At 39.7% G+C, this 487,587-nt stretch overlaps 1 protein-coding gene and 2 long non-coding RNA genes across 3 annotated transcripts; 2 read left to right on the forward strand and 1 right to left on the reverse strand.

Moving 5' to 3' along the window:
- The first annotated feature begins 70,815 nt into the window (after positions 1 to 70,815).
- LOC148147295 (uncharacterized) lies at positions 70,816 to 76,128 on the forward strand. The gene is made up of 2 exons (XM_087996135.1): positions 70,816 to 70,872; positions 75,352 to 76,128. The coding sequence occupies exons 1-2, from the start codon at positions 70,816 to 70,818 to the stop codon at positions 76,126 to 76,128; spliced, it is 834 nt and encodes a 277-aa protein (XP_087852261.1).
- A 13,010-nt stretch (positions 76,129 to 89,138) lies between these two features.
- LOC148147296 (uncharacterized) lies at positions 89,139 to 427,158 on the forward strand. Its single transcript, XR_015759863.1, has 3 exons — positions 89,139 to 89,181; positions 380,610 to 380,733; positions 426,801 to 427,158. It is a non-coding gene; the product is annotated as an uncharacterized LOC148147296 (long non-coding RNA).
- LOC148147297 (uncharacterized) lies at positions 405,396 to 476,281 on the reverse strand. Its single transcript, XR_015759862.1, has 3 exons — positions 476,048 to 476,281; positions 411,981 to 412,325; positions 405,396 to 406,230 (listed from the first exon to the last, which is right to left on the reverse strand). It is a non-coding gene; the product is annotated as an uncharacterized LOC148147297 (long non-coding RNA).
- Between the last annotated feature and the right edge of the window lie 11,306 nt (positions 476,282 to 487,587).

Consider the following 487,587-nt stretch of genomic DNA (forward strand, 5'->3'; position numbering starts at 1 on the left):
GCCTGAGGGTGGAATCGAACCTGGATCCCTGGTACTGTGAGGTAGCAGTGCTACCCACTGTGCCACCCTAGTCATCCTTGTCTGTTTTGTCAAAGAGTTATAGGAGCCAGTGAAATATTGTTTATTTAATAAAAGGAAGTTTCAAAATACTGTATCATGTTAAGGCTGGGAATTTGAACCTTCGACCTGATATTTTTATTCTGATCTGTGCTCATTCATATAACATTGTTGGTCTGAGCAAAAATTCCAGCCTTCATTTTCTCACTGGGGCCAACATTCGTGATGTGTTCAATGAAATATGCTGAAGCTGTGAACTCCCAGTCACTCACATTCTGAGTCTGTTTCCTACGCTGTGGGTATGAGTTGTGATGATCTGTATCTGCATTTCTCATTCCAGCTGTCCTGGACTTGGGCATCTATTGATGGAAGTAGAGCCAACTGGCTTTGGCGATCAACTGATTGTAAAAATATCAACAAGAGGAATGTAATGTTTTAAAATGAATGTCAAGAACATAGCTTTAATTGTGCAGAATCCTTGTAGATCAGTTAAGAAAATTTACTTTTATAAATCCCCATTAACACACTTTTATATGTATCAAGAACTAAATTCTGATGTTGTCATCCTTAATTGAGACGAGAGAGTACGAGTTTTTTTCAGAATTACACACACTGTGTAGTTTTATAAAATATAGTTATCAGCATTTGAAATAAGTTTTTTAAAGGTCAAATTGATAACTCCTTTTGATATGCAAGTCAAAAATAAATGATATGAGCATGTATCAATAACTTTTAAGTACAACCCCGAATTGCTGGGAAATGGGATTCTGTCAACTGAAAAATAGGTAAAAGGGAATCCTGCAGTGCTCATAAATAACAAAAAGAGCATCCTGCAGTATACATGCACATTTGTCTATGTCCACCACCTTATGAAGTAGGTGGAGCACACAGCAATCACTGAGTAAACACCAAACCTTTGTTGAATAACATAAATGATTTTTATAATTGCAAGGTTTGCAAGAGGTGAAATGTATGAAGAATGAAGAAAACCATGTTCACCACTCAAAATGATGTTAAAATAACCAGTAAAGATGAAAATACAGTGGAGATATTTTAATTTTTAATTAATGCTGTCTCTTTTTTCACTTTCCAACTAAGAACCATGTTCCTTGTTTATTTAGTTCTGGCCGTACTACAGAGACCTAGAGAACAATTGCATGGGATTACTTCCCCAACTTCAGACATCATTTCCACTTAATATGAGTGTACTGCCCCAATGGTCACAACCCAATTCATTCTTAGCTCCTGCAATGTCAGTGAGGGAGTATTGTGGAAACTTAATGGAGTAGGACAGAAAAATAAATTTACAACTGATAGATCAACTACTTTTATACATTATTCATCATGGCAGCTGGTGTACCACCAATGCACAGATTATGCTATTTGCAGCATTTTGGTTATGAATCTTCTTCAAATATTCATTTTCACAAAGTTAGGGATGTAAATCAGTGACTAATTGAGTAATTAATAGAAAACAATCAACCAGGGAACATAAGACCAGGAGGATGGCCATTCAGTCCCTCAAGCCTATTCATTAAATCTGGATCATGAATAATTTAACACCAATTCCCCATGCTATCCCTTATGTTCTTAGGATCTAAAATTGTATCGATCGCTACCTTAAACATATTCAATGACTGAGGTTGCAAATCAACTATGAATTAGAGAATTCCAAGCATTCGTTATCCTCTGCATGAAAAACATCCCTCCTCATCTCAATCCTAAATGGCTTGCCCCTTTACTCTGAGATGATGTCCCATGGTCCATAGGCCTAGTCAGAAGAAATGTCCTGTCTACATCTGACCTGTTGAACTTTTAAGAACATAAGTTTCAATGAGATATTAGGTCCATGTTCTTCAACTTTTCCTCAAAGGCCGGGACTGAACGTAACTAATGTGTGATTAATAAATATAAGAATAATGGATTAAAATAATTAAATGATTCACTTTTCTTTATGTTTTGATTGCTTTAAAGACTCATTCGACATATGCTTTTGTGAATGCTTTATTAATTCTGTAATCACTGAAAATAAAGAAGAATTCCTAACTATTTCTAGAGTGATGGCTTTTTGGATTATCTTGAGTCTCATACATTGTTTTATTTGAGTCCAAGTCTGACACTGTACTTCCCTTCATAGAATAGGGACTTCTTGCATTGTGCCTTGGTTTTACAGAAAGTAAATCAGATAACGAACAGATTAAAAAAAAATTTGTATGTTTGCAGACTTAATATTAAATGTTAGTTCTTCTCAAAATATAAACATATTTGAAAACATAGAATATTTTTACAATGTAATATGAATGATAACATTAAAAATTCCATAATACAGCTATGATCTGAAAGAAAATCATCAGGGAAAAGCAGGCATGTAAAAATCAAACTGATGATTTGTCCACATCAAAATGCTCCTTGTTACGGATACAACCCAGAGGACAGTCTGAAGATTGGAAACAGTGGAAGAAATGGATTGTCACTGTGCTGCCAGGTATGGAAAAGAAAGAAGAAGAAAGATGTCAGTTCTTTGATCTAGTAGTTGTAATATTACGTATCCTCTCTGATTGATGTTTTGATTCCTAATTTTCACAAAGATATTTATTCCATTCGTGTTATTTTGGGAAATTGTTTATTGAAAGATACACTAACACACTGAATAAACTGCTATTGATTTGCCAAATGTAATAAGACATTAAGGCTTGTGTGATTTAGGATCACACATTCATGCAGGATAAGGGTAGAGGGGACACCAATTAATCTTAACCTATGGCATTGCTTTTGGTCAGCAGCAATATAAATAAATTTGATGATAAAATGTTTAAACTTGTTTATTCTGTGTGAGTTACCATGCTGACAACTAATTGACAACAGCAATATTTAAAAAGAATGTTATGTGATTTTGTGAAAGTCAAAAAATACATTAAAAACATATTTTAAATAATGAATTATATAATGTTGAGTTGGGAGATTCGAAGCATCCCATTTGACATTTGTCTGCCATGATTTTAATGTGGTTGCAATTTCTAATTATTTTTAAATATATTGCTTTATATTATAATGTTATGTACATTATTATGCATTATTTGGCATTCATTTTCCAAATATATAGTCTACAAGCATTATTTTGGATTGTTTAACATTTTAATATTCCATTATGCAATGAGGTATTGAACATCAATAATTATGTTGATTAGAGATTAGGTCGAGTTCAATGGAATGATGTACTACATGCTGTAGCTGAGTTTACTATGGAAAATTAAACTGTATTTAAGAAGACATTAACATTTATGTTTACGAAGTTCTGATTTGAAAATGCAATTGATTCCCCCAGAGTAAATCTTTCTTTAGAGAATCCAGTCACGCCTATCACATAAGATACAATTTAAATTCCACTAATTATTTAAGCAGAGTGCACTCTAGTAATTTTTTATGTTCTCTATCAGTTTTCCACTTGTGCTCAGTCCAATAAGAGGAACCACAGCTGCTTTTACAAAGCCAAACATGATGGTTGGAGAAACCATTTCACAACTCCATACAAAGGGCTGGCAACATCCTGTCTCCCCAAAGTCTTTCCACCATCTACAAAGCGTAAGTCATGAGTGGGTAGGAATATTCTACACTTGACTGAATGAGTGCTACTCTAATAATATTCAAAACTTGATACCTTTCAGGAAAACACAGCTAGCTTAGTAGATATCACATCCACCACTTTCAACATTCACTCCCTTCACCAGCAATGCACAGTGACAGCCATGTGTACTATCTATGAGATGCTCTGCAACAACTCACCAAGGATCCATCAACGTCACCTTTCATACCTGTACCCATGACTACTTAGAATGACAGGGGAAGCAGATGCAAAAGAACACATGATCTCAAGATCCCCTCCAAACCATACACACATTCCTAACTTGGGAATTATATTGCCATTCTTCACAGTCTCTGGGTTCAAATCCTGAAATTCCCTTCCAAACAGCTCCTCGAATGTATTACTTCAAATGGACAAAAGTGATTCTAGAAGGCACCACCTTGGTCAAGAGCAATTAGAGCCGGAGATGTGTTGCTGGAAAAGCGCAGCAGGTCAGGCAGCATCCAGGGAACAGGAGAATCGACGTTTCGGGCATAAGCCCTTCTTCATTCCTGAAGAAGGGCTTATGCCCGAAACGTCGATTCTCCTGTTCCCTGGATGCTGCCTGACCTGCTGCGCTTTTCCAGCAACACATCTCCAGCTCTGATCTCCAGCATCTGCAGACCTCACTTTCTCCTCAAGAGCAATTAGAACCAGGCAATAAATTATGGTCTAGCCAGTAAGGACAACATTCTGTGAATGACTTTTTTTAAAAAATCAAGAATATTTCTTAGTTTTTTCAATCAAAGCAAAGAATTGTTTTAGAAAATTTAGTTCAAACATGTATTTATCCAAGGTAATACTTGAGGACCTGGTTATGGTGGTCCTTGGATGCTGCCTGAACTGCTGTGCTCTTCCAGCACCACTAATCCAGGACCTGGTTATGGTAGTCATCTGTGCCAAACATCAAATCATATTTTAAAGCTATAGGTGAGCTGAAATATATTTTCCAATATGCACTAGCAGTCATTACCCACATAACTTCCATTCTAGCATCATTTTTGTTTCACAGTAATGCAAAAGAGTCAGCTCCAGAGCATGGTAATTTATCACCTCTCAAGCAAGTTGCTCTACGCCACCTGGTTTTGACACCACTTCATGTATAATTCCAGTGCCCTGTCAAACCTTATCTTCTATTAGAAGGAGTTTACAAACTTACGCAAGAGCTATTCAAAAACATTTCAGAGTGTGGAAACCTCTGCCTATCCATTTAGTGTGTTTAATATCAGCATTCGGGTGCAACCTCTTAGTCCCAAGAATTCAACTTGGAATTACGCAGTAAAAACAAAAAGTGCAAGATGAGAATTGATCCTGTAGCTACACATGTCAAAGTGGGAATACAGTGTATGCACAGCCTGTAGCTCGCCTGTATCAGAATGGTATTACAGTATAAATACAGCCTCTAGCTGCTAGTCCCAGATGGATAGTTAAAGTTTAATTACAGTTTATAGCTACCAGTCTCAGACTGGTAAATGTGACCTGTAGCTACTAGTCTTAAGCTGTAAATGTGGCCTCTAGCTACCAGCCTTGGCATAATAGTTCTAGCATAGATCTAGTGAGGTAGACCAAGGGAAAGTATACATATTTTTTTTTACATTTACCTTGTTGATGGCAGATTGTTTCAGGGAAAACCAATTTTGTCTTAAACCATTTATGGGCATTTGGAAACATTTTGGACATGGACGCTACGTGTCAGTTTTTGTTTGGCCTTTACCATTATAGTGGGCGTTCGTAATAACATAGGAACCAGGAGCGGCGTAGCCTGACCCTTCAAACCTGCTCCACCATTCAATAAGATCATGGCTGATCTTTTTGTGGTGGCAGCTTCTCTTACCTGCCCTCTCACCATAACGCTTAATTCTTTTACTGTTCAAAAAATTATATATCTTAGCTTTAAAAATATTCAGTGAGAAAGCCTCAACTACTTCACAGGGCAGGGAATTTCACAGATTCACAATCCTTTGAGTGAAGAAGTTCCTCCTAAATCTGCTCCCCTGAATTTTGGGGTTTGCCCTCTTGTCCTAGTTTCACCCGCCAGTGCAAACATCTGCCCTGCTTCTAACTTATCTATTCCCTTCATAATTTTATATGTTTCTATATGCTCCCCCCTCATTCTTCTGAATTGTATTGAATATAATTCCAATCTACTCAGTTTCTGCTCATAAGCCAACTCTCTCAACTCCACAATTAACCTCGTGAACCTTCTCTGCAACCCCTCTCATGGCCAGTTCTGTCCTCGGATGCTGCCTGAATTGCTGTGCTCTTCCAGCACCACTGATCCAGAATCTGGTTTCCAGCATCTGCAGTCATTGTTTTTACCTCATCCTTTTTAAAGCAAGGGGACCAAAACTGCATGCAGTACTCTCGGTGTGGCCTCACCAGCACCCTGTACAGCTGTAACATAACCTCCCTGCTTTTAAACTCAATGACCCTAACAATGAAGGGCAATATTCCATTTGCCTTCTCAGTTACCAGTTGCACCTGCAGACCAACCTTCTGCAGTCATGCACAAGGACACCGGGGTCCCTCTGCACAATATTTTACCATTCAAATAATAATCCTTCTTAATGTTAATCCTACCAAAATGGGTGAATTCACATTCATCAACATTGTACACCATCTACCAGACCTTTGCCCACTGACTTCAACTCACCCACCATCTATATCCCTAATACATTGCCTGTAACGCCATGCATCTTTATCTGGTGCAGCAGCCTTTTGTGCAACACCTTGTTGAATGCCTTTTGAAAACCTAGATAGACCACATCCTGGGTCCTGGTTTTCACCACACTCTTAATGTCTTCTTTGAATTCAAGTAAATCAGTTAAACATGACCAGTCTTTCATGAACCCATGTTGCATATGCCCAATGGGACAATTTCTATCCAGATGCCTTGCTATTTCTTCCTAGATGATAGATTCAAGGATTTTCCCCACTACAGAAGTTAAGCTAACTAGTCTATAATTCCTCATCTTCTGTCTATCTCCTTATTTAAACAGTGGCATCACATTTACTGTTTTCCAATCTGCTAGAACTACCCCAGACTCCAGTGAATTTTGGAAAATTACCACAAGCGCATTTGCTATTTCTCCCGCCATCTCTTTAAGCACCCTGGGATACATTCCATCAGGGCTACCTTTAGCTCCATTAACTTGCCGAACACTACCTCTTTCGCGGTTATGATTGTTTCTAGGCACTCATCTACCATAGACTCTTTGTCAATTACCAGCATGGTATTCGTGTTCTCCACTGTGAAGACCAACACAAAATGCCTGTTCAATGCCTCGGCTATTTCCTCATTTCCCAATATTAAATCCCCCTTCTCACCCTCTGAAGGGCCAATATTTTTCTCAGGCACTCTTTTTCGTTTTATATATTTGTAGAAACCTTTGCTATCTGTCTTTATGTTCTGAGCTAGTGTACTCTCAAAACAATCTTACTTTTCTTTACAGCTTTTTTTTTGTGGCTTTCTGTTGACCTTTGAATTTTTCCCAGCCTTCAAGTTTCTACTGATCCTTGCTACTTTGTATGCCTTATCTTTCAATTTGATCATCTCCCTTATTTCCTTCAACACCCAGGGCTGATTGCCTCTTTTCCTACAGTCCTTTTTTTTCACTGATATATAATTTTGCTGAGCACTTTAAAAAATTGCTTTGACAGTCCTCCACTGTTAGAATCATAGAGTCATAGAGATGTACAGCATGGAAACAGACCCTTTGGTCCAACCTGTCCTTGCCAACTAGATATCCCAACCCAATCTAGTCCCACCTGTCAGCACCCTGCCCATGTCGAAGCAGAATGGTGTGTTGTTTCCCTGGTGCCAGGATCAAGGATCTCTCAGAGAGGGTGCAGAATGTTCTCACAGGGGAGAGGGGCCAGAAAGAGGTCATTGTCCACATTGGAACCAACGATATAGGAAGGGAAAAGGTTGAGATTCTGAAGGGAGATTACAGACAGGCAGAAATTTAAAATGGATGTCCTCAAGGGTAGTAATATCTGGATTACTCCCAGTGCTAAGAACGAGTGAGGGCGGGAATAGGAGGATAGAGCAGATGAATGCATGGCTGAGGAGCTGGTGTGTGGGAGAAGGATTCACAGTTTTGGATCATAGGAATCTCTTTTGGGGTAGAAGTGACCTGTACAAGAAGGACGGATTGCACCTAAATTGGAAGGAGACTAATATACTGGCAGGGAAATTTGCTAGAGCTGCTTGGGAGGATTTAAACCTAGTAAAGTGGGGGGGTTGGCGGGGGGGTGGAGGTGCCCAGGGAGATGGTGATGAAAGAGATCAATCTGAGACTGGTACAGTTGAGAACAGAAGTGAGTCAAACAATCAGGGCAGACAGGTAGGACTAATAAATTAACTGCATTTATTTCAATGCAAGTGGCCTAACAGGGAAGGCAGATGAACTCAGGGCATAGTTAGGAACATGGGACTGGGATATCATAGCAATTACAGAAACATGGCTCAGGGATGGGCAGGACTGGCAGCTTAATGTTCCAGGATACAAATGCAACAGGAAGGATAGAAAGGGAAGCAAGAGAGGAGGGGGAGTTTATAGAGTCATAGAGTCATAGAGATGTACAGCATGGGAACAGACCCTTCAGTCCAACCTGTCCATGCCAACCAGATATCCCAACCCAATCTCGTCCCACCTGCCAGCACTCAGCCCATATCCCTCCAAACCCTTTCTATTCATATACCCATCCAAATGCCTCTTAAATGTTGCAATTGTACCAGCCTCCCCCACATCCTCTGGCAGCTCATTCCATACACGTACCACCCTCTGTGTGAAAAAATTGGCCCTTAGGTCTCTTTTATATCTTTCCCCTTAAACCTATGCCCTCTAGTTCTGGACTCCCTGAACCCAGGGAAAAGACTTTGTCTATTTATCCTATCCATGCCCCTCATAGTTTTGTAAACCTTTAGAAGGTCACCCCTCAGCCTCCGACACTCCAGGGAAAACAGCCCCACCCTGTTCAGCCTTTCCCTATAGCTCAAATCCTCCAACCCTGGCAACATCCTTTTAAATCTTTTATGAACCCTTTCAAGTTTCACAATATCTTTCCAATAGGAAGAAGACCAGAATAGCACGCAACATTCCAACAGTGGCCTAACCAATGTCCTGTACAGCCGCAACGTGACATCCTAACTCCAGTACTCAATACTCTGACCAATAAAGGAAAGCATACCAAACACCTTCTTCACTATCCTATCGACCTGCGACTCCACTTTCAAGGAGCTATGAACCTGAACTCCAAGGTTTCTTTGTTCAGCAACACTCCCTAGGACCTTACCATTAAAATTATAAGTCCTGCTAAGATTTGCTTTCCCAAAATGCAGCACCTTGCATTTATCTGAATTAAACTCCATCTGCCACTTCTCAGCCTATTGGCCCATCTGGTCCAGATCCTGTTGTAATCTGAGGTAACCCTCTTCACTGTCCACCACACCTCCAATTTTGGTGTCATCTGCAAACTTACTAACTGTACCTCTTATGCTCACATCCAAATCATTTATGTAAATGACAAAAAGTAGAGGACCCAGCACCGATCCTTGTGGCACTCCACTGGTCACAGGCCTCCAGTCTGAAAAACAACCCTCCACCACCACCCTCTGGCTTCTACCTTTGAGCCAGTTCTGTATCCAAATGGCTAGTTCTCCCTGTATTCCATGACAACTAACCTTGCTCATCAGTCTCCCATGGGGAACCTTGTCGAACGCCTTACTGAAGTCCATATAGATCACGTCTACTGCTCTGCCCTCATCAATCTTCTTTGTTACTTCTTCAAAAAATTCAATCAAGTTTGGGAGACATGATTTCCCATGCACAAAGCTATGTTGACTATCCCTAATTAGTCCTTGCCTTTCCAAATATACAGCGCATGTACAGCGCATCATCCGCTGTCATTTCCGCTACCTCCAAACGGACCCCACCACCAAGGATATATTTCCCTCCCCTCCCCTATCAGCATTCCGTAAAGACCACTCCCTCCGTGACTCCCTCGTCAGATCCACACCCCCCACCAACCCAACCTCCACTCCCGGCACCTTCCCCTGCAACCGCAGGAGGTGCAAGACTTGCGCCCACACCTCCCCCCTCACCTCCCTCCAAGGCCCCAAAGGAAACTTCCATATCCACCACAGATTCACCTGCACCTCCACACATATCATCTATTGCATCCTCTGCACCCGATGTGGCCTCCTCTATATTGGGGAGACAGGCCGGCTACTTGCGGAGCGTTTCAGAGAATACCTCTGGGACACCCGGACCAACCAACCCAACCACCCTGTAGCTCAACATTTCAATTCCCGCTCCCACTCCACCAAGGATATGCAGGTCTTTGATCTCCTCCATCGTCAGACCACAACAAAACGACGGTTGGAGGAAGAACGCCTCATCTTCCGGCTAGGAACCCTCCAACCACAAGGGATGAACTCGGATTTCACCAGTTTCCTCATTTCCCCTCCCTCCACCCTGTCTCAGTCAAATCCATCAAATTCAGCACCGCCTTCCTAACCTGCAATCTTCTTCCTGACCTCTCCGCCCCCACCCCAGTCTGACCTATCACCCTCACCTTGACCTCTTTCCACCTATCACATTTCCGACGCCCCTCCCCCAAGTCCCTCCTCCCTACCTTTTATCTTAGCCTGCTGGACAAACTTTCCTCATTCCTGAAGAAGGGCTTATGCCCGAAACGTCGATTCTCCTGTTCCCTGGATGCTGCCTGACCTGCTGCGCTTTTCCAGCAACACATTTCCAGCTCTTTCCAAATATATGTATATCCTGTCCCTCAGGATTCCCTTCAACAACTTGCCCACCCTGAGGTCAGGTTCACCGGTCTATAGTTCCCTGGCTTGTCCTTACCACCCTTCTTAAACAGTGGCACCATATTAGCCAACCTCCAGTCTTCCGGCACCTCACCTGTGACTATTGATGATACAAATAATTCAGCAATAAGCCCAGCAATCACTTCTCTAGCTTCCCACAGAGTTCTTGGGTACATCTGATCAGGTCCTGGGGATTTATCCACCTTTAACTGTTTCAAGACATCCAGCACTTACTTCTCTGTAATCTGGACACTTTGCAAGATGTCACCATCTATTTCCCTACAGTCCATATCCTTTTCCACAGTAAATACTGATGCAAAATATTCATTTAGTATCTCCCCCATTTTCTGTGGCTCCACACAAAAGCCGTCTTGCTGATCTTTGAGGGGCCCTATTCTCTCCCTAGTTACCCTTTTGTCCATAATATATTTGTAAAAACCCTTTGGATTCTCCTTTATTCTATTTGCCAAAGCTATCTCATGTCCCCTTTTTGCCCTCCTGATTTCCCTCTTAAGTATACTCCTACTTCCTTTATGTTCTTCTAAGGATTCACTCAATCTATCCTGTCTATACCTGACATATGCTTCCTTCTTTTTCTTAACCAAACCCTCAATTTCTTTAGTCATTCAGCAAGCCCTATACCTACCAGCCTTCCCTTTCACCCTGACAGGAATATACTTTCCCTGGATTCTTGTTATCTCATTTCTGAAGGCTTCCCATTTTCCAGCCATCCCTTTACCTGCGAACATCTGCCTCCAATCAGCTTTCGAAAGTTCTTGCCTAATACCGTCAAAATTGGTCTTTCTCCAATTTAGAACTTCAACTTTTTGATCTGGTCTATCCTTTTCCATCACTATTTTAAAACGAATAGAATTATGGTCGCTGGCCCCAAAGTGCTCCCCCACTGACACCTCAGTCACCTGCTCTGCCTTATTTCCCAAGAATAGCTCAAGTTTTGCATCTTCTCTAGTTGGTACATCCACATACTGAATCAGAAAATTGTCTTGTACGCAGTTAAGAAATTCCTCTCCATCTAAACCCTTAACACTATGGCAATCCCACTCGATGTTTGGAAAGTTGAAATCCCCTACCATAACTACCCTATTATTCTTACAGATAGCTGAGATCTCCTTACAAGTTTGTTTCTCAATTTATCTCTAACTATTAGGGGGTCTATAATACAATCCCAATAAGGTGATCATCCCTTTCTTATTTCTCAGTTCCTTCCAAATAACTTCCCTGGATGTATTTCCGGGAATATCCTCCCTCAGCACAGCTGTAATGCTATCCCTTACCAAAAATGTCACTCCCCTTCCTCCCTTGCCTCCCTTTCTATCCTTCCTGTTGCATTTGTATCCTGGAACATTAAGCTGCCAGTCCTGCCCATCCCTGAGCCATGCATTTTTAATGCTATGATATCCCTCACAGCATGAGGGTCCCACGTTCAATTCCACCCTCAGGTGACTGTCTGTGTGGAGTCTGTACATTCTCCCCGTGTCTGCGTGGGTTTCCTCCAACAGTCCAAAGATATGCTGGTTAGGTGAATTGACCATGCTAAATTGCCCATAGTGTTAGGTGCATTAGTCAGGGGGAAATGGGTCTGAGTGGGTTACTCTTCAAAGGGTCGATGTGGATTGGTTGGGCCGAAAGGGCTGTTTCCACACTGTAGGGAATCTATGCTTTATCTAACTGTGCAAGTACACTGTGGTGTCAGTTTCTTTCTCTCTCTTTCCTGCACTGGCCTCAACTTTTTCTTCCTTTGTCTGTTCTTCTCCCTTTGAAAACTGCAGTTGTTTTGACTTTTTTTTCCCGAAGTTCCCAAACAATGCAACAGCATATAAAACACTAATTGCTCCTCCTGGAATTCGAGTAAATCACCTCCAACACCTAAAATACCTCAAAAAAGGAGCAGCTGTTACTGCCAGAAATTTTTCCTGTCCTCCATCTTGGATTACCCAGAATCCAATATCTTCTTCAACTATTCCACCATAAAGTCTTTGCTTCCACTCTACTTTAGCCAACTCCTCCCTCATTCTATTGTCTCCTTTGTTAAGCACAGGACCCTGGTATTAGATTTTATCTTCTCACTTTCCACCTGCATTATACATTCAATAATGCTGTGATTGCTCCTTCCAAGAAGATCCCTAACTATCATCATTATTCCTGTCTCATTACACAGGACCAGATCTAGGACAGCTTGCTCCTTTGTCAGTTCCATTACATACTGTTCAAGAAAACTATCACAAGTACATTCAATGAACTCCTCCCAAGGCCGTTCAATAACTATGCAATTCTTGCTGTAATGTCTGAACCTTAGGAGTTAATTTAGCTTATGAGAAAGGAACACCCCACAACAAAATTTCCAGGCCAGAGGTAAAGGCAAGTTTGTAATTACTCAGCAATAAGCCACCCTTAATTTACTGAGCAAATAAAAAAGATGTTTTTAATGAAGGATGATTTTACATTATAAGCATTTAAAAAAATGATGTTGCATGTATGGCATGATATAAATTTCATCACACCACACAGCTTTTTCACAACCACACGTTTTTGAGGAGAATATCTCATTATGGAGTGACCATATATACAGCCTTAAGTTCAAAGATTGAAGGTGGTTAGTTAGGGATTCAAACCAGACTTGCTAACCCTTCCCAAACTTCATTAGAATTGAGTAATTTATTCAAAAGCACTAAGAAACATCAAAATTAATAATTTTTGCTTCTAAAGGTTGAGCTTTGTCAGTTATGCGGTCCATAGTCTTTTCTTTTTCAGAAATGATCCATTACATCACATTTCTCCCAAAGTTTAATTAGCTTTTTGAATACTTTCTGAAGCATTTTCATGCTGTTCAAGTCACTGAAATGCATATATAAGCAAGGGAGCTTCAAGAAGGTCATTACAGTAGCTTTTATGCAATGAATCTAACAAGATACCAGTGAAAATTAAACTTGTATTTTAGGAAATATAAATAAGCAGCTTGAGGGTACAAGGTATCTTAAGGACAAGGAGAATAATACGTGAGATTAGTCTGAACTGTCAAGTACCAAGCAGACAGAATCTGCTGGTCTGTTGTTCCTCTCTCCAAACGTTTATCAGAGCAGTTGAGGGAATCTGCACATTAGGCTATGCAATAAGTTAAGAACCTACAGTCACAGAATCATACAATACAGACCCTTTGGTCCAACCAGGCCATGCTGAACATTCTCCAAAACTAAACTATTCCCACCTGCCTGCTCCTGGCTAATATCCCTCCAAAACCTTTCCTATCATGGTGTTGGAGGCAGTATCTTAGCATTGATGGAGGATTGGCCAAATAATAGAAGACAGAGAGTTAAGATAAGAGAAGCATTTTTCAGCATGTAAGCTCTAACTAGTGGAGTGTCACAGGATTCAATGCTAGAGCTTTTTATATTTATTCATATTTATTTACAATGTATATCAATGACTTAGATTAGGAAAGTGAAAGCAGTAGTGCCAAATTTGCAGATAACACAAAAATAGCTTGGAAGGCAAATGGTGAAGAACAGTTTTGCAGAGGGATATAGACTGGTTAAGTGAATGGGAAAACACTTAGCAGATGGAATAGAAAGTGAGAAAATATGTGGTCATGCACTTTGTCAGGAAGAATAGAGTGGCAGAATATTATTTAAATGGAGAAAGACTGCAGGAAATTTCAGAGAGATTTGGGAGTCCTTATCTATGAATCATAAAAGGCTAGCATCCCAAGTTCAGCAATAGTGAAGGTAAATGGAGTGTTGTTATTTTTTTCAAAGGGAATACAGTATAAAAATAGGGAGGTTTCATTAAAACGTTACAAGGTACTAGTTAGACCAGAGTTGCAATATTGTGAACTGTTTTGGGCCCTTTATCTAAGGAAAGATATACTGGTATTGAAGATTTACTGGGCTAATACCATGTGTGATGGATTGTCTTATGAGAAGAGCTTGAGTAGGTTTGACTTGTGACCATTGGAATTTAAGAATGAAAGATGACCTTACTGAAACTTACAAATTGTAAGGGACTCAGAGAGGTGGAGGCAGTGAGGGTTTGTGGATTTGAGGCCAATCAAACAGGCTGCTTTGTGTTGGATGGTGTCCAGTTTCCTTAGTGTTGGTAGAGCTGCATGCAACCAGGCAACTGGGGAGTATTCCATCACATGACTGACTTATGCCTTGTAGATGGTGAGTCAAGTGGTGAGTTACTTGCTGCAGGATTCCTAGCTTCTGGCCTGCTCTTGCAGTCATTGTATTTATATGGTTAATCCAGTTCACTTTCTGGTTAATCATAATTCTGAGGATGCTGATAGTGGAGGATTCAGTGCTCGTAATGCCATCGAATAGCAAGAGCTGATGGTTATAAACTCTACTGTTGGAGCTGGTTGTTGTCTGATGATGAGGCCTAGCACCCTATCTTTGTAAGGTAGTCACTGCATGGAACTTTCACACACAATAACTCACATTCAAAGGGATATGATTAATTAAATAGTGAATGATACACACCCTGCCGAAGTACATCTTGTTGTGACTTTGAAGCCAGATTGTCTTAATCTGCTCATGGGAAATTACGGGGAGAAAATGAGGACTGCGGATGCCAGAGATCAGAGTCGAATTGTGTGGTGCTGGCAAAGCACAGCAGGTCCGAGGAGTAGGAGAATCGATGCATCCGCTACCATTCTTTCCAGACTGCCTTTATCATTCGGAATTGCATTATCCAGGGAAAAACATTTCCCATTTCTCCTGGATAATCTTCAGGACAATCTCCAGAGAGGCATCACTGAACATGTTGGCAGGCCTGCTGCCTGACTTCTGAGAGGTGCATGGGCATGATGAGTAGAAATTGAATAATGCTGCTGGGTTGGAGTGAGTAAAAGCCATCTGGGTGCCTTTAAAAATGGTGCCTAGAATTTGGAGCCTGAAGGTGACAGAACCTCTTGCCTGTTAACATTTAGCAGTTTACTTTCTTATTAGTACCCAATAAGCTGAGATGAAGGTAAATGTGAAAGAAAACCCAACGTATTCCCAAGTGCAAGGTCTTGTGTTTTTCGGCCTACCTCCACACTTAAGACTGACTTTTGTTGCTGGGTTAGGTGTGCAGTGATGGGAGAGATCCTGGCCTTATGAACCTGACCTATAAAACTCCCTGCCCGCATATCCCATTTTCCATCCTGGGGAGTGGTGAGCCGGACTGGGTGTCAGGTCTGAAGATCTAGGAAGAGCCTAAGAACCTGACAGTTGCGGAGGTGGACTGAGCCTACCTTGACACTTTAGCAATGTGGCCAATGTTTAAAAATAAAGATGCAAAGTCATTGAGCATATTTAAGAAAGAGATAGCTAGGTTTTTGATTGGTAAGGGGATCAATGGTTATGAGGAGAAGGCAGGAGAATGGGATTGAAAGACATATCAGACATGATCAAATGGCAGAGAAGATTCAATGGGCCAAATGACCTAATTCTGACTCTATATCTTATGGTCTCTATATAACATAAAATTACCATTCTGATCACAACCCCTCACACTCTTTACGCATTGCCCAAGCCACCCTATGCCATTACATTGATCACTCTGGCCCCTCAAGCCCGCTATGTCCCCGTACCCACCCCACATGACCCTTTATGACCCTGGCTATCCAATTAAAATCCATGAAGAACAGATCTACTTTTCCCTGGTCGAATCTCCACATTCTGGGTTCCACACACCAGGGACTTCAAAATCTAATTTTCGTGGAAGGAACTGGATTACTGGACCAGTGATATTGCCACTACACTGCTGCCTTCTGTTTTTGTTACAGCAAGTGCAAACTAATGAAGGCAAAGATTTAGAAATGATATTAGGATGCTTTTTGCACATGCATGCTCACACCGGCACTCCATCTGATAAGACAGTGGCAGCAATTGTGGAGTGCGTGGTGAAGGACCTGTTGATCTATATACCTTTGTTCAAGCCTAGTGCTAGACTGGCTCAAATCCAAAGATATTTTCTCTGTAAAATTTTAACTTGTACCCTAAACTCATTTCACATAGAACTGGCATATGTCATACCCAGACTTGAGTAAGTGATGTCCACATATTATGATGCACATGCCCCAATTCTCTTGCTTCTTTAGTGATTATATCCCTGCTCTTTAGCATTTACCTAATCCAGTACAATTCACTACCTTCCCTGTTCAAAGTCTTGCAAATTCCATCTTTGGTCATTCCTATAGCTTCCCTTTCCACTCAAGAACAGTGGACTAGATCATCTGGTCTTTTCGATGAACACACACACCACTATGGCTGCCAAAATATTCTCAGGAGTAGTATGGGTGTGTGCTTGCATTTGCAAAGAGCATCCTAACATAATTTCTAAAGCTTTGACTTTATTAATTTGCACTTGCTGTAACAATAGCAGAAGGCAGCAGTGTACTGCCATGGCACTGGTTGCATAGAATCCCTACACTGCACCCTCTGAAGAGCTTCCCACCTATTCCTGTAATCCTGCACTTCCCAAGGCTAACCCACCTAGCCTGTGCATCCCTGGACTATGGGAGAAAATCAGAGCACCTGGAAGAAACCCATGCAGGCACAGGGCGAATGCGCAACCTCCACACAGTAAGTCGTCCAAGGGTGGAATTGAACCTGGGGTCCCTGAGACTGTGAGGCTGCAGTGATAACCGCTGTGCCACCCAGTACAAGAATAATTTAGGTAAGACCTGGGTAGGAAGATTGAGCTTTGAGGAATTGAAGAAAGATTCTGAAAAAGTCCAATCACAGAAATGTTTCAAACAGTCCTACCATGTGTTTGACACTTTTGCCAGACCAAAGTAATTCACAATTTCCTACCCATTGTTAGTGGCAGAATATTTGAAAGTGGTACATGAATCAGATTAGTATTGCTTTGTTTTCAGAACAAAGGTGTGCGGAAATGTGCGGCAGAGTCAACTTTCATGATTTTGCTTCTAAGGAAATATGATAAATAAAAACAAATAAATTAACTAGTTCAGATACGTTGTGATACACTTCTGGAGGAGGTGGAACTTGAAACTGGCTCAGAGTTGGGAACAGTACCTTTTTTGGACAAGAGAGAAATTCTTTGGAAATGGGAATAGTCGCACAAGAGAGAAAATGCTTTATGAGGTATTAGCTGCAACCTCTAATTGCCATTGTACGAAATGCTTTAAATGAAGAATTTGTTACCAATTCTACAATTGCATTTCAAGCACATCAACACAGAAAATATATGTATATAATATATGTTATATAAAAATATATATGTATTCTTGATCGATGCAGAGTATCTCAAAGAAAGTTGAAGGTTGCCCTTGTAAATTCTGGTAGCCTGCCTGCAGACAGCAAAAACTATTTCCATATTCATGATAAACAGATTTAAAGCAAATATTGCTTAAATACAAAACAAAGGTACTATAAATAGTAATTGGAAAACAGTCTGTTTTGACTACCCAATTGCAATAATTAAATTAATAGACCAATTTTGTAGCACAGTTAATGAATAAAGGGTTAAGTATGGGTGCTCATGTGGTGCATTAATTGCCTTTAAATTATCTTATCACCACAGGTGTGCAGGTTGCCTACTGCAGTACCACCTTGTACTTAACCTTTTGTTCGCTGAATATGTCACAAATTAATTCACTCATGCAAAAGAAAATCTACACTTGACCTCTACTAGCGTGCGATCCTCCAATTGTTAACTGCTTTTTCAAAAAGCATAGTGATTGTATGAACATTGTTAAACAATTCCATTGAAAATGACTGAGACTTACATCTGCAGCAAATTTTTTTTACCCCTGAACGTGGCCAGAAGCAAGTGACCAAGATGACTATGCACTTAAAGGTAAGATCCTGGGAAATGTTGCTGAACAAAGAGACCTTGGAGTGCAGGTTCATAGTTCCTTGAAAGTGAAGTTGCAGGTAGATAGGATAGTGAAGAAGGCGTTTGGTATGCTGTCCTATATTGGTCAGAGTATTGAGTACAGGAGTTGGGAGGTCATGTTGCGGCTGTACAGCACATTGGTTAGGCCACTGTTGGAACGTTGCGCGCAATTCTGGTCTTCTTCCTATCGGAAAGATGTGAAACTTGAAAAGGTTCAGAAAAGATTTACAAGGATGTTGCCAGGGTTGGAGGATTTGAGCTATAGGGAGAGGTTGACCAGGCTACTGCTGGTTTCCCTGGAGCGCGGAGGCTGAGGGGTGACCTTATAGAGGTTTATAAAATTATGAGGGGCATGGATAGGATAAATAGACAAAGCCTTTTCCCTGGTGTGGGGGAGTCCAGAACTAGGGGGCATATGTTTACGATGGGAGGGGAAAGATATAAAAGAGATCAAAGGGGCAATCTTTTCATACAGAGGTATGTGTATGGAATGAGCTGCCAGAGGAAATGGTGGAGGCTACATTTAAAAGGCATCTGGATGGGTATATGAATAGGAAAGGTTTGGAGGGATATGGGCTGGGTGCTGGCAGGTGGGACTAGATTGAGTTGAGATATCTGGTTGGCATGGACAAGTTGGACCGAAGGGTCTGTTTCTGTGCTGTACATCTCTATGACTCTATAACTCTACGACTCCAGGAATCGAAATGGCAGGATGTCTTGAGAAAAGAGGAGAGTTTGAGGTGGAGTAACAGAAAACTTATCTGACATTATGAAAGTTGATTTGGGTAACCAAAATTGTGGAATGAGAAACAGTTTCAGTACGGGGAGATGTAAGTTTTAAAATGAGGAAGTTAGGAGTAAGAAACTAATCAACCTAATATTGACCTAGGCTATTGAAGTAATTAACACAAAAGAATTCATGATGTGGTTGCACTTTCCAAACCCATGACCACTACAAGCTAGAAGGACAAAGGCAGCAGATGAACGGGAACACCACCATCTGCAAGTTCCCCTCCACACCACACATCATCCCAATATGGAAACATATCACTGTTCCTTTACTATCACCGGGTCAAAATCCTGGAACTCCCTTCCTAACGGCATTATGGGTCTACCTACAGTTCATGGACCGCAGTTATTCAAGAAGGCAGCTCACCACCACCTTTTCAAGGGCAGCTCATGACATGCAATAAATACTGGCACAGACAATGATGCCTACATCCCATGAATGGATAATTTAAAATAAAACATATTTCTGTGAAGAAGGGATTAAGAGATATGACAAGAGCAGAAACTGAGGTTGGGTTAACTGGAAAGGGCTTGCTGGCATTTTGCTGTTCCTAGCATTTCAGCTTCTGGAATATTGCCAGATTGTAATTGAAAAATCTAAATTCTGATCAAAAATAAGAACTATTGCTCATTGCTTGAAACTATTACATTATTTTTTAAGGAATTTGAAAATCATGTCTAGCTATTAATTGATTACCAATTGTGCAAACTATCATTTAAATAAACATATTTCTTTCTTTCTAATGATGAAAAAACAAGCAGGGCCACACTCTAAACTTTAAACAGTGAGGATAACCTTGTCATATACTGCATTGGTTCTCTAGTATGCCATGTAACAGGATGGTTTGCACCTATAGCTGTACATTGCTGCCTCATAGCTTCATGCAATAGTAAATTTAAAAACTTAAATATTGAAACAATCAATGTTATAGAATCTCTACACTGTGGAAGCAGACCATTCAGCTCATCAAGTCCACATGCCCTCTGAAGAGTATTCAACCCAGACTCATTCCCCATAACCCTGCATTTCCTGGACACTATGGGCAATTTAGAATAGCCTATCCACCTAACCTGTGCATCCTTCGACTGTGGGAGCAAACTGGAGAACCTGGGGGAACCCACACAGATACAGGGAGAATGTGCGAACTCCACACAGTTACCTGAGGCTGGAATTGAACCCAGGTCCTTGGCACTGTGAGCCACTGTGCTGCACATATTTAAATCTATGGGCAGAATTTTCTCAGCCCCTGACTGAAGTGGTGATTCAGTTGGGAATATTGGGTGAGAGTTCACAGCATGTGTACCTTGTTTTTTATTCTTTAATTTTACCCTCCTCATCCAGGACTCAAAGGCCCACAGTACTTCTGCCTTGCCTTGCTGTTTAATGCAGCCACAAAGCCAAGTAGCTTGTCATGCTTGGTAGCAGTGATCCATTCAAAGTGAGTATGTGTTGCTGTATGGCACTGTGCTATATCTATCGTTTTCCTGCCTCACATACCAACAGTGTACATGGCAAACATACTCAACCATATTGCCATGTCTTAAAGTGCAAGAGGGGTGGTAATCTTCAGTCAGGTCATAGGACATAGCCTTCAGTCAGGGTGCCCTGGCACAGTAAGTCAAGGACAGCCTTCCATATCAGTCCAACAACTTGGATATGATAAATCTGCACTTGGAGTGGTTAGACTTGGAGGTCTACATCAGTATATCCAGAGTGGGCCATGGTCAATCCTCCAGGTCCAGTGCAATGAGTCTGGGAGGTTTGGCAAGTCAGTCAGGGAGCTGCATATAGATCAGTCAGGGGTTTAGCCAGTCTTCAGCCAGGGCTGTCTGTCAAAGTCATTCACAGGCAGGGGGAACATCTGGTTCCATTAGATATGAGCTGGGTGCCATGATCAGTCATTGCCTATAGGTTTGTCCTTGCTTGAAATTTACACTTTTAAAAAATTTATTCACATCACTGGCTGGCCAGCATTTACTGCCTGTTCCTAGTTGCTCTTGAGAAGGTGGTAATGAACTGCCTTCTTGAACCGTTGCAGTCCTCCTGGTGGTCCACCACTATGGTTTGTAACCACAGAAGCATATGCAGCTTTTGTTTGTTTCTTTTTCTTTGTGTTTGTTATTGCTGAATAAAAATGATAACTTTCAATCACGTGAAGACTTTCCAGTATGTAATACTCCTACATGGAACAATGGAAAGCTGTTAATGTACACTGGGCTTTGAGAAATATAGCACTCACTTAGACAGGATTCTGAAATGGGAGGACATTAAGAACCTAAAACGTGCATAGCTTCGTTCGTAAGCAGCAATATATTCATAAAGTACACAATTGCAATGAAATATCAGCCATGCCCTCAGAATTATCTCTCTTTGGTTACCCCCTTAACTTCAAGGGCATCTCCTGGCTGGAAGTACTTGACTGGGTGAACATCTGTACTTTAGAAATCTCGCCAGAAATCCTAGGAAATCTAGACTGTGACAAGCACTTCCATGTCCGGGAAGAGGGAAGATGGGAGATAGGATGAGCAGGACACTATAGAGTTGTGGTGCATAGCTAATAATGATATGAAGTTCAGAAAATAGCATGAGAAATTTTGCTGGGCTCACAAGAGAAACATCTACTATAAAACTTGACAAATTGACACTTCGGTGATTTGTGATAAAATTCAGCCCTATGTATGAGAAAACTGAACCTAAAAGGAAAAATTAAAACCAGGCTTTACTGGGAGAGGTTGAAGAAATTGTACAATTTTACAACAACCACTGCTCCAGCAGCATAAATTCCAGACCACTTAACCCAGATGGTGTAGGTAGAAGTGGAGGCAAAAACGTAATTTGAAATGGACCATTGAAAAACAAAATTTCATCATTCTTACAATGAAAAAGGAAATGAAAACTGTTACTAATTAGAAGTTGAGTTTTGTATAAGATGGTTACATTATCATTTCAGTGACATTTGGAATATTTCAAATACTTTAATATTGACTCACAGAATATGTGCATAATTGGCTCGGCCAGTAATTTACTCCTATCCCTAATATACCAAAGGATCACATGTAAGCCTGATCAGGCAATGATGGCAGATTTCCTTCCCTAAAAGACATTAATGCAACAAATGAGTATTTACAGCAGTTGGAAATGGTTGCATGGTGATTGGTAGGCTAGTTTGTAATTCCATATTTGTTTGATTGAATTCAAGTTTCACCATCTATCAGTGGGATTTGAATGCATGCTGCCTGAATATTAACCTGAGGCCTTTGGATTATTAGTCCAGTGACATTACCACTAAACCATTATAGTCAGGTGACCAGCAGCAGAAATGGCCACAGGACTATTTGAGAGCTACAATTAAGCACGTGGGAACTTTGGCCAAGCTAGTTTAAATTCTGATCTGCAGTCAGGACCTGCTGTGACCTGCAATTTCCTGTGTTGACCATGTGAGGGGGGTGTCATAGTGATCTGCTAGAGATACACGTGCAACTGCTACTTTATATGGAGCTCAGTATGTGACTGCTTGGTATAGACATTTGGGAAATATTTATGAACTCCATTGGCTGGGATTGAACACTGTGATCAGGTTTGATGAATTCATTGGTTGAATACCAGAGACATTTCTCGAAGAATGAGAAATCTTTGGGATAGAAGTTAACAGCACAAAGGATTTCTGGAGTCAATACTGGAGACCAAACGAACTGTGAAGTTACCTTCAGAGAGACAAAGGACCACAAGGCAAGATCTACCCCAAGAGTAAAAGTTGGCCACTTCACTCGAATTGGGATGGTGTTTGTTTCAAGCTAAACGTACAGTTAAAGTTACACTTAAATGTGAATTAAGTTAAAGTGAAGTTGAATGATGTGAGTTAAAGTTGAAATTAAGTTAGATGATGGAAGAAGTAAATGTTGTAATGAATGTATGTTTATATTGATACCATTTAGAGTTAAATAAAGAAGGGTTGGTTTTGTCAAATTTCATATCGAATCCATATCTTTAGTCTGTTCACAAGAGAAGAATACCTGGGAGAAGGTTGAAGGACTCTTTTGTGTATCACCATCATCTGCTACATGTTGAAGTTTGAAGGGAGATATTGGCTAGCAGGTTCAAAGCTGCCATGATCTTTAATGCTACAGGCATAGTGCTTCATCCACCTGGTCATAGATCTGCCTACAGGAGGTGGCTCCCTTTGGGTTCATAAGAATACATGGAAATTAGAAGATGCTAAAAGGCCATTTGGCCCAATGAGCCCATTATCAGTGTTTACCCTCTGCTTTTGAAATTAGAACTAATTACATTTACTCAAATGTTCCCATAGCCATTCAATCCCTTTTTCTTCGTCCACTTATTTTCTCTAATCTAATCTTGAAAGTTGTCTTAGTTTCTCCCACAACCACTAACTCTGAAAGTGAGTTCCAAAATTCTCAACATTGTCTGTAAAGAGTTAATCTCCTAGCCTCTGTTTTAAATCTCTAGCAATTAATCTTTTACCTGTGGCTCACCACTCCCTCCGTGACTCCCTTGTCAGGTCCACACCCCCCACCAACCCAACCTCCACCTTCCCCTGCAACCGCAAGAAATGCAAAACTTGCGCCCACACCTCCCCCCTTACCTCCCTCCAAGGCCCCAAGGGATCCTTCCATATCCACCACAAATTCACCTGCATCTTCACACACATCATTTACTGCATTCGCTGCACCCAATGTGGCCTCCTCTATATTGGGGAGACAGGCCGCCTACTTGTGGAACGTTTCAGAGAATACCTCTGGGACACCCGAACCAACCAACCCAACCACCCCGTGGCTCAACACTTCAACTCCCCCTCCCACTCTACCAAGGACATGCAGGTCCTTGGACTCCTCCATCACCAAACCATAGCAACACGACGGCTGGAGGAAGAGCGCCTCATCTTCCACCTAGGAACCCTCCAACCACAAGGGTTGAACTCAGATTTCTCCAGTTTCCTCATTTCCCCTCCCCCCACCTTGTCTCAGTCCCAACCTTCAAACTCAGCACCACCTTCCCAACCTGCAATCTTCTTCCTGACCTCTCCGCCCCCATCCCTACTCCAGCCTATCACCCTCACTTTAACCTCCTTCCTCCTATTGCATTTCCAACGCCCCTCCCCCAAGTCCCTCCTCCCTACCTTTTATCTTTGCCTGCTTGGCACACTTTCCTCATTCCTGAAGAAGGGCTCATGCCCGAAATGTCGATTCTCCTGTTCCTTGGATGTTGCCTGACCTGCTGTGCTTTTCCAGCAACACATTTTCAGCTCTTGATTCGTAACCCCCTTAAACTACCTAAAATGGTCTGCTTTGATATACCCTGTCATATAATGTTCTATAATATCTATAATACCTTATAATTTGCATTGCTGTTCTGAAACATAAACAGTTTTAGACCTCCTTCATGTTTGTATTTCCTCATAAGAGGCACTAACCCAATGAAGTAATAGAGCATACTCTCTGAAGCCTCAGTGTCCTCTGTATAATGTAAAGCCCCAAACTGCAGACTGTATTCTATCTCAAATTTTACAACAGAATTATATCGGGGTATTTTTATCTCTTTGCTTTTACGTTACATTCCTCTTGAAATAAAATGTACATTTTGATTTGCTCTATTTCATAGCCTTAACCATCTTAGTGGCTTCCTTTAATGCTCAGTGAACCTGCACCCTTCATTCTATCTTACATTACTATTCAAAGTTTGTGGTACCTTTAGTTAACCAAAAGGTAACACCACATACTTACTGACCACAAATTTCATCGATCTCTTTTTTATTGTATTTCCCCATCTTATCAATGTTCCTTTTGAAAGTTCCTTTGGCCTTTTGATAAAATAAATGAGTTTTATTAGTTCAGTTATGGTAGGCTTTCAGATGTCTATATACATTCTGAATTTCCATGTACACAACATCCATTGCATTTCCCCATCTATCATGACAATTATCTGCTTAAACAATTCTCTGGGGTTTGTGAATCATAATTCTGCCTCTCAGTATAGGTGCTGCAATGGCTTCCCTCCAGTCATCCAAAGCACATTTAACAACCTATCTATCAGCAGCCTTTTAGAATAGAGAAATTGTGAACAGAATCCTTTAGTCCTGAAATAAATGGTTTGTAAGCATGTTATCATGCTCCATTAGGAGCTACAGATTTTTGTTGATAAGAAAAAAGTACTCCTCATTTGAGCGTAAGAGCTTTTCGCTTCAGCCACATTAATCTGCATGTTGCAGAATTAGCATCTTGACTAATTTGTTGCCACTTAGTAAATGTCAATGACTAAGGTTAGAAGTGTGCACTCTATTTCTTCTGGTCCTATTCCGCCATTGGTAACAACATTTTTAAAATTTACCCAGGTTGGTGATATGGCCAACGATATTGGTTTCAGGCTGCATCAGGTTCATAATTCAGAACAAGTCTATCAGGTTCCTTTAGTTAACAAGAAGTAACTCGTTTATTTTCCAAACAAAATAACCTTACTCAAATGAAGCTACAAAAATTATAGACAACTGACTTATCTACAATTCTAAGAAACTAACATCACACACATAAGGAGTAGCAAAAAAAAACCCTGAGCAGTATTAAATTTAAAGTACTTTGGTCAAATAAAGGTTAAACTCAATAAAAATGAAAAATTGTGGATTATTCTCAATATGGTGTTCTGATTTTGAAATTACTCTGCTCCATGCAAGTTACTGGCATTAGGGTGTCTTCCTAGATCAGTTGTAGCTGGCTACATTCTCTTTTCTCTAGATGGCTGAGTGGATTCCAAAGAAAATCCTCTTCAGGATCATTTGGTGTATTTTCAACTCTCACACCTTGCGAAAAGGATTTACAAAAAAAGGAGAAAGGGAGAAATGGGCTGTTACTTCCCAGACAAGTCACTGTCACTGAGTCCAAAAAATATAATTGTCCCATTTTACTTACAAATTGGTCTCTGTGGCCTCTCTGTGAAAGTTTGCCCGATTATCCAACCCTATCTCAACTTCCTTCTTTTCACAGGTATTTAATGTTACTGCTGTAACAGTGCCACTTCTTTGGCAAAGTGTCTTTTTTTGAATAAGTTCAAAATATATTTTACGGATCCAGCTAATATTTTAAAATTAGTATTTGGATCACATCTCTTCACAACACTAATTCCATTTTCTGTGTGAGACTAGGTTGCTAAAACTAGATCTCAATGGGCCTTATCCTACACTTCCATTTCCTTAGCATCTTGAAGTATTTTTTGTCTTTATTGTTAAATAATTACATTTTACTCATAGAAGGTCTAAAGAAAACCTTAACTTTTAAGGACGTATGCCATCACTAAATATTCAGAAACATATTTTCTGTCATAGGTTCAGAGATAAATTTGGAATATCTTTCCATAAAAATTCTTGTATGCGCTACGAGATGATGATCCTCTGTTGGGCCATGGACTATTGATTATTGATGACATCTGTGATTTTGGGTGTATGCATAGATAACTCACGTTCAGTCATTGAGATGAATGGTTTTTAACTGAATAGGTATTGGACCGTGAGATCAGTGGTCAGGTTTTCGAATGTTAAAATAAATTTGATGAGACCTTCAATTACTGTGATACGCTATATGTTGATAGTTTAACCAATTAAAATGAAATACTAAATAATTTAGACAGTATTTTAAATACCTTTGTTATTTGAAGTGATGTGGAAATCTAATTTATTATGAATTCATGAGGTGATAAATTGTCAACCAATTGACATAACTGTTTCTCAGGCCACTCCCATTTTTTCTCATTCTATCCTTGTGTGACCCTTTTGACTTCTGCCTCCTCCTTTTCTCTTCCAGGAATGACACTCTTTGATACCGGAAAACCTCCCTAGTTCTGATCCAGAGTCTACAAACAGGACTGAGTACACCACAATGTTGTCATCATTTTTGCCTCTGTTTTTCCAATCCTCTTGAGTCTATAATTGCGGAATAGAGTGAAGCCTCAATGCAATGGCCTTTGGTGTTCCTTGATCTACACTTTGAGGCAATATTTAATTACTTTGTAGCTGCAAGTAAATGTTATGTTAATTGACTGGTATATCATTCCCTCATATCTTGTTCTATGTTTTATGTAGATAGGTTTTGCTGATCAGAATCAAAACATGTAACTGTGCATGATACTTACTGGTCCACTTTGTAATTCCTTTACAGTCCCATATCACCAAAATTCTAAATTCCATTTCAAATACTGATTCAATGTGGATTTAAAGCAGTCTACCAGTTAATACATTCATGATATGCCATATTATTGCACATGTATAAAAACAAATGATGAGAAAGCTAACATCATCTCTCTTGTAATTTAGTCACATGAGCCCAATGATCCATGTTAGCAATTCCATCTTTATTGTTACACTTAAATATTAACCTGCTGTTTAAAGAACATATATTGCCATAATGCATCATCTAAATAGTATCTTTTTAAGTTACAATGTGTATATAGTGTAATTGCAATCACCATCTAATGTTTAATTTTTGTCATAAATCTGTGACTGGCAATTGCTGCTTGGAAATGCTAATTAGTATTTAATTAAATAAATGCCTCTCTGGGTGGCCCAGTAGATCAATGCATCAGTGTGGTACTGGGAGATCTGGGTTTGAGTTCCAGCTTTGGCAATTATTTCTATTTGGGTTTTCTCCAAATGGCAAAGAGATGATTTGTTGAGATAGAATGAAAAGGACCTGCGATTCCACCTCACTACCACTGATAGCTGACCACACAGAGACATAGGTGGGGTTTATAGAGATAACCACAAGGGACCTTGAAAGAAAATAAAATATACTCAGAGATATTTTAAATAAATATTCAGATCTGTTATAGGCAGTCTATTGACTGCACTTAAGAAAGAAGCTTTATTTAATATATAAACAAAAATGTCGTCATATAGGAAGATCAAATTCTTTGCAATCCAACAGAGCTGGACAAGAACGAACTTTCTTTCTCTCAGTACACAGAGTCTAATTGCATATTTTTGTGTAATTTATCAGAAAAGCATATTTAGTGACTTATATAAACCATATCGGATTGGGAGACACTTTTGACAGATTTGTAGACCCATGTATGATTAATAACAAACCAACAGGAACGGTACAGAGAATGACAGCCAATATTTCTGTACCTCGTTTACTTCAGCCATTATATCAGTACTACTGTCAAAATGCCAAGGGAGGCAAGAAAGTAGTTTTCTTTTTAAATTATCAGCAATTTTATTGCAATAATTGCCTACAATATGACTGGTTATAATAGTTCAATTTAAAAAAAATTAAAACTCATGTGACTAGGTTTTGAATCTTATTTATGAACATCATTCTTAATGTGAGGGGTGAAAGGTTTTTCACCAGCAAAGCTGATCAGAACTGAAGCAAAACTGTTGGAACAGGATGATGAAATAAAGGCTGAATGCATCCAGCTAAGACAACAGGATAGGAACTTTGCTGGCATAATGTTGGCAAAGAATACATTTTTATAAAGTCTACTTACATTTGACTATTCAGCAACAATTTAATATAATCATAGTGAAGAGTGAATTAATCCTGTCGCAGCCTAGTTAGTCAACCTCCTTATGAACCCTGCATCAATTTATAGTTGTTACAACAGTTTAATTAAAAAACACTAATGTCAGAAGCTTACTATGTAAATGTTTTAATTGTGAAAATTTGTCATATTTATTAACTTGATTGCATCTTTTCAAAATTTTAACAAATTGCAATAAATATTTCATCAGAGCTAGCTATAACTTTAACATTTACAACATATTAAGTATTATAGAATGCGTAACAAGGAATAAAATCATAGCTGGATTGTATGCTCTACTATACATTAACCATGTTATTTGATTTATAGAAAATCAAAATTAATCAATAATGTTTTTCTTCAATATTTTTCACCCATGAAAGAACTACAAAGTTCCAAACCTGGTCTGATAAACATTTCTGTTGTAACCAAACATTTTATAGCTAAATGGTTGTGTAATTCAAGTATATAAAATGAAAATGCTATGGTTGTACACATTAGCAATTGGCAAATACTTGAATACTCTCCCCACCCCCACCCTCCTCTCACTTATCTCTCCACCCTTCAGGCTCTCTGCCTGTATTCCTAATGAAGGGCTTTTGCCAGAAACGTCGATTTTACTGCTCCTCGGATGCTGCCTGAACTGCTGGGCTTTCCCAGTACCACTCTAATCTAGACTCTGGTTTTCAGCATCTGCAGTCATTGTTTTACTTAAATACTTGAATAATACCTAATTATATCATTCTCAATTGTCTATACAATCAAAAATATTTTGTTTACAAGTTTGATAAGTTATTTTACCAATTCACCTTATATTTTGGAGTGCAGAGAATGAAAACTACTTAAACAATAAGTATTTCAGTTGTACAACTGCTCCCATCCACACCGTTAATTCTAAATTCACAAGCAATTCTAAAAATATTAAAGATCTTTGTGGAAATAATGGAAGTGAGAGACTTACAGTGCATTTAAATAGTCTGTAAGTAAAGTTTGTTTCAAACTAATCTTTAAGAATCCTTATCAGTGAAAAGATTTTGAATTCACTCGTGGACATGCACGTTGCTGGCTGGCCAGCATTTATTACCCATCTCTACACTTAAGAAGATGGTGATGAGCTGCTTTTTGAACCATTGCAGTCACAAGCTGTTGGTTAACCCACAATACCATTCGGGAGAGAATTCAAGGATTTTGACCCAGCGACCGTGAAAGAATAGCAATATCAATTCAGAATGGTGAGTGGCTTGGAGGGGAGATCTTTTCCTTCTAGATGTGCTTGTGGGTTTGGAAGGTGCTGTCTAAGGATATTTGGAGAGTTTCTACAATCAGTCTTGCAGATAGTACACATTGCTGTTACTGAGCATTGGTGGCAGAGGGAGTGGATATTTGCAGATTTAAAAAAATTCATTCAGAGAATGTGTGCATCACTGGCCAGCCGGCATTTATTACCAACTACTAATTGCCGTAATGAAAGTTAAGTGTCAACCACATTGCTGTCTTTCTGGAGTCATGTGTAGTTTAGACCAGGTAAGGACATTAATGAACCAAATGGGCTTTTCCTGACAATTGACAATGCTTTCATGGTTATCATCAGGCTCCTAATTCCAGGTATCTATTGAATTCAAATTCTATCATGTATCATGGCAGATTTCAAATCCGGGTCCCCAGAATATTACTGTTGTCTCTGGATTATCAGTCTAGTGATAATAGCACTAGGCTATCACCTCCCACATGTGATGCCAATCAAGTAGGCTGCATTGCCCTGGATAGAGTCAGCCTTCTTGAGTGTTGTTGGAGTTGTACCAACCCAAGCAACTGGGGAGTATTCTATCACTCTCCTTGTAGATGGTGGATCGGCTTTGGGGAATCAGGAGGTGAGTTCCTCGCTGTGGTATTCCTAGCCAATGATCTGTTCTTGCAATCACTATGTTTATGTAGTTAGTCCAGTTGAGTTTCCTGTCAATGATAGTCCTCAGGATATTGATCATGTTGTATTCAGTGAAGGTAACACCATTGGATGTATATTTTAGAATACCTAGTGGTACAAATGTCTCATTCTTCTGCATACTGTGTTGTTTAGGGATAACAATTTAACTAGGGAATTTCAATTTTCTTCTCTATTATGAGTTTGAGCAATCTGATTCAGGGCTCGATTTTACAGCCCTTCATTGAGGTTTTTAAAAGTTAAGACACATGTAGAATGCAGAATAGCCATCCTATCACCTTCTCACTTTCCTGATCTGTCTCCTATCTTGAGGATGGTAAAGGTTTCATGTCTTGGACTATTGAGGCCTTCAAATGGTTAAGTGCCACATTCTATGACTAATGAGTACAATTGTTATAATTATAATTAGGAATTATGCTGATTAACCAGGAGAACAAATGAATGTAAAAGCAAAATACAGTAAATGCTGGACACCTGAAATAAAAACAGAAGATGCTGAAAGTACCCAACTATCAAATGAGAGAAACGGTTAAGATTTCAGGTTGGTAAAGCAAGGTGAGGTCTGCCGAAAGGTCAGTGATAGGAAGTGTAACGTTGGACGCAATCTTCTGGGCCTGTCCAGAGGTTTCAGAAGGGCAAGCAGGGAATTTAATTGAGAAGGGGTTTTCCAATGTTCAGTTTTCCAACTGCAGGTTAAATTGTTGCTTTAAGTTCTCAGAATTTTTCAGGTAGGTGAACTTCCTGAATCTTGATACTCAATTACCTTTTTTGTTTTCACTAGCATATCTTTTCTACGGATTACCATGTGAGACACTGGGATTACATTCAGATGCACAATCTTGTTAGGCAAAAATGGGAAACTACTTTGTTCACAAATTTGACTATTTATCTGTATTGTATAAGGTATGTAATTCATGGGGTAGACATCTTCCTTTCAGCTCTGGTGATTATAAACCTTTTCAGTAACTTTATTAACATTTTGAGTCCAGTATGACTCTTCTTCAGAACTGATACTGGACTCGAAATGTTAACTCTGGTTCTGTCTCCAGGGATGCTGTCAGATCTGTTGGCATTCTCTGTGGTTATAGTAGATTTTCAGAATCCATAATATTTTACTTTTACTCTTCAGTTACATGGCCTCTTCATAACCACACCTCTGTGCAGATGGAAGGGATAAATCTTGTTCTGGCTAACTGTGCTACCCAAGTGAGCCAGCCTCACTGACTAATGCCAGCAAACCTGACAAGGGAGGCTTATCTCAACACGCAGTGCAACTCTAAAGAAAACTGAATAGAAAAGATTCAGTTAAAGGTGAGTTAGATAGAAATGATCAGTCAGGAATGTAGTTTACCATACTTTTGGGGGACATTGAAAGGATCTTACAGAATGGAGTATAGAAATAGGATGTAGAGAGGAGAATCACAGAACAGGGATAAGGGGAATATGGAAGACTGGGAGCAACCTTTTAGGGTGAGGAATACAATGTGCTATTTAAATCTACTGGGAAGTGAGAGATATGCATTTTGCCTCCAGCGGGGTATCTTCAACTGATACAGTAATACTTATGTTCTACTTCATTACATTGAGCTAGATGAGTTTATGTGCACTTAAAGAATCCAGTAAAACATTTATCACTACAAATACAAATATTAGATTCATAGATATGAGGGCTAGTACTAAAATGTTTGGGTGCAAAGTGCAGTATGCTTTAATTAGCATATTATGCTTCAAGTGACCTAGGTTAAGATGAGACACATACTCTCAGAAGACATGTCTCTGATACAGTGATGATATCAAGAGCATGTCTCCTAAAAGTACACTGAGTGGCACAGATTTTCCAGAGGCCCTATAATCATTTCTGAAGTATAGGTGAGAGTTTCACATGGAGACCCTATAGAATTGTGGGCAGCACGGTGGCACAGTGGCAGCATTGCTACCTCACAGCGCCAGAGACCCGGGTTCAGTTCCGGCCTCAGGCAACTGTCTGTGTGGAGTTTGCACATTCTCCCCGTGTCTGCGTGGGTTTCCTCCTGGTGCTCTGATTTCCTCCCACAGTCCAAAAATGTGCAGATTAGGTGAATTGGCCATGCTAAATTGCCTGTAGTGTTAGGTGAAGGGGTAAATGTAGGGGAATGGGTCTGTGTGTGTTGCTCTTCGGAGGGTCGGTGTGGACTTGTTGGGCCGAAGGGCCTGTTTCCACACTGTAAGTAATCTAATCTAACAATCCTGATCATAGCAATCTCTAATGGAATTTCTCATGAAATTGAGGATTCTGTTGGGCAATTCCACATTGCCTGGAACCCTCCAAAAGTATCCACTTAGATTAGAGAAATCGGGGCATTTTAGTAAGGTTCATTAAATAGTTCCTTTGGAAAAGTTTGACTATTAAATACCAAGTCTAGCTCCTGAGTAAAACAAATTAAACTGACCCACTAAATTATCTCACACACCCTTAGTTGCAAATCCTCAGACACTCAACAGTAGCAGATGGAGTTTAATTTAGCTAAATGGGAGGTGCTGCATTTTGGAAAGGCAAATCAAGGCAGGACTCATACACTTAATGCTAAGGTCCTGGGGAGTGTTGCTGAACAAAGAGACCTTGGAGTGCAGGTTCATTGTTCCTTGAAGGTGGAATCTCAGGTAGACAGAATAGTGAAGAAGGCGTTTGGTGTGCTTTCCTTTATTGGTGAGAGCACTGAGTATAGGAGTTGGGAGGTCATGTTGTGGCTGTACAGGACATTGGTTAGGTCACTTTGGAATATTGTGTGCAATTCAGGTCTCCTTCCTATAGGAACAATGATGTGAAAGGGTTGAGAAAAGATTTATAAGGATGTTGCCAGGGTTGAAGGGTTTGAGCTATAGGTAGAGGCTGAATAGGCTGGGTATGTTTTCTCTGGATCATCGGAGGCTGAGGGATGACCTTGTGGAGGAGCATGGATAAGGTAAATAGGCAAGGTCTTTTCCCTGAGGTGAGGGAGTAGAGAACTAGAGGGCATAGGTTGAAGGTGAGAGGGGAAAGGTTTAAAAGGGACCTAAGGGGCAACTTTTTCACGCAAAGGGTGATGCGTATGTAGTGGAGGCTAGTGAAATTACAACATGTAAAACGCATCTGGATGGGTACATTGAATAGGAAGGGTTTAACGGGATAAGGGCCAAGTGTTTACAAATGGGACAAGATTAATTTAGGATATTTGGTCAGCATGGACAGGTTGGACCGAAGGGTCTTTTTCCAAGCTGCACATCTCAATGACTCTATCACCCTGAGACAGTCCACCTCGCCACCAGGTTCAACCCTCCCTTCTCCACATTGGCCCATTCTAACTGGATCAGACTGCCCAGCTCCTCTGTTGGACCCGATCATCAGAACACCTCGCCAGGAACTTGGCACATCGACCCCAGCCATCAAACAAATATCTCCTAACCACCTTGACCTATCCTAACCATTTTGTCAGTTACACAGCCCTCTTGCACTGGCACCCTACCCATCTGGCATCTTATCCTCAATCCACTCCGAAAACCCTACCTCCTATCCACTTGGCACCCTACCTACCAAGTACTCTAAATTCACATTTATTTCAAGTATTTGTTGTTTCACAGCAGCTGTCAAACTGACTGTCTGTGATGATGGACCTAAATTTCTGATTATGAGATGGAAGGAATAGCGTGCCTTCCCCCCCAAAATCCCGCCCCCCCCCCCCCCCCCAAACTGTTCTAATCTATGACAATCTTGTCAGAATGGAAGTATGGATCTGCAATTCTGAAGCACCTGATTAAAATCTCCTGACAGAAGTAAGGAGTTTTTTGAAGCATGGAAAACAGATTGACAATCTGCGTGAGATTGCCACTCTGCAGAAAATCCAGTCGATTTACATATCAAATACAAGCATAATGTATCAGGGACGGAGCAGGTGAATGGATAAAGAGCAGGTGAATGAATAAAGAATAAAGGTGATTGCAAATGAGTAGCCCTAAGATACAGCCTGGCATAATCTGTGAGCTGGATATCTCTGCACACTAAGTGTTCTTGCTGCAGCCTCTCAATACTAGTTACTGATGTACCCTGCAATGCAAATCTGTGCTTTCTAAGGATCCTGTGGATTGGTGAGGTGCTGTAGTGTTCATGAGGAGTTGGCAAATGATTCATGTGGCTGGAGCTCATGGATTGTGCTCTGAGATGTTATTTGATTCTGAGCAACATGGAGGTTCTCACAGCCAGCAGTGAGCTGAAGCTACCAGATACTCGTTCTGACTTCCATGTTGAATATTCTCAAAGTCTAACTTATTTGGCACATTTGCTAAGATAGGAAGCTGAATATTAATGTGGCAAGGTGTGGCATCAATAAAGCATTTCATATGAAATAATCTGCCTAAATTGGCAATGCTAATGCCAGGTAAGAAACTGAACTCATGGCTCAGCAATAGCTTATGAGATGGAGCAAGATGCTCCCAAAGGTGAGATATGTCTCACTCGACTTCTTGATTGAATCTGCCACAAATCCCGCCATCTCCCCATCATTCAGACCCCTATAAGAGTCTACCTTTCTTTTGTCCCACACATTAAAAAAACTAACAGCCTCAGCACACTAAACATTGCTGCATATGATGACAACCCCGTCAGGTTGTCTACAAGGAAAACAAAAATAATTAGAAGCTTTAACAGATTAAAAGAGAACACAGCACTAGTGTTACCAATAATAAGTTGTTATTTGTGCAAAGTGTCAGGTTCTATATGAGGTTAACAGCCATGCAGCCAAACTGACATCAATATTATTTCTTTGTCAACTGTTTGATCTGGGTGCTACTCCAGCAGCCACAGCTCTGCTTAGGAAACCTGCTGACGACTATGCTTCCTTGCCTCAGATGACTTTGATGAACATCATCTGACCCTATGGGGCCAAGTGAACTCTACCCTCTTTGGGGTCTCCTTCACAGGTACAGATGCAACCATTTGGCCTGTTCTAATGGAGATGTTTGGTTCCTGGCAGGGGAGAGGTGTGTAGCAGGATAACCCTGGAATGCCTGCCTATTGCTCCTCTTCCCTGTCAGTGTGAAATGGCACCTCTCTCTTTCCCCTTTTGGTGATGGGATGTATGGAAGGATTTTCCAGTCCCTCAGCCCTCTCTTGTCTAGCCAGTGAAAGAAGGCACTTATCTCTCTTTTATCTCTCTCCTCCCTTGGCTCACAAGCCTCATTCCTGATGAAGGGCTTATGCCCACAACATTGATTCTCCTGCTCCTCGGATGCTGCCTAATCTGTTGTGCTTTTCCAACACCTCACTCTCAACAGTGATAGAAGGCATGCATGACTAGAGTATGGGTCTCCACTCATAGTTGGTAACTACTGATTTATTCTGCAGGAACGGGTTGTCCACTATAGCTGTCATCTGGTCCATAGATACAATCATGTCTCAGCCACAGCATCAAGCAGACTTGGGCTTGTACCTCTTGTTCCAGTCTGTGCCTGATCTCTGACACTGCCAGAAATACCCATGCTTGTTTCTGCATCTCCATCAGCTCATTAATGGCCTTTTCCAGAGGCTCATCATTTGCCCTGAGCTCAGCCATGGTCTGTATTTGAACAGTCCTCCAAGTGTCAGAGGCCTCAACTGATTCTTTCTCCTCCAGCTAGTGGCCTGTATTAATGTCCTGCTCATCAGAATTTGACCCTGAACCTACTCTACATATATTGCCAATTGAAGTGAAAAGCTCTGCACCACAGGAGGGTGGGGGAAGGCCTTGATAATCCTGCCTCTGACACTGGTGACTGTTCCTTCTTGGAGATGTGCTGCAAAGTCCAGGTAGAGTGGGGTCTGGGGTCTGCAGCTCTTCATTTTTATCTCTTGGATTAGTAGTCCAGTCTGGAGGCTGCATAGAAAAACATAAGGATCACTACAATTGTAGTGAGTCACTACAATTCCCCAAGGTTTCATTAAAGCATTGCTGTTTGATGTGTAGCTACAAGTAGCTATTTGGAAGCTTTCTCACTTGATGTTTGTAGATACCCAATGTCTCCTCAGGCCAGGAACATTCTCTGGCTGAGGAGTCTGATGTCATTTCATCACCCTCCCACCCAAACCAGCCCCATCCACAGCTGGGCATGTTCTGCTCATCGTGCACAATCTTCTGCAGAACGGGAGGAGTGTTGAGAGACATGAACATGGTTAAGTGAGCAGGTTGCCCATGCTGTTAGATACAGATAGAGATGTCAATTCCCAGAGCTGTGATTGTCTGTGTGCATAACTGCTACGAAGAATGTAGTAAGGGGGATATTAGGAATTCTAAATGAAAGGTAGTTCTGTGCCATCAAAAAGCTGCAGCCAATGAAAAACAATAAAGGATTATGCAATGTGTGTACCTAATAATCCTGTGAGGTGTTCACCAGAAGTCACGTTTTGTGCTTGTGTCTTTATCCCATGTAAGCTGCTGGTGAAAAGCTTTGGTATATGCATGTCCCCGTATCTGTGCTGAGAGGTGAGTCAACTAAAGGTGTGTGAGCGCCTGAGTGTTGTAGCTCATTTTATGTTTTAAGTGTCATCCCTGATGAGTGTGTGAAGGCCTTGATAATCCTGCCTCTGACACTGGTGACTGTTCCTTCTTGGAGATGTGCTGCAAAATCCAGGTAGTGCAAGTGTTGTCACATTGGTTGCTGTGGTGAAGTTACAAGTATTCCTTTCTCATGTGGCATCTGATGGCACCTCCCCTTCAGTTGCAAATTACAACGCTAACTCCCACTCATAGGGGCATGATAGATTGGGCGTAAATAGTACATCATATTTCGCTTGGCAGGATACTGCAGATTATTCATCTCCTTGAGGAACTGGAGTCAGATACTCTTGAGCTACAATGGGCACTGATGTCTGCAGCAACCTCTGACCAGGGTGCCTTCATTACTCAGGGATTGCAACCTTGCCATGCTAATGAACTTCCTTTCTGTCACAGACAGCTTCAGGGGAATCTCTCAGGTGGCAATGTTAAAGCATGTCACTGCTTTTGCCTGCTCTCTGAAATCTGACCAACCTCCTCCCGCCTCCCTTGGCAGAGCATAGATGAACAGTTCAGTATGTAAGTTAGTTCGCTGAGCTTGAAGGTTTGTTTTCAGATGTTTTGTCACCATACTCGGTAACATCATCAGTGGACATCTCCAGTGAAGTGTTGGTGCTTTGTCCCACCTCTCTATTTATAGGTCTTGGTTTCTTAAGTTGGGTGGAATAATTTCTGATTTTTTTTTCAAGGGAAGTTAAATAGGGTCTAAGTCGATGCGTTTATTGATGGAGTTCTGGTTAGAATGCTGTGCCTCTAAGAATTCTCGTGCCTGGCTTTGTTTCACCTGTGTGTGTTGTCCCAGTCAAAGTGATGTCCTTCTTTGTATGTATAGAAACTAGTGATAGTGGGTCATGTCCATTGGTGGCCAGTTGGTGTTCACGTATCCTGGTGGCAAGTCTCCTGCTAGTTTGTCCAATGTAGAGTTTTTTACAGTTCTCACATGGTACCTTGTAAATGACGTCAGTTTTGCTGGTGGTATCTATTGAATCCTTTTGGTTCATTAGTCGCTGTTTAAGGTGTCTTGATAGGTTTGTGGGCGACCATGAGCTACAAATCTTCTCAAAAAACATGAACAGTTTTGTTAAATCCCAGTGGCACACGTTCAAGTTTTATTCTGCTGTTGGCCAAGGGCCAACTTAGACCTAGAACCAAGATCTGCTTCATTCTTAAATCTCAGTAACTAAATACACACACATAGAGATTACATTCCAACGTCCAGAAAAATATTTGTGATTGCTCACCCATACTGCTTTTTATTAACACTTTAGTTAGTCAGGCATTGCACATTGTTGTGTTGTTAGTAAAGAAAATGTGGTGTAAATTCAGTATTTGTCCAGCCATCTTCTCTAATTCTAAGCAGTACCTCAACTAAATTATTCCATTTTTAAAACAAGGAAGAACACAAGCATAAAATATAGAGACAAATGTGTCTATCTCTGCAATATATTACATACTCCATGAAGTATGAAGTGGCAAAGATCTCAACTTCATGCAAACCTCTTGTGACTCAATAAACTGCAGATTTTAGAAAGGAAATGAAGAAAAACATCACAACCCCAGTAAAGGATGAAGGAGGGTTGGAATTGTCAACGTCAGCTGGAGGATAATGATCAGTTAAGTACAGCTGTCAACTCCTTTGGAAATTTATACCCCAAAACATCCAAAGCTTTAAAATTCTCCATTTCTGACATATTTCTATTGTACTTGCCTGGGTGGAGGTAAGGTCAAAAAATTCGGATTACTCATTAGAAAATATAAATGTGGGTAACACCAAACTCCAGTCTAATTTGAGGATAGTTTCAAAGAGGTTTTGGGAGTTGGTTAATTCTAACACTGTCCTGATTAATCAAGGCAGGTGATGTCATTGTGCCACGGTACTTTGCTGTTGATTAACACCCTTTCTGGTATTCCAGTCCTTGAGAATTCAGAGTTGTACCTCACCAAGAGACTCCTACTTCTGCTGTGGAGCTTCCAGTTGCTGGGATTTTCCATTTTGATTTAGAGCAGTCCAATTCCAGGCCAGTTTGTACAGACTCCTTAAGGGAATGGGTGGGAGTTTGAGTATGATTTGGAGGTGGTCGTGGGCGTTGAAAGCTAATGAAATGCAGTATGTGGCCTGCCTTCCCACACCCAACCTGAGGAGACAATGGAAGTGTTGGGCAACCTGCTGGTCAATGGCCAATTGATGGCCACCTAATTGCCTCATCTCAAATGGCACCCCCCTCACCACCTGCTTGCTATTTCACTTGTGGCAGTGAGATAGCCTGGAAATTTCTACTGGTTGAGCTGATGTCAGGCAAGAAAGTGAGGGGTGATTCCCGTCGATACTCAGGACTTAGCTGAAGTCTGGCTTCCATTACCTCAACTTCTTTGGGAGCTGTCTGTAATCCCAGCAGTGGCCACTGGTTGAGCCTAGCGCTGCTGAGGTACCTCCTGCTGTCAGATAATTGGATTAGTGGGCAGCTGTCTAAAACAGGTCTTCCTCCCCATTTGGAGGTGCAAGCTTAACTCTGTGCTAATTAATGACCAGCCGAGAATCAAACATTACAGGGCTTGAAAATGGGTGGGGCGACACTTCAGTTAGACAGGGGTGAGAAGTTCAGTACCCTGTAAAATCAAAAGTACTTATCCCAATTTATTTGCTTCACTGGCATGCTAAAATTGCAGTGTAAATATGCCATTAGAGACATCTAGTGGTAATAGTCATGTCAGCAACTCTGACATTTTTAATTTGTTTTACACCTCTCATTCCTCAACCCCAGTTAAAGCTAATTGCTTAAGCATTTGAACAGAATTGCACCAGCTATAACAGGAATGCAATAATTAGGTGAGAGCAGAATGAAAAGTTTAATCTTGTTCCTCCATTTAAACTCTAATTAAAGATGCCTGATTGAACATTGAAAACATTCTGCAATGGGTACATCAGTTTTTTAATAACATAATAAGCTCCAAACTTAACATAGCATTGAGTATGTTAAAGAGAATATATATCACAAGATATTCTTCTTCATTCTTTGCCCAAAGGCAAGTCCTTGGAAATTACTCACTGCACCCATGAAAGGTATCGTTTTTATTTGCTATGGATAAGGTGTGGAGGCAAGCCCTCGACTTGCCTCAGTCAAAATGCAAGTAGAACCCAACGTTGTTGGCTTGAATTTGCTCCAGATGAGCTTACCTCCACCAGAATATTCTTACAACCTATTTATGCACAGGATGATTGTTACTTCACGTAATTTAAGATGCACGACCACTTGGTTTGTATCTGTTCATTTTACATTTCAGAATTCACATCTTTAGAATACATATTGCTATACTCCCCTATGATTCTGAATCAAAACAAAGCCTCGATATTTCAAGTACATTCATCCTGTTGCTGTGCCAAAACCAACTCCACCCTAACTGTCACATGAGTCCAGAGAGCTGGAAGGCATGCAGTTCATTTGCATAATGTGACAGGCAGTGCAACCTTTTGTATCATTTTGTGCCCAGCTCACTAATACACCACAGCAGAGTGTTTGCTTGCAGCCTCGCCAATCGACACTTTCTGATTACTCCTTTGAAATACCAAAAGTGGCCAATCCAGGAGGTAATATTATTTTTTAAAATTGTCCTTTTTTGGGGTCATGTATGCATACCAGGTCTGGGCACCACCCCTCAAGCTCACACATACTGTCAGGAGATTTGCATACCTCATCTTTCTTGGTGTACTAGCTGCCACTGAAACATTAAGTTCTGAGCCATAGTAAATCACAGAGCGCTCACTTTTGCCAATCTCCGCCTTAATGCATCATTTGTCTTGTATGGGATGGATCAAAAATCTTTTCCTTCCAAGGTAATGGAGAAGAAGGGAGAGCTGATGTTGGTGGATCTCTCCTACTTGCTTGAAAATTTCACCAATCCACAGTGAATTAATTACAGGAGAATGCTACAATAACTCATTGAATACAGACTGATAATTGCTTTATACACTTAGGCTGGACTCAAACATACAAAATTTAGAGAACTGAATTATTTGTCAAATGTTTAAAATTAATCAATTAACTTCTCACATGGTTTGTAGATGAAGGTAGATCATGGCTTGTAGGTTTTTATGTTAGATCAATAAGGTTGACTTTTTGGCTTGTTTTAATGATGTTTCCATTTTAGGATTTTTGGCCACAAATGGTGTATAATGTCCAATTCTGGGCAGCACACTTTAGGGTGAATGTGCAAGCTTTCGTGAATGTGAGGAAAAGATTTATGAGAATGATTCCAGGTAGAGGGACTTCAGATGCATGGACGATTGTAGAAATTGGAGCCGTTTTCCATGGAGAAGATGAGGTTTAAAGATTTGATTGAGGTGTTCAAAGTCATGACATGTCTAGTTAGAGCAGATATCCTACTGGTGGAAGGAGCAAGATTCAAAGTTCACTGATTTAAAGTGGTTGGCAGAAGAACTGGGACAGTGACAGGAGGAATAATTTATTTATGCAGCGCGTGGTTACAAGCTGGCATGAGATGCTGGAGGGCAGACTTTCCACTAATATTTTTCTCATCTAAGCCAATTGTAGCCGCTCGGTGGCTCAGTGGTTAGCACTGCTGCCTCACAGCACTAGGGTCCCAGGTTCAATTGCAGCCTCGGGCAACTGTCTGTGTGAAGTTTGCACATTTTCCCCATGTCTGCAGGGGTTTCCTCCAGGTTCTCCAGTTTCCTCCCACAGTCCAAAGATGTGCAAGTCAGGTGAATTGGCTATGCTAAATTGCCCATAGTGTTAGGTGTATTAATCAGAAAGAAATGGGTCTGGGTGGGTTTCTCTTCAGAGAATCGATGTAGAGTTGTTGGGCTGAAGGGCCTGTTTCCACACTGTAGGAAATCTAATCCAATCTAATCAAAACTCCATGGCCTGTGTGCATCAGAGACTTTCAAAAGCTAAAGTCAATGCTACAACTGGTGTTGGCACAACAATTGTTGTGTGTGTTTAGCTTACAGGGAACACTGTTGGCGGGAGGTGGGGGGGGTGCAATCATGGTTTTTTGAAAGGGACTAGTGCAAGCAACGGAAAAGCACTACTGGGAAAATGGAGTGGGATCAGCTGAGTTGCTCTGGCAGCCAGCTAGTAGAGAAATGATGGGCTGAATGGCTTTCTTCTGTGCTGTAACCATTCTGCGATTCTATGATCTTGTTGTCAGCCTGGCAATGGAGAATAATGATAGTTTGCTTGAAGCTCAGCTCTCTAACAGTTTTCATCTCTCTGATTGCAGCAAACATACAGGGGAATAATTTGATCAAAACTGGAACAAGTGTCCATAAATCCCCTTTCCTCTCCCACATGAACATTTTTGCACTCCAAAATGACAGAATATTAATGGTATAAATGTTACCAGTTGAAACACAAAATATCATTCCCTTGAAAGAAATTTGAATACTTTTTTTGTGTATGAAATAATTTAAAAGGTGTTGCTTATTATCTTGGTTGATCTGCAAGAGCTCTTGCAGTACCTGAGTTTAGTCTCTGCTTTTGACCCTTTGTAACGTCTAAGGAGAAAGTAGGGTCAGACTTCACTGACAGCTCAATTTACTAAGCAGCCTTATGAATAACATTTGACAGAAGGGGTCAGATGCTATGCAAATTGTTTCTCCCTCCCCAATTTAAATTCTTTCCACTTGAACCTCTCCCTCCTATATTAACGGAAAAAAAAGTTTCCTCCCGAGAACCATAGCCCTTCTCCCCTTCTGGTGCTAGTCCAGCAAGGGAAAATGGGAAGTCAAATTGACAGGCAGGATTGCCTGCTTTCAAACCAAACAGATGGTGAAATTTAGATGACAGGCAATGTTTGACTTTGAAGTAATTGGAGATAATTTATGCTGTGAGCTTGAGCTTGACCACTGTCATGAGGCGAAGGTTAATATGTAAACGATTTTAAATTATCGCATTTCATCCTTCATTCCTTAATCCTAGCTTTGGGCTATTTGTGTTGCTTTTGTTCAGGGTTTGTTGTGTTTGTTGGCTTTTATAAGAGGAAGAAACAAAACCGTAAAGCCTCACCAAGTGCTCTCTGACTTTTATTGATGTGCTCAAGAAGAAGCAAAAAAAATCACCCAGTCTATCGTTTTATTTTTACTTTGCTTTAATCTTATTTGATGATGTCTCAACAGGCCAGGACATGCTTTCATAGATAGCAATTTCACTGCACCATATGTGTCTCTCACAAGATAGCATGGCAAAATGAGTCTTGGCAGGAAGGGAACTAAACACATCGACCAGAACAGCAAAAAAATTATTTACTTAACCCCCTAAAGTCTAGAGTATGATTCCTATATCGTACCAACATTTAACTCAAGGTTACTGTAATTAGTGCTTTTGGACTATACTAGCATGTATAATTTAAAAAGAAAAAAATTTGCATCCTTTTCATTATGCTTTTACTATGCGGTATGACTACATGGAATTTAGATTTTGAACAGGATTTGAGTGTTCTATTATTAATTTGGAACAAGTCCTACGTCGAGTGGTACTGTGTGAGCATTGGGAATTCACCATTCAAAGCATTACTGCTTTTATACGACAAAAAAATCCTAATGCTTGCTCTTTGCACTTAGGATTGTACAAAAGGAAGATCATTGCTGGAATACAATGTTTAGATTCATGACTCATTTTCTTTAAGTAAGAATCAGAAAACACACATTCACTGAATAAGCAAAAACATAAATGGAAATGGTCTCTGCCACTGAAGGCTGATAGTGTAGAAGGCGTGGTTTAGAAAATGAATTCTTTAACCCATTACCTATAAAACCCTGAACAGAGGTGAAATATACCATAGTGTTAATATGAAATGCTTATGGAAAATTTAAAACATAAATATTGCTAATATCAAAATATATTATCAATTTAAATTTGTGTTAGTATAACGATAATGAATGGTACCTTTGTGTTGGGGTTAAAAGAGTAACAAAGAAAACATTTAATCAAATATCCAGAAAATACCATCCAAAATTAAATAACAAGTTGATCTGAATTGCCAACTCTCTATTACAGCTCAATCTTTTTCTCTTTCGGGAAATGTTTAAAATAATTCTCCAAATTATATATGTAACAACATAATAATTGGGACCTTATATTTTGTTCCTGTACCATTAGGTATGAACTATCTATTATGTCTGTTTATTCTAAAAAAACTATATTTTAAAAGTTAATGAGATTGTGTCATCCTAAAATAACCAAAGTTATTGGAGTTGAATATTCATGTTTTGATGTATTGGCAGACATATTAAATAAGTAAAAAATTGTCAATGCAACATGTGAATTGTTTCAAAATCATTTTCTGTGAGATTTATTTTGCCTTTCAACAAAATTTCTACCACAAAGCTTTTTAAAATGTATTTACTAATTGTTCACAACTGTTTATCATGCATCATTTCTGAACAATAGAAGGTATTTGAATTCATTTATTTTTTTATTTACTTTATTTCATTCTGTGCTATCATGTCAGCTAACAAAAGGCGAAAAGAAACACATATGCATCTGACTGATTACCTCACCATACAGAAGTATGTGCTGCATATATATGTCCAGTTTCATTGTATCCATGGGGAAGAACACATTTTTAAATGCCTTGCTGTCTAACCAATACTGTATAATTTCAAAAGGATTATCAAATTCTTGTTACATTGGTCTTAGATAATTTCTAACAATGCTACCATTCATCTTAGACATATTATCAAATGAAATCAACTTTATTCATTTAGGAGCTGCAGTATCAAAAATGCAACATAAAATAGGACATGTATTAAAACAGATAGGAAGGTACAGCAATAATTAGCAAATGTAATTTGGAAGAGTGCTGAAGTGAAGTCTTTTGTATTTTATTGACTAGGAATTTGACGGTTGTCAAGAATAGATGGAAGGCCTCTTTGCTAAATTTGAAAGAAAACATTTATATTATGGTGTATAGTGTCAGATTAAATGGCATCCTAAAATGTTATAGAAACTAATTAAGATTTACTTAAAATATTGCCATGACTTATACATAATTGCAGGATGCTAACTGACTCTAATGGAAGTTGTACAGAAAGATTCAAGCAATATTCATTTCACTGGAATAACACAAAAAAGTAAATAGCTATAATTATGAAAATAGCAGTTTTTTTTTAAAAAAAGGTTTCAAAATCTATTAAACACATTACTTTAGCCTTGTTTTGAGAGTGTCAATCAGTCTGAATGATTGAATACATTTTTGAACATCTGAAATAAAATCCACGCTTTCTAAACACTTTCGGAAAATACAGATTCTACATGTCAGAAAGTTTGTGAAATATTTTGTATGAGTCCAAGTTAGCCTTGTAAAAAGGTCTTGTTAACAGTCTAATAGATCCCAATAAGCTACTGTATTCAATTTGTAAATGTAGGCTGTTTCTTTTCTGTTGAAAGCCATTTGACATATTGTGTAGAATTGCCCATGTTCTTACACCATGCTATATTTTTAAGCGTTAAATAATGCTTTCAGAGATGAGTATTTATCTGATTGTAACATGAACCCAGGAGCAATGCACAGTGGTTAGCACTTAACTATTCATATATTGCCACACTGAATGTCCAGTGTCTTGAAGTCCACCCCGATCAAGTTTATCGTCCATTTTATCAGGGCTAATGGTCAGTGGACAGGTCTGAGGTTTTCCCTTGTGGCTTGACATTAGCAACTGGTCTTGTTTAAGTACTGGGGAGCCGCCGATGCTGAATACAGAAGCCAATACCTGTTTCTCAATAAGTAGTAATTTAGCTCATGATTAAATGCAGCCTTGCTGACATACTCAAGTAGCAAAATGTTCCAGGGGGACCTGCCCTCACCTCTGAGACCAACAGACAGGAGGTGGATCAATGTCCCAACAACAAGGGAAACAATTGCATCTTTCTGTCTGTCTATTCTTAAATGATGAAGACAAACTGCTCATTTGAGAAAGGAGATTGTCACTTGGTTGGCAAACATCATGTTACGCTGGGTACTTTGATTATTCTTCAGATTAAGTGCCAATTAATTATTTAATTGTATTGAATAGTAAAGACCAATTGAAATGGCCAATTTATGTTGTAATAATATTTCAGCTTGCCTTATATGCAGAATGAAATAGCAAATTAGATGCAAGTTTCATAAATTATAAAGTTGATGCTTCATAACTAGAAGCTGGCATAATTTCTAATGATTTCCGTGTTTTAACTTGAATTAATCTAAAGCAAGTGGAAAAGTTCTTTAAGTTTTAAATACTGGTGAAATGCAAGGAGATCAAATTCAGAAACAAATACCAATCTTGAAATTCATCAAGTTTTATTTAAATTAATAATTGAGGGCAATTTCACTGCCAAATGTGTTCATTGTGCTTGAAGTCAATTAATACTTCTGGGGCCTTTTACGTTGTGTTGATTGTCACTGTGTAAAAAAAGGTAAAAGCATTACTTCTATTGTTATACATTTAAAACCTACATTTCTTTATATCTTGAAGTATTTCTCTTCAAAATGTCAAATTGGGACTTGCATGACATTTAATGGCTCACATTACGAAACGTGCTTAATTGCCTGCTTCATGACAGCAAAGATTTCCCTCAAACAATGTAGGTTGCGTTGTGTCAGAGGTGTAACAATGTGGTCTGGGAGCTGCAGTGCAACTTCAGGGTCTGAAGCAAGACACAAAGAGATAGCCATGATCTGGGAAATAAATAAAACATGCAAACGCAGCCCTGACCCCCAGCTGTGATTGAATTTGCAGTGGTCATTTCCCAAATGTCCGCTGACAAAGCCACCCATCAGCTTTCGTCACACTGCTGCTTAATTCATGGATCTTCCCACTGATACTGATCTCTCGGCCTGCCAATCAAGCCCACTTTAATTAGTAAAAACTGTATGAATTCAATCATCAGCACAAAAGTGTCTGAACAAGCAAATTCTTTGAAACTGCTTAATATATTCTGCCTGAAGGTTGGCTTAGACCAAGCAAAGCATAACCTATTAATAACAGTTTTTGAAGCTGTAATAAAAATGTATGATTCCTGTGTATTCCAGTTAAAATTAGGACAGCCTCAATATTGAGAAGCTCATCCAATGAATCTCTGTTCATATCCTACATTTGTAATAAAATGTAACTTACTTTTTTGTTGCTTCATGATTAAAGATTTGTATCAAGATTCATAATTTGTTAATAAAATATTTGATTGATGAATCTCTGCAAATTGTCAGTTCCTGTTGTTGCCTTAAGTTCTAGTTAAAATGCATGTCTGAGGGGAGAGAATGTTATGTAGCATGGACAGGATATGAACATGCTAAATACTGGGGTTTGATTTTCATAATCCATGAATCAGTTCACCTTCCATTATAAATTCTAATAAGTCATTCTTTTAATCATTTTAATCAATAGGTTATTTTGCTTTTAATTAGACCTTAATTAAACTTTTCAAATACTGCTTTCACATCAAAGTTCTGTGTACACACTATCAAGAAATCAGAGGCTGGCAGGCTGTTCTCTGTTACCCGTTAGGTACCAGCTGCAAAGGTACAAGCATTGTAACATCCTTGTGCCATGAAGCGAGTGAGACCTTTCTGATTTTAAAGGTCACCTTTCTGATCATATATTTTTATTTTATATATCAACCTTGGTTTTTATTTTTCATAAGTGTTTTGCCACCAAGTAAGTTAAGAGCGAGGTAACCATACCTATGAAACATGCGCTTCGGGAGAAAACACACAGAAAGTAGGACTTGTTTGGAATGAAAGCTAAAGATTAAAACATCGTTAATGACTTGGAATAAAATTTTGTGATTAAGACGTTAAAACTGAAATGACTTTTATTGATTTTTCTTTCCCTGCTGCAAACTGTTCAGTTCACCAATTGTTTATTTTTAAAACTGCGAGAACGATAAGCAGTTTCATTCAAACCTTTCTAATTGTCACTGGTTCAATCTGTGTTCCCTTGCAGAGCAAGCTTGTAAACAATACAAAATCCACCCTAAAATGAGTCCAGTTTGGAACTCAATAATTCCTAATATGGTAACAGATCTAACAGATGTCATTAAAATTAGGTCAATCATAATTTTAAAAAAAAATTGTGTCTGCCTAAACTTTGAAAAATAATTTCTCATCAAGATCTACTTTTTTTCCCATGGCATTCAATTAATTTACCAAGTTAGAAGTAATGGCAGTAAAATGCAATACTTCCTCACGTCCTGTTTTACATCTGCTAAGATACCTTTGAATGAATGTCATCTTATTTTACCTTGGCTGGAGTTGATCGATGCTTCATTAGGCTGAATTGTCTTTTGCCCATGCAACCTTGAAACTGTGGCTTAATTACCTCTGTGTGAGGCAGGAACCTTCCGTTAACAGGGCAGTTACATCTCTCAACAGTCTAGGCAAGTGCATCATCTGTGATCTAAAAGGGAAGAAAGGGAGGAGGCAGGGGTAGTTATAAAAAGGAGACCCGTGGGTTAGGGGCCAAGGTTCAAGTCCAAACTGCCAGGCTATTGAGTGGCTTTTATAAAGCAATTCTGCACTTAGCTTTATCGCCTTACTCCCTGCTTTCCATGTCTACTTTCTTATTTTTAAACTGGGGGAGCTGTGAGCCTGGAAGGAGTGAAATGTATATAAAAAAGTTGAAATTAGAAAGAAGTATTATGGACTCAAAGGGCTTGTAATTAGATTTTTTTTAAAAATAAATAAAAACTCAGCAAGCACAAAATATTGTTGGTTCTTTGATTTTGATTTTGAAAAATGAGATACTGAATCCGTATGACATTTTTGTTCTTCTGGGAGTAATGTCATTGCAACTTTTGACATTTTTTACCCCATTTAAATGGTTTTGACAAGCAAGAGCATTTCTGGCCCTGCCTTCTGAAGGAGACTTAAACCAAAAGGCTTCTCCCTCCCCCAGTCTCCACATACACACAATACAGCTGTGTGCAGCACCGTGTAACTTAAAAAGCCAAGTGCCCCTACTGAATTATATGACCGTAATAAATAATAACACATAACCAATACAGATTACATTCTAGTTTGTTAATCTGTGCCCTCACTATTGCTAGGCTTCATCATCAAGTGAACATGACGTCATCATATTAAGCTAAAATAACAATTGAGCATAAGAGACAGAGGCTGGTATATTACAACTCATCCAAGTGGATCACCAAGTCAGATTGGGAACAATCCCTGCTCAAATTGTCTTCTCAACACTCTGAGTCTTAGCAGCCTGCTGCAATTTTCCACCAGTCTCCACGTCTATTGAATGCTGTAATAATTTTTGCTCAGTCAAGGAATGAGACTGTGAAAGGGTGTTTATATTGTTGGTCATACTATAGTCTCCTGCCAAAAGGGGGAACTGGAAGGACTTCGAATAATCCTGACCAATGACTGAGGTTAGTAATGTCTTTCTTTTTAATTCTCATTTTCTAGGAGTAATTTATGTGTAATGATGGAGGTCAGGTGAAGAACATACATATCGTCATAAAATATTCTACTTTGTGATTTAGCTACTATTTTTCACATCACACTGCACACAATGCTTTTTTAAAAAAAATGTATAGTGCAGCTTTTGATGTGGGGACCTTAAAATGGCGGAATATGGTGTGCAGGTGCCACTCTTGCAAGTGTATCAAGTTTCTGGTTTGCTCTCATAGTGACACAGTTTGTTAGAGGGCAGATGTAAATGTTTAAAATCAGATCAAACATCTGCAGCCAGTAGATTTTCACCTCTCTCTTCTCTCTCTCTCAGACACACAAACACATACATACACTACAGCTACTTCCCAACCACATCCCCCCCAACCCTATCAAACACACACCTCTCATGTGAGCAATGCAATATAGCAACTCATCTTTCTAAAGGATCCCCTAACCCTTGCTTCAAAATGATGATCAGCCCTCTGCTAAGAGTTTGGCCCCTTCCTGTGCTCAGATGCAGTTTTACCTCACTATCATTTACAATATAAAAGATAAAAATTCACTGAACCTAAACTGAGCTTGCAGATTCATCATCACATTCTAGCCTGCACCAGTTTGAGGGGCTTTGATTTATGCAGATCCTACGGTCACGAACACGGTATCATTAATAATATTGTTGCCCTGCTATCTCCATCACCAATCTCTGCCTTGCAAATGAAGGCAGGGTGATATCCTTCCCAGCAGCAACACAAAACACACAGATATGCTACACACATAAACATACATACGAAAGGCCTTCCTTTGGCTTCACATTAACACCAAATAATAACGTGGATTTTATTTCTTCCTATATTTTAACAGGGTCCACAGGGAAGATATGCTAGGGAGAAATTCTGGGCTGATGGGAAATGATTTCCCTTACATTCATTTTCCACAATCTCTATATAATTAATGTAAGCCATGCTCATATACGTTAGTGCTCTTCAAGCTTGTCACTCATTAATCATATGACCTTTCTAGCCTTGGTTAATGACCTTGGAGGAATATATCAGCCAGTGATGGCTGAAGCTGTAGAATTAAATTGTTTCTGTAAGTGCTGATGGTCATTCATGACAATTTATACTTCACCACTGGCCTGAGGGGCATGGTGTACAGAAATCATTTAAAACATCTTTTTCGTATTTATTCTTCTCTCTGTATTTTTTCTATTTTTCAATGATTCTAATTGATTGCTTCCTGTTTTAATATGATTGTGATTGTAAACATAGGATTCAGAAATAGTTTCAAAGTTGCCTCCTTACCTGTTAGTTTTTCACATGGAGGCATTGCATAATTTGTTGCATTGTATATTTCCAAAACCAGAAGTAAAACTCTTTTCATTTTTGTTGCATTTAATTTATAATACAACCAGAATTAACTGTGAAAATGATGATATAATCGTCAGATGTGCCTTTTTTTTCCCCAGTGGTCCTGCTCATAAGCATTCAGATTCATAGTTGAACTATCTTAATATTATGAATGTTTCTGGAGGGCCCTGAGGTACTCATCAGATTCCATATGAGACCACAATAAACCAAGCCATCTTATCTATTTTATATGTCAGAAGAAGCCTGGTGATCACTGACAAATTGATAATTTTTGTCGATATTTACATGCAATTATGTTGAATATTATATCAAAGTAATACTCAACTACATAATTTGGTTATTTATGAGTTTGGTTTATTGAACTTCTCTACTAGCTCATTGGACAAATGACCCACATGTTCTGCGACTAGACAAATTATAAGGTCAGAACAATCTCATCTAAAATAACCATTTGCCCAGTGCTTCTGTCTTAGGGATGAGGAAACTGAGCCCAAACTCTCATTGTTCCATGTGTGCAGGAACATATGTGACTGTTGGCTGAGCACAATCTTTGACTCAATTACCAAACCCTATCAGTCGAATAACGTGGCAATATTTACTATTCAGTATGAGAAATGAAGGAAGGATAGCTTGACTAGATTTTAGACTGCTCCTGAACCTGGAACAAAGCAAAATGTGCAAGAGTGGTTGAGTGAAAATTGTTGTCTCCACATTTTTAAGGGAAAACATTTATCTCCATAATCAATTGATGAAAGATCAGCCAGAAAATAGAATAAACTGCATGCATAATGCTAATTAAAAGAAATCTTAATATGGTGTAATTTGTTTGAAAATTCAGCATTCATGATGAATGGATATATAGAGTTGCACATACAGAAGTAAAGCAAAGTTTAGGATTCTTTATTTAAGCTGGGGTACAGCTGCAAGACTGAAATTATAATTCTTAAAATCCATGTAAAAATGCAACTCATTACTAACAGGAGAAAATGAATGATATCCTACTTTTACTTTGAAGGTGTAAGTTTTATCAATGAACTAGATATTTAGCCTTTCGGCATCCTAATGTATTTGCATTAGAAAGCTCCCTGGCCACTTTACAGATGGACTACTTCACAACAAAAGTGTGCAGAAACTAGAAATTTGTCATGATCTCACCTGATGATACCACAGGTCAAATCCCAGACTGAAATCTAGTTTAACAGATCATCAGTTTGCTTTATTTCATTTTTGTAAACCTGAAATATAATTACATGAGGTTACACAGTTTCTTTAACAGCAGAATATGAGGATTATTACACAGAAAAAAAGAAGAAACTAAGCCAACTAAATGTAAACCATTGTTTGAAAGACCTTAAAAATATTGCAAAACGAAGTTTACTTCCATTTCCAGACATTACCCATTACAGAGAATCAAGTCTGGAGAAACTGCTCCTTTATTTCAGTTCTTAAATGTTGGCCTAACTGATTCCTTCTAGTTCTTTTCTTTGAAATCTTTGTACATAAATACCATAGTCTGAGAGCTTAGATTTTCTCAGCTTCTAATAACGTGTAGATTTTTAACCAAATAATCCAGGCCTGGAAAATTCTCAAACTAAACCTTTCTCCTGAGGTAACTTATCCTTTTCACTGTTCTGAAAACAACCCTACATTCTCACAGAGAAAGAGAGCAACAAATTTGTGTCTCCTCTAAACTGTCCTAAAAACTTTCAATCTCTGGGTTTTTGAAACTAAAATCAATTCCTGATTATTCCAAAACAGAAACAAGCTACTTACTTTCAATGTTTATCCAATCTGTTGAAAAAAACCAGTAAAAACAATTTTCCATTAACACTTTTGGGATCCTGCTCTCTGACACATGCTGGATTAGGTTACAGTTCTAGAAGAACTCAAATAAAAACAGACATTGCTGGAAACACTCAGCAGGTCTAGCAAGATCTGTGGAAAGAAAGCAGAATTAATGTTTTTGGGCCAGTGCTCCCTGTTCCTGATTTTCAGTTTTCACAGTCTTTGGTTCTTTCCTCTGGAGGTACTGTCTAATGTGGTTATATTTTAAAATTCTTAAGAAAAGTAATAAGTCTCATAGATCACTATTTTAAAATATAACCTTTAAAATGACATTTATATTTATAAATATATATAAAACACACACCTTTCATCAAAATGTCATGCTTAAATTTTACAATGCTCTGGTCAGACTCACACTCAAACATTAAGTCGAGAATCTGCTCGAGGCAGAAAAAGTGCACAAGGTATCCTTAGTCCACATGTTGAGAGACTGGACCTTGGACTTTTCAGTATACATGCAAATATCTCAGAGGTTACTTTAGAACTTGACAGTAAACAGTAACTAAGCAGTTTGGATAAGACTAGGGCTTGCAGGTTGTCACTAATAAATGATAGAGTTAGAATTGAAAAGAGAAGGCTCTTCTTTACAAAATGAGTGAGTAATGTACAGAATATACTTGGTGAAGTGACGACTGCAGATCTGGAGTTTAGAGTTGAGAGTGTGGTGCTGGAAAGGTAGAGCAGGTCAGGCAGGGTATGAGGAGCAGGAGAATCGATGATTCAGGCAAAAGCCCTTCATCAGCCCTTCCTGTTGATTCTCCTGCTCCTCAGATGCTGCCTGACCTGCTGTGCTTTTCCAGAACCACACTCTCAACACAGAATATAATTTCAGAGTCGAGGAAGAGGAAATCCTGGAAGCCTTATTAAGATGATTGGCAACTACAGTAAGGGGAACTTTCTAGGTTGATGAAATAAGATGACCTGAATTGTCATTTTCATGCATAAGTATCTTATGAAAGTTTGAAGAAAGGCAGAGGTATTAGAAAAAGGAATTGAAAACATGTCTCAAATAAACTAGATGAGAAGAAGGTTTTGAAGGATGGGAGCGAGACAGAGACAGCAAAGGGAGGTAGAGACAGCAAGAGGAGATACTGATGAAAGAGGCTGCAAGGGGAGGCTATCAAGAAGCGAATTCCAGACTTCAGGTTAGGTAGTACAGATGGAGTGAGGTTGAATGGCTGGTGAAGTGGGAAGCCAACAGTGAACCAGAATGAGAGAGTAACAGCAGGTGTGTGCAGGGTTAGAGAAATATCGATAACTGTCAAGGCAAATAGAGCAAGGTCACACAGTGATATTAATATTAGTTCAAGGATTTTGGGAACAGGGAGATCGTGCTGATTGACAACATACTAATAATAGTCGTGTGGGCTTCGTAGAGACTTAAACATGAGAGGGCATTGGAGAAGTTGAAATTTGTTGATGATACAATAATGTCCAGTTTTAAGAATGATATGCAGTGACTGAAAATTGTAGTGACAATGGAAATGATGCATTTATAAGTAGATTGAATTTATGCCAATTCACACTTCAGTTTCGCCAAAAGGGGCTGAATTTCAACTCATCCACTCAGAAAATGGTAACAATGATGAATTACTCTATTGCTACCTTCACTGGAACAATGGCGATATTCACTGGGGCCGTACCCTGGACAATTCAGAGTAGCCAGGCAGAATTTCATTGGTCCATATGAAGCTTTTCAAAGGATGAAGGGGGAAACTGATTAGATGGGAAGCAAAAATTTAGTCTCTTTTGGTTAAGGTTTTGATATTAAGTTCGCAGAACTTTTCATCAGGGTTGGCTTTCTCAACATTTGTGTCATTAACATGTTATGAACACTCAATAACACCGCCGCCCATTCGGATTATGTCCACAAATCCAATCTTGTAAGCCAAAAGCAGGAATCACTGATGTTCACAGACCTGCTGTGTACCTGGTGGCATAACTTCTTTCTCTAAACTCCAAAGAATAAAAAGTCCTTCACTAGTCCTTCATAAACAATTTATTTCTTTGCATAAACATTTACAGCATTAGGGATGATTTACATCAATCTTAACACGAGCAGTCACAGTTATATAAATCTGGCTTGTTGTTGTCAAATGCTCAGACTGTTAGGGGTGGAGCTTGACCAGGCAAATAAGTGAGGTTTACCTCAAAATAGGGCTCTGCTGAAAAAGACATAATCTGTGACTGAAAACAACAAATGTTGGAGATCACAGCGAGGCAGACAGCAAACTAATGTTTCACGTCTGGATGGTTGGGTCCTCGTCCCACTCAGCACTTTAGTGTGTACATTCTCCTCGTCCTGGTGGAAGTCAGAGGCTTATAGTGTTTGAGCTGCTGAGTGTTAACTTCTTTTGTGTTTTGAGCTGGGAGATTTGTAAGAAGCAGCACTACGGTGTTGCTTGTTTTTATATTGATTGATTGCGCATGATGGTGATGATTTGCACCCAACCTCCTGTACAGCAGTTCTTTGCAACAAACTTCCGATTCTCACTCACGCTTACAAAAGCTTGAAACTTTGAGTGACAATTGCCGCATTCCCTGACAGAGCACAGCAGGTAACTTATCTGCTTGCTGCACTGGGAACAGGTTCTCTTGAGCTGTCCACAGACAGTGGACTCAATTGCCACCATTGCCCAGACTGTCATTTTCATTCAGGATAGCTTTCAGTTCACATCTGTAGGTCCTTCTTTCCTCAGCAGCCTTCGGGAGAATATCTAGGGAGTCCTTGCTAAAGTGTGTGGCTGCATTTTGCATGGTCTCTGACATCTCCAGGGTTGGGTAGGAATGATGAGCAGAGCTTGAAAGGTGCTCCTGTCCTGCAGAAAGTGAATGGTTATCAAATTACCTTTTGAATATGATGCCAGATATTTGAGCCCAGAAAATCCTGGCAGGCTTCAGAACCACCCATCCATTACAATTTGATGCTTTTATCATGTGTGAATATATAACAAACTTAGAAGAACTTATAGGAAAACTCAGCATAGTCACAACAGAAGACCCTCATGTGTTTATGGCCCCCTCCATATTTAGTTTCAAAAAATGAATATTCTATTCATTTCAACTTGAGATCAGAATCCCATGGTGCCATTAGAATCATAACCTGAGCAGACCAGAGTGCTATGAATACTACAACCTGCCTCTATTTGCATCTCAATAGTACAGAGATGAAATCTATGAAAATATTCCTAAATTTGAACAATGGCATGTCAGAGTTAGGGATGTAACCATTTAACCATTGGAGAGGGACATATGGGTATAAAGTAACAAAGTGGAAGATATGTACTACATCCATAAGGGTAAAATGGGGGCAGAAGTTCTCTTGTATTGCAGTGGTAGTGTACTTATCTCTGTACCAGAAGGCCCTGATTGAACTCTCACTTGCTTCCAAAATGTATAATAACATCTCTGAACAGGTTAATTGAAAAATATGGACATATTCTTTGGTGAAAGGTGGTGAAAGAAGCCCAACCTAATGTTCTGAGGACTTGAGTTTGAGGCACACCCACTGCAGATGGTGAAATTTAAATCTAGTTAAAAGTGGGCTCTCATGCTGTAGTGGCAGTGACTCAACCTCTGGGCTAGAGGACTCAGAATTAAATCCTACCTGCTCCTGGGGTGTGTAATAAAAAAAGATTGATTTGAAAGTACTTTGACAGGGAAAATGAAATGAAACAGGAGAAGACAGTGCAGCAGAGTTGACTAAAGAGAAGAGGACATAGAGATCAATATGTTGAAATCTGCCAAAATACCTCCGCTGGCTCCACAAATATTTGATGGTCCCCTGCCAGCCTAGACCCAAGAGCCTTAGCTTTGTTTCCTGCCCTCCCTCATTCTGACCCCTACTTACACAGTCTATCAGAGCTTACTGACAACTGATGCCAGAGTCTCAGACAAGCTGATGTTCCTGCAGCTCAAAACTGGCCAAGTGATATTGTAGCAGTCACATAGCTGGTATTCCACCAATGAGTCAAAAATAAATTAATAGGTTGGAGTTTCCCATCAGCAGTGAGAAAGCAGCACTGGTTTTTCGTTATTTTTGTATTTTCCCCTAAACTTTCAAAGTAAATCTGATTGGCAGATTAAGAGAGCACAACACTCTCTCGAGGCAATCTGTTTGAACAAAGCAAAGAACTGTGTATCTCCGTAACTAATCAGACTGAATAATCACTGTAGAGCAGCTCAGTGTCTATTCGAATAGTGCAGTCGATATCAACTCAGCAACAAAAAGTGAAGAGAATGAATAAGGAAGGAATTATGGCGCGAGATAGAAGAGTCAGAAATATAAAAAGAAATTTAAAAATTTTACATTTGAAAGCCAATTTCAATAATAATTAAAATTTGAAAGAATGAAACTCCACATTTGTTAAAGTTAATGTTCAATGGCAGTGAGGATAATTGATAAAATTTAGCACACTCATAAAAATGTACTCTCCATTGACATTGACATTTTTCCACTGCAGTTAGAATATATATCAGGTAAGCTCAGCAATTGTCCAATATTTCATGCAGTTTGGTGTGTCTTTGGTGGAAGACCCATGGTCATGTCAACTTCCAGAGCAGTATCTCAGGCAGTGGTTCCTTGATGCGTATATTTAACTGCACATACATGGTCACGAGAACTGGTCATCTGATTTACATGTTAATAACTGTATTAGCCTCAATTACCTTTACCACAAATTCCAACAAACATCTTCTAAATTTTTTTCTGTACACCAATGTAACATCCTGTCCATATATGTAGTTTGCCGTCAATCAAACCAAAGGTGAGTCAATCACAAAAATGTGTAAAATGCTCTGGATTTACCACAGATACTCTCTGAACTAAGGATAGATATAAGCACATGATGAGCACAGTAAAATATAAGAAATATTCTTCCAGCTTCAGTAAAATGACAATCTTAGATATAATGTATTTGCTATTCTGTTTTAACAAGTTTCTTTTTACTTAAGTAATAAATTTTATGTCTATATGTGATCGATAATATATCTTTCCTAGCATAATTATTTCAGATATAGAGCAATACATTTGCTGGACAATTAGTTTGGTGATAATGCATTAATTGTTTGAAAAAAAAAGTCTTATAATTCATTACAAAATAATGGGATCCAACATTTTTGGGCTGAATATGTGATATTTTGTTTTAATCTATTATGCTTTGGGTGAACACAAACAAAGAAGATGTGTGGCTGTAAATGATCAATGTTGAGATTATAAGAACAATCAAATTACAGTAACTTTATGTTGTGCTTATAAAGGATACACTCCCACAATTTATATATGGTTTTTATGTGATAGTAGCTACGTGGTAATGTAAGATTCATTGCTCATCAAGTTGTATAAAAATTGCACATTGTTCTTTGAATTTCTTCTTTTTTAAGACAATTATGATTTACATGATCAAAATTGAATAATATATTTCTCAGTACAAGCATGTAATCATTCCCTATTTATATGTTGCCAAACAAAAGACAGAATTTTTTCATCACCAAGGCAGGCATTTAAAGTTTTATTCTGGTGTAGCAGAGGGAATGAGAACACTAGGACAAATAGTTAATGCTCAAAACGTACATCCTATTGAATCAGATCATGACTCTGTTTCACTATGGCTTGAAGAACAAGCAAATTTCCAAGACTAGCAGAAACAATGTTTGCACATATGTAGAGCAGTTGAAAGTCATCTTTCTATTCCCATGGATTGTGCTGTTGCAGAATGTCAGATTAAATTGTGGACATCATTTGTTTTGTTCTATCATGTTATAGAATTTATTTTGGGCTGGGACTGTGTACATAGCTCAGTTGGTAGCAAGCTTTGATCTGAATCACAATGCTCTTAGTTGAAAACTTATTCCAGGACCAGGATATAAAATTAGGGTTTACACTCCAATGTGGTATTGAGTAAGTGCTACTCTATTGTAGATTATGTCTTTCAATAGACTCTTAAACCAAGTTCATTCTAGCCACCCAGAAGGCTGTAAAAGCTGTTGTGCACTACTTCAAAGACCAAGGGAGTTATCCCTGGTTTTCTGAAGTGTTTCTCCCAAAATAAACTTCAGATTTGTCCTGTTCATATTGTTAAGTATGGAAATTTGCTGTACATAAATTGATTGCTATATTTTCTACATTACAACAAAGACTTAAGTTCAAAAGTATTTCATTGACTCTAACATCCTTTGAGACATGCAGTGGTTGTGAGAATCGGTTTATAAATGTGAATCTCCCTTTTTTCTCTACATGGTCGCCAGTGACTTTCTGTGATAACACTTGTTTCTGTATTTCCAATCGAGAGTGTGGTGTTGCAAAAGCCTGAAACATCAATTCTCCTGCTCCTCGGATGCTGCCTGACTGGCTGTGCTTTTCCAGCACCACACTCTTGACTATAATCTCCAGCATCTGCAGTCCTTACTTTCATCCATGTCAACTAAATCTACTTTTTAGCAAGTTAGAATCGCTCTTGTGAAGTTACACACTTAAGATTGAACCCTTCTAGTTTAACTGTGCAGGACAAGAGAAAAAATAAATTGGCATTATAAATTTGTTGGCTGATTGGTTAGTTAAGAAATCTCTGTGTCATAGTGGACTTGTGTGTAATATGACATTAGAGTATCAAACAGGGCAAGAAGATAAATTTAAATCCCATTCTGATCCTCTTCCCTGTAAAGGTATGGATTGCATTGTCCACCAACATATCCTGTGAGCAATAGTTCTTTACAGTTCAGATCATATTTTACTTTTGATTGTCATTTTAATAAATCTAGTATTTCACACTGAACCCCATCAATGTGGATTGTACTGAATAAATCTATATGTTTCTATTAAGGCAAAAAAGATACACTTACCATTCATTTGTTTCACTTTTCCCTACTTCCATTACATATATATAAATTAAAATTTATCCCAATATTATGCAAATTATTGCATCTGAGGCAAATTTCTTTAACCTAATTCAATTTGTATTTCTTCATTTAAACAGTAGGAACAATACCAAATAACTATTGCAAGTATTGTGTTTTCCTTTTTTTTTGTTTAATTTACCAGTGTATCTCCTATAGCTTGTTCAGCAATAATCATAGAAAATGGTATTGTTATAGGACAAAACATCAGGAAGGTAGAATGACTTGTGGCACAGTACCACTACTGATAGCAAAATGTCACAGAAAGTTGAGGAATTCCACTTAAAGTTCACAGGGACAGGTGACACCATTTATTTGAGGAAATAGTTTTACCAGTGCTTCACTTCTCTGGACACAGGTAGACCTTTGGTGATTGTTCAGCAAAATAACAGTGAAGTGCTGGGAGTGCTTACTACATTTAGGGTATGGAGGCAGAAACAGAATCTGCCTCAGCTATTGGTGTTAATCAGATCAACACTGAGCCAAGTGAGCTAACCGTGCCTCCTATCTTTACCAATATCTCAAAAGTATTACTAAACCATGCATAAAGGAAATAGAAAATCTCAAAAATTATTATAGTATATGCTTGCCTTTTAATGTTTTGTTATTTTAAATTACTTCTCAGTTGATTCCTCTGACTTTTCCCCTGACTCCTCCACCAACCTTTACCCTCCTGCCCTACCTTCTTTTCCTTGTGCTCACCTAGACATTTTCCGGCTAGCCCTGCCTATTTGAATGACCTCTGTGTTGCTCTTTACAACCCTAGTCATATTCACAATTCACTCTTTCCTACTACTGCCAACCTCTTGGTCCTTTTCCAGTTCAACTGAGCTCCAAAATTGTAAACAGCATCTCATCCTCAGCAACATAAACACTGAAAATTCCCCGGTCCCAAACCACCACATCACAAACCCACAACCCACAAATTATTTACTTTCCAAAAAGACTAATCAAGAAACATTTGCTTTGCTGTTTTTGAGTGGAACTGTTCAAATGCTCTTTCCAAATCCTTTCACTGTGGATATATAGTCCTTCCACACTACTCTCTTTCTTCAGTTGCCTGTCTCCTTTTCAGATGGACGAGCCCCTGATTTCTGTCAGCTATTTTTCTGTTGACTGAGTACAGCCTTCGCTGGAGACTCCCAACATGTACCAGTGTCACTTTGAGGCCAACACTCCCAAAATGTAACCTGAGTGTGCCTTCGATCTGAGAGAAATTGCTTATATTTATGGCACAAATGCCCTCCCCTTTCCTTTTCCATTGGTGTGTCTGAAAAGGCCTGGGGACTGATAGCACTAACATTTAGGTGGTAGAAATTCATTTTCAGTGGTGCTGTTAAAACAGGGAGGAATCTTGAGTGTTGACTTGGAGACTCGGTGATACGTATACAGGGCAACTGATATGGGCACTGCCTGTCTTGCCATCCAACATGAATTTCAGCACTTAGGAAGTTAAATTTTGACCCTTTGACAATAAATATATTTTTGTTGGAAGCATCGAAACATGATAAAGCATGGTCTTTTGAGCTTTCCCTAACAATCTTAGTTTGGGAAAAATGATGTAGCTAACTCTATATATGATGTTATTTATTTATATAACCATGGACTGTTACAGGCATATATATATTTACTTGTGTAACCATGGTATGTGAGGAGAACAAAGTTACACTTTTATTGACGCGCAGTTAGTTAAAAAAAAATTATTTGTATGACTTTTTTTAGCTATATACCATAAGTGATGTCCTGGGAGATCCACTGCTGATAAATGATTTTAGGTATAACATTATGAATCTATTACATGTGCATCATACTTCAGACACCATGTTTCAATGTGTAAAAAGGATTTAGTATTATCAAGCAAAAGAAAGATTCTATTTCTACTAACTTATCAAACCTTGATAATCACCCTAGAAGATAGAGGCCAGAGATTTAATAACAGGAGCAAGTCTGAAAAAAAATCCCTCAAAGATTAGCTTAAAGTTCACTGCAGATTGTACCTACTTAAGGCAACTTTGATAGGCCAATAAAAACACCAAAAACAGCTAAGCATTATAACTATTTTCAACCATTTTGTTGAAAGATAGTGAAGCTAAGTTCTAAAAGTCTTACTCAAGATTGTTACTGCCTCACTGTAGAGTGTATCCAACCCTGGATATAAGGTCTGCATTGGCACAATTAGCACAGTGTCATTGATCATTACCATTAGACTTTTGTAAGGGCAGGGTGCGAGGAGAGAAACCTGTGGTGTAACTTGTGTTATTGTTTCTCATTTATGATCATTGTCAGGTGTTTGTTCACCACAACTTTAAAAAGTGAGGGAATGAAATGTTGACATGATTCATTGCTGAGACTCTTGTTTCCCTGGGAATGTTATTTCAGCCTATTAATACGGTCACCCTGTTCTTATCCTTTAATATATGGCAAATGAATTATCCTCAGATGCTTCCCTCTGTGTGATGGAAGGAAAGGATGTTTTCTGCAAAGAAGCTACAGGTTGTGAATATTAATTTAGAAAAGCTAAAGGATACTGAAGCCTTGAAAAAAAAAGGATTTGTTTTGCTGCATTTGATTTAGCCTTTTGACCATTAAGTTCTTGATTTATTGCCTCATACAAATATTAGCCATTGTTCCCTTTTCTCAACTGGCATCATTCTCTTTTGACACAGGCTGTGGTTTTACTTATTATTCATCGATATTTATTGGTTAACTCAGTGTACTGTTTCATAAGGCAATCTCCGTTCTTATAAACAAGCTGCTTTTGAAGCACGGTAATCATTTTTAAATAGGTATATATGGCAATTGACACATGACAGAGTCTCACAAACAGCAACAAAATGAATCATCAGGTAAGGAGGGTGAGCCAGCTCCCCTCTTTTCAACCAACTCAGTTGGCTGCAACAAAAGATTTATGTTTTTTAGTGCAAGGCTATGCCTCTCACCAATTAAAATGTAGTTAACTGATTTTCACTGTAGCAGTAAGGAGCCAATTACAAGGTTTTCCTAAGTGAAAGAAAGAGCAATTTTATTATCTGCTAACCCTGAGAAAAATAATAAAGACACAATGTCAAGCACGCACACACATACACACACATGCAAGTGCAAAGTTGAAAGAAAACACAGCATGTAAGCAAGATTAAAGCAATACACAGTTTTAGGTTCTTAGGGTATCCTTGAGACACAAGATTTGATCTTGAGACCTTGATTGATTAGTTGGTGTCGTGAACCATTAGCCAATATCCCCTCTAAACTTTTACTGCCCTAACGTTTCATTTGAACCACTCGGCACTTTTCCTTTCTTGAGATGTTTTATAATCAACCTGTGTTTTACATGCTATTATGCACGTCTGGAGCAGGTGGGACTTGAACCCAGGACTCCTGGTTCAGAGACAGGGAATATGTTCTGTGCCACAACAGCCCCTACCTTTCCTTTTTTAGAAGCAGAGTGAACACATTCTCCAGCTCATTTTTTTCTGCAATTGAAAATCTTCTTCATCTGCTCCTCTCAAGCAATTCCTTGAAATATGATATGGTTTTACATATTCTGTTTCTGAATTTGTTGTCCTCCAGCCTGATAATTGCAGGTGATGTTGTTCATGTCCCATATTTGAAACTTGTCCAAGTCAAAACTGGAGATGAGGGCCTTTTCACACCTGGTTGTGTTGACTAGTTTCAGTGTCATTTAAGAAAATTTCAATTTCTGTTCAAACAGTTTTGTAATTTCCATGGTGGTTTGATATCACTTGACTAACTTGTGTGGTCAGGTGATTGCAGTAGCCATTTTAAGTCAGCATTTTGTCCCTTTTTTAAACCATTTCAGCCCATTAAAATCCTAGGTAAGGCATCAAACATGGAATTCAGAAATCAATTCTCACTATTTTATACAATCATGACATCTCCAAGTATCATAGACTTGTAGAGTTGTACAGCACGGAAGCAGACCCTTAGCTCCAATTGTTCAATACTGACCAGTTGTCCTAAGTTAATCTAACACCATTTTCCAGCATTTCGCCCAAATCTCTCTGTACCCTTTCTATTCATGTGCCCATCCAGATGTCTCTTAATAGCCCCACCCTATTTAGCCTCTCCTCCAACCCTAGCAACATCCCATATATCTTTTCTGAACTCTTTCAAGTTTCGCAATGTCCTTCCTATAACAGAGACCAGAACGCAGTATTCCAAAAGTGGCCTCACCAATGTCCTGTACAGCTGCAACATGACATCCCAACTAGTTTTGTAGGATATTTTACATTTATTCAAGCAAAAAATTGATTTTTAAATCCTATCTGATGTATGATATTTCTGACAATGTATATACCCAAATTTTGAAGTATGTAGTTGAATCCACAACTTTCTTATTGTAGGGCAGAATGCTATCACTGAGCTAAGCTAACACTTCAGATATAGCCATCTGGAGTGGGAGAAGGGCTAACCTTACACTTACGGTAAAAGAATGAATACCACAGTTATGTGCATGTTAGACTGTGTAGAATAATAACAGAACTAATCTAGCTATCCATGTGATAGATTTTCACCTTACAATCTGAGCAAAACTGTTCTGGCAAATTGGATATAAGCCAATGTTCTTTCTATTGAAATCTCTGAAATGTAAATAAACCAGGTTCTATAATAGGTATTTGATCCAAAACAACTTGTTTTAGATCTCTTCAAACAGCCTGTTGAGGGATGTTATTACACAGCTCTGGAGCAGGTGGGACTTGAACCCAGGATTTCTGTGGTTCTACCTCAGCGTCACAAAAACCCTAAAAGAGTCTGTTATAGGCTGAAATTGTAAGTTGAAAATCTACTTCCTGGTCTCCAAACACCTTTTGTAAAACTTGTTCTGTGTTAATTCATGTTAGCTTGGATCAGTGTAGGACCATTGAAATAGCCACTTTATTCTTAAAGATGACTCTGTGAACAGAAAAGTTTTATGGTTTTCTCTGACATATATTTAGATTTAACAGTAACCTTCAGCATGTCAGCTTCCCATAGACTTCCTCTCAGAGGCACGAATCATCTAGTTCAATTTGCCACTAAGAACTGTTATAGATGCTTCCCCCAATGACAGTTTAATGGTTACGTGACTAGATTAGAAATCCATAAAAGCATGAGTTTAAATCTCACCATACCAGTTTAAGAATTTAATTCAGAGAAGCTGGTATCAGTCAAAAACTTGGTGATTAAAAACTGTTAGATTATCATAAAACCCAACTGGTTCATTAAAATGAAAATCTGTTGTCCCTACCTGCTGTAGCCTATTTGGTGACTCAAGGGTCATATCAATGTAGTTGACTCTGAACTATTCCCTTGAATGCCTTTAGTAAGTCATTCAGTTGTCGATGTCATTGTTTTTTATTCCTGTGTTTTTAAAAACTAGTGACTGAAATGTGAAAGAACCGATTTAAAAACAAGTATTTGTAAGAATGACTGCAGTTTTGAATGCAAGTGACCTGGTACCCATGGCAGGCATTGTAAACAACTCTTCAAACAAGCAGTATGTGCAATTAAAATTATAGATATTCTGGATCTGGAATCTCAACTAATGTAACTCTTATTCACAACAAGAAGTTGATTGAGCTGTGGACTAGTGACAGTTGACCATGATAGAGTTTTTGTTTGCCAAAAACTGTGATTGGTTCTGTACTAGCTGATCAGTTTGGAGCTTGAAAAAAAAGATACAGAGAGAGAGAGAGAGAAAGAGAATTGTGCAGATCTTCTCACAGCCCAGAAGCTGCCTGTTCTCTGCAGTCGAAAACTCAGTTTAAACCTGAAGTGAACAGATTACTTTTCCAGCAGTTGTTGCCCAAAGATGTGATTTTTGAATTAATCAAAGACATTTTCCAGCTGAATTGGCTACTCTGTAGTTCTTACAAATTCGTAAAAGTGCAAGAGTAAGATATCCAAATAACAAGGGTCTGGCTAGCCAAAGGCAGATTACCTCATCATCACAACCAGAAAGCAAGGGTCACTTAACTGAATTCCCAGTTTTTATACCTCTACTAATAATCTATCTTCCCTATTTGTTTGTGTGTGTGTGTAAGGGGGTATTTATAGAGAATTAAAGTTTTAGTTGTAGTAGATTTATATTTGTTTACCTGTAGCTAAAATGTAATTACTTGTAATGAATCATAATTCTTGTTCAGTACAGGAACCTGGTCCATATTTTCTTTCAACCATGGTCTAAAAGTTGAACAAATTGGGGGACTATGTGTAATTAGAAAAAAAAAATTGTATGACTCTCTGAATGGTGTGACTTGATTTATGGCATGGGACCTCAATGAAGCATAACACAGCTGAACTAGTAAAAGTATTAAGAGATACAGGAGCAAGTCAATTGTAATGTAGGCTCATGATACAATTTGTCTTCAAGAAGGACTAATGAACGAAACATTTGGAGGTGTCCATGAAGGTTACAAACTGGTCCCATTATATAGAATTGGATTAAAACAGGGCTTCCCAATTTCTGGATTATAAATTTCAGTAAGGTCACCAGCAGAGGTTTTAGGGTCACAGCAATATCTACCATGGATGCAGGATGAAGCCTTGTTGGTTCCTTCATCACCTGCCACAGACCCAGTCCAGCAGATATGTCTTATAGGAATCAATCACCTTGGTCAGTAATGGCACTGCAAAGCCATTATTTATGGTGGACATTCACCTGAATCACATTCTGGCTCTTCCCCTCCATTGGTGCTCGACATGGAGGAGTACTGATTCTTCAACCAAGGAAGAGAAGTACCTTTCCATGTTTCACTCAATGCCATATGACCTCATGGGGCCTAGAGTCAATGTCGAAGACTTCCTGTGCAACTCCAACTGTACCCCTGTGAAACTCTAACTGTATACCATTCTCTATCACCTCTGTTAGGTCTGGCCTGCCAATGGGATGATGTTGTCTGGAGCACTGTTGTTATGGTATTATCCATGAGTATGTCAGACGTGATTAGTTTGTGAGACAACTCTCCAAATATTGGCACTAGGAGGTCTGTGCAGTGTTGACCGGACTGTGTTTGGCATTGTTATTTCCGGTGGCCAGATCAGTGACCAGTAGTCCACATAGTTTCGTTCTTTTTGAGAGTTTTTAGCAGTTTTCATATTTATGAGTGGCTGGCTAAGCTATTTCAGGGGCTAGGAGAAACTGAGGACTACAGATGCTGGAGATCAGAGTCAAAAAGTGTAATGCTGGAAAAGCAGTCAGTCGGCATTCAACGAGCAGGAAAGTCAATGTTTCAAGCATAAGCTCTTCATCAGGAATGAATTAACAAAGTTAATCAGTAACAAAGGCAGATTCATATCCAATTCCACTATTGGAGGTTTGTATTGAGAGGATTAGACAAGCACATTTTGCGATAAAATTTAACTTACTAAAAGAATATTGACAAGTTCCACTGATTGATACAGCGAAAGAAATATCAGTTTTGTAAATCCAGATGGAATTTATCTCTGTAAAGTCATGCTGTTTGGACAGAAAACTCTACCAGTTTTTCAACATTTAACCAATAAGGTATCTGAAGGATTATGCAACTATACTTTATATTCAAATATCTTTCATCTAAACCTGGGAGGAATATATTCAATGACAGAATTTTTTTTTGATTGGTTACAAAGAGTCAATTTAGACATAAATTTGGCACAATGACCTTATTAGGGCCATAGTATGAGTCAAGGCCAAGGAGTATGTGTAGAAACAAAAATGAGAGCTTTTGTATTTTTCCTTGCCTAAGACAAAATGAAAGGTTTTGTGACACATTAGCATGAGTGAGTTTTATTGAAGACTTGTTCTGAATGTGAGCACTGTGGTGGCTCCTTTGACAAGTTTTTTGAAAGAAGGCAAGAAACTGGATTTCTCCCTCCTGTTCAGCAGTGACAGATGGCTACCTGGCAGGTCTGCCAAAATACCAAACATCTGGGAGTACATATGTCTATCCCCATTTGTTAACCGCTCCATCAAAGTTCCCTCTGACTGAGCTTATCCACCATCTCATCCATTGGTGAGCTGGTACATTTGCTATCACTCCCCCATGCCTACAGTTTACTTGTGTCTGGTAATTCAGCACATGCCAATCCAATCTGTATCCATGCCTTTGTGATTCACACTCACAGCTGTTGAGCATTGTACTTACCCATTAATTGCACAATCCCTTACCCTTACCCCATTGCTATTTCAGCACCCAGTTGAATGGCTCCCTGTAACATTGTGCTGTGTTCATGCTCATTCATCCTCCATGCTACATGGATTTTAAGAACCCCATAGTTATTGGACAATTGCAGGAGCTGAGACTCCTCAAATGTTATCCATGTGGTCCCATAGCTGCCTGATCTACAGTGACAGTTATGTAGACAGGCCAACAAGGGGCGAAGCCACATTAGATTTGGTACTGGGTAATGAGTCCAGCCAGGTGTTAGACTTGGAAGTAGGTGAGCACTTTGGTGATAGCGATCACAATTCTGTTATATCTATTTTAGTGATAGAAAGGGATAGGTGTATACCACTGGGAAAGAGTTACAGCTGGGGAAAGGCAATTACGATGTGATTAGGCAAGATTTAGGAAGCATAGGATGGGGAAGAAAACTGCAGGGGATGGGCAGAAATGTAGAACTTATTCAATGAAAAGCCCCTGAGTGTCCTAGATAAGTATGTACCTGTCAGGCAGGGAGGAAGCTATAGAGCGCGGGAGCCGTAGTTTATGAAGGAAGTGGAATCTCTGGTCAAGAGGAAGAAGAAGGCTTATGTTAGGATGAGATGTGAAGGCTCAGTTAGGGTGCTTCAGGGTTACAAGGTAGCCAGGAAAGACCTAAAGAGAGAGCTCAGAAGAGCCAGGAGGAGACATGAGAAGTTGTTGGCGAATAGGATCAGGGTAAACCCTAAGGCTTCCTATAGGTATTTAAGGAATAAAAGAATGATGAAAGTAAGATGATGGCCAATCAAGGATAGTAGTGGGAAGTTGTGTGCGGAGTCAGAGGAGACAGGGGAAGCACTAAATGAATATTTTTCAACAGTATTCACTCTAGAAAACGACAATGTTGTCGAGAAGAATATTGAGATACAGGCTACTAGTCTAGGTGGGATTGAGGTTCACAAGGAAGAGGTATTAGAAATCCTGGAGAGTGTGAAAATAGATAAGTCCCCCGGGCCGGATGGGATTTATCCTAGGATCCTCTGGGAAGCCAGAAAGGAGATTGCCGAGCCTTTGGCATTGATCTTTAAATTGTCATTGTCTACAGGAATAGTGCCAGAAGACTGGAGGATAGCAAATGTGGTTCCCCTGTTCAAGAAGGGGAGTAGAGACAACCCTGGTAATTATAGACCAGTGAGCCTTCCTTCAGTTGTTGGTAAAGTGTTGGAAAAGGTTATAAGAGATAGGATTTATAATCATCTAGAAAAGAATAATTTGATTAGGGACAGTCAGCACGGTTTTGTGAAGGGTAGGTCGTGCCTCACAAACCTTATTGAGTTCTTTGAGAAGGTGACCAAACAGGTAGATGAGAGTAAACCAGTTGATGTGGTGTATCTGTTTAGGAATGTTTAGGAATGGAATTGTGGGAGATATAGCAGTTTGGATCAGTAATTGGCTTGCTGACAGAAGGCAGAGGGTGGTGGTTGATGGGAAATGTTCATCCTGGAGTCCAGTTACTAGTGGTGTACCGCAAGGGTCGGTGTTGGGTCCACTGCTGTTCATCATTTTTATAAACAACCTGGATGAGGGCGTAGAAGGGTGGGTTAGTAAATTTGCCGACGACACTAAGGTCGGTGGAGTTGTGGATAGTGACGAAGGATGTTGTAGGTTACAGAGAGACATAGGTAAGCTGCAGAGCTGGGCTGAGAGGTGGCAAATGGAGTTTAATGCGGACAAGTGTGAGTGATTCACTTTGGTCGGAGTAACCGGAATGCAAAGTACTGGGCTAATGGTAAGATTCTTGGTAGTGTCGATGAGCAGAGAGGTCTCGGTGTCCAGGTGCACAGATCCTTGAAAGTTGTCACCCAGGTTGACAGGGTTGTTAAGAAGGCATACAGTGTTTTAGCTTTTATTAATAGAGGGATCGAGTTCCGGAACCACGAGGTTATGCTACAACTGTACAAAATTCTGGTGCAGCCGCACTTGGAGTATTATGTACAGTTCTGGTCACCACATTATAAGAAGGATGTGGAAACTTTGGAAAAGGTGCAGAGGAGATTTACTAGGATGGTATGGAGGGAAGGTTTTACAAGGAAAGGCTGAGGGACTTGAGGCTGTTTTCGTTAGAGAGAAGAAGGTTGAGAGGTGACTTAATAGAGACATAAAAGATAATCAGAGGGTTAGATAGAGTCGATAGGGAGAGCCTTTTTCCAAGTATGGTAACAGCAAGCACGCGGGGGCATAGCTTTAAATTGAGGGGTGATAGATATAGGACAGATATCAGAGGTAGTTTCTTTACTCAGAGAGTAGTAAGGTATGGAATGTTTTGCCTGCAATGGTAGTAGATTTGCCAACTTTAAGTACATTTAAGTCGTCATTGGACAAGCATATAAACGTACATAGAATAATGTAGGTTAGATGGGCTTCAGATTGGTATGACAGGTCGGCGCAAGATCGAGGGCCGAAGGGCCTGTACTGCGCTGTAATGTTCTATGTTCTATGTTCTATATTCTATATTCTATGACATGCTCCTGTCTCTGATCACAGATCAAATTTGAATGATCTAATCTGAGGGATGCGAATGCCTCCTGGAGCAAAGTGTCCAGATCACTAGCCCTCTCCCTGATGTGGCACAGTGTCTGCAGCTCAGGCTCCAGCTTCTCAACCTGGACCTGATGTTCCTCAAGCTGCAAGCATTTACTGCAGTGTGTTCACCTGGGTCACCTTGAAGTCTAGCAGCTCTCATATGCAGCAGCAATACACCACCCAACCTACCATCACAGTTATACTTTATTTAATTCATTAATGTATTACTCTGAAATTCCTGCTCTTTATAATTTATTATACCTACTTTTAAATTATTATTAAATTATATTTAACAAGCTATTTTTAAGAAAAGAAGAAAAAAAGTGCTGGAGGCCTAAACACAAATTGAAGGCTTCACTTTTATAAGAAAGATTAAAAATACTCTCAAGTCCTGCTCACCAATCAGATACTTTCTCTACTCATATCACATCATGAGTGAGCCAGCAAGTATGGGAGAGAAGAAGCAGCTCCTCCATTCAACATCCAGGGTGAGTTTTCTCGAATCAATTGCACTCATGGTTGAAATTTCCTGGGTATTTTCATGGCCACTGTGGGTGAATTCACCAGATCCAATTGCCTCCCCTTTTATTTTGACCACTGGTAAACACTGCTGCTGCATTAAACTGGTGGATGGAGTGCTGGAAGAGTGGCTGCTTTGATCTTGATGATGCCGAGCTTCTTGAGTTTTCAATTGGGCATCTGGTAGTACAGAACCTGAGTATAGATGAGAAAAAAAGGCATACTGTTGAAGCTATTCATCTTACAATTATCAGGACCAAATTATAAGAATACCAAATCTCAAAAGGAACAGCAATTTATTCTCCAGAGGAGAGTGCTGATTGATTGGCAAATGGATAGGTGATTGTTTGATTGCAATGGCATGGAGAATGCACCAGGAAACAATTAAGTGCCAAGTGTCAGTTTCTGTTGTTGGGAAACACTGATGTAGACAGTGTGCATAAGGTAAGAACTTAAAGTAATTGCTAAATGTTTTCAATTCTATACCGTGAATATACTGGAATTTGCAAGTTTTAAAGGAAAATGTCCAATTTTATTTTGGACCCTGGTACATTAGACCCTTGTGCATCAGGCCATACCTTCAAAAGAATAAATTTGAAAACATATGTTTTGTCAATCTAAGGTTTACTCTCAATTCTTTCTTTGTAATGCTCCAATGCTTTGCGATGTTTTATTACATGAAAGGCATTACAAAATTGTTGTTGAATCACTTGCTTTAATTAAAAAAATCAAAGACACACAAGAGGACAGACAGTATTAGTTGATAGCGTGGAAGTCAATTGCTGTTTCAGGTGTAAAGTTTCTTTAAATGTAATTTATTCAAATGGATAAAGGAAAGGCCAAAGACGAACATACACCAATATAAAGATGCTGACGTCGGTGCTCCAGTTTTAAAGGGCTGCAGAACAGAGCGTCCCTCCAAATTAACCTTTGAGCTTTCCACTCTGCGAATGATTTCAAACTTCTGGATTGAACAATGCAGTGGGCCAGATAATTGTTTGTAGTCAGGGATGGAATCAGGTTAAATAAACCTTTTCTAAACCCCTTGAAGGCCTGCAGGCTTTGAATTTATGGAAGATCCCTTTACAGCTGCTGTGTTTGGTTAAAAAAAAGCTATGATCTAAGCCCTGAACTTTTCTCTTTTATTTCTAACTGACTTAAAATTGCAGCACAGGCTTATTTGGAAATCCAATGCTTGGTCTGGTGAAGGCTTGACCTTTTTATTTGAGCCTGCCTTAAAGAACAAACTTCATACAAAAGTGTTCTGCACTTTTCTGGGCCTAACAGTCCACTGGAATGTAACCTATTTGCACGTGGGTGCAGCAGACACAGCTGCGTTACTCAGCTCCACTCATGGCATCTTCCAAAATGAGCAGCTACTTGAAAATAATGAGAACCAAAAGGTTAGACTGGTGAATATAGAATTCAACTGCTTGGCTGTGCAGGCAGGCAGAGGGCTCAGCCCACACGTAATCAGAAAATCTGCACTGGCATTTTGCTGGTGTTCCTTTTGCTGCCAGTGACGATGTTGGCTCTAAGGAACAATTGCTTCTTTGCCCCTCTGGTGACAATTGTGCCACTTTATATACATCACAGCACTACACTCACATCAGGGCAAAACTAAATTATAGAGGCTGGTTAAACCTTGTTTCACACTCCATCAGCCAAACCTAAGACATTGTGATTACATTAAGCATTGAATTTTCCATAGGAATTGCAATTAGAATGAATTACTGCCAGGAAACTGTAAATAATTTGCAACATAGTCTAGAATTGAAGAAAACTCCATACTGAAAACCTATTGCACCATTTCTGTGCTAAATCAAGTAAAGCAGAAGTTACTAAAATGTTACAAAAAATGGCACTGTTGATAGGGAGGGGTGACATGGGTGGAAGGAGGTACGTAAAGCATAAACATCAGTGTTGAGTTATTGGATTGAATGGCCTTTTTGTGTTGTAAAATTCTGTGTAAAACCAAAATAGCAATAAAGAAACAAATTTGACAGATCAGTTAATGACTACTCAGTTTTGCCAACTATTAAGGTGAAATATTTAGTCTGGAAATATTCAATATTATTAAAGTAGAAGTGGAAAAAATGAATTGACAGGCACAGGAGCTATAAAAGATCTTCAAAAACCGGTGTTTCTGTTATTTGGCAATAGGTGCCTGTGAAGAATAATAATTTTGAAGGTATTCTCTGATAGTTATCTGTGATTCATCTAACCATGTTTGGTCACAGAAATAATATGTTCCGTAAACTGAAACTTGACTTACCGAAAGAGGTGGAAAAATAAACAAATCAATATTTGCCAACACTATGTGACCATAAAATAAATGTGGTATGAATAACTTTCTAAATTATTGGATTTAACTGAAGTATGTGAAAATGTGTCAAGTATGCAATCTTCAGTTACTATTAGTTATAATGATATATAAATACCTAATGTGGAAATGGGAATAAACTCAATATTATGAAGGAATTACCTTGTCTGGCTGTATATATGTACACATCATTATGGACAGATGTTGGTGTCCTCAGTTGTTATCTTACATGGATTGTAATAGTACTGGATTTGGAGCCCTAATGTTATAAATTCATGGGAGTGGACATAATGGTGCTAAATGTCCCATTGCATTGAATAAAGATAATGAAAATATCATCCCTCCTGCATACCTATTCGAGATACCACTGCCACAGTATGACAAAAATTAGATAAATGGAATCCACATTAATTGACTAGAAAGTGTAGTCCTCTGTGGCTGTTTGAAAATTTGTCTTATATTAAATAGTTTACAGCCCGTTTTCTCTGAAGACTATGAAAAATCAAGATTTTAGTTGCGTCACAAGTCTTGAACTATGATTATTTTTGGAATCGCCTTCTCTCTCATTGAAAATGATTGGAAGTTTTGTATTGAGATCCTAAAATCCAATGCATCATTTGAACTGAGGCTGGGTGGCAATTCTGCTCACCTACAGAGCCCCAGCTGTATACTACTAGATCAGCTGCCTTAAATAGAAAAATATGCAGAATTTGTACACATATCTTGTAAAACCTCCGATACGCTCAGAATGAAGAGAGAAAAGCATTTTGGAGGTGGAATTTAGGTCAGAATCAGGAGCGTGAAAACCATTGTTACAAATGATAATATTTATGGACAGCAGTCTTAGCCTCTAATATCCAGAAACCAATTTTACTGAAATTTACTAAGAAACTTATAAAGTTGCATTCACATCTTAAATATTTTTGAGAGCAACAGGGTATGGCAAGGCAAATGTATCTGTGGCCAGCAACGTAAAATGGTTATTGGTTGAAATGGTATTTCTGCATTGCAGCTGATCAATACTTTTATGTGTATCTTTTATCTTCTGTTGATATGATGAAATCACATGATGTTCCTTATATTCATTTTAATTATGCCCATCGAATATCTCATTTTAAAGGTCCAATGGAAGACAAGAAGTAGAATAGAGAACAGGCACTCAGAACATCAAATCCCTCCAATTTATATTGCTCTGATATTTTAAGAACTTCCAGAAAAGAGCTGCAACTGGGCTTATATCTGTACAGTGCAAGGACAACATAGAAATGGAATAGCATAGGGTTGTTGAAATGGGGATGCCCTTGATCTCTCTTTCTCTTATCTCCTATGGTGAAAGAGCAGCTACAAATAGGGAGCCCAAAGTATTTGACAGTTTCCCTTCCATCTGGGAATCCCTTGGATGACTGGGTCTTTGGAAACCAAGGAAGCCTAATATTGAGATGTACACTGTTGTTTCGGCAGTTCCTGTCTAACCTTTGCCTCTTGGGCTGCTTTCTGCTTGGTATTTCCAATAGCGCCCTGATGTCTCCAAGACCCAATGGCCAGGTTGAAATCACTAGCATCTCAAGCATCAGGACTCCCATCCTTATTTCTCATCAAGGCTCTACAAATATAGAAGACTTTGTTTTGGGGCTATGTTTAAGGTTAGGCATTTTCAAATCTGGTCAGATGGAGTTCTTTATCTGCCAAACAAGGAGATGAGCCATGAGCAACAGCATATTTGAGAAAAATTTTAAAAATGCCGAAACAATGAAATTATTTCCTTTTTACCTTTTGAGTTTCTTTTTCTTTTTAGCTCTTGAAGTTACCATCCAGTTGTAGTCTCCATTCCATTTGTCTCCTGAAGACTGAAATTAACCAAAGGTGTCATTCACTTTTCATGAGTCTGCATGTTGCATCTACCCACAGAGAACATGTCACAAAGCTGCTCCTTTTTTCTAAAAGGTGTTCCTTTTCTCAAGGATACGACGTCCTTGGGTTTTTTCAGAGGGGTCATAAACAGACCAAATTGGCTGCTTTGGTACAAAGATAAAAGGGTATTGAGAGGCATTTTTGTTTATACATAAACAGATGAGACTTTAGGCCAAAGCTTTTAAGATTTTATAAGTAAGCTGTATCATGAAAGGAGAGTGGCCAGTCCTGGAAACTGAAGTTGAGTTACCGGGAGTTGGTCACTCCTAAGGCTCAGGACAAGGATAAATGGGTTACAGTTAGGGGGAGGAAAGGGGACAGTCAGACAGTGCAGAGATCCCCTGTGGACATTCCCGTCAGCAATAAGTATACTGTTTTGGATACTGCTGGGGGGGATGACCTACCAGAGGAAAGCCATAGCAGTCAGTTCTCTGGCACTGAGCCTGACACTGTGGCAAAGAAGGGAAGGGGGCAGAATAGAAAAGTACTCGTGGTAGGGGACTCGATAGTTAGGGGAATCGACGGGAGATTTTGTGGTCAGGATCGGGATTCCCGGAAGGTATGTTGCCTTCCTGGTGCCAGGGTCCGGGACCTCTCCGATTGGGTGTATAAAGTTCTAAAAGGGGAGGGCGAACAACCAGAAATCTTGTTACATAGTGGCACTAATGGTATAGCCAGGAAAAGGATCGAAGATATAAAAAGTGATTTCAGGGAGTTAGGATGGAAGCTGCAAAGCAGGATGAACAGAGTAGTGTTCTCTAGTTTACTACGGGTGCCACAAGATAGCAAGACGAGGAACAGGGAGCGAGTGCAGCTTAATACGTGGCTGCGCAGCTGGTGTAGGAGGGAGGGCTTCAGATATGTAGATAATTGGGTTGCCCTCTGGGGAAGGTGGGACCTGTACAAGAAGGACGGGTTGCATCTGAACTGGAAGGGGACCAATATCCTGGGTGGAAGGTTTGCTCGAGTAGTTCGAGAGGGTTTAAACTAGTATGGCAAGGGGTGGGAACCTGAGCTGTATACCAGAGGTGAGAGTTGATGCAGATGAGGCAATAGCAAGAGGTAGACCAGCTAGTGGGAAGGATTTTCCTGGCAAGGAACCAAGGTATCAGTTAAAGTGTGTTTGCTTTAACGCAAGGAGTATCAGGAATAAATGTGACAAACTTAGAGCATGGATCAGTACCTGGTGCTATGATGTTGTGGCCATAACAGAGACATGGGTTTCTCAGGGGCAGGAATGGTTGCTGGATGTTCCAGGGTTTAGAGCATTTAAAAAGAATAGGGAGGGGGGGAAAAAGAGGAGGGGGTGTAGCACTACTAATCAGAGAGGGTATCACAGCTACAGAAGCTTCCATTGTCGAGGAAGATCTGCCTACCGAGTCAGTATGGGTGGAAATTAGGAACAGCAAGGAGCAGTCACCTCTTTAGGGGTTTACTACAGGCCCCCCAATAGCAGCAGGGAGATGGAAGAAAGCATAGGTCGGCAGATTTTGGAAAAGTGTGGACGTAGTAGGGTTGTTGTAATGGGTGACTTTAACTTTCCCAATATTGATTGGAACCTCCTTCGAGCAGAAGATTTGAATGGAGCTGTTTTTGTAAGGTGTCTTCAGGAAGGTTTCCTAACTCAGTACGTTGACAGGCCAACGAGGGGAGAGGCCATTCTAGACTTAGTGCTCGGAAACGAGCCAGGGCAGGTATCAGATCTTGTGGTGGGAGAGCATTTTGGTGATAGTGACCACAACTGCCTCACATTCGACATAGCTATGGAGAAGGAGAGGATTAGGCAAAATGGGAGGATATTTAATTGGGGAAGAGGAAACTATGATGTAATTAGACATGAGTTAGGAAGCATGGATTGGGAGCAATTGTTCCATGGTAAAGGCACTATAGACATGTGGAGACTGTTTAAGGAACAGTTGTTGCAAGTGATGAATAAATATGTCCCTCTGAGACAGGCAAGAAGTGGTAAGATAAAGGAACCTTGGATGACGAGAGCGATGGAGCTTCTTGTCAAAAGGAAAAAGGTAGCCTACATAAGATGGAGGAAGCTAGGGTCAAGCTCAGCTCTACAGGATTACAGGCAGGTGAGGAAGGAGCTTAAAAATGGTCTGAGGAGAGCCAGGAGGGGGCACAAGAAAGACTTGGCAGAACGGATTAGGGAGAACACAAAATCTTTTTACACTTATCTGAGGAATAAGAGAATGGTCAAAGAAAGAGTAGGGCCGATCAGGGATAGCATAGGGAATTTGTGTGTGGAGTCTGAGGAGGTAGGGGAAGCCCTAAATGAGTTTTTTGCTTCTGTCTTTATGAAAGAAACGAACTTTGTAGTGAATGAAACCTTTGAAGAGCAGGTGTGCATGCTGAAATGGATAGAGATAGAGGAAGCTGATGTGCTGAAATTTTTGTCAAACATTAAGATTGACAAGTCGCCAGGCCCGGACCAGATTTGTCCTCGGCTGCTTTGAGAAGTGAGAAATGCAATTGCTTCACCACTTGCGAAGATCTTTTCATCCTCGCTTTCTACTGGAGTCGTACCTGAGGACTGGAGAGAGGCAAATGTAATTCCTCTCTTCAAAAAAGGAAATAGGGAAATCCCCGGCAATTACAGACCAGTAAGTCTCACGTCTGTTGTCTGCAAGGTGTTAGAAAGGATTCTGAGGGATAGGATTTATGACCATCTGGAAGAGCATGGCTTGATTAAATGCAGTCAACACGGCTTTGTGAGGGGCAGGTCATGCCTCACAAACCTTATCGAGTTCTTTGAGGATGTGACTAGAAAAGTTGATGAGGATCGAGCTGCGGATGTGGTGTATATGGACTTCAGCAAGGCATTTGATAAGGTTCCCCATGGTAGGCTTATTCCGAAGTTAGGAGGAATGGGATTCAGGGGAACATAGCTGTCTGGATACAGAATTGGCTGGCCAACAGAAGACAGCAAGTGGTAGTAGAAGGAAAATATTCTGCCTGGAAGTCTGTGGTGAGTGGTGTTCCACAGGGCTCTGTCCTTGGGCCTCTATTGTTTGTAATTTTTATTAATGACTTGGATGAGGGGATCGAAGGATGGGTCAGCAAGTTTGCAGATGACACAAAGGTTGGAGGTGTCATTGACAGTATAGAGGGCTGTTGTAGGCTGCAGCGGGACATTGACAGGATGCAGAGATGGGCTGAGAGGTGGCAGATGGAGTTCAACCTGGATAAATGTGAGGTGATGCATTTTGGAAGGTCAAATTTGAAAGCTGAGTACAGGATTAAGGATAGGATTCTTGGCAGTGTGGAGGAACAGAGGGATCTTGGGGTGCAGGTACATAGATCCCTTAAAATGGCCACCCAAGTGGACAGGGTTGTTAAGAAAGCATATGGTGTTTTGGCTTTCATTAACAGGGAGATTGAGTTTAAGAGTCGTGACATCTTGTTGCACTCTATAAAACTTTGGTTAGACCGCACTTGGAATACTGCATCCAGTTCTGGTCGCCCTATTATAACAAAGATGTGGATGCTTTGGAGAGGGTTCAGAGGAGGTTTACCAGGATGCTGCCTGGACTGGAGGGCTTATCTTATGAGGAGAGGTTGACTGAGCTCGGACTTTTTTCATTGGAGAAAAGGAGGAGAAGAGGGGACCTAATTGAGGTATACAAGATAATGAAAGGCATAGATAGAGACTATTTCCCAGGGCAGAAGTGACTAACACGAGGGGTCATAGTTTTAAGCTGGTTGGAGGAAAGTATAGAGGGGATGTCAGAGGCGGGTTCTTTACACAGAGAGTTGTGAGAGCATGGAATGCGTTGCCAGCAGCAGTTGTGGAGGCAGGGTCATTGGGGACATTTAAGAGACTCCTGGAAATTCATATGGTCACAGAAATTTGAGGGTGCATACATGAGGATCAGTGGTCGGCACAACATCGTGGGCTGAAGGGCCTGTTCTGTGCTGTGCTGTTCTATGTTCTATGTTCTATCTATGTTCTAAGTTAGAGTCAGTGCAGCAGTGGGCTGTGTGAAAACAGGCTGCTAGACTCTCTTTCCTTCTGCCCTTCTAACTTTGACATGTAAGCCTTTGTTTCATTTTTACTGTGTTAAGGGGTTTGCTCATTGGGACTGTTGTATATATTCGGGACAACATAATGAAGTCTAGTTTGGGATAGTCTGAGTTCTGTGAGTATTCTGTTCTTTGTGTTGCATTGTGTAATTTTGTGAATAAATGTTTGTCTGTTTTAAAACCTCAGGAGTCAACCTAGCTAACTTAGTCCAGGTAATTTTCACTGTACATTTACCGAAACAAATTGCAAAGTTATAGTCTGGGCTGCCTGCTTAGGAATGTTTTGAGTGGTCTGGCCTAGTCCATAACAAACAGCACAACCTTGTTCTGACGCTGATTACTATCCAATCTTCATTCAACATCTGTACACATGCTATTCTACCATCAATCACTAAATAATGAGTAGGAGTCATCCTGCTTTCCCTTCCCTAACTCAGAGATTATCCTGTTGTGGCTTATATCACATGTTTTTCATAGGATTGAAAGAGGGGCAATCTACAAAGTGTTCAACAAATGTTTTGGTTTGTTTGACAAACAGTTGGAAAATATTATTTCATGCACCATTACATCAGATACTCGGTCAGTGTGATATTTGCATATTGTAGTGGAGACAATGTTTGGCTTTTTCGTTTTCCATCCTACACTGTGAATTCAGAGCACAAGCCTTTATTTTCAATCGCGGTAGGCTATGTGTGTTTGGTGAGGCCTAGGGCAATTCACATAGCAAGGCCTGGAAAGCTTAAATAGCTTGGTCACCACTTAAGTATTCAAACATGGACTTCTGAACCAACCATTTCACTGGTAGGAATCTAGCACCTGAGACCCACGCAATGGCTCCCAGCAGCCCTGTGGCCCTATTGTTGAGAAATGATTGGATTCTGGGGAGGGACAAAAGCCTAAAAGCAGCAGCCCATTTGCAATCTGAATAATCTGTTTCTGCGCATGTCGGCTTACAGGGGAGAGCAGTCAGTCACTGCCTTTCCCCCTTCCACACTAGCAACCTCTGCCTACTCTTTCATTATTATACAGCCAAAGGTTTCTGCAGGTGTTTATTTTATTAAGGTAGAATTGATGGGTTTATACCAGCCAGGCCATTACAAGTATCCTTGAGGAGGCTTCGGAAACACATGCCGGTTTGGTGAAGACCATGCCAGTGGAACTTGCGTTGGCAGTGAGCTACTGTTTGCTGAGGATCAGATTACAATCTAAAAGAAGAGGAGCTGAAGTTCTTCAGGAGGAAAACTGAATTTTTGAAGACTTTGTGACTGAGATAGATGGTATATCTTCTGAATGCATTGCCAAAACAATTCAAAAGAATAGTCCTAGTTGTATCTGCTATTTAAATAAAAATAGCTTCAGTTTCCTCTCATGGTCCAAAGATGTGTAGCTTAGGTGAACTGGCCATGCTAAGCTACCCCATAGTGTCCAGGGAAGTGCAGGCTAGGCAAATTAGCCATGGGAAATGTGGGGTTACAGGGATAGGGTGGGGGCTTGGTCTGGGTGGAATTCTGTTCGGAGCGTTGGTGTAAACTCAATGCACTAAATGGCCTCTTTCTGCATCGTACGGAATCTATGGTTCCATAATTCAATGAATAGTTTATGGTCAACCACAGTTTGCTCAGGAGTTCACGTTTAACTTATGTTAATTCTGGGTTTCTGACTACAAGGCGTTAACGGAGAGACTATAATTGTTTACTCTTCCAGAGTGTGTTTTGAAGAAGGGTCACTGAAAAGTTAAGTCTGTTTTCTCTCCACAGGTCCTGCCAGATCTGCTGAACTTCTCCAGCAATTTCTGTTTTAGTTTCAGATTTCCAACTTCCAGTTCTTTCTGTTATTTTATTGTTTGTGTAGCTTTATTGTAGAATGAAAATTCTTTTGAACAAACCATGGAATTTTGTAGTTTTCACTTTCAGTAATTAACAGTGATTTTGAATTCTTCTCAAAACAAAAGCGATACAATGTAAACAACTGGTGAAATTTGTAAACAAATGAAAGTTAACAAGGAGAATTGTGAAATAGTACATTTTGGTAGGAAGAACAAAGAAAGGGTTTATAAAATAAAGGCTACAATTGTCAAGTAGTTGCAGATGCAAAGGGACCTGGAGCTATATAAGTCGAAAATATTGTAGTTGGATGAGAATATAATTAATACGCATATGGAATGCGTATCAATAAAGGCAAAGAGTGATCCTCAGGAAATAGCAGTTCACCTCTACAAAGTTCAGGTTTGCCCTCAACTGGCACGAGACTTTAGGAAGGATGTGCAGACATTAGAGAAAGCACTGAAGGGATTTGTTAGAATGGGTCTAAGGTTGAGAGACTTTGGTCAAGTGAATAGACTGGAGAAATAGGGGCTGTTCTTCAAGAGAGAAGGTTGAGATGAAATTTGATAGAAGAATTCAAAATTATGAGTGGCCCATACAGAATTCATGTGGAGAAACTGTTCCTATTGGCGAAACAATTAAGAACCAGAAGACACTGATTTAAGCTTATTGACAAAAAGAAATACAGTGACATGCTAAAAAATCATTTTACATTTCGGAGCGGGAGTGCATTCCCTGAGAGCTTCATACAGGGAGCTTCAGCTTTCAAAACAAAAATGAATAACCATGTCAATAGAAAAAAAAATGCAGTTTGAGGAATGGCTCCAACTGAATTGCTCTTGTAGAGAGCCTAACTTGAAATTATGGGCAGAATAGCTACCATCTATGTTTTCTTTTATTCATTCCTGGGTTGTGTGCATTGCTAATTGAGCCAGCATATATTGCTCATTTCTATTTGTCACTTAGAAGATGCTGGTGAGTTGCCTTCTTGAATTGTTGCAGTCTATCTAGGGTAGATAAACTCACAATATAGTCAGGGAGGGAGTTCCAGGATTTTAAGCCAGTGACACCAAAGGAATGTTGATATATTTCCAGGTCAAGCTGGTGACTGGTTTAACAAGGAGCTTGTAGGTGGTGGTGTGCCTATGTATCTGCTACCGTTGACCCTCTTGATGATAGTGGTCATGGGTTTGGAAGATGCTGTCTAAGAAGCCGAACCATTTTGTGATTTTATGACAGTTGAACCAACTGTTTGTTCCTCAGCAGCTTTGAACACCTGGGCCCTAACATGAATCTCCTGCTGGGATCTATACCTCCTTTCAGCCGTGTGGTATTTTTCCAAATGACATCTCCTGGAATGTTTTGGTATTTGCCACCTCTACAAGTATGTAGTACTAGATGAGGATTGTTTGAGGTCATTCCCTGCCACTAATCCCCTTTCGTCTTTGTTTCATGGTGGGCCCATCCAACACAAATGATGAATGGTAGAGGATGCATCACATTAGAATACCTATAGAGGATACACCTTCCTTGACTCATAAGAAGGTTTATTGCATGATACCACTAAGTACAACACTTGGCCAGGCATAATTACTTGGACCTCAGGAATATGATACATATACAATGACTCCCTCTAAAGTTGATCTCTTTGGGCAGAATCTTCCCAGCCCCTGAACAATATCCACTAAGGTGAAAAAAGTTAGTGAAATTGGGTGAGATTTCCAACAAGGAGCTTCTTGATTTCATGAAGAAAATGTTACATTTTTCAACCAAGTGTTGAACAGAGAGATGAGATTCGGCCAGTGAGTGACCAGGTGCCCATTTATATGCGTTAGCGTGCATTAACATGTCAGTATTGTTTAATCTCACCTTACTAATATGCAGTTTCCCACTCTGCTACTTGTCAGATAGAAACTAGACCCTGACAGTTTCTGACATGGGAGTCAGAGCAGTTACCTGATGTCTTCAGCTCACTACTGAGTGTTCGTTGGACTATTTGATGCAGCACTGACCAGGATGGCAACCTTAGGCTAGACTGGCAGGATGTAATGTCATAGCCTCCTCAACCAGTCCTGGGAAGATGCTTCCTCTTCTTTGCAGCCGCCTATCCTCCAGGCCTGGTTTTCAAAGTGGGGTGCCAATTTCCTCTTGTCCATCATGCCCAGGGCAAATTACATGCACCATATAGGGGAGCTGTACACTGCCAGTGCTCGACTGGGTACACAATGGCCTTTTTAATATGGTGTCATGAACCCAGTGATGTCCCGGCAATGATGAACACTCATGCCGATAGAAAGTGAGACCATAAGATGAGCCCGAGGGATGTGGGACATACTTGGGATGACAGGCATTGCAGAGAGAAATCCTCCATGAAACTCGATGAAAATTGTACTTAGCTAATTTTTGGTAAAATGCAGCTTTTTGTCTTCATGCAGAGACTTGGTGTGACATCAATAGAATGGGTGTAGCCAATGTAACATGAACATTAACCCCTTCAGAGCCTTTAACTTGTATAACAAGCAGAATAAAATAAATGTTTAATTTTTCCACTCGTGGGAAATATCTCCCCAGCTGGAGTTGCTGTAACAGCCTGGAAAAGGGTTGACAGAAGTTATCACAGATTGGTTGGTGGGACATAATAGTTAGAGAAGCACCTTGAGTTAGAAGTGATGAAGCTTTAAACGATTATTTATTGATGACTCTGATCAGTCTCTGTTAACAATCAATCCACAAATATAGCCTTGTGAAAAATATTCATTCACTGCTATGTTATCAGTTTGCTGTGAATTATTCAGTGAATGAAATGATACTTGATTTGCTAGAGTTTAAAATAATGTGCTATTTGTTGCTTTACTATATTAGAAATCATTGGAAGCTTTGCTTTAGAGGTTTAAATACAAACTGCCAATATTTAAATAAAACAGAAAATGTTAACTGACACAGATTAGATGTGATTGACTAAAAAAGTAAAACAACATGAAAGAAAAAAATGTATTCACATAGTGAGTAGTTATGATCTATAATGCACAGCTTGAAAGGATAGAGGAGGCAAATTAATTTCTTTATATTCATTTGTGGGTATCGCTGACTGGCCAGCATTTATGGCCTGTCCTTTGTAGTCCTTGAGAAGGTGGTCAGGTGAGCTGCCTTCTTGAACTGCTGCAGTCCATTTGCCGTAGGTAGACTCACTATGCCATTAGGGAAGGAATTTCAGCATTTTGACCCAGCAACAGTGAAGGAATGGCGATGTATATCCAAGTCAGTGATAAGTGACTTGGAGGAAAACTTAAAGGTGGAGGTGTTCCCATTATTTGTTGCCCTTGTCCTTCTAGATGTAAGTGGTCATGGCTTTGGAAGATGCTGTCTGAAGATCTTTGGTGAAAGTCTGGAGTGCATCTTATAGATAGTACACATTGCTGCTACTGAGTGTCGTCGATACTGGGAGTGGATGCTTATAGATGCAATACCAATCATGCTGGCTGCTTTGTTCTGGATAGGGTCAAGCTTTTTGAGTGTTGTTGAAACTTCACCCATCTAGGGAAGTGGGGAGTATTCCATCACATTCCTGATTTGTGCCTTGTGGATGACGGACAGGCCTTGGGAGTCAGGAGTTCGGTTACTCACCGCAGTATTCCTACCCTCTGACCTACTCTTGTAGTCACTGTGTTTATCTGGCAAGTCCCATTGAGATACCTCGACACGGTCCTGTCCCCATTAGTCCAAGAACTCCCCACCTACGTTCGTGACACCACCCACGCCCTCCACCTCCTCCAGGATTTCCGCTTCCCCGGTCCCCAACGCCTCATCTTCACCATGGACATCCAATCCCTGTACACCTCCATCCCCCATCACGAAGGACTCAAAGCACTCCGCTTCTTCCTTTCCCGCCGTACCACCCAGTACCCTTCCACCGACACCCTCCTTCGACTGACCGAACTGGTCCTCACCCTGAACAACTTTTCTTTCCAATCCTCCCACTTTCTCCAAACAAAAGGAGTAGCCATGGGCACCCGCATGGGCCCCAGCTATGCCTGCCTCTTCGTAGGGTATGTGGAACAATCCATCTTCCGCAACTACACTGGCCCCACCCCCCATCTTTTTCTTCGCTACATTGATGACTGTATCGGCGCTACCTCGTGCTCCCACGAGGAGGTTGAACAGTTCATCCACTACACCAACACCTTCCACCCCGACCTCAAATTCACCTGGACAGTCTCGGACTCCTCCCTCCCCTTCCTAGACCTTTCTGTTTCTATCTCAGGCGACCGAATCAACACGGACATCTACTACAAACCTACCGACTCCCACAGCTACCTGGACTACACCTCCTCCCATCCTGCCCCCTGTAAAAACGCCATCCCATTCTCCCAATTCCTTCGTCTCCGCCGCATCTGCTCCCAGGAGGACCAGTTCAAAATACGTACAACACAGATGGCCTCCTTCTTCAAGGACCGCAATTTTCCCCCCCGACGTGGTCGACGGTGCCCTCCACCGCATCTCCTCCACTTCCCGCTCCTCCGCCCTTGAGCCCCGCCCCTCCAACCGCCACCAGGACAGAACCCCACTGGTCCTCACCTACCACCCCACCAACCTCCATGTACAGCGCATCATCCGCCGTCACTTCCGCCACCTCCAAACAGACCCCAGCACCAAGGATATATTTCCCTCCCCTCCCCTATCAGCTTTCCGTAGAGACCACTCCCTCCGCGACTCCCTTGTCAGATCCACACCCCCCACCGACCCAACCACCACTCCCGGCACCTTCCCTTGCAACCGCAGGAGGTGCAACACTTGCGCCCACACCTCCCCCCTCACTTCTCTCCAAGGCCCCAAGGGAAACTTCCATATCCGCCACAGATTCACCTGCACCTCCACCCACATCATCTACTGCATCCGCTGCAGCCGGTGTGGCCTCCTCTATATTGGGGAGACAGGCCGCCTACTTGCGGAGCGATTCAGGGAGCACCTCTGGGCCACCCGGACGAACCAACCCAACCAACCTGTGGCACAGCATTTCAACTCCCCCTCCCACTCCACCGAGGATATGCAGGTCATTGGACTCATCCACCGCCAAACCACAACAACCCGACGGTCGGAGGAGGAGCGTCTTATCTTCCGACTGGGAACCCTCCAACCGCAGGGGATGAACTTGGACTTCACCAGTTTCTTCATCCCCCCTCCCCCCACCTTGTCTCAGCCGGATCCTTCCAGCCCGGCACCGCCTTCCTGACCTGCAGTCTTCTTCTTGACCTCTCCGCCTCCACCCTACTCCGACCTATCACCCTCACCTTGACCTCTTTCCACCTATCACATTTCCAACTCCCCTCCTCCAAGTCCCTCCTCCCTACCTTTTATCTTCTCCTGCTGAACACTCTCTGCTCATTCCTGAAGAAGGGCCTGTGCCCGAAACGTCGAATCTCCTGTTCCCTGGATGCTGCCTGACCTGCTGTGCTGTTCCAGCAATAAAGTTTCAACTTTGATCTCCAGCATCTGCAGACCTCACTTTCTCCTCCATTGAGTTTCTGGTCAATGGTAGCCCACAAGGTGTTGATAGTGGGGGATTTGAGTGATGGTGACTCCATTGAATGTCAAGGGGTGGTGTTTAGATAGTCTCTTATTGGTCATACCCTGCCACTTGTGTGGCATGAATGTTACTTGCTACTTGTCAGCTTTCAAAGGGAACTTGTACACTATCGATATTGGAAGAGAAGTTTGGGTGAGTGAGGCTAGCTGCATTGCTTTTGCAGAGAGTCAGGGTGGACTCAACAGACCAAATGGTCTTTATTTTGTATTGTAACTATTCTATGGAATTTTTCCACAAGGATTTCATTGATATTTTCAGTGCTTGTTTAGGCTCACAATATTAATTCTTGAATAAAGTTCAATCGCATTTAATTAATATCAGTTTTATCATATTGCTAATTTTTTGCAATCTTTCATTGCACAGTCACTGAGTTTCCGCTGGGATATTGAAGAGTAGAACAACAATTTAAATAAGTGGTATAAAATAAAATGAACAGCTTTGTCGAAAGTTATCTGGCAAATGTGTTCAATCTTGATAATGTGGTTTAACATTGAGTAGGTATTATGGATGGTTTAAGAAACTGAATTTTGTGTGCTTAGATATTAGTACATGTTAAAACTTTGCGAAGATTAAATACTTTAGTCATCAGTTTGAATTCAATAGATTTGTATTCATCTCTTTTTAGCAGTTCAATGGTAATTTGTAGAGACACTGGGATCTATAACATCTCCATAAACGTTGTATAGATTTACTATTTGGTGTTGGAAATCCTGTTAGGTTGGACTCTTATCTATCACTACTACAAGATAATAGGCTGTGTCAGGTAAATAATAGCCAATAAGTACCACACAGAATGAGTACATCCCTCCATTAATTACATTTTTGATTTAATTTAATACCAAGAATATGTCAATGTGAGTTTTGGTCACTAGTTAAATATCTACTACAGAAATGTTCATAAAAATTTCTGTGAAAAATTCTTGAATAAAAATATTGTACCATAAAAACTGAACAAAGCAATTCTCCCCAAGTTGCAGAAGATTAACTACAGGGATACTCACGATTCTTCTGTTTTAAAATTTCATTTGGTGACTAACCAGTGTCAGGTGAATCAGCTTTAATCATGTATATTTATTTAATGGTTGCTATTTTAATCAAACAATTAGTATCATATTTAACAGCAGTAAATCATAATTTTGCTGCAATACAGTGGTTCAAAGGCAATACACAGTCCTAAATATGTAGATAATCATATTAAAATATAAAAAGAATAATTTCAGAAGGGCAACAAAAAATGTGCACTTTTATAATTAGTATTATTTGTCTCTATGGTGATTTCAATCCCTAAATCATATAATAGGGAGTGTACATAATTTGGTACTAAAAACTCATTACACTGCTTGCATTTTGTAATTGTTAAAATAAAATGCTGTGGGAGAATAATTTCTTAATCATACAATTATGCAATGATATGACACAAAATAAGATCATTCAGTCCATCTGTGCCAGTTTTTCAAAGGGCACACTAATTAGTTACACTCCCCTGTGTTTTTTCTCGTACCCCGCTATGCTTTTTTTTTCAAATACTTTGTAAGTCCAATTTTGAAGTCTATTATTGAATCTATTTCCCTCTTCCCAGTAGGCAGCACACTCCATTCTTTCACCACTTGTATAAAAAAATGCCCTGCATGCCGCCCTTGCTTCTTCTCACATTCAAACACATCATGTCTATATCCGACTAGTTTTTGAACTTTCAGCCATTGGAAACAGCTTCTCTTTATTTACTGCATCTCAACTTTTCATGATTATTATACACAATGATCAAATCTCTTCTTAGCTTTCTCCATTCTGAGAAGAACGCATTGTGCGTTTCAGTTTACTCCTGTAAATATAATCTTTTATCGCTGGAGTCACTCTACTTGATACATTCTGTGCCTCAAGTAAAGTTTCTCTGGCCAAAGTCATAGTCCCTCTTTTGCATTCTTGGACAGCATGCAGGAAAATGGTAGTCATATGATTGCCAATTTCTTTCTCACTTTCTTTTTCTATTCTTCCACGTTTGTGTATGTTTTAGCAATACAATGATAAGTTAGTGTATTTCTGAACTTTCCTTGTCCCTATTGGACGACCCAACCTCCCTCCTCCTCTCAACAGTCTAAAAATCTCAAATTATTTCATTCCCTGACTCATATTTCTCAGGACACCAAAGTCCGTAGCACATCCCTTTCTTTTACAATTTTCAGGCATTAAAAATCTAATCACCTCATTACGATTTTATTTCAATTAGTCTATCTGTCGTATGCAAAAATCCTCAGAATTGGTCTTATAATTCTCAATAAAAAAGTTAAAATGCTATTTTCATTAACAGAAGCACATTACCATGAATCTGATTAGGTTTGCATGACAAAAACTGCTGAATTCAAACAGTCGAAAGACTCTTTCAAAATAAATGCAAATAACTAAAGTAAGTTTTTTTTTTGTTATCTTTATTAGCTCTATTTATGGTTACACCCTGAACATCTCCTTTGACCAATGAAAGATTATGAAACAATAGAGCTTCTTTCTTCACGGCATGCTTCCCATGCAAGAAGTGAATACTTTTCCTGTCAGATATTTTAAGATATACTACCATAAAAATGACTGCAAAGGACCAACTTTTTGCTAGGTAATAATTTCATTTTTACAAAATATGTTTGCTTAGTTGTGGAATTATAAATAATCTGTTCAAAATAGGGTGCTTTATCTTATTGCAGCCATGATAAGTTAGTGTTTACCTTTTCTATATTTACGCTGATTTATTTGATTTACATTGCAAGAAATCTTTAGCCACAATTTAAAGGGTAGGCTTTGGTTGCCAAGATTTAAAGTTGCATTTTCATGTATAAATCTAATGAAGTGATCAGCAACATTTAATTCAACTGTGATCCAAACATATGCAAGTTATTAGACCTATTTAATGACAAAAAAAAATTGTTTCTAGTTAACAATCATAACCATAAAATTGCAGACAGGAGCTGAGTAAGCCTGTGAACAGATATCAGATATTAGCAGCATGATACATGTTGGTATCCTATAATTTGATTTTTTTTGTTGTTGTTGCCTATATAGGCCTGTGTGTTGTTTTTATCAAAACTGACAGTAAAATATTTTACTTCCATTTCAGGATTGATATTAGTGTTTTTTTAACTGAAGTAAACAGAAGGGGAAGTGACATCTTATGCAATACAATGAATCATATGTCAAATAGAAAAACAATTTATTTTTTAATTATCAGTTTTGAATAGATGAAAAATTAATTATGCAGTTGTGTGTCTTTCTTTACCATAAATTATTTTAAAATAAAAAAATGGCATCTCTGTTTTCATTTTGCATGTAGGATTTCTGAAAAGTCTTGGGTTGATTAATATTATCCATTGTCCTGTAACCATGGCAATAGGGTCAGCACATATAATACTTAATTTAATCTTCCCACTGCTTGTGTGCATCACCAGTGTCCAAATAATAGAAAGCCTCGCATTTCCCGACTGTTATTATCTGTATCACCAGACCTTCACATGACCAAGAGGAATAAACCCATTTTATTTAATATATGCAGTCAAATTCCTAACTCCCCCCACCCCCAACCCCAATCATAGATACACACAGTATAATTCAGTACTCTTAAGGATTTTGATAGGTTTCTATCAGCTCTGTGGGTTCATAAGCATGTCGTTCAGTCAAATGAACCTTTGCGGATTCTCATTGCTGATACAATTGGCTGCAGAGTCTGATGGTGTTGCTAGCCAGGTGGGTCAAGTGCACTGCTTTATCTTCATTTGGCCCAGACCTTATGTTATCTCATCTTAAAAGCTGTGGTGGCTGAAATTAGGAAGGGGGTGGGGAGGGGAAGAACAGGCAACTGGGCTAAGAGACAGACAGACTAAAAGAGGGCAGGGAGGAATGTTTTCTGCATGCAACTGCTGACTGTTAATCATACTCGAGTGTTACGTTGACTTGTAGTATGTCAGCAAGCAGTATGGAACAAGATAAGAGCTGAATTTCATGCCCATGATTTCAGTGTGTATGATCCTTTCTTGGTGGAGCTAAAAAAAAGGAGAAATGTTCAATTTACCAGCTATCATTTCCGATATCGAATCTAGGGTTTTCTTAAAAGAAAAACATGCTTCTGTTTCACCAAGTGTAGGATATATTTTTATGAACAAATCAAATGTCTTTTTTTAAAAAAAAAAGCCTCAAGCACACTTTATGGTGTAGGGAGCTCATATAAATTTGAAGTATTTAGCACGCCATTCCAATTATTAGCACTTCCTCAATGAGTATCAAGAAAATATTCAACTAGCAAAATAAAATTGTTTGTTTGCATTGTCTTTATTCATTATACATGGTCACCTAACAATTTTAATCTCAGATGCCTTCTTTAATGCTTCCACAATATAAATTGCAGCTATAAACCATGATTATTACTGAAGTTTTCTTTCTAAAATGTAGAACTTAGTCCAGAAAAACAATTCTCCCGATATCAAGATCATGTTTTTACTTTTGGACAGTATTAAATAACCAGTAAAAAGGAATTAAAATAAATGACAATGCAAAGCTGATAAAATGGCATACGTTAAAGCAACCTTATATAAGCAAATCTTTCTGTGCTATACGTAGTCCATACGTGCATGTGGCAGGCATATGACAGAGAAAGCATGTTAAAAAAATAACATTTAAGAGCACGCAAAGCTGTGATAGAATGCCGCATTTCCATTGTTTTCTACTCCTATTATTACATATCTGTTATCCAAGTACCATATGCCATGAGATTTCTGCATCTTTGCAATTTTTTTTTTGATTGCCAATTTTCACTATGCAGTTGAACAGCTACAAGATTTCCCATGTTGTCTTTGGTCTGAGTGGAAATGCAACCATCAATGGACAGTGAGTGTCAGTTTGTATAATAAACACATTGAGTACACAAAGCATTCTGCATTTTACATATCAATTCCTGTTTTCTTTGCGTGTGTAAATGTGAGACGAACAGTTTCTGGGCATTATCTGTTAAAATTAAAATAAGCTTTTAAGGCTTACACCCTCATTACACATATTATAATGCCAAATCCAGCAGATTAACAAAGGATGGATAAGGAAATGCACAGTAATCATTGAGTTTTTTTTTGTAAGAGGTCAGATGGCTTCTGATGCACACAGAATATATGATAAATAAGTTTTGATAGTCTTAATTGAGCTTTTTGAAATAAATATGTATTATACACCTTTCAAGAATTGTGATGATCTTAGATTTGGTAAATGGAGTAATCCTATATTCTTGTGAAACAAATTATATTTATTATCAAACCTAATGGTGTTTTTGTGACAAAATTATACAAAACATATAATTTTGCAATTTGTGGATTTTCTTCTGTTTTATTTTAACCATGAACATCAAATGAGCTTTGTGATATAATGTACTTCATTGCCCTGAACTCCAATTCAATTTTTAGAAGCCACATGAAACCTTTAAACATTTTTTTATATTTAATATTTTAAAATATTTTTTGCATTATTGAACAGTGAGTTGAAAAGGAAGCTGGTGTCATAATTTAATTCTATCTGATCATTTGTTTTTTAACCTACAAGTATTTATCATGCGTTCGATTGCACCATCACACTTAGAAGCTGCCTTGCTTTCAATTAACCAAGTACTAAAATTTGGGTTTTCTCTGTCAACAATGAATTCTCCATAAGTCATTCATTTACATGCTCTAGCAATCTGGGGCTTTAAATCTTGTATTTATTACAAGCAGACTGATGATACGCTGCCCCTGTCCTTCATCTTATAGACAGACTCGGTACCCCAGCAAGCCTTTTGTTAGTATTGATGTAAACATTACCACAAATCACCACTTAGGGACCAGAAACAATTGACTAACTGTTTTCAGATCCAATACACATAACTTGATCAGACACAAAGTTTAAGTACAGTTAGCCTTAGCAACATCAACTAAAGCTGAAAATAGTGGCTGTTAATGGGCCACACAGTAAGAGCCTGAAGCCAGGATCATTCCAGGGAGAGACTATGTGGCAGTGCAGTCAGAAAACCATGGCAAGTGTTTCGATTCTTCCCTGCTTGGACCTCTTTTAAAAGTGACAATGTTTCCTTGGAGAGCTTTTCAAACAAAAGCTGATTTGTTTATAGTGATGAAGTAGCTGTGAAACATTTGTTGTTTTTGTGCTACTGACCCCCTTGGTGTAAAACACATTTCTTTGTTGTTCTTCAAATTTTGTGAGGTCCCTGATGCAAGACAACTCCCAATTAATGGCTGCCAAAGGCTCATTTGGTGATTATTGTGAGCCTATAATGGAGAATTGTAAAAGTCTATTGAGAATTTTGCATACTGTACATACCATGAACGTAGAATGGTGACCAGCCTTTTGCAAAATGGCAATTATGGATCATTAAGCATACTGCCTCCAGAAAGCAGCTGAAGCCTTATATTTGAGACAATGTTTTTTTTCACAACAGTACATTAGCTTGCAAGCATTGTATAGGTGAGCTCAACCTTCTCCAATCTGTTCTTTTATTTTTTTATTATTTCTCCGTTAGCTCACAAATTCTTCTGGAACTATCTGTGCCATGGAGAAGGTTGCATTGAAAAGTAGTTACTTTGGATACTGTAGGAATGATTGGCAAGTGCAGACTGACCTATAGCAACCTAGCCCTTTATGAGAACTATTGCTCTTTCTATATACTACAGCAGACTGGTCAGTGTTGCATCCTGTGACTGAATTATACTATGACTGATTTATTCTATGAAGGCACTCAGAGGGGGAAAAAGCAGAGTGATGAAGAATTGAATCAAGGATATGTAATATAGGTTAGCTAAGTAAGGGTTTGTGACAGAAGAAAAATGGCAACAGTGAACTGATTAAGTTACTTTTATAAGTGTGAGCTATTTTAATCACATTTTTCTGGCTGTGAGCAGATAGACTTTTAAAGGGATGAAATTGCTGGACCACCTTTCACCTTGAATTAAATCTGATTCACATGTATATAGCCAACTAAATATTGCATACATGTGTACTTATACCAATTAAAAAAAACAATTTTAGTTAAGAACAACCACTGCATGTTGTAAATAAGATCTTTCATTTCACATTCATGTAACTGAATTGGCAGAACATGAAGCAAGACTAAGTGCAGATGTAAAATAACAATGAAAAAGTTTGATGAACCAAGATTTTTATTGAGTTATACTCTAGAATTGTTTTATTTCCGATACATAAATATTGGTTTATTTGAAAAGGGTAAATGAGTCCTCAAAAAGCCTAATTTGTAAAAGTTAAATCAATATGTGTACAAAACACTTATTGTTAAAGCAAATAGAAAAATAGTATAAATCACACTCTCAGCACCAGGGCATGTGTATTTTACAATACAGTGTAATGGTTATTGCAGAATAAAATAGCATTGAGATCAATATTACACCATATTTCTCTCTCTTTTAATCACCTAATTTGTGAAATGGCATTGAAATTTCAAATCTCATTTATACATTTGTAGAAATGGGATATAAATCATTTTGAATTACTGGAACACTCTAATTCATTGAACTGCATTAGTAATTAGCAATTGAAAAATATTAGAGATCTTTTTATGCTGTAGTCACAAATAAGAAAGAAATGAGGGGAAAAAGTGCAAAAATAATACTTGCTGACTATATCTTACTTTGAGAACTAAATGTATGCAATTAATAAAGTTGTTCAATACTTTTAAATGTTGCACTATAATTAAAAATATTGGTAGTTTCAGTGAACCTGACGTAACTAAAGTTGCCCATATTATTTTGTGTCTCAACTGACTGTGCAACTTCTTCCCAAAATCTTTAAATTTGTTACTCATAAATCGAATATTTAGCAATGAGTAAGAAAAATAAAATTGCTGTAGACATTTGCACATCCATGTTGTTTTCTCTTTCATTATGCTGCTGTCAAATTCAGCATAAAAATATTTATATAACATACTTCCTTTGTTGCTGAAGGAAACAGTATCACCTCGTGAAAAATGAAAAACTAGGCAAGTGATATCCTACACTTTACTTTCCTCTATCCAGTTTCTCTTGGGTTCACTGTGAGACACTGAGTGCTAATATAAAAAAAATCACAAAGAATTATTCATGGCATTTCTTTGGTTTATACAATTCTCCTGTCTTACTTTTAGATAGAAAATGGGGTCATCTTTATTGCTGTGTGAATTTGATCACATCATTGTAACAGAAAATAATTTACTTTTTAACCCTTTGATATACTTAGCAGCATTCTCAAAGTGGCGAGCAAAACAAACAAAAACACCTAACACAATCTGATTCAATCTTCAATGTGTTTAGACAGAATGTTTTTGGTTGAAATATACAATGGCGATGCAGACTCTTTATTTTTGTAGGTAAAAAGATAATTTTTGGACATTTTGATCTCTGCAAAGAGAAGCCAGTTTTCTCAAGGGCTGAATAAACATAAATGTCAATACCAACTGACCTTCCATTACCAATATTTGACAGATTGTATCAAATTTGTGTTATCCAAGAATTTAATCATACTTTATTAATAGCACAATTCACACTTCTCACTTAAATCAGTAATTTTTCTTATGTTCATTTCTAACATTGATTTCTAATAAATGTATTAATGAGTTCCTCAAAGTTATACAAATAAATGCCAAAAATAAGTTAGAATAAGATAAATTGTTAAAAAGAGGCCAATAAGAACATTAATTCTCACTTTAAAGATAGTTGGTAAATCCTTACATACTGTACTTAAGAGCAGAAAATGTAATAACATTCAGAAATCTTTTCATAACCTTGAAATAATCTTTAGGGACTAAAACCTGCTGAAAAACTGATTTTCTTGAAATGAAAAAGAAGATGCATCTAGATTTGGTGCATAGAGAGACAGTTTTGAATTTAGATGTATTACCAGTTTTATTCCACTTTATAAATATTAAACTAGAGCATGAGCTGTTTAGTTTAGTCTGTGCTATTGCAATTTAAACTCAACTAACAAAAGATATGGCCTTTGAGAATTTTTGCATTAGTATTGGAAAATATAGTTTTAAAAAATAAAGAAAACAATGTTGCAATATTTGGTCATTTGTCTAACAGCGTGCCTTTTTGTGAACTTATGAAAAATTTGATAACATAACAACTGTTCTATGAAATTATGAGCTTGTTATTGTCAAACTCATCAACAAAATTTTAAACATTTCATTTGAAATGAGAACTACCTTTAAAATATTTAATTCTTCTGACTCATTTTATATCCCACAATGCTGGAAGTATTTCAGAACCACTTCAAAATTCATTTAATAGAATATTATTTTCTTCATTTAATGCCATGCATGACCCAAAATATTCATCATGGTACAGACAGAATAACGGAACCTGAAGGAACCAAAGTTACATAGATGAAGTTACTTCAAAACTATTGAAGTGAATTTAGTTTCCAGGTTACAATGCCTACTGTAAAGATTTTCTGAATCACTTAAGAAGTTGCGCCTTTTAGCTCTCTCTTTTCGATTATGCATACATAGGTGATAATCGATGATTAAACCTGCTAAATAATTTTCATCCATTTCACCAATGTCTGCCACATTATAGCTAAGAGGATCTCTTTCTTTCTCTTCTGGTCACATTATTGTGCATGTGATGTACGTCCTGGGGTAAAACAATCTTTTTTCTAGGTTGTCAAAGAAGAGATATTCATTGGAGCACTGCCGTAGCTGAGAACATCAAGTAAACAACAAATAGTTCTACTTGGAAACAGACCTGCATGACTCCCGTTCTGAAAACTAACCTCAACAGTATTAGAATTGGATATAACACATTCAATGGTAATAAAAAATATCTGGAAAAACTTGTTGGGAATAGAGTGAAAGGATCATCTCCTTTAGTGTCAATGAGCCATGTGTTACTATGGTTGTGGAGTTACACATACCTACATTTTTGCTCCTTTTCTTGACAATACTTTGCCAGTGATAATGATAGAGCAAATGATGACATTTATTATTGTTATCTTGTTGTTTCCAAGGCAGTTTGACTGCAGTATGTGCATGACTGTAAAAGCTATCTGGCTGCAAGTCCTGTAAATTGAATTTCCATAAGGATTGTAACCTGCATGACAGAAGTAAATTTTTTTCTTCTCTCTCTTGCAACTAAATAGAGTAAATATTTTAATGCTGCTGAGAAAATAAAATCTCTCCAATTCAGTTAGGTGACTAACATAATTGGCACAAATTTTGCTTTGTTCTAAGTTGCACTAACCTCTTCTGATTGCCTACATCAGCATTTTATTGTCTTTCTATAAGGTATTGGGGGAAAAAAAACACATTTCTGAAACATAACTCAGGGCCTCCAAAATGTCATAAGCAGTTTTTGACATTTTCAACAGTGGAGATAAAAAGGATCACTTGATAAATACCACATTGCAATTTTCATCTACCAGTTTCCCCTCTCTCTCAGTTGGATAAATTTGCTCAGTATCAGAAAATAGGCAGAACTTTGCAGTGGGGATAACAAATGTTAGAAGAGAATAATGTAGATTTTTATTCCTGATATTTCTTAACTACAACCTAACCTGATACAATCAAATAAACAATAAAATAAAGACAGCAGATCAAAGCCTGTATATAGTTAGGTGAAGCATCTGTGTTTGTGCATTGCAGTGCAGCTGCAGTATTACCAACCAAACAATCCATCCTTAGTTATAGCTAGATCAAAGACCAGCTCCTCAGACAATTACAGTAAAATTGAGGGACCCTGACTAAGAAACATGTGGGCTTACTTTCTGAAGACAAGTCCTTGTTTGCAGGACTTTGGTATAAGAAGAATAAACCTCTAAAAGCTGCACTATAATTGTTAGTAATCGCTTGGCACAATTTGTCTAGTTACATTTCCTTTTTAATTCTACATAATCTCACCATTTAGTTCTTTGCCTTTGAGCTTAACCTTTGTTGCTTTAAGTCCTGATGCTCCAAAATAATTCCCTGTTGATGAATGATGTCTTTTCATATCCAAGTGAAGGGAGAAAATGTCCCCTTTGAGCTATTGAAATGATAGTTATCTTCCTTGTGTTTGTTTGATTTCAGTCATGTCATACAATCATTTTAGAAGAGAAATATAAGAACTGAATTTGGTCACTACCTCCAATCTTTAAGTTGGCTTGGAAGATTTTGTTTCCTTATTTTTATATATTTTTGTGTAATAATGTCACTGTACAACAATAGAATACAATATGGTGTAGGATTCTACCAAATATTTGAGCATCCTTAAGATATTAAATGAAGCAAATGAGAGCAGTTGTGAACTGTTACCTTTTTAACAAATCACCATGCAGTGACCTCACTTTGTAGCTTCATGTTATTGGTGAAATGAATAAATTGAAGATTGAATTATGACTTTTTAATGATAAAGTGCACACTTCTTTTGTCTTCTGTGAAAGGCTTTTCATTGTAAAGGAATTTGGAATCTAATGGTATTGTTATTGTACCGTGCAGTAACTGCTTATTATAACATCGTTTGATATTTTATGTTTGCCGTTGACCACACACAAAGCACAGAAAACACGAACAATTCCATATGTGTTATGGTTTAAAATAACTGTAGTAATGATCCTTTCTCAGCAATCCAAATCACATGAATTCAAATGGACAACCAGACAAAGAAAGTTTGCATTTCTAAGAAGATTAATAATTAATAAGCACTGCTAAAAGACACCTATGCTTTGTATCTTTGGTCTTGTCTTAGACCTGAAAATGTGTTGCTGGAAAAGCGCAGCAGGTCAGGCAGCATCCAAGGAACAGGAGAATCGACGTTTCGGGCATAAGCCCATCTTCAGGAAGAAGAAGGGCTCATTCCTGAAGAAGGGCTTATGCCCAAAACGTCGATTCTCCTGTTCCTAGGATGCTGCCTGACCTGCTGCACTTTTCCAGCAACACATTTTCAGATCTGATCTCCAGCATCTGCAGCCCTCACTTTCTCCTCTTGTATTAGACCGCCAGGTCAACATTTGAACAAAAAGTGCTGCTTAAACAACTTTTACTTTGTACTTCTTTATACAGTTAGCCTTACTAGTAAAACCATTGCTGATATATTTTGAGATATGGAGTCATAGGAAGGAGGCCATAGGACGGTCATGCCTGTACTGTTTCTGTGAATGAGGTTTCTAATTAGTTCCATTCAACTAGATTTTGTCCATAACCCAACATTTATTTTCATCTCAAGTACTTATTGGAAAGTTAATTTTGGACCTGTTCCATGACTCTTCTAGGTGACAATTCTAAATTCCACATCAGGTAATAGAATTGTTTCAATTCTTTCTGCAAATCTTTTCATTAATAATTACAATCCTGTAATTTTAATGTTGAATCTTGTGTTTGTAATAATTGTATGACATACCTGTCATTGTCTATAAGTGGTAAATAGATTGTAGGAATAAATGGATCATTCTCAGGATGACATACAGTTACAAGAGGAACACTGCAAGAGTCAGTGCTAGGTCCACAACTGTTCACAATCCATATAAATTATTTGGATAAGGGGACCTATTATAATGTTTCCAAATTTACTGATAACACCAAACTGAATGGAAATGCAAGTCATAAAGAATGTGCAATGTGGCTTCAAAAGAGCTTGAACAGGCTATGTGAATGGGCTAAAATGAAATGTAACATTAACTGTGAATTTCTTCACTTCAGTAGAAAAAAACCCAGAAAGTCAAAGTATTTCTTAAATGGTGAGATTGGGAAGAGTCAGTGTCGAAAAGGATTGGGATGACCTTTCCCATGAATAACTAAAAGCTACCATGAGGTGCAGCAAGCAGTTAGAAGGGTAAGTCGTATAATGGTTTTCATTTCAAGAAGATATGAGTAGAAAACGAAAGTTGGCTTGCTGCAGTTGTATTGAACCTTGGTGCACCTTCATCTGGAGTATGTGCACCATTTTAGACTGCATATCCAAGGAAGGATAAACATGCTGTGCAACGGAATTTCACCAGATGAATCTCTGGGGTGGCAGAATTGTCTTATGAAGAAATATTAAGAAACCTAGGTCTGTATTCTCTTGAGTTCCAAGAATCAGTTATGACCTCATTAAACCATGCAGGATTACAGGGCATGTCAAGGTGGATAGGATAGAATAGGATGTATCCTTTGGTTGGGTGCATCTACAACCAGTGACCTAACCTCTGGAGAGGGTTAGACCATTTAAGACAGAAATGAGGAGGACTTTCTTCACTCAGAGACTGGTAAATCTTTGGAGATATTTATCGCAGAGGACCATGCAATCCTTTAGCAGTTTCAAGGCAGAAATTGCTGGCTTTCTGGAAAACTATTGACATTCACAGTTATGGGGCTGAAGTTTACCAAACATTGGAAACTGCCAACTTCGGGAATATAGTAGAGGCTTCCTCTCTGTGAGACCTAACAAGATTCTTCTCTTGTGGTATAGTGCATGCATTCACTGGCAGTGCATGTATTCACCACTGCTGGGGTCTTCCAGAATTAGAACCACCGGTACCATATTTTAAATATTCAAATCCCAGCTGTGCATCAAGCCAGGAATTGCCATTCACTGTTTGAAGAATTGGAAACAATGGTCCCAGAGTTGGCTGCCTGAGGCCATCTGGCACTCCAATTTACTGACAGGGTCCTGGTGAATGGGATGATGGACAGGTGAGCCAGCCTCTTCTTTCAAACTGCCAGAGGAGACCATGTTACCACATCCTACCAGCCTAGTCTAATGATGCTACCCAGCCCACTGTTGTGTTTGTGGTTCTGAGGAATACTCCTCAGCGCAGGAAGAAGGTTAATGACCATCACTGCTCAGCAAGGATAAATACCACCATCTTCATTCTGCTACCTCACACTCACTCCATTTCTACTTCTGCACCCGTCTGTCACAAAGACTCATGCTCTACCACTCCTACTATTGCATGCGGTATTTTCCCTAAATCATTTTCACCCAATCCTCAATACAAGTAACTCTGCATTGCCTTCTCACTCACCTCACTGCTAGCACTAACAGCCGTGCCATGCTCACTCAATCCATTCCTTTGTCTCATTGTAGGTGAAAGCAGGTCAGAATAGGGCAGAGAGAACCAGTTACATCATGGAATGCCTGATATTTGTCTCCATATGATTCTCATAAACCAACATATAGCCCAACATATCCTGCCAACAAAGAAAAAAATGTTGTCAAATGCTGTGCTGCTCTCCCATTACCACCACTGTGATTGTATTATAGAGTCATAGAGCTGTACAGCATGGAAACAGTCTGTTCAGTCCAATTTGTCCATACCAACCAAATAGTCTTAACTAGTCTAGTCACATTTGCCAACATTTGGCCCATACCCCTCTAAACCCTTCCTATTCACATATCTTAAATGCTGTAATTGTACAAACCGCCACCACTTCCTCTGGTAGCCCATTCCAATCACGCCCCACCCTCTGTGTGAAAAAGTTGCTCCTCAGGTCCTTTTTAAATTTTTCCCCTCTCACCCTGAACCTCTAGTTCTGGACTCCCCCACCCCAGGGAAAAGACCTTGCTATTCACCCTATCCATGCCTCTCATGATTTTATAAACCTATAAAAGGTCATGTCTCAGCCGCCGATGCTCCAGAGAAAATAGCCCCAGCCTATTCCGCCTCTCCCTAAAGTTCAAACCCTCTAAACCTTGCAACATCCTTGTAAATCTTTTCTGAACCCTTTCAATTTTCACAACATCCTTCCCATAGCAGGGAGACTAGAAATGCATGCAATATTCCAAAAGTGGCCCAACCAATATCCTGCACAGTTGCAAAAATGATCTCCCAACTCCTATACTTAATGCACTGATCAATAAAGGCAAGCATACAAAATGCCTTCTTCACTTTCTGTCTACCTGGGACTCCACCTGCAAGGGACTATGAACCTGCACCCCAAGGTATCTTTGTTCTGCAACACTCCCCTGGACCTTACCATTAAGTGAAAATGTCCTGCCCTGATTTGCCTTTCCAAAATGCAGCACCTCACATTTGTCTAAATTAAACTCCATCTGTCATTCCTCGGCCCATTGGCTGATCTGATCAAGATCCCGTTGTACTCTGAGATAACCTACTTCACTGTCCACTACACCTCCAATTTTGGTGTCATCTGCAAACTTACTAACCATACCTCCTGTGTTCACATCCAAATCATTTATATCAATGATGAAAAGTAGTGGACATGGCAATGATCTCTGTGGCACATCACTGGTCACAGGCCTCCAGTCTGAAAAGCAATCCTCCATCACTACCATCTGTGTACTTTCATCAAGCTAGTTCTCCCTGTTTTCCATGTGACCTAACCTTGCTAACCAGCCTACCACGAGGTAACTTGTTTAACACCTTCCTGAAGCCATATCGATCACATCCACTACTCTGCCCTCATCAATCCTCTTTGTTACTTCTTCAAAAAGCTCAATTAAGTTAGTGAGACATGATTTTCCATGCACAAAGCCATGTTGATGACTCTTAATCAGTCCTTGCTTTAGCATGGCCAAATTTCACCCCTTGTTTTGCAGCTCATTCTCTGTCGTGTCTCCTCCACACACCAGTGGCAATTGTACGGTGTCCATCATGAAGAGACCAGTCCCGCAGTACAAAACTGCTCTCTCTATCTCTGAAGAAGAAGCCACAGATCATTAGGTAGAGGATGCACTGGCAAGACTGCCTCCACAGTTAGATACTAACACCTTGGTGATACTTTAGCTCGATTTGTCAGGTATATGTTCTGCCATTGAGATGTTTCTACAACTGGCCAAGGAAGAATTGCCCAGGTCACCGATACTCAGAGGACCAAGTCCCTAAACAGCCCAGTAAGACAAGACCTCTTGATGTCAACTATTAATGACTTCATTCAAATGGACAAACAGGGAGAGGAGCAGCGGGCAGGGATGTCAGAGAGACTTAGCAAACTAAATCAAAAGCTGCAGGAATCTATTAGTGCGATCTGTCCCATGTTGTTTGTAAAATGCATGTGTTTGGCTCACTCCATGGAACATTTGATTGCTAGCATGGAGTGCTACGTCTAATACATTCATGACTGGATATATGCACAAATCTGCACACAGACATTCTAGCCATTGATGCTCAGTACCAATGGCAAAGTGACAGGGGGCTAAGGAACCTTGACCTCACTCCAGGTGATGCTTCCTCATGAGAAGACAGGGAGGTGCTGTATGCACACAATCATAAGAGGGATCCCAAAAGGTCTGCCAGATGTCTCCTTGCGGGGCACTCAGGTGCCTGGTTCCTCCATTTCCATCTTGCTTGCAATCCCTAATCCTGTCAGAATTCAAGCTGAGGAATGAGAACCTGCAAGTAGTCAGAGCACTCTCAACATGTTGGGACTCTCAAGACATAGTCCACCACTTCCCCACCTCCAGACCACCTGCCTAAATCTCCAATGCGATTGATTCCTTTATAGCACAGACTCTCTCCAACCCAGCTTTAAACCCCAAGACTATCTAGGTGATTTTCTTTTCAATATTCATTGACAGGATGCAGCATTACTGGCTGGGCCAGCATTTATTGCCCACCCCTAATTGCCCAGAGGGCAATTCAGTGTCAAGCACATTGCTGTGGAATCACACACATAGGCTGGACCAGGTAGGGATGGCATATTTCTTTCCCTTTCCTTCAGAAAGAATAATTGTAGGAGGGAAAGGAAAATGAAATCTTCTCAGATCACGTGGATGGCATGAGTGAAACTTGACAGTAAATACATCATGATATTTTAAAATAGAAGTTCACTTATTGTCATCGGCTCTGTGAGCAACAGTTATTGTAAATTCAGCTATGAAAATGAAGGTAGAGAGGGTAGCTGTCCTCAGTGTCACATGATGGTCTAACTCTTTCTCAGAAGTAGCATTCCATCCCACACTATGAAACTTGGTAGGGATTGTGTTTGAGCTATTGTGAAGGCTTCCATCAGTTTTTAACCTTAGCTTTAATTAAATAACAGGAAAGGTATAGAAAGGTCAAACCAGGAAGCTCCGCTTAAGGTTGGGATTATACCGAGAATTCTGACCTTTACAGTGTCCAAATATTTATTTCAATGACTTAAGGCAATTCTGCTCCTTCAAACAAGGTTCACAAAGTAGACTAGTCTGTATTGCTTTAGCTGATGCTGCTGCAAAATTGGGTACTGAAGGTGCCTATCCTGTTGAAGAACCGAGTCCTCATCCTCTCACTCAGTACATTGCGGTGGGTCTCAAGGATCCCCACCATTCATCATACAGCCTCAGTGCATGCTCCAGATTTCCACAGCAAAGCATCCAAAGATTAAGCAGCTTCCACTGTCTGTGCAGTACTGCAATGACCCCTCCCCCAGACATGACCTGCATGGGAACTTAATATGGAGGAGAGATTTTGTGGCGCAAGGAACTTGGCTGCAACATGACAATGTAAAGTGTTGATGCACTCCACTGTGTAGTCCTGACATGGAGAACAGTTTTCAAAGTGAGTTGGCGATATGTCCTGTGATTTGGTGAGGCCAAATAACAATCTCCCAGGATGATTGATGCAGGCAGGCACTTGCCATGGATCATGCTGGAGGTCCATAGAAGCAAACAGTGAGCTGGTGTCACCAAGTATTTATTCAGACTTTGATGTCAGGACCTGTTGCCATCCACATCTCTTCGCTGTTTGGGAATACAGCAAATTATTTATGAACACATGAGAATAGGTAATAATGAGTGTTAATGCATATAAATGGGCCTCCTTTCTCTAGCGAAATTCTCATCTCACCATTTGAACTTAGGTGAAAACTCAGACCTATTTCTTGGTATCAAGAATCTTATTTTATTGATCTTGCCACATTTTCCCAACCAAATCATCATTTCTCTCATCGTGAAATGAAAATTCTGCCTACTGGTGTGAGAAAATGGCAGTGAGAAATTGAGCAGCCGTGATCCAGGATGGCAGGGCAGGCTGAATGGCCTCCTTCTGTTCCTATGTTCCTTTGTAAGATGTCAACAGTAACAGCTTCAATTTTGATTCAAATGATAGTATGAAATCATAACAAAATCAACTCTAACGATTCTGAAAACGCTCCTCAAATCTTTTGATGATCTTTGCTCCGAAGTTTTACAGGAAGAAACAAATAATTTCACATTTGGAATAAAAAATCAAGTTCCCATCAAACTGCCTTCCTATGTATAATTCTTAAAGACAAATAGCCAAGAGAAGATTCTCTTTAGCCTGGTTGTAACAAAGTCATACCCCTGTAAATTGTATAGTTGGAGGAAACACCGCTGACCTACAGGCATGTGTATTGCCTCAGGATGATATTCCAGGATCAGTCAGAGGCTCTGCCCTTTAAGAGATTATTTACAAGGTAAGCAGTCTGTGCACAGAACTTTGAGTAAAGCTGAAGCAAGCCCATAGTCAGGAGCAGTGCACAACTTCTGGTAATCAACATAACCGGTGTTTTCACTTTCTACACGTACTGGGTCCTGCTACACTTCAAACAGCAACAGAAATAGTCTAAATCTGAATAAATGTCCACGTTGGTTAAAAGATCTGTTTGATGGTTTTTCCGGTGTTCTTGAAGCAATTGAATGTTATCCACATTTCAGTCAGTATTTATACAGCTGGTGCTGTTGTTGTCATTGGGACAGCAGACTTCAGAATGCAAGGTTGCTACACAAAATAGCACAGTCAGTTTAATCCCGTCTAGCCAGTTTTTGAATGTATCCTCTTCCCTACACTCTATGCAAATGTAACATTTTTTCAGATCTGTCATTTGACTCAGCCTTTCAAGCTTTGGAGGGTCTGATTCTCCCCAGGTCTCCTTATGTCCTGGGGTGAAACTAGAAAGGAAGGTGTTAGCTAAGAGACAGTGGGAAAACTCTTGGGACTGTATTGAACTGTGGCCAACTGAGAGACAAGAGCTCTCTTTACTCGAGTTGGTTCAATTTACACGTCTATTTCCAGGAGCAAGTGTGTATCTGTCGAATAGCCTGCAATGAAGGATATTGGTCCATTTGAAATGGCCTAACATCCAGAATTATAGGTTCAACTCTGGACTTATGGAGTGCAGTTTGAGTGCATTGTTTACTTTTTGGAATCAATTAGCAAGTTGTATAGTTTGGAGACAGCATGTATCTTGCTTGTGAATCATGCTACATTTTATTTGTTGCTTCAGGGTTAACTTTGTCGTCCCCTCATCACACAGCTCAGCCTTGTGATTTCCTTAGGCATTTTTGAGGAGAGACCGTCACAATGAGACATGGTAGCAAAGGTGCTTCTGTCACAAAAAATAAGAAGTAATTGAAAAAGGTAAAGATCTGTACATTTTGGTACAGTTTCCAATTACCATTATTGGAGCTCAGGAGAAGCTTTACCTCTATAATATATGTAGCGAATAATGAATATAACTGCAACAACTCTTTATAGTTCACTCATATTTTAGGAGTGACAAAATGACATGCTTCAATGTAATTGGCATATACTTATGGAATATAAATATATAGAATAAGACTGCTAGGAAATGGGAATAGAAATTGTACTTTCATAGGATACAAAGAAAAACTGTGATTGTGACATAAAATGAAAATTGCTGGCAAGTATTAAAGACTAATATGGGATGGATAGACTGATATTCTAAGCGTTACTCTCCAGTTCTGCTGATGCCACTTGTCTGAAAAAATGGAATATACTTGCACAAAGATGGAGGTGAGCTGAGAGAATTAGGCTGTTAGCCTTTTTTTAATCCAAATGCATCAGCTCACATTAACTAACATGGAATCCAATCCACCACCTTTTAAAACAGCCCCCCACCATCTATTTGCAGTTCCTTTTGGTCTTTGAAAAAATGTATTTCTACTTTAGGCAATGTTTTTCAATTTTGAAGTCCACTCTTTTTGGGCTTTTACCCAAATCATTGAAACACACAATAGTTCCAGAATAAAAACCCTGAAGGATACATTGCCCATTTCTGTCCACTTTGAAAAATGCCTTGCACTCCTCCTACTCATTATTTTCTCCCTCGTAATCAATTTTCATCCACTTTGCTATCCTCGCCCTACTTCCAAATCCCTTAATCCTTTATAGTAACCTCTGATTGAATGCTGGGTTAGAGGTTTTCCCAAAGTTCAATGAAAGTACATCGAACTATATATAATCAGTGTACCACAACTAATACCAAAATAGAATAAAATAGAGGTGGACAATATGAGTTACAAATAATTAAAATGCTTAACGAAACTCAGCAATATTTAAAATGATATTTTTGATATAGTGGATATATAGTAGATTAGTATATTAGTAGATTATTAATATTTAAAGAGTATAAAACTGTCTTTACCGTGTTGAAATAATTGCTCAAGTAGTTAGCCTATAATAATTTTTAGTAGTTATGCTTCTGAATAAAAATGGACAACATGTTGTCCACTCTCCAGTCCTCCAGCACACATTCAGTCTGAACAGAATTCTGAACTATAATTTCCCAAGCTTCAGGAATTTCGTTGTTCATTTCCTTCATTATTGTGCAATGTACGCTATAAGGTCCTGATGCCTTGACTTTCCTCAGCTTTACTAATTTATCTGAACTTTCCTTTGATCTATTACAATTTTACTTAGTTTGTCTTCATCACCTCAAGATTCACTTTCCCTCTGGATCTCTTCTCTACAGTAATAGACTACTGTAAATTACTTCATAAATAGCATTTTTGTTGTCACCTAAAAATTAACAATCTTTTAACTTGTGGATTCCCACCTTACTTTTAACAATTCTCTTGTTACTCATTTAATCTACATATACACACTTATATGTGTCAGTAAATTGAGAAGGTTAATGACTCTAAAGTTATTTTGTTAATTACAGTGTTTGGAACCATGGTGCACATTCTGTAGAACTTAAGAAAAAACACAAGGAATGCAAGTAAAATTTAAACAAAATCACAGTTAATGAAAAAAAAACATAGTGCACGGAATGGATAAAGTGAGAAGATTAACTCTTGGAAGTGTTATTCAATATTGATAGAATTGTCAATCTTTTTTGAACAAATGTGACAAAAACATGATAAAAAGAAGGCAGAGCCGTTATCAAACTTCTGTACAAATAATGGATCAACACATGTTAGCTTTGGAATGACTTGATGTGATAGCAATAGACAAACGCTTGACAGTATGATACTCCCCAATCTGCTGTTTCAACTAAGGAATAAGGCTATTTGACACTTATCAAACAAACTCATTAAACATTCATCTTCTAATATTGTTGACCACAATTTCTCGGCTGAATTCTCATCTAAACTTCCACTTACAGACACAAGATGCATATGAGAAAATATATACAGTACTGATGGAAGGGTATCCGTATGTACTGCTTAATTTTATTCTGCAAAAGTTAGCATTTTTGTCTAACGGCGTTTCACAAAATTTAGAATTTGAAATGAACTGAAGGATGTATGATCAAATGAAGGTCAACTTTTTATATGATCTTCAGAACAGCTTAAAATGTATTATTGTTTCTTTTTTATTCACCTGCGATATGGGTGTCGCTGGCTAGGCCAACATTTATTGCCCATCCCTAATTGCCCAGAAGGCTGTTTATAGTTAAACACACTGCTGGGGGTCTAGAGGCACATGTAGACCATACCAGGTGAGGAAAGCAGATTTCCTTGCCTAGTGGACATTAGTAAACCAGATGAGTTTTCCCACAATCAACAATAGTTTCATGGTCACCATTAGACCCCTAATTCTACATTTTTTATTGACTTCAAATTTCCAAAAATTCTGCCATGATGGAGATTTGAACAATGGGTCCCCAAAACATTAGCTGAGTTTCTGGACTAATTGTCTTGCGATAACACCACTAGGCCATTGCATCCCCTAATCAATTGATTTAATTTCATTTTAAATTTACCGGATCTGAATCTGATTCTTTGAGTTCTCAGATATAGAAGTAAGACTTGTTTCTCTGAGAGAAAATTTAAAAAAGACTGAATGTAGTTGTGTGGATATTACCAGAGCTCTTGGATATTACAAATTATAGTGTGTATCTTACAAACAATCAACTTTACATGTAATTCTAAATGATGAAAACAGCCAGTACCTCACAAAAGAGGGCTATAAATATTGTTTCTTTTTCACTTAGTTTCTGAGACTTTTTCTTTCAATGAGTGGGACAGTAGTTTTTGAGAGTGCAGAAGTTACAAATGGAGGGTTATACCAGCATCATTCTGATATTATTTTGCATCTTCAAATGTTACCTTCACATTTCTATTTGTATCTCTGTTGTCCCCAGTCCTTAAGACTAGTCATTTGCACCCTTGCCATCTTCGTCAATTCACGGTGCAGGGATTCCAACATGTTCCTAATCTCCAATAATACAACCCCCATGAATGTTCTTAATATGACAGCATTAAGCCACGGTGCCTGATCAGTGGAAGGTGTTAAAATAGAAGTAGTCACTTACCTCACTGTTTGTGCTGTGCTCCCTCTGACCCATATTGTTGATTCCAATGATGACATCATTTGGAACCTAACTAAGATGGAAAGGCAGGCTGCAGCTGTCACATATAGTGCAGAAGATGCTGGTGAAAGCTAAAGCCAGGTGATTCCAGAATACAGACCCCCCTCCACCCTTGTAAATGTTGTGATCTTTTCAGTCTCATTGTTGGATCCAAGTAGCAGGGGTGTGCCATGCTTTACTTTCCTTCCCAGATTACACTTCTCTTTGGACAGCCCAACTATGTCTGATCTTTCTTTTAATTTTTTTTTAAACAAAAAATTGTAATGATCTTCAACTTAAAAACGTACCATTGTTCCTACTTGCCCCAGTCCCCAGCCACAAGCAACTTATCTTGGACCTGATCAATCTTCATCCATTTTCTGTGTTCCAAATGCCCAAGGTCTGACTCTTGCTCACCAATCAGTACGTTGTTCCACATCAATCCTTCATCCGCAGAACCCTGCCCACCACATACACAGACACCCTCCCCCAACCGCCACAACACACCCCACTTCTCTGCCCAAGTTAGGGCAGCTGTTGGTGTTCCGAAATTGAATTTGAATTGAGGCCAGTAAATTAAAGAGACTCCGATCTGATGAAATTGCCCCATTCCCCACACCCTGTCGTAGCTTTGCTGGAAAAACAACATTCTTTCATTTTGGGGCAGGTTATTCAGAAGGTCAAACCCGCCTCTTGTGCAAGAATATTGAGTCTGGCACTCAAATTTGAGTCTCATGCACATTAATGTAATATTTCTCTTCAGAGTTTTTTTTTGTGATTGGGATAAATGCTTAGGACAGTGTGTCAATTTTGCCTCGCCAAAAATCCTGGCTTGAATCAAGTACAGCAATCGCAGCCTGAGTGAATCGTACAGATTTCACTTGCACCTTTTACACTCGCTACTTTGATGTATTTTCTTCCCCCTCATCTTTCTGATTGTTTTCTATAAACTAGAAGAAATGCCATTACTTTATGTCATTTTCTTCTGATGTTTTACTGGTTTTCTTCATATGAAGGCACTCTCATGTGAAGAAATAAGAAATCTGATTAAAATGCCGCGAGACACTGCTCCCTCTGCCTTAGTGAGAACATTCAGATAGATAAAGAGGAAAAATACATCAAAGGACTTGAGACGAAAAGGTACAAATTAATTCTGAACGGTTTAGACGGGCGCTGCTCATCCCTAATCAGATCATTCCAACTTCGAGGGTGACCAGGGCCTTAAATATTTCTGGACTGAGTAGAATAGCGGTTGAGTTTGGGAGAATAAGATTTGAAAGGAGAGTTATTGTTTGGTTCAGCTCATGATAATAATGGTGAGCTCCGACAATTGATTATTGTACGGCGTTTACAGACAATGCGGTATGTAACAGCTTCACGAGAACGACCATCTTTGAAAAGTGGTGGCCAAGTCGAATAAATATTTATTTGAGCGAAAAGAAAATAACAGAAACACGTTTTGTGGCATCTGCAAGAAAATGAAACAGCTTCGTAATTTGTTTGTCTATTCTCTTGGCTAGTTTTAACAAGCCGGCAGCATTATGCAATCTTTTATGCTTTAGAGTTGCTGATCAATTTATCACGTAATTGCAGCATTTTCTGCTTTCCGAAATGTTAGCATTTCCACTCTACTTTTTCTCGTGTTTTCATTTTTTAAAAGAAATCCTTCTTTGCCAAGTGATGAAAGAGATTATTAAGGTCCACCCAAAAGAATAGTGTTATCACTTTATTTTTGCAGTACTGTAAATTAACTGTAAATAATACTTCAGAGTTTTAATCACATAGCCAGCATCAAAGAAAGTTGAAAAGTTCCTAGTGGGACAAGAGTTCACAATGGTCTCAGACAGTCTCATAGGTGGATGTATAAAGATATTACTGGGCAGTACTGAACCCGGAGTTTTCAAACTGTCTTGTGAATGAGTTGTCCCTCTAAAGCTTAGTTCTAAATAGGAGTAGATGCAGAACCACACCAGAAAGGAAAACCATATTTGCTGTGAGGACAGAATAAACCGATAGGTGCTACAGCATAACATTTGATCATGATATGGTACAAGGTCCACCAGTGAATCTAAATTGAGTACCAAAATTAACATGGCATGACAGTTTGGTTAGGTACCAACTTCTGTCACTGTGCAGATAGATAAGTAGAGGGACAGGTAGCATAGAATAGGTGGGGAGGCTACAGACGTTTTTGCACAGGCTAGGAGAGTCGACAAAGAAGTGGCAGGTGGAATCCAACGTGGGAATATGTGAGGTCATGCACTTTGGTAGGAAGAATAGAGGCATGGACTATTTTCTAAATGGGGAGAAAATTCACAACTCTGAAGTGCGAAGAGGTTTTGGAGTTTGAGTCCAGGATTCTCTCGAGGTAAATTTGCAAGTTGTGTCAGTAGTTAAGAAGGCAAATGCAATGATGGCATTTGTTTTGAGAAGACTTGAATATAAAAGCAGGGATGAATTTCTGAGACTCTGTAAAGCTCTGGTCAGACTACATTTGGAGTATTGTGTGCAGTTTTGGCCCCCCTAGCTCAAGAAGGTACTAGCCTTGGAGCGTGTTTGGAGGAGGTCCCAGAAATGAAAATGAGAAAAGTTTGAGGACTTTGGATCTGTACTCAGTGGTGTTTAGAAGGATGAGGGGGATCTAATTGAAACATACAGAATACTGAATGGCTTGGACAGAGTGGATGTTGGGAAGATGTTTCCATTAGTAGGAGAGACGAGGACCCAAGGGCACAACCTGAGAGTAAAGGGAAGACCTTTTAGACCAGAGATAAGGAGAAACTTCTTCAGCCAGAGAGCGGAGAATCTATGGAATTCATTGCCACAGAAAGCTTGGGAGGCCAGGCCATTGAGTATATTTAAGACTGAGATGTATAGGATCTTGAGTATCAAAGGATCAAGGTTTAGGGGGACAAAGCGGGTGAATGGGTTGAAAAACCTATCAACCATGATTGAATGGCAGAGCAGACTCGATGGGCTGAATGACCTAATTTCTGATCCTATGTCTTTATGACTTTATGGTCTTATGTGTTTGACCTTGGGCCCGGTCCATTTCTTCTCATCATTTTTTGCAATGGAACCATAAATATGATCCTTGCATGTATCTGACTACAATGGCCTCAGGAATAGTGCACAAAGGAAATCATCGTCCCTTACCTCTGGAGCAATTAATGATGAGATTCTGTGATAATCATATCATTGCACATTCATCTGAAGAATGGACCCATTTGTAATTATTTATAAAGTGACAAATGAAGAAAAAAAGATTTAAAATAGATGAAAAACCAAACCATGACAAACCTGTTGCTTGTCATGGTGCTTCTAAGTTCAACACTGAAACACGGGGTTGAATTTTCTGGACTATGTCAGGGGATATTTGGGTATGATATGTTAACCATAATTCAATACAAAGCTCCTGCTGGAATTAGAATGAAGTTGAAAGTTTTAATTAACTTCATAAGCAATAATCATGTAAGTCATTTAAGATCTATCTTCGTTTACTTGAATCAAGGAAGTAGTCAGATGAGAAGAAAAGCTAGTTAAACAGCATAAACATGTCAGATACAAATATAGCAATCAGACGGAGTCTCTGTGAAAATGCAACATAGTTGAACCAGTATTAACCCTGAGACCAGATTTGGAAATAGATTGTGAGGATCACTCTGTGCCACACCAAGGAAGAAAAACCAATGGAGTTTAGTCGAGGATGGGAATGAAGCACAAGCTGCAGAGAGGAAATAAGAAGGCTCTTGGGAAAATAAGGGGTAGTGAGACCAGAGGTAACAAGTATTTTGCTACTTTTGGAATCTGCAAAAAACAAGGTGTTTGTTTGAGACAGACTTTATGACTTCACTGGCATTTTGCCAGTGTGCATGGAGACTGCCAGCTCTGTCATAGAATTCCTATAGTGCTGATAGAGGCCACTTGGCCTATTGAGTCTGCATCTATCCTCCAAAGAGTATCCCAGCCTTTCCCCCTCATTCCATCACTATAACCCTATATTTCTCCATGGCTAATCCACCTAGCCTGCAGAACCATGGACACTGTAGGCAATTTAGATTAGATTACTTTATATTACTTTACAGTGTGGAAACAGGCCCTTCGGCCCAACAAGTCCACACCGACCCACCGAAGCGCAAACCACCCATACCCCTACATTTACCCCTTACCTAACACTACGGACAATTTAGCATGGCCAATTCACCTGACCGCACATCTTTGGACTGTGGGAGGAAACCGGAGCACCCGGAGGAAACCCACGCAGACATGGGAAGAATGTGCAAACTCCACACAGTCAGTCGCCTGAGGCGGAAATTGAACCCGAGTCTCTGGTGCTGTGAGGCAGCAGTGCTAACCACTGTGCCACCGTGCCGCCTACTTAACCTGACCAATCTACCTAGCCTGCACATCTTTGGACTGTGGGAGCAAACCAGAGCACTTGGAGGCAACCCATGCTGACACAAGAAGAACATGCAAACTCCAACATGGACAGTCACCCAAGGTTGGGATTAAACCTGGTCCTTGGTGATGTGAAGCAGCAGTTCTGCCCACTGAGCCACTGTGCTGCACAATGCTGTTTTTTTATGTGGTGGCTGTGGAGATGATGGTGGGGCTGGAAGTCCATGCCACAATGAGCAGGCTTCAAACAAAGGAAGTCACAGTATGGGCTGAAATCCACTCAACAAAGGGGATCCTCCCCATCCATATCAACATCTACAGGCTGGGATCCTTTTCATTTGATGTCTGTTGTGAATTTTCCACGTCAATGTACCATCCCTGACTTGATTCATCAGTGCTCAACCTTCCCAATGCCAATGTTTCAAATCTGCCTGGCCATCTTATTAGGCCAGCAGAATTGGAGCTTGCCCACCAGCTTTAACAGAACAACATGTGTGGAGCTGCTCAATTTGGAAGGCACTTCAGAAAGATTTTGAGTTAGTCTTACTGCCAGTAAATGTGCACTTGGGAGGGGAGCTTCCATTTAGTCCCAGTGTCCTGAAGCTCAAGGGAAAGCCCATCACATGGTCGAAGAATCACCTTTCCCTGATAACCCCTTACCCCTCCCTCCAACCCCTCTGGAATCAACAGGCATCAGAAGGTTCTAAGAGTCAAGGGGCAGAAAGCTACAGGGGGATGGGCATCTCACCCTAAGCTCTGCCCCATTCTTGCCGTCAGACTCGAAACAAGTCTGTCCCACAGTCATTACATACTGCAGCCTGTCTTCGTTAGTGCAGGGTGGGGTTTTGGCTCCTCAGTAACACGAAAAGCTGCCCTCAGGAGCTGCAGGCCAATCTCTTTGCTCAGAGCTTGGATGGAGGCACTGCACCTGGTCCCCAGCATGAAGATGTTACTAGATCCGGGACCCAGGTAAATGGAACTGGATAGTGAGGGAAAGGCAATGGAGTTAGGAGAGGGGAAGAAGTAGTGTGGCCCCAGTGCAGTACCATTTTTTGTGCGGATGGACATATCCGACACACAAATGACATCCTTCAGAGTTCTATTCTGTGCTTATATTATAAAATTGGTTCAATCAGTACTGCCTATCCACACACCAGCAAAGTAATATTGGGGTCAGTTGAACTTCTAACAAGCTTAGTTGACCCATAATTATTTATTTACATATGATGGGTGGGCTATTGGTGGGGCAGGAGGGGAGAATCTTATGGCACAGTGGTAATGTCCCTATCTCTGAGCCAGTAAGCCCAGGTTCAAGAACAACCTACTCCAGAGGTATGCAATAATATCTCTGAACAGGCTGATTTGAAAGGGCTGCTAATTTTGGCTTCTGCCCATGTTAGAAGGGTAGCCGTGGAGTTAGTAGGAACATGATGGCTGGGCACCTATGTCCAGCCTTGATGAAAACAGACCGTACGGGGCCATATAACATCTAGTCCATATTTTCAGTGTTTAACATATGACCGCAGGTTTTAATGCAGATGTCAACTTCAGCAGTACTCCAATGATGTTTTACCTCTGATTTTTTTTACAGATGTGAGTACAGTTCAGGGCTAGGCTTCTGAAAGCACTGGACAAAGAGGCATTGTGGCAGAGGCAGGTTTATCCTCTGTAGTATTAAACAGGGATGCTGAATGTAGCTGCTTTGATGGGATGAATGTCCTTCTCCTGCTTTTTGACTTCCATATGTCTTCATTTAAATTCCAATTTGCAAGCATGCGAATGTGACTTGCTGTCAGCTGCTTCGAGATAAATATGCTGATTGGTCAGAACTATTTGTGTGTGAACGAGTAAGCATCCTGAGTACGTTATTCTTCTGACAATGATTACAGTGAAAAATCATACCACAGTAGAAAAATACAATTTCCACTGAGTGAAAAGCAGAAAGTTCTTGCAGACAGTAAATTAATTTCTCATCAGTACAGCAAAGATTATGTTTAGCTTATCTGTTCCATTGCTATTTTCATCTCACGCTGAATAACTCTGCATGACGTGGGAGCTTATTCTGTTCACCATACAAGTGTTAATTATAAGTAAATTACCAAGCAACAGTTCAATCAACTGCATTAATTCAACATAAAATGAATTATTGTGGCAGAAAATTTTAAAATGTGACTGAATTTTCAATATACACCTTTATTTCTAAATAAGCATCAAACTGCATTATGCATGGAAATCAGTTGTACCGGTGGGTTAAGAGGTTAGCAGTTCCTAGGCCCACTTCTAACATTTTAAACCGCACCACTGATGGCAGTAATCAGGTTCTACATCATATCTTTACCTGTGGTTCTTACTGCTTCATTTATTATATATTTTACTGACTGGTGCTGGAGAGAATCTTTGATATTCCTGCAGAGACATTTTGCATGCTCTATGAATTAGTCCTATTTTATCCATGCATCATTGTTATTATGTCACACTAAAGTCACATGATGTAGCCTATTTTCACTCATGATATGCAGATAATTCTTGCCTTCTAAATCAGTAAAAAATGTTTAAAGATATGCTGTAGACTTTTTCCAGTACATTGTATGGAATAACAAATGTCAGCTGTTTCTTCACAGGAGAAATATCATTGCAGTAATTTGTTAAACACATCATTTGCAAGGTTTATGACATCATAAGAATTGTTAGATTGAATTGTCACCTTGTAGCTCCCAGCCAGCCATCTATTATCCTGTATTTAAACATTCCAGATATATATATTTCAAAATCCAATTTATTGATATTGACTAGTATTTACAACCCCTTTAGAAAGAGGCAGCAGATGTAAGAGTAAACATTCAAAGTGGCTTCATTCATTTAAAGGGATGGTAAAGTCAATAACTATCACAGAATATTTCAGGAGCTTGGGTTGCATTCAGGAAGAGTTCTCTGAAAGGGTATAAATACTTTCACTTGAACTAAACCATGGACAAACCACACAAAGAAACAAAGCAGGCTTACCACTTCAAATACACCAACCATATTTAATTTGTGTGGAACAAAATGTGACACAGTCTGCAGAATTAACATAGAAATATGTTAAAGTCCTTTAACTTTGAACATGCTTTGGCTTATTTTTGAATTGACAAACATGTTTCTGAGAAGAAAGACAGCAAGTATGCGCTACCCAAAAACAGGACCTACTACAAAACTATGGGGCTTGAAACAAATTTTAAAATAGGTGTGTTATTTGAAAAAAATAATAAAATTCCCTGAAAAATTCTAATCTGCTAATGGTTTGAGCTGCTAATCTGTAAATGTATGGAGCCGTTGATGCTGTTCCATAAAAAGGTGACCTTGGGGATTAAAATGGCTTCAGGACACCAGTTCTAGCTGCAAGTCTTATTGCATAGAAATGAAAAGAATGATAACACCAGAGAGACGGTCAGGTCTATTGTGGATATAATGGAAGGCTGAAGGGTGAGCTCATAGGCAGATGTGGTGAAAACAATATATACGAGTTAGGCCTGCAATAAGCAACAAAACTGCGTATTGCTCACTGAAATTATTATCTAGCTGCTGCAGTGCTCAACATTTTTTTTAAATTAGTAAGGTTAAATAACTCATATCATAAAAAAGTGACTTGCGGTTTCGAGTGCACAAGTGGTGAGGGCTGTTGTGAAATCAGACCAGGCCTTTGTGATAACATAGACTGTATCAAAGCACAGTCTCACACTGTAAACAGGTGTTGAGGCCTGTGGCACAGGGTAAGTGCGCAGCACTTTCAGAAAATAGATCAGGCATAAGACACTGCACTAGCTCACCCCTACCCTCAACCTATACCGGACACGTGCTTACATACAGGTCAGCTGATGATTTACACCATCGTTGTCTCTATTTTCAAGGGTGTAGGTAAATTAAATAGGTTTTTGCCAAGCTTATGCATGTTCCCAATGGATGTAAGTGCACAGCACAGTGCTTTTCTGAATTTTGACGTTAATTCGTATTAATTCAACAGACATGCCATGCAAGGCCTGAGAACAGAAAGAATGCAAAATTGTGCATCATTGTCAAGACAAAAGCAAAGAAATGGAGTGCTGCAATCAGCATGTGTCACACCCAGAACCGTCAGAAATCCAACAATGTTTGAGACAACATCCTTTGAGATTCTATCCCAAAATCCATGGAAATCTTGACTGTCAACTGAAACCCAAACAGTTTTACTGATAATTTGATAATCAGGTTGCTTTTCATTGCATCTTTCCAAAATAAATATTTGCTTAGGAAATTTGTGAAAAGGAGAACTTGTTTTTGTGCGTGATTTCAAACTTCAGGTAATTTCAAAGTTCACAGAGTAGCGAGTCTGAAGCATGAACCAGATGTAGTCAATTAAACAAAATGGATGAGGATTTGTTTATTATGCGGAGAGAGTGTCCCTACCTTTGAGCTGCGAGTCCCAAGTTCAAGTCCTACTTACCTCCAGAAGTGTGCAATAACATCTCAGAACAGGTTGCTTGAGAAATGTCTAATGGACAGGCAACTCAATGAGCAACACACTCATCTTGTGTCAACTGAATGCATTGAACTGTCCACCTTGACTTTTAATTGTTCTGATCAGATGAAGTGTCAAGGAAGATTTGAGGATGTTGGGATTTGCAGCTGCAATGAAACTATCAACCTGTTGGTACCTCAGGTTGAATTACAGAACATTTGCAACACAGATACATGCCAATTAACCTGGCTATCTAGTATAACTATTCTTCGATTCAATTTACTTTATCTCTTCCCTGACTCCACATCCTTATTTCTTTTTCTCCTTTATATGTAGCTGAACAGCTTGTGGATGCAAACAAGATAGCCAGAATCCTTCAGAATCCAGAAAGGAAAGTTCTGCCTTTTCTCTGCAGTATAAAAAAAATCTAAAGTCTGAAGAAAGCCAGTTTATGTTCCCTCACCAGTTGCTGTTAGCTGTGTTTTTAACTAAGAATTCACAGACTTGAAGAATTGTGAGACAGTGGTTCTGTGCCTCGTGTAAGCGCGTGTAAGTACCAGGAGAAGAGAGATTGAAGATGGGAATTCTAGCAAGTCAAATGAATCATCTCCATGAACTATGTGGACAGGAACCATCAACCTGCCTTTCCAACTTTCTTTCCCCTCACAGCAGCAATTTATGTTTTTCATCTGTCTGCGTGTTTTATAAGGGAGTAGGGTTTTAACTAATAGAATTAAATGTCAGTGATCCACAGTTGTTTATTGTAGGTAGAATTTATTTATTTGAAATGAATAATAATTCCTGTTAATTTCAGAAACCTGGGTCTAAAAGGACAAGTAACTTGGGGAATTCTGTGGGCTTTGATAAAATCTTTAACTTTTGTGGCAACACCAGGAATTGTAGGGCTTGATTTCCAATGCACTATCCCAGTTGCATGTCAGACATTATCTAGATTGTTTTTATATTATCAGGAAAAAAACAACAGTCTCCTGAAACCAACCCCGGAGTACTCTACTGCACATCATCCAGCTCAAAAAATACTCATCAACTATTACTTCCGGGTTTCCTATCCCTCAGTCAACTTTGTACAGAATCACAGAATCTCTACAGTGAGGAAAGAGGCCATTTAGCCCATTGAGTCTTCACTGACCCCATGAAGAGCATTCCACCCAGACCCAGCTCCCTATATTATCCCGTAACCCCGCATTTTCCTATGACTAATCTAGCTAGCCTGCATTTCTTTGGACTGTGGGAGGAAACTGGATCACCTCACATAAACCCATGCAGACACAGGGAGAATGTGCAAGCTCCACACAGTATTCACATTGCATTCATGTTTTTCCTCTCCCTTTTGTTCCATGACCTATGATTTTCTTTACAGTGTAGTACTGTACCAAACACTCTTTGGACTAGGGCAATTTGGGGGATTTGAAAATCCAAATTCAAATATAAATCGATGCCCAAGGTTCTTGAATGCTCAGCATATAGTTAGCATCAACTGCAAAATTATCGAATGGTAATAATTAATTTTCCCTTTCCAGTAAAGTTTTACTTTTATTGACTTCATTTTGAGACATGGAATGCATACCATCTATAAGATCCTCTGCGGCAATTAACCAAGTGTTCTTTTCCAGTACCTTCCAAGCCTGTGACATCCACCTTCCAAAAGTACAAATGCAGCAGATGTGTGGGAACGCCACAACCTGCATATTCCTCTCCAAGTTGCACTCCATCCTGATTTTGGAGCTCCCTCTTTAACATTATTGTGGATATATCAGGAATAAACAAGGGTCTGGAAACCAACCCTGGGGCAGTCTACTGCACATCATCCAGCCCCAAACATATTCATTGACTTTTACTTTTGATTTCCTATCAACTTAGTACAGAATCATAAAATCCCTACAGTGAGGAAAGAGGTTCTTCAGCCCATTGAGTCTCCACTGATTCTATGAAGAGCATTCCACCCAGATCCAGCCCCCTATTCTATCCCATAACCCTATATATTCCTATGGCTAATCCAGCTAGCCTGCATATCTTTGGATTGTGGGAGGAAACTGGAGCACCTGACAGAAACTCACGCAGATGCGGAGAGAAGAGAACTCACCATCACCAGCACTTATGAAAGTGCAATAAATGCCAGCTTTGCCAGAAAATCCACAGCCCAAGAACAGGTTTACAACAAGAAATAAAAAGATAGAACTGCACCTGCTGGACATCTGAAGTGAAATCATAAAGTGCTGGAGAAACGTAGCAGGGCTGGCAGCTTCTGTAGAGAAAAACCAGAGATAAAGTTTCAAGTCTAGTCTGACGACTCAAAACTCTATTTTTCTCTCTACAAATTCTGTCAGACCAGCTGAGTATCTCCAGCACTTCCAGTGTTTTTCTTCACAAAAAGGACAATAAACCTTGTGGTCATTAAGGTTTCCACAGAGTATCCATGATATTTTTAATTATTTAGATCAACAATACAACAGCAAAGACTTAAAATGTCAATGCAAAAGGGGGTTAAAGCGGTTCAAGTTTGATATGAAGGATTTTTTTTTGTGACAGACGTGTCAGACCAATACTGAACTATAGAGGTGCAAGGAAGACAATGCTCTATTTACAGCTTGATTCCCATTTCATTCCTATCTCTTATAATCTTTCTGGAGTAAAATAAGAAAACTAGGTGTTCTAATACTCCTGATAAATCTAACTATGACTGTATGTACTACTAGAAAACATAGGTGAAGTCAATCTATCCATGATTAATTTGCTGTACATTATCTTCCTCTATTGTGAGGGAGAGTCTCAGTTTTTTATATTCACTGCTGGAAACTTTGAGCAGATACCGTTAAAATAGATTTATATGATTGTTGATTAGTTTGTTAAGTCCATACCACAAACCTACAGATGGGAGATCTGCTGTTGTCAGTATCATTTTGCAGGTGGTTACGAGGGCTTGCATGTCAGCCATCCAGTGTAAGTAACCATCTGATTTCCCTCATTTCTTTGTCAAGTATTCTTCAGTGTGTGCTCCATGCTTCCTTACAATGCAATAATAGAAGCCAGAAATTAATGTCAAATTGCTTGAACAACACTGTTTTATATCATTCTGTTGCACCCAATTAGCTAGAAATTGTATAACTTTGGAGAAAAGTTCTTCAAGATTGTCAATTAGCTCCGCTAAATAATTAATTCTCTCTCCATACACTGCTAAATGACTCAGATTAAAAATGTGCTATCTGGAATAGCCATTGGATTGACTAATGAGGACAATGACTGCTACTGCCACTTTTGACTAAACACCGTAACAAGATGTAAGACTGAAAGAAGACTTTAATGGGGAATTGTATTCTGTATTATATACTCCACAGTACAGAGTGATCAACATGCCTGGAGGATCTCCTGCAGGTGACATTCTATTTACATGAGATAAAGCCTGTAGTAGGAGAATTGGTATTCCAATGGGGGTGGACCTTTGACCTGCCCTAAGCAACCCCTATTAGACCAGTGGTCACTGCTGACATGTATCCAGAATAAGTGACTTGAAGTGCGTGCTGGTTGTAAATTACCACAACATCACTCGTTAATAACTGTGTCACATGAAACAGAAAAAAGTATCAACATATTACCCGCACAGTTAATGACCTGACACAGTGGAAGTAATTTAAAGTGAGCTTTGATTTAGTGAAACTCTACTGAAAATAAAAATATTATTGTCTTACCTTACTGAATTGAATGGCATTGCAGTCATTGTGAAGATATTTTTTACTCATAAGGAGAACCTAATTACTGGTTGTATCTCCCTAATCTTGTAACTCTCTGGTCCAGAACCACTGTGGCCCAGCACCGACACTACAAACCTTTTGCTTTGATGTAAAATCACTATTTAGTTCACAAGATCATCAGGCACACTTGCCCAGCCTGCAGTCAGATTTATTTAAGTTAAATGTTTGTTTTTACTGTCTAAAGGTTTGTAGAACCTTTGGTAAAACGATTTAGTTTGTTGTTAGTTGTTGGGTGTGGGAGACATAAAAAAATTAAACACTTCAACCTCAGCCAGGAACAAATGCCTCTGATGCCAGTTTAAATACTCCTGTGCTGCCCATGAAATGTCCTTCTGTGGTCTGGTAACTTTACTAGCCAGCAAAGGCTCAGTCCTGAGGCTGCTGGATATCAGGTGTAAAACCAATCATTTTGCCATTAAGTTCTTGTAGATCAAAATACAGCTTGTAAGTCATTGAAAACTGATCCAATGAGACACTGTTTACTTTATGTCCATACGTTAATTGATTCTATCGTTACAGGAGTTTGAGTTGCAAAACTTTCAGGATCCCTGTCAAGATCCATTATTTTCTGTTTTAACTTCTGAAAGCCACCATTTTTACTTTTGTTTTATCAGCAAACCCATATTTTCATGCAAGGAATATAGTGGGCCATATTTTCTAATGAGTGGCAATCACACGTCAATTGTGACTCCACATCAACTTTTTTTTCCTAAAGGAAGGACCATTATTTTTCCGAAAGGAGATTCTGATCAAGACTATTTCAAAAATGCAGAGCTCTATTTCCATTTTGACAATTCTGTCGTCATGCACCTTCTGTATTCTGACATGTAAAGGTCCTCGCCTCTGCTATCAAAGTGTATGTACATAAGGTAAGTGTGATTTTAAGATGTGGGGAGGGTACAATCCCAGTTCAGTATGGTGGAGGGTGCCAGGTAAGTAGGATTCCAGATGGGTATGGCGCCAGGTAGGTAGACCACAATAGTCAGAGATGTGTTGCCCAGAGCTAGCCAAGTGGGTAGGACACCAAGTAAATATGGTGTCAGGTCCAAGATAGTAAGCGGACCAGGTAAGTGATGTAGAGTTTAGAATAAGTTGGGCTGGCTGGGAAATACCAGATCCATCAGAGTTGCTCAGTAGGTGGGGTGAAGGGAAGGGAGTGCAGTCAAGTCTGGCAGCAGGTTAATGTGATTATCTTTTTTTAGATTAGATTACATTAGATTACATTAGATTACATTACAGTGTGGAAACAGGCCCTTCGGCCCAACAAGTCCACACCGACCCGCCGAAGCGTAACCCACCCATACCCCTACATTTACTCCTTACCTAACACTACGGGCAATTTAGCATGGCCAATTCACCTGACCTGCACATCTTTGGACTGTGGGAGGAAACCGGAGCACCTGGAGGAAACCCACGCAGACACGGGGAGAACGTGCAAACTCCACACAGTCAGTCGCCTGAGGCAGGAATTGAACCCGGGTCTCAGGCGCTGTGAGGCAGCAGTGCTAACCACTGTGCCACCGTGCCACCCACCATCTGTAGAAAAAGGACAGGGCACATTGACAGGGGAAGGGATGTTGAGTGCTGAGGCTGGGAGAGTATCCATCTGTGGGAAAAAGAGGTAGTCAGGTGCCAAGTGGCAGAGGGGGAGCGAATCCTGGAGGGTGATGGGATGCCATTCTCACTGGGTCCGGACCAGGGCAGATGGGGTAGGGTGCTGGGGACTGAAGGGGTATTGGGTCCAGAAAGAGGGAAAGGGTGCCAAGAGGGAAAGAGTGCCAAGTCCTGGCAGTGAAGGAGGGTTGATTCTGGAGCAGAGGAAGGAGAATGTTGGGTCCAGTGAGGGGGATATTCAGTCAGGATTTGGAGGGTCATTGAGTGAAAGTGTAGTTGGGAGTGTATGAGCTAAGTATGGGGTCTATTGAATATTTGTTTAGATCAGAGTGGTGCTGGAAAAGCACAGCATGTCAGGCAGCATCCGAGGAGCAGGAAAATTGATGTTTTAGGCAAAAGCCTTTCATCTGATGAATATTTACTGAGGAATTGGACAATGTTTTTACTATACAATAGTTGCCTGAGTAAATACTTATTTAATTTTGTTGGAGCTCTCTGAATTCTCCCACATAAATGGAAACTTTTAGATGGCTCCAAGTGCAGAAGAACTGTCCACTTGGATTTTCAATTTCCCAAGTAATTCTTTCTCAGTGTGATATGATAAGGATTTCATAAGGTCCACTTACGCATTGTCTCTCCCGACCTGCAGAACATCTGTCCGGAAGAGGGAAAATCCTGTCCTGAGTGCTTTATGTTAACCATATGTTCTGAGAAGCCATTTTTTACAGTGTCTGTGTTAGATGGCTTTTGCATCACTGCATCAATGTTTAAGCTGTATCTTTTTCAAAAGGTGTTTGCAAATTTGCAACTTTCTCAAGGAATGCTATATTACAGAGGGTACTGCTAGAGAATTGTTAGCCAACATTCATAAATTGACATCAAACCACAGTATATATTTTTATTACTTGACTAATCATCAAGCTAATGGTTTGTAAATTTGTTCCAAGCATTTTTCTCTTTCCCCTTTCTTTCAAAGTCTGAGAGTTAAGTTTTCATATCCTAATGCTAACTCATTCATTTTAAAGGTTTACTGATGGTCTTGCGATTAGTAAACCTCAGCCCTTGACTTCGTTTTTGGGTAAAATGCATCAGAGGTTGGTCACAAACAAATGAATTAGGAACAGAGCTAGGTCACTCAGTCCCTCAAGCCTGCTCCCCCATTCAATAACCTAATTGTTTCACAGTCCTACACCCAATAAACTTTCAGCACCTTGCTTCTCAAGAATATATCTACACCTGCCTTAAAATTACTCAAACATTCTGTGGCTATTGTCTTTGATGATCAAAGTTTCATAGATTTGCATCCTTCAGTGGAAAAATAAACCTCTTTATCTCTCTTAAACAGATGAAGCCTTACTTTTAAACAGTGATCCCTAGTTCTCGATTCTCCAACAAGAGGAACCATCCTTTCCACATTCACCCAGTCAAGACCCACCAGGACCTTATATGTTTCTATCAAGTCAGTTTTAAGCTCCAGTGGATAATAGTCTAGCCTATTCAACCATTCCTCATAAGCAACCTGCCCATTCCAGAAATGAGTCTAGGAATCTTTTCTGAACTGCTTCCAATGCATTTACATCTTCCTTAAATAAGCAGACTAATACAATGCGCAGTACTCTAGATGTCATCTCACTAATACCTTGTAATACTGAATCATCACTGTCCTCCTTTTCTATTCAGTTCGCCTCACAATGAACAATAACATTCTGTTAGCTTTCCTAATTGTTCTGTACCTGCATCCTAACCTTTCATAACATTTTGCTCTTAATGCACTCAGATACCTAGACAATTCTGCAGTTCCATGTTTGATAATCTCACACCATTTAAATAACACAGTTCTTTTTTATTCTTTCTACTGTTTTGGACAGTATCATATTTTCTCACATTATGCTTCATTTGCCAGATCTTTGTCCACTCTCCAAACCAGTTAATTGGCAGCATTGCACTTGAGTATCACTGAATAAAAGCACATTTAGTCAAAGCTTTTTATCTTGCACTCATCAGGACAATTCATAATAGAGATGAAAACTAATATTTATACTCAATGAGAGGAGAGAGCTGACTGTTTGCCAAATGAACTCTGATTTGTAGATGCATTGCTGTACAGAATGTAGCAGTTAATGATGACCGTTACTTCCTGCACTATGAACTGTTATTTTCAGCAATAACCTTTGATGTGGCACCTTATCAAAGGCTTTCCGGAAATCCAAGTGCAAAGCATTCTCCTTTATCCAAATTAGATTAGATTCCCTACAGTGTGGAAACAGTCCCTTCAGCCCAACAAGTCCACACCAACCCTCCAAAGAGTAACCCACCCAGAACCATTTCCCTCTGACTAATGCCCCTAATGCTATGGGCAGTTTAACATGGCTAATTCACCTGGCCTGCACATCTTTGTGACTGTGGGAGGAAACCGGAGCACCCGGAGGAAACCCACACAGACATGGGCAGAATGTGCAAACTCCACACAGACAGTTGCCCGAGGCTGGAATCGAACCTGAGTCCCCGATGCTGTGAGGCAGCAGTACTAACCGCTGAACCACCATGCCGCCCATAGCCACTGTGCCACCACATGTTACTATCTCAAAGAAATCAAATGGATTGTACTTATTAAACTTGAGTTTTCCTTTCACAAAGCAATGCTGACTCATTAATTATCTTGAACTTTTCAAAGTGCTCCACTGTTTTTAATAATAGCTTCCAACATCTTCACTATGACGGAAGTTAAGTTAATTGACCTGTTGTTTCCTGCTTTCTGATTTGCTTCCTTTTTGAATAAAGGATTTCCATTCACTATGTTTCATTCCTGAATCTAGGAACTTTGGAAAATTAAAAATAATTCAACTATCTCCTCAGTCTCTTATTTATGACCCTTGGATGAAGTGCATACAGACATGGGAACCTTGTCAGTCTGCAGCTCTAACAATTTGTTCAGTACTGCTTTCTTAGTGATTTGATTTTCTTGAGTTCCTTCCCCACTTCGATTTCCTATTTTATCTCTGGGATGTTACTTATATCTCCTACAATGAAAACAATGAAGAAAATCTGTGAAATATATCTGTCATCTCCCTATTTTCCATTACTAATTTCCCAGATGCTCTTTCTATAGGACTAACTCTCACTTTATGAACTCTTTTCCTTTTAAATACCTATAGAAATTTTTACTACCTTTTTTATATTTCTGTCTAGCTTTCTCTCATGCTCTCTTTTTTCTCACGTTAAACTTTGCTTTTGTTTTATATTCTGTCCATTCTTCTGACGTGCCACCCATTAGGTTTGATACTTCATTAAACTTTTTTAGTGAACTATGGATGGTATGTCCTCACCTTAGAATTTGTTTTATTGCAATCGGTCTATTTCTGTCATGACATTTCTTTTGATCTATCCCTCCGCCAAATTTGCCAGTTCACGTTAGCAAGCTTTGATTTCATTCACTCAGAATTACCCTTATTACAGTTTAATGTACTATTCTTGGACCAATTGTTCTGTCCTCAAAGTGAATGTAAAAATCAATATTATGATTGCTGCTATCTAGGGACACCCTCGGTATGAGGTCATTAATTAATGCTATCTCATTGCACAATATCAGGTCTAGTATAACCTGCTCTTCCAGAATGTGCAGTTTTAAGAAACTATCCTGAAAACACTCCATGAACTCTTTATGCAAACTAACTTTGCCATCTGATTTTTCCAGTCTTTATGTAAATTTAATCCAAATCCTCCATAAGTATTGCCATACCTTTCTGACAAGCTCCCATGATTTCTTCCTTTAACTACATAGTGGGATTGAGTATACAATTATGAGGCCTGTACACTTTTCCCATTCATTGCTGCTTGCACTTATAATTTCTCATTTCTACCCCAGATGCTTCCACAAACCTGGTTTCCTGAATTTGCTTCATCCCTCTCTATTATGCTAATACTGTCATTAATTAACACAGCCGCCCCTCCTCCTTTTATCTTACTTCCTGAGCTTCCTAAATGGACTGCATTTTTCAATATTCAGGTCTCAACCTTTGGTAACCTGGAGTCCTGTCACAGTAATGGCTGTCAGATCATACATATTTATTTGGATTTGCATTATCAGTTCATAGTTTGGCATCACACCCAAATGGATCTGCTACACAGTGAGTGTTGCCAGCATGTTGAAAATAAATACATCAATAAGATCTGTTTCAACTTACATCCTATGTTCAAATAAATGCAGGAATGGTCACTGAATTGCACCAAGGAACTGGAAACTTAGTTGACTATTCAATCCTTAATCTGGGTTGCTCTATTGCCACTCAAGCTGAATTTAGTGAACTAATAGACCTCTCTAAACTGCATGACTCTGATATGCATTATAGAATATACTTAAAAAAGAGAATGAATATCTTCCATCTCTAAATTTTATGCAGAAGAGGAGTACTCTCATAATTCAACCCACATTGCATTTAATGCCTTATAGCATTCATTGTAAGAAAGTTTATTTTTTAACAAAACTTGATTCTAATAATGACATGACACACAATTTCAAAACACAAAAAGGCACATTTTAGTGTCAAACGTACAAAAAAATGCCCACAGTGCACGCACATATTTCTGGAGTAACTTGCACCTGATGCCATAATATTGAGGGCCTTGTTACTCGTGCAGTGAGCAATCATTGATAGTTGTATGTAAAGCTGATTTGATGCCAGTTGCTATTTAGAATTCAATTCTCCAACTAAGGCCTCTCACAATCATACATGGCTGAACACGCATTCAGCAGTAAGAAGCACTGCCTACCTAAAAAGATCATCAAATCCTTAAAGGTTAGTTGCAGATTCATTTGATTGGCTTTTGTATCATTGGAGAAGTGGTTGATAATTTCTGGAACCATTTAAATTTATTGAAATTTGTAGGGAGTGATATGGCAGGTACCAAAGGACTCTGTTGTGAGTGCAAGGCTCCTGCACAAATTTGTTGCTTCCAAACTTGAAAGCAGTAAGTCAGTCCCCATGAAATTACACATGACTGAACACATGAACAGAGGGCATGCAGAGCAAGGCAAGCTTCTTGCAGATGGAGGAGATGGAGATCAACGAAAAGGATTCTTCACAGAAGGTCATATCCACCTCGTGTGTTCAGGGAGAAATTATGCTACCTGAGCCTCAGGGAAAAGCAATGAGATATTTTCACTTCAATACGGAAATCCTCATATAAAGCTAACAGATGTTGCAGCCATATCGGAGCAGGGCAAAGATTCCATTCACAGTTTGTGGGTGCCCATGTTTGAATTTTTATGTGTTTAGAACTTTTCGAGCCAGAGCAGGAGAATTTGTAATGTTATACAATTTGTCATCCTCCATTCTGCTCCCTGTGGCTCTATACCCAAAGAGATCTGATAAAATACCATTGTCTACAGTCATAGAGCTGCTGGCAGAGTGTGTATGCAACTTAATGAGATTTGCAGGCCTCCCAATGGCACTGGTGTCATGGACAGCTTATACTTCAAGGACAATGCATATTAACCCAATCATAACTGAGTGTGATACCATTCCCTCAAAGACCAGCTGGTGTCTGAGCATACACAAAGAATCAGGCAGGTCAATGCTTGGCATCCTAGGAACAATCATGATACTTTTCCACAATACCAGTTCTTTGTGAGCCACCGTGGCAAACAGAATAGCGGCTACTGGAAAACAAGTGCTATCTCTTGATACTATGGTTCATGACTTCGATACAGAACCCATGTACAAACAAGCAGCACAATGAAATCAAGTAACCATATGGAATGTGATCGAGCAGAGCATTAACATGTTAAAGATATGCTTTAACCATCTGGACTTTGCTGGAAGAGCCCTGCAGGACTTGTCAGAGAAGCTGGCAGATTCATGGTGCTCTGATGATACGAAACAACCTCATCACTATAAGGGGCAGGCCTTTGGCAAATTACATAGTGTGACGATGCTTCTCCTTTACCAAAGTTATGTTGTCCTTGGATTTTTTTTTTCAGAGGGGTCGTAATGCAAAGACTCTGGGAGATCTCGTTTGGATGGGTTTTAGGGCCAATTTGATTATAGCTAACAGATACTGCCTCAGGTAAAAGACTTTCAATAAAATAAAACACGTGCAATAAAAAGGGAGTGGCCAGTTCTCCCAGCTCAGTTTTTCTCTGGTTTGGGTTTTAGCAGTCTGGCTGTTCAGAACAGGCAATCAGTCAGTGTTAAGGCTGCTGGTCAAAGAAACAGCTACATGGAAGAAGGTGTTCCATGCTGAATCTCTCTGCTGTCTCTCTCCCTCTCTCTGACTTCTCTTCCATGAGACCCTGTGTTTGATTTTACCTTTTGTGCCAAGGGGTGTGTATATGGGGATTGTTGCAGGAATCTGGAACAGAATCATTAAGTTGAGATAATCTGTTGGGTTTTTCATAGGTTAAGTTATTCTATATTCTATTCTCTTTTGTTTGTGTTTCATTCAGTAATCTTGCAAATAAATTCTGTTTTGTTTAAAATTAAGTTGTTGGGCCAGCTGCATCACCCTTGGAATATCCACTATACACCTGCTTCAAACAATGAGCAAAGTTAGGATCAGGGCTGCTTTCCTGAAATGTTTTGAGGGGGGCTGGTCTGGTCCATAACAATGCTGACCAGCTGAGGGTGAAGTGGAGGAAGAGAAAGGGAGGAGGCAACAGACACAGATTCTTTCTGGCCATTCTGTTCATCAGTCTGTGATATCAATGAGTACAATTCCAAAACCCCTTGCACCAATGATATCTTCTCTGTTGTTGACCATCATAGTAATATCTTGTCCGCAATAAAATCCAGCTACATAAAAAAAAACAAGCCAACTTCATAGATCAAACCATCCAAGATCAAATGATAGCTGAAAATGTGTTGCTGGAAAAGCACAGCAGGTCAGGCAGCATCCAAGGAACAGGAGAATCGACGTTTCGGGCATAAGCCCTTCTTCAGGAATCAAATGATCAAGATTCAATGATAGCCCTGTGTATTCTTTCAATGGCTGTCTTCCAAGTCTCTTTGCCTGTGCTAGTACTTCCACTGTGTTATACCAATGTCTGTGTAATGGCTCGTGGAAGGCTGTTGACCTTCATTGGCAGTGACCACACATGACATTTTAGAATGAACTTGGGCATCTCTGGATATAGGAGAATTGGCTTCAGATGAAAACACATTGGCATGGGCAGCAGAAGTCTGATAGACAACAGCAAGGGCACCAGTGGAGTGTTGCTGGTGGAAATAAACAATAGACAATAGGTGCAGGAGTAGGCCATTCTGCCCTTCGAGCCAGCATCACCATTCATTATGAACATGGCTGATCATCCTCAATCAGTATCCTGTTCCTGCCTTATCCCCAAAACCCTTGATTCCACTATCCTTAAGAGCTCTATCCAACTCTTTCTTGAAAGTATCCAGAGACTTGGCCTCCACAGCCTTCTGGGGCAGAGCATTCCATACACTCACCACTCTCTGGGTGAAGACATTTCTCCTCAACTCTGTTCTAAGTGGCCTACCCCTTATTTTTAAACTGTGTCCTCTGGTTTGGGACTCACCCATCAGCGGAAACATGCTTCCTGCCTCCAGAATGTCCAATCCTTTAAAAGGACACATGCTGGCACCCACAGAAAGGACAACAGTTTGTACTCACTACTACAGACTGTTATTCCCACAGGCAACACCTCAGAAATTCTCACAATGAGTTGGAGGACTGATTACCGATAGCTGTAACATTGTACTGTTCTTTGTATGCTGATATCTCCAGCTATGATGGCAACAGAATGAAAGTGACAGTCAGCTGAATAAACACTCCAGCACTCAGATGTTGAAGGACTTACATATGCACATATTTGCATACAAATATATCAAACTGGAGCAGAAGTAACCTTATGGCCTCTTGAGCCTCTCCTCCATTCAATAAAATCTGTTTATATTCAGAATTCCACCCTCCCATCTACATCCTTGATTCCCGAGCCTCACTTTTAAAAATATACATTGATCCTGCTTTCAGTTCCTGCTGAAAAAGGGTGTTCCATGTTACATAACCCTCTAGAACCCTCTAGGATGCTAGAAATCAGAAACAAAAACTCAAATTACTAGAAAAGCTTAGCAGGTCTGGCCGCAGTGGAGTGAAATCAGAATTAACATTTCAGGTCCAGTGAAATGATGCCAGCTAGGAAAAGGTTGTTTTTTTTATGCAGAAGATAGGGGAGGAGGAGGGGGTGAGCAGTAAGTGACAGGTGGAAATAGAGCCCAAAGAGAGAGAAAAACAGTTGGATAGACAAAGGAATGGGTAACAGTCAGTGGAGGAGAAAAACTGCTAATGGGGGCTATTAATGTCTAACAATGGGGAGTGTGTACTGTAATCGCAGACCATGTGATAACAAGGCCTTGTGTGGGGATGATGGAAAGCTGGGGAAACCCTAAAATTGTTGAACTCAATATTGAGCCCAGAAGGCTTAGAGTTCCCATGCAGAAAATAACAGGCTGTTCTTCCAGCTTGTGCTGAGCTCTGCTGGACCCTTGCAACACACTTCACATCAGTTTTAGAATTTCCAGTTTATGAGCTCCACCTGCGTCTCTTTACCATGGACTTGCAATCCTTTTACACACCCATCCACTGGGACAGTCTCAGGTCTGTCCACTTCTTTCTGGAACAAAGGCCTGAACAGTCCCGATTCACTATCTTCCTCCTGCATCTCGCCAAGTTCCTCCTCACCTCCCAGGCAGAAAATGAGGTTCTATTCTTCCAGTTTGTGCTGAGCTGCATTGCAGCACTGCAGCAAATCTGAGACAGAGATGTTGGTCAGGGAATAAGATGGTGTGTTGAGCCGGCAGGCAATGGGAAGCTCAGGGTAATTTTTGTAGACAGAAAGAAGTGTTCTGCACAACAGTCACCCAGTCTACACTTTGTTTCCCCAATGCAGAGGAGACCACATTGTGAGCAGTGAGTGCAGTAGACTAGATTGTGTGATGTGCAGGCAAAGTGCTGCTTCACTTGGAAGATGTGATTGGGCTCTTGGATACTGAGAAGGGAGGAAATAAATGGGCAGGTGTTACAAATTCTGCAGTTACTGGGGAAGATGTCATTGACCTGTGGGGGGTTGTTGGGAGTGAAGGTGGATTAGTGTGTCCCAGAGGGAACAATCCTTGCAGAAGGCAAAGGAGGGGAAAAGATGGGGGGGGGGGGGCGTTGGAATATGTGTCTGATGGTGGCATCCGTCTAGCGGTGGTGGAAATCGTGGCTAATGATCCTCTGGATGTGGATGCTGGAGGGATGGTAGATGAGGACGCTATCACTGTTGTGGGAGGGAAGAGATAGGGTGAGGGTTGAAGGGCAGAGATGGGTCAGACGTGGCTGAGGGCCCTGTCTTCAAAGATCCCCTTGTTGAAGTTGGGATCAGCAGAACAGATGTGACTGAGACAGAGGAGTTGGGTGATGGAATAGAGTCTTTACAGGAAGCGCTTTGTGAGGATGTATGGTCAAGGGAACTGTGGGAGTCGGGGTGTTTGAAGTGAATGTTAGTGGTCAACCTATCCCCAGAAATAGAAACAGAGATAGCAAGGAAGGGAAGGGAGGAGTCAGAGATGGACCAGGTGAAGGTGGACATTGAAAGCCAAATAGATAAACCTTTCCAATTTTGGATAAGAGAGAGAAACAGCACTGATGAAATGATCAATATACTGGAGAAAGAGTTGTTGATGGGGGCCAGAAGAGGACTGGAACAAGGAATGTTTCACATCCCCCACAAAAAAACAGGCATAACTGGGGCACATGACCACCTCTGCGACATGAAGAAAGAGAGAGGAATTAAAAGAGACGTTGTTCAGGATGAGGAGAAACTTGGCCAGGCACAGGAAGGGGGTAGTGAATGGGGGCAGTTCAGGCCTTTGTTCCAGGAAGAAGCAGAGAGCCCTGAGACTGTCCTCGTGGCGGATGGACAGGAAAAGGGATTAAACGTCCATGGTAAAGAGGAGGCAAATGGAGCTTGCAAGCTGGTGTGATGCATGCTGCAGGGCTCCAATGGAGCTCAACACAAGCCCCTCATTTTCCACTTGGGAATTCTACAGCCTCTGGGCTCAATATCAAGTTCAACAATTTTAGGGCTTGAGCACCTTCCCCATGCTCGCCTCCAGACCCCACACCAAACCTTGTTATCACATTGTCTGCTATTATACACTAGGAGAAAGTGAGGACTGCAGATGCTGGAGATCAGAGCTGAAAATGTGTTGCTGGAAAAGCGCAGCAGGTCAGTCAGCATCCAAGGAGCAGGAGAATCGACGTTTCGGACATGAGCCCTTCTTCAGGAATGAGGAAGGTGTGCCAAGCAGGCTAAGATAAAAGGTAGGGAGGAGGGACTTGGGGGAGGGGCATGGAAATGCGATAGGTGGAAGGAGGTAAAGGTGAGTGTGATAGGCCGGAGTGGGGTTGGGGCGGAGACGTCAGGAAGAAGATTGCAGGTTAGGAAGGTGGTGCTGAGTTTGAGGGTTGGGACTAAGAAAATAGACAATAGACAATAGGTGCAGGAATAGGTCATTCTGCCCTTCGAGCCTGCTCCACCATTCAATATGATCATGGCCTATCATCCTTAATTAATATCCTGTTCTTGCCTTATCTCCATAACCCTTGATTCCACTATCCTTGAGAGCTCTATCCAACTCTTTCTTAAATGAATCCAGAGACTGGGCCTCCACTGCCCTCTGGGGCAGAGCATTCCACACAGCCACCACTCTCTGGGTGAAGAGGTTTCTCCTCATCTAAATGGTCTACCCCGTATTTTTAAGCTGTGTCCTCTGGTTTGGCACTCACCCATCAGCGGAAAGGTGGGATAAGGGGAAATGAGGAAACTGGAGAAATCTGAGTTCATCCCTTGTGGTTGAAGGGTTCCTAGGCGGATGATGAGGCGCTCTTCCTCCAGCCGTCGTGTTGCTATGGTCTGGCGATGGAGGAGTCCAAGGACCTGCATGTCCTTGGTGGAGTGGGAGGGGGAGTTGAAGTGTTGAGCCACGGGGTGGTTGGGTTGGTTGGTCCAGGTGTCCCAGAGATGTTCTCTGAAACGTTCTGCAAGTAGGCGGCCTGACTCCCCAATGTAGAGGAGGCCATGTTGGGTGCAGCAGATGCAGTAAATGATGTGTGTGGAGGTGCAGGTGAATTTGTGGCAGATATGGAAGGATCCCTTGGGGTCTTGGAGGGAAGTAAGGGGGGAAGTGTGGGCGCAAGTTTTGCATTTCTTGCGGTTGCAGGGGAAGGTGCCGGGAGTGGAGGTGGGGTTGGTGGGAGGGTGTGGACCTGATGAGGGAGTCACGGAGGGAGTGGTCTTTTTGGAACACTGATGGGGAGGGGAGAGAAATATATCCCTGGTGGTGGGGTCTGTTTGGATGTGGCGGAAATGACAACAGATCATACGATGTATATGGAGGTTGATGGGGTGGTAGGTGAGGACCAGTGGGGTTCTGTCCTGGTGGCGATTGGAGGGGCGGGGCACAAGGGCGGAGGAGTGGGAAGTGTAGGAGATGTGGTGGAGAGCATCGTCAATCACGTCTGGGGGGGGGGGGATTGCGTTTTTTTTAGATTAGATTAGATTACTTACAGTGTGGAAACAGGCCCTTCGGCCCAACAAGTCCACACCGACCCGCCGAAGCGCAACCCACCCATACCCCTACATTTACCCCTTGCCTAACACTACGGACAATTTAGCATGGCCAATTCACCTAACCTGCACATCTTTGGACTGTGGGAGGAAACCGGAGCACCTGGAGGAAACCCACGCAGACACGGGGAGAATGTGCAAACTCCACCCAGTCAGTCGCCTGAGGCGGGAATTGAACCCGGGTCTCTGGCGCTGTGAGGCAGCAGTGCTAACCACTGTGCCACCGTGCCGCCCACCTTTGAAGAAGGAGGCCATCTGGGTTGTACGGTGTTGGAAATGGTCCTCCTGGGAGCAAATGCGGCGGAGACGAAGGAATTGGGAATATGGGATGGCATTTTTACAGGGGGCAGGATGTGAGGAGGTGTAGTCTAGGTAGCTGTGGGCGTCGGTCGGTTTATAGTAAATGTCCGTGTTGATTCGGTCGCCCAAGATAGAAATGGAGAGGTCTAGGAAGGGGAGGGAGGAGTCTGAGACGGCCCATGTAAATTTGAGGTCAGGGTGGAAGGTGTTGGTAAAGTGAATGAACTGTTCAACCTCCTTGTGGAAGCACGAGTCAGCGCCAATACAGTCATCGATGTAGCGGAGGAAAAGGTGGGGGGTGGTGCCAGTGTAGCTGCAGAAGATGGACTGTTCCACATATCCTACGAAGAGGCAGGCATAGGTGGGGCCCATGCGGGTGCCCATGGCTACTCCTTTGGTTTGGAGGAAGTGGGAGTTTCCTATGAAGAGGCAGGCATAGCTGGGGCCCATGCGGGTGTTTCCTATGAAGAGGCAGGCATAGCTGGGGCCCATGCGGGCCCACCCCTGTCCCAATCTCCGTTCCCGCCCCCACGCCTAACCCCGGCCCCACTCCCAGCTCCAGCTCCAGACCAGGTCCTCGCTCCCAGCCCCGCCGTGTTTTCACCATCCCTCCAGAACTACCCCTCTCTGAGGATGAAAGATCAGTCCACGGCAGAGGCCTCACCTTCATTCCCCTACGCTCTCGGATTAACGAGTTCAACACGCGGCGAGACATCGAACAATTCTTCCGCAGCCTTCGCCTCCGCGCCTACTTCTTCAACCAGGATTCTCGCCCACCCTCTGACAACCCCTTCTCCCGCCTCCAACATACACCATCCACCTGGACACCCCGTGCTGGCCTCTTACCTGCCCTCGATCTCTTCATAGCCAACTGCCACCACGAAATTAACCGCCTCAAACTCTCCACCCCACTCACCCACTCCAACCTCTCACCCTCGGAACGTGCAGCCCTCCACTCCCTCCGTTCCAACCCCAACCTCACTATCAAACCAGCAGACAAGGGAGGCGCGGTAGTAGTTTGGCGCACCGACCCTTACACCGCTGAGGCTAAACGCCAGCTCGCGGACACCTCCTCCTACTGCCCCCTTGACCATGACCCCACCTCCCATCACCAAACCATCATCTCCCTGACCATCTACAGCCTCATCACCTCAGGGGATCTCCCATCCACCGTCTCCAATCTCATAGTCCCACAACCCCGCACCGCCCGTTTCTACCTCCTGCCCAAGATACACAAACCTGACTGCCCCGGCCAACCCATTGTCTCAGCCTGCTCCTGCCCCACCGAACTCATCTCTGCATACCTCGACACGGTCCTGTCCCCCTTAATCCAAGAACTCCCCACTTACGTTCGGGACACCACCCACACCCTCCACCTCCTCCATGATTTTCGCTTCCCCGGTCCCCAACGCCTTATCTTCACCATGGACATCCAGTCCCTGTACACCTCCATCCCCCATCACGAAGGACTCAAAGCCCTCCGCTTCTTCCTTTTCCGCCGTACCAACCAGTACCCTTCCACTGACACCCTCCTTCGACTGACTGAACTGGTCCTCACTCTGAACAACTTCTTTTTCCAATCCTCCCACTTCCTCCAAACCAAAGGAGTAGCCATGGGCACCCGCATGGGCCCCAGCTATGCCTGCTTCTTCGTAGGATATGTGGAACAGTCCATCTTCCACAGCTACACTGGCACCACCCCCACCTTTTCCTCCGCTACATCGATGACTGTATTGACGCTGCCTCGTGCTCCCACGAAGAGATTGAACAGTTCATCCACTTTACCAACACCTTCCCCCCGACCTCAAATTTACCTGGACCGTCTCAGACTCCTCCCTCCCCTTCCTAGACCTCTCCATTTCTATCTCGGGCGACCGAATCAACACGGACATTAACTATAAACCAACCGACTCCCACAGCTACCTAGAGTACACCTCCTCCCACCCTGCCCCCTGTAAAAATGCCATCCCCTATTCCCAATTCCTTCGTCTCCGCCGCATTTGCTCCCAGGAGGACCAGTTCCAACACCGTACAACCCAGATGGCCTCCTTCTTCAAGGACCGCAATTTCCCCCCCCCAGACGTGATCGACGATGCTCTCCACCGCATCTCCTCCACTTCCCGCTCCTCCGCCCTTGTGCCCCGCCCCTCCAATCGCCACCAGGACAGAACGCCACTGGTCCTCACCTACCACCCCACCAACCTCCATATACATTGTATCATCCGTCGTCATTTCCGCCACCTCCAAACGGACCCCACCACCAGGGATATATTTCCCTCTCCTCCCCTATCAGCGTCCGAAAAGACGACTCCCTCCGTGACTCCCTCGTCAGGTCCACACCCCCCACCAACCCAACCTCCACTCCCGGCACCTTCCCCTGCAACCGCAAGAAATGCAAAACTTGTGCCCACACCTCCCCCTCACCTCCATCCAAGGCCCCAAGGGATCCTTCCATATCTGCCACAAATTCACCTGCACCTCCACACACATCATTTACTGCATCTGCTGCACGCGATGTGGCCTCCTCTATATTGGGGAGACAGGCCACCTACTCGCGGAACATTTCAGAGAACACCTCTGGGACTCCTGGACCAACCAACCCAACCACCCCGTGGCTCAACACTTCAACTCCCCCTCACACTCCACCAAGGACATGCAGGTCCTTGGACTCCTCCATCGCCAGACCATAGCAACACGACGGCTGGAGGAAGAGCGCCTCATCTTCCACCTAGGAACCCTCCAACCACAAGGGATGAATCAGATTTCTCCAGTTTCCTCATTTCCCCTCCCCCCACCTTGTCTCAGTCCCAACCCTCGAACTCAGCACCACCTTCCTAACCTGCAATCTTCTTCCTGACCTCTCTGCCCCACCCCCATTCCAGCCTATCACCCTCACCTTTACTTCCTTCCACCTATCGCATTTCCAACGCCCCTCCCCCAAGTCCCTCCTCCCTAACTTTTATCTTAGCCTGCTTGGCACACCTTCCTCATTCCTGAAGAAGGGCTCATGCCCGAAACGTCAATTCTCCTGCTCCTTGGATGCTGCCTGACCTGTTGCGCTTTTCCAGCAACACATTTTCAGCTGCTATTATACACTACCATTGTTCGACACTAATAATCCTCATTCATTCTCCTAGGTTGACTATTATCCACTCCTTTGGCTGTCCTGCCAATTTTCTCTCTCTTTGTGCTGTATTTTCACCTATCATTTACTCTTTCCCTCCTTCCCCCACCCTATTCTTTGCATATGAAAAAACAACTGTTTCTAGCTACCATCATGTTTAAAGAACGGTCGCTGGACCTGAAATGTTAATTCTGATTTCTCTCCACAGCTGTAGCCAGACCTGCTGAGGTTATCCAGCAATTTCTGTTTTTGTTTCTGATTTCCAGCATCCAGAATTCTTTCAGGTTTTTTTTCTCACATAAAATAACCCTCCCATTTCAGGTATTAATCTGGTAAACATTCACTGAATTGCCTCCAACACATTTACATCATCCCTTCAAAAACTAAACCCAAACTGCACACACTGATCTCATCTATGCCCTCGAGAACTAAATCATAACATCCTCATTTTCATGTTCAATTCCTCTCATAATAAAGGATAGAATCCCATTAGCTTTCTTGATTACATGATGTACCAGTATATTAACTTGCTGTGATTCATGCACTAAAACATCAAAATCCCTTTGCATCATGGATTTCTGCAGCCTTCTTGATTTAAGCAAGGCTTTTTTTTATTCTTCCTGTTGAAGTGAACAACTTCACATTTTTCTATGTTATACCCTGGCTGTTGGATTTTGTAATTCATTCAACCCATCTACATTATTCTGTAAACTCTGTACATCTTCTTCACAAAAATCTATGTTTTCTTTTCTATGACACCTGTGATTTTACCCACCGTGCATTCAATCCCCTCATCCACATCATTGATTTAACCTGCAAAAGCTGAGGCACAGTAATGACCATGTAGGACTCCACTCATCACTTCACGCCAATCAGACTGATTTGTGCATTCTCTGTTTTCTGCCAGCCAATCTTCTATCCACATGAACATGATACCCTTGAGACCTTTTATTTTCCTCAATAACTTTTGATGTGGTACCTTATCAAATGCCTTTTGGAAACTCAAGTCAGTGTATGTACTAACTCCCCTTTATCTATAGCACATGTCACTCCTTCACAGGGGTCAATGAATTGACTAGATATGATTTCTCCTTCATGAAACTATGCTGATTCTTCCTTATTAACTTGAGTTTTTCAAAGTGCATAGCTGTAACCCCTTTAATGATTGATTCTAATGCCTTATCCGTGACAGACGTTGAGCTAACCCGGTCTGCATTTTTTCTGTTTTCTTTCTCCCCCACTTTTGAATCGAAGGTTTATATTTGTTAGTTTCCAGTCTGATTGAACTTGTCCTGAACCTAGGAAAGTTTGGAAAATTAACATCAACACACTTATTAAATCATAAGTAAGGCTTCTGCTTGTATTAGCTGTTTTCTGTGGCTTGCCACATGAAAATATTTAGGGATAAAGAGTGGAGCTGGGAAAAGCACAGCAGGTCAAGCAGCATCAGAGGAGGAGAGGAGTCAACATTTCAGGTCAGAAACTGGAGAGTCCTGCTGAAAGGTTCCAACCTGAAATATCATCTCCCATCCTCCTCTGATGCTGCTGATCTGCTGTGTTTTTTCCAGATCCACCCTTTATCCACCCTGATCTCCAGCATCTACAGTTATCCCCACATGAAAATATATACCTGAGTCCTCTGCTAGTTGACCCTGATGAGCTGGCATCTGAATTATCTTGTACCATGACTTTTTTGCAAGTTACTTATGCCGAATGTCTGACCATGTGTAGATCCAGCATCGAAGGCATCCTCTGAAGTATGCACAGGTTGCATTTTGGGAAAGCAAATCAGGGCAGGACCTACAGAGTTAATCATAGACCACTGAATTGTTGATGACAAAGAGACCTAGGGGTTCAGGTGCATAGTTTCTTGAAAGTAGAGTCGCAGATAGACAGGATGGTGAAGAAGGCACCTGCCATGCTTGCCTTCAGCGGTCAGAACGTTGAGTAAAGGAATTGGGCCATCACGTTGCGGCTGTATTGGACATCGGTGAGGCCAATTTTAGAATACAATCAGTTCTGTCAAGAATGAGATAGTTCTGTTCTCATACAATCTTGCACTATAAGAAAAACATGCAACAACCACGCCATTTAAACCAATGGGACCAGAATTGCGTTGTAGCCAATACAAGGAAGGAAAGTTCGCATTTTACAAATAACAGTCTAAATTCTTCAATTGGGTTAAAGCCAATTTGCGTTGAAGAAACACGTGTTATAGAGGAACTGACTACTACATACAATTCTGGTCATCTTTCTATAGGAAGGATATTCTTCAACTTGAGTGAGTGCAGAAAAGATTTACGAGGATGTTGCCAGAAATTGAGGGTTTGCTTTATAGGGAAAGGCTGAGTAGACTGGGAGCTTTCTTCCAGGACTATTGGAGGCTAAGGGGTGACTTTATAAAGGTTTATAAAATCATGGGGGGCTTTGATAAGGTGTTTAGTCAAGGTCTTTTTCCTAGGATGGGGGAATCCAAAACTAGAGAGAATAGGTTTAAGGTGAGAGAGGAAAGATTTAAAAATGAGAGATAACTTTTCCATGCAGAGAGTGCTGCATGTATGGAATGAGCTGCCAGAGGAATTGATGGAGGCTGGTACAATTACAACATATAAAAAGCATCCAGATGGGTACAGAATTAGAAAGGGTTTAGAGGGATATGGGCCAAGTTGTGCCAACTAGGACTAGTTCTGTTTAGGATATCTGGTTGGCATGGATAAGTTGAACCAAAGGGTCTGTTTCCATGCTGTATGACTATAATTCTGTGATTCTAAGTATCAGTGTCCAAGCTGATGAGTGGAATGTGGGAATAAACATTGGTGTTGACAATATCTTCAGTTGCATATCAGATGATATTTTGTGGTGAGAGGCAAGTGGGAAATTGGAAAGATGATACCATGATTTTCCATAATTTCAGATTCAGTTGTTGCCAGGGCTTCGGTCATAGCTGCTCCAATGATGGTGAGCACTGTGTCCTCCAGGTTTATAGAGCTGGCAGCATGTCAAGCATGTAGCACTAAGTGAGTGAGGATGAGGTGAAACAACGAGTGCATGGGTTTTTGATAAAGAATGCCATTTGCTGTGTAATGGGCATGTGGTAAACTGAGCAGTGCTAATGAGGCTTGGGATTCTATTGGTGCGGTTTGGTATTTGCAGATGAGCTAATTGATCTTGATAATTTGTGTAAGGTTATTGATCTTCTTGCAACACTGCATCCAGCTCCCTATAGCAGCATTGAGTACCCTACCACAACAGTTGCCTGCCTCCTGTTGCTTTCATAGACTTCTCTGGAGTAGCTTCTAATCCATGTGGATAGAGGCCATCTCTTTTCCACTCCCTGCACCAAGTACTCCAGTGCTGCATAGTTTTACCATATAAATACCTGTTCAAGGCATCTTTCCCATCTGCCTTGAGCTTTGTTCCAGTTAGAATACAACATCCCTACACCTTTAAGAGGTCTATGCTGTTTTTTAAGCATTTCAGCTTAGCTGTAAGTGCTTGCTTTGAAGAAGCTTTGGGCACTTGCTGAGACTCAGCGCTGTTTAACACTTGGCTGCATGCAGTTATATAAATCCACTAATGGCATGTATTCCCTACACTGGAAGCAGCTGAAGTGGGATAGTTCCACATTCTTTGGATGGAAGTAAATTCTCCTCCGTTTCGGCTTAAGCAGTGTTCTGTAAATTGAATCCAACATCTCCACAAACAATGGCTAATCGATCCAATTTTAAGTTTAGTGAGCAGATGGACGCAATAACTGGCATTTCCACCACAGACCTTCCCCCCAACCCCCCACGCCACCCTCACCCGATTGCTCAGCATAACGTCCACTCAATTTTACCTAGTTCTTATTGACACATTGGCTGTATATACAATTTGAATTCAGTTGGAAGCATTAGCAAGCTGCAGGTTGGGAGTGGTGTTCGAAGAATGCAAAAGGAAGGATCCTCGACTATCTGTAAGCTGATAGGAGAGGATATAGTAGACGCTGTGGTGGGAAGAGAGGGCCAGAGTGTCTTTGTAGGCATTGGAGGAGCACATCTCCTGCTTGTTCTTCAATCAAGACAATTAATCACTTTACTGGGTCAGTAGAATGGCTTTGCAATAAGGTACACAATTGCATCTGCTGTTAGAGCTGCAGGTGTGCACTGACATTGCTGTGGGAGCCCGATCTGCACCTTTAAAGGAGCACTCTGCTTCTTTCTGACATGTGTTTCATGTTAAAAACAACAGGCAAAAATGACACCTTGGTGGAAAGCAGCAAAAGCAGCAATCACTGGCTTGCTTCTAGTTACCCAACAACTGGCTTTCTACCGATGGGTTGCAATTATGATAGGGCTGATATCTCTGAGATGAATTTTCTTTCAAGAATGTGCATGTTAGCAACTTATGGAAACAAGGAAAGAAACACATTGAAATTAAGGACAATCTGCTTTCTTCAAAAAAAAACATACAGACCGTGATTGAAGAAGATTATTCTTGTCAACTCACACCAGGATTTGTTGGCGTTTCCTCTGGGAGTATGTTTGATTTTTGTATTACATATTAAAGCTGCCAGCCACATGACATCTCAGGTGAAACACTGGTTTAATTTAATGCTTAACTTTGACATTAAAGAATGTCTGATTTTTTATTAGCTGTGAGGATATTCAGCTTCTGTGTGTAGCAAAGCAGATAAAATACACGTAGGGAAGCAACTTTGGAAAGGTCAAAATGTTTTTCCCATCTCAATGCCATTTTAGCACTTTTCTTAATTTAAGGCCCCCCAATGCATTGATGCTTTTCACTTGAAACTTGAAATACTTTTACAAGGCACCTCTGAAACACAGTGGCATTTACTGCATATTGAGGAACTGTGATCATGTGCTACCCAAACATATTGAGATGGATTTTAACTTTCAGTGGCCCACTGGTTTATCCCTGTCAGGAGTGAAACCGTTTCCATTCCTGGTTATCACTTAAACAGAAAGTAAGGCTGTCCTCACCAAATTTGCTGGATTTGGGATAAGACAGTATCAGCTGACCTTGAGGCTGCCAGGATGACAGTAATTAAGCCTTGGAGTTATGGCGGGGAAGCACAGAGGGGTTTGTTTTTGTGCCTGTTTGTTTGGGTGGAGCAGTGGCTTAGTGGTTAGCATTGCTGCCTTGGTTCAATTCCAGCCTCACTCAACTGTTTGTGTGGAGTTTGCACATTCTTCTTGTGTCTGTGTGGGTTTCCTACAGGTCTGCCAGTTTCCTCCCACAGTCCAAAGCTGCACAGGTTAGGTCGATTGTCCATTGGTAAATTGCCCATACAGTTCAGGGAGATGCAGGCTAGGTGGGTTAGCAATGGGAAATCAAGGTTACAGGGATAGAGTGGGTTTGGGTGGGACACTCAATGGATGGAATGGCCTGCTTCCACACAGTAGGAATTCTATTCTATGATTCTTGCAGGAGTTAGAAGAACCTGAAGTGGCAGTGACCAGCTTAGCTTTGCAAGGCCAAAAAGAGATCTCCCACTCCTCCAGGCTCCACAAATATAAATTTGAAAATAAATCTTTTGTGACCCACTTCTAAATAGTTATACAAATAAATGGAGCTCCCCCCAGTTGACTCTGAAAATGGTAATCACTATGTCATAGCAAAATGATTCATGACTAATAAACTTCACCCAATTAAAGAAATGGGCTGAGCTTGACTCTGGAAATGTGAAGACCTTCAGGTAAAAAAACTGCCAGCTGAAATCCCATTTTACACTAACATTGTAAAATCAATCATTACTGACCAAAATCACCAGGCTTGTTGCCATGATACAAACAACACAGTATTTTTATTTGGTTTGTTTTCACAGTGTAATTAAGTTGGATTGTTTATTTCACTCAAAACTGTAGGACAGAGTATCCAAATCTTTTTGGCTTTGTGAACTGTTGGTGCTTACCACTGAACTTTGCAAGCCACAGATGCAGTATACATCAATGTTCCCATTATATGCATATATCTGAGGCTGATAATTCTAACAGATCTTAGTGTTCTGTTTGAGGTATTTCCATCAATGGAGGAATTATTGAAGAACAGTTCTTTTCCAAGCCTCAGTCCCATGGCATTCATCCAGGATAAGCCATCCAGTGAAAAGTACAGGATAAAATAGAATTGAATAGGCCACAAGCGTCCCGTGAGCCCTGACAATTTAATTTTAACTTCATAGACCAATTTGCCACGTTCCTAGTTTGACTGAGGCCCACAGGTTATAACTGAAAGGACCAACACTCCAGGAGTCCAGAAGTCTAGGGGACATAAAGATCAATTTCTGGAACATTCCTCAATTATCCTGGGAAAATAAAAATCATATAGGCATTCAAAAATTTAAGATTTATTTTGTTTATTTTCTTTCCTTGTTTATTCGTTAGAAAAAGATTGGAGATGTTGACAGAAGGCTGCTTGACTGTGTTGGGGCAGGAAGTCATGTGATTAAAATCTCCAGGAATATGTCCAAATAAAGTTGGCAACTCTAGCTGTGTCAGAAACTTGAAGACTAATATGCTTCTACAAGATGTTTGATGCTCCATTATTAAAAGCTCTTCCAATATGTGGACATTTTCTGGACATTGAAAGAACACATACCCAGTGCTTCAACTTCTCTCTGTCCAACCTCAAACTCAGTCCAACAAGTATTTATTGATTAGAATGAACTTTGCCTGCAGTTATGATGGAAACATGCCAATCTTGCTGCATTTTTGCCACCACCAACAGGCACCACTTCCTCTTCCTTCCCCCAACTCCATCAATGAAGGCACTGCAACATCAGCACTGGAAGGGGAATATCATCACAGCAAGATGAGTTCGCAGCGACAATTTAAATTTTAAAAGATTATTTTTAATCAACATTTACAGACGTGTAATGACACATATCTGGTGCAGATGGGACTTGAAAATTAGATACTAGATATTGGTCTGTTCTGTTTACTATAAGCAGGTGTCACAGCTTGATTTCTGTGGAGAGAGGCAGCAAATAAAATTGGTGCTTCCTCCTCTTTTACACAAGCAGTGGGGTGATATCACAAAGGTGGTCAAGCTCCATGAAGACATTAACCTCTCAGACTGTTCAGTGTGCCATACTCGATCGGTCACTCACTAGCAATCTCTGGCGCTCAAGACTCAGGTCTAATATCTAGACACTGCTTACTGTGTGGATTCTGAAGACCATAGACCCATAGACAGATTCCTTTTCTTCTGTATATCTCCAGCTTTCCGGCTATGCAATACTGCAACTGATTTCCTCTCCTCTCATTTGCAAGGCAAGCTGTCACACAATAAAAGGGAAGTTGAACAAGGCAGCTAGCAGCTTTTAAGCCATATGGAACTGATTGTTCACCACATTATGGGGCTAGCAGTGATAGAGCACATGGAAAACTCCATCTCTGGGAGCAGTGAGAATGACATTTTGTTCATGGTTTACACCTCATTTCATGTTTGGAGCTCACCCTTATTCTGCCATGGGGTGCGCTGCAGACGGTGTGACTGTGAATCTTTTATTTTGCTTCCCACTCTATTCCCTCACCCAACCTTTCCCTTTCTGATTTCCTGCTTTCAGAGTTCCAGGATCTGTCCCCTATCCAGACACGGCACATCCTGAAAGAAGGAAAAGAATAGCAGCACAACATGGGTGAAAGACTCAATGCTTTGCTCAGGCCATCAAAGGCCAACTACCACATCAGATACATCACTGCGTGTATTTTAGAGCAAATGTAGAGTTGTGTTTATCTCATGGTGAGAATCCAGGTTCACTGGCTGTGTTGTAGTCATATCAAGGAAGAGGATAATTTGTACACCAGCTCATTGGAGCACCAGTTCACCGATGGGTTCTGCAGTAGAGAACACAGGTGAGGTCCTCGAGGTGGCAGTATGTATATTCCTTGGTGAGTGACATGTGAATATGTTGAATTGTCCCACCTGGTCTAATTTCATGAATAAAACATCAGTGAAGCTGGTGGTACTAAGTAGTTTATTAAGAGCTCCATCACCACAGAGAATGCCTGTGTGAGCACCAGGCACATACTTTAAGAGGTGGACTACAGTCCTCCTCCATTTCTTATCAGTCTCCACTGGTATTATTGATGCGAGGTTTGGGCCCAGCAACTTTTAATGGTGTTGTGGAGAAAATCATCAGCACTGGAGTCAGAGTTGGGATTCAACAACAGAGTTTATTGTACAAGGAAATACTGGAGCTCCGGGGGACATCAATAATGCAATGGTCAGTTGCGAGTCTTCTCTCAATCCGCAGCACATTTCAAGACACTTTTAAACATTTTGTAATACAGTAGATCAGTGATGAGGTTATTGACTTTGTAACATGGTTTGCTTATTGTCAACATTGCAGAATTGTTGATAGTTTTGATGCAGTCATTGTCAGTTTCAGCACAGTCTTTGTTAATTTCAGCGCAATCGTTGTTAGTTTAAAAGTCTGGTGGAAGTCCATTGCTGTAGTAATGGGTGCTAATCGCTCTTCCTGAAAGGGATGATTACTGCCGCCCTGGCTATTATCACACGGTATTGAGTCCATATTAAACTGTTAGCATTTCTATCAAAGGTGTTGGCTGGACCCAGACACTTCAGCAGGCAGTACATGCTACTCATGTGTATTCTATCCCCCACCTACCTTAAACTGATCAATTAGGTTGTGAGTGCATTGTTCTGGCATTCTGGTGGCCCCAGGCAGTGTCTGTGTTTGTTCAGCTGTTTTTCTCCATATTGTGGTCAAGCAGCCATCTTGTGTGTCCATGTGCCTAGTGTCACCCTGCCCCATGCCATCTCCCACTTCAATGGGAGATTGATGTGTTCATGAATAGGCACCTATCATCAATAAACAAGCCATCAACTTTATTTATTTCTATCACAGGAAAAGAATAAATGGCACAAACTGTTATAAGGTGTGAAGAAGACTGCCAAAAATTGACAAAACCTTCTTGGAGATAATAAAGAAAGAAGACACTTGTTCTTGTCTGAACTGGGTTGAATGCAGCAGGAGATGCATGCTACAAGGAGGAGAGGAAGAGAAAAGGAAACTCCCTCTTGTGTGAGAAAGAGAGAGGAGAAAAAATATTTTTTGAAGGGCAGGGTATTGATAATGGAGAGAAGTAAGACATCTGGAGTCAGAAGATAAGGATTCTTCATCGAAGAAGGAGAGGAAGAGACACTCCAAAAGGGAGCAGAAAATAAAAGATTTCTGATCTTTGAGTCACCCAATAAAATAGAAAGACTACTTTGAGGAGGTGAGAGGGCCAGGTAGGACAGACATTTTGAATTGGGAAATAGACAATTAGAGATGGATGCCATTTGGAAATAAAGGTGCCAAAAGAAAGAGTTGATATTAAGCAGGGGATAGGTGAGAAGAGAGCAGAGACATAAATTGCCTTGCAAGAGAGAAAAGTAACCTTGCAGTTGAAATATCTGACTGTACTAAGCCAAGGGGAAGTTATTTTAGTGGTCTGTAAATGCTGCATTCTCTGTACACAAGCAATACCATAGGTGATACATTGGTATTTCTAAGTTTAAAAGTGTCCAAAGCAAGGAGGTGGGCACATGGAAAAGTGTTCGTTTCCTGCATTTAACTTTCCTCTTTGATTCAAAACTCTGATATAGACTGAAAATCTGGAGAAATGCTACTGCAGGTATCAATGAATTACAAGAGTGAGATCCACAGATTTGAATATTTCAATACAAGGTTTTTTAAGCCAAGTAATATTTTCCCTACCATTCAATTTTTTGGATGCCCTTTGAACAGTTGTTCAAAGGCATAAAAAAGGTGTTAATTGATTATGAACTTTAAATGATTTTTTGATTGGATACTGATTATACTCAGCTCACTATAATTCATGTTTTTTGATGTGGTTGGCTGAGACTGGATCATACTTTAAAAGCTGATCCTGACAGCATTTAAAGGCTTTATTTAATTTTTGTAATCAATCACAGTTTGCAGACTTGAGGCTAAGCGCCATTTAGGGTCCCTGGGGAGAATCTACATCGAGGACATGACATTTTTTGGCGCCTCTTCTTACCTGAATGATACTGTTGTCTCAGTGCCAAAAATCATGGCACAAGTAATGAATGAGTTAAAGTGTGAGAATAACAAATCAGATTTTTATTACTGCTTTATATATTGTACCATTGCTCCAGTGGGTGCAATATAAAATGCGCCTATACAGCTGTGCAGCTCATTATAAGATCGTTTTACATCACTCAGACAGAGTGCTAGCAGTAACATTGGTAGGCACAGGTCTCTGAGTCATGCAGCAATGTGTCTAATCACCTAGCCTTAACACTGCCTTAAGAAGCTTCTTATGTATTGAATCAGTGGTTTGTAAATAGGAGATATTAGAGTAGTCTGGAGTAAATCCAGAATAGAAACTCACCATTCCATTTGTTTACCTGATCCAAACAGCTTACAATTTAATTTTCAGTTGTGTCTGTATGCACAGTTGTGAAGTAAATACTAGCTTTGAAATGTATACTCATCATTAACCTTTGCCATTATATATCACTTATAACAGATTATCAATCTGAGGCAATAGTCAAACAAGGCTGGAGATTAATTTTAAGGGAATGTTTAGGATGGCTTAGGGTAATTGCTGTTGTTTTCTGTTTGCTATATGGCTGGTCATTAGCTGCGCGTAATTGGTAAACCTGTTGCAATGGTTTATTTACTTTTGAATAAAGAAGATCTTTCTGGTCGCCAGTTTGAATTTACTTTTCACCATGATCTGTCTGTATTTTTTAGTAGTTTAGAAGGATGAGTGCGGATCTAATTGAACGGTCTGGACAGAGTAGATGTTGAGAAGATGATTCCATTGGTAGGGAGGCTAGGACTCGATGGCATAGCCTGAGAGTAAAGGGAAGACCTTTTAGAATGGAGATAAAGAGAAACTTCTTCAACCAGAGAGTTGTGAATCTATGGAATTCATTGCCACAGAAGGCTATGGAGGCCATGTCACTGAATATTTTTAAGACTGAGATAGATAGGTTCTTGAGTATCAAGGGATCAGGGAGAAAGCAGGAGAATGGGGTTGAGAAACTTATCAGCCATGATTGAATGATGGAACTAACCCGGTGGGATGAATAGCCTAATTTCTGTTCCTATGCCTTATGGTCTTACGGGTCTTACTTTGTATTTTTGTTTTTCTATTGATTATATGGTATTTTAATGCTGGAACTTTTGGTACTTTATATATTGCTTTCCACTTTTATATTGGTATTTCTGAATTCTTCTCATCATCCAGTTTACATTCTGGCAAATGGCTTATGTAAAGTTACATTGAATTGACACCACAGTTCAAAAAGTTCAACTCCTATTTCAGTATTTGAGCACAAAAATCTAAGTTGACACTCCGGTGCAGTGCTAAGGACATGATTTTGCAGAAATAGATGAGAGTTGTCCTTAATGTTGTAGCTAATTTTCGTTCCTCAATCCACATTATAGAAATATATTATCTGTCACTTTCATATTAGTGTTGTGTGGGAATTGGCTGCTGTGTTTCTAACATTACAACAGTGAATAGACTTCAGAAAGTATTTCATTAGCTAAAGCAGTTTGGGTCATTAGTGCTTGTGAAATACGCAATATAAATGGAAATACTTTTATTTTCAAAGTAACAGTACATTCAGCCTATTAAGCCTGTGCCAGTACATACACTCCAAATAAACCTCTTCATATACTGTCTTCACTTAAACCCATCAACATATCATCTTATTGCTTTCCCCTTCAGAATACTTGGCTCATTTGTCCTTAAGTACATCTATGCTGTTCACCATCTTCAACACTCTGAGTAGGTTCTCCTCAGTGGATTTAATTGTGACTATTTTACATTTATGACTTTTTTTAACAGAGAAGTGAAAACATCATCTCTATATCTAACTCATCAAACACCTTCAAAACTGTAAATTCTTCCACCTGGTTATCCCTGAACATTAGAGTCCAACATCTGACTCAAATGAATCTGGAAATGCTCATTCTTTTTGTCAGGTCACAGTCTTGGCAACATTGCTATATATTTTTCAAGCTTAGAGGTTTATTCTTAGGTTGGAGGCCTTTTAAACAATTGTTTGTCCATTGGTACAAAGATTAGCCTCAAAGCATTTGCAACGTGCAAGATTATGTGGTGCTCTGAGCATAAGCAAAATGTTCATGAGGCAAGATTGTACATTTAAGTGAAAATAAAATTCAACACAGGAATCCAGGAGGGGCAGTATTCCCTCTGCTTATTACAACTGTGGTTTGTAGTATTGAGCATGGAATAGGGTATTGAATTGGTTCCAAGATAATTCCATTTGTATGTTCTATTTGACACTAAAAAAAAAATTAGCTAGGGTGGGGAAATTTTATCTTTGACAATGATGATATATAGTGAGAGTGGATCAACGACCAATTACACACCCTGCCTGATTTCTCTCTCCTGTAACATTATCAGAAAGGGGAATTTGTGCGTACAGAGTTTATACTGAACAGCCACTTCATTTGCAGAAGCTTTGTTGCCACTGCCAAAGTTGGAAATTAATCCCATTGTTTTGGATGACATGGACTGACAGCTTACCAACTAAGCGTCAGTCAAAAATTATGGTGATTTTACTGGTACTGGATACAAAGATTGGTGGAGTTGTGGATTTTTGTGGAGGATTGTCAGAGGATACAGCAGGGTAAACATCAGTTGGAGACATAAGCAGAAAAATAGCAGATGAAGCTAAATCGTTACAAATGTGAGGTGATGCATTTTGGAAGGTCAAGTACAAGTGGAAATGATATAGTGAATGGCAGAACCCTTTGGAGTATTCATATGCAGAGGAATCTTGGTGTCCAGGTCCACAGATCACTGAAGGTGACAGTGCAGAAAGACAAGGTCATAAAAAAAGGCCTATGACATGCTTGCCTTTATTGGAAGGGGCATAAGGATAGGTGAGCTATGCTACAGCTTTATACAATTTTAATTTGGCCACACTTGGAATATTGCATACAGTTCTGGTCACCACACTACCAGAAGGATGTACATGCTTTGGCGAGGGCACAGAACAGGTTCACCAGGATGTTGTGTGGATGGGGGATTTTAGCAATGAAGAAAGGTTAGATAGACTGGGTTTGTTTTCACTGGAATGCAGGAGATTGAGGAGTGACATAATAGAAATTTATAAGATTGTGAATAGAGTGAAAAGAATGAGGCTTTTTCCCAGGGTGAAGAGGTCAGTTATGAGGGGACACAGGTTCAAAGTGCAGGGGGGATGTTTAAAACATGTGCGAGGCAAGATTTTCATACAAAGGGAATTGAGTGTCTGGAACACACTGCCAGAGGAGGTGGTGGAGGTGGGCACATTAGAAGCATTCAAGAAGCACCTGGACAAATACATGAAAAGGAAGGGAGTAGAAGGATATGGATCCTGTAAATAAAAACAGTTTTAGTATGGAAGGGCAAAACAGATTGGCATGGGCTTGGAGGGCCAATGGGCCTGTTCCTAAGCTATATAGTTCTTTAAAACCAAAATTTTGCTTCAGAAGTGCATCCTCATGAGCCATCAATGAAAATAATTTTGAGATCTTAACTAAAAAATTTTTGTTGGATGGTAATGGGCAGAATTGAATGCTCCCCCTGTTTTGTGGTAGGGGGCAATTAATCAGGTGGGTATTTAATGAGTGAAAACATTGCCATCTGCTCACCTCCACCTGAAGTAAGTCTGATCTCTGCAGCAAGAAGTCCTGTGGATGGTTTCCCAGTTTTATAGAGACCTTTAAATGAGCAATTGATGTCCAATGAATTGCTGAACTCCTGTTCATCGACGACATCTCCACCTTCAACACCAATATCCCCTCCAGACTGATCTAAATACTCTGAGAGCTTGGTCTCAGCTCTACCTTCTGCCTTAGCTTCCAGAGCGACAGAGCACAATCAGTGAAGATAGAAAACTGCACCTCCTTCACAATAACACTCAACACTAGAACCCCCCCCCCCCCCCCCCAAGGATGTGTTCTCAGCTCCCTATTGTACTCCCTGTACACCCACGACTGTATTGCCAAATTCTGAATGAACACCATCTAAAGTTTGCTGACCATATCACCATGGTAGGCTGGATATCTAACAATGAGTCAGAATACAGAAAAGAGATAGAGGGCTTGGTGATGTGGTACAATGAGAACGTCCTCTCTCTCATTGTCAGCAAAGCTAAAGAACTGATCATTATCTTCAGAAAGAAGGAGAACATGCCTCCATCTACGTCAATGGAGGTGAGGTTGAGAGAGTGGAGAGCGTCAAGTTCCTCAGAGTGGCAATAACCAAGATGGTCAAGAAGGCTTAATAATGCCTTTTCTTCCTCAGGCAGCTCAGGAATTTTGACATGTTCATAAAGACCCTCACCATCTTCTACAGATGCACCATAGAAAGCATACTGCCCAGGTACATAACGGCCTGGTACGGCAACTGTTCTGTCCAGGACCGTTAAAAACTACAGAAGGTTGTCTGCACAGATCAGACCATCATGGAAGCCAACTGTCCATCCATGGACTTCATTAATACAGCTCGTTGCTGCAGAAAGGCTGACAACATCATCAAAGACCCATCAGACCCCGGTATTGCTCTCTTACAATCTCCTCTGTCAGGCAGAAGATAGAGAAACTTGAACACAGGTTCAGGAACAGCTTCTTCCCAGCCATTGTAAAATAGATGAATGGACTCCCTAACCTCAAATAATGCTGATCTTGCTAATGTTGTTCTTGCCTAGCGCATCTCCTGTGCATCGTAACCTGGATGCCTCTGTCTAAGTTTTTTTTCACCCTATGATCTGAATGTCCTTGCTTACTATGATCTGTCCACTCATAAACAAAGCTTTTCACTGTACTTAGGTACACGTGACAATAAATAATTCAAATTAAATCAGTTAGGGGACTCATTCCATCTTCATTGGACATTCTCAATATGGGGGAGCTCAACTGCCAGAAGAAGTGGTGGAGGCTGGTACAATTACAACATTTAAGAGGCATTTGGATAGGTAAGTGAATAGAAAGGATTGAGAGGGATGTGGGCCAAATGCTGCCAAATGGGACTAGATTAATTTAGGATATCTGATCAGCATGGACGAGTTGAACTGAATGGTCTGAGTCCATACTGTACAACTCTATGACTCTATGAATGCATGATTGTGCTTCTCAGATATATAAACCCATATGGACCATCAAACACAGTCAAAGACTTTCTAAAAGACTGTCAAACTAGTCAGGTTGATTCTTACTGGCCAGGATATTGCCTTGAGAAATGAACCTGTTTATGATGTTTATTTAATTTGCTGACTTGAAACAGGCACAGTGCATGTACATAGTTTTCCTGTCTGCAAAGAGCAGGGCCTTGTGGGTTAACATATGTAATATCCAGTTGTACATATACACACCATACTATGAGTTCAATTGACAATCCTAATTGATTATTAGCATAATTTGTTGCACATTCAGAATTATCTAACAAATTATCTGTCCAATTGCAGAATCACAGATAATGTTGGATACTGTGTTGTAATCTTTGCAAGCACAAGCTAGTTGGGGATGGTTAGTACCTTTTCTGTTGTGATACAACCCATCAATCTTTGTGATGTATAGCCTACACACCTGGCATCACATAGGCACAGAAATACATTTGCTCTAAGTGGTGCTTTTCGGATAATCATAAGAATGCAAACATATTGCTCATATTTAACGTCAAATATTTCCTTCGTCCCACCCTGTCCTCAGTTGCATCAGCAAAATGGAAGAGTCTAAAAATGCACAATGTTTTCAGCCTCTGTTTAGAGTTTTATTTGTACACTAATTTGACATTTTTGGGCCAGCAACATGCATGCTTGAGTTGTCTTATTTACATGGATTTACATCTTCAGACACCTCAGCTAAATAATTCTTCTATGAAATCAATCTAGGTTGACATTTTTGTGCTGAGGTTTTCCAAAAGGTCTGAATCACTATTTGAAGGCAAGCATACAACGAAGAAAGTTCCCTTAGTTCCTGACTGTTATGCCATTTCTCTGGCTAACAAATGCTAAAAGTCATCTTCTACCATCCTGAAGAAAGGATTTCTTATAAGTAAGTTCAATAAATGATCAGGAGTTTAGAAAAAAGGGGTGGTGATGAACAGAGAGACTTTGGGGTTCAAGTACATAGTTCGTTGAAAGTTGTGTCACAGGTAGACAGGGTGGTAAAGAAGGCATTTGTCATGCTTGCCTTCATTGCTCGGACCATTGAGTATCGGAGCTGGGCCATCATGTTGTGGTTGTACAGGACATTGGTGAGATCACTTTTGGATTACTGAGTTCACTTCTGGTCAGCCTGCTGTAGGAAGGATATTTTTAAATTGAAGAGTGTGGAGAAAAGATTTACAAAGATGTTGGGTTATAAGGAGAGGCCGGATAGGCTGGGACTTCTTTCACTGGAATTTAGGAGGTTGAGGGGTGGCCTTGTACAGGATTATAAAAATCAGGAGGTGGCATAAATAAGGTGAATAGGACAGGCCTTTCCTTGAGGGCAAGTGAGTTCAAAACTAGAGGGCATACTTTTAAGGTGAAAAGAGAAAGATTTAAAAGGGACATGAGGGGCAATTTCTTCGCATTGAGATTGGTTCATATGTGGAGATGGTAGATGCAGGTACAGTTTCAACATTTAAAAGAAATTTGGACAGGTACAGGAATAAGAAAAGTTTAAAGGGTATGGGCCAAATGCAGACAAATGGGACTTGTTCAGTTTGTGAAACTGGGTCAGCATGGATGAGTTGAAATGAAGGGTCTGTTTTTGTGCTGTATGACTCAACGACTCAAAATGCATAACTCAAATAAAGCACAAAGTGGGCTAACTCAAATAAAACATATTCTCAGCAATTAAGTGTTTCACCTGAGGTCAACCCTTGATTTAAGTCTCAAATTAAATGCTATAATTGTTCTAATACCATCAATAATACATTTCCTAAACAAATAACAAACCTGAGATCTTGCCTACCTCACATGATGGAGCTGAGGAATGTCTCTAAAGTTGGCTAAGAAGGGGCATCCATCCTACACTCCTGATAACATGAGCAATGTGTCTGTTTCATTTTAGTATCCATTTCAACAGGATTGATTTAAAATATATTTATTTCCATTGATTCCTAAAAATCTGAGGTTTTCAAAGCTGTCTCCTGCAGTCCATATGAAGATCATCAGTTGAATTGTTCCATCCATTGGTACTTCCTGTTTGCATGCGTCTTTCACAGTAGATGGGTTAACTTATACAACACCTGCGCTGCCCATTTCTAAGTCCATACTAATGTTGAAGCAACTGGGGCAGGAGTAGAAAAGTAAGAATTCTGTGTTGTTCCTCTTTTCATATCTACTCTCTTCTTCTTAGTGAAAAGCAAAGAAGGAAAGTAGGCTTAACTTTCAGAAAAAATAGTTCATAAATGCAGTCAATAAATACGGTTCCCACATGTTTTGTCTGTCCTATAGTGTATATAGCTTTTTATGCCAAACCGATAGTCAAATATACTTTCTAGTTTCAAACCATTATGGACCAAGTGACATGAATGTTGTTTATGCATGGACAAATTCAATTTGCAACCAACAGAAGGCCAAGGATGTTTCCTTCCACTTCAGTCACACAGATTTATTATGTCGAACTAAATTCTGGGCATGCACCCAACTGTTTTCTTCTGGTAGATCTTTATGAAACAAACAGTAGTTGGTGCGTAGATGAGACATCCTAGTTCAATATGTTGTGAAAAGGAAAATATTTGCACCTGTAAAATTCTTAAGAATAGACCTCCAACCAATAGTCTTTGTTATCCTGAAGTTGTATGATGCTACTGCTGCAGACAAGTCCAGTTCCTATGTATTTGTGGAAGTCTGTGTGTCAGAGCTTGAGATTTCTATTCCAGAAATTGTTTTTCTCCATCTATTCCTTTCTCGAGTGTCTCCACATGAAATAATCAACATTTAAAAGAAAAAGCAAATAATTGTCTCCAAACTCCTGCCAACAGCACAATGAAATGAGCCATTTCATTTTGCATAAGGGAGGATATTATTCCTTTGACTATGCACTGCGGTAAGCATCTACCTTTTGTTTTCACTGATCTTTTGAAACAAGCTGAGATCAGGAACTGAGTTTGTGGAGAACTGTAGGCCTGGGCCAGTCTACATCCAAAACATTGCCTCAATAAATTTGTTTGCAGAATACCATGAAAAAACAAAATTACCACTTTTAAAAGTAGCTTCTCCTGTTACTACCATAAGAATAAAGGAAATAGGAACAAGAGTAGGTTATTTCACCCTCTAATTTACTCAGACATTCAATGAGATCATGGCTGATCTGATGGTGGTCTCAGCTCCATTTGCTAAGCCTGTGTCTGACCAACTTTGTTCAGAAATCTATCTAGCTGAACCTCAGATATGTTCAATGATAGCATCTACATTGCTTTTGGGATAGAGAATTTCAAAAGTTAAAGACGCTCTAAGGGAGACGACATTTCTCCTCATCTTTGACTTAACTGGCCAGTAACTTATTTTAAAGCCATGCCCTTAGTTCTGTAGTTGCCTCATAAAAAAAATTATCTGGTCTGATTATTACCATGACAACAATGTGATAAAAATGCAGAATGACCTGAGAAATTCCAATTCCTGCACCCAAACCTAAAATTTCTATATTTTACATGTTCAGGAATGGCCTTTGTTTGCAAAATCAAATTTTGTAATCCTTGGTTCTGGAACCTTGAATATGATGATTAGACCAGGTAAGAGCAGCTTTGTTTTCAGTGCATTTCCTTTTGATAGCCAGGGGACCCCTCTGGAGAACTGAGGTACCCCTGTGGTACAGCTCCAGAATACCTTGGGAAAAATGGTCGGAAAGACTTTGATGATGGGGATGTCAAGTATCTGCTGGGGTGATGCTTAATGATCCATTGGGGAGATACAGGCTCTTTTGGACTGTTTACACAGAGCAGATGGTACAAATATTTCTTGCATCAGTCGAAATTGTCAAGAGCTTCCAAGACTTGTTAAAGAGTGTTGACCTGTCAAGAGAATCTACAAATGTCAAGACCTGTGAAAAAATGTTGATAAGTTTCAACAAGTAGAATTAAGGAGAATCCAAAGGGTTTTTACAAATATATTAAGGAAAAAGGGGTAACTAGGGAGAGAATAGGGCCCCTCAAAGATCAGCAAGGTGGCTTTTGTGTGGAGCCACAGAAAATGGGGGAGATACTAAATGAATATTTTGCATCAGTATTTACTGTGGAAAAGGATATGGAAGATATAGACGGTAGGGAAATAGATGGTGACATCTTGCAAAATGTCCAGAATACAGAGGAGGAAGTGCTGGATGTCTTAAAATGAGTAAAGGTTGATAAATCCTCAGGACCTGATCAGGTGTACGTGAGAACTCTGTGGGAAGCTGGAGAAGTGATTGCTGGGCCTCTTGCTGAGATATTTGCATCATCGATAGTCACAGGTGAGGTGCCGGAAGACTGGAGGTTGGCAAACATGGTGCCACTGTTTAAGAAGGGCGGTAAAGACAAGTGAGGGAACTATAGACTGGTGAGCCTGACCGCGGTGATGGGCAAGTTGTTGGAGGGAATCCTAAGGGGCAGGATGTACATGTATTTGGAAAGGCAAGGATTGATTCGGGATGGTCAACATGGCTTTGTGTGTGGGAAATCATGTCTCACAAATTTGATTGAGTTTTTTGAAGAAGTAACAAAGAAGATTGATGAGGGCAGAGCAGTAGATGTGATCTATATGGACTTCAGTAAGGCGTTTGACAAGGTTCCCCATGGGAGACTGATTAGCAAGGTTACATCGCACGGAATACAGGGAGAACTAGCCATTTGGATACAGAACTGGCTCAAAGGTAGAAGACAGAGGGTGGTGGTGGAGGGTTGTTTTTCAGACTGGAGGCCTGTGCCCAGTGGAGTTTCACAAGGATCGGTGCTGGGTCCTCTACTTTTTGCCATTTACATAAATGATTTGGATGTGAGTATAAGAGGTACAGTTAGTAAGTTTGCAGATGACACCAAAATTGGAGGTGTAGTTTACAGCGAAGAGGGTTACCTCAGATTACAACAGGATCTGGACCAGATGGGCCAATGGGCTGAGAAGTGGCAGATGGAGTTTAATTCAGATAAATGCGAGGTGCTGCATTTTGGTAAAGCAAATCTTAACAGGACTTATACACTCATTGGTGAGGTCCTAGGGAATGTTGCTGAACAAAGAGTGCAGGTTCATAGCTCCTTGAAAGTGGAGTCGCAGGTAGATAGAATTGTGAAGAAGGCGTTTGGTATGCTTTACTTTATTGGTCAGAGTATTAAGTACAGGAGTTGGGAGGTCATGTTGCGGCTGTACAGGACATTGGTTAGGCCACTGTTGGAATATTGCATGCAATTCTGGTCTCCTTTCTATCGGAAAGATGTTGTGAAACGTGAAAGGGTTCAGAAAAGATTTACAAGGATGTTGCCAGGATTGGAGGATCTGAGCTACAGGGAGAGGCTGAACAGGATGGGGCTGTTTTCCCTGGAGCGTTGAAGGCTGAGGGGTGACCTTATAGAGATTTACAAAATTATGAGGGGTGACCTTATAGAGATTTACAAAATTATGAGGGGCATGGATAGGATAAATAGATAAAGTCTTTTCCCTGGGATTGGGGAGTCCAGAACTACAGGGCATAGGTTTAGGGTGAGATAGGAAAAATATAAAAGAGACCTAAGGGGCAACTTTTTCACACAGAGGGTGGTATGTGTATAGAATGAGCTGCCAGAGGAAGTGGTGGAGGCTGGTACAATTGCAACATTTAAGAGGCATTTGGATGGGTATATGAATAGGAAGGGTTTGGAGGGATATGGGCGGGTGCTGACAGGTAGGACTAGATTGGGTTGGGATATCTGGTCGGCATGGATGGGTTGGACCGAAGGATCTGTTTCCATGCTGTACATTTCTATGACTCTATGACTCTAAGTGTTGATCCATCCAGAAAGAATCTATGAATATCAAAATGTATATTTATGAATGAGAGTGCTTTTCTCACTTGAGTGTAGCTTACAATATTGAAATTTAAGGAATGACTACTTGCCGGTCCTCAGTGAGTTTGTGTGATAAGTGAATGAGAAAAAGGGTGGTGGGTGAAAATAGGCACTAAGTTGGCATAGAGGTATGAGGAGCCATGGGGATAGAAGCCAGTAAGTTGTTTGGGTTAGAATCGGGAGCATATTGAAGTGATGGAGAGTGAGATGATATGAGGGGTGAAGCATTGAGAAATGATGCTTATTCTCTGCTTTTGAAAGGGGCATTATCCCTTTCTATCTATTCCCAGCACACCTTTCATGGAGGTCAGACAATCTTTCACATTGTGAAAAGGCATGTTTGCATGAAAAATATTGCATAGCCTCTTCAGGACTAGCAATATTATCAAGACTCTATTCAACAAAAATGTAGAATTGAAAAAGAGCAATGTCAGGGTTTCACTTCACTTAAATCTATTATAGGATTTGTGTTGCATGATTGATTCCCCAGCTCTCATTTTCACAATGGGGTGCCTATTGATGGGCAACTCAAACTGCTTATTGAATGGAAAGGTTTGTTGATATAAGACATTGAACTCTGAAATAAAATGTTTGCTTAGATGTCATTGAACACTTAAATATGATGCTTGTTTTCATAAAAGATCAGTTGAAGCCATTTCAATGTATTGAACATTTTTTGCATCAATGAGAGTTTTTTTTAATAATGACCATCATCAATAGACCAATATCTTTTGTTTTCTATCAGATACCTCTTGAGTTATGTCTCTGCTGGATAATAGCTGTGTTAGCATGAAAAGGAAGGGGAAAGGGGTAGTGGGTGTGAGAGTATGAGATACTACTGAGTTGACACAGGCACTATAAAGAAACATGGGAACAACTGAGGGCATTTGGGTTTGAAGATCCATGGAAGATGGGTAGATTAGCAGTGTGGTCTTAGGGCCATGAGGATGAGAAGATGAGCAGAGGGTCACATAAGGATACAAGGGCCGACTGAGGGATGGTAGATGGCCAGAGACTTTATGAGGGGCATGGAGGAGAATATGTCGTAAGGCATGGGTACGAGGTTATCAATGATGAACCATGGTGGATGACCTATGGTGGACAGTGAGAGCAGGAGGGAATTTTTATATTTTCATTTTTAAACTTTGAACAGTATGCTGGAGCTTGGGGCAATCTTATTGCAGGAACTAACCCACCCAATTCAGCTCCTACATTCCCGCTGGTCCAAAAATGGGAAATGAGAGCAGCCATTTTTAAAGATTGGATTCAAGAAGTTGGGATTTCTCCCAACTTTTTACACCTGAACCAGACACAAGAATTAGGGTCATTCACATAGCAACTAGCCTGTCAAGTTTCCTTGTAGTCTTGCATGTTTTCATATGGTCACCTCTCATTCTTCTAAACTTTAGAGTATAGTCCTCATCTGCTCAACCTTTGTCTGCAAAGCAATTTATTAATTGAAGGAATTGACATAGCAAACTTTCTGTGAGCTGCCTCATATGCAAGTATATGTCTCCTTACAATAAAGACACCAAAACAATACACAGTACCCACATGTAATCCTGCCAATGCCCTGTGTTTTGTAGTGAGATTTCCTTCGTTTTATCTATTTTAAATGAAGGACAGGATTCATTTGTCTTCCTGTATCTGCAAGCTACCTTTTTATGATTCATGTATGCAATGTCAGGATCCCTTTGAAATGTGGGAGTTAGCAGTGTCCCTATTCTGCTTTTCCATTCTTCCCACCAAAATGGAATGCGTTTGGAAATCCAAATACTTTTTTATATACTGTTTTTTCTTTATCCACCCTATGTGTTACATCCTCAAAGAAGTCAAATTAAGTTATCAACGCCAATGTCCTTTTCATAAAACTAAGGCTTTCCTGATTGTGTTATGATTTTCTAAAGGTCTAGTTCCGATTTTCTTAATAATGCATTCCAGCATTTTCCTCTGACGGATCCAAACCGTCAAAAAAGGTTTTCTGCCTTTTTTGAATAGAGTTGTTACACACAGTTTTCAACTCCATCTTGACCGCTTTCTTTTCTCCTTCCTTTTAGAATTTTGTATGAAAGCTGCTATGGGACTTAGTTTCATGGTATTTTAAAATTCAGATAACACCTAGCCTTTAGTCATGCATTCATTTTGCACTCACACTTCCAACCCTTTGTAAGAATGTCCTAGTAGTCAAAAACATATTTTCTCATTTTAAATCATGAATATTATAGATTGTAAACTTATGACTCTAAATCAATATTGTATACTTTTTGGTAATTTATTTTAAATGATGAACCCCGATTCAATTTGAGTTATAACATTCAAATTCATCCATCAATCATTAAAATTAAGGCAAAAGCTAAGCACTGTTATCAATCAATATACACATTTTTTGTTGTTCAAGATACATGAAATTTCACTGTATGTGCAAGTATATGTTCACTCCTTTATGTGGTTTTAAATGGTAAAAATCCAGCTAGTCCAAAGCACATTTCTCCAGTTATCAATATAGGCCATTGCAACAATTTGTAGCTTAATTTCAGTGATGTGGTTTCACTGAAGATTCAAAGAAAGATGCAAATTAACTGCACTGAACAATGAATGTATTTCAAGCTCCATGGTCTTGATGTATCCTGTTTACTGAAGTTAGCACACTTGACCAGTTTGAGCCTGTCTTGCTGGATGTATGTCTTTGTTAGGCTGAGTGTGTGCGCATGTGTGTGTGCGTATGTGTGTGTGTGTGTGTTTTAATTGTAAACGTGATCATCTGCAATTGGAGAAAAGAGCCATTATTAAGAATCACATGCCTGCTGCCTTTTTCACAATTGCAAACAACTGTTCTAAATATTATTAAACATTTCAGTGCAGCCAAGATCAAATTTAAGAATAAGAACTAGCATCTGCAATTGTTTTTGATTACTTTAATTACACTGACCAGAGTAAAATGCATGTACAATTTCTTCTCCAGCTAAGGCACCATAACATTTCATTACTACTTCTTTCTAACAGTAATATAGATCTTTTTCAAACAAGTTTTTTGGTACAGGTTTACATCCGACTTTCCAGCCCGCTTTACTCTGTTCATTTTGCCCTTTCATAGTCAAAGGTCTCTGAGGCACAGTAACTCTAGGCCAAGTCATTACGGTTCCTGCAGTTTTGTGCCTAACTGGCCAATTTTCACTCACCATAGATTTATAATTGTTCATCATCAAAATGACTAAGAAACCTTGATTAACAGTATGCAACAGAATTGGTAATAGTCCTAAGTTGGTCCTGCATAATATAGAAACTAGACAGCAAAAAAAAATCAATAAGTTCTAATATGATCAGGAACAATCACTTACAAGAGAACATCAATCAGACAAAATAATAGCGTCTCGATGTGACAGGTTTCAGTATAGGCCCAGAATTTCATAACTGATGTCTGTCAGTCAGCTGCTGCTGCTAGGATTTTATCAATTTTGTTTTGCGTCCGATTAGCTGAACCTGTAATTAGATGCCTCTGGAGCAGTAATAACTGGGGTTACTATATGTGCTGATAGTCGGCAAGTGATCAGCTTTTCCATTAGGTGAACAGCAACCATGCGGATTCTGCTTTATCGTTTAAGCCAATGCTGGCTCGTGTTGAATACTAATGAAGGCAGTGCAGACACATGAAGGTGTACACTGTATGACTGTCTATTCTAGTGTGCAAAACTAATGCAGTATGACACTGCATCAAAGTTTATGTAGTCTGAGCTTTTTTTTGTTGCAATGCGGTACCTCGTACCATTTCAGTGGCAGAATAAAAGCATACAAAAACCCATTTAAATGCATTGAGTTATTGGTCTATGTTTCTGAATGGTGGTAAAACATCGAGGAATGCGCTTACCTTGTGTGAATGGAGAGCTCATCATATTTTTAAAGCCGGAAGAGAAACATACAAAGTGCTCATTTGAAAAATAAATTATGATGCTAATTGTTTTTTGCAAGTTTTTAACTTTCCAATATAAAATTTCAACAGAGAAGCAGGGTCCAGTGCATTTTTCATATGTGTCCTTGACTAATTCAGATGTATGGCAATCTGCCCCGCAGCTTTGTCATACTTGACTGCAATGTCATGACTGCGACAGGTAATCTACTAAGACAAACCATTCACCAGCAGCCCATCCTTTTTTTTCCAGTGGTGACATGATGAAAATTGAATTAAGACTTAAAACTCAAATACATTGCTTTGTCACACTGATATATTCAGGGTACTTGATTCCAAACTCAACGAAAGCATCTCTTTGGCTCATGTAATGCCATCGCTCCTATTATTTACTAGTGTGATGTTTTAAATGGTGCCCAGTTGAATTGTTACATTTCCTCCCAAGATTGTTGGTGAGATGCTTTAATTAATTAGCACTAATGGAGCTGCCTCCCCACCCAGTAAAGCACAATGTGTAATTAATACAGCTGCAAGAAAGCAAAAAGCCAGGCAAATAGTTCAAGGTCAGCATGTGTGCCAATGACCCTGGGGTCAGTGGGGAGTGGGAAGCTGGAATCTATATGGGTCCCTGTGGGCCTGCATTACACCCGCAGGATTAGGCTCGCCATATTTCCCATGATTAAATCACTTCACTTGTGTATTAAAAAAAATTACCTTTAACAAATAAAATGTTGGAAACTGTCCTGCAGTGTCATTACTTTTATTTATTGTGTTTTACTTTGCTTTTTAATTTTAATGAAAAAAAATCACCACAGCCCTCAAATTCAAGTTTGTATTGTGCAAGATTATTAGCTCACCCGTGGACAGCTAAGGTTATGTTACAGCTTCATACTCCAAGGTCATAGATGGCAAGGCATACATATGCAGAGTGATAAGCATTATTTGATTAATGTGGGGGACAGATTGCAAGCACAGCTTTAAATGCATGATGGTGTGGATTCTGTCCTGAGAAGTCTAATGTCCTGGCTAATGCATATCCTGGGGAAGGCCTGCTGTCACACTCTTTTCATGCTTGGTATCAGCCAAAACATACCAGTTAATTTCCAGCTAAATTGGCTCTGGAATCGGATCGAAAATGCCAAAAGATATTTATTTCATATTCTTGGTAGTTATCATCAAAATAGTTATAATGTATCCTACTTCTAGATATAGAAACAGTATTGTAAGGGTTTGAATTGACCTTATAGGTTCCTACTAAATCCTGCAGTAACAATCTTACTGCATTTACATTTGTTTTATAGGAAAAAAATGTGGCCAGTAGGATATCATCGAAACTTTTTTTGATAGGCATAAAAAGATTGAAAAACTGTATGGGTCAAGGTTAAACTACTCCAAACCGAACTATGCTCTCGATTTCTACAGAAGCCTATACTTAAGTTTCATAAATTGTTCATATTATTCATAATATCTTAAGTGAGCAAGAACGTAATTGTGACCTGGGCATCTCTAGCAAGCATTGATGTCTCAGAAGCAGGAAGATTGATAGCTTCTGTAGAAACTAGGAAATGCAACACAATGCTTCCTATAGAAACACATTGCAACAGCTTGCACTGGACTTAGTTGGTCTGGCTGACACAGACTTTGCCCATCTAGAGCCGGGTGTCATTATTATCCAGAAATGACTTGCCTGACCTCTAAAAGCATCTATACATTTTACATGGGTTTCGTTCAGTTTATATGCATGTCCCTTCATCCCTAGGTAGCCCAAGAGCTCAAAGAGTTCAGTACATAACTGCCAACTAGAAGATTCTGAGTTCAAATCCCACTGCTACCTGTCACTCAAACCAGTTTGAATATGGTTTTGTCAGTTCTCAAACAGACTGTTAAATGGTGTGCCATATCATGGTCAGGTGTCCCATCTCAAGGGGGAAGGGGAATTAAAATTGTCCAGCTCACCCTGCTCGAATTATATTTCTGATCTGAATGCCATACTGGTAGTGATTATTGAGAAATCCATAGTGGATTACATTCCGGCTCCCTGAGGTTATGTGGGAATGAAACATGTGTCATCCAGAGGACCAGAGTGCATTTTGAACTAAATACCCTTTACTTGTTTCCTCTTTTCTTATGAGAAGAAATATTGAAAGAACTTCTGCATGTGAAATGCACCAAAATAGTCCAATGTTTATAATAAGTTCCTTCAAATGTAGAAGGTGGTGAGACTTTGGAACTCACTACAACAGGGTGTAGTTGAGGCAAATAACACAGTTACCATTAAAGAGAAGCTAACTTTATGCATATGAGAGTGAAAGAAATAGCGAATTATGATTCTAGCGTTAAATGAGGCTGGGGAGTTGTGGTGTGGGGAGCTGGCGGTGTGCAGCATTTGGAGTGAAGTGTGAATGCCATCATAGTCTACCTGAGCCAAGTCTGTTTTCTGTATATTTGTATATACTTCTATGCAATACAGTGTAAAGTGTTATAAAGGTACATCAGATCCACTAACATATGTAGAGAAAAAAGTTGGGTAAATGAGCCTATAATTTAACAGCATCCAAAAGATAAACTCATTTTTGTTCTTTAGGTACTGATACATCTTACTTTCCTTTGAGATATTCAATATCTATAGATAGTATCATGTTGATCTTTCCCAAGAACTTGAGGCAATTTGTAATCAGTGGAGGAAAGCACATTAATAAGTTGACTATTAGTAATATTCTAGCTATTCTGATTGTAATAAAAATAGACGATGAGTATTCAACATCCAACATCTCATTCTGATGTTTGGAAATATTTCTGGATAAAAATTATTTTTTAAAAAGGACAAATATTGACCTAAAATGGCTGTAAATACATGACTAGGCTGAGCTACGTTCATGAAAATATCAGTAAACAAGGATATCCTGAGCCAAAATGCACATAATTTCTAAACGAGTTGTAAAAATCAGGACTGAATTTTACCAGAATTTGGCTACATGTCAATTTTGGGGAATTTCCTGGAGGGGTCCTCTCATGAGACCTAATAAGATTTCTCATGCTACCTTTCCAAACACACTTCATTACCTAAGCACCATTCCTTTATAGTGCAGATGCACTGTATTCTCCTACTTGCTGAGTGTGAAAATATTTGCCACTGTCAGGACCTCTCAAATCCTTGGCACCAGCGCCATTTTAAAGCTCAGCCTATTACTCGCAATATAAAGCAATGTCAGTCCCTTCACCAGGCATGTACTGGGAGGGCAACAAAACAAATGCTGTTCAGATTGCTGAGGTGGCATGACTGACACTTCATTGCACTTACAAATGCTATGGAGGACTTCAACAAAGTAGGCCATGAAATGTCTCCATATGGACCGTTTGACATAGAAACCTTAAATCAATGAAGGCAGTACAAACCATGGCATGCAGAGGTACTGGGAGAATATAGGTGTTGTATCATTTCTGATACATTATGATTCCACTCCACAATACTCATGAAAAGCACACTGCACAATAATGCATGTTTGTGAATACTTGCTGTCAGGATGAGAATAAATCAGTTCCATGTCATTGTGCAGTCTGTGATCTTTCATTAGTTTTGTCCATTGTGACTCAAGGTGCCACTTTTAAGGTTACCTGTAATTGCTTTTGCTTCCCAGGGATCACTACCTTCAATCTGCAATGACCAGTGACATGGTTAAGATTACTTCTGGCCAGGAATTGCACCCCACCCAGTTGGACACTGCATGAGCTTCACATTCACAATGTTTTGATTACAGATGTCTTCTATCTGTATTGTTCAAATGTCTGATTAATGCAGTTGCGGCTTGAAGGGCCTCATGTTACTAACTAGTAGGTCCCATGGGCTTAGACAGAAGAAAAAACACACACCTGCCCATTTCACATATGGGTTATTGCCAGGTTTTCATTTCCAAGGCACATGTCCAATTCACATGATTATGGAAGGCAACATGGGTCACTGTGAGTACTAAGCTCAGCGCAGGACCCCTCTATGTTCCTTTCTTCCTGGCACTCCCTACCAGTCGATCAGTACGGAACATCCATATCTTCCCACATAGAAATTGGAATTATGACGTTATCTCTCAACTTTCGCCCCGAGCTCCAAGCCTACAGTTTAGTCTTGCCAGATATCATGTGATTCCTCTGTCGAGTCCAGAGCAGTTGTGACCAGCCTTAACCCTCCATGTCACAGTGTCCCATGCAAAGTAGTGTATCTCCAATTCATTCTTGTTCTCCCCCCTTCAATGTGTTACCATTTCCCTTTTACAATTCTTGTCCCATCTATAGCCCAGCATGCTGCCTGAAATCCATGGATTTATCCTGGCTAACTTCTATACCACAGCAGGCAGGTCAATTCAGTGGATTGCAAACAGCATATTGGGCTACAGAGGGGACAATAACCCCCTTGGCTTTCACTGAGCTGACCTTCAGGATTTACTGTGGCCCACCCTATTGTCTGCCTTGGACAGCCCTGTCTGATATATGAATAGTCCCCTTACCAATCTGTGTGTAGTTCCTGACTGACTCAGCTCAATTCCCTGAATTAGTTGCAGTAGACCTGCAGGACTGACTGTTGTACACCCCCTGGACTGTAGTGATACAGACCCTCTAACTCTAATTGCCCTAAGAGGCTGACTGATCATCACCAAACCTGGACTGAGAGCAGATAATCCCCTTGCTTTACTGTGCTGAGACCACCAAATTGATAGCAGCCCACTTTTACTTGACTGACAATTATTCCTCTTAGACTTTGAGGTATGGCCTTTTGGTTGATGCATGTGCTGTGTGCCTACTGCATATGTTGCTGGCACATGGTACTAGCATGAGCAACAGGTCCATCTCCTTGACTGATGACTGTTCAGAAACATGACAAGTTGTGTGCCTTTGTGCCTGCAGTAAAAGAATTATAATTGATGTTCTCCAAACCAAGGGTACTGGAGCTAAATATATCATTATTTTTAGAGTCATAGAGTCGTAGCGATGTACAGCATGGAAACAGATCCTTCGGTCCAACCCATCCATGTCAACCAGATATCCCAAACCAATCTAGTCCCACCTGCCAGCACCCAGCACATATCCCTCCAAACCCTTCCTATTCATATACCCATCCAAATGCCTCTTAAATGTTGCAATTGTACCAGCCTCCACCACTTCCTCTGGCAGCTCATTCTATACACGTACCACCCTCTGTGTGAAAAAGTTGCCCCTTAGGTCTCTTTTATATCTTTCCCCTCTCACCTAAACCTATGCCCTGTAGTTCTGGACTCCCCAACCCCAGGGAAAACACTTTGCCTATTTACCCTATCCATGCCCCTCATAATTTTGTAAATCTCTATAAGGTCACCTCTCAGCCTCCAATTCTCCAGGGAAAACAGCCCTAGCCTGTACAGCCTCTCTCTATAGTTCAAATCTTCCAACCCTGGCAACATCCTTGTAAATCTCTTCTGAACCCTTTTGTGTTTCACAACATCTTTCTGATAGGCAGGAGACCAGAATTGCACTCAATATTCCAACAGTGGCCTAAACAATGTCCTGTACAGCCGCAACATGACCTCCCAATTCCTGTACTTAATACTCTGACCAATAAAGGAAAGCATACCAAACACCTTCTTCACTATCCTATCTACCTGCAACTCCACTTTCAAGGAGTTATGAACCTACACTCCAAGGTCTCTTCGTTCAGCAACACTCAATGGATTGTGTGACGTTGAACAATGCACAGAAAGATGAAGGACCAGTTTAGCTTGCAACTTCAAACAGATCCCCAGACACATAGTAGCTCATACAACATTTGCATGAACATCAATAAAGAATGAACAATAAATACAACATTGTTTCTCCCACAATAAAGAAAATGTCTCTAACTGCCCTGTAACCATCAATATGTGCCAATGATTAGGCATGCCAGTACATTTGGTTTTCTTAATAAGCTAGTCTCAACAAACAACAATAACACAGCCATGAATAAGTAAAACCAATGCAATGTGAAATATTTACCTTTGAAATTTAATATTAAAATAACTTGAGCCACATCTGTAGTCTCAAACTCTATGCTAATAGTAACAGAGATAAACAGAAGGTTATAGCCATATGAAGAGAGCTATGAAGAGAGGTTGAGTAGGTTAGGTTTCACTAACCATGCCTCCTATTTTCACATCCAAATCATTTATATAAATGATGAAAAGCAGTGAAACCAGCACTGATCCTCAAGGCACATCACTAGTCACAGGCCTCCAGTCCGAAAAACAACCCTTGACCACCACCCTCTGTCTCCTACCTTCAAGCGAACTTTGCATCCAAATGTGGGCAGCACGGTGGCACAGTGGTTAGCACTGCTGCCTCACAGCGCCAGAGACCCGGGTTCAATTCCCGCCTCAGGCGACTGACTATGTGGAATTTGCATGTTCTCCCCGTGTCTGCGTGGGTTTCCTCCGGGTGCTCCGGTTTCCTCCCACAAGTCACAAAGATGTGCAAGTCAGGTGAATTGGCCATGCTAAATTGCCCGTAGTGTTAGGTAAGGGGTAAATGAAGGGGTATGGGTGGGTTGCGCTTCGGTGGGGCGGTGTGGACTTGTTGGGCCGAAGGGCCTGTTTCCACACTGTAAGTAATCTAAAGTAATCTAATCTAATCAAATAGCTGGCTCACCCAGATCCCATGTGATCTAACCTTACTAACCAATCTACCATGTGGAACCTCATCTGCTGCTCTGTATCAATATTTGTTTGTCATTTCTTCAAAATCCTATTTAAGTTAGTGAGACATGATTTCCCATGCACTAAGCCATGTTGACTATTCTTAAACAGTCCTTGCCTTTCCAAATGCCTGCAAATCTTATCCCTCAGAATCCCCTCCTACAACTTTCCTACCACTGAGGTAAAGCTTGCTCGGGAAAGTAATAGCACTCTATTAGTCAACCTCCAGTCTTCCTGCACCTCACCCATGGCTATCAATGACACAAATATCTCAGCAAATGGTCCCACAATCTCTTTCCCAGCTTGCCACAAAGTTCTGGGAAGCACCTGATCAGGTCCTGGGGTTCTATCTACCATTACGTCTTTTTAGACAACTAGAACTTTTCCTTCTGTAATATGAACACATTTTACATTTCAAAACATTCCTATTCCGCAGCTTCCATGTCCTTCTCCACAGTGAATACTGATGCAAAGTATTCATTTAGTGTCTTACCCATCTCCTGTGGTTCCACACATTGATCTTTAAGGGAACCTTTTCTCTCCCTGGTTACTCCTTTGTCCTTAATTATTTATAGAATCTCTTTGGATTCTCCTTAACCTTATTTGCCAAAGTTATCTCATGTCCCACTTTTGCCTTCCTGATTACCCTCTTAAGTATACTCCTACTGCTCTGAGACTCTTTTGGGGATTCACTCAATCCCAAATGTCCATACCTGAAATATGACTCTTTTTCTTGACTAGAGCATCAATTTCTATGGTCATCCTGTTTCAAGATTTAATATCACTTTAATAAAGTTGAGTCTCATTCAAACTTTTGACTTACTGTATGCTCTAACCTGATATAGAAAAGACCTTTCAGAGTTTGCTAACCTTAATCCAGGTTACAAGGACTTGAAAGTTGGATTAAAAAAAAGTGCAGCAATCCCAGAATCCTTTATCATAGAAAGTTACAGCAAAGAACCCTTCGGTCCTTTGAGCCAACGGTAGTATTTGTCTCCAAACGATCCGCTTAAAAATCTCACTCTCCTTGTTCCCTGAGCCATTTAATAGTTCTCCTGTTTAAGTACTATTTAAAATAGCTTATAGGTTTATTTCAACAGTGACTATAGATTGATGTTTAGGCCTGGATTTTCACTTCTGAGATAGATAGTCAGACTCAGGAAATTATCCACCCCTCCAAACTCAACTTGGCACTAACTGCTCTTGAAACCAGGATCTTAGCTTGTGGTGGGGTGCTGTGTTAATGTGGTGGAGAGTGGTTTTTGGCTGGAATCAGCCTGCTGCTTCAGGAAAAGTTTAAAGGTGACCACAGGGCTATTGTGTGCTGAGGTAGCCTGTTAAAAGTCCCACCTGGGCTCTGGAAATGTATCCCAATTGTTTTGTCTTACATTAAAGCATTCTATTCCTCACTCCACACACTCCCTCACAACCCACTGAGTCAAAATGTCCCTCACCCATGGCAACTCATGCCTCCATGCCAATCATGTTGCACCACACAACCCTATGGCCTGTCATGACTCTTTGACGACCTGGACCTTAAACTTCGTATAAATATGGTTCTATGTTGCTCCATTGCTAGCCCTCTGGAGCTAAATATAGATGTCTCTATCAATAGTTGGGCTTGGTTAGATCGTCACAGGAACCACTTTCCATTTTTTAAGGATTTCAAACAAAGGAAACATGTGACATTCTTGAGGTAATAACAAGTCTGTATGTCTGAAAACCATTACTGTGTGAAATAAGTACAGCGAATATTACACATAAATAGATGGAAAGGAATATTATTTTGCAGCGAAATGGTATTTGACAATGAATCAACAAAAACCGTTGTTTTGTCTGGAGAAATAACGTGCAATTATCTAGCTTTACAATACTGTAAACTGATGCGATATTTGTGGAATTTAATAAAAGATTAACAGCAACAATTACATATCCGCATACTTGGGAATTCTGCTTTATACATTCTATTATCAGGAAGACCTGAAACCCACTATCTGCTGATTAACTTAGAAAGCTGTTTTGTTTCGGACTTGGCACATGCATTACACATATTAGAGATCTCATTTGGTGAGTGCTGAAAAACCAAAGCTTTAGGGAAAATACACCATTTAAGAAGAATAATACATGAAGCATAGACTTCTGAGCGACAGAGGGCACTTGAATGAGGGTTAATCTTGTAAGTGGACCTCTGACCATGGTTTTGTCATAGGATGACAAAACGGGTGCTTGGTCCTTCTTCACAATGATGTATTTGTTCCACCTGAATATTTCCTCAATATATTTACAAATAATCATTGCTGCTACTTAATCACCTTCAAAAATGTTCAGTCAAATATGCAGATATTACAAACAGTAAAGTTATGAGCTGCAGATTAAGCAATTCCTTCATTAGTGATATTCTTGCAAAGAGCTGAATAAATTCTAGTCTTGTCTTTTAAACAACGTACTTCAAAAATTCCACTCCAGGTCTCATAGGATCATAAATAAACTGAAAAACTATTTTTTATTTAATTGCTTCCTCATGTACGATACAAAGAGGATTTAGTTTGTATAAGCCCTTATTCTCCCTGGTGGAATAGTGCTGTAAGATCACTTACTTTCTCACATTTATTTTTGATGTTCAGTAGAAAGAATCGTGCATTTTATATCTCTGAACAATTCAGACAAAGTAACAATACACACTGCCTACAGGGGCTTTAAAAAAAAGCATTCCTCGCCTTTACTAGGTTGAATTCCTCAAACCATGCAGAATAAGCCACATTTATTTGCTTTTATTAGTGTCTGGTCTGGCTCACTGTCCATAGGAGTAAGTTGAATTTGCAAGTCAGATGGAAAGGTCACATTTTGCTGCATCTACTTATACATCTGGGACGCTTGAAAATGGGGAAGTGAATGTTTGCATCAAATGCAACTAGCAGAAGCATTATTAGAATGCTCAGTTTGAAATTTGTGAAGCTGTCTCTTTGGAATATAAGTCTGGGGTTGCATGGCAGAATTTAAGCAACCCTGACATCTTTTGTTTGCGTGATGGATTTTACAGTATGTATGTAGATTTTATGGCAAAATTAATGGTCTTACTGAGTTAGCTGATTTGTACTCAGATGAAATGAGACAGTTGAAGTAAAGTATTTGCTAGCAACATTGATTAGAGGTAAAGGTCTTGAAAATAAACTTTTGCGGAGGCAACTCTTGCTGGCCCACTGAGTAGCTGAGCCTTACAAAACAAGATGATCACGGTTTCAATATTCAGCTTGCACTAAGTCGAACTGATTATGATCAGGATATAGTGATGCTACAAATAGCTTCAGTGCCCCTGAATTACTCAGAATAAAGATAAGTGTTCCTGCTTCCATTTGACGTGAATGTGTGTAATCATTACATGAAGATAGTTTTAGACCCGTGGTTGCATACCTGGCTGACAATTGGTGTCAAAGATTTTGCTTGGGTCCAGAAGATGAACAATGCTATGAAAATATTCCTTGTCAAGAAGTTGATTGCTCTAAAGTCCAATTCTGTAATGCCCACAGCTTGAGCGCGATAGGCGTTGTTTAATTCCAAAAGATATCTGCAAAGTCCATGCATGTTCTGGCAGGGATCATGTCAAACACCACCTTGGATAAGATGTGAGCATGAGTGGGAAGTGTGTAATACTAATATTCAGAGTAAAATACAAATTAGCATGTAACAGTGATTTGATACCAGCATTGCCTTTTTTGGAGTTCAATGTGCGAGCTCACACTCTCTCAACATTGTAGAGTTCAACCTGTGTTCAGCAACAAAAAGATCCCAAACCAATACTTTTGAAATGACTCATCAACTGCTTTCAAGTTAGTTTCTGGCTAATTTCGACTGACTGTTGCAGATGATTTAAAGTTGTGAGCCATGCAGGGAACAGGATTGCAAATGCAAAGGACTTTGTCCTGATTTCTAGTCTTTTTCATAGAATGCTAGCTCCCAAACACTGGTGCAGCACATTTAATTCCCTTCAGGTTCTAAGAACACAGGAAAAATAAAAAGTGGTGAAATAGAGTTGGATAAATGCAGGAAGAGGGAGGAAAGGGAAGTGGAAATTATTTACTACAGAACACTATATATGTTGCAAGTGGCAGTGTTTCCATGTGTCAGCTGCCATTGTTATTCTCAGTGGTAAAGGATAAATGTTTAGAAGGTACTGTCAGTGGTGAATTGCCACAATTTGTCTGTGATTTAAAAAGACATAGGCATCAGATACACCACCATTTGCAAGTTCCTCTCCAAGCCACTCACCATACCACCCTGCCTTCAGTGTCACCAAGTCAAACTCCTGGATATCCCTCTTTAACATTGTTGTATATAACTTGCACAAAATAGACTGCAGTGATTCAAGAAGGCAGCTTATTACTACCTTCTGAAAATCCTTAATGCATGGGCAGCAAACCAGCAAAGATCATATTCCATGAATGAATTAAAAAGAACAGTAGTAGCACTTTCAGCTATTTCTTGAGGTCACAAGTGAATCTTGTTGGCTGAAGAATAGCACCTGTGATACTGTGAACCTCAGGTGGAGGGTGAGTTGGATCACCAATCCAATTGTTTGAAGTAATTTGCACCAGTCTCATTTTTTGCAATGATATGCTGGGCTTTACCCTTCTGTTGGCACTTGTACTGACCTCTACACCTAACCTGCCAGAATGCCAGTCATGTTTCCTCAAATGCAAATTTTCCTCCACACTTTCTTTTAAAATGCACACAATGTGAATATCAAAGTTGGTGGTGATACAAGTGAGAACAAGTGAGAATATTTCTGCTTCATCACCATTTTCCTGCTCTTCCATCTCTTTCTAATTCATCTCTTTATTTTTAATTACTGTCTTAACCAGTCATGTTCACAACCCATGAGCAAAAAACAAAACATTGCCTGGACTAATCACAGTTCTCGTGTGTGTTTGAAATGATATCGTATGTTGTCAGGTTATGGTGATGTCAGAGGTCAGAGACAAGATTGAAAAGCAAAAAAACACATGCTTATATCATATGCAACTCATAAATCAGAAGACAGAGTGAGATTAGAGGGAATTAGCTTATGAGGAGAATAAGATAGTGTTATCTTCAACATTTTCACCCCCACCACTGACCTTGTCTTCAATCATGATCACTCCCATAATATTAACCCACTAAATACTCCATGGAGTAAGGGCATACAAATTTTCCTACCTCCCACTAGTTAGAAATTGTGCACTGGGCTATTTGGCATTTTTTCCTGCAAGAAAAAAATGTGTGTGGGGGGGCGGGGAGCAGAGGGGGGTGGTGTTGGGAGGGGATGGAGAGAAGTTCTGAATATTTTTAAGGTAAAGATTTATCAATTCTTGTTAAATAAGGGAGTCAAAGCTTATTTATTGTAAGTTGGATTGTGGATTTAAGCCTCAAACATATAGAAGCGGTGATTTGATTGGCTGGCAATACAGGCTCAAGGACTGATTGGCTTACTTCTGCTCTTAATGTTTCCATCTGTTTGTATTCATATCCAACTCTTTCTCAAGAGATGTCACATTTGAGCGGAATATTTGAACTGCTGAAGAAAGATAAGAGAAGAAAGAAACTTATAATAAATTCCTGTGAGAAAAAAATAGTAATTAGAGTGTGTTGAGGTGGAGTGATGAGATGGGAGTAAGGGGAAGATGATGGTTTTAAAATCAGTCCCAGCTGATATTTTTATTTAGATTTGTCATAATTCCACAGAATTTTATAGCCAGCATAGACAAAGACTATTGCTCATTTTGTGTGTACTATATTTCTGAAAGAATTATCCAATTAGTCCCAATCCCTTGACCTTTTCTTGTAACTTTTATTTTCTGTCTTCAAATATTTAGCTATTTCCCCTTTAAAAGTTGCCATGGATTCTCTTTCCACTGTTGTTTCAAATGGGGCAATCTAATTCTAATGATCTTTGTATAAAAACCATTTTCTTCAAATTTCTCCTGTCAGCTTTTTTTCATGATGGGGAATTTATGTTCTTCAGTTACAAAGTCACTAACCAGTGATGATAGTTTTGTTTTCTGATTTTTCTTATCAGAAGCCTTCATGATTTTCAAAACTGCTATCAAATCTCTTCCTTCCACCTTTGCCCTCAGTAAATGAGTGCCAGTGCCTTATTATTACTAAATTCTCTCAGCTGCACTGTTGACTCTTTGTTAATCTGTTTCTGTAACTTCTCACATGACACTCAAACCTCTCTGAATGTAAGTAACCCAGTACCGCGCACAAAATTCTAACTGGAGCTTGGTCAGTCATTTGGGTATATCGAACATAAGTTATTTTCATTTATATTCTAGTCCCCCATTTATAAAACCTCAGATTCCATTGGCCTTTTTCAAATAGTTTTCTCAAATTGTCATCTCATTTGCACGGATCTGTGCAACTAAACTCCTAAATCTCTCTACTCCTCTGTCTTTTCAAAACATTACCAGTCATACAACCTTTTAAAGAGTTGATGTTCTCAAACTTTGTACAAAAAATTTAAAAATTTAAAACCATAAGCATCCATTATATTTTCTTTGAAGTTCTTTCTTACACATTTTGTTTTTACAAGACCACTTCACAAACCAAAATGACCATCTGATGCTTTCTCCCGTCAGATGACATTTGAGAGTCAGTGTCACTGCTAAAATGGTAAATTGCACTTCTCCACCCAAACACTGTCCTGAGGGATATGGAAGCACATATGTGATCATTATCAGAGGTCAAACAAATAAATAAATATCTTATGGACTGTGCATTTTAAATAATATATATATCTTACAAATCCCAATAACTTAGGTTTCACTTGTAGACATAGAAGTGCATAGAGGAAAAATGATCTCCACCCCAGTGTAAAAAATGCTAATAATATTACTACTACATCATATTGTGCTATAATATTACCATAATGCTTTTTAACTCATAAATCTTCAGAGGCACACTGTAATACTCCACCTTTGTTACAACATAGACTGTGGAAACCAATAAATTTGCTTCTAATAATGAAGTAGATGTAAAAATGAATATGTTATAATACTAACAAAATATAACATGATTAGTAGTGTGGGAGATGGAGGTACAGTGGTAGTGTCACTAGAAAACCAAAGGCCCAGGTTAATTCTCCAGACGATGTGGGTTCATAATCTACCATGGCAGCTGGTGGCATTTAAAATCAATCAATATATCTAGACTATGAAAGCTAATTTCAGTTCTGGTGGACCTGGACTAGAGTCATAGAGTCATAGAGCTGTACATCATGGAAACAGACCATTCTGTCCAACTTGTCCATGCTGACCAGTGATCCTACATTAATCTAATCCCATGTGTCAGCATTTGGCCAATAGCCCTCTAAACCCCTCCTATTCATATACCCATCCAGATGCCTTTTCAATAATGTAATTGTACCAGTCTCCACCACTTCCTCTGGCAGTTTATTCCATAAATGCATCACCCTCTGTGTGAAAACATTGCCCCTTAGGTCCCTTTTAAATCTTTCTCTCTAACCATAAACCTGTACCCTCTAGTTATGGACTCCCCTACTCTGGGAAAAAAAAACCTTGGCTATTTACCCTATTCATGCCCCTCATGATTTTATAAACCTCTAAAGGTCACCTTTCAGCCTCCAAACTCTCCAGGGAAATTAGCCCCAGCCTATTCAGCCTTTCCCCATAGATCAAACCCTCCAACCATGGCAATATCATTATAATTTTTTTCTGAACACTTTCAAGTTTTACAACATGCTTTCGATAGGAAGGAGATTAGAATTGCATGCAGTATTCCACAAGTGGCCTAACCAATGTCTTGTACGGTCAGAACATGACCTTCCAACTCCTAAACTCAATGCACTGACCAATAAAAGCAAGCCTACTAAATGCCTTCTCAACTATCCTATCTAGCTGGGACTCCACTTTAAAGGAACTGCACTCCAATGGTTTTTTGTTCAGCAACATTCCCCAGGACCTTACCATTAAGTGTTTAAATCCTGCTCTGATTTGTCTTTCCAAAATGCAGAACTTCACATTTATCTAAATTAAACTCCATCTGCCAATCCTCAGCCCATCACCCTATCTGATCAAGATCCCATTGTACTCTGAGGTAATCTTCTTGTCTGTCCACTACACCTTGAATTTTAGTGTCATCTGCAAAATTACTAACTATGCCTCCGATGTTCACATCCAATCATTTATATCAATGATGAAAAGCAGTGGACCCACCATTGATCCTTGTGGCACATTGTTGGTCACAGACTTCCAGTCTGAAAAACAACCCTGTACCACCACCATCTATCTTCTACCTTTGAGCCAGTTCTGTATCCAAATGGCTAATTCCCCCTGTGTTCCATGTGATCTAACCTTGCTAACCAGTATACCATGAGGAACTTTGTTGTACAACTTACTGAAGTCCAAATAGAACATGTCCTTCACGCCAACTATCATTGACTGTTGATCATTAATTTTGAGGAAATATACCTACAATCCTTACTTGCTCTGGCTCCAAACCCACGGCAATCTGGTTAACACTTAATTGCCCCTTGAAATGATCTTGCAAACCTCTCAATTCAAGGGCCATCACAGATGGAAAAAGTGCTGGCTTTACCCATAACACTTCAATCACATGAAAGAATAAATATAAAACTGCGAACTATAATACTTATTAAGGGGCAGATGCTATAGTCAAAAGATGTAAAATGAACTTGTACAGTTCAAGATATGAAAAATGTGTTGCTGGAAAAGTGCAGCAGGTCAGGCAGCATCCAAGGAGCAGGACAATCGATATTTCGGGCATAAGCCCTTCTTCAGGAATTCCTGAAGAAGGGCTTATGCCCGAAACGTCGATTCTCCAGTTCCTTGAATGCTGCCTGACCTGCTGCGCTTTTCCAGCAATACATTTTTCAGCTCTGATCTCCAGCATCTGCAGACCTCACTTTCTCTTAGTTCAAGATATGTATCTATGAACAAGTGAATATCATTTTTCTTCATACATTTCACGAACTGTTTGTTTGATATGACTATATGTTAGCATTACTTGAGGAAGATACTAGCAGGTTTACAATATTCAAATGGCAGTGTTCCTTCATCTCTATCACTCGATCCATTTTGCAGTTGTTTTACAATCTCTTACCTCTATGTTCCTTTCCTGATTTCTATGATCCACTAACTTCTGAAACAGGAAGTCCCTCATAAAGAAATGAGAGAAGAAGAAATCTTGCCTCAGTCTTGGTGTGATTCCACCCAACTTCTGAGATGCAGTGTCCCAATAGCATAGGACTCGTTTTTGATGTGATGGATAGGATCAATTCAATCTCACATCTCATCGTTTCATCGTTTAGTGCAGCAGCAGAGAACTGAGCTCACCAAGTCACTTATATCATAAAACAATTTATGTTGGGAAATCTCTGAATGTGGTTTTTCTACCTTCTCACTTCTATGATTAGTCATGCAGTGAGCAGAAAAGGATCAAATCTAGAGACAAACACCAAACCAACTGATAAGCAGTTTAAGTTTAACTGATTTTAAATTGAAGTAAGACTAAACATGTATAAGATTTTAAGATTTTAGCTCCAAATGAGACTTTAACGAAAAACCCTGTACTCTAGAACAACCCTGGTCTCATAATGATCAAAGCAAATCAGATGCAAGTGTTGCCGAGGCTGATGCAATCCATTCTCAAAATTAAATCTCCATCAGCAGCACTGTAGGACATGAATTAATCATTTTGTAATAAAAACACATGAAAAGCCATGGTGAGGACATGTAATTCATTGGAAAACCCATGAGCGACACACAATAGTCAGAAACAAATTCAATTATCCCATTCCACTGAGTTCATCTTCCAGACATTGCAGGAAGACACTGAGCATTGTGCAAGGTCAAGGTGCTTTCTCACAGAAAAGGAGCAACAATGAACCAGCAAGGTTTCTTATGACTGCTTTGCTGTACATATGTAGACTTAATGCAGTGTGGCAGCAACATGGCCCATGACCGGGTCATGCTACAACAAGCCAAAAAAGCATGGGCCAAAAGGCTCAAGTGAAACATAGCTGGTAGGATTGAAGTCATTCGAAACGAATACATAGGTACTGTTAAATACATATATTTGGTGGGTTCAAGAAGAGAAAATTAAGGTGCTGAAATGACAATCATAAAATATTCATCAGACAATGTTGTACAGCAGTAGAACCAAATACATTCCAAACTATTTCTTCTTTCTCTTTGAAAGCGGGATGCTTTTAGCATCAAATTGTCATAGATAATAAAGTTAAGTTGGCTGTCAGACTCCTTTCTGTGTTTCAGCTTCTGCCGATCTTTACATTGTGTTTCTGACAAAAGTTAATAAGACAGCATAATTGTTATTGATGAACAGTAAGTATGTTAATCAGATATAATATATTGTATTCCTTTGTTTAAACCTCCTCGAGGGCTGCAGTTGAATTTTGTCCCATGTTCAAAATACTACAGTAAATTGTTTTCTGTACTTTTAATAAAATGACTTTTTAAAGCTTTTGCAGGAATAATGAGCAGTTCATTTTTTGCTGTTATGGGGTGCTGCTGCTGACAATATAAATAACAGAAGTCTCCAATTTTTCTACGTTATGACCCACAATGTGGCTAGAATTCTGTAGTCTCTCTGGTGGTGAACTTGGAGTTGGGAAGGGCATTTAACTGGATGGACCTTCTCACTTTCCTGCCTCTACCAGGATAAAGTCAGTGGAGGAGGTGGAGTAGTTGTGAGGGATGCTCCTCCTCGGCCATTCTGCCATGTTATCAATTGTGGCTCTTAAGTGGACAATTAATTACCATTTCTGGGCCTGAGGGCACTGCTACTGCTATTAACCCAGCTGTAGGCGGCTTTGTCAACATGCATCATCTCTTCTGAGATAGTTGTATGTTGGTTCATCTGGCTTTATTGAGAGATTACTGAATCTTCAGCAGGTTTAAACAGTAACCAATTTATTATGTTTGAAGGAACAATATACACTTTTACATAGTATTGCCTTTCTCTGCTGAAGCCATGATCATATTCCTTCATGTCTGTCTACCATATATCTCTTACATCATCATTACGGGAAGGTCCCAGACACTATCCCTTTCAACACAATACTACATCTCCCTGCAAGTGCTTGTTCCTATTTTTCATATTCATTTTTGCATTCTACTCCATCTCCCCCCAAGTGTCTGACATCACAGATATAATCTGTCAGGAGACTTCCCAATTTTCCTTGATTGCATTCTTGTCAAACTCAGAAGATCGGTAGTCTTCCTTTGAGTTATTGCGTCGTCTTGGAGGACTTTCATTGAGATTGTGGTATCTAGTTCATTATTAATTTCTGGAAGAATACCTGTTCATCCAAATTTATTACTGATTGATGTCTTTGATGAAGAGAAGTAAGGTGCCTCCTGTTCTGATATATAGTACTTTCTGCAGTGTGCACAAAATAAAATCTATGTTGATTATCATCTCACAAAACTATTATTCCTTCTCAGCTTTGGTTTCAAATTCCTACTTTTTCTCTTTCCATCGATTCATATAGTTTATTGTTATTGAATAACTACCATAGTTATCAGAGCTGAAAATGTGTTGCTGGAAAAGCACAGCAGGTCAGGCAGCATCCAAGGAACAGGAGAATCGACGTTTCGGGCATAAGCCCTTCTTCAGGAAGGGCTCTGATCTCCAGCATCTGCAGTCCTCACTTTCTCCTCAAAGACTTTTACCATAGTTATCAGCTTGTTATTTTTGATAAGACTATCCTCAGTCTAGAACTCTTTAATTATTCAGGATTGCTAGCCCTGGAAGTCGTTTTTGAGTAGGTTGGGAAGCCATGTTCAGAGTTTTCTGCCCCACAACAACTCTAATGGTGCTAAACCACAATTAAATGTAATTTAGAAGTACAGGTTGAAAATCTACGTCCTTCACCAACAATGCATTAAAAGTTCTGAATTCCATTTCATTTTCACATTTATGCTGAGAATATCTTGGGAAGATTGTAAGATGTACAAATCAACAGTTTTCTGTAAATTGTTTGAAATACTCATTGACAAGTTGTGAACCATTTTCAGAGATAAGCTTGTCAGTAATTCCAAATGGCCAAAGAAATTAATCCGAGTGTTCCCCAATCAGAAACCATGGATGAACTGGAAGATCCACTCCTGACTGAAGTCCAGGTCTCAGCTGTTCAAGTCAGATGACACTGACCTACACAGGAAATCCGGGTACAATCTTTGCAAAGCTATCAGGACACCAAGATAAAATAGCAGACGAAACTAGAGTTCCAGATCAACCACGCAAACGCTCGTTGATGTGGCAAGGCATACACAATATAATGGGCTCCAAAGCAAATTGAACTGAATCGTTGGCAACAATGCAGCCCTCCCCAATGAGCTCAATGCATTCTATGCTTATTTTGAACAAAAAGTTAAAGTATTGTAGCCCTCAAGCCTTTGACAGTTCAGCATGGAATAAGTTGTTTTCCAAAGGACGTATTACTCATTTAAAACTCAATAAAATGTCTGACATGGCGCTTTGGTAAATATTTGGTTCAGACATTATATCAAATGGAAGTGATTAAAATGAATTCTTCCAAACAGAGTAATAGTGAAGGTTGTCAGGACCTTCCCATCTAAAGGAACATTAGTCGTGCCTAATTATGTGAACATAATAGTTTTGGAAAACTTTGCACATTTTTGGTCCACTGAGGACATGGGGTGATTTTTCACTTATTTTGATCTTATTAAATTGTGGACTATCTATTAAATTGTGCACTTATTATGATCTTTTTAAATTAAATTAAGTCTTCACAAATGTGTAGAGTATGATTACCTTAAGGAACGTTTGCAAAACACCACTCTGTAGGCTAAGTAACAGGAGAATTAACTCCTGTCCTTGACATCTCTTTCTGCTGAAGTTGGAAAGATTTCATTAATGGGAATGGTATTGTCTTACCATAAAAACACATACAGGTTTAGTATTTGCAAACTAATACTATTTTCAATCTTAAGTCTGTCAATAATTTTAGAATATTTCCTTTTGAAGTGACTTCTGGATTTTTATTTTTTAAACTTCCAATTAATGAGATTAAGGTTAATACAAACTCTTTCATTTAAAAACAAAAATTATTGATCCTGTACAGCATACATTATTTCTCATATCTGCTTTCACTTATACTGATGTGTTGCCTGCATATTCTCTTGACTTTTAATTAAATCCATCCTGGACCATGTAACTCGGTTTCTGTTGAACTTCGATAATGTACTGATAGCCATGGTCTATACTCAGAAAATGTATTACATTCACTCCTGCATCTGGCTGAAAATTAGTAATAAATATTGACATAAATGTATTCCATAATGCACAATGGAGGTCAGTGATATCATCCAAAAATATTTTTTAACTTCAAAGACTTCTGTGAAAAAAAAGGTTTTACTTCAGTACACCTTCTACCTTTGATGAATCATTCCTTTTATTTGTGGGATGAGGACATTGCTGGCTAACCAGCATTTATTGCCTGTCCCTATCTGCCTTGAGAAGGTGATGGTGAGCTTCCTTCTTGAACCGTTGTAGTCCACATGGTATAATTTGACCCGCAATGCCATTAGGGTGGGAATTCCAAGATTTTGAACCAGTGACAGTGAAGGAACAATAATGTATTTCCAAGCCAGGATGGTGAGTGGCTTGGAGAGGAATTTGCAGGTAGTGGTGTATCCATTTATCTGCTGCCCTTATCCTTTTAGATGGACGTGGTTGTGGGTTTGGAAGAGACTTTCTAAACATCTTTAGTGAATTTCTGCAGTGCATTTTCTAGCTTGCACATACTGCTGCTATGAGGAAACAATGATAGAGGGAGTAAATGATTTTGAGTTTGGTGCCAGTCAAATTGACTGTTTTGTCCTGGATCATATAAATCCTCTTCAGTCTTGATAACACTGCACTCATTCAGTCAAGTATGGAGTACTGTATTCCACAACACTTCTAACACATGGATGTTGGTAGTGGGAAATTCAATGATAATAATACCATTGAATGTCAAGGGGCAATGATTAGATTTTCTTTTGTTGGGCAGACCAAACCTCCTCAAAATATATTAAGAGGATAGTCTAGACGCCAAATTTTTCTTATTTTAAAGGTAAGTGTAAAGCCTTGCATTCCAGATTCAATTTGATTGGTCAAACTAGTTGACTTTAAGCAAAACACACTTTATTTTTACAGTACAATCAAAATACAAACAAAATAAAAAGAAAAGAGTTGGCTTAAATATAACTCTATTGAAATGTTTAACAAAATAATATATATACGTTAACTACTACTAATTAACTGTTCCAATGTAGTAAAATGTCATAAACATACCCTCGGCAAAGGCAAACTCAGTAATATAGATTGTCTCACATATAGAAAGAGAACCCAACTTTCAGCTGTAACAGAGGGAGGACTAAGAGCTTGCACATCCAGCTTCCAGATGCAGTAACTGCTGATAGCTAAAACTAAAAATTCTGGTTCTGTAGGAACTTGACCACACCCATTCAGGCTGTTTCTATTGTTCCAACTTTTAAAAAAGAAGGCCTCACAAACTGTTTACTTCATTTTTTTTTCACAGACCGGTCAACCCCTATGCATCAACCTTTCTTCCTTTAAAATAAAGGACAAAATATCCCTCTATCTACATCATGCAGAATCAGATTAATACCTCCCATCTTATTCCCACATATCTCCCCATGTGATTGTAATTACTCTTTCATGTCATTTTGATTTTCCTCTGGAAGATAATGCAATAATTTATCCCAATTTGAGAACTTACTTATTGTTCAGTTTAATTTGAGGACTGTCCGATTCAGAATCACCTGAACTTGGCTCTTTATTCTATGCTGTAACTAATAGCACATTCTTCTTTTGCTTTCCTTGCCTACCAAAATATTTTTTGGGCACATTCACACAACAAATGCTGTGAGATTTCTTTCTTATCAAATTCTAATCAAATAATTCACCTCACTTAATATCATTTTGAGTTGATAAGGCCTACTAAACCTTGCTTTTACTGATTCACCTACCACTGGGAGCAACACTAAAACTTTATCTTCACTAACAAAATTACAAACCTGTGATTAATTGTCTGCTTCTTGTCTCACCACATGCTACGCCACTTTCAAATGCTGTACAGCCAAATCACATGTTCTATTTAAACTTCCCCTAAAATTTGACACATTTGTGATCTTTGAAACCTGACTCAACAATTTAGATTAGATTAGATTACAGTGTGGAAACAGGCCCTTTGGCCCAACCGACCCGCCGAAGCAAAACCCACTCATACCCCTACATTTACCCCTTACCTAACACTACGGGCAATTTAGTATGGCCAATTCACCTAACCCTGCACATCTTTGGATGGTGGGAGGAAACCGGAGCACCCGGAGGAAACCCACACAGACACGGGGAGAACATGCAAACTCCCCACAGTCAGTCGCCTGAGGCGGGAATTGAACCCGGGTCTCTGGCGCTGTGAGGCAGCAGTGCTAACCACTGTGCCACCGTGCCGCCCACGAATTTCTCCTTAATTAATGTCAGTGGTCCTCTCACTTGATGTCCAAAAACTAATACTAGTGGACTGAATTTAGTTAATTCATTAGGTGCATCCCTGATTGCAAAAAGTATGAATGGAATTCCTCTATCCCAATCCTCTGGATCGTCTTTATTATAAGCCTTCAACATGATCTTTATAGTTAGATACCGCCATTTTAAAGTGCCCCGAGGTCCTGGATAATATACAGTGGATTTAAATTCTTTTATTCCTAAATTATCCATAATTTCTTTGAATAATTTTGATGTAACATTTAACTCTTGATCCAATTGTATTTCTGTGGGTAGTCCACATCTAGTAAAAAGGAGTAACTCTTCTACAATTCTTTTAGATCTGATACTGCATAATGGAATGGCCTTTGAAAATCTAGTAGACACTTTCATTATGGTCAACAAATTGTGATTCCCACTTTTTGTTTCAGATAGAGGGTCCTACATAATCAATTAAGACTCTTGTAAAATGTTCCTCAAAGGCTGGAAAGGAAATTAGCGGTGCTGGTTTTATCACTGCTTGAGGTTTTCCAATTCCCTGACATGTGTGACATATTTGACAAAAGTCAACCACATCCTTATGCAGTCCTGACCAATAAAAATGTTTCTGCTTTTTTGCTTGAGTTTTTCTAACTCTCAAATGATCTCCTATTGCTACCCACAACACCTCCTTTCCATAACTCACCAGTAATATAACTTGAGGAAATTCTGCTCATTTTTCTTCTGCCTGAATATGTGATGGTCTCCCACATGATGTGTGGGATACACTCATGTTCTTCTTCTGTGTATGCTTTTTGACACAAAGTCTTTAGCATTACATTTTTCTGTTGTGATTTCTCTGAATTAGAAATATCCATTTTGTCCTCCACCTGTTCTTGTGTTTTTTTTTTCTCAACCATTTATCAAACATAGCATCTAATAATTGAACTTCAACTTCCTTGCATTTACTTCTTGATTTGTACTCCTCCACCTGCAGCTTTGTGACCTTCTTATCACACACTCAGGAAATGTCCCCGTATATACATCCTGTAACACCTCAATTGCCTGATTTTCCATTGCCTTTCAACCACAGTAGGCAACAATCCCACGTGTGATCCAGCTATATCATTACCAAGGATAAATTGGATTTCTGGAACCGAGAATGTTCCTATTACTCCCACCACACCTTCACCACTTTTCACCAGACTCTCCAAACTCACTTTATAATTTGGAACACTACTCTTCTCACCATGAATTTCACATATTACTACTTTTCCTGACAATACTCTTTCTGAATTACATATTTCCTCATCACTCACCATCAAAGATTGACTTGCTCCTGTACCTCTTAAAATCTGAATTTCATTACCTGCTCCTCCTGGCATACATAAGTAAACCTCACCCATGCAAAATAAATTATTTAAAGAGATTTGGCACTTCTTTCTCAATCAGCCCCTGATCAGCTTGTATGTTCTTTTGCAGCTCTTTAGCTTCCACTATGCTTTCCTTTACAACTTCAAAAAAACTTACCGACTCATCCTACTTTCCCACATTCGTCTTCCCAGTGGTTTTCTCAACAATCAACACTGCAACTTCATGTGGCCAACATTATTACAGTGAAGTCACCTGAGCATTTTTTCTTTTGTTTCCACCTCATGGGCCTCCTTTTTACACCGCAGTAAACTATTTTCAATGATTTTTTTTCTTTTCCCCTCTGACCTGAGGATTTTTTTCCCCCAATTTCTAGTTCCCTCAGATTGGAATTGATATCGGAAGCCAAATTTTGAATTATGAACCAACTCATAATCATCTGCCATTTTGCTCTTAATCATGCAGTTTTAACTCTCTAGTCCTCCACATGAGTGAAAGTGAATCTTTGAACTCCTTCCAAAATAATCATCTCTCTCAGAGCGCCATTTGTTTAATCTATTTTCAATGTCTTTATCCACCTATAAAAATGACTTTATTTGATCCTTTCAAACTCTATATAAGCTTTATCAGGTTGCCTCCTTAGATTCCTAAAACCTGTCTGTAGGCTTCGCCTATTAGCTCATAAGCAGTTACAATTAGTTTATTCATCTCATCATACACTCCAGAGACCTCCTCTGATCGTGATGCAAATTTCTCACTCGCTCTACCTACCAACTTTGCTTGGATCAACAATACCCACATGATCACTGACCATTTCAGTTGTTTCGCCACTTTCTCAAACGGCTGTGATAAGATTGCTCTCCATCACTACCTTCACCACTACTCCAACCTTCACCTCTACTTCTGCCATTCTAAGTTCACTTGGTGGTTCAGTGGTTAGTACTGCTACCTCACAGCATCAGGGACCTGGGTTCAATTCCAGCTTTGAGCTACAGTCTGTGTGGAGTTTGCACATTCTCCCTGTGTCTGCGTGGGTTTGCTCCGGTTTTCTCATACAATCCAAAGATGTGCAGGTTAGATGAATTGGCTGAGCTAAATTGCCCATAGTGTCTAGGGATGTGTTGGTTAGGTGCATTAGTCAAGGATAAATGTAGAGTAATTAGGTAGGGGAATGGGTTTGTGGAGGATACCCATTGGAGGGTCGGTGTGGACTTGTTGGGCCGAAGGGCCTGTTTTTACACCATAGGGATTCTATGACTTTCGGTTTTTGGTTCCACCCTCTGAAGATCAAAAACTCTCCCTTCCTTCTGCTAGGGCTGTTCTTTCCTTTTCTTTTTATTCTGCAGGGCTATTATTTCCATGTTTCTTTCCTCTGCTAGAGTTATTCTCTCTTTCTGCTTTTCTTTCAATTGTAATTCAAATTGTTTCATTTCTTTTTCATGTTGAAGCTGCTTCATTTGCAATTGAACTTTAGCCATTTCCAAAGATTCTGATGGCATTTCTGGCAATCATAAAGGCTGAGTTAATGCTACAATTATCTCCCCTTTTCACACAGACAAAGGCAACTCTAACAGTAGCTTGAACACCAATTCCAAAAGCTTTGCCATGCTCAGTTTCTGTAAAACTCCCGGAGTGACATTTTCCACCCCCAGGAAACAGCCATTATTACACAAAGCACATCCTCTTTAAACCAACTGAATGCAACACCCAAAATACAAAAAACACACCAACACTCACCACTCACTGCCTTTTTGTCCAATAATCCTGAACTGAACCTAGAATTACAGATTTTGATGCTGACAAGAGCTCCCAATTTGTCATGAATCAGATCAAACCCGCTAAAAATATATTAAGAGGATAGCCTAGACCTTCACCTTTTCTTATTTTAAAGATAAGTGTAAGGCCTTGCATTCCAGATGCAATTTGATTGGCCAAACTACTTGACTTTAAGCAAAACATACTTTATTTTTACACTATGTTCAAAATACAGACAAAATAAAAAGAAAGACAAAGAATTGGCTTAACTGTAACTTTATTGAAATGTTTAACAAAATAATATATATATTAAGTACGACTAATTAACTGTTCCAGTACAATAACATCTCATAAACATATCCTTGGCAAAGGTAAATTCAGTAAAATAGATTGTCTCACATGCAATTCCAGCAGCAGGAAGAGAACCCCAGCTTTTAGCTGTAACAGGGAGAGGAATAAAAGCTTCCACATCCAGCTTCAAGTTCCCAGCAACTGCTGAAACTATAAATCCTGGTTCTGTGGGAGCTTGACCCTATCATTTCAGACTGCTTTTATTGTTCCAATATTAAAAAAAAACAAGGCCTCACAAGTTGTTTATTTTAGTGACTTTGAGCAGACCTCTTGTCACTTCTATCTCAGCCTTTCCCCATAAAAAAGGACAAAATCCACCTCTTAAAGCCATAGTCTCCTACACTCATGTGGAGTGAACATTATTTGTCAATTGTTACAAAAACTTATATATTGTCTACTCTGAGGCATTTGAATGAGAGTTGCTTTAGTTTCTTGAATATTAAAGTTCTTGTTGACCTTTGTGTAATCGTTGGTGAACATTCCCATTTCTGATCTTATGATGGGGTGAAGGTCATTGATGCAGCAGCTAAGATGATTGAGTCTAGGACCCTGAGGACCTCCTGCAGAGATGTCTTGGAGTTGAGCTCCAACAACACAACAAGCTTCTTATGTGCCAGATATGACTCCAACCAGTGACCAACTTCCTTCCCCTAATCCCCATCCTCACCCCGCTCTCCACTGATTCCATTTTAAATGACTTACCCATTTTCAAACTTGTCTAATCCACAACAATTCTGTACCTTAGAATAATGTTTACTAACTTTACCAGCTCTGAGTTTGATATGGTTCCTCCTTCTGCCTGTAGCTCTCAAGTGTATGGAAATTTACGATCATTGTTGTTTGAAGCATTCTGATAGTTTAGCTGATGTGTTGAATATGGCTTTCACACTGATCAGTTTTGCACTGATTCCTGGTTGTGATCACTGTCTTTCACAGGAGGATCTCTTTGCTAAATCTGATATTTCTTTTTTAAGGTCATGGAAAACTATTAGAAACCGCTTTACTTTAATTTATTTCAACCATCTCTTCACTCCTTGCTCCCAGACTATTGAATATTTGCAGCCATTTTTTAGCTTTGCTTTTCTTTTTCTTCCTTGCAGTCACCATTTGTAATCGTACCAACCTCAGATTGGACTGAAAAATATTTTACTTTAAACCTTCCTTTCTAGGGCAATAGATTTCCTAATGCATCCTGCCCAGTGTGCTCTTAGATTGATTTGTAAGGATGTCTCATCAGATCCCCAACCTTTGCTTTGTTCTCCAACTCAAAGCCTGCAATTGCTGGATTAGATTTTTTTTATATAGACAACTACACATCTGTGGAACAGCCAGAATGCCTTTGTAAGTTGATTTTCTGACTTTCTGTCTACTTCCGTTTTATCACTGGAACAGGTTTGGAGTTCTTCTGATGCCTCTTCCTAAGTTCTGCAGTTTTGGAACTTTTTTTCAGGTCTTAATTCTTTTAAGTGGCATTTGAGTATGTTAGGAGTGCTTCCTGGCTGTTGCCATGTTACATGTTGGTTCGTCTAATTTTGGAGAGATGACTGAGTCTTCAGTAGCTTCAACAGGTATGAGTCTATTACACATGAAGGTATAATGCACAGCATTACAAACGCATGTTCTCCACTGAAGTCGTGACCAAACTCCATCAAGTCTCTCTGTCACATGTTTTCTTACACCAACATTATTGGAGATGGCATTCATTTAGTACAAACCAGTATCACTTTTAACGTTAATACTATGTGGAGCCTGACTCTGCTCTTGCTGCCAACTTCCTTACACCACTCTCTCATGACAGCATCCCACAAAAACCCTCATGCCCCACATTTATTATCTGGAATTTGGGTCACTCAGTAATCTTGGAACTTCCAGTCTGTCAGTGAACCTGACCATCCCACGGGCACTGCTGAGCAAAAGAGCTGCTGGCATCTGATTGGCTGACAATTCTCAGACATAGCCAATAGATTGAGAATCACCATTAAACTGGCCACTTGATGGTCACACCTGGAGCAGTAAGAAGGGGATACAAGAAGTAACAGACTTAGCAGAAGAATAACAGCATAGCACTTGTATCTATTGTTGGGTCATCAGTATCTCATAAAGAGAACAGGACAATAGGAAGATTTCAGCACACAAGTATATTAGAAGAAACTGGGACCTAAGATAAGGCATATGCAGATACAGAATACTCTACAAAGAACTAATACAGGAACATAGTGGAGTGAAATGACCCAAGATATAGGATCAATAAATGGCAGATGTGTCCTTTCTACCCTACGGGCTACAGGTCCACAGACTGGCAGCACTGCAAACATCTCTCAGAACATCCAGAATTGATGCTTTCAAGGTAGGTCCGCTGACCATCTACTGGACTGGAAACATTCACTCAGTTTCTGTTTGCATGGACACTGCCAGACCTGCTGGGTTTCTGTGTTTGATTTTGTCAACAGTTTTGTATAAATACTCAAATTCCTCTCCATCTAAACCCGACGAGCAGCATGCTGCCTGAATTGCTGTGCTCTTCCAGCACCACTGATCCAGAATCTGGTTTCCAGCATCTGCAGTCATTGTTTTTACACCGCTGACCACCTAGCTTATCGCCACCCCGCCTCAAGGTCAGAGTGATGCATGGAATGGCAAGAATGGACGAATCACCATGCTTTTTAGCAGTTTTCCAACAGATGAAAGAAAGCCTAGATTTCATTATCATAGTTGAAGTGTTCAATTAATTACTTGTGGGAACTGTTTCTGTTCAAGTTATAAAACTAGTTGTTGAATAGATTTTAAAAACTTTGCACTACCAATGAACAATTGGAATATTGTATATTTGGTATTTGTCCATTTGCATTTGATTCACAATTGTAGCCATATGTTGAAATTTAGAAATATTGCTTTGTAACATCATTAATGTTACAATATTAGTTGGAAAATTGAGAAGCTTTGTTTCCCAAGGATATAAGATGCAGTGCCAAATGACAGCTCTTACAGGCTTCCATTGTATTTGCAACACCACATATAACATTCAAAAATACTTGACATATTTCATGTGATATGAGGAAATATACCATGGACGTTATATACCATGTCCTAACAATACTTTCCTGTACTGCAGCAGAAATTTAGAAAGTTACTTTATGTTACATTCTATAAGGAATTATACAGGTTTTTTTAAAAATTGTTATGTAGTGCAAAGGTTTTATCATTTTAGCCTATTAAAGCTCTGTTTTTCATTTGATTTTGGACAGACTTTTTCCATATTATAAGGAAAACAAATGAGCATGAAGAAAAAAGAGAATTGGGTACACCAGGAGCTTGATCATGACACTGATTGCTTTTGCAGATGGTGAAATCCTCAGTGAAAGCACTCCTTCTCATTCATAATTACTGTACTATTCTACTGAAAGTAAAACAGAAATAATTTACACATCCAATGCTTGGAAGATAAAAAGGACTTGCATTTACAAAGCATCTCATCATACCTTCAGAAAGATCACAAAGCATAGCAAACAATGAAATGAAGTAACTTGTGTAGAAATGTGAAGGAGCCATATTGTGTGTAGCTAGATCCCACAAATAGGAGCAACATAAGTAACCAGATAATTTGTGTTGTTGCTAATATTGTGTTGAAGAAAAAATGTTGTTCAGCTTGATGTTATTCCAATAATTCCATGGATCTCAGACATCCATTTTAAGAATCAAGATCGACAAATAGAATCTTTGATTCATAATTACCATTCAAGTGGATGAAATAAAAACAGAATGGCTGAAAACACATTCGGCTGACCTGCACCAGGGAGTGAAAAACCATGTTAATGTTTTGAATCCTTAGATGAAGTTTTGTCACATGAAATGATAGTCTGCCTTTCTCTTGCATGCACAAAGTAAAACATGCATTTCAAGCATTTTCAGTCTCATTTACAATTTCAAACATTGCTATTCCTTTTAATTTCAAAAAAATGGATGTTTACAATGCAATTAAAATTAAAATATAGTGAGTGGGAAATATTTTGCAGCATGTTATTCACCTTTGAGAATATTATTACTGAGATCGCATGACATTTCCTAACAGCAAAGTTTTGTTTCCTAAATAGCTAATTTTATTATGAGGAGTGAAATGTAATGGAGCATTTGGTTTGTACAGATTCATATGTTGCTTATTTTTCAATATTTTTCATTTTAAAGAACAAAAGTGCAATTGAACAGAACCTGCTGGAGATATAATACTGGCAAGGTGATGCACAGATTGATAGTTTCAATTGTACAGATGTGCTTTGTAATCATTTCGACAAAGCCTTTCACAATAGCCATGTCATTTCACAGAAAATGACATGAAATAAATATATAAATTAGAGGCTGAATTCCCGTGCATTCTTAGTTTCTGTAATTAGTCTAGGTTTAGTTCTGTTTAATGTTGCAGAGCTATTAGTGAGACTCAGGAAGCTTTGCATTTTATTATTATTGCAGTCAACCCCATGGGCTAAGGGTCAACATGAAATGTAATCAGGATCTTACAGCAAAATGTACCAATAGCTTCTATATGAAACATTATAATAAATTTAAGAGGTTCTTTTAACAGTGTTTTACTTCAGTTCTCTTTGTGTCTTGCATTTCCTCCCCTAATTTTTCCTTTAATGCTTTCAGGGAGATTTCAATTGTCTGTATTTATGAATCACTAAATAAGTTAAATAGAAGTTCAAATTTCAAGGAGACATTCAATTTTCATTCTATTAGCAAGTCATGTTTGGCAAAGCCTAGCAACTGCCTACTGCAAAAAATACTACAAAGCTTCCATAATGTTGAGGATACATCCAGGTTAGAAATGACAGGATGGTGTAGAGTACCAGTCACTTAATGAATCCCCTTGGGATAGGCCTTGGTTACTAACAATTCATATCTAACTCATCAGTCAGGCTGCAGCCTCTGCAGTTGACTCCATTACTTCTAATATGGCCTCTTCGAGAAGGCTGCAACTACTCCATGCTGCATAAACAACCAATTATGGTGAAAGATATGAATTGCATACCTTTCTGGAAATGTTCATTTCCTACCTAAAATACCCGAATGAAGAATTTTTATATAAAAAATAATGCTTTAAAATACTGACCTTCTACCTAAGGCTGTTTTCTTGTCGAGCTTAATTGCTGGGCTGTCCATATAAAGGAGTCACACTCCTTGCTTGTGTCATGAGGCAGTTCTGTAATTTAGTGCACGGTGATGCCTAACCTCGTGATGTGCTCAAAAAAAAAGTTTTGGTTCTAGCATGCTTTGTGAACATTTAGAGCTTATTAGTGTCATTCACAATGTCATCCATTTTACCATCGATCGCAGGCTTTCCAGTTCAAACTAGCTTTGAAAAACCAGATGTTCCAAGACACATCTCCTAACCCTTATGGCAATCATTTTTTCTTTATTAAATCAGTTACTGATAGGCAGTTTTAAAAATAGGTTCAGAAAGAGCATAAATATAAATGTAAACTCTTATTTTATTCATTGCAGTTTTTGGAAGTATAGTATTCCTTTGCATTTACAGGATTTAATGAGTTCCAAACAAAATGGTGTATCAGTTATTAAAAAGGACAGTTCAGGAATTAATCTCCATAATAAGCCAAATTGGGATTTGACGCCCAGCACTATATAACGCATGCATTTTTCCCTTGTATCTGCAACATATAAAAGTGAATTTGTATTTAATCAGTCAACCTCCAACTGAATTTTAGTGAAATTCTATATGTTTCTGGGGATGTTTAGTCGTTTCAATTGCATGTGTAAGCCCATGTGAGATGTGTGCAGTTTCATAATTACATGAAATTCCCCATTCTATGCTAAATGGCTTCAGCTCAAAAAGTGTAGGTTTCTCCCTGCAGTATCTGTTTCTGTTGGCCTGCTTCAAGGGTCCCACCTACAATATATTCTACTCTGCATTGTAGCACTTAACCACTTCACTGCTGAACTGGGAGGAACATCATAAACTCCATGGTTTCTAGTCTAAAATGTTGCACTATATTGACTTCATAATAAAGGGCAGCATGGTGGCTCAGTAACTAGCACTGCTGCGACACAGTGCCAGGGACCCAGATTTGATCCAACCCTTGGGCGATTGTCAGTGGAGTGTTTGCAAGTTCTCCCCTTATCTGCATGGGTTTCTGTTGGGTGCTCTGGTTTCCCACCACAGTCCAAAGATGTGCAAATTAGGTGGATTGGCAATGGTAAATTGCCCACAGTGTTCAGGGATGTGCGGGCTAGGTGAGTTAGCCATTGGAATTATAGGGTAAGGAGATGGGTCTGGATGGGATGCTCTTCGGAGGGTCAGTGTGGACCTGATGGACCAAATGACCTGTTTCTACACTGTAGGGAATCTGTGATTCATGTACCACCGTAGCTAAAGTGTCTGAATAGATAGCAATTCTTCAAAATTAAAGCAACCAATATGGTTGCTTCAGTCATTTTAGTGATACTTATAGTCTTCATAGAATGCCTAAAGTGTGGAAACAGGCCATTCAGCCCAAGAAGCCCACATCAACTCTCCAAATAATATCCCACTTAGACCATCTCCATACCTCTACCCTATTCCTGTAACCCTGCATTTCGTATGGCTAATACAGCTATTTTGCACATCCCTGGACACTACAGGACAATTTAGTATGGCCAATTCACGGAAGTCCACTTAGACACAGGGAGAACATGCAAACTCCACACAGACAGTTGCCCAAGGGTGGAATCAAATCTGGGTCCCTGGCACTGTGAGGCAGTGATGATAACCACTGAGCCATATGCCACTCACTGTTCTATTGAACTTCATGTATCAAATGATCTGTAGGTATTTTCTAATTCTGTAAACTATCTTCTCCTACCTATTTTACACATATCATTTCTGCAGTGCAAGTTAATTGTATAACTTGATATCATGTCATTAATTCACACATATAAAAAAAACAGCATGGTCATAAAACTGGACTTTTTTTAAAGCTTCCACGCATGACTTTTAATTCTTAATAGGAAATTAAAAGAATCTTGTGGCTTGTTTAGTTGGGTGCTACATAGGCATGATGGCATGGTTACTACTTAATAGCTTTTTGGGCTGGTCTTCTCCCATGGTCTGAGTGACTCTTGACCCTGCAAAACACAGCTTGACCTATGTTGCCAAACCCAACCTGATCTGAACTTCCCAAACCAAAAACTGGCAAGATGTGAAATCAAGCACAAACTCCTTCCCAAGGATGGTGGTTTTGTGACATCATGGTGGGTGGCACGGTGGCACAGTGGTTAGCACTGCTGCCTCACAGCGCCAGAGAACCGGGTTCAATTCCCGCCTCAGGCGACTGACTGCGTGGAGTTTGCACGTTCTCCCCGTGTCTGCGTGGGTTTCCTCCGGGTGCTCCGTTTTCCTCCCACAGTCCAAAGATGTGCAGGGTCAGGTGAATTGGCCATACTAAATTGCCCGTAGTGTTAGGTAAGGGGTAAATGTAGGGGTATGAGTGGGTTTCGCTTCGGCGGGTCGGTGTGGACTTGTTGGGCCGAAGGGCCTGTTTCCACACTGTAATCTAATCTAAAATCTAATCCCTGTATAGTCCTTTAGTTGCATGCAACACTGATTGTAGTGAGCTGACATTTAAAAGAACCTTAAGCTCACAACAAAGTTTTCATGCTTCAGAAAGCTTATGCTCTTGATCATACATTAACTCCTTTGTTTTGTCATCAGAACGTTATGTATTTCCTTGCAGCGTCCATTTTGAGAATGAAATATCTAATTACCAAGGAAATATTTCTGCTGCCATTAGTTAGAGTCAATTTTTCCCTGTTACTTATGCTATCTTTTCCTACAATACTTCCTTTTATAATTGACTGATTCCAACAAAACAGAACTTTTGCCTGAATTCCCAAACTTAATGAAAGTTCTCGCTAGTATAATCTGCCATTTTGTTTCAACAAATTGCCCAAAATCAACAAGAATGAAATCAGTTTATATTTGCCCTTCCTGCATTAATGATTGGTAGAAACATTATTACTAGTTTAAACTAAATCTCTTTCGATGATGACAAGAATGAAGTTCACAGTTATGGTTAAAATGCTTTCCATTGGCTTTTGGTTGGATCCTGTTTATCTAACAATGTTTTTTTTTGTTGAATTTAAATTGGATTCTTCTCTTCTGAAAAGTGAAATTATTATTGATTCTTTCCAAACCTGTTTTTGGATGTTGGTTTACCCAATAGTTCAATGTAAAAATTCAGTACAGTTTATCAAAAGTTTTAGTTAAATTTTAATAATGCACTATTCATGTATAAATAGAGCTAGATACTCCACCTTTCCATTTCAAACACTTGGCCTACTGGCATTCAATAAGTATGTCATCTGGATTGGAACAATCACAAAATTTAAACAGAGAAAGCCAATTAACATTGGTTCTTTTTTGTCAGAGTTGCCCTAAAACTACAAGTCCCTAAAGTAAACATGCAATTAAATATTTTCCACAAATAGACAGGAGCTAAAGATCTCTACCTCAGAGAAAAAAATGTGTGCATGTTATTTCTTCTACATTAGGGTACATTTGGAAACTGCTCGCAATGCAACTATCACAGATCGCTGATCAATGATCTTCAGCTGGATTGTGGGTATGTGACTGACAGGAACCACAGACAAAGTGCTGGGGTCAGAAACATTAGTTTGAAAATGAAGTGTTATCTCCATTAACCAACACCCCCAATGAAAGTTAATAAGTTTGAAACAAACAGCGTTTGCAAAATTAGGTAATATCAACTCACAGCAGAAAAAATAAGTAAGGTTCAATTATGATACAGGTGCTTGGCACAACAGTATTAAAATTACAAGGCGTTTACATTGCATTACTTAAAGTATAATTGTTAGTCTGTTACAAAAACAATTAGAATTTCAATTTGTTCATGTAGGTGGAATGATGCACAGAAGGAGTTAAAAAGCTCTAAGAACCTCTAAACAGAAAAATATGCCAATGTGGTAGCAGCACGCATGGCTCCAGACTTGAAACAGTCCAATGTAGATTGCAACACAGAGCACAAAGCCAAGAGAAGTTCTTCACCCAAATTTACTGTGAAGTTGATGCAATGCTATTCCAAATAACATTTTTATTATCTTCTGAATAATATTTCATGGCAGTGAAATTAAAAAATGTGGGCTTAGTAACAGCAGTTCAAATACTAGAAGCTGAGCAGAACAAAAAAAATACAAAGCAGATCTAAGATGACTTGTAAATCCATTCTTAGATGAAAAGTGTTGAAATGTTATAGATAACAATCACACGAGTTTCACAACATGAGAGGGACCTGAAGATAAAAACTGTCATCAGGAAAACCAGGAACATGACTTGTTGACAGTCTGTTAGCCCCACATTTATTTTTGCTAGTCTGAAGCCAGTACTTCCTGGATATGATCCAGTTTTCCAGTCTTACTGTAATCTTCTTGCCATATCACGTAGATGAAGGAAATGTTAAGTTTCAGAGTTATGGTCCTGTTAAATAATAAACTGGAACCATTTCCATTATTGGAAACATTGTATGTTTTTGACATGCATTATATGTGAATTTCAGAATCACAAAACTCAACATGAACACTATCAGTGATTTGAAAGCACCGACTTTATGAAGACTCCTCCTTAAAGTCTGTGAGGAAATTGCTTTTGAACATTGAAATAACAGATTTTTTTCTGAATATAGAATGATGCTAAAACTGTTTGAAAAGATGTTTCTTTCATAATTGAAATTAATCTCCTTGCTTTGTATCCTCGCATGCAACTAACCCTTCTCTGATCGTTAAGGTAGAAAGCCAAATATCACTCACTGTCTGGCTGATGTTGCTGCTGCTTGAGACACATAAAGACACAGCAAAGTATCCCACTTGCCCTTTTATTGAAAACTGTCAATTGGATTCTTTCCTATTGGGATGGCTAACATTATGCAATCAAAACATGGTCATTTGATGCACATACTCCATGAGATATAATTTTGTAGTACAACTCAGTAGGCTATCACTATGCTGTACCTCAATGTCAAAGGAGAGAAAAATTGACTAAAGTGTCTTTGTCAACACTTCAAATTAGAGCAGCAATTGCGTTCTAAGACTGCAAGCAGTTCCTTTTCTTGTTTAATGCATTTATTTTCTTCATTGCAGCATTTAGATTAAGAAAAGCAAATCAGTTTCTCTTATTCACATTTTGACACATCCAATTTTCACGGATGAAGAGGTAGATCTATTATTGATCCAGCTCTTAAATGCCATTCAGTGCTGTAGGTAGTTATTACAGTTAGTTTGGTTTAACAAACAGTATTTATCAGAATTATCAAAAGTATTAGCAACAAAGTGGTGCAACAACACATTGGGAAACAAAAAGAGTGATAGGGCTCAGGTGTGTTTCTAAATCATCCACATGTAAAATGGTCCATACTCCTTACTACTGTTCCTCACCGAGTTGGAAGGAAACTATACCAGATTACTGTCATAGACCTTATTGCATTTTGAGAGTGTTGTCAGTGAAGGGCTTTAGTAAATCATCCAATTGCAGAGCTGTCTTTGAATGCCACATGGGAGGAAAACCAAGAAAGCCAGGCAAACACTGAGAAAAGGAGTCTTATTCCTGAAAGAATGTCATCCTCCTCTTTCAGTATATATTTCTCAGTTAATAATAGTTTTAAAAAGAACTTTATGCATTTATATCATGTAAGGTATATCAAATCTAAAGCCTGGATGTGTGAATGATGAATAATAAAAATTTATCATGTAGGTATTGCACATAATCAGACACGGCCTTGATTGAAAGATTTTTAAAATTCATTTTTGTGGAATGTGGATGTTGCTGACTGGCCAGCATATATTGCCTGTCCCTAGTTGCCCCTGAGAAGGTGATTATGAGCTGCCTTCTTGAACCAGTGCAGTCCATCTGCTGTGGGGTTGATATACAATTCCCTAAGTGAAGGAGTTCCAGGATCTTGACCCAGCGACAATGAAGGAACAGCGATATATATTTCCAGGTCAGGATTGTGAGTGACTTGGAGGGGAACTTAAAGGAGGTTCCTATGTATTTGCTCTCCTTGTCCTTCTAGTTGGAAGTGGTTGTGGGTTGAGAAGGTGCTGTCCGGGGATCTTTGGTGATTTTCTGCACTACATCTTTTAGATAGTATGAACTGTGGCTACTGAGCATCAGTAATGGAGGAAGTGGATGGTTGTGGATGTAATGCCGATCAAACGTACTACTTTGTCCTGGATGGTGTCAAACTTCTAGAGCATTGTTGGAATTGCACTCATCCAGGCAAGTGGGGAGTATTCCATCACACTCCTAACTTGTAGATAGTGGATAGGCTTTGGGAAGTCAGGAAGTGAGTTACTGCAGCATTCCAAGCCTTGGACCTGATCTTGTAGCCACTGTGTTTATGTAGTGAGTTCAGTTGAGTTTCTAGTCAATAGTAACCTCCAAGGTGTTGATAGTGGGGGACTCAGTGACAGTTACACCATTGAATGTTAAGGGACAGTGGTTAGCTTGTCTCTTATTGGTGATGATCACAGCTTGTCATTTGAGTGATGTGAATGTTGCTTGCCACTTGTCAGCCTAAGCCTGGATATTGTCCAGGTTTTGTTGCATTTGAACAAGAACTACTTTTGTGTCTGAGGAGTCATGAATACTGCTGAACATTGTACAATTATCGGCGAGCATCCCCACTTCCGATCTTATGATGGAAAGAAGGTCATTGATGAAGCAGCTGAAGATGTTTCGGCCTAGGACACTACCCAGAGGGACTCTTGCAGAGATGTACTGAAGCTGACAACCACAACCATCTTCCTATATGTGAGGTATAAACCATAAAATCTCTACAATGCACAACAGACCATTTGGCCCAATGAGACCACACTGATCCTCTGAAGAGCATTGCACCCAGACACTGCCCTAACCTGTCCATCCAGCTCTACTAATTACTAGGCTAATTTACCTTGCCTACACTTCCCTGGACAGTATGGGGCAAATTCCAGAGCACAATTTTTCAGTCCTACTGAAGGAATGTTGTCAGTGCCTATAAATGTTGCAATCACCAGTATCTCCAACCATTTCTTGATATCACATGGAGTGAATCAAATTGGCTGAAGATTGCTATCTGTAATACTAGAGATCACTGGAGGAGGCTAAGATGGATCATTCACTCGGCACTTCTGGCTGAAGATTGCTGCGAATGCTTCAGCCTTATCTTTTGCACTGCTGTGCTGGTCTCTTGCATCGTTGAGGATAAGGATATTTGTAGTGTCTCTTCCTCCAGTGAGTTGTTTAATTGTCCACCACCATTCTTGACTGGATGTGGCCATAGATCAGAGCTTAGATCTGATCCATGAGTTGTAGGATCACATAGCTCTTTCTATCATTTGCTGCTTAAGCTGTTTGGCATGCAAGTAGTCCCGTTTGTTAGCTTCACCAGGTTGGTACCTCATTTTATGATACACCTGGTGCTGCTCCTGACATGCCCTCTTATATACTCCATTCAATCAGGGTTGATTCCCTGACTTAATGGCAATGGTTGAGTGGGAAGTATGCCAGGCCATGAGGTTACAGATTGTGCAGGAGTACAACTCTGCTGCTGCTAGTGGTCAACAGCACTTCATGGATATTCAGTCTTGAGTTGTTAGATCTGTTCGAAGTCTGTCTCATTTAGCATGGAGATGGTGCTACAAGGACTATGTGGTGGTCGCTCTTACCGATGGTGTCATAGATAGATGCATCTGCAATCGGCAGATGGGTGAAGATGATGTCAAGTATAATTGTATGGCTTGTTAGCTACTTCACCACTTGCTATTGACCTCAATTTGGCAGCTATGTCCTTTATGACCTGACCAGCTCAATAAGTAGTATTGCTGCCAAACCACACTTGATGGTGGATATTGAAATCCCCTACCCAGAGTACCTTTTGTGCCTATGCCATCCTCAGTGCTTTCTCCAAGTGTTGTTCAACATGGAGGAATATTTATTCATCAGTCGAGGGAGGAGTGTGCGTGGTAATCAGTTGGAAGTTTCCCTGTTTATGTTTAATCTGAAGCCATGAGACTTTATGTGGTCCAGAGTCAATGTTGAAGACTCCCAGGGCAACTCCCTCCTGACTGTAGACCACTGTGCCACTACCTCTGCTGGGTCTGTTTTACCAATGGGACAGGACATAGCCAGGTGATAGTGGTGTCTGGGATTCAAAGTTTGTGAAAAGATTTGTAGCTCGGGTGCTCGTTGTTGTGGTTCTGTTCACCGAGCTGGGAATTTGTGTTGCAGACGTTTCGTCCCTTGTCCAGGTGACATCCTCAATGCTTGGGGGTCTCCTTTGAAGCACTTCTGTGATCTTTCCTCTGGCATTTGTAGTGGTTTGAATCTGCCGCTTCCGGTTGTCAGTTCCAGCTGTCCATTGCAGTGGACGGTATATTGGGTCCAGATCGATGTGCTTATTGATTGAATCTGTGGATGAATGCCATGCCTCTAGGAATTCCCTGGCAGTTCTCTGTTTGGCTTATCCTATAATAGTAGTGTTGTCCCAGTCGAATTCATGTTGCTTGTTATCTGCGTGTGTGGCTACTAAGGATAGCTGGTCGTGTCGTTTCGTGGCTAGTTGGTGTTCATGATGCGGATCGTTAGCTGTTTTCCTGTTTGTCCTATGTAATGTTTGTGCAGTCCTTGCATGGGATTTTGGACACTACATTGGTTTTGCTCATGCTGGGTATCGGGTCCTTCCTTCTGGTGAGTTGTTGTCTGAGAGTGGCTGTTGGTTTGTGTGCTGTTATGAATCCTAGTGGTCGCAGTAGTCTGGCTGTCAGTTCGGAAATGCTCTTGATGTATGGTAGTGTGGCTAGTCCTTTGGGTTGTGGCATGTCCTCGTTCCATTGATCTTTCCCTTAGGCATCTGTTGATGAAATTGTGCGTGTATCCGTTTTTGGCGAATACATTGTATAGGTGTTCTTCTTCCTCTTTTAGCAGTTCTGGTGTACTGCAGTGTGTTGTGGCCCTTTTGAATAGTGTCTTGATGCAACTTCTTTTGTGTGTGTTGGGGTGGTTGCTTTCGTAGTTCAGGACTTGGTCTGTGTGTGTGGCTTTCCTGTGTATCTTTGTGGTGAATTCTCCGTTAGGTGTTCTCTGTACCATCATGTCTAGGAATGGGAGTTGGTTGTTCTTTTCTTCCTCTCTAGTGAATCGGATTCCTGTGAGTGTGGCATTAATGATCCGGTGTGTGTTCCCTATTTCTGTGTTTTTAGAGAACACACACTGGATGATCAACGCCACACTCACAGGAATCCGATTCACTAGAGAGGAAGAAAAGGACAACCAATTCCCATTCCTAGACGTGATGGTACCAAGCATTTATAGACTAAAGTGTGACTATCAACTCCAATTCTTGTTGTAATAAGGGTTTATGCATGTGAATAGAATGTTTATAGTTATAATGTTGAAGGAATTTAAACAAAGTGAATTATTGAAATGAATAAGTGAGGTCTTGAATGAGTACTTTTCTTCAGTATTTACAAACGAGAGGGACCGTATTGTTGAAGAGGAGAGTGTGAAATGGACTGATAAGCTAGAGGAGATACTTGTTAGGAAGGAAGATGTGTTGGACATTTTGAATAACTTGAGGATAGACAAGTAACCCGGGCCTGACGGGATATATCCAAGGATTATGTGGGAAGCAAGAGAGGAAATTGCATAGCCGTTGGCAATGATCTTTTCGTCTTCACTGTCAACGGGGGTGGTACCAGGGGACTGGAGAGTGGCAAATGTTGTGCCCCTGTTCAAAAAAGGGAATAGGGATAACCCCGGGAATTACTGGCCAGTTAGTCTTACTTCGGTGGTAGGCAAAGTAATGGAAAGGGTACTGAGGGATAGGATTTATGAGTATCTGGAAAGACACTGCTTGATTAGGGACAGCCAGCATGGATTTGTGAAGGGTAGGTCTTGCCTTACAAGTCTGATTGAATTCTTTGAGGAGGTGACCAAGCATGTGGATGAGGGTAGAGCAGTGGATGTAGTATACATGGATTTTAGCAAGGCATTTGATAAGGTTCCCCATGGTAGGCTTATGCGGAAAGTCAGGAGGCATGGGATAGAGGAAAATTTGGCCACTTGGATAGAAAACTGGCTAACTGGTCGAAGTCAGAGAGTGGTGGTAGATGGTAAATATTCAGCCTGGAGCCCAGTTACAAGTGGAGTTCTGCAGGGATCAGTTCTGGGTCCTCTGCTGTTTGTAATTTTTATTAATGACTTGGAAGAGGGAGTCGAACGGTGGGTCAGTAAATTTGCAGATGATATGAAGATTGGTGGAGTTGTGGATAGTGAGGAGGGCTGTTTTGGCTGCAAAGGGACTTAGATATGATGCAGAGCTGGGCTGAGGAATGGCAGATGGAGTTCAACCCTGCCAAGTGTGAGGTTGTCCATTTTGGAAGGACAAATAAGAATGCGGAATACAGGGTTAATGGTAGGGTTCTTAGTAAGGTGGAGGAGCAGAGGGATCTTGGGGTCTATGTTCATAGATCTTTGAAAGTTGCCACTCAAGTGGATAGAGCTTGTAAGAAGACCTATGGTGTATTAGCGTTCATTAGCAGAGGGATTGAATTCAAGAGTCGTGAAGTGATGTTACAGCTATACAGGACTTTGGTTAGGCCACATTTGGAGTACTGTGTGCAGTTCTGGTCGCCTCACTTTAGGAAAGATGTGGAAGCTTTGGAGAGGGTGCAGAGAAGATTTACCAGGATGTTGCCTGGAATGGAGAATAGGTCGTACGAGGATAGGTTGAGCGTGCTAGGCCTTTTCTCATTGGAACGGAGAAGGATAATGGGTGACTTGATAGAGGTGTATAAGATGATCAGGGGAATAGATAGAGACTTGGCACCTCCTAGCAGAGCGCTTTAGGGAACATCGCTGGGACACCCGCACCAATCAACCAAACCGCCCCGTGGCCCAACATTTCAACTCCCCCTCTCACTCTGCCGAGGACATGGAGGTCCTGGGCCTCCTTCACTGCCGTTCCGTCACCACCAGACGCCTGGAGGAAGAACGCCTCATCTTCCGCCTCGGAACACTTCAACCCCAGGGCATCAATATGGACTTCAACAGCTTCCTCATTTCCCCTTCCCCCACCTCATCCTAGTTTCAAACTTCCAGCTCCACACTGTCCCCTTGATTTGTCCGGACTTGTCCGACCTGCCTAGCTCCTTTTCCACCTCTCCACTTCATCCTCTCCTCCCTGACCTATCACCTTCATCTCCTCCCCCACTCACCTATTATACTCTATGCTACTTTCTCCCCACCCCCACCCTCCTCTAGCTTATCTCTCCACGCTTCAGGCTCTCTGCCTTTATTCCTGATGAAGGGCTTTTGCCCAAAACGTCGATTTTGCTGCTTGTCGGATGCTGCCTGAATTGCTGTGCTCTTCCAGCACCACTAATCCAGAATCTGGTTTCCAGCATCTGCAGTCATTGTTTTTACCTCGTTGATTTTTACCCCGAATAGATAGAGTAGACAATCAGAAACTTTTTCCCCGGGTACAACAGAGTGTTACAAGGGGACATAAATTTAAGGTGAAGGGTGGAAGGTATAGGGGAGATGTCAGAGGTAGGTTCTTTACCCAGAGAGCGGTGGGGGCATGGAATCCGCTGCCTGTGGGAGTGGCAGAGTCAGAATCATTGGCGAACTTTAAGTGGCAATTGGATAGGTACATGGATGGGTGCTTAAGCTAGGACAAATGTTCGGCACAACATCGTGGGCTGAAGGGCCTGTTCTGTGCTGTATTGTTCTATGTTCTATGTTCTATGAATTATAGTTTAGTTTTTGTTTCATGTGGTGAAATCTACAGTAGAAATTTAGAACTTAATTTTGTCTCATATCAGAATAGGTCCTGAGACTTTCCTATGGTTGATCTGATAGGTAAAAGAACAAAGGGTGTTGAGTGTGGGAGCATGGATTGGCACGAGTTATATTATGGACCAGGTCAGACTCCTCAAAACATTTTTAAACAGGTAGCCCAGACTGTAACTTTGCTATTTGTTTTAGCTAAGTGTATAGTGGATATTCCTAGAGTAAGTTAGCTGGTTCAACTGCCAAGTTTTAAACAAACAAAATTTATTTACAAAATTGTGGAATGAAACACAAAGGACAGAAAACAGAATACCGGATAACTTATTCTATCCAAACCTATGCTGTTCCCAAAATACTTGCAACAGTCCCAATAAACACATTGCTTAGCACAAAGAGTAAAAATAAAACAAACTAGAGTTTACAGGCTTGAAGTTAGAGAGAGAGGTCAGCAGCCTGTTGCACACACCCCCATCAACAACTAAACTCACTAAAGTTCTGAACTGAATCAAAAAAATCTAACCTAAATGAAAGCTAGCTACACAGCTAGCTGGTCACTCCCCTTTGATTATACAAGTTTCTTTAAAGAATTAGGCTGGAGATATTATCTGTTCGGGTAAACAAAAGGGCCCCAATAAAACTTTTAAACCCAGCCTAGTTGGAACCTGGCCAATTGCAACCTTGTAAAAAGAACCAGCATTTTGACAGTTAGCACAAGGGCTAGAAAGGTCCATGAGATTGAGTACAGTGACTTATGTTGGTATGGAGTGTATGAGGATCCATGAGGTGGGTAGAGAGCATAAGGTGACATAGATTGGCATGGATGGGGGAGAGAGAATATGTGGGGTGAGGGAATGTGAGGACTGAAGAAAGTTTTGTTGTGTTGTATTGCTTTTTAACATAAAACTTAACATTGTGCCAGTGCACTGAGGCAGCGCTTCTCTCCCCACTGCCCTCCCCAGCCTATCTCTTGCAGCATCCAAACTCATTCTGAGGTTACCTGGGCTGATTCTGAGAGAATTCTACCATCCCAAAATAACATCCCTACTTCCTGGCACTTTCTTCTGAGTCAAGTTTCTGGAGCCAGGAATTGTCCCAAACCTGTAAGGAGTGAAAATCAAGGTCTTTGTATTTGTGATTAACATTGTACTAAAACCAATTTTTAAAAAAGCTACCAAATTTTGTAAAGGTGTCAGCACAGATCCAGAGCTTCTTTTGTAATTCTTAGCCTGTTGTGAACAGATTTCTGCAGTGTACTTGGATAGATTTCTGAAAAGTTTAAATGAAAAGGATTATTTAGAATCTCCAATCATCCTAACTCTGAATTAAGAGGACAATTTGTGTGGCTTATTCAAGATCACAATGAACTGAATCAAAAACTGTTCAAACACATTTTGCTTTAGACCATATAACTTGTGCACCCCTCAAATTCTCTGGACAGCTTTACATTATACTGATGAGTTATAGGTATGATGTAGCCACTAATATAGAAGTTATAAAGTGTATGATTAATAACTTGATTGAGTAGAATTTCTGAATGGTAAATTTCATATATGAATACTTAGTGCCCCGCACTACATCCCTGCATGGCGAATGTAGTTGTTAACATATTACCTGAAAAGCAAGCACCTGCATCAAAGTAACACAAGTTAGAAAGTAGCCCAAATGATCACGTACAAACATCATGCATCAACATTTCTAAACTATTAGTTATAACAGCTTCTGTGATTGGGAATATGGCACTTGATATTTTTGAGCAGGATGTGCTGACAACAGGGTCCTTCAGTGCAATTCTGATCACTGTATATGAAGTACATGTGCAATCTCTAGATGTAGGATAGTTGTTCAGCTGAAAGGCACAACACATCCAGCAGATGCTATACATGGACCATGGAAGCCCATGAAATTTGAGTTTACAATTTCATTTCCAGAATGCAGCCATGGATTTTACATCTCATTGGCTTCGATGGAAAACACACAACTAGGTGGTCTCATCTCTCCAGCTTCTTTAAACATTTCGGCTCCTGCATCTGTTCTTTGATCTGGACGTGTTGTCAAACCTCCAAAGCATTACGATGAAGTTTGAATTGTTAATCTTGTAAACTCCGTTTCTATCTGTTTATGCAATCATCTATTAGCAACTCATGTCCGCGTCCAGTCATATATATGGTTTGTTTTTGTTTATTTTTTGGAAAAGTGAGGATATTGTGTTAATTCTCACAGTTAGTATGTCATGATACTTCTAAGAGACATGCCCATGAAAATACCTCAATTACCAAAGCATGTGATCTAAGACTTTAAAGGTCTCTGATTCCATCTTAACTTGGGCCACTTGAGGCACGTAGTGCTGATGAAAGAATGCCGTTCTTTGTAACCAAATTGTTGAATACTGTCTCAGATGCTTCTGTGTTTGTGAATTTATTGTTTGTGTATGACAGTGAGCTGTAATGAGTATTGGGTTAGAATTTTCAACACTGTATCATTGTCTAGTTTGTATGTTACAAGGGATAACATAAGCATTGCCACATCAGGTAAAAATAACCTGCTGGAGGCAAAACATACATCAGAATGTGCTACTAAAGAACTTTGTTGAATTGACACAGCACATTCCTACAGATATTACAGGCTTATACCATAGTCTGCTGCTGATGGAAGAGGTAAATGCATAGGTGATTGGATAAACTGTCACTCAATGAGTTTGCTTTGCCTTGGACTGTGTTGATGTTGTTGCTGCTATGCCCATCATAGTTTTGACTTGGAACCTGCAAATGTTAGTAAAAATGTGGACAAGAGGTGAGACACGTACCACAGATCACCTGACCTCTTGATGTGTTGGCTCAGCTGCTCTGATTCTTATGTTCCAAAAAAAAGTAATTTCATTATTAGAGATATTTTTAGAAGCTACTATTTTATGAGTTATTGTATAAATTAAAATATAATAATTGTAAGCTGAGTTTCTTATTACAGTCGTGCAATGCTCACAGCAATGCATTAATCCATAACAACAATTTTGTTTCAGTTATACTTAATTAATATTTTATGAGACTGAGCATTTTGTGTTCATTGTAAGTTGCATATTTTTTCTATAGTCTAAATGTATTCAATAAGCTGGGACAGAACATTATTAAGCATTTTTTTTAAATCAAGAATTACTATCATGCAATTGCAGTTTGAATGCAATGTAAAACTTGTTTTAGATGGAGAGGATGGTGCTCATCTGTAGATAATGTACAGGTATGACATTCCTATTTCCCTTTCCAACTCTTCTATTCTTATACCTGAGCAGGATTGCTTGAAGGTACCAATTAGTGACAAATAATGGGCTGATCTGTTTTGTAGATTTGAATCTGCTTTAAAACTGATGGAGAACCCTTACACTTGTTTCAGGTTCCACTGCATTATTCTCTAAGTTCACTCTTGTCCTATTAAAAACATTGTTAACTCTCAACAGACCGTGTGGCTGAATTTTCCTGAAAAATCACAAATTAAGATAATCAAGGGTTACACATCACCTTTCAGCTTGACTATCACAGGCAGCAAAGCTTTCAATCTCATTAAAATCAAGGAGCAAAACTGGTTAGCTATTCATCCATTAAAAATCAGAGCCAAAGTTGTAATGCATTTATGATTGTCACATCAGTAAGTGCAACCCATCATCACATGTTGTAAATTAACAGCAAGCATGAAACAAAAGCATTTTGTCATATAACAGTATTTCAAACAGCTTTGACATTGAGATTTATTTAAATTAGATGAGCTCTCAACTCAATACCCGCAAAAACAGGTGAGGGGATTGTGATGCACAGTTAACCCATGTCTGTTCAACACGATTGCACATGTAGCCAGTTCTAACCTGGCTATTAAGCTGTGTGTCTCAAAAGGAACATCAATTCAGAAGGAGTTATCATTTAAGGAGGCCCTGAAATACTTAAAACCAACCCACATTTCTTATAAAAGGGAGATGGGTTTTAGCCAGAACTGGTGTACAAAAGGCAAATACAAAAAAAAACAGCTATCTTGATAAAGAAGACAGTTATGAAATATCTTTAAAATACACAGTAAACAAATATTTCAACCACTTCCAAACACCAACAAGTCCATAAAAATTAACCCTCTATGCCAAATAGTTAAGTCCTACTTAACTATTTATCTCCTTTCCTGAAAACTATGCAGCCTTCTTGCAAAGGATACTCAGAAAGGTGAGAGCTTAGACTTTTCCAGCTTCTAATAACTAGCAGATGTTTAACCAATCTCTCCTGATTTGGAAGCCACACAAACTAATCTTTTCTGCCGAGATGATTGTGTTTTCCATGAACTGTTCTGAGTTCACTCAAACAGGGAAACTAAACTTATTTCTGATCCCAATCAAGTCTAAGGACTTTTAATCCTTGGGTATTCTAAACTAAAATCAATCCTCGATTGTTCTGAACTGGGAGCAAGCTAATGGCTTTCAATATTGCTGCATTAAACCAGCAAAATAGAAACAAGAACAGAAATTGCTGGAGATACTCAACAGGTCTGGCAGTACCTGTAGAAGAAAGCGGAGTTAACATTTCAAGTCTCATGACTCTTCATCTGAACTGTTAGTAGGTCGGAAAAAGCAGTGTTTATACTGAAGCCAAAGGTTTGGGCTGGGGTGGGGGGATGTGAGTGAATAGGTAGCGATGAAGCACAGAGATAGAGAAAAGTGAAAGGACTAGGTAAAGAAGGAGATGATAGATACCAGGCCAGGAGCGAAGAAAAGCTGAATAAGAGATAATAATAAGATGAGAGTGGGAAAAGGAGGTAATTGTATTGAATGTAACCCATATAATGTGATATTGGGCCTATGAGAATGTGGGAATGGGTGACTGTGCTAAATGCAACCCTGTCATAACTGGACTGGGTATGGGGTTAGTAGAAAATGCAAAAAGATGGAATCAGGCCTGCAACTGAAATGTTGGCTGGGGTACACAACAGTGTGTTGAAGTAGTAGGCAACTGAAAGTTTGAGATTATTTTTGCAGAAAGAGTATCGGTGTTCTGCAAAAAAATCACCCAGCCTATGTTTCGTCTCCCCAGTGTAGAAGAGACCACATTATGAACAGCAAATATAGTTCACTAGATTGAATGAAGTAGAGATAAGTTGTTGTTTTACCTAGAAGGTATGTCCCAGGGCTTGGTTAGTGAGATCTACATCTCATTATTAGATAAAATACATAATTGCATTAGAAGCAATTCAGGGAAGATTCAGTAAACTCATTCCCGGAATGAAGGCCTTTTCTTCTGAAGAAAGGTTGAACAAGTTGAACCTAAAACCATTGTAGGTTAGAATAATGAGATGCAATCTTATTGAAACATATAAGATGCTGCCTAGACTTGAACAGTGCTAATGCCAGGAGGTAGCTTCCTCTTGTGGCAGAATTTTTTTTAAATCTCAAAAGGTTGTTTGTCAATGGAATTTTCCTCCCAGAACATAGTGGAGATATGGTCAATGAACCTCTTCAGGTTGAATTACATCCAGATTGAATTAGGTGGATTTTTGATTGACATGGGAGTCATTAGGAGCAGACAAGAAGGTGGAGTTCAGACCACAAATTGATTGCGCATCATCTTATTGGTTGGCAGCACAGGCAGAAGGGGCAAATCCTGCTGCTGCTCCTGTTTCTGCTCCCAACAGCAACTAAGGAGATACAATTGACCAGACATTCAACTGGATCAGCCATGCAAATGTTGTGGCTACAAGACCTGGTCAGACACTAGGAATTCTGTTATGAGTAAGTTATCTCCTGACTCCTCAAACCCTGTCCACCATCTACAAGGTACAAGTCAGGAGTGTGATGAAACACTTCCCTGAGTAACAAAACTCAAGAACTTCAACACCATCCAAGACAAAGGATTTGATTCACATTCCATCTAATGCCTGCACTATTCACTCTTGCCATCACTGAAATTCAGTGGCAGTGATGTGTATATCTACAAGATGCACCACAATTCTCCTCTGCTTCAAACACATGACCTCCTAAAAGGACAAGCACAGCAGACAGAGGGAAGCATCACACCTGCAAGTTCTTCTCCATGCTAAACACCAACCGGATTGGGGACAATTGTGTTGTTCCTTCACTGTGACAAGGTCAAAATCCAAAAATGTTCACAACAAATGAAAAGATTTAGTCACTGTTGTTTCATAGACAAACATGCCAGATTATTTGCATGCACCTGTACCACACCGACTGCAGTTGTTCAAGAAGATAGCTCACTACCACATTCCTTTGAGAAATTAGGAATAGACAATAAATGCTGTTCTGGCCAGTGACACATCCTATGATTGCAAAAATAAAAGTTTTATGATCCTATGATTTGCCAGCATCTTTGAAATTGCTTCAAGTTTCCAGCACAGGACAAAGTTTTATAGGAATTCACGCTGATGGGTGGCACCCTTAGAATTTATAAACAAATTACTCTAACATAAGAAACATAAATGATTAACAATTATAAAATGAAGTCATTAAATGTGCTTAGTAGATGATCCATTACATCTTAAAAAGCTGACACAATATGCAGCATGAGTCAGGGAGGCAAGATTTGGAAGTAAGGCTGTGATATCATGGTTAGTGAACAAAGCCATCAAATTATTTGGCTCTGATAGGGACCAGCATTTACTTCTTTTAAAGTTCTTCTTCTTTCCTGGCATTTAGTTTCAAATGAGACGTATTAAATATCAAACATCCATTCTGAATCCTAAGTTAATCATAAGTAACATTATGGGAGATCTGAGGAAGGGCCACTTGACCTGAAATGTTAAATCTGATTTCTCTCCACAGATGCTGCCAGACCTGCTGAGCTTTTCCAGCAATTTCTGTTTTCCTCTATGATTGACAGCATCTGCAGTTCTTTCAGTTTTTATTATGAAAGATCAGTTAGATTTCATTTCTGACGTTATTATCAGGAACCTATAATTTTTAGAGGTGTGCATGTGATGGATGAATTTTCAATGCTGTTGCTTAAGCAGTATTCTTCCAAAGGAAAAGAATGTTTAAATTAAACCCCTGTGAAATATTTTCCCCATTAAAGGCCCTACACAAATCCAAGTTCTTGTTATGTAACTCTTGTTCACATCACACACAGATGAGTTCTCAATTCTTAGACACCTAAGAATGCCTTTACTTGCCCAGTTGGTAGGTAATTTGTATTAAATACATAGGTTGAAAGGAAACTCTCATAATTCTTAAAAATTAGCAAGTCCAGGAGAAACTCAGCAGGTCAAGCAACTTGTGCGAAGAGAGAAACAGAATTACCATTTTAAGTCTGATATAACTGTTCTACAGAACAGGCCTGCTGAGTTTCTCCAACACTTTATGTTGCTTTTCTCAGATTTCTAGCATCCACCGTATTTTGCATTTATCCTACTTTAGCTTAGTTGTGTTATCAAATTGTCCTCACCTTAGCTTCCTCAAATCTGGAACCTGGTAGAACAAACATTCCATTAGACCACAAATTCAACCATAAAGACTAAATAAATTTACTAATCTCAAAATGAATATGGAAACAGAATAAGTGCTGCAAAATTAATCCATTCGTCCTTGAAACAATAATTATTCACCAGCTTCAAAAAACTTTATTATGAATAAAAAACATAATCCTTTAAATAATAAATTTACAAGATGTTTTGTTTATTGTTAATCATTTTTGGTACCGTTCAGTTTTCTTGATGACAATTCATCTGGAGAAATATATATGGTCAAGTTTTATAAAGTTGTGCACCTGTTCAAGATCCTTACACTCCAAAATCACTTATCACTTCCCACAATGCTCTCTCTGCTCTTATTTCAAAAAATCAGTTCATTTTTCTCAAAGTTTGTCAAGGACAAAGGAAATTTGTTTGCACAAATTATAAACCAAAATAGTTCATCACTCACATATGTATTCAAGTAAAACACACAGGATGTTTACATTTGAATAGAATCATTTAGCCTCTCTCTTGGATAACTGTCATCGATCATGGAATGATTACAGCACAGAAATATTCACAATCACCTGATGAAGGAGCGTCGCTCCGAAAGCTAGTGTGCTTCCAATTAAACCTGTTGGACTATAACCTGGTGTTGTGTGATTTTTAACTTAGCACAGAAATAGGTTGTTTGGCTCATAAAATCTATGCTGGCTTTCTGCAAGAGCAACTCAATTGGTCCTGCCCATTTCCCCATTACTTTGGTTTTTTTCAAATATATTCAGTTCTGTATCAATACAATTTTGAAAACCACAATTAAATCTGCTTTCACCACCCTCTCAGGCAGTACATTCAATATCATAACCACAAACTGTGCAAGAAAATCTTTCTCTTGTCACTTTTGGTTCTTTTTGCCAATCACCTTCAAATTCTGTCCAATGATTCCCTAAACCACAACCAACAGGAACAATTTCTCTCTTTCTCTCTCTCTCTCTCTCTCTATACTGTCTCCAAACTCCTCATGACTTTAGCTCTGATCAAATCTCCTCAAATTTCCCTATAACCTTCTCTTGTCTGAGGAGAACAGGTCCAACTTCAAACCTCTTTGAAACTACAGCTCCTCAACTCTCATAAATCTTTACTGCAGCTTTTCTAAAGCTTTTACATCCTCCCTGGAGTGCATTACTCAGCATTAGACTCAATACCCCATCTGAGGATGAACCCGTGTTTTCTAAACATTTGTCGTAATGTATGTGATTTTGTACTCTACGTCTTGATTTATAAAAACCAGTATCTGTTATATACGTTTTTTAACCAATTTCGTATATAAAATTGCCCTTGCATTTTTAACAATGTGCTGGGTCTCTGCTTTCCTGTCCTTTCTTTAGAATTGTGCCATTTAGTTTTATATAGTCCCTCATTGGTTTTGTTCACCAAATGCATCACTTCACATTACTCTGCATTAATTTTCATCTACCTCATGTCTTCCCATTCCACCAGCTTATCAATGTCATCTTGAAGTCTGTCACTACCTTCCCTATAGTCTATGTTTCTTTTAAGTTATAGGTCATTTGTAATTTTTGCAGTTATGCCCTGTGCACCTAAGTCTAAGTCATCAATTTCTATCAAGCAAAGCAATGGTTCTTGTTCTATCCTCTGGTTACAAATCACCAGTAGCTTGTAGTTGAGAGAATTTGTTGCCATCAATTCTCTTTTCTACTTTTTATAAATAAACATTAAACAGACCCTGGTAACAAAAGAAATCAGAAGATCAACAAAAACTTTTAAAACTTAAATTAAAATATCCTTACCAGGGCTGATGAAGCACCCCAGATCCTGTGGAGAAATCTTTTCCATACTGAGTCAAAGGGCCTGTTTAAGTATCAGTGCTAGAAGAAAGACCACTATAGATTCTTATGTGGCTTACATGACAAGGTACAGCTAATTGCATGGTAGCAATAGGTACTATTATCATTACCTAGTTAAGGATAATTACAAGTATCAGGGGTCAGGTATGTCACACCTCAATCCTAGAAATGCTGGTTTAGAAATTGATGTTGCTCTTAGATCACCTTTATTGATATTATCACTATAATTTACTTATTATGCTTCACTGTAATTTCTATGCACATTTCCTCCCCTATACCTTTACAATTAATAGGTGCCTCACGGCATACACACAGTAATGTAATAATATATCTATTATTTTCTAACTCGAACCAAATAGATTTTATCCTTGATAACCCCATGATACCATGCTATGCTTGCTCTTCAATAAAATTCTCCGAAATTAGACCTACCCCACCTTCTTTGTCTCCTTCCATATCTTTTCAGAAGGCTTGCATCTGGAGATATTTAGAGCCCAGTCCTGTCACTTTTGTTGGACTAGGTCTTTATTATCAACCACATCATGTTCCCAAGAGCTTTTTGCACTTGCAGCTCACCAACCTTAATTACCATGCTCTGTCCAGCCACACACTCACCCAATCAACCTGAATGAGGTCTTACTTGATTCTCTTAGTCTGACTGCATTGAATATGTAATATTTCCTTTGGGCCTATTATGTATCAGGACAAACTGGGCCATTTTCTGTGAGTGACCATGATGTTTAGCCCCTCTACACTGCTGTTTTATTACTCCCTGTCCTCCAATTGACTTATCTTGGAGAATCACAGGAATCTTCTTAACATTTATCAACACTGGTCTACAATCAGCAATGACCTATAAGCTCAGAGCAGCAAAGCTGGTTATATTAGTTTTCCTGTTCCCTCGCTTTTCTGTCTCATTGCCATTCCCAGGGATAGGACACACGCTCTATTTCACTATTCATCAAAATCCATCCTGACTGCAACAAGTGGTTAAAACAACAGGACCTGAATGGAAGATTATCTCATTGGGAGCCAGCATCACTTGGCAGATCACTGTGACAAGTAAAATCATTGGAGGCTATAATCTATTTTGATGTTAAAATTCTTGTTGAACTTTTTAAAACATGGCATGAGCTAAGTTCATGCTTTCAAGATATCACATTACCTGAGAGATTTTAAAGAACATATTGCCTCTAAATAATTCATTGTAAATGCTATAAATTGTAAATTGTTATTTCAGGCAATCATATATATAAATTAGTTTGTATAATGCACAAATGTAATGGGAGGCTTTTCTAACAACTGAACATTTATAAAACTTCACTTTATTGGCATTTCAAAAAATCCACTTTGAATTTTATTTTAATTCTTTGATACAAACAGTTTATAGAAAGGAAATGATGATCTGGTTAATTTTTCATCTAAATAGCTTTTACTTCATATGACTTTCACTGACAGCATATTATAAAAATGCAAAATGTAATAAATCCCAATACAATTGGAAGACCATCCCATAATTCAAGATGTTGGCTTATTTCATTCAGGAAGAAAAGTGCTCCAACCTAAATACAAAAATATTCTGATGAAAGACTTAATTCTAAGTTGCTATTGTGCTGAAGTGCTCTTGTTTATTATTGGTTTTATAAAACAGATATAGCAGCATTTTGAAGGGGGAATATGTCACTTCAGTTTTAATATATAATTATGTGACCATCAAATGCTGGGTTTAAGACAGTATTATCAAATTACATACATTTTACAACACATTGCTGAACAATGCACATTGCTTCCTGGATTTGCTTTAAGCTGTGCTGACACCTTATTTTAATGGATAAATGCGTGCACCACCAGATTTTAGGAAAATTACTAAAACATGGGATGTAAAAACCTGAATATGGACACAGATTTAGATTTTTATAATTTATTTTTAAATTAAAGCAAGGTAATTTCATTTCACTGTTGCAAATATTTTGCCAGTTTAGAAATATATTGCTGCAGGCTCACAACACAACCATTTCTCAACTGCCTCATAACATAGGCTTCCTTCTTCTAGGCCATCATTTTGATGATGTATTGCCTCAAAGAAAATGTAAGCATATTCTGCACAGTTATTACACCCATGAATAAAAGCAAACACCTCTCTCTCTCACTCGCCATTTTCTTTATTAACTGCTGCATTCCAGTACGCCTACCATCTTGTTGCATACAGCATGATTCTGAGGAATATGTCGGCAGCACAGTCATGCTCTGATTTTGCCAATCACTGTTAAACAGAACTCCCATCACAGAATCCGAGCAAATGACAAGCATGCCCTGCATTCTAAGTGTTGGTAGTCTTCCAGACAGTTTCAGCAGAACAATATATATATTTTAAAAAATGGCAGCTTGCAACATTCTTTGAAGAGCTTTTGACCTTTATGCGCAAGATAGCAGTGTCAGCATCAAATTATAATGAACAATTCTACATTTCAGAAACAGGACATCTGATTAGAAGTTGTGCTCAGTGCCAATAATATTCACCTTATTTGTGCTACAATTTTAATCAAAATGAGCAATCTTCCTTCACCTTCCTCTTTAACTCTGATTTTCTATTGTAAATTTGTTTTCTGATTATTTTCATTCAAAGCAATTTTGATTTGTTTTAATGAATTGCATAACTCTAGTCTCATTCAAGTATATGCTAATAAATGTTCAATGAGTGAGATTTGAAAGTGGGAGTAGCCATCATATGTACCAATCTCTTCTCATCTTCTCCAGTTTCTGTGGTTACTGGTCTAACACTCCCCATTTGTGCACAGCAACAGCAGTGTACAGAACAAAACTGGGGAACTCATAATGTCATCATGCAAGGTCATAGTGTCTTTTGTAGGTTTTCAATTGAAGAGTAGGGGCTGTCTTACATCCTTGGGTGTTTTCTGCCCTTTTTATTCCAGATGTGCAGCCTTTGACTAATCTCATAGTCGATAATCGCTCTTTATAACCTCAAAATGGTTTTCAGTTGTTCTGATATCTGGATAAGATTTGGCAGCAGTCTCGGGAAAATAGTCAGAAAAACTTTTTATCCCCTAGTTACCCTGTTTGGTGCCCCCATAGGATACCTGACCTCTCTACACACAGCAGAATAACACAAACAATAAATATGTAAGCAAGTGAATGAATAACAGTAAGATGATCTTTATATTTTTGTTGAGCACTTTGGATTAAACTAGCTTCTTTAATGGAAAAAATAATAGTTCACAACTATAATTTAAATAGAACATTCTCTAATTTATGATAGTTATTCTTTCTTATAATCTGAGTAACTGTGAGATCTAATTGGTCTGCCAAGCTAACACTTTCTGATTTGAACAGTTGAGACTAATTAACAATCCTACAAGATAGTTGACATTATTTCATTGGTTGCATAATTGTCAGGTAAATTCAGATGAAACTTCCAATTATGTACATGACAATTGCATGACATATTTTAATTTGAATTGTGTGGCTTAGTTTGTTCCTCAAGCAAACAGATTTTGAGACAACCAAAGCAATGTTATTAACAATATTTATGACATTAGACTTGGAACACAATTCTAACCATGTTTTTTGACTTCGTTAGAATTGTATAGGAATTAATAGTTATGCTGCTAAGCTAAAATAGGGAAAATTTGATTCTTTTTCATGATGGATATGTTATATTTGAATTCTTCCATAAATTCTCATTCAACATATCACAGGTAGGACTTAAAGTTAGAAGGGAATGTTTGCATATGCTTTGCTCACATGACTTTGAATAAAACAAGGCTGTTTTTGTCTCCAAGGCTGTCTTTACTCACATGAAGTGAGACTGCCATGTTTAAGTATAATATTAGATCAATGGATCACACTCGTAGTCGCAACTATTTCCACTTTGTCATCTATAAAATGGAAATTTAATATCCTCAGGTACCTCGTCTATGTGAGGACAGATAAAGTGTTGAGGTTGATTCCTTCCTGTGCTGGTTAAGAATGCAGCCTAATGCCTCAGCTGATGAGTAATATTGATGACAGACCTGAGGGCATGCCCTGCACCTTGGCAATTGAGATGAATAGCATGGGTGAAAAATGCAGGTGGAGAGACAATGCTGTGTTGAAGAACAGAGAGAAAAGCAAATGGAATCATATAAGACACTGAAAAGACCAAGATCTTGAAATACAACACATGGGTTATGCCGTAACTCAGAATGTCTTATGGTTCATAACGTTTGCACACCTCCTCCATTATGCAACTTTCTGTTACTCTGTCGGAAAGACAGTTGAATTGCTGAACAAAAACAAATGTGTTTAAATTTCTTCTTCCCTCCCTGTAGGTGCTTGAGACAACAATATTGTAAATTGACAGGTATACCAGTCTTTATCAATTAGTCTGCGACAAATATAAAGTGAGGAAACAAACTACTGGTAGTATGATGATGAAGCATAAGTCCAAAACTACCAGTTCATCCCAAGTATGCTTTATTAACGTATATCATGAACAAAAGAAAGACTTACATTTATAATGTGCTTTTCACAAAAACAGGATATCCCAGCATGCTGTACTGTAAAAGTATTTGAAGTTATTGAACGTAGAAAACGGATACAGTGATGCTGTTGACATGTAAATACTTATTACTGTGAGTAAACTGATGGAAATGTAACTACTTGTTGATAAAACAATCTTAGAACAGTCTTTCAAAGTTAGGTAATCTTAAAGTAGTAAAAGTCATACCAGTGTTAGATGTCTGTATTGATTGAAATAAGGCTGTAACGTTGATGTAGGAGGATGGATATCTGATTTCTGGGCCTTGGGACTGGTTCAGGGAAAGGTTGAATCTGTAAAAACTAGACGTTCTACATCTGAACATGACTGGGATAAATATTTTTACAGGGCGTTCCAGATGGTATAAACTAGATAGGCAACAGACAGAAAACTTAGGGCAAATTCAAAGCAGGTAACAGGAGGTACAAATTTTCCAAGTGACTTAAAACAGACTTAAAAAGTGACAGGGAACAAAAGTAATAGTTGATGTCTATTCTTGAATATGATGGGAAGAGTATACTGCTAATCAAGTCCCATTAGTCTAATAACATCACAAATTTAGATCTGACTAACTGAATCACTAAAACGGTTAATTTTGCTGACTTATACTCACACCAGGTTTCATCAAAAAACAAAAGAAACTTAAGTGAGCCTATCCTTCAACAATAAGTAAAACAGTATATTAAATACTACTCTGGAAACATAAAATCAATCTCCTTTAAAACCAAGTATGCAAATATTCATGCACATTTTGCTAAACAGCTCAACAGAAATATCATGGGTGGAAAGCACAGGCAAACAGAAAACAAATCTATGGATCAAGATTTCAAACCACATGAGAGGAATGAGGTGACTTTCTCACCTTTCTTTTGTTTTTTTCATGATTATATAGAAAATCCTGACTTTGATAGTCTATCCGCTGGACCTAGGTCTTTGCGTGTGTTAGAAGTTCTTAATTCCAGAGACTTTCAGTGTTGTTTCTTCCTCAATTGGCCAGCAGAATTTCCAAATGTCTGCATGCAACTGTTCACTCTTAGTTCTATGATAAACTCTACCATGAAATAAAAGCAAAGCTGGTGCCAGGGAATTTTATAAACTAAAAGCACAAGGTACCTGCGTGTCTCACAAGTATCAAATTCAGCTTCCCAAAGATTGCATGACTATGTATAAGCAATTAGTGAACACAGCTCACTTCCAGGTTTGTCTATTGAATTGTTTAAAAATAAGTTTCATTCTCAACTAGACAGCAGTGTCCAAACTTTTCCTAGTTTATATTTCCAAAAAATATATAGGCTTTACTGAATCAAAATCAGTTTCCAATGTTGTTCTATGGGGCTCTTTGTTAGGTGTCTTGCTGTTTGTGGTCAGTTTTCATAATTTGTAGTAAAATGTGGGAGGCGTGACTGAGAAGTTCACAAAAATCCCAGAATTGGCTGTACAGTTAATATTGAGGAGGAAGGCCATTGATTGGAGGATTATATCAATGGTTTGGTTGAATGCATGACAGAGTGGCAAATGGGATTCAATCCATACAAGTGCATGGGAAAGGCAAGCACAGCAAGGATGATACTGACAGAGGTAGAGGTAGCCAGAGATCTTGATTTACCTTTGCACTGGTCCCTGAAAGTGACAGGACAGATAAATAAGGTGGCAAAGAAGGCAGAGGGATGCTTTCCTTCATTACAATAGTCAAGAGTGTGTTGCTGAGATTCATTGCATTAGGCCTTGAATGTAAAAGTAGGGATGTAATCATGGAATTATGCAAAACACAGGTTAGGCCAAACCTGGAGTTTTGTACGCAGCGTATTATAGAACATACATAATTACTTCAACAAAGTAAAGAGGAGATTTATAAGAATGTTGCTCAGGCTTGAAAATTTCAGTGATGAGGCAAGTTAGGATAGGTTAGGGTTGTTTTCCTTGGACTGAGAGGACTGAGGGTCTTAATTGACATGCACAAAATAATGAAGGGCCTAGATAGAGTGGATAGAAAAAAAACTGTTTCCTCCAGAAGTGAGGTCAGTTACAAGGGGGATGATTTAAGGTAACTGAAAGAAGAGTCAGAGGGGATATGAGAAAAGTCATTTTCAACCAGAGAGTAGTGGGTATCTAGAATTCACTGCTGTGCCCTGCAAGCGTATCGACCATGTGCTAGGAAGTAGACTGCTATTGTACTCACTCAGCATAGACACAAACAGCAGAATGGCCTCTTTCTGTGCCATGGCTCAATATTTCCATTTTATCAGGTAAAGGAAGATCCCATTTTAATTTGTAAAAATGCCAATCTTAAAAAATAATATGGTTCTATGGTGGACTAGTACACTCCTGCCTCTTCTCCCTCCCTTTCTGAGAAAAACCTAAGAATAACTAAGTGTTGTTTCATTTAGGGAGTTCTGAAAGCTCAGTAATTAAGGAATGGCATTTATTTGATTTTTAGAGACTTATTTTACAGATCCAGGTAGGAATGCTATTTAATGACAGCTCCCATTGTGACAGTTCTATGGAGCATTCAGACCATTTGTGTCATAAAGAAATTTACATTTAATTCCATAAAAGCTCATGTCAGTTTTCCATATGACACAGAGAACCATTATGACATAAACAAGTAGCACAATGCAACAATTTACATTGGGTTTTAAAATACTAAAATAATACTTTTATCTGACACAAAAGAAATCACTATGGATGTTTAATAAATAAGTTAATGCAAAAGTCTGTGACACAAGGCCCCAAAATTCATACTTGGTCAACATCGCATTACAGAACCCTTATTATACTTGCATTTGTTAATGTGTTGTAATTTATTTGCACTGTTTCATCTCATCTCAGTAGTTCAAAATACATATTATTAAATGATGTTCATCTATTTCAAGCCACATATATTTAGTAAATGTGTCCTTATTGGACGAACAATTGCATCTGATCAGAAAATGAAAAACAACTAAATTAAACAACTTGGTTCAATTTTTATGAAAATTGCGGTTTACTTTTATAGCCATTTACATGGCCTGAAAGAATCCTGATTAGAATTTCCCAATCCATAATCAGTCCATTCTATACAAATCTATTTTAATACTTTTCTTCACTCTTAATCTTCCCCAACAAATGTAACCTGCAAATTGGGCTCGAGTAACAATTCTCATGCGGCACATTGCATGACCAGCTGGAATAACACTGCTCGATATAATAAGGCCTATTTTCACAGTTCTTGCCACATGTTCTCTTTGCCTATCTGTCTCCTTTTTTTGCAAAAGTTGGAATAAAGCCAACCCATAGAAGAACCTATTGTCCCAATGGTTCTCAGTTGCCTGCATGTCCAAGCTGTTTCTCTTTCCCACTTCTTCCCTCTTCCTCCACTGAATTAACATTGGCTCACAGTGGATTATTTTATTTACTATAGTTATCCAAACTATCTAATTGATAGGCAGATCAAACATACTGTTTTTTAATAATTAAACAATTCTTTTCCTTTTTAGGAAAATACTCTCCAATTTATTTTCTTTATTCTATTGTCTTAGTCTTCCATCTTTCTTACCTTGTTTTCAGTTCACAGTGTGTGGGCATTACATTTATTATCTATCCTTCATTGCTGTTGAGAAGGTGGTGGTGATCCATTTTCTTAAACCACTGCAGTTCATGTGATGTGAGTACACCCACTGTTTTATTAAGAAGGAGGTTCTAAGATCTTGATCCAGTGACAATAGGTGATTTGTGATAGGTGATTTAATTCCAAGTCAGGATAGTGTGTGGTTTAGAGCAGAACCTGCAGATCACAATGCCACCATCCATCTGCTGCCCTTGTCCTATGTGGTAGAAGTCACAGGTTTGGTAGATGCTGTTGAAGGAGCCTCAATGAGTTGCTGGAAAGTATTGTCTAGATGGTAGACATGCTATCACTGTATGTCAGTGGTGGAGGTAGTGAATCTTGAAGGTGTTTTATGGATACCAATCAAATGCCTGGATGATGTTTTTGGAGCTGCATTCATTCAGTCAAGTTAAGAGTGTTGTGTCACACCTTCTAAATTGTACCTTTGTACAAGATGGACTGGCTTTGGGAAGGCAGAAAGTGAGTGACTTGCTGCAGCATTCCTAACATCTGACCTGGTCCTGTAACCACTGTATTTGTACAGCTGATGCAGTTCAGTTTCTAGTAACCCCTAGGGTGTTGATAGTGGGACACTCAGCGCAGGTAATGCCAATGATTATCAAGGGATGGTGGTTCATTTCTCTTCTGCTGGCAATGGTTGCTGCCTAGCAACTCTATGATATAAATGCTGCTTTCTACTTATCAACTCAAACTGGGATTTTCTCTAGGTCTTGCAATTTTTGGACACAGATCTCTGCAATATCTGAGGAGACATGCATTCTTTTGCATGCAGTGCAAACATCAGGAAAACATCCTTACATTTACCAAGGTTGGAAAGTCATTGCTGAAGTAGCTGAAGATGGTTAGGCCTAGGAGAGTAGCCTGAGAAGCTCTCAAACAGATTTCTTAGAACTCAGGTCATTGTCCTCAAACAACCACAACTGTCTCCCTTAGGGTGCAGCATGTTTGCAATATTTCCTCTCATTTACTCCAGTTTTGTTGTGGCACCCTGATGCTAGTCCCAGTCAAATGCTGGTCTGGAATCAGGAGCAGACATCGTCATCTCTTGAGTCCAGTGTTCCTGTCTATGGCTGAGTCAATGCTGTAATGAGTTCAAGAGCTGAGTGGCCCTGGCGTAACCAGATTGAGAATCAGTTAAGCAGATTATTACTGAGCAAGTTGATAGAAATATCAATGATCTCTTCCATCACTTTGTTAATGATCAAGGTTTGGTACATGGGCTATCAATTGGTCAAGGTTAGATTGATCTGTTTAACGTGGGTAGGACATACCTTAGCAATTTTCCACATTGTGTAAATGTCAGTGTTGTAGCTGCCTGGAACAGCTTGGCTACGCCCACAGCTAATTCTAGAACACAGGTCTTCAGTACTGTTGATAGAATGTAGTCAGGACCCATTGCCTATCCAATATCCAGTATCTTCAGCTGACAGTGGGTGAATCAAATTGGCTGAAGAGTGGCTGATGAAGAGCTTTTGCCCGAAATGTCGATTTCGCTGCTCCTTGGATGCTGCCTGAACTGCTGTGCTCTTCCAGCACCACTAATCCAGAATCTGGTTTCCAGCATCTGCAGTCATTGTTTTTACCACCTTGAAGAGTGGCATCTGTGATTCCAGGGACCTCGGCAGAAAGCTGAGGAGGATCAGCCTCTTGACACATCTGACTGGAAATGGATGCAAATGCTTCAGCTTTTCCTTTTGCACTGATGTGGGGGGGCTCTTCTCTATTTGACAATGTGGTGATATTTGTGGAATCTCCTCCTGTTTGTCTTTTTTAATTTTCTGCTAACATTGAAGATTGGATATGGCAGGATTGCAGAACTTAGATCTGATAAATTGGTTCTGAGTTCACTTTAACTCTGTCAATTTCATGCTGCTTCCACTGTTTGGCATGCAAATGGTCATGTGTTGTACCTACACCAGGTTGACACCTCATATTTAGGTGTACATGGTGCTATTCCTGGCACACATACTACTACACCCCTACTCCTCATTGAATGAAGGCCGATACGCCAACTTGATGATAATAGTAGAATAAGACATAGGAATTGAATTAGGCCATTTGGTTCATTCAGTCTGCTCTGCATTCAGTCATAGCTGATATGCTTCTCAACCCCATTCCCCTGACTTTGCTCCATAACCCTTCATCCCTTACAAATCAAGAACCTATCTATATCTGTCTTAAATACTCAAGAACCTGGTCTCCATAGCCAACTGTGGCAATGAATTCAACAGATTAACCACTGTTTGGCTGAAGAAATTCCTCCTCATCTCAGTTCGAAATGGTTGTCCCTTTGCTCTGAGGCTGTGCCCTTGCGTCCTAGTGTCTCCTACTGGTGAAAAATCTTCTTCACATCCACTCTCTCCAGGCCACTTAGTATTCTGTAAGCTTCAAACACATCCCCCCTCACCTTTCCAAACTCCATTGAGTACAGACCCAGAGTCCTCAACAGCTCCTCATATGACAAGCTGTTAAATCCCCAGGATCATCCTTGTAAACAATCCCCTCCAATGCAGCTCATCCTTCCTTAGTTAGAGGGCCCAAAACTGCTTACAATATTCCAAATGCAAGTCTTATGCAGCCTCAACAGTGCATCTCTACTTCTGCATTCTAGCCCTTTTGAAATGAATGCTAACATTGCATTTCCTTCCTAACTGCCAATTTAACCTGTTTGTTTACCTAAGGGAATCCTGAACTAGGACTCCTAATTCCTTTTGTACTTCATATTTTGCAAAGCCTTTCACCATTTTGTAAATAATCTACACCTCCAACCAAAGTGCATAACTTCACACTTTCTCACACTGTATTCCATTTGCCTCTTCTTTGCCCACTCCCCTCGCCTGTCCGAATCTTTCAAAAGCCTCCCTACTTTCTAATCATTTGCTGTCCCTCCACCTATCTTTGTGCCATCAGCAAACTTAGTAACAATTCCCTCAGTTCTTTCATCTAGATCGGTAGTGTATAACATTCATCCCAACACTGACCTGCAGAATTTCACTAGTCACCAGCTGTCATTCTGAAAAAGATCCCTTTTTCTTTACTCTCTGCCTTCTGCCAGTCAGCCAATCCTCTATCTATACCAGAACCTTGCCCCTAACACCATGGGCTCTTTTCTTAACTAGCAGTTTCCTCTGCGGAACCTTGTCAAAGGCCTTCTGGAAATCCAAATAGATCATATCCCCTGGCTGCCCTTTGTCTGGCTTGCTCATTACCTCGTCATATAATTTTAACAGATTCGTCAGGCATGCCCTCCCATTGACGTATCTGTGTTGACTCAGCCTTACTTAACCATACTTTGTTAAGTACTCTACAATCTCATGGTTAGCAATGGACTTTAAAATCTTACCAACAACCGAGGTCAGGCTAAATGGCCTGCCTGCCTTCCTCATGTATGGAACAGGGGTGTTACATTAGCCATTTTCCAGTCTTCTGGGACCTTCCCTGACTCCAGTGATTCCTGACAGATCATCACCAATGCCTCTACGATCTCCTTAACTAATCCTTCAGAACCCTGGCATGCAGTTCATCTGGTCCTGGATGATTTATCCACTTTCAGATCGGCAGCTTCTCCTCAGTGATTGGTATTACACTCACCTCTGCCCCTGAATCTCTTGAAATTTTGCTGGGGTCTTCCATTTTGAAATCAACTGACACAAAGGACTGACTCAGTTCCTCTGCAGTTTCTTTGTTCCTCATGACTACATCTCCAGAGGTGCAACTTCCACTTGTGCATCTGTTTTACCTTTTAGATATTTATACAAACTCTTGCAATCTTCTTTTACATTATGAGCTAGCTTACTCTCATATTTCATCCTCTATCCCTTATTGTTTCTTCAGTTATCATCTGCTAGTTTTTAAAGGCTTTCCACTAACCTTCACCACATTATTTTTTTTTTCCTTTTCTGGTGTCACTGACTTCCATTGTCAGCCATGGCTGCCTCATCCTCCCTTTCATGTGTTTCTGCTTCCTTCGGATGAATTTCTGTTGTGCCTCCCGAATTATCCCTGAAAACTTGTGCCATTGCTGCTCCACCATCTTCCCTGCTAGGCTTCCCTTCCAGTCAACTCTGACTAGCTCCCCTCTATTATCTTTGTCATTCTACTTACTCAATTGTAAAGTTGTTGCCAATGTCGATTCGGGTTTCCTTCACCTTCAGCTCCCTAATCACCTCTTCCTTGTTAGAATCACCAAATTCATTATTGCCTGTTCCCTAGTGGGAGAAAATGAGGACTGCAGATGATGGAAATCAGAGTCGAGAGTGTGGTGCTGGAAAAAGCACAGTGTAGAGGCAGGCCATCCAACTCAATGAGTCCACACCAACTCTCCAAGAGCGTCCCACTCAGACCCACGCATTTACCCTATAACCCTGTACTTCCCATGGCTAATCCAGCTAGCCTGCATTTTCTTGGACACTGTGGGCAATTTAGTATGGACAATCCAACTAACCTGCACATCTTTGGACTGTGGGAGGAAACCGGAGCGCTCAGAGGAAACCTTTGCAGACATGGGAGAATGTGCAAGCTTCGCACGAACCATTGCCTCAGGGTAGCATCGAATCTGGGTCGCTGGCACTGTGAGGCAGCAGTGCAAACTACTGAGCTACCCTAATCTCTGCTGAAGTAGATTTTCACGTACTTATTTTAATTTGAAATTTAGTTAGAAATAATAATAGATTTAGCATGCCCAATGAAATGGATTGGGCAGCTTAGCATAAGTGAAAACAATGAGTAATAATTGTGCACCCTTCATGATACATTTTGACTCTCTTGGAGTCACCACTTGGAAGTCTACCTCACCTTAACCGCCACCCACAGCCACAGCCACAACCACGGCCAAACCTACACTGTTAGACAGAACAAAATTGAACCCATTCTTCAGATCTTTATATTATCAAAAGCAAATTGTACTCATTTGGATATAATGCATAATGTTAGAGACCTCACATGTTTGTTACCTGAGTTATTTATATAGAACCTGTTGTCTCTGAATTGGTTGGATTTTATCCACACAGTTAAATCTACTGTGATACTGTTGTACATTCTTCCTTTCGAAGGGTGTATTGACTTCTCTAAATTGTAAACATCAGTCTTAATCATTGTTGAATGTAGCACCTGTGACAAGGATAATTATTCCAAATATACTCCTTTTATTATTGTGGTCATCAATGTATTCTGTAAATGTATGTGACATTCACTGGGAGATGCCTGCTGCTATGAGCCATAATAACTTTAACATGTTGTGAAGTTCCACGTAATTTGGAAATCTAAACCTGATTTTTTTTTATTAATGTGGAGTTACAAAACCAACCCCAATAGAAATTTTACCATTGATGAAAATATTTCTCTTTGCGTACAAGATAGAAGCTTCCTCAGTCTTTCTCTCTGTATATTTAAGTCCAGAACCTCTGATGTTTCCAGATCATAAACAATGTAATGGCAACCCAGCATTAGTAGTGTCATCTAATTATTCTTCTCCTCACCATTTTTCTGTGTCTACTCAGTATATGAGGATTGAAAACTGATGGGACTGAGGAATCAAACTTGTCTCCTGTGCTCCAACCTGCACCATGATTAGGCTATTCCCACTATTCAATGTCGTAATGTTATTGGGAATAGATATTCCATGCCATAGCTCAGCATGGCTGAAGTGTAAAGGTGATTGGGGTGTACAGCCCTGCAAACAGACCCAGATCTCAACTAAAAGAATTTGGTGAAGGTTTTGCAAACAATCATTGTCAAAACAATTCAAAATTCTTGATTGGTTCATGAAAAATAAATCTACATACCTGCAAATCAATTGTGACTGGGATTCTACTTGCAATGAACTCATAATTTCTTCTTGCCTTGCTTGCCAAATTATATTGGTTACCAAATTACTGTGTGGTTTTTCCTCACATCAATGAGTTTAGCTTCAAAACAGACTGTTCAAGGATAGGGCAAAGTCAAGAATGGGTTCAGACTTGGGCTTCTTTACAACACAGTTTGTTGCATATGAAGACTGAATACTATAAAAATATTATTTAGAGATATAATATGCTTTAATCTTACTACTACATTATTGAAAGACTATTTCATGAACTCTTCCCCTGAACTTTTGTCAGTTGACTCCAGTGATTCTCAACCATTTTTTGGCCACGGCCGCCTCAAGGAGCTCTCCTCAGGTTCAAGGGTGCCCTCCCCTCCCTTTCAAACAGGGATACAACATGAAAGATAGACAGAAAATCATTTATTATTGAACACCAAGAAAACTTGAACATTCCAACATACTGGACAAAAACATACTGTATGAAATTAAACATCTAATGTGACGAAACATCTTGATCTTGCTGCTTTTCTGCAACTTTCATGATATTGGGCTCCAAATTGGACAGTGACAGTCGGAGGTCACCCCTTCTAGCGATATCAATTTTGTTGCTGGATTTTGTCAAGGAAACTACCTTGTAGAATCCACTCTCAACTAAATATGTTGAGGGAAAGGCAGTAAAAAATATTTGGGCTATTTCCCACAGCATGGTAAATTTATTCGACAGATCACTCTTGATTCAAAAATCTTTTTGAAACTGACTGAACTGACAACATGCAGTTATATCACTGTGAAGATCAATCAACCTCTCTTGAATTTCTGCCTCAACTTGGTGGGTTGTACTTCAAATGAATTCAAAATCCAATCTGGGATACCAAGGTTTAACCAGTCATTCAATCTTTCTTGCATATCCTTGTGTATCTGCTTGACATGCTTCCCCTAAGCGGTAAGGTCATCATCCTTCAGTAATTCACTATTAAAAAAAATCATGAGGCATTTCTTACAAGAAAAATAATGAACAAATGAAAGGATGCTGCCTGACCTGCTGTGCCTTTCCACTCTTGACTCTGATCTCCAGCATCTGCAATCCTTACTTTTTCGGGAGTGTGTTGCTGGGAAAGCAGAGCAGGTCAGGCAGCATCTGAGGAGCAGGAGAATCGACGTTTCAGGCATAAGCCCTTCATCAGGAAACTGATGAGCTTATGCCCAAAACATCGATTGTCCTGCTCCTCAGATGCTGCCTGATCTGCTATGCTTTCCCAGAGACATACTCTCAATTCTGATCTCCAGCATCTGCAGTCTTCACTTTCTCCTAGAATAAAAAAAGCCAAGCATGACACAACTGATCTTCGGATGATGAAGTGTAGCAAGAATCCTTGATGATTGAATATGTTGACCCAGTCCAGTCTGATTCACGACTGACTCTGAAGTGAGGCTATGTGGGAGGAGCTTAAGCAATTAATTTACCAGGTCCACCAAACTCAAACGGTGTATTGGAAAGATATTATAAAGAGGAGAGAAACTACTGACTCTATTGAAGGTTGTTACTTGGGCATGTCATTGGCTCAGTTACCAGATTGCCCATAAACCCTTGGGGTTCCCCTACTCACAGTTTTCAGTCTGTTGCCCCCTTCAAATGTGCCAGGGCCCGTACGTTGGGCCATATGGCCCCCACTGAGAATGGCTGGTTTACTCCACATGCCTTTCTACACATATTTCTGATATTCACATGGCTTGACCAGCTGAACTCTCCATGCATTTCTCCCTATTCTCTGTCCACACTGTGCTATTTTTGCCTAGTGAACAGAAACTCCTTGACAGCATTGCAAGGTTGGTCTGGGATCCTAAACCCCTCATCCAACATCAAAGTTGATGCATAGACATAGCCATTCTACTGAGGCACTGGAAGGTGACCATTCTTGGTGTCAAACCATTCTCCAACATTGTCCAGAAATGAGAGCAGCAGAGAATTTGATGGTTTTAACAAAAATGGAAGAAGAGTAAATTAGAGTGGAGCTAATCCCTTCTTCTGGATTAACTCAGAACACAAAGAAAATGTACACCAGGTGTAATGTTATAAATGAAGGGAGTTGCCCAGCCAGTTCCTGGACACATCAAAGTGGCTGACTGTAGCACAATTTTGGCAAAAGGTGAAAGCATGTTATCTGGACATTAGGTGGAGAATAATGCAAGATATAAGTAATAAAAACCTGAATTTTAAAACAAAACACACTGCGCGGTCTTCTTTTGCGATGCAGAAGTAGTGAGTTACAGATTGTGATAATTAAAGCAACACTTATTTCTCAAAGCAGGATGGCAAGAGGTGATACCTCTTGTGTATATTGTTTAATCACTTTGCTGCTGAACTTGTAGGAATTTCATTCTTTTAATACCACAATCTTTCACAGTGAATCCCCAAGCTAAGTGATTAACAGTACATTTTTATATTATGGCAACTAATTGGTCCCATATGAAAACCTGTAGTGGCAGGTAAAGAATGCATGTGAATGACTCTGCTGTAAGATGTTGAAATTGCACTTACTGAATCAGCAGCCTCCAAAAAAAATTAAGAAATCTGCACACTTTACATCACTGATGAAGCAAATGGCCTTGTTTTTATATTGCTGCTACGCTGACCCTAAAACTTGTTTGCTGTCCTGTCACTGCTACTTAATTGAATGGTACATGGTGTTTGTAAGTTCCTGAAGCAAAGTACATGAACACCTAAACGGTAGTATTTCTATATAAACGATTCTCTCATTTACTTATATAAAATTCTCCTTAAAGGAAAACTATCACCATCAAAGAGGTTTGGCAAGCTGTTGAACATTTCTCATTTTAATGAAAGTTGTGCACAAATTTTCTCTGACTTCAAATCATGATAACCCTTTCTTTATGTCCCCTACAGTAGTGAGACTTTTTTTAAAAATGAGTTTTTCATCTGTCTCACTAGAGTAGGTAATATTTATGCATGAACTTTGATGCTGTGTAAAGGGTTTACGGTCAACTTTGCGATGATGTCAGGGAGCTGCTCTTCACTGGGTAAAAATAGCACAGCATGGGCAAAAAAAAAGAGATAAATATTGACATTGTGCTGTGCATCTGCCATATGTCTCTTTTTATGACCAACTATTAAGACTGACTGTTGTTGATCTGCCTTTAAGTTTTCTCCCTTCTCGGGGAGAAATGTTGACACTCAATAAACTTCTCCACCCAGCATTCCACCTGATGCACCTGATCACAGGAGGATTTTAGAGTGTAACACTTTATCCTGCATAGTCAAGAGGAATGTCCTATCAGGGTCAATCAATGGGACATTCTATTTATTCAGTAAGAAAATACCTATTGTTTCAAAGGTGTTTATAAACAAAATAACACAAGTAACATTAAACTATAGTTTGAACTTTTTTCAAAACTCTGAACAAATGGTTTCTGTCAGCCTTCAGGATAAGTTCACTAGCTGTTGGTTGGCATGTTTTCCTGAATGGTGAGTAAATTACTGTAAGGAATGTAAGTGAAGTGTGATATTAACATTGGCAAAACCAGAAGCCTAAGTGTCAACATGGAATATTCAAAAAGAGTTAAAAGCTGAGATACTGATAACTATTCGAGGAGAAAGTGAGGACTGCAGATGCTGGAGCTCAGAGCTGAAAAGCTTATGCCCGAAACGTCAATTCTCCTGTTCCTTGGATGCTGCCTGACCTGCTGCGCTTTTCCAACAACACATTTTCATACTGATAACTATTGTCCGGCAATCTGAATTATATTTGCTCTGGTAAAGTTTTTCACCATCTTATAGTTATCATATTTCAGTATTGGTCTCAGTATTACCCCTTGAATGACCTGTTTATTTTGGCATCGCATTAAGATCAAATGTCCGTGCATCTTCTTATTCATCATTATACCTGGACAATGTTGGTTAGGCCAGCATTTATTAGCCATTCCTTAACGCTCTTGAAGAATTGATGGGAGTTGTCTTCTTGAACTGCCAAAGTCTTTGAGGATTTAGATACTGTTGCAATGCTGTCAGAGAGGGAGTGACAGAATTTTGATCCATTTACAGTGAAGGAATGATAAATGGTATAGTTTGAACTTGCAGGTTATGGTACTTCTATGTATCTACATCCCTTGTCCCTTTTGGTGGTAGAGGTCACAGGTTTGGAAGGTACTGTGTTAGACACTGTGGAGAGTTGTTGCAGTACATCTTGTAGGTGGTGCTCCCTGTAGCTGCTGAGTGTTGTTGGTGGAAGGAGGGAATGTTCAAGGTATTTGATAAGATGCCAATCAGGTGAGCTGCTTTGTCATCGAAAATTGCTAAGCTTCTTGAATGTTGTGAAGCTGCACAAATCCAATCAGTTGGAGTGTATTTCTGACTTGTGCCTGTCGATGATAGGCTGCTTTTAAAGAGTCAGGAACTGAGTTGCTCAATGCTAAAATTCCCAGCCTCTGAACCGTTCTTGTTGCTGCAGAATTTACTTTGCTGTCCAGTTCAGTTTCTGGTCAATGATGACCTTCAGAATATTGATCATGCGGATTTAGTACAGTAATGCTATTGAATATCAAAGGGTGATGGTTAGGTTCTCTCGTGTTGGAGATATTCATTGGCAGGCATATGTGTGGCATGCATGTTCCTGCCACTTGGCCTGGATATTGTCGAAGGCACAGATGACTTTAGTTTCTGAGGAGTCTTGCAACTGGTCAGAGAGGACAGGCAGGATGACGCACAGAATCTGCTAAAGGAAGCATTACTGGTAAAAGGGACAAGAGGAGTAAATGGAAGAGAGGCCTGGAAAGGCTCCGTTATAACCCCCAGCCCCACTTTCATTTTTCTACCTGGACGTCTTGCTGCCAAATCTGATGGACTGAATTGAATTGATTTTTGCAATGAATAGGAAAAATAGCTAATATCTTCAATTCAGTTAGCATGGATAGAAGTGAATGAGGAAGTTAGTAACAGAAGTGTAGTTCTCCTGAGCCTTGAGATTTTGTTCCAAAAGGATCAATGACCTAGGGAGAGAATGTGTGCCGAGTGACATAATATTTTGAGGTGCTTTGACCTCTGTAGCATTCTTCTGCAATGTACTCCTGAGACCAAAATACCTTGCAGTTCCACTCATTCCTCTCTGTTCAGGCATCTCCTCACATCTCCATGATCACACTGAGCCATACCTTTGCATCTTCGCACAGTCCTGCCTTAGCCTTCCTCCAAAAAGAATGCTGTCCTTCTCACTTTAACACACGGGCAGTTACTTATATTGACCGTAGCCTTCTTTCTCACAATGTAGGAGAAGAGAGTGCAGAACTGCAGACAACCAGTCACCAATGCCACCATGATGAAAAACCTGTTCCAATGTCTTTGGCCAAGGGTCACCCTGTAAATGAAGGAGCATGGTTAGCTGAGAATAAATTCTTTGAGGTTTTGATACGTTATGATGTAAGAAACAGAAGTTGCTGGGATTGGACTGGTTGTGATTGGATTGGGAAAAGGGAAATGAAGAAGGGCAACCATAGTGCCAGACATTAGAGAAACATAGTAACACAGAAATTAGGAACTGAATTAAGCCTGCTCATCAAGCATGTTCTACCATTCAATATGATCTGAAGAATGTTAACTTTTCTATGTCTCCACAGATGCTGCCAAACCTGCTGAGTTTGTCCAGCAATTTATGTCTTTGTTTCATCTCTTCACCTTCCACAGTTCTTTGTTTTAATCAATATGATCATGACTGATTATCCAACTCAGCATCCTCTTCCGGTTTTTGCTCTATAGTCTTTGATCCTTCTAGTCAGAAGACAAATATCTATCAAGAAGATGCCATGAGAGGAAGATGGAGTGGTCAACAAAGTGAAAAATCTACAGAAATATCAAAAGGAAATGATGGATACTGTTCCTAACTCACAGTCAGGGAGAATGTGATTTATGACTGACTAGAGATATGTCACTACTAGGTCAGGCATTTTAATTCCTGAGATTGCTCTATTGTTTTAACAACACCGTGTTACTAGATTATTCCTACAGATTAATACTGCCTACAAGAATTTGATGGCTTGTAATTAGCTACCATTTCACTTCCATCAAACTATGATGAAAGAACAAATTGCTGCAGATGCTGGAATTTGAACTAAAAGCAAAAATTGTTGGAGATCACAAAGGGTCTGGCAGCATCCGCTAACAAACACATCTTCCCCTCACTCCCCCTCTCTGCATTTTGCAGAGCTTCTTCCCTTCAAGCACCCTATTCTCGACCACCAACACCGCCCTCCCCTTCTCACAGCACCTTCACATGTAACTGCAGAAGGTACAACACCTGCTCCTTTCACCTCCTCCTTGTTCACCATCCAAGGACCTAAACAGTCTTTCCAGGTGAAGACTCTACCCCCTCCAATCATGTGTACTGTATTCGCTGCATCTAATGTGGCTTACTCTACATTACAGAATCTAAACGCAGTCTAGGTGACTACTTTGCAGAGCACCTCTGGTCCGTGTGCAAGCATGACCCTGACCTTCCCATAGCCAGTCATTTTTTTCACAGCATCCTGCTTGCATTCCCACTTGCCTATCCTTGGCATGCTGCAATGCTCCAATGAATCACAGCGCAAACTGGAAGAGCAACATCTCATCTTCAAACTCAGCAGTTTACAACCTTCTGGGCTCAATATTGAGTTGAACACCTTCAAACTGTGAACCCAATCCTTCCCTTTAGCTTTGCTTGTTACATTTTCCATTACCCTCTCTTCCCTCCCCCGACTCCAGTGAGACTGCCAGTTAGACACACCATTGTTCTGCATTCTCACATTCCAATCACTTAATCTGAACTATCACCATCCTTTCTCCCCAAGGATTCCAACCTCTGCCTCCCACTTTGGCATAGTTGCTGACCCCTCTGCACTTCATATCAGCTCTGTTGAAGAGTTATCTAGACTCAAAACATCACTTTGCTCTCTCTCCATGGATCCTGCCTGATTTGTGCTCTCCAACATTTGTTGTTTTCAATACTATAATGAAGGCTGAATTCCAGGAGCATGGGACCAAGCTATGATCATTAAGCCAGGCATCAGCTCCAATCACCAAATGCCTTTGATTTCTTGAGTGACTAAAGCTCTGTCCACTTCAGCTGTAAATATACTGAATATTGGAGCATTCACAGCCTTCTGAGGTTCAAAACCCTTAGAATGAAAAAAAATCTAAATGATCCTCAAAATGTGCCCCTGTGTTTTAAGGTCCCCAGCCAGGGGAACCAACCTCCCAGTGTCTACTCTGATCAGCTCTTCCCCAACCTTGTACCTTCCAATGAAATCACTTCTCTTTCTTCTAAACTGCAGATATGGTACAAATCTATCAGGTCTCTTGATGTGATGGTGAACTCAGATGAAGCTAGTTTCCGCAGAAGCAACAAATCTGTTTGGTGTAAATTCCATGTTTAGAAAACAGCAGGAGTTTAGACATCCTTCGAACAGATGAATTAGTGAGAAGTCAAATACGTGTCAACATGTGTTGAGGCCATTCTAATTGAGGATGTATCGATGCATAAATTGTTCTTGAAATTTAAACTTTAATTTGCTCAATCTCTTTTACAATGCGAGTAAATTCAAACCTTTTAATGCATCTACTCAGGCTATGCGAGTGCGTACAAACAGTGGATAGCTCCTCCTGGGGATAAACTTTCTTATTTTGATAGGCATCTTCTTTTTTATTCATTTGTGGAACCTGGACAACACTTGCTGGGCCAGCATTTTTTGCCTGTCCTTAGTTGCCCTTGAGAAGGTGGTGGTGAGCTGCTTTCCTGAACCACTGCAGCCCATGTGCTGTAGGTTAATCCATAATGCAATTAGGAAGGGAATTCCAGCATTTTGACCCAGCGACAGTGAAGGAATAATGATATATTTCCAAGTCAAGATGGTAAGCGACTTTTTTTAGATTAGATTCCCGACATGATGGAAACGGGCCCTTCATCACAACAAGTCCACACCGACCCTCCAAAGAATAACCCACCCAGACCCATTCTCCTACCCTATATTTATCCCTGACTAAGGGACCTAACACTATAAGCAATTTTGCATGGCCAATTCACCTGACCAGCATATCTTTGGATTGTGGGAGGAAACTGGAGGACCCAGAGGAAATCCACGCAGACACAGGGAGAATGTGAAAACTCCACACAGTCACCCATTGCGTGAATCGAACCTGGGTCCCTGGTGCTGTGAGGCAGCAGTGCTAAGCACTTAGCCACTGTGCCGCCCCGAGGGGGCTTGGAGGGGAACTTGCAAGTGGTGGTGTTCCCATGTATCTGATGCCCTTCTCTTTCTGGATGGAAGTGCTCATGGGTTTGGAAGATGTTGTATAGGATCTTTGGTGAAGTTCTGCAGTGCATCTTGTAGATAGTACATACTGCTGCTACTGAGCATTGGAGCTGGAGGGAGTGGATGTTTGTGGATGTGGTGCCAATCAAGTGGGCTGCTTTGATCCGGATAGTGTCAAGTTTCTTGAGTATTGTTGGAGCTGCACTCATCCACGTACATGGGAAATCACATCATACTTGGTGCAATGCACACACAATTATACTGCCATGGAGTAAGATATGACAGGGTTCCATTCTAGTGCATAGATTCACTAATGCCCCTGTTTTGTTGGTCAGTTTGCTGTGCCTATAGAAAAGAGTCAATTGGTTTAGAATATAAGCTGTTGGCTCAAAGGCTGACAAACAACTTCTTAAAGTACTAAAAATTGAACAAAAAGTAAGCTTTGTACTAAGAGTTATTAATACTGTTGCGCATGAAAGTGGAATGAGACTATAGTCTGAAAGGGTTAACTGACATCATTCAATAGCCTTTGCCCATCAGAATATAAAGGACAGCATCACATCTCACTGCACTAATGTGCTGGAAATCCAGCTCCACTATTCCTGCGGGTCTTTACAAAAGTTCAAGATTTTATCAATGTGTGGAAAATCTCCCAATTTACCTGTCTTTTACACTTAAATGAACAGAAAGCATGAACCAGAATTACTATTTATTTGTTTTAGCTACAGGTTAACAACTATGAACTATCAAAATGTAACTCTCTTAACTCTCTTAGTTAAAACCCTAACACAATTATAAAGTCCCCCTTCACACATACAGAGAGACACAGACAAAAAATCTGTAACATCATGCGTGCAGGGAAAACTGTCTTCAATGACCCCATCTATAATGTTCACTGAGGTAATCATTTTGTTGCCAGGACTTCATGCTCATTGATTCCTCCTCTTTTCCACATGTTTTTCACATCCTTGCAGCAAATGCAGAGCAACTGGTTCACAAATTATAAAATTTCTGACTTAAAAGACACATCTTATTGTGATTGGTCAGAAAAAATGGATTGACTTTCTTCAGGCATTGGGTGTCTTTTTTACTGCAAAGAAAATAAACCATCACCGTTTTGAGGTCTGAAGGCTTCCATCTATTTTGTTCACACCCACAAGCTGTTCAGCTACCTTGGGAGCCAATCACACACTTATGACAGACACAAAGACTTTATCATCGATGGCTTCTCAGATCACACAGTGACTTGTTGCCAGCTGAATCTCACCTTGTATACACCCAGTTGGTTCTAGTCCATGTGCAGTAATCCACACTCCTGTTTGAAGAAGCAGTCGAAACAGCATTTACATTAAATGCCAGCAGCTTACTTTCAAAAAGTGAAGCAATCCCTTTAATAGACCTTAATTTTTAAAAGTTTTTTTCTCATTTCAGTCCACAATCATAAAAACAGAAAAATAGAAAGTCACAATCTTTACAATTGTTCATGAGAAGAGATAACCAGTGCCCTAAACAGTTATTCTTCCGGTTCTGTGCTTGTCACCATTGCCGTGTAAGAACTTTTTAAAAATTCATTCATGCGATATGGGCATCACTGGCTAAACCAGCATTTACTGTCCATTCCTAATTGCCCAGAGGGCAGTTAAGAGTCAACCACATTGCTGTGGGTCTGGAGTGACATGTAGGCCAGACTGGGTAAGGATAGCTGTTTCATTCCTAACCAACATTAGTGAACCTGATGGGATTTTTCCTGACAATCAACAATGGATTCTTAGGACCCTTAATGCTCGACTTGTTTTTTTTAAGTTTAAACTTTATCATCTGTTCTGGTGGGATTCAAACTCAGATTTTCAGAGCATTACCTGGATCTCTGGGTTAACGGACCAGTGATAATACCACTAGGCCATTGCTTCCCCTGCTAATGTGAACATACTGTTAGGTAGAGCGTGATATCTCAAAGGAGACCATCAGTTATCTAAGGCATAATGTAACTAGCTATTAACTAATGTGTAATTAACCTGTTTGCTGTTCAAGTTCTGCTGAAGACTTTGTGTGGACATCCTACCCCATAATGTCCCAGTAGCTTGGACTTATACCAGCAAGAAGGATTATTTACAGCAAATCTACTCAAGACATCCCGAAACGTTCAGTGGGTACTGTGTCAATATAAGACAGTTGCAGAACTGGGCACCACAGTCACACATAAGGTTATGTTGAACAGTATTTGTTCCAACCAGAATTATCCAGAGTATTTTCATTGGCCACAGGTAGAAGGAACATAGTATGAACTCATGATGTTCAAATATTGTAGCTAAAGCACTAAACCATTGAGAGGATTTTTAAAAAATCTTTAATTACCAAGTTTTATGTATTGAAATCAACACCCTTTTGAAATCATCTGACAAAATCCTACAGTTTCAATCAGGTCAATCCTTTCTGATGAAAAGTTATACCCAAATGCTAACCTGTTCTTCGATTTCATAAGGTGCATTTCCAGTGGTTTGTACTTTGTTTTGTCTTTCCTGCAGTTTATATTCAACTTTGCAGAATCTTCTAGTTGTTCTTTTTGAAAGATGCACAAAATTATTTTTTCAGAGTTTCAAGTTACGAGCTTCAATACTGATAGATAGCTTTAAAATCAGCAATGAAGTTTAGGATATGAAGCATGAAAACAAATAACTGTTCAATTTGTACTTTCCATTTACTGCAACTTAATGTTACACCAGTCTTCAGCAAAGTGAATATACCAGAATAGGACAATATCTCAACAATGTCATCAGTTCTTACTGATGCTTCAGCATTCTTGTATTTTCTTGTTCATAAGCTTATTTATTTTCATTTTTCTTCCAGTTGCACAGACAAATAACAATATATGGTTGCCATTGAATTCTGCCTTCCAGTTCACGTGGGAGACCAGCTTAGTAATTCCCTCCAGAAGTAAAAGTCAGGTTACACTATTAACCACATCGCCTGTTGTCTATTGCAAATCTATTCTTTTGGTTCTCACTTAACTGAATACATAGTTCTTTCATTTGTTAGTGCTAAATTCAGCTCCTGCAGTTTTATTTATCAGAGAAAATACACTGATGCACATAAATAAAAATCCATTGCATTGCAATGTTTTGCAGAAGATAACTGAACACCTCTGATTCTGAAAAGATTTTAATTCATAAAACCTTTTTGAAAATAAAATCCATTCTTGGGATCCTTTTGTATTTCATTGGCTCCATGTTGGAACCTAAGGTGAGATTAAGATATTAATAAAGTGTTTGCAGATTTATTAAACACTTGTATCCTATTTTTGAAACCTCATCTTGGGAGTTATGAAATGTTGACTGCACAAGTAATCTAGAATTCATTTTCTTTGTGAGTTGTTTTCTTTTATATTCTCATTAAGGTGAGTTTTTATTAGCCGCTACTGTCACAGTGCAGATCCGTGCATATTTCTTCCATTAATCTGTCGGTTGAATCACAAAGACATCACCCCACTCTCATGTATCATGCAACAATTATCTGTATCTTGGCTGTCACAGGACTATGGCAGCCATGCTGAGCAAAGCAGTGCTTCACATCTCTCTCCTGAAACAATTTTCAGGGTGAAACAAATGCTGGAGGGCAGGCACGTCTATTCAACTGTAATGCATTTCCAACTGCAATTACCCTTATAGTCTGTCATGAAGCCAATTTCCTTCATAAGGCACAATCGGAACATCTGTTAATGGCACACAAAAGCAAAAATGTTCAGTAAAGGATCGTCAGATGAGCCAACTAATAAACTTTCATCACAAACTTAATGACGATTTCCAAATTTAAAAAAAAGACACAACTAAAATTGATCAGAAAAGCTGAAATCAATGTCAGTTTAGCATTAATCAATACTGATAATGATTAGCTTATTTTATTTTTTAGAACAACTTGAAAATATCAATAACTTGTTTTCTGCTACCCAAACATTTACTTGTAAATTTTTATTGTTTTAATGGTAACATATATATTAATTTTTGTAGTTATCACAAGATACTCAGATTATAACACAATACCTGGCAGCATGATGATTAGAAACAGTGTACTTGTTTAACATTATCGACCGCATCAAAATTTCCATAATTCTTGTTGAAATCTTTCCCAGAGGTAGACTGGAAGTATTGTAGTGAAGCACATCACTTCAAACCATCATGGTCATGCGTTTTTGAGTCAAGTGCTCAGTAACATTCAATCAGATGCAAGTGAGACTTTTTGTGAAATATAGGGTAGTTCCCAAAAATGGGTCTGGAGATTATGATATGTTATTACCCTGTATCAGTCCCTTTTGGTATGGGCATCTTTATGCTACATCCTGATTTACATGATAATCCTGTTCAGATCAGCACTGAATGAATTGCTGAGTTGCACCACTTAAAGTTAGTCTGCATCTCCTAGTTTGAAGGTGCATGCTGACTGGGCTAGTAGTAGGAAATGGCCAGGCAAAGTATCCAAGACAGGAAGACAGAGACTAATTTTGCAACATCAGTCAGCTTTGCACAGTCAGGAAGGAGAGATGAAATCCAGAGGGAGACACAACCCAAGTGAGTATATAGTTTGGGAATTTGAGGCAGAGTGGAAATTCAGTGCAAATAGTGCTTTTGACATGCTTTTTTTATTCATTGTTTCCAAGGTTCTTTTTAAACAGAATAAATTGATGGTGGGAATTGGGGGCCCAGCACAAAAGAAAGAGTGATATCGCAGTGAGTAAGTTTACTGGATGGTGATAGCAACTAATTTGACTATCTATTATAGGTTATTTTCAGATTGACGGTGAATAGGGGAAATATTTACTAGTTACAAACTAAAAGACCAGTACAAGATTTTTAAAAATCAAATTAAGAATGTAGTAATTAAATAGAGATGCTGGGCCAGGTAATGTGTTGTAACTGCGTGATGTGGCAGCTGGTGAACTGCATTTTGGTTCATAGTGACCACATCTGGAGCAAATATTGGTTGCTTGAGGAACTCCACTTCAGAGTTGATGATCTGGAGTCTGAACACTGTGACACATCAGAGATAGGGAGAGTTGAGTGGGTGATTTGAGGGGAGAGTTAGCTGGATGCTGTATTTCAGGAGACAGTCACAGCGCTTAGATTACTGACCTTGAATTTGGTCAGCAGTCAGGGAAATGAGAGTGTGACGATCAGCAAGGCAGGCAGAGGGATCCAGAAGGTAGTTCTGAAGGAACCTCAGACCTTAAGCTGGTCTAACAGCTTTGAGATTCTTGCTCCCTTTGTGGATGAGAGTGGGGGCTGTAGGGAAGTTGAGCAAACTGACCAGAGCATCATGGTACAGGGAGCCATTCAAGGGAGAAGGAGGAAAGAAAAATGTAAAGATGGATATTGTAGTCAAAAGAATAGACACTTGTTTTCAGAGGCCAGGATTAAGAGTCCTGAAGACTGTGTTGCCTGCATTGTGCCCAGGTTCAGGATCTCTTAGCTGGGCTGCAGAGAAATTTGGAGTGGGAGGGGAAAGATCCATAGGGAAGGTGATGTCATGGTCCATGTAAGTACCAACATTATAGGGAGAAAGAGAAAAGACATTTTTCTGAGGCAATATGAGCTGTTGGGCCTAAAGTAAAAAAGCAAAACCATAAAAGATAATAACCCCTGGATTACTACTTGAGCTACAAGCAAATTGGTATAGGGTCAACAAGATTAAAGAGATAAGCCCGTGGCCCAAAGATTGGTGTAGGAAAAACAGGTTTGAATTCACGGGACATTGGCACCAGTATGAGGGAAGGAGGGAGCTCTTCTGATGGAATAGGCTCTACCTGAATCATGCTGGGACTAGATTCCCAGTGAATCACATAACTAGGGCTCTGGATAGGGCTTTACACTTTGGCAGTAGTGGTGGTGGTGGTGGGAGGGGCAGATTGTATTAAGATGCATGAAAAATTATCAAGAAAGCTAAAGTAGGGGAAGGCTCAGAAGAGGTTATTAAAGTTTCTAGAACAAGTAATCAGATACAGAGTATGAAAAGGATGAGGAATCTAACTTCAGACACAGTAGATAAGTGGACAACTATGAGAATGAGGGACAGTCATTGCAGGACTGAGGGGGTTGTTTTTAAATGCAACAGTATACAAAACAATGTAAATGAGCTTGTAACACAGATTGAAATGGCAGGTACACTATTTCTGGTGTCACAGATACATAGCTATAAGATGATCAGTGCTGGAAACTAAATATCCAAGGATATGCATCCTATTAAACGACAGGCAGATGGGCAGAATGGGTGGGTTGCTTTGTTGGAAAAAATGAAATCAGTCATCTTTGCACAGTCAGGAAGGAGAGATTAAATCCAGAGCAAGATACAACCCAAGTGAGTATATAGTTTGAGAATTTGAAGCAGAGTGGAAATTCAATGCAAGTAGTGCTTTTGATATGCTTTTCTTGTTCATAGTTTCTAAGGGTTTTTTAAACAGAATAAATTGATGGCTGGAATCGGGGATCCAGCACAGAATAAAGAGATATTACAGGTAAACCGTGATATCATTGGATGGTGATAGCTACTAATTTAACTATCTATATTATAGGTTATTTTCAGATTGAAGGGAAATAGGGGAAATATTTACTGGTTACAAACTAAAGGACCAGTATTAAATTTTTAAAAATCAAATTAAGAATGAAGTAATTAAATAGAGATGATGGGCCAGATAATGTGTTGCAACTGTGTGATGTGGCAGCTGGTGGACCGCATCTGGAGCAAATATTGGTTGCTTGAGGAACTCTGGCTCAGAGTTGATGAGCTGGAGTCTGAATGCTGTGACACATCAGAGAAAGGGAGAGTTGAGGGGGAGAGTTACCTGGATGCGGTATTTCGGAAGACAACAGTAAGAAGTGATACAGAGACAGAAGACATCAAATCTGTATGGGTAGAGTTAAGGAACCACAAAGGAATAAAATACCCTGATAGGGTTTGTGTACAGGCCTCCTAATAGTAGTCAAGATGTGAAGAAGAAAATAAGTCAGGAAATAGAAAAGACACATAAGAAAGGAATGATTACAACAACCACCGGAACTTCAATATGCAAGTCGATGAGGAAATCAGGTTGGTGGCAGATCCTCAAGAAAAGGAATTGGTGGAATGTCTACAAGATGGTTATTTGGAGCAGCTTGTGGTAGAGCCCACTAGGATGCAGGTAATTTGGGATTCGGTGATGACAAATGAGACAGATTTGATTAGGCAGCTTCAGGTGAATGAACACCTAGCAGGCAGTGACTATTATATAATAGAATCCACCCTTCAGTTAGAGAATGAGAAGCTTGAATCAGATGAAACAGTATTACAAGTAAGTAAAGGTAACCACAAAAGACATCAAGGAGGAGCTGGTCAGAGTTGATTGGAAGTGGAGCCTAGCAGAGAAGACAATGGAGCAGAGTTGGCTTTTCTGCAGGGTAATTTGATAGGCACATCAGAAATTCATCCCAATGAAGAACAAACACATCAAGGGCAGGATGAAATGACCATGGTTGACAAATGAGAAATCTATCAGCCATGATCGAATGATGGAACAGGCTCAATGAGCTGAATAGCTTAATTCTGCTCCTATGTCTATGATCTAATATGGTAACATGTGCTCCCAGGTTCTGAGATTCAGCAGGAAGTTGAGGAAAAGTGGGATACCCTTTATAGGGAAACAGAGGGCTAAGAGGCCCATCCAAACTTAATCTGAGATGGCAATGACAGCTGATAGTCAGTGTGAGCAATTCAGTCACTGAGTCATAGAATTGTACAGCACAGGAATGAACCCTTCAGTCCAACTTGTCCACACTGATCAAATATCTTAAATTAATCTAGTTCCTTTTGCCAGCATTTAGCCCATAACCCTCTAAACTATTCCTATTCATTGACCCATTCAATCCTGAGGAGCTGGATGCAGTTTCAGAAGAAATCCAAATCCTCACACAAATGATTGAGCTGAGTGCATTCATCTTCAAATCCTATATACTTACAGATGAACCACGATCCTCAAATCATTGTATCCCCTCCATCTCATAGCAATAATCTCTATCAATTCTGTCCTTCTAGTTTGTTGTGCTGAGTCATATGTAGATTGTACACTGGAATCCTGCAGAATGAAGTCATTATGATGTCTAAAAGACCATCAGGGATTGACCTGCATGTTTGCTGTGTGTCACTGTCACAGGCACTGACATCACTCTCCTTGCTCTGCTTTGGCATTACAGTTTACAACAGTTTATAGATTTTGGTAATCACCTCTCCAACCAAGCAAAAATCTCCGTCACCCTGTTCATCTTTGAAGAGGTGAGAGAACCTCTCCTTAAAGGTGCTGAGTGAATCTATCCTTCTGCTGATAGTCCTTCTTCTCTGAATTCTCCACTGAATAGTTTAAATAGTTTATCCCTCTTTTGGTGCTGGTCAGTCTCCCTGTCATACTGCAGGCTAAGAGTGATGCAAACTATGGCACCAATGGAGGAGCAAGCAATCTAAGCCAAATCCTTGATGTAAGACCAACACCTTCCCAACTTTCTGCAGACTTCAGCAACTTTAAGTAACACACCAGGTCACTGAACATGACTACAGACAAAGTAACAACTGAAAGTAGTCAAAAAACTGAAAGAACTGTGGATGCTGGAAATCTGAAACAAAACAGAAGTTGCTGGAAAATCTCAGCTGGTCTGGCAGCATCTTTGGAGAGAAGTCAGAGTTAGCATTTCAGGTCCAGTGACCCTTCTTCATTTTCTTCAAAATTTTTGTTTTTGTGACTGAAGGTAGTGCCTTATTGCCTGATATATACAAACATAGAAACATAGAAAATCGGAGTAGCTGTAAGAGTAGGCTACTCAGCCCTTCAATCCTGCTTTGGTTATCCAATATGATCATATTTGATCATCCCATTCATTACCCTGTCCTCGCTTTCTCCTCAAAACCTTTCATTTCTTTAACCCGAAGAGCTATATCTAACTTCCTGAAAACATTCAATGTTTTGGTCTCAACCACTTGCTGTGGCAATATACGCTCTAGGGACTTTTTGCTGAATGCATTTTCAGCTGTGTGAGGCCATGGCAGTTGGTTAGTTGGAGCATTTATAGGAACATGAGTTCTATACTCTTGAGAGTGAACATTAACAGTCTTTATTGAAAATATTTACAAGGAATTGCTACTGCTAAGCCTTATAGACTGATGCTAATCCCAAGAGAAGCTCACATCACTATGACATAACTCCTTTTTCACACATGTTCAGTAACTATTCTTAGAGCAAAGATTTAATTAACTCTTTACTCCACAACCTTAGGGTTGTAGTTGGCACTGCTGATATCAGATCAGTATTATAGGCCGACAGAGCTCAGATTTGCCACTGTATGTGGCTTTATGCATTCTTACAATGTTCACACAGGCACTCTTATTGCAGGTATCATTTTGGGTCTCAATCAAGCCTGAAAATGCAGGCATTACAAAAGCAAATTTTACTACCGTTTTGTTTTTGACTAAGCTGATGAGTATGTCATTTTAGAGCACCAGTCCATTGGTGGACAATCTGATAAATATTATTGATACACGTCAATCTTGATGTGGCAGTGAGTTGAACATCAGGTCAGAAGTCACAGAGGAGCATATGTCCTGTTTAGTAGATCTCCCAAGAAGCCTTTGGCCTGTTCATGCCTTTTATCAGATGAAGGAATGAGATACCAGAGTACCAGGGAATAGGGAATTGAGAAACTATAGCACAAGGCAACAGCTTAACTTCAATGAAGAGAAATCATAAAGCTAAAATACAAAGGGATCTAGGAGTGCTAGTCCAGGATTCTCTAAAGGTTAACTTGCAGGTTGAGTCCTAGATTAAGAAAGTGAATGTAATGTTATCATTTATCTCAAAAGGGTTGGAATTTAAAAGCAGCTATGTGCTTTTGAGACTTTATAAATCTCTAGTTAGGCCCGATTTGGAATACTGTGTCCAATTTTGGGCCCTACACCTCAGGAAGGACATTCTGGCGTGTCCAATGGAGATTCATGTGGATGATCCTTGGAATGGTAGGCCTAACATATGGTGAATGGCTGACGATCCTGAAATTGTATTCATTAGTGTTTCGAAGGTTAAGGGGCGATCTAAAGAAACTTACAAGATAATGCATGGCTTAGATAAGGTGGATGCTGGGAAGTGTTTCCATTAGGCGGGGAGACTAGGACACATGGGCACAGCCTTAGAATCAGAAGGAATCAATTTGGAACAAAAATGAGGAGACGTTTCTTCAGTCAGAGAGTGGTGGGCCTGTGGAATTCATTGCCACGGAGCGCAGTGGAGGCCGGGACGTTAAATGTCTTCAAGACAGAGATTGATTAATTCTTGATCTCTCAAGGAATTAAGGGCTACGGGGAGAATGTGGGTCGGTGGTATTGAAATGTCCATCAGCCATGATTAAATGGCGGAGTGGACTCGATGGGCCGAATGGCCTTACCTTTACTTCTATATCTTATGGTCGTATGTTCTAATCAGAGTTCACATTTCAGGTTATGTGACCCTTCTTCAGAAGTCACTCAACCTGAAACATTAACTCTGATTTCTCTCCACAGATGCTGCGAGACCTGCTGAGCCTTTCCAGCAATTTCTGCTTTTATCTCTGATTTACAGCATCCACAGTTATTTCGGTTTTTAGATTAACTTTAGTATTGCATCGCTGTGACTACCTTTACTCTTTGTTTTTGAGAACAGTCAAAATAAATCTATTTTAACGAATTGAAGGGGGTGAACAACAAGTTTATATTCACAGGTCATTTTATTTTTTGCTGTATTTTTCAAATTGTATTTAGGAAATTTGCCACATATCTACATGTGCAGATTACAGTTTTGTGATTTCCATCCACAACATCAGTGTCCACAAACTGCTGAAGATAAACTGATGCCTCAGCTTTGTGACATGTCCTTATTCCAATGGGAACCCAGTAATTCTCCACAAAACAGACCAAGAGTGATAGTGGTGTGTGTATATACAATTGAAGACTACAAAAGTCCTTGATCTGTCCCTAAAATCAATTCATAACTGTACAAAGAAAGGTCTATTTTGAAATATAAATTGTTAAGTACAAATAGTTTGCTGTAAAGTCTGACAAATACCTGGGTATAAATTGAAGCTATAATCCCATCAGACATTTACTTCACTGGAAGTACAAAGTAGCAAAGATGCAAAATGGGCAGTCGATTCACTGTCATCATTCTACACTAACTTAAAATTACAGCCCTTAGGTTTCACTGTATAGTTTGTGATGCCTTCAAAAGCCCACATTTCAATCACAGCCTTGTATTTCACTCCTCCTGCATGTTACAAATGCAACATTCAGAGTTTACCACATATGCTGTCACATATCCGTGCTATTTATTTTGTTGTGATTTATCAATCTGGCTACTATATGGAAGGCAAAGTTTGATGGATTAATATAGCTGTTTCGTAAAGAGCCACATTTAAATTAAATAGCATGCATGGCTCTACAATTATGCAGAATCATCAGACTTCCTGTTTTACTGTGTTGCTTGAAAGGTCTTAGTCTGACAATCCTGCCTGGGTGTATTTTTTAACCTTCTGGCTCAAAGAGGCCTGATGTATAAACAGGACAATCAGACTATTAATGTTCTTCTTACAATTTTATTTGTGCTCTTGGTATGTGAACGTGGACAATAAATATTCACAAACTCATACTCAGGCAAAATTTTGCCCTGTGGACTCTCTTCACAGGGGCCTACCAAATCTAAGCCATACACTCATCCCTACTATCAAAGGAATATTCTTAGCACTCTGATTAGCGGAAACCAAAAGTCGCTGTGTCCCGTCAGTGGTATGTGTCTGGAACTTTTCATTCTACACAGTTTTGCAAATACCAGTTTAATGCAGCTACCCTCCTCCATTTCACATTAATAATTTCCAGTACTGCTGCATGTGTTTTTTTTTCCCTTGAAGATCAAGAATATTGTGAGAAGGTTGTGATAATGGAGCGAGGAGGTCTCCTTGCAGGAACAAACAGCGAGAAACTCTATCTAATTCACACTTCAGCAGAAGCACATCGGAACTGACACTTCTGATTTACTGCTATACTGTTTGACAGGTGTCAGGCCTCAACGTTTACAAAACACACAGAAGATTCGGTAAATGAGAAACCTTGGCCAAATGTGAAATAACAAGGCATAATTCCCAAACAATTAACACCCTCTCTGGAAGGTTTACACAGTAACATTGCAAAAAATGATCATTACAAAAATCTTTTACAAGTTCCTGGTTTTATTGTCTTCTGCCATTATTATGCTCCTGAGAACTGTCAAACACAGGGCCAGCTAGCACTAATATAGTTAGGTCTTTTTAAAATATATATATATATATATATATATATACTGACTGCTTCACCGTGAGGCATGAACAAAAATTTCACAAATATAGAAAAGTAAGTCTCTCTCTTGAAACCTTTTCCAGTTTGATCAAAGATTTGTGTTTAATGTGTTATCAGAAGGAATTTCCCGATGGCCAGTATACCTCCCCAGCTGATAGATTAAAAAATTGTGCAAAGCAGGCAATGTGTAATAAAAACATATTTACCATGAATTTGTGAACAGACAAACTTTCTTTAAGAATTTATTAAAGACTCACAGCTTTTAATTTGAAAATGTTATTTATCCATTACGATAGTTTTGTATGATTCCGAGGTTCAAATATAGTAAGCTCCACATATTTGGAAACCTGCTAGACATACATCAGGTCCCATTTTAAATTTCCTTTTGTCTGGATGAATTCATGTTGTCTTTTGTCTTCCAGTTTAGTGCATAGGACAGGGCTCTCTCTGGCCAGCAAAGCAATAGGTGTCCACGCAATGGCCTAGCAACTCAATCTTTCTTTGCCCATTTCACAGGAATAAAATGGAAGCTTAAAGATCCAATGTAGAGGATTATGAGTGAGAACTCAATCCATACTGAATATGAATTTAGTTCTTCCATCAGGACATGCATCAGAAGAATGCAAGAGTTCCATTAAATTATGCAGCGTGTATGCTCAGTGTTGAGTGCTGCTGCCTCACAGCACCAAGGACCCGGGTTCAATTCCATCCTTAGGTGACTGCCTGTGGAGTTTGCATGTTTGCATGGGTTTCCTCCAGGTATTCTGGTCTCCTCCAACAGTCCAAAGATGTGCAGTTTTGGTGGCTTGGCCATGCTAAAAAATTGCCTGTAGTGTCTAGAAATGTGCAGGCTAGATGGATTAGCCATGGGAAATACTGGGTTACAGGGATAGGATGGGGGAATGGGTCTGGGTGGGATGCTCCTGGGAGAGTTGGTCTGGATTCAATGGGCCAAATTGCCTGCCCATACTGTAGGGATTCTATGAATCTATTCTGAGTTCTAAATCAGCATCCTATGCTTGGCTTGCCCCAATGTCTAATTTGTCACATGCTAGAGTCACTTAGAAAATCAGAATATTAACTCCCACCAAGACCAGGGAGCAGCACTACATAAAGTATCATCTCCTATCTATGGTTTCCTTGGTGAGAGGTTTGTCCAGTTCAGTGCACTTCTGCCTAAGTTACCTGGCTACTTTGACAGCTTGCTTTCGCCAGACATGTAGACTTAAAGGTGCATCCATCTTTCTACATCATGTCACTCCTGACAATGAAAAAATCAGGTAAGACATGAAGATTTTCTCTGCCTTTCATGACAACAGGTCAGTGCAATAATGACTGAACAAAACCTGATGTTAGTCTTAAAGAACAGACTGGCCGAATGTTTTGCTGTTTCTTTGTTGTATGTTATAGAATTATTAGACAATTTATGATATTGGGGGGAATCAGAGATCACTGTCATGCATCTTCTACAGTCAATCAGAATAAGACTGGAAGATGCCATCATCTGTCCAAGTTGGAGAGCCAGGAGCTAAAGAAGGGTTAAGCATTGGAAAATAAAATACTTCAAAAAATTTAAAGTGCCAAAAGACAAGAAAAGTACATGAGAAATTTTGAATCCAAGTAAACATTTGCAAAGTTATTGCGAATGTTTAAGGGTAACTATTTAACTTCAAATGATGTATTAACTAGAAGTTGTAGCAAACAATTGAAATGATCAAAGCAGTTCATGGAACTTATTGAAAAGAATAAATATCCTCTGGAGAATGACTAAAAATATTACTGCATTTGTGCTCACAGCACCTCAAGAGTTGACTTTTGTATGAGGCTTTTATTCCTGAAAATGCAAATTAAGGTAATGGCTCTTGATCGACAGAAGTCGGGGGGGCTTATAGTATCTTGACTAAAGTTTTTGAATCTTTTGAAAATAAAAGCCAAACATTCAAGAATGTGGCTGCTATTGATGGTTTACGATTCCAATTGTGTGGAAATGAAACATTCTCTGAGGATTTCTCAGTCTTCTGATTAACCAGCATTGAAAGAATCATTTGAAACAAGAGATGTGTTTTGAAGAGAAAAAGCGTGTACAATTTTCTGAGGAGCTCATACATTCCTGTGTGAATTGGTGAGATTTTAGTGAATTTGGAGAAATTCAGGGACCGGAATAAGGTCTATTCCATTAGCCAGGTCAGTCTTATTTTTTAACTGTTTATTTGCTGCCGTTTATTTGCTGCAGTTTATTTATAGCACTGTTGCCTCACAGCCCCAGAGACTCGGGTTCAATTCCCGCCTCAGGCGACTGACTGTGTGGAGTTTGTACATTCTCCCCGTGTCTGCATGGGTTTCCTCCGGGTGCTCCGGTTTCCTCCCACAGTCCAAAAATGTGCAGGTTAGGTGAATTGGCCATACTAAATTGCCCGTAGTGTTAGGTGAAGGGGTAAATGTAGGGGAACGGGTCTGGGTGGGTTGCTCTTAGGAGGGTCAATGTGGACTGTGGGGCCGAAGAGCTTGTTTCCACACTGTAAGGAATCTAATCTATTGTGCTAAATTGTTCCTTAATTTTCAAATGCTTTCTTTGGTGCTGAAATTTTGTGCTGATCAAACTGACAGAATTAGTTGGTTGCAGTGCTGTGGACCATCTGCAGAAGAGTGCTAACTACAGCACAGGTAGCAACATTTTGTCTTCTATTCTATCACAACAACTCTGAGTAAGATTACAGAGTAAAATTAGAAGATGCAGTGTCCATTTTGTGGGTGTAAAAAAGACACCAAAGTATCCAATTCATGCACCACACACCTACGTTTTACAGGATAAAGTGAGGACTGCAGATGCTGGAGATCAGAGTCGAGAGTGTGGTGCTGGAAAAGCACAGCAGGTCAGGCAGAATCCGAGGGGCAGGAAAATCGGCGTTTCAGGCATAAGCCCTGGAATATCAAATCTTTGTATATTCAAGTATGCTGCCTGATACCTGTTGAAGATCCACTCTTCAAAATGGGTCTACTCTGATTGTAGTTAGTGTTCAGTAAAATCAAGTCGATATGAAGTGTCACTTGTGATCACAAAATATCATTAAACTTAAAATATACTTGCTTGCCTATGGAGCTGGGAGGTATATTAATATTTTTCATATTTCATATTTACTGCTCAAGACAATTGCTATCTCCTGTCTAACTATGTCCCTGATCATTTTAGCCCCTCATCCCCACTCCCCAACTCCCAGTCATCCATCCCTCTGAATGACCAGCCTTAATACAGTTGATTTCTTGTCCTTTCCTAATGTCCCAGATCCCTCAAGATAATGTTTCCCTGACTAAATCACCTGTCTGCCTCCTAATTGCTTCCCCATCCCCACTTAATTATCCTTTCCTTTCAGGTTAGTCCCACGCTCTCCTAATCAAAACTTTCCTGAAGGTTTCTGCTGACCACACCTTGCATTGCCAAAGTCCAATGTGACTTTACCAGCAAGCACCTTGTGATACGTAGCTAGCCTCCTCAGTTCACTTGTCTCATATAAATAAGATGGAAGAACCATGCAGAATGTATCTCAAGTCTCAACAAGCTGATTAATGCGCCAAGGATTGCTTCAGTCTCATTTTGAAATTTCAAGTTGAAACTTTATAGTTAACAATCGCACAACAGATGGAGATAAAATGCCACTGAAATAAACTAACCACATTCCAGGAAAGAACTGAGGTACAGGAACAATGGACTAAATGGTTTCTTTCTGTGCCATAGCCTTTCATTTCGATCAAATATAATAATATAAAGTTAAATGTAAGTTTCTTGGAAATCAGGTTGTCACAAGGGGAATACATCAGCATGAGGAAGGTAAAAGAAAGAACAACGGATTCTCCTGTTTCATCATTTGTTTCAGTCTCCACAGCACAGCTAGTGTCTGGTTCACAGACTAGCTAGGCTGTTGACTGAAAATGACCTACATTGAAGTTTGTGACAATCCTGTCGCGGGTTTTGTCAAAAACTGTTTCGAACTACCGTTGCAAATTGCTGATATTTTCTCAGAAATATTTTTGCGGTATGTTTTACCCTGGATTCCTCTAAGTTTGGGACATAATGGATTTCCTTCTGCTGTTTTGAATTAATTTGGAACATCCATAATCATTAATTCTTCTGGGACTTCATTGCTGTGGTGATAATGCAGTCCTTGAACACTTTAGATGGAATTCTCTCATTTTCAGTTAAAGTTTTGTCAAGTGAGATTCCAGTCCACTGTCATGCAATCTTTGGCTCTGCGCCTCATTAATTATGCAAGTGAGCTATTGGGATCCTTTCCTGGGAAATCGCATGGTCAGAGATGAGGACATATTCACCACTGTCAGAATGTTCTGGATTTCAAGCATGTGATACCATGTTTAAAGCCTAGTTATACCCCACTGTGGTTCAGAGCTGCTCTTTGTACTGTGGGGCTTGAACCGAGCATATGTCTTGAGGAAAGGAAAGCTTGTTCCCCACTTCCCCACAAAAGAGGACCTGGAAGTGTTGCTGGATGGAACAATGGAGAGGAGCAGGTTGTCTTATCAGGGGACTGCCAGAGATAGCAATGGCATCAAACTAAACAAGCCTAGACATAGATTGCAACCCTGTACCATGATTTATTTTCCTGCATGACATAGGGATGCCAATGGTGCAGAAAGAAGGTCAATGATCCTTTGCTTTCCACATGGGTAAAGGCCCCAGCTTCCCTCTGCTACCTTATATGCACAGGGCCAGCACTCACTTTAACTCTGCTACTGCACACTTACCTTGTCAAGGCTGATGAGCTACACATGCGTCATGTCCACCCAATGGCCCTCTTCCACTTCAACCTCCAAAACTACCAACACTTCCTGCCTTCTGCTCACTCCCACAGACAGCTGATCACTTCTCCCACTCATGCATCAATGCTAGCTGCTTTTCCATTTACTTCCATCACAATCTCCCCTTTGGTCTTATTTTCAGGAAAACTGGTGTACCTCCAGAATGATTGTTCAACAGCGCTCTGAATGGTTCACCTGTAAGCCCGACTGGTAGGACTTGACCTGCAGGACTGACTCTGGCCCAATCCCAAGGCTGCAAGGATACAGGTCCTTGGTTTCTGCTGAGACTAAAAGGCTGACTGACTGGAGCTAACCCCCTTCAGTGGGATAAGACAAACCTTTGTTTGACTGTGGCTTTATCTACTGACTGACCTTAGTCTCAGTGACCCTGTAAAAGACTGTTCCCCTTTGATGGGAGGTGCCATTGTTGGGCTGAGTAGACAAGACCAGAAGTCATGTGACATCAGGTTATGGCCGAACAGGTTTATTTGAATTAACAAGCTTTCAGAGCGCTGCTCCTTCATCAGGTAAAGTGCTTCACCCGATGAAGGAGCAGCGCTCCAAAAGCTTGTGATTTCAAATAAACCTGTTGGACTATAACCTGGTGTCATGTGACCACTTTGACATTCACATGTGGCTATTTGCCTAAGGCACATGTAACATCTTTACCACATAAACTGCTTGCACATGCTGCTGATGTGATGTTGCCATTGTATGGTGCCACATGGTGACATATCTATCCAACTGTGTAAGCCATAGAAGTTGGCAACCTGTAACTGAACATTAAAGAAGTTGAGCACTAAGGATAGTACCATAATCCACAGAGAAGCAGGCATCTTCCAAGAAGTGATAAAATGAATGATTGCCAAGAATGCAAGTGCCATAAGATGCATATGGCCGTGTGACTACATAGGCATCCGCTACAAATACATGAGATGCATGTCTGCCCCCATGTGCCAAGCAACCTGGCAGAAGCTTGCAAATGATGGAAAGGTTCAGGAGGAGGAGACCATGCAGGGATACTATTGTGGAGAAGTAGTTAAAGATACTTTTGATACACCTGTTTGGAGAAGTTATTAAACCACTCTGGAACAGATTGTGACTTGAACCCAGGCCTCCTGCTTCAGAGGCAGTGATGCTACCACTGCACCACAAGAGCCCATGAAGCAGTCGGGATAAACCTTCAGCCAGCTTCTGCCAGGTTCCTGTTTTACGCATCAAGAATTTGCACCATCCAGTTTCTCAGAAGGCGAGCAGATTTGGATCTGGTGGCAAAATAATTTGAGTTGTGGTTTTAATAAGATCCAAATGCAGTTTCTGAAGTCTCCATCTATGGCTTAAGGAAAAGTTGCAAAACTCTTTCTCCATGTTGAGATTCTCATTTTTTTTCATTCTTTCTGTATTTTCCCACCTTTTTCACCATCGTTCACATCCTATTTGTTATTATTTCACAATTGTTTGTTGAACCCCTCCTCTAAAATCCCAGTATGAATTTCTCCATTCAAGTTCCTATCCTTCTTTTAGCATTTAAAAAAACCATAACCAAAGTTACAAATAGCCTTTTCTCTATGATCATTATCCCTATTCACCTCTTTGCAGACTGTCACGCAATTAAATAAACCATTCTCCTTGAATACCTCTTCTCTGTTATTCTGCTTTGTCCTGGTTCACAGCAATCGAAGGGTCACTTATATCAAACTTCCTTCCTGTCCTCCTTCCTTTGATATACCCCAAGGATTTATCCTCAACTTTCTCCTCTTCCAGGTCTGTGAGCTGCCAATTGGTGACAGTATCCACAGATTTTAAACCCTGCTCCACAAACTTCTGCTGCTTCAACAATTTTCTCATCCACTCCATGTCTTTGTATTCTCTACCTTGCCTGATATCCAGTTAAGGATGAGCTGCAATTTATTCCATCTTAACAATGGGAAAACTGAACCTAGGGTCTCTTCAGCACCTGCCAAAAAAACCTTGCATTGTTGCCAACTCTTTCCGAGCCATTGTGTCAGACAGAGCCAGACTATTTACAACCTCAATGCTGTTTCAACTCTGTAACCTTTCCGTCTGTCTTTTTTCACAGTTTTTTTTACCTTGTTTGCCTTTGCATTTACCTCAGCCTCTCTGTCACTGAAACCTTCATTTTTGCTTCTGGCACCCTTTAACTCAATTATTCCAACACTCTGCACAGCTTCCACACTTTAAAAACTTCAACAAACAACACTCATACAAACCCATAGTCTCGCCTGCGCACACCATCTCATTTATTCACTTAATCAACATGAAAATTCTCATCTTTGTATTTAAATTTATTCATGGACATGCACCACCATATTTCTGTGTCCTCCTTCTGTCCCACAGCCCCACACTAAGCTCTCAATATCATAGAATTGCAAAATTGTTACTGTGTAGGAAGGGACCATTTGACATCTCTCATTCTATCTTTGGACATCCACCAACTTTACCCTCACTATTAATGGCTCTTCCTTTTATTATCTAAGCTTTATGCTCCAAAATTTCACTTCTGAACCTCTTACCCTCTCAACCTCCCTATCTCTTTTTAAGACGCTCCCTAAAGCTCTCTTTTATGATATTGCTTTTGGTCACCCCTTCTAACTTTTTATAGTGTACAATCTTGGCATGTATTTCAATTGTTTTTACTGTTTGCAAGGAGCACAATATGGAAAGTTTTAGATTCATTACATCAGGTTACAGTTGGGAGATCATTTCCTTCAATCCATATTCCTCCTGCAAACCTCTTCACTAATTCGTACCAAGAATATATGGAGAAATGGTCGCAGTGGAGGGGGTGCTAATAGTTTTTTTCTCATGAACTCATATCAATCTTTCCAGTCAAATTGCAAACAGGAGGAATCCACCCCCTCTCCTGTAATTTCTTTTAACCAAGACATGCAATGTCATGTGGATTTGATTGTGAACTAGTCAATTGCAGCTTATTATTCCTAATATACAACCTGCAAAGTATACTTAGGGATAGGACTGGGACAAATGGGAAAGTACACTTTCATGCTTGGCTTGCTGTACATGCACTCATGTAATATCTTTGTAATAAATGCGTAGTTAGGGCTTTAAAAAGAAAAGAAGTAACTTGAACCACAATTTTGAAAATGTTGACACAGAGGAGTTAATTACTGAAGCTTTATAACTGGAAAGAATAAAAACATTTATAAGGAAAAAGAAATGCATTCCAAGACCGCTGCTAATCACATTAACATTTGGAAGAGTTTAATACAGTTCTTGTTAATGTCTGCAGAAAAAACTGTAAAAACATTGATTTTGGCAAGGACATAATTATCAGCTGGTAAAGAACACAGTAAAAAAGAACCTTCTTTAGAAGAAGTGAAAGAGATTCCCTGTTCAAACTTTATTCATCAGAAACTGAATGTTCTATTGTTTGCATCCTTTAAAATTGCTTCATCAGCATAAAGATGTTTATTTTTTGACTGAAAATAATTCATGCAGTACTTGCAGGTAACCATATCTCATAATCCCTTTAAAAGCTGAAAACATCACTGTGTATTTCTGTCCCTTGTAATTGATCCAATTGGGTAACAAGCTTTTAACACAATGAAATGGCATAATACAGGTTAATGCTCTACTTTTAAAAAGTGCATCAAGTTGTCCTGAAAGGTGGGTATTTCAATGAAACTGTATTAGAAACAGAGGTTCAAGGAAGTGAATCAGTTACTGGCCTTTCACTTTCCAGTGTCTGGTTCAAATCCAACTCTGGCTGTTGCAATAAATATCTGTTCTGTCTGCTGGTTATAAGGTCCCAATGTAAAATGAGTCTTAGCAGTTCTTCAACCTAGTTCCTTTAATGTGCCCCTAATTTGCACTAAATTGGGAATTTCACTGAGAGAGGCCACAATTTGGAAACGGAAAAGTGTCACACGAGTGGAATAGGAGGCATTGGGACCAAGTGGTAAGAGATTTTGTCTGCATCCACCATGTGGACAGCTGGTATTGATTCTAGTTGCCAAAAATTCAGAATGTTTCATTCTCAAAATTACCATCATCATTTATCAGTGCTAAAGTCACAAAAAGAAAGCATCTGTGGCACTACAGAAATCATTATTGCGTATTTCTTGCAAAACAACTTTTGCTTAAATATAGCACTCACATGTTATGAATGTACATTTGCATGTAGAAAAATCTGTTTCCCATTAAGGGGGTCACTAGAATAAAACCAAACATGCATTTTACTCAATTATTAATGAGGAATTAAATCTACTTTTAATAAGCCACTGTAAAACTCAAACATAATTCAGATACTTTGTATAGCTGTGCAAATTTTATTCATCTTGTAGATTAATGCGAGAGAAAATTTCAGCAGGAATGTGTGCTATTGAGGATTGATTATTGAAATGTCTACCACACTAACTCATACAGCAAATAGGAATTGGAAAAAAAATGAGTTTAGTACTTTCATATGTTCATAATGGAGGACAGCAAATTGCACTGAAACCTCAACTGCCCATTTTGAGTCTGTTAAATACCTAAAGCTGGCTTAATTCCAATTATAGTTGAGTTGAAAGTTTTCATCCCCTTCAAATATTGACTGCCCTAACTGGAAATGGCGGTGGACTCCTGTTGGTTGTAAGTGAAGCCACAACAAAACAAAATAGATGGTGAGACAGCTGGGGGTGCATGCTCTTTGACATCCTGAACAAATGGGCAAACCCCTGATAATCTTGCAGAAGGAGGACAATTTCTGTTTGCAACTTGTTAGCTATATCAGTTTTGAACAAAATAGGTTTGCTTTTGCAAGTAGCCTTGGGAGTGATATTAATTCTTGTCTTTTGCCATTGAAGCCAATCCAGGTAATCTGCGCAGAAGTTGTGAGAATGTGTCCAATCTTTGGTGTCTCAGTTTGGGCAAGTGCTCTATTTCTTAGAGACATAATGAAGTTTACGCATCTGCTGTTTTATTGAAATTAAACAAACGCCTTCTCCTGACGAATGCTCTGAGAAATTTGAGTCCTGCCTGCTTGTTTATGAATCATTAAGTTTCAATACAATTAATAACTTGAATAGTAATTGTGTTTTTATATTAACAGTGTTTTCACTCAGTCTCATTTTTGGATCAATTTTGGAGCACTTTTAGTGGTTTATATGCATGTCATTTCAATTATAATAAAGCATTTTAAAGGCTGCCAGCTAGAAATAGCATTCTGTTGCCTTTAAAATAAATTGCACCATCATGATCTTATATATCTTATGCGTCCATAAAATGTCTGTAAAATGTATGCATTGTCAGAATCTGTACCCCACACTAAGGATATGCTCAATCACTGCATGTTCATGAAGGGCATTCAAATAATGGTCAATAATCATAAAAAGTGAGTTACAGTCTTGCCCTTCATCCTATAAATTGTGCTGCCTTCACTTCAAAAGATCTGTTTAGTAAGAAAAAAATACTTGGCTATTGGAGTCCAGATTGGATATTGAGCAAGAAGTTTTCCAATGATGGATAAGGAAAATTGTCCTTTGTCCCTGTTCCCTAGCCACTAATCACATCTCTTTCCTGGCAAATACCTGAAGCTGAACCAGATTATTTACAAATTTGACATCAGGTTTGACCCCCCCAGATAAATTTCCAACCACATACCCATGGTATCCCTAAGAATGAACATTGTCCCAGGCCCATTCACCCTCAGCTGCTTTATCAATGATCTTCCCTCCATCATAGTATCAGTAGTAGGGATATTTGTCAATGATTCAGCACCATTCGTGATTCCTCACGTAATGAAGCAGTTTGTGTTCATACACAGCAAGATTTGAATAACATCCAAGTTTGGACTAATATATGACAAGTAATGTTCTGTCCACATAAGTGCCAGGCAAAGACTATTTCCAACAAGAGTGAGCTTAACCATCTCCCCTTGACATTCAATAGCATCAGCATGACTGAATCCCCAACCACTAATATCCTGGGAGTTACCATTGACCAGACACTGGTTTGGACAACTATTTAAATATTGTGGCTACAACAGCAGTTCTGAGAGTAGGATCTTTGCAACAAGTAAGTCTCCCCAAGTTTCACTTGTCTCCCCAATACCTGTCCTCCATCTATAAGGCTTAAGCCAGTAGTGTGAAGGAATACCACTTACCTGGATGTATACATCTCCAACAGCATTCAAGAAGTTTGACACTATCCAGGACAAATCAGCTCATTTGACCCAACTGTCACATTGAACATTCACTCCCTTCATCACCAATGCACACTGGAAGCAGTGTGTACCAACTACAAGATATACTACAGAAACTCACCTGGGTTCCTTCAAAAGGACCCTTTCAAATTTCTGACATCTACCACTTAATAGGACAAAGGCAGCAGAAACATAGGGAAACCACCACATGCAAATTTCCTCCAAGATATGCAACATCTTGGTTTGGAATTATATCACCTTACTTTCACTGTCATTCAGCCAAATCTTGGAATTTTCCTCCTTAACAGCACTGTGGAAGTACATACAAACTATTGACCACCATAGGTTCAAATAGGCAGCTCACCTTTCTAAGGGCAATCTATTTCACAGGTTAGTCAAGTAGCAACCTGACGTGATCATATTTATGTATTAATACCTTACACTCAATGTCCCAGTCAACACAGAATAGACCATCACAAGTGATAGCACAGTGGTATACAGTCAGGGGAGTTCCTCTGCAAGTCCACAACATTGACTCCAGACCCAATGAAGTCTCATACCTTCAGGTCAAATATGGGTGAGGAAACATCGTGCTGATTACCATGTGTCACTATCCCCTCTTGGCTGATGAATCAGTTCTGCTCTTTGTTGGAGAAAGCACTGAGAATGGCAAGAAAAGAGAACGCTCTCTGGTATTATACATCAATAGGCTGTCACTATTAACAGGTGCAGCAGAACCCCTACTGATAGAGTTGGTCAAATCCAAAAGGACACAGCTGCCAGACTGGGGCTGTAGCAGGTGGTGAGGTAACCAACAAGTGGGATAAATATACTTGGCTTAATCCTCACCAGTTTGCATTCTGTAGACACATCTGTCCATGACTTTATCGGTAAGAGTGGTCACCATACAGTCCTAGAGAAGATGAAGTCCCATCTTCTACCTTTTTGACAGGTCTGTCCCATTATTACCTTTTGTTGGTTAATGCCATATTTGGCTTTATAGTCCCTAATGAATTGCCATGGGAAATAATGTTATGTTATCATTATGTTCAAGGGGCTAGAGAAATAAAATGTTGTTGCTGTGAGGTGGTAAAAATACTGAGGTGATAGGAACTGGATACATCAGAGGATGCAAAAAACAGATACTTACATAATTGCTGAAAATGTGTTGCTGGAAAAGCGCAGCAGGTCAGGCAGCATCCAAGGAACAGGAGAATTGACGTTTCGGGCATAAGCCCTTCTTCAGGAATGATGAAAGTGTGTCCAGCAGGCTAAGATAAAAGGTAGGGAGGAGGGACTCTGAAGATTTTAACCTACTGCGAATCCTCTTGAAGATTTTAACCTACTGCGAATCCTCTTGAAGATTTTTCTCTACTTACATAATTGTACAATTTTCAGCAAAGCTAGTCTAGTGAATTATTTAACAGCTCTCTATGTGAGGAATTCTGGGCAAGAGAAAATGTAAAACCTGAGACTGATGCCATTTGTGCTCTTATGTATTACTATATATATTGCTGAAAATATGGAATATACCTTTCCATTCAATTGCACTAAGCACACATTCTGTGTTTTCTGTTTCAATGAAACTGGTGGAGAACTAACCACATATGAAACAATAAAAATATTTCTTTTTAAAAACCGCTACCTGAAATAACTCCACAGAGGCCAGTAGCCCATCACCAAGTCACCCTTTACTTACATGTGGAGAGTACTTGACACTGATCCACCTCCCTCAGAGCCAGCTCTCAGAGTGAACAGAATGTCTGGCACTACTATTTATATCTGTCAGCCAGGGCCCCAAGGTTGGACCAGATCAACAGCCCCAATCAGGGGAACTCATATTCTATGAGGTCCACCTAGCTGACCTTGTTACAATCACTATGCTACCCACCTATTTTTGCTTATTCCACAGCAAGCTATCTATTCAATTTAAATGCATTCTGTTGAGGTTAAGTCTAGGGCTTGAATAAATGAAACTTACTAACCACTGGATGTTCCCCAGTGCAGTTTGTGAACAGTGCTTTTACCAGCACAGTTCCTGTCAAGTTCATTGGAGCAAATAAACCAGTTTCATTTATTCAACAACATTGTCTAAATGACTCAGCAAATTACAGGATGCTGTAATAACGTTACGTATTCAAGAAAAGGCAAAATAAATAAAATACAATATGTGACTAAATTCAAGACACCAACAAGAGACTTATAATGTACATAGGTTACCATACAATCAAATGAATTTGAAAATTCGAAGCCTGCATTACATATTAATGATTTAAATCCATTCTCATTTATGTGAAATTACAGGAGTATGATGGCTGATTATAATTTTTGTTCATATATTTCCATAATTCTTGAAGGTGCCAATTTGGTTCAGTTACGAGCATCCTTGCTCTGAGTGAAAGGATTGCAACATTAAGCTCCATCTAGGACTTCAGCAGATAACATTGCTGATAGTAAAACATGTAAACAAGAGAGGACAGCATTCATATTTTTTGAAAAATATATCAAACTAAGACACGATCTTCCTATTAGTGGACATAGGAAATGTTGTAACATTGTAAGAGGCAAGTGGGATTACTTTAGTTTGGGGAACTTGGTCAACAAGGAAACAGAAGAGTCTGTTTCCATGCTGTGTGGTTCTGTGACTCTATGAAGAGCATAGGGTTCTCCTGGTGTCCTGGGACAACATTCTTCCCGCAACCAGTGCTGCCAGAACACAAACAAATTGCTCATTCATCCTTCATTTACTAATTGTGAGATTAGTCTTCATAAAAACCTATTGGTGATACAATTGATTCACGCCAGTTTAGCTATGTACCATGTTCCACTCTGTGCCATTGAAGGTATTGGAAAAGTGTAAAACAAACTGCCAATTTCCCAGTCCCCGTCATATCCAGGGAAGAGTTAAATATAGGGAACATACTGTTGGAAATCTGAAACAAACTCTGAAAGCACTTGAGAAACTCAGCAGCTCTGTCAGCATCTTTGGAGAGAGAAACAGAATTAATATTTCAATTGTGATATGCCTCTTCTTCAGAAATGTTAACTCTGTTGAGGTAGATAGATTTTTGTTAAGCAAGAGGGTGAAAGGTTATCAGTGGTAGCAGGAATGCGGATTTGAGATGACAATCAGATCAGCTTTGACTTTATTGATTGGTGGAGCAAGCTCGAGAATCAGGTTGCTGCCTGATTCAGATGTTTGTTCAATTTTTCAGTATATGATGATGTGTGTGTTTTGACTATTAACTGCTCATCGTGTATGATTAGTTAAGCCTGAGTGTGGTCACTTAAAGAGATAAGGGGGAGGGAAGAGAGAGAGAGAACTAATGCTAATTGCTGGAAGCATGAAGACATACATTTTGAAAACATTGTGAACTAAGCTTGTGCAGACATAAAACTTGGAGTTTATCAAACTATAACTGCATAACTTGGAGGCATAGAGCACAAGAGAGTTTTCATCCTCTTGTGACAACAGGAGGCTTTTCAGTAGACACGTGCATTCACGTCATATTTTCACAAATGGGAAAGAAACTGTCATCCTTACCTGGTCTGGCCCACATGTAACTCCAGACCCACAGCAATGTGATTGACTCTTAACATTCATCTGGCCAATTAGGGATGGACAATACATGTTGGCCTAGCCAGTGGTGCACTCATCCTGTGAATGAATTAAAAGTATATATTTTTCTTACATAATAGTTGATAGTCCTGTGGTATGCACTTTGTCAGTCAAGACCAAATGGAATCTTTAGATTGTAGGTTTGAGTGCAGGCATTAGTTGTACTCATGCATCCCTCATTTTTTGTTTTGATTCCAAACTCACAATATTTAGCTTTCGTTGTACATTTGTAATTTGGACTCAATTTTAAAGACAAATATTTGGTTCTTATTTTTATATTTCCTTCCCTATAATCCCAGCCAAACCATGAGTGACACATTTCCATAAATCACACACATGGGCTTAGGGATTTCTATTGAAAAATATTGTCAAGGTGTCCTTGCATATGTAAATGTTTTAATATACTTACACATAAATACGTCAGATGAATTGGTCATGCTAAATTGCCTATAGTGTTAGGCGCATTAGTCAGAGGGGAATGGTTCTGGGTGGGTTACTCTTTGGAGGGTCGGTGTGGACTTGTTGGGCCGAAAGTCCTATTTCCACATTGTAGGGAGTCTAATCTAAAAAAAAAGCTTGCATTTATATAATGCCTTTCAAGACTTCTGGGTGTCTCCACCATCTTACAGTCACTGCAGTATTGTTTTTCGAAGGATTATCATGAAAGCACTGTTGGAAACGCACCAGTAAGTTTATACATCACAAGCTCCCACAAATAATAAAGTGCTCAGAACAGGTGATAAAAACAGAAAATATTGTAAATAAAGATAAGGCCTGGAATTGAACTCACGCTCTTGACATCCCTCTACATTACAAACTGATTATCCAGCCAACTGATCAAGCTGCATCTGTGAATTCAGGCCAATGACCAGATAACCTGTTTTATTTTTGTGGTGTTAATTGAGCAGTAAGTATCCATCAGGGCACTCCCTTGTTCATCTTCAAAATTGAATCACTGGACCATTTCGGTCAACCCATGAGGAGGAAGGAGGACAGAGCTTGCAAAAGGCAGTACCTCTGACAATGCAGCCTCATTACTGCACTTTACCATCTGACTTGATTATTGTGATCAAGTCCCGAAGTAGTATTTGCATCTAGAATCTTCTAACTCAGAGGCAAATGTGCTACCACCTGAATGAGAGCTGATACAGGTGCATAGAACATAGAACATAGAAAATTACAGAACAATACAGGCCCTTCGGCCCTCGATGTTGAGCCAACCTGTGAAACCAATCTGAAGCCCATCTCTCCTCCACTATTGCATTATCATCCACGTGTTTATCCAATGACCATTTAAATGCCCTTAATGTTGGCGAGTTTACTACTGTTGCAGGCAGGGCATTCCATGCCCTTACTACTCTCTGAGTAATGAACCTACCTCTGACATCTATCACCCTTCAATTTAAAGCTATGTCCCCTCGTGCTTTTTAGATTACATTACAGTGTGGAAACAGGCCCTTCGGCCCAACAAGTCCACACCGACCCGCCGAAGCGCAACCTACCTATGCCCCTACATTTACCCCTTACCTAACACTATGGGCAATTTAGCATGGCCAATTCACCTTACCTGCACATCTTTGGACTGTGGGAGGAAACCGGAGCACCCGGAGGAAACCCACGCAGACACGGGGAGAACGTGCAAACTCCACACAGTCAGTCACCCGAGGCGGGAATTAAACTCAGGTCTCTGGCGCTGTGAGGCAGCAGTGCTAACCACTGTGCCACCGTGCCGCCCAAGCCAACACCATCTGAGGGAAAAGGCTCTCACTATCTAATCCTCTGATCATCTTGTATGTCTCTATTAAGTCACTTCTCAACCTTCTTCTCTCTAATGAAAATAGCTTAAAGTCGCTCAGTTTTTCCTCATAAGACCTTCCCTCCAGACCAGGCAACATCCTGGTAAATCTCCTCTGAAACCCTTTCCAATGCTTTCATATCCTTCCTAAAATGCGGCAACCAGAACTGTACGCAATACTCCAAGTTTTGTATAGCTGCAGCATAACCTCATGGCTCCAAAACTCAATCCCTCTACCAATAAAAGGTAACACAACACATGTCTTCCTAACAACCGTATCAACCTGGGTGGCCACTTTCAGGGATCTATGCACAATGACACCAAAATCTCTCTACTCATCCACACTATCAAGAATCTTACCATTAGCACAGTACTCTGTATTCTGGTTACTCCTTCCAGAGTGAATCACCTCACACTTTTCCACATTAAACTCCATTTGCCACCATTCAGCCCAGCTCTGCAGCTTGTATATGTCCTTCTGTAACATGCAACACCCTTCCTCACTGTCCACAACTGCACTGACCATAGTGTTATCCGAAAATTTACTAAATCATGCTTCTACAACTTCATCCAGGACATTTATAAAAATGACAAACAGCAGAGGCTGCATCTGTCTTCTTACAACAAGCCAATTTCTGATCCAAACCATTAAATCACCCTCAGTCCCATTTCTCTGTATTTTCTACAAAAACCTACTGTGGGGAAACTGATTAAACGTTTTACTGAAATCCATGCACACCACATCAACTCCTTTACCTTCATTCACCTGCTTGGTCACCTTCTCAAAGAACTCAATAAGGTTTATGTGGCACGACTATCCCAAAACAAATTATTCCTTTTTAAATTATTATAAATTCTATTATTTATAATCCTTTCCAACACTTTACTCACAACCAAAGTAAGGCTCATTGGTCTATAATTACCTTCTTTAACAAGGGGACAACATTTGCTATCCTCCAGTCTTCTGGCACTATTCCAGTAGACAATGACAACATAAAGACCATAACCAAAGGCTCTGCAATCTCCTCGCTAGCTTCCCAGAGAATCCTAGGATAAATCCTATCTGGCCCAGGGGATTTAGCTATTTTCACATTTTCTAGAATTTCTAGCACCTCGTCCTGATGAACCTCAATCCCATCTAGTCTTATAGCTTGTATCTCAGTATTCTCCTCGACAACATTGTCTTTTACCTGTGTGAATACTGATGTAAAATATTCATTTAGAGCCTCTCCTATCTCCTTGGACTCCACGCACAACTTCCCACTTCTGTCTTTGACTGGCCCTAATCTTACCCTAGTCATTCTTTTATTCCTGATATAGTTAGTAAGTTTGCAGATGACACCAAAATTGAAGGTGTAGTGGACAGCAAAAAGGGTTACCTCAGATTACAACAGGATCTTGGCCAGATGGGCCAATGGGCTGAGAAGTGGCAGATGAAGTTTAATTGAGATAAATACGAGGTGCTGCATTTTGGGAAAGCAAATCTTAGCAGGACTTATAAACATATTGGTAAGGTCCGAAGGAGTTTTGCTGAACAAAGAGACCTTGGAGTGCAGGTTCATAGTTCATTGAAAGTGGAATCACAGATAGGATAGTGAAGAAGGCGTTTGGTATGCTTTCCTTTATTGGTCAGAGTATTGAGTACAGGAGTTGGGAGGTCATGTTGAAGCTGTACAGGACATTGGTTAGGCCACTGTTGGAATATTGCATGCAATTCTGTTCTCTTTCCTATTGGAAGGATGTTATGAAACTTGAAAGGGTTCAGAAAAGATTTACAAGGATGTTGCCAGGGTTGGAGGATTTGAGCTATGGGGAGAAGCTGAACAGGCTGGGACTGTTTTCCCTGGAGTGTCAGAGGCTGAGGGGTGACCTTATAGATGTTTACAAAATTATGAGGGGCATGGATAGGGTAAATAGGCAAAGTGTTTTCCCTGGAGTGGGGGAGTCCAGAACTAGAGGGCATAGGTTTAGGATGAGAGGGGAAAGATATAAAAGAGACCTAAGGGGCAACTTTTTCATGCAGAGCGTGGTATGGGTATGGAATGAGCTGCCAGAGTGGTGGAGGCTGATACAATTGCAGCATTTAAGAGGCATTTGGATGGGTATATGAATAGGCAGGGTTTGGAGGGATATGGGCCGGGTGCTGGCAGGTGGGACAAGATTGGGTTGGGATATCTGGTCGGCATGGACAGGTTGGACCGAAGGGTCTGTTTCCATGCTGTACATCTCTATGACTCTATGACTATCTGCCGAAGACTTCTCATGTCCCCTCCTGGCTTTTCTTAGCTCTCTCTTTAGGTCCTTCCTGGCTGACTTGTAACTCTCAAGCCTTCACGTCTCATCTTTACATAAGCCTCTTTCTTCCCCTTGACAAGAGATTCAATTTCTTTTGTGAACCATGGTTCCCTTGCTTGACCATTTCCTACCTGCCTGACAGGTACATTCTTATCAAGGACACGCAGTAGCTATTCCTTGAACAAATTCCACATTTCAATTTGTGTCCATCCCTTGCAGTTTCCTTCTCCATCCCATGCATCCTAAATCTTGCCTCATCGCATCATAATTATCTTTCCCCCAGGTATAACTCTTGCCCTGTAGTATATACCTATCCCTTTCCACTGCTAAAGTCAATGTGACCAAATTGTGGTCACTATGACCAAAGTGTTCACTTACCTCCAAATCTAACACATGGCCAGGTTCATTAGATTAGAATCCCTACTGTGTGGAAACAGACCCTTCAGCTCAACAGGTCCACACTGACCCTCTGAAGAGTAACCCACCAGACCCATTCCCCTACCCTGTATTTACTTCCAACTAATGCATCTAACCTACACATCCCCAAACACCATGGGCAATTTAGTATGACCAATTCACCTAACCTGCAGACCTTTGAATTGTGGAAGGAAAGCAGAGCACCCGGAGGAAACCCACGCTGACAAGAGGAGAATGTGCAACTCCACACAGACACTCACCCAAGATTTGAATCGAACCCAGGTCCCTGGCGCTGTGAGGCTGCGGTGCTAACTACTGAGCCACCATGCCACCCAGTACTAAATCCAATATGGCCTCGCCTATTTTTGGCCTATCTACATACTGTGTCAGGAATATTTGGACAGTTAAAATCCCCCATAACAACCACCCTGTTACTTTCACTCCTATCCAGAATCATATTTGCAATCCTTTCTCCTACATCTCTGGAACTTTTTGGAGGCCCATAGAAAACTCCCAACAGGGTGACCTCCTTTCCTGTTTCTAACCTCAGCCCATACTACCTCAGTAGTCGAGCCCTCATCAAACATCGTGTTTGCCACCATAATTCTATCCTTGACTAACAATATCACACCTTCCCCTCTTTTACCACCTTCTCTGTTCTTACTGAAACATCTAAATCTGAGAACCTGCAACAACCATTCCTGTCCCTGCTCTATCCATGTCTCCGAAATGGCCACAACATCGAAGTCCCAGATACCAACCCATGCTGCAAATTTGCCCACCTTATTCCAGATGCTCCTAGCATTGAAGCAGACACACTTCAAACCACCTTCCTGCCTGCTGGTACACTCTTGCGGCCTTGAAACTTTATTTATGACCTCACTGCTTAACCTCCTGTACATTGGAGCGACAATTCAGGTTCCCATCCCTCTGCTGAATTAGTTTAAACTCTCCTGAAGAGCATTAGCAAATCCCCATGCTGTTCCCCCCTCCTGCCAACATCACCCCCCCCCCCACCCCACCACCACCACCACCCCACCCTCAGATATTTGTACCCCTCTGGTTCAGGTGTAGACCATCCCATTTGTAGAGGCCCCCCCTATCCCTCAGAATGAGCCCCAATTATCCAGGGATCTGAATCCATCCCTCCTTTACCATCCCTGTAACCATATGTTCAACTGCTCTCTCTCCCTATTTCTCACCTTGCTAACATGTGGTATGGGTTACAAACCAGAGAAAAAATTCTTATTGTTCTAGCTCTAAGCTTCCATCCTAGCTCCCTGATTTTCTGCCTTAGATCCACATCCCTTTTCCTACCTATGTCATTGGTGCCTATGTGGACCCCGACTTGGGGCAGCTCCCCCTCCCCCTTAAGAATTCCAAAAACACAATCCGAGACATCTTGGACCCTGGCACCTGAAAGGCAACACACCAACCTCAAGTCTCTCTCATTCGTACAGAATCTTCTCTCTGTTCCCCTAACTATGGAGTCCACAATGACTAATGCTCTACTCCTGTCCTCCCTTCCCTTCTGAGCAACAGAGACAGACTCTATGCCAGAGTCCTGTACCCCATAGCTTACCATGTAGTAAGTAGTTTCCCCCTCAACAACATCCAAAACTGTATACTTTTTACTGAGGAGAATGGCCACAGGGGGTTCCTGCACTGTCCACCTGTTCCTTTTCACCCACTGACTTTCAACCATTTACTTTTTCCTGTACCTTTGGTGTGACTGCCTCCCTGTAACTCCCCTCAATTACCCCCCTCAGCCTCCCGAATGATCTGAAGTTCATCCAGTTCCAGCTCCCGAACGTGGTTTCTGAGGAGCTAGAGTTGGGTGCACTTCCTGCAGATGAGCTCTTGTAAAGAGCGCTTCACACATATTTCATATCTCATTGCCAAACTTATGGTCATAATAATTATAATATGTTCTTACTCATACATTTTACGTATCACATGATGCCATATCTTTAGATCTGATGTCATTAACAAATTTAACTTATCTTGTGCCACTTCTGCTATGAAAACCACACTAATTATATAAAAGTAAATATTTTAGAAAACAAACTTTCTTTTTTTATGACAACTCTTCAGTATATATTACATACAACGTGAATAAGTGTCTGTGAATTCCAGGCTGTAATTCAATATTGGGGTTCTGCTGACATTCATAAACTGCTCAAGCTTCGCTTGTCATTTATAACATCTCACAGCTCCAAGATTGAATTACAACCTTGTAACTCACTGCAAGCTATCTATTATCCCACATGTAATGTTATTTGGTGAAAATTATGATGCAACATAGGTTTTATTGATATTACTTTTTATTTAAATATTTCTCCTGGTTGATGGAACAATTTGGACTTTGGAGTTGCCAATAGCAGCCAAATGCATGATTTAGTTCTTGGACAGCAGGGGTTTCGTTGTTGTGAACCTAGTTTAATTTTACAGGTTGTTCCTGACACTGAAATTGGATCATGGAGGCTTTTCAGTCCTTCACGTCTGGGCTGACTGTTTGCTTGAAAACAAATCCCATAATCCCACTGTCTCCCACATACCCTCTTGCCTTCCTATGCAGCAAATATTTCTTTTCATAGCAAGTTGTTTCAAAACAGGAAAGCTTTGCCACTGAGGTCATGTCTGTTTTCACGTAACATGAGACTATTCAAATGGAACTGTTTTGTTGGCAAACTACTACGCTGTCCAAAACTACCCAACACAGGTGTGTCAATTAACACAAAATAATTACTGGCTGCTAAGCAACTTACGCAGTTTTTCAAAGATTCTCTTGCACATAATTAATTTTCCATCTATCACTGATAAATTATATTAGTGAATTGAAGTTGTAAAAGGTAGCCTTAAGAATGGGTGTGAAGAATCAGGATGCATAATAAAAGCACACACATTCAGCATGATGCAATCAGCTATCTATTTTATACATCAATAGCAGCCACCTATGTCTGTTTACTACAATGAAAATTGAGACTTCTGCCATAATCTCCATGGATTACAGTGTGCAAGTTTATAGGGTATCATACCAACCCAGCAATCTATCCTCCACAGATTTCTAGGATTGCTGAGATGTCCATTGGAGGAGACAGGGTGGTGGTTCCTCACACATGACCCCCACCTCGTTCTGTCTTAGTATACTAGCATTCTCCCACTGCTGTCATTACATCAGTGTTCTGGCTGTTGCCCATCAACCATCTAGTTGCCCCAACCCAAAATGGTGCAGTCTGGGTGTCTCCTAGGCCCAGAACAGCTTGAGGAGTCTCCTCCCAATGAAAGTCAGCAATTTCCACCAGGCATCCTGGGGTAGCATTGGGAAGAATCTTCTGACAGGCAAAGGCACACACAAGACAAGCCAATAAAGGAATGCACTTGGCTGCCCAAAACTTGGGTTGTGGTTACTCGCATCACATTTGGATGAGCTATTCTCAGACAGTTGAAGTATAATGGAACTGTCTACATTATGTCCCTTTCTCTATCCCTTCTTTTACCTCCTTGTCCTGCTCTTAGTACTCCTTTAAAGGTTAAAGATCACATTAAACTTTCAACAAGGATAATGTTCTACTGATGGTGAGGGGGTACAGCCTGCAGCAGGCAATTTCAAATCTTGACACCTGTAAAAATGTTAGAATGACAATATTGTCATATTTTGTGGCTATTATAGTAAATAAAACCATTAGACTGCAAGAATACTCGATTTGTTCATACCTTTTCACTGTTTTCTGTTAGCTAGCCAATCTGTTATCCATGTCAGTATACTGCTCCTACTCCCTGAACTCTTAATTACCACAATAACCTTTGCTCTGACATTTTATTGTCATGATGGTAGGTCAGACCCCTGAAGTATAATGAACTTGGTTAACTTTTAACTCCAAAATGTGTATTTGTTTAAAGAAGCCCTGCTGTAACCAACACAATGACTGTTGATGTAAATGCAATCACTGCCTGGAAACATCCTTTTTTGGACCCATAGAATGTTGCACATGTAGAGTGTCAGGAAAACATCAAAAAGAGAGAGAAACACAACATGAAGAGATAACAAGAAAACACCCGCCCCAACCCACCGCTCCCCCCACTCATTACATTCAGCAGAAAGCTGCCTTTTGCAGACTTTTTATGTTTAGTCATTCTTGAATGTACAGTAAAAACAACACAAATCTGCAATGTGTTCATTGCCTGGTGTCCTTATGTGTGCACTAATGTGCGAGGGTGAAGGTCACACCTCTGGGATCAGCCATTTTAACACCCCTGTGCTGAAAAAGAAAACAAGAAACACTGTCTCTCACTCCTGAAGAAGGGCTTATGCCCGAAACGTCGATGATTCCTGAAGAAGGGCTTATGCCCGAAACGTCGATGATTCCTGAAGAAGGGCTTATGCCCGAAACGTCGATTCTCCTGTTCCTTGGATGCTGCCTGACCTGCTGCACTTTTCCAGCAACACATTTTCAGCTCTCACTCGATATTGTCAGTCAGCCACTACCAAAGAAAAGATAACAGAAGTGTTTTGATCAACCTACAGAGTTGAGAATGTCGAAATTGACTATTCAACTACAAACATTAATGGATACAGTAATTTTCACTGCAACAATTCTAACATTCAACTATCTACTCTTCACAAATAATTCAAATACTGCTCTGTATATCTTTTTAAAATATCTATCTTTTTGAGCTCACCTTATACTTCTCATTTGTATGTATACATACTGTTTTATTATCTCTTCTCTTATTGAGTAATCAATAAACTGATTCATTTTGTTAATTCAAGAAAAGCTGTTTAAATTAGCTTCTATCAAAGCATAGGTTTATTTGGGCCTTCAAGGAAGTTATCCTTGAGGCAATGGATGCTTTGAAAATTAGTCTTGTTGCAATCAACAAAAAGAGCAGATAAATAACCAAGAGGAACAAATTCATTTCTCCTTACTGGGTTTTAAGGTATCCTATCTGTAATCAGAATGAATTGAGGAACTTCATGCAAGGACAGGTTGTATCATTATAAAATACCTTCTGGAAATTTAACTTCAACACATCCATACTCTCCTTTATCCACAACATACATTCCATCTTTGACAAACTCCAACAAATTGGTTAAATATGATTTGTCCACCATGGTAACTCTTCCAGATTACCAAAACGTCACTGCATTTCCTGCGATAATGTTTTTAATAAGAGTTTCTGTCACTTTCCCTCTGACAGAAGTAAATCCAACAAGTCTGTAGTTTCCTGACTCTGTGCCCCATCCTTTTTGAACAAAAGAGTTACATTTGCTATTTTCCAACCGAATAGAGCCTTCCCCAAATCAAGAGACTTTTGAAATTTAAAACAAATACATCACCTTTCTCATGGACACAAGAATGAAATCTATCAGGATACAACTTATCCTAGCACTTGTCAGCACATAACTCCAACAATTTACTCCATACCATTTCTCTCGTGATTGTAATTTTCTTGAATCCTCTGCCTTCCATTTCCTGATGTGCAGCTATTTCTGGAATGTTACTTATAACCGTATAGTGTGTTGCAGCTACAGAGAAGATGTAGAGAAAGATCAATAGGAGAGGTCTGTTCAGAAGTCTGACAACAGCCGGGAAGACGCTGTTCTTGAATCTGTTGGTGCATGTTTTCGAACCTCTGTCCCTTCTGCCCAAAGGAAGAGGGTGGAAGAGTGTATAACCAGGTGGGAGGGCTCTTTAATTCTATAGGTTGCTTTCCTGAGGCAGTGAGAGGTATAAGCAGAGTCAATGGATGGAAGGCTGGTTTGTGCAATAGACTGAGCTACATTCACAATTCTCTGTACTTTCTTGAGGTCTTGGGCAGACTAGTTGCCATACCAAGCTGTGAAGCATTCACTTAGGATGTTTTCTATGGTGTACCTCCAAAAATTGCGAAAAGACATTGTGGACATGCTGAATTTCCTTAGACTTCTGAGGAAGTAGAGGAATTGGTGCGCTTTCTTAACCATAGCGTTGAAATGGATTGACCAGGACAGGTTGTGAAACATATTCTTACATCTTGCCAATGCATTTCTGTTGACCTATACCTTAACCTAATTTTCCAGCTCACTTTAGCGAGCTTTGATTTAATGTCCTCATAATTGCTGTTCTTAAATGTAATGTACTAGTCTTTGACCCATTCTACTCTCCAATGTATTGAAAGTAAAATTCACTGATGATCCAACTGATGATTCAATATGATCATTACTGCTTAGGGATGCCTTAATTATTAAAACATTTATTATTTGATATTGTTGCACAATATCAGGTCTTGTACAACCTTCTCCCAGGTCAGCTCCATAATGTTTCATTCCACGAAGTTATTCTGAAAACATTTTAGGAACTACTCATCTAGGCTATCTTTGTCTACCTGCTTGTTTTAGTCTATCTGCGAATTAAAATCTTTCTGAATAGCTCTCATTATGTTTTCCCTTAAACTCTGCCCTATCATGTGGTTACTCTGAGGGGGTCTGTAAATCATTCCACAAATGAATTTTGCATTTACCACTTCTTAACCTTACCCAAGACTGGTTCTACATCCTGGTTCTCTGACCTTATGTCATCTCTCTCTGTTATGCTAATCATTAATTAAGAGAGTCACTCCTTCACTTTCTGCCAGTTTTCTGTCCTTCATAAATGTGCTATGCCCTTCAACATACAGGTCCCAATTTAAGTCATCCTGCAGCCATGTCTCATTGGATACATTCTTGTCGGATTTGTCCTGAGTATTTCCCTGACAGTGATCAATTTTAGAACTTATTTTTAGTTTCCAGAAATCAGCAACACACAAAAATGACAACAATCACTCTAGAATCACAGTTAATATGTACCACAGTTCTTCATATAAAAGCAAGACACTGTAGACATTTGGAATCTGAAAAGTGAACAGAAAATGCCGGCAAAGCCTTTTTAGCGTTCACATTTTTTTCAGGACAGTGGGGTCATGGTCCAGAGGGAGATCTGAAGAACAGTTATGTTATATTCAAAACATTAACTTGGTTTTTCACTCTATAGATTCCGCCAAACCTGTTGGGTTTCTCCAGTATTTTCTGTATTTATCACAAATCTTTATACTGCTTGACTTTCTATGAGAGCTTTAGCATCTAACACATTTTGTATGCTATCTTAAAAAAATTCTCAACATTGATTAAACATTGATGACATTTTGTTAAGATCCCATTTGTGCAACAGAATTTTAAGTTGGATAACCTTATTTATGGATAACATCTAACACCAGGATAGAACAATTTTTAAAAGACATTTTGGTGTATCTAAGATGGAGACAATGTTATATGAAGCCCAAAAATAAAAATACTTTGCTTTCAGTTTGAAATAGAGATCCGAAATGTAATTTATTTTCCACCATATTGGTATAAAAACATCGATTTCATCAATATGTGGGAAGACATATTACAATGTTGAGTAAATTGTTTATATCTAAGTCCGTTACCAAGCAATGAATGTCTGATTGACAGCTGAGCACCAACTGGTTTAGTGACTTCTATATGTTGAAAATAAGTGTTGTTCCATCATGTGATAACAATTTTGCAAGGAAGCTGCAAGGATGTTGTTGTATGTCCCAATATTTTAAAGGCACAGAATGTGACTTTAGTCATGAGGAACATTCTGAAAAGCAGCACCAACATATCATGAATAGTTCGCTCATGAATATTGAGAAGGTCAGTCTATTCTTTGGTTGTGGACATTTTTAACAAATACCACAGACAGTCACGCAATTTATCTATTTGCTTAACATGCATATATACTTTGCAGTGAGCATAAAAGCATGCTTCAACTTCTTTGAGTTGAGATCTGACAGCTACTTTCTTTTACATTAAGTATGTATCATTTGATGATAGCCATTCCAGCTGCAATGACATCGCTTAAAAATGAGCGTATGCATTAACTGTTTATTTTATGTCAAATGATATAAGAAGTATGTCAGAAATATCCTGAGCTCTCCAGATGTAGTGAGTGTGATTGTATGTAAACTGAAGGTTAACTGTTAGTAACAGAATTGGTAGATGTTATCTCACAGCTTTGTTTTACTACAATATTCCCCTACACCCACCCATATAGTCAAATTACAGAAGCATTTGTCCCAACACTGGATATTGATATCCATATCCATGGACATTTAATTTTTAATGAAATTTTATTTTTAAAATATGACAAAATTGATTACTATTTTTCACACATTCTTGTTTTCATATTTAGCATATTCCTGCTAAATGTTATACCTGGGCAACATTCCCAGTGTTTACAATTAAATGGGCAGCACTGAAAAACATCTAAAATTGAGAGACTATATATCAGTCAAACAAATTTCAGCAAAGACAGGAAATGCTGACTATGGTTTTGTTTCTCTGCTCTATAATCACAGATGAGAAGGACTAATGATACAACACAGCTTATAGTGATCAGAGGTGGATCAATCTGCTTTGAGGAGTAATTAACTATTTGCTAAACTTGCAGAATTGATTTCCAGTTAAAGTAAAGAGAGTGGCTCTAAATGAAGACCAATTTCATGGCTCTTATTAGAGGAGTGCAAAGTCGAAGTCAGTAGATACAGTGCATGATAAATTGGGAGCTTTTAATTGGGAGACAAAAAAATTGAACAAGGAATAGATATGTAAAATCCAGTTCTGCTTCCCACATCCGACATCTGATTGCTTGCTAATGTAATTATATATATATATAATACAGGCAAATTGATTCCTACTTTGGAGGGAAATAGATTCTCTGCAACACAATAACTGAAAGCCACTAACCAGAGAAGCATTTTGAATTAGAGTCAGAACCAATGTGCCAAGCAAATGGCATAAACTCTGATCTCCTTTGAAGACTACTGTGTAAATGTATCAGTTGAAGTAACTGACTCATTGGTGGCGTAATTACGTTAGGGACCAATAAGGCTTGTTGAAAATCAATTCTAAGAGGGCAATGTATTTGGTAGAAATCCATGCAGCCAATTCAGTACTACATTAGTCTAGAGGGTCTCTCGCTTGAACTCTGGGGGATTAGGGTTGACACTCCAGTAAGGGGTTTGTCCAGGAAAGGACAGAAGTAACAGAAGACTGTTATCTCTTCTAAATTGGATTATCACTATCCGCTATTTCAGTTTGAAGATGTTTGTGGTCAAAGATTCCTTGTCCCTGACTATCTCATGCTCTTTGCCTTTTACCCATTACTTTCCATTGTTGCTGCACATATAATTTGAACTAATGTTGTATGGACAATGGTAATTGTTATTAATAAATCATTAAGAGAAGGAATAAAAATTATGTTTACTCAGAGTATTTAATTTAGATTAAATCCAACATTTATGAATGCTATGCATGCTGTCTGTTTGAATCCAGTTTAATAATTTTCTGAGAAGCAAAAACTCTACACAAAATCAGGAAATATATCAAAGGTTACATATTAAAGTTCACCTGCACTGAAGAAATGTGCTCAGGTCTTGTAAGTAATGTAATATATTGAAAGTTTTCAGGCATTAAAAACGTGGGTACTTAAACTTCCTGGACTACAAAGAGTTCTGTATCATTCTACTTATGTTTACTGTGGCAGAGAAAAAGGACTGACATGAACTTAGTCTGCAAATGAGTGGCCTAATGAGAAAAGAAGTCAGTTTATTTGAATTGCTCTTCCATTTAAGGATTCTGGGTAATCCAAGATGGAGGACAGGAAAAGATTGTGGCCGTAAGAATAGTTCATTTCTTGAGGTATTTTAGGTGGTGGAAGTGATTTCCTGGAATTCCAGGAAGAACAATTACTGTTTTAGAAGCTGTTGCAATGTTTTGTAAGTTTGGGGAAAAAACATCAAAATAATGGCACTTTTGAAAGGAGAAAAACAGACAAAAGGCAGTGAGCACATGGTTAGTGAGTGAGAGAGAGAGAGAAGTTTGTGAGAAGATTTGTAGCTCGGGTGCTTGTTGCTGTGGTTCTGTTCGCCAAGCTGGAAGTTTTTGTTGCAAACGTTTTGTCCCCTGTCTAGGTGACATCCTCAGTGCTTGGGAGCCTCCTGTGAAGCGCTTCTGTGGTGTTTCCTCCGGCATTTATAGTGGCCTGTCCCTGCCGCTTCCGGTTGTCAGTTTCAGCTGTCCGCTGTAGTGGCCGGTATATTGGGTCCAGGTCTATGTGTTTGTTGATGGAGTTTGTGGATGAGTGCCAAGCTTCTAGGAATTCCCTGGCTGTTCTTTGTTTCGCTTGCCCTATAATGGTAGTGTTGTCCCAGTCAAATTCATGTTGCTTGTCGTCTGCGTATGTGGCTACTAGGGATAGCTGGTCGTGTCATTTCGTGGCTAGTTGATGTTCGAAACAGTGATGTTCATCCACAAACTCCATCAACAAACACATAGACCTGGACCCAATATACCGGCCACTACAGCGGACAGCTGAAACTGACAACCGGAAGCGGCAGGGACAGGCCACTATAAATACCGGAGGAAACACCACAGAAGCGCTTCACAGGAGGCTCCCAAGCACTGAGGATGTCACCTAGACAGGGGACGAAACGTTTGCAACAAAACCTTCCAGCTCGGTGAACAGAACCACAGCGAGAGAGAGAAGCCTAAACTGCTAACTGACACAGCAATTAATCTGCACAATTACTAACTTTGCCATTTGAGTCCATGTATCTCTGGACATCAGAGTGCATCCAGGAAAATTTAACAAACAGTGAAATTCACAGCTGACCTTGGAGGAATCTGTGTGGGAGATCTCACAGCACAGGAACAGGTGAGTGCAAAGTTTTTAAGTCTACAGTAGTGAGTAGAGTGCATTCTTTCTTGATTATATGTTTTATTGAGATCTGTCTCTTGATTTAAATTTTAAAAATATAAACTGTAATTACTAAGTTAGAGTGGAGCACTGTTTTTAGAGCAATAAGATGGTGCTATTTTCTGGGTCTGTAGATTGTGAAGGAGCAAAAATGCCCTTTAGTAGAATGATATGCTCTTCCTATTGGATATGAGAGTTTAAGGAGAGTTTTCATGTTACTGATGATTATGTCTCCAAGAAGTGACTTTGATTGCAAATACTATCATATTTCATGGATCGGTTGGAGCAATAGTAAGAGGCAATAAGGAATTTACAAGAGCTATAACAGTTATAGAAAGGGAGAAAAGCTGCAGATACAGTCGGGTAGATGAGTTAACTCCAAGAAAGGTAGGAGAGGTAGGCAGATAGTGCAGGAGTCTTCTGTGGCTATTCCCATTTCAAACAAGTATGCTGTTTTGGAAAATGAAGGGGGTGATGGACTCTCAGGAGAATGTAGCACGAACAGCCAAGTTTCTGGTATCAAGACTGACTCTTATGTAGTGAGGGGTAGGTCAGGTTCTAAGTGATCAATTGTGATAGGGGATTGACTAATCAGAGGCACAGATAGATGTTTTATGTGGCCAGCAGCAAAAAATCAGAATGGTGTGTTTTCTCCCTGGTCCCAGGATCGAGGGTATCTCAGAGAGGGTGCAGAATGTTCTCAAAAGAGAGAGGGACCAGCTGGAGGCCATTGTACACATTGGAGCTAATGACATAGGAAAGGAAAAGGATGAGAATTTGAAGGGAGAATATAGTAAGTTGGGCAGGAATTTGAAAAGGAGGTCCTTGAGGGTAGTAATATCTGGAATACTTTTGATGCTACGAGATAGTGAGGGCAGGAATTGGAGGATAGAGCAGATGGCTGAGGAGCTGGTATACAGGAAAAGGATTCACATTTTTGGATCATTGGAATCTCTTCTGGGGTAGAAGTGACCTGTGCAAGAAGGACGGATTGCAACTGAATTGGAAGGGGACTAATATACTGGCAGGGAAATTTTCCAGACCTGCTCAGGAGGATTTAAACTAGGAAGGTCGGTGGGTGAGTTGGGGAGGTGTGACCCAGGGAAATAGTGATACTGAGACTGATACAGTTGGGAAAGGGAGCAAGTCAAACAGTCAAGAACAAAGCAGGGAATAAGGTAGGACTGATAAATAAAATTGGGTTTACTTCAATGCAAGAGGCCTAACAGGGAAGGCAGACAAACTCAGGGCATGGTTAGGAACATGGGACAGGACTATCATAGCAATTACAGAAATGTGGCTTAGGGATGGACAGGACTGGCAGCCTAATGTTTCAGGATGCAAATGCTATAGGACGGATAGAAAGGGAGGCAAGAGAGGATGGTGTCGTAGCATTTTTGATTAAGGATAGCATTACAGCTGTACTTAAGGAGAATATTCCTGGGAATTCTTGGGAGATAAGTTTGGTGGAACTGAGAAATAAGAAAGGGATGATCACCTTATTGGGATTGTACTATAGACCCCCTAACAGTCAGTGGGAAATTGAGTAGTAAATTTGTAAGGAGATCTCACTTATTTATAAGAATAATAGGGTGGTTATGGTAGGAGATTTTAACTTTGCAAACATAGACTGGGACTGCCATAGTGTTAAGGGCTTTGATGGAGCTGAATTTGTTAAGTGTGTACAAGAAAATTTTCTGGTTTAGTATGGGCATGTACCTACTAGAGAAAGTGCAAAACTTGACTTATTCTTGGGAAATAAGGCAGAGCAGTTGACTGAGATGTCAGTGGGGAGCACTTTGGAGCCAGCAACCATCATTTTATTAGTTTTAAATAGTAATGGAAAAGGATAGCCTGGATCTAAAGGTTGAAGTTCTAAATTGGAGCAAGGCTAATTTTGACAGTGTTAGGCAAGAACTTTCAAAGGTTGATGGGGGACAGATGTTCACAGGTAATGGCATGGCTGGAAAATGAGAAACCTTCAAAAATTAGATAACAAGAGTCCAGAGAGAGTATATTCCTGTTATGGTGAAAGGAAAGGCTGGTAGGTGTAGGCAATGCTGGATGACTAAAGAAATTGAGAGCTTGGTTAAGAAAAAGAAGGAAGCATATGTCAGGTATATACAGGAGAAATTGAACGAATCCTTAGAAGAGTATAAAGGCAGTAGGAGTATACGTAAGAGGGAAATCAGCAGGGAAAAAGGGGGACATGAGATAACTTTGGCAAATAAAATTAAGGCAAATTAAGGGTATTTATAAATACATTAAGGACAAAAGGGTAACTAAGGAGAGAATACGACTCCTCAAAGATCATCTAGGCAGCCTATGAGTGGAGCCATAGGAGATGGGGGAGATACTAAACAAGTATTTTGCATGTGTTTACTATGGGAAGATATGGAATGTGGGGAACTAGATGGTGACATCTTGAAAAATGTTCACATTACAGAGGGGGAGGTGCTGGATGTCTTGACATGAATAAAGGTGGATAAATCCCTAGCACCTGATCAAGTGTATCCTAGAACTCTGTGGGAAGTACTGTGTACTTTGTTGAGATATTTGCAACATCAGTGGACACAGGTGAGGTGCCGGAAGACTGTAGGTTGGCTAACATGGTGCCACTATTTAAGAAAGGTAATAAGGAAAAGCTGGAGAAATATAGACCATTGAGCCTGACATCGACGGTGGACAAATTGTTGGAGGGAATCCTGAGGGATAGGATTTATATGTATTTGGAAAGGCGAGGACTGATTAGTGATAGTCAGCATGGCTTTGTGCATTGGAAATCATGTCTCACAAACTTGATTGAGTTTTTTTCAAGAAATAAAAAAGAGGATTGATGAGGGCAGTGCAGTAGATAAGATCTATATGGACTTCGGTAAGGCGTTTGACAAGGCTCCCCATGGGAGACTGGTGAGTAAGATTAGATCTCACGGAATACAGGGAGACCTAGTCATTTGGATACAGAACTGGCTCAAAGGTAGGAGACAGAGGGTGGTGGTGGAAGGTTGCTTTTCAGACCGTAGACTTTGATCAGTGGTGTGCCACGAGGATCAGTGTTGGGTCCACTGTTTTTCGTCATTTATATAAATGATTTGGATGGGAGCATAAGAGGTATAGTTAGTAAGTTTGCAGGTGACACCAAAACTGGATGTGTAGTAGACAATGAAGAAGGTTACCTCAGATTACAACAGGATCTTGATTAGATGGGCCAATGGGCTGAGGAGTTTAATTTAGATAAATGCGAGGTGCTGCATTTTGGAAAAGCAACTCAGAGCAGGACTTATACATTTAATGGTAAGGTCCGAGGGAGTGTTGCTGAACAAAGAGATCTTGGAGTGCAGGTTAATAATTCCTTGAAAATAGAGTCTCAGGTAGATAGGATAGTGAAAAAGGCATTTGGTATGCTTTCCTTTATTGGTAAGAGCATTGAATACAGTAGTTGGGAGGTCATGTTGTGCCTATATAGTATATTGGTTCGGCCACTTTTGGAATATTGCGTGCAATTCTGGTCTCCTTCCTATCAGAAGGGTGTTTTGAAACTTGAAAGGGTTCAGAAAAGATTTACAAAGAGGTTGCCAGGGTTGAAGGATTTGAGCTACAGGGTAAGGCTGAATAGGCTAGCGCTGTTTTCCCTGGAGTGTCAGAGGCTGAGAGATGACCTTGTAGAGGTTTATAAAATCATGAGGGGCATGGATAGGATACAAAAAAAAGACAAGGTCTTTTCCCTGGAGTGGGAGAGTCCAGAACTAGAGGGCATAGGTTTCAGGTGAGAGGGGAAAGATATAAAAGGGACCTAAAGGGCAAGTTGCAGAGGGTGATGCATGTATGGAATGAGCTGCCAGTGGCAGAGGCAGAGGCTGGTAAAATTACAACATTTAAAAGGCATCTGGATGGGTATATGAATAGGAAGGGTTTAGAAGGATATGGTTGAAACTTTATTGCTGGAACAGCACAGCAGGTCAGGCAGCATCCAGGGAACAGGAGATTCGATGTTTCGGGCACAGGCCCTTCTTCAGGAATGAGCAGAGAGTGTTCAGCAGGAGAAGATAAAAGGTAGGGAGGAGGGACTTGGAGGAGGGGCGTTGGAAATGTGATAGGTGGAAAGAGGTCAAGGTGAGGGTGATAGGTCGGAGTAGGATGGAGGCGAAGAGGTCAAGAAGAAGAAGACTGCAGGTCAGGAAGGCGGTGCCGGGCTGGAGGGATTCGGCTAAGACAAGGTGGGGGGAGGGGGGATGAAGAAACTGGTGAAGTCCAAGTTCATCCCCTGTGGTTGGAGGGTTCCCAGTCGGAAGATAAGACGCTCCTCCTCCGACCGTCGCGTTGTTGTGGTTTGGCGGTGGATGAGTCCAATGACCTGCATATCCTCGGTGGAGTGGGAGGGGGAGTTGAAATGCTGTGCTACAGGGTGGTTGGGTTGGTTCGTCCGGGTGGCCCAGAGGTGCTCTCTGAATCGCTCCGCAAGTAGGCGGCCTGTCTCCCCAATATAGAGGAGGCCACACCGGCTGCAGCGGATGCAGTAGATGATGTGGGTGGAGGTGCAGGTGAATCTGTGGCAGATATGGAAGTTTCCTTTGGGGCCTTGGAGAGAAGTGAGGGGGGAGGTGTGGGCGCAAGTGTTGCACCTCCTGCGGTTGCAAGGGAAGGTGCCGGGAGTGGAGGTTGGGTCGGTGGGGGGTGTGGATCTGACAAGGGAGTCGCGGAGGGAGTGGTCTCTACGGAAAGCTGATAGGGGAGGGGAGGGAAATATATCGTTGGTGCTGGGGTCTGTTTGGAGGTGGCGGAAGTGACGGCGGATGATGCGCTGTACATGGAGATTGGTGGGGTGGTAGGTGAGGACCAGTGGGGTTCTGTCCTGGTGGCGGTTGGAGGGGCGGGGCTCAAGGGCGGAGGAGCGGGAAGTGGAGGAGATGCGGTGGAGGGCACCGTCGACCATGTCGGGGGGGAAATTGCGGTCCTTGAAGAAGGAGGCCATCTGTGTTTTTCTCCTCCTTAGAAGGATATGGGCCAAGTGCTGGCAAATGGAACTAGATTAGGTAGGATACCTGGTTGGCATGGACAAGTTGGAATGAAGGGTCTGTTTCTATGCTGTACATCTCCATCACACTATAACTAAGTGTGATATTATCATATCAAAATATACTCAGTGAAAGAAAAATAATATGTTACATCAAACATATTGATGCTTGTGCAGTGACTTTGGAAACTGCTACATTATGGAAAAAATTACTTACAGTCAGCACAAAGGTCCAGACTATCCTTTTTTACAAATTATTTTTCACTTGTGAATATATTGGCAAGGCCAGCAGTTATTTTCCCATCTCAAATTTTAAAAATGGTGGTGAGTCACCTTACATGGGAACACTGACAGATACCAACTACCTTTGTAACACTCAACATTACAGTTCATTCTGAAAGCCCTTCATTGATGTGAAGTAGAAAATACAAATGATTTGTGATTAACCATAAAATCTTATATCAACAGAATTAAATTAGCTAAATATAAACTATCAAAGCTACTTCACTTGAATGTGATGCAAAATGGTTGTGCAATGAGCCAAATTTCCTTGTTTTCCAATAATGAGTTCTGCAAGGGAATTGATATCATCCTGTGAACACACCTCACTTCTGTTTTGTTTCGCAACTCAGACTCCAGAACTGCCAAGGTCACCTTCATTGAAAGAATCCAAACGTGTCTCCAAATGTCATCACAATTGAACCTACTCCTGTGCACACCTGTCATAAAGATATTGTTGAACAGTCCATCAATTAGTCAACAATTAGTCAGGGCAAGAACAATACAGGAAGAAATTGAATCAAGCTGCAGGTGAGAAACATGTGCCCAGGAATTTCAATTTGAGGTTGAGAACACACCCATATTATATGGTGGAAATTCACTGCACATTTTGGATAGCTCTTCTGTAGGCACCTAGTCTACATGTCAGTTTTAACCATTCATTCTTCAAACACCCTTTTGACTTCCTTCATTGTTTGAAGTCAAGCCCTCATTTCATTATAAGTGGAATGACCAATATCAAATTAGTGTATCTTGAATAATGTAGCTAGCAACTCAATTGCTTCTTCATATCATATCTTAGGAGAACTACTAGTCATCACCCTTGTTCAAGTCCTTTGCGATTGTCTTACACGTTCACTTGCTCACCTGATTGCTCTGGCTACAGTTTGGGGAAAGTTGCTGAGGTTCTATTGAGGACACTTAGAATGTTGTGATTGGTGAGCTCAAGTAACTGTTGGCCTTGAGTGTCCTGTTGCAGATTGCAGCATATATAGGGCTGGTACAATGTGAAGCAGCTTGCTGGGTGGTGCTATGTGGCTGAATGGGTGCTTTGAGAATGAGCCTTCAGCTGCCTGGAGAGACAACAGCAGGAGCAAAGGCTACTTTCCTGAGGTTTTGTCCATTTGTCCAAACTCTGCATGAGAACAGTCTAATACAAGGCACTCGAAGACTCTATGAACACCACCTCTCAGAATGGAAATGCCAGTCACCTCAGTTCATAGGACATCAGTATGAAATCCATTGAACTTGTCAGAGATATTAGCAGACACTCCACCCTGATGCACAGTGCTGCCCTGATCATGGAGCTAGCTGCTGTTATCATTCAGTAAGCTGTGAAGTGACAGTCATAGAGTCATAGAGATGTACTACACAGAAACAGACCCTTCGGTCCAGCTCTACCATGCTGACCAGATATCCTAAATTAATCTAGACCCGTTTGCCAGCAGTTGGCCCACATCCCTCTAAACCCTTCCTATTCACATACCCATTCTTTTAAATGTTGTAATTGTACCAGCTACCACCACTTCCTCTGGCAGCTCATTCCATACACGCCCCACCCTCTCCATGAAAACATTGCCCCTTAGATCTAATGGAACAGGGGGACAGTTAATGGATATATTAGTTAAAGTTAATTAGGTATGGATTTGTGATATAAATATGGGGACCTTGTAAACAGTGGGGACTGAGTTTTATGGAATATGGCTGACTTAAGTAAACCTTTCACTAAAGGTATGAACTTGGACTCTGTTCAAAACATTTATCTTCTATTGTATAACATGCAGACTCTTCATGTGAGGCAGATGATCTTCATGTTTTGTATAAAGCCCACCACAAGTTGAAGCTCAATTCCTCTGTGCTCTGAGAGATTGTACTCACACTTGGTATGTGAAAAGCATTTGATTCTCTGGTGTATACAACAGTAATATACTACTCTATATGTGAACAATGGAAATCTGAAATAAAACAGAAAATTCTGGATATATTCAGCAAGTCAGGCTTCATCTATGGAGAGAGAAACAGAGCTAACATTTCAAGTTGATGATCTCTTACCAGAATTAATTAGCGGTTTTCAAGATGTAAGTGGTTTTAAGCAAATACAGAGCCAGGGAAAAAAGATGTGAAGGAAACAAAGAGAGGAAGGGTTGTGATCTAGAAAAAGACAGGAGAAATCAAATGACTAAACACTTAGTGTAAGCCAACAGGAAATAGCAATGAAACAAGTCAAGAAACAAAACGTCAGTCAAGAGAATAATAGCACAGTCATCACCATGAGCAATCTTCCAAGAAAGATGTAGAGGTAATGAGCTGAAATTGTTGAACTCAACATTGAATCTGGAAAGCTGCAAAGTATGTGATTTGAAGAAGACAGACTAGAAATTGGTCTGAAAAAGTGCAGCAGGTCAGGCAGCATCCAAGGAGCAGGAGAATCGACGTTTCGGGCATAAACCCTTCTTCAGGAATGAGGAGGGTGTGCCAAGCAGGCGAAGATAAAAGGTAGGGAGGAGGGACTTGAGGGAGGGGCGGTGGGAATGTGATAGGTGGAAGGAGGTCACCTTAACCTCCTTCCAGCTATTACATTCCCAACGCCCTCCCCCAAGTCCCTCCTCCCTACCTTTTATCTTAGCCTGTTTGGCACACGCTCCTCATTCCTGAAGAAGGGCTTATGCCCGAAACGTCGATTCTCCTGCTCCTTGGATGCTGCCTGACCTGCTGCGCTTTTTCAGCAACACATTTTTCAGTTCTGATCTCCAGCATCTGCAGTCCTCACTTTCTCCTAGAAATTGGTCTGAGTCTGCTTTGAGGTGTGAGAATGCTGAATCATGACCTGTCCACAGCCATAACTGTGAAGACAAAACAACATGCAAACTTGGTGCGATCACCTCTTTTACGTGATTGTGACATTGGTCTAAGTGACTGTAATTTGTGTTACTGCCTGCCTGCTCTCTTCTGAAAAACGGTGATCTCTCTATAAAGGAAGCTGCACTGAATCACAGGAGGATACTGCTGCAGGTTATTGGTGCAATATTTAAGAAGTGAAATGGAAAACCAGGGCAGAGAGAGGGCTGAAACAAAAACAGAAATTCCTGGAGAAACTTAACAAGTAAGTATTGTATTTTTTTAAAAAACTGGTTTCTCCCTCTTGGGGTAGACAGATGGAGAGAAATCACACAGCAGGTCAGGACATCCTCAATGACAGCACCCCCGAGGACTGAGATCAGGTTAGAGACATTAATTGTCAGTATCCAGCCCCAATAACCTGGCATCAATAATACAAGAAAGCTAATTACCTCACGATGAATGGTCACAGCCAGTGAATTCATCTTATCTCCTATCCACTGTACTTCAAACAGGACAACGAGCACTTGCCAAATATCGAGATACTACAACAAGCCCTCACATAACGTTTTGGGAAGCAGCTGCAATTTTTCCTTTTCTATTCTTCAAGACTTGATATCATTGTGTGACTGCTACTCAAATTTTAGGTCAGAATTCTATTGAAGTAGTTACTTTGCTCCAATTCTTGCTTAACATTGATCTGTTCAAGTTCCTTTTAATGCTTGCATTTGAACTTCACCAAGGCATGCTGTATTTCTAGAAGATCTATATTTTGGTGCTCTAATTGTTGACTGAAAAAATTTATCCCAATTCTGCAGTTGAATTATAAGATTGGTCTCACCATTCACCTGTAGCACTATACAGTTACTCAACTTCACTTCAGGCCTGCCATGCTCCTTACCTCTGTTTGCATGGATCTGGTCACTATTGCCACTATTTTGCAGCATCAAATCAAATTACAGGCTAACTAAGCGTAACTATGTACAAGAGATGTAAAGAGAGGATATCTTCTCAAGCCCTGAACTCAGACTTCAGTTTCATGTGATCTGATGTCAATATGACTCCCTTTCCACAGGCCTAAAACCTATTCTTAGAGGAAAAATGTGGTCAGGTCTTTACTCTATAGTAATACATTTTGGCGTATGAGCAGAATCTGAAAGAGTGGTATTGTTACCTAGATAACTCTGGACGCATCATTGATCATTTCTCAGCACTATAGCCATATCATGGGAGTGAGACTGCTGAACTTCATGAGGTCAACCACCTCTGTCCATTGGCAGTGCAGGTGTTGGCAAAGAACTTCCTTTTCTCCTAAAGAGTAGAACTTTTCTCGCCTACTGTCCACCACTTGAAATCTGGATCTGCGAGAAGGTGTTACAGCCTTTTTTTTTCTCTATGGCAAGTATGCACAACCGCTTTAAGATATTTGGGCTACTTTTAACTAGCATCAGTCAAGCAAGAAGAACAGCCCTGCAGCCTTGAAAAAGCAATTCTAGTGCCATCTGTATCCCCAAGAAATTATAGTAAGATAACACTATCAAATGCTGCCTGAAAGAGGCAAAGCGAACATGCTTCAGGAATCCCATCCCCTGCGTACTGCTTCTGAATGCAGTTGAATTCTTGGCCTTATGACTCTTAACGCTTGTATTGATCATTTCATTTTGGTCATTTGTTGTTGTCATGTTCAGTCTGTCAAACATATAAAGCTGGCAGCAACATCAGAAAGATATTTTTTTAAATAAACAAAGGAGGAAGCCAAAACATAAAAGGAAAGGGTTCAAAGAAACTGGAGAGAGATGTTTTATGGCAAAAAGATAGAGAGAAGTTAAAAGGGAAGCAATAGAAAAGTTTGATGCGGAGGAATTTAAGGATTAACTAAAAAGTCAGGGCTATCGCAACATTGCTGTTCCCATGACTCCATTCACACTGTTTTTAGCATGAAATACTTGGAGTGTATTTGCCGCCCCCTTTACATTGCAAAACCGCTTCAGCCACAAGTAGTTCTGAAATACTCTGGAGTTCCTGGTGCTGCAGAATCTGCCCACATGGCACACTTTCCAAAGCACCAGCAGCAACTGATAAATAATTATGTGTATGCTAAAGTTTGATGTGCTATTACAGGCAATCCTGTAATGTAAAGTGACCACCAAAATCAGCTTAGTAGTGGTTGTGTGCAGTATTTCACTGTAGAATTTGTCTGATGGTAAATGTAAATTGTATTGTGGCTTATTACAGAAATGCTATAGGGTTTTAAGAATTGATTGAAGCAGAAATGGCATTAAAATAATCACTGCCATTATACTTAGTCTTCCATGTCAGATTGGCACTTCATGCTAGCTCCCTTAGCAGTGTTCTAATGTATTCATTATACTGGCATCTTATCCACAGTTTTAACAACGTTGTGATGTAAATACTTCAACTCCTTTTGATTTTAGTTTGTACTGTAGCCAGGTCATTTAATGTTCCTCAAATGTAGTTATTCATCAAAGAGCAGAGTCAGAAGTCACATGACACTAGGTTCTAGCCCAACAAGTTTACTTGAAATCACAAGCTTTCGGAGCACTGCTCCTTCATCAGGTGAAGTGATTACCTGACGAAGGAATAATCCTCTGAAAGCTTGTGATTTCAAATAAACCTGTTGGGCTATAACTTGGTATCATGTGACTTCTGACTTTGTCCACCCAAGTGCAGCACTCCACATCATTAAATAACAGATTGTTTAACATAATGTTAATATATGTAAAAATAAAATTGTTTCATGGGATTGATGCTGGGTCCATTGATGCTTGTCATTTATATAAACGATTTGAGTGAGAATTTAGGAGGCATGCTTAGTTAGTTTGCAGATGGCATCAAACTTGGCAGTAAAATTGACAGTAAATAAGATTATCTAACTTTACAAAGGGATCTTGATCAGTTGGATCAATGGGCTGAGGAATGGCAGATAGAGTTTAATTTGGGTAAATGTGAGGTATTGCATTTTGGTAAAATGAACAAGGGCAGGACTTATATAGTTTGGGTAGGGCCCTGGGGAGAGACTAGAGGTTCAGGTACATGGTTCTTTAAAAGTTGTATCACCTGTAGACAGGGTGGTTAATAAGGCATTTTGCATGCTTGCCTTCATTGCTCAGACCATTAAGTATAGAAGTGAGGATAACATTTTGAGGTTGAACAGCACATTGGTGGGGCCACTTTCGGAGTACTGTGTGCAGTTCTGGTTACTCTGCTAGAGGAAGGATTTACTAAATTGGAAAGGGTTCAGAAAGGATTTACCAGGATGTCGCAAGGAATGGAGGGTTTTAGTATAAGGAGATGCTGGACAGCCTGGGAGCACAGCTGGGAGGTGACCTTGTGGAGGTTTATAAAATCATGAAGGGCATAGATAAGGTGAATAGCAAAGGATCTTTCCCTAAGTGGGAGAGTTCAAAATTAGGAGACATATTTTTCAAGTGAGAGGGGAAAGATTTAAAAGGAACCCAAGGGGAAACTTTTTTCATGGAGAGTGTTTCTGGTGTGGCATGAGCTGCCAGAGGAAGTGATAGATGTAGGTATAGTTACAACATTTAAATGACATTTGGACAGGTAAGATGAATAGGAAATGTTTAGAGGGATATGAGCCAAATGCAAGCAAGTGGGACTAGTTTAGTTTGGGAAACTTGGTCAATATGGAAGAGTCAGACCGAAGGTTTCCAAGCTGTATGACTCTGCTTCTATGACTGTCTAACAATGTCATAGATAGTTCATTCACTAGCTGGACACTACTCAAACTGTTGTTGCTATTTTCTACCAATACAGTCAAAAGGTCAATTGCATGAAGTCTTGTGATAGCTACAATGCCAATCTACCAGTTACCTCAAAACAAATACCCTGTATAGAGAATGCTAGAGAAAGAAAAACAAAGAAGTGGGGATGATGGAAATCAGAAGCTAAATGCTGGAGAAACTCAGCAGTTCTGGCACCTTCTGTGAAGGGAGGAGAGTTCTGAAGAAGTCATAGCAGACTCAAAGCATTAACTCTGTTTTTCTCTCCGCAGATGTTGCCGGACCTGCTGAATTTCTCCAGCATTCCTTGTGATTGTTTCAGATTTCCACCACCTGCTTTTATACTAGTTACCGTGCATTAGTCTCATGTCTAAAAGACTAGAATGCACTTGGTATCCCCTGAATCACATCGTGGGCTGTGATTCACACTTTGTCCCCTGGACAGAACTCCACAAATGTAGGCTGTCAATGAACCAAGTTTTACATTGAAATTAGATCTGAAACTATGCAAGACAACATTGCAGCAGCAGAGTTACATTACATGGCTTTCATCAATAGAACAAACTAATGCATTTATAAACCCGTTGCATCAACTGAAGCATGGTATGTAACTGCATCCCAAAGCTTTGGTCCCTGTGAGCTATTTGAATTGCTAGATTTAACATCAACTTTACAGGTATTGATACTTAGTTTGCTATAATAGAGATATTAATCAGTGGTCCCCATTCCAGTAGTGAACTTGATAAACCACTAAAATAATGAACATGAAATTGTGTAAAGGTAGAAATATGACAAGCTGTCATGGTGATAAGCAAATTACATTGCACCAGATAAATTAAATAAAGCTATACCTTTAGAAATGGCAGCAGTTGATCTGCCTGAAAAGTGTCTTTGTTATGCTGGTGACATTATTACTGTACCGACAGAACAAAACTGATGGTGTTTCACTTCCAATTACGCTCCATAGGAGGTAAACCTCATACAGAATTATTCTCAATGGTACAGTATCTGCAGCAACTGATTATTGCTGTATTTAAATTATAACAGATAATTAAATGGAATTACTTAAAACTACATGATAACTGCATTGAATTGACACATGTGATTGTTTGGTCTGTTTCAGGCAACTAAGTGGTGACCTTATCTACAAATCTTGAGCAGAAATAAATGTTTAACACTGAAAGCTGCTCAATATCTCAGTGTCTGAAAAACCTATGCAGCTTTTCTGGAACAAAACTGCACAATAAATAATATATTTCCTGTTTATAAAACAAGATACATCCCCAGTTATCACCAAACGGGAAATTGGGCAGCACAGTGTCTCAGTGGTTAGCACTGCTGCCTTACAGCGCCAGGGACCCAGGCTCTTTTCCAGCCTCAGGCAACTATATGGAGTTTGCACATTCTCCCAGTGTCTGCATGGGTTTCCTCCGGGTGCTTTGGTTTCCTCCCACAATCCAAAGATGCGTAGGTCAGGTGAATTGGCCATGCTAAATTAACCATAGTGTTCAGGGATTTGTAGATTAGGTGCATTAGTTAGGAGTAAATGTAGAGGAATGGGTTTGGGTAGAATATTCTTCAGAGGGTCGTTGTGGACTTGTTGGGCCGAAGGGTCTGTCCCTACCCTGTAGGCATTCTAAGAAATCATGAACTTTCAGGAGTTTCCCCAGTGAATGGTTCCTTAGCATTAGTGCATGCATGCCCCCACCTTTATCCATGAGGATTCTGAATTATCCTACACTCTTCCAGGGAAACCATTCATTCCTAGTTATCATGTCATATAAAATAATCATGTGGAATAAACAGCACAGAAGCAGGTCATTCAAACAAACAAGTCCCTGCCACTCTTTATGTTCCAGCTGAACATTCTTTTATCCTTTTGTATCCAACTTTACCAGCTTAATGCTTGAAACCTTTCTCTCCCATTTAATTATCTAACTTCCATTTCCATCCATCTATACAATTTGCCTCAGTGACTAATGCAACAGTGGAATCCACATTCTCACAACTCCGAGTAGAAGGTTTCATCTGAAATCTCATCCTTATTTAACAGTCTTTAGTTTAACTTCACGGAGAGAAACATGCTTTCTATAACTATTCTATAACTTTAAAGAAGTCTCTCAGGTCATCATTCAAAAAGAGATCCAACCATTCCATCTTTTCCCAATAACCTCAGAGTTCTGGCATCATTTTTGTAAGTTGTTTTTGCCTCATCTCTGATATCTCTATCGTCTTTGCCTTCTGATGTCCAGAACTGTACTTAGTGCTCCACATGTGATCTGAAAAGATTTTATGGAAATTTATCATGGTGTCCCCAATTTCAGTTCTATACATGTAATAATAAACCCTTTTGCTTGGTTTGTTTTTTTCTTTCTGGAGTTATTAACCTGTGTTGTTACTTTTAGTGAATTGTACACCTGCACTTCCCAATTCCTTTGCTTCTGTAACTCATCCAGATTCTTATTTCCTAAGTGATGAATGACCTCCTTGTTTTTCTTGGCAAAATGCAATACCTCACACTTACCTGTGTTGATACACATTTGCCAATTCTATGTCTGTCCTGTCAGTATAGTTGTGTTTCATTTTAAATTTGTTACAGTCTTCCTCAATGTTGCCTATCTTTTCCAATTTGTTGTCATCTACTATTTTAGAAATAGTGTTTTTGTTTCAAAAGTCTAACTTATTAATATAAATTGTAAACACTAGTGAACTCTGCATTAATCCATGTGGAATCCAAATTGCCAAATTCTACCAATCTCTATAGTTACCCTTTAAACTTACTCTCCAATTTCTGTCTTTCAGTCAGCCAGTTGGTTTTCAGTGACTCATTCCCTCACTCTACAGTCTTTATACTTTAGTGGTGTTTTATTAACAGTCTTTTGGAGATCCAGATATATTACATTACTGCAGTAGCCATGTCTCCTTCCTCTGGTGTCTCTTCAAACCATCCAGTGAGGTTGGTCAAGGAAAGCCTTCCATTTTCTACCTATTTCGACTATTCATCATTATATTGTAAATTTTCTAATGCTTTTCTATTTTCTCCATTAGAAGAGATTTCATTATTTTTCCAATTACCAATGTTAATACTTGTTTATAGGCCCTCAGATATGTTTGACCCCACTTCTTAAAAATAGGTGTAATGTTAGCTATCCACTAATCCGATGACACCATGCCTTTTACTAATGAATCATTGAATATCTGCAATAGTGCCAGTGCAAACTCTTCCCTAGAATCTTAAAGAATACATAGGTGCAATCTGTTCAGACTAGGGAATTTATTCTGTTTGAAAATAATGCAAGATGCATGTCTGTAATATGAATCAATCTGTTTGCCAGTCAGCTGCTGACTTATTTCCTGTTTTGATTCCAGACTTAAAGTTTTCCATTTCTTTTTATCACTAGCTATAAAGATGATTTGCTTCTGTGGTGTATTACCTTATTGGTATATAATCTTTAGATTTTCCAAACCTATAATAGATCACTGCAACATAGGCAAAAGGATGGCTGGGGCTTTAATTATTTGTCCAGCAAATACCAGTATATGTGTTTTCAAGGTACAGAAAGCCAGGCTTCGTTTTCTTTATTTAGGTTGCTTTATCTTTGAGTTGGTTTGCCTTTTCAATTTTGCTGCACCCACAGTTTGTTTTCTTCTTTAGCTTCTATTTTATTGATCTTATTAACTTCTGTTATTACCATATTATAATTCCTATCAGAATTCCAACTGATGTTGTATTTTATTGTTTTATAGGTGCATCATTACCTCGTACCAAAAAGTGAATCGTTTTCAGTTAAAGCGATATCTAAAAGAAATGTACTCCCATAGCATTTTTGTGTGAAGGGAAAGTAGTAATATGTTTCCCTGATTATTTGATTTAAAAACACACATCCTACCTCCAAGAGGTTGTCCATAAAATCAGAATGCCTAATGTGGACTGTCAGCTCACCCTCCATAACAGGGGTCTGTATTTAAATTCAGCACTGACCTGGAGGTTTAGTTTATATTCTATACCTAATGCTTTAATATGTTGTGTGTCTCATTTTCAAAGAGAATTCTCCGAATCAAAGATTGTTAATGTTCTATATTTAAAACATGTATGTAAACAAGGCCACTTTGCCCATTGTTTTTTTGTGCCTATTTAGTGTAGCTTTACAGTCCAATCTTGTAGGATTACAAGAAGCCAAGGAGTCATTAATTTTTATCTGTGACTGTCTGTAGGTTTTAATGCATCCTCACTGCTTATGGTGCTACCAATTACATGTCATAAATGGTTGTATATGCTGGAACAGCAGTGGAGCTGATGAATCACTGCTGCACCCATGATTAGTATGCACAAGGCTGCACACCACTAAAACATCTGGCATTCCAATGACCCTGAGCCTGCCTGGTCAAGAGGACTGGACAAGAATTCAATATGGATTGCTTTAATTAAGCGCCTAAGCACACAAATGCCAAGAAACAACTCCATCATTTAGACAAACTCTGAATAAAATGAAGTCTGTATGGCAAGAAGCATTGAAAAATAGAAAATGAGTGAGAGAAAGAGAGAGAGGGAGAGACAGAAAGAAAATAATTTCATAGGCAATTTTCTTTAAACCCTTATGATCTGTTTTAATATAGATATTGTTACTTCCTTTGACGGTTGCAGTTCTAATCTGTTTAACTGGGAAAAAACTAAATTATTTATGTAGATAACACTTTTTGCAGCATCTTGTACATATTTTAATGCCTATGATTTAGACTTGTTCCCTTAAATGCTCTGAAACATTATGATATTTAAGGCTGAGAAAACAAAAGTCAGACAGCTCCAGCCTGGACTTGTGGGAGTTCGATTTTCTCCTGTACATCTGAATTTAGCGTCTGTCAGTTACAAAGGCACTGAACTTGTCTTTAAACATGGGTAGAATCCAGTTAGTGGGTAATACACTATAATAGGCTGATCAATACTCATTATGACCTAAATGTCTGACCAAAGATACAACTGTATATATTGGGAATACAGCAGCCAAGGCTAGGTAGCTTGTTTCACCTGCTATTCTTTATTTTGTGCTGCAGGTCCCTATCATTGAATGGTCATTCTTCATTAACTCATTACTAACGTGTAGCATTTGCGTTGCCTGTATCTTTACAACAACTGCCTTCCTTGAATTGAGCCAGTTCCATATTTTTGTATCGTCTGAAGTGTCTGCCTGTTCTATCTGCAACCTATTTAAGTGTATCGATTTTTAAAAGCCAAAATATCCCCTGTTCATTGCTGTGGAAGCCTGTTCTGTTAAGTGCGTCACAAAAGGATCATCTTGATTTAAGTGTATAGTTTTGCAGTAAATACACACAATGCACATTCAAGCAGCAGATTAATGGGACACATTCCCACCTTTGCTAACACTAATCCTCTTATTGTTTGTCAAAATACGTCACTTTCCCAATGCTTATGTCACTTAACCCCAGAGGCTACACTATGTTAAATTCTTTAATACCTTGCATATCCTTGTGTGGAAAATTTGCATTTGTTTTGAATATCCAGCAGGGCTCCAACAACTGTAGAAAAATAAACATTGGGGACTTATTTATTTATTTCATCATATTTCAGAGTAAAGGCTCCTACCTCTACCCCTCAGCCATGGATTGAATGCTGTGAAAGAATGAAGTTTGCATAATTTTTATGTGGAAACAAATTATATGAATCTAGTGGGCTTAAACTAGGAATTAAAATTCAGTACATGAGTCAAGCGGGCAATTCAATAAAATTTAATATCTCCCCATACACAAACAGAGGGCTCAAAGCAAAACTCATTGACCAAATTGAGTACAATCTCTAGGGCTGGTGAGGTATCAACAGGACTTACAATTGCCTAAAAAGTGAATATAGTAACATGGTAAAGTAAATAATTTTTGTGTTTTTCTTCGGTGATGGTGAACCAGTATGATTTGACCCTGGTAATCTAACAAATAGCTCTGAATTCATCTGTAATCTCTGAGCCCTGTTAAATGATCCTCAACTCTTGATTCTACTTTGATTCAAACTTATTTTTCATTGGTTGATCCTGGTTGAATTTAGTGAACTTGGATATTTGAAAGGGACAGCCTTTGTAATGAATGTTCAAATGAAATTGGTGAATGAAGACCAAAATGTATTAACATTAACATTGTGAGATTTGTGTAATTTAATAGTACATAGCTTTAAAAAAAGTCTCAATAACTTCATGAGAGACATGTGAGAACAATTTTCATTTACATAGCACCTTTGGTGCAGTAAAATGTCCATAGGCATCTTGCCAAAGTGTTGACAGACTAAATTTGACGCTAAGTCAGGTAAGGAGCTATGAGGACAGGCAACCAAAAACTCAATCAAGAGGCATGTTTTAAGAAACATTTTCACCAGAAGTTAATTGAATTATCTCCTAAGGAAAACTGTGCATGTGTAGACATTATAAGAGGTCAGGCTTTATCTCTGTTGTGATGATCTACATAGTCAAATAGCTTGACGACGCCTACCTTGCTGACTTCTGCATGAAGAATTATGTTTTGGATGCCAGCAGGATATCAATTTTGTACAATTATCATCTAATGGAAGATAAAGAAAAACAAGAGAGAAAAAATTTCAAATGCAGCATCTTTCAAAAATTCCAACTAAGACTGGAAAACGATGCAAAATGCGACAATGTTTATTTTCTGACTTCTATATTCCAATGTATTAGCAGTGATGTTACTAGTATTTCTAAATCTGTCTTTATAAAATGGGGGAGGGGAGTGTCTTGCAGACATTTATTATGTATGAGGACAGTATCTCATCAAATTCCATAATGTGCTTTTACATTTTCTATATGGAAGTCATATTTCCATACACTGAGTTATTGGTGGCAGGGCACTGTTTTAATAAAACATTTTCCATGTGCTGTAAAATTCAACTGGTCACCTTCAAGAAAGCTGTTAGTGGAGATGCTGTAATGTCCTAATTCTGCACAGAAAGGTAAGTATATCATACTACTGCATTTCAAGCTGTTATGGTAGAACCTTTCACTAAAACGCTTTGGATTTATCTTATTTCACTTTTGCCTTGGTTATTACAGCATTACTGCTCCTTAATAAGGATACTTCCCTCTAAAGAATACACTGAACAATGGCTATTATAGTATTCTTTCTGCAGCTATTTCATTAGCATTAAAAACATGGAGGGTTATTGGTTGGAAACCCTTTTATCCTTAATACAGTCAGGTATATACAGGATAATCTGCATGAGGAGTTCAGTGACGAACAGGAACTGATTGAACAGAACAGCCTGTGTGTCGCTGTAGCAGCACACTGGCTGGTTCCTAATTGCATAGCTATCACGTGCCTTATACCAGGGCATCACACAGTTTAAGATTAGTGTCTAATAATAAAGTATAGAATGCCTTGGGTATATAATGTGAAATTCAATTATTATATTCTGCCTTGATTAACCTGTGATAGAAATATAATTTTCCCAAAATTATTTTTAATATTTTCAGAACAATCCTCCAGAACCATAACCAATTCAAAATGCCTACAAATAATATTTCAGTTATTCTCAAAAGAAGATTTTCAGATTTATAATGTAATTAAACTGGATAGTTTTGTCCAGAAATGCAAAAATCTTGTAAATAAAAGTTATTGGTAGCTAAACTCTGTATTCATTCAATGCAGAAAGTGTTATTCTTGTATTTTAGATCAAAATAAAAAATGAATTTCATGAAATTTTTCTTAGTAGAATCATTCACAATTAGATCTAAGCAACATGGTGTGGATGTAAAATGTAGTAAAAATTGAAAGATAAAGGCAGTATGAGAGGAGGCTTACATAAGCACTATGAAGGATTAAGTGTTAAAGGGCGGAGTAGAGTTGTAGGTCAACTGTGAACATGCCAATGTTTTATATCAAAAGGTTTTGTTGGATGGATTATTTATATGTTGAGGTGCACTCAAACAAGTTAACCTCTCCTGTCATTTCAATAAATGTTTTATTTTAAAATTAGGCTGATACATGGTCTTTTGTTCAAATATGTGGGATACATGGAAGGTTGTATGTTTTGAAGGGGAATCTGGAATTTATTTCACTCATGAGTGCCCATGGTCTTTCTTACTTGTAATATACATGTAGATTTCACTGCTTAATGTGCAATTTCCTATAGCTATAGACATTCAACAGGGATATGTATATTCTGCTGCATTTAGTCTCAAAGGAGAATAGTTGGGACAATTTGGGAGACACAACTGGTGTATTCATCAAAGGGATGAAAGATCAATCAAAGCCAAGATTCTGAGTAGCAATTCAATCTTTGCCTATTTATTTGATTCTTTGTTGGCAAATTGAAAGCTGTATTCTATTTGATTTTAAATTCTTGTGCAAACAGTTTTGCTGGCCATCTTAAATTGCTGAAATTAATTTGGATTACATTCTTAAAAAGATTCTAAGGTTATGTCAGAGCAGGCCCATGTCTTCCACAAGCTTGAAGTGTGACATTCACAGAGCATTCCAGTTCACAGTCATCATTTTAATAGTGGACCTGAGATATGTTTCCATGTGAACCGACCATCACGTTTCTATAGCAACACAGAAGTAGCACTACATGGATGAATTTTACAGCAATGCCTTGCACCTAAGCGCTAATGATAAGATTCAGCAGTTTTATTGCATAAAATTAATGTAAACAAGCATCAAATAACCCAAGACACTTTCATAATTGATTAATGCAGCCTGCAGAAAGTTCCATTACCTTTTGTTTAGCTCAGGGGATCTGACTAGCTGGAATCCATTGCTGAAACTAATTACAACATATAATTAAACTGTGACATGAAGATATTATACCGTTAGTTTACTAATGACACTAGTAAACCATACAGCAGCTCAGGACAGTAATTATGCCTCATATATTATTTATCCTTTTGCTAAATGAGACCCTGACATTTTCAAAAATTACTTTAGGCTTGTTAATTGCTGGAAGCCATCCTTATGCTAAGAATTGTACAGTTATTTACTCCCTAAAAAAACTCGTAAGCTTTCAGAGACTTGGAAAGCCCACCTTTTCCTAATTAAGTTCACACTTACACTAAATAGCCATTTTTACATTCCTTTCATATGACTAAGCTTTTTTTCAAATCACCCATAATTTCCATCTATTACAACAGGTGCAGTTTACCGAGGACTAAACCTAACCTTTCAATAACCCCAACAGTAATGTTATCTGCCTATGGTCATCAGATACACTAGAAGTCCACTTGAGAAGTATTTTAATTTCTTATGAGGGCAATAGCATCCAGGTTTCATAATTATGTTTTGCTCCTCTATTGATCAAATACAGCTTTAACAGCTTGCTGATGAATATTCTAATGCAGAATGCTCAGCCAAACTCTGAAACAGTAGAAGAGGACAAAAAGCCAATGTCACCAAGTGAGACTTGAAACTTTATTTGATTTTTATAGGGTGCCAAGAATGCTTGAAGTAGCATTCCTTTAGTGGTGCATATTTTCTTGCCTAAACTTATAATAAACTAAAACTAAACCATAGCAATTATGTATTGGTGTGTATTCAATGCCTTGAAATCAATAGAAAAAACTATAGCATGTTGATTTGTTACACCTGTCGTACCCACACTCAGCTTGAGGGTGGGATGTGGCAATGATCCCAGTTTAACAAATAGTTCAAACTATCCCTCTAATCACAAATCTGAATTTTATTCTTGAGAACAGATAATTCTCAATAACACTGACAGTTGAAATGGTAAATTGACCATTTTTATTGCTTATAATCCATTTCTATTTGGTTCATATTCTCTGCTTGATCTTCAGATGCACAATCACATGCAGAAACTTCTGGTTCAGCCAAATTACATAAATCTCTGCTGTGTGAACGTCACAAGAAGGTTGATTTTGGAAGACATGCATTGTTCATACAGAGTGCTCCATATAGCTGCGGATAGGCACAATCAAACTTATCAGTAAGAAAAAATGCAGGAAGAGGGAAAGAGGGAATAAAAGGTTGGGACATTTAAATTATAAGTTATTGTTCAGTGTACAATTGTTGCTTTTTTTAATAAGCTTTGCTTCTCATTGAATTGAATAGAAAGTGGAAGCTCATCAGTTTCAAGTGGTAGTGTCTTGCTGATGTGACAAGCACGCAGAATTCATGTTCCAACAGCATATATTTACAGGCATTTGTGACCAGTGATTTGTAATGTATAGACTCTGCAAAGTCTATGCAGCAATAACCTATTACAATCATTTCAACCGAGCTCAAAAATAAAAGCTCCTTGCTTCTTGTTGAAAAGAATGAGGTGTGGAATCTCAACAAACAGCAAAGCGGTGGCAGCATACTGATATCAGCAACACAGTAAAGAATAGGAACACCTCTTACTTAATAATAAAATTTCTATCTTATGAGTTCAGTGGTGCACTGGTACTAGTAAAATGAACGAACATGATTCAGATGTGCCATACTAACTGAAACTATTGAACCACATGTTAAAACTAGAGTCAGCAAAATTCCTTTTCTTTTGTTTATGAATTAAAAAGGGGAAACTACAGGCTTTATTCAGAGAGCACACTGGTGCCAATATTTATTTAAAAGTCATTGTCATCCGCCCCCTGCCTCCCATCCACCTCCCTCCTTATATTCTTCATACAGTGCCTTCCATCAATTACAGCAGTTTTTGATCACTAGTCATAAGGCATCCCAGCTAACACTTGAGTAATGGCATTGGAATGAAGAAAACTGTAGAATAGATCAACAATTTTATAGGAGTGTTATTGACTGTGAAAAATGTACACAGACACAATATAACGTCTGCTCAATAACGTGGAGTAACAATTCATTTTCAAATGATACAATGAATGGCAATGTTCGGTATGAGCAGGGCAAAAAACTAATCTGCTAATGGTAATAGAAATAGTATATTATAGAATGGCACATCAGAAAGGTGCAATATTACTTTTAGACAAAGAAAACACATAAACGTAAAGCTAACGTATACTTAGCTGGGTAAAAAATACTTACAACAGTCAATAGGCATTAATGAAGAATGCAATAGTGGATACTAATTTCATGCTTTTTTTTGTAATTATTAAACCATGTATTACATAGTCATGTATTATTATAATAAGTAACTACCTGTATAACTTTCACTGTGATATTGATGATACTCAGAAGTATCAATGACATTGCTAAGAATGCAACTCCTATTCATAACTTCAGCACATTTCATAGAAATTCTTATAAACTTTCTGCAGGGAAAATAGAAACGTGAGCTGAGAGTTTTTATTTCAATATAATAATTGATTCATGGGGAACATAAGCACTATTATGGACAGTTGAACCAATTGTCTTATTTTTGTATAATCAATGATGAAAAGGTACTGAACTATGGATATCTTTTAGTTACAAACTTGATTCATAACCAGCACTGAAAGTAAGTTACAAAACTGTAATTATGAGCCCACCTAATTGTGAGAGAAGAGATGTTCTTTGTTACAATATAGTTGTTAATAGGACAGAGAGGACTGCAGTGATGCGTATAGCTGAGTTAGGAGAGGGGTTTCACAGTCAGAGGAGAAAGTTGGGAATATCCTGAAGGGTGGCAGTGTAAATTGATTCAGGTGAAAGGCTCGGTTGATATGGTGCAAGTATCCGTGAACAAAAATAGGAACAAAATACATGCAGTATTGCTATATGACTTTAATTTGGGACTAAATAATACTAGCCTTAGGATCATCAGTAGTGGAAGTAATTTTTGATCTGTCAGTTCACAATTGCATTTTTGATTGAAAAAAGATTTATGAGGAGGTGGGCTTGGCAGATATACTATTTTTCTTAGTGGAGCTGGAGGGTTTGGGTAGGAGTAGCAGTGGTATTGGGACATTTTGATCTTTATAGGTGGGGTTAAGAGATTTTGTCTTTTACTACATGACCTGCTCTGATCTATGCCCCTTTGGCTGCTTTCCAGATTGCAGATTCATCAATATGCTGCTTAGGGAGGGGGGAGGGGCAAAGAGTCAGGTAGTTGTTTCACGTCTCTTGCTTATTTGCCAGAGATTGTGTTAAATAAATTGCAAAGTCTGCACTTCACAAGGCTTTGGCTAGTTGACCAAGTAATTTAAATAAAATCCTAACAGCTTGCACCTCATAGCCAGTCAAGTTAAAACAAACTAAATTTAAAATAAGCACAAGCAACTCGAATTTTATGTCAGTCAAGATAAATAATAATAGTATAGTAAAAACCCATATAGCCTGTACCCGCCACTCCGTAAAATGAAAGCACACTAATTTCAAAATGAATTCCAAGTAGTTTTTATTTATCTGTCAGTCAGGGTGAAATGTACTATCGCAATCTAAAAAACCCACACTTTACAGCAAATCCAGTTAAAATAGAAGGGAAAGCATTGGCTTCTTCCATCTGGAAGAAATTAGAATGTCGTGATGTCAAAATTAAAGTGAATAACTTACCACTAGCTCCCTTTCTAGTTATCTCTATCCAGCAACATTCCAACATGCTCACATCCCCCCCACCACCACGACCTCAATCGTGATATGGTTCATCAAACTCTACAAATAAAAGTCTTCTGATAGGAGTATAGGAACAGTAGTTGGCATTTTGACCCCTAAAGCTTGCTCCACTTTGAGATCATGGCTGATCTGTATCCTATTTCCTGCTACCCACTCTGGCTTGCTATTGGTTAATAGCCTTGGTGGTAAATAGGGCAGTCTCAGGATAACAATTATTTATTGAGCTTGTGATGAATGTAAGTGCATTTCGAAAAGCCTGCAGTATCCATTGTGGAAGCTCCACTCAGTATACTCAGCAAGCAAGAAGAGAGCAAATAAAATATTGTAATATTTTGTTCTGAAGAAGGGTCACTTGATCCAAAATGTAAACTCAGAGTTCTCCTCACAGATGCTGCCAGACCTGCTGAGTTTTTTTCCAGCGATTTCAGATTTTGCTTGTGATTTCCAGCATCTGCAGTTTGTTTTGGTTTTATTGTTGTTAAGTATTGTACTTATTTGATGTGGTATGTGCAGAAAAGCTCATCGAGCCTTCAAAAAGAAAGGAGCTACTGCTTTGATTCAATGTATCTGTCTTCCTATTGGCTATTACATTCTTCTCTTAGATGTGCCAATCACACAACAGAGATTACCGATTACTTGTTTTGTTATGAGCAGGTGAGGAAGATAAATCTCAGCTCTTTTCAACTCCTTCTTAGTCAGTCACAATTTTTAAAAATTTAAATGAAAACGTACTTAATTAGATCAAAATGAAGGAGACAATTCAAGGACCTCTTGATTGAAAGAAAGAAAAATCTTATTTCTTGCTAATCCCAAGGGGAAATAATAAAAATGCTACAGAAAAGTACAGGTAATAAGTTTAAAAGGTAGGATGGGAAGCTCTCTAGTACAAGCAGAAAGTTAACAACAGATGCAGTTTAAAGTCAATTGTGTCCTAGAACCATAAGGGTGAAACTGGAATCTGCAACGTTTAACTACAGACGTGTTTTCTCAACAGTAGTGAAGACTTATAGAATCCTAGAGTTCTGAATAGTTGCTTTTCCAAGTTGTTTTTTCACTGTGCACTTCTTATGAGAGAAGATAATGAATAGATAGAAAGAAAGATGAAAGAGAGAGAAATAAATCAAACCTTCCTGTGTCTGTTGTTACGGATCCATGTTTTCTTCTCTCTGCTAAACAATATGGTTCATTTGTATATTCCCAAGTTTAGCTCCATTCTCTTTTCAAACTGGATACTCCACAAACAATCTTTCATCTTCAAACATATAAAGCTATCAATTGTGAATTTAGTAGGCGATGTAAATTTCCTAATGCTGACTTAATCTGCTTTCACTCTTTTTGAATTAAGTGATAATTTCAAGGCAGCCTGTTTAATGAATTTGATATGGGTTCCCTAGACATGCTTCAGTCTATGGGCTGGTAATCACAGCAGCCATTTAGTTTATTATTTGTCCTCTTTATAAAGTCCTTTAGTCTATAAAAGTCTCACATGTTAACATCTGATAACGAGAGTTGATTATCAATAACGTATGCTCAGTATTATCATAACAGTTTAAATGGATGAATATTGTCATGACCCAATCAAAGGTGTGCTGATACTTAAGCCCCACACAAATGCTAAGTAATGACCATCACCAATAAGAGACAATCTAACCAAAACTCTCTGACATTTATTGGTGTTATCATCACTGAATTCCCCACTATCAACATCCTTGGGGTCACCATTGACCAGAAGCTCAACTGGAGTTGCCACAGAAATAGAGTGGCTACCAAAGCAGGTCAGAGGCTTGGAATCCAAACTAGTGGGAAGTATTCCATCATATCCCTGACTTGTGGCTTGTAGATAATGGATAGGTTTTGGGGAGTCAGGGGTGTGATGGAATACTCCCCACTTGTCTGGTTCACTGCAGCTCCAACAACACTCAAGTTGACTCCATCCAAGATAATGCACCCCATTTGATTGGCATCACGTTCAAAAATATCCACTCCTTCCACCATTAGTAAATAGACTGCAATGGTTCAACAAGACAGCTCACCATTACTTTCTAAAGGGCTATTAGGGACAGGCAAGAAATGCTCATGTTCCACAAATAAATTTTTAAAAACTCATGGGATCATTGCAAAACTTAACAATTTAACTAAATTACTCAAGGTACCTGAATTTCCACTCTGATGAATTCGGGTTAGCAGAAAACACTAGGCAGGTTTCTCACCCTAACAAGAAATTTTTATTAAAAATTAAAATTAAAATAAATCAGTCCTAACCACAGGCAAATGAAACATCAATTATCAACTTCTAGCCCTAGCAATTCTTCAACTTCTTCACAACCATGCAGATAGATATAAACAAACAAAACAAATAGATGTTATGAATGGAAAAAAACAATTGAGGGGATCACATTTCTACAGGGTTCAGTGAGGTTTTGTTTTTGCTTCTTTAGAGATATTCTGATCTACAGTCTTCTTTCCTATCCTTCCAGTTCTTCACTGTGGACACAGGGCAATTAGCAAACTAATTGTTTAGTGTCTCAGTCACATATCTGGTTTGCCAACATCTATTCTCAAATGTCCAGGGCAATCTTTTGAACAGTTAAATATGATAGGGATGGCACGGTGGCTCAGTGGTTAGCACTGCTACCTGACAGTGCCAGAGACCCATGTTTGATTCCTGCCTCGGGTGACTGTCTGTGTGGAATTTGTACATTCTCCCCATGTCTGCGTGGGTTTCCTCCCACAATCCAAAGATGTGCAGGTCAGGTGAATTGGCCATGATAAATTGCCCATAGTGTTAGGTGCATTAGTCAGGTGCAAATATATAGGTCTGGGTGAGTTACTCTTCGGTGAGTCAGTGTGGACTTGTTGGACTTAAAGGCCTGTTTCCAAACTGTTGGGAATCTAATCTATTGATCAAGAATGTGTGCTAACTGATTACAACATGCAATACTGGAGAAGAAGAATTGTTTGACAATATGAAAATTTGTGGCACTTCATTCAAGTGTGGAATGTGAGGGTGAAAAACAGAGAAATAAAGCACCTTTCTGAGAAAATAAAATGTCCTTATAACAATATGGTATTTTCAGTGCTTGTCCCAATTGTTTAAAGGTTTTTGTTATAATTATTATCTATTCTCAGGAAGTTTATTGTCTATCCTTTATTATCTTGAGAAGTTGGTTGCTGTTAGACCTCCTTTGATCAATTTCTAATTAGTTAATACAATTGTAAGGTTTACTACATCACCACAGAGGACATTTAGATTTCCTACTCTAAAGCATTATAATAAAGCAGTTGTATTTTTCCAACAGCTTTATGGTATTTTTTTAGTAATGCAAGCATTTCATCTCAATTTTTTCTAAAAATTGAATTCAAAAGGTGGAAATTGAACACCATCCCCTCCCAAACTAAATTGTCTACCCAAGTTTATGGATCATTAGCCTAATATCATAATCACTGCATGACCATATTTTGCATGTAGCTGCATAGAGCAGGCCATTCAGCCCCTTCTTCCACCATTCACTCAGATCATGGCTGAACCATGATCTAATTTCATATGTTTGCCTTTGTTCCAATGCCCTTAATACCCTTACTCAACAAAAATTATCTCAGATTTAAAATTAACAACTGAACCAACATTCACTGCCATTTGAACAGCCTAGCCCTAATTTTCAAACTACACCCCCACTCATAGAAAGGGAAATAGTTTATTTTTATCTAAACTCCCTTTCCTATTCATTTCTTAAAGACTTCAATCAGATCACCCCTTAACCTTCTAATTTCTAGAAAAAAAGGTGTAATTTGTGTAATCTCTCCTCATTACTAAAGTCCAGGTATCACTCTTGTAAGCCTTCTCTCTACTCCCTCCAAGTCCAACTCCTTGTTAAGTGCATAATGTTTCAAGATTTAGTAACTGGTCATTGGCATCCATCTGTCCCTAATCACACTAACAAAATTGATCAGTCAAAACCTGGTTATTATAATAGACTAATTATGAGGAAAAGCTGATTGAAGAGGTATAAGCCTTTGTTTCTTACTCTGTCATCTCCCATTCTTGACATGAAACATAGACAATCAACCAAAAATTGTTCATAATCATCCATTAGAAAAAGCTATTGCATTGTTATATTTATTTTCTGACATTGAATAGGTGCATCTCTTATTACAAACCAGATTATTCTCAGTGTACACAAGAACTGTTCGAATTTGAAACAACACACAGATTGTCCCAATGGAATCATATTCATATCCCCTTCCCTAAACCATCCATCATGTATGTTCCAACTCATGTGTGGCTAGATTCCAAAATTATGTGCAAATCCGTTAGGGGTTGTTGCTGCTAATTTTACAGTACAATTGGTTGACATTATGTCTGATGTTCATAGTGATATAAACTGCTAAAACATGGAAAAGCTCATGTCAGGTTAGTCAGAATTGGAGAGTCACTCTCAACTTTTCAATTGGAAAAGTTCTCTTCATGTATTCCCTTAAAGTGGGATTTCTTTCCAATAAAGTACAGACCTAAAATACTGCAATGGCCAAAATACAAAATGATCTAAAAGTATTTACTGAGCATGCTCCCATTTCAAGATGATTCTAAGGGAACATTTAAGTTTAACGAAGTTGTACTTTGTGGTAGTGGTTTATGGTTGAAAATTCATGAGTATTGGGCGTTGATGAAATATTTTAAGCAACAATCACATCTGCTAAACCCTATTAGTCAGGCATTCCTTGTCACCTCTCTCATGACTCTATTTCTCTGTTTTAGTCTTTCCCTCTCAATGGGGCTCTATATCCCACTTCCTCTTACACATTGCTTTCCAGCAGAATCAATTAAAGTAAATTGAGATTGTGGTTATGAAAGGACAAATATAGGAAGCAATTTAAGTCTTAAAAATTGCGACACTCTCCAACATCTGGGGAGAAAAACATAGCAATGAATAATGGGGAAAATGTCAATTATTTTTGAGTTAATGTAGTCAGATATACAATACTTTAAAGCTACTGGGGGTGTCCTATTCAAGGATACATTTTCTATAACTTACATTTTCTCAATATCAAAAAGTGTGGCGCTGGAAAAGCACTGAAGGTCAGGCAGCAGCTGAAGAGCAGGAGAGTCGATATTTCAGGCATAAGCTGTTCATCAGGAATGATGAAGGGCCTATGCCCAAAATGTTGACTCTTCTGCTCCTCGGATACAGCCTGACCGGCTGAGTTTTTCCAGCACCACACTCTCAACTCTGACTCTCCAGCATCTGCAGTCCTCACTTGCTCCTCCTTTCTCAATGTGTACAACAACAGCTTACATTTACCTATCACATTTAATACAGTGTAACATCCTAATAATTCAAAACAACATTTGACTTTGAACAATATTCTAGCCCGGAACTTTGCTGGGGTTTTGAAAAGGGTCTTCGAGGTTGAGAGAGACTTTGAGATATTTGGAGAGGAAATTTGCAAATAATGATTTTACAGCAAAATGACACAGTCACCAATGTCAGAATAATTAAAGTAGGGGATGCGCACTGGAGCAGAAGTAAGATAGTTGTGGGATTTGGAAAAACAAATAAGAATTTTAAAACCAAAGTGTTTCTTGACTGGGAGATAGCTGGTCAGTGAAAATAGTATTAATGAGTAGTGTGGTTACAATATGTGTAACTGATTTTTCAATGTTTTCAAGTTTGCAGAGAGTCGAAAATATGGGCCTAGCCAGAAGATCAATGGTAGTCAAATCTAATACTAACAAATATGTGCATGAGAGTTTCAGCAACAGAAGAGTTGAGTTATTTGTGGGAACTGGTGATATCATGAAGATGAAAAGAAATGGTCTTGGAGTTGTGCCTCAGAGCTCACCTCAGGGTCAAGGGCAGTGGTAATTGTTCTGGTCCAGCTTAGACCATTTTTGGTGAGCGGAATGGAGCCAGTGGATAGCATTGTTGGGGATCAAAGACAACAGCTTTGGCCTTGCTAATATTTAATCTCAGCTCTTGCAGCACAAGATATCATACTGACAACTAACATGAGGTCAAAACAGATGGAGCTGGGTAAAGTAGAACTCACCCAAAAGGGACAGACAGAAAGGTTGGGAAGACTAGTTGGATTATTCCTAAAAAGAGCCAGCGGACTCAAAGGGTTGAGTGTTGGATGTCTATAGTTCGATATCTGAATGAAAATCTAATTAATGGATTGGAGTTATATGCATGCAACCTCGTGTACTCTTTCTAGTGGATAGTGCCAAGTAGCATTCAGTTGGTGAAAAATAGCAAGAGGTCAGAGAAAGATTTGTGGAGGACACCAGAATCAGTGGTGGATCAACAAAGGCCTTCGCCTGAGTAAATCATAATAAGATTTCTCCAGTGCCATCCAACCGAAGGACACAGGGAATGTATTGGAGAATGATGGTGGCAAAGGCTGCAGACAGATCAAGAAGGCAGAGGGGAAATTGTTTACCAAGGTCATATCCACATGGGAAATCATCTGTGACTTTGATGGGGGGGTGGGGAAACCTGATTCCAGAGATTCAAATGTAGGATGGCAGCAAATGCAGCCATGGATTCATGAGGTAGCAGGATGATTGGTGATTTTGGAGAGGAAAGAGAAGTTGGAGATGATTAAGTTCACAAGAACAGAGGGGTGAAAGGTAATTATTTTGATGTGGGAGCTGGGAGGTAAAATTTGATGGACAGTACCTGAGCAGAGAGAACCATTACTGATGTTAGCAAGTATGTGAACCAGTAGGGGAAGTTAAGTGGTCAACGATTCAATAGGGAAGAAGGTTGAGACGAGAGGAGCTGAGTCTCATGAATAAGAGGAACTTCCTAGTTCACACAAAGGGAAAGAGAAGTTTGTGAGAAGATTTGTAGCTCGGGTGCTCGTTGCTGTGGTTCTATTCGCCGAGCTGGAAACGACACGACCAGCTATCCCTAGTAGCCACGCACGCAGACGACAAGCAACATGAATTTGACTGGGACAACACTACCATTATAGGGCAAGCAAAACAAAGAACAGCCAGGGAATTCCTAGAAGCATGGCACTCATCCACAAACTCCATCAACAAACACACAGACCTGGACCCAATATACTGGCCACTACAGCGGACAGCTGAAACTGACAACTGGAAGCGGCAGGGACAGGCCACTATAAATGCCGGAGGAAACACCACAGAAGCGCTTCACAGGAGGCTCCCAAGCACTGAGGATGTCACCTAGACAGGGGATGAAACGTTTGCAACAAAAATTTCCAGCTCGGCGAACAGAACCACAGCAGGAAAGAGAAGGGAAATGAGAAAAAAAATGCAAGCTCAAGGTGAGGGGAAGGGGATTCTTACTGGAAGCTTGGCCTGTAGCTCTGTGTGAAAAGAGAGCAGTGCCAAAGAGATCTGGCCTAATAGCCCCAATTCTAGTGAAAAAGAAGTTCATAAGGCACTCGCATTTGTTGCAGTGGAGGGTGGAGAGACAGAGAGAGGCAATTAAAAAGACAGGTGGCCATGGCAAAGAGAAACTGGGAATTACTTTTTTCATTTTGTGGTGATTCCTAGAACACTGAATTGTTTTTGCCACAGGATAGCAGGACTCAATAGTGGTTTATGTGACCCATTCCTTCCTGGTTTTGAATGAGTAAATTAGCTGTCTGCTGTGAATTTTCAAGTTTAAATCTCTTGTATGGTCTAGTAGAACTCTGGGCCATACAAAGGTAATGACCAACATTGGGGACCAGAGTATTTTAAAGGAGACAAAAGCATCAAAGGTTGAGTTTACAGGCAGTAGTTAAACATCAGTAGCTAGAGAAATGCCACAGAAATTGGTGAACCAAAGTTTAAATGATCAAAAATGCCATTTAAAAGTAGCTTCTCGATCTTTCAATCTAGTGATAATAATGGCTGGCATTCTGCTGAAAACTGAATATTGTAATGGCTAGGAAACCTTTCTCACACAGAAGCTCAGAAATTTCATTGTGATAATCAAAGGCATATGACATCAGTTGACATGGACAATGCAATATCATGTAAACTCTTTAAGCATTCACATTGCAACTTTACAATGCAATTTCAAAGCTATAACCCTGTTTAAATTTCATTTGAAAATTGATACTATTGGGTCAATTTTCATGGAGCAACTGAATGTAGTAAATGAAAGGCTAAATCACATTTCCCTTGCTCCTACTTTCTAGTTGGACTGGAAGAAGGCCTCAGCCATTTTCATGCTCGTGTATCACTTGTCTCATGCAACTTTCAGAGGGAGTTGGCTCTTCATGGAACAATTGGAAATTTAGATGTTCCTATAAGTAGCTAGAGAAACAGCTTTGGGGATGGAGCAGGTATGTGACAGTTGCTGGATGAAAAGTTTAATAGGACAAGGAGCAGCATTAATGGTCCTCTCAGCTTCAGAAACAATTTATGAAAAATGAAATCATACCTAGCGCAACCTTCACCCAACCTATTGAAGAAGCCTTGGAAAGGTCATTTGATGTTCAATACCATACACTCTATCCATTAATACACAAAAATGGCATTGCAGTTCAGAAGGTGACATGAGAGCTCAATAAAGGTTATGCGGTGGAGCTCTGGGCACAATTTGCTCAAAAATCAAGTCAGTTGAGATTCAGATGGGGATTTTAAAAAAAAATCATCTCCCGATATTCGCAATTTCCAGCACTAACAGAGTAGCAGGTAGATGGAAATTGTCCCTCAATAGTAAATGTGTTGCTGATTTTTTTTTAACTCTCCAGTAAAGGCTACAAATAAAATATCAATACTTGACATGAGAAAACCTTCCTTCCTTCCACGACCTGCATTTGAAGTTTCTGAGCTGCAATTTGATTCAGCCTCTGGCTGTGTAAACCTCCCTGCTTACAGATTAACTCTAAGATCCCAACTGCACAGCCATCTGATGGAGAGGTCATGAGAAAAAGCAACAGATTTGTAACTTTTGTGAAATATTACCGACCCTAGGCCTAAACATGTTGCTTAAATAAAACAGATGCAAATTAAAGTAAAGGTAAGCAAGAGAGTTGACATTGTGCAAGCTAAATGTGGTTCAAGAACGATCACAAATACAATTGTATTATTATACTGCACACACTTCTCACTTACCTATTTTGGGGAAAATGTACTTAGTTAAAGCTAAAATTGTTGTTGTAGAATCAATTACCGCCAGCCTAATGTTCATGATAGAGTGCTGCCACTAATTCTCCTTTCTTGATATTTACATCAACCTGTTTGAATATATTATGACACCCCTCAAGAGCAAGTGAGACTTGAACCTGGGTTTTCAGGCTCACAGATAGGGACACTGTAACTTCACCACAAGAGTCCTACTCTAGCTTTCTCCGTTGGGTGTAAGGGCCCATTTGGTTAACAGTGGTAGAAGATGAACTACTATTGAGGCTGAATGAGAAGAAGCACTTGTTCTAATGAGAATTTTATTGCATAATAGCAATAGGTTCAAATTCCAGATGATAAGACTTTCCTTGTAGTGCCTGGTCCTCCTGGCTTTGACATGGAGAATAAAAGCAGGCTTATTAGACTTTCATCTTTCTAATCCTGGATCCTCTTCCTGTTATCTTCAGTAAATGGGTAGACCACACTAACACCAGTTAGAGTTGCAGCTGTGGACCGTAGTCATCATCAGGCCCCTTATGTTGAACAAAAGATCCCAGTTGATTCAGGCAATTGTTCACAGAAGGGTATGTTGAACTTGAAGACAGCAGCAAGGCGCTTGCGGATTTTCAATGCCTACCAAACCAGTCTCTAGTGCATACGTACAGTTAAAATTGACCCTCACATTTTAAAGCGTACAGGTCACTTTCTCTAGTTGTGATGTTGACAACGAATTTAAAGGTATTTCTGGCTAATGAAAGAAAATATCTTTCCCTGACCTCAATCCATGACTGCAGCAAAGATGATGGACAATTTTGTTGGTGAAATAAATATACAAGAATGAAGACAGATAGTTTGCTTATCCCTATTGTTATTCAAGCAACACTTAGCCACTGTCGGTTATACCAAATAACGATTTAGCTGTTTCCACAGAATGAGGATGTCACTGCAACTAATTTGGAATGCTTTTTTTTAGATATTCAGCAGGCATCTTGCCCAGTTTCCAAATGAGTTTTCATGTGATATGACATGTAGTCTCACTTAATAAGATTGACATGGTGTCTGTGTTTGGGGATACATTATTTAAAGTGTAGACATATCAGAGATCTGTAACACTAATTACTTCTAAAGGTATATTAATCACATGACACTTTAATATGCAATCAATACATTAATGTGTCATTGACCTTGGAAAAACCTTTTGACTTTAACTCTCAATATCCAGAAAGATTAGCGACATAATTTGTATTGAATAAAAGCTGTAAAGAACGATGAAAATGCAGAGATTCAGTTGGAATATTTACACAGTTTATTGAACTTGCTCATTTAGTTTTCAGCCTGATAGTTTGAGGAAGGTTCTTGCTCTTGTTAATTTGAAAATATGAGAGCAATTCCAGTTGATCCACAGTTGGTCCTATCCTTCATTCAGTGAGCCTTTGTAGCTATGCTAGAGTACATTTTCTGATGTTGTACTGCAAATTTTACAAGTAGTTGCAAAACCATCTACTGTGGAAATCATAATTGACTACTGAGATGTTGCTTAATATTGACAGTGTGGATGGTAATATGGACCTGTATACTGTGCTGTGCAAGTGTTATTCACTAAACTTTAACGATTGACAAAGGGACACTTTGTGGAGAATCGAATTAAAGGAACTTCAACCTTCTTTTATTGACCCACAAATAGTATAAGTACCACAGTGCATTGCTATTGATTTCCTTTCGTACAGCATGGCTGTTCTTTCCTTAATGCCCACATGACAGCAAGTCATTCCCCTCCCCCACTTGACACAGAGTTCTATTTCAGGATATTTTCCAAGACCAGAAGGATACCTGTTCTAAGGAGGAAATTAGGATCAATAAAAGTAATAAGTCAGATCTTTGCAAGTGGAGGTCCTGAGCTCAGCACTGTCAGAGGTGATGGTTGAGATGTTCCTAAAACACTTCCCTTGGGAGTCTGTGCCTATCTATCGTGTTATGCCACCTTTTTTTTGGTCATGTTCAATTGTGTGATGAATCTTTTTGCTTCAATCTGGTCTCTGACTTTGTGCTGGATCTGCCATCAGATGATGGAACAATCCACCCAAGGGTATTTGAGAATGTCATAGCCAAAGGATTTGTCCTCGTAACAGGTAGCCTCTGGAATTTAGCTTCTCTAAAACTGTTTCTTGGCTGCAGTTTTGTCCAGTGAATAGTTCAACTGAATAGGCCAAGGCATCCTCAACTTTATTCTTGTTCTGTGTGGGTAATTTGATCTCAATTGCTCAATAGAAGTGCAACAGTTTACTTTCATGGCTCAGTGGGGAACATAACGTGGGGCTATTGCATCTGGTTGCTTTCCATAAAGCTGAACCGATGAATGTCAAGTAATATGTGGATGTGACCAACCTATGATGCCCCTCCAAATGAGTAACTGTAGATGTTGCCAGTTCAGGTTTGCACGTGAATAACCATTTTCAGAGAAACCAAGTATCATCAGTGCCCATGAGTAGGGGTAAGGGATCAAGTCTTTAAGATATACTAAAATCTGGTAGAGAAAATTGGCTATAAAAGGAGAGTGGAATGGTGGGAGTAGTGGCAGTTGCAGAAGAGAACTGTTGAAATTATTTGTTTGTTTTGTGCTTATAGGGCTGTCCTTTGTGAAAATATATTGCATGCTATACTGGCTACTAGATTTGGCACCAAGGAATCTGCAGTGTTTTGATGATTCTGTCCAGTCACCAATCACACCTGCCACTCTGGAGCTGGAACAAATACTTAAATAAAAATCCACAGACTGTACTTGAGACTTTTGTACTTCTGCAATTAATGCATCACTTGCAACTCGTACAAATTCCAGCAGTAAATATACTTCGATTTGAATCAAAGTTTTGGACCGATTTATTTCTGACAGTTATTTAGAAGAGCTTGCTCAATGCAAATGTTGCTGGTAACAAAAATCTTCAGTTGTTTGACAGGTTTCAACATTTACAACTTGGAAAATGCTCACATCAAAGACATGTTTGTAAAATTGAAAATGAGAACTTTAGAACAAGATTGATGTACTGCCATTTCTCATCAATAGGGCACTTAACACATGCTTTGGCCGTTTAATGGCACTGAAAGGGGACAGCATCTACTGAGTATGAGTTGTGGTTTTAACAGGATTAATACTAGAAATAGCTGTTGAAATAATTTCCTGCCATCGTCCCATTAATTGGTGTGTTAAGCAAGTCTTATCGCAGGACATCCCAATGATCTAGTTTGTTTTCTTGAGAGAATATAAGGCATAAAAGAGTTCCATTTTCATCAATGCACTTTGCAAATGCGTCCAGAGTGAGGCATTGAACAGGAGTGTTGTTTAAAACATGTCGTCAACTAGTCCAAAAGGAAACACAATTTCAGCAGTGGAAAGATTCAGCTTGTATGTGTGTTAATTTTTGATGCCTTTCCTTCTGCTTGAACATATAGACAACCTCAAAAAAAATCTAACAATGCAAAAAAAAGGAAGCAAATCTGTGGTTTGAAGGACTGTCGCAGCCATGATTAAGTGTGAGCTATTCACAACGGAGGACTTTGATTGGCAGAGGACTGTTGTAAACCCTCTGGTAAATAATTATTCTTCATACATGCAGAGCTTTTGAGCAAATGCTCAATATGCATTTTGATTGCAATAATCGATGAGAAGGCTGTGCCTGGACAGTGGGTTTTTGCCGCCTTTTTCTGAACTCAGATTCTCCCATAACACCAGTGTGCTTAAGTTTGCAACTTTTACACCTTTCAGTCATCATTGCCCTAATGCCTCTATTTAATAAATGTATTTCTGCGACATAGTGAATCATATAGCTCTAAGCACTTAAGCCATCACTGGCAAAAACCGTCGAGCTTCCTGATTTAACTAAATTATTTCATTTTCAGTGGGGCCCTCTGGTGAGGCTAAACAACTACTTAAATTTCCAGGGAAATGTATAATGTGACCAAAAGCTTGCATACTGAAATTAATACTTGCTACCTGACTGTCATACATCTCATTCGATATTCCTATTTTCCCCTAATGACTGTGCATTAATTTATTTGGCAAATGTTCTGCTACTGTTTCTTAAAATACTAATTAAGGTAGTGCAGCATCATAGTGTGGAAAGACTGCACTAGCACCACTTCCAATTTTGGCCATGGGATGAAGCAGATATGCACAATTGAAGAAAGACCATTTCTCGTAGCCAGATGCGTTATCTTGTGCAATAGCACAAAACTGGTAATAATGACTTGGGCACTCATTTTACATACGGCTCAATATGATTTCAATTGAAGTAACTCGCCACGGCCTCTTTTGCAATACCACACAAGAAATATTTGTAGCATATAGCAACAACGGCTGAGATACTTCAGTGTAGGCTCTTGCATGCTTTCTTGTATATGCATTGTGATTAACAATGACCGAGATTGGGAGCCTCCTTCCTGTCCATCTTCAGCAAATAGAATGTAAACAGGAAGAAGTGGGGTGCTAGGGAAGAGAAGACCTTCATGGAAAATAGAAAGCACTTACACATGGCGAAAAGACAAAGACCTCTCAGTTGGATAGTAAATACTGATCATTTCTTTAGGAAGATTCTATCCATGTTGTTTGAGGAAAGTATGTTTTACCCAGTCTAATTTGAAAAGAATTTATTCACTTTCACATTTCATGATCCAAGTTGGACAGTAGTAAAATCTTGATGGATTATTAATCATTCAATGGTAATTTTTATAAATAAAAAACAACAATGTTGATTAACATTGCTGCTGGAAGCATGCAGCATTTCAAAATAATCAAGTATAAGTCTAAATGGAAATTTTCTTGCTAGGGATGCAGTTGTATTGGAAGCAGTTCAGAGGACATTCTCTGGTTTGATTCCAGAGATAAGGAGTTTGTCTTAAAAAGAGACATTGAGCAGTTTAGGTCTGTACTGTCTGGAGATTTGAAGAATGAGAGGAGATCAAATTGAAGTCTATAAAATGCTAAAGGGAATAACAAAGTAAACATAGAAAAGGTATTTCTTCATGTGGGGCAATCTCAGATGAGACGTCATCGTTTTAGAATAAGGGATAGCAGATTTAAAAAAGAAATAAAGAGAAATTACTTCTCTCAAGGCATCGTGAATCTGTGGAAATCATTACCCCAGAGTGGGGTGGACGCTGGGACCTTGAGTAAATTTAAGGCAGAGATAGATGGAATTTTATGTAGTAATGGGTTGAAGTGTTATGGAGAGTGGGCAGATAAGTGGAATTGAGGCTGAGATGAAATCAGCCCTGATTGTATCATATGTGGAGCAGGCTCAAAGGGTCCTTGTTCTTAAGATCTTCATAGCAGCACTATGTAAAACACTTGGCACTGTGATATTGAGATGCAAGCACTAGTTCAGTCCTAGATTCTGCCACTGATAAAAATATGAATTTGTGGGCAAGTAGCCTTGATTTTCACCCTTTAATCCAGTTAAATCCAATGAAAATACAAGACTTTATTGGAGGTTAAATGTATTTTGGCGATAGCACAAAACAGGAAACAAAGAATTGGCTGATTGTTTTGTACTTGTCTGACTTTCATGAAAAGGAATGAACCATCATTGGTTTTTGCTCTACTGGCCAAACTTCATCCCATGGACAAGTGAGGTTCATCTGTCATTTTGAGATAAGCTGACTGCAGGCAGTTACTATCTAAATTCATCTATTGTGGGATACCAAAGGTCCCTACCATTCTGTGGAATATGCCCTACAAAGTAACTGTTTTTGGATAGAATAATTAAGGGACACAATGAAGAAAATTAAATCCATTAAGTAATTAATTTTTATTGTTGTATAATTTGGCAATGCAAATGACTCAAACACATACAACAGATTTTGTGATGTTCTTGTATTATTTGTGTGCTGCCAGCTCATTTCTTTTTTAATGGCACAATGACCGTCTTTTCTAAACAACTGTCCTGTCCCACAAATCACTATGGGAGGAATTTTTGTCCTTGCCTTGAAGGTATGTGTTAATAAAAATAATACACCAAACAATATATAAGAATAGGCACATAAAACACAACCCTAACATTTTCGTTGATATGAGCAAGACAATGTCACATGTGCACTAAAATGAAGATCCAGGGAAAGGAGCCACTCCTTTTGTTGCCCAGACAGGCCTTTTATTGAAGCACTTATGTGTGGGGAGAAAGATGATAGTAATGGGCAAACACTGTGCATTTTCAGATGCTGCTGTCTCTGCAGAATGTAAATTGTCAACAAAATGGCTTGGTTCATTTAACCCTTTTTTGCAAGTGGTGGCTTTGATGCATTAAGATGAAAAATGAAATGGCGCTACATTATCTGTTGCCAGTCAACAAAGATATGATCTGTGGTTCCACGAGCCTTTTTAATTCATAAGCCATTTGCGGCAATTCATCTTTCCGCCAGATAAACATGATTGTAGAAAACCATCGTGTTTCAAGCACTACAGAAGAGCTTTGGTACTTAAAGTGTTAAATGGTGATTTACTCATGGGTGATTTTGTATGACACTTTTTAATGTTTTTAAAATTGGACTACGCAGGCTGCCAAAGAGAATTGCTACACTTGTAATGAAATGCATAGAGTACTTCATTTTGCAACCAGCACAAAATCATGAAGACCTTCACAAGCTGCAGTTATACCAATTGAAAATTTATGCACAGTCTAGCCTCTCTTTTTCATGAGTTTGCCACCAGTTTATCTGTAATAAAATATACTTAATATTAGACTGTAGTTATCATTATTCTGCAGTTCATACTATTTTGCTAGCATCTTTGAGATTTCTGTAATTTTGTCCTCATTTTTCCCTCACCATTTTTTTATTCTTCCAAACTATCTGGGGATTGTACTTTGACGGGAGATGAGCACAGCATATATTACTGGTTGGTTGATTCTGAATTCATGAAATGGACAAACAGATCACTGGGGAGCAATACTCCAGCTTTAAGAAGAGGATATTTGAGCCAGTAGAGCTATTGCATTTTTGTCACCAGCTATCATCATGAGATTATTATTTTTAGTTACATAACAGACAACCCTGAACAGAACATATTTTATTTTTCTCCACTGAAATGATGATTTAAACAGAAAATATATTTTATTCAGGAGTGTTGATATTTGATCTTAGCTTATATATTATGTATAAAAATTTCTATATTAGCTTTGGTCCACTAAACTGAGACCATCGGATACTTGGGAAAAGACCATGACAGTGAGAGTGTGATTGCTCCAATGACTTAATGAGCCCTTTCCAAAGATAAGACAGGTTTGTAACACTCTGCTGCCAGATGGAGTCATCCTTTTCAGCAGGGGCTATTTTGAAACAAAGTGCCTCAACAATGGCTTGTGCATCTATAAGGCACAGTAAGTGCATCATCAGTTTCTGTTGTGTCTAAAGACCACCAGTATGTGCAATTGAAAACCTACGACTTTAATCAAGCAGAAGTCTTACTACGTAATGTAACTACTCCCTTCACTTAAAGTCTTTCCCTTTACTTAATATGAAATTTGATTGATTTTCAGAATAAATGTGTATAACATTCACTATGAAAATCTGTTCCATTTTAAATTACTCCTCCAAATATATTTTGCCGTTCAAAATGTCTTCACAATTTAGATTGACAGAACTTGTGTTTTGATACCGGTCCATGGTTACTTAAGTTCTAATCCCCCAAGGCTCTAACTACAAGGCACCATTCTGGCTCCATTATGTGAACGTCAAAGACCCATGTACCACATTGAGGTTACACCCGATTAATATACATACATTTTGCAATGTAACTGATGTAATCATTTCAGGGTTTATCAAAAACAAGAAACTTTCTGAATTATTTGGCAAGTGCAATTGCATCACTGTTACGGAAATATTTTCTTCAAATGAAACTTATTGGGGTATCACCATGGATTTGTGCGATGTGACTGGTTTGCCATTTCCCCATGTACATAATATTTGTGCCCTAACCATTTAAATTCAGGTTTGGTATTCTTTCAGGTTAATTTTGCAATCTATCTCCACCTATTGAGGCAGGTTTATTTAAACAGCTGTACATTATTTAAAGAACTTTAGTGCAAAATACCATCACAATGGACAATCAGGAAACAAGTATACTTGTTTAAACAGAGAGTAATGCAAAGTTTGTTGTATTTAGTGGCACAGCAGAGAAAGAGCAATGAGCAGTTAACAGAATTAATATAGCAAAAAAAATCATTAAGCTGGAGAAAGGAAACACACTAAAAGGCACTAAATGGAAAAGAACAAAAGAGAAATATCAATATAAAACCATAAGAGAACAACTGCGAAAGAAAAATACAGAAGAGATAGAAAGCAATTGCTGTCAGAGAATGACAAAAGAATCATGATAAAGAAGGAAGAAAGACAAATGAACAAAATATCGAAAGAACATGAGAGAGCCTTAACTTGTTTCGCTTTAAGAGTTGAAAAATAATTAAATCCTTTTTAAGGCAATGATGCTTTTTACTTTAAAGTATTAAATGGGTGCTGTGGTTTCAATACATGATTTTGAATGTTAAGATATTTTTAATTAAACAACCAAGTGTTCTATCTGAATGTGTAATTTAATAAGTAGTAACATGTGTTAATCACTGTGGACATAATACTCACATCATTTGAATGGATTCTTGACATTTTGTCAGGGGTTAAAAGTACACTAATTTTTCATAGTCCTTTTCTGTGCTGTTCTGTCCTGTCATTATAACTTTTAGTTTAAGAACTTTTGGTCCAGTACCATCACATCTTCGACTGTGCCTGTTAAAGCTTTGGATGTTTCTGAGTGGAACTCCTTTTTTTATACAGAAATGCATACAGCTATGGTGTTCTATACAAACAGTGGGCCCCTGAGATGTGGAGGTGTGTTTGAGTTACAGGGCACAAACAAAATTTATTTCTAGCACAGCTTTGCAGACAAATATTTTAGACTTTTGTCTGAAGGCCACACAGTCTTCCTTCTGCTGGTGTGGTCCAGTCATGGTTTTAAATCATATGTTACAATTTTGTTTACAATTTTCATGTTCTATTTTCCTCTCTTCTCTGATATGTATAGCCACACTCAAGATAACACATTTCTTCCATAGCTTTTACATGCAGTACCTTGTTTACATAATAAAGACATCCAATTTAGGTGGCCAGACTATTGTCCTGATCAAGGGAGACTGGATGGGCATAATACAATGGATTGCCCTGGTATTCTGGCCAAATGCGAGCACCTCTGAATGTCCACATAGAGAATACAAAATTGCTTGAACACAAGAAATGAAAATAGAATGATTTTTTTTCCCATGCATCTTTAGAATTTATATCTATTTACAGTTTGTTTAGGCACAAAATCATGAATGCAAGTTTAAAAATATATATGCAACATAACACAAATCTAACCTGAATAACACATATCACATTAGAAAAAATTTCAAAGTCTTTTTTTTAATCATTGGTATGCTTTGTATTCAATACAATTCATTTTATGTTAATAATCAATAATATTTTAAAAATGGAAACTCACGGAATAAGTAATGTTATCCTTTACAGTGTTGTGTGTGCTAAATTTAGGGGCACAATTATACCTTCCATAAGTCATCTGATTCATATTTTGATCTAGCTTCCACATTTCAGCCTTCTGTCTTTCATATTACACGATCTGAGAGAAACCCAACCACAGTGACGTGCTTGGAATTCATCTCCTCAATGATAAAATAAAAATTCATGGCAGCAGAGCAAGACTTGACACTCTTCCAAAGACATATTACAGGTAGTGTTATTTATTGTGCCAGAGTTCATAGAAGTGTTTCCTTAAAGAACAGTCAGAGCTTCTAAAAAGCCCATCTCCTATCAGGTGGAGCAGATTTATGTTGCTGGCAGAAGAAAGGTCAGGCAGAGAAGCAAAGGAAGACAGTTCTCTGAGGAAAACCTCCATTCTAACTCTTTTCCTCTGCAGTTTGGTCTATTATGGCTGCCATCCATTTGCACAGAAATAAATGCCGAGCTGCTTGCTTATTACTTGGAAATGATACAAATGGAAGTCTGTTAAGATGCATTTGGAATAGACGTATTCTACCAGTACCACTAAAATGTCCTATATAAAGTATATTGTCAATATTTTATGACTTATTTGAATGGATATTAAGTAATTAATGCTTGCAGTTGACCAAAAAATTGAATTATCTCTGACAAAAAGAGGTGCTGGAAGTACTTTGTTAGCACATATTACATAAAGAAGAGTATAGTATTTCATAAAACCTTCTCATGATGATTTCATCTCAGATTTGCCTCATTTAATTGCAGGGATTTTTTTATCTGCAGTGAATATATTTGAAACTGTAGCATCTACTTGCTTCCAATTCAGTTATTAATTTTGTTTTTGCTGGAAAATTATTGCCCTTTTCTGATAAACAGTAAGGGCTGACATCATACTGCTGCTCAGAGAAGTGACAATATCATATTACTGCACAGTGAAGCTGGGGCAAGGGGTTGCATTTTAAATAAGCGTTCCCAGTCAATATTATTTAATGCCTATTGATTTTAAAATTAGCCAAATATATATCTGGAGAGTAATAGTCAATAATAACAGAACTGTGGCATGTTTACAGAATATCACATGCATTTCACTCGTTCAAGAGATGTATAGTCTCGTCACAATTAGAGAGAAGATAGTAGCTTTAATATGATTATCATACAAATCATGTTCAAAAAAAGGTATGAAATTAGCCTGAATAACATCTATTGTTTGAATGTTATGGGTTTCATTCTGCAGCAAATTGTGCTGAATGCCAACTTGATGAGGAAATAGCACATACATAGCTATTTGCTATGTATGTGAAATTTGCAGCTTAGGCAGAACATGGTGGCAATCGGCGAGCAGAGTTTAGTTGATACCAGCTGTACCACTTCAGAACTCAGCATCTAGTCCACACCCAACCTTAATTTTTCACAGCTGAACAATGGGTAAGTAGCTGGAAGGAAGTTCTCTTCATTACCTCCAACTCTGCAATGTTTTTACCACTGCTACTTAAACCATCATACATGTATTTAGAGGTTAATTCCAAATTTCCTTTTCTAGATAATGCTATAATTGTACAATTTTTTTAACCTTACATAGTATTTACAAAAGGCAGCTGAGCATGATGTGGTTAATACCCAACGACTTTGCCATGACTTTAAGACTTCTGCATAACACAAATTCTCCAAGACATGAATACACACGAGGCATTGCCCTTGGAATACAGCATCTGCTGGAGAATGAGGAGAGGTCAAAAAGAGCAGGACATGCTGCTCAAAGAGGGAGAAAAAGAGAGGATCTCAGCAACAGGCTATTTCCAGCCATGGTGTTCGTGAATACTACCTCCTGACTGGAACTCAGCGAGGCTCAACATGTGAAATACCTCTGCTTTAATAAGAAAGTCCTCACTGAACTCTGTGACATACTGAAGCCACAACTGTACAGAGCAAGCAGAGGCATCATGATCAGTCACTGTAAAAGTGTCTTTGCAATGAATGTTTACGCACCTGGATTCCTCAAGGCTGAAACCTTTAAGTAAAATCATGCCATCTTACATACAAAGGTAAGCAATTCAACCTTGTGCTTTCCCTTTGTGCCTAACATGTACCCTTTTTTGTCTCAGTGCACCAAAACACTGCTACTTGTGTGATTGAAACATGATTCATCAAAGTCTGCAACTAGTAGAGACTGCAATTAGTGACCTTGATTAGATCTGGGCTGAGGAGGGTCAGCTGTGGACTTCACCATTTCAATATTGGCAGCAGCAATCTGTGCAGTCTGGTGAACATGAAATAACAAAGGGGGAGCTGGCAGAGTGGGAGAGATGGAATTATGCATGTCGTCATCTTGAGAGAAAACAGCAAACTCCTGTTCCATGGAGTGAGATGGAGTTACAGCAATCCTAGCAAGCTAAAGGAAGACAGGTTGCCAGACTGCTATAACATCTGCAAGCCTTCCTTAGCACTGGTTCCCCCAGACCTTAATGGCAGCCCTCCAAACCTGCATGTTGACAAATGATCATACAAGTCAACAATCTGAACTTTAGCTGCAGCAGTCAGACAATGGATGGCTGCTGCATGTGCTGAAAAGGCAGTTGCAACCTTAGTTGTCAACTCTTGCATCATGGCAGGATGCACAGCTGTGAGAGCAGAGTTGTCCCCTATTATCACACTGGCAAAGATCCAATATCTGTGTGAAGTCTTGTGCCAAATTACTGCTGGAGTGCTCCATGCTTCTTTAGAGTGATATTTGAAGGTCATTTAGATGCGCTTTCATCCCTCATTGAGTTGGCATCTGCGCTTTCCTTGCCCTGCAACCTGATGGAAATGCATTCTTGCCCAGTCTCTTATCATATCCAAATGCCAACTCTAATTTATTCTTTAAAACATGTGTATTGCAGGCATCTGAGGCAGTGACTGCAAGTGTGCAATCAAGTGGTGATGCTGTCTCTTCACATGACCACCTTCTTGCTGTATATTCTATTCCGGCTAATGATGTGGCTAGTGGTTACACATGGGGGGAGATGGTATTTCAAGATGCATTCACTGCGATTGACGACTCATGTGAACTTGAACCTCTTGCACCATTGCATCCAGCTCCTTGGGACATGACTCTTGGCATTGATTTTCAAGGCTACCTGCCTCCACTGTCTTTTGGTCGTGTGTTTGCATGGTCTCCTGGTCCTTTGTAGCCACACAACTGCTCTCCTCTCCATTTCCTTCACCAACATTCCTGTGCAGCATTTGAAAATCCTGGAGCCCATTCTCCCAATTTTGCCATCCCTCGCTTTTTGTCAAATTCAGACTCTCTGCCTATCCACTGATGAAGGAAATGTGTCCCTGCATTTCAATCAATAGGCATCGGTTCATCCACTGCTGCTGAAACTTTTTCCCCTTTGATGCTTGACATATGGAGATGAGGGAGTTTACAGTTTGGAGACTGGGAAAGAGGGTAGTGGGGAGACTGTTTCATTTGCTGAGTTTTTAAGTTAAAAACTCACCTAAATCTCCTCAGCAATTTTCCATACAACATTCAGGCTTTACAGTTCAGTGAGTTAGATGCATCCACCTTGATAGAAAAATCCACAGATTTAAAGGGACCACACAGCCTTTAACACTCAGTTGGAGCTCTGCAGCAGCTGTTTCTCAGAGGTTACGCTGCAAAACAAATTTTGACTTGTAAGTTTGCTGAGGGTTGTATTGTACAGTACAGAAAGCCCTAGGTAAATCACACATTGTGATCACTGCCCAATGTTTAGGGCCTATCCAGTATAATCCTCCCAGAGTATTACTATTCATCCTTCAATAATTGATACATATAGTCGAAGACCAACTTTTAGCAATAACCTGCAGTCTCTTGCAATTATCTTTCCAAAGGATTTTTTTTTTACTGGAGAGGGTTAAATAAACCCTTGTGCTCGTATTGTCAATTAGAAATGAACAAAAGGTTCAAATGTCTTTGAACAGGAAGCAGTCACTATTTTTAGAAATCATTATTATTTCAGTCCTGTCGTTAAATTTTCCTTCTGAGATTAATCCCAGTCTGTTACCGTACAATACTATGCAAATGCCGTTGATTTTGCAGTAATTTTCAAATTCATATCAAAGGTAAATTATTCTTTAAATTTTAGAAGGGCAAGAATTGTGTAATGTTTAAGAGATTAAGCCCCTGCAAAAAAAAACTTTTAAAATATCCCAGAAAGTTAATACAGGGTACGTTATATTTCAGCATTTCACACTGCTCAAAACTTAGAATGTATTATTTTTAATCCTGTCTTCAGCTGAACACTCATTGCCTGAACTGCCATCATGTGCATGGATGTAATCATAACTGCATCCTACTAATTGATGTCAGCGAGAAATAGTCTTCAGAGAAGAATGCTGCCAAGCGATAGAACAGAGACTATTGCCAGCTGACATCTCAAAGGGCAGGGCCTGTGCAAAGAGGGTGCAAAGGTTTCCTGTTTTTACAAATAAATTCAGTCCAAGAGTATAATAAATCAAATATTGCCTGTAGTGCTCAAGCTATAAAGTAAACCATTGTCCCTCGGGTTACAGAAGTGATGTTTAGTGCACAATAATGCCCTCAGCCTTCAGCATTATAATGTGCTCCCAGGCATTTCTGTCAATAATTTATTGGTATGGCCCTCAAATGCAGTCAATATTTGTATACTGTAAATACAGATTCTAGTTAAGGTTTGTTAAGTGTAGAATAATAAATATGAGAAGGAGTTATGAGGTTGTAATGCAATCAAGGGCCTCAGATGGTGTTATAAACTGCAAAAGTGCATCTTAAACTGTGAGAATGACACTGAATCCTGAATCTACATTATAGATTTAATTTGCTTGCATATATTACTGATTTGATACGGTGTGCAGATATTAGTACAGTAGTGGGGTAGTTATTCTAATAATCCATAGACATGGAGTGAAGTTTACAGCAACCTGTCAATATATTTAAAGTTGGTGGGGCACATGAAATAAAGTAGGTGACCAGTTTGCCACCTTCCCTTCCACCCTCTTGGTCTCTATCATAGCAGTTTGTAGGGGATGGCTCTGCATACATTTATTTATTGCTGGATTTCCTACATTCCAATATTGACCACATTTCAAAAATGCTTCATTCGTTGTGAAGTGTTTTGTACAGCACCTTTCATACTGTTTTGAAAGGTGCTATACAAATGGAAATCTTTCTTTATTTGCTGAGATGTTGATTGGTTAGTATTAACTTTCATCTTTCAGGCAACAAACTGGTGGTATATTTTGCCCACCCATTATTGACCCACTTGATTCCAATCTGTACTGAAACTAATGGAAATGAAGATGAAAGGGAAATTTATTACAGACAGTTGCGTAGAAATTTATGTAACTTTTGCTGTTCAAAATGTGTTTGAACTGTAAATATTGGATCTTATGAACGCCATCAACTTACATAATTAGTTCAGATGACAATTACATCAAAGAATTTGCAAAGTTTAAGTTTTGTTATACACCCACTTACTCTGAGCATTCAGAATGCTGCAGTGTGAAGTTAGGAAGTTCAGTGTAATTTCAAAACATTTGTCATAATATTTGAAAAGAACATTTTTCTCAAGAAAATGTTGGTCATGAATCTAATGAATCTAATTAGAGTAGCATTATATGCAATATTAAAGCTGCATCATGGTTTGCATCAATGTTGTAAAACAAAGAGAAAAGTTTGACCAAGTACTTTCTTTCATGAGGAAAGTATTTGGTGATTTTCAAGTTAAAACAGCATAAACTGCAGCTAAGTTTTGCAGATTAAGGGTGCTTCAATTCTTACAATTCCAATAAAAAGTGTGAATTATCTAATCTGACCCTGTGATACTAATTTAAAGATTGTTTCCCTTTAATAATTATTGTTATGAAGGTTTGATCAAGGCTGTTTATTAATTCTTTACTATTAAGTCAAAATCCTCCAAAAACATTGAGTAACTTTTCTGAATGCTAAAATTAATAGGGAAAAGTATCATTTATTATAGTGGTTTCAGGAAATATCATCAATACAGAAGCATCTCTGTTTGCTGCTTTTATCATCGGACTGACATGCAGTATAATCCTTTAAAAGCTCTTCAATCACATGTAATGCCAAGCTTTGAACTCTCAAGTCACATCAGAAGCACACAATGTTCCACTTCTTGATCTCTGGCAACTGTGGTCCTGTCCTGCAACCATTTAGGAAACTTGCTTGCAGGTATTTGGTGGTCATTTTCAAAGGAATTTGAACCATTATATATTGTGTGTATCAAGACAATGGAGGGAAACTGGAAAGTTGAAAGTTGTTTGTAAGAGATTCTTGTTCCAATCAATTTTTAAAATATTTACAAAAATAATTTTACATAATATGTTTATTTTGATGAAGATTTCATTGCCAAAGAAATATTCTGTTTCCAAGATATTTAAACCTACACTACTTCATTTGCCTTCAGAACATTGCGTGAAACAATGGAAAACTTTTCTGAACTTTACATTCTTTGACTTCAGGTGATCATTCATATACCACAGAACAATTGCTTGTACAACTGTACTTCTTAACTTTTGTAAATATGTCCTGCCTTGTGACAGCACCATCCCTATTTGTTCTCAGTTTATGGCATTGTGTAGCAGGCTAATAGATCTTTGAATAATAGATCAGTTTTACTGACAAGTTATAATGTGTTTCACAGACTTTAATATCATTATAATATTGATGAGAACCTGGATTGAATTATGAGTCAATTTCCTAGTAAAGAACAGACAGTAGCTAAAAGCATTGACCAAAGTGGCCTGAGACCTTGCAGCAGGTCAAGGGTGTATCCTTTGGAAATGTAATAGTCTCCAGGTTAAAATGTCATACTATTGCCAACGCCTTTTCACTTCTAGTCATCTGGTTGCTATAACACAAAAGCCCCAAATGATTTAGATGTCGCTAAATTTGATCCCTTTAGGCCACTGAGTGCAGCTGAATAAAAATACAAATTTGGTGTTTCCACAGTATCTGGTTGACTGGGCAAGTGGAGGTTATCTGGGCTGGATCACTGCCAGACCTATAGACCTGTTAGGGTATTCTCAGTCATGACTTTCTTATCCATCTGCCTGTGCTTTCCTGGGATGTCTAATCTCTCTATATGCCTTGTGGAAGCCATGCTATTGATTTCTGTGTCTTTATAAACCTCAGTCGTGTTCGATGCTTGTTAGACATCTGAAAGAATATACACTCAGCTCCCAGGGCAATTTGACTGAGAAGCTTGATAGCTACTTGTGGAAAGTTTTGAAATGTTAGTGGGAAATCTAATCAAAAAAACAGCACCTTTGCAATAACTATTTTAGCATTTGTGCCCAAAATACTGTCTCTAAAATTATAACTTAAATAAGCAATGTTCCATAAAACTGAAAACATACAACATCAAAATTTGGTCCTTTGTTCTGATGTACAAAACACTTCCCTGAGGGGAAACAGATGACTTTGCCTGCAGAGTCTCTATTCAATCTTCCCTCTATATGCTTCTGGTCATCTGGGTATCTGAAATAGCAATGTGAAAATTTGTTTGACAATGCTACCAGTTTTGTACTGAACGTAGACATCCAGTCATCACCTCATGCAAGATTAACTTGAGCCTAAAGTATAGGAATTGGCAGCCTTTGCTCTGGAAACCCAAACTAAAGAATATGCAGAATTGAGATGTCATGTGATGCAGTGAGACTTTGCAGCATTTTATCAGGATATTATAGTTCGACACAGTTTGACAGTGGATTCCTGCTGGACTAAATCCTGTCTTCCAACACTACTTTACCTATCAAAATGGATTGCATTTCACTCTTAACTTGTGTAATTCATCATATTTCTTCACAACATTATAATTTAAAAGGGTATGGTTTAAAGCAAATGATCTAAGACAATTGCTAAAGTTAAGCAAACACGCTAAGAAATCTGAAATGAGATCGTAAAATATAACGTAACCTCAAATTATGTTGTATGATTTAGACAGATTTGCCAATACCAGTTTACTATTATTGATGTGCATCAATATATTAACTGTTCAAAAAGTATTTCAACCAATTTGATTTTGTAGCAGATATTAAGTAAATTGATTGATGTTTGGGGATGATAAAGTTTACTGATATGTGCTACTTTTAAATACAGAATTATAATGTGAGTTAACTGGTGAAATGGAAATCTATATCTGGATGTCATGCATAAGATATCATTCACTCACATGCTTTATTATTTTTCTTCTTAATGTTATATGGTGATTTCATGTTTTAGCTAATTATGTTTAATCTGTTGTGTTTCAGCTTGACTGGGGCAATTGTTTCACATTAAAGGGTAATTTCCTTTAAATAAAATTGCCTCTGGGCAGTTAAGCATTAGGGAATGAAAATACTGGCAGAAGGAACAGTGGAAATTATTTTGACAAAGGAATTAGATCTTTGGATGAACCCTTTGGCACAACACTGCACCATCTGGGTTTTCCCTTTAATTTTAGATAAAAGATCTATATCCAGAGTCCTGGAGGAAAGAAATGGATACATAAGCAGACATCAGGTTTGCATGATTACATCAAATTTGAGCAAAAGTAGCGAAGATTGAAATATTAATATATGTCAGGAATGTACATAGCATAGGAGGCCTCTAATTGGATAGATGAAGAATGTATGCAAGACCTCATATAAATTGCATGCCACAAGTGGCCTGATCTCATAGCCCACAAGTTGTGATTATTATGCTTGTTGGGGATGGGGAATGGATCTAGAGTAGTAGGCAGATTTCTTGCTCTACAAATGTAATGTGTTCACTTCACATAACAAGGTTTTAAAATCAGTTTGAACAGAGCAAAATAGATACATTTTTAAAAAGTATTCAGATCCCAGTGGGAATGTTGTCAGAGTATTGTCATTGCACAGATTTTGAAAAAACATAACAGTGGCATAAATATACAACCATGCCATCTCTCGTGAGTTTTGTTAACAATTTAATGAGGTTGCACTTTTTTGAAGCATGCAGTTCACAAGAATGGAAAAAAGATTTTTTTCTCCCTCTCCCTTCTAACTCAGTGCACCACCAACATAGAAACGATAATAGCACATTGTTGAATTGTTAATGATATCATGAGTGTCAGTGTTGATGCATATATATAGACCAAAGTGACTGCAAGCAACCTGTTGTACACTCACACACAGTTAGGTTATTTTACACTGAATATTACATGCCTTTGCCACTGATTGTAGGACAGCCCTGATATTTCAAATGAGTATCATAATCCATCCCTTTATTTTGGAAGAGGAAATGGGAATAGAAAACAATAATGTCCCGCTTCACATCAGTTAAGTACACATTGCTCAAGACCACTTTGGGCTCTTTGTTCTTTTCCACTAGACACCTCACATTCTGTAGATTGAATTCATTTAGAAAAGATTAGCTAAAAATAGAGATTGTACTCTCTTGCCCTTAGATTGTAACATTTAAATTGTTGACCCCACCCTAGCCTGGTCAGTTTAGTAGTTTAGTGAGCAAATATTAGTGTTGTATAAAATTAGAGTAATGGTTACATAACTGATACAGTACCTATATAAAAATATTTGTGTTTATTTGCAAAACAACACTTAAGCTGCAATTTTTGTTAAAATATGATTGACTTTGTTTCTTGTCATGTTTCTTGTCCATTATACACATCGCCTCCCCACTTAGTCCTCAATCATTCCATTTGTCCCATTCATTTTACTTCTGTTAATGATTTTTAAGATTATAAATGGAATTATCTATCACTATAACACCACTCAAATTCTAATCCCAGAAATTAAGACTTTTTCAATGCAGTCATGGGATGTAGGGCTTACTGACTGCACCGGCATTAACGGTCCATCTCTAATTGCCCTGGAGAAGATAATTGTGAGCTGCCTTCCAGAACTGCTGCAGCCCGTGGGGTATAGGAATACCCACAATGCCATGAAGAAGAGAGACAGTGAAGGAATGCCAATATAGGTATAAATCAGTTGGTGAATGGCTTGGAGACAAATTTATATGTGAAGGTGGGCTTAGCATCTGCTGCATGTGCCTTTCTAGATGGCAGAGGTTGTACGTTTAGAAGCTGCTATTACAGGAGACTTTGTGAGTTACTGCAGTGCATCTTGAGTGTTAATATAGCTGTGCCATCAGGCAAGTGGAGAATATTTTATCACTTCCCTGAATTGTTCCTTGTAAACGGTGGGCAGACAAAGGAGAAAGAAGTTGAGTTAAGCTCCACAGAGTTCCTAGCTTCTGACTTGCTCTTGTAGCCACAATATTCATATGATTGGTTCGGTTCACTTTCTGGTCACTGGTATATCAAGGATGTTGATAGTGGGAATTCAGTGATGGTAATGCCTTTGAATTTCAAGAGGTGATGGTTAGATTCTCTCTTGTTGGAGAAGGACATTGTCTGTGACTTATATGGAACAATTGTTGCTGACTACATATCAGCCCAAACTTAGACTTGGCTTATGATTTATGCATTTGGACTTGAAATGTTTCAGTGTCTGAGATCTTGCAAATGGTGCTGAACGTTGTGTGATCATCAGTAAATAGATCCTCCTTATGATGGAGAGAAGGTCATTGATGAGGATGGTTGGACCTTTGACACTACCCTGAAGAACACCTGCAATGATCATCCTGGAGCTGAGATGACTTACCTCCAACAACATCTTCCTTTGTGCTCAGTATGATTATAACCAGTGGAAAACTTTTCCCCTGACTTTCATTGACTTCAGTTTCATTGAGGATCCTTGATGCTGTACACTGTCAAATATGGTTCTGACACCAAGAGACATCACTCTGGAGTTCCACTCTTTTGTCCAGGGCTGGACCAAAGTTGTAATGAGATCAAGAGTTAGGTTGCCATGGCAGATGCAATACTGAGTCTTGATGAGCAGGTTATTGATTTGCAAATGTTCCTTGATCATAGTTCAATGATCCCTCCTATCACTTTGCTGATGAGGAAGAATAGATTGATGGGACAATTATTGGTTTAAATACTTCCTGCCTTTTGTGTGCAGGACATAAATGGGAAATTGTCCGCATTGTGGGGGAGCTGTCAGTGTCTTAACTGTACTGGAACAGCTTGGCTCAAGGTTTGTCTAGTTCCTGAGCACAAGTCTTCAGTACTATTGTCAGAGTGTCAGAACCTATAGCCTTTGCAGTATCCATTGCCTCAAGCTATTTCTTAATATCAGTGGAGCAAGTTGAATTGTTTAAAGTCAGTGATGCTGGGGACCGCAGGAAGAGGCCAAGATGGATCATCCACTCAACACTTCTGACCGCAGGCAATGCAAACACTTCATCTTTGCCTTTTACACTGACGTAGCCTTTTCCCTGACTTCAATGAATTTGAAGATATTTGTGGACCCTCTGCCTCCTACTGGTTGTTTAATTGTCCATCACTATTGACAACTGGATGTGACAGAACTGCAGAGCTTAAATCTGATCTCTTGGCTGTGCAATTGCTTGACCCAGGCAATTGAATACCATATTCCTTGTTTGGCATGCAGGTTACCACTTCACCAGATCAACACGTCATTTTAAGGTGTGCCCTCCCATTCTCTTCATTGAACCAAGGTTGATCGCCCAGTTTGATAGTATTGGTCGAATGGGGATATTAATACATTCACAGCATCACTTTTAAATATTCTTTGTTGCTAACTCAACAGAATATTTGGATAGAATAAAACACAAGCAAAGAAATCTAAAGATCAACACAATTCCATGTGAAGGGTGTTTCTTCAGTTTGTTTGGTTTGGCCTTAACATTTAATTCTCTGGGTCTTATTTTAAGGAAAACAGTGAGACAAAGCCTTCTTCATAAATACAGTAGAAAGCAAGGTAGTTTTTTTTTAAACTCTTGTTTTGTTGAACCATAGTTGGTAATTTTTAGATCTTATGTCTGTTATCTGTTCTCTTCTATTAATAATGCTTATCCACAGCTCCTAAAACTAAAGACTATGAGTGATTGAAGAAAGTGCTCTGATCTGAACTGTAAATCTGCCCCTGTAACTACTGTGACTCGTAAAATAAAATGCACCGACTTTTGAATGATGACAACATTTAGTTAGAAAAGATAATGAGGTTTGTAGTATTAGCACTGCCCAATTAATGGTTCTCGAGACTACACACTATAGATATCATTGTTAATGACGAAAGGTTTTGTTAATGTTTAATAATAACAAACACATGAAAAATAAGGATGACACAAACTTTACTTATGGCTTCAAATCAGTTATCAGACTCTTTGGGTTCTGCTTTATGTACACATGCATTTTAATGCCTGTGTTTATCTCTGCAGAGGTACATACTGTAGTCGTTGAAAGCTATGGAGATGTCTGGTATTTGTCTGCTGTTTTAGCTAATCTATAGGTGGGCTGCACATTGAAAAGCGGAAATGTATCAGACTCTGTTAAATTGAGGCCTGTATCATTGTTACCGAGCTGATTTCATAACAGAGCTTTCTTGGTTGCTAAGTTATGTGAATAATTCTGGATTAGGTTTACAAGATTTTTACACCTTATATAATAAAGGCCCAAAAAATGGATCAAATTCTGCCCATTCATGGTAAATGAACAGACAATATGCCTTAACACACTACATTTATACTGGCAATTGTAAACTAGGAAGCTCCACATTTTGAGCACAGACTACTTTGCAGTATTCAGTCTTCATGATCCTGAGTTTTCTGGGTCAGAGGTTTTGCGTGTGATTGCAAGAATCATACTTGATACATTAGCATAGGAGGCTTAAGAACGGCACAGAAGGATTAATAATATAGGTCAAATTTGGGATCTCCAGAGACAGACAAAGGATAGCAAGGGTGGGATGCAAAACATAGAACTGACTCTTCATGTGAGGAAGACTAGATAACTCTTAAATCATTAATGCTAGTTTAATCAAGTGGATTATGAGTTTCGTGTTTTACAACAGCAGAGTACTGTTCACCTCCATAGAATGCCAACCCGTGTTCTTCCATTAATTGTGTCTGACAGAGGAACTGTCTCACACTGCACTGCAACATTGTGTTTGTGAAGCATTAATATTCTGAATACACAGAAGAGAAACTCCCTGGGTGTCCTAGTTGTTAAAGTTAACCGTGCCTTACAAAGCAAATGGTTCCAGTTTGATTCCCAGTTTGCTACGATAACTGGGCAGCTGGAAGCAAGCAAACGTTGGTCTCCACATTCCTGGATTGAGGGGAAGAGAAGCAACCATAGCTACTGTTCCAATTTACAGTTAAGGGAATGCATGTGTGAACATTAGGTGAAGGAAGTATTAGCATAGGTGTAATTCACTTATGATCAAACTTCCTACACTAACACTTGAAGAACAGCTAGTTGCATATCCTATGCTAGAAAATGACTGCTGTTCATGCTGTCCCCAAGCATAATTCAGCACTTTCAAGAAAGAAGGGGAAAAACATTTTAAATATAACGTAAGAATAATTAAGTACGAACTAATCAATATTAAAACAGTACTGTGTAATACCAAGTATGATGCAGAAATGTAACATTATGCTAGTAGTGCTATCACAGCCTTGAGTGACAATATTTTCCACATTGCTGTGGAGACCTCATTTGCTCTGTCAGTTCCAACTCATTAATGAATAATTTAGAGTGAGTATACACAACTCTTCAATAAAATGGATACAATAGCAAAGATATTGTGGACATGCTTACCAGGAATTTCTTGGAGGTTTTCCGAAACAACCACTGCAACTTTAAAACCTGGTAGACATGGAAAAGGGTTTTCAACCATTTTCCTGTCAATTAGAAGAAGCCTTGAAGAATTTCCTGGAGGATACAGAATTCACAACAATCTGTTTTGAGATTTCAAGAAGTTTCAACCATGTTCATAAATTCAGTTTTAGTCTAAGTTTATGGATTTCTCCAAAGCCTTGATGTTTTACAGCCTTGGGAAACTCTTGGGATATGTGTTATCCTTTACATTTCATACACAAACACCCATATTTTTATGAAGAAATCTCAATCAAAGGCCACAGTGCAGGATACGGGGCCAAGGTTAACATTAATAAGATAATTGAGGGAAAGTCGTGATTTGATCATGTATAAATGTGCAGACATAAAAATAGCACTCAAATGGGCATACTACTAGTAACCTCCTGCAGGCCAAAGAAGTGAATAGACAGTTATTGAATTCATACAGATTGAAATCCTATCCAAATACTAAAGATTTTATTTTAAGCATTATTATATCACTACTGTCAAAACTCAAATGTTTTACTTATTCTGAGAAAGCACATTAATAAGTATTGATAAGTTCAGGATTATCTGCAATGAGTGCACTATTTTTTGTTGACATTCACAAGAATGGTATTCTCTAACATGCGCCTATTAGCATAAAGTACCATGAAAGTGTATCATTGGGATCTCCCCACTCCTCTTAGATAATGTGAGTTTTGGAAGATTTTCCTTAAAACAATGCCTCTCTTAAATAAGTCAGTAATATTTTAATTGCTAATTCGTCAACAATTCTTTTTTTCATTTTCATGTATATATAGCTCTCTCTATACGCACAAAACCCTAACCTAATCCTAACCTTATACATATATAGCTATCACACTTCGATGGAACTTTATTAACTAATTCAAAATGGAAAACTGCTATTTCCAAGGTTTTCTTGAGTGAAAGAAAGAGAAGTTTTATTACCTACAATGCTGAAAAAGTGAAAACAAACACAAACACCATTACACATCTAAAAAGATTACAAAAGACAGGTGGAGGGGTAGCTGATATAGACAGGAAGAAAAGGCAATTATGGTTGACAGCTTTTTGAAATCTTTCAGTTGTGACAGTGAAACCTAAGGCCAACTGTTTATCCATTGCACTTTTTTCTCTGTAATAATGAAGTGGCAGAGGTCCATGCCCATGAATCTGTTGTTTCAAAGTGCTTTTCATTCACTGATGCCTGAGTTTTGGGGATGTTGAGAGAGAGAAGAGTTTCTAGTATCCTTGCTGTTATTAGTTCATGTTGCTTTCTCTCCTTGCTTTAGAGCTCAAAGTACGCTGCTGCAACATAGCTAATCTGTATAATCCAAGTCTAGTTGCATTGTCTTTTATGACTGAACACTCTGTATGTAATTGTTTGTTACAGACTATACAAAATTATCATGTAAGTATGGGTAAAACAAACTGGGTGACATGGTGGCTCAGTGATTAGTACTGCTGCCTCACAGCACCAGGGACTTGGGTTCAATTCCCACCTTGGGCAACTGTCTGTGTGGAGTTTGCATGTTCTTCTCGTGTCTGTGTGGGTTTCCTTCCACAGTCCAAAGATGTTCAGGTTAGGTGACCTGTAATCATCACTGATTGTGTAATGGTGACCATTTAATCATCATTGATTGTAGTAAATAATCATCTGGTTCACTCATGCCCTTTAGGGGAGGACATCTGCCACCCTTACCTAGTTTGAACTACATATAACTCTAGACAAATGCCAGGGCCTGATAATCGACATCCCAGGGATCTCCAGGAAGTAGCCATGCAAATAATCAATGTATTTGTTGTCACCTTCCAAGATTATGTAGATTCTAGAATGACCTCAGCAAATGCAACCACCCTCTTGAAAAAAAGCAGGTAGGGAGAACACTGGGAATTACAGACCAGTTGGCCAAAACGTCAATAGTAGGAAAAGTGCTAGCATTCATTGTGAAGGGTGTGATAACAGGACACTTAGAAAATACCATCATTATGACACAAAGACAACATGGATTTTTAAAAGGGAGACCATGTTTGACAAACCAACTGGAAATTGGTTAGCAGACAGGCTAAAGGAGTATAGGAATAAATGGATCATTTCAGCATGGAAGTGGTGCCAAGTGGAATGCTACATAGACCAGTGCTTGGAGCCCAACTATTCATTATTTCCAAGTAAGCTGATGACACCAAATGAAGTAGGATTGTGAGTGGTGGGGAGCGATATTGTGAAACTTGAAAGGGTTCAGAAAAGATTTACAAGAATGTTGCCAGGGTTGGAGTATTTGAGCTATAGGGAGAGGCTGAACAGGCTGGAGCTGTTTTTCCTGGAGCGTCGGAGGCTGAGGGGTGACCTTATAGAGGTTTACAAAATTATGAGGGGCATGGATAGAGTAAATAGGCAAAGTCTTTTCCCTGGGATCGGGGAGTCCAGAACTAGAGGGCATAGGTTTAGGGTGAGAGGGGAAAGATATAAAAGGGACCTGAGGGGCAACGTTTTCATGCAAAGGGTGGTACGGGTATGGAATGAGCTGCCAGAGGAAGTGGTGGAGGCGAGTACAATTGCAACATATAAGAGGCATTTGGATGGGTATATGAATAGGAAGGGTTTAGAGGGATATGGACCGGGTGCTGGCAGGTGGGACTAGATTGGGTTGGGATACCTGGTCGGCATGGACAGGTTGGACCAAAGGGTCTGTTTCCATGCTGTACATCTCTATGACTCTATGACTACTTTGACAAGTTGAGTGAGTGGGGAAATACATAGCAGAAAACATGGATGAATAATAAATTGTTCACTTCAGTAGGAAAAACAGAATGGCAGAATATTACTTAAATGAGGAAAGATTGGGCAAGGTTAATAAACAAAGGGATCTAGATGTCCATGTACACCAGTCCCTGAAAGTGAGCATGTAGGTGCAGCATGCAATTAAGAAGCCAAATAATATGTTGGCCTTCATTGCAAGATTGTCTCAGAATAGACCATTTCAGACTGAGTTGAAGAGAAATTTCTTTACTCAGAGTGTGGTAAAACTGTGGCATTCTCAACCCCAAAAGGCTGTGGAAGCCAAGTCACTGAATATATTTAAGAGAGATTAGATTGATTTCTAGTGGCTGAAGGTGTAAAGGGATATGAGGAAAGAGTGCATGTATGGCATTAAGATAAAAGATCCGTTGTGATTATGTTAAAAGGTGGAGTGGGCTCAATGGGCTCAATGGCCTATGCTCTTATTTTCTATGTCTCTATGTATTCATCATTGTTGTGCCTTTTGAAAGAAGAAGAGGATTTGAATTATGTTTACCATGTATTCATTGTTTTAAAATAATAGTTACTGTATTTCTTAAATTTATATATCAAGTACAGGATTGTGTTCCTTATTTCTGGTGCAAAAAGAAAATATTTGCATGTCCATTATCAACATGCTAGTTGCCTGCCCTTATACAAACACTGCAGACAAAAGAGAAAGAGAATAGGATGAAGCTGAAAAAGATATGTTACATAGATGTCAGATGGATAATACATTTGAGAACTAAGTCAAATATAGAATATTCAGTGAGGAATCCAGAAAACATATAAGAAAATTCAAGAGAGAGTATGAGAAGACACTGGCAGCTAATATTGAAAGGAATCCAAAAGTCTTCTGTGGGTATATAAATAATAACAGGGCTAGTGGGGCTAAATTATGCAGGGCGACAAGCGTATGTGTGAGATATTGAATAAATGTTTTATGTCTTTTTGGAAAATGGTCCTGTGCATTTCAAGGTGAAAGAGGATATAATTCCAAAATATGAAGTGTTTATAAGAATATAAGAACTAAGTGAAGGAGTGGCCATCTAGCTCTTCAAGCCTGCTCCACCATTCAATAAAATCACGGCTGATTTTCTTGTGGCCTCACTGACCCCCACCCCCCTCACTATAACCCTCAAGTATCAAAATAGGCTCTCAATATTTAAAATTAAGAAGAAAATAAGACAGAATGAGGCAATCCAAGTTAATAATTTTCCATTTTTCCTGAGGCTCAAGGGTGAAGTTTGAACACCCTTATTTAAAAAAGATGCAAATTTAAGTCCAGTAACTGTAGACTTGTTCTCAGTGGTGAAGAAGCTTTTAGAAATGTCAGTTTGAGACATAATTAATTGCAGGTTTCATTGAAGAAAGCCAATGACGAATTTGTTAAGGATGAATCATATTTAACTAACTTACTTGAATTTTTTTGATGAGGTAATAGAAGGTTGATGAGGAGAATACTGTTAATGTGGTCTACATTAACTTCCAGAAGGCATTTGATGCCGTGCCATAGAACAGATGGGTAAGCAAAGTTAAAGGTCATGAAATTAAAGAGACAGTAGCCACATGGATATGAAATTGGCTGAATGACAGGAGAACAGTAGGATATAGATGTTTTTTCAAACTGGAGGAAGTATTGCAGTGCACATCCTCAGGGATCAGAATTAGGATTTTTGCTCTTCCTGATAGATATTAATGACCTAGACATGTCTGTACTGGGCACACTTTCAACATTTGCAGATGCTACAAAACTTGAAAGAATTGTAAACCACAAAGAGGGCTGTGTGGAACTTCAAAAGGGTATATGCAGGTTGAAGGAATGAGTGGTAAAGAGATAGATTAAATTTAATGCAGACAAATGTGAAATAATTCATCTGGAAGAATGTGAAGAGAAAATATAAAATAAAAGCTACAATTCTAAAGGTGGTGCAAGAGCACAGGGATCTGTTTGCGTATATGTACATAAATTGTTGATGATAGTGACAGGTTAAGTGATTAGTAAAGCATCTGGCTTCCTGAGCTTTATCGATAGGGCATAGAGTACAAAAGAAAGGAAATGATTTTAAACCTGCATAAAACCTGGATTTAGAATCAACTAGGGTATTGTATCCATTGCATTCTGAGTATACATTTTAAGAATGCTGTGAAGACATTAGCAAGGAGGTAGAAAAGATTCAAGAGAAACTTCAGTTATGTGGAAAGATTGAAGAATTTAGAATTGTTCTCATTTAACAAGAGAGAGTGGAGATGAGATTTGATAGTCTATTCAAAATTATGTGGGATCTTACACAGTAGATTGGAAGAAATTGATCCCATTGGTGGAAGGATCAAGAATTAGAAGACAAACTTTTGAGGTCCTTGGATAAAAGATCAATGATCCTGTGAGGGAAACCCTTTTCATAGAGTATGTAGTTAGGGTCTGGAAAACAAAAACAAAAACAGAAATTGCTGGAAAAGCTCATCAGGTCTAGCAGCATCTGTGGAGAGAAATCAGAGTTAATGTTTGGGTCTAGTGACCCTTCCTCAGAACTCAACCCAAAATATTAATTCTGATTTCTCTCCACAGATGATGCCAGACCTGCTGAGCTTTTCCAGCAATTTCTCTTTTGTTTCTGTTTCTGCACCTGCAGTTCTTTCAGTTTTATCTGGAAAGCAGTATCTGAGAGTGTAGTCCCTTTAGACTTTCTAAAAGGAATTAGAAAGGAAAATTTTACAAGCCTGTGAGAAAAGGCAAAGGTGAATTGCTCCTTCAGAGGGCCACCACAGTTACCACAGGCGGAATGGTCTCCTTTTATTCTAGAACCATTCAATGTTTCGAATCCGAGAGATTTCTGCCACTGGAAAGGAAAATGTAAAATCCCAGGAAATTATGGCATGGGTTCCACTCCAACATAGCTTCTTGGGACTCTTGCATTATACAGCCCTTGGTGAAACTATAAAACATTGTTTATCATGTTATTGTCCCACTTTCAAGAAATACTCTGGTTCAGACAACTTTTCTTCCTGCAGCCACTTAAAATGAAGAGTTATGGAGTTTTGGTCACAAGTAGTATATGATTTATGTCTCTTATGATTCCAAGCCTGGGAGGATTATCTTTCATATATATACATTTTAAATGTGTGGTTAAAAGACATACAAGTTGGATAATGCACAGGTTTCAGAGGGATGTCTTCTGGACATGTATCCCTGCCAATTTCTATTTAAATCTGAGTTGTGATCTAAATGTCTGGATTCTTATATCAACCATGCAGTTTAGTACGTTCCAGCAAATTGACAGTTAGATCATGAGGCTACAAATTTAACGTAGAGTGTACACTGGCATTTATATTTACAAATGTGTAGGTGGGGACTGAGTCAGGGGCTTCTGGTGTCAGAATTCACTTTTCCAGTTCTTCAGAAAAATAGTGCCTTTTCTTGAGTTTTTGTGCCTTGGAGATGGTACACCAGTTTCTATGACTATACAGGTACTTTATTGACAATACTTTTTTTTAAAGTATTTTAAAGTGTGGAGAATAACTTCGTAGCATTGACTGGAAGTAGGTATGTCCATAATTTGTATCTTGTGTCAAACAGGATGTGATGTCATGTCATGGCACAACAGTTGGAATATGTTAAAACCAAGACCTGAAATTCAATCTGGTGGTTCTGCAGAGTTCAGCTCAATGGGCCAGATAATCAACATCACATACACGCATCAGAAAAAAAATGTATCCTCACTATCCTGGTTTGCTCGTTATCAATCATCTCACTTTCCATGTTGAGTTGTCATTCAACAGATAAGGATTGGTACTGTAGGAGGGCCTTTATCCTTTTGCTTTGCACTCAGACCGGTGTCTGGCGGTCCACCGATTATTGTGGTGGTCTCTGTCCAGCAGGCTCTGAAACTTCAAAGACCTAGAATGCCGCACTAGGGTCACTCCACTGGAGAGAGCGCTGAGCCAAGCTCGCTGTTTATAGCCTGACCAGCAAGTCGGACCTTATCTTGCACAGCAATCACTGCCACCACCAATGCCTGGGCAATTCCCTCTCTTGTTGGTGGGACAACAGCCACCCAGTACCTACCCACTCAGGCAGTACCGCCAAGAGATAAAACGAGGGATCAAGCTGCTTATCATGGCCAGCAATCTGCCTTGAGTTCAAACTGCCCAGATCATCTTCTGGTCCAGATACTGGAATTATTGTCTGGAATCTGCTGTGAACTCAGCCAACAGTGTACCCGGAAGGAGCACAGACAGACCCAAATATGTGTTCAAAATTATCAGTGAACTTTATTACAGAAAATCTCATCTTGCCCAATCTGTATGATACCTTGATAAAACTTATATTCTACATTATGCTATGAAAGATAAGAAAACTGGAGCGGACACAACATAAATCTTTAACTCTACAGAATTTACGGGGTACTTATACTTTAAAAGTTACACAAATTCTGCCCCCCCCCCCATGCCAAACCAATTACCCCAGAGTTTAAGCGTCCCAGGCCAGCACAGATTTCTTATGGTCTCTGAGGGACTTGTTGCTTGTCCAGTGGAACTCCCTCTCCCCTTCAGGTGTTGCTGCGGACTTCCAAAGTCCGAGGTTGCAGGTGTGGTTGATGTCTTCAGCCCCAAGGAGTTGGTGAGCAGAGGAGCAGCGAGTTCAGAGCAACGAGAGTGCAAGAAGCAAAAAAGACACAGATAGCTGGTTTCCTGATGCCTTTAGCCTTGGGGCCGGCTGGATCCACCCCTCAGGTAATTTCATTTTACAAAGAATCTCCAGTGATTGCTGAGGCCAGCTTAATCACATCAGCCATGGAGACAAAAAGAGTCGACACCATTCCAAATTTTAATGTTGCTGATTTCATGGAACCTCCCAAACTGTTTTCTGATTTGACCAAATCATTATCCCATCAATTGGATAGGCTCCACTGTTCACAGTATAGTGTTCATTAGCATTTCTATGCTTGTCCCTCGATGCAATGTCTGTCAGGTGCCAGTTTGTTGATTTAGTTATCTTATATCTCTGAGGAGCGCTGTCCCCTGAAACAAGTGTCAGGCCTGCTGGAAAATCCTGCCTGCACAGATGCCAAATTGGCGAAAGTGAGGACTGCAGATGCTGGAGATCAGAGTCAAGCTTAGAGTGGTGCTAGAAAAGCACAGCAGGTCAGACAGCATCCAACGAGCAGGAAAATCGACATTTCAGGCAAAAGCCCTTCGTCAGGAATCAGATGCCAAGTTGACCAGTTCTCCAAGAAAACCATTTTCCTTTGAAAGCAGGGGATTGCCCTGAAATTGCTCCAGTACCAAGCAATAGCTTGATTTGCTTTGATCCTTGGAGAGCTACACAATCTTGTGGTCGCATTTTGGCATTTGATGTGAACCCAATCTCCAAGTTCAAATTATGGCTTCTTTACATATGTTCATCTCTTACAGTGTGCTTTTGCTTTGGAATTTTCAACTGATTTCACTGTTGTTCCCGTTGGTTGGTGATCATGCTTTAAGAACAGTCAGCTGTGCATAGAAGTTGTAAGCAGTCATAAACTTAGTGGATGTCTTTCCCATTAGAGTGTGGGTGAGTTATCAGTTTCTGGGATGGTATTGGGTACAGGAGGCAACCTTGCTGAGGTTTCCACTGAAGCCTTGGTACTCTCATCCTCAGAGTTTGAAAAAGAGGCTTCTGAGAGAACTGGTTGCTTCAACTGTAGAAGTGATGGACCTGCAAGAAATTCGGAGAGAAAGCATTGTGACCAGTGGTTAGAAGTGGTGTGTAATGAATGATATTGACAGCAGAGTTAATGTGTAAATTGCAGTGGAATGGAGAGTGGCACTTGATTGGCAGGACAGTGATGCCTCTGCAACTCCACAGAAATGGCCCTGGTCTTCTTCTGTGAGTGCCAGAATTCTCTCTTCATCAAGCGTGGGGAGCCTAATGGGTGAGATTTAAGTGAGATGACAATGGGTGGCATGACATCTCTTGAACAATTAAACATGACACTTTTGTCTTCTAATTCTGACTTAGAAAGTGCTGAAAACCAGAACACTTAATACATGAGTTCTACATAGTGAATTATTGATGGCATTTTTCTCCTAGACTTTTGGAAGCACCATTTTCCCACATGGCAACATAAAACTATGACAAAATAAGTGCTTGTGATAAATGAGGTACTTTAACAGATCTTTGCCACTACTGAACACCCTTATTTGCTACTATTCACAATACAGCAAACATCTCAAATTACTTTTTACCAGAATTTTGGAGTATCGCAGATTGATGGGGATGCAGAAAGACATAAGTAGCGGCCCATCTCCTGATCAAGCAATTTAGGTAAATCCTGGACCATTCCAATATAAATCCCCTACAGTATTGTATCTTCCTCATAGTACTAATCCAGAGAGACCCTGATGGTTTTGTACCATTTTTGATCAACTATTAGAATGATGGTAAACAATTTAAAAAGCCAAAGTGAGTTTCGCACACTGTTTACAAATGATATGTTACAGTATAAGGGCTTGGCCTTTCACCCACTATTTGTTTAGATTTTGTGAAGACAAATTTGATGAAATCCTTGCCTCAACATTAAGACAAAAATCTAAATGTTACTAACCCGCTTCTCTTTTTTTCCAGATCTTTTCCATAGCAGTCGACTTCTGTGCCTAACAAAAGACATGCAGCTAGTTTGTTGGAGAATGGTTATTTTTCTTCTCTGGAAGCTGTTCATGGGTTTTAAATGTTTTGAGCTCAACAGTAGTTCAAACTGTCAAGCATATTCTCCAGTACATGTCCGAACCCAGTGGCATCAGAGTCACACTGCTATCTATAGTCTTATTTAACATTAGTTGGGATTATTATTAATTTTAAAAACAATCCTTGAACCTTTGAACAAATAAAGTGTGACATTTACCATTTGTGTTTTACATGACTGCTATATTACAGCTCTGGAAAAAATCAATACTGGAGCCCATGTGCTGAGACAGTGATGAGGTGCGAAACTGGCAAGGTTTTCTTTTTTTTGTTCGCCTTGTTTGCCTCCTAACACTCCACACTTCATTTCTTTCCTTTTGTCATCTGGCCTCCCTTAGAGTCCTTGTCATCTCTGCGCACAGGAAAGTCATTAAAAAAACCCTTGAAAAGTCATTTCCTTTTTTTGTTGTCCACAGGCACCAGGGGAGGGAGGCAGTCTGGTGGCTTTGGAATCGCTTTGACCTGAGTGTCCTCACTTCATTTATAGTTTTGTGTGTGTGTGTGTGTTGTCTCTTTTCTATCTTCAGCATCACCCACCCAAACCAGCCCCCCACCCCATGAATCTTAAAAAGTAAAGCACTTCAGGTGGCATAATTCTAAAATTGCTCCTTTTCACAATTTGCTCAAATTAGATAAATAAATGACAAACAACCTGCAGTCTGATGGGGATGACCCAATATATTATCCTTATTAATATTGCATTCATGCAGTTCCCATTGTGCCCAGCTGTCTTGATTGGCCACTCTGACATGAGATACACATTTAACCAAGTCTGGTTAATCCCCAGAAAACTGGGGTCACAGTGTTGTGTGCAGAAAAAATAAAAAAGGAACTAGCCATATCTGGTAAAAAATTTATTTTAAAGCGATTACCTGCATTGCACAGTTATATCATTTAGTAATTAAACATATAGTCTGTGACAGGCAATTTTTATTTTAATTTTTTGCCATTTGAAGAAAATGAAACTCCAGCTCCTGCCAATACCAAAGGTCACTCAAGAATTAAATTTTAAAAAACGCAATTACCGTTTGAATAATTTAGTATACAGTCAAGTAAGTCTTTTAGTAATAATGCAGTCATATGTTTTATCATTGTGAGCAAAGACATATATGCATGTGTGTATATGTAAATCTACACACATACTTCAATTGGTGTGTATTCTGTCACTCAAAGCAAGTTGTTTAAATTCACTTGTTTTTCATAGCACAAATAAACAAAATACCTTTTGTCTTCTATGTTATTATCCTTATGACTTTGACTATTTTAAGAAAAATATCTAAAAAACTTGAAATAAATTGAATACTAACCTAAGTCAGATCCATTGAGTAAAAATTAATAAATATAAGAAGGACTGGTTTGAAGAAATCTCTTATTGATCATGGAGATTGTTTCCGAGTCCATATATGGTGCAATGTAATATTTAGAATCACCATATTCCAATTGTCATCTCAACGTTTCTGGGAATCACTTTTTGTTTGTGATCTGAACAATTAGAATCTCTAGGTATCAGTTAGTGCAGTGCCACTAGTACTGGGTAGTTAATAGGTCATTATTAAAGCAACAATATGTTAGCACTTTATATGAGACAATGTTTAAGAAAAAGAAAATCATGACCTCTGCATTCTTAAAACTGGAACACTTTGTGTGAATAATGAGCATTATTGTAAATGGGAATTATCTGACCTTTTACCCAGTTGAAACTAAATATGTGTACCTATCTGATACTGAGTCCACAACACAAAGCACCACTGTGTGCTTGCATGTTAAGGGGATCATAATTCTCTGAATTAGCTTCTTTTATTTACCAAATCTATTCAATAAATCATGGCTGCACTATTTTGAAAACAAATACTGAAAAATTATTCTAGAGTTTCAAAAAATCTGTTTTCTTAAAAAATGAAAGTATATAGTTTCATGTAAGGAATGGTTGCGTGCCATGTGAAAAGCTTGATATGTTAAATAGTTAGCCATCCAAACCAATTCTCCAAAACTCTGACATCTACTATTTTGAAATATAACACTTTATCTCTTTGTTGTGTAAGTGTCATTCATCTTTGAATGTTATCTTCACCTTTTTTTAAATGGCTGATAAAATAAGCGTGTGGTTTTTTTCTTGCAGATGATAGCAGTCATACTAAAGTAGCAAAGTGCAAAGGTCACCTCAGCTTTACACTGATTGGCTATATTCCAGCTGCACTGACATTTCTGCAGTTTCATCAGAAATTCTAAATCCTGAGAGTAACCCATCGGTTTACTTACCGATGATGTAGGCACTGCATGCATTGCTAGCATGAATATATTACACATAATTCACACCCCATTCTTCTCATGGTGAGAAATGATAGCGTCAGCTTCAAAGACATACCTATTACTGCACGAGAGGGTTACCAGAATTCATTTCATTCTGAGCTTATTATTAACACAGTTGCATTCTATGCATTCTGTTCTTCTTCGTGATTCTTGGGAGGAAGGATCTGTTTCTTTGTAAAAAAAAATCTTTCTAGTGTGTGTCCTTCCAAATCATTGTGGGTCATTAAAAATTATCTTTTGGTATGACTCGGAGTTGATTCTTTTTGGAATATATTTTCAATGTGTTCAAATAACGTGAGGTGACAGGCAGTTCAATTCTGTCTGTCTGTCTTTTTTCACATTTGTGTTTCTGATTGTTGAGCCATGGACTTCCACTGGATTGACCCACACCAATTATAGTGGTTAGTTCGGCAGTCATATACCATTAATGTAAACAAAATAATATGACTGACTCCTGGTATATAGGACAGCATTGGTTTCAGATGAGTGCATTTTCCGTAACAATATTCCACTTTTTAAAAATTGAGTAATAAGTTGAAAGTTTGCTGTTTGTAATTGTAGAGACATTGAGTCATAGAGTCGTATATCATGGAAACAGACCCTTCGATTCAACCCATCTATGCTGACCAGATATCCTAAACGAATCTAGTCCCATTTGCCAGCACTTGCCCCATATCTCTCTAAATCCTTCCTTTTAAATACTGTAATTGTACCAGCCTCCACTGCTTCCTCTGGCAGCTCATTCCATACACTCACCACCCTCTGTGTGAAAAAGTTTCCCCTTAGGTGCTTTTTAAGTCTTTTGCCTCTCACCTCAAACCTATGCCCCCTAGTTTTAGATTACCCTACCCTGGGGAAAGACCTTGGCTATTAACTCTATCCACGTCCCTCATGATTTGACACATTTCTATAAGTTCGCCACTCAGCCTCCGACTCTCCTGAGAAAATAGCTCCAGCTATTCAGCCTCTCCTTTTAGCTCAAATCCTCCAATTCTGGCAATATCCAGGTTTATGTTGATCTCTCACAAATGAATGATCATTTGACAGAGGCCTGATTTTATTTTGAGTACAAGCATTGATTATTGTTAAGGGAGTTGTGCAGTTGGGCAAGTTCAGGCTAAACATATACTGGAAGATGGTGCAAAACAATAATCTGGAGACACTCTGTCATCAACTGATCAAACATAATTTGTGGTGTGTTCACAATATCAGTTTTGTTGCTTCTAAACAATAAAAACATTTGGCACCAAAATTGTAGCTATGTACGAAGAAACCCTAAATCTGTAGTCAGGGCAGTGCCTGGTGTTGGAATGAGGATGGTTAAAAATCTGCATAGAAAGGTTTTTGCTTTTCATTGGTGTCAGTTTGGACTTTGACCCCTCATTAATACTCCAAATGTCTAATTTTGATGTTTTGCATCAGTTCAAATGTATTAGCTCCAATGACTTGTTTAGGGAACTGAGACAGGATTTGAGGCAACTGGAAAAACTATTAGAACTTCGGCAGTGTGAAGCATGGACAGGTTGTACTCTTAGATCCAACCAATATGTGTTTGGCCATGCCAATTCAGTGGAATGTGGCAGCTTCCTGTTATGAAGTTGAAGTTAAAGGTACTGTACCTTTAAGAGAGAGTGAAAGCTGTTTTGCACTGAGAGCTTGCAGGCACCTGTCATGTGACTGACTGGCAGTCTCAGATTGTACAGGAAAATTGAAAATATGTAACATTTGGCTGTAAACTAGATACTCCAGTTGTTTTGACCACCATTCAATTCTAACCAATCAGTTTAAATGATGCCCCAGGATACTAAAACCCAATCAAGTTTGAATTTATTGTTTTTGACAACATCAAACCAATGAGACAATCCCATGTTTGGGGTATAAAGAAGCAGACATTTTGAGAGTTAGTGATAGAGAGCAACTAACTGCCATCGCCAGAGTATCTGCCATCAAAACACTCTCTATCAAAGGTATATTTTTCACATGAAATACCTTTGCAGCAAAAGAACAAAGACGACCTCGTGAGATCTACACCAGAGAAAGGAGGACACCAAAGATGACAGCCGCTGTCTGGTTTTGAAATTAAGTTGATGTAATTTTAATGCAGGTGGTTATTGAAACAGTAGATTGTTATAGAGTTGGAGACAGATACCAAGCAGTCAGGAGAAAGGAGGCTTAGAATTGTAAATCTGGCAGCATCTGTAAGGAGAGAAAAGAGCTGACGTTTCGAGTCTCACTGACCCTTTGTCTTTTCTCTCCTCACAGATGCTGCCAGACCTGCTGAGATTTTCCAGCATTTTCTCTTTTGGTTTCAGATTCCAGCATCCGCAGTAATTTGCTTTTATTTAGAATTGTAAATAGTTGTTGTTTCATGTTCACCTTTAGAGTTAAAGTATAAATTTTTTTTATTTAAATAATGGAATTTGGGAGTTATCTGTCACTCAACTTTAACAGATTATGAGGCGCGATGAGCTTTTCTGGGTGTTTGGCTTAATTAGCAGAATGTTTTACCACCACATCGTAGCATTCCCAATCGATGAGGCTATAATCAGACAGCAAAGGCAGCTGGTGAAAACCAGCACTTGGGTTGGTCTGAGGGAAGAAGAGGGGCTCACAATGAGGAAGAGGAAAAAGAGGGCAGAAGACTCAACCATTTTCTTGTGTGGACTCCTTCTAATTGTGACCTCTATAAAAGTTATAAAGTCACATTTGGTTTTTCTCTTGCATTCAACTCTTTTTTTTAATTCTGATAGCTACACCTCATGCTAAGCTTTCACTTGAAATTATTTTAGAAGGGAATTAGTTTCTGAGAAAAAGAATGTTAGATATAAAAAATGAGCAGGAAAATGGGCAAAGCCTTTATGAAGGAAACTGCACTTACAGATTTCATGGATCCAATGAATATAACACAAGTGTGGGAAGTGGGTCGAGAAAATAGATTTTTTTTTAAAACAGGAAATAGCATAAAGATAGATGAAAAACTGAAGAAAAATGTAAACATGGAACAGAATGTGAAGCAGGCAATAATCAGTCCTTCAGTCGTCAAAAAGTGACATAAAGTCGGGAAAATGTCTCATACGTTCGAAAGTCTATATTGAGCAACAGAAAATACAAGAACCTTTTTATTATATATATAATGTGAACACCTAGAAATAAGCAATATTGAAAATCATTCTTGCTCTCAGTCACTTCAAACTGATACATGTATATATGTTCAATGCATGGCTGACAGAAGATGTGTAGACTATAAGTTGACTCAAATAAATGGCAAGTTGCAAGCTGATTGTCTAAGCAGGCTTTGAGTGATATGGTGGAGAATGGGCTCTGTGCTCTCTTTTCTTGTTGTGGTTCTTTTCTGAGCTTTTTTTAAAAATCACTTTTGTTTGGTCCTTCACTGTGACAACTCCATACATTATTAAATATTATACTTAACCAACTCAAAAAGTCACATCCAGATACTTCCAAAATAGTTTGCATTTTATGCATTTTTAACTGGGAGACCTTGCATCGTGCTCCATATAATATCAGCGCAGTTACTACTGTTTGTACAAGTGAATGAAACAGCATTTAGAAAGACTTACATTTCATTTTACGACACCCCATATGCCTTAAATTGAGATTAAATTCCAAGCATGCATCTATTTTACTTTTTAAATTGTACATTACACTAAGTGATCTCAATACTGTAAAATATATTTTATTTATTAGTAAAAGTTACATTAGTTCTGTTGGGCTGCTGGGGCCTCAACACCTTGATGAAAAACTAGCAAGGAACCCCTGCCAGATTCATGTGAGATGTTGAACAGAATGAGATGCACTTCGGCCACTTAATTAGCCACTGTCAGGTCTTCCCTGTGATTGAAGTCCCCAGAGGTAGTGATGTCACCTGCCGAGAGCTGTCAGCCAATCAGAGGCTGGCAGCTCATCATAGTCACTGGTGCCTCTTTTGTTGTGTGACTTTTGATTCACATCCGAGAGTTTGGGTTCAAGACACACTGGCTGAGGAGAAGGCTAGGTCTTCAAGCTTAGGTTTCTGCAGAGCTCTTTTTGTAGCATGTTAACACTTTACACAGCTATACCTGGTGATCTGAGAGATACCGATCCAGAGCTTATGTTACCTTGTTAAGAATTTGTTTTCTACACATTTCTCCAAATTAGTTTTCTCCTCCTACGTGATGTTATTTATGGGAAGCAGCTCTGTTAGATGATTTTACGACTGCTTTGGGGTTTTTAAGACCTGACATAACAGGTGATGGATGCTTATTGCACTGTAGCCACTGAACCCAATGACCATGAAGTGTCCCCACACCACAGGTGACTTAAGATTGGATGGAAATTGTGACGTTGAGGTCATGACAGAGTAGTGGATGGGGGTGGGGGGGGGTCAGAAGTAAAGGCAGGGGAATGGTTATCAGATGCTCCCTCTCTGCTTGCTCCAGGTTCCTCAATCGAGGCACAGAGTCTGGATAGCAGGGACCTCCCACTCCAGGATGCTGCTGACAAACATGACACGTTTTCCAGGGTGGGACTACAATTCCAAAGGCATGGAAGACCAGTGTGTGCTCCATCTCCCCATGAAGCACCACTAAATTGCAAAAGGCTGCAGGATATTGACTGTCAATTGACCCATTCATAAGCTTAATAGACACGGTACCACTGTTGATCTGGAATCGCATGTCAACCTCTTCTGCCCTCTGACTTAATCAAAGGAGACATTGCTGTTGCTAGGGAACTGATGCAGGGTCTATCCCATGGTTAAATGATCCTGGAAGCCAAGGTTCCTGCACAATGGGCTATACTAAACCAGGAACACTATCTCAGACAGTTTTCAGATTGACATCAAAATTGAAACACCTTTCTTTTACACTAAAAGAAAACATCTGTACATTCATTTTTTAACTGCTGACTGAGATGGAATTGTGTATAGTTCGTGCCGTTTAGGTGGGGCTGCATCTTATGTCTTTTTGGTCACGTCTAAGTTGCATTTGGTTTTTTGGAGTAATTTCAGTTACAAAGCCTAGCCAGTTTTCCTAATATCTTGCCTAACTCACCTCATTAACTACTACCCAACTCCGATGGTGTCCCTCATGTCCAAATCTGGCCCCATCTTACAATGTGTCATTCACAGAACATCTCACTGCTCAGCAGGTATCTGCCAAAGGACCAGCGCCTCTTGCACCTGGGTTATTTTTCTAAGGCCACTGTGACTTCAGACACATGTTGGTAATCCATCATTGCCCGTCACCAAGCAATATAATGGCATGCAGCCAAACTGCTCACAACACACAGCTAGCACAGCTGACACTCCTTCACACACACAACCGTCTTAATTTAGTCACAGTTTAACCAGCAGACCATATACTTTGCCTCTCTGTAGCTATTGTCCAAGTCAGCACTAACCTGTCCCTGAAGGCCACTGGAGACCCACATCTTGTCATTGTCTAGTCAGAGAACATCGTGTACAGGCACCAATTGGAAAATTCCAAACATGAGATTTTATTTATAGAAAGCAAAAGCGAACACAAATAAAACCAATGGAGGCTGAAATTCACCCAACAAACCAATCTGGATTTCTGTATTGTGAGTAATGAATATTTTACAACCCATGACTTTCTGCTGCAGCCAACTCTCATCCTGTCTGGCTTGTAGTGTCCAATGGAGCTGAGCCCTGTCATTAACAAGAACAGCTACTTTCTCATGGATGGCTGCAACCTCCCCCCGTTGAAAGGCTGCAGCTGTTATCCCAATTCCTCAGCATCCAGTACATCTACTACTCCAATTGTGCAGGTCACAGAACACTGGGATGATGTGGCACACTCTGCACATGCCATACTGCAGAGATCCAACAGACCAGTCCAAACAGCGGAACCACACGTTCAACAGCCGCATTTCCTACTCCACATGGCCCTGGTTGAAACACGGGCAGCATTAAGTCTGCATGCCACGTCAGTTAAGGGGTTCTGCAATGGTGTAATGAGCCACAGTTGTAGTAGGTAGCCCTTGTCTCCAGGTAACCCACCTTGTAAAGTACCTGGGCCCTCAAACGCACCAGAAAGACAAGGGCACTCCAGGATGTACAAGACAGTTTCCATGGTAGCAGACAGCAGGGAATGCAGTTTGCAGTGGACACTGAGCACTGGGCCCCAGTTAGTTCCTCTGACTGCTTGTGCTGGCCCTACATGACTGACCACCGCACACTCCCTGGACTCTACTAGGACCGATCCCCTGTCTATGAGCATCCAACGGCAAAGCCCCTGGACAGTGTTTGAACTTTACCCATCACTGACAATACCAGGACTCCCTCACCAACAGCAGTTTCCCTTATGTGGACTGAGGACTAACCCCCACCAATTGCTTACACAGCCCCTTGAATTAAATTGTATGTTTGTCATGCAGGCATCTGGTGCATGCTGTAGGTGTTAGATTGATGTCTCAGTGTCCATACATTAAAGAGGTTTTCCAGCCACCAAACACTTCCCTGCTGACAATCATGACAAGACACCTGTCTTTGTGTCTTTGCTAAAGAGCACTTCCCTACAGCCGTATTGAAAGGCCTTTGGCTCTGGCTGAAGCATCAGCATGCTAACAGGGAAGGCAGTGATGAACATTTGGATAAGGGCTGAGAGAGCTAGTGAGCAGCTTTGAGATGCAGCCTGGTTCCATTCTACGCTATTCGCTCTGTTGACTTTTAGAAGTCACTATGTCTAAGAAATGTCAGAGATCTGTGCAAAACAATTTAACAGTAGCTCTGTTAGCACATGCTGGATGTGTGGATGAGGAGTAAAATGTGGCTATGCTCTTGGATTATGTGCTGAGCTGCAGTTTGGTCAGACTCAATGCGGAAGGAGTTCAGATCAAGTGGTGAGCTGAGTCCGCTGGGTACCTGCCTGATTTGCATACCAAGTTTCCCACAGTCTAGTTTGTTTGGTGAATTTGGTCAGACAGAAAGCTGAATACTGCTGTGGCATGTTGGACTGTCAACAATGCAATTTATAAGCATGAAACCCCCTTAAATGACAACTTGCTTCTGCCAATGAGAAACTCACCATGGTGTGTGCGAAAAACATAAAAGATGGAGCAAGATGTTCCTGATGTTGAAATGGGTCTTGCTGAGCCCCTCATCCAGTTCTGCCACTAATCACTAATAGCCACGTCGCTCAGATCCCTATATGATTCTACCAATGGTTATTAAATGATGATAACAAATATCCTTTCAGTTTTCCAATTGTCTTTATTATTCCTGAATTCTTATTCCCTAAAATGTGAAATTGCCTATTTAAACCTTTCCTCCTTTTCCTTTAAACCTACCTTGTTGACCAAGATTTTGACCATCTATCCAAATCTTTCCTCAGCAGACTCCATATCACTTTTTATCACAGCTTGCTCCGGTTTTGCAGTCTCACATAATTTTCAGTTGTCACCACTGACTTCAAAATGTGGCAATAGCTTCTGCTGCATTTCCCTCTCTACCACCAAGCCTCAATGTTTCTTTCCAATTAAGTGTGGCACCAATTTGTCTTATATGCAGTCAATACAAATGTTTGTAAAAAAATTGATCTCGCACCAAAGTCTTAAATATTTTCTGAATCTCCAAACCGACCTGAAAGCACGCAGAAATTATTTAATGGATTATCACTTGGTTGTTAGCAACAAATAGTGCAACACTCCCTTGTGCTCAATATTGAAATCTCAGGAGTAAATATATTCAAGCCAATTGGCAAGAATGTATGATGATGTACACAAGGGATAGATTGCTCTTCCGAGCATCCTGTAAGTATCTGTGCATGTTTCCACAGATGTTCAATGATAAAATAAAAATATGTAATCCTCCTGTGATCAATAAGTTGAATCTTACCTTTGTTTTAATCTAAGTGCTAGGTTATTGGAAAGCTTTTCATTGCAAGGCATGGTAAGGTTTCCCACTGTATCTTACTAAATTCACTTCATTTATTACCTATCACGTACCCATGTTTCTCCTCACATCCAATTATACCCTCTCTTTCCACACACCATTCTCAGAACAATTTGCCATGACTGCTATAACCCTGACTGGTGTTTCTGGAACCAGTACCATCTTTAGTGTTGTGCATCTGGGCAAGCACTGGCATTCCATGGCTATGCTGCACAGTTACTGACATTTGCCCTGAACATGACAGACAAAGGAAATTTGTCACGCTGTAAGGACCTGGAGCAGACATGAGATATCCTCTTTCCCCAGGACCCACAGAGGAAAGTATGACACGAGACTATGCTGGCCTGATCCACAGTTTCCACTGGAGTCAGTGTTGTCGCAGCCATTTGGAGGAATGCCCAGCAATTTACGAAGAAGGTCAAATGACCTTCTTCATCCTGACACCATAAGTGCCACCATCTTCTCTCTGATATCTTACACTCACTCCATTTTTGTAACTGCACCCACTGCAAACCAAGACTCATGTTCTATGACTCTCACTATTGCCTACAACATTTTACCTCACTCGCTGTCACCCACACCAACTTCCAACACCACTAACTCTGCACTGCCTGCTCATTTGTTCAGGACACCATCATGATGGATACTATGTTGAGGTAACAGAGGCTGGCTGAAGTATGGTCGTATTTCCTGGTCAGACAGAGGTAACAAGAGCAAAGTTAGAGAATCTTGCATCAGAGCAACTCCCCAATATGAGCCCACTACCCAGCAATCTTGCCAGAGGTGGGAGGATCTGACAGTATGCTACCAGCTAGGGTGATTGGACACAACAAAGTGTCAACTTGATGGTGCTATCAGGATTTGCTGAGGCCAAAACCTGGCCATTGCTTACAGATGGACTCCTGGTAGCAGATCAGCAAGGCCTCTTTTAAATCCCAAGCCCTTAATCAGAGCAGCTGCTAGCAGAATTAATCAATAATGAAGTTGTTGAATGTCAAAGAAAGGTGTTTGGATCTTATCTTGTTGGAGATGGTCATTTTCAGGCATTTGGTGGCACAAGACCTATTTGCCATTTAGCAGTCCAAGCCTGAATGTTGTACAGATCTTGTTTAATGTGGATATGCATTGCCCTGAGGCCTGAAAAGTTCCAAATTGAACTGAACACTACGCAATCATCAAGGAATGTCCCCATTTCTGGCCTTATAATGAAGGGCAAGTCATTAATGAAATTGGTTCATTCCAGGATCCAGCCAGAGAGAGTACCTGCAGCAAAGTCCTGGGGCTGAGCTGATTGCCTCCTACAACCACTGGCATCATCCTTTGTGCTGAATGTGACTCCAACAAGTGGAGAGTTTCCCCACTATTTCCGTGCTTTAGGCTTCTTAGTCAAATGCTGCTTTGATGTTAAGGTCCATCACTTGTATCTCACCTCTAGAATTCAGTTCTTTTTGTCCATGTTTTGATCAAGTCTGAAATTGGGTCCAAAGCTTAAAGTGGTCCTGATAGATGCAAAATTGAGCACCAACGAGCAGGTTGTTGTTGAATAAATTGGGCTTAATAACACAATCAATTACACCATTCATTCCTTTGTTGATGACTGAGAGTAGACATTAGAGTAGTAATTGGCTGGATTGGATTTGTCCTGCTTTTGTGGATGGGGCATACTGTGAACTATTCCTGTTTCTTATTTTCTTATGTTCTTAAACCCCAATGTGAGTCAGCATCTTTCAAAATGGAAAAACTGTTAATTAAATGCACATAGTATTATTTCTAACTTTTTGAAAATGGATGGCAAAGCTCTATTTAACTAATATCAGCATCTCACTGTATTTGCACAAACTCCTGCATTATTCAAGTCATAAAATGGACCAAAATCCATGCCAGAAGAAGATGTTAAATTCCCTTTTTGTACCATGTGTGGAAACCGCTCTGGTCTGATGTGACATCATTCACGATTTAAGAAGTCACAAAAATATGTGAAGAATTTCAAGAATTGCATGGTTTTTTTTTTAACCTTTCAAATTGTTTGTTTCTTCTTAAGAATTTCCCAAACAAAACGCATTTTCTTCAAGAGTATTCTTGCCTCTATGTTATCAGGAATATTCCACAATCCTTTTGAGAGAAACACTCAGAAGCTGAATTGTACATGAATTGCTAAAAGTTGATTTGCAGGTTCAACAGGTAATTAGGATGACAAACAGAATATTGACTTTCATTGCTCGAAGGATTGAATTTAAGAGCCGGACGGTTGTGCTGCAATTGTATAAGATGTTGGTGAGGCCGCATCTGGAGTTTTGTGCCTATTTCTTGTCTCCTTACTTGAGGAAGGACATATTGGCTTTGGAGGTGGGTCAGAGGAAGTTCACAAGTTGATTCTGAAGATGAGGGAGTTACCCTTTGAGAAGAGGTCGAGCCACCTGGGACTATACTTGCTAGAATTTAGAAGAATGAGAGGGAATATTATTGAAACATATAAAATTATGAAAGGGATAAATATGATAGAAACAGAGAAATTGTTTCTACTGGTAGGTGAGTCTAGGACTTGGGGACATGCCTCAAGATTACGGGGAGTAGATTTGGACAGAAAAGAGGAGGAACTGCTTTTCCCAGAGAGTAGTGAATCTATGGAATTCTCTGCCCAAAGAAGCAGTAGAGGCAACTTCATTAAATATATTCAAGATGTAGTTGGATGGGTTTTTGCATGGTTGGGGAATTAAGGGTTATTGGGATTATGCAGGTAAGAGGAACTGAGACCATGGTTGGATCAGCCATGATCTTAATGAATGGCAGAGCACGCTCGACAGGCCAAATGGGCTGCTTCTATTACAATGAAACTATGAAGCTGCAACTTGATGTTATCAGTGGTACTTAAATACGAAAAAGTAGAATTTGAATGATGGATTATTTTTCTAGTCTTTCCAAACATAGGAAGAACTGACGCATCACTTCTATAATATTGAGCAGTTGAAATTTAAAAGTGAATGAAACTTATCAATGTGCTCTGAAATCTCAAATGACTTTGGTGAAATTTCTTTCTTTATAAATAAATTTCCCTCTCAATTTTGGCTTTCCTGTAAATCTTTTGGTCTATACATTTAATTTTTAACTTTAGATTTGACTAAAATGTGGCCTGTGGGAATGAGATTTTTAATGCAACTTAAACAGAGGAGTAGGATTTTGCTTCATTCCCATTCTACATTCCGATTCTTTGAGATTTTTTTTAAGACTATGAAACATATTGTGCCAGTTTCAGTCAAGTTCCCAATGGATGCCAGTCTACGGAACAAGTATGTTCCCATGCTTGTCCTTAATTGATATAATGTTTAGTTCACATCAGGAGCAAAAAATAAACTTGCTCCAAATTTCTGACAGTGAATACAGAACTCCTCATAGAATTCCAATCTAAATATTTGTAGAGTTAGATAACTTGTGTGTCACTGGCTGTTTTTTATTTCAGCAATGTTAAAGGTTCCAGAATATGCACATTCGGAAATTGTAGCAAAAAAGTGTTTGAAATTCCCCTGGTTAGGTTAGAGTTCAAGTTTCTAATGAAATTAATTTGGCTAATCACAGCCAGAAAGTGTTCAATGAGTTTGTGCAATCCAGCAGCTTAATTGAGTATAATTATACCTTTATATTGCATTAGAGATTATAAGATGCAGAAGTGAGGAAACCTTTTCTTCAAAGAAGATTTTAAAAAGTAGTTTTGTTGTTCATTTTTTTTTAAGATTAGATTAGATTCCCTACAGTGTGCAAACAGACCCTTTGGCCAATCCACACTGACCCTCCGAAGAGTAACCCACCCAGACCCATTTTCTTCTGACTAATGCACCTAACACTATGGGCGATTTAGCATGGCCAAGTCACCTGACCTGCACATCTTTGGATTGTGGGAGGAAACCCACGCAGACATGGGGAGAATGTACAAACTCCACACAGACAGTTGCCTGAGGCTGGAATCAAACCTGGGCCCTGGTGCTGTGAGGCAGCAGTGCTAACCACTGAGCCACTGTGCCACCCCTTATAATAAATATTCTCTGACCTCTTGAACATCTACAATTTTCTCCCTGAATCTCAATGCCTCTAAAATTCCTTCTCCACCCTGAATAAACTATTTCCTTGACCAAGAATTTGTTCAGCTTTTCTAACACCTTTTTCTGTGGTTTGTTGTCAGGTCTTGTTTGATAACACCCCTAAGCAGTACCTTAGTCTATTTTACTACAAAGAATCCTATAATTAGTGGAAATTGATTAAAAGTCAATGAATTAGCATGAATAAAAGCTGCTAACATGAGAACATGTACAAATCTATAGATAGAAAATCTTTCAAATCAAAAGATAAGTTGGTAAACTCTGATCCTCCCTTCACCCTATACAGAAATGACTAAATACTACAGAAGTTTAGAAAGCAATACTAAAATAGAATGGGCTGAATCTTACCATATTTTGGTTAAGTGTAATTTTTGTGTGTTTCATGGACGATTTCTAAAAAACCTAGAAAGTCTACTTATGTTATTGACACCAACCCCCCTCATTAACTGTCTACCATACACCTATGATGCCTACCTCATCCTAAACTAGCCCAATTCTTCCACTTACCACAGTTAGAAGTTCTCCCCACTGCCCGGATACCCCTGCACTTGAAGCTGGTGCCATTTAAAAGCTGATTGTGGATCCAATCAAGCATTGTCAGTCTGGAGCTGCTCTACATGATTTGTGTCACTTGCTTTGGACTTGACAGAGAAGGACAAATTGATGTCCTGCTTCCACTTTTTGTGAATAGGGATCCAGTGTTCCCAGTGTATGGGGTGGTAGAGAGGAGAGCTGTTCTCTTCCTCCAGGACCAGACTGGTCCAAGTTGCTCCCTGCGTCAGTGTAATCTGAGTCATCAGAGAGAAATACCCTGTAGTGCAGTAAGAATGTCAATGGCCTTATCCACTCTGCTAGAGTAAATGCCATCAACTCTGCAGCTCACTCTTGTTCAGCCTCTGCTACTCCACCCATCTCCCACCAAGGCTCATACTCGAACACTCTCACTATTGAATGCAACAACTTTTCTCACTTGTTGTCACTGACTTAACACCTCCCCCTCCCCCACCACCCTAATATTATTAACACTGCAAGGCATCTGTGCTGCCTATTCACTCACTTGGGGCACCTGAACATTTCCTTCATTGAGACCAACACTGACAGCTGTGACATCCACTGTCATCTCACTTAATCCTGCCATTTCTCTCATTCCAGGAGAAAACAACTCACAAAAGGGCAGAAGGAAAGAAAAAGGGTGGTTGGGCGCCTGACATTTAGCTGCTTACCCCTGGGTTACATGGGTTTGATTCCACCCTTGCACGACTGTCTGTGAGGAATTTGCATGTTCTCTCTGCGTCTGTGTGCGTTTCCTCCTGATGCTTCGGTTTCCTCCAACAGTCCAAAGTTGTGCAAATTAGGTGCATTGGCCATTACTCAATTGCCCATAGTGTCCAGGGTTACATAGGTTTTTGTTAGTTAGCCAGGGTTATGGGGTTTGGTGGGGGGGATGCTGGCTCTGAGTAGGATGCTCTTCAGATGATCAGTGCTGATTTGATGGGCCAAATGGCCTCTTTATGTACTGTAGAGATTCTAAGATTTACAAAAGGCAAGGCAAAACCAGGCAGGGGTGCTGTCTATAGCCAGGTAGGTGCTAAGTGAGTAAAGGAAGAACCTGGTCCAGTCCTTGAACTCCTTGCAAGATCTCCTTGCCGCAGTATCACACTGAAATGTGCCAGTGAGCTGTGAAGTGTGAAATGGTGCTAAAAGTTGATGGGTGATGTGCCAGGAGGGAGCGGACAGACTGTATAAGGGGATTAGATGTCAGTATCTGTGGGCACAGGGTATGTGCAATCATCTTGACTTCATTGGGAAACATGACTTTCTCACACAATTCTCCATGGTTGTCACCTCAGCCCAAGTCATTCAGAGCCTTAGAAGATTCCATCCAGTATTTCCCATTTAAACTATTTTGGAATATATTTTCCACTCCATTGATTCTGTATTAGCAGAAACATTGGAAATATATTTATTGCTGCTATAGATAATCCTGTATTTTCTATTTTTCCTGTTTTGGATTGATTTCCTATTAGAGCAGCACTGTAAGTTTCATTCTATTGCAAGTTGAATATTTCAGCTTGCATAAGTTATATTGACAACAGTCAAAGGCATGAGTTCTTGTCCTCACTATGTTTGAATTATATGGACCTTATGTAGCACGACCTATGGTACACTGTTTCCTTGCCAATCTGCTGATATTTTGTGGCTATTTGTGTATCTGTACTTAATACAAAAACAAAATGCAAATGCAATGCATTTGGGGCCACTTGGGTCTGATCATCATTTATCTTTCCACGTAAATGAACAGGCGCTCATGAACTTATTGAGGACTAAAACCTTCTGTTGAGGAGGGGACTTAAAGCTGAAACCACATTCTACCCTTCTGGCAATTTACCTGCCCATTTTCATTCCAGGCAGGATAAGAGCAAATCTAGGTCCAAAATCCAGGTTTATACAAATTTTGGATATTTGACAGAATCTATAGGCCTGATTTTTTTATTAAGAGAAACATTATTTTAATGGTAAAGTGGAAAATTCAAGCTGAGCTAAGTTTTGACTTCGGAATTGTACTTGAGGAAGCATTACTAATTTCTCCAGTTTGAATTTGTCCCAGATATCACTCCTGATTTCGGCTAAATTTGGCTCAGATTCAGTAGGAGACAATTTGCTCATCTCTAAGAGTCAGAAATCTGTGTTTATGTGCTGAAAATACATATTTGTCCTGACATTCAGTTAACTTTACAAAAAATAAGGTCAGTGAGTTCAGGCATTGCATCTCAAGAAATCAGAATTTTGGAGTCCAAGGCTAGTGTGAAAATGAAGGGATTCAAGAACAACTTACTAACTGAACCAAAACTATCAGTGTGGTAAGATGGGCAAAAGATCACTTCAGAATTTTTATTTAATGTTGGTGTTCCAAAAATGATACAAACATGTCAGAGTTCAAAATGCATAATCGTTTTTTGATTATACTATTGTATTATAAATGCAAATCTTACATTATTTTAAAATAATTAAAAATATTGTTTCCTGCTAATTCCTCGCCTGCTATTCCTCTCCTTATTCTTGAAGTGACATTTTCAGGTAACATTCCAATACATCAGGATAGAATTTCCTCTTGTGTAGCTTTTCCTCTTTATGCAAAAGCAGTTGGCATGTTATTGGGTGATCATTATGTACAACACCTGATAACTGGATGCATTTTTATTAATGGGATTAAATATTAGTCACTCTGTACTCTGAAAGACTGATAACAGCTATTTTATGTCACCTCTCTCAACTAATTTCTAAACTTTACACTTTTGTTTCTACTGACTATGGAAATATTTGTCAAACAGGTTTGAACTATTACAGCTTGTCTGCATTGATTGAAATGTAGCTGAACTTGAGCATTAGGATTAAATTGTTGCCAAGAGCCAAAGAAAATCCAAGATTGCAAGGTTCCAGGAGTGAGTTTGTGAATTTACAAATGGTGGCAACTTTTAAAAGATGCAATTTTAGTAGGAGACTGTTCAAGGAATGGTGCTATGTAAGAAATATTTCTAAAAGTGTTCTGTAACTAAAGTATAATTGCAGGAAACACCAGGAAGCTTGCATAGAATGTGCCACGAAATGATGGTGACACTGGCTCACACTGATAGTGTAACAATACATTTTCCATGGTACTAATTGTGCTATAATGAAAACAATGGTGCACGACATGAAGACACAAAGGCATTAACAGAAACATAGGTGTATTTTTGTCACAAGTCAGAACCCTGCCAAGAGATAAAGACTTTAGTTGGATCCCATCGCATTTGGGATCCATTTCTTGTGTTCATTTATATCATCCTTTTATTATTATTTCCCAGAATGCCATAATGTACTGTTTCTTTCTCTTTCCATTCACTATTATTTCATTGTAAGGCATTTTTCTGCAGCTGGGAGAGTAGCAGACCAGCTGGGATCTACTTAGTCAAAGGATAGCATTTTTCTCTGTTATGACTGACACCTCCTAAGTCATTCTAGATTTTGCTCCACATAGGCTAACATGTCAGGTAACTGCTTAACAACTATTCTGCTGCTCATGGTACATCACCTATCTGTTTAATTTAAAATGTTATGACACCATGAAACAATCTCCAGACAGGAATGTTCCCTCCCAGTCAGGAAACACTTCAGCGATCAGGGACATTCAGCTTTGGATCTTCGGGTGATCATCCTCCAAGGCCGACCTCGGGATATGCAACAGGGTAGAGCGGCCAAGCAGAGGCTGAGAGCCAAGTTCAGGACCCATGGGGATGGCCTCAATCAGGACCTTGGGTTCATGTCACACTACATGTGACCCCACTAAACTGTACACTCTGTCTCACACACAGACACACACACACACTCTTACATACTCACACTCATGCAGACCCTCTCTCTCATACACACGCTATCTCAGATACACACACATACACCCCTACACTCACACCGACACAAACTCCCTCTCACAGGCATATACTCTATCACAGTCACACACACTGTACCAAGCATACACATACACAAACACACACTCTCACACGTGCAAACACACACACACACACACCCATGGGGTAGATATGCATTTGCAGAATTGTATTTGCAGAGACATTCTGTTTTTGCTCAAAAAGCACACAATTTGCAGGCAGCCAATCCATACAACATTTTATAAATTTGTACTTTGGAAATAGAACCAGTCTGATTCAAGATTGGAATGCAGACAGACTTGAACCTCACATCTTTAATACACTGTCTGAGCTGAGATGACACTTTATTTTATATAAAACCTTAAGTTATCTCAAGAATGTGACTTAAAAGAAGTTCTGAGATTTACATATTCATGAATTGAAACCTGAAGCCCATTCTAAAAGATAAAAGACTTAACAGCAATTTCCGTTTGTTCAAGAAAGCATTTTAATTGCATGACACTATGATCTTTTGCAATAAATTCTGAGTCTCATTATCCTGCCCCACTAGTTACCTGATGAAGGAGCAGCACTCTGAAAGCTCGTCCTTCCAAATAAACCGGTTGGACTATAACCTGGGGTTGTGTGATTTTTAACTGAAAGTATCATAGACAGTAGACATGCACTCTGATGAACAAAGACCACTGAATAAAAGAAATAAATCAATTGTAGTCTCAAACTTTATTGTTAACTTAGTGGAAATTGTGTAACACAAAGTCCATTTATCCACTTATAACAGGTGAAGGTATATTCATTATTCAGAGGTTTTATACTTTTAATTTGTATATTATGAGGTCCATACCCAGTCTCCATGCATAGCGTTTGCTTCTAGTAAAATAGTCATTCGTACTATTGTTGAGTGTATCAGGGTGTTGTAAATGTGCTCAAAGTTTGGTAGCAATACATCCTCCTAGTTTGAGAGATATGTGCAGGAATGTATGCATGCATCCCATTGCCTTCTTGATCCTATTTTTGTTGATCATCCAGATATACATTCTATCTGAAGATTGTAGTAATTGGATCAAGGTCAGCCAGTTGGATTTCTATTCAGGAAGCCTTGGCTGACAGATATAAACAGAAGTGTTGAGAATTCTGTTCACTCTAGGAGCGGCTCTGAGCTAGCTACGTCAGTGTCATGTATTATTCCCATGTAAATAAAGGTTGACTTGGTAATGGGATACCAGCATTCATGCAGTTGTTGCAAAGACATTTTGCATCATCAAAGCTGCAGTAAGATCTTTTCAAATGGGCCTGCAAGATGTTGTCAGCCAGCACCCAACAAATATAATACTCAGTCTCAACATTTTGCTACTCTGACAATAAAGGACTTAAAAAGGAATTTAATTGATTTGAAACCTGAAGCCAAAATGACCGTGGCAAGGAATGGAGGACATCTTGTTGCCAATTTTAGATGTTACATGTTTGCAGTGCAATATCTGGAAAGATAATGAAAGTGCCTGTTAGGAAAACTGGAAAGATTTATTTTTGCTTTGAATGATTAAATATAATCAAAAATGTAACATTATAATTACAAACTGAGTCCACCACCAATTATTTCTAAAGTCAGTTATTGAGTATCTTAGAGATACGCATTGGAGCAATTGCTCATGAATGAATAGCTTAGATAACAAACGTCATATAGCATGAACCTTGGTGGGAAGGTTCATAAGTTGGTGTTTTTTCTTGCTATTTTCTCCATTTTGTTCTTATCAATGAGGATATCTTTTATTTGGTGTTTCCTCGAACCAGTTCATCAATGGGTGCAATTTAGTGGAGAGACAAAAATAGAGGCTCTGTTTTACCTCCTTGATAAAGTATCCACCAGCCAGTGGTGGGTTTTCTCCAGAATCTTGGAGCCCACGGTTGGAAATCCCAATCCCAAAGCCAAGAGATGCTAGCCTTGGGCAGTGGCAGCTACTGGTTAAACACCCAGAGCATTAAAACTATCAAGGCACCCAGGATGTAGGTGAGTGAGGGGGTATGGGTGGTAGCAGAATAGGAAAAATGTCAGAGGGTGGTCCTTAGCAGATGCCAATCCCAACCCACTCCCAAAATGCACACAGAAACACACACACACATTTCGTCCCCTCCTCCCTCACCCCTGAACATATGAGCAAACCTAATTCTAGCTTTCAGCATGGCCACTGCCCATTGCTCCACACATTGCCGGTTGAGTGTTGTGTATTATGGACCACGCCAGACATCCCCGAACCATTTCAAAAAAGCAGCCTGGATCCTAAGGACCTGCTTCTTTGGGGTACAGCAGCTTTCACAATACTACTGCTAAAACTAAACCAAACTAGAGAGAAGCTGAGCTGGCAGAACTGGCCACTCCCTTTTCATTGTACAAGTTTTTTTTAAATGTTAAATGCCTTTTGCTTGAGGCAGTATCTGTTAGCTTTAATCAAATTTTCAGGTGTGTTTATGACCTCTCTGAAAAAAAAGGACAACATAACCTTGTCAAAGAAGCAGTATCATCAAATGTGGCAGTAGGATATGATGCCCAAATGGGCGTCCAGGCTCTCAATTGGAATCTTTACAAAGTCGCCATCTATATGGCTTCCCACATTGGACTTAAGCGAGTGGAGGGGTAATGTACTTGCCACACAACTAGACCTCTTCCCCATCATCTCCAGCTATCACTGGGGTGGCATAAAATACTGCCTAGCTTGATCAAAGCCCACACTGCTTGCATGGCATATGGTTCAGACTGAAAGTATCGTTCAATGATTCAGTGGTTTAAAATATAACCAAATATTGTCGAAGAAATATAGCAGCATCTATGGAGAGAGAAACAAAGTTAACCCTTCAATTTCCATGATTCTTCAGAACTGTATCAAAGAAGAGTTATGGGACTCAAAACATTAACTCTGTTTTTGTCTTTTTCTCGAGCACTTCATGTTTTTATTTCCTATCTCCAGCATCCACAGCATTTCATTTATTTTTACAATATATAGTTTGCTTAACAAAATCCATTAATGGTAAAATTCCACATTGATGAAGACTTCTCTGACCACATTCTTTTTCATGCAAAAGTGTATAGTCATCTTAATTGTAAAATAATAAAACCTTGTTTCAACATATTTTATTGAAAGAGATGAGCCTTTTTGAGCAAGCAAGCTCTTTAAATGAATGATTAATTACAATATCTGTATTTGATTTCTGGACTCTTGCACGAATTGTAATAATGATTAACAGTAATGATTATGGAATGCATTATTTACAAACAATGGGAGTTGGTCGGGGCTGTAAATATACATCAAATGACTATCATTTCCATCTGTACTAATAACGCCATCACTATCAGTGACAGAGAATAATACCAAAATATTAGAGCTGCCACTACTTTACCAAACAGGGACCTCAGCCAGATACATGGTTTTCATCAAGGAGCACTTTCATTTCGGCAGAGCATGTTGTGCAATTTTATTCATATTTATTTAGTGCAATCTTTAAATGGTCTAAAGATTTATTTAATCATATGTTCCTGCATACAGTAGTGTAGCTGTTTTGCTATTGATGCAAGAGAATGGATGAATAATCAAGTTAGTGCAAGTTCAAATCTCACCACAACAATTTGAGAATTTCAATTCAGTCCAAAAATTCAAGAAATAAAAGACTAGCCATGGTACAAATGACTACAAATATATTTGTTTGTCACAAGGCCATAATTGGTTCACTGTTGTTCAGGGAATGAATCATATTATTCCTGTTTGGTCTGGACTAGATGTGACTCCAGCCCCACACTAACATAATTCAGTTTCATTTCCCTTGTAAGTGATCTAGCAAGTAACTGAATTGTTTCAAATCAATGAAATGGTTTATTGGCCTACTCATGATTTCAGACCCAATGTAATGTGATTGACTCTTAGTCTCTTGGGTGGGCAGTAACAACTGTTGCCCAGCCAACAATGCCCATGTCCCACGAGTGATTAAACAAAACTCTGCATCGCAAGATTTACAATAGTAAGCATCTTTATACTTTAAGGGATCTGATTTAAAGGAATTGTACAGAAGGAGGACAGGGGACTCCTATCTGCTTTCGGTGTCTCGAAGTCTAGGAATTCTGAATTGGTTTGTGTCTGGATGCTACAGAATATGGCATACATGGGAAATTTCACATGATCAAATGAGGACCAATATCACTGAAACAAGGTCGAAATCATCCAAGAGGATTGGAGTTCTTTTAAAAATTGGGAAACCTAAAGGAATAAAAAGGAAGCCAGATGGAAAACCAATGTGGAATCATAATAAATAATAAGCATTACCTGATATTGTATATAGAAATCAAGATGAGTTTAGAATTTTTAGAAAGAAATCCTGGTTAATGAGGACAATATTGCTGTTTACAGACACAGCTATCTTGCTGTAAAGAGAGGACTCAATATGTTACATCATATTTCTCCTGCAACCCTGTGCATCTGTCATACTTTTACTTCTATGAGTTGAAGATGTGTTAAAATATATTATGATAAAGACAAAGCACTGGGATGTTGCATAGTAAACGAAATGCAGAATGGAGCTCTGGAGAAACTCAACAGCTCTGGCAGCATTTGTGAATAGAGAAACAGACATGATGTGCCAAGTCCAATATTTTCTTCAGAGTGAAAGAAGAATCATATTGGGTATGAAACGTTAACTCGGTTTTTAGATTAGATTACTTACAATGTGGAAACAGGCCCTTCGGCCCAACAAGTCCACACTTTGGGCGGCACGGTGGCACAGTGGTTAGCACTACTGCCTCACAGCACCAGAGACCTGGGTTCAATTCCCGCCTCAGGTGACTGACTGTGTGGAGTTTGCACATTCTCCCCATGTCTGCGTGGGTTTTCTCCGGGTGCTCCGGTTTCCTCCCACAATCCAAAAATGTGCAGGTTAGGTGAATTGGCCATGCTAAACTGCCCGTAGTGTTAGATGAAGGGGTAAATGTAGGAGTGTGGGTTGTTGTGGACTTGTTGGGCCAAAGGGCCTGTTTCCACACTGTAAGTAATCTCATCTAAACCCTCCGAAGAGCAACCCACCCAGACCCATTCCCCTACACCTAACACTACGGGCAATTTAGCATGCCCAATTCACCTAACCTACACATCCTTTGGACTGTGGGAGGAAACCGGAACACACGGAGGCAACCTACACAGGTACAGGGAGAATGTGCAAACTCCACACAGACGGTCACACAAGATGGGAATTGAACCCAGGTCTCTGGCGCTGTGAGGTAGCAGTGCTAACCACTGCACCACCGTGCCAGTTTGTCTCTCCAGTGCTGCCAGACCTTCTGAGTTTCTCCAGCATTTTCCATGCTTGTTTCAGGATTCCATCATCCACAGTATGTTTCTTTAATGTCAATAAAAATAAGAGTGTAACTAGCATAAAATTCAATTCAAATAATTATATTGCTACCCTTTTAAATTCTATTGTTTAAAATTATTTTCATATAATAATCCATTTATTATGCCGTATGAGATCCTGTGGAATATGTCACATCATCATCCACAGCTATTCTTTTTGGCAAAATCTATTCTAGTGGAAGTGTGATGAACATTCTTTCTTGCTCTTGCTGAAGTAATAAGAAATAGGCTTCAATTATATCTATATTTTGATTCAGATTTCCAAGGGGTTCTTCTGAGAAGTGATCAATCCATGTTATCATTACGTTTCCCATTGTGTCATGTTCAATACTTAACAGAATGAGGAAAAAGAACATTTTTGTTTGTGGAGTGGAGAATAGTTAGAAATGACCTGTGTAATCTTTGTCAGAATGGTATCAAATGCAAGTAACATGGTATATGTATGAAAATATATTTATGAAAAAATACAGCAAGTAACTTTATATCATGAACTTCACACCAGCGTTAAGAATGTTCCAAAGTGCCAGGAGAATATGTCTTTTGTGTTCATTAATGATCGAATGCAGTTCAATCATTACTTTTGAAAGCTCCATGTAATGTATTTATAGCATTGTATTATTGTTAGGCTTCCTACCACTCAATTCACCTCATCTTGCCTACTTGACCTTAAGGAGAATTTCCAAACCTCATACTCTTGCTATTTTAAAATCCATCTTGTTTCACAGATATAACATCAATAATCTCCACCCTTGCCAATCTTATACTAAAATCCTCATTCTGACCTTTTTCACTTGTTTATTTGTTTATTGTTTATTTGTTTATTCCAATGCTATCCTGACAAACTTTCCATCCTTCACCTTCCACACACATCAGATCTTCAAAAGGGCTGATGCGTGTTACTTATTCAGGCACTAAGTCCGGCTCAATTTTATCTGCTGCACTGTACTGACTGCCATTCAACAGCAATTAGGAACAAATCAGCCATTCTCAGGTTGGCAAGCCATTCTAATGGAGTGCCACAGGGATCAGTGTTGGTTGTGTTAGGAATACCTTTAATGTTGTTCAAAACCTTAGTGTTACCTTTTACCAAATTCTATTCACCCATCATCCCTACACTCACAGATTTACATCAGACACCAGTTAAGCCTCAGCTTCATCACTGGCAGCTTTGTATTCAGTTACCAAGGCTCTAAACTGTGGAATTCTGTTCCTAAATCTCTGTCTCTATAGCTCTCTTTTCTCCTTTTAAAATGTCTCTTTAGCCAAGCTTTTGTTCAAAGCTCTAATATCAATGCATAGAGCTCAATGTCAAAATCTGAGAACAGTCTTTTTTTATTGTGTTAAAGGCTCCATATAAATCCAAGCTATTGTTGTAATGTTTTTCACAATGCCCTTCACTTCTTTTCACCTGTTTGCAAACATGTTGCTAACTTGCTACATGTGATTTTTAACAAGTCATTGGCTAATTGAGTTCACAGATTTCATACAGGCCCATCTAGTTACCGCAATGCTGGAGATTTTAACAGGAATGTAGTTTTTATTTTGCTAAGTATCAACTATTAACATTTATTTGAAGGCATTGCTTAGCAAATAATTACAGATGTGCCATTCACTAAACTTTACTGCTCTACAAATTTCTGCCTCGCAAGAAATTGATTTACAGATGCCTACAGCTCTTGTAAATAAGTAACAAACACTGTGAAAACCATGTAGTGTTTATATTGATTATATTTTTGACAACATGGCCCCCACATAACTGATGCAAAGAGTACAACAAGGTGGGAATCACTGAAGAAACTCTCCAAAGAAATGGTGCCCTGTACACTAATTTATTACTTGGACCAGACAAACACCCAGGTGACCGACAGCTACTAGCTCAATAATCTGTCTGTTTCAGACCTTTGTGATAAGCTAAAAGGTCTTGCTTTTTCCAGAATGCTTTCCCTATGCTTTTTAAAGGGCACAGCACCACTGACCATTTTCGCCTCGGGCTTATATTTAAGATGTCTGTGGGGGAATGAAACAAGCAGCAGTCAAATATCCGTGCAAGGCTGTGTATCTTGGCCAACCTGTGATCTTCTTAATAGAATAGATCTTCATACATATTCCCTCACAGAAGTCCCAAGAGCAACAGGAGCTCTTACAAGAGTTTAACAAAATAGTATACTTTTCCAACATGTTGATCTCTTGTGTATAGTTATATTTCAGTAGATAGTCCCAAACTCTTGACATGAACTGGGATTGTTCAGTACAAGGACAATATAGACAGTCCATATTTTCAAATCTTCTGTCATCTTTCAGCACCAATGTTTGTTTTACGGTACAACATTCTTCACCATTTTAGTCAGACCTGAGGGGGTAGATGTCCTCCAGCTACTCTCACTGATTTGGCTGCTGGTTATTGCCATTAAATGCTGTCACACAGTCCATCATCAAAGTATTCTTCCTCACTCCCTGCAAGATTGGCATATCACACATTGGCTTGAGCTTTTTTCTTGTCATTCATAATGTAAAACCACTATCAGTATCATTGCACATGACCTAAACTAGTTGCATATCTTATAATCATTTCCTAGTAGTTGAAAAGTGTGGCGCTGGAAAAGCACAGCAGGTCAGGCAGCAATCAAGGAGCTGGAGAATCGACTTTTCGGGCATAAGCCCTTTATCGGGAAACCTTTCCTCGCATTCAGGTATTAGTGACTGGGTTTCTGATACTCACTGTCTATCCAGTGTGTAGCTGTGGTACTTCTCTAACTACTCACTGATGGTGTATCTGTTTCATTCTCCTTTGAATTTGAAGATGAATGACCTGTGGCTCTTCCATCCTCTGTCATGGGTGTGTTCTAAATCTCATGACTTAGGAACATAAGCTATTCAGCCCCTCGAGCCTATTCTATTATTCAAAGAGATCACGGCTGATCTGTAGCCCAACTCCAGATACCTGCTTTTGGCCCATATCCCTTAATACCTTTGCCTAATAGAATTCTTTCTGTCTCAGATTCAAAATTAACAATTGATCTATTATCAACTGCCGTCTGTGGAAGAGAGTTCCAAACCTCTACCACCCTTTTGTTGTGCAGAAGTGCTTCCTAACATCTCTTCTAATGGACTGACCCGTCTCAGACTGTGCCCCTCCCAATTCTGGAATCCCAACCAGTGGAAATAGTTTGTTTTTATTTGCCTTGCATTTTCCTCTTAATATCTTCAAGATTTTGATCAGATCACCTCTTAATCTTCTAAATTCTGGAGGAAACAGACCTAATTTGCATAACATCTTCTCATTGTTTAAATGTAATCCAGGGATCATATTTGTAAACATGCATTGTATTCTTTGCATACATCACTCTGTCATTGCTGGGCCATCGATATATTTACCAGGTAGAATATTTCAAAAGTCTGAATTTTTCACAAACACTGTGAAAACCGTGTAGTGTTTATATTGATTATATTTTTACATCGGACAGTATGATTGTGTCACTGCATGGAATTGATGATCCATTGTTTGTTGTGAGATAGTCTATTATACATTGTAACATGGAGTGCCACTAATTAGGTTACATGTCCTTTACTATACATAATGCGGATGTGTTGACGTGGTTGCATTGGTTCTGGCTTTCAGGGTCTATTGACCTGCCTTTTAGCTTTGATGTTGATAGTCATGAAAGGTGCTGCTCGTCTTATACCACCAACATTGGAGGCTAGGTAGACAATATGAAAGCCTTGGTCATCTTCCAAAGGTTGCATTTTGGTTTGTTCACTTTGTTGATTTGTTTGACACCTTCCTATGGTGCCAGGGTTGTGGTAATGTACCAGCTTCTTGGTCACCTGGCTGTTGTCCTAGCATCTGAATTGGCTTTTGAAACTAGAATTTCTGCACACTCTGATGGTATTTGCTGTCAAATGCTTTGCAGGTATAAGAAAGTCCCAGACAACGTTTGAGTGCGTGAGACAAGCTGCATTTATCAATTACCCTTGCTGCAAGTTCTTCTTCAGAGAAATCACATTCATGCCTTTTTGCTGTGGCATCTGACAAGAAAGTCATTTATATACTCTTGGATTCCTGCCCCCCACTCCACCCACCGTTTGACATAAACAACTAATCCAGAAGTTGAGTTGTATCTTGAGCTGGCCCTCACACACTCTCCAGATCTTCTCTGGATCTTTTTTTTAATCATCCTCAGAATTAAAATGTTTACTTAAATAGCTGTAACTCAGTAAAGATGTCATTCACTGCTCAATCCATAGTCAAATGCTTGCCTTCTATTTCTTGTTGCAGATCTATGTTTCTTTGTTTTATTGAAGTAGAGTGCAGGTTTGTTTGTTCCCTTTCTTTTACTTGGTTTGCTGTTCTAGTCCTTTTGCTTCTATTTTACCTTATTTTTCATGATTCTGACCTCTTCAGGAGGTTTTGCAGAGTGCTGGTCTTTCTCTTTAAAAGGTGAAGATCTGTGTTGACAGCTTTATGCAACTAGGGGAAGTTCACAGCAGCTCTGGCATTGAACTAAAGAAAAAAAAGGATAGAACCAACCAACCACTGTACACAAGTATGTATCTCCAGCTTAGAAAATCACTTTATATGGCTAACAATGTGCTTTTGTCAATTGTTAAATTGATGGTATTTCTTGGCTGTTAATGTTAGTTGTAAGCCTGTAAGGACGTGTCACCTAAAGACGAGATGCGAATCGTGTAGTACTGAAGAATGTAGCCAACTTTTATTGTAACACATGATATCTACATAAGCATATTACAATCACAAAACCTTGCAATTCAAATGTACGACACCATGCTTCCTTCAGCATGTCATGCTGCATGCGAACAGATCTCATTCAGATAGACATTGAGAGCTCGATGCCATTAGGTCACCTGTCATGAAATGCTGATGACATCATGAGCATGTCCCTTTGAAGGTATTTTGCATAACTGCTGCAAGATAATAAGCAATGAACAGAAATGTAATCTCCACCAAAAAAATGAAGTATGAAGTTGGTTTCAAGCTAAACATAAAAGGTAGGAAATTGAAGAATTATGCCATTTTCCCCATCAAACCTACTCTGTCATTCAATATGATCATGGCTCAGTCTTTGTCCCAATGCCATACTCCTGCTTTCTCCTTATACTCCTTGATATCTTGAGCTTCTAGAAGCCTATCTATTTGTTTCTTAAATACTTCAGTGACTTCAGTGTTTCTTAAATATATTTCAACAACTTCCCCTCTGAAGCCATTTGTGATTGAGAATTCCACAAGCTCATGCCTTTTGAACAATGAAATCTATCGTCGTTTTAATCCAAAATGGTTTACTATCTATTCTGAGACTGTGACCTCACATTCTGGATCCATTGGCCAAGAGGAACATTATCCTTGCATCCAGTCCACACAGTCCCTGTCAGATTATTAATTGTGTTTCAATGAGGTCACCTCTTATTCTGCTAAACTCCAGTGAATAAAGGCCCAGTCAAAAAAATCTCTCCACATACTACAAACCAGCCATCCCAGAAATCAGTCTGGTGAACATTCACTCTGCTCCTTCAATGGCATGTATATCTTCTCTTAGGTAAGGAGACCAAAACTGCACATACTATTCTAGGTGTTTTTTCACCAAGGACCCGTACAGCTGCACTAAGACATCATTCCTGCTGTACTCAAATGGCAAGTGTTGCAAAGATACCAGAGCAACAATTAGTTGGTGTAGCCCTTTATGGAATGAAAATGTCCAATGTTATGGAAGAAGATATGGGTCGCTTAGGGACTAGTGAGCAGTCCTCAGCCAAAATTACCATTATCCGGTGATTCCTAAGACACAGCCTAAACACGAGTGCCCATTATGCCACATCAGCAACATGGATGAAAAACTTTTGAATTTTCAAAGGCCTGTTAACTGAACTGTGGAATTAAATGGTTCAAAAATGATTCTAGTGCAACATACAGGGCATAAGAAGACAAGATTAGTAGCTATACTGGCCTGCATGACCAACAGAATGAATTAAAGGCTGTTGTAATCTGCAAATGTAAAACTATGCTGAGAATCAAGATTCCTTTTGTGTATGTCCAGCTTGATGGGAAAGGATGTAGTGAAGGTGTATGCCAATTGGGCAGAATAGACATCCTGATGGTCTATGCAAATGAATGCAGCTTGTTGATGTTGGACATGTTCAGATCTCATACAATCAATGATACAAAGAGATGCTATGAAGAAATAACATCCAAATAACAGTTATCTAAGGAGATCAAATGTTTGTGGATCAAGTTTCAGATATGTGCCTCAATGAGCCTTTCAAGGATCCTGATCATGTCAAATGGAATATCTGCATGGTTAATACAGAAGAATCATACACAATGAGTGAAATTGTGCTTGCTAGTACTCTTGAGGTTTTGTGTAGCTTCATCATCAAATCATGGGATTCTATTGATGCAAAAGCTGTCATCATCTGATCATTCAAAAATGCAGAATATCCAGATCAATGGATGGAGAAAATAAATGTTGTGGCAGGGTAACTCTGAAAGCATAAATACCAAAGCTAATCCATTGTGGGATCCTTACAATGATACCCTAAGTGACTCAGAATGAATTTGAAGGAAATCCTCCTGTCAGATGCCGAAGACAATTAATTTGACAGTTTAAAAATTATTTTTGATTGTGGTTAATTGTCTCCTTTTAGAATTAATGCATTGAACAAAACATGTCAGGTTGAATAACTCTGAATTTTCCTTTTTATCACATTTCAAAATGGCTGCCATCTGCATCAATACTGGTGGTTCACATTTGATGCTCAGTGTACAAATCAATCTTCATTGTTAGAAGGATTTTTGAGGCTTCAAAGGTTGACTTGTATATCAGGATGTATGGCATTTTATTGAATAAATATCAAATGACATTCTTCACAGACATGCAAGGAAGTGGAAATAAATAGCTAACTATTTAGTAGGGGTAACACATGTCTGCAAGTATCGGCAGGAGGCAAGACATACCTACTTTGAAACAGAGATCTGGTTAAGAATTATCGAGGGTGACGGGACCAAAAAAAATGTGTAAAGCAGGAAATCATATAACCTCATAGAGACACAATTTCACGAAACAGACTGGAAATCTGTTTAACATCACAAAGGAAACTTGTATATCATTATAAGAAACTAATCACTGTAACTAGGCAGAGGGAAGAACTGTTATGAACATGAAGAGGCATGATTATCATGAAATGTGTAACAGTGAAGTACTGAATAACCTTAGAAAGGATACAATTGTTATAGAATTTGTAGGCTGGACATGTCTAGTTTCACATAGAATGCATTGCAATAGTTTTGGTTGACGTGTGGTCATATATTAATCAGGATCTCTGACTACCTGGCAGAATTATAAAGTGTACACATGTGTGTGACAAACTACTTTGCCCTCTGTGTGCCTGCTTGAAAAATAAACCATTGTCTTGTTTGGACTATCAATGGCCTCGGTCTCTAGTGTCACTTGGATGTCACAACAATGCACCTTTCTGTTGTTTAATTAGATTGATCTTAAATTACATTGGACTGGACAATCTCCCCTTAGAAAAAATAAAGAAGTGTAAGAGATACATTGAAATAAGAATGGGATAAACATTGTAATGTACATGCAGCAGAGCACCTAATATGATGTTGCCCATTCTATATACGCAAGTTTTTCAACCATTAACATTGAATGGATTGAAAAGCATTGGTTGGAACTGAGCAATTTTATAACATATCCTGGGAATATGTACATCAGAATGTTTGCCCCTAAATGACACTGCATTTTGTGTGTCATAGCACATACTAGTTTTCTATAATGTACAAAACATAAGTAAACAATAGTTACTCCATGCTAATGATAAGCAGAATTAATGTCTGCTTTTGTAGTAGAAACCCGATTGACTTATACTCAATTCCTAGAAGCATGTGGCAAATATGAGGAATGGCAGAAGCCTTTCCAGTTGTCTGGCTGAAATTTTCTAAATTAGTTTCAGCTATGTGTTTAGTCGGTATGATATGAAGCTGTTGGTGTTGGACTGGGGTGGACAAAGTCAGAAGTCACATGAACCAAGCTATAGTCCAAAAGGATTATTTGAAATCCCAAGCTATTGGAGCACTGCTCCTTCGTCACCTGCTTGTGATTTCAAATAAACTTGTTGGACTATAACCGGATGTCATGACACGTCTGACTTTGCTTAGTAGGGGATGCAGGTATTGCAGTATCTGTAAGTTGTCACAGTCTAAATTTAGGTGAATCCTGAAATTCAAGTCTTCCCAAAAAACTGATGAATGGAGCAAACAGTTGTGGGTAGCATGTGAGGAGTCTACCCCACCTATTCTTGCCTATGTATCGGTGACTGGTTAGAAAGTGACACTGAGAGCAAATTATTAAAGGAGTCGAATACCGCACCTAATGGCATAAGTTTTTGCTACTCACAGAAAAATAATTTGAAATATGAACCTCAAAACATTGAAAGTCTGATAGATTTCCAAAAGCTTAAGTAATAAAAAAAATCATTTTAATCTGTCATCATAAAACAACCAGCTGAACAATAATAGAGCATCATGAAGGAAGATTCCAAAGTACTTGTAATGAATTCCATGTAATAGAAACCATATTCCATTTAGTTAAAAACAACCAGTTATAGTCCAACAGGTTTATTTCGAGTGCTGCTCCTTCATCAGGTGGTTGTGGAGGTTAAGATCATGCTCACAGAATTTATAGCTAAAGGAGTCCAATGTCATAGAGATATGATACAGTAAGTAATCTTAGATTACTGTATCACATCTCCATGACACTGGAGTCCTTTGGCTATAATTTCTGTGAGCATGATCTTAACTTCCGCAATCACCTGATGAAGGGGCAGTGCTCCGAAAGCTAGTGCTTCCAATTAAACCTGTTGAAGTATAACCCGGTGTTGTGTGAGTTTTAACTTTGTACACCCCAGTCCAACACCAGCACCTGATATATCAGTAACTTAAGCAAGTGAAAAGCTTTGATCATTTTCTTACCTTTATGTTGTACTACACATTCCATGGAGCCAGGACCATTCAATCTAATTGTCCATAGCAGTGTTCATCTTCCATAGGTGCATCTGGCTATCATTCTCCATCGACTGTCAATAATAAATATATCTATTTTTTCCTCCCTCACATGGTTATCCAGTGTGTTTGTTAATGCATCTCTACTGTTTGATTCAACAGCTTTTTGTCATCACAAATGTCACTGTCTAACCATTCTCCAGCGAAAGAGGCCTCCTGAATTTTTAGAAATAAAACAGAAACTGTTGGAAAAACTCAAGTAGGTTTGGTAATATCTGCAGAGAGAGAAAGACAATTATGTTTCGCATCCAATATGATACTTCTGCAGAACTGAATTTTCTGGATTCCTGGATTTCCTGTTTGATTTATTAGTGACAATTTAATATTTATGATCCCCAATGTTGATCTTCCTCACAAGAAGCATACTTTCTATCCTTAACCTGACATTTTATCATCTTAAATTACTCTATCGGGTCACTCTCTATCAAGTCTTGTCTTTTCTAAATAAAGAGTCTCATTTATTCAATCTTTCCTGATAGCAACAAATTTTGAATTTCAGTATCATCCAAGTAAATCTTCTTTTGCATCATCTTCTCCGTTTCCTTATCCTATCCCTAACATGGAGGCGAGAATTGTTCATAGCAAGTCTTAGTGCAGTCTAACCAAAGTTGAACGTATGTTTAACAAAGTCAACTGTATCAACTTGATAAAAGTGTCAGTTTGGTTTAGAAATAGACATCTCACCTCTGCGTTGTTGTGGATTCAAGCCACACTCAACTACATAATCTTCGGTGATTGGCCAGTACAGTACAGAAACAGTGTCACATTTTGGAGTGTCCTCTTTTGGATGAGACATTAAACCAACTGATCTGGCCATGAAGGTCTGTAAATACTATTTGAAGAAATGTTAGGGACCCTCCCTATGTCCTAGCTGATACGTACCCCACAAGCAACATCACAGCCAAGAAAGTCTGTTTATCTGTTCCCTAATCTCATTACTGAGATGTTGCTGTGCACTTACTAGATTCACTTCACAAAATACAAAATTGGCTGAGAAGGAGTTTGGGGTATCCAAACATCATGCATGATGGCTCAGTGGTTATCACTGCTGCCTCATAATGCTAGGGACCTGGGTTCAATTCCTGCCTCGGGCAACTGTCTGCGTGGAGTTTGCACATTCTCCCTGTGTCTGTGTGGGTTTCCTCCCACAATCCAAAGATGTGCAGGTCAGGTGAATTGGCCATGCTAAATTGCCCATAGTGTTAGGTGCATTAGTCAGGGGTAAATGTGAGGTAGGGGAATGGATCTGGGTGGGTTACTCTTCAGATGTTGGTGTGGGCTCGTTGGGCCAAAGGGCCTGTTTCCAGACTGTAGGGAATCTAATCTAAGGCACAAAGCCAAGTTTGTTTTTACTTTCCTTTATTATTTTTCTTAATATCTAATATTTAAAACAAAATCATATTTTTATGACGATCTGTGAAGCCCTATGTACTGTTCCTCACCTTCCCCACAGAACAAGAATAATTTATTTGCAAAGACATGTATTGTCTGTGAAACATTTTGGCATGTTTCTGCCAGAGATGTTGAGGTACCTTATAAATTTGAATTCTTTTTTCCTCTTTTCCTTCCCTTTTAGTTCAGCAGTGGTGTGCTACGCAAGAGGAAGGTCAATCAATAGGATTCCCTTTGAGTCTGTCGACACTACTGGATTGGTCTTAGCAGGATTAGTCTCTCTGGAGACTTATCATAGAACACTCAGGGTAAGCTTTATTTTTCTAGTTTTCAGCTTTCTGGCAACACAGTATATCTCTGTACAACCAATTATTTTTCGAGGGCTTATTAAGAAATTTCCATACATGTAATGTAAATTGGAAAATGTTTACTGTCAAGTGCAGTTGTACTTTTAAATCCATGATGTTAAAATGACTATATTTATTCAGAATACTTTTTAACAAATTATTTCTGTGTGAAAATGCAGCCAAATTAATTGGCAGAGAAAATATTTTGTGCAATGCTTTGAGTTTACTGACCAATAGAAAGAAAGAAAAACATGCATTCGCTTCGTGCTTTCACTGCACTGGATATCTCAAATAATTTAGTGAAGTCTGCTTGATGTATTTCTCTGTTGAATTCTTTCACTTTTAAGAGTTTATAGACTGATTTTTTTTGGCTGAGTCCAACTTTCGTTGAGTCTTTTAGAAGGATTTGCACTGCAAGACCTCAATCATTTTCTCACTGCATTGGGGTATGGTGTGGTGCCCATGTGGGACCAGCAGTGGTGGACATAACTCAAGATCCTGCCAGTCTGGTGTAAGTGCCACCATCTTCTCTGTAACATCTCACATTCACTCATTATCTCTGCTAATATATTCGCCTAGTCCCAAGACTCATGCTCTACTACTTTCTCTGTTGCCAGTCACATCGTCCCTTAGCTGCATACCCACCCGGGCTGACTATTCACTTCACCTTGCCACCTGCACCAAAAGTAACAGCAGGACCTGCCTCTCTCTCATTTCAAAGGAAGACATTCTAATGGGCAGAAAGTATCAAGAGCATTCAGTGAGAATTCTGACTCTAACCACTTTGAATATCTGCCTATTTCCAAACCCCTGGACTGATATTATAGGCTGGTATTGACTTACTAAGCCAGGCTCCCCTGACGGAAGTCTACCCCCTTTGACTTAAATGAAGCCTGCAGCCAACTATGGCAAGCTTCCTTTCTCTGTGTGTGCACTAAACAGCAGGAAATGACAGAAGTAATGAGCCTGCTGTCTGTGGCTAAGTAAGCAAAGCACTAAAAAAGCAAAGAAAGAAAGACATTGCAAGACAGAGATGCTGTGCATTCAGGTAAACTCAGAATGAGTGTCCACTGTGACAGTGGGTGAACTAGCTGGAGATGTAGTCTAGTCCAGTCCATGAGCTGGGTGTGTAGTCTCTAAGTGCAATGTGTCCTCACTGCTACACTACAATAATGGTTGCCCCAGGATGCAGCACTGAAATGCAGAAGGGCCCTGTAAGAGGATCGGAGATGTCCCATGAGAGTTCTTTGAAGCTGACACACATTGGATGCTGATGGCCATGGATATGGAGTGCCTGTGGCCGGTGCCCATGAAGCGTTCCCTGAGATGTTGGTGCCCGCTGTTCAATATGGAAGTCTGTTAGAGCAAGAAGTGAGTTGATGTTGTCAGGTATCTGATCCAACATGTGCCAGCCTTTAAGAGCCCTTACGGCACAGCTCCGATCCTCTTTCAGAATGCTGCTGGCTTCTATCATTGTAATGCTGCAGTGAGGGGACCACACACACAGTTCATGTTTAGTTTCCTCAATGTCTAGTCTCTCTGATGCATTTGGTGAGGTACGAAGCTGAACATTAATGACATGAGTTAGTCTGTTCACAAAGTATTTAACAAGAAATTATTTTCCTAATTGACAATTCCCCATTGTCTCGTGAGAAACTGAATGCATTGCTTAGTAAATGGTGGAGTGAGATGCTCCTGATGGACTTCACTGGTTTTCTCATTTGATTCTGCCACAAATCTTGTCAGGTTCATGTTGCTCCACACTACATTTCTGTTCTTTACTGATGTTCTCTCTTTCTCCCTTTCTCTTCTGGTGCTGAATGTGACACACTGGGCAGAATCTTCCCAGTCCCTGAATGACATACGCATTGGCAAGTGAGTTGGGAAAATAGGGTAAGATCAGTAGAAATGAAGTTCTTGATATCAGGAGAAAAGATTTACTTCTCCCATCAAGTTCTGAATAGTGATATGAGAATCTCATTGGTGAGTGGTGCATGCCTGATCATTATTACCGCATCTCAACACTATGCAGCTTCCTATTATCCCAGCCACACAGATAGAAACTGAGTTGTGAAAATTTCCAACAAGAAAGTCAGAGCAGACTTCAGTTTACCACTTGCTCCTCCAGGGCTCCAAGTAAAGACAGCAGTCCTCAAAATGTCAGATATGCTCCCTCAGCCGCTCCATAGGTGGAGAGGCGATTGTGAAAGGGATACAAACAGTTTACAGAGAGGATTGATTGTTTAAGTAAGTGGGGAAAATGTTGGCACATAGAGTATAATATGGGAAAAATGCAAAGTTGTTCATTTGAAAGCTGCAATAAAAGAACAGAATATTATTTAAATGGAGAGAAACTGGAAAAAAACTGTAACACAAAGGGACTTGGGGTTACTTGTGCATGAAGGACAGAAAGCTACCACACCATTACCTGCTGCAATCAATAAGCCTGGTGGAATGTTGGCCCTGATTTCAAGAGGTTGAAGTATAAGAGAAGAGACATGTTACTGCAACTGTACAAAGTACTGGTGAGACTATATCTGGAGTATAGCGAGCAGTTTTGGTCTCCTATTTCAGGAAAGATATCACTTCTTTGGAGGCAGTTCAGAAAATGTTCACTAGGATGATCATTGCAATGAATGGTTTAGCTTATGAACAAAGGCTAAACAGATTGGACTCTACTCACTAGAGTTTAGAAAAATGAAAGGTGACCTCGTCCTCGAGGGTGGCACAGTGGTGAATCTGTGGAACTCATTGCCACAGAAGACTGTGGAGGCCAAGTCATTTGAGTATTTAAGTTAGAGAAAGGTAGGTTGTTGATTAGAAGGGATCAAGGTTATGGGAGAAGACAGGAGAATGGGGTTGAGATCAGCTATGGTTGAATGGCAGAGCAGACTTGATGGGCTAAATGCCTAATTTTGCTCCTATAATGTATGGTCTTATAGTCTTAAAAATTTGACTTATCTATTTCTATCAACCACCAATGTTGATAGAGTCTTGAGAGTCCTTTCCCTTGATTATTCACAGCACCAGGGACATGGGTTCAATTTCAGCCTCGGGTGACAATCTGTGTGGGTTTCCTCCAGGTGCTCCAGTTTCCTCCCATAGTCTAAAGATATGCAGGTTAGGTGAATTGGCTATGCTGAATTGCCCATAGTATTCAGAGATGTGGAGGTTAGATGCATTAGTTAGGGGTAAATGTAGAGTTATAGGATAGCGGTCTGGGTGGGTTACATTTTGGAGGGTCGGTGTGGACTTTATGGGCCAAATAGCCTGTTTCCACACTGTAGGGATTCTAAGTTCTCATTGGAATATATAGGATTCTTAACATGCTTGCCTGGGTAAATGCTGAGGAATGTTTCTCATCAAGGGAGAGTCTAGGACCAGAAGGCTTAGTCTCAGAAAAAAAAGGGGCTCCAATTTAAGACTGAGATGAGGAAGACTTCCTTCTCTGAATGTTGAGTGGCTTGGTACTCCTTGGCAAAGGGTGAAATGGAGACAGAATCAGTGTGTAGATTTAAGGCTGATAGATTTTTTTATGAGTAAGGGATCAGTGGTTACAGTGGAAAGGCAGGCAAGTAAGGAATGTCAGATCAGCTATGATTCTATTGAAAGGTGGAGCAGGTTGGAGGGGGACAAATGGCCTACTCCTGTTCACCTTTCTTATGGTCTTATTCTTATGATCTTATCTCCTATCCATGGATATTGACATTGAACATGTATCAGCCTCATGACTCCCTCATGCACACCTCTGATTCAATCACAAAGCAATTCTGCAATTCAGAGACTGCATTTTGAGCACATTGGCATCTTTCATTAAAAAGCTGTTGGCAGGGCCACTTTGCACGCAGTGATGAACACCCACGTTATGATCCCAGCTGATGTTATTGTAGGAGAAGTCAGATCTTGGACAGAAATCAGTTTTGATTGATAAATTTTTGTCTTTTTTTAATTTAATGAGTGGTTGCTCACTGAAACACAAACACGCAATGCTGCAAATTTGGTTGAAACAATGAACAGAAGTTTATTACATAGAAGAACTGAAGATAAGATACAATAAACCAAGCTATTTACATATATCACAAGTTGGAAAATTTTAAAACACATGGTAACAGTACAATCCTGTCTATCCCACCACCACCTGTTCAGAGTGCTCAGATTCCAGAAAGAGTTCGCTTCTCAATCAAGTCTGTCAAATCCCATTTAAACTTACAGAACACTGTGAGGCTTAGATTCAGTGGACACAGAGGAGATGTTCCCACTAGTAGGAGAGACTAATATCCGAGGCTTAGCCTCAGAATGAAGGGACGACACTTTAGAACTGAGATGTGGAGGAATTTCTTCAGCCAGGGGATGGTGAATCTGTGAAAATCATTGCCACAGAAGACTGTAGAGGCCAAGTCTTTTGGGTATTTAAGACAGAGAAAGGTAGGTTGTTGATTAAAAGAGATCTAAGGTTATGGGAGAAGATAGGAGAATGGAGTTGAGATCAGCTGTAATTGAATGGCAGAGCATACTCAATGGGCTAAATGCCTAATTTTGCTCCTGTAACGTAGTCTTATACCCTTAAAAGTTTGATCTATCTATTTCTTTGAACCACGAGTCTTGATAGAGTCTTGAGAGTTGATAGTCCTTTTCCTTGATTGAGACAAGACTTTCTCAGCTTCAAATAACCCATTCAGGGTCTTAAACAAACTCTTCAGTCTAGAACTTCCAAACTAATACCCTTACACCAAGGTAATCTGTTTCTGAACTATTCTCGTAGAGAAACTGTTACTACAACCAGGACTTCCACAATCTGAAATCAAAAGTTCTCCAAGCTACGTGCTTTTCCCTAAACAAAATAAAAGTTGCTGATTCCTCTAAATGAAAGCACAGTAATGTTTTATAATGTTAGCTTTCTCCTACTGTAAAGCTCTCAAACTGCAAACAAATTCTGATTATCATTCCAGGAGACCACACTCTCTCTCATACTAGTTTAAAAAAAAATTGTGGCTCTGTCATGATTGTCAGTTGTAATTCGTCAAGAGGATGGACATGTTGCTATGTGGCACTGTGCTACATTAATATCACACCTACTCCACGAGCTAACAGTTCGTGGAAAACACACTACATGTGCTTCAACCAAATGACAATGGAAAAACTGGGACAAACAGCAGCAAACAACAATATTTCTTCATTTTGCCTGTAGGTGAATAAAAGGCCAATAACTCAAAAAGTGAGGAATTCAATGCCTGATTAAATAGAAATACTAGGTACACCTTTGAAATGTTCTGCACCAAGCTGTCCCAGACAATAAGGACCATGTGCAAAGCCAATCTTCATGCAGGCTTCATGCATTACTCCAAATGCAAAGGAGTAATTCCCCAAATGGGTGAATTTTTCCAACTCCTAGGCAGCCTTTCTAAGTGAGTTGTAGCCATTTGGTTGAAAATAATTTTGCCCACTTCCAACTGAGCTAGGGATGTCCAATCAACATCACATGGCAAGTATTTTAACAGTATTGTGAGATTCATAGGTAAATCCCTGCACAGGACTTCCAGCACCCAACATTCCTTAAAATAATTTTAGCTTTATTTAAAATCCATTCTCAATCTAGAAGTGTTTCTGAAAAGGCAAGCAATCATTACCAGTTCCTATTTGAGGTAGTGTGCTTTCTTCTTGAATGGCAGATTGATGCGAATAATTAGCTTACTAAGTCAACTCAGGAGGCAATTCAAATTTAACCACACTGATGTGGAGTAGCATTCACTTTAGGTAAATCTGCAGGTTGCGTCCCCTAAAATATAATAATGGAGAGTTTTTTATGTTCCAAACATTATATTCTAGATTTTAAAAAGAGGATTGTGATTCCAAATGCATTTTGATAGGATTTGAACTCCTATTCCTCATATTACTAGTCTAGTAATATAATCTATATTGTGTGGATGAGATTATTGACACTTGATTCAGTAATCACCGCTTGTTGGTGTACTACAGTAAGAAGTCATTTGGTGAGTAGAATTACTGCTTTTTTAATCTCATTAGGTCTTCGTGCTTCAAGTTAAGATTAATATTGAATATTTTTGAATCTTATTGTGCTGTATGTTTGTGCATTGCATCATTTTAAAAATTCCATGTAGTCCTGTTCTTATGCAATTTTGACTTCTGACTGATGGCCTTGACAACATATTGCCTTATATTTGAATGCCCATATCACAACTGCAATTGACCAATGCAAGACAAATATTATTTGGACAGACAAATAAATCACTTACACTTATTAGTATAATAAATAATAACAGAAATATTTAACAATCACTGAAGATTTCTGGAGGACATGTGTGGAGGCCTGGACTCAAGTGTTATCTGCGATAGAAGTATACCACAACACATGTGGACAGATTTATTCAGATTAAGAAAAAAGCAAAGTAGTGTTAATTTGGTGGTAAAGAAAAGAGCTGAGTTCTGGATAGGGAAAAGATCCACAGTGGAAAGGTTGAAACTAATATTTTCACAATATTTAACTGTCGACTAATCATAATGCTATAGCATTAACATAGTCTTTAGCAGTAAATGTTTCAATTTCAGTTGATCATTGTTTGCTACATGTTCCGGGCTAATTCTTATCACCTAAAATCTGTTACAGTGTGCCCAGTTGTAAACTACGAGTAATCAAAGTTTATTAAAAGACTGAGAAAATAGTTGTATCTTTGTTAAATGTTTGCTAATGGTTTTGTTAAGTTGAAACTGTGAAAATTCAATTTCAAACAATAGAAAGAGAGTTCCAGCCTGACCATCCTGTGAGTGTACGCATTTCGTAAAGATCAGAGAAATGTATTATAATTGCAACAGTGGACAAATCTCGGATTTTTCTACAGAGATCTGTACTGCTATTTGACATTGGAAGGTCTGCGGAGTGAATACAAAAAAAATCTAGAACTTTCAAACCATTGGGTCTGTTTAGCACCTACTGAACATTGGGGGAATCAATCACATGATTATTCCTGCACCAGGGACATAACTGAAGGAGGCCAACATAGGCAAGTATATTCAGCAGCAGTGGAACAATTAGAGTTTGAAACGATTGTACGATGCATATTGGATCTATGGATTGACACAAAAGGTTGTAATTTATTATTGCTAATTGCTTTCTTGTAATCTATAGGCAGCTCCATAATCTTTTAAGCAAGCATCTTAAATTTGATGTGGCCGGCAGCTACTCACCGTCCTTTTTTCACTTTCTCAGGCTAAAAGGGAAGCAGCTCAATTACAATGAGTAATATTTGCTTTTCCACCGTTCATAAAAGGTTTCAGTGTAGTTCTCAAGCCTACCAGTAGCACCTAGTCCTGTGGTGAAAGGAATTTTTTCCCCTTGAGCTAGCACAAACTCATTTTACATGAGATTCCACCTTTGTTCTTAATGACCCTCTCTAAGTCTTTTAAATGAATAAAATTATTGAATCATAACACCTCCGGGGCACAAGACAGCAGGCACCCCTGCTCGGTCATCAGTCCACCAACGCTGTGTTAGTTTTGGCTACAAACGACCTGGAGACTATGTTTTAAATCTATCCTGTCCTCTCTGGACTGAAGCCAAATGAAATAATAATACCAAATCAAATCTTTTTGTTGGTGATAGGAAGTCTGCGCACAAGTGTTTTTACAAGAATCAAAGATATTTGCGAGTGTAATAGCCAGAGTGTTTCTCACTGCTGAGGAGTTCTGTTTACCTTTATAATAAAAATACACTTTGTCATGGTCAATGACTCTCATAAATTTCTATGTAGGTGCCAACCACTTTTCTAGGCTACTAAACTAACGCAAAAGAGGCTTCTGCGAGACTTTGATGAACTATAGAGAACATATGTATCTCTGGGATACGGTCTGCTGTCCACAGATGGCGCAACCCGGTCTGATTTATGAGGTTCAACCTCACAAGTTCTCTTACCTGCAACGTTTACTTCTTTTGGGACTCATGTTGACTGAACTGCTTTCAGCACAGACCTGAGTTCCAGCTGATTTGAAGTTATTTTAGAGCCTCACTTTTGTATGGTGTTTGACAACATTTTAAAAATATTTCTATTTAAGTCTTTTACTGAACAGCATTTGTTTCATGTGTTCCTTGCTCAGAGAATGTCACACAGCTGTAATGTTTTATTGATTGCAATAAAATGAAAATAGCACAGTGCAAAACCTAAATAGAGGTTAATGCCATCCTGGAGGCATTTTGTCCAAACCTAAACATGTGTCTATGCTAGAGAAAATTAACCCTTTTTGTACTGAATTAGTCTGACATCTGTAGAATACAGACATCTTTTCCATCACTTAGGATCTAATTAAACTGTCACTTCAACAATAATGCAAGTGGTTTTGAGTGCAGATTAGTGGAAAATAGCAATATAAATCCTTATTTTTCCAAAAGAATAGGGTAATGCCAAATGTTTTTATGTTCCACTTACTCAAATCCTCCCTCCCTGCCATGCTGTCTCTCTGCAGTTTCTCACTGAATACGGTCGAATTCCAGCCTTAATGTTCTTCAGGATTACATCCTACTTTAAAATACAAAGGCCTCATGTTTTTATTCAGTTGTGTTGTTCATTTTATTCAACATAATGCAGCCCAAAGCAGCTAGCAAATACAAAACAATGAAATATCAAGTGGAAAGTGAGTTTCTCCAATAATTTGTGCTTTGTTTAAAAAGTCACCACGGTGGATTGCTCAAAATTAAGCACAGCCCAATCTGAATTCATCAAAATGGTCAGATTTTGCTAATTGAGCCTGTTCAGGCCTTCAAGGAGACATTTCAAATTAAGCATTGTTCAGGCACAAGGACACCAATAAACTAGCTAAAAGTATCTAAACATTACAAAAGGTCTCATTTATAAAGTAGCTGCCAACTGAGCATGATTCACAATATTGTACATTTTTTCAGTCAATTTTTGTTGTTTGAAATTTGCAATGGCTGAAAGTAGATATGCTAAGTAAATTTTTTTTTGTAATGAATCCACATGCAGCTTGTCACTGAAATGATACCAGGCCACCACTTCTAAATAGGTCAAGGAGTACTTTTTGCAACAACAAAATTACCAAATTACCATAATGAAACACTGCCTGATTGCTCTGGCCCATAGATTTTTTATTGGTAATATGCAAATGAATTTGAGCAAACTCTTGAGCAAAAGTTTCAGTTTGGAAAATGAGTACAGTATGTGCAGTTTTATGCTTCACTGGGAGTGTCCTGGGAAGCAGCAAGGCCGTAAAATTGGGAAAGTGAACTTGGGCTGTTGAGCACATTGCCTTCCCATTCCTCCCCAATTAAATGCAGGACAGGAAGGATGGAGAATAGTCTTCCACCCAAAGACAGATTGAAGACTTAAGTAGCCACTTGCTGCTCAACAAATAGCAGTCAGTGGGAGCTAGGTCATGTGAATAAGAAACCTGCTAAGATTTAGTAGGCATTGCTGGAGACCTGATGGGATTGTCCTCTATAGCACACTTGGGCTAAAGGACAGACCACCATCTCGGCAGGGATTGACCCATGAGAGAGCCTTTCATCTTGCCCTTTTACACCTAATTGGCTTTTCCTTCTACCATTACCATGGCTCCCTCACTGGCCGTGACGACCTCAGCACACTTCTTTTATTCTTTCATTGAATGTGGGCCTTACTGGCTAGGCCAATGTTTACCACACTTGTGAGTTCCAGGGCTCTAATGTCGACCCTTCTATTAAAGATACCATCGACCTCCTCCTTCATTAGAAAGAGACAACTAGTGGCTTAACCTAATGATTACCAAGCCTTAGGCAAGGGAGGAGGTTGAAGGAAGGTCATTCCTGACAACTTCAGTCAATGTAGGAATTGATCCATTACTTTTGGCTTTACTTTGCGTTAGAGACTAGCCATCCAGCCAATTGAGCTAAACAACCTGCAGCTCTGATGCAGTACCAGCAGTGGCCTCCATTCACATTGGTGCTGCTAGCAGCCTTTGGAGGCAGGAAAATCTGCAGGACCTGGAAACCCCAGAAGCTGACCAACAAAGGCTTGATTGGAATGAAATCCCAATTGGTGGGGGTAGGGAGTATCCCAGGGTCCCAGGAATGCACACAGCAGAGTCGTCAATGATTCCTCAGTTGATTGAGGAGCCCACTTCTCTGAGCATTAAATTCTACTCTATCAAAGTTTCAGCCGAACTGCCAGTTACACCCAACTTGAACCATCCCAGACTCTGTTTTTAAAGTAATGTAGAACATGACAAATGAATTACAATATTATAAATATTTACTTTTAGTGAATTCCAAATAATCTTTAATTTACTTTACAATTTGCATTGCCACCAATGATTTTTGTCACTCAGTGAAAGTTGGCTGCTAAATCTTTCTAATTTACAACAGTGTCGATGCTTTGAAAGTTCTTCACTGACTGATGAGTTTTGGGATGTCTTGATCACCATGAAAGGTACTTTATCAGTGCAGAGCTGTTTTTGTTCGATTTTAAATTTCTCATTTTCTGAAACAGAAGTCCAAATGCAACAAGACCTTGACAACATCCAGTTTGGAGTGATGAGTGGAAAGAAATATTTGTGCTACACATGTGTTGGCATCACCAATCAAGTAGCATTACATCACTGCATTCTCCACTATCAGCATCTTGTGGGTTATCATTGACCAAAAACTGAACTGGACTAGCCATATAAGTATTGTGGCTGCAAGAGTAGGTCAGAGGCTAGGAATCCTGCGGTGAGTAACCCACCTCCTGACTGACTCCTCAAAGTCTGTCCATCACCTACAAGGCACAAGTCAGGAGTATGATGGAATACTCCCCGTTGGCCTGGATGAATACATGCCCTTAAAACACTCAAGAAGTTTGACACCACCCAGGACAAAGCAGCCCACTTGATCCACAAACATCCATTCCCTCCACTAATAATCCTCTGCAAAAGCAATATGTACCAGCTATAAGATGCACTGCAAAAAATTTCCCCAAAGCTCCTTCGACAGCACCTGCCAAATGCATACCATCTGGAAGGTCAAGGACAGTAGTTACATGGGAACACCACCAACTACATGTTCCTCTCCAAGCCACTGATTTAGACTTCTATCACCCGTATTTCAGTGTCACTGGATCAAAACCCTGGAATTCCCTCCTAATGGCATTGTTAGTCTACTTACACCAAATAGACTTGAGTGGTTCAAGACAGCAACCCACCAGCATTTTCTCAAGAGCAATTGTAAAACACTAAGACTGATCTTTCTGTGGCAGTCATGATTCTAATCAGGGCTCTTGTACACTACTGGCAGCACTCACTGCTGAGATCTGGCACTGATGGGTGTGATGGAGCTACTGATTAAGGCTGAAAACTTTTCAATTAGCCCACTTACAGCACATTACTGTTCCAGGATGACTTCCTATGGACAAGTCAGCTTCCAGCTAACCTTTCTTCAGCAGGTATGGGGATGAACTATCTACCAGCATACCTCCCTGCTACCACCGCCATTGCCCCATGTATTTCTGCCCAATGACATAGCAAAATTTCACATTTTAAGACTTTACTGCAATAACAAATTAAAAGTTCTATTGATTCAACATTATCTTAGTGAGCAAATAATATATTAAGCTATAGGACAGATTAACCCCTCTCCCCCACGATTTAATTTTGGCTGCCAACAAACCCATTTCACAGAAATATATACAGTTCTATACATTAACATTTAGGTCTCCAGTGATCAATTCAAAATGATTTTTCTCTCCAAACCTTTTCCTTTCCCAACCTGGAAATGTTTATCTCCAGAACTCAGCAGGTTTTCCTGCAGCCTCCAATCTCTAATGTAAGCTTTAATAAATCTTAAAACCTTATTTTAATTTCTTGTGAATTTGATCTTTCCTATCAAAGTGTAAGCTCCCAAGGCCATTCATTCCAATCGAGCAGTTCTTGGTCTGCCTCTGGGGTTTCCAGGTCCTGCCGATTTTCCTGCCTCCAAAAGATGCCAACAGCACCAATGTGAATGGTATTGATGAAGGACTTTTGCCCGAAACGTTGATTTTCCCGTTCCTCGGATGCTGCCTGACCTTCTGTGCTTTTCCAGCACCACTCTGATCTAAACTCTGGTTTCTAGCACCTACACTCCTCACTTTTGCCCAGTATTTCCAACAGTGGAGTCATACTTTGGGATAAACTTTGATTCTGTGTCCAAACCTCTGGAGTGGGGCTTGAACACAAGATTGTGATGAGAAAGCTTGTACCTTCTTTGAAACTAAAATAATAGGTGTTAGAAATAATGCTGTTGGATAGGCTGATCTAAATTAATTATGGTGCAGCTTTTTTGGAAATCAAGGATGGCACTCTTGGGGCCATACATAACCTGAAACATTGACTTCATTTGGACAGCTTTGTCCAAGATCTAGCCTTCAAATCACCTGACTGTCAAGGTTTCCTTGGCTTATATGTCTGCTACTTTGGAATTAACCTCAGAAATGTGTGTAAGGGAAAAAAATGGTTCAAGGTTTACTGAGTTGAAAAGAGTCTGTCCTATGAGCTATCCCTTTCTGATTAGGTAGAAGAGAGAACATGTATAAAAGAATGAAGATGAATGGAATTAAAAAAAATATAAGAAAGTGATGGAGGTGAAGTGGACATGGGGACTCAACCCTGAAAACAAATGAGCCAATATCAGTATAAGAAAATGGAAACAGAAATAGAAATTGCTGGAGAAACTCAATAGGACTGGCAGATTCTGTGAGAAAAAAGCAGAGTTACCATTTCAAGTCCAGTGATTCTTCAGAAGAAATTAGAAGTTTTCTCATAACATAGTAATCTAGTAAGAGCTCAAAGCTATCATGGTCTATCTGATTGCTGGGCTGGAGTGTAGCAAGGCACTTACTAATCACCAACAGAGATAATTCTAAAAACAAATTCTAGTAGTATGATTAGTTTAAGAGCTGATTTAAATTATTAGATTCTTGACCAATTTGTTTTAGTGTAAGAATTTAAATTCTGTGGAAATGCAAAAGTTAAAAATCTTTGAAAAAAATCCATCAATACAACCCTGCCTACCCCTTCAATTTGTCAAATAGGGATTGACTGCATTCCGAGGTTCAGTTTTCATCATCACTCGTGGCGTATTCGATTGACCATAGGAGCATAGGAATTAGGAGCAGGAGTAGATAACTCAGCCCTTCGAGCCCACTCCACCATTCAACAAGATTTTGGCTGGTCTTATCCTTGTCTCAACTCCACTTTCCTACCTGCTCACCATACCCCTTTATCCCACTTTTCATCAGAAACATTTCTTGAATCTGTTGATTGATTGATTCTGCCTTCACTGCACTCTAGGGCGATGGGTTCCACAGATTCACAATGCTCTGAGAGCAAGTAGTTTCTCCTCATTTCAGTTTTGAACCTGACTCCTCTCACTCTGTACCTGTGACCTGTTGTTCGAGACTGTCTCACAAGGGGAAGCATCTGTTCAACGTCCACCTTTTCAATCCCCTTTAGCATTTTATATACTTCAATTAGATCCTGTCTTCTCCCCAACCATTCCCCCCCACCACCACCCCCCCCCCACCCACCCCCACACACACACAAACACACACACACCCCATTCAACCACTCCTTGTACGATCCCCTTTCACTACTGGAATCAACCTGGTGAATCTGCTCTGAACTGCTTCCAGTGCCATCATATTCTTCCTCAAGCAAGGAGACCAAAACTCGACACAACATTCCAGGTATGGTCTCACCAATGCTTTATATAATTGCAACAACACCACGTTTATCAGCCAGTCCCTTTGCAATAAATATTACAATTCCATTTATCTTTCTTATTATATGCATCTCCTACATACCCACTTTCTGTGATTTATGCACATAAAGATGCCCAGATCCCTCTGCACTGACACACTTCGAATCTGCTTCCCTTTTAAATAAAAATTTTCCCTTTTATTTTTCTAGCCAAAATAAACACTTATCTACATTAAACCCTATCTGCCAGATTCTGGCCCGTTCTCCTAGCCTGTCAATATCCAACTGTAAACTCTTTGTTTCCTCATCACTGCCTGATTTCACACCTATTTTAGTATCATCCACAAACTTTGCTGCATTACACTCTGTCTCTGTTAGCAGATCATGTGTATAGGTTGCAAATATTTGAGGTCTGAGAACTGAACCCTATGGTAGGCTACTAGTTATAGTTCACCATCCAGAGAAGGACCCATTTATTCTGACCCTCTGCTTTCTGTCAGTCAGCCAATCCTCTATCTGAGCCAATACTCAACCCTTAGCCCCCTGGGATCTAACCATCTGGATCAGTCTTTTATGCTGCACATTGGAAGTCTAGATTATATCACTTCTAATGGAGCCCCATTATTCACCTCATTGGTTACATCCTCAAGTAATTGAAGCAAGTTTGTCAAGCATGACTTACCCTTCATGAGACCATGCTGACACTGGGGAATTGAGCTTCTTTGTTCCAAGTTTTCAGTTATCTCTTCCTCTATGATTGACTCCAGCAACTTCCCCATGACAGAGGTCAAACTAACTGGTCTATAGTTTCCCACTTTTTGTCAATCTCCTTTTTTGAATAAGGGTGTCATATTAGCATGTTTCCAATCCACTGGTACCTTTCCAGAATCGAAGGAATTTTGGACAATCATAACTAATGCATCCACTATCTCTGCTGCCACCTCCTTTAATACCCTAGGGTACAGGCCATCAGGCCCTGGGGACTTATCTGCCTTTACGAGAGACTTAACAAACAATCCAGGTCTTTTTCAATTTATAATTTCAGTTACATCACATTGTAAATGTTTGCTATAAATTCTGTGTTGTTGCGATCTTATACTCCACAACCACCTGATGAATGAGCAGTGCTCTGAAAGCTAGTGCTTCTAAATAAACCTGTTGAGTTTTAACCTGGTGTTGTGTGATTTTTAACTTTGTACACCCCAGTCCAACACCGGCATCTCCAAATCATTTAGTCCCATCAATTTACTTAGTTACAAGTTCCTCTGTAGCAATTGCAGCATTAGGGAATAAATTATTATCTTCCACTGTGAAAATAAAGACAAAATATGGGTTTCTGATCTTCTAATTATTAACATTCCATCTTCATCCTCTAAAGATCAACATTTCCTTTTACTATTCTCTTCCTGTCATAGTTTGATTATTTGTCTATTATTTATTTGGGGTTATATAGTTATGCACTACTAAGTATCACAAAATATACTGGACCTCAAAAGAGAATGCCTGTTTTAGCAAAAGGTTGTTAATCAAGGTGAAAATTTATTACAGGGTTCAAACTTCAGGACTTTTATCACAGGTTTTTTTTGCTACGGCGCTAAATCAACTCCAGATTCACTTCCAAATATAACATACCATATTAACAGAACTCTAGATGGGTGGTGTCAAATGGCAACAACCATGTGCTGCATTGCCGTTTGATCCTACGTAAGATATTGCCTGCTTGAAGTGAGCTAGCAGGTGAAGCTGTTTTATGCAATTTAACTAATGTTTATTTAGCCAGTCACGTCACAGGATTCTAGCCCAAGGGTGTAACAAACAATATTATTGCTTAGGCAGTGTAATAATTAGTTCATCTATAGTGAGTATGTCTTTGGTGTTGTTGTAAAATGAGCCAAAGGACCCTTGTGAACCTATAAAGCTTCTCAAGTTAAACAGAAACACTAGTGATCACATTTGTAAATTAGCTATAAACTTGTTATGGTGATGGGGTGAGGGGTTCATGTAGGTGACTTCAGGAGACAATGTTTCATTCTGCAAAGCAGAATTAGAATGCTTGAAATAAGATCCACCATGTGCCACGTATTATTGAAACGAATATAGTACATTCAAAATTAATTACGTGCAAGTTTTGTTAAATTAGTTTTAAAATCGACACCTTTTTTAAATTCATTAAATAAGTTCCTTAGCTTTGAAATAATACTCTTAACTTCAATGAGTTGTATGTTAAAAGAAGGTAGGGCTTGTAAAGTAAAATGTTCCAAAAAGTGATATTTGAGTTAACTCTTTCCTAAGAGTACAGGGCAGAAATTAGTTTGTGCAAACACATTTCTGTTTTTAAAAGCTTCATCAATATTGTTTTTGTTTACCACCTAACTGATGCATGTAATATTGAAGTACACAGTGCTTCTGTATACTTCAATGAATCATTTTGTTTGTCCCAACTCTGCAGTAAAGAACCCCCATTGCCTTTTATTTGTCTCCCTATACACAGCACCTCTCTCTGCTTTAAATAGTGACAAACACTCGCTGAACAATGACCTGTGCCTCAGCCATTGCTTGTGGAAATACATTCCATATTCCAACAATCAACTGTAAAGAATTGGCCCTTTACCTCTCTTTCACACATACTTTGCAATAATTCTAATCAATTCAATTTCACTTTATTGTCCATACAGAAATTCATTTAAGGTACATTGCTCATTCATTAAAATATTACATAGAAATAATAATAAAGAATGAAAATTACAATATCACAAAGACCTAACTTTAATTAAAATATATTAAAAACAACCTTTCTTTCTCTCCATAGACTGCTGCGTTTTTCCAGCAATTTCTGAATTTGTTTCTGATTTCCAGCATCTGCAGTTCTTTGGGTTTTTCTTTTACACCCAAAGAACTGCAGATGCTGGAAATCAGAAACAAATTCAGAAATTGCTGGAAAAACGCAGCAGTCTATGGAGAGAAAGAAAGGTTGATATTTTGGGTCCAGTGACCCTTCTTCACAGCAGGGTTTTTTCAGCGATTTCTGATTTTTCCACTAACTTGTGTCTTCTGGAAGTTTGTAAAGTTTTCCTTGCTGTTTGTCAAAATTCTAACATTTCTATTGTCAGTAAAATTTAAAATCGTTTCCTAACACATAATCAAATCATCTCATGTATCATAAACTTAATGAGGCACAACTTGTTCCAAACAATAGTTTAGATCAGAGTGGTGCTGGAAAAGCACAGCAGGTCAGGCAGCATCCGAGGAGCAGGAAAATCGACGTTTCGGGCAAAAGCCCTTCATCAGGACTCTGATTTCCAGAATCTGCAGTCCTCACTTTTGCCTTGTTCCAAACTATAATCTAGTATATTTGATTTCTCTTTGTCAAACAACTTTCTATCCACGTCACTGCATCTTATCTAACACTATGCAACACTATAAAACTGAAATTTTGAATACTTTATTCATTGACTTCTAAAAATCCATATGTACTAAAATTGAGTGAATTTTGTTGATCTATTCATTGATTTCTTTCAAAAGAGACTGCTATTAAATTTGCCAGGATGACTTGCTTCTCCTTAACAATTCTACATTAACAGTCATTGATTAACAAATGGATTTGCTACTTTTATCTCAACACTGCCAACTGAGAAGTGATGTCCCAGAGTAGCCTGTGACTCTGAACCAAGATGGTGACAGACTAGTTTCACCCAGTCCAGTAAAAGATAAAGCAGTGGTTCATTATCAAAGGCCAAGATTTATATTTGTAAAGCTTCAAGGAACATGTCCAAACCTCCTGACCAGACAAAAACAATAACAATGTATCTTTAAGGTGCTAATTCCAAAGAAAGAGTTTCATGCATTTTTGCATGAATTGTAAATATTATTTTATCATGGTAACCTCATTTGAGTTTAATTTGAGAGGTTTTCAGTTTCATGAATTGAAATCTGTTTCTTGTTGTTCCAAATCCTTTTCATATTGTATTCCAGTTTATTACTCTCTTCTAAAGTTATCTGGAGTGATTTCATCTTGAATTCAAAAAGTTAGCAAACATTATTCCAGATTGAAGATTACCAAGATTAATTCACTGTAAGCAGTACTTAAAATTGGCTTTGAATTGCTCTACAGTCCTTTTTAGATGCATATTAAGCAGTTCTGAGTAACAGACGATTGCTAGTGTGGTAATGTGGTCACCCCACTGGCAACTGTCCAAAGTACCTGCGTGGGCCAATACTTTTCTATCGTTCCTCGCATGTGGAAAAATGTAGATCTTATGTTAAATGAAACAAACTGAAGTCATGTGGAGTGACTCCATTTAGCTCTATATGAATGGGTCTTTTGTGTCAGCACAGTGCTTCGACTCTGTAATTTCAAGCTGCCACTTCTTTGTAGGTGTAAATTGGATTCCCTCTTTACTTATAACGTTTTGGACCTGATTGCTCACCAAGAGCTGTTTTAAAGTACCAAAATTAATTAACGATACTAATAAACAAGCCACACAACTGAAAGACATCACAGTAATAACTGCCTGCAAATATAAAAGATAAGCAAACAAAGAGAAAAAACATGAGCTTATTTTAACAGCAGAGAATATTTCTGAAAAAATACCAATAACATTTGTAGAATATTATTAATGAGGGTGGAAGTGGCAAGGGTATTAATAGTCAAATTAAACTAGAAAAGCTTTATCAGTTACATAAAGAATTAGTCTGGACAAAGACCTTTTTGCTTTTCCTTTCACACATTACCATTATCCCCATAGAAACTGTAAAATGATTCTGCCATTTAAACTCCATCCCACTTCCTGATCTAATTTGAAATGCAGTCAAGTTTGAAAAGCAAACCTGACTATTTTAAAATACCAAATGCAGGCAGAATTCTAAAATCACATTTAATGGAGAATAGAGGAAATCAAGTATCAGGTTTCCTCCACATTCATAGTTCCAATTAGGTGTTTTCTCTATTTTAATTCATTAAAAGAAACATAGCTGTTTAAGAATTATATGTGACTAAATAAACACATTCATCATGATTAATGTTGCTTCCCCTGTCCTTTTGAATGGATTAACTAAAAATGATTTAAGTTGATCATTGTCCTCATTATATTAATATGTACAAATAAAAGAGAAGAAACATGTATTTTGGGGCCTAATATTGAAAACAATTCTTATACCAAATGCACAATCAAAATGGGAGGAATGAGAATTTGGCAATTTAACTCATTTAGCTTGCTTAGTTCCAACTGTATTCCTCACCTCCACATTCATATTTTTCCTGCCTCATTAACAGAATAGGATCCCAATATATCACTTGAGTCAGGAATGACTCTCCTTGCAAAGCCCATAGTTGAATCTTTTTTCAACATGCCAGGTTGCAGTTTGATTTAGTTTGCAGTCTCCTTAGTTAATAATAATATTCTCCAGCTCTCATTTCCTGGTTCGACATAAAAGCCATCCACCCCACTGATTCCATCTTGCCCAGTTAGAACAGATTTAGATGCCGTAGCCTCTTTTCACAGTTCACTGATTTAAGACATTGCTCCATCCTTGTGGCTCTTCTTTGATCCCTTTCTCTTGCCTGCCTCTTTTTTTATGAACTCAGTTTGCCAAACTAGACAAGATCCTCAAATATCTCAATGGTGCCACATAAAATAATACTGTAGTCCCCCTTTGTTATGCTATACATAGCAATGACCTTGGCATTTATTGCCATATTAATAAGGATACCTAAATCATCTTTTTGGCTGTCTTTAATTTGCTAATTACTTTAATACAATATTTTCTGACATTCAGTGCCATGTTTACTCATTTGCCAAATGATCAATGTCCTCAGATCTCTTTGCCCCATGCGCCCACTAAAATATCCTGTTTTCAAATAAACAGAAAATTATTTGTAATTCTTAATATTTTGTTCATAATATCCTCTTCAAAAATGTTAATAAATATCTGTGTCCCAAAACTGATCCCTGAGAGAACTCTACTGATCTCCACTGGGGCAGCATGGTGGCTTAGTGGTTAGCATTGCTGCCTCACAGTGCCAGGGAATTGGATTCAGTTCTAGCCTCAGGTGACTGTCTGCGTGGAGTTTGCACATTCTCCCTTAGTCTGCATGGTTTCCTCTGGATGTTCTGGTTTCCTTCCATGGTCCGAAGACGTGTGGGTTAGGTGGATTGATCATGGGGAATGCTGAGCTATAGGGTAGGGATCTGGGTCTGAGTGGCATACTCTTCAAAGGATCAGTGTGGACTCTATGGATTGAATGGCCTGCTTTCACCGTGTAGGAATTCTATGATCCAAAATACAGATAGATCTATTCATTTCTCATTACTATTCCAAACAGAGTAGTTGTATGGGGTGTTCATGTTGGCAATGAATAGGAAAGCTAGATCAGTACATGGAGGGAGCAAGGAATATCAGGGTACACTGAGAGAATGACAGATTGTTGGTTTAGAGAAGGACAAATACATTATGGAGCAGTTTCTGTAGCATAAACTCCAATAACTGTGGGAACATTCGAATATGGGTCAGCCATTTGGCCCTTCAATGAAGCTCCACCCTTCTATAAAATGCAGGCTGATATGATTGTGCTCTCAATTCCACTTTACTGACTGATTCATCCCATTCCATTACCTTTGCACATAGCCCTTTAATCTTTTGGCTATCAAAAATGTATCAAACTCAGCATTGAATAAGTTCAGTGATCCAGGTTCCTTTGCTTTCTGTGAAGAAAAATTCCAGACACAAACAACCCACTGAGAAAAGAAACCTCCTTTTCTCAATTTTAAGATGGAGACTTCTCATCTTTGAACTGTTCTCCCTCATTCTAACACCCCCCACAAAACATCATCTTAGAATCCATTCTATTCAGTTCCTTCAGAATCTTAAATTAAAGTGAAGTACTCTGGATACTGGAGATCTGAAAGAGAAACAGAAAGTGCTTGAGAAATTCAGCAGGTTTTGCATCTGTGGAGAAAGAAATAGAGTTATATTCATCACGTTAGACTCAAATGTTGACTCTGATTCTCTCTCCACAGATGAGTCCAAACCAGCTAAGTTTCTCCAGCATTTTCTCTTTACCTCATGATGTTTCAATAAGATTACCTCTAATTCTTCTGAAGTATTGACTCAACCTGTTTAGCCTTACTTCATAAGATAAGTCCCTTTTCACAGGAATGAATGGAATGAGCTTTGTTTGAATTGCTTCTATAGCAATTATACAAGAAAACTGAAACTATTCAAGATGAAGCCTCACTAAGACCCTGTATAGCTGCAGTGAAACTTACACACCTTTTATATTCCATTCTCTTGAAATTAACATCAATATTCCATTTATTTTCTTAATCACCAGCTGTACCTGCATATTAACTTTTTGTAGTTCATACACTAGGATCCTTCTGCAACACCTAGTTCTACAATGTCTCTCCATTCACATAATATGTTGTGGTTCTATTCTTCTGCTAATGTGGTCAAATTCAGATTTTCCCACATTTTGCTCCTGCCAATGTTTTGTCCACTCATTTATTCCATCTATATCTCTTTGCAGATTCTTTCTCTTGAACAACTTATTTTCTTACCTATCTGCATGTGATTACCAAATTTAACTACAATATATGTAATCCATTCCTCTAAGTCATTAAAATAGATTGTAAATAGTTGGGGTCCCAATGCAATTATAGTTTTCTAACACACTAAAAAAAGTATTCTTGCTGCCTGATTATTGTTAGATAATCAGACTTTTATCTATGCTATGTTACCACCTACACCATGAGCCTGTACTTTGTTTAATAACTTTCAATGCGCCACCTTATCAAGTTACTTTCGCAAATTCAAGTACACAATATCTATAATTTGACCTTTCTCTACTTTGCCTGTTATGTAATGTTGAAGACTATTTGCCTTTCATAAAACCATGTTGACTCTGCCTGATGCTGTTAAGACTTTCTGAGTATCTTACTGTAACTTCCTTTCAAAACGAATTCCTGCAATTTCCCTGACAGATCTCACACTAACTGGCCTATTGTATTCTGTTTCTTGTCTCCCTTTTTTCTTGTGTGAAGGTATTATAATTGCTCTTTTCAACTCTGCCAGAAAATGTCAAGAATCTTGGGAATTTTGGAAATCATAGCCCATTCCTTTACTATCTCTGTAGTTATTACTTTTAAAATCCAAATGGACAGGTCTTTAGGTCCAATAATTGTTTTAAGCTCTTCCCTCCCTTTCATCACTTGCTGATCAAGTCTCTTCAGGAAGTTTCAAAGTCTTCCACAGTGAAACAGAGACCACAGATCAGTTCATTGCCATTTTTATTTTCACCTTCAATTCCGCAGAATGCACATTTGAGTAGATGAATTCTAACTTTAGATATATTTTCCATTGTTAAATATTTATCTGGAATGTGATGGAGGGACATTCAACCAAGACATTCAAGAGGACATTAGATGATTAGTTAATTGGAAATGACACACAGGATTGTGGGGAAAGGGTGGGAGAATGGCATTAGGTCAGAACATTCATTAGCTTCATATAATTCCTATGCAGAACACCTTTTCTTAGTCCTATCTACTTCATTGGTACTCACAGATCTTTTTCTTCCATTTGCAAATTCCTTTCTAGCTTTAACCAGCTGTTGTGAACTCTGACACTTGGCAACACAACTTTCTGGACTGTCACTCTCCACTGCACACAGCTAGGTCCATTCTCCTGACTATACTGGTCAGAGCATTGAGTACATTCAGGAGTTGTTGCAATTGTACAAGATATTGGTTCGACCACTTTTGGAATGTTGAGTGCAATTCTGCTCTCCCTCCTATCGGATGGATGTTGTGAAACTTGAAAAGGTTCAGGAAAGATTTACAAGGATGTTGCCAGGGTTTGAGGATTTGAGCTATAGGAAACGGTTGAATAGGTGGGAGCTGTTTTCCCTGGAGTGTCAGAGGCTGAGAGGTGACCTTATAGAGATTTATAAAATCATGAGGGGTATGGATAGGGCAAATAGCTAAGGACCTATCCCTGGTGTGTGGGAGTCCAAAAATAGAGAGCATAGGTTTAAGGTGAGAGGGGGAAAGATATGGAAAAGACCTAAAGGGCAACTTTTTCATGCAGAGGGTGGTACATATATGGAATGAGCTACCAGAGGAAGTGGTGGAGGTTGATATAATTACAATATTTAAAAGGCATCTGGATGGGTAAATGAATAGGAAAGATTTAGAGGGATATGGGCGAAGTGCTTGCAAATGGGACTAGATTAGGTTAGGTTATCTGGTTGGCATGGATGAGTTGGACCGAAGGATCTGTTTCCATGCTGTACATCTCCATGTTTTTATACTGCTCCCCATAACCATAACCTTCCTATTTTACTCAATTCCCATATCACTTGTGTAATGGTCAGTTTGCTCATCCACCTTGCCTTCCCTGTGCTCATCCTCACAAGCTCTCTGAACCTTGAATCTGTTGAACAATTGTAGGGACTAATATTCCTCCATTTCTATCCCTTGGTCACCTTACCTGCCTATTTCATAGTCATACAGCTCTTTCCATGACCACTGACCAAATCAGACTACCCTAACCTAAGGAGTATGACTGACTTTTGGAACATATTATCCCGGTAACTTTCTCCTTCCCAAATGCATTGCAGTGTTCAAAGCTCAGCTTCTAGCTCATTGACATTGAGCTGAAGTTCCCATTCATTCATCTTCGACACATCACATACCCTATCATCTTGTATTTGTGTTAATTTATTTTCCTTAATTTATGATGCATGAACCTTCTACATACTACTAATACATTTTATTACTGTTAATTAACCTTACTGCTAGTAAGAAAATCTTGAAGTAACTAATAAATTATTCAAATTTTGGGAATAGGAATGAGAAAAAAACTTATGTATAATATCCCATCACTGCAGAAGATAGGTATACCTGACACAGCTATTGTGTTCCATCAATCATTTAGATTGGCATCTTGCCCCTCTCCCTTTTGCACCAACTTTCATTAATGATGCCTTTCCACAAGTGAGTGTCATTTTCCCACTGAATTCATCTGGTAATAGAGGGCTCAATCCTACTGGAAACTGAAGTCTGCATATTCTTTCTCTTCCTTGGATTGATTATGATACTTTGTATTTATGCCCAGTCATAATAGTTAGTTTTCAACAAAGGATTATCTTGGTAACTGTTTGTCCATTCATACCATTTTAGTCCCATTGTGTCAGCAGGACTTGCTGGTTTGTCAAGCTTGCTGCAATATGCCTACAGCATCATAATTAGCCACTCCCCTACACTGATCGACATTGTAATTTCCTGGCACAAGTACAAAACCAGAAGAAAAATCTGTGATGAATGGTGGAATGACTTGTTTAAGAGTTTGTTAGTTTAGTTCATGGCAAATAGGCTTTTTCTCTATTTGTGCAGCCATTTCTGGCCATGTATTTTCTGGATTGCTCCAACCAGATGTTTCATACTTCAAAAGAATACATTGGAATAATTCACGTTCTGGTTGCCAAAGACCTTGAATAGTTCTTACCCCTGAGCAGTAGATTTGCTGTTAAAAACTTTGAACATGTTTATGCTTGATCGCAATGAGAGATGGGTCAGACATCATGTGTGGACTCCAAATATAAAGATATTCTAAAGGCAAGGAGTTAAGTTGTCTGCTAAATTATGTTGGGAGAAAGTGAGGACTGCAGATGCTGGAGATCAGAGCTGAAAATGTGTTGCTGGAAAAGCGCAGCAGGTCAGGCAGCATCCAAGGAGCAGGAGAATCAACATTTCGGGCATGAGCCCTTCTTCAGGAAGGGCTTCCTGAAGAAGGGCTCATGTCCGAAACGTCGATTCCCCTGCTCCTTGGATGCTGCCTGACCTGCTAAATTATGTTGCATTGTTCTTCATTTTCATTCACATTAATTAAAATACTAAACATCATTTAAACTCTTAATACCATTATTTATTCAAAATTAAGGATCTTTGCTTCAGTTTGACAGAATATTAGAATTATTCTGCTGTCATTAGTTTATTGGAAATCTGGAAAGAATGTTCAGTTTCTTACACACATGGCCTAATATTGATTTTTCTCCATTTCAGAATGCAGTTCAGAATACTATATACTTTTCATCAGCTACAATCATTGCCTTCTCGCTTTCCTTTTGCGACAAAATATAAAAATTTTCATTAGTCAAGGAATTTCAAGTTATCCTAACATCAAGCGTTCCCCCGTTATCAGATTTATCAGCCGCCTGACAATGTTCAATATTGACAAACAGAAGAAATCATCAGATGCTTGTTCTGTGCAAAGTGTGATACTTGAGATAAAGGAAAGCCTATTTCAGGTTTTTAAGCAATTTCATTGACCACTATTCAGAAGAAGTAGCCAATTCTGAAAGTCGATCTCAGCCCATGTTGCTTGGTGGACCTATCCACAGAATCTTAAAATTTCCTTTAATATTAAGTATCTCATTTTCATGGTTAAAAGATACACAGCCCCATAATGGATGAATATAGTCTCGTCAATATGGTTCTTCAACTTGGAGCAGTCAATTTATATTGATGATGCCCTGCTCGGTCATTTACCTGGACATCCGGATTTCTGCTGATTCTGAAGAGAACTCAAGTTCTGATCCAATATTTCACTCTCTGTAAAATGCAATTGCAAGGCATTGTAACTCCAGAAACTGTGGTACTGAACAATAAGCTACGTGTTCATGTTCATGATTTTCCATATGAAGGGACGTTGGTCTTTTTTCTGGCAGATCTGAAGGTGCCTTTCCTGTGGCAAAGAAGAGAGGAAAAATCGAAAGTAAAACTGTTAAGAGAAAGATACGTTATTTCTCACAGACCCAGTTTTGCAGTTGTTCCATTTATTAGTCTGCCTTAATCGAACTATGCCTTAACTAATTAGATAGACATAATCCTAGATTGGACAATTTGAAACATTTAGTGAACAACTGAATTTTTTTATTTGTAAACTCTGTCACCCAGATCCTTTTGAAATTTTTCCCATTTTCTTTTCAGGAGTTTTGTTGTTCAACACTTTACAATTGTTTGGCTGTTTTATTTTTCTCAAACTTTCCAGGTCAGGTAAAATTGATTCAAACTCACTTGTCGAGCTCACCTGTCCATTTCTCATGTGTCATTTTTCATTGCCTTATATGGTCTATTGGAATCAAAACACTGATACTTGTAGACATCATTATTTGTACCTCTTTGGGATAAATTTAAATAAGGAAGTTATTTCAAAACAACAAATGCTGGAGATCACACTGTAGGTGCTGGAATCTGTACTGAAAACAACAAATGCCGGACTGCAGCATTGCATTTCTTGTTTCAGTACAGATTCCAGCATCTGCAGTAATTTGCTCCTCCAAGGAAGTCTTTTCAAGTTGACTTGTATAATTACATATCATACTGAAATAAGAGAAAGAATTTAAAATGTATTTTGAAAATAAGTTATATTATCACTGACATAGTCACATGATTTGCAATAGAGTTTGCAGAAGATTTTTTGTATAGTTTTCTCCTTCATTGGCCAAAATGTATCTTTTTCCAACCCAATCATAATTCTGAGCTAGATTTCAGAGTTGGGCAAATGGAAAGGCGAAGAAAAACCTGTTTTAGTTTCTCTTTCCTCAAATCACATGGCAGACTTCCAAATGAAGGTCATTCCCATTAGTACCAACAGGAATTGGCCAAACATGCTTGCCTGAGGTATTTCTGTCACATAACTTAAATATTTGTGGGAAAAGTTTGTTCTAGCTACAGTTTAGGGTGTAGGTTTGCTTGCTGAGCTGTAGGTTTGATATCCAGACGTTTCATTACCTGGCGAGGTAACATCATCAGTGGCAACCTCCAAGTCTAGCTACAGTTTCTGATGTTTTCAATAAATTCTGAGAAAAGGAATGTAAATTATCCTATATCTGGTGACTCTTTCATTGTTTTCAGTTCGAAATATAAAATAGCTAAGACGTTCTTTGAAGGGTGTTTTAAACACAGCAACATATGTGGCAGAAAATACCATCAAATCTAATCGTAGAGTCAGAGAATCATAGAGATGTACAGCACAGAAACAAACCCTTTGGTCCAACTCGTCAATGCCAACCAGATATCCTAACCTAGTAACATTTACCAGAACTTGGCCCATATCCCTCTAACCCTTTCCTATTCATATACTCATCCAGATACTTTTAAAGTGTTATAATAGTATCAGCCTCTATCACTTCCTCTGGGAGCTCATTCCATGCACACACCACTCTTTGGTGAAAAGGTTGCCCCTCAGGTCCCTTTTAAATTTTTCCCCTCTTACCCTAAACCTATGTTGTCTGGTTCTGGACTCCCCCACCCCAGGGAAAATACCTTGTCTATTTACCCTATCCATGCCCCTCATGATTTTATAAACTTCTATAAGGTCACCCTTCAGCCTCCAGTGCTCCAGAGAAAATAGCCCCAGCCTATTCAGAGGTTCCCTACAGCTCAATTTCTCCAACCCTGGCAACATTCTTGTAAATATTTCAAGTTTCACAACATCCTTCCAATAGGAGGGGCACCAGAATTGCATGCAATATTCCAAACGTCCTGTACAGCCTCAACATGACCTCTCAACTCCGATACTCAATGCACTGACCAATAAAGGAAAGCATATTAAATGCCATCTTCACTATTCTACCTACCTGTGACTCCACTTTAATGGAACTATGAACCTGCACTCCAAGGTCTCTTTGTTCAGCAACACTCCCCAGGACCTTAATTAAGTGTATAAGTCCTGCTCTGATTTGCCTTTCCAAAAAGCAGCACCTTGCATTTATCTAAATTACATCCCATCCGCCACTCTTCGATCAATGGCAAGGTTGAGCCATCACTCATTGATGATATAATCATCGACAAGCTTGCAGAGTTAAAATTCAATGTGCAATTGAAAAGTAAGCTTTAAAAATTTGAAAGAGAATTTTAATCCTGTTAGAAATAAAAAGTGCAGCTTGCCCACTGAGCTCCCACTCTATTTCTGCAGATTTCAGTTGTAGGCAGCTCTACTGAAGAGTGAGAGCGAAACCTATGAGAAAGCAACATTGTCCCACTTCAAAAAATGCAGATTCATCTCCAGTGTCAATGATCTTATGCCTACTATTTTATCTGGAGATTGGGATGGGGAAGGCTTTCCATTGTTACCCAGCCTCTACCCAATCGCAGACTCCTCTTCACCTCCTTCCTGTGACTTCCAGCAGTGGTAACTGGTGACTGTAGAGCCACCTCTCGTCTTGGTTTCAGGTGTGAAATGAAATGATTCTATTCCAGAGGGGTGGTGGAGGGGTTCTTACTGCTAGGGGCCCCACCTTAGCCACCAGTTGTTTACCTCCTTTCCCTAATCCAACACGAGGTGTCAGTGTTTGAAGAACAGTTACCCAGGCAAGAAGATTTTAGTTGAGCTTTTATTAATGATTTTAAACTTTCAAAAAGAGCTGACTCTCTCCTGCTTCAACATTCCATCCATTCATCAGCAACTACATTGTAGTTTGGCATATTTAGAAATGCAGATTTATAATACAGATTAGGTAATTTTGATTCACACTTTTAAGATTATAAAAGATGGAGTTTACCTATTCACAGCCCCAGTGCTGTTTCACCTGCCAACCATGTACATTGCAACTTCAAGGCCAGAGGTTATCACGCTCCAGAGGATTTACTGTCTATTAACTAAATGGCATAAACTTCCATGGGCCCTTCTGACCCCTGCTTCCAAATTCCTGATATGCATTCCGCAATACAAACATTTGACACCAGAAACACAAATCTGTCCTGTGCTGTTTTGTATGTATGATAGGCCATGCTGTTATTTTAGCCCCTGTGTCTCCGTGTACTACAGCCATTCATATTTCATGGACTTCCGCTCTGGTGGTTACCATTTACCAGCTTTCATTCAACTGAAAACGAACGGCTCAAGCCCCAAACATTGCATACAATTAACTTACAAACTTCCAATGTTTGTCAGAAGCAATTGTGAAGGTGAAGAAAAAAGCTTCACTGCTGCATAAAGTGTTCGATTTTTCCAATGGGAGATATCTGTGGACTGGGGTGCCTATTGGGAATTTTTTTGAGGACTTCTATGACTTGAAGTCTCAAAAGTAAATTCTGTCAGTAATGCCCCATTAAAAGCGACCAAAGAGGTAATGATTCTGGTACATGTTTTCCTCTCTCTCTCTTCCAGTGGCCAGGAGGCACATCGTTGTGGGATGCAAGTTCAGTAATCTTCCCACTAAATGATAGAGGGGCACTAATCCACTGTTGCAGTGTGGAGTGGATCGGACTGCCTATTAAAAAGAATAATCCGGAACTCTCACGATTAATTTATGACCTGGTAGCATCTAGGGGATTTCAGGAGGGTGGGGACATGGTGTTTGGGGTTAATGGTGGTCGTGAATGTGCCCTGCTCTGGTGCTGCAATTCCTCATGTAGAAAACATGAATTTAGGATGCGAGACAATTGATCCTGGACTACGATGGGCAGCAGTTCTCTGCTAATGCCAATAAAAGAAGGCAATTGACTCCATGACCCAGAAAGTGGAGAACTCAGATGAAAATCAAGGTTTTATTGTAAAAGCTGGTGCTTATGAAAGGACTATGTCTTCAAGATGTGCCTACTTCCTGCTTGAACAGATGCTCAGTAATGCATACTGATTTCATATTAAAAATCTAAAAAACAAATGTTCTTTTGCCATTTACAAGCTTTCTCCTAAATGTTATTTACCAAATTCAGTATTAGTTTCTTTTTAACCAGAAGAAAGCTCGACATGCTTGAATAGTTGCCAGAGACTGAGCTGTGAAACAGCCAGGAAATTTCCCAGCTTCCAGATTCTCAGGGATTTATTGCATCAAAATAACCCACGAATCTATCGGTAATCGGGTCAGGTCACTGAGAGCTATAAATTCCATTTGCCTATAGGGTTCTTTAACATCTTTACACCACGCCACTACCATGAAGACTTTATATTCTTCAGTGATACCGTTTTGTTGATTAAAATTCATTGACAGTAAAATTGTTCTATCAGGAAAACACTTAATTAGTCTTAGTTTTGTCTTTTTCTTAAATTTTTAAAAAAGATTTATGAAAACCCAGTTGACCAGTAGGAAAAATCATTTGAACAACACTGGAATAATTCAACATACAAGACCTTTCTTTTCAGGTTTGCAAACAGCAAGTGAGCTCCATTGTACAATTTAGATTCAAAGGGAAATATTTGCGTCACGTTTAACAATTGTAAATGACTATTATCACATAGAATATTTCAATTATAGTGGAATGAGGCAATGCTTGTGCTTCTACTATATTTGCGAGGTTACGTGTGAAGTGTGTCATTCTAATCTCAGTAAAAGTCTAATGAATCCTCGTTTGTACACAGAGACCAGACAGATGCCTCTGCGCAGTCAGCCGTCTCTCACTTCAACAGCATCCAGTAAAACAAAGGCTGATGGCAGGCGAGTGTCTGTTGAATGCTTTCGGTGACACAACCCCGTTAGTATGCTAATTCAGTCTCTGCATTATAAATTCAGATCAGCTTCTCTTTCCTGGAGCCTTGTATTGTAGCAGTGGCTGCTATGTTTAATTGCCAATTTCTTGCATGCATTATAGATGCGCATACACACACACACACACACAGTCTCTACCTCCCCTTGACAAGACAGTTCTCTATGCTTGACCCAGACTTTGTAAAGGTGAGTAGCACTGATGTTACAACAATTGGCAGATGTCGTTCCCTGATGCCAGCCTTTATTATGCAATTTCCTGTTATGATAATGCTGTTTCCCTGACTTTGATGTGTATAGCAGATTTGCTTCTGCCAGAAATTGTGAAAAGTTACTCGCTATGGATAAAACATGAGAGGGTTGGCCCCTTTTCAATGCAAACTTTGATAGACTGAGGGAATGTAAACCTGTTGATAACAAAATAGGAGCTGGGGCATGAGAAATTCTCTTTGAGAAGACAGAATGCCTGTGTTTATACAGTAGAATACCACTTCAACATGGGCATGCTCACTTGGCAACCCTCTCCTCCCTCACAGTGTCGTCAGCAATAGTGACTTATTGGTTTTCTCCTGCAGCCCCAGAATACACACGCACAGAAATTCCTGTCAAGACTCAGGGACAATCATAGCTCTGAAACAAGTGGCTGGATCAATGGTGTACCATTATTCAACACTATAATTCATTTCACTGGGATTGGCACTGGGCCAAGCTGTGCTTTCTCCTCTCTTCTCTCGCTCCCTCTTCCGTTTTTAAAATAAAACATTTGGCATGCTACGGCTTCTTAATGCTTTGTGCCTCCCGCTTCCATTCCTATTCAAAAGGTCTTTTAGCACGTCTCTAACAGGAGCTTACAATCCTTTTAGCATGCAGTTATGTTTACTTACAAGAACGCCACACAACCTTTTTTTTTCTCCTTCACGTTCGAGCCGCTACACGACTGCAAAATGAGAGGATGCATCACAGACGTTTGCATAGTCACAGCATTAAAACAGCAATCATGTATTACCTTACCGCTCTTCTTGTCACAGAGCCAAGGAAACCTCTGTTACGTAGTAGCTACCTCCTGTTCCTTTGAGTCAGTTCTTTTACATGTTGCCGTACCCTTACGTAGCAGAAATGCGTAGTTCCCATGCCTGCGGAGATGCCCTGCCATCTCTCACACTCATCTGGCTTTCTCTCACGCTCTTTCTCTCTGGCTTTTCTCTCCTTTCTCTGTGCCACCAGTCACCAGATGGGATGCGTCTGGATTGCAGGAGCTGCCTTTGCTTTCTGTGCCAGCTTAACACCAACAACGCACTGTACAATGAATAATCAATAGCCTTATTGATTTGTTGCGAATGTTTGTAAATTCCTGAAAGGAAGAAAAGGAAAGCACTGATACTCGCGGGAACTCAAAGGGGAAAGCTCATTGGTCTGTCTAGTCCATTCGTGCTGGGAAACCAGTGTGTCTCTGCAACAATTGACTATACAGAAGCAGTGCTTGTGTTAAAGAATGCAAAAAAAAATCTCTGATTTGCTGTGTGTTAAACAGCCTGAATTAACTCTCTTTGCAATTGTGATACTGCTTATGGCCTACAGTGGAAACACTTGTCTAGACAGTGTTGATAGTACACCCGCAACCTGGCACTCTCAAACCAGGTTATCACCTTCCTTCAGTTGAGCAATCATGCTTGAATACAAGATCAACTCAACACATAGCACCTAGATTGGGTTTGTGACAGGAGCATTAGTAACCTTTATGATATTAATCGGGAGCTGGATTTGATTTCAGGATTCAATTCTCTGATTCGGTATGGAAGGAGAGCCATCCATTTTATCAGACACAGCCAGTGGGATGATTTTTTTTTGCAGAGCGCTGATTAGCTGCCGTGATCCAATTAGCAGCACACTTCTATCAGGGACTCAGCTCCACAATATTGTTACAGTGTCCAGGACCTAGTCATAAATCCTGAAGACAGTGAATCTTTGCACTGGGGAAGATTAATTGCAGATGCAGCCTATATATAAAAATGTTCAAGATTGAGCTTCATACAGAGATGAAAATTCCAATCTGTGCAAAATGCTAGCAATTGGAGCAGGCTTTTATAAAATGCTGAAGCACTGATAATGCATCTATTGTATAAGAGCTTATAACTGAAAATATTAAAATCAGTTAATATTTCTGATTACTGTACATTTTGTGCAAAATGTAATTTACTGTACAGGATGCAATATTTATGGCTACGTTTATAATTAGCTGTTGAGATATAAATTAGTTTTAGTTCTATTTTAAAATTAAATGTTTAAATCAGCAACGTGCTAAGTCTTAGAAACAGTACAGTTTTAAAATACATGATTTGAAAAGCACTCGCCATTGAATTCAGTTTCAATTATTATGCATATTGATATTTGACATGTTTTCTTTCTCTTTTGTTGTCTGCTGTTGTGAGGTTTTGTTACTGCTTGTGTAATGTGGTCAGTAGCGTTCTGATGCTCGGAGCTCACTTTATTGCTATCTCTGCAAACAATAATTTGCATTTATGTAGCACCATTAAGGTAATAAAACAAAAGGTTATGGACACAAACCAGCAATGGAAAAAAATAAAGAGCTAAGCCAATGTCCTGTTGAAAGCAGGAGATTTTTTTGAAGGTGAGAGACAGAGAGTGGGTCTAGAGAACATACTCCCTTGAGTAAGGTTGAGCAGCTGAAGTCACTGCGAGAAAATAAGGAGCGATAGAACTGTGGGATGCACAAAAAATTCAGAGAATTATTGGAGAAGGCTGAGAAATTAGGTCAGAGGAGATTATTGAGGTAAGGTTAAAAAGAGTGTATGAAGACCACAAAAGTGGTCTGTAAAAAACAGAAGGATTTGAATGAAGCTTTAGGGATAGAACACTTGGAGGTCAATGTGGAGACAAATGAATTTATTGTGGACAGGATTTGAATAGCAGCATTTCAGAGCAGCTGAAGTTTACATATGGATTAACCTTTATAAGGTAATGGATCTAAAAAAGTTAACGTTGAAAACTTCCAACCAATCTAATGTCACATGATCTTTGGGTGAAATCTGAAGGAGACAGATTCTGACTCCTGATAGTTTTTGCAATTCAGCTGAGCTAGTCAAAATAACGTCCATACATTGATATCATACAATAAACTGCATCTTGTTGGCTATGTTATTTGCCTCATCTCATTAGGACTCAATAGTGGTTAATCTTATACCATTGCTAATTGGATAGCCTTTAGACCCAGCATAGAAAAGAGGATGGATGTAAGTATTCTACCTCAACTGGAAGCTACTAGTGGTTGATACTAAAGCATGCAACATGGTCATCAGTAAAGTGGTTCATTGCATAAATACCTCAAGGTAACAATGGTGAAAAATATCCATTCAATCCAGGCAAAAAAAATTCATGCGAAAAGTAAGCTGACCACTTCAAAGCCATTATAGCTCTAAGAAGGCACAGATAATCAAATAGGAAAGCATGTAAACAATCAAGCTGTCAGCAGCTCTCTGAAAGCAGGAGTAGGGCAAAAGAAACATTACAGGAGAAAAGTTTCATCTCAGAGCTGGTAAGACGTGGAAGAACATCTGTGGGGTTAGGGAGAGTTAATATTTAGTCACTGTGGGAAATTAAAGTCCTTCCGGAAAAAGGGTCTGTGGGAATAGTTTGCAGCTCTGTAAGTACAATTAGTAATCCCTATATCAGTACTGTTATTTTAAAAACTGTTATGATCCCAGCTGATGTTATTACCAGAAAACACATCTGAAATCTGGCTTAATAGGTCTTTTTTTTATTTAATAATGTCAATTACTGAAACACAAACAAGCAATGCTACATAATTGGCAAAAAAAAAAGTTTATTACACAAAGTGCCAAACTATGTATATATAACGTAATTTGAAAGATTTCAAAAAACTTGACAAAATACAATTCTACTTATCCCACACCATCATGTTACAGTGCTCAAACACGAAAGCGAATTAGATTCTCCAACACATCTATAGTTTTAACAAAATTGTTTTTTTCAAGTCCCAGTGTCGTGAGTTTGGTAACCTCTTTTTTGAGTATCAACAGAATTGAGCCTAGACTTTCTCAGCTTCAAATAACTTCTTCAAGGCACTAACCAAACACTTATGATCTGAAACTTTCAAACTAAAAACATCACACTGAGGTAACCTGCTTCCTAATTTCTGAATTACCACATTTCAGGAGGAACTGTTGCATAATCTAATTTCAACCAACAGATAAAATGAAAAGCTTTCCAAGGTATGGTTTTTTTCCACAAAACCAAAAATTCTTTCAACTGAAAGTCAGCTAATGCTCTTTGAGTTGTAATCTGACTGATCGTAAGTGTCTCCTGATGGAAACAATTTGCCATTATCACCCCAGGAATTACTGACGAGTTTATCGTTAAATCCCTGCATACACACAAACTAAAACCCACCTGTTGCTAGTTTAAAATCCAAGTCCTAAAATAAATTATCATACCTTACATCATAGTAATTACCCAATCAAGAGTAAGCTTCACAAGACACTGTGGGTAAAAGAGTAAGAGTCAGTTATGTTCACTGAGGGCGCTATATCAGAAACGCCATAGAATGAATTTATGGTCGGTGATTGAAAAGATTCTGAAGATATACTTGGAAGAAGATATAAAAAATTTAATATTGTAATAAGGCCGGAATACTCATAATTTAGTTTGTAATTTGGTGGAACGATTTATAAATACAACAGTCAGAGAAATTTATTCAAAAAGTTGTGCATTATGTTCTCAGCTGTTCAAGGTGGGAAAACCTCCTGAAGGCAGGAAATTACCATTGTGATTGGAAAAAAAGGTCAGAAACTTCCCAGTAAGCTGTATAGCGGTAATTCTGTACATTATACTGAATTAACACTTTGTTGTAAGAACATCATGCAATTTCACTAAAAAAAGGTTCAAAAGATTAGTGCAGAAAGAAAATACTGCAACATTGCTATTATTGAGAGTTTAAATATTTGAAGAAATATTAAAACAAAGAATTAAAAGTGCAGTGACTAAATCAGAATTATAAGTCTTAAAACCAACAACCTTGTATTGCTGAAAAGTTAGATTTTTGAAGTAAAGTAGCATTTAGACACTGCAGAATTTAAAACCACATTACAGTACTAAGAATTCATATTCATATTTGGAAAACATGGCAGGAAAAAAAATTGCCATTGAGATTTACATCAGAGATGGGCCAAATTGAATGCAGGATTGAACATCTTGGAGAAGACAGTTCTGAAGGTTCAGAATTTCTTCGAAATTAAACACTAAATTTCAAGCTGAGTAAGCAAATGAATCACTGTATTCAGTAGATTCTACAGTTGTTAATGTTATGAATTGCCACAACATAAAAGATGGTGTAGGTACTTCTGAAAAAGTTCCAAGAACTTTTGACAGTGATCTCAATCTAAGAGCAAAGCAAATTCTCGAAAATTTAAGTTTAATAAAAGTTAGGTATCTAGTTGAATCTGTAGTGTTGCATAATCTTTGTGTGGAGAAGAGGCAACCTTGCGAAAAGTCCCAAGGGAAACAAGTGGGTGGGATTATCTCTGGATGCATCACTACCTAGATAATGTTGTTGTTATTTTATTTCGATAAGTTTACCTCCGTTTTGTAAATTTAATAAGAACAAAAGAGAAGTACAGCACAGGAACAGGCTCTTCAGCCCTCCAAGCCCGTGTCAATCATCATTCCCTAATGAAACTAAACAACAAACCTTCCGCCCTCATTCAGTCCATATCCCTCAATTCCCTTCCTAATCATGTAGCCTTCCAGATGCCTCTTAAATGTCGTCAACATGCCTTCCACCACCACTTCTGGCAATGTGTTCTATGCTCCTACCACTCTCTGGGTGAAAAACATACCTCACACATCACCCTTAAACTTTCCCCCTCTCATCTTGAACCTGTGCCCCCTTGAAATTGAAACTTCAACTTTGGGAAAAAGCCTCTGATTATCCACCCTATCTATGCCTCTCATAATTTTGTATTCCTCTATCAGGTCTCCTCTCAGCTGCCATCTTTCCAGTGAAAACTCTCTTCATAGACAATGCCCTTGAGACCAGGCAACATCCTGGTGAACCTTCTCTGCACTGTCTCCAAAGCTTCCACCCCCTTCTAGTAGTGTGGCGAACAAACTGTACACAATACTCCAAACGCGGCCTAAAAAGGGTTTCATATAGCTGCAACATGATTTGCCAACTCTTGTACTCCATGTCCAGGCCGATGAAGGTAAGTATGCCATACGCCTTCTTAATCACCTTAGCCGCCTGTGTTGCCACTTTTAGGGAACTGTGGACCTGCACTCCCAGACCCATCTATATGTTAGTGTTCCTAAGGGTTCTGCCATGTCCACTATAGTTCACTCCTAAATTTGTTCCTCCAAGATTCCATTTGCCATTTAATATTGTTTTTGTTGCAGCTCTTTAACCTGAATTAATATTTTAGTGTTCAAAGAGTAGAAAGGAAGGGATTGTTGGCAGCACTCTAATCAACCCACAAGACACTTATCAGTGGTACTGCAACATATGATAATTAGGAGTAAGCAAGGTATTGGCAAAGGCAGCTCTAAGTGTCCATGAAGAAGTTCAAACTGTGGTTAAGGATGGGTGGACAATGTGACAGAGATGGAAATCAGTAACTTGAACTTTAGTTAGAGCACAGGGATTAGCCTGAAGTTGAATAAGAGTTGGAAAGTGTGTACTGAGTGCTTCAGTCTCAAACAGGGCCAAGGTAGAGGCTATAGTTTTGAACATGGAAAGGGTTTTGCCGATAATAAAATAAAATGCTTCACTTCAAGTTAGAGCAATATCTAGCTCACTCATAATCGGAGGCGCCCAGCTAACACGAAGGTGGTTGTGAAGTTGGGGATGGTGGTGAAACGCTGGAACAAAATGTTAACAATGTGAAGAGAGAAAATTATCCGTGCCTGGATATGGTAATTAGGCATTTAAATCAATGTTTCTGGCAATATTCTCAGACATACCCCACCATATTCTTATTTCCTCCACCCTCTGCCTTTGATTTCTCCAGAAGGCTTCATGGTAGTGCGATATGTGCCAGATGAAGTGTGGGAAGGCATATGCCGGTTGGTTTTAAACTGTTCATGAAAGTAGGACTTTTTGCACATCCCTATTTCTCCAGAAGGCATTTCAGAGTCAGCCATGTTCCTGTGGGTCAGCAGTCACTTGATCAGACCAGGTAAGGATGGCAGATTTCCTTTCCTAGAGAGCATTGGTGAGCTGGATGAGTTCACAATTAACAGTGGTTATTCGGTCAGCATTAGGCAAATGTATTATTCCAGATTTATTATGAAATTCAAATGTTACCACCTGCAATGGTGAGATTCGAACCCACAATTCCAGAACATTAGCCTGAGGTTCTGAAATGCTTGTCAGGTGACATTACCAGCTCCCCACTGTAAGACGGAAGAAAAACTAAGCCATCATTTGCCCTTACGAAGTGGAGCATGAAAAGGTCAGAGGTCCCAGTGTTCTAAGCATTCAATTCGATAGGAACAAGAAGAAGTTCAAATGTTACAGAATTTGTTTGTTCAACTTCTTACCAGTGACTTTAAGGTTGTTGGTATTCTCAACTAGAGGAAGGGGGAAGCATCTTTAGCATATTAAAATTGATTTTTGCCCTATCCTGATTGATCATCAGCAGAAATTATGGTATGGGTGGATGGCCCAACTGCTGGAAATACACCCAACCGGGAAGGCGAAATGATAATTGGAATGGCTCTGGGTGGGAGGAAGGTAATTACAACAATGGATATATGAACTTGAAGAAACAGGAGCAGGAGTTTGCCATTTGGCACCTGAAGCCAAATAAGATCATCAGATAAGATTTATAACAAGGTCGTGGTTGTTACCTTAAACTGACTTTTCTGCCCGCCCCCATAATCCATGTGTCCATTGGGTCTGTCTCCACTGTTCTTTGAGATGGTTAATGCTGAAAGATGATGGCCCTCTAAGAGATAAAATTTCTCCTGAGCTCCATTTTAAATGGAAGACTCCTTTCTTTGAAAGTGCAGTGAATGAGATTTTGATATCTGATGATGCAACAGTGACATAGATTTATGGAAAGGGGCAGAAAGTTTCGAGGAAATACTTTTTTCACCAAGAGGCTGGTGGGAATCTGGAACTCACAGAGTGTAAGATTGGTGTAGGCAGAAACTCTCACTATATTTAAGAAGTATTTAGATGTGCATGTGCAATGCTAAAGTATCCAAGGTAATGGGGAAAGTGCCGGAAAATAGAATTAGAACAGTTAGGTGATTGTTTTTAACCATCGTGGACATGATGGGTCTAAGGGCCTTATTCTGTGCTGTTGATCTCAATGATTCTATGACTCTAGGAAAGCAGCTATAATTTGTACCAGAGAGGTTAAACATCACACTAGAGCATGTGTTATAGTGTAAATAAAAATAGGTTTACAGAAACATCTTAGTCAGACCATTGTCGCTCTTAGATAGAGGAAATATAGCAATATTGTACAATAGCCTTGAGTTACCCAAAGAAACATCCAAATAGGATCCAAAAATAGAAGCTCAACCCAGAAACAGTGCTCATGGTTTCAGCTTCCTCCACAAAGAGAAAAATCCTTTCATCATCTGCTCTATCAAGCCCCCTCATAATCAATCACCCTTCATTCTTTGAAATTTCAATAAGAGTGGCCCAACCTTCACAATCTTTCCTCACAGGACAAGCCCTTCTTCATAGGAATCAGCCAAGGGAACCTTTCTTTGAACTGCCTCTTTGGAAGTATATCTCTCCTGAAAACAAAGAGACCAAAATTGTATATAGTAAGTACTCTGTCATATTGGGATCTGATTAGCAACCATTGGTGTCTTGAGAAACAATCTTCCATTCTGTGCTGAGTCAAAGAACCTGTCTAATTATCATTGATCAAGAGTAGACCACTAGAGAGTTTTAACAAGAAGAGGTTATTTTCAAACATTACAAGTTTGCTTTATAGCAATAGATGTAATCAATATTAACTCATCAGACATAACAACAACTTTCAGCAGCCAGCTATGTTGTATATGTTTCCAGCAGGACCTCACCCAAGGCTAACTATTTCTCCTGCCAAAGAACATGTGACTTCATCAGAATACGGATAGCCAATACAACTTCTGTCCTACCTCTTTCAGAACCATTATTTTTCACACCACAACTCCACTCCTCCCAGGTCTTATTCCCACAATTAACATTTATGCATTCAAACTACTTTTATATTTACCACTAGCCCATCCCCCCACAAGTCTTTGACTTCACAAATGCAGGTGGTCTAGAAGTTGTACAATTCTTCGAGAACACATTCCCTTCAGAATTAGAAGATTGCAGCTCTTTGGTTTGATAACAGTTAACCTTAATTCTGCTTCTCCCCTGGAGAATCCTTTGTCTCTAAGATGTGTTTCATAGAGGACGTCATTCTTCAAATGCTGGTAATTGGTCTACTTCCTTATCTAGAGGACCCTTAATCTCTCAAATTTCTTTTGCAAGTGAATTGTTCCTTGCTAAGCCAGGTAGATGTCTATATCATCATCTGGGAAGATGCCCATCTTGTCAATGTCCATCATGGAAGATCACTATGCTGTTAAAACAAGTACTTCTTTCCTGGAGTTTTGGACTAGCAATCGCTTTTAATTTGAATAAGTTTTTTTTTCATTCCTGAATGTTCATGCCAGACAATTTCTTCTTTTTGACAATGCCCAGTATCTGCAAAGTTGGATGCAGCTCGTCTCTCTTTTGTTCAGATAAATCTTTACTCTCAATCTGCTGCGATACCGGAGTTGATGTACATAAATTTTTTATTTCAGTTTGATGATTAGGTTGGACACCTTCATTTGGTCCTGTCATTTGGTGAATGAGACATTTTCACATCCTCAATTTTGTCATTTGGATTGGTGTTTACTCAGTACCATATCTATCATTGATATTGACAATTCTACTTTGTGAGACAACAAATTTCAGTGTTCTTCAGGAAACATAAGAATAGGAATCTTCTCCACCTGTCAAAAGCGGTAACTTTCTTCCTGTTGACAGCATGGAACAATTGTCTTTTGCAAACAGAATTATTCTCATTAGGGCCCTTCTTCTTTTTGGCTTCTGCCATTAATTTGCAAATCTTCCACTGGTTGACTTTCCAGGTTGGTTGACAACAGTTTGTTTCTTAACCAGTTGCTGTGTTACTGCTGAGGATAAGATATGCATGAGGACCCAAATTGAGGAGTGCCTTGTTTGTGTTGCTGGGTGCTGTTCTACCTGGACCATCTAGTATAATCTTTGTAGGCTGTAATTTTCGTTTCTCCAGCCGTGGTATCTGATCAGTCAGATGGGGACACTCATTACTGTATCAGTTTTAAAATCAACAAAATCTCCAATGATGTGAATAATCCAACTTTAGTTGGTTGAGTTAGTAATTTTGCTTGAAGTACTAATTTCTTCTAAGAATGCCTTTGCACTCCTTTTAAATGTAGGCATTTAATCTCTTACATGCATCTTTTCAAATATACGTAGCTCTACTGCTTTGACCTTTGTATGTGTGAACATCCCCATATTTGCAACTTTGTAACTGTGCTCTCCTTCTATACTCTCCTTGAAAACCGTGTTAGGGAATTGGAGCTGGAGCTGGATGAACTACGGATCATTCGGGAGGCTGAGGGGGTAATTGAGAGGAGTTACTGGGAGTTGGTCACTCCTAAGGCTCAGGACAAGGATAAATGGGTTACAGTTAGGGGGAAGAAAGGGGACAGTCAGACAGTGCAGAGATCCCCTGTGGACATTCCACTCAGCAATAATATACTGTTTTGGATACTGCTGGGGGAGATGACCTACCAGAGGAAAGCCATAGCAGTCAGTTCTCTGGCACTGATCCTGACATTGTGGCAAAGAAGGGAAGGGGGCAGAATAGAAAATTACTCGTGGTAGGGGACTCGATAGTTAGGGGAATCGACAGGAGATTTTGTGGTCAGGATCGGGATTCCCAGAAGGTATGTTGCCAGGGTCCGGGACATCTCCGATCGGGTGTATAAGGTTCTGAAAGGGGAGAGCGAACAGCCAGAAATCTTGTTACATAGTGCCACTAATGATATAGCCAGGAAAAGGATCGAAGATATAAAAAGTGATTTCAGGGAGTTAGGATGGAAGCTGCAAAGCAGGACGAACAGAGTAGTGTTCTCTAGTTTACTACCGGTGCCACAAGATAGCGAGGCGAGGAACAGGGAGCGGGCGCAGCTTAATACGTGTAGGAGGGAGGGATTCAGATATGTAGATAATTGGGATGCCTTCTGAGGAAGGTGGGACCTGTACAAGAATGACGGGTTGCATCTGAACTGGAAGGGGACCAATGTCCTGGGTGGAAAGTTTGCTCGAGTAGTTCGAGAGGGTTTAAACTAGTATGGCAGGGGGGTGGGAACCTGAGCTGTATACCGGAGGTGAGAGTTGATGCAGATGAGGCAATAGCAAGAGGTAGACCAGCTAGTGAGAAGGATTTTCCTGGCAAGGAACCAAGGTATCAGTTAAAGTGTGTTTGCTTTAACACAAGGAGTATCAGGAATAAATGTGACAAACTTAGAGCATGGATCAGTACCTGGTGCTATGATGTTGTGGCCATAACAGAGACATGGGTTTCTCAGGGGCAGGAATGGTTGCTGGATGTTCCAGGGTTTAGAACATTTAAAAAGAATAGGGAGGGGGGAAAAAGAGGAGGGGGTGTAGCACTACTAATCAGAGAGGGTATCACAGCTACAGAAGCTTCCATTGTCGAGGAAGATCTGCCTACCGAGTCAGTATGGGTGGAAATTAGGAACAGCAAGGGAGCAGTCACCTCTTTAGGGGTTTACTACAGGCCCCCCAATAGCAGCAGGGAGATGGAAGAAAGCATAGGTCGGCAGATTTTGGAAAAGTGTGGACGTAGTAGGGTTGTTGTAATGGGTGATTTTAACTTTCCCAATATTGATTGGAACCTCCTTCGAGCAGAAGATTTGAATGGAGCTGTTTTTGTAAGGTGTCTTCAGGAAGGTTTCCTAACTCAGTACATTGACAGGCCGACGAAGGGAGAGGCCATTCTAGACTTAGTGCTCGGAAACGAACCGGGGCAGGTATTAGATCTTGTGATGGGAGAGCATTTTGGTGATAGTGACCACAACTGCCTCACATTCTACATAGCTATGGAAAAGGAGAGGGTTAGGCAAAATGGGAGGATATTTAATTGGGGAAGAGGAAACTATGATGCGATTAGACATGAGTTAGGAAGCATGGATTGGGAGCAATTGTTCCATGGTAAAGGCACTATAGACATGTTTAAGGAACAGTTGTTGCAAGTGATGAATAAATATGTCCCTCTGAGACAGGCAAGAAGTGGTAAGATAAAGGAACCTTGGATGACGAGAGTGGTGGAGCTTCTCGTCAAAAGGAAAAAGGTAGCCTACATAAGGTGGAGGAAACTAGGGTCAAGCTCAGCTCTACAGGATTACAGGCAGGTGAGGAAGGAGCTTAAAAATGGTCTGAGGAGAGCCAGGAGGGGGCACGAGAAAGGCTTGGCAGAACGGATTAGGGAGAACACAAAGGCATTTTACACTTATATGAGGAATAAGAGAATTCCTGATGAAGGGCTTTTGCCCGAAACGTCGATTTTGCTGCTCGTCGGATGCTGCCTGAATTGCTGTGCTCTTCCAGCACCACTGATCCAGAAAGAAAGAGTAAGGGCCAGACGCATGGAAGAAGAATGCCTCATCTTCCGCCTCGGAACACTTCAACCCCAGGGCATCAATGTGGATTTCAACAGCTTCCTCATTTCCCCTTCCCCCACCTCATCCTAGTTTCTAACCTCCAGCAAAACTGCCCCCTTGACTTGTCCGGACTTGTCCGACCTGCCCAGCTCCTTTTCCACCTATCCACTCCACCCTCTCCTCCCTCACCTTCATCTCTGCCCCCACTGACCTATTGTACTCTATGCTACTCTATCCCCACCCCCACCCTCCTCTAGCTTATCTCTCCACACTTCAGGCTGTCTGCCTTTATTCCTGATGAAGGCTTTTGCCCGAAACGTCGATTTCGAAGCTCCTCGGATGCTGCCTGAATTGCTGTTCTCTTCCAGCACCACTGATGCAGAATCTGGTTTCCAGCATCTGCAGTCATTGTTTTTACCCAATCAGGGATAGCATAGGGAATTTATGTGTGGAGTCTGAGGAGGTAGGGGAAGCCCTAAATGAGTTTTTTGCTTCTGTCTTTACGAAAGAAACAAACTTTGTAGTGAATGAAATCTTTGAAGAGCAGGTGTGCATGCTGGAATGAATACAGATAGAGGCAGCTGACGTGCTGAAAATTTTGTCAAACATTAAAATTGACAAGTCGCCAGGCCCGGATCAGATTTGTCCTCGGCTGCTTTGGGAAACGAGAAATACAATTGCTTCGCCACTTGCGAAGATCTTTTCATCCTCACTCTCCACTGGTGTCGTACCTGAGGACTGGAGAAAGGCAAATGTAATTCGTCTCTTCAAGAAAGGAAATAGCGAAATCCCCGGCAATTACAGACCAGTAAGTCTCATGTCTGTCATCTGCAAGGTGTTAGAAAGAATTCTGAGGGATAGGATTTATGACCATCTGGAAGAGCATGGCTTGATTAAATGCAGTCAACATGGCTTTGTGAGGGGCAGGTCATGCCTCACAAACCTTATTGAGTTCTTTGAGGATGTGACTAGAAAAGTTGATGAGGGTTGAGCTGTGGATGTGGTGTATATGGACTTCAGCAAGGCATTTGATAAGGTTCCCCATGGTAGGCTCATTCAGAAGGTCAGGAGGAATGGGATTCAGGGGAACATAGCTGTCTGGATACAGAATTGGCTGGCCAACAGAAGACAGCAAGTGGTAGTAGAAGGAAAATATTCTGCCTGGAAGTCTGTGGTGAGTGGTGTTCCACAGGGCTCTGTCCTTGGGCCTCTATTGTTTGTAATTTTTATTAATGACTTGGATGAGGGGATCGAAGGATGGGTCAGCAAGTTTGCAGATGACACAAAGGTTGGAGGTGTCATTGACAGTATAGAGGACTGTTGTAGGCTGCAGTGGAACATTGACAGGATGCAGAGATGGGCTGAGAGGTGGCAGATGGAGTTCAACCTGGATAAATGCGAGGTGATGCATTTTGGAAGGTCGAATTTGAAAGCTGAGTACAGGATTAAGGATAGGATTCTTGGCAGTGTGGAGGAACAGAGAGATCCTGGGGTGCAGGTACATAGATCCCTTAAAATGGCCACCCAAGTGGACAGGGTTGTTAAGAAAGAATATGGTGTTTTGGCTTTCATTAACAGGGGTATTGAGTTTAAGAGTCATGAGATCTTGTTGCAGCTCTATAAAACTTTGGTTAGACCGCACTTGGAATACTGCGTCCAGTTCTGGTCGCCCTATTATAGGAAAGATGTGGATGCTTTGGAGAGGGTTCAGAGGAGGTTTACCAGGATGCTGCCTGGACTGGAGGGCTTATCTTATGAGGAGAGGTTTACTGAGCTCGGATTTTTTTCATTGGAGAAAAGGAGGAGAAGAGGGGACCTAATTGAGGTATACAAGATAATGAGGGGCATAGATAGAGTCGATAGCCAGAGACTATTTCCCACAGCAGAAATGACTAACACGAGGGGTCATAGTTTTAAGCTAGTTGGAGAAAAGTATAGAGGGGATGTCAGAGGCGGGTTCTTTACACAGAGAGTTGTGAGAGCATGGAATGCGTTGCCAGCAGCAGTTGTGGAGGCAGGGTCATTGGGGACATTTAAGAAACTCCTGGACATGCATAGGGTCACAGAAATTTGAGGGTGCATATATGAGAATCAGTGGTCAGCACAACATCGTGGGCTGAAGGGCCTGTTCTGTGCTGTACTGTTCTATGTTCTATACATCTTCTGGAAGCGACCTACAGTATTACAGATGTAACAATCTTCTGACATGTATATACCTGTCCCTGCGAGGCTTTGTTGTTCCTTAGCACTGACACTGAGTTGTAGTTTCTCCTATTTCCCTTACTCTTTGTGTTGGCTATTCATGTGCCTCTTTAGAGTATCAATACCTTAGAAAATGAATGGGTTCTGTTGTTCTCCTGAGGTAGAGTTTTCTACTCCTCTCAAGATCTGTCTGAGGATTTGATTTTTGCTTTCAATATAATTTTAATAGCTGTCTCCTAAAGTAAATCCTCCTCAGAATATAAGAAAAAGATTAATCAATAAATCCAACAACAATTCTGTGCTTTACGAATTCTGATTTCAAAGCTGATTAGCCATAGTTTTCCACTAAACCATAGATGTCATTAATTAAATTGTCAATGAATTCCCCTGATAACTGAAATTTTCTATTGAATCTTGTTCATTCAATAATTTTATTTGTTCTCGGGTTGAGAGCCTTTTAAAACTTTATAAAAACTATCTGTGCCTTCTTTGATATTTTGACACTTTATAATGTTATCTACTGGACGACTCACTGATTGAAATAAGATATTAACTTGTTCATATTCAGATTTGTTGTTTAATTTTGAAGCATTACTGTATGGTTAGAAATATTTTATCAAAGAAGTCCAATTCTGTTTTCTTTTTGATCCATATCTTACAGTGAATCTTTTTTTGGAATTATGTTTAGAAGTATTTGTTTTACTCGATGTTTTTATTTACTCTTTAAGTTGATTTAAATCTGTAGCATCTCATTCCTGTTGTAATCTATTGTTTTTGTGCTTCTTACCTTGCATTAATCAGAACTGTTTAAATTCTGTTGTCTTAAAATTTGAATACTTCTGTAACTCAATAACGCTGTCTTTCCTTTCCCCGACTCTAGTTTGGATAAACTTATTCAGCAATACTGAATGGAATTCTTCCAGTAAGGATTAAAATTTGTTCACCATTGAGCTGCATGAAGCTACTTCTAGGCAACAGTGAGGACTGCAGATGCTGGAAATCAGAGTCTAAATTTGGAGTCTTGCTGGAAAAGCACAGCAGGTCAGGCAACATCCGAGGAGCAGGAAAATCAATGTTTCGGGCAAAAGCCCTTCATCAGGACTGAAGGCAGGGAGCCTCCAGGGTGGAGAGAACTTGCAAGCTACTTCTTGCAAGTTTCAAATTGTAATAAATGGCAATACTTTATCTCTGTACTGCTTGTTGGGAGGTTTCCTGTCTTTTTTCAAAATAAAAATGATGGCTTACATTTTTGCAAGAGTTTCCTATCTTCTGCAGCCATGCTAAAGGTTGTCCGACTTCTGCACAAGTAAAATGCATACTTCCCACCTTTCAAAGTCTAAACACAAAGCCTGTTCTTTCACACATGCCTTAAAATAAACTTCTTTGGTTATAGCAATAATAAATCTTCATGAAAAAAATTGATGTTTAAATCCTGAGTGTCTAAATCTTCTAGAAGTCTTAAAATTCTTTTAGCTTGCTCCTTCTGCATGATTCTTGCAAATCTTTTAAGCTTACCCTTTTCTTGTTGTTAATAAAGTCTGTGGCCTTCCCAATACCACCAGCCCAGTACAAATTATCCTTCTAGTCTTTCCTCTATCAGTCGCAGCAATACCTGATGGAGTCTACTCAAAATGGTGTTGATGTATGTTTTGAGAGGTGAGAACTCCCTTTTTATTCCTGTTTCTTCTCTGTCGCGTCTTTGTATCATTTTTGCAAAGTTTCCTCCCATTTACCATCTGGGATATTAAACTTTATTCCTGAAATCTTTAATCATTTGAAATGGAGTTTCTGACTAGCTTTGACTCTCTTTGTAGCCCACACTATTCTCCCTTTGCCTCTTACTGATGTTGCTGCTTGTACTCTCTGCTGCTCCCATGCTGCTGCTGCCATTTTTCATGTTTCAACTGTACCATGACTTTGACTTCCGAAAGGTAATAAGAGTCCCTTTGTCTGAAAAAGAACCTTTCTTCAGGGTGGAATGGATTCTCTCTCTTCCCAAACACTGGTTGCCATATTGTATGAAGTTGCATTGTGATATGAATACTAACCATTGCAACTTGTAGTTGTGGTAGTTTACTGCCACCAATTCACTTTTCTGTGCTGAGTCTAGATAAAGAAGGGGTTTTCCTCAGCCACCAGACCAAGCATGCTGTGTAATTTTATACCCATAAAGAGGTTGGTCGCAGCAACTTTCATGAGCAGTGCCTCATATGCCATAGAAGCTTGGTGTCCTTGGACATGGTAGGCAAATTTGGGAACTGAGTTTGATTTCTTATACTACAGATGATGAGCAGCAGATCTTCAGTCTCAGTATTAAGCTGCCTGCCTGCTCACACAGTTCAGTCAGCACACAAGAAAACCTGATGATTTAAGAACTCTACAGTAGAGCCATCATGATAATCCTCAACAAGAAGCAAGAAGGCGGTGAATGGGAAAAGTATTTCTGAGCTGGTTAAGAGATGAACTGCTATAGGACAGTTAGTAACTCCCTACAAACCAATGATGAAAATACATCGAGGCAGGAGGCGCATTGTTCCTGGAATCCCCATTGCCCTGGGACAACCAGTGAAATGTCACCCCCATAAATGGAAAGTAAGTGGTAGTTGTGATGTAGTCATCAATACCATCGCTCAGTGGTTAGTACTGCTGCCTCATAGCACCACAGACATGGGTTCAATTCCAGACTTGGGTGACTGTTTCACCTCGTGTCTGCATGGGTTTCCATGGAGCATTCTGATTTCCTCTCACAGTTCAAAGATGTGGAGTTCAGATGGATTGGCCATGCAAAATTGTCCATAGTGCCCAGGGACATGTAGGTTACATGGACTAGCCATGTTAAATGTAGGGTTATAGGGATAGGGTGGGATGCTCTTTAGTCGTTTGGTGTGGACTCAGTGGGCTGAATGGCCTCTTTCTGCACTGTAGGGATTCAATGGATGTCTTTTGATAAGATTGGATCAGCAGCTATGTTTTATTGAGACAGGATTCAGGAAGCATTTGACAGATCCAGGTGTTTCTGAGTATTGTGGGGTGAGCGGAGGCTGGAAGAATATTGTAGGGCAAGGTAGAGGCTGGGAGAGTATTGTGGGGTGAGTGGAGGCTGCAAGAGTATTGTGTGGGGAGATGGAGGCTGAAAGAGTATTGTATGGGGAGAGGTGGAGGCTGGAAGAGTATTGTGAGGGGGGACGGAGGCTGGAAGAATAATGTGGGACGAGGCGGAGGCTGGAAGAGCAATATGTGGGGAGATGGAGGCTGGAAGAGTAATGTGTGGGGAGATGGAGCCCGGAAGAGTATTGTGGAGGGAGATGGAGCCTGGAAGAGTAACGTGTGTGGAGATGGTGCCTGGAAGAGTATTGTGAGGGGAGATGGAGCCTGGAAGAGTATTGTGGATGGGAGGTGGAGGCTGCAAGTGGATTTTGGAGGGAAAAAAAGATATCAAGAGTGGGGAATGGTCAAGTAATGAATTCCTTGCAAATCAATATAGGGTTTATATATGTTCAGATGCCACTATATTTGGAAAGGATGTAGTTGATCCTACTGCAAGGGCATTATGTTCATGCTTAAATTTAAATCTGAGACTGCACTCTGAGATTCAGCGAACAAGGTATAACTATCCGGTTAAAATGTTCAAGTTTTTGCATGCTTGAGATGGTAAGACCTTATCTATAACCTCAGACAGTATGCTTAGGATGATTTTTTTTGTATGCAGAAGTATGTGTCAGTTACTTTGAAAAATGCTTTTGTTCCTTGCTGTTGCCTGTTGTGTTATGCCAATTTTAATCATGTGGTATCGAGGAATTTAATGCTTTCCTTGTAATTTGTGCTATTAAGTTTAATGGTGAATTGATTCTTTTTGAGCATACTGATGAATTCTTTTAATTCTGTTTTTTTTAATCCAAGTACCTAATATGTCAAAACAAATACAGAAAACATGGTTACGATATGAACAGTATCATCTAATAAATGATTTAGTGAGAATGAAGAAATACCAAAAATCAAAAAGTGGCTGTCAAGAAAATGTCAAAAGGAACCATGGGAAACCAAAAAAAAAGACTCCTGTTGGAAAAGAAGCAGGAGGTTAATCATTTCATTCCAAAGATACCTCTACAAAAATTCCTCAGGGCAGTGTCTTGGGCCCAACCATCTTCATTTGCTTCATCAATAATCTTCCCTCTATTAGAAGTGGAGATGTTCTTTGATGATTGTGCAATGTTTATCACTATTTGCAACTCCTCATATACTAAAGTAGCCTGTGTCCATATGTAGCAGGACCTGGACAATGGACGACACGGTGGCTAAAGTGATTAGTACTGCTACCTCACAGTGCCAGAGACCTGGGTTCAATTCCCACCTCAGGCAACTGTGTGTGAAGAATTTGCACATTCTCCCCGTGTCTGCGTGGGTTTCCTCCGGGTGCTCCAGTTTCCTCCCACAGTCCAAAGATGTGCAGGTTAGATGAATTGGCCATGATAAATTGCCCGTAGTGTTAGGTGAGAGGGTAAATGTAGGGGAATGGATCTGGATAGGTTGTTCTTCAGAGGGTCGGTGTGGACTTGTTGGGCCGAAGGGCCTGCTTCCACACTGGAAGTAATCTAATCCAGGTTTGCTCTCATAAGTAACAGGTAACATTTGCGCCATTCCAGTGCTGGACAATGATCATTTCCAACAAAAGAGAACATTGATTCTAGACATTCAATAGCATTACCATCACTGAATCCTCTACTATCAAAATCCCGGGGTTTGCCATTGACCAGAAATTGAACTGAATCACACATATCAATCTGGTGGCTAAAACAGCAGATCAGAGGCTGAGAATTCTGCACTGAGTAATTCCCCCATGACTTCCCCAAGATTGTCCACTTCTCTGGATGAGTGAAGCTCTGAATGAATACTTTTCTTCAGTATTTACTCAGGAACAGGGCATTGTCGTCGATGTGAATACTGAGTCACAAATAAGTAGAATGGATGGCTTTGAGGTATGTAGAGAAGCGGTGTTGGAAATCCTGGAAAAGGTGAAAATAGATAAATCCCCTGGGCCTGATGGCATTTATCCTAGGATTCTCTGGGAAGCAAGGGAGGAGATTGCAGAGCCATTGGCCTTGATTTTTATGTCCTCTTTGTCTACTGGAGTAGTGCCAGAAGACTGGAGGATAGCAAATGTGGTTCCCTTGTTCAAAAAGGGGAGTAGGGATAACCCTAGTAACTATAGGCCGGTGAGTCTCACTTCTGTTGTGGGCAAAGTCTTAGAGAGAATTGTAAGGAATAGGATTTATGCACATCTGGATAGGAATAATGTGATCAAGGATAGTCAGCATGGTTTTGTGAAGGGCAGGTCGTGCCTCACAAACCTTATTGAATTCTTTGAAAAGGTGACGAAGGAGGTTGATGAGGGGAAAGCGGTAGATGTGGTATATATGGATTTTAGTAAGGCGTTTGATAAGGTTCCCCATGGTAGGCTACTGCAGAAAATACGGAGATATGGCATTGAGGGTGAGTTGGAGGTTTGGATTAGGATTTGGCTGGATGGAAGAAGACAGAGGGTAGTAGTTGATGGCAAAGTTTCTTCATGGAGTGCCGTCACTAGCAGTGTTCCGCAAGGATCTGTTTTGGGACCATTGCTGTTTGTCATTTTTATAAATGACCTGGAAGAGGGGTTAGAAGGTTGGGTGAGCAAGTTTGCGGATGATACGAAAGTCGGAGGAGTTGTTGACAGTGAGGAAGGATGTGGCAGGTTACAGCAGGATATAGAGAAGCTGCAGAGCTGGGCAGAAAGGTGGCAAATGGAATTCAATGTAGCTAAGTGTGAGGTGATTCACTTTGGGAAGAATAACAAAAAGATGGGGTACTGGGCTAATGGTCGGATACTTGGTAGTGTGGATGAGCAGAGGGATCTTGGTGTCCATGTACACAGATCTCTGAAAGTTGCCACCCAGGTAAATAGTGCGGTGAGGAAGGCATATGGCGTACTGGCTTTTATTGGTAGAGGAATTGAGTTCCGGAGTCGAGGTCATGATGCAGTTGTATAAGACTCTGGTGCGGCCGCATCTGGAATATTGTGTGCAGTTTTGGTCGCCATACTATAGGAAGGATGTGGAGGCACTGGAACGGGTGCAGAGGAGGTTTACCAGGATGTTGCCTGGTATGGAAGGAAGATCGTATGAGGAAAGACTGAGACACTTGGGGCTGTTTTCATTAGAGAAAAGAAGGTTTAGGGGTGACTTGATTGAGGTGTACAAGATGATTAGGGGGTTAGATAGGGTTGACAGTGTGAACCTTTTCCCGCGTATGGAGTCGGGTATTACAAGGGGGCATAGCTTTAAATTAAGGGGGGGTAGATATAGGACTGAAGTTAGGGGTAGGTTCTTCACTCAGCGAGTCGTAAGTTCATGGAATGCCCTGCCAGTAGCAGTGGTGGACTCTCCCTCTTTATGGGCATTTAAGCGGGCATTGGATAGGTATATGGAGGATAGTGGGTTAGTATAGCTTAGGTGGGCTTGGATCGGCGCAACATCGAGGGCCAAAGGGCCTGTACTGCGCTGTATTCTTCTATGTTCTATGTTCTATGTTCTAACACTAAAGAAACTTGTTACTAACATCCAGAACAAAGTATTCTCCTTGATTAACATCAATTAAAGTACAAAACCACAAATGTCAGATGTGAGAAATGAGTACAGCAAACCAGGACAGGCAGCAAAATATATAAATCCTTTTTAACTTTGTGGAGAAATGAAACATTACTGTCACAGACAGTGCCCTTCTATTAAATGTGAATGGTTGAGAAGCCAATATGGTCATTCTAAAAGATGAGAGACTTAACAAACAATCTGGGTCTTTTTCAATATATTATTTCAGTTACATCACATTGTAAACTTTTGCTATAAATTCTGGGTCTTACAATGTTATTCTCCATAATCACCCGATGAAGGAGCAGCACTCTGAAAGCTAGTGCTTCCAAATAAACCTGTTGGACTATAACCTGGTGTTGTGTGATTTTTAACTTTGTTTAGCCAACAACATTAGCCCAGGAGACATAGTACTTAAGATTAAAGTATGCTGCAAGCAACTCTCCAATATAAGGGATACTAGATAGGTAACCGAAATATACTTCACAATCAAGAATTCTCATTCTTCATGGAAAACCTGCCTTGATCTCAGTCTTCCTCAAATAAGGGAAAGGGTTAAACTATATTAAGTTAACTCACAATCAGTTGAAGGGCAGCAAAATGAGATGATCTTATAGGGTTTCTGTGGCTCATGGTGGAAACTAAACAGAAAACAGTTTGTTAGTGAGCTAATGTGTTGGTATGGACTACCATGCTATGAAGATCACAGCTTGAAGGCAGCCAGCAGACACCCCTGCATTACAGTTAACAAAAAGGTTCTCTCTTGCTCTGAGTACTCAAAGACAGGCCAGACAATGAAGTCAGTCTTGAGAAGGAAACAGGACACAGTCCTGTCAGCCAACTGCAGAGCCCAGAGCCTTGAAATCAACTGCTTAATTAAAAGCTAAAAATCACACAACACCAGGTTATAGTCCAACAAGTTTATTTGGAAGCACTAGCTTTCGGAGCACTGCTCCTTCATCAGGTAGCTATGGAGCAAGACCATTATACACGGATTTTATAGCAAAAGATGTGTCTTGCAACAGAAATGATTTATTGAACAAACCTAGATTGCTGTTAATTCTTTCATCTTCTAGATTGGCTTGCAGATTGCGGATATTTATACGTAAATCCCAGAACTTCATTTCAGTCATCTTCTCAAGGTGTTAAGGTTTTGTAAAAAAAAATGATAACTCCGCTCAGACAATGTAGTAAAGGTGTGAGGTTAGCATCTGTCTGTGGGTTTTAATGATGACACTCGACCAAGCCAGGCCAGTATTTTCTTACACTGAAATAGATGCTGCCAGAACCCTTTGCCATGAGTAGCAGCTCACACAGTATAAAGAGCTGGCATACCAATACATTATTCTGCCCATCAAAATGGGCAAGCTCACGTTGTAAACAGAAAATGTTGCAATACCTCAACTAATCTGGTACCATTTGTGGAGGAAGGAACATAGCACATAGAACATAGAGCATAGAACATAGAATAATACAGCACAGAACAGGTCCTTTGACCCTCGATGTTGCACTGACCTGTGAACTAATCTAAGCCCATACCACTACACTATCCCATCATCACCCATGTGTTTATCCAAGGACTGTTTAAATGGCCCTAATGTGGCTGAGTTAACTACATTGACAGGCAGGGCATTCCACGCCCTTACCACTCTCTGAGTAAAGAACCTGCCTCTGACATCTGTCTTAAATCTATCGCCCCTCAATTTGTAGTTAAGCCCTCTCATACAAGCTGACATCACTATCCTAGGAAAAAGGCTTTCACTGTCTATCCTATCTAATCCTCTGATCATCTTATATGCCTCTATCAATTCCCCTCTTAGCCTTTTTCTTTCCAATGAAAACAGACCCAAGTCTCTCAGCCTTTCTTCATAAGACCTTCCCCCTGGACCAGGCAACATCCTGGTAAATTTCCTCTGTACCTTTTCCAATGCTTCCACATCCTTCCTGTCATGGGGCGATCAGAACTGTACACAATATTCCAAGTGCAACTGCACTACCATTTTGTATAGTTGTACATGACATTACGACTCCGGAACTCAATCCCTCTACCAATAAAACCTAATACACCGTATACCTTCTTAACAGTATTATCAACCTGGGTGGCAACTTTCAGGGATCTACGTACATGGACTCCAAGATCCCTCTGCACATCCACACTACCAAGAATCTTTCCATTGACATAGTATTCTGCCCTCCTGTTATTCTTCCCAAAGTAAATCACCTCACATTGATCTACATTGAACTCCATTTGCTACCTCTCAGCCTAATTCTGCAGTTTATCCAAGTCCCCCTGCAACCTGCAACATTCTTCCACACTGTCCACCACTCCACTGAATTTAGTATCATTTGCAAACTCACTACTCCATCTACCTACGCCTGCGTCTTTATCATTCATAAAAACGACATACAGCAGTGGTCCCCTTGGAGCACACCACCAGTAATCGGATTCCAGGCTGAATATTTTCCATCAACCACCACTCGCTGCCTTCTTACAGAAAGCCAGTTTCTAATCCGAACTGCTAAATCACCTTCAATCCCATGCCTCTGCATTTTAAGACCATAAGATCATAAGACATAGAAGCGGAAGGCCATTCGGCCCTTCGAGTCCACTCCGCCATTCAATCATGGCTGATGGGCATTTCAACTCCACTTACCCGCATTCTCCCTGTAGCCCTTAATTTTCTCCATCAGCCTACCATGTGGAACCTTATCAAAGGTTTTAATGAAGTCCATGTACACCATGTCAACTGCCCTTCCCTCATCCATATGCTTGGTCACCTTCTCAAAAAATTCAATGAGGTTTGTGAGACATGACATGCCCTTGACGAATCCATGTTGACTATCTGCGATCAAATTGTTGCTTGCTAGATGATTGTACATACTATCTTTCATAATTCTTTTCAAATTTTTTCCTACAACAGACATTTGGCTCACTGTTCTATAATTATCTGGTCATCTCTTCTACCCTTCTTGAACAAGGGCACATTTGCAATCCTTCAGTCCTCTCGTACTAAACCTGTAGACAGTGACAACTCAAAAATCAAAGCCAAAGGTTCCAACACCACCTCCCTGGCTTCTGGACCAGGGGACTTGTCAACTTTCACTCTTTCTAGAATTGATAACACGTCTTCTTTACTAACCTCAATTCTTTCTAGTCTAATATCTTGTACCTCATTCTTTTCCTCTACAATATTCTCCTTTTCCTGAGTGAAAAACAATGAGAAATATTCGTTTAGCATCTCTATGATCTCCACAGAGTCCACACACAACTTCCCACTTCGGTCTTTGACTGACCCTATTCCTACCGTAGTCATCCTTTTATTCCTCACATAATTGTAGAAAACTTTAGGGTTCTCCTTTATTCTACCTGCTAAAGACTGCTCATGTCCTTTCTTTGTTCTTCTTAAACTCTCTCTTTAAATCCTTCCAGCTAATCTGTAACTCCATCACCTCATCTGAACCATATTGTCTCATCATCACATAAGCCTCTTTCTTCCGCTTAACAAGAAACGCAATTTCTCTAGTAACCCATGATTCCTTTACCTTATCACTTCCTCCCTGCCTGACAGGGACATAACTATCAAGGACACAAAATATCTGTTCCTTAAACCAGCTCCACATTTTGATTGCCCCCATCCTTTGCATTTTGCTACCCCATTCTATGCATCCTAAGTCTTGCTTAATTGCATTATAATTGCCCTTCCCCCATCAATACTCTTGCTCTGTAGCATGTACCTATCCCTTTCCATTGCTAACCTAAACGTAACCGAATTATGGTCACTTTCTCCAAAGTGCTCACCTACCACTAAATCAAACAACTGGTCTGGTTCATTACCAAGCACCACATCAAGTGTGGCCTCCCCCCTTGTTTGCCCTTCGATATACTGTGTCAGGAAACCCTCCTGCACACATTGGACAAAAACTGATCCATCAGACATACTAGAGTTATAGCATTTCAAGTCAATGTTGGAGAAGTTAAAGACCCCCATAATGACCACCCTGTTCATTTCACTCCTGCCCAGAGTCATTTTGCCAATCCTCTCTTCCATATCCCTGGAACTCTGCAGAGGCCTATAAAAATCTCCCAGCTGTGTGACCTCTCCTCTCCTGTTTCTAACCTCAGCCCATACTACCTCAGTAGATGAGTCCTCATCAAAAGTTCTTTCAGTCACCGTTATCCTGTTCTTGACTAACAAGGCCACACCACCCCCCTTTTACCACCTTTCTTGATCTTAATGAATGATCTAATCCCTGGAACCAACAACATCCATTTCTGATCGTGCTCTATTCATGTCTCCAAAATGGCCACAACATCGAAATCCCAGTTATCTATCCATGCTGCAAGCTCACCTACCTTATTCCAGATACTCCTGGCATTGAAGTAGACACAGTTTAAACCAGCTTGCTGTCTGCCAGCACACTCCTGTGACTGTCAAATCCTGTCCTTGCCCTCTCTACTGTCATCGTCCTGTCCACTGGAACTATACTTCAGGTTCCCATCCCCCTGGTGAGCTGGTTCCTGTTTGAGTTCAAATATTCTACTTCAGGACAGTTCCGAAGAGCCTTTGGACTTAAGATATTAAGTATTTCTCCCTCCACAATGTTGCAAGACTTTCTGAGTTTCTCCAGCATTTTCTCCTTTTATTTCAAACTTCCAGTATCCATAGTATTTATTGAACCATACACGATACTCCATTTGGTAAATTTCCCCCACCTACTTAATCAATCTTTGCCTCTGTCTGTAAATGATGATGGTTAAACAGAAGATTGGATATCAGAGCAACCTCTCGGGATATATTAACTATGTAAGGACAAACCACGGTGGAACTTTGACAAGAGAACCCTGCCACCAACCATGAGAAAGACCATGGGATACATAAAGAGGTAGATTGCAGGGAGGATGGTCAGGTCAATTCTGTCCAGTGGAGTAGAGAAGTCCAAGGTAATTAGGAAGTGTAATGAATCATGGTTGTATTCTGAGAGAATATAATTGATTGTTAAAAAAAACTAGGTGGTTTCAGTGATGTGGGAAGAATGAAATCTAATTAAAGGGATTTGAAAAAGAAAGTTTTTCAGAGGTAGGATGAGGGTTATATATTTTAAAAGAAAACTATTGGAGAGCCAAAGATTAGACTAAGAGTGGTAATTGGAGAGTTGCTTTCTTTACAATATACACATTGAGTCCATATTTTGAAATTATGGAAAAAACAAGGATTGTAAAGACTGTAATTCTATTTGTAATATGGCTGGAGAAACGAAAACAAAATGACAGCCAAGTATAGAAGACATTTCAGGAGATTTCTTCTGTGCTATGTGTGGCAATACTGAAACTCATTTATAAATCCAGATTTACATCTGTTGGGAAATTGTCACTGGGGAAATTGTCCTAAGGCACAAATGAATAAAGGAGGTCAGGGAGACTTGTCCTATCTTTCCCTTTTATGGGAACAAAGTAAGTTCATATTTCTCCCACAATCTTCAATTTTTTTTAAATCTACATCTTGAAGACATATTCCTTTCTCCAACTCAAGGAGAAGGTGTCAGTTTAGGAGATCAGTCTGTTCTCAGGGATTTCCACATGCTATTCTTGAATCAGCTGCCAGGAGGTGTATGAGAGCAGCCTAGGATGTTAAAATGTCTCCCTGTGGATAAATGCCTGTTCTAGCATCTTCCCCAGTGACCTGGCCAAAATCTATAGCTTGTGTTGTATGAATCATCACAGGGCACAGGGGATGTAATTTGCCTCTCATATACTATGTCATTTGCATATTTGAATAATGCACCATACAACGACCTAGTTACAGTGGTAATCGTTGCAACTATTCTGACATGGACTGATTAATTTTAAATATTGTTAAATATTGTTCATTTGCTTTCAAAAATCATGTATTTTGGTTTTAATCATCACGTTAAATCTGTTCTTCAAGTGTGAAGGTAAGATTTGTGGGTGGCACGGTGGCACAGTGGTTAGCACTGCTGCCTCACAGTGCCAGAGACCCGGGTTCAATTCCCGCCTCAGGTGACTGATTGTGTGGAGTTTGCACGTTCTCCCCGTGTCTGCGTGGGTTTCCTCCGGGTGCTCCGGTTTCCTCCCACAGTCCAAAGATGTGCAGGTCAGGTGAATTGGCCATGCTAAACTGCCTGGAGTGTTAGGTAAGGGGTAAATGTAAGGGTATGGGTGGGTTGCGCTTCGGCGGGGCAGTGTGGACTTGTTGGGCCGAAGGGCCTGTTTCCACACTGTAAGTAATCTAATCTAAAAAAATTTGTTTCATGTAAATTTCTAATATGGGATAAATTGCATGGACTCCAAATGAGAAACTTGCATTTAGTTTTAATTTTGCAACTCGCAAACCTGACTCCATGTACCTTTCTCTGCAGTATACTCCAAAACATGCTCCAACCAAAGAGTGAGAAAAAAGAACAGCTGTTAAGTCAAAGGCAGAGCTGTTGCTGAACTAAGAGGTGTGTAGGAGAAGCTGAGGAACACTCCTATTATCCCTTTGTAGGGAACCACCAAACCCAATTGAGTAGCATAAGCTATGACTGGGAATGGGTCATGTGGAAAAATACGTTAATCCCCACATCCTTCCAATGAAGCCTATTCGACTGTGTGTAGAAGTAGTTAAATAGTTTGAGTACTATTGCCACTTCTAAATTGTGAGACATGAACTGGTAGCATTGGTAATGATCTAATGACCCAATGAGCTGTCTCCTTGTCAGCACCAGATTGCGGAAGTTCATTGCTGGGAACCAATAATATTAGCACAGGTGCCAGTGCAACGCACAACTTTGGATCACTATCCTTTCACTTGAACTGAATCTGGATGGAATGAAACAGGAGTCTCTTCTTCCGTCTAGCACTCAAGTGAAATTCTGTTAAGTTGATTTTGTCCAGTTGTAAGAAGGTTTGCATCAACAGTACAACGAGAGATTGATGCTAAATGGAATTAGAGAGATGCAATGAACATGTAGATTGTCAAACAAGTGCATTCAGGGTGCTCTTGAGATCAGCATTGAGGCAGAGCAGATAGAACTCAACACTGATTCCAATCCACCCATTGTCTGATTTGGAATTCTAGTAAATGCCAAAATGATAGAAACATAATCATAAAATGCTGGAAACACTCAGGCAGCATCTGGAGAGTGAAAAGAAAGTTAACATTTCAGATCCAGTGACCCTTCTTCAGAACTGGTTTATTTGGCGTTCAGCAGCAACTGTCCTCAAAGAAACACAAAATTGATTAAAAATGTTCTGTAATACGACTTCTAAAAATAATAACATTGTTCGTGGCAGGGAAGATGATTTTTGGACTATTGGGATCTCTTCGGGGTAGAAATGACTTGTCTAAGAGGATAGGTTCCACTTGAATTGGAAGGGAACCAATATCCTTAAGAGGAAATTTGCTAGTGCTACTCGGGAGGCTTTAAACTAATAAACTTTAAACTAGTAACCAAAGTGTTAGAAAAGAAATTAAGGCTGGTCCAATAAATAAGGAGAACAAGTCTAATAGTCAAGGCTTGACAGAGAACAAGATAAGACTGATAAATTAAACAGCATTCAAAGTAAGAGGTCTGACACATAAGGCAGATGAATTTAAAGTATGATTGGGAACATGGGACTGGGATAACATAGGTATTACAGAAAATGGCACAGGGACTAGCAGCTCAGTGTTCTGGGTTGAGGATGCTTTGGAGGGATAGAAAGGGAGGCAAGGGAAGAGGGAGAGTGGCATTTTTGGTTAGGGACAACATTATGGTTGTACTTAGGGAGATATTCCTGGAAGATTGTCCAGTGAAATTATATGGATGGAACTTAAAAATAAGAAAGGGATGATCGCCTTGTCAGGACTGTGTTAAAGACCCCACAATAATCAACAGGAAATTGAGAAGCAAATATGGAAAGAGCTCGCAGATATATGGAAGGATAATAGAGTTGTAATGGCCGGGAATTTTAATTTTCCAAATATAGACAGGGACTGTCATAGTGTTCAGGGGTTGGATGGGAAGGAATTTGTTAAGAGTATACACGAAAACGTTCTTACTCAATATGTGGATGTACCTGCTAGAGAAGGAGCAATACTTGACTTTCAGTTACAAAATAAGACAGGGCAAGTGAATGAGGTGTTAGTGGGGGAGAACTTAGGGGCAGGGGATCATAATTCTACTAGTTTTAAAATAGTTGTGGAAAAGAATAAAACTGATCAAAAAATTAAAGTTCTAAATTGGAGTAAGGCCAACTTTCACAGTATTAAGCAGGAATTTTGAAAAGTTGATTGGGAGAGACTATTCACAGGTTAAGGGACAACTGAGAAACAGGAGGCCTTGAAGAATGAGACAATGAGAGTTCAGAGACTACATGTTCCTGTTAGTGTGAAGGGCAAGGCTGGTGGGTGTAGGGAATGTGGATGACTAGAGAATTTGAGGCTCTGGTCAAAACACGGAGGCATATATCAGGTACAGACAGCTGGAATCAAGTGAAGCCATAGAAGAGTATAATGGCAGTAAGAGAATACTTAAGAGGGAGGGCAGAAAGGGGACATGAGATACCTTTGGCAAATGAAGTTAAGATGAATCCAAAGAGATCCTATAAATACATTAAAGGCAAAAGAGTAACCAGGGAGAGAAAAGGGTTCCTTAAAGATCAACATCTATATGTGGAACCAGAGATGATGGGTGAGATACTGAAAGAATATTTTGCATCAGTATTTACTGTGGTGAAGGACATGTTAGCGACGGAATTTGCAGACATGAATAGTGATGTCTTGAAAAATGTTTATTCACAGAAAGGGAAGGTCTGGAGATCTTAAAACACATAATGGTAGATAAATCCCTGGGACCTGATCAGGTGTTTCCCAAAAATTTATGGGAAGCTAGGGAAGAGATTGCTGGGCCCCTTGCGGAGATATTTTTATCATCAATAACCATGGTTGAGGAGCCACAAGACAGGAGGTTGGCTAACATGATGCCATTATTTAAGAAAGACTGTAAGGAAAAGCCACAGAACTATAAACCAGTGAGCCTTACTTAAGTGGTGAGTAAGATGTTGGAGGGGATTCTGAGGGACAAGATTTCCAAGCATTTGGAAAGGCAAGGACTGACTAGGGGTAGTCAGCACAGCTTTGTGCATGGGAAATCATGATTGAGTTTTTTGAAGAGGTGAAAAAGAAAATTGATGAAGGTAGAGCAGCAGACATTGTCTACATGGACTTCATCAAAGCATTCGGCCAGGTTCCACATGGTAGACTGGTTAGTAAGGTTAGATCACATGGGATCCACGAGGAGCTCACCAATTGGACACAAAATTGGCTTGAAGGTAGGTGACAGAGGGTGTTTTTTGGACTGAAGGCCTGTGACCAGTCATTTGCCACAAGGATTAGTAATTGTGTCATTTCAAATAATTTTGCTGTGAATATAGGAGGCATGGTTGGTAAGTTTGCAGATGACACTAAAATAGGTGGTGGAATGAACAGTGAAGAAGACTATCTCAGAGCATGACAGGGCCTTAATCAAATGGGCCAATGGGCTGAGGATTGGCAGATGGATTTTAATTTAGATAAATGTGAGGTGTTGCATTTTGGAAAGGCAAGCCAGGGCAGGACTTATAAAGTTAATGGTAGGACCTAGGGGAGTGTTACCAAACAAAGAGACCTAGGGGTGCAGGTGCATTCGTTCCTTGAAAGTGGAGACACGGTTTGACAGGATTGTGAAGAATGTATTGTGAAGCATGCTTTCCTTTATTGGTCATAGCATTGAGAATAGGAGTAGAATGTCATACTTGCAGTGGTACAGAACATTGGTGAGGCCACTTTTGGAATACTGCGGACAATTCTGGTCACCCTTCTAAAGGAAGAATGTTGTTAAATATGAGGGGGTGCAGAAGGTATTTACAAGGATATTGCAGGAACTGGAGGATTTGACCTACAGGGAGGGGCTGAATAAGCTGGGGGCTTTTTCCCTGGAGCATCAGAGACCGAGGGGTCACCTTATAGAGGTTTATAAAACACTGAGGGCCATGGATAGGTAAATAGCTAAGGGCTTTATTCTCGGGTGGAGTTTACGGTGAGAGGGGAAAAATTTAAAAAGGACCTGAAGAGTAACATTTATGTGCAAAGGGTGGTAAGTGTATAGAATGAGCTGCCAGAAGAAGTCATGGAGGTGGGTACACTTATGATATTTAAAAGGCATTGGGATGGATATATAAATAGGAAGCATTCAGAGGGATATAAACCAAATGCTGGCAAATGGGATTAAGTCAAATTGGAATGTCTGGTCAACATGGATGAATTGGACCGAGGGGTCTGTTTCTGTGCTGTATGAATCTATGATTCTATGATTAGCGATCAGGTTAATCCCTGAAGAATATGTTTGTGTGTTCACTGATGGGTTTGCATGTAATACTGTATAAATTGCATACATTGTATCCTGCACCCTATTCTGTTACCTTGATGTACTTTATAGTGCAAACTGCCTGTAAATACAGCACTTTTCACTGTACTGTGAGACACATAACAGTAATGAATCATATCAAATCAAATATTACATCTGCATATCATTTCTTAAGTTACATCTATAAATTGTGTCACAAAGCCCAGTGAGAAACTGTTTAAGTATGTTCAAGCATTGCCTAAATTTGATGAGATCAATGTGGAAGCTTTTTTCATCTCATTTGAAAAGGTAGCTAAACAAATGCAGCAGCCAGTGGCAATGTGAGTTTGTGATCCAAACAAAATTTGTAGGTAGGGCAGGTGAGGTATTCGTATCACTATTGGAGGAGATATCTAGGGAGTATGAGGAGGTGAAGAAAGCCACTTTAAGTGCATATGAGCTTGTACCAGAAGCCGATAGACAATGTTTCAGGAATCTAAGGAGGGTCACTGGTCAAACTTCCATTGAGTTTGAAAGGATTAAACAGAGTAAATTTGACAGATGGATAAGAGCTTTAAAAATTGAGCAAACCTATGATGCCCTTAGAGAGGTAATTACTTTGGAGGAATTCAAAAATTCACTGCCTGAAGTAGTGCAAACTCGTGGAAGAGCAGAGAGCTAAAACAGCAAGGTTAGCAGCAGAAGTGGCTGATGATTATGAGCTGATCCATAAAACATGGTTTGGCTTCCAGAATCAATTTAAGTCCATGAGGGATAGCAAGTAGGGCAAAGAGAAATCCTCATGTGGAAAGGGAAAGGTAGATCTCAGTGAAGATCATTAGGATAACTTATCACAGGGTAAAAAATGAAACTCTTGAGGGGGAAAAAAAAGTTAAAATGCTCTGGTATTTTCAATGTAATAAAGTGGGTCACACAAAATCACCATGTTGGTGGGCTAGGAGAAAGCCAGATGTAGGAAAACCAGACAAGCCTGGGAGTTTTGTTGGACTAGTAACAGAGAGCACAAGGGAAGTTAGACAACTGCCTCAGAGTGTAAAAGATGATCAGAGGTTGATTAAGGAGGAAGTGCCAGATCTGCTTAAAAAATATACATGCAAGGGTAAAGTTTATTCACAAAGGCCAGGAGTAGCAGGTAAAGAGGTTACAATATTAAGGAACACAGGATCCTCTCAGTAGATAGTGATGAAGGATGAGGAGATATGTACTCCAGAGGGACTATTACTAGAAATGGCACTGATAACAGGAATTCATGGTGAGACAAAAAGTGCTCAATTATGTAAAGTGAGGCTAGAGTCCAGAGAGGAGGGGAGAATTTCTGGTAGGAGTACTGGACAAACTCTCAGCTCCAGGAATATAATTTGTCCTTGCAAATAATATCGCTGATTCACCGGTAGGTGTGCTGCCTACTCTAGTTGAAAAGCCAGTGGAAACACAGGCAACTGAAGAAATGAAGGATGCTTATCCAGGAATTTTCCCAGATTGTGTGATCACCAGTCACAGAGGCACAAATTGAAGCAGAAGAGAGAAAAAGTCATAGATAAGGAAGCTGACACAGCTGTATCAGAGACTATTTTTGACCAGATACGTGGGACAGAACAGGAGCAATTCGGTAAACATGCAAGTATCTTTAGCTCTGCTATGCTTATTGAGTTACAGCAGAAAGATGAGAACTTAAAACAGTTATATCAAAGGGCATTTACAGAGGAGAGTGAATGCATCCCAGTGTGTTATTAGTTAACAAATGATGTCTTAATGAAGAAATTGAGACCATTACACATCCAAGCAGATGAGAAATGGGCAGAGATTCATCACATTGTTTTGCCAGTAAGGTATAGAAAGGAGATGCAGTGAATGGCGCATGAGCTACCACTTGGAGGTCATTTGGGGTGAGGAAAACATGGGCTAAAATACAAAGACATTTTTACTGGCCTGGACTACACAAAGATGTAGTTGAATTTTACCAAATTTGTCATACATGTCAGCTAATCAGAAAACCATAGGCAGTAATATAAATTGCACCTTTAACACCTATTCCAGCATTTGAGGAACATTTCACAAGAGTCTTGATTGATGGTGTAGGTCTCCTACCTCAAACAAAAAGTGAGAATAAGTATTTGTTAACAATAATGGATGTGTCGGCTAAATTTCCAGGGGCAATCCCATTACACATCAGAACTAAAACGGTTGTTGAATAAGTATTTAATTTTTTTACTAGATACAGACTACCAATAGAGAGTCAGTCAGATCAGGGATCAAACTTCACATCCAACCTATTCAAGGAGGTTATGGATAACTTGGGGGAAAAGCAGTTCAAACCTATGCATCCAGGATCGCAGGGAGTGCTAGAGAGATGGCATCAAACACTAAAGACCATGTTGAGGGCTTATGGTCAGGATTATCCAGGTGATTGGGATAATGGAGTTCTGTTTGTACTTTTTGTGATCAGAGATGCACCGAATGAATTGATCAAATTCAGTCCATTTGAATTAATTTTTGGGCATGAAGTAAGAGGGCCATTAAAATTGATTAAGGAGAAATTAATAAGTCAGAATTCAGAGACCACCCATTTGGACTATGTGTCAAATTTTAGAGAACAATTAAATAGAGCTGGAGAATTGGATGGACGGCATTCAGAAGTATCACAGCAAACAATGAAACAGGAACCGGATAAAAAATCACAAATGCGCAATTTTGCAATTGGGGATAAGGTACTCGTGTTACTTCCAGTAACAGGTGAGCCTTTAGAGTCATAGGATCATAGAATGTACAGCATGGAAACAGACCCTTCCATCCAACCTGTCCATGCCAACCAGATATCTCAACCCAATCAAATCCCACCTGCCAGCACCCAACCCATATCCCTCCAAACCCTTCCTATTCATATACCCATCCAAATGCCTCTTAAATGTTGCAATTGGACCAGCCTCCACCACTTCCTCTGGCAGCTCATTCCATACACATTTCACCCTCTGTGTGAAAAAGTTGCCCCTTAGGTCTCTTTTATATCTTTCCCTAGACCTATGCCGTCTAGTTCTGGACTCCTCAACCACAGGGAAAAGACTTTGTCTATTTACACTATCCATGCCCCTCATAATTTTGTAAACCTCTATAAGGTCACCCCTCAGCCTCCGACACTCCTGGGAAAAAAGCCCCAGCCTGTTCAGCCTCTCCCTCTAGCTCAAATCCTCCAACCCTGGCAACATCCTTGTAAATCCTTTCTGAACCCTTTCAAGTTTCACAACACCTTTCCAATAGGAAGGAGACCAGAACTGCATGCAATAGGCCAACAGTGGTCTCACCAATGTCCTGTACAGCCGCAACATGACCTCCCAACTCCTGTACTCAATTCTCTGACCAATAAAAGAAAGCATACCAAATGCCTTCTTCACTATCCAATCTACCTGTGATTCCACTTTTAAAGAGCTATGAACCTGCACTCCATGATCTCTTTGTTCAGCAACACTCTCTAGGACCTTACCATTAAGTTAAAATGTCCTGCTAAGATTTGTTTTCCCAAAGTGCAGCACCTCGCATTTATCTGAATTTAACTTCACTACCACTTCTCAGTCCATTGGCCCATCTGGTCAAGATCCTGTTGTAATCTGAGGTAATCTTCTTCGTGTCCACTACATCTCCAATTTTGTGTCATCTGCAAACTTACTAACTGTACCTCTTGTGCTCGCATCCAAATCATTATGTAAATTGACAAAAAGTAAGGTTTAGTGGATCTTATCAAACTGAGAGGAAATTGAGTGTGGTGAATGACTTGATAAGGACTCCAGACAGGAAGAAATCTCACAGAGTGTGTCATGTGAATATGATGAAATGGTATTTTGATAGGGAAGGAAAGCAAGAGAAGAAGGTGTTAATGATTACAGCAAAGAAGGAAGAACAAAGTTCAGAGGATTCTGAATTGGACATTCCTCAAATCAGATTGGACAATGAAGAAGTTATTAAAAAATTGGGATAAATTATTGAGTTACCTTCCACAATATAATCGAAATGACCTGAAAGAGTTATTACTATCACATGGCGATATATGTGGAAATGAACTGGGAAGTACTAACCTAATCATGCACGATGTAGATATCGGAGATGCTATTCCAATTAAGCAACATCCTTATTGGCATAACCTACAAAGTTGGCACAGGTTCAGAAGGAGGTAGAGCACATGCTCCAAGATGGCATAATTGAAGTGAGTTACAGTGACTGGAGCTCACCTTTAGTCATGGTGCCAAAGCCAGATGGTACCCAACGGTTATGAGTGGATTATTGCAAAGTCAACGCCATTACAAAGACTGATGCATATCAAATTCCATGGTTGGAGGACTGTCGAAAAAGTGGGACAAGCAACTTACATTTCTAAGTTGAACTTGCTCAGAATCTACTGGCAAGTACCTCTGTCAGAGAGAGCAAAGTTGAGAGTGCAGTGCTGGAAAAGTACAGCAGGTCAGGCACGATCCGAGGAGCAGGAGAATCGATGTTTTAGGCATAGGCCCTTCATCAGGAATTGCCTGAAGAAGGTCTTATGCCCGAAACGTCGATTCTCCTGCTCCTCAGATGCTGCCTGTCCTGCTGTGCTTTTCCAGCACTACACTCTTGATTGATCTCCAGCATCTGCAGTCCTCGCTTTCTCCTCAGAGAGACCAAAGGCAATTTCGGCTTTCGTAACACCAAATGGACTATATCTTCTCGGATGCTGCCTGACCTGCTGTGCTTTTCTAGCACCACTCTAATCTTGACTATGTCAGTTCAAAGTCATGCAATTTGGTATGAAAAACATTCCAGCCACATTTCAGAGACTGACTAATGAGGTCATTGCCGGGTTACCCAATTGCATTGCTTACATTGATGACCTGGTGGTTTTTAGTCACTCATGGAAGGAACATTTACAGCATTTATCAGACTTGTTCGATTGATTTCGGAAGGCAGGCTTGGTGATAAACTGGGCTAAAAGTGAATCTGCCAAAGCCCAAGTCACCTTCCTATGCCACGTTATTGACATGGACAAATGGTCCCAAGAGATGCAGAAATGAAACTAATTGGGGAATTTCCACACTGTCGATGAAAAAGCAGTTACCATGGTTTCTGGGATTCAGTGGATTTTACCGAAAGTTTGTGCCAAACTTTAGCAGTGTGGCTTCTCCATTCACTGAACTGTTAAAAAAGAGCAAGAAGTTTCAGTGGACAGTGGACTGTCAAAAGGCATTTGACAGTCTTAACCACTGCCCCAGTATTAGCCACCCCAGATTACACAAAGCCTTTCAAGGTGGCTATCAATGCCAGTGATGTGGGTGTTGGTGCAGTGCTCCTGGAGGAGGATGACAAAGGGATAGTAAGACCCATTGGGTATTTTTCCAGGAAGTTGAACGTTCATCTACAGAAATATTCAACAGTGAAGAAAGAGACTTTCAGCTTGGTGCTGGCATTACAACGTTTCAGTGTTTATATTACCAGCAATGCATCTGAGACAATCGTATACACAGATCATAACCCATTGACCTTTGTGGAAAAAATTAAGAATAAAAATGGCAGACTGTTTAGATGGAGCTTGTTGTTGCAGCCATTCAATTTGAGAATTGCGCATGTGGCAGGTTACGAAAACGTGATTGCCGATGCGTTATTGAGGCCTCGATTGAGATATGGAGGTGTTCAGGGTGGATGTGACATGGCCTGCATTTGCATGTTGTTGTGCATGTTTGTATGTTTATAGTTATAGTGTATATGTGTGTTTTAGACTACTAACCAATTTGTTTTTCAATGGTTTTAAAAATGAAGCCATCTTTTGATATTGATGGGGTTTTTTTAAGGAGGGAAATGTCACAAAGCTGGTCCCTTTTTTCTAAAAGCTGTTCCTGTTCTCAAGGATGCAGTGTCCTTGGTTTTGTTCAGAGGAGTCATAAACCACTCTTTAGTGCCGATTAGACTGGTTTGGTACAGAGATTAAAGAGTATTGAGAGCCTTTTTGTTTATATGCAAACAGATCAGACTTCAGGCCAAAGTGGTCATGTTTTCGAGGTGACCTGTATAATGAAAGGGGAGTCCTCAGATCCCTACCTGAGCAGTTCAGTCCAGAATTAGTTAGGAGTTCAACAGTGAGCTGTATGGAACTCTCTCTCTTTCTGCCCTTCTAACTTCAACCTTGAAGCATTTGTTCCTTTTTTTTTGACTGTGCTTAAGGAGGTTTGCTTAGTGGGAATGTTGTGTAAATTTGGAACAGCATAATTAAGTCTAGTCTGGATAGACTGAGTTCTGTAGAGGCTCCTTATTCTGTTCTTTATGTTTCATGTGTAATTTTGTGAATAATTTTTTTTCTGTTTTAAAACCTGATAGTCAACTTCACTAACTCATAGCGGGTAATTTTCACTGCACACTTATCAAAACAAATTGCAAAGTTATGGTCTGGGCTGCCTGCTGAAGAATGTTTTGAGTAGTCTGGCCTAGTCCATAGCAATTGTGTTCTTGGATAAGGACAAAATAGCAGTGGGAAAAAAAAAACATAATAAATTATTCGATCAAAGACAGTAATGGTAGTAGATTATGCCAGTTTTAGGTACTACTTTAATGTGAACAGCAAAGGACAGTTAGTTTGGCCACTCTCTAAATGACTTATCCCAACTGTTGTACATTTCTCTGGAAGTGTAGTTGCTTGGTCTTTAAGGTGGTGAAGAAAATGTCAGTCTAATCTAGACAAAAGTGGTTTTAATCTAATTCATCCTATACATGGAATATCACTTCAACCCATATGTGGAACTTATTCAAGTTAAACAAATGGACCTGATTTTCTTGGCAACTTTTGGCAGTTGTAGCTTTTTTTTGTCTCTCTGTACAAATTTGCACATAATTGACTTGCACGAGTTTCATGCCAAATATTGCAATGCACAATTTCTTCCATTATACAAGTTCATCCACAGAAATCAATTTTGTCTGATGCCATCGTTAGATCCCCATACAAAGAACAATGCAAGTGTGCTTCCAGTATTTACACCCATTTAACACTCAAAATCTTACCACAGGATCCATAGCTACTGTTCCTACAGCAGTTTTAACATAGCATATAGTACATTCTCCTTACTGAGACCAGCCCTGTATTTTCTTAATATTTGAATATTGTTTTTGTTAACATTGGAATCTAACACATTGAAATAACCAAGCAGCTACATTTTCCTAGACCTTAATTCTTAAAACAATCAAAAACATGGGCTTTTCCATGGAAATACATTCAAATGAACTTTGCTTTTCTCCTTCAGTCAATAAGCTTGATTCCATTAAACAATCCTAAATATTGAAAGTTAAGGTTATTAACATAATTTCAAATTCTGATGTTACCATGGTAACTCCAACAACACTGTAAGTAATCTGTCCAACTCATCAACTTAATATTTGACGTAGCTGCATTCCGCACAAATTTTGATAGTTTTTGGCTGGCTGTAGATTGGAGTGTCTCACACGAGACGAGAACTTGGAACTTGATGCAGGCAAATAATAAGAGTAAAAACTAGCAAGAGTAATTTCTCAGTTAGGATGGTTCAGTTGACTTTAAGAGGTGCTTGTTAGAGGGTGTTAAATGAGCAAGTTTACAAAAGGTTGAATAAAAATGGTTCTCTAGTATCATTGAGGCACATCACTGAGGCAAGAGCATAGGTGGTGTCGTCTATCCATGAAATTCCTTCAGTCTTTATGGTGATTAATCTTTCACCCAAGCACCTTTCCATTGCCAATACACATGGTGACTATATATTAATACACTGCTCAGATCAGTGCATTTTGGGCACACTCTGAAAATGTTTCAAATACAGAACCTCTGATACATGTCGACAACTTTGAGGTCATTTTTATGAGCCATTATTTCAGTGAGTACATCAAATCAATATAAGAAAGTTAAAAATCACACAACACCAGGTTTATTTGGAAGGACTAGTTTTCAGAGTGCTGCTCCTTCATCAGGTAACTAGTGGGGCAGGATCATAAGACACAGAATTTATAGCAAAAGAGCATAGTGTCATGCAATTAAAACAATATATTGAACAAACCTAGATTGCTGTTAAGTCTTTAATTTTTTTCGAATGGGTTTCAAGTTTTGGTTCATTAACACATAAATCCCAGAATTTCTTTTCAGTGACATTCTCGAGATAACTTAAGGTTTTATTTTTAAAAAGTGATATCTCAGCTTAGACAATGTACTAAAGGTGCGAGGTTAGAGTCTGTCTGTACCCCAATCTTGAATCAGACTGATTCTATTTCCAAAGTACAAATTTATAAAATGTCATATGGATTGACTGCCTGCAGGTTGTGCACTTTTTGAGCAAAAATAGAATGTCTCTGCAAATACAATTCTACAATTGCAAATTCACCCCATAGACTGTGCGTGTGTGCACGCGCGCGATCCTTCAGGTGACCATCCTCCAAAATGGACTTCGGAATATGCAATAACTTGGAGTGGCAAAGCAGAAGTTTATAGCCAAGTTCAGTACCCATAGGGATGGCCTCAATCAGGACCTTAGGTTCATGTCACACTACAGGTGACTCCATTGCACTACACACACACACATACAGACACACACACTCACATAGACCTTCTCTCATACACACGCCCTCTCTCAGATACACACACATTCACTCACTACACACACAACCTCACACAGGCTTATACTCTGTCACACAAATACACACACTGTACCAAGCACACACACACACGAAACACACATTTTGTCACGCACACTCAGACTCATACGCACAGACTCAAATGCACACACTAACCTGCTCTCTCTCCCTCACATGCGCACGCGCACACATACACAAACACACATATAAGTCTATGGGGTAAATTTGCATTTGCAGAATTGGATTTGCAGATACATTCTATTCTTTGCTCAAAAAGCACACAACCTGCAGATAGTCATTGCAGGCAGTCAATCCATAAAACATTTAACTTTGTCCACCCCAGTCCAACACCGGCATCTCTACATCAATCTGAGAAAGGCAAAGTGCTCTTTCAGTTCTCCAAATATGCCGGAACCCTATTGTCCATCTTACAACCTTTTGGGATTGGACAAGTCCAATCTGTGCTTTTTAATTGATTGACAGACTGTGAAATATAATAAAGAAGTTAGCTTTATTCCCAAATTCATTTATGCTGTTCCATGTATTCTGACTGACATAATGCCATATTAAATTAGTTTTTGTTTCTTCAGCAACAGTGAAATACACATGTGCAGGAATGTTGCCAACAATGAGATCCAAATCTATTCATGTTTCCCTTCACTACATTCCCTCCTACACATGTGGCATTATATCAGTGGAAGGAAAGGCTGGAGTTACATCACAGAGTGGATTATACTGCAAAAGAGAACTTGACTGCTATAGGTCCAGGTGCAGTAAGTGAATTGCAACTCCTCCAACTTTTGCAAAGTGGATGATTAAGTCCTCAGAGATGAGGGATATTTTCTCAAAATGTGGGTTTGATACTGCTTTTGACATTCCAAACTCCCTTTGCAAACAGCAAATACTAATTACATATTTGAGGGAAAGAAGCATTATATAAGATCTTAAGGGAACTGTATAGAGTGGATACGGAAGGATGTTTTCCCTTGTGCAGTAGAACACAATGAGAGGATATAATTTAAAAATAAGAGGTCTTTCTTTTAAGATAGAAATGAACAGAATTTTAGTTTTCTCAATGCAGACGGAGTCTTTACATTTTTTTGATAAACAAGTAACTCAGAAGTAGTGGAAAATGGAGCTGAGACCATAATCAGATCAAACATTCAATGGTAAAGCAGGCTCAAAGGATGAAAGATCTACTTTTGCTCCGAAGTCCTCCATTCCTATTCAGGCAGGCACCACAGGTAATTGGAGAGGGAGGTTTGGTTGAGAATATTGGGGAATAGGCACTTGGACTATTTACTGTAAATCTGACCATATTGGATTCCTGCATTTGCTCCCTTTAACTTCTTTTGTTTCTCTCCCTCAGCTAAAATCAGAAGTCCTTTGCCAGTTATCAAAAATAGAGAAACACACTGTTCTTAAAGATTCCTGGAAACTGCTATGCTTATTGGAATGACAAAGATCAAAGTTTTTTTTCATGAAATGCACATTTCTTTGAAATCCAAAAATAGACAGCACAAAAGCACAATGTACAATGGATGCAAACAATAAATAGTCACAATCTTCAGTCTCACTTTTTGGTACACCTTGCAAGTTCAGGTTTGAGGAATACTCGCATGGATTGGCGGACATTGTGCTTTTATGTTGTTTGGTGCAACTCCCCACAATTGCTCATGACTGCTTTAACATCCCTGCTGACCTTTAAATTTATTATGAAAGAAGATCATTACCTTTTATATCTGACTGTAGTCTCGGTGATTGTGACATAGTAGTTGATTTGTGATACAGAGTAATGCTGTTCATGAGTTCAAATGCCACTATTAGAATTTTAAGTCGATGACTAAATCCAAAATATGAAGCTAGTTTCAGTAATAGTGACGGGGGAGATGATGACCTATTGGCATAATCGCAGGACTTTAAATCTATAAACTCAGGTAATGTTCTGGGGACCTGGGTTTAATCCTACCACAGCAAATGTTGGAATTTTAATCCAATCAATAGTTGAATTAAGAGTCTACTGATGACCATGAAACCGCTGCCAATCATCAGGGAAAAAAAAATCCACCTGGCTCAGTAATGTCCTTCCTGGAGGGAAATCTACCAACCTCATCTGGTCTGGCACACAAGTGACTCCAGAGCCACTGCAATGCGGTTGACTCTCAACTGCTCTCTGAAATGGCACAATTGCATCAATCGCTACAAAGTGCCAACAAAGAACTGAGACCAGATGACCATCTGACATCAACTTAGGCACCAGAAATAACGACAGCAAAAACAGCCCTGTTGACCCAGCAAAGTCTTCCTTCCTAACATCTAAGAGCTAGTGCCAAAATTGGGAGAGTTGTCCTTCACTCCCATGCACTTTACATTTACAGTTAAGCCAGGAGTCACCCTGGTTCAATGAAGAGTGCAGGATGGCCTGGCAACAGCAGCACCAGGCATACCTAAAAATGAGGTGTCAATCTGGTGAAGCTACCAAACGGGACTATTTATGTGCCAAAACAGCATGAACAGCAAGTGATGGGTACAGCTAAGTGATCTCACAACCAACAGATCAAATCTAAGCTCTGCAATCCTGCCACATACAGCTGTAAATGATGGTGCATTATTAAACAATCACTGGAGGAGGATGCTTCACAAATGTCCTCATGCTCAATAATGGAAGAGCCCAACTCTTCAGTGCAAAAGGTAAGGTAGAAGCATTCATAATAATCTTCAGCGAGAAGTGCCGAGTAGATGATTTTTCTCAGCCTCCTCCAGAGGAACAACCATCACAGATGTCAGTTTTCACCAATTCAGTTCATTCCATGTGTTGCAAAGGCAATGGATCCTGACAACATTCCATCACTAGTGTTGAAGATTTGTGCTCCCGAACATGCTAAGCTGTTGCAGTACAGCAATAACCTGCTCAGTGATACCCCAGTTCGACTTCCACCAGTACCACTCTGACTTCACTACAATCTTGGTTCAAGCATAGACAAAAGAGCTGAATTCCAGCGGGAGGCACGACAGCCCTTGATATCAAGACTGCATTTGACCGAGTTTGGCATCAAGGTAACTCAGCAAAACTGGAATCAATGGAAATCAGGGAGACCTCTCTGCTGGTTAAAGTCATACCTGACACATAGGAAGATGGTCATAGTTGTTGGAGGTCAGTCATCTCAGCGCCAGGACATCTCTGCCGGAGCTCCTCAGGGTAGTGTCTGAGGCACAACCGTTTCAGCTGCTTCATCAATGACCTTCTCTCCATCATAAGATCAGAGGTGGGACTGTTCGCTGATGACTGCACAATGTTCAGCACCACTCATGACTCCTTAGATAGTAAAGATGTCTATGTTCAAATGTAACAAGATCTGGACAATATCCAAGCTTGTACTGATAAGTGGCAAGTAACATTCATCCCACACAAATGCCAGGCAATGACCATGTCCAATAAGTGATGATTTAACTACTGCCCCTTGACATTGAATTTATCACTATCACTGAATCCCTGACTAACAAGATCCTGAGTGTTGCCATTAACCAAAAACTGAACTGGACATGTCACATAAATACAGTGACTACAGAGCTGATTAGAAACTAGGAATAGTGCAGTGAGTAACTCATCTCCTGAACTACACAAAATCTGTTCACCATTTACAAGGAAGAAGTCAGGAGTGTGTTGCAATACTCCCAATTTGCCTAGATGGGTGCAGCTCCAACAACACTCAAAACCTGGCACTACCCAGGATGAAACAGCCTATTTGGTTGGCACTGCACTCACAAACATTCCACCACTGATGCTCAGTAGCAGCAGTGTGTACTATGTGCAAGGTGCACTGCAGAAATTTGCCAAAGGCACTAAGACAGCACCTTCCAACTTCACAACCATTAAAATCAAGAAGGACAAGGGCAGCAGATATCGAGAAACAATACCATCTTCAAGTTCCCCTCCAAGCCACTCAACATCCTGACTTGGAAATATATTGCTGTTTCTTTACTGTCACTGGGTCAAAATCCTAGAATTCCCTCCCTAATAGCATTGTGGGTGCACATACAGCACACAGACTGCAATGTTTCAGGAAGGCAACTCACTACCACCTTCTCAAGGGCAACTAAAGACAGGCAATAAACACTGGCCCAGCTAGTGATGCCCACATCCTACAAGTGATTGAACAAAAATGTATCAATTACTATCCGTGCACAGCCTTGCCTCGCGTGACACTGGGCAGGAATGCAGATGACTCTTATCTGCTCTCTGAAATGGCCTAACCAGGTCTGTTAGGAATGGACAGCAAATGCTGGCCTTGACAACAACATCCTGTTCCACAAAAGAATAAAACAAAATGACTGTTGTGGAACACTTGCTTTGCCCCAGAGAATGTCTTATGTATTATTAATTTTGGCTATAAAATTTAAGACACAGCCTACAACAAATTTGACAACAAATTCAAGACTACTTGGAGCAGGGTAAGGGTGTAATTTTCATTAACCACTGAAATGACTTGATCAGTCAGCTATAAGCCAGTTTATAGGATGAGTTGTCACAAAAAGAACTGAACAATATTAAACTTACTGGCATAATGTGTAATTTTTAAATAAATTACTGAAACATGAGTTTTATGGCATTGCTGATTAATGCCACATATTCATATTCAAGACTTCCTGTCTAGAACTGGAGCCAATCTACCCATTGAGCAATTTTTCTCTGTCCTTTTTTTTGATAATCCCTCTAATATGGGAATGCATATGAAAAGGAATGTAATAATCACTAACACAGTGTGGCCGTCATAAACATATTTATTTATGAAATATTATCAATATTTGTTAAGCTTTGCCTTTTGTTTTATTGGGCATTTTTTCCCCTAAATAACAATTCATCAATCATGCTAATTTTGGAAATGAGTAAGCGACATGGTGCCTTTTTAACATCATGCAACAGTTTGGCTGCCCACGTGTTGCATTCATCACTGCACTGTACTCTTTATTTAATATATTAATGTTCAGATTTGGTGTAGAGATTTCTGTGATGCTTGTGACTTAGTCAAGTACTTTTCTCAAGAGGTGATGGGCATTTATGATCAGAATAATTTGTCTGATTTCAATTGCCAGACTTGTTCACTTGAAAAGCCGTTCCAGGTATCGGGCAGTTCCAAGAAATACTTCTATGACTTGAGAGTCATTGCTAATTTCTGTGTTTATGGTCACTTGGCCCTGTTACAAACTCATTCTATATGTAGTCAATCTCCTGTAAGAGCATAGATTGTTGCTGTGTCATGAAATTTCCAGATAAGAATAACCTAAAAGTTGGTTACCTCAAACTTTATTTCAAGTATATGGAAATGAACAGTTAATGCATGATGAAATATGGGCCCTTGCTTTATCGCACCAGCCTTAGAGTGTACCAACTAGTTCAAGATATTTTCTAAACAACCTGTTCAGAGATGTTGTTTCAGGCCACAGGAACAGGTGGGACTTAAAGCCAGCTCTTCTGGTCCAGAGGTAGTGACGTTACCACCATACAAGACACCCTGGCACCAACTAGTTCTGTTGTGTACAGTAAGGTGGCTGAGCAAGATGGAAATCACGGTGTAACTTAATGTATCCTATGTCAATATCTTGCCATTGCAGATTGCCCATATTCTCTCGCCATCCTGCTCTGTTTCAAACCCACAATGTCAGTGTCACCAGGCTGATTTATGCTTCAAACTACATTTTCTTATATTCACTCATGGGAAATGGATATCACTGGCTGGCCGACATTTTATGGCCAATCCTCAGTTGCCATTAAGAAGGTGAGGGTGAGCTGCTGTCTTGAACTGCTGCAGTCCACATTCTGTAGTTGACGCTCAATGTCCTCAGAAGAATTATAGAATCCATATTAGCGAGTTTTGAGAAGATTTGTGGCTCAGGTTGAGGTTCTGGATGTAGGTTTGCTCGCTGAGCTGGAAGGTTCGTTTTCAGACATTTCGTCACCATATTAGGTAGCATCATTAGTGAACCTCCAGATGAAGCACTGGTGGTATGGTTCGCTCTCTATTTATGTGTTTAGGTTTCCTTGGGTCAGTGATGTCATTTTCTGTGGTGAAGTCATTTCCTGTGGTGATGTCATTTCCTGATCTTTTTTTCAGGGATGGTAAATGGGATCCAAGTCAATGTGTTTGTTGATAGAGTTCCGGTTGGAATTCCGTGTTTCTAGGAATTCTCATGCATGTCTCTGTTTGACTTTTCTGAGGATGGATGTGCTTTCCCAGTCAAAGTGGTGTCCTTCCTCATCCGTATATGAGGATACTAGTGAGAGTGGGTCATGCCATTTTGCGGCTAATTAATGTCCATGTATCCTGGTGGCTAGTTTTCTGCCTGTTTGCCCAATGTAGTGTTTGTTACAGTTCTTGCAAGGCATTTTGTAACTTACATTAGTTTTACTTGTTGTCTGTCTGGGGTCTTTCAAGTTCATTAGCTGCTGTTTTAGTGTGTTGGTGAGTTTGTGGGCTATCATGATGCCAAGAGGCCTGAGTAGTCTGGCAGTCATTTCTGAAATGTCTTTGATATAGGGGAGAGTGGGTAGGGTTTCTGGGCATGTTTTGTCTGCTTTATGGGGTTTGTTGCTGAGAAATCAATGGACTATCTCCAGCTTCCTCATTTCCCCTCCCCCCACTTTATCTCAGTCCAAACCCTTGGATTCAGCACTGCCCTCTTGACCTGCAATCTTCTTCCCGACCTCTCCGCCCCCACCCCCTCTCCGGCCTATCACCCTCACCCTCACCTCCTTCCACTTATCGTATTCCAAGAGCCCCTCCCTCAAATTCACCCCCCCCCCCCCCCACCACACCTTTTATCTCAGCCCGCTTGGCACACCCAAAACATCGATTCTCCTACTCCTCGGATGCTGCCTGGCCTGCTGCGCTTTTCCATCACCACACTTATCAACGCTGGTCTCCAGCATCTGTGGTCCTCACTTTCTCCTAGTTGTGTTCATTGGGTACCTGTCATAGAACATAGAACATTTCAGCACAGTACAGGTCCTTCGGCGCTCGATGTTGCGCCAACCTGTCATACCAGTCTGAAGCCCATCTAACCTACACTATTCCATGTACATCCATATGCTTGTCCAATGTCGACTTAAATGTACTTAAAGTTGGCAAATCTACTATCGTTGTAGGCAAAGCATTCCATACCCTTACTACTCTGAGTAAAGAAACTACCTCTGACATCTGTCCTATATCTATCACCCCTCAATTTAAAGCTATGCCCCCTCGTGCTCGCCATCCCCAATACTTGGACAAAGGCTTTCCCTGTCCACTCTATCTAACCCTCTGATCATCTTATATGTCTCTATTAAGTCACCTCTCAACCTTCTTCTCTCCAATGAAAACAGTCTCAAGTCCCTCAGCCTTTCCTCGTAAGACCTTCCCTCCATACCAGGCAACATCCTAGTAAATCTCCTGTGCACCCTTTCCAAAGCTTCCACATCCTTCTTATAATGCGGTGATCAGAACTGTACACAATACTCCAAGTGCAGCTGCATCAGAGCTGTAGCATAACCTCATGGTTCCGGAACTCGATCCCTCTATTAATAAAAGCTAAAGCACTGTATGCCTTCTCAAAAACCCTGTCAACCTGGGTGGCAACTTTCAAGAATCTGTGTACCTGGACACCGAGATCTCTCTGCTCATCTACACTACCAAGAATCTTACCATTAGCCCAGTACTTTGCATTCCGGTTACCCCAACCAAAGTGAATCACCTCACACTTGTCCGCATTAAACTCCATTTGACACCTCTCAGCCCAGCTCTGCAGCTTATCTATGTCTCTCTGTAACCTACAACATCCTTCATCACTATCTACAACTCCACCAACCTTAATGTCGTCTGCAAATTTTCTTACCCATCCTTAGAACATAGAACATAGAAGAATACAGCGCAGTACAGGCCCTTTGGCCCTCGATGTTGCGCCGATCCAAGCCCACCTAACCTATACTAACCCACTATCCTCCATATACCTATCCAATGCCCGCTTAAATGCCCATACAGAGGGAGAGTCCACCACTGCTACTGGCAGGGCATTCCATGAACTTACGACTCGCTGAGTGAAGAACCTACCCCTAACTTCAGTCCTATATCTACCCCCCCCTTAATTTAAAGCTATGCCCCCTTGTAATACCCGACTCCATACGCGGGAAAAGGTTCACACTGTCAACCCTATCTAACCCCCTAATCATCTTGTACACCTCAATCAAGTCACCCCTAAACCTTCTTTTCTCTAATGAAAACAGCCCCAAGTGTCTCAGTCTTTCCTCATACGATCTTCCTTCCATACCAGGCAACATCCTGATAAACCTCCTCTGCACCCGTTCCAGTGCCTCCACATCCTTCTATAGTATGGCGACCAAAACTGCACACAATATTCCTTCTACGCACTCATCCAGGACAAACAGCAGTGGGCCCAACACCGATCCTTGCGGTACACCACTGGTAACTGGACTCCAGGATAAACATTCCCCATCAACCACCACCCTCTGTCTTTTTTCAGCAAGCCAATTACTGATCCAAACTGCTATATCTCCCACAATCCCATTCTTCCGCATTTTGTACAATAGCCTACTGTGGGAACCTTATCGAACGCCTTGCTGAAATCCATATACATCACATCAATCGGTTTACTCTCATCTACCTGTTTGGTCACCTTCTCAAAGAACTCAATAAGGTTTGTGAGGCACGACCTACCCTTCACAAAACCGTGCTGACTATCCCTAATCAAATTATTCTTTTCCAGATGATTATAAATCCTATCTCTTCTAACCTTTGCCAACACTTTACCAACAACTGAAGTAAGGCTCACTGGTCTATAATTACCAGGGTTGTCTCTACTCCCCTTCTTGAACAGGGGAACCACATTTGCTATCCTCCAGTCTGCTGGCACTATTCCTGTAGACAATGACGATTTAAAGATCAATGCCAAAGGCTCTGCAATCTCCTCCCTGGCTTCCCAGATGATCCTAGGATAAATCCCATCCGGCCCAGGGGACTTATCTATTTTCACACTCTGCAGGATTTCTAATACCTCTTCCTTGTGAACCTCAATCCCACCCAGTCTAGTAGCCTGTATCTCAGTATTCTCCTCAACAACATTGTCATTTTCTAGAGTGAATACTGTTGAAAAATATTCATTTAGTGCTTCCCCTACCTCCTCTGACTCCACACACAACTTCCCACTACTATCCTTGATTGGCCCTAATCTTACTCTCGTCATTCTTTTATTCCTTAAATACCTATAGAAAGCCTTAGGGTTTACCCTGATCCTATCCGCCAACAACTTCTCATGTCTCCTCCTGGGTCTTCTGAGCTATCTGTTTAGGTCTTTCCTGGCTACCTTGTAACCCTCAAGTGCCCGAACTGAGCCTTCACATCTCATCCTAATATAAGCCTTCTTCTTCCTCTTGACCAGAGATTCCACTTCTTTCATTAACCACGGCTCCCGCGCTCTATAGCTTCCTCCCTGCCTGACAGGTACATACTTATCTAGGACACACAGGAGCTTTTCCTTGAATAAGCTCCACATTTCTAATGTGCCCGTCCCCTGCAGTTTCCTTCCCTATCCTATGCTTCCTAAATCTTGCCTAATTGCATCGTAATTGTCTTTCCCTCAACTGTAACTCTTGCCCAGTGGTATACACCTATTTCTTTCTATCACTAAAGTAAACATAACAGAAATGTGATCGCTATCACCAAAGTGCTCACCTACTTCCAAGTCTTAACACCTGGCCGGACTCATTACCCAGTACCAAATCTAATGTGGCTTCGCCCCTTGTTGGCCTGTCTAAATGCTATTTTTGAACACACTGTGTAGGTGATTTTCCTCTGCTCTGTTTAGTTCCTTTGTGCTGCAGTGTATGGTGACTCATTGAAATAATGTTCTAATGCAGCTTTGTTTGTGGGTGTTGGGATGGTTGCTTCTGAAGTTCTGCCAATCATCCAACCCAAATTTTGGGTCTGCTATGTGGATGACACTTTTGTCATCACTCAACAAAACAATTTAGAGGAATTTAGATAGAATTTAGATACCCTTACTGGCATTAAATTCACGAAAGAGCAGGAAAACAATAACAAACTGCCATTCCTAGATGTTGCAGTAGAGTGAACAGCCAATGGCGAAATTCAAACCAGCAAAGGATGCTGTTTTTGAAAATATAGGGGGTGATGGATTCTCAAGGGAACAGCCAAGTTTCTGGCATTGCGACTGGCTCTAATGTAATGAAAGGTACATTGGGTTCCAAGCAATTGATTGTGTTAGGAGACTGTCTAGTCTGAGGTACAGATAGACGTTTCTGTGGCCAGCAGCAAAAAATCAGAATGGTGTGTTGCTTCCCTGGTGCCAGGATCAAGGATGTCTCAGAAAGGGTGCAGAATGTTCTCACGGGGGAGAGGGGCCAGCAGGAGGTCATTGTCCACATTGGAACCAACGACATAGGAAGGGAAAAGGTTGAGATTCTGAAGGGAAATTACAGAGTGTTAGGCAGGAATTTAAAAAGGAGGTCCTCGAGAGTAGTAATATCTGGATTACTCCCAGTGCTACAAGCTAGTGAAGGCAGGAATAGGAAGATAGAGCAGATGAATGCATGGCTGAGGAGCTGGAGTACGGGAGAAGGATTCACATTTTTGGATCATTGGAATCTCTTTCGGGGTAGAAGTGACCTGTGCAAGAAGGACGGATTGCACCTAAATTGGAAGGGGACTAATATGCTGGCAGGGAGCATTTAAACTAGTAAGGTGGGGGGGGGCGTGGGACCAAGGAGATAGTAGGAAAGATTTCAATCTGCGACTGGTACAGTTGGAAACAAAGGTGAGTCAAACAGTCGGGGCAGGCGGGGACAAGGCAGAGAACAGGTAGGACTAATAAATTAAACTGCATTTATTTCAATGCAAGGGGCCTAACAAGGATGGCAGATGAACTCAGGGCATGATTAGGAACATGAGACTGGGATATTATAGCAATTACAGAAACATGGCTCAGGGATGGGCAGGACTGGCAGCTTAATGTTCCAGGATGCAAATGCTACAGGAAGGACAGAAAGGGAGGCAAGAGAGGAGGGGGAGTGGCATTTTGATAAGGGATAGCATTACAGCTGTGCTGAGGGAGGATATTCCCGGAAATACATCCAGGGAAGTTATTTGGGTGGAACTGAGAAATAAGAAAGGGATGATCACTTACTGGGATTGTATTATAGACCCCCCCAATAATCAGAGGGAAATTGAGAAACAAACTTGTAAGGAGATCTCAGCTATCTGTAAGAATAATAGGGTGGTTATGGTAGGGGATTTTAAATTTCCAAACATCGACTGGGATTGCCATAGTGTTAAAAGTTTAGATGGAGAGGAATTTGTGTACAAGGCAATTTTCTGATTCAGTATGGGGATGTACCTACTAGAGAAGGTGCAAAACTTGATCTACTCCTGGGAAATAAGGCAGGGCAGGTGACTGAGGTGTCAGTGGGGGAGCACTTTGGGGTCAGCGACCATGATTCTATTTGTTTTAAAATAGTGATAGAAAAAGATAGACCAGATCTAAAAGTTGAAGTTCTAAATTGGAGAAAGGCCAATTTTGACGGTATTTGGCAAGAACTTTCAAAAGCTGATTGGAGGCAGATGTTCGCAGGTAAAGGGATGGCTGGGAAATGGGAAGCCTTCAGAAATAAGATAACGAGAGTCCAGAGAAAGTACATTCCTGTTAGGGTGAAAGGAAAGACTGGTATGAATAGACAATGCTTGATGATTAAAGAAATTGAGGGTTTGGTTAAGAAAAAGAAGAAAGCATATGTCAGGTATAGACAGAAGAGATCGAGTGAATTCTTAGAAGAGTATAAAGGCAGTAGGAGTATACTAAGAGAGAAATTAAGAGGGCAAAAAGGGGACATGAGATAGCTTTGGCAAATATAGTTAAGGAGAATCCAAAGGGTTTTTACAAATACATGAAGGACAAAAGGGTAACTAGGGAGAGAATAGGGTCCCTCAAAGATCAGCAAGGCGGCCTTTGTGAGGAGCCGCAGGAGATGGGGCAAATACTAAACAAGTATTTTCATCAGTATTTACTGTGGAAAAGGACATGAAAGATATAGAATGTAGGGAAATAGATGGTGACATCTTGAAAAATGTCCATTTTACAGAGGAGGAAGTGCTGGATGTCTTGAAACACATAAAAGTGGATAAATCCCCAGGACCTGATCAGGTGTACCCTAGAACTCTGTGGGAAGCTAGAGAAGTGATTGCTGGGCCTCTTACTGAGATATTTGTACCATCGACAGTCACAGGTAAGATGCAGGAAGACTGGAGGTTGGCTAACGTGGTGCCACTGTTTAAGAAAGGTGGTAAGGACAAGCCATGGAACTATAGACTAGTGAGCCTGATGTCGGTGGTGGGCAAGTTGTTAGAGGGAATCCTGAGGGATAGGATGTACATGTATTTGGAAAGGGAAGGATTGATTAGGGATAGTTAACATGGCTTTATGCATGGGAAATCATGTCTCACAAATTTGATTGAGTTGTTTGAAGAAGTGACAAAGTGGTAGATATGATCTATATGGACTTCAGTGAGGCATTCGACAAGGTTCCCCATGGGAGACTGGTGAGCAAGGTTAGATCTCATGGAATACAAGGAGAATTCGCCATTTTGATACAGAACTGGCTCAAAGGTAGAAGACAGAGGGTGGTGGCGGAGGGTTTTTTTCAGACTGGAGGCCTGTGACCAGTGGAGTGCCACAAGGATCGGTGCTGGGTCCCCTACTTTTTGTCATTTACATAAATGATTTGGATGCGAGCATAAGAGGTACAGTTAGTAAGTTTGCAGATGACACCAAAATTGGAGGTGTAGTGGATAGCGAAGAAGGTTACCTCAGATTACAATGGGATCTTGATCAGATGGGTCAATGGGCTAAGGAGTGGCAGATGGAGTTTAATTTAGATAAATGTGAAGTCCTGCATTTTGGGAAAGCAAGTCTTAGCAGGACTTATACACTTAATGGTAAGGTCCTACGGAGTGTTGTTGAACAAAGAGACCTTGGAGTGCAGGTTCATAGCTCCTTGAAAGTGGAATCGCAGGTAGACAGGATAGTGAAGAAGGCATTTGGTATGCTTTCCTTTATTGGTCAAAGTATTAAGTACAGAAGTTGGGAGGTCATGTTGCGGTTGTACAGGACATTAGTTAAGCCACTGTTGGAATATTGAGTGCAATTCTGGTCTCCTTCCAATCGGAAAGATGTTGTGAAACTTGAAATGGTCCAGGAAAGATTTACAAGGATGTTGCCAGTGTTGGAGGATCTGAGCTATAGGGAAAGGTTGAATAGACTGGACCTGTTTTCCCTGGAGCATTGGAGGCTGAGGGGTGACCTTATAGAGGTTTATAAAATCATGAAGGCCATGGACAGCAGAACGAAAGGGCATCGGTTTAGGGTGAGAGGGGAAAAATATAAAAGAGACCTCAGGGGCAAACTTTTCACTCAGAGGGTGGTACGTGTATGGAATGAGCTGCCAGAGGAAGTGGTGGAGGCTAGTATAATTTGTAACATTTAATAGGCACCTGGATGGGTATATGACTAGGAAGGGTTTGGAGGGATATGGGCCAGGTGCTAGCAGGTGGGACGAGATTGGGTTGGAATACCTGGTCGGGATGGACAAATTGGATCGAAGGGTCTGTTTCCATACTGTACATCTCTGTGACTCTATGACTTTAACTACAGGTAAACAATACATACGGACCAAATACTGAACTACAGAAGCAATCATCCCAACACCCACAAACAAAGCTGCATTAGAACATTATTTCAATGAGCCACCACAAAATGTAGCACAGAGGAACTACGCAGAGCAGAGGAAAATCACCTATCCAGCATAATCAAAAATAACAGGTACCCAATGAACACAGTGCACCGATTTCTCAGCAAAAAACCCCAAAAAGCAGACAAAACATGTCCAAAAACCCTAACCACTCTCCTCTACATCAAAGAATCTCAGAGATGACTCCAGACTACTCAGACCCCTTGGCATCATGGTAGCCCACAAACCCACCAACACACTAAAACAGCAGTTCATGAACTTGAAAGACCCCACAGACAACAAGCAAAACTAATTTCTGGATTAGTGGTGCTGGAAGAGCACAGCAGTTCAGCATCCGAGGAGCAGTAAAATCGACGTTTCGGGCAAAAGCCCTTCATCAGGAATACAGGCAGAGAGCCTGAAGGGTGGAGAGATTCCAATGTAACTAATGTAAGTTACAAAAGACCTTGCAATAACTGTAACAAACACTACATTGGACAAACAGGCAGAAAACTAGCTACTAGGATACATGAACGTCAATTAGCCACAAAACGACATGACCCTCTCTCACTGGTATCCTCACATAGAGATGAGGAAGGACACCACTTTGACTGGGTCAGCACATCCATCCTAGGACAAGCCAAACAGAGACATGCATGAGAATTCCTAGAAGAACGGAATTCCAACCGGAACTCTATCAACAAACATATGGACTTGGATCCCATTTCCCACCCCCCGAGAAAAAGATCAGGAAATGACATCACCACAGGAAACGACATCACCAATCAAAAAAACCTAAAAATGTAAATAGAAAGCAGGCCATACCATCAGTGCTTCATCTGGAGGCTCGCTGATGATGTTATCTAGTATGGTGTCGAAACATCTGAAAACAAACCTTGCAGCTCAGCGAGCAAACCTATATCCAACTGAATCCATACTGTGTGGAAACAGGCCACTCAGCCCATCGAGCCCACATCACCCCTAAAACGAACAGCTCAACCAGACTCCTATCCTACCCATGTAACCTTGCATTTTCGCATGGTTAATTCACCTTGGCTGTATATCTGTGGACTGTGGGAGGAAACTGGAGCACCTGGAGGAAACCCATGCAGACACAGGGAGAATGTACAAACTCCACACAGACAATTGTCCAAGGCTTGAATCAAACCTGGGCCCCTGGCGCTGGGAGGCAGCTGTGTTAACCACTGAGCCACAATGCCGCCCCTGGAGAGAATTCCAGGAATTTGACCTGGCAACACTGACAGAATGGCGATAGATTTCTACGTTAGGATGATGATGATTTGAAGGGGAAGAAACAATTGTGATGAAGGGGTTTGTTTTTCAATCCAGGCAACAATGACACATACGTCATTGCACTTATCGTTAGGAAGCTTGTTGCTGATGCAAACTGGGTCTTGATATCATGGAACCTTACAGCACAGGAAGCCACAGGTAACCCATCATCTGTGGTGGCAGGGTGAACAACTGTCCCAAATTTTACATGATTGTTCCATATTTCAGGCAAATGTTCTGTGTTTCGGGTTTCATCTCATGTATGTTGTATGCAACAGCACATGGGCACTGCGCTCCCTTCCTGGAGGTCTACTTGCACAGGTTGATTAAACCTGTGTTTCCAATAATTAGTTATCCCATGTATCAAAGGAAGAGCAATTCAATTAGTTCTCTTTCCCAGCAGCATGAAAATTACATATTTTTAACTTAATACCCATTGCCATTTGAAAGTTCGAATCTTCTACCATCACCCTTTCAAGCAGATAATAACAGTTTCATGTTCATAATTCAAATTCTCTTAATTCTGGCTCTGTTTTTGTTCCTGGGCCAAAGACACAAAGGCAGGGGACCTCCTAAATCTGTGAATCCACTGTTACAACTGTTTACCTAAACTTCTCCTTTTTGGTAGAGGTGGGCGAGGGGCCGGGAACCTCAACTGGAATTTGGAGAGGTGACCTTGGGAAGACCTCAGAAAGATGTCTGGTGCAGGGGTGGGATGAATGGGAAAGTTTGCTCCAGAGCCCCATTTCTGTATCCAAAGTTTGAAAGTAAAGGTTAACACATAGAACAGCTGTCACTCCTCATCCTACTTCATCCCTTAGGCACTCCATTTTGTTTTATTCATCAATATCAATATGCTGAATTAGGTAGCAAAAGACTGAAAGATTGATTGTAAATCTATTGTTTTAGACACTAGAGTCCACCTTTCCTTGCCCAGAAACTAATATCCCTAATTTTAAACCTTACAAACCCAATGCCACTTTGATGGTTTTCTGAAACAACAATTAACAAAGAGCGAGAACAATAGCAGAACACACAATCAAGTGTGGGGACTAAATCAAAATTGTGTCAGAAAGAGAGATAATATAATCCAGGCTCCACAGTGCCCACCTTTCTCCAAAAGCTTCAAAGGTATTGGTAGACACTGGAGCTCCCCCTGCAAGTACAACCAAATGTACACCGAGAAGTGGAAGAGAGAGACAAGCAGTTGGAAATTACAACCTCTTCCACTTCCCGCAGACCAATTGATGGCTCCTTGAGCCAGACCCAGGAGTAGGACCATGATCAGGTCCTCCTGCCTCCTGCCCACACCCCTGTCTATACCAGGTGCCAAAAGATGAGGCTGAAGTGCAACCGAAAAACCGTAGAAGTTTTCAATAAAATTGAAAGAAGGTACAATATCACACAACCAACATAGACATGGTCCACAGACTCCACAGCACCATGGAATAAGTAGTTGGATTGAACCACCTTTATCACAGGACTGCTCCGCGATACATTCTCCACTCCAGGGTCCTAATGGAAAGAGCTGAAAATGTGTTGCTGAAAAAGCGCAGCAGGTCAGGCAGCATCCAAGGAGCAGGAGAATCGACGTTTCGGGCATAAGCCCTTCTTCAGGAATTTCGAAATGTCGATTCTCCTGCTCCTTGGATGCTGCCTGACCTGCTGCGCTTTTCGAGCATCACATTTTCAGCTCTGATCTCCAGCATCTGCAGTCCTCACTTTCTCCTCCTAATGGAAAGACACAGGAATCCCGCACTGAATGCTGGATTAAGCATATGGCCTTAGCAAAATCTCCTCAATGATTGTGTATAAATTGCTATTTTTTTTTAATGCTAGAACATAAGATATGGACTGAGTGAATAAATATGCTGTGTAATTTAGACGTGGACAATGACCTTGTGTAAAGCCTACATGACTTTAAAATGCTTTGTCTGCAAAAGGGCTTTTGAGAGCTGACTGAAGTATTCTAATAATTAACTGGATATATAAATAATGAAACTAAATTTTCAATGTTTTTGAACTGGAATACTATTCATATTCAAGCCGATCTTCAGCCTTTGGTTAATCTGATTAAAACAGATAGAGTCACAGAGCCATAGAGTCATACAGCACAGAAACAGAGCCTTCAGTCCAACCCGTCCATGCCGAACCTAATCCCAAACTGAACTTGTTCCACCTGCTTGCTCCTCATCCATATCCCTACAAACCTTTCCTCTTCATGTATCAATTCAAATGTCTTTTAAACATTGTAATTGTACCCACATCTATCACTTTGTTAGTAAGTTTATTCCATGAGTGAAACAATCTCTGTGTAAAGAGTTTGCCTCTTATGTCTATTTTAAATCTGTCTCCTGTCACCTTAAAAATGTAACCTTAGTCTTGAAATCCTCCAACCTAGGGAAAAGACAACTATCATTACCTCTGTCAATACCTTTCATTATTTTATAAACTTCTATCAGATCACCTCTCAATCTTCTACTTTCCAGTGAAAAAAAAATCCCAGCCTATCCATCCTCTCTTTATAACTCAAACCTTCCATACCCGGCAACATCCTGGTAAATCTCTTCTGAGCCCTCTCCAGCGTTATTATATCCTTCCTAAAAGTGGGCGACCAGAAGGGCACACAGTATTCTGGAAGCATCCTCACCAATGTCCTGTACAACTGCACATTACTTCCAAACACCTATACTCAAAGCACTGAGCAATGAGGGCAAAAGTGCCAAACGCCTTTTTAGCCACCCTGTCTATATGTGATGCAAAATTCACGGAATTATATATCTGCACCCTTGTGACTCTCTGTTCTACATCACTATCCAAGGCCCCACCACTAATTGTGTAAGCCCTACCCCTGTTTGTTGTACCAAAATGCAACACCTCATATTTATCCAGATTGAATTCCATATACCATTTTTCAGCCCATTGATCCATTTGATCAAGGTCTGTTTGTAATCTTAGAAAACCTTCTTCACTATTTACTATGCCACCAATTTTGGTGTCATCCGCAAACTTATTAACCATGTCTCCTATATTCTCATCCAAATCATTCACATAAATGACAAGCAAAAGAGGACCCAAGACCAATCCCTGTGGAACACCGCTGATCACAGGTCTCCAGTCTGAAAGCCAACCGTCCACCATTACTCTCTGTCTCCTGCTGATAAGCCAATTATGTATCCGATTGGCAAGCTCATCCTGGATCTCTGTTCTAGTTATTTTCTCACACTGTTTGTTGGCCTTGCTGCACACAAATTGGCTTCCACATTTCCTGTGTTACAACACAGACTGCATTTTGCAATTAGTTCATTAGTTGGAAAGCACTTTGGGGTATTCTTAGGTTGCGAAAGACGCTGTAGAAATGAGTCTTTCTTTTTGATTCACTTTTTCTGATCTTGCTGTCCTAGTTCAAAAATATATGTATTTTCTGTTACTGCCTCATTTGTAGTAGGTTGCTCAATGTTAAATATTCTGAAGGACTTAAGCAAACATTTAAAACATGTATAATTTGCTTAGTTTATCAATTGTCACTTCCTCCACATATGTGACTTACATATACAACTGACTTATGTGCACGTCCTCTTCTTCCTCATTGCTTACCTTGGCACAGCAATCCAGACACTTGCAAGCACAGGTTTGCATCACCTCCTGGTGTGTGGCCTGATATATAGCTCTTACGAAATGGCCATTCAAACTTGTTTCATCTTCTGCTCATTGGTTGAATGTCCTTCCATTCTATGTACTTATGCCATCTATTATGATCTGCAGCCGTCTGCAAATTTTAATTTATCACTTTTGCATTTTAGAGTCAGAGAGTCATAGAGCTGTACAGCACAGAAACAGACCCTTTGGTCCAACTCATCCATGCTGACCAGATATGTTCAACTAATCTGGTCCCATTTGTTAGCACTTGGCCCATTTCCCTCTAAATCCTTCTTTTTCATACACCCATCCAGATACCTTTTAAATTTTATAATTGTATCAACCTCCACCATTTCTTCTGACAGCTCATTCCATACATGCACCACAGTCTGTATGAAAGAGTTGCTCCTCGGTCCCTTTTAAAATTTTCTGTCTCATCCTAAACCAATGCCCTACAGTTTTGGACTCCCTCACCCCAGGGAAATGACCTTGTCTATTTACCTTATCCATCACCTTATGATTTTATAAACCTTTATCTTGTCACACCTCAGCCTCCGATGTTCCAGGGAAAACAGCCCCAGCCTATTCAGCCTCTCCTTATTGCTCAAACCCTCCAACCCTGGCAACATCCTTGTAAATCTGTTCTGAACCCTTTCAAGTTTTATAACATTTTTACAATAGGAGGGAGGTCAGAATTGCACACAATATTCCAAAAGTGTCCTAACCAATGTCCCGTACAGCTGCAACATGACCTCCCAATTCCTCAATGCTCTGACCAATTAAGAAAAACATACCAAATGCCTTCTTTACTATCTTATCTATCTGCAATACCACTTTCAAGGAACTATGAACCTGCACCCAAGGTCTCTTTGTTCAGCAACACTCCCCAAGACCTTACCATTAAGCATCTAAGTCCTGCCCTGATTTGACTTTCCAAGATGCAGCACCATCTGCCACACCTTGGCCCATTGGCCCATCTGATCAAGATCACATTGTATTCGGAGGTAACCTTCTTCACTGTCCATTACAATTGCATCCAATTTTTCCTTCATTCCTTGCACAATATGCAAGGATGATGCCCACATGAGTGCATACATGAGCAGTATTCTTCTAATCTCTCTTGCTTCCCAATTGTTGGTCACTTGAGTGTAACTTTGGAAGTACCCTAATTCATTGAAGTGCATAACATTGAAAAATTTTAATTTTCATTTAACACACCAATTTTACAATGAAAGTAACTTAACCCACCTTATTGTTCAGATTCATTGCAACCTTTCTGGAATTATGGGTCTATTAATAAAATGTTGAGCAAAACATCAATGTCTGTTTGTCTAATGCTAAAGATGGCTGGCTGAACCAGTATCAGACATGAAAAGTGTATTTTAAGCATATTTAATTAATCAGAGAACTATTGTGAAACAAACTGATGGACTGATCTTTAAGCTAAATAATCCATGCTTCAGCTGTGATTTGTCATCAGTGGCCTGTAATGCAAAGCATTTAGGAACTCATGGTGTCCTTGGATGTATTAATTTAGTAATTTATGTGTTAAATCCACCGTGGGTACTTCCTCTTCTGCTTTGCTGTGTTTGATGTCCCATAGAGCTCACCACACCCTATTGATTGTTTTCTAGGATTTTGAGAATTCCCTTTGCTACATCTATTTCAAGAATTTCTGCTATAGAAAGAGTTGCAGAAGTGGAATAGCCATCACTTAATCAGAAAGCACTTGCCATTTGCAAAAGATTATGGGGTGTCAGCAGTATTTTCTTGTTCCATGAATTTGTCACAGTCTTTAATTTGAAAGTTAAACCAGGGATCAATGGCTTAGAGCCATTGCCTTTCAGTACTGTGACCTCAGTTCACTTCTCAGAAGAAATTAGTTGGTGAAGGTCATTGGCTGGCTCAGACTGATGAGGAACATATGTTTGGCAGTTCTCAATCTCAGTCAAAATTCATTGTTCCCATTTGAAAAAAAAAAGCTTTCACCTAAGAAGAATGCTTAAACTTTAAAAAGGCTCTTTTGGCTATTTCATGATCACTTGCAAATGTCAAGTCACTTACATAGTTGACTCATATCCTGGTAATAATAAGCAGGAGAAATTGAGGGACACTGGTGGGTGGTAGCTCGAAAATAAACAAAGGTTAATAATTCCAAAGCAGATATGTAATATTTTTATACATGTGACAGTGAATATATGACTAGTCAAGCAAGTTCCATCTGGTCAAAGATGTGGGGCTCAGATATTTTATGATATGATATTTTATATCATATAACTGCACCAGATAGCACTGTGTCTATTTTATATAGAAATATACAGTCTGTCTGTGGCCCCTCTGTCCCTATACCTTACGTGACCGGACTTCAGAATTTAGCCACAACCTTTGAAACATTTGTTGGAAAATAGTACATTACATTGCAAAATTGGTAACATTCACACTTGCAAAATCTTCACCGTGATAAAACAGCTTTTAGACATTTCACATTACAGGATCAACAGGAGCTGGCAAATTAAGGTGGGGGTGTTGGGAGGGTGGGGTACATTGATGAAAGACAATGTTTTGAGAAGTTATTGAACTGAAGGGAAAAAAAACCTGAGAGATTAAAGTTTTAATGAGGGAGGTCAAGAAGGTGACAACCTTTAACCTTTAAACGTTGTCCCTGGTGTTTTTGTCATTTGCTTTGCATCAAAATATTCAAATAAAACTAGCATTCATCTGCTTAACCTTGATAGAGTAATGCTTTCTGAACGGATACAAGAGAAATATGGACAGGATTTTCTATTATGCAGACACCCAGCACATCTGTCATGGTGGCCGCTCCACCTAGCCCAGATGGTCTCCAGGAGGAGAATACTGCATTTTTTAGGCCAACTCCAGTATAGCTCATATTGAGGGATGATGGAAGGGCTGAATGACTCTGACAAGCCTTGAAAGTTTGGTACAGCAAGTGTAGCTAGCAGATTTTATGTTACCAGAAAACATTTTTATAAAGTAGTCTGGATAATGAAGTTGATTATTTTTTAATTGACTGCAGAGGCTCAGGCATCCAATTAATTTTTAAAATCCCACTTACCCAAGTAACATTACTGGCCATAACACAGCTGTTCTTCATGTCCAAGTTGCCGAAAGATAGGTTCTAATCAATGCTCAGGGTACTATGCATCTCTGAAGTAGGTGGGACTTAAACCCAGACCTTCTGGCTTGGAGTTGGGGAAATATTCTCCTCATCAATCTGTTCAAAACTACTATTACAAATTTTTGGTGCAGGTGGGACAAAAGTGGTCTCAGAAGTATGGACACTACCACTGCACCACACCTTCTCTCGGATCTTTTTGAGAAAACATGTTCACAGTAGTTACTACAGTAGTAACAAGTGGGACCACAAGACCCTCAGTGTTGCTAGGACAAAATTGTTGGGTATTATTTCCACATGGGCTTATTGAGAATGCTAGACAGATTTCAACTTACCACACCTAACTCTGTCTCTTAAAGAAATCACCCAACATTGCACAATAAAAACCTTGGTTCCTCTCTTCATGTGCTGCTTGTTCATCCACAATTGCAGTCTCCTGACAATGGAGTCCTTCTTCAATCTCCTCTTCCTTCTTCAATCTCTTCTTTCTTCTTCTTCCCCTCCGCTGCTTCTTCTTCTTCTTCTCATCTGTCCTGTTCTTCACTTCCTCCTGCTTCTTCATTATTATCTTTGCTTCCTCCTCCTTCTTCTTTCTCTTCAGCTCAGCGATATGAGTGCATTTGCTGGGTTAATTTAGTCAGAAGTCTGTTATTGAACTGCTGATCTGTATAGATACATCAGGAATGAGGTATAAATTTTCCATTTGTGATCTTGACGTAAGCTAATCACCCTTTGGACCTTTCTCAGGCTGCTGAGTATTGGGTGAAAGCCTCCCCTGTTGCCACCTAAACATGGTGTGGTGCACCCTCCACAACCCATGATTGATTTCCCCCTTCTTGATGCAGTCACATGCAAGATATCCACAACCTTAGTCTTTGCATTGTCTTACTCACTGAAAGCAATCAGATTATAGGTCACCTTCATTTGATACAGCCCTCTTTCATATTGCCCTAAAACTTGGCATCCCAGAATTCTTCCAGTGCATTTCCTTACCATTCCCCACCCACCCAGTCCATCTTTCTATGAACCTTTTCTGCTGAGTCCTCTTTTCATTTCAGAAACCTTTTCAGTTTAGTCTCACTTGCCTGTACCAGTCAGACTTTCTGGTATCAGCCAATGTGGTTGCCTCACTTGGGCAAACTCATAGATCCAGTCAGCCTTCATCCCTTGCAGTTGAAGCAATTAACTAAAACATGCAAAACCACTCATTACTGAGTATCATGAGCTGGTTGATCCGATGAGGTTTCACTTCTTACACTGGAAGAGTTTGTGTCAAGAAATGGCTTGGTTATGAAGGAACCAAGCTAGTGAAGAATTTTGCATTTTTCTTTTTATGTCAAGAATCTACTTTATTCATAAAAAAGCTTTGTGTGTGTGTGTGTCTATATTATTCACAAACACATTTCGGTTCTGTACAGTAGCATATCAAGGAAACAAATACACATTTGGAGTTTGACTCTATCCAAACAAACCTGGAGGAAATCTAGTCTACCAGGGTATATGTATCTTATCCATATATAGCTGGGTTCAAGAACATGTGTTTACTTTTTGGCTAGCATGATTGCACCCATGAAAGTAATTCCAACAGACTGGGATGTTAATGAGTATTGATAGCATGCTAACAAATGCAGAATATGTAAGATGGGAATGCTAACCTGCTTGAAAGATTCTGAAAATCAAAATTCTCTCCACATTTCATGACTGTATGCATTAGCAATATTGGGTAAAAACAAGGGCTACAGATGCTGGAAACCAATATTGTCAATTGGTTGTCAATGAATGGTTTCTGCTTCCAGGACCTCAGAGATCCGGACAGCAGCAAAAAATATTATAGAAAATATTGCTGAGAACTTAATGGTGAAATGTTAACATATCATTGGGACACTGAGATTCTGCCTTCCACCCAATTAACCCACCCACGTAAGTTTGGATAGGTGCAGGCAGGCCCAAGGATTCTGCCCAGAGTTCCTACCCTCTCCTAAAAGGTACACATAGGTATAAAAAGTTAAATCCAAAGGAAACTGGGAAGTTTTATCATTAAAATTGTAGAATAATTAAAACTCTTGCTTTCAGAAATAAAGTATCTTGTCTTAAGGATTTTTTACCTTTGGTGAAAACAATATTTTCACCAATATGCTGACAATGAAATCAAAGATATTGCAAAAAACACAGTCCATTACAATTGAGAAGGTAACACATAGAAGCATTACATTGCAAGTTGATTACTTAAGTTCTTTGAAGGAAAATTAGGGATATATTTTGTCATGAAGCTCATTTGAAGGTTAAGCAGTACTCTTGTATGTTGATCTTTTTGCAAAGACATAAATCTCTTTCTGTGTTAATTATTAAACATGATTATAGTTCATTCATTTGTGGGTTATAAACATCATGATGAGAAGTGATGGTGAGATGCCTTCTTGAACTACAGCAATGGACGTAATGTAGGTGCTTCCATGGGGCCACTAGGGAGTGAGTTCAAGTATTGTAACACAATCACTGTTAAGGATCAGTGATATCATTCCAAATCAGATGGGCGTGGTATGTAGGAGTACAGAGGGTTCTCAATTTAAGAATGTCCGACTTATGGACTCTTGTACTTACGACCAAAATCTCATACAGCGGTGTAATTTTAAAGACCCGACATTTTCTGTACTTACAAACAGTTCCTTTGTGTTGTCCTGTCCTGCATTGTGCTCTGACGTACGTACAAATCAGCTTGCAAACAGAGTCCAGAATGGAACGTGTTTGCAACCCGGAGGCTGCCTGTACTTGCAGATGGTGGTGCTCCGATGTGTCTGTGGCCCTTTTCCTTTTAGGTAATGACGTTCTGGTACTTGGTAAGTGTTGTGAAAGGGTTGGTTATGGCTAATGTAAATCTATTAGAAAATATATCTCCTTACATCACAGATGATTTTTAATAAATCCCTTTCTATGTCTTCAAACCACAATTATGACACACAGATTAGTTTTGCAACAGAATTGTTTGCTAAATGGAAAATTCCTTTCCATATTTTCCATCTTCCATACACAGTCGGATGGTTCTGGGAAATGTGTAATACAACAACAGAATTAAACTACGTCGTTAGGTTTGATTAAACTGCCTTTACCCCATGTTGTTGATCTACTATTTCAAACTAACCAAGAAACTGGCACATATATAGAACATTTAATAATCACGTTGGGTTGAATAACACACAGGGTACAGCAAGTACCTGTTTATTTCACTCTCCATGCCTTCAGGGAAATTGAAATTTTACAGACTTCGGAAAATGAGAATGATCCCATTTAACAGGAGATATGTTGTGAGTGATAAAAGATACATTATGTCCTCCTCCTCAATGCTACAAGAATTCAGCTTCATTTGCATAGCCCCTGACAGAAGATTCTGTGCCAGTAAAAACAGTAGGGAGGAACAGGAGGGAAAGGTTAAAACAGTTGTTTTTCTTGCTGCCCTGCTGATGTTCTTTCCTGCTGTAGCTCTCATTTTAACTTTAAAAAGGCTAGGTTCCAGTAAACATGTTCAGGCAGCTATCATCATAGTGGTGGCACACTGAACTGATAGGCCAGTTGTTTTACTGGCACCAATCTTATTTTCCATCTGTTGCTCAGGGTAGTTGTGAATACATGCTGCTCTCACTTCTTGCTTTTGCAAGTTGTTAACAATCATGAACAATGAAATCACTCAGTGCACTGATCAGAAAGGAGTAGGAAACCTGATTTTAATGAGGAAATATTGGATGGTGGGGGTGTAGTTACAGGGCAGGTGGTCTTAGTTAGGAGCTATCAACTCTTGTATGTCTACTCTTTTAAACATTGGAGATGTTGCTTTCCAATGACACAGAAGCACATGCCTTATACACTCCTGAGTCAAAGAGTGAAAGATATTTTTCTTCTGTGGTCTGACAAAAATGAGAATGAAGTTTCATCAGCGATTTTATAGAATTTTGCATTACTATATTTGTCAATCATGGCAAGTTCTTGGAATTCCCAACATTCTGCCACCTTTTAGACCCTTTTTTTCTGCTTCTCCCCAAGGATAAAGATACAAGGCTCCCAGTTCAGAGCTGTGCTTAAGGGGCTCTGGTATGGAGATAAAGCCATAATGTAGTCTGCTTTTCTGAGACCCTCTCTTTAAGAATGGCTCTCTGTTAGCAGTGCAGGATTATTGAATCTACCTTGTACCTTTCCAAACAGAGTTATTAACTTTCAGTGCTGAAGATAACAAATCATTTGTCTGCTCACTACTCAGCCCGACCTATAACTGCCCCTAGTGATGCAGTCATTGGCTTGTCTTTCAAACAGCAAGTTAACCACTCTACAGAGAGTAGTGTCATCAGCTGAGGCAACATCACTTGTAATGACATCCAGACAGTGCTGGCTGGAGTTGATCATGTCACCCGAGGCCTTCTGTATAGGAACACAACGAGAAACTGATATTTGATTTTTCAGGTGGCAGTTGAGCAAACCCAATCAAAAAACCAAACAGAATTCTGCATTGCTAGGCCTCCTCTCGCTGATCCCATTTCTTTTCAATCAAACTTACGCCAACTTCAGGAACATCCAGCTGCATTGAAATGAATAATGTGACTCGGTGCAGGATTTTCCTTGTGAGCCTTTTTACCCCGCACTAACTGACTAAATTGTGGGTTCTAAGCCCCGTCCTGTGTGGATACAGTCATTGCTTTATTATCCTTGGGATAGCTAATTAATAGTTAGAGGGAGGGTTGCTATCAATTAAGGATGACAGATGGACTCTTGAAACCTTAGGGTCAATCAGAGCTTGAAAGGGGCAGCTCGTGGATGGATAAGAAGGAGGAGAGAAGTCTAAGGCCTTTTAACAGGAGGTGTAAGGCTTTGAGAGAAGGAAAGATTGCTTGACAGTTAAATTAGAAAGGGAACACTTCAAATGGCAAGTACCTTCCCTCCAATGTTTTCAAAGTTTTCATTAAATCTTGGCTGGACTGTGGAACCCAGCGTGCGTTACTCATAGCAATTGGTCATTCAGCTTTGACAGGTGCTATGTTCCATCTGGAAGTCAGCTGAACAATACCTGATGTAAGACTGCCACATTTTCAGGCCATTGCTGACAATGTTTCTCCAGCATTATTCCATTATTGCCTCCAAGATTTTCATCTACCGTTTCTAATTATTGCTCTGGGGCTGTCTTTATTTTATTCCAACTCTTACAGCCATTGTACTGGTATAAGAAATAGCTCTACATCTCTGTTTGGTGGAAGAAAGGCCAACAGAGGGATCACAAAGCAGGAACTTAACAATATCCTTCCCTGCAGTATATAGACTAAGAGGCACATAATTCTCCTTGTCTGATAGCAGCTCCAAGGAGATAGTGGTATCTACTCACCAGGGAGGCCCTAGTGGATATCAGCTACCTGCTGCATCCAGACTAAGAACAGCATCAGCAGTGACTGCAAAAGTCACACTCCACTGAAATCCTACACATCCAAATTGTTTCAGCTGCCACTAGGGGCACTGTAAGCATAAAGGTATCAACTGTATTTAGATAACATGAAGCAATTCACAGGCTCATTGTTTGAGCAGGTCATTTCCTTCCCACTGGACAACCGACAGCAGTCGGAGCAATATGTATGATTTTATAGTGTTGCTCAGGGTTATAGATTCTATGTGGCCTCCACCTGTTTCCTCACCCAGTGCCCATCACCTACATAAACAGGAAAGGATTTCACGCTCAAAATGCCTCACTTTGTTTGCAACATTGAGCACCAGGTTATGGAAGTCAACGTTTATTTCCCAGGCAGATTTCACAGTACCTTCACTTTAAGGCAGTCCACCATCCAACGAATATTTAACCCATAAAGACAAGTCTCCCAGGAGTCCATTGTTATCCTCCGCAGTCAAGGTTCATGACATCTCAACTGTATTTCAGTGCACCAGCTGAATATAGATCGAATGAGGTACATATTTCCTGCAGAGCAGTCCTCGAGCATGTCATTGGCACAGTGACCTCTCCAGTCGCCTGCTCCCATCCATTCTCAGGATGTGCACTGGCAGCTGAAATTGGTCCCCTCCCCCTTTCCAACACCAAATGCTGCATTTCTCTCTCTCTGTTGTTTAATGTTTTTATGCTTTCTATTTTGCAAACAGTCTGCAACAACTTTAGTTTCTATGACTGCAATATCCTTTAAACTTAAATGTAAAGGCCGTGATTACGACGTTTGCAGATGAAACATCAATAATGTGGATGTAGATTGCAAGAAAGTTATCAATGGACTAGTCATGGAGAAAGTGGAGACTGCAGATGCCAGAGATCAGAGTCAAAAGGTGTGGCACTGGAAAAGCACAGCAGGTCAGGCAGCATCTGGGGAGTAGGAGGATCGACGTTTCAGGCATAAGCCCTTCATCAGGAATGAGAGCTTATGCCCAAAACATCGATTCTCCTGTTCCTCGAATGCTGCCCGACCTGCTTTTCCAGCTCCACACATTTTGACAATGGACTAGTCATGCAGGCAAAATGTTTGCAAATGGAATTCAATACAGAAAAGTGTGAAATCATGCATTTTGGAATATGCAATAAATAGTAGGATATTATAAAGTATAGAGAATGGGGTATTTTGAAATGCATGGCCAGAAATCCATGGCCAGAAATCCCTGAAGGTAACAGAAAATGTGTGCAAGAGGTCACATACTTTCCTTTGTTGGCCAAGATTGTAAGAGCAGGGGGATTATGGTTGCATTTTTTAAAAAAAAGCACCAGTTAGTGTACAGCTAGAGTACAGTGTTTGGTTCTGGTCATACAGCATGATGTGATCAGGGTACAGAGAAACTCGTGGGGGTGTTGTCAGGAGTGGAGATTTTTTTCTGTGATGGAGGATTGGATTGGGAAAAAAGGTGAGTATAGACTGTATTGATAAAATTATGTAGGGCCTAAATTGAATCGCTAGGGAGGGACTATTTTCTAAAACAGAGAGGTCAAGAATAAGATGGCATAAATCTAGAGTGATTAGTGAAAGGCTCAGAAGGAAGTTGAGAAGATATTTCACCCATGAATGCGGTTTAGAACCTACTCTCAAAGTTAGTAGAGGCAGAAACCCTCATCACAGTGAAATAAATTTGAAACACCATATCACCAGGACTACAGACTAAGGGGTGGAAAGTGGGAATAAGTGGGATCACCCTTTACAGTGACACAGCCAAGAGATGAAAATGTGTTGCTGGAAAAGCGCAGCAGGTCAGGCAGCATCCAGGGAACAGGAGAATCGACGTTTCGGGCATAAGCCCTTCTTCAGGGTTTATGCCCGAAACGTCGATTCTTCTGTTCCCTGGATGCTGCCTGACCTGCTGTGCTTTTTCAGCAACACATTTTCAGCTCTGATCTCCAGCATCTGCAGACCTCACTTTCTCCACAGCCAAGAGATGACTGCTATTGTCTCATAGGGTCTGGCAGGATGCCTGAGACTACATGGATCTCAGGAATAGGTGATGTTTATATATTAATTAAAAGATAACAAGGACAAAATTGTGTGTATAAATATGTGAACATTTAATCAATGGGTTAGAGTTTTGTGATGTGTTGCAGTAAAACTGGCCTGAAAAGTGTATACCTGCACTCTGTCTAATGAAACATTTAACCTTCGGTGTTTAATAATGACCACCTTCCGTGCTGTAAATATTACTGTTTCTACTTTCAGATGAAACCTTGTTATGCAGAGGGAACTCATGGTCTCATAGACATTATTATAACTAAGACAATGTCAGGGTCAAATATTCCTCAGTGCTGTACATGTTTAATATACTGTAGAAATGTGTGGCCTTAATGAGCGCTCGTAGCTTGTCTGATTAATGAAATTTTCCTGCTCTGTTTTTTGTGTTGTGAAAGTATTCATTTTAGGTGCAACCAGCTCCCATTTCCTTGGGGCTACTCTTTCTTGGGGCCTAAGACATACAGCAAAATTAATGTATTTGCTTCACTTCTTCCACGGATTGATTCTGATCCATCTGACACCGTTTTCCCTCAGCCATCTTTCAGAAAAAATGTTAAGTTGAGGCCCTGTGCGTCTTCTTAGTTGGATGTAAAAGAATGCTCAGACACTATTTTGCAGATCAGAGATCACCCTCAGCAATATCATTTGAAATACCTTGTCATTTTGTGTGTGGGAACTTGCTTTTAACAAATCGGTTGCTGTCTTCCTTTCATTAAAACAATGTCTATACTTCAAACACATAATTTGCTGCAAAAAAACTTAGGACTGGCCTGAAGTTAATGAAAGGTGTGATGTCAATGCAAGTTTTCCTTTAATTCCTCTATTGCAACAATGTTAAATCCTGTAGTACCCCACACCTCCAAAATCACAGGGCATCAGTGAGGTACAAATCATATGTCCAATTAATGCATTACATCAAGTTTGTAGTTGTAGTTTGATTCTAAATTTTGCTGATTCTAAATTTTGCTTTCTTATAAAACATAGTAAAGGAAACTTTTGACATAATTTGGGCCGATGCTATGGAAGCCATCAGTTTTTTAAATTGAATTAATGCTATTACACTCAATGGTATCTTTTACACAACTAGTCAAGAACCTGATGAATTTGGTCAGGTAACAGAGTCTCTATTTCTATGACTTGATACATCTTTTAGAAACATTTCAAATTTGTGAAGGTTTCTTTTAGTTCTCCAGAGTGTTGCACGTCATTGTATGTCTGGTTATGTAACAATCTGTGAACCTATTCATCTCCCAATCACTTACACATGTCTTTATCAGATTGTAAGTACACTTCACACATGCCTTATTCTAATCAGACACCCATTTCTTTCAAAAAATGAGATGATGAGAGCCATCCAGTTATCTGAAAGCATGAATGATACTGTCAGAACTGTTTTGGACTTCCACCATACATAATTGATCAACTCCTTTCCATTGACCTTCAATATACTGGGGAAATAAATATACTAGCTTGTATATCTGAGAACACTGCAGATTTGTAACACACTTGTTCTCTGGTACTAATTTGTCACGTAAGTGATAATGTTTTTTTGTTTGATTATGGAATGTGCACGTCATTAGCTAAGTCAGCATTTATTGCCCATGGGATTTTAGAGCACTGGCTATAAAGTTGCCATTAGGTTAACTTTACATTCTAGACTTTTGCAGAATTCAAATTTCACCATTTGTCCTGGTGGGCTTCAAACTGAACAGTAGCCTGGAGTTCTTGAATATCAGGCAAAAGTGAGAACTGCCTGAAACATTCCTGATGAAGGGCTTTTACCCAAAATATTGATTTTCCTGCTCCTCGGATGCTGCCTGACCTGCTGTGCTTTTCCGGCACCACTCTGATCTTGTCTCTTCTTGAATAGCAGTCCAGTGACATTACCATTATGTCACTGCCTTCCCCTAACTGCATTTTTTAATAAATAAAACATGCTGAATCTCTCTAACTTATTACTTATGCTTCTATTCAAATGTTTAAACAAGTGATCACATGACCAATTGGGACCATTAAATTTTCATCTCAATAACTTGTAGAAGTACATTTTGAATGGACTTGCTGCTGAATATATTGTCACTTTAATAAATTGTAGCTATTGTGCCAAACTTTAATAGCAATTAAAGTACACTAATTCACAATTTGACTTGCATAAGTAAAACAATTAGTATTTGTTCATTTTGCATTGTCACTCATATCCATCTGTATTTCCTGATATCATAAAATTTTGATTGCCTTATAATGGTTTCCCAAAGTTAATACTCACTACGTGATTTTTATTAACTTTACATTTTCTGGATTGATAAAGAATTTTTCGTGTATCTGTAGCGAATGATAGCACAGAAATATCAAGAGCTTTGTGGAATGCAGACTTGCTGCACGTGCAGTTAAGTGTTACCTGTGTCAGAAGAAGTATTGATCTGAATGTCGGTACTTACATTAACAATTGAAAAGTGAGAGTTGTTCTGACCCCATGTTCTTTACACTTGAGAGGGTCAAAATGAAGATTTAGGAGGTCACCCTCAGCACTTACTCATGGACAAATTTGTCTAGTGCAAGTCAAAAATAATTTAGATAAGTAGACAGCATAGATATTTAATGTATCTTTTCTGCCTCAGCCTCATGAACTGGATTGTGCTATAAATAATATGTGCACATTGTCTTGAGTTTGCTAACAGCTTTCCATGGAGGTGCTAATGTAAGAAGGCTTTGTAGAAATGTTTTGAAATATTTTAAACGTAACAATCTAGAAATACTACATGTACTCTTGGTGCCTTTTTTAACAAATTCTGGCAGAGCTGTAGTTGCTCACACAAGTTAAATTGCAGTGTCTGCTTCCAACCAGTAGGTGAATCTATTGCAGCAAATGTCTTTCGGATAACGAAAACTACCACCAAAAATATCCCAAGAATTCTTCAGTAAATTGGAAACTGCTTTCTCATTAAACTGACTGTGTTTTGGTGGCTACAATGTTTTTGCTTCCCGAAACCAAAGATTGTTTAAACAAAGTTAATAACCCACGCAACTTAGCTTGGCTTTCTGCAAGAACGTACCTTCTTCACAGTCATGTGCAGTCTAACCTTATTTCACCAACATCTAGGGGATATGGGTTTGATAAAGGCACACCAATTAACTGCAGCAAACTAGAAAAGAGTTTTGTAATTAATAAGATACTCATACAAATATTGTGAGCGCCTTCATGGTTTTCTCAGTAGGCCACCACTGCACTTCTTTGGTTTTTTTAAAGGGGGTAAGAAGCTGTTCTTGTCAGTAATTGGCTGCTGTTCTAGTTTGCTAAAATGAAAGTGCCTTGTTTAGACACCAGCAGCTGGCTACCATTCCCATCTGTTTTCAATGTTGTGTGTTTTTTGCAGTGCTTTGTGGTCTACATGAGATGCACCAGAGCAGACAGGAAAAGACATGCGGTCAGAGAAAACTGGGAGTGACAACTAGTGTTCTGGTTACCATAAGTACATGCAAAAAGTAGGAACTGAAGTTCACATAGGCACAGGCTAAAATTCCTTTGCAATTACTGCACTGCCTTCCTCTCTCCTTACAGTGTCTAATATTTGAAAATATATTGCAAACAGCATGTTTCTCCGGGTGTTTTTTTTAAAAAGTATGCATTTTGTGAATTTGATACGACTATTTCTTCTGTTGCTGTACTTAAGCTGTAATCCAAACTCATATGAGATTCGACCTATTTAATATTACTCTCTAAATACTTGCACATTCCATAAAGGTTGTGGATGTATTTTAACCCTTTCCTCGGCCTCAGGCTGTGAGTGGGATACAACAAAGTGCCCGCTGGATGAAATGCAATATTTTATTACCTTAACTTCATCCAGCCCGACAGCCTTCCAAGAATGCTGTGTCCCTCTACCTCTGGCCTTTTGTGCAGCCTTGATTCCTTCAGCTCACCACTGGTGGCCGTGACATTTGTCACCTCAGCCCGACACTCTGGAATTCCCCCACCTCCCCCCTCCCAAGCCTCTTTACAGTTTCAGTTCTTTGTGTATATTTCAAGACACTGTTTAATTTTCTGGCTCCAATTCACCGACTTCTGCATTTAACTCGAGTACCTTCGACTGTTTGTGCATAAGCCCCTCGGGGAGGTGGGATGCCTGTTAACACGTGCTAATCACTCATTTTGTGAAGCCATATTTCAACTCACTTTCAAACTAACACTTCCTGAAGCTTGTCAACAAAAGCAAGACCAAAGAACACAATGACAATTTTAAAAGATTTTTGTGGCCAGTGCTGACAATGCACGCCATTTATTGCCTTCCACATTAACAACGCCTCGAGACCATGGTGATGACCCATCTACTGGAACTGCTATGGAGGTGCATTCACAGTGCAAAGGGAGACAGTTCCAGGAGGTGTGAAGGGAGTGAATGTTTAAGGTACTAGTTGGGTGGGATTCATCTAGTCCTTGATAGTGCTGCGTTGTTTGAGTGGATTGAGCTTCACTCATTCAGGCAAGTGGAAAATATCCATCATGCTTATGACTTGCACGTTGTGTGGGATGGGCTTTGGGGAGTCAGGAGGTGAGCTACTTGCCACAGAATTCCCAGCCACTGACCTTCTACTGCAGCCACAATATTCTCGTGGCTTAACCATTTAACTGAGGGTACTGAATCCAATTGATGGAATTGCTCCAGTAAACTCAGCACTCATAGCTGCTCCCTTATCAGTCAGGGAGAAACGGGTTTGTTAATGGGACTTTTACTGAGAGGTCACTTTCTGTATTTTGGAAGTTTTCTGAATCACTGCAGGATGGTTGGCACCCTGGCAGCTTTATAGTGAATAATGGTTGAGGATAAATATAAGCAAGAACAGCAGTCACCTATTCGAAGGACAGCAGACGAGAGAGTGGCAGAGGGCTGCACCTCGCAGGAGTGACACAGGGTTCACAAGCATGTTATTCCTTAACGTTTGGAAGCAGCAGTGTTACTCCAATTGTTGGTTGAGTTGGTGGTGGACCTTTGCAAACAGTTAGAGGCAGCCCTGATTGCTAGCCATTAACAGTGCTCATCAAAGTCATCATTACTCTCCACTTTATCTTCTCTGAATTCCGCACATCTCTGGCAGAGAGAGATATCCAGCATCTCTGAAGCACTGGCCCACATATCTGGAAAAAAAAGTCAATCAGTAGGCTGTTTGCTAGGGCCAGTGATTTGCAAATGTCATTGTGATAACACCCAGTCAGTATGGGTGAGTGCTCAGTGATCAGCTCCGATTGAATCTCCACAGTAACAGAGTGTCATTGACTGCATATACATGGAATGTTGCTTATTCTTAAATCAACCAGAAGCTTAGGTCAACTGCTGAGGCTTCCACTCCATCAGTGTGCACCTTGAGTTCAACTACCATCAGATATTTGGGTAGGTCGACACAAGATTTCCAGAGAGAGTGCCATAATATTATTTTTCCCTTTGGCAGTCCCAGATCCTGATGTGGAGTCATAGAGTCATGGAGATGTACACCAAGGAAACAGACCCTTCGGTCCAACTCATCCAAGCTGACAACATATCCTAACCTAATCTACTCCCATTTGCCAGTGCTTGGCCCATATCACTCTAAACTCTTCCTATTCATATACCCATCCAGACATCTTTTAAATGTAATTGCACCCGCCTCCACCACTTCCTCTGTCAGCTCATGTGTATATGCACCACCCTCTGCATGAAAATGTTGCCCCTTAGGTCCCTTTTAAATTTTTCCCCCCTCACCCTAAACCTATGCCCTCAAGTTCTGGATTCCCCCCAGCCAGGGAAAAGAACTTGTTTACTCACCCTATCCATGACCCTCATGATTTTATAAACCTCTATAAGATCAGCCCTCAGCCTCAGGCACTCAGGGATAACAGCCCCAGCCTTTTCAGCCTCTCAATATAGCTCAAATCCTCCATTCCTGTCAATATCCTTGTAAGGTGTCCTTAAACCTGCAGTTACACTTAGAGCACGGCAAGTCAGAGACGATGTACAATCTGATCTTGACTGATGATACCTATTAGGAACCTAACTAATGAACTCCATCAATGCTATGATGACTGCCATATGTAAAATTGAACAATCCATCAGCATCCTGAAGATAAGCTTCAGGCGCTGAGACAGATCTGGAGTGCCTTTCAGATTATGCAAACGAGATTGTCCACTATGGTCATGATGTGCTGCACACTGCTCGAGGACAGCAGGAGGACCAAGACACAGAGCTCAGATCCAATCTGGATAATCCAAAGCAGAAGATACAAAAGGCAAAGCTGTTCACATTGTTGCCTGGAATGGTTTCATATTCAGGGCACATTAGTGGAGCCATCTCAGAAACACATACAAAGCCTATGTTTCCTGTACCAACCAGCACACAAACACCACTCTTAACCCCCACAAAAGCCTGATACTACTGAAATTAATAAGTCCTGTGACAACAAACCCTTATACATCTTCCATTGTTTCCTGTCAATTCATGTCTTCCCATTCGTCATCAAACAGGTTTAAAGACAATTGGTCACACACTATCAAAGAATGCCCAAGACCGGAAAACCATGCAAAAGAGTAAAGTTTATGAAGTTCAGGTAAACAACAGAATCTTCACAGCTTAAAGTATTCTCCCTCTTGAGCAAAGGTGGAGGCAGGCTGTTCAGATCGCTGCTATGAACGTTGAGACCTTTTTGGCTGATGATTGCTTGGTTTTGGAGTGCCCCAGGGCCTCAGCAAAGACTGCTGAAGCTGCAT

Source organism: Chiloscyllium plagiosum, unplaced genomic scaffold (genome assembly GCF_037043375.1).
Source record: "Chiloscyllium plagiosum isolate Xiang-an unplaced genomic scaffold, Cpla_swu_hap1 HiC_scaffold_17, whole genome shotgun sequence".
NCBI lineage: Eukaryota > Metazoa > Chordata > Chondrichthyes > Orectolobiformes > Hemiscylliidae > Chiloscyllium > Chiloscyllium plagiosum.

Coding starts and splice junctions, on each gene's coding strand:
- LOC148147295 (XM_087996135.1), top strand. CDS start 70,816: ATGAGTGAGCCAGCAAGTATGGGAGAGAAGAAGCAGCTCCTCCATTCA. Junction 70,873..75,351: donor TCCTCCATTCAACATCCAGG/GTGAGTTTTCTC, acceptor GTATCATGAAAG/GAGAGTGGCCAGTCCTGGAA.